General features: G+C 38.7%; 2 protein-coding genes and 3 long non-coding RNA genes across 26 annotated transcripts; 3 read left to right on the plus strand and 2 right to left on the minus strand.

Annotated features, from left to right (window-relative positions):
* Nucleotides 1–7,015: 7,015 nt before the first annotated feature.
* Nucleotides 7,016–280,134, plus strand: OXR1 (oxidation resistance 1). 20 transcript variants are annotated; one of them, XR_013946361.1, is made up of 19 exons: nucleotides 7,016–7,324; nucleotides 43,838–43,918; nucleotides 136,489–136,654; nucleotides 142,539–142,735; nucleotides 214,381–214,463; nucleotides 222,325–222,432; nucleotides 223,527–223,646; nucleotides 228,370–228,522; nucleotides 235,061–235,245; nucleotides 238,678–239,468; nucleotides 242,847–243,015; nucleotides 245,925–246,087; nucleotides 266,533–266,613; nucleotides 269,939–270,064; nucleotides 270,797–270,949; nucleotides 271,603–271,661; nucleotides 276,674–276,769; nucleotides 277,344–277,417; nucleotides 278,132–280,134. XR_013946361.1 is itself a non-coding variant. In XM_080579456.1 (18 exons), exons 3-18 carry the CDS (start codon nucleotides 136,596–136,598, stop codon nucleotides 278,265–278,267), a joined length of 2,694 nt encoding a protein of 897 aa, XP_080435582.1. In that variant the 5' UTR covers nucleotides 7,016–7,324; nucleotides 43,838–43,918; nucleotides 136,489–136,595; the 3' UTR covers nucleotides 278,268–280,134. The 20 variants fall into 20 exon arrangements, 19 of the variants coding, with proteins under 19 accessions (XP_080435582.1, XP_080435598.1, XP_080435597.1 ...); XM_080579456.1 differs by lacking the exon at nucleotides 271,603–271,661; XM_080579468.1 differs by lacking the exon at nucleotides 271,603–271,661 and having other exon boundaries at nucleotides 7,075–7,324; nucleotides 136,493–136,654.
* Nucleotides 197,579–201,198, minus strand: LOC308189432. The gene is made up of 2 exons (XR_013946366.1): nucleotides 200,498–201,198; nucleotides 197,579–198,787 (listed from the first exon to the last, which is right to left on the minus strand). It is a non-coding gene; the product is annotated as an uncharacterized lncRNA (long non-coding RNA).
* A 5,977-nt stretch (nucleotides 280,135–286,111) lies between the features above and the next one.
* ABRA (actin binding Rho activating protein) lies at nucleotides 286,112–293,525 on the minus strand. The gene is made up of 2 exons (XM_080579480.1): nucleotides 292,736–293,525; nucleotides 286,112–288,075 (listed from the first exon to the last, which is right to left on the minus strand). Exons 1-2 carry the CDS (start codon nucleotides 293,446–293,448, stop codon nucleotides 287,598–287,600), a joined length of 1,191 nt encoding a protein of 396 aa, XP_080435606.1. The 5' UTR covers nucleotides 293,449–293,525; the 3' UTR covers nucleotides 286,112–287,597.
* A 39,926-nt stretch (nucleotides 293,526–333,451) lies between these two features.
* Nucleotides 333,452–365,548, plus strand: LOC308189431. 2 transcript variants are annotated; one of them, XR_013946365.1, is made up of 3 exons: nucleotides 333,452–346,860; nucleotides 347,185–347,235; nucleotides 347,985–365,548. It is a non-coding gene; the product is annotated as an uncharacterized lncRNA (long non-coding RNA). The 2 variants fall into 2 exon arrangements; XR_013946364.1 differs by having other exon boundaries at nucleotides 347,185–365,548.
* Nucleotides 365,549–384,529: 18,981 nt separating this feature from the next.
* Nucleotides 384,530–412,113, plus strand: LOC308189430. 2 transcript variants are annotated; one of them, XR_013946363.1, is made up of 3 exons: nucleotides 384,530–402,462; nucleotides 405,280–405,398; nucleotides 406,238–412,113. It is a non-coding gene; the product is annotated as an uncharacterized lncRNA (long non-coding RNA). The 2 variants fall into 2 exon arrangements; XR_013946362.1 differs by having other exon boundaries at nucleotides 384,530–405,398.
* The last annotated feature ends 55,786 nt before the right edge of the window (nucleotides 412,114–467,899 follow it).

The following is a 467,899-nucleotide window of genomic DNA, read 5'->3' on the forward strand; positions in this document are numbered from 1 at the left end:
TAGATGTAGATGTTGGCTTAGTTAAAATATTTTTCTCCAGTGACTTGAATTTAAATTTTGCATGTATTATTAAACCAGTTTGGAAGTAGTTTACCTTTTGGCTTACTGCATCTTTTTATTTTTCTTTCAGAGTTAAAAACACAGAGATTGAATGCAATATTTAAGAAGTGGCATTCCCCCTTTATTTTTAAGTGGGTTTTTGCTTGTTATTTTTGTCTTGTTTTGTTTTTAAATGGTAGGACCAGTTTTCTAGGCAGCTTAAAAAACATTTCCCAGAGCTGATTGAAAATTCATAAGGCTTTAGCAAACACTTACATGTCTCCCTTTTAGGAGCATATAACTAATTATCCTCAGAATAGCATCTGTGAGTTATTGTTAGTGTCAGCAAGGTGGTTCTTTTTTGTTTTGATAAAAGCTATTGAAGTCTGGATTTTTTTCATTATTATTATTTTTTACTAATGGGTTTTGTTTTATAAATTCACTGGAAAATGCATGGAAAGAAAGTTCTTAGTTGCAAATAATGCTTGCAGCTGCACCCTTTATTGTAGTATATTACCTGTTAGTTATTGGGGTCACGCCTTTTTAAGATGCTTGTAGATGACTGTTGTTAATTTGATTTTTTATGGTAGTAAGATGTATGATTTCTGTGAAATCACAGATGATCTCAGCATACTTCTAGTCTTCATACTGATTTAAAGAAGGCAGCCAAAGGGTCAATCAAGCCAATGCATGCCCCTGGCCTGGCTCTAGTGAGCACCAGAAACCTCACCTAATCTTCCTTTGTAAACACCATACAACTTGTTTCAGATTACTGAGAGCAGCCAAGGGGCTGTATTAGATTAAATATTGATCCTAAAGTAGTATACTGCACTTCTCTTTTTTGTTTTTAATAGCAGCACTAATAGCACCCTGCTCTTACCGCAGCTCTCCGAGAGGCAGAAGCTTCCGGCAGCTTGCTGGTGCAGAGTGCTCCACGCACGCACATCTTCTCTCATTACAGATGTCCTATTCTCTATTTATTTGGGATTTTACAGCATCTACTGCAGCTTGTGTGCCCTACAATAGTAATATAAGAGTTATATTTTTGTGTTTTGCAGGGGTTCATCTACACTGATGTTGAAAGAAAGCTACAATTAATTAATGATTTTTTTTTTTTTTACTATTGAATAGTACTAAGGAAATCTTTCTGAGGCATTTATTACATTTACATAGCAATATAAGCCTGTGACTGTGTTCATAACACATTGCTCAATTATTACCATCTTTGAAAACAAAGCAAATTAATCTCATGTATACAAATCTGCATAATGTGTGAAAGTAACGCATGAGGAGAATGAGTTTGCTATACAGTACTGAAAACAGCACACACACAACCTTACAGTGAAATGTTTACCTCCAAGCCCCCAAATGCCTGGCAGAGCTCTCAGTTAAAGAAGTCAGAGTTGGATATTTAAATGGCTAAGGGAAAAAAAAAAACAACAACAACAAAAATAACTTCAAAGCCCACAGAGGGCAGTAAAATGTAGATTACTGCAGACTGACTGGGAAAAAGCATTGATTACAGCAAAGAACATTTCTGAGGGGAACGTGGCCAACAAATTTAAAATGCTGGAAATATTGATCTAAAGTAAAAATGCATTCTATATTATTCCTAGGTTAGTATATAAGGTTGTTTTCCTTTTGCATTAATATGAAGTCAAAATGAAACTCATTGTTTGAAATTCAGCTATATTTTGAGTTGCTTCTGAAAACAATTCTGTTTCTTACATAAAAAACCTTTTTAAAGGAAGATTTCAGAATCCTCCACTGGGCAAAACTTGCACTGTCAGGGTGTTTTCTGCGCAGCACTGGCAGGATGAGCCCTCTCTGCTTTGCTCTGATTTAAGCTCCTCCAACAGGAGGCTGTAGAAAACAGCTGGTTTGTTGCGTTTCCTCTTATTAAGGAAAAACTCCTGTTTAGCTTGCCACAGACACACAATGACCTGTTGGCAGCAGAATGGCTGTTATTCATGGTCATGGAAGAAAAAAAAAAAAGAGAGAGATAAAAAAAAGGATACCAGAAAGATAATGAACTTGTAGAGAGATGGATAGATGGATATCCAAGGGTTTCAAACTACTCATGTCCACTGGCCGTTTTTTCTGGAGAGTATGGTAGCAGAGCCCCTCAGATGGTAAACAAAGCGGCTAATCAATGGTAACAGCTACCAGTAATTAAAGATCATGGGAGATGGTTAAACTTCTTTATAAATCTTCTAAATGTCCTTATCAAGATATCTGTGTGTTCAGGACTCATATGGGACATAATATTTTGATCACAATGAATTCCAGTGCAGAGAATGCTATTTTTACCATACCTCCAAAGGCCTTTGCCAGTCATGCTTAATGAATATTAATAGTGAAACTGGGATTTTTTATGTAACATCCTGGTTTATTAAATGTAAAGAGGCTTTTTGCTGTGTTACTCTTAAATTCTAAACAGCACAACAGCACAACAGCACACCATTAGCTACCTCTATGATAAACGATGCGCCTTGTGGATCACATATAGTGTAATTTGCAGCAAGTGAATCACAGGTATTATCTAGCCTGGTGTGCTGCCTCCAGCAGTGACAGAAGGAGACTATTTGCAGACAGCATATAAACCTAAGCTTTCTGTACTCGGTTCACCTAGTACTGTCCCCGAATCCACAGCTCGTGCAATCCAAATGCTGAAGGTGCACCCCAGCCTCTCCATTTCCTGCTTATAAACCTGTTGTCTATGAATTTTCCTAATTGTTTTTGGAACCTGCTGATGAGGTCTGCTTCCAGAACCTACTGAGGGTAACACTTTTCTGAAGGCTACTACCCTCTGTGCTTAGGGAACAGGGTTGGAAAGTTCTTTCTTTCAGCTGCTTTACCCTTGTGTTACTTTCACTGCTTTTCCCTAGGACTGTGGAATTTGGTGCATAATCATTCTTTTTCACCTTTTCCTTACTTATTGCTTTCACGATTTTGTAAACCTCCATCATGTGCCCCCTCATGCTTCTCTCTCCAGACTGAAGAGTCCAGGCCTTTTGATATTCTCCTCACATGGCAGTTGTCTGCTCTGTTGCCTTTCTCTGTACCTTTTCTATCTCTGTCTTCAGGCTTGCAAAGAGCAGCCAAGTGTTCCCTTCTGCTCCTGATGAAACCTAGCACTTCACGGTCTCTTTGACTACTGCTGCACACTGCTCTGCTAACTGCAGAGAATGCTCAACGGTGACTCCAAGAGCTCGCTGTAGCTGAGTTGTAGCTGCCAACTCTGGGTTCAGCTTCATGTACGTGTGGTTTAGATTACTTCCTTCACATGCATTGTCATATGCTTTGTGCCTCCTTCACAACTCAGATGTAGTTTTTGAAAATTATGATAGATCCATCGTAATGTAATCTGATATACATTCTAAACCAGGGGAGGTTCAGGTTGGAAATGAGGAGACATTTCTTCTCAGAAAGAGCAGTCAGGCATGGGAATGGGTTGCCCAAGGACGTGGTGGAGTCACCGTCCCTGGGGGTGTTCAAGGAAAGGTTGGACGTGGTGCTTAGGGACATGGTTTAGTGGGTGACATTGGTGGTGGGGGGATGGTTGGACCAGGTGATCTTGGAGGTCTTTTCCAACCTTAATGATTCTGTGATTCTAAACAATATTTCAGACACTCCATATTTTTCCTCCTAATTTTCCTAGTTGGGTTCATATTTCTCACCTTTCTCTCACAATTTTTTCTGAAGGAATTTAATTTCAGGGTCAATGTAAATGGATGGCAGGCAGGGCGGGAAGCTATACTCTTGTTTAGAGGCCTGAGATAGCATTGGGTCAAAGTGAAGATGCCTCCTCACACACTATGGAAAACCATTCATCCGGTCTTATTTTGTACTTCTTAACTGCAATCCAAAAGCAATGTTTTGTAAAGTAAAACTGTTCCTCTTCCCTTGACCACAGCAGGATACACACTGATCACACCAGCCGTTCTGCTACTCTGAGGCACATGTCCCCTTTGGGCCCCAGCCTGATAGCTGGATTCTCTTTGTGCATGTCTCTCCTTTCTTCTGTACTTAATAACATGAATTTTGATTTGGTGCCTACTCCCTGTAGTGTTTAATTTAAAGGGATGTACAAGAAATGGTCACGTAAATGATCTTATACCTATGCATGTTTTTCATATCTTCACTAAACATCCAAGTTAAATGCCTCAAAAATGATTTTTTTTTCTCCTGTATTTTTTGTAGTACAAAATCAAGCAGGAAAAAAGTAAAAAAAAAAAAAAAATGCTTCTGTGCTTGTCTACACTAAATTAACTATGGCAGTAAACTTGAGCAAACTTGAGAGGTGGTAGTGTTGTACTGTAGCTGTGAGTAAAGAAGAGAGGATCTGAATGCTGCTATCAGGGAGAAGAGTGAAAATAACAATGAGAAGAGAAAATTGAGAGGACTGTGGAGAATGTTAGAGAGCCAGAGCCAGCCTCTGGCATGTCAGTGTCTCAGACCATCAGCAGAGTGGAATTGTTGGAGACATATTTGAAAAACAAGGATTTTATTAGAGCATTCCCAAGCCATATGAAATTTGTACAGTGCTGTGCTATTCATGGAAGCCAACGCTGTACATCTTCTGCATGCTGAGGAATTGTTCCTCTTCTGCTGTCTGATAGGGGCGCAGCAGCACAGTAGATATTTAAATCTTTGTTGCTGTGTAGGAACAAAATGCAGCTCGATGGATATTTCTGCTGAGCAAAACTGGAAGAAGAAAGGAACAGCATCCAGCTTCAGATGGGTCTGCCTCGAAGTAATTCAGAGTTCACTGGTTGACACAGCAGCTGCTGCCACCACTCACTTGCTAATGTCCAATTTAGTAATTTGCATCTGGGTTGATAATGATATCTTTGGAATGCTGAAGCTATAAGAACTTGTTAGCTCAGGGATTTTATTTTATTTTATTTTATTTTTACAATTTCATGCAATATGCTTATCTCCTCTCATAAAAGCAGTTATATTTGATGAATTCTGAAGAGGCTGCTGTAAGACACAGGAAGATGTATGAATGATAGCATAGCTAGACCTGATGATAATAGACCTGAAGAGGATAATAAGGCATATATGTATATTTAAATCTATTTTGTTCACTATTGTTTTAACGGAGATGCTTGTTCCCATGATGGACAGTCTTCTGCTCTCCCTAGACAATAGCAGAGTCCCCAGCTGGAAGCTACTCTCCTGAGACTCGGGACATCTTTCGGTCTCCCAATTTATCTAGAGCTGTATGACCGTGGTGAAGGTGTAAACTGTTCTAGAAAATTCTCCAGAGACTGCCTGCTGTTTCCACAGAGCTCCAGCTGCAGCCAGAAGAATGTTAGCCCTCTTCTCCCAAATCTGAGGCTGCACTCAGAAAAATGCCTATTCTATGTCCCCTGCTGTTTATCTCAAAATCACTAGCTCCAGGCTAAAGCACTACATAATATTTGTACTTTTTTTTTTCATCATTTTGAACAGTTATGCATGCTGCATAGCTTACAACTTTTTACAATATACAGCGTGAAGGCTGCAGTTAGACATGGACTACAGAATAAAATGTGCATCTCACTGCTTACAGAGAACACAGAAGGAAGAGACAATTAGTGAACATGATTCATTCCCTTCTAATACTATAATCTTCATGACATCATCTTTTGTTTCTTAAAGTACTGCAGCAGAGTTGCCTACATAATCTTGTCTAATAATCTATCCCATTGTATGTCAGTCTGTTAGGAAAATTGCTTCCTTGCTGTCACTTTATTTGACATCACTGACAAGTAGCGTTTCCTTTCCTGATTATGCTCACCTACGTGTAACTAAGCATTTTTTTCTGCAGTAGTTTTTACACATGGCTGTCTTAAGAGTCCTCTGAAATATTTCAGATTAACTTCATGTGATTTCCTTACATGTCTGGGAAAATAAATTAGCTTTTTAACACGGTAATCTTGACTTTACACACTCTTATAAGTGATGTCGTCAAAGTATTGAATCGTCATTTTGCTGTCCAATTCCTTCCTGAGTGAGAACTTGGCTTCAATACTGTAAAGTTTTTGTGCAGTACCACTTTTCTGCATCTGTAAAAGCAGAATTCAGCAAAATTCTGAAGTCTTGCAATGATATTATAATTTTAGGCTTTGTAGTATGTTTATAAATTTAAAATAATGTGGCGTTGTCATGGTTATTCTTACTGGTCTTTTAGGAAGGTAGGGAATCGTAAACTGCAGCATCTCAAAGACATCAGAAACTCCCATTCACAAGTATTTGGTGGGCTCTTAATTTCTAACAATTATCTATAGGTGTTAGGTTTGAAACACATTAGTGTTTGAGTGACGTCTTTTCTCTTAGGAAATAAATCTTCAATACTAGGAGAGACCCCATCTTCACTATTTAAGGCGAAGCTGCGTGCCTGGGACCTGTCACATCCTCACACGACTGCTCTGGGTTTCACTGGAGAGCTGGCATGAGCTTGAGGCTCACCCTAAAACCTAACACCTCAGGATGCGACGGGGATGTTTCCTGAGAAACACTGCATGGAAACATCCCCCGCAGCCTCTCCCGCACTTTCTAGACAGAGTTTCTGAGCCTGCCGCTTCGCGGGGTGGCGCGGCCGTGAGGTAAACCGCCCGGCCGTGAGGTAAAAATGCCCGTCCATGAGGTAAAAATGCCCAGCCATGAGGTAAAACTGCCCGTCCGTGACGTAAAAATGCCCGTCCGTGACGTAAAACTGCCCAGCCGTGAGGTAAACCGCCCGGCCGTGAGGTAAAAATGCCCAGCCGTGAGGTAAAACCGCCCGGCCCTGAGGTAAAACCGCTCGGCCCTGAGGTAAACGTGCCCGGCCGTAGCCGCGGCCCTAACCCGTGCACCCGTACAGGCGACAGCGTTACCGGGCCAAGCGCACCTCACCCCAACGGCAGGCCCGTGGCCCCGCTGCCTCCTCAGCCATCAGTAGGGCAAGCAAGCTCGCCTCTGCCCCTTTAAGCTCCGGCTGCCTTTTTTTTTTTTTTTTTTTTTTCCGTGGAGCGCCTATTTTTAGCTCATCCTCTTGGTAGCATCCAGCTCTGCCCCCTGTTTCTCCGCTCTCCCCCCCGGTGCTCATCCTCCCCCCACCCCTCCCTCGGTGGTAGGTTCCGCGCGGCGGACGGCGGCTCGGGCACTGAGCATGTCCGAACGCGCTCGGCAGCAGCGGCCGCCGCGCCGGGGCTCGCGGGGCGGGAAGGAGGGCGCGCGCCGGGGGGCCGCGTGAGGGCTGGCGCGTGCAGCAGCAGCAGCAGCAGCAGCAGCAGCAGCAGCCGCCGCCTTGCAAGTAAGTTTCTGCGGGGCGGGAAAGGGGCGCGCGCGCGCGCGGGGCGGTGGCGCGTGCCGCGGCGGTTGGATGGGTGCCCGCCCAACCGCCGCGGCACGCGCTGCCGCCCCGCTCCCCTCAGAGCGGGGCCGAGGGGAAGGGGAGATGCGTGTGTATACGTGCGGTATTTCAACCTGCCTGTCAGTAGTAAACACCTAACTACGCCCCAAATTTATTTAATTTCCCCCCCCCTATAAATAGCATTTTCTTGTTCTTTTTAAAAATGCACGTCTTGCCCTCGTTCCTTTCACGCGCCAAGTCGGTCTGAGTGCTGTTTGATGCTGGGGAATACAAAGTTCCTCACTTGGCGTTGAAACAGGCGCGTTTTACTTTTTCTTTTCTACGTGCTGAATGGGAAAAGGCTTCAGAAACTGCTTTCCTGCTCACCGGAGGCTTGTTGTGGTTGTTTCCAAAGTTGTATGAAGGCAGCCATCCAATTAAAATGATATAATAATAAGGATGGGGGAATTTGAAGGGATTTCTGTGAAAATGAGCGTTGGTTATGAGCCTTCTGCTGCTTAGCGTGGCACCGGTGAAAGAACTAGACTGAGTGAGGGCCACTAAGGTGCTCGTGGTGGACAGTCTGTGTTAATTTTCATTAGACCGTTTCAGTAGGTTTTCTGAGTTTAACAACCCGACTTTTGACACTCTCACAGGCAAGGCGCTCTCTGCATGTTGATTTGGATTAGCCTGGGATGCTCACACAGATGAATATGCCCGTGAGCTGAAGTGTCTGCAGGTCAAACGTCATCAAAATCTAGATGTGTTTCGAAGTAGTTAAAGACCCAGAACCTGCCAGCCCTGCTGTGTATCGTCTTGGTTCTATTAATTAGTGTTATTGCAATGGAGCCAGGAAGACTGCTGTGTGATTGTTTCTGTATGTCTGCAGCTCTTCCCCTCCCCCAAATGAATTAAAAATAAATCCCAAGGCAGCCCCCCCATAGCAGTAAGATGGGCATTGATCCGTGGGTTTTGGAAAGCCAGTGAGTGTGTGCGCTTGGGATCTGACTTGTGCATGAATAAGCTGCTGTCCTGTCTGCTGCCTTTTTATGAGCCTGCAATAATGGGAGAAAAAAAGAATTCTTGAGTGGATGCCTTTTGCCTGCTGCACAAAACCATAAGAGAATGCAGCAGGAAAGAACAGTTTGTTTTACCTATGTTGGTGATGTTGTGAAAAATAAGGAGGGAAATTTTCGAATGTGGCAACCTGCCATCTTTTTCTTGGAATTAGATTTGAGCTGAATTAATAACAGTATGGATTTTAAAAATAAAATTGTTCAAAATGTCACTGGGCTTCAAAGTCTTTGATTAAAAGATGGCTTTCCTTATGCTTGTGCAGTAGTAATTTGTTTAGTAGGTGCCGTTTGTGTTACATTTACTGTTACGACATTTCAATACCTTTTGTTAGGGCTCCAGAGCTCATACAGATAACTGAATTATTTCAGCATCCTAAGCAGATAAGTATTCTCCGAAGTCAAAGCATATGCAGGTAGAGCATATAGGCGTATCCTTAGCATATTATACTCTGTGGTATAATTTCTGTAGAGTCTCAGTTGATTCTTCACCTCTTGTCCAGGTTTGAGCCCAACTAATGGAAATGAGAAAATTATTTGAGTGGCAGTGGGGTTGCATATTAATTGTTGGAGAATGCCTAAGTAGCAGTTGCAGTGTTTGCACGTACTTATTTTTTCCCTTCAGGCAGAAAAAAAAGCTGTAGTTTTCCTTCTCCGTGGACTTTTTCCCTTGAAAACTCTTATTTCTCCATTATTCATTTAATCTAAGGGAATATCTTTCTTTTGTTCTTTACTTTTTGTAATAAGGCATGTCATCTCACATTGCAGGGCATCTTATATACACTTATTCCCGTAGGACTCTAAAGAATAACAGGACTGTGGAAAGAGATGTTAATTTTTTGTATTATTATTTTTTTTAATCATGAATTTAACTACAAAATATTAATAATGCCCTGGGAAATTTCATAGGAGATTGATTACTCTAGGATTGTCAGCATTACCATTCAGCCATTAATTCCTGAGAGGGTCTCTTAGCTTCCTTTTTGTTGATGAGCTACTTCAATTTCTTTCTTCTTCACCCTTTAGCGAGCTACTGTTGTTCCTTAAGTTACTACATTGAAAATATTCAATGAAGCATATTACTGGAATACACTGGGGAGGTGACAGCCTTACAGAAACAAACAATTATCGCTAACAAGCGTGGTTCAGTGTCAGGTTAGCATGAGATTGCTGTATGTTCGTGAATGGGTTGAATAAGAACATACCAAAACTTTTGCTTGATAGAACTAAGTACTTAAATCCAGGATGCCTTCCTTGTCTACTGTGACAGATATCCTTTAAGGTAATGTGCCTTTCTTTGATGCGTGAGCTGTTACCATCAGAGGCAGAAGGCAGTTTTGGACAGGAGAAGAATTTCATGTTTGCCAAAGCTCCTGGGGAAGACCTTCAAGTGTTCAAAAAAGACATCGCTGCCTTCAGTTCATTGGTGTTGTTTTGTGCCAGGAGCAGATGCTCACATGGTGGGTGCACTGCCGCAATCAGCTGGAAATCTTGCTTTTATTCTAGCATCTGCTCCTACCAGCTTTACTCAAGATTAAACGTAGATATAGGGAAGGTATCTCCTTGCTATCTCAGGAAATGATACGGATGTGTCATACAGTTTCCGTCTGAGACAAAGTTATTGGACCTTAAGGTCAACATCTTTCAGACTGTGCAGAGCTTTGTCGCTGAGCGAGCTTATCTGTGGCTGCAGCAGTACAATTAGCAAGTTCCTCCTGAACGTCAGGTTCCTGTCTGCATCTCTCAGTTATACACTGAAGCAGGGGATCTTGGCCTCCCGGCCCTGCTTTTTTACGTTGCGCTAGCAAAACAGAGAGAGGAGTACTTGCTCCTTTTTTTGTGTGTTACTCTGCTGCCTGTAAAAGGAAGGATTTGGAGAGGAAGAAAAAGCTGGGGAGGAAAAAGAAAGGTAGAGAAGAAAACACGTAAACCTGTGTTAATCTTCCACAGCTCTTGAACTGAGAACAAGCTGGAGTTTTGGCTCCTTAACTCTTCAGTGACACAAGGGGAAAGGACCTTTCGGCTTCACTCTGTTCCTCCTCACGAATGCACTGAGGTATCTTTACCATTTGATGCTGGAGAGGGGAGCAAAGGGAAGAGAGGACAGCTACTCACGAGCTTCAGGTGTGTGTTAACAGAGAGCCCAATGGTCATGAACATAGCTTAAAACAACCCATTTGTCACAAAACAAGTGATTGTATCTTCTCCGGGGCCTGTGTAACAGTGTCCATGTAGTTCAGGGGCAGCAACATGAAAAAAAAAGGGATTCTGAACAGAAGGGTACAAAGGTATACCTGCCACTTCTTTATTTCCCCTTTGCTGGACACATTGTTTTCAGTCTTGAATGGGTAAGTGGAAGCCAATGTGTACATTTCTGGTAAGCTCTTATTCTGGGAGGCTTTTTGTTACTTATGAGGGGTGTTTCCCTCATGAAGGGAACTGTTACTGAACTTTGGAAGCCTGTCTGACTGATTTTTAAAAGGGAATTGAACTTAAAGCTTGTGTAGGAACAATAGGATTCCCCCAACACAACCGTAGGCGTTATAAAACCAGAGGGACATGTGCAGTGTCTTTCCCATGGAAAGTTAGCGCCCTAACAAGACAGAAGATAACGTGCTTTTTAATGGTGAAGCAGGTGCAAGTTTTTTAATACTTTGCTACTAAATCTATCAGTGATCAAAAGTGAAAGATGGATGAAAGAGGAAATTTTGAACACTCTAAGCAAAGCATTATTTTCTTTCTTCATAAATCATTGTGATGCGTGGCCCAGACCAGGCGCTGTGTATTTAGTTGCTGGGTAATATCAGCAATAATAAGCAGTCCCTACGAGATGCATCTCTGGTGTCCTCTGACCAGTCTTGAATAGCTTACTGAGTTGCTTATACAAGCCCAAACTGGAATTGCTTACTTAAGCAAAACTACCTTTGACATTGGTAGAAATTTCCTGAAGTAAGAACTTCATGTTGGTTTTTTGTTTATTTGTTTGTTTGTTTTCTAGAAACTGCAAATTAACCCCTCTGCTTCCCCCCCCCCCCCCCCCAGTATAATGTTATTTAAACACCTGGTAATGATTCACTTGCCATGAGTGAATACAAATGTAACCTTGTTAGTGTGCGAAGAAGAGCCTCAGTCAGGTAAGATTCTCTTTGTAGTTCACAAGTTCTTCAGTAGTCAGTGGCCAGAGTAATGCTTTGGGTTTACCTGGGGTATATCCCGTACATCTCTGAAGGCATAGTTGACATTTGTGCAATCATGGGCATGCTGTACTTCCTCCTGAGCATGGAAAGCAAATCCATGGCACTTCTATATCTAACTCACAACACCTCTGAAGGACAAGGTATTACCCCCGTTAGTGTAGGTATCTGGTTTGTTCAGCGGTACTGTTTGAGAAGACTTTCATTTTGAAAGGTGATCTGCCTTCATCACATCACAGGATACTAAGAACCATCTTGTGTGTCTCCAGTGAGTGATCTCATCCATTACAACTCTGAGTGTGGGGATGTATGTTCCTCTATGTATACAGTTCCCATCCATTTCACTATAAACTTGAGCTCTGCAAACAGGAGGAAAGAATCGGCTATCTCCCATGCTCCTGTGTATAAAAAGCTTCTGGGACACATAATCATGGAACAAATTCATAGGTAAAACATAGTTCACTTAAATATTCCTACAGATAATAGGTATCAATAAACCTTCATAAAATATGACATGCACATGAAGAGAAGACTTTGATACTATAAATATAGACTGAACCTTTTTTTCTTAAGGCATAACGCAACCAGATTCCATGGAAGTATGTTCTATAGTAGTGGCAAACACATTATTTGTTATTCCTTAATCTACACTTAGCTGTAGAAATGCTTAGTAATAAATCTGAATATTTTATAAATATCATAAGAGCATACTAAAATGTTAGTATTTATATTCACTTCAGTGAGATTGGATTCACTTATGAGTCCTTATATTTACTTTGTGATTTTAAATTATTGTTATTTCAGAAATTGATATTTATATGCTGTTGATGTAAAAATAATCTATTCAGTCATCTGTATGTCTGGTAGTTGAATTCCAAATTGTCTTTCTTGTTTAGTCACACTGAAAAGGCAGGACAGCCATCTTGTTGACACAAGCACGTTCCGAGATGATTAATCGATGATTGATATATCACAGCTTCTCCAGCTTCTGAGAAGGGAAACTGTAAAAGCTTTTAAATCCCATTTAGAGAAGGAAACAGTTCTTATCCAGGACTACAAACAGTAATACCAAGGAAAAGAGATATGTTAGGAACCAAAATACATTTGCTTGTTCCAGTTTTATTTCTACTTTGGAATCTTATCATTAGTCTCTGTGGGTTTTTCAATGTTTTTCTCTGGGATTATGGCTATATTTTTCTTTCTTTTTTCTTTTTCCCCAAGAGTCAGTATGAACAATGCACTGAAATGTTACTGCCAAAATACTAATACTAATTCATTAGTAATCTAATCTCACTTCTAGATCAAACTTCAAAACCCTTGTGGTACTTTCTGCTTTAATATTTTTTGAAGAGTTGCACTAATTTATAGTGTGGACTTAACCAGCTGATGGAAGTCCCACACATGCTTTATGTTGATATTAGCATATGACCATAGCAAAAAAAAAAAAAAAAACAAAAACAAAAAAAAAACTTCTATCTTTGCATGTATTTTCCATATGCTAGAAAGGACGATAGTAGCAGGAACTGGCTGGTCCATGTGGAACATGTGGCTGTGAAACTTTTCCATATGCATGCTGGAATACCTCATTTTCTTCTGCATTTTTTTTTTCAGTAAGATCTCCTTCATCTGAAAGCTTTTACATGAGTTTATGCTTCACAAAGAAGTCTTACCTGAAGCAGTGAGTTAGACACCCGAAGAGTGGAAACAATCAAATAGCGATGTGGAAGAAATCATAAGGAAAGGTTTAAAGTGGAATTACCATTTATTAAAGCTTCGGTGCTCAGTCGATGGTCTGCTTACTGTGTCCTACTGTCTTGCTGTATGCTGTGTACACACTCTGCAAGCTCTCTGCAGTGGAGCTCGCATTTACTTGTAGAGGGCTGAGTACATTCAGCTGTTTGTACAGAAATAGTCTGGTTTATGCTTATCATCAAAACAAAACTGTTAATACAAATCTATCAAATTCGAGGCCCTGGATGTGAGATTGTTCTTAGTGCCTCAGCCACAGTAGCTGCTTTACATGCTTTCCCAATGTATGGGAGAGCAGGTCCTGATTTTGAGCAGGTCTTGGATGGGCTGCCTGGACAAAGTCTTAGGGTTGGTTGCTGTGAAATTCAGAACTAAGATGAGGTTGTTGGAGAGTGGTGCTGGTGGCTGGCATGCAGGGGACTAGCTGGGCAGGTGGGAAGAAGCACAAGTGGTGGTCTGTGTCTTGTGACTATGCTGTTATAAGAGCCCAGCAGAAATCCCAAGTTTCTGATTCTTCTGCCCTGTTGTGATTCATTGCTAAGGGTATTTCACTTCAGTGTTCTACCTCCTCACAGCCCTCCTGCTTCTCCTACTTATTTATCATTGTGGTGTAATTAAGTCTCACAAATTCAGAAGTACCAGAGCTAAAGCTGCTGTCCAAAATAAATAGACTTTTCAATTTACCTTGAGTCTCTATGCTTCAAGTGTGTGTCTGTAAAATGAAGACAATACTACCTGCACAGCATGGCATGTTGTGAGAAGATAAGTTTTATTATTATTGGTGAAATGCTCTGCTACTGTAGTGATGGTCAACTTGGAGAGGAACGTGAGGAGATTGCTTGAGCTCCGTTAGGATGCCAGAGGTAGGGGAGTACCACACGGCCGTGGATCGGACACCTGTGGTCAGACCAGACACTGGATACGGTCACTGCTTGCTCAGGAAATACCATCACCCCTGTTCTCTGAGTGTTGCAGCAGTCTTGGGGAAAATAAATTTTATGTGAATGCACAGCTGAAAACTGTATAAAGCTGTTTATGTAATTTCTTTGAGAATATTGTTTAGACACTTGCTGACCAGTAGTTCTTGATTTTTGTTTATATATAAATATAAACTATACATATATAGTATATATATAGTCTTGACTTTGGAAGTCAAAAAGCTGTAGCTGCCCCATCCCTGGAGGTGCTCAAGGCCAGGCTGGATGGGGCTTTGGGCAACCTGGTCTGGTGGGAGGTGTCCCTGCCTGTGGCAGGGGGGTTGGAACTGGGTGGGCTTTAAGGTCCCTTCCAACCCAAACCAATCTGTGACTTTGTAAAAATAGCAATGAAGCATGGGAAGCTGTTACTTACTACTCCCAAGTCCTCATCAAACCGAAATCAATATTTTTAATTAGGATGTCTTTAACAGGGAAAAATTCTCCTTGCGGTGCCAGCGTGACCACGGGAAGATGGGTCTCTGTAACAGGCCTCACAGTCACTACTACCTATAAACAGTGGAGAGTGGGTAAACACAGAACGGAGCAAGGCAGAATTAAGATACAAGCAGTTTTTGTTTTGGTGAGCATGATACTTTTCATTACACTTACTCCATAAGGGAAATAAGGCTTTACGCTTTGAAACTGTTACTTCTCTTCTGGAAGACTAATGTGTACGTTGTCTCTAACAGCACTAGCTAAGGTACGCGTGAACCTAGGAGCTGCGCAGCTGGAAGGAGCTCCCGGTGTTTGGAAGGAGACTGAAGTGGTGATGAAATCAGGGTCTACTTGTGTATCTAGTTTGGCACAGGAACGCTGCACAGTGAACACCGAATTTGCTCCCCCTGTTTCTGTCACCATCTCCTAATTTTGTCCTTAGCCTGTGTTGCACTAAGTTTTGAGCAAGCTTTGGATCGTGTGTGGAGATCAGGCTTGACCTGACAGAAGCTTTAAAGGTGAGGTACTGCAAACATACAGTCCTTTTAAGAAATACCAAGAAAGGATACTCTTGCTTCCCATATGTATTTTCCCCTGATTTCGAGTTCTGTTTTACCCAATTTTCAGGGTCCTTTATAGAGATGTGCCCTAAGACTAAGGGGCAGGTGCTGAGCTCTGCTCTCTGGGGACAAGGACAGGACCCGAGGGAACGGCATGGAGCTGGGACAGGGGAGGGTCAGGCTGGGGGTTAGGGAAAGGTTCTGCACCCAGAGGGTGGTCGGGCACTGGGACAGGCTCCCCAGGGCAGTGGTCACAGCACGGAACCTGCCAGAGTTCAAGAAACATTTGTACAACACTCTCAGACATGTGGACTGATTTTTGGATGGTCCTGTGTGGAACCAGGAGTTGGACTTAATGATCTTTGTGGGTCTCTTCCGACTCGGGATGTTCTATGATTCTAACCATAGCAGAGGCAGAATGTAAACTTGTTACTGCTCTATCCAATCCCTTTTAATTCCCTCAGTCACTTCTGATAATTTTTGTTTCTCAGGTATACCTAAAGGCAGAATTTTTATAGGATGATGTGGCAACGGGCAGTAGGAATTAATTCCCCAAAGGAACAATTGCATGCCATCCCATCTGACCTCCTTTGGGAAACATAGGGGACCACTGACTGGAACCCAGTGGGCTTTCATCAGCTGAAACAAATTAAATTTAGAGGAAATCTGACAGTTGGTGTTTATAGGGAGGAAATTATTCCATCTCCATAAAACGTGCAAAGGTTCCTTGTCATATGTTTTAAATTTTTATAACAACTGCTAATTGTTTTCTGCTTTCTAATTCTCCTTCCCAGGTATTTTAATCACAGCTCAGAATGGCAAGAGAACCTGTCTGTATTGCTGTCTATCTTGATGAATCCAAGAGGAGGAAAAATAAAAAATAAGAATTTTATATTCCTTTATTTATTCTACTTTTTTACTTACATATTTATGAAGAAGAATTTTTGAGGGAAAAAAAGTTACAACTTTCATTAGCATCTCGTAGCTTCAACATTAATATGACTGAAGTGTGAATGATGAGGCAGAATTTTGTAATAAACTTTTAAACATGTGCTGGATATTTCAAATACTTATGCTCATTCTAAGACCTGAGTTTTTTCCTCCTTTTTTTTGTCTATGCCTTTGTTAGTTACTTTGGTTTCCTTAAGTAAACAATCTTGTGGGTTGTTTTTTGTTGTTGTTATTTAACCAGTGCTTTCTGTATTGTAATACCCGAGCATAAGTCAGTTTGCTGTCTTTAATTTTCCAAATGCGCACCCATATGTAAACCTGTAGATCTTCAGCTTTAATAATAAGAGCAGCTTTAAATAATTATGTCAAACACAGTATCTCTCTCTTAATTTACAGACATTCAGAAAAAAATCAAAGTGAATTAATTGGCATTTGCCAAAATGAGCTAGATTTTATACTGTGCAAGGACTGTAGCAGTCAATGTGCTTTAATGCATACAAGTTAAAATAGTCTCTTCGTGTAAGTGCATGGCTATTAAAAGAATTTTAAAGAGTAGTCTGACAAAAAAAAAAAGTAAAGGCAATAGCTTTTTGAGGAGTACATTAATATAAATTGTGCCAATTTACAGAAATAGATTGGGATGGTGTGGAGCAGTGAAGCTTGTATAAGCAGCTTGTAGTTTTCCAGATGCTTGTACCTGACATTTTATACCGCAGTGCTTGCACAGTAGCACGACGCAAATTTCAGTGCACCAAGCATTCAGTTTCCATGCCAGGATTAAATTACTCAAGTTTGTTTGGAGTTCTGGAGTGTTGCAATTTTAAACCACTAGTGTTTTGTCATGTATCCTTGTTTAGGAAGATTCATGTTCCTTCTAATAAAAATTGAATTCTGATAAATTAATGATTATGACCATTTCTGAGCTGCAGCACATCTGAAACCTGCAAATTTGTTAATACTTAAGATACACAACTGATTAACTTGAAGGACAGCTATTATTGCCTCTTCCACTCCATTCTTGGTGCTCTGTTATCCATACACAAATACCCCTCTAGCAGATAAAGAAGGTAAAATGGCAGCATTTCCTCCAAAGAAACCAAACTAAACATCTGTTTTTCCATCTTAGGCAAGAAAAGCAACACTATTAATAAAAGGATTTCAGTCTATAACCCTCTAAGATGCTTTCTCCAAATATACAGCTATTGAGCTGTGCAAGAACACTTTTAGGAGGAACACAGGAGTCCCCATTTGGCTAGTAGATCATCATAGCTATGACAAAACTACTACCATATTTTATTGATTATTCCTTAACGTGTGACATTTAGATAAAGGTACTGTTTGTTATTTAACTGTACTCTTTTGAGCATTTGAATTTATACAGTACAACGATCAATTCATCCATCTGTAACAGCGCATGACTCCTAATTAGGAATCCCAACAAAGAGTCTAATGTAACCAAGTGACTCAATTTTTTTTTTTCTCTCATTTTTTTTTCCCTAACCTAATCTACCCTGTCCCTCCATGCCTTACTTTTCTTAAATCTTCAGACCATTATGGATACAATTTTAATATCACTAATTACACTAATTTTTACACTTTTTTTTTTTAAAATTGCTGATGAGAAAAAATTGAGACCAGTAGCAGAATACTTTAAAAATTATAGTAATCTCTGGGCCCAGTGACATAAAGCATGACATGAGGATGATTGGTTAGGGATGTGCTATAAGAACAACATTTAATTTTTTTAATTAAGCTATTAACCAGAGTTTGGGCAAGAATATCACAGAAACACTGTGTAGTAAATTGAAATGTGTGCCTTAGCTTGTGTATTTTTTTTTCTCCCCCTTCTTGCACAAGTTACTTGTGTTTGGAAGTTTTAGTTTAGATTCTTACCTATTAAAGGAAATCTTTACTATGTTAGAAGCTAAAAGGCTCTACTATGGATTTATGACCTAAACCTAATAAAGCCATACGTAACAACAGTAGAGTCTTGTTGAAACCCAAATATTTAACCTTTCCCTTAAAGAGTTACTTCTTCAAGATCTTAAGTCTAGAACAGCCATGGGAGATGGAACTGACTGACTGATTTTATTTTAACATACGGAAGATGCTGGATAATTCGCTTTTAATCAATTCCACAAATCAACAGGTGGTGAAAGAGGTTCTTCCCATGTTGTAGCAAAGGGTCAGATAGAGTGTATTACAGACAGCTTTGAGCCATGTGTGGAGAATATTCCTACCTTCTGTTCATCGATAGGGAAGCAAACATTGCATGTTTGTATTTATATTTAATAAAATTAAATCCATATGTATTTTTTGTCCTCAACCTTCTGGCAAATTGGTAATGTGGAACTGAGCTGCAACGGATTGGACATGCATGCTAGCAAGGGTACTAATCTGTATTATCATTTTTTTTAATTTAACAGCACATATGACTTCTGATGGATCACTGCTGATTTTTACACATGGCTGGTCACTAAACACTGTTTGCCACAATGGATGGAATGAATGAAAACGTATTGTTGTAGATGAAGCAGTGAAGAGTCCTGGCCCTGTGGTACAAATCCTTGAGTACTTTAATTGCAGGATTAATAGGAACAAATGTTTTGTGTTTGTTCTTCTGCAGGGTGACAAGCCGGATGCGGGAAGAAAAATAACTTGCATAAATCAAGTTTTTACACAATACTATTTTGTGTTACTCCATTGTTTTGCAAATTTCAAGTAGCTCTACTGTGCTTGTCGTTAAAATAATCAGATTACAGAAACAGAGCAAAAAAAACCACTATTCTCTTTCAGTTGATTTGATTCCTGCTGAAATCTTGTTTATATTTGGAAAGGAATGGTCTTGAAACATTCCAGTTCACAGCTCAAATCTGTTGGTTGATGATATGGCGCATGGGATGACCTGAAAAAAAAAATGGGTAGGCGGTAGATTTGTTGTTACTGTTGAATTGCTCATTATCTTTTCAAAGTGTTACTGTTTTCACTTTCCTTTATTTTTAAGAAAAAGTAAATTTACTATTGTGAAGACAATAACATTTCCAATTCCATGGTTGTAGTTCTTACATAATGCTCTCAGCGTAATCACTTTTATAGATGTCCTGCATAGTTTATCAGCATGGGCCAAATTTTCCTCTGTGACTCAAAAGCAGTTGTAATAATACTGGTGCAGGCAAATGCATCTCTCACAAGACTGTAGTAGCGATAGTAAGTTGTCTGTATGAATGGAAAACTCGTAAACCTGCGCCGACATTATATAAATAACCTCTGACTAGTGCTGAAATTGTATTTTAATTATGTGACAGTGTTCTGCTTTTGTCAGAGGTCTCTGCTGTTCTCAAACATCCCCAAATGGACTTTCATTCACAGGGTAATAAAGGTAATTTATGCCCCCATATATTCTGTTGGGACAATGGTGAAGTTGTCATTTTGGAAAGAAAACACTCTGTCACCCTCACTCCACTTATGTCCTGAATCACTTTGCAGGTGCCACAGTTGAATATCACTGGGAAAATGCCTAATGCAGACAGTCTGAGATTACATGGAAATTCCTTGTAGTGGTCATGCTGTAATACCTGAAACAGAATAGACAGAGGAACCTATTTATGCACAAATATACGAAGCTTGAATTATTCATCAGGCGATGGTGAAAAATAGTGTGTGCACCCTGCCAGGCAGGAAAACCATTCACATTAGTTGTAGTTCAACAAAGTGTTATGGGTTTAAAAAAAAACTAGCCATGGGGTTAATGATTTCACTGCATCGATTTTACCTGATTTAAGAGAAAGGGAGCTAGGGTTTTATATTAACAAAATGCACTAAGCCAAGTGATGGAATCCTGTTAGATGTTTAAGAGGTGAAGGCACATGTGAGTGTCTGTGTTGTCTGTTTCCCGCGTGCTGCCTCTACCTTTTGGGATGATGCTTTCCTCCAGTTCTGTGTGGAGATAATAGCTAAGAAGGGTAATAAGATAAGCCCCTCTTGGCTAAAAAAAGAACCATGGTGCTAAGCTCGAGGATGAAGCACGTGTAACCTCCCCTTCGGACTTCCACCTGGAACTGCAAGAGTATGTAAAAAGTGTATCTCCTGCTCAGCTGATGAGATCCAGGGGCTCCCCATGCTGCTCACCTGCAGGTTGAAGCTGCTGAGGATACCCCAGGAAGCAGGCGTGTTTCTGACATTCATTCACTGATCTGTCAAAAAGTTTTTTACCACGATGAAAGAAAATCAGAAGACCTTTCCTAGTTCAGAATGAATAACTAAGGATTTTTAAGGTCGTGTTTAAGTGAAAATGAACAAGTAGGAAATAAATGACCTCTTTGTTCAATTCTGATCTCATTCTCAAGAGTAGTCTTGTAATCCTAAAAATCAGACTTCTAAACAGTGGGCTGAATGTCTGGTGCCATTTTAATGGCATGTGAGCAAGCAGCATGGTTATCATTGACATTATTTTATATAGAGGTAATTTTAATATTAAAAAATGAATTGATCTTTTTTGTATGGAAACACAGTTATTTTAATTTCCAAATTAATAATGACTCACCAAGAAAAAGTGAATTTAGAACATAAAGAGGCAACTAAATACTTGCTTCTTAGAAAGAAAGTGAGGAAAAATCTTAAGCAACTCAAAGTTTACATTAGAAAAATACTAACTGTATAATAGACTGTATTAAGGAAGTCACAATTAGATCCAGTTTTATTCTGTTTCATAGTTGAAATGTCCTGTGTGAGGATTTATAAACATTAAAACTGCAAATGGAAACTCCAGTAGAGGAAGTATGTGTTTCATTTTTTCTACTTTCTTCTTGATTTTAGGGTATTATCAACACTCACAAACAGATACTCCCAAATCCATTTTGCAATTGAATTACTTCCCATTTTCATAATGTCTTCCCATGAGGTTTCTCTGAGATCTGTCTTTCCAATTACCACTTGCTGTCTTTCAGCAATACTTTCTCTTCAGTTTTATAATGCAAATGTCTCTGGATCCATCAAAGTTCATTTCAGTCCCTTTTCTATTTCCATGCAATTTTAAGTACCAAATAGCTTTAGAGATTCTTCTCAGATAACATGATTGGTAAAATAGAGTGAGGTTTAAAAAGTAATAGTAGTGATCTGGTGTTTGGAGTTCATAGTTTCAAGCTTTTCTGAACAATCAGAATTCACAGAATCACAGAACAGTTTGGGTTGGAAGGGACCTTAAAATCACCCAGTTCCAACCCCCTGCCACAGGCAGGGACACCTCCCACCAGCCCAGGTTGCCCAAAGCCCCATCCAGCCTGGTCTTGAACACCTCCAGGGATGGGGCATCCACAGCTTCTCTGGGCAGCCTGTGCCAGGGCCTCACCGCCCTCATAGATACTGGGAAGAAATTCTTTGCTAATCAGAACCTAACCTGCCTCTCTAATTTAGAGAAGGCCTTTGCCTTCTGGGACTTGGGCTATGTGGCTAGAGTTCTTGCCGATAAAGACTGAGGCAAAAAAGTCATGGAGTACCTCAGCCTTCTCCTTATCCTGTGTGACCAGGCCTCCTGATTCCTTCTGGAGAGTGCCCACAATTTCCCTAGTCTTCATTTTATCACTGACGTACCTGTAGAAGCCTGTCTTGTTGCCCTTGACATCCCTGGTCAAATTTAATTCTAATAGGGCTTTAGCTTTCCTAACCTGATTCTTGGCTGCTCAGACGATTTCTCTGTATCCCTCCCAGGCTGTCTGTCCTTGCTTCCACCCTTTGTAGGCCTCCTTTTTCTGTTTAAGTTTGGCCAGGAGCTCTTTGTTCATCCATGCAGGTCTTCTGGTATTTTTGCCCAGCTTCCTCTTTGTTGGGAGGCATTGCTCTTGAGCTAGGAGGAGGTGATCCCTGAATATTAACCAGCTTTCTGGTTACTCTACCAAGCAGATCCCTGAAGAGGCCAAAGTCTGCTCTCCCAAAGTCCAGGGTAGTGAGCTTGCTGTGCTCTCTCCTCACTGCCCTTGGGATCCTAAACTGCTCCAGTTCGTGGTCACTGCAGTCAAGGCTGCCCTTGAGCTTCATGTTCCTCACCAGCCCTTTCTTGGTGAGAATGAGATCCAGCACAGTACCTCTCCTTGTTGGCTTCTCTATCATTTGGAGAAGGAATTGATCATCAGTGCATTCCAGGAACCTCCTGCATTGCCTATTCCCTGCTATGCTGTCCCTCCAGCAGATATCAAGATGGTTAAAGTCCATGAGGACCAAGGCATGCAAATGTGAGTCTGCTTCTCTCTGTCTATAGAGAGCCTCATCTGCTTGGTCTTCTTGATCAGGTGGCCTGCAGCAGACCCCCACCACAATGTCCCCTGTCCCTTCCCTCCCTGTAATTTTGACCTCCTCCAAGAAACTCTGTCAGCTCCTCACCCATCCCCAGGCTGAGCTCCACACACTCCAGCTGCTCATTGACATTGTGGGCGACGCTACTTCCTCACCTCCGCTGCTGTCCTTCCTACATCCTGTATCCCGCATCCCAACACTCAAGCCATGGGAGCTGCCCCACCATGTCTCTGTAATGCTAATGAGGTCGTAGTCCTGCAGGTGTGCGTACATCTCTAACTCCTCCTGTGTATTGCCCTTGCTACGTGCATCAGCATAGAGACATTTGAGTTGGGCCCCTGATGAAGCTGGCTTACTGGCTGGTGTGGCTGGGCTTCTTGTGCTGCTCTTCAGGTGCTCTCCTGCTGACCCGTGACCCTTCTCCAGGCTCTGGGCATCCATCGTTGACACTGGTATCAAGCTGGGAGGAGTGGGATGGAGTGAGGTTCCCCTCCCCTGGTAACTCTAAAGCCCTCTTCACCAGCTTGGCAAAACTATGACCAAAGATGCTCTTCTCCTCTGACAGCACCCCGTCAGCTCCCAGTAGACCAGGTACCTCAAAGGGAGTGAAACAATTAGATCATTTCTCTTTTGAATTGTTGCTGCAATTAAAGCTTCACCAGGTATTTTAAGAAACCAGAGCTTTACAGACCATTTTCAGTATCATGGCATAATGGGAACTAAAATATTGGTAGCAGCTGTAGTGATAATAGCAAACCATGATGACTTAAAATTGTGCAGCAATTCTAGATTCTTTCAAACTGGCCAGAAAACAAACCAAAAGGAATACCACAGTACAAGATCTATATTTTTTGGCTAGTCTCTTGCAGTGTTATGGCCAAAACAGTGTAGGATGCCTATACTGGTGCTTTTTTACAGTTACAGATCCTGGGGATGGAGTTTTCAATATTGGAGGGAAGCTAAGTGGAGTTGAATTCAGTGCTTGCTGCATTTGTTTTTTCAGCAGTGCTAAATTCCTACTGATTTTTGGAAGTTCAAAATGCTTTGCCTGTTGCTGAAGCCAGCAAGGGCTGTGTTTAGCAGTGCTGAAATCAAGCAGAAAGATGCGTGCCAGAGCACAGTGTTCATAAGCCTAATCTCTCAAGGCTCCATCATTTAATTGCTGTATTAGCTAGCTAACAGCTAAATAAGACTTCTGCTTGTATGAGTCTGTTTGTCTTTCTATCCATGAACTGTAAGTATCTACTTAGGAGATTACCATATTTTCTTAAAATCTGACTTTACAAATACTCTAGTTTGAAAACTGCAACTTCTGTTTTCAGGTTTTATAAAGGGCAATACAGGGAACTCAATTCTTTTACCCCATTTTTTCTTTCTTTTTTTTTTTTTTTCGAATGTACATGTTATAGGAAAATTAAAAGCAAAAAGTCAACGTAAATCTCATGCTTCCCTTTTGATAGTGCTGTAGTTCTTACTCAATTACTTCCTTGTCAGCATGGATCATATTTTTTCTACAGTATCTTATTTGACAAAGTAAACCTGCGCGCTGTTTTGTTACTGAAGCGGTGAATTTTAATTGGTTTTATAGCGTAATTTCTTCTTGGGAGTGACTTTATGACATTAGTTTTATGAGTCAAGAAGCTACCTCCTGTGAGATCAGTGAGCATTTTCTCTTTCAGTGAAATAAATTGCTGTGTACAAGATAAGTGCTGAACCGATTTTACAGCCCTTTTGTTAGGAAGTTTGGTAGGTTTTTTTTTGGTCCTGCTCTGGCCTTGTGATACGAAATTTCTTAGTAGTTCTTTAGTCTGTTTTTCCGTGAATTGGCTGAGGTTAGTATCTCGAGTCATTCGTCATACCAAGTCTTTCCAAGTTAATCTTTGCAGGTGCTCAGGATGAAGAATGAATGTTTCAGGAGGAACAAGTATTGAGGATGGTTAGTACAGCTGTCAGTGTTCTGCTCACCTCTGTGCTCTTTACATGGTATAGATTCAAGTGCGTCTACTTTTTGGCTGCAAGATTTATGGTTCTTGTTATTTTGTTAAGTTGAAAACTCCATCCAGATAAGATATTAGCCTCAAATGTTATTCTGTGCAGCTTGTTTGGCAGTTTTGTTTTGGAGTGGAACTGATTTGACCAGAGATATGTTAAAGAAAGAGTGACTTGCTTGGAAACCTTTTTTTAGTATGTTTAGATATGGGCCATGTACTTTCAGTATTCCATGTCCTAATTTGATATATGTCACAACTTGAGCCTGCCTGTGATTTTGGCTCTCTCAGACATGTTTATCTTGAGTGGATTAATCTATTTTCTTAACATTGCGTTCTTTTCGTAAGGTCTAATAAAAAATTTGCTTTGACCTAGATTTCTTGCAAATTGTAGTTTAATATGAATGAGAAAGTTTTTGTTTGTTTGCTTTAAATTGCAGTTTAATTGTCAGATGAAGGTATTGTGTCACTCTTCCATAAGTGGATCTTGAAAGTAGGTAATTTAGAGTTGGCTAGCCTTTTGTGAGCAAATTCTTCCAGTATTTACTATTCATGTCGTATTAGAGAGGATCAACCTGGAGTATTCTTGGAGGGAATAGTTTCTTCTGCTGTTGTTAGATTAGTCTTGAGCCCTTGTTTTCTAATTACCAAAAGAAACCCATAGATTATACTTCATATAGGGGAAGAAAACGAGGAAAAAATTCATGGTCGAGATAAGGCAAAAAAGACAAGTTCCTCAGCAGCATCTTAGAGGTGGTTTAGTGAGTTGCAGTTTTTCATTTATGTTTTATTTTGGTTCAAAATACATTTAGAAGAAAAATATGTTTAGAAGAAGAAAAGATAAGGTAATGCCATTTTTTCAAAAAGAATGAACTCTCCATACCCTTAGCCTTTCCTCACATTTGGCTGCTACAAAATACATTAGTGTGGTCAGAGGCATGTAGAAAGTAATAAAAAATGTAATAATTATAAAAATTTTATGAGAGGACAAAAAATCTGATACTCAGTAGACATGCTTTCTTTCATCCCAGGCTCAATGGGAGATGATTCAGAGTTCTGCTGTATGGTCTTTCTCTTTTCCAGAGGTTGTCCACTCTTTTTTTCTTTGTGCTTCTGGGAGATTGCAGTTTATGGCAGGGATGCCTGCTGGCAGGGGCCTCTGGGAGAATATGCGGGTGAAAAGCACATTCGTGCCGCTGTGTGGTTACAGAGTATGTGCGGGTACCATTGCTTGCCGTATGGACCATTTTGGTCTCTTAGAGCTCATCTTTCTTTCTTCTTTCTCTTGTAGCTCATCTTTCAAACATAACCAAAGCCAAGGTCCATATGCACTGATTTTTTTCTTTTTTTTTCTTTGTGTTCATTATTATTATTACCTTTCTTTTTCTTTTTCTTTTTCTTTTTCTTTTTCTTTTTCTTTTTCTTTTTCTTTTTCTTTTTCTTTTTCTTTTTCTTTTTCCTTTTTCTTTTTCTTTTTCTTTTTCTTTTTCTTTTTCTTTTTCTTTTTCTTTTTCTTTTTCTTTTTCTTTTTCTTTTTCTTTTTCTTTCTCTTTCTCTTTCTCTTTCTCTTTCTCTTTCTCTTTCTCTTTCTCTTTCTCTTTCTCTTTCTCTTTCTCTTTCTCTTTCTCTTTCTCTTTCTCTTTCTCTTTCTCTTTCTCTTTCTCTTTCTCTTTCTCTTTCTCTTTCTCTTTTCTCTTTCTCTTTTCTTTTTCTTTCTCTTTCTCTTTCTCTTTCTCTTTCTCTTTCTCTTTCTCTTTCTCTTTCTCTTTCTCTTTCTCTTTCTCTCTTTCTCTTCTTTCTCTTCTTTTCTCTTTCTCTTTCTTTCCCTTTCCCTTTCCCTTTCCCTTTCCCTTTCCCTTTCCCTTTCCCTTTCCCTTTCCCTTTCCCTTTCCCTTTCCCTTTCCCTTTCCCTTTCCCTTTCCCTTTCCCTTTCCCTTTCCCTTTCCCTTTCCCTTTCCCTTTCCCTTTCCCTTTCCCTTTCCCTTTTCCTTTCCCTTTTCCTTTTCCTTTTCCTTTTCCTTTTCCTTTTCCTTTTCCTTTTCCTTTTCCTTTTCCTTTTCCTTTTCCTTTTCCTTTTTTTCTTCTTCTTTTTTCTTCTTTTTTTTTCTTCTTCTTTTTTGTTACCCCTTAGGGACAAGGTAGGAAATGTGTTTTGTCGTAAACCAACATGACTTGAACAATGCTGGTTTGCATTCTGCAACCCAGGGACATACTAAGGGCTTAGAAAGAATAACTTGTATTTAGCTTATTCAAAACCAAAATAAGTAAATTAACAGGTTTTCTCAATTTATATATGTGTGGATACTGAGCATTTAATTTCTGTCATTTTCTGCCCCCTTAATTTTAAGGCAAGGTGCAGAGCAGCATTTGGCACAAAACGGAGTTTGTGATGGAAGCAAACATACATCCAATAGTAGTTACCGCCACTGCTTCCTGAAAGAGACGTTTCAGGCTCAGTGCAATACCCCATGGTAGGGTGATGGAAGAGGCAGTCCAGGCAAACCACTGGTCTTGCTGTATCTTGTTACATTCATTGAGTCCTGAGCCACTCACAGGGAAATTCGCCATAAAATCAACTAACCTGTATACTTTGGTGCATTTAGGCATTTAAACACGAGGGTTCAATTCAGTTAATTCACTACTGGACAAAGGGTCCAGCATAGGTAATGGTGTAAATTCACGATGAAATGTATTAACTATCTTTTCAACCTTTTGAAACCCATTTTACCAGCAGATGAGATTGTAAGTGATATATCTGGATAGTTGGATTGTGATTCCTGTATACTTTGTTTAGCAATATTGTGGACATTTTACTGTAAATTCAGGAAATAAGCAGAAAACCTTTTCTTAAACTTACACCGTCAAAACCAGGGAGACATTTGTATTCTTTGGGCATGCTTTAGCTCTGTCAGAATGATAAACAGAAACTCCACGTTAATCTGACTTAGTAAGGAGCTTTCAGGATCGCAAGTTAGCAGATTCGTAATCTGACTGTTTGTAAACAGATACGGTCATTGACCTTGTTTTTTGCGGATGTGCTTCATCACTATAGCTTTAGAAGAGCATAATACATTTTCCCCATTACCTAAATTACACAAAAATGGAAAACAGATCTTTCTGCCATACATTTTTCAAATAACTTCATTATGCGGTAGCTGACGATCTACTGCTGTTTTCATGTTCTTATGCAATGCTTTTAATCCTGTGTGATCGACGTCCTTTAAGAATTAGAACATCCAGTTTTTCACTGTTCTTATTTTCATGGACACATAGTAAACGTACACTTGTGCTGCTTAGAAACTCCTGTTATTCATAAATTGATTAATAGCAAGCTGCATTTGAGGGCTCCCCTGCTGGAACTGTTGTCTTTTTAATATTTTCTATCCTTGTTTTTATTATGCAAAATAAATTGTGTTCATCATTTAGCTGGCTAAGAAAAGATGAACACAAAACTCTTAAATTTTACCTCTTTAACGTGCTGAATGTTAATTGGGTTTCTCATTAGAAACTGCCTTGAGAGGCAATAAGACTATAGTATAATTGCTTGAAAGCAAAACATCTGCAAGACTGAAGAAACATCAAGTGGGTTTGTTTTCTAATAAGGTACTTGAAAAGAATTAGAATGATTAATATTTTACATGCCATGGCAGTAATATTTTTCAATCCAGTGGCTTGAATCTTCAATTTCTCACACAAAAAGCACCAAATAGAAATTGTGGACTATCTCAGAACTGGGAATACTTGAGACTTCTCCTCCTTTGAAGTCCACTCATACACTTTTTCCTTTCTGATATTAAGCTGGCAAAAAAAAAAAAAAAAAAAGAAAAAAAATGTGCCATGTTGAGTAATACAAATCGCATTTTTTCAAGAAAATAAGGCCAGATTTCACAGACTACATCTTTTTGCATTTTCCTAGACCTAGTTTCATGCCCTGTCAGCCCTGACTGTACTTGTGTCAACAGCGTTACACTCCATCAGTGCCGTGATGGTATTCCTGTTACATTTTGTACTGAAAGTTAGATGCCTGGGGGTGTTTTCATATTTCATGCCCATTCAGGGTACCAACACTCGATCTGTGTGTTGTGGCTGCAAAGCGAGGCTGTGCTGGCAGCTGTGGCTGCTCTGCAGCAGCTTGTTTTCCTTTGATATGGCCTTTTGATAAAAAAAAAAAAAAAGTCAAATCCAGAAACAAGTAGTTAGTCATTGTTTACCTCCCAGAATTTCTGGCTGCAACCAGTTTCCACCACTTATAGAGAAGAAATCTGTTTGTACTCTTTTTTTTTTTTTTTTTTTTTTAACCAAAAGTAAACCTTTCAGCAGAGGCTAAGTAGCAGATGGCTGGGCAATCTTTTCATCTTTATCTCAACAAATTTTAGCTGACTTTATATACATCGTGCTTTCTCTTTTCCTAGTTTCTACACAGAGATTCTTAGCTAAGTCATCCAATGTAGGGAATTAAGAATTTAAAGAAGGGGGGAGCATATTTTCCAGTCTAGAGATTATTGAAGTAGACTATTGAGTTATCTCATTGCATTTTATTTGCAGGTCCACCCAATGTCATATAACACTTAAGTCACTGACAAATGACAGGCTCCAGTCTGGGTCTGCACCTTGAGTAAACTTTACCATAATCCCACTAAAATTTCAAGTTTGTGAATTCTCCCAAAGTCTTTCAGGAGCCGACATATTTTTTTCATGCTTTATGGACTCCTCCATCTTCCCAAAGTCTTGATGTTGGGAGGGTTTCACCACTGCAAAGGTGGCATGCAGGATGTCATATCCTGGCATATTGCTTCGTGAAACCAGTGGACTGATACCCTGCAAATAGTAGCTGGTGGCTCTGTGTGAAGCTGAAGGTTGTCCCCGCTTACCTGCTGTCTTGGTCACATGCATAGAATCACAGAATCATTAAGGTTGGAAAAGACCTCCAAGATCACCTGGTCTAACCATCCCCCTACCACCAATGTCACCCACTAAACCATGTCCCTAAGTACGACGTCCAACCTTTCCTTGAACAGCCCCACCTGGCAGCAGCGTCACCCAGCTTCACCAGAAGAGCTGACTGGGACTTTTGGAGTGCAACCACCAAGAAGGCATTTTGGATCTTGCTGTCAGGTGCGTCAGTCACTCACTGAATCTGCCCTTACTCAGTGGGGCTCAGTGGCAGTGCTGCTGTGTAATTCACACCGAATAGCATCTTAGTGCTTTGAAGTGGATGAAACTACTTGTAAAAGTAAGAACAAATTAGTGAGTTGTTTCAAAATCTCATTCAACATAGTCTGAGACAGATGTCATGATTAACTGGAAAACAAGCATGTTGCAGACCACTGCCTTTTTAACACACCCATGACGCCGTAGTGTTTCTGCTGGAAAATTTGCAGTCAGTTCCAATTTGACTTTAAATTCTCTGCTGCTGCCCACTATTCATAGGCAACCTTTGGATCCGAATGACCCTTTTTCTTTACGAAATCATTGGATGTAAACCTTTTTTTTGTCTTTTATTTTTCTGTACTCATCTAGCAGCAGTGACTACCTAACAGTATATGTAACAGTAGTGATTATCACTGATTATAGTTCAGCTTCACCGGCCATTTTAAATAAATTAAAGTAAAACAGAAGGTCAGTGACAGCAATAACTGGCCTGCCAATACTGTATGGAACTGGGAAATAGTTTGCAGTGTGTTTTTCCCTGTTTCTGGGGGAAATCAGATGCCATAAAAGCCATTTTCGGAGAGATGTGTAGAAGAGAGGTAAGCAAATAGTGACCAAATAAAAAAATATGGTGGGAAGAAACTGTTTTTGGTTCACTGAATGTGCATGACACAGAATGACTTTTTTTTGTTTTACCAAGACATTCTGCTTTTATCCGTTCTGCTGCTGCTGCTGCTGTAAACACTCACTTCCAGTCACCTCTCCCTAAAACACTTTTGCATTTTTAGGCATTATCTTACATGTCATCTCTCGATTACGTACTGCCTTCCCTGCTGAGAACCTATTACAACATGGTAGACAATAAAGACTGCCCACTGTGATGACTGCTGGCTACCCAAGGGCAATGACATCCTTCCTGACTTCACTTCTGGGTTGCTGACTGTGCCTCCCAGGAGACCTACATGGAAGATCTTAATAATAAATTGATTCCCCTTTTTTTTTTTTTTTTTTTTTTACTTGCTCTCAGCTTGTGGAATAAATAAAAAACCCTAAATAAAGATGAAGTGTTATACTTTATTAATAGTTATGTACAAAGTTACAGCTAACACAGTTCATTTTGCTAAAAGATAAAAAGGACTGTTTGCAAATGTGGATGAGTGGGGGAAAAATGTTTGTATATTCTTCCCTCTTCAGGTTGGTGATTTTTCCTGTGGCTTCAGAAAAAAATGTTTTAGTATGTAACTTGTTCACAGCTGCTTCAAGATGCTCATAAATCCAAGCTGATCAAGACTTCTCATTGATCAGACTTTGATTTCCTGTCACAGGCAAAATAAACCCCAGAATACTGTGTTTAGCTTCTTATAGGAGTATTCTTTTCATGTATTTTGGTAACTACAGCGGTACAGTGTTAGCAGTTCTTGATAAAGCTGGAATTTCAAAGTATTTCTAAAGGTATGTTTGTTTCTGTTTTAGTTGTCTGGTGCTTGACTTTTATTTTTCACATTTAGTTGTTGATTTGTCTTCATTTTTTTTTTCCTGGTGTCTTTAATTTAGTGACAAACCGTAGCATCAATTTGTTTCTAATTCTAAATATTTTGCAACATTCTCTTTGTGATGGTTCAGACCATAGATCTTCTCTTGCAGCTTTGACAAAAAGATTTTCTGTCCTGTGGAGATTTGCTGATGTATCATACCAATAGCTGCCAAAAGGCATCTCTCTGTCTCCTGTATTGTGTCTCAGAAGAGGACCAATTTCCTCGTCTGATTTTGGCTAGTAAAATAGCCAATGCAAAGCTACTTCCAATGCTCTTTTCTTCTGGCGAGAAAAATTATGAGAATTTTGACATTGTTGAAGTGAAAAAATGTAAAAAAATTACATACCTTAAAATTAAATTAAAACTTCCTTCAGTGTCTTTTCACTGATTAGAACTTTTGTAGTCTCCTTGTCGTGGTGCTGTAACCTCTGCCAGGGACAGATGTGTCAGCTTTGGTGAATCACAGATCCTTCATTTAAGCGGTAGACAGGCTCAAGCATTTATATTAAGATCTGTAATTCCCACATTTGTCTTTCTGCTGGGAGGAGTTAGAGAACATGCATAATTTTCTTGGAGCATAAAATACCAAAACCAAATGCCAAAGTTTCAAATGTGAAAATAATTTGCTTATTATGTTACTAATAAATCATTCAGTTCAAGAAGTCTTAGGAGCTGTTGATTCAAACAGCACGTATGGTCTGAGAGATATTTTTGTATGCTAAAGGGATCGTATTAGTACTCAGATTTAACCGGTGTCTAATATTCTATCTCACTAATCAGTAAAATTATTACTAAAATTTCTTCTGACTTACTAACACAAACTTTTACATTAGCAAATCTGTTCTCCTGCTTTTTTTTTTTTTTAGCTATAACTATTTTTTTTTCTTTTTTTTTTTTTTCTTTTTCACCTGGTAGCTTTCTTTGTTAGCTGTCCTGGTGGGGAAATGAGGGAAAGTTCTTTGGGACAGGTTGAAGTGGTTCCTGTTCTTGCTGTTGTGTGAGTCAGATCCTGTCTGTGGAGAAGAAAATGAGATGAACGCTTAAAAATAGGGAAGGAAAAGAACAGTGAGAAATGAAATGCATCATCTGTTCCTTGTAGGGACGCCTACAGGGCTGCCAAAGAAAGGTAAGTATGACAAAGGTGCCAGTTCAGACCTTGGCAAACCTGGATCAGCTCAGGACTGTGCAAGACCTTGCTTTTAGCTGCCTGTCTGGTCAAAGGCTACAGTGCTGTGTTGCAAAGGATGAGGACCTGGCTATCTACGTCTGTCTTTTTTTTTTTTTTTTTTTTTTTAAGTAAATTGAAAGCTAAAGGTTAATGAAGAGAGAAAGGAAAAAGAGTTTTGTGAAGGAAAAACTTAAGTTTTGCATTCTAGGTGATTTTCAGAGCCTGAAGATTTAAGAGACAACAAAATTATTTCAATCTCTCATTCTCTGACTTGGTTTATTCCTACCATCTCTTAGCCTGAGGGCAGCAAAGGTATAACAACAGTGCAGAATAACCTGTACTGCTGTAAGACAGTGAGCATGATGGACAGTGAGCATGATGATGGTGCTAAAATATGATCAATTCAGGCTGCCTCTTCTAGCTTTAATGTCAAAGATCCTTCCACCCCACAGATGATTGATAGACTAGGTATTTTATAATTTTAAATTATTAGTCAAACCTTAAATTGTATGAACTTATTGATGTTTACACTGAAATAGATAGGAAACTGGCTAAGGCAATCACAAAACACATTAGTAAATTCTTTTTGAGAATTCTTATATATTGTTGAATTTCCAGAAATTACAAAACACAAGGCAGTGAGTGATGAGCTGTGTAGGAACTATAGAGAAAGAAATATCTGAAAGACGAACAGCAAAGTAAATGCTAGCCACTGATGCCGACTACTGAGGAGGAAAAAAAGGGAATATTAAACTGGGATATAGAACCAGGATTGGCACATGTAACATAAAAAAAAAAAATTAAAAAAATCCTATTTTGCTTAGTTCTGCATGGAATACTATCTCTGGTTTTGGGCATCCACCTTTTAATACAGGAGGAAAGACAATCGGAATCCAAGAAAACATGAACTCTAGGAAAAATCAGATCCTAAGGGGATGTTTAACCTAGAAAAGAAACAGATGACTTGGGAACAGTGCTTGAGTTGTAAAAATGCTGTTGGGAGAAAGCGGGTGAAGAAATGTTCTCTGTACCTGCTGGGAAAGCAACAAGAGCAATGAGCTTAAGTTGTGGCAAAGACTATTGTTTTCAGGAAAAGGATTTCAGATGTTTAGGATAGCAAAACTATATTGCTATTACATAATTACTATATTATATAATATTATGTTATCATGTTGTACAGCCTCCATCGTTTGAGGTTTTTCAGAATAGGTCTATCAAGCAGCCTTAAACTGTCGAGCACAACATCTATGCAAGTTTTTAGTTCAGGGACAATCATCTTCTTTCTTTTTAGTTTTTGCTGATTTTTAATTTAATGGGGCTTCTGAGAGTTCTGTGAAAGTCGAAATCATTCTGTAACAGTTATTGACTTCCAGCGAATCCTCTTCTGCTTGGAAAGGAAAACAGTAGAACTTGGTGTACTGGTCTGTCGAAGTTGAAAGTCACAATGTGACTGCAGCCCTCAGCCTTCAGAACAGGACTGGTGGGAGGGAAGCTGAGGAAAAATCACCTTTAGGGGCCACAGACACGTATAACCCTTTTCAGTTATGACGAGACCCCTTGGTTTCAGCTGTACATAGTGGGATGAAAGCTGGGTACAGTATTTTCAAGTCTTGTGCCAAGAAATGAAACACTTCAGTTATTTACAAAAATTGAAGTGTGACCTTTGATTTAAAAGAACTCTTCGCCAGTTCTTACAGAGCTTGCCCAAAAGGTTTAGGAGTGACAGAGCCTATAGACTGCAGCACTTGGATCAGATTCCAGCTGAGAACTTCACTGTGTAGTCAGCTTTCATCTTGTAAAGGAGCAGGGTTGGAAAACATGGTAACAACTGACACTAATATATAAAAATTGTGAAAGGAAAACAAGGGATTGTAAATATTATATATTGTCATTTTTGTATTTATGGCTTTCAAAAGATAAGAGGAGAAACATTAATGCCATTAAATGAATGGCAGTGGGACAACCATGGTGTTTACGAATGAAAGGGTTTTTTTGTATTGATAATTCAGGAATGAATAGGAAGCCAAGCCAGCTGATTAGGTGAGACTAGTAAATGAACTGTCTAGAAAGACGCATTTGTAATACAGTCAGGAAAATCTGCATTATTGTATCTTGGGCTACATTCTTCTGCAGGCTAATGACTAAGCATAACTGGCCTTCACATTGTACCGAATGAATGTCATTCTTTTTATTTTCCTCCTTTTGGATATCACAGACTAGCTTAAGTAAAATTGCTCGAGTGACAGTTTAATAAGAAATACTTATATTAAAATTACTATTTTATATCCTTCTGTATAGTCAAGTGACATCTTTAATTTTTGATACAAGTAATTATAAAGGGAAATCATAGTTAAAATGAAAATCAGGGTTGTAGCACTAGTTTAAAAGTTGAAGCATGAAAAGCAGAATTTCCATATATTTAAGGTAAATCCATTACTGCTGTTTTCTGTAGTATCTGTGAGAAGGTAGAAAAAAATTAATACACCTCTTTTTATTGTGATAGTTAATAAACTCATGTTCTTGATATATTCTGCTTTGTCTGCCCAGGTCGTACTCCCTTTTGAATTAGTCCAGCTAACTACAGCCAAAGCTCATCTCCATTTTTTCATCCTCCAAAGGTTTCTTTTTTTGTTTGGCTGATTAGAAACTCAGGTCTGTATAATTCTGTTCCCTGTTTCCTGGCAGTAGTTGATCACATTTAGATGGTATTAGTTTACTCTGAAGAGAAAAAACTTTTCTCTTTCAGTGATTGTGAAATACTGAGTTGGGCTTGAAGTACCACTGCATTCCATCATAGTGAAAAAAAGAATAGGAAAGATAACAGTTCTGTTTTGGTCCCAGGAATTGTTTCATCTTTGCTTCTCTATCTCTTGCCTGTGGAATTACGTGCGATTCCTGCACACCTCTGCTGCTGTAATTTGTATAACTATGTTATATTTTGTCTGCAGCATTAGCAAATGATATATAGAAATCTGATAGCGTCTCAAATGGCTTGTAATCAGGCAGAAGCAAGACTGTTTCCTAAACTTCTGATTTTACTAAATTTTTTGTCTGTGGGATATACAATCTGAGAGATGACTTCTGTGCAGATTAAGACCTGCATTCAGAATGCCCTTTGGAACTAATTTTACGTAAGGTACAAACATTTCTTAAAGGTTTTAAATGATCTTTCATAATCATTTGAGAAGCTATGACCCGGATGTTGTCTTTGGCTCTAAGTCTGCTTAAGAAACCACAGTTCTGGAGTTCACAGCTTGTGCCAGTGCAACCTGCAGTGTAATGTACATCACTGAAATGATCGGGGTTATTAAAAAACTCTAAAGTAAATACTTTTATTTTTGGGGCAGGGGCTGGCTCGGGAGAGACAGGTCTTAATCTGAATCATTTCAGCTTTCTGGTAGTGTAATGCTGCTATATGCTGTTGCGTTTGTGCAACTAAAGGGACACCAAACTGAGGGAAAGCAGTTAAAAACCAAGATGGACCTAAAGAGAATAGGACCTCATTTGCCTCTAGAGCAAATTCCTCATCAAGCTGTATCTGAAAGCAGCAGCCTGCCTGCTGCAAGTGATGTTGGTTTCTTCAGCTTTAAGGAACATTGAGGTCATGATCTCTCACGTCTGTCTGGGATATTCTTGATTTTTTGGGGTAGATAAATAGCACCATCTTCACATCTCATAGCAGGTGCAAATGAACCATTGCATTTAACATTTGTGTCTCAGCAGATTCAATTTAATCATTAATGTTCATTGACTGTAGGTGAGCTTTTGGAAAGTTTTTCTTCTACCCTATTAAGTTGTTTTTCATTCTGATTATTTTTAACTTCTGTGGGCTTTATAACTCTTTGTGAATAAAGAAGAAATAATGAAATCCTGGTCAGTCCTGCTTACTCTATGTGAGTCTTCTCTGCATGCATGCTGTTTTCTGTTCATAGGCACATTCACTTCTTAATTAAAAATAAATAATTGATAATCCAGCAAGTGTGCCTAGAGACGGAGAAACAGACGTTTTTCCTCCTCAGATTTTTGAGGAATTCGGATTTTAAGATGATCTAGACGATAAAGAGTAATGTCTCATTATCCTGAAATCATAGGAAAGGAAGCTGTGTACTATCTTTAAGGTGAAGGAGGGCTAAATGTGCGGGAGAAATGTTTGTTTTTATCTGCCTTATTTAAAAATCACTACATTCCTTTAGCGTGCTCACAGACAACATGCTAGGAATTTTTTTCTCTCCTACTAGAGTAGTTAGGATTTGCCTTGAATTACCTGCAGACAAAGGTGGATGATCTAATGGAGAATGAGTTATAGAGCACAGATACATCGCAGCATTGTATAGACTATGCTGATTTTGAGCTACCTTTAGCTAAGAAATGAAAAAGATGCGTATATGGTATTATATACAGTGTAGGAAAGGAAGAGAAAAAAATGAAATGCATTATACTGTCAGACTTAGGGGATTGTATTGTTATTTTAAAGAATGAAAGATGGGGGTTTAAAAACAAAGGGTGAAAGAAAAATTACCTGATGAGATCACCCGAACTGTCATTGAGATGAAGAGGCAAACTGGTAATTCTTCTTTGTTTTCCTTGTCTTAAGACCAGAAATGTTTAACGTCATTTTGGAAGAAGGAAACCTCTGTCATGGAAACTGTATGATTCAAGTGCAAAGCATACAGCAGTCATAATTTAATTAATTTGTAAAGAAAAAACTGGAAGTGTAAGAAGATTAAATTAACAGGATTACAAATGTAATCTTAACAGACAATAGTATTAGATCTTTGGCAACTATATGATTGCTGTAGCAGACTCTTGACAGGTGAAATAATCACCATAGTCAAATATAAGCAGTTAATTTATATATGTCTGAAATCCATTCCCTTGAGATATCCATAGAAACATGTTAATTCAAAAAAATACAGAATTAATACTTCTGAATGGCCGTAATGTTGGTTGCCCTCGTGATTTATGATAGGCAAAATGAATTATTTCTTAAACTCTTTATAGTGAACTGACCTTTGATCGACAACAGAAGGCAGTTGGTTTTATTTCACATAGCATAAGAATTGCTGCTGAAGATTTCATTTCAATTTCAAATAAATAGACCTTTATGTTAGTAACTTTGTCTCCATTTGAATAGGACTTCATTTTATTGGCTCATTTATTTTCATTTATAATTTAGTTGCCTAAGGAGCTACTAATGAATTAGCTACAAAAGCTGTCAAACTAAAACTTTGAATTTTAAAGCATGCTTTCTTCAAGTGTTAAAATTACACACATACACAGAGTGAATTAATGCCTTGCCTGTTTGGTAAAGATTTGATGAAATTATTTGATTTCATTTTGAAATGGTTGATTGTGCAGTAAAGGCTGAGGAAGTGATCTGAGACAGAGCTTCATAGAACTTAAAGCAAGAAGCAATCAATCTCATGCTTTGTATCCACAGACCATTACATTTCTTCTGGTTAACCCTGTATGGTCTTAGTGTCTTTGGCTAGATATAGCTTGTGTTTTTTGAAGGACAGCTTCTGGGGAGATGTTGTGATCTTACATAAGTGTCCATTTACACTGCAAATGACTACTTGCTGTAGAAGCATTTCTCACAGTGCTTTGTTCCTTTTTTTTTTTTTTTACACTGTTGTACTTGAAAATTCAGGTGACACTTTCTTGCCTTATATGTTCTTAGATACATCTGCATATCACCCAGATCCTTTACTCTGAGCAGTTAGACTCTTAGATTAAAATAATCTATACGGTTTCTTAAGTGTCAAAGAGGGCAAGAATCTGCAGGAGAAAGCCATTTCCAAGATAGAGGACGGGAGAAAAACACTGAACCACCTGTTCTCCTGTTCTTCAGTGTTTTTTCTTTTTCTCTTTCTCTCTTTCTCTCTTTTTCTCTTTCTCTCTTTCTTTCACACCTTTTGATATCTCTGAGGGTGTGGTGATTTTATCAAAATGTTTTTTTAGGAAAAAAAATACAAAGTATGGAATTTAAGCCTGATACTACGTTGCTGAGACACACTGAATACTAAGGCTGCATGGTTTTGATCTTTGATGTCGTTGGGTGGAATTACACAAAAAGCCCCATATGTACAGTACAGTATATATGGAAGTACAGTTTAATAAAATAAATGTTTTAGTGGAGGATTTAGCTGAGAACAGGAAAGTGTATGGGTAGTACTGTAATCTTTCAGATGGGACCATCAACACAGAGGCATTGTATTTGGTAAATATTGTATGGGCACTTTGATATATACCTACTTATGAAGTTTAAATAATGTTAAAGGGCCTTAGATTCTTTTACATTATTAGTAACTTTTTAAAAAAAAGGTGATTATAATTAGTAACTGGTAACCATCAGTAACTGTTTTTCTACTGATTGCTTTGTGGCAAGGATAGAATTAAGAATATTTCCAGCTAACTTGATGCTTTGCTTGTTTGTTGATTTATTTCTCAGCAGTCCTTTTCCAGATATACCCTGAATTAAGTGACTGCCAAATCTTACTTAGAATTTTTCTTTGCATTTTGCTGGAACCGTAATACTTATATTGAGCCATCACATAGCCTTTAATGTAGCAGTATATCAAAGCTTTCCTGAAGTGCAGAAATTGTTTCATACCCATTAGCTCTCATTGCCACTTCATCATACAGGAATTTAAGCATGACCTGTTCTGCGTAAATCCATGCTCGTTTTCACTTGCCTAAGTACTGAACCAGAGTTCTCTCTGTCTCTCTCTTTTTTTTTTTTAATATTTTTCTTCTCCATCCTTTTGCATCTACAAAAATTCTGTAGAACTGTGATGGTCCTAATAAACTTCTCTTATTATCTAGGTAACCCCAATACTATAGACATAGGAGTCACTGCCTTTCCATTCTTTGTTATTTTTTTTTTTTTAACTGATAAAATTCTATGCAACTTCAAGGTCTTTTCCCTTTATGTGCAGTTATTTTTAAGTCAAAGGTAACAATTCTTAGAATCTTCCTTGGATTCAGTTACCATTTTGCAACTCAGTAATTCCCATTTCCTATGGAAGATGTTTTGTTCTGTTTTTACTTTTCAAATTTTACTGTGCCTTTTATTTCTCAGGTCATGCCTCACATACTTACTTTCTTCTCCAAGCTTTCAATATCCTTCAACTCATCTAAATCATGTTTATATTTTGATATATTTTGTTCCTGTTTGCTGCTTTCAGTCTTGAATATAAATATACAGGATTTAGTCTCTTCTGAGAATAATTAATATGGTTGTTTTTGTAACTTTTCTTTTTCAGAAAAGAATCTAAGTGTTCTCCTCATGATATTTCCTTAAAAATAGTCAGCAGTCATCCTGTCGTCATACTTGTACCTGCATCTTAGTTTAATTATTCCAACTTCAGCCATCATCTCCTCCCTTTTTTTTTTTTTCTTTTCTGTCTTTATACATGGACTCATGGGTTCACAGGATAATTCCTCTCAAAGCAGGGTCAGTGGTGAGATCATGCCAGGTTGCTCAGGACTTCATTCAGAAAGGTTTTGAGAACCTCGATGGAGCGTGGCTGCACAACCTCAGTGGGCAAAGCGGCCCACTGCTCAACTGTGCTCGTGGTAAAAAGCACCTCATTTCTGTTCATACTTATTGTCTCTCATCCTCCCACCAAGCACCACTGTGAAGAACCTGGTTGCATCTTCCCAAAGATGTCCAAAATTGGACAAATGAAATGTCCAAAGTCTGAATTAATGTTTTGTTTAGTGTATTCAGTAACTGTATCAGTCTTGCTTTCCAAAAAGGAGATAGTTGTGCCTCAAGGAAAAGGAAGGTGATGCTGCCAGCAGTGTATCTGCTGAGATAGGTGCCAACACATCCAACACCTTGCTCTTCTGACTTTTGTATGAGTCACCTTCAAGGGAGGATACTTTATCTGCTCAGCAATTTTATACCTGTTGGTTTTCTTCGAATAGCTTGTCCTGTTTTCTGAGAAACTTCAGTGCCTTATGTCGTCACTAACATTATTTATATCCAAGAAGAGCCAGAAGGCGTCAGAGCCCTTCAGTTAAAGTTCTTATCAGCACAGAAGCACTGCTAATTTCTAATGTAACGTGCTTAAAATATAAGAAATACTTGTGAATGGTGCTCTTTTCTGGAAATAGAGATTATCATCAAATGATTGAATAAATTGGGGAGAAAATATTAAGTGCCAAAGCTCCATTGACGTTCCTGGGATCATAAGTGACTGTGTCCTATTTTCGTATGGGACCCGGACTTCCAGGTATTGACCTAATTACTACTGAAAATTAAATTAAGGAACATGAACTTTTCTGCTTCTAAGAGAGAAGGAACCCCTGACTAAACTCTCTGTAGTGCACTTACAGACGTAGGCTCTACGTTGCATAAGCAGCTATCTAAATGACTTGAGATAATTGTGTGCACTAGGGCAGAGGTTGAGTTGCAGTCCTTAATCTCAGCCATATTCAGTCTCTGAGGTATATATCTCACAGGCTAGCTAGGATTGTAAATAGGGAACCGGAATGTGATTTCCCAAGGCCTGCAGAGAATGCACATGCCATCGATTTTTCAATTGGAGTTGGCCACTTGGCTTTCTTTGGGGCTTTTGAAACGCCCAATCAAGACAGCTAACTTCAAGCATGTGTTTGTTGTGCTCTCAATGTTAAGTGACTGATGGTAGCAAATGGCAAGGGGGAGAACTGCATGGGAAGGAAAATGTACTTCAGGCTGATGATGCTCATGCCACTAACCCAGCTGTAAGGCTGTGATTCTGAAATGAGGGCATGGAAAGGAAGAGGGAGGTTCACTTCATCTCTTCTTTGCAGCTGTACAAGTGAATAATGAGCCACACCAATTTAAAACAAAAATCCAAAGAAAAAAAAGAAAAAGGCTTTAAGGGCAATTGATAAAATTGATAAGTTGAGATAAAAATGTCACTGTCCAAATCCATAATGAAATACGATGCTTTTAAAATACCACTTTGTATCCTGGAGATAACAAAATATTTTACCTGATGTCATTCTTTCTGGTGTGACATAGAGCTGTAAAGTCCGCTTCAGCATCTTATAAACTTAGGACAGAATTTGTAGCCAAAAATCCTCCTGCCAGTCAAGATCATGTAATCACAGCTTCGTTCTGATTAACAAAATATTTGTATTTAGATTGCACATTTACATTTAAAAAATCAGCTAAGCTAGGGTAGAACTTTTTATTTTGCAAGTTACGGAATCGTGCTTTGAATTACATATTCGGGAGTAGGGCAGAAAGGTGTCAGTATCATCGAAATGATGTGCTGTGACCCTACTGGGACTCCAGGTAAATGGTGGGATAGCCCTCAGGGTGGGCATAGGACACGGGCTGGAGATAAGGTGGGCAGGTCGGGAGGAGGCATTGTGATCTGTGGGAAGGAGCTCAAACAGAAGAACAAAAAGGAAGGTCACACAGTGGAAGTGGGGGCAGGCTGCTTGGGAGGAATATGAGGTATGTGGGAACACGTAGCAACACAGGAAAGCTAGTGCTCAGCTGGAATTGAAACTAGCAGAGGAGGTTAAGGGCAAGAAGAAAGGTTTCTGTAAGTACATCAGCAGCAGAAGGGAAGGCAAGGAGAGCGTGGGCCCATCGCTCAGTGTGGCCATATGGAAAAAAAGCTGAAGTATTCAATGCCTTTTTTGCCTCAGATTTCAGTGCAGAGAATTGTCCTCAGGCCTCCCAGCTCCCTTGGCCTTCTAGCAGAGTGGGAGGCAAGCAGTATCTGCAGGAGAGGAAGACAGCAAGGGATCATGTAACCCACTTGAATGTACATAAGTGCATGGGACCAGATGGGATGTGTTTGAGGTTGCTCTCTAGTCTTGGACAAGTCATGGCAGCTGGGGGAAAACAGCAAACATCACACCCAGTTAGTAAATGGTGTGGCCCCTTGGGGTTCAGTACTGATACCGATACTGCTTGGTGTCTTAATGACATCAGTGAGGGGACAGAGTGCAATCTCAGCGAGTTTGTGGGCAGTGGGCAGCTGGGCAGCAGTGGGCTGGAGGGCAGTGCTGCTACCTAGGGACCTGGGAGAAATAGGCTGACAGAAACATCACAGAAGTTCAGCAAAAGCAAATGCAAGGTCTTACCTGTGGGATGGAAGAACCCTTTGTAACAGGATGGGCTGGGAGCTGACTGCCTGCGAGGCAGTGCTGCAGAAAGGGATCGGTGAGTCCTGGGGAACAGCAATTTGAGCATGAGCCAGCAGCGTGCCGTTACAGCAAAGAAAGTGACCTGCATCCCTCAGCTGCATGAGTAAGAGTGCAGGCAGCAGGTCAGGGAAATGATCCTTCCTCTCTGTTTGGCATTTACAAGACTAACTATGCAGTACTGTGTCCAGTTCTGGGCTCCCCACTACAGGAAGGATGTCGACATATGGAGACCAAACAAGGTGGTCAGGGGCTGCAGCACATGGCATACAAGGTGAGGCTGAGAGAGCCTTACGAAGAGATGGCAAAGAGACCGCAGTGCTATGACCAAATGCCTGGGTGGTGGATACAGAGCAGATGGAGCCAGACTTGAATGTTCACAGTGACAGGATAAGAGGCAGTGAACATAAGTTGCAATATGGAATATTCTCGTTAGGTATTAGCAAAAATGTTTATACAATGATAATGGTGAAGTACCGGAACTTATTTCCCAGAGAGGTCATGGAGGTATTCAGGACTCAGCTGGAAATATCCCTGAGCAGCCTGATGTGATTAGACATGATCTGAGCTGAGGGTTGGATAGGCAGTTCCTTCCAACCTGAATTATTCTTTCAGTCTATAATATTATAATGTTTTAAAATTTGTATATATATATAAAAGTTGGAAATTCTTTTTGTTCAAATAATAGGATTTCTTGAAATTCATACTCATCCCACTCCAGGAAATTTCTTATTCATATTAATGGTTTCTTTCTGGAAAAAAAAAAAAAAAGAAAGAAAAAAGTGACTGATTTACTAAGATAGTCATTCAACAAACTAAGTACCAAAATGCAATTTAGATGTAAATTTATATGTCCATGTTCAGACCAGCAATTCATGATGGCCTTGCTTAGCTGATTTAAGGCACCTGAATTTCACTCAGGCAGATGAATCCCCTTTTCAGAGACATCGGCTTTTAGACGTTGCTCTATGAAATAGCACTATACCTAAGTCATTTGTTCAGTAACTGCCCTAACAGCCAGGTTTAAGCCATACCAGTAGGAGTTGTTCTTGGGTTTCTTAACCTTTATCTTTTTGTTTTGTTATTAATATTTACATTGTTTTGTGTTTGTTTTACTAATCTATTTTTATGTTTCTGTAAAATTGCCAGGTATTCTATGAAGCTGCACTGGAAGGTATTTACTAATGTTCAGGATTTTAAAATCAAGGTCCTGAATTGCTTGGTCTAAAAATCTCTTTCTTCCCATCCAGGTCAACAGAAACAGCCTGTGCAGAGAAGTGAATTCATAAATGTGAATCACGCTTCCCCCCCATCATGTTTGGCACCAGGAGGTCAGTTCTTACCTTCATTATGCTTTTCATCTCCAAGACAATGGTATAGCCGATGGGACTCTAACCTTAAAATTCACCTGTTCTAAATGTATTGTTATATAAAATACGTGAGCTGGATATATATTTTTTTCTATTACATTGGTAGGTTTTTCTTTGCTGTACAAATCTGGTCTGCTTTAATTGGCAAGTATGTGACATAAAGGCCATGTAGCACGCAGGCAAGCAGCACCCCCGTGCCATTATGGGTCACAGCAAGACTGCCAAAGAAGACACTGTGCTAGTGCTGGAGGGCATCCCTCCTGTTTTCTGGGTAGAGAAATAATACTGGGATCACAAAGTACTGGTTTCAGATACATTATTTTCTGCTGTTTTCAGGAGTCCATACCGAGTACAAGGTAACTTCCATCTCTTATTCAGCGTGATTTCGTGTCATATCCCAAATGTCTCAAAAATCAACAGTTTTGAATCTGCACTGTCTACTTTCTGCACTCTTTGAGTGCTTCTTTTAAGCCTCAGGTGGTGTAGTTCTGCTCCTGTATCCATAAGCGGACAGCATGACATTGCTTTCTGCATGGTTCCTGCAGCCCAAGCTGTGGTGGCACACTGAGCCACCTTTCTAAGTTATCATTTTCTGCACCCATGGGTCTTCCACAGGCGAGTCCAATTTTTCCACAGAACAGACATACTGTTGGTCATCCACCCTCTGTGTGAACTCCCTGATTTCTGTGCTTGTTGGAAGGCTTTTAGTTTTTTTGTACAAGCTTATTTGTATTTCTGCTGGTGAAGGGTTTTGACATTTGTGCCCCTGTAGCATGGCAGCCTAGTGAAACCTGTGTAGCAGCAGAGTACCTTTCATCTTGTACCCACAGAAATAGCTCACCTTTTCTGAACTGTTGGAAAGAGGGGCGGCTGGCTTGCTGCTAAGAAGCAGCATGTATGAAGTAGCATCCTGCATGCCTGTGGGAATTAGGGGTGGCGAAGAGGAGCTTGGTTTTCTGAGGCTTCAGCTCCCACTCCAGCTTCAGAGTGAGCTGCAGCCCCGCCTGAGTCCAGGCCCTAGCAGAGGGCTGCCTGGGACATCTGGTCCCCTGCGTTCCTGCGAGCATGGGCACTGCTGCTCACAAAGCAGCAAATACAACCTGCTAACTTCATAGAATATCCCAAGTTGGAAGGGACCCACAAGGATCATCGAGTCCAACTCCTGGCTCCACACAGGACTACCCAAAAATCAGTGCACTTGTCTGAGAGTGTTGTACAAATGTTTCTTGAACTCTGGCAGGTTCGGTGCTGTGACCACTGCCCTGGGGAGCCTGTCCCAGTGCTCGACCTCCCTCTGGGTGCAGAACCTTTCCCTAACCCCCAGCCTGACCCTCCCCTGTCCCAGCTCCATGCCGTTCCCTCGGGTCCTGTCGCTGTTCCCAGAGAGCAGAGCTCAGCGCCTGTCCCTTAGTCTTAGGGCACATCTCTATAAAGGACCCTGAAAATGGGGCAAAACAGAACTCGAAATCAGGGGAAAATACATAAGGGAAGCAAGAGTATTCTTTCTTGGTATTTCTTAAAAGGACTGTATGTTTGCAGTACCTCCCCTTTAAAGCTTCTGTCAGGTCAAGCCTGATCTCCACACACGATCCAAAGCTTGCTCAAAACTTAGTGCAACACAGGTTAAGGACAAAATTAGGAGATGGTGACAGAAACAGGGGGAGCAAATTCGGTGTTCACTGTGCAGTGTTCCTGTGCCAAACTAGATACACAAATAGATTCTGATTTCATCACCACATCAGTCTCCTTCCAAACACCGGGAGCTCCTTCCAGCTGCGCAGCTCCTAGGTTCACGCGTACCTTAGCTAGTGCTGTTAGAGACAACGTACACATTAGTCTTCCAGAAGAGAAGTAACAGTTTCAAAGCGTAAAGCCTTATTTCCCTTCTGTCTGAAGTGGTACTGACTTCTGGTTCTGGATTCTGTTACCTTGAATATGATCTGCAAATAAGATATTTTTAGGGTAACTTCAGGAAAGGGCAACTTTGATCTTATTTGGGTGAATACAGAGTATGTTGTTTTGGGAGTATCTGGTGTTTGAGGTCATTTGCTGAGGGTACAGTAACAGAATTGTGAACTTCCCACTTGGAGATTTCTGCTTTTGATTGTTTGACACTGCAGAGTATTAACTCTCAAGTTAACCAAAGACATTCTGCTAAGTGAAATAAATTATATTATAGTTGAGATGGCTTAGTTATTTTTGCCACTGTTTAATACTGACCTATAATCATAGAATCATTAAGGTTGGAAAAGACCTCTAAGATATGTGGTCCAACTGTCCCCCTACCACCAGTATTGCCCACTAAACCATGTCCCAAAGTACCACATCTACCCTTTCTTTAAACACCTCCAGGAACGGTGACTCCACCACTTCCATGGGCAACGTGTTCCAATATATAAGAACTCCTTCAGAACCAATCTAATTATTTTTTTTTCTCTCACAATTGTTTCTTAATTGTCTCTGTCTCTCAGCATTATAAGGAAATGGCAGAAGGAAGAATTGTCTAATTGGTAGCCTTGAAATTTGATTATTTATTTTTTCTCCCAGATTGAATCCTGATTACTATGCAAATAAAAATTCCTCTTATAGAATAATACAAAAAATGCAAAATTCCATTTCATGTCTGCAAACAAGAGTTTTTATGACCTGGGAAAGAGAAGTTCTCTGCCTGTTTACTGTTCTATGTTTTGCTACTTCTCACTTTACCCAGACTGTTTTGAACCACTTATGATAAATAAGGGGTTTCCTGCTTCCAGGAGTGAAAAAGACAGAGCAGATTCCATAATAATAGGCTCCTACGTGCTAACTGGGAAATTATGTCAAATAGTCTTGAGATTGGTATCGTATTTTTATTAGGCAGTAATTGAGTACTTATCAGATATTTTGTTCTCAGAATCGCAGTGCACTTTGAATTTATTTTTCATAGATGACTGTTAATTATGAATAAGAAGATCTTGAGTTTTCATTGATCACTTTTAAAGGTTATAAGTTCATGCAAACAGACTGCCCAAAATTATTCAGAATTTTTGAAAATCTTGGTTTGATATATTAATTCTCTTCCAAAAGAGAAAGTGTCTTTACTTGGAAACATCATTAAGAACTAAGCTATTTTTGTAGGAAAAAATGATTGAAGGTTTATTTTCTTCTAAAATAAATTTTGAATTAGTTCTCATAATACACCGCCAATTATAATCTTTACTAAACATTTAACAAAACCACATCACTGACTCAAAGATTGAACTATCTCCTGCCACCAAGTTGTTTGAAGTTGTCAGGAGTATTGTAGTAGCTTAGGTCCCTTTTATTTTTACCTTTTTATGATTTTACATGTAACTTTATATTTAGTTAGTAGACCTTGTTGAACTGACTGAATAGTGAAGTTGATAAAAGTAACTGTCCTATCAGAACAACTTTGCTAAAATTTGTGTGAGGAAGATATTTCTCAACTGCTTCGTAAGAAGCTGTGTTGTCAAAGTGAACTGATGGTGCCAACTGAGAGGTGCATTCCTCTTGATTTCAGTTTAATTTGAGATCCGATCCCATGCTTTTAAATGCTGAACTGTTGTGATTTTCCTGTGTTGTTTTATATTCTGCTCTCGTCTTTTTCTCTATTGTGGTAATTTTTCTCTAATTAATTATATCTGCAATAGTCACCAGCATGGAAATAGCAGAGGTCAATATGCATACTAGTGAGTTTCTGATGTAATATATTATTGATGTTGTGTACTCATTTCAGCCTTGCAAGAGCGACTGCCAATACCACTGTCTTCCTGTGGAAGGGAAAAGTATGTAAAGGGCTCTAGGGAAGGTATTTTTATTTTGTAGGAACCTACCTTACGTGTGACAGAAATGAAATTTGCTCTGCAAAGAGATAGGCCCCAAATTATCACACGCTCAGGATTTGCAGTAGACATTGGCTAACTGTCAACCTAAAACTGGCATCATGATTTTCAGGGGTACTGTAACCTATGGTTATACACATTCTTCAGTTTGGAAACCTTATTCTGATGCCCTACCAAAAGGCTATGTTTACATATGGTTTCTAGGTTTCTGTCCATGTTTTTCGATTGGCAGTAGTCTTAGACCATTCCTGTGTTTGTTCTGATACCTTTGGCAGGTTCTAAAACACGGCAGTGGATGGCCAGATAACTCTGGCCATTTCTGAACAGGGTTTGTGCCAAAGAGTAGGTGTCAGCCAGTACATTTCTTTGGGATTTTTAAGTGTACAGAAGTAATTATCCGATTTGGCCTAAATTCACATGGTACTCACTATGCCCTTTTTATTTTTAATTGGAAGTGACGTTACTTGAGTAAAGCTATAGCATGCTTTACTTCTTCTGCTCTGTTAGAGAATTAACTTTGTTACTGCTAAAATTTTTTACAGAAGTGGATTGCAAATATCTGTTGACATGGACTCTCTTTAAGTTTACTACCATTTCCCAAATATCAACCTCCAATGTTTTGCACTGTTTTATTGCTTCGAGGCTTGGAGGCTGAATAATGGAAAATGATAAGGCAGCTGAGGGACTTAGTTTCTAATTTAACCAGAGCAAATGCAGTCTAGTATACAGATATATATAGGGCAACAGAATGTGAGACACCCTATATTTACTGTTTCTTTGTTCTCAAGTTTTATCTCTTTTGCACATCTAGCCATCGTATCTAGCCTGTGCTATGCTTAACATTTATTAATGTTTATTATGCTTACTATATCACATAACACTTCAGTAACTCAAGCCTTCAGTGCATATATATATACGGCTTCTCCGCTGCAGAATTCATCCTTCCAGCATGGAGTGCTTCTCTCTCTTCCGTTAGCACACAGCTTCTCTCAGCAGCATTTGTTCTGGTTGGGGATAAACAAGAAGGAGCAGAAATCGAACTGAGCGGGTTTATCCCGTTATGAATGGTTGCTTGCTTACATCAAATAGTGTCAGGAAGATTTTTCTTCTTCACCTGCAGTGTTCACACTGACCCAGTGCCAACTGATCCAGGATGTAAGTGGCCAAATTGTATTTCTTGACATCTTTGTATGTTTGTAGCTCCAGAACTTAACCATAAGCAGTGTTTCCTCTTTCAAGTCTTCCATCTGCTTAGTTTTCTTCTCTCCATTGGATTTATTATTTGACACACGCTACTTTCTCTAATCGCTTTCTGTTCTGTTTCCTGTTTTCTGTCTCTACCTTGTCTGAGCATCTGCTGTGCTTCTTCTGCCTCTTGCACTCAGTTCACACACTTGGACTAATTTCACCAGGATTCTTAATGTCCTCCATGTGAGTCCATACAGGACTTGGGTCTCTGTAACGTGGTACCTGCTTTAAACATGCAGTTCTTGAAAACGTGTACTTTGTTAGCTTTCCTTTAGTCTCACTTCTCTGAACTGAGTTTCGATCTTATCTGTTTTCTATGATAATCATGAAACTAAAACCCAAAGTACCAATGTTTAGGTGGTGAAGTATTCAGATGACAAAAATTTGATTTACAATGGATCCACAAAAATATGTCAGAAGAGTTTATACAAGTATGTGGTAGGCTGAAGTCAGCCAACCACATGCACAGATACTTGTTCATTCCACTTTCCCATTGTATGAGGAGAAGATGAGAAGAAAGATGAGAAGACTCGAGGACTGAGATAAAGACAGGTTAACAAATGAAGCAAAAGTATGCACAAGAAATTCATTCACTTCTTCCCACTGGCAGGCAGATGTTTACCACTTTCTGGAAAGCATGGCCTCAGCATATTACTTTGGAAGACAAATTCCATAACCATGAGTGTCCCCACTTCCTTCTCCTTTCCATTGCCTTTTATTGCTGAGCACAGCATTACTTGGGTTTGGAGTATCCCTTTGGTCAGTTTGGGTCAACTGTCCTGGCTGTGTCCTCTCGGTTCCTTGCTCACCTCCAGGCTATTTGCTGGGGTGGGAAGGGTGGAGTGAGAAAAAGAGAAAGCCTTGATGCTGTGCAAGCACTGTTCAGCAACAACCAAAACATTGATGAGTGTTTTAACAGTGTTTTAATCACAAATCCAAAAGACAGCACCATACAGACTGCTGTGAAGAAAATAAATTCTATCCCAGCCAAACCCAGTACAATGTAAAAAGTTCAGTCAGTGTTCATGGAGCTTAAATTCCAACAAAAGCTTTCGTTTCCTATATGTACAAATAAAATCACCAAAAAAAAAAAAGCTATTTTGAGCATCTTTTAAAGTTAAAAAGCTGCAACCCTAATTATAAAATGTTTATGAATATTTGGATATAATCTGTTTTACCAATGAAAATACAAAAGAAGATTAAGTCTGTTTAATCTTAAATAGTTAACTTTTTCTCAGTTATATTTTTACAGAAGTCTGTTATCATAAGACTTTGCTTTGCCTTGTCTGGAGCCTTTCAAAGACATATACGTGTGTTAGCCAACCGACTTCACGTGTATCTTTTTGCCACAGTAAATCATCTTCATTTCTACATTGACTTTATGCAGTAGCTGTAATACTTAGAATTATTTAATTCTCCTGTTGAATTTCTTTGATATATTTTGGAGTTTTTGTGAGAGTGTCTGATTACTGCCTGCATATTCTATAATTACAGGATTACACTTGCACTTCAGTTATAATGTTAATATTATGAGTTTATTCTTCAAAAGTGGCTGACACTTGAAATTACAAGTGAACCTACCATCTCAGTAACTGATTTTTTTGCCCTTTTTTTACTGGAATGCCAGCGCGCTTATTCACTTCTCCAGTGAAGTGAATTAATGCAATTCTCCTGCAATTAATTTGTGAGCAAAACTGCAGACACCTTTCTTGTGATTTCAGTTCTCTTATGCTTTTAGAGATTTAGGAGGCAAAGAGGTTCTGAGCAAGACCTTTAAGACATGTAGTATATGTGGCTGGGCACTTCAGTGTACAGGGATGTACCGTTATACCCATTATACCTCAGTTTATTGTACCTATCCTGAAGAGCCAAACCTTGGCATTTATAAAGTTAGTGGAATTCTGTTGCTCTTGTAAAAGTAAGGATTTCACTTGAATTTTCTAAAAAATGCTGTACAAAGTGTATGTATGTATAACTCTAAGATACTCTTTGAATTAAATAACCACAAGGAAAGAGGTGCTTATGCCCCCATTCAGTCCTTTCCTTGCACAGGAAAGCAAGAAGATATTTCTCACATAAATTTTTTTCTCATGCTCAGGTTTTACAGTGAACTTGGGCCTCTTTGCCCTTCAGATATTTCCAGCTCTTGCTGTCTTTCTAGTCTTAGTAGAACTGCTCCTCTTAGATTCTGGCTGTAAAAATAACTGTAGGATTTCTCTCATTTTCAGGAAATGAAATCTGTAGGTTAGAAGATTATCAGTGCTGCTGTGCATGAAACCTAGTCTCAATTTAAAGCCACTCATGTTTAATTTCAACTTAAATGTGAAAGCTACACATATGATCATCAGCACCTAAGAGAGATAAAGGGCATCATCTAGACTCTGCTGTATTTTTCACATGTAGGAGTAGCTACACTGGTAGTTAAGACTGCTTCTTCTCTCAGGTGGTGTTTGCCAGATATCTATGTGAAGCCTTCCATTAGTTTTCCAAAGCAAACCTGGTACAACATAATGTTGTCTTACAGACTTTTTTCAAATGGTCCTGGCAATTACACAATTTCTTAGATGTTTCCCTTTCTTCGGATGTCTTTTCCCTGCCTATAATCATAACACTGTATCAGAAGCTTTTGCTTTTTTCCCTGTATCTTTATTTGCTAACAAAAATCCAGACGTCCTGATAAAAACCAAACCTCATTTCATAATGTGATATGTCTACATCCTGCTTGTACGTATAAAGCCCTGGGGTTAAATTTTCAAAGTGGTGAATAGTGGATATCCACACAAATCCTTTTGTCTGCTAATGGGATTTGTTCATGCTGCTGCCTGACACCTTTTTAAATGCTCGTATTGGTGATTTATTTTATTATGGTGTTCTAGAAGCCACTTGGTAAAGCATGCTCTCATCCTGTGTTCAGCAACACGGACCAGTCCGAGGGAACAGGACCAGCTAAGTGGCTGTGTCTGCTCTGTGTTGCTGCAGATAGTGCTCATAGGTTGTTGGCTCCGTATTTATGTGGTCATAAATTGCCTATTTTGCTGACACTATAAAGTAAATGAAGGAAAGCATCAGCACTGCTGGCTTTCTGGCAGAAAGCCTAAGAGCGACTTGGTATCCTCGTGTGTCTAGCTAATACCACTTCGATGGAAAGTTTTAATTAAGTGCATGTCTCTGCATGCAGAGTAGAAATCAAAGGCACTTGGGAAAAAGAAAGTGTATCTGCTCCAGACTCATTGAGGAGTAATTTGGTGAGAGCACTAAATGACTTTCAATTAATTGGAAAATATTTTCTTAAATTTTGCCAGAAAGTATACGAAAATCAGTCTGAAGGGAAGACTATAAAATTAGTCTGTTGATCTAATCCATTCGCTCCATACTTGTTGGAAGGTGTCATGGTAATACAGGTCAGAGGTAGGGATTGTGAAACTAATCTGATATGGTGGATTTCATTAGATCCCTAATTGCAATTATCAGAAGAACACTGGAAGCTGGCTTACCGAAGGTAATTATTTTTCATTTGTAATTTCTGTAACGATTTCCAAATTTAAAATATCCAAATATTCAATGTTAATACATATATCATTTTTTATAGCAAATCTTCTATAACTAGGTAGCTAGTTTAAAATTCCAGCTGTTAAAATTAAATTTATTAGATGGAAAATTTAGCTCTGTTTCCTGGTTTCCTGGTTACAGGGAAGCAAATTCACTAATTTCTCTTCAGACTGTCCAGAAGGATAGCTCTTTATGAAAAGAACAATGCTGAAGAGTGGGGATTATTCATTTACCAATAGATATGCTGCATGATTAATTCTGGATAATGCTTGGTGTATGGTTCATTGTTCTGCCTGCAATATAGCAATGCGAAAACAGCCAGCCCTGCACCCTCTGAGATGACCAGATATGTACAGGACATATTATATCTTATGGTATTTGCCTTATTCACTGTAACATTTTTATGGACTCAAAACGTAGCATTAATTCTGCCCTTTTATCCATTTTAACCAATGTAAAAAAACTGTTTTATTATTCACTCAGCTTTGCTTCCAGAGGAAATGGATGGGGGACATGAGGGGCTAGGGATGTCCGCGCAGTCTTTGTTTCTGTGCTTATTTGATCCTCCATCTTTAATATAACTCTCAGATATTCCTTGCATTAAATAACCACAATAAAAGAACAACACCGGTGACTTAAGCCTTATCATGGTGAACTCTTTTGTTCCATTGTATGACGAGTGATTGGGCAGCTCCTTCTATTCATCTTCCTTTAAATGCGTATCCTCCTGCAAACTCAGATGAAGCCTTTGTGCATCCCCAAAGCCACATTTTGTTTGTTTGTTATTTTCTGAACTCAGAATTATGGGTTTGATTTCCTAGTATCTTTCTTTACTCTTGGTGATGTTTATGAAAAAGTGAATCTGAAGCTGGAATAGATAAGGCTGTTTTCTTAGCATGAATTATCAGATGCCATTTGAAATGTCTACAGCAGATGGGGAAGTCTCATGGGAAGGGGAGAAATAAATGCAACAGATGCATCATAAGAGCAAAAAAGCTATTTGTGAGAGTAGTTCCAAGAACAGAAGATGCCATCAGGTTATTTACCTTTTGGCAAATAATTGCATTTTGCCTAACTTTTTCTAATCTGAGAGATGAGAAATAGTTTGGCATTTATTATCAGAAACTGGTTATAAACAGAGTGATCTTGTCTCTCTGGGTATTATGGAGCAATGCTAGATGCCTCCACTGCTCAGGACAAAGAAAGGCAAAGAAATGAATCAATACAGACAACATGTAGGAAAGGACTCGAGGGCAAGCTCCAGAATCCCAAACCCAAATTATCTGAGAGTATTCCAATAAAAGTAATGAAAGCTGTGGTCTTAAGACCTTTGCTGTTGTCTTAAAATTTGTGTAAGAAGATTTTCCTTTCGGGAAACTTTACATTGAGTTAGAGCAGCGGTCCTAGAGAGAAGAGGCATGAGGAACAACGAGTCCCCTGTTGGACTTCCCTCCCTCATCGCCCAGGTTTGCCTGCAGCTCCTGGGGCAGTGTGTGGGCAGGCTCTGGAGTCACAGAGTCACAGAATGGCTGAGGTTGGAAGGACCTCTGACGATCATCCAGTCCAACCCCCTGCCGAGCAGGACCACCTAGAGAACGTAGCGCAGGATGGCCTCCAGGCGGGAGGCTGCTGCTCCATGCTGTGGCGGCTCTGTCCTGCTGCCCGTCGTCACTCATTTCTCTCTCAGGGTTGTTCTTGGCCATTCTCCAAGAGGATGCAGGGCTGGACTGACCCTCAGCCTGATCCAGTATGGATGTTCTTGTGTGTGTTAAGAGGATACCGGGCTAGACTGCAGATAAGGAGTAAGCCTGATTATGCAGGGGAAGCTATTTAGGAGAGGAGGATAAAGCAGAGCAGCTAGGCCTGCAGTACACATAGGGCAGCCCAGGGGGGAGTCATGAAATTTAGGCATCAGTTTCTCCTGTGTGCATTGTAATTCAGGGCTGGGATGCTGGAAATCTGGCTAAAGGCAGCATCCACAGCCTGATGCTCCCAGGCTGCTGATGGCGCAGAGAAGCTAAGGAACAAGGCTCATGGGTGCCCTGTTCTTACCACTCCTTCGTGAAAACCCAGCACAGCATTCCTCTTAATTGTAAGCATGTTTAGTCCCGTTGTTGGGGACCTGACATTCTCCAAAGAGCTAAAGAAATTGGCATTTGTGACATTTGACAGCTGGGCAGCTTCGGTTTATGTTATAACACTTGCTCAGTTTCACTCATTTAGCAGACAGGACTATTGCATTAAAGATTCACATCTTGTTAGGGTGTGTGCAGGGTTTGCCACAAGCTCTAAAGGCCACAATAGTTCCTTCCTCCAGCAGAAACCAAAAAAAGGAAAGATTTGAGATTTGATACTTCTGAAGTTAGAAATGGAGCTGAAGCAAAGTAAATTAAGAAAAATGACAAAACAATGAAACCAAAGCTCCAAACACCAAAGACTGCTCCTTCTTCAACTGTGAGTCCTCAGTTTCTTTATAAATAAACAGTTTGCTCTTTTAAATTAATGGGTGATGACTCAAGAGCTCACCTTTCTTATTGTGTATTTTAGATATGCAGACTTCAGCATTTCTAAATCTGTGCTTTTTAGGAAAAAAATAAGGCTTTAAACATAATCAGACATATCTTGCCTTTCATCTGCTCGTTTACTTGCTTTAACAGGTGAATATAACTTTCTGAGGTCTGTGTTTTCTTTTTGAACCCCCTTGCCTACTTACATAACTTTATGCAGAGACAGTAATTTTTATTCTGCCTTAACTGGCACTGGTCAGATAAAGTGGCAGATTTATAGACATTTATATTTTGTTTATTATATACGAAATAGTGTTTATAATATTCTGTCCTCAAAATTAAGTGCTTCTATATAAAATGGGAAGTTAGCAAAGTTACACATAACAATGCAGATGTATTTTTAATTATTGTTATTCAATAACCCCCACAACCAGATAGTGAGTAAAGAATCTTGACACTACTGTTGCTTGGGTATCCTGTGCTTTGCCCAGTGCTTATTGCCACAAGGCTGCGATACAGCTCTGCTCCTCCTTTCAGGTAATGAGAAAGAAAGGTAGGAAAGCACGTGGTTGTGTTCTTGTAGAGACTGAATGGCATAAAGCTTATGGGCCCTCCCCTGTGAGGAGGCACTGCAGTACCTGGATGCTGCCTTTCAAAGGAGAATGTGACTTTTGCAAGTGGAGCAAAACTGTAGCTTCATGACAGACATACCTACAAATAAATGCTGTTTGTTTTTTTCCAGTCGTTCACATGTGTTATGCAAAGCAGCAGCAACAAAAAGGATAACAAGATGCCCCATACTGTGATGATGTCTGCCCGTAGGAGATCCACATACAAGCTTGTCTTGCAGCAGCTGGATTTTTGCCTGGGCTATCAGAAGCATATTTGTGCCATCAGAAACAGCTGTGTGTTATTTTTCACATTCCTGGCACCCGTGTTTCCTTCTGCCAGAGCTGCCCTTTGGGCCTTGGCCCTCTGCAGTGTGGCTTATGCCAGTGGAGACCCAGAGCCCCTGCACTGAGTAAAGGGCTTCTGCATGCATCATCTTTAACATAAACACAGTTTTGTGTTGTCTGAATTGATTCCTGGTTCATAAAGCTGGCATTTAACTGACTTCAGAGTTAACCATCAATGTCCTCTGCAGAGTTAGTCCAGCTTTCATGTTTTAATAACTGTGAACAGCAGGGAGCCCCAGGTAGACTCCTTTCAAGGTAGATTTATTAGGGCAAAAAAAGATCATTAGCTGCTAGTGATGGATTGTTTCTCAGTAAGAGAAGCGCAAATTCAAACATGCTTTGAACTGCAGTGTAGGCTTGTTGCGATGACAAAGGGAACAGGTGAGCCTTGGTATCCTGCTTATCCATTTTACTTACGATATTAAAAAAATCTTTGAAGACCATAAGGTGTTGGAAATACACTGTCCTGTCCACTAATGAGCAGTAGAATTAATGAGATATCTCAAAACTCCCTCAGTGTCCACCTACTTACACTATACTTATCTGAACTTTATCTAATTCTTTTCAAAGTGGCGTGTGGATTTGGTGTCAGGATAGAAATCCTGGACATCCAGTTACCACCCGTTTCAGTTGTTCAGTCACTCGTGCTGAGTGATAAGCCCTAATGAAATTTGGGTACTTATTATGCTTTATGATGAGCATATAATGAGATGATCTCTGCCTTGCTGTTTTCTGCTCTAGTCCGTAGGTAAAATTCATAAAGCCAGGATGAGAAAAGATTTGTAATAGCCATTAATTTGTTGGAGAAGTTTTTGTAGAAAGGAGCAAATACTGTGGCAGTATCCTCTCATATATGAAAGTGCAGTGGTGGTAACGGTAGAAGGTTGCCTTGTCCGTAAAATTACCTGTTTTCCTAAATTCCCTTTAGGGGGGCATCACATGGGACGTAGTGATTGCCTCCTGCTTTACCCTTTGGATTGCCTGATAAGGATTCTTCTCAGCAACACAGTTCTGGCAGCAGCTTCTGCATAGGTTTATTTTTCTGCATTGATTTGTTAAATGAGAGTTTGTATTTAATAGAAGTTTACAGAAAGAAGACTGTTCCTGTGGTAAAGCACATCTTTCTGTGGCTTTTACTTACTGTTTGTGTCGGCATCCTGAAAGTGTGTTTGTTTGAAAAAGTGAGTAGTCTCTTCCTTTAGGAAAATAAATAAATAAGATTTGTCCTTCTCTGTGTCTTATTTACCAGAAGCACTCCCTCATGTATCACTTCAGATAGATAAAAGACTCCTGAGCTGCCTGTGGTTCCATAGTTCTTGTCCTGTGACATTTTCTCACATATTCACAGCATATGTGAATGTTAAGAGTTTGGTCTTAGCCCTTGTGACTGGCATTGACTAAGGCATACACACTTCTAATCTCAGAAAAATCAATCATGTGCTTCCTTTAATAATGGAAGTTACTTAAGTCTAGCTAATATGATTTTTTAAAAATTAACTATCGAGCTGAACATTTTCATGTGAAGAATTTGAACTTAGCCCTACTAAACATGTTTAATATAAAAGAATGATGTTGACATTTGATTATGAAAGAGCTGGCACAGTTAATGATACCCGAATATTAAAATATATATATATTGGTTTTAGGCTTCGTTTTCTCACATACGTCTGTAGATTCTCTAAGGTAAATCTTGTGAAAGTTTCTGAAAGCCATTTTATAGGAAGAAACTGGCTTAACAGAAATTGTTATTATCAGTTAATGAGTTTTACCAAAATTCTGTGCATATTCTTAGCACTGACTGTAGCTGTCATAAGATATTACCAAAGGATTTGGCAGATTGTTTGTTCAGTAAAGGCCATTAATTCAGAATAAATGATCATCTAGATAACAAGGAATTAAGCTTTCTACAGGGATCTCTTGATGAAATCTTATGGTCTTTGTTGTTCATAATGGACGTGGATTTAACCCTTGCTCTTCCTCTTTTGTTTTGGCTGTTATTATAGTCTGTGAACATAGAAGAGTTGACTTGGCAGAATATTGTATTTTATTTTTTAATTACATTGAAAATCCAAATGAAATCTCATCTGTTTACCTAATTCACCCAGTACGATGTGCTAGTAGGAGGGAAACGCTGTTAACTAAAAGCTGTGTGAAGCTCATGGCTGCAGACTTTTTAACCCATAGTTCTCTGCATCCTGTCATGTCGCTGCTGTTTCATAGGCTCAGCAACTCCTGTGCAGCTGTGTCCAAAATGAGGATTTGAAATGGGATGAAGTCCTAGAACCACTGAAGTAAGCTCCCGCTGGAGTTAGTTTTGGTCTTGTCCTGACCGGTGGCTGAAACGCTTTGCATTTCTCCCTCTGTCTCTCTGTGCAAGCCTCTCAACAGGAACAGGATTCAAGTAGTATCAGGAAAGGACTGTAGAGGAAGGCTACAGTTCTGAAAAGGTGTTTGAATTCATAATCTGATCAGTGAATGCCTTCTCACTAGTAGCTTTCTAGGATGCTTAAATCATCTCAAAAACCGTAGGTATATCTGTTCTAATGTATGTGGTGTCAGGATTCACATTATGATTGAAACAAAGTTAAGGAGGTTGTAGATCTCATAGTTTCTGAACTGCTTATGACAGACGAATGTTTCATGTTACATATATATCAATTTAATTTACATAGCTGTATTGCTTCTTCACCACACAAACATTAGGAAGAGTTTGCACCATCAGTTTAGCTCAAATAACTCATAATAATACTTGGATTGATGCCTCTATAAGGTAGATAATACAATATTACTGTAAATTATGTTGTTAGGACTTGGAAGCCTATAAACAATCAGGACGTTGATTTAAGGTTTCATTCAAAATGCATCCCGCCAGGAGACCAGTCAGCCCTGCACCCTGCAACTTTCAGTTATGGATTACTGCTTCAGGCAGCTGCGTATGGATTTTTTCTGTATGTCTGGCAGACCCAAACATGCCAGACTTGCTGTACTTTCATAGCAGGCAAATAAATGTACTGCTTTCAGAATTCCAATAGTGGTAGGATTTCTGCATGGAGCATGGAAATAAATATGGATTTAGCATTAACAGTTTAGGAGCTGGTGATCCTAACATTGCTGCAGGGATGTTCTGTAAAACATCCCTGTATAGGCTGACAAACTGACTAGTAATTCTGCTTGACTAGTAAGAACTGGTGGGTTAACACCACCCCATGGGTTAAGGATCTGGGGAAAAGCAGGTGTATATTTTCTGTACACAAGGCATGGTAAATAGGTATTTTGGGTAGGTAACCAACTCTAGTCAAGGAATGTTTGGTAGCTTTTGCAGATGGAAAGTGTTATGTACTTTTGTCTGAGTCTATGGTAATAGTAGATAACTAAACCACAGTCTGCTTCTTCCACAGAATAATTAATTCATTCATCTTTTTTAGCTGTAAATATATAATGGTCTACTGCCTTGCGTGTTCAGAAGTCATTACTGGGTGCCTGGTGAGTGTTAGCAATACTGGATATTTAACATTTGCAGGCTGTGGTTCTAAAAATCCTAGTCTTCTGCTTTATTCATGGCAAGAGCGTTTTTGTGCCTGGTGTTTGTGACCTTGTTTCAGAAATGCTTTGTATTCCAGAATGTCACTTAAAGCGTGCTTTAAATATGTAATGTGAAAATTTAAGTCATTTACCAATTCATATGTGATTTTGAGGTGGTTTAAAATTTTAACAGAACAAGGATATAACGCAATATCCAAAGCATTTGGAAGAGGAAGTTAAAAAAAAAAAAATGAAGCTAGTTTTCAGACAGAAGCTTTAGTTTTAGGAATCATCTGGAGCCAAAGTAAGAGCTCACTTCTAGCAAAAGGGGCAGGAAGGGAGGGAGGTTCTGGTTTCTCCCTCTCTTGCTTAGCTCCACTCCCTCTGCATCTCTTTCCACTTCAGCAAGTGTCAGAGCTTTCAAGGTGATTGTGTCGCAGGTGGATCTGATGCCTGAAAGCAGCAGAAGACTGGCTTGGGGGAGTAACATCTTTTGCTACAGCAGTGAGTTACACAGGCTGACAACCAGCATCAGAGCTAGTGCAGGCATGGTGGCTGGGAGGAAGGAGGGGAACAGGAGGGGACCACTCAGTTTTGGGGTTTGGGTTCTGAGTTGCTCTCTTGTCTATGCTGGGATAATTTTATCTCCCATTTTAATTATAGACCCCATTTTCTGTTGCTGGTGCTACTGTATAATTTGTATATATATAGGTGTTTTCAATAATGCTACATATTACTATTTTTTTTTCACAGAGAGGATGTACAAAAATATTCCAAACTAAAATAAATGTGTTGAAACTGATGTAACCATGATAACTGATGTTAATTTGGTATATGCAGTTGTTTCATTCTGTACATACCTGAGCATTAGCATGTTGAGACAGAAACTGGGGCTGTTGCACAGAAATTAGGTATGCCAGATAGCAGAAGTTTGAAGGTGTGCAGAAATGAATAAAAATGCAGTATGTTGCACAAGGGCATTGCTTAAGGCTGATTTGTTTCCTGTAACGTGTGTGAAAATCCCCTTGAGACAGGTAAAAGTTATTCATGGTGAGAGTTCTCTGCCATTTCAAAGGGGACCATGACACTGAAAAAAATTGTATGTCCCTGCACTGCATTTTTGTAAAAGGCATTTGTGTATTTGAAAGCAGTATCCAGAAAGATCTAAACATATACATTTTGACAGGATTTGGGAATATAAAAGAATATGAAATGCGTATTGTTTGGGATCATCACCTTTAAAATCTAATGGCTCTGCTTGGAATATAAATTTAACAGAAAAATCAATTTTTTAGTAGGACAACCAGAAAGTGATTGTCAGACATGGCATTTTTACCTCTGGCCCCAAACATTATTATTCCCTAGAACTATAAGGAACAGAATTTTCCCTGTGTCCCTGCCCATGGCAGGGGGTTGGAACTAGATGGTCTTTAAGGTCCCTTCCAACCCAAACCATTCTGTGATTCTCTGAAACCAAGGACAGAAATACTCCAGTGCCCACTAGATTGGTCAGAAATTGATGTTGATTTGGTACTGGTACAGAAGGAAATCAGTTGGTACTGATGGGAGAAACTGGTTCTTCTGGCTCCAGTTTGTCAATGTCTTTCTTGTACTGGGGAGTTCAAAGCACAGGAACCAGTACTTTGATGCAGTCTCACTGCTGCTGAGCAGAGGGAAATAATGGCTTGTCTTGATCTGCTGGCAATGTCCTTCCTTGGAGATACTCTAGAGTTGACTGAACAATTAAGTCCCTGTCTTGTCCTGACTTAGACAGTTAGATATTTAGATCTGTTTTCAAATTTGGCCTTGCTTTGAGCAAGGGGTTAGAGCAGGTAAGTGCCAAAGTTACCTTCATGCCTGTATTGTTCTGCAATTCTACAATTACATACCATAATTCAGAACAATTTTCTATAACAGCACTCTTAGGAATTGCTAGTAGTAATGCTGTATCTTGGTATACAGTTAATCTGTCCTAAACATTTTTTATTTTAACCCTTGTGCTCATTCTAGGGCAACAAGTAGTCTTGTTTGAGTCCTAACTCCATGTAAGCCTTAGCCAATAGCCAGTATTTTTACAACATACTGGAAATGTTATGCTTGTTGTGATGGTGGGAGACAGAAGGTATGCTGTACTGTGTTTCAGCACTCCAGTCTTGAAGAAAAAGCAGGCCCGGATGACTTATTGGAAAGGTTTCTTTGATGGACAAAGGTGCAATTTTCCCAAACGTAGAAATAATTTTAAAACTGCAGAGACAGAGACTTGGTACCAAAGATCCCAAAAACTGTTTACATGGAGTTAGTGTTTTTGTCCAGAATCCTAGTCAATGTGGTGGTGGTGGTGGTGTTCCATTTCCCTTTCCCTTTCCTCTAATGGAGTCAACAGAAACAGATTTATCTCAGTTTTGGTGAGTCTTCCTGCCCACTGTAGTAAAATAGACGGAAACCACTGAAGAGAAATACAGTTGGCAGATGTGTGGCTATTGAAGGCTTCCTGGCAGTAGTTCTTATGGTAACTCCAGAACGAACTGAGGTTGCAACCTAGACCCTTTCTCCTATCAGCACATAGCTGTTTGGGTCTTCAGCCAGCAGCTCCAAAACCTTGTTTGCTACTCCACACAGAGATGATGTTAAGCTTATTAAATGTATCTTCAGTGGCTGGAAAAAAAGGAACTAAATAGGTCTTAATTTAAATCAAGTCTAAGTCATAAAGATAACATTACCTGTTGGGTTCCAGCCTCCCAGATCACACAAGGAAGTCTATTCTTGCAGAACTAAGTGCATACCAAACGTACACTGGTACCAAAATGGATTATCAGCCGAAGCCTACACTCTGGACAGCATCAGTCTACATTATCAGATTTTGGGTGTATTGCCCCCAGATCTGATTATCTCATTAAATTGCTGGTCAAAACATAATAGCATTTGCTCTGCAGAGGGTGGACTCAGCCCCAATTGCTGACCCATGACTCAGTTTCTTGTAGCAGTTGCTACACTGACTGAATTGTGTTCTACTAAGTTAACTGGAAACCTCAATGAAAATTAAGTATTTATAAAGATGTATGTAACTCCCAACTGCTTTGACACAGAGTTAACTAAATGCTTGTTCATCACACAGCCAAACTCACTGGGAGTGAGTCTAGAGGTTGTTCTGTTGTAGGATTTTGATGGGATCCAGCAAATGTGTTCCTTTTTCACTGGAAAGAAGTCCTTAGGATGCAGGGGGAATTGGTATTACCATTGGAAAGTTACTGCTGCAAGTTCCTAAGTGCATGTTCTTGTGATAGCATGTGAAGAACAAGGAACTCAGTACTGTTGGGTATCCTTACTGATATTCCCTCACAGATCTTTATTCTGCTGCTCAGCCTAAAATGTCAATAAAAGCCTCCATTCTTTCTGTATTTGGAGAAGATGGGATTCTGTTTTGCAATATTTGTGTATGTAACAAGAAGCAGTGCAAAGTCTGAGTTCTGTTTTCAAAATACCTGACTACAGCCAGTTGTTCTAGAAGGTTCAATGAGATAATGGAAGATGCTGAAAAATAATTTTAATGTGGCTGTGCATAATAAAATCCTTGGTAATGGCTTGTCCTCTGGAAGCACACTTGAAGAATCAAGTTAAGAATAATGCTAAGCCCATAGAAGCTAATGCGAAAATGTCGGCAATGATCACGCTGATCAATGGAGCTTCAAAGTGCTGTTCACATTAGAGGGAATTAATGGATTTAATCAGAGTAACAGGACACATTTTGGGAAAAAAAAAAAAAAACAACAAAAAAACCCACCTTTCCTCAAATAGAACTCAATAAAGTACAAGGATTTGTCTTTTATTTGTACTTTTTTCCTTTGTGAATTTACAGACATTGTGCTTGCCTGTAAGAACAGTCAATAAGTTTTGTGATTTCCCAGATGTTACACAGCACTTCATAAAACTCTTAATAATTAGAGAAGGAAACAATGTTTCTAAATCCTGGTTTTATTTGGGAAAAGTTCACTTTGGGAAACAACAGATAACTAGAAGGGGGTTTCCAAATTCACAAGGGTGCCAGACTCCATACCTGAATTTGGGCTCACAGTTTTGTTCCAATTCTGCTCCAGCTCCTGGTCGTCACTCCCTCAGCTCTTCTAGAAAAAGAGATTTAACCCAAGATCTTTTACAGCTGAGATGGTGGGCAGAATGGTCAGCTAAGCTGGCAGGTCTTGGGGCTGTAACCCTCTGACCCAACACAGCTGGGAAGAGAAAGTAATACATACTCGTTGTCTAAGCTTACATCCATACAGCCCTGTAAAAAACCCAATGCGGCAGCAGGGGTCTGAACTGAGTGGTGCTGTGCAGTTATAATGCTGAACTTGAAATTGTTCTTGTAGATGTCATGGTGAAGCTTACTGTGCTGTAGTGATTTACACTGACGTCAGCAAACAAAAGCAGTCAATCTATTTAAATGCTCCAGGTCCAGCGTCTCCAACACCGATATAAAAGGCATTGCAACATATGCATGAATGTCAAGTGCCTCTCTCCCACATTTTCTGTCACTTTTCTGTCACTTGACAACCTCTCTTTAGCCATTCTGGGGTTCTGTCCTGTTTTAAGAAAAGCCACTCACAAAAGTGAGAGCATTTTTTGGGCTGTTCTTGCTCTGAATAGGAGTGTTGTTTTCCTCCTTATGTTTCAGGGCTCTCGCTGTGGCCCTGCAAGAAGTACTTACTAATTCAAAGGGAGTGACTGAATCCTGTGTGGTCAATAAATCTTCTTCCAAAGAGCAAGAGGAGTAGGTTATATGTATGATAATGAGGTCAAATGTTGTTAAATGAAGATTTGCTTTAAAAATACAATCCTTTATCAAAATTCTTCTAACTTAATGTTTCGTCCCTAGTTCTGCAAATGCAAATTCTTTCCTTAAAGGAACTGCTAGTCCTGCTGTCAGACCTTTCTTGTTGCACAAACAGCAATGTAAAATGATGCAAAGACTCAAAACGTTGTCAGGAATCTGGTAAGCTCTCTTTTTGCTCCCTGTAATCTTTTGGGACTAGACTCACTCCTTTATATTAAAAATATATCTGCATCAACAGCAGGAACAGATTGCAAGTTAGACACAAGACTGCTGTTCATCAGATCCATGTTCTCTCAGCTGCCAGCTGTCTTTGCAGAACTTCAAGTCTTGCTGTGGTCACTGGTAGGAATGAGCTTGACTAGGAATAAAGGTTGTGTCCTGGGCATATTCCAGCCTTTCAGTGGGAATTTGAGATTTGAGGGGGCAACTGAGGGGGAAAAAATCTCTCTATTCATGTGCACCTAATTTATGAAAGAGCTGATCTTCAAAACACTTTATAAATACAAATGCTGATAAACCTCCTTTGAATTAAATACATTCTTTTAAGTTCCAAAAATCAGTAAACTACATTTGAAGAGATAAAGCAGATAAAGTACGTAACACCCTGTTGCATATAGGAGATCAGAAATACCAGAGAAGGCTGGCATAGCATGTCTGTGATACTAGCCAAAATTGTCTCAGCAATATATGTTGTCAGCAGGATCCAGAAGTGATACAGCATTGCTGTACCTAGTGTGTGGCAGGAGAGGGAGAAGAGAGAATCTATTTGATTCCCCTGAAAATGATGCAAGTATCACTCGTCTTTATTTCCTCCCAAGTCACTATTTCGTCATGAACTTGAGTACCAACTGGAAAACTTGTTCTGTGATTATTGCCTGTGTTACTGATTATTGCTTGATTATTGCCTATGTTCAGATTTGAAAAACAACACTGCTCATTAAAAAAGATAAAACTCCCTTTATTTTAATGAGCGCATCTGCTGGTCCTTAAAGTCACGAGTATGGGCTTTTGTTTTGTTTGAGTAAAGTATTAACAGCTGTGAGAAATAGCGAGCAGATTTCTTGTCTCCTTTAATGAGAACAAATTCAAATGAAGAGCCCGATTCTGTCCTGTTCTTGACCTGTCCTGTTACTGTCCAGTAACCTTTCAATTCCCATGGATATAAGTAGTTACATTTATGACTATAAATGTAGGGTGTGGGTGTGTATTTAACCTGGCTGCAATAAAAGGTAACTTGACAGCTGACACCAGGGCAGAGCTTGACCTGCAAAATCCCAATTACTAATTCATGAGTAAGCATCAAACCTGGCTTTCAGCTTCCAGCTCAAGTGTTCTAGCAATGAGAAACATCCTTATGTTTGTTTGGGAAAGAAAAAAGGAGAATCTGTAAATCACTGAAAATATAGCAAGCATGGAAACTCATACTGACAGAAGAACCACGCTGTATTATTAACTGTGAATTTGTTTTAATTTTTAGATGACAGATTGCTAAAATGTATCAAGCACAATTGCATATTAATAGTCTGTTAAGTTCTGTTCTTAGGTATAAAGGCAATAGTAAACAAAGTATTGACCCCGAAGGAGCTACGGATTTCAGCCTTGTGGTAATTAATTGATGCTAAAAGAATCAGAAGACATTCCATTTCCCAGACTCTCAAGTGGAAGAACCAGGGATGAAAGTATCCATCCCCTAACCTGCGCTGGAGGCCCAGTGTCTTCTCTCGTTGCTTTCCAGGCAGGCTCAGAGGTTTTAGCTTGAATGGGAAAACAAGGTTTGTTTGTTAGACCCAGCTGTGGAGAGGTGGGTTTAAAAGAAAGATGGAGGCTTAGGTGGGGAACTCAAAAAGGGCTTGCCTCCTACTAGCTAGAGGAGGGAGAAACCATATGGGATTATCTAGAGTATTTCAGGCAACTGCCTCTTCCACTTTTGCAGGATAGTAAGCAACCTTTGAAGACAGGACTGTAAGCTAGCTGTGGCTTGGTTTCTATTTCCAGTGTGATAAAGCCACTTCCTACTTAGCGAAACTCAATGAAAGCTGTAAATCCTAGTCCTGTTGGTACCTGGTTGCTAACAGCAACTGGTAATTCCTCTTCCACATTACATCCTCTCTGCCCTCTAAGGAGGGGAAGGATGGGATCTATGGCCACGTGCTCTTGGATGCACAAGTGAGTGGTGCTTTGTAGATGTAGAGGGCACAAGTACCACGTTTGTTCTGCAGCACTGACTTCCTGCTGAGGTTATGTGGGCTTATTTGCCATTAAATAACGTATAATAAGTGCAGTGCTGCTATTTGTCATACAGTGATGATAAAGATAAATAATAATGATATTATGTATAGGTAATAAAAATACAAAAATATCTAATAATGGTTAGCGTATTATAAAGTGTGGAATCTGTCTCAAGACTGTTCTATGTTTGGAGAGTGGTGTTATTTAAAGTAGCTGTCAATACTAGATTCTTGTGACTGTGTTTTATACTAAGTAAAAGAAATGAGCAATGTATTAAGTGCAAGATACCTAGCCCTTCGCATTGTACAGAAATCAGTAACCCAGTAACTGGCAAATTGATTTTAGTCATCTCCTTAGATTTCCCTTTTTTTTTCCTAGAAGCCAGATCTTTACACTTTTGCTTCTCTTTTCCCAAAGAGAGATAATATATTTTTTGCTTTCCCTCTAAAGACTTTCTTTTTGCATGATTAATATGTTCCTTGCATACTGTGAGGAGGGAATCCCTCCTTATCTCTGAGATCCGTGCTGACTGCCCATCGTTTGCTCTCCAAACTAACCTAAGGACTATTTGTTTTTGCAGCAAAAATAAAAATCATGCTGTCTCTGCACTGGGTTTCTTGATGTCTTAGAAACTGTTTCAGGCTCTTTTTAATATTTAGACAAACTAATAGGTTTGTTTTTTGTGGTGTTGCTGTTGACATTTCCTGAGGGAAAGACGTTAACTTATCAGTGCAGGCATGTTATAATGGAATAGTTCTTTGCTTGTGCTCCTGGCACAAATTGCTCTTAACTGATTTTTTTTCTGAATGTAATGGGATTGTGATAAGTTATGTGAGTTGGAGTAAATGTGAATGAGTCCTGGCTATTTTGTGGAGCGTAAATAGCTGCTAAACACCTTAGTGTTTTGCTACTTGCAGATATAACAAGCAGAAGGTGCAGACTTATCGTGTGCACCAGAGCTGTGATGCTGCACAAGCATCTACAGTGCAGAGCAGGAAGAAAGTTCGTGAGAAGCATTGGTAACTGGCTGAGCCTGTAGCTCAACCAGCAAGAATTGGTCAGTTAGAGGCTTGTCCAATTTTGCAGCTGGTAGCCATGAAGAACAATCATATAGCAGAACTTGCCCTTATGCGTGTAGTGTGTGCCCCAAGGGCACTGTAGGTTAGACACAGATTGATGTTATTGTTAGCTTGCTTTTTTAAGTCATGCGTTTGGACCTGTGTGCTGCCATGCCTTTAATATCTGGTCAGTATGATCAGCACATAATTGCATTAGCAATTAGCACAGGACTAGCCATGCAGAGAATTTATTTAACCTTTTATGTGTGCCTGTTTTGAAGACTTGAGGCAGGTTGGATTTTGTTCTGGAATGAAGCTTTTAAATGCAGCCAGACAGGCAGTTTAGCCTGTGGTCTGTATGAAATTAAAAAAAAAAAAAAAAGGAAGAAAAAAAGAACCACCATTTTCTGTGGTTTTCTACAAGAATCAGCTGCAGCTTACAATCTTTTAGCAATGCAGTATCATTTTCTGACTGGTTGCTGCGTACTGCAGCAATGGAACAAGTTTTCCTCAGAATACATTCCTGTTTTAGATCTTTGCAATTGGAAAAAAATTCTGTTTGTGGGGTTATCCTAACCACAGCTGTTATATCCTCTGCATTTTCAGTGAAATTGTAGAGAATCTTGTTTGCAACCTGGTCTGCAGCAGCATTTTGGCCATGTTGTTTGTTCCATTTCTGAGCCTCTAGGCAGGCGGAGGCTTGGGGAGAGGCAGTCTTTGTTGGGCTGCGGCTGTTTCTCTGCCTTGAAAAAGAACAAAAACTGTCAGGAAGAAAGATATTCATCCTAAGGGTAGACTCCAGTTACATTAAATAGAATAGCAGCCACTTGGAGATGGGACTGGAAGGCAGCCAAAAGGACACTGTGAAATTTTTCAATAGTCTGTCCCTATGTCTGTCTTCTAGTGATCGACAGAGAATGTAATTTCAACCTTCAAACTATTCACTGCAACCAAAAGGAAGTGAATGCTGTTCGGGCTCTATTTAAAAAAGTGCTGTAACCTAGATGAGAAGATGCTCAAGTGTTGTTCTACTATTGCAGTAAATCATTGCAGATATTAGTACTTAATAACCTAAGTAAATTGTCCTTCTGACTGTCTTGTATATGTTTTGTAAGGAAAAAAATAGCCTTGACCGGTGGATCTAACTTAATTTCTGTGAATATTGTGATAAAGGATTTCTCAGATGGTCACTGCTGCTTGTGGTGTCAGCTGGAGGCGGACAGCCTGGAGCTGCCAAGTGAAGTCATGTTTTGAGGTGTTAGTGTGGTTACAAGATCCACTGGCCTTACTTGTAATGTCTGCAAATGGGTTTAATTATATGCTGTAATTGCTTTTTGAAAGTCTCTTAGATTTATGTTAGTAAAGACAGATGGCCTGTGACTTACTGCGAGATTAGTCTCACGAATCTCCAGTAATTTGATGTGTTTCTTTGCACTAATATCTATTGCTGCCTACAAAGACATCTCTGTGGTCTCTGCATGTTGTACGTGAGGCGTAACCCATTGGACCTGGTGGTGCTACAGGGGCTTCATCTCAGTGGAAGGGAGATCAGAGCCAGGTTTGTTATCGTGCAGTTTCAGGCACTGCTTTTCTCTCCCCCGTGGGACCTGTAGGTAGGTCTTCTGAGGGAGAGGAGGAAGAGCTGAGCCCTTTTTACTTTAAAAACTGCATTTTAGTGAAAGCAAGTGATAACAAGGATATATATATATAAAACAACAAAAACCAAAACCTAGATTGTTTCTTAATAAAAGATTCATTTCTATTGTCAAAGTATTTGAGATCTTCTCTGTTGAACGTATTCTTATATTTGTTTAGTGCACTGTTTGTGTTTTCTACCTTGTAGAAATATATAGTTTCATTTGTAATACCATTTAAAAAAAGGTAACACCCCCTGCCCCTTCTTTGTACATTTACCAGTGGGGTAATAATTGCTTCAGTAAATAGGAAAGCAAAGAGGAGGGAGATGCCTTCTGAATATGTTGTGGATGTAAAGAAGGAAAGATGACATTCAGCTTCAGAAAGGTGAGCTGTTGATTCAGGAATTGAAAATCATAGGTACGGTAGCTACAAATAAAGGTTCAGTTACTGTTAAATAGTCCTTTCTCAAAACTTTTGGTGTATTTTATTCTCAGCCTTTCACAATGTAAGCTGCTGGGATTTACAGGTTGGTGTCAAAGTACAGAGAAGGTAAATCATCTGCCCAAAGCCTCATGCTCCCGCCTGGGAGCATGGACAATCCCTGAAAGTGCCAGTAAGTATGGCACTTAATGTGATATATATGGGGTGTTGCACCAACGTAGAGTCATGGCTCAAGTCCCCAGCTACCACAGCTTGTAATTATGAAGAGCAGCAGTTATCACCGTGAGTAGTCCATTAGCTTCAACAGAAGCTGTGTTGGTGCATTCAAGTGTAAAATATGTCCTTCCATTTTTTCATTAAATGTAGGTAGGGCTGCATTCTGCGGTGCTAAAAATTTGCAGATTTATGATGTGTTGGCAGATGAAGTCCTCTTCAGGACAGGTTAGTTTTGCCAGAGATGTAACAAATTTTGCTGGGAAGACAGAGCCATTTACTGCCCAGCTTTAATTTGGTATTTGGTAAAGGTGCTAGAATCTCATGCTCTGGCTCAGGCTTTCTCATTGTCCTTGTGCGGTTTGTTGCTTTAAAGATCTATGAGATGAAAATAATAACAGACACTTCCTGCAACATGGATGGTACAACTTGGTAGTGGGGGGCTCCTGGGCATCACCCCTGGCTGCATGTTTCCCAAGGGTCCTTCAGGAAGCCAAGGTGCGCTCAGCTGGAGCTGCACCTTGCACCTCAGCATTGCACAGGCCTGCAGATGCAGTTTTCTTCCCAATTTGTTTATAATGAAATGTCCGTAAAGTTTTCTTTTATAACTCCTTTCTGAAAACATGTATCTGGTTATAAATACTCTGCTTTCCTGTTTGTTTTCCTTTCTGTGCAAATTAAGAAAATAAAGAGGGCCAATAAAAAGATTGAGTGAATAAAGGGAGGAAACAAACGGGAGAGAAGTGAAAAAAGAGGTGGGAGTATGAGTGAATAAATGAAAACAAGGGAAAGAGCTGAGAAAAAAAAATGGAGTTACACGTGTATAGAGAAACAGTTTGATGGCTCTAGGAAAATTAATAGATTCTCAATTATAGATTTAAGAAGGAGGTAACATGACAGAAATTAAAATGTTTTAAATATGACAAAAACTTTCCAAGTGTGTTACATCATAATTATAGTTTCTTCTAAAGCATTTAAGTGTAGCAAATCAAATTGAAGCAAAAATAAGAGAAGGAAAAGTTGATAGTAGACTGTGGAATAATGTAGAAGGTGGTCAGGGAAGGAAGAAGAGCAGGCTGCTGAGCTTGCCAGGTCAATGCTTAGGGCCCCAAAAGTTTTCAGACTGCTCCAGAAGACATATATATATATTTTCTTTTTATTTTTTATTTATTTATTTATTTTAACATCAATGCTATCTTAAATCATTTTGTGGGTTTTGTTCTTTTTGAGGTAGGATTCAAAACATAATAGTTTAATAAGTGTATTTTGTGTACACTGCAGCTGTCTCTCCTTGTTCCTATTTCCCTTTGCAGGAACTATGAATTTGTTAATTTCATAGAATCATAGAATATCCCGAGTTGGAAGGGACCCATAAGGATCATCGAGTCCAACTCCTGGCACCGCACAGGTCTGCCCAAAAGCTTAGACCATGCGACTAAGTGCACAGTCCAATCTCTTCTTAAATTCAGACAGGCTTCGTGCAGTGACTACGTCCCTGGGGAGCCTGTTCCAGTGTGCGACCACCCTCTTGGTGAAGAACCTCTTCCTGATGTCCAGCCTAAACTTCCCCTGCCTCAGCCTAACACCGTTCCCACAGGTCCTATCACTGGTGTTTATGGAAAATAGGTCCCCTGCCTCTCCACTCCCCCTCGCGAAGAAGTTGTAGACCGCGATGAGGTCCCCCCTCAGCCTCCTCTTCTCCAGGCTGAACAGGCCAAGTGACCTCAGCCGCTCCTCATATGTCTTCCCCTTTAGTCCCTTCACCATCTTCATAGCCCTCCTCTGGACACTCTCCAACAGTTTAATGTCCTAAATTGTTTTCCAAAGAGCAAAAAGTAAGCTTTTTTTTTTTCCTTTTTTCTTTTTTTTTTCTTTTTTCTTTTTTGAAAGGGGACAGCTGTTAGCATACCATGGAAAAACAAGGGCTGCCTGGACCTTTGAAATTTCACTAGGTGATTCTCCAGGGTTTTTCAGGCCCAAGGCTCCATACTCCTTGTAGACCAGGGGTTCTGGACTCTTGAACATTTAAAAATCTTCTCTATTGCTTAGCTTATTTGTTTATAAAGCTTCATCACTTCTATTGAAATATGATTGATCTTATTTGAAAGAAACTTCAAACTCTTCAGACAATTCTAAAAACACCCCTAATATCTCTTCAGTCAAGGTTACACTAGACATATCATAGTTGTCTTAGTATCACACAGTACCACTGCGATGCAACCCCCTTGGGTAGGGGAACACAAATAACAACCCATAACAGAAGTCCTGCAAGGTCTTGCTGTAGCATCACAGTAGCACCCTTTGCAGGTGTATTGTAAAGCCAACAATAAGTGGGTGCAATGCTTCCTAGAGTCAGAATCGCAGAGCCTGTATCTGGGATGCTCCTTAAGAAATCATCCCGCAAGCTGTTTCTTCATACCTTATCCGATAAAAGCAGGAATTAAGGAGTTGCTTAGCACCTGACAGGATAAGGCTCTCTTAAATTGTCTCTGTCTATCCCAAGCTGCTGAAACTATTTCCTCTGACACTTTGATCAATTCTGTAATATGTTTAGTAGATACCACTTGTCCTTGATTTAGTGAGAATACTTTCCTAAACTGAAACTCTAAATTTATACTCTCAAAACTGTATTTTATTTTTATTTTTATTTTTATTTTTATTATTTTTATTTTTATTTTTATTTTTCCTTATAAACATAAGATTAATCTTCCTGTTAGGTTTTTGCTGTTCTTAAATTTGTCTCCTGTCTGTAGCAATTTTCTCATTAATGTCTACTTTACACTATTTTGTGATTGAACGTAAGTGGTATTTTAGTTGGAATAGCAAAAAATCCAGTGTGAAAGAGCTGACGTGATAGTATGCCAAAAACCAACCACTTATTTCATTAGAAGCTTGTTTTCCCAGTTTCTAGAGGCAGTCTAATTTCAAACAGTAGTATTAAGAAAAGAGAATAGAATTAGAATATAGGTCACTAATTATACTTCATATACTCACTCATACTCAGGGTAATATCAGTGATAGCATCTGTAATGCGCTATGGAAACGTGTGCCTGGTTGCCTTTATGCTGTATTTGTATAGTGTTAGTTTCACAATAATTGTTTAATGTAGATGATCCTTACGCAGTGTTCAGGTTTTTGAAACAGCATATCTGTCTAATCTTCTGCTTCCTGTCTGATTAGCTATGCCAGTATATAAAATGCACCCCTGGTTAATTAATATTTTGTTGCCTGGGTCTGCTCTTTGATGCCAGTTGGGATAGCTGACCTATGTCTTTACAGGGAAAGCAAAGTCATGCTGGTTCTTGACGTTCACAATGTAGAGGAGGTCAGTGAAGAATGTCAACAGTGATACGTTTGTTTGAATCACCAGGAAATGGAACAGCAGGAAAAGGATAAGGTATAGAAAACAGTGAACAGCATTTGAAAAAATAATATAACATTCTTACTACATTATATAAGGCAAAACATTGATTTAAAAGAATTTCAAAGGTGATGGATGAATGGATGATTTTATGCCTACCAAAATATATGCCTTAGTTTATGCCTACCAAAATATATGCCTTTTTTTTTTTTTTTTTTTTATCACAAACTAACTTGTGGAAGTAGTGCCAGAGGCAAAAGGACTAGTTGAGTTCATAAAGGGTTTTGCATTCACTCAGTGGTAATGAAACACAATTTTGTTAAGATAGGATGATTTTTTATTTATTTTTTTTATTTTTATTTTTTAAGGAATGCCAGAAAAATCCTCATTGCTCAGGGAATGAAACTGCTGGCTGACTATAGTCTGGAGAAAACTTCCCTTGGGTTCTGCTCAATAGTGTTGGCCGCTTGTCAGTAATGGGACTCCTGTTCTCATCCTGGATTTCTAGGTTTTTTTTTTTAAAAAAAGGGTTTTAATTCCCTGTGTTTGATGGAACTAAATCTAGATACACAACTCATGCTAAAAAGAAGTGGGAATACAGTGAAATGTTATTCTAAAAGCTTCGTCTTCTGCCAGGGTTACTTCTAAGGTCATGGCCAAGCAGAGAAGAGAGTGCAGACCCCACAGCTAGGGTCCACTGCTCCATCCACTTCACAGCTCTGCAGTGAAGGAAAGCATATTAGGTGAAGGTCTAATGAGTCACATCGGCTGGCATTTCATCCTCCATAATAATGGACCACAGTCACATCACAATGATTCATATTTCTGTGTGGTGCTGACGTCCAATTAAACTAAAATTCACTCACAAAATTATGATGTGTTGCTATTATTGCCTCCTTGTTTTTTTTTTTTTTTTTTTTTGTTTGTTTGTTCTAGTTTCCCCTGGGGCATGCTGAGGGTGTGGATTTTTATTTCAACATAAAACTATTTTGTTTGCTGGGGGAATGGTTTTCATTTTTTTCCCCTAATTACTTTTGTAATGTCATTCAATAATAGTTAAATGTTTGCTTTGCTGTACTAATCAAAAGCACGAGTTCAGGTTTTCAACACCAAAGTGCTGCTTTATCACTGGCTACTGCAACTCCATCTCCATTACCTATTCATTTTCAAAATATCAATTCTTCTACTGTGTTGCTTTTACATGTCTAAATGGATCAATAATACCATGAGGCTGAGTGGGCTTGTACCAGTCTTCTTCATTTCTTCTGTAAAAAAAAATACTGGCTTTTAAACTCTCTTTCAGGGTATCGTAATAGCCACTTATGATATATTCCAAAAAAATGAGAGCCTAGACTTTTAAGACTATTCCAAACAGGCATTAAAACAGACTGTCAGATTACTGTTCACTTGAAATGATCATAGTGATAGAGGCTTGAAAAGAAAATTTGCATACATTTTCAAAACAAAAATGAAAAAAGACAAGCTTGATATCGCTGTATGAAATGTTATGCTGAAGGGTCTTTCATTCGTTGTCGTACGTCTTTTTTTGGCCTGCTGGGGCAGGATGATAAGTCATGCTGGACTCCGTGCTCTAGGTTCCTATTTCCTTTTCTCATGGTGAACTTTTAAGCATGAAAATTCTCAGCTGGTGAGAGGGTACTTGAATTGATCTGCTTGTTTGATGGTTGCAAAGAAATGGTTACTTCAGAGGATGAGTTAGAGCTATGCACTGTAATGAAACTACATTCAAGCAGTCAGAAAATTCCTGAATTAAATGTAAAGACAACATCACTTCTGAAGAGCTTATTGCCTGATGCACTGCTATCGAGTCTTAAATTCACTGCGTAATAGCAAAAAGAAAAGTAACAGAGAATAACGAGAGGAAGAGCTGCATTGTCTCCTGTAAGCCAGCTAACAGAGAAATTCTGCATCCTTCCCCACATTTTATACCTGGACTTAAAATACTCACATACGAAATATAGAAGTCATCAAATATTCTGTATACAAGATGGAATTCATTTTTTTTCTGAGAGACATTCCTCAGAAAGCAGTGTTGAGTAATCCCTTAGAAGGTATAGGATAGGACGTGAAAACTGATAAACTCAGGAGAATTTGAAAGGGGAATGTGAAGAAGATGGATTAGCAAGTTATGGAGGTGATACACAGGAGAGGGTTTTGATCCATGAGAGCATAGTAATGCTTCTCTGTGATTATAGCCACAGGATACTGAATGTATATACTCTATATATAGTCCTCACCCTTGCTTCACATGCATCACTCAGTGCTTTTTAAATAGTTACCCTGAGTTGACAGTGGGCTTTCTGGTCATAGTATTAGATTCTCATTTTTATGGTTACATGAGCTTCATGCTCCAAAAAGTTTTTGCTCCAACTCCAAAAGTTTTTGTGTAATACAGGGATGGAAATTGTTTTTCTGTGTAGGGGAAAGTTCATTGAATATATCTTAAAAAAGGAATGACTGGAAGAGGAAAAAAAAAAAGATTCCCGGGAGAAATTGCTGGGACATCTAGTTTGATAAAGAATCTCCTATTTTTTTAAGCACTGAATGTCATCCTGCAAAATTGCAGGGAATTTTTCTGCTGGTGTTAGCAGAAGCAGGTTCAATGCCTTGGTGATCTCTTTACTAATTAACGTTAGTGTTAGGAATTATCTCCTTCTTTTAGCTGGAGCTCATTCTTTCTCTTGTGTTCTTTATCACAGTTTATGATAGCAGAGAGGTACAGAAAAGATTATTAGGTCTGTTCCTCTGCCACTTAAAACTGTTACCATGTGCTATCTTTATAACAATTGCTTAAATGCCCCTCTCTGTCATCCTCCATTTCTAAGACTTTCTGCATGAAAATATAAAATAGTTTGAAGGGAATGTACAAGCATATTAAGGGAAGCTTTTTTTCTCCTCCATATCTCCCAGAAGCCAGCCCCACGTCTGGAGCAGGAACCCTATGATAATGTATCACGGGCTTGTTATATTAATTACTGTACAATATATCACAAACTGCAAAGTTCTTGTTCTGCAATAACGCTACCAGTTGTAACGACGCCTTGAGGAGATTTAATAGCATTCATGCAGAACCTACTTTGTCACTGCTTTATAGTATGTGAGATAACAGTTCAATAAATGTTCTGGGCCAGCCTAGATGAATTGAACATTGAGTATGAAATTTATAATAGTTCTTTGGTTTCTTGCCAAAGGTGTTGGGCACATACTGCGTATTTGCAACCCCTGCATGATCAGGATTTGGTTTTTGTTCCTTAGACAAAGGAGATAATCATGTTGCAGCATTAATTGTATGTTGACAAATTATTTTGGTGTAATTATTACCTTTGTTGGAGACAGGTTTTAAACCAACAAATGTATGTGACCACTTATTAGTCATAGAATACGATTTATTAGAATAATTGGAATATGTTACAAACTTAAGTGTTCCAACTTCAAAGGGAAGTGCACATTTAGGCGATTCTATAATATTTTCTTAAAGCCAAGCTAAGCTGATCCCACATGACAGCAGTCTTAATGAGGCTCAATAAACAGTACAGTTTGTAACCTCGGGCCAACTGCTGAGCAGAAGCTGAGAACAGCACTACAGCTTTGGTGAACCCATTACTGTGAAAGATGCTGGATCCTAGAGCAGCCTGAGTCACTCGTTGCACAAGAGGTGAAGCTCCAGTAAATACAAATGAATATCCAAGGTGACGGGTGACAACTTTGTGCATACGTGATTTTTTCTGATTTGACAGTGCCTTGATATGGTCTTAAGGCATGCAGCTTACTAGCAGCCATTTACATTTTTAGCCATTGAAGCTTCTGTTTCCTTGCAGACATTAACATTTGGAGCTTGTGGTTCCATGCAAGCCTTAAAAATTTCCTTTGCTTGCTTTTTGGGCCTAATTCTCAGACTTTCTCAAGACATAGAACAACCTCTGTAAATTGCTAAGATATTCAATAATGCTGAAATGCGTATGTTATTTCTGCCAAGTTATGCATATTTCCATTAAATTCTTCTGAAAGTTAATTGAAATAGGAGCTTGCATCAGTCACTTGATGACAAGAAAGTCATCTTGAGCCATATCTCATCTTGAGTCGTATTTCAAACCCCATTCCAGGCCCATTTATTCTTTTTAAGTTGAAAGCAAAGAGCAAATTACTCCACCTCAATTTTTTATTTTGCAACTCCTGCAATTTTTCCCTTCCCTTTTAAAAAACAGTTATTTTTAATAAATAACCCTGAATTTGTTCTTTAATTTGGAGGCTTTGGTACAAAGGAAAGACCTGCTGGAGTCAGGCATCATATTAGCGTGTGCTCTCTCCTCTATCTGTAATGGAATATGAACCGGCTAACGTTCTGCGGGATCTTGGGCAGAAATCACTAGAAGTACTGAATTATCATTAATTTCCCATGTGACTGCCTATTGAGGTATGGGATACGATTATCAACTCCTTCCATTTCTTGTTTTGCCTAGATTAAAATCTGAGTATGTTGAAACTCCCTGCCTTCAGCTGCCTTGTGTTTTCCAGTGTGGAAGAAAGTGTTCTGGGATTTTGACCCCCAGGCAATTCGAGGCCAGTTTAATTCCACAGTCACCTCCTGAGCCTCACCTTCCCTGGTCCCACCGCGGGTTGTTCCCTAGCCCTGGGGCCTGATTCCAGCAGAGCCGCTGGCCTGGAGCGCTGTGGGGGTCCTGCAGAAGCAGCCTGCCCCCCCTGAACAAGGTAAAGAAGTTGGTATTGTACAACAAAGTAGGCAGAGGATTGTTTACATTAGTGTGAATAATATATAATGTGTTGGACTGTTTATTCATATTTTACTGGGATAATTTTACTGGGGAAAAAAAAAAAAAGAACATTTAACCATGTATCCGAAGTTTCTTAAATAAATGTTGCCTGTCAGCTTTACAAAGTTGCTGAACCAAGTGGTTAACAGTGAAATAAACACTTATAACAGGTTTACCATTTATGCTTTTGATCTCCGACCTACTAAGATGGCAGAAACATATGTTAAAATAATACAGAGTTCGTGCAAAAAGATTATACAATCAGATGCCAATCCTTATTTAGTGCTGTTAAATTACAGAATGGCAACAACAAAGCATAAGTTGTCATCTGCTGACATTTAATTCAGTGGAAAACAGGAAGAATGCACTGTTAGAAAGTGGTATCAGAATCCCCAGGGAATTGCAGAGATATAGAGAGACAGATAAACACAGCAAAAATCAATATGGTTTGTGTCCTGGGCAATGTCACCACTTCACAAAATGACACAGTTTGTTTTTACAGCTGGGAATGATGTCCTCAAATAGTGCTGGTATTGCAGGGAATGGTCTGGTGACCACACAGTATCATTACTCAGACTGTGAAGGGCCCAACCACAGTTCACTGAATCGCTGTAGGAAGGGAAGTGAATGATCCTGGTACGTTGTTTTTCCTTAGAAGGTGTCAGACATGCCACGGTGCAGACTGAGATGTCAGAGCCAAGTCACAGAGTGCAAACAGAGCTTCTGCAGGGTAGGCGAAACGTTTGGAGAGCCAGGCAGCAGTGTCAATAACCTTGAGATTAAACTAATATTGCTAGTTTGGTTTTGCAAACAGATTGGTTATTGGTATTTAACAACTGGTTATTGGTCCTGCAAGTGCCTGTTGTTCATTGTTATCTTTGTAGGAACATAGTAAAGGTTTCCTTCCAAAGGAGACCAGCATGAAAGTAGTTGTGTTATGTTGAAGCAGTTGTGTAGTGCCATGTGCTGAGTGTCCCTGCTGGGTTACAGTGCAGATACTGAAGGAAGCAAGTTGTGGTCATCTTCCTCGCCTGTGATAAACCAGAGGTTTTATAGGCCCTACATGTAACTTGGGAAAATTTATTTCTTTGGAGTAAGGCTGTGTGCTTGAGGTCTCTAGCTGCTAAACCACGAGTGACTTAGTAATAACATGTATCTGTGTTGCTTTTTCTTTGATAAGTCTGCGGACGTCTTTGACACACGAATGTGAAGACGTGGCTTTGTGAAGGTTAAAATGATCTTGCATTCTAAAAAACTCAGCACTGGATGGCTGATCCAGTGCTGCTGGTTCCTCCCTCAGGAGTATGTGATCACTGGCCCTGGGAAACAAGCAGGGAGCTGGGCAAAACTCCAGAACTGTAGTTGTTCCACACTGCAGGCAACCAGCTTATTTATTGAATCGTAATGGACTGTTGTTCCCTATCTCTGTAGAAGTTTAAAAGAACAAAAGGCTAAAATGGCCTATAAATCCGTAAGTCAATATCTCATGATACATAGTCAGCAGCTCCAATTTGCCTGTTGTACCTTGCAATGCATTCCTGCTGCTGTGATGGCAAATCAAGGGGTGCAGTAACCATGTTGTGACTGGAGATGGATGAGACACATGCCATAGTCTGTGCCAGCCCTCCCTCATACATTTTATTACAGTGAAGGAGAAGCTCTCTCTCCTCCCCTCAAGTTTGTGGTGCCTGGGACAGATTTCGGGTGGGTGGGGGAAATGTCTTGGTCAGGGTCTCATTGCACTGCACATGTGACAGTCGCAAGCCCACTTCTGCATACTTCAGTTACTAAAAATTACATTCCAGTTTCCTAAATGCAGGCCAGTGTTTCTGAGTGAGTGCTGTAATACTCCTGATCAAAGCACTATTTTTTTTTCCCCAAAGCAATATACAAGCACTGGTGAATTGTTTCCATGCCCATTTAAGCTTCTTCCTTGTTCTGAATAACAGAGAATCAGTACTATAATCTGTTCTCTCTCTCTTTTTTTTTTTTTTTCTCTCTCAGATTAGATTTGCTGTTTGATTGATACACCTATTAGAAAGTAATTCAGGTATGAAAGGTGGAGGCAGTGATATTCTGGAAAAATGTATCTGCTTGCAGTTTGTGCTGATTATATTTTTCTGATTAGTAGGACTTTTTGGCCTGAATAAATATCCTAAGCTACCACAAACCAGTAACTGGGTCAAAAATTAGGGGTATTTTGTTAAATTATCACTTGACTCTTGGTTGTCATCATAATTATTTTGATTACATACTCAGAACAATTGGTTGTTACATAGTACGGCTGTTGCTCTGCTGCTGTCATGATTTTTTTTTTAAATATTTTTTTTAAAAATAAAAATGCCTAGTTATTTAGATCTTGATTTATACATGCAATAAGTGACAGACAGCTTTTACTTCTTGGTAAACACAGAGCTTCAGAATCAGTTTGAATACTTGGAATTATTTTAACATTGGAGGTTCCTTTTTAGCCACAAGGTAGAGGATGCTCACATGGCATCGCAGGAGTGCAGGAGAGCCGAACTCGGAGCATCGGACCCAGAAGGTGTAAGGCCAGCAGTGCTTGTGGAAGTTAACACCACCCCATTACAAACAAGAACAACCTCAGTTTGAACTTGCTGAGAATCCTGTCTAGGGTTTTTGCCTTCATTTAAATTTACTTTTGGAGTATTGATGGGAAAGCCTATTTTATTCATGGATAATAATGGCTTCATCAGAAACATTCAGTCCGATCATCAATTGTTAATTAAATTTCTAATTATTTCTAATAAGAATATAAAAAAGAAAAATGTCAAAGTAAAACCCCCTGTCATATTTTATTAAACAAGTAGACCCTTTAATTTTCATGTTTCTGCAAGAGCTATAAAAATGTCACTTCAAATTAGATAGCAGTTTATTGATGGTATGCTAAGGAAAGTAACCATTTCATCCCTTTTGTCTTAATGCCACCATCTCCGGCTGCATCTCAACATCTTGATTAGCATTTCTGCTGTAGCTAAAGCACAGCCTTTATCACCAGTCTCGGCACAGAGAGCTCCTTATGCATGAAAATTCATAACTGAGTCAGTGCAAGATTTCCTCTGCAGGAGGGAAAAGGTCCTTTTGCCCTGCCTGGGCAAGGGGAGGAGGAGAAGGAGCCGGGGGATGGAGTCAGCTCCAGCACAGTCGGCCTGTGGCTCTAACACCAAACAGTTTGTCAGAGCCTTGCAAAGCCTCATCTGAGGAGTGTTGTGAGAGGTGCTGTTCCACTAAACCCCGAAATAAAGAGCAGAGAACAAGCATAATAGAATAGTTCAGCTGGAAGGGACCTGCAGAGACCATCGAGTCCTTCCGGCCTGACCGCTGCAGGCCCCACCACAACTTGAAACATGTTTGTGAGGGCATCGCCCAAAGGCCTCCTGAACACTGATCGGCCACCTCACTAGGAAGCCTCTTCCAAGGTGGTAGCTGTTGTACCTGCAAAGAGTTTAATTAATTTCTTTTTGAAGAGGAACTGAAGTTTTTCATACTTTTATTTGAGGTTTTAAAATTAATTTGTTTTCTGTCTGAGTAATGGCTGCTGGCAGGCAGCAGAGTAGCAGGAACATCATGGCTAGAGGAGAGGGCAGCTTAGTGTACAATGCATTTGTTACTCTTCAGTTTTCTGCTGCTAACCCGTAACTTACCATCAATAATGGGTGGGAATGCTGTCAGCCTGTGCCAGAGGTCAGCAGAAGCTCAGGCTAAAGCAGATGCTGCTAAAAGAGCCTTTGAGATGTGGAGACAGTGGAGATGAAAGCGACATCGAAATGACATTGGCATTACCTGAAGACCATGAGGTGTACAAGGTAAATGTTTAATGTACAATGCCATGGAAACAAGAGAAGCTCTTCTTTATTGTGCAGGTGAAAGGGGTGACGGAGCCCTGGCACAGGCTGCCCAGAGGCTGTGGGGTCTCCTCCTTGGAGCCCTTCAGAAGCCGCCTGGACGTGGTTCTGGGCACCCTGCTCTGGGTGTCCCTGCTTGGGCACGGGTGGCACTGGGTGGCTCCAGAGGGCCCTGCTGGCCTCAGCCACTCTGGGATTCTATGAAATAAAGGCATATATCATAGGCAAGGGAATATTACTAATATTACTAACAATCACTGCTGGAGCTCTTGAGATTCATGCCCACTTGTTGGCAGCGGAAGGGGTGAGGTGAGGCAGAGCTGACCACGACAAGCCCAGGAATGAACACGGCTATAGCAGTCAGGAATGAGCAGCAATAGCCAACAGAAGTGTTGTAAAATGTGGGGCAGGTTAGACGTTTCAGTGCTGGCATTATTGCCCGTTTTCTAACAGTGTGAGCTCCTGTGGACAGCCATTCCATTTTTTCCCTGACAAACAGCAAAATCTTTGGTGTTAGCAAAGCCAAAGCTGCCTCATTCCTGTATGAGCGTACCTCTTGACAGACATGGGCTTAGGGGAAAAAAGAAAAAAACAACGAGCTGGTAAGGTGAAATGGTGTCACTGATGAGTTACAAGATATAAGCTGTCCTCAGCAGTTCTGAATCAAGTACCTGCACTGACTTCTATTATTAAAAATGTTGTCATTGTCATATATGCAGATCTGGGTTTTAAAAGTTAAAAATAAGCAGTAATACAGGAGCAGGTGCAGCAGTGGCAGGAAATGTAAGCCACTTTGTGAATTCAATATATATTTTATATTTCAATAGCATTTCTTGCCAATAGGAAGAGAAAGACTGTGGGGAGCTGAAGAGAGTGCAACAGAGTTTAGTGTTTTCTAGACCTAATATTTTGTACAAGATATTGGGTATTCTGTTGAAGTGGATACACTTAAATATGTCACTTGGAGTTATTCCATGACATATGAAAGGACAGAGAAACTGTTTTGAAATGGGCTCCTTTTAGCACACTCACTGTCATGTTGTTTTTTTGCAGCAGTACCCTAAAAATACATTGAGCTATTGTGGTGGGCTTCATAAAGGTACATGGGGATATCATTTGAGTAAGAATCTCTGCATGTGTTCTGGCAGGAACGTGTTAAGGTGCTTAATGACTGCCATTGCGCACTGCTAATTTGGACTGGTATTTTTAGTTGTACTCCCAGGAGGAATGGCACTGGGTTTTTGACAGCATCTCACAGGCAGCTGTGACTGCTGGCTCCCAGGGGAAAGGGGCACTACGGAACTGCAGCAGCCACCCCATAGCTAAGCCTGATGCTTGCTTTACCTCTTATAAACCCAATTTTCGATTACATAAATTTTCCAGAGACAAAACAACCTCCGAAAACTGCACAACCTGTTCTTTCCTCTGAGAAATTTGGTGGCTGTTCAGGCGAAGGGATTCTGGAGTTAATTTAAAGCTGTTTTTATAAATCTTAACATATGTCCTACCAGCCGTAGCCTACACATTCTTGATTGGTGTTATCTTGTTAGTTGTGATTGAAGATTCGGTGTTTTTCTCCATCTCTTTTCCTTCTGTTTTTATACTGTCAGGTTGGGAAATGGGAGAGGTACTTTACAGATACATTGCACAAAGAAGAATGGGACTTAAAAGGTTATATTTTTAATTTTTCTAGGTTATTTTTCTTACTAAGATAATGCTATGATAAACTATTTGCATATAAAAATATGTCATGTGGAATAATTCTGCAGATCTCTAGTAATAATGATATAAAGAATCAGGGACAAAATGTAATATCTGACACCAGAAATCACAGTTCTGTGAAACATTATATCTATAGGATGAAAAGAAAGCTATTTTTGGTATTCATAACCAGAATTGCTTATCCATGAGTGGGTGTGAAATAGTCCTGTTGGGCATACAAGGGTTCTTAAAGAGCAGTTCTCAGAGTTTCTAACAAAAGACTTTGCTCATTTTGTATATCTGAGTTTCAGATAGCCAGAGCCATTGTGATCAGTGCTGCTGTATGGCCTGAGGTGTCTAGCCTGTACGCTGTGTAGAGAGGAGGACCGCTGTGATGTATTGGTAGTGGATTGCTAGTGACATGCAGAGTACATGCTGGGATTGTTTTGAAAAATGCATAAGTTTTTTATTGTGGTTTTGTTTTTCAAGCAACCAGTTTGTATTGGGAGGACTGAGGATACTCAATTTTTAAAGCATTCATTTAAGCAATCATTTAAAGCATGATTTCAGGAGTGGTTATCACTGGTACTGGGGCTTTTTGTAATTGCATTTTTAGGGGAATCGTGTTTTAAGCAACTAAAATGCCCCCCAAATTGAACACTATATTCATTTTTCGCCTGTAGTCTTTGTCATTAAAAAATGTTTATACCACATCTCTGCTAGACAGTACAGTTTGGATATTAGCCTGTTTTCGGCGTCTACTGCATCACATGACTTTTATTTCCAAAAAGTTCCCCCACTGGGGGCAGGTGTGGGGTACGAAGTACCCACAGCAATGTGAGATATGGCGTGCTGCGTGCTGCTGGGAGGCAAGGGACAGAGCAAACAGTGGCTGGGTGGTCTCGGAGGGCTGAGCTGTGTATGGAAGAGCTGGAAGCTTTGAGCTAGATCACAGGTAGGTCATGAATTTCTGTACAGCTGTCCTCTAAAAATATTTTCTAGACTGGAAAGCACGTGTGTTTTGCTTCGGACCTTTCTAACTCCTGCCGTGCTCAGTGCATCTTGCTTGATGAAAGCAGACCAGGAGCCACTGGGTGAAGAAACCAGGCTCCTTTCTGCAGGGGCACATTCTGTGAGGCACTCTAGGACAGGTGAATGTGCTGGGCAAACTCTGGGAAGCTGCTTGGATAATGCACGCTGGCTGCTGCCAGAGACTGTGTGTTCAAAGACCATGGGAAGCCAGAGGAAGGCAGGATGGAGGGGTTCTCAGTTTCGGGCTGTGTGACAGCAACGTGTGCAAGTAGCCTATGGAGCCAAGAATTTCCTCAGCAAAAGTGCCCTTTATTCACTTTAGGTTTTGCCTTCATTTGCCCTTTGCCATAGAGGGTAGTCTGTGTCATCTGTGGATACCGAGAGCCTCTGGGCTTGGCGACACCTGTCTAATTTCCCTTCCCTGCCTCCAGTATAGGCAGACATATGGCAGTACCCCATAGCGATACGTGATTTTACTAAATGACGGTGCTTATGATCTGGTGACAAACATTTATCACAAACACAGCACCACCAGGGAGGCACTTTTGCTGGAGGGGAGGCCGGGCAGGCTGCCGGCGGGTCACCCCTTGGTAGGGCTGGTGGTGGTGGCCAGCGTCACCCCCATGTCCAGTGGTCACCCAACAAGTGACCCCCATGGGATGGGGTCTGGATCAGCACGTGCAAAGGCAGGCACAGGCATGGCTGCAAGGCCACTGCAGCACGGCTCACCCCTGCTGGAGGTAAGTTATTCCAAATTTTAATTTCCCTTCCTGTCAGGAAATTTAATCATTTTAAGGTTTCATTCACCTAAGTTCCATTTACAGCTGTTGAATCTTATGCCTTTGTTTGCAAGACCGGAAAGTCATTTCCCTCTAAGCATTTTCCGTATGTAATCCTATAAATTCGGTGACAGTTCACCTGTCATCCTTCCCTTATGAGCTGAATAGATTGAACTTCTTTAATTTAGCATTACAAGACCTTTTTTCAGCTGCAGGATTACTTTTGTTCTCCTTCAAATTTTTCAAGAAGGAAGTGGAAAAAAAATTATCAGAAATGTTGTTCTAATCTGGTCGTGATTTAATTCAACCAGCAGATATATGAAAAGAAAAGGATTTAACTTTTACCCCAGAGTTGGACCAAGACCTTTATGAGATGGCAGATGTTGGTTTAGATAACCAAGTCTGTCTTTGAGCCACGTTATCTTGGAGAAAAAAAAAAAAAAAGGGAAAAAAAAAAGAAAAGAAAACATTGAAGTGACAAAACTTCTTTCAAAAAAAAAAACATGTTGACTGGCATTAATTAGTTTTCTTACATCTAATTATTTGTCACTGTGATGACAACACAGAAAAAAAAATTTAGAGACCCTGAATTTTCCTGTGGATTGCAAGAATACCTTTAGATATCAGTAAATACTGTCACATTTTAATGTGGAGAAAAGATTTTGAAGCAGCTTATGTCTAAATAGGAAGATTTACAGTCAGTTGTAAAGTGTGTATGTGAGAAGGGAAGGGACCTTTTACCCTGTGCTTCTCTAGAGCAATTGTTTATGTTGCTAGCAAAATGTTTGAGCAAAATACTGTCAGACCTGATTCAATGTGCTCGTTCCTGTATTAGAAATATTGTACAAAAAGCCTCTGTGAATGGATGGTGGGGGCCGGAAAGATGAGCTGGTGACTTTGACAGAATTACACAATAAAATTTATTGTTAACAAGAAATCAAGTTCCTTAGTGCACTTGATGCCATTCAGAGACACATCTCCCCAGATCCAGTTTGCTCAGGGATTCCTGGGCACTGATGCTGCCCCGCGCATCGAGACCCCTCTGGGGGCTGTCAGAGAAGAGGTACTGGGCACTGTGGGGTGGTTTGTTCCCAACTTTTCCACCATCTGCTTTCAGGAAATAGAGAGAGGAACATCACTGGTTTTGCCTGAGACTGCTGGATGATCTTTGGCAGCACTGAGCCCTGGCTCTGAGCTCTGCCTTCAGTCCCTTCTCCTCACTCCAGCTCCTGCAGTGAGCCCGAGGGAGCCTGAGCTGTGAGACACTTGACAGCACATCTCTGCTGAGTATCATAAAATCAGTTAGAAAATGATAGGAATGGTAAATCAACCTCCTCATGCCCAGTGAAAACAAACCATGGAATCAAACCGGACATTTATTAATCAGAGTGAGCACATGTCCCAGCTGCCCAGTCCTGTTGCTGGGGCTGCATGTCTTGCATGCCTTGTCTTCAGGGAATGGCTGGAGTCGTTTTTTTTTAACCCCCAATATCCTTGCTAGAGGGCTGATCTCCTTCAAGGCTTACAGTTTCTGCCTTCTGCCCAGATTTCCCGGCCATGCAACTGAATTTTGATGAAAATAAACTAGCTGCGTTACATAAACCTGAGTGCCCTTCCAGCTGGAGAAGGGAATTATTATCGTTGGGATGGTCTCCGCCGCCTTTTTCTGTTGGGCACATAAGGCTGTCAGCAGGAGACCAAAATGGATTTGGGCTTTATGCACATCGGCACTGCCCCTTGCACTTGGAGGATTTATTTTTGACTTCTCCCATTGTGCTTGGAGTGCGTTGAGTGTCATTTGCAAAATTATTACTTGAAATGGAGGAATAATACTCATCCCATTTGCAGAAATGGAGTAGGGAATAAAAGCCTCATTCAGCAAATATTGCAGATGTCATATTGTGCTAAAGAAAATAACAAAATGTTAGGAATGGTTTTAGTTTAATTTTAAGACCACATAAAAATTAATGGCCAATGGACATCTGAAACCTGTGAATATTGTAAAAAAAAATATATATCCTTTAATGGTCTGTAGACATTTGGAGTAGGAAAATAGATTTGTAAAGAAATATCTTAAATAATATTTTATGAGCTTTTAAATTAAGTTTTGTTCTTTTAAACAAGAAGGTTAAACAAGTGCTAGTCATGTTTGAGTATTAGTTTTTTACCTTTTCCACTTGAAAAGGAGAAAAAAAGAAAAACCTGTCTGTATTTAAGATATTGGAACAAAATCTTTAGCCTTTGTTGTGAAAAAAATATTTGTTTGATATTATAGGGGCACATTCTAAAAGATATTTCAATCTGTGGTTTTATTTATTTCATTTTATTTTGAAAAATATATTCTTTGCATGTGGTGTAAATTTGCTGTGGATGATTTAGGGAACTGTTCTGTGGAGCTGTCCTGTTAACACTGATAGGTGAATAGTAGCCAAACAAGTAGTGGCAAAAGCTAAAGCCAAATACATTCCTTAATAATTTATATTTTCATTTCTTTATATAATATTTCTTTTTTAAAGTCAGATTTTCATTATGTTAAGTGATGGTCAGCATCCAAATAGCAACTCTGCCACCATAAATCTTCCACCCAAAAATAGAAACTTACTGTTATTAAAATACTGCTGGAGTCTATCATTAAATGATGCATTGAAAGAGTTCAATATTTGCAGTGCAATAATGTTTTTTAAGTTTGCATCCTTTTTTAGCATCTAAGCAAATTACTAGCCCTAGAGCACATGCCACTGTGTGAAATAATAGTTTAATTTGTGATTTTTCTGTAGTCTTTTGTGAGAAGTGTAATAAGCAGCAAAGATGTTGCATGATGCCTCAGTCTTCTAGCTCGTCTGTTCTGGAAGAAAAAAATGTGTTCTGCAGTTAACAAGTCTGACATGAAAATCCTTACAAAAGGAAGTCTTTGACCACTGTTATTGTCAGAAGGGCGTAAATATGTGTAAATAAAGTCATTGCAACAGTTACTGGTTTCTGGTTCTCCTGCCTTCTCCCAGAGGCAGCCCTGCAGGACCTGGGCAGCTGCTGCTGCTCTGCAGCACAGAGCTAGCATCCCCTTGTAACCCTCATGCCTTCCCTGATTTCCATATTCCTTCTGTAAATATTAATGGGTTGTCTTGTTTGAATTCTAAGACTGATTTTTTTCCCTTCAGAGTAATTTTCTGTAATTATTTATGCTATTACCTATTTCTGAAAGATTTTGCTAAAAAGCCATAAATTCCATCCGGGGATATAAAACATGGCATGTTTTCCTCATTTGGAGTGAAGACTAAGAAAAGAGAGAAATGGTTATTTATTAAAATATAAATAACTTACTTAGAATTCAGACAGCAATTCCTGTCTGTTCGGAGAAGTATTTCTTCCTCCTGAGAGGTATCTCCTGGTGGAGTCTGATAGACTGGGTTCTCATGCCAGTCCCCCTTCATCCAAGATTCGAAAGGAAACAACAGTGAGTATTTGGGCAAAATCATCTTGTAAGTGAGAAAGAACCTGCAAGATACCTGGAAACTTCCACTGCTGTGGTATCATCCTCATTAACGGTTTCAAAGAGTGGGGGTGGTCTCGTTTCATCTCTCACTGCAGGCAAAAGATTTGCACCCAATAAGTCTCCCTGTGGTGCACAGAGAAGCCAAACACTCGGTGGCTGCAGTAGCCAAGCCTTCTTTCAGGCATTTCATCTCTTCCTTCCCTGCCGGACACTGCCACAGGCCTTTTTCCTGCTTCTCTTCCTCTCTTCTTTTCCTCCTCCCAGTCAACTCTTCAGGTTGTATGGCACTCAGGCTGTGTGTGCAAAATCTACTGATAATTTAGTATTTATCTTCATTTGGTCTTTCTGTGCTGTCTGGAGGTGGCCAATGCAATAACAACTCTTGCACCCTTAGTTAAGGTACTGATAATTTGGAGCAGAGGCAGCATCCCCATAAATCTTACCGGGGAATCTCAGGGTCTGCTTCTCTCAGGAGGCAGGTGTCTACTTTGCCTAAAATAATGCAAGATCCCTAGAAGAGATTATGCAGTAATCAAACTGAATATCTACATTTGTTTTCATAGTACTCTAGGGATAAAATAGGTTGTAGATGACATTAGCAGTGTTTCTGGGTTTGGGGTCTATTTTGATGTTTTTTTTTTATATCTTTTTTTTTTTTTTTGTATTGTACTAATGATTTCTAGGCAGTTGTTAGTAACGCCCTATTTTCTGAGTGAAGAACCAAATAGCACTTGGCAGTTTAGAAACTAGCAGAATATGCTTTTAAAGAGGAGAAGCCATTACTCACACAGTGAGTGATGGCAGCCCGTATGATCCTGACACAGCGTGCCCAACCTTCACAAGCGAAGTGTTGGTCCAGCTGTCACGGGTTCTTCTGTCCTTGACGGCTGGGGTCTAGCAGCAGCAGCAACAGGAGTGAGAATCAGAAGGTCTGTGTTATCTTCTGCCTTCAGAGAGTTCAAAGTGTTGTCAGGAAAAACAAAGACGGCCTGTTTGGAAAGGAAGGGAGTTGGGGACAAACTGGTTCCCACTCTGTTCTGCATGTGAATGGTGTGACACGGCAGCAACAATAGCATGAATGGGAAATCTTTTTATTTTTAGCTACGTTACAGCAGTTCTGTTCATTATTCTGAATGTAAGCTTGGTAACTGCAGGCTTCTGTATCTGTGTGGGCAGTAGGAATGCACGTTGAAAGAAAATGTACATTAGGAGCAGAGCTGGAGAGGTTTTTAGCAAGAACAGGCTAACCTAGACGAACTTATTTAAAATGTACTGATTATGTATTTGAGTCTTCTCATTATTAGCCTCAGTACAGTCATCTCCACTTGGGATGATGACAGTTGTCACCTTAGTAACTCTCTCCAATTTATACTGCTGCTGTGAGCAAGTTTCCATTGTGCTGAGGATTAAATCTCCTTATGTGTCAGGTGTGCTAGAAATTCAGTAAGAAACAGTTATTTCATGTTCTTTCCATTCGTGGTGCTTCTCAAACCTGTAACTACAGGGGAGGAATTTGGAAAGCACAAATTATAGGTGCTATGATTCCTGACAAAGCTATTAGTAAAATATTACTGCACTGGGGATGGGTATGTATGAATCTGCTACTGCTGTGACTACTTCTCATCAGAAGTTTTGTTTTTTTTCTAGAGTAGAGTGCATATACCAGAAAAAAATATATGCAAACTTGAAATGAGTAGTATGATATAAAACTATTCAAAGGATATTTGCAACTATATCTCCTGCTCCTTTGGACTCGGTGTATTTCTGTGCTGTGCAGGTTTGGGTGCCCGACCAATACTTTGCTCCAGACGCCAGCTGCTGACAGCTCCCCTGCTGGGCTTTGGCTTCCTCCTTTTTTCCTTCTTGTCACTGGTTCTTTCTGTTTGCCAAGGACACTTTGTCCAGCTGCTATACGTGAAATCTCAGATGTCGGTTGAAACTAACATCTTTTTATCCCTTTATAATTAAACTGTTTTTATGCACTGGGTCATGCAGCAGGCTGTGACAGAAGGCTGTAACCAGCAAATACATTATATGTTTTTCCTTGGGGAAACCCTTCGAACATGAGAAGCTTGTAGGAGACACATGGCAGCCAGCTCTGCAGAGCATCAGAGCCTCTCCTGTTCTTCAGGGACATGTCAGTTGGGCAATGCAGTGAGTTACATCTGATACGTGGAGTTTTGTAGGATGTGGGATGCTACATTACAGCAATAAAATGCATGAATTGCCAGTGTCAGAAACGAGAGGGGAGGGTAGCAGCAGAGGTTAGTTTCACATACCTCAAATCTGACAGGTTTATGTAGTACAGACATAAGGTCCGGATATGGATCTCAAGATGGAGAAGAGTCCACATCCACTGCTTGATGGTGAAGTGTGGAAATACAGCCTGCATTTCTGGAGCATCGCTCTTAACGGTTGCCTGGGCCACACGGAAACTGTCAGAACAGCTACAGCCTTTTAACTAACAGCCTCTGAAGGAATGTCTTCATGTTTGTTTCTAAATTAATAGGGTTTAAAAGAAGACCAACAATCTGCTGTGGTGCATGCAAATAAAAAGGTGCCTACGTCAATGTCTATATGCTTCTAGCCACAGAAATGCCAGGCTGACACAGATCTAGGATTTCTGAGTTGAGCTTTCTGAACAATGGCAATTTCATTTTGCAATGCGTTTCTGGTCTGTGCTGGAACAGATCCAAACCCTTCAAATCAGTGTCACAAGACGAAATTGTGTGAAAGTATCTGTTTTCAGATTGGAAAGATTAAATTTTTTTATTTGGCATCTCCCTTTGCAAGTGACAAAAAGGTACCATGAACTACAGACACCTTTCCACTGAAATCAATACATCCCCGTGGAACACTTCAGCTTTGATGGAACAGCATAATTCTGTGGAAAAAAAAAAAAAAAATTGTCAAGTTTTGATAACATCTAGTCTCTTTTCAGACCTGACTGACAATGACTTCAGGAAGTCTCAGAGTAAATGGATTAATTCAAGCTGTTTGCTTCTCTTTTTCATTTATAGGACTATTTTGCTGTAAAGATATTTTTGAAATATACCACAGCTTCCAGCCTTCTGACACAAGTATGCATCTAGCACTGCCTGCTAGGTGATACAAAAAAAATGACAGGACTGGAACCAAATGTCTCACTGAAAACTAACACAAACAAAAATGTCAGTCAGGCTTACAAGTGATAGCTAGAAAAGCTAAAGGTCTCCCTAGGTGCCCTTATCATTTGTCTTTGTCTGATTTGGCAATGGATGCTAGCAAAGTCTTTTTCCTCCTTCCTCTCAGACTGCAGACCTACGTATAGAAGAATGATTTGACAAAAGCAGGCTTTAGTTCAAATGCAAACTGGATAGTGGTACATAATTCCTAGGCACAGGTGCTAGTGCTGTTCAGCCTCCGGCCCAGCGCTGTGGCTGTACAGTGCCCATGAAGAGCTGTAGACAGGCTTATTTCCAAAGATGAAGAGCACCCACCAAAAATAATCACCTATATCCTGCTAGTCTCTCCCAACACACAACATTTCTCTCTTATATGCTTACAAGGTTTGAATCAAATTTTGAATGTCTCATAATACAGAAATATGTTTTTGAGAGTGCCTAGGTCAACTTTGATCTGCAGTAAATAAAAACTATATTTTGTATTGACCAAGAGGAATACATTTTTATGACTTTCAAGATCAAAAGGAGTAATACGCTACCTGACATAAGATTACACTTGATTTAACAAAAGGCCAATAAACCTACTCCTGTCTCAAATCCCTGCTAGGTTCCACAGATCAGACAGCTGTCATCTGCCTTTTTTTGTGAGCTCCCACAAGGCTGCGTTTAACTCTTCAGCAAGTGTGGGCAGCAGCAAAAATCAGGTAAAACAATTCTTGAGACTGAATTGAGAATGACTCCTAGAAGTAATCTGAAGATGGAAGCATGTTCCCCCAGGAACATGGGGGAGAACATTGTTTTTTATTAGCAAATGAGTGTTGTCTGTGCAAAGTGGAGCAGAAGACTACATCTTTCCTGCATGATATTAATGCCCTTGTGGCCAAGAGGGCCAATGGGATCCTGGCGTGCGTTAAAAGGAGCGTGGCCAGCAGGTCAAGGGAGGTGATCCTCCCCCTCTACTCCGCTCTGGTCAGGCCTCACCTGGAGTACTGTGTCTAGTTCTGGGCTCCCCGGTACAAAAAAGACAGGGATCTCCTGGAAAGAGTCCAGCAGAGGGCCACAAAGATGATACGGGGCCTGGAGCATCTTCCCTATGAAGAAGGGCTGCGAGACCTGGGTCTGTTCAGCCTGGAGAAAAGATGACTGAGAGGGGATCTCAGCAATGTGTATAAATACCTGAGGTGTGGGAGACAGAGGGATTTGGCCAACCTCTTTTCAGTGGTTTGTGGGGACAGGACAAGTGGCAATGGCCACAAGATAGAGCACAGGAAGTTCCGCACCAACATGCGAAAGAACTTCTTCACGGTGAGGGTGACGGAGCACTGGGACAGGCTGCCCAGGGAGGTTGTGGAGTCTCCTTCTCTAGAGATATTCAAGGCCCGTCTGGACGCCTACCTGGGCAGCCTGCTCTAAGGAACCTGCTTTGGCAGGGGGGTTGGACCCGATGATCTTTCGAGGTCCCTTCCAACCCCTTCGATTCTGTGATTCTGAATGCTCCTTACTTCATGGGATCCTCCCAAAATTCTTAAGACTTTCACTGGGATGGAAGCAGTATCAAGTGCAACAGGTCTTAACAGTCTGAACAAGGAGTTGTAGCACAGGTAAACTGAAGCCTGTGCATTACTATGTGGATGTAATTCTATTTTCTTTGTTTACTTACAGATGTTTCTGTTACAGTCTTTCCCCTAAAGAGATAGTTTTATAGGTTGAGTGGATGTTTCTCAGTCCCTTTTGGGGATTTGACTTCCTTTCAGGTGTGTACATATGAGGAAACACTGAGCACTTTATGATGGTTTGGGGGATCAGATGCATTGACATCTGCCATCTGTTGCACGTATTATGGTCAAAGTTACGTCACAATCGATCCTTGTGTAACAGTGGGAGCAGCGCCTCTCCAACTGCTTAGTGTGCTTGTCAACTGGAAAATAAACTGTTGCTTTAGTAATGCTGCATTGCCTTATTTGAAAGTATAAGGTGATATGTGCTTGGTAAGTATTATCATGTATTTAAAAGAAAGAAGAAGTCATGACGAGTCATGGGCAAACTGCAATGAGCCAGCTTCATTTTGTACAGAAAACATACAAAAAAAATAGAAGCCTTATGTGAAAAACTACAGATTTAATGTGGCTTTCATCAATAATGCCAACTGGTTGTGAATTCTAGTGTAGTCTAGAAGAGAATCTGGTTTGAAGGTATGGTGGCATGTGCCGATTGTGTCGGCTGATGCTGCGTGTGGTGCTGATCGCCGGCTGCTGAAGTCAAATTTTGTGGATGTGGTTGAGGGCCAACCCGCTCTCGCCTCATGCGGCGTGCAAGTGAGGGGCCCCCCGGAGGGGCTGCCCGCTCCCCATGGCTCTGTACGCCTCCTCCAGGCCCGTTTTTAGGGGCAGGGAGGCGGCGAGGCTTCGGGCGCGAGGATCGGGCTCATGGCCGCGGGGCCCCGCCGAGGCCGCGGCCGGGGCCTGCCAGCAGGGGGCGGCCCCGCTCCGTCTCATCGCGGCAGGCTGCGGGGCAGTTAGTGTTCAGTGGCAGCCGCACGTTGGCCGTTTTCGGCCTAAATGCCTTAAAACGGGCTCGGGGTAGAAGGAATAACGCGGTGGGAGCGGGGATGGCGGGTGGGTGAGCGGTGGGACGCCTCACGCGTGCAGCCATGCAGCACGCAGAGCGAGGAGTTCCTCCTCCTGTGGTGTGGTGGCAGGGGCTGGGCCGGGCCCTTCTGCTTTCCGTGTGGCAAAAAAGTGTATCTGGGGTTGCGGGGAGAAAGAAGTATAATTGCTCAGTAGCATGTGTGTCACTGCTGTGGTTTAACCCGGCAGCACTGCACGGCTGCTTGCTTACTGTCCTTCAGTGGGATGGGGGAGAGAATCAGAAAGGTAAAAGAGAAAACTTGTGGGTTGGGATAAAGGCAGGTTATGAGGTAAAGCAAAAGCTGGGTGTGCAAGAGAAGCAAAACCAGGAATAAATTCTGTACTTCCCATCGGCAGGCAGGTGTTCAGCCACCCCCAGGAAAGCAGGGCTCACCACGCGTAATGGTTTCTTGGGAAGTCGCCATCTGAACTCTGAACGTCCCCCCCTTCCTCCTTCTTTACCCCAGCTTTTATTGCTGAGCAAGACACCATATGGCATGGGACATCCCCTTGGTCAGTCTGGGCCACCTGTCCTGGCTGTGTCCCCACCCAGCTCCTGGTGCATCCCCAGCTTCCTCACTGGCAGGGCAGCATGAGGAACTGGAACGTCCTTGGCTCTGTGTGAGCACTGCTCTGCAACAATTAAAACACTGGTGTGTAACTAGTGCTATTTTAATCACAAATCCAGAACACAGCACCATACCTACCACTATGAAGCAAATTAACTCTATCCCGACCAGAACCAGTACAATCACAAAGGAGTGTTTGGTTAGTGTAGGCCTGTTGGTAAGAAATAGGTTGCAATTTGAGTGTATGTGTATTTTTTTTAAAGTTGCATTTTCTCCTTTCTTAAAGTGCAAGCACATTTATTTATTGGCACTGTTCTGTATATAAAACATGAATAACATTTTATTAATTTGAAGTAGATGATTAACATACTCTTGGCTCGTGTGTATATTGCACTGGTAATAGACTGAGAGCTTAATGAAAGATTAATATCTGAGAAGTATAATCACATTGTTTCACTTGCGAATGGCTTTCAGAGGATGATGACTCTTCTCATGAAACCACACTTTTTTTGATAAACCTCAGAAAGTGGATAAGACCTGTGTTTCAGGCATCTGAACCTACATGGTGGAATGTTACAGCCCTACAAAGCTCTGTTCCCTGAACATCTCCTGGTTTGAATAATTATCCAACGTTTGCTTGCTCCTCTTGGCTTGAACAAAAAAGTAGAATGTTCATAAGGCAAAAACGTTTCTACTTCTCTTGAGATACCTTTTTTTTCCATTCCTTGCCTTGAACTCCAGCTTTGTGTCGTAGACATCCTATGGTGCTTTCATTTTTTTCCCCACAAAGTACAGCTTTTTACATGAAGAAAACCTATAAGAGCACTCTTTTCAGAAAAAAATCTTTGTAGGATTTAGATACTATGTCTGTGTTTCATACCTGTGTATAATTCCTGATGGTTTTACATGTTTTTGCACAGATCTCTGTGGAGTTCTCTGGACACATCTAAAGTGTTTAAGTAACTTAGAGGAAGTGTAAATTTACGTGGTTATACAATCCTTCCTTAAAGTTGCAAATAAGATTCAAAAAACAGCTGGTAATGTGTCTTAAGCCAACCACAAACACTGCTTAGCTTCAGGTGCCATTAAGAAGACCAGATTTTAAAACAATGTTTTTGGAAGGGGTTAGGAGATTTAAAAAATAAAACAAACAAACAAACAAAAAACACAGCTGGCATCACTTTTGGTATCTAGACTCAACATGAAGCCTTTAACACTTTTTTTGTATAGATGGCACTCAAAACTTTCATTTTTCAGAGTGGAAAAAAATGAACAAAATCACTGTGTTCTGCATGGTGCTTGTTCTGCTTATTGTTATGGTCCATTTAGAACCAGCCTTATACACTTTTTCATGACTTTGGCTCATTGGTTGTAAATAAGCTGCTATGTTTCATGGCCTGTTGCTTAAGTTCCCTCAAATACTGATAAATACATTACTAAAACCTGGCACTATGTCCAATGCAAAAGTGCAAGTTGTCAGACCAGTTCATCAGAGCTGATCTTCACATCAAGCAGTAAGAACTTGTAGTCACTTTAGACAAACGATAATCCCATGCACTTGGATAAACTTAATGTAAAATATTTGTTTTAAAGTAACAGATTTTAATGTATTTTATACTTCCAGTTCTATAACATGATAAATTTTGAGAAGTTTCTCAGTTACTAGTATTGAGTTGATGCTTTGTTTTCTGTGTCTTTAGTGTTGAGAAATAGTTTCCCAAACACCCCTTGTAGGAAACTAAATAATGATTTAGTGACTGAGACAAACAGAATAAGTCTCTGCTCTGATTGCTGAACTGAGCATTTGGAAGAAATTATGCTGTTTAGAAATGTGTGTGTAACATCAAAGCCAGGATTTATTTCCACAAAATCCTATTACATTCTAGTGAGGCATCAAAGTGAAAAAAGCGCATCCGTTGCCCTCGAAACAATTTTTTCTTTATGTGATCCACATACAAAGCAGTGGAGGCATTAGGAAAGAAGGTATATATGCCTATCATTATATAGATGGCACAGAGCCTAGCATCTATTAGCCGTAGACTGTTAATTTTAGTTAAGGAGTTCTTACTTCTTTTCATTATGGGTGTTTTCCTTCTTCCTGTCTACTTCCCTCTGCCTTCTCTCCCTTTCCCAGAAAGCCAAATTTTAACTCAATGTTGCTTTATGGAGAAGGAAAATCCATGGAATATACTACATTGAGAATCAAGGAAGAAGAATACAAACAATAATATATGCTATTTCTTCAGATACATGTGTTCGATCTTCTCACATCCCCTAATTTTAATTTTGTCCAGAGAAGTGCACAGTGCTCAGCACGCAGAGTTGCATTCGTTCACACCACGCCTGCTTGGGACCTAACTGCTGTCCAGCTTACCTTGGCTCCCCCCTCATCAACAGAGAGGTTAAATCACCCTCAATCAGTTAAAGTCAAATTAATCAGTAGGCAGGTGCTGTGACCCACCCTCCATTTCCCAACATTTAAACAAATGCACAAAGGCTAAGCTATATACTGATGTCCTTTATAGGTTATAAAAATATACATGGGTGACTTGATAACAAAACCCAGTTATCTCAGGAAGGATGTGAATTCCTAAAGTACAGACTTGGTGTTTGGGCGCTGGAAAAAAACATGCTTTTGACAGAGAATGAAGAGCTCTCCAACATATGTTTGCTGTAGGAAAGTATTAATTTGTATCCTCCTAAGACATGAGGGTGAAGAAGGAGAGAAAATTAATATCAGCCTGACCTATTTTTTCCATGATTCCTGGAGCAAAAGGAATTATTTACTTGGACTTACTTCTAAACAGAAATTAAATCATTTTCCCTAAGTGACTTAAATTTATTTCTAATCCTCTAACAACCTTAATCAACATGCAAATAATCAACAAATTGAAAATTGTTAAAAATCTATTTAAGGATTATTACTTTGATCTTATTGCCCGTAATCCAATGGTACAATTCTTAGTGAAACCAGTGCAAAATAAGTTTGTTTATCCAAGAGCATGTAAATGATATATATATATATTTTTTTTTCAGGGAATTTTGATCTGTTTGTTGTGTTGTTCCATGATATATTTGGTCTTTCTTTTCTGGGGGCCCTTTAATACCTCCCTGAAATTCACCAGAAGAGCCCATGCTGCAGCAGCACCAGGTACCCTTGAAAGGATATCCAGGTGTGAAGGTGCCTGCACCTTCTCCTGCCCTTCTCCTGCCTGCCCTGCCCCAGATATCAGGTGGCCCTGTGTGTCCCAGGTCCTGCTGTCATGAGCAAAAGCCTGTGAGCATTCGTGCCCTTCTGCAGTCGCCCTCAGTCGATACCCCGTGACAGTCTGTGGCTTGTGCTCTGGGTTGGGAAGGGTGAGAGGGAGTGTAAGCTGTGGCGGGGGAAGGCAAAGGCACTGCAGTGCTGTCGTATTGTCGGCCCTGACCCCAAGCAGAGACCTGTAGCAGCTGCCTGACAGGGTTCGCCCCCCTCAGGGAGTGTGAACCTGTTTGCCTTGAAGCCTTTCATGGTCACCCCATGGTGGCCCCTTTGGTAAGAGAGCTCCCACCTGGTCAGCAGTGTCTGAGATCTCAGCTGAGGACTGCTGGCGGTACCCTCTTCTGAGGATGCTGCCAGTAGGCAGAAGAGTGCAGGTGAAGCTTCTCATGCCAAAATTGCACCCTTTGCGGGAGAGACAGGCTCCTGTCACACCTGCCCCAGCATGATGTTGGGTTATGGATGTAAGAGCTGTGTGCCCTGCTGGTGTCGGGAATTTCTTTTATGGTGTGTAAGGTATGCACACCAGGAGATGCAGCACGGTTGTGCGAGCTAGGCTGTTTGGATGTGCTTCGGCAGACCTGGAGTGATTTATACAGAGATGCTGTGGTTCTTACAGCATCTTGGTGGCAGCAGCTGGGAGGGCCCCCTCTTCTTGTTTTCCTTGGTCTGTTCTGAGCAGGTCCCAGAGGCTGGGACGTGAGGTGGAAGAACTGTGTCTCAATGTCACTTTGGGAGGCACAGCAACAGCCTGATCAAGATGCAAAACTGAAGGGCTTTCTGCTTCCAAGGGCTTCCTTGGACATATGTTGGAGCTTTGTGCTGTTGTATTTTCCTTAGCAGCTAATTATGACTCATGGAAACTCGACTGCAGTAACAAGTCCCTGATAGCTTCTGTGTACTCCTCAGAACTCCTGCCCTTTAGAAATGAATGGATTGCCATTTCAATTTACTGTGGTCTCAGTACACTTCTCAGTTGTATCTGTGTTATTCTGGGTTTGGTTGGTTGTGTTTTTGTAATAGAAGTACCTGCTTTAAAAGGATGGGCATGAAACCACAATTGAGATCTATACTTCTTGTTCCTGTTTGCCTGCAATTCTCCCTCTGCTCCAAGATCAAAAGGGGAATACATTTGAAGTTAGGTCCCTTGATATTAGCAGAATTAAGTTCTCAGTGTGACTGCAGTTTTCTGTTGAGACTGAGTTCAGAAACATATTTGTAGAAAGATTTTCTGTTACTGAGGTGTTGATTCAAGTTTCCTTTCTGTAGATTCCAGTTATTAAATGTTAAAGTGATAGCTCTGACCTCCTCGTATCTTATGTCTTCCAGATCTTTCACCTGGGAACCTAGTGGTTCCCTTGCTGGGTTCATCCGGGCATATTTCGCCTAATTACTACCCTGCTAGCAGAGGTGCCCCAGGCACTGGTAGTGTCTTGCTCATTCCCGTTGGCTATTTACCTTTTCAGTTTTCCTTTTAGTCTCTTGGACCGGAATATTTGAATTAAGTAATATTGTGCCTATAAGAGAAGAGTTCAAGAGAACTTTGATTAAAAAAAGAAAAACAAAAGAGGGACTTGTCTAAACAGCCTCATATTCTGTTGTCTATCTGCTGAAATTCTGAGCCTTCTTTCCTTGAAGAGAGGTAGTTTGGAAGGAAGAGAGGGCCTTTTTTTGTATGCAAGACATGTTCTGCACACCTAGCTTTTCTCTAAAACCTGTAGATGTTCTTTTAAAGGCTGACCCTGTCACTTTTACCACATTGCATCTCTTTTCAAGATTTGAGCAACTGGCATGTTTCAAACGGCCAAGGGTGCAGGCTGACCCCAGAGAAACCTGGACAGGAGCATTGTCCGTGCAGCAAAATGGAGCCTGTTCGAAGGGTTGGCATGCTGGGGCTGTGTGCCCTTCCTACATGTGAACACAGCTGTCTAACTCACTCTTGCCCAGAAGCACTTTGTTTGAAAATGAAGCTTGTAAACTCGCATCTGGACCGCGGATTCCGTTTGGGTAGAGTAGTGGGAAGATCTGGAAGTTTGTTGGGCCCTGCATTACAGTTTTTAGCCTTTATTGGCAAATTTGACACTATGCCTGATGACTACTTCTAGACTGACCGGTGGCTGTGTTCCCCTTTTGAGCTCCTCATGGTCCCGAATGGGGACCTGAGTCACACCACTATCCCTTCACAACCACGTGGCTTTGATTCCTTCTCAAATAACCAAGCTCTGGGTGAAGGCATTGCTTTATGGCTTGGTCTCCAACCAAAGAGCACTGTGGGGCTTTGAAATCCTTCTTGGCCTGCTTGCTTAGGGAAAGTGATGGACTTTGTATTAAGTTAGACTTAAAAAAAAAAAAAAAAAAAGACTCTGTGTTATTTAGTGGTCACAGAAGGGAAGGGTGGTGATGGAACTGCTCCTTACAGTCCAGAAGCTCACTAAAGATTCTGTTTAGTTTGTAGTGTGTTGATGGCATGTCATATATCTCTCTGGGGGTTGTTATTTCCCTTTGTTATGCCAGAAACACTGGGAAAAAGGAACAGTAAATAAGGTGTCTGTCAATCCACCCATACTTGGAAAATGAACAATTTGGATGCCCATTTGCTAATCAGCAGAAGGGAAAGCTCTATACTGTATCCTGAAAAGGGCAAATCATGTGCTCTGTGGTGACAGAAATGGCTCTTTCAAGCAGAAATCTTAAGCCTTTGGGCACTCTTATACTGTATAAATTCAGCTGTAGTACTTTGTCAACCAGCAGACAGATCTGCCCTGTGTTTGTGTTTGAACACTGCAGAAGACTCCAAAATGTATTATTGTTACTGTTGCTACAACTCAAAATCTTAATAATGATTTTTACCATGTCACTCAAATTGATCTTTTTTTTAAATTTATTTATTTCAAATGGTGCTTTCTAAAGGTAGCTTGATGTTCAAAGTACCTAATTCACTTGTAGTTCTATAATTTATCATGCTTGCTTTGAATGAGTATTCTAAAGTTGTGCTTCCCCAGGTCGTCAGCGTATAGGAATATTAAAGCAAGCAAAATGAAATTACCTTGACTTGTTTACTTGACTATTTCAGATACACATACAATTCAGCAAAGATGCAAACCTGAAAAGTTGGTGCGGTGCCAGCTTCATCTGTCTGTGCTGGTGGGGAAAACTTCCGAGCAGTTTTTCACATTTGCTTTGGCAAGTGGTTACCAATGGAGATGGATGGTTGCTGGACGTAGCACAGTTTTGTCATTAGTTGGAGTTTTGTTTATTTAGTGTTTACCAGAAACAGGCAGAGAAGGGAGGCCAAGCTGCTCAGAGTTATTGTGTGGCCTCCCTGCAAGGCGAGAGTATGCAGGGACTCTTCAGTTTGAGAGAGAGACAAAATACAGAGGTATGCAAAACCATGAACGGTGTGGAAAATGGAAGCTGATGATGGTTCTCATCATATAATGTCTGTAGAGCATCCATTCAATACAGCTGTCAATAGCTTTGAAACAGAGGAAGGTATTTTTTGCCCAAGCCGCATTAAATAGTGGAATTCATTGCCACAGGTTCCCATGAAGGCCAAAAGCACAGCTGAGTTGAAAAAGGGATTAAACACAATAGTCCAGATATAATCACTTCAATCTACTCAGCAAGTTCCTAAGCTACCAATTTTCAGAAGGATAAATACAGAGGGTTAATATGTTTGCCCTTTTTCTTATGCTCTTTTGGCAAGTTCCAGTTTTTGGCTACTCTGGGGGATAGGAAGCAAAGGGGAGTCGTTCTGACCAATGCGACAGTTCTGGTACTGTCACAGTTATGATGGGTAAGTACACTGCAGGTGAAACAATATTAAAAAAATAAAATAAATAAATAAAAAGAAAAGAAAATGCATCTGTTCTGATTTTACAGATGCACCTGCTTAGCCAGGCTGTGCCTGCCTGCTCTCTTCTAAGGCTCTGCATGAAATTAGAAAAGTCCGTGTAATATTGATGAAACTGTGTGCTGATGGTGATAAGAAACTCAGGACTGCTGCTGATGCTCTGTGACACCGTGATTTACAGGGACTTCCTGGAGAGTAAGACTGGCATTTTTGTAGCCATTATAAATTCTGCTGGGGTTTTGACTGCTCAGCTGCAAATGCTGGATCAAAATAAGAACTTAATAGCAAATACCTATTCTCATGCTGGTTTATGTGTAGAATAGCAAACTGCCAATTACTGCTCAATATCAGTGTTTGGAGATGCCAATTCTGTTGAAGATGTCAGTGTATTTAAACATTTTGTAAGTGGACAGTAAATTCCACACGCTCCTCTGTCACAGTAACGTGTGTGCCATATGTTGCAGTTTGCATAATCCGTGGCAGCAAGGTGTATAATCATACTGTTATGAAACTTCCTTTTTTTTTTTCTTTTCTTTTTTTTTTTTTTTTCTGCTCAGGAAACTGTGGGCATATGTGGAGTATCCAAGAGCTTTTATGTGTTTAGTTTGAAATCAAGTCAGACATAGACCTTTTAGAATGATTCAAAATAATTTTAAAGAGATTTATAACAGTTGCTGTAGTTGATACAGTTGATACTGTAGTGTCTTTTACATCAGGTCTGATAATTATTCACGTGGTTTCATGATGCTAGAAGTTACTTTTGTTCTGCATCTTGTTGCCTAAACATTTTAATGTGTTTCCTTAGCAAATGATATCCCGCAGAGAGAGTAGCAGTAAAGCAGGTGTAATGTGCTCTTGTAAATGTTTGGAATTAACAGCGTGTTCCATGCACAATGTGCCAGAAATCGTGGGAACTGCAGTAATTGCTCTTTCTAAAGTTACTAATGCCAGTTAGCCTCTGATTTAGTGTGGAGAGAAGGAGAATTGCTGGTACTGAAAAGTATATTAAAACGTAAAAAAACATCTCATGCTTCTGACTGATTGTTTTCATAGCATGTTCTTGCTCTTCTGTCAAGGCACTGAAAATATTGCTATCCTAAACTGGTGACTCCACTGCTTTAAATTTTTTTTCTTTTAAGTTCAAGCTTTTTTTTCAGAATTACAAAACAAACGAAACAGAAAACAAGCGAACAAAAAACTTAGGGGTGAAGAAATGTTGCTAAAACAGATCTGTCCAAGACTTCCATTGCACAGCAGGAGACGAAGGCCAAGGAAAGCAAGATGACTCTTACCCTTTTATTTTCCAGTTTACCTCAGTGCATGATCTGGCCCAAATGTCTCTCAGGACCAGATCATTTAGGACAAGTGTGGTCAAGGGAGCTGAATGCCAGCAGGTTTTGGAGCAGATGCCCAGTGGAGATAAAAGCTCAGAAATATTTAGATTGATTATTTATTTATTTATTTATTTATTTTGATTTGGTTGTTGTTTTTCTTTACTGCTTTTAGGACAGTACGTGCATTATAATTTATTTAATGACCTTTTTGTAAAAATTCATATAGTTCACACCTATGAGAAGCTTTTTTTTTTTTTGTATACATTCAGATTGCAAATGTAAAATGAGGCTTCAGCATAAATATCTTTAATTTCCAGTTCATATTGGTGCTCTGAACCATTCCATTTATAGCTGTTCTGCAGTGTCTGGCTACAAAAACTTTCATGACTGCCTTCCTTGCTTTTCTTTATTTAAACTTTGAAATATATATATATATTTAATATATATTATATTATATTAATTATATATTTATTTATATTATTTATATATATTTATTATATTATATTATATTTATTATATTTTAATATATATATATTTAATTTAACTGCAGGAAGAAACGAAGAAAATTTGAAATAAGATGAAGTTTTTGTTTGTTTGTTTGTTTTTTTCTTTCCTTAGTTTGTCTAATTTAGAGTAAGAGATTGATTATTGCATATACAAGAGTTGATGTATTCATGCCCCAAGTTCTGAGAGTCACGGTTTGGGGATGGAAAGAATAAACAAGCAAAAACACTAGAAAAATTTGGCTGTATTTTGGCTGCATGCCTAGTTTGTATATAAGGAGAATTTTGTGTACCATTGCATGTAAGATGGCAAGCTTTTGTACTTATCCCAGAACTGTGCATCTGAGGAAAAGTGAACCCATTCATTTTGTTCTCTCAAAGGAGTCACAGTGAGGCTTAAACATAAAACGGGTGCTTGGTGCTTTTGATCAGGGCCATGCCCTTCACAGTAAATGTGTAGAGAAGGAGCAGAGAAAATCTGTGAGCTTTAAGTCTCTGAGCCAGGGATAAAGGCAGCATTGTGCAGGACGTGAACACCCAAACAGTGCTTAGGGTCCTCCTATGCCGTCCATTCCCCTGCCTCACTCAGTTGTCCAAAGAGGACGGAGCCAGGCTGTGTGCAGTGGTGCCCAGTGCCAGCACAGGAGGCCCTGGGCACCGACTGGCCCCCAGGAGGCTCCCCCTGAGCACCAGGAGCCCTTCTGTGCTGTGCGGGTGACGGAGCCCTGGCACAGGCTGCCCAGAGGCTGTGGGGTCTCCTCCTTGGAGCCCTTCAGAAGCCGCCTGGACGTGGTGCTGGGCACCCTGCTCTGGGTGTCCCTGCTTGGGCACGGCTGGCACCGGGTGGCTCCAGAGGGCCCTGCCAGCCTCGGCCACTGTGGGATTTTGTGGTTCTGTGATATCAGTGTCCCACATGAAGGACACAGCTTCCCACCTGATGAACAGTTACAGTTTGTTTTTTCCCCACCACTGTTACAAAGTACTTAAATAAGACACTACAGGCCTTAGAAAATGTTAGAAAGCCCAAGCCCCATTTAGTAATTAAGAAATAGACTATATGATCCCAACCAGTAATTCGGCATGGGGTGAAACAAAGCAGATAGTATTTAGGAGCTGACAATCTATTTTATTGTTCTGGATTCACCCTTCTGGACAAGGCTGACTTTACCAAATGCATGACTACATGAACTCAGCGCAGGATATTTACAGGAAGGAAAACTACAGCTTGGAGACAGGGATAATTTCCCAGATGCTTTAGGAAAGAAACCTCAATGTATTTTGTCATTTAAAAGTTTTAATGAGAAATTAATTCTACCTATTCCATGTGCTCCCTGAGACACAAAGCGCTCAAAAGCCTAGGACCTCATGCAGGTGGCACGTTTTCTGAAGCTGCATTTGCTTGATGGTGACCAGAAAGTACTGCAGCGTTGCTGCTTGCCTTCGGTGCCTCGCCGAGCTTTTTATAGGCAGCCGTAGACTTGTGATTTTGAGTAACATGTTGGTGTGAGACAGCCTGCTGGCTGCAGGCAGAGAAGCGCGCAAGCCGACCCGAATGTCTGCGCTTCGCAGAGATGGAGGAAGTGTCTCAGCAAACAGCATAAAGCACGGACTTTCAGTTCTGTGCAAGGGAGGCTGTGCTTAACTCCTTTTCTGCAGGAGCTATGACTAACAGTTGCCTGCTTCTGGAAGGAGGGGGAGGAAGGAGACATCTTGTGATCAGTAAGATAGGAAGGTTGGATTAAGGCAAAATGGGTGGAGTGCTTGACCTTGCTTCCCCTCCTGGCTTAGCGATAGATTTTTTTGCTTGATGTTTATTCGTTTAGGTTATCTGTGCCGCTTATCTATGCCATCCACAGTGGAAATGGCCTGCAAGGCAGCACTTAGTTTGTGTAAATGCAGTTTTCAGGAGAAATGTCTGCAGATCCTATGTAGCCTTTATGACTGTGATGTTGGGCTCTTCCAGGAAAATGTCTTCATGTGTCTCCTATAGATTCATAGAACCACAGAATGGTTTGAACTGGGAAGGACCTTGAAGACCATGAAGTTCCACCCCCCCTGCCATGAGGTGGGGTTTATATGTAATCTAAATCTGCCTTCTCTTAGTTTAAAGCTACCCCCCCCCTTGTCCTGTCACTCCGCTCCCAGACAGAGTCTCTCCCCAGCTTTCCTGTAGGCCCCCATTAGCTACTGGAAGGCTGCTGTAAGGTCTTCCCTGAGCCTTCTCTTCTCCAAGCTGATCAACCTCACCTTCCTCAGCCTGTCTTCATAAGAGAGGTGCTCCAGCCCTCTGACCATCCTCATGGCCCTCCTCTGGACTCACAGGCTTATGGCCTTCATGTGCTGTGGGCTGCAGAGCTGAATGCAGGGCTCCAGGTGGGATCTCACGAGAGCAGAGCAGAGAGGAACAATCCCTTCCCCATACAGTGTTGTCACCACAAAGCAGCATCACTTGTAATGTTACAGACTTGGCTGAGCAGCTGTGGTCCTGACCAGGCTCTGCGAATTCACATCTACAGACACGCATGAACCACTCTCTTAGATCTTCTCCCTCTTCTCTTCTGAAGCTTGCAGAGAGCCCACAGCTGTGCACGAGCTTGTGTCAGTGTGGTTTGGATGTCAGGCAGGAACGGGCTCAAGCAAAGCCTTTCCCTGCCTTGCATTTTACGCTTAAATTTGTCTCAGATCTCAGTTTTGAAATCTAAGAGGGGACAAAAATAAAAGCCTTAACTGAAGAGAAGGCTCTCTAAAAGGCAGATTAGTGCTAATTTTTATAAAATCTGATTCATGTTACATTGAAAACAATGCTAAGGACCGGGTACGTGTGTGTTAATTGTACCACATCTATGATGGGACACGAACCCCTCCATATGTAACAGGAAAAAAGACACCTCACTGGATTTTTTTGTGTGTGGGAAGAAAAATGTCTGTCATAATGTGTAAGAAACCCAAAGTAAGCTTAGATGGAGGAGCTGACAGCTGACCTGATTAGAGAAGGGCTGACTGTAATGAGGCATGCTCCAGCAAATTAACTAGTTTGTCCAAGCTAAAAGAGCCTCAGCTGATGGCTAGGTTTTAAGGAGAGATTCTTTTCTGTGATATTACTTTAAGAACAGTTCTGGAAAATACAGATTTTAACAATGAATTTATTATTAGTATCAGTGTTATGTTCACACATCTGTCTTAGATAAAGTACAAGTTAGTATCAAAATAAATGCGAAGGCTGGGGTATTATTTATGTAAAATGTTGCTAGCCCTGGTTTATATTTTCGTTTTTAGACACTGGATTAGATTTTGTCAGACATCCAGATTCAGCCCCATTTCTGTTAATAGTAACAGGTTGCAATTAATTGTGCTTCTTATCACAGGTGCAAAAGCTTCCTCCAGTTTTCTTCTATCTTTCTAGCATTGCTTGTTCAGTCAGCCATCATCTGACTTAAGCTCATTTTAGCATATACAAATCCTTTATTTTGACAGTTGCCAATAATCCTGTCAGATTAGCGTCTCTTTATTAAAACAGGCTCTTGTTTTGAAATCCTTTGGTCTCAGATGTCAGTAGATTTGTGGTATAAACAGTTCCATGTAAAAGAATTTCTGGATTGAGAAATGTTGAGGTAGTAAGACTTGCTGTCGTATTCTAGGTTCACAACGTTTTTGAATGTCTGGTTTTGATCATCTTTTAAAGATTTAACATACCAAACTAAGTAATGCATTATTAATACAGTGTTAGACTAGTGTATTCTTTCAGAGCATAACAGGAAGCATCATGAATAGTTAGCATAAGATACTAGTCCACAGTCATGTCACCGTAAAATGACCAAGGATAAATATATGGTCAAGATTTCAGGTCAGTCTTCCTAAAGGAAAAGGTTAGTCAGATTTGCAGTAATATAAGCATGTCTTGCTCCAGACACGGTAGCACAAAACTGTAAACTTTTAGGATATTAACACTACTCATCTTCCTCTAGTACTGAAATACTCTAAGGTGGGAAGAAAAAAAATAAAATCTAAGCCCCTTCAGGCAATCCTGACTCCTCTTGACTGTGAGATGCGACAAGCAAGCACTGCCATCACAGATATTTCTTTTTTAAGAGGTAGGTGTATTGGTTATCATGTAGCTCTTCAGTGCACTGTCTGGAATTTAGAGCAAAGCAAACTGATTTCCAAGTGTAATTCGCCATGACGGTGAACCAGGGAATATTCTTAAGCCTGCCTCTCAATCCTAAATAAGATCAGTGTTGCAGGAGTGTGTGCCTCTGCACCTCAGCCTCAGACACAGTGTTTAGGAAGGCTTATCGGTCTTGCAAATTTTTCTTTTGGTCATGGGGCAAACAATTCAAATGGAACTTAAAGAGGCGGTCAGGTCATTGTAATGTGGGCACCAAGCAGCGACACAGGATCAGCTACTAGCCCGGTTAGCCAGGAGCCGGCAAGTCTCCATCAGAAAATTGTTTCCTTATGAGACTGTAGCTCAAGACATTGCAGTCCTCTCTGCTGAAGGAAGTGAGTCTTCATGGCCTGTTTCAGTGGGAAGGAAGACAAATTAGTTTAACACAGATTAAGAGAGCTCTGTGGTGAATTTCCACATCTCAGCAGCAGAGGAGCAGCTCCCTTAAATCATTGCTGCTGCTTGCTAGGTGAATGTTTCACTACATCCCTATGCGTGACAAGGATTGCTGTGCCGAGTACATGCTCTTTAGACCTTTTTTTTCTAAATTGAAGAAAATGCTTGCATTCTTAGTTGCTTGCATTCTTTGGGATGGAGGAGACCAGAGCCTGGTTTGCAGTTGCCCATCCTCCAAGGACGTTTAGTCCCATTTAAACCAGTGGGCACTGAGTTCAGTGCCCCAAATTCCAGCTCATATGTTGTGTGTCCCGGTAGAAAACTTGCTCAAATTAAAGTAGCTTAAATATTCATATGACCCATCTTTTTAGACTAATTACAGAGAAAATGAATTAAAATACATAATCAGATCCTTGCATGAAGCACTGAAAGAAAGCCTTGCAAAAATTCCCCTGAGAAGAAGTCAAGAAAGGTTTGGCATAGCGCTTTCGAGTCCCTTTAATCTTGAGAAAAAGGTCTTTTACTTATAGTGACAAAATTGTGCAAATTGTAACTAATTAATGTCTGATTAGTTTGCCTTTATTCAGCTTTTATGAAGTGGTGGGGAGGGGAGATTTAGCTCAGAGTATACTTTGCTTTGCCTCCTTTGGTGGGTGATAAGAGAGGAAGGTTTGCAGTCAGCCCCAGGTCATCCAGTGAGTGAAAAGAATGAGGGTCCGAGAACTATGGCATGCAGACCACTCCCATGTGCCATGAAAAACTATTTTTCTGTCTGTCTTATCTTCTGAGGCTAGTTCAGACCATGCTGAGTACAGAGCAGCAGAGACCAAGAGCAGCTGTTAGTGGATGGTATGATTGCAACCTTCTTTTTCTAGCCTTTGTACCCAACCAAGTTAAGCTGAGGAACCAGAGACATTAATGAATGTATCGCTGTGTGTGATAGATAAATTGTGGTCCTCTAATTATACTGTCAGGACTAAGAAACAACCTTCCTCTGGGTAATTTCAGCATAATTATGGCAATCATGTAGTCGTCTCCACCACAGTTGTATGTCTTCAGTGTAAAATGGCAGTGCTGAGGTGCCGTTTATGGGGGTGTAACATTAAGACAATCCAAATCAGGTTTTTTATTTGTTTAAACAATGAAAGTTTCTTTACAAACTCCCTGCTTTATATTTAAAACATCTTTGTTAGCAAGTGGTGTACACTGGTAAAATGATGAAGGGAAAAGCTAAGTGACTTTGATTTTAATGCTCAACTAGCTGCTCCCAGAAATTAATACATTAGCTATCAGTTCACCGCACCTTCAAAGAACAGTATTTAAACCTTCTTGACATTTTTTCTAACGTCATCCTTAACTGCAGATAATTTATAAACCTCTAAACAAGGATGACTCATCCTGCTTTTAAACTCAGTGACTTCTGTGCTGAATAAATTGTGCTAGCCGAGAAAGGAAATTCAAAGAGAGGCTGAAAATGTTTTTAGATTTATGCTGTCATCCACTACCTCAGCAAAGCCAAGCTTACGTACGTATGTGCCCTAGATGTGTTAGACTTGCCCTGGTGTTTGAAGCGTATGTATGTGTAAACCAGCCATAAGAAGAAAGATGCTTGTATCTCCAAGGAGCAGGGCTGCATTGAGCCTTGTTGGTGTTGCTGAGGTTGGTCAGCACTGTTGTACTCTGATGGTGTCATCTTCAAATCCATCACAAACACCATTGCCACTTGTGCTTGAAGTTATAACTCTGCATGTAAGACGTATATTGTATTATTTATATCATCTGCTTTTCAGTTTTGACGTCACTGACAATAGGTGGTGGAACAAACTGTGAGAGCCTACCACTGAGCACAATGAGAAACTGGAATCTGATCATTGTTCTTAAACACATTCCCCTGTCCAGATATGCTGCAGGGTTTTAAAATATGTTTGGTACATTCCAATTAGGCAAGTCAGGCAGAGAAGGAGTTAATGATGCTGAGGACCGAAGAACTAAGACCATGCCGCAATGTACACTGTAGCCAGGTAGCGTATCCTCCAGTGCCTCCCTCTTCACAGCTTGAAGCTCTCTGTTAACCTGAAAGCCCTTGCCTGGGCTGTCCAGCTGGACACGCGACGTGAAGTGGCAGCAGATCTGCCTCTACCTTTGCCTCCTCTCCCACAGCAGCCCTGCAACACTCTGGCCTTGGGAAAATTGTGCAGCGAGCAGCACAGAACCGCACTGTGGGTGGAGGGATTCACTGGGTCAAACAGCATCCTGTGTGATATCCAAGATGCGTTAAAGGCTTGTGCTGTGCAGTAGTGTGTTCCTAACGCCCACTTCAGGTTTGAGATGACTTGTCACATTTAGGTGTATGTGGGAAAGACAAGTAGCAATTATTTATTAAGACTTTTTTTTTTTTTTTTAATGGGAGAAACTACTTGCAAAGTTGTAAGAATGTAAATCACCTGACCACTCAAATTCTCTGGCATTTGCTTTATTGCTAGATAAAGTAGGTTTGGGTCAATACCTGATTTTGTTTCTTGCCATTTTGAAGCAATACTTTGTAGTTTTTTCACATTTACTTTCACGCCATTGAGAGCTCATCACATGCTGTCAGACAGAAGGCTTCTTGACTGTGTCAGACTAACAGTGGTCAAGTTACTGCAGGAACAGCTTCCCACAATTATTCTTTGCTTTATGTGTAATAAATATCAAAAAGAGTTTCAAAATCAGTGCATTTTGAAATCCTTTGATCTTCTCCAAAACAACACCATGTGTTGTATGCAAATGCTGTTTGCGACCATATCACATACGTCCTTTGAAATCCCCAAGACAGTAAAATAAGCTGAAAAAAGTACCTCGGTGAGCCTAAAAGTTTGTGGACAATCCAGCTCATATAGGTGTGCCAAGAAATATTTAACAAAAGCTTTGTGGGGCTTTTCCTTCCCCTTCTAGGTGAGCTCAGGAAGCTGCAAAGATAAAATTGGAATAGTGAGGGGAGAATAAGAAACCCTGTTAAGGAAAACTTTTTGTTTAGAAGCTGTTTATCAAAGCTTTCAGATTTTCTAAAGAGATACTAGAAACAGATGGCCACATCCATCAACTACATTTGTCCATTTAAAAGTTCTTCTTCTGCTATTAATTATGTATTCAGCAAAAGAGGTATAACAAAACTAATAGCACTATATAGCTAGGTTGTAATGATGGAATAACAAATGAAATCTCTTTCTTTCTTTTAAACAAATTTTAACAGCAGAAATCTAAGAAGTGGAAGAACTTCTGGAAACTTTGTGTTCAGAGAAAAATGCTGATCCTTCTGTTAAATGTCAGTGCAGTAACACATTCTAACTTCATGAATACTTCCTGGGAAATCCAGATGTTTTAGGATTATACTGCTCCAGTCAGAAGCAGTTGGGTGCATAGTAATAGCTTCCGTTTTGGAAATGTTTCAGAGTCTATGGGTATTTTGTGAGTATTTTATCTAAGAGAGGTGTGGTGCTGCTGGTGCAAGCTTCCCAATTTTGCCTCCCTCTGAGTACTGAAGTTCCAGATTTACTCTTTCGGAAAACAGCGGATGTATTACCACTGACAGTAGGTGGTGTGGAATAAAACTGTGCCAAATTGCAAGTCTGTGTGTGTCTTGCATCAGTTCTTAATTTGAGAAATCCTAGGAAATGGATTTTTATCTTAATTTTCTCATTTAACTTTTTATTACATCTTGTGAGATCTTTCCGTTGCAGTGTTCTTGCTAAGATAAACGTTGTACATAGCTGAGAATACAGCTAGTGTTTCAAAGCTGCCCTTCTTGCTTCCTATTTGTAATTAGGAGAGAGCCACTGGGCACTTGGAGTGCTGCTTCTAGGTCTGGGGCCTCCAGCACAAGAAACGTGGATCTGTCAGAGCAGGTCCAGGGGACGGGCAATGAGGATGACTGACGGACTGGAGCACCTCTCCTATGCAGACAGGCTGAGGGAGCTGGGGATGTTCAGCCTGGAGAAGAGAAGGCTCCGGGGAGACCATATTGCAGCTTTTCAGTACTTAAACGGCACTTATAAAAAAGATGAAGTCCAGCTTTTTATTGGGGCAGATAATGATAGAACAAGGAGGAATGGTTTTAAACTAAAAGAGGGAGGATTTAGATTAGAAGTTAGGAGGAAATTCTTCACTCAGAGGGCGGTGAGGCCCTGGCACAGGCTGCCCAGAGAAGCTGTGGATGCCCCATCCCTGGAGGTGCTCAAGGCCAGGCTGGATGGGGCTTTGGGCAGCCTGGTCTGGGGGGAGGTGTCCCTGCCTGTGGCAGGGGGTTAGAATGAGATGGTCTCTAAGGACCTTTCCAAACCAAGCCATTCTGTGATATGATAGTGTATGATATACATTAGTATGATTTGTTTTTTCAGTACGAAATCTGTCTTGACAAGTTGTAGATATAGAAATGATGATTTTTTCTGTTGAAAAGCAAAACTGTGGTTATTATTTTTACATTGATGAGATTCTGACCTCAGGCTACTTTTCGTGCAGAGGTAATTTGTCACTTTCAATTGGCAATGAAGTCTGTGCAGGTAGCCCTTCTTACCTATGCAGAATTTATTCAAATTTTTGTTCTAAATTTGACCCTTGCTCACCATTACACCTATCAGTGATATGTGGATTGTGACAAGAAGACTAATAGGGTTTTGAAGGAGGGATGTTATTTCAGCAACGATGGGATTTCCCTTTGTGCAATACATTGAGATGGGGGTGCCTCCAGCTTGTACCCAGCAGGTTCTTTTACAGCCTTAAGGAGCCAGGACCAAGGCAGCAAAAAAAACCAACCAACCAAACAAAAACTTATGAATTACACAAAACAGGAAAGAATTTTGCAGAGGAAATAGGGCTCTAGTGCAGAATATTGCTGCTGTTGAGCACTGGATTCCCAAGAATGATGTAGCAAGAAAACCAAAGTACTACATTTCTTTTTCTCTCACAGTAGCCATATGTTTCACTTTACTTCAAAACTGGCATGAGAGCTTCTGGAAGAGCCCAGATGTAATATATGGAACGGAAAATGCTGTATGTGCCAAAGCCACTAAAACAGGATGTTTCCTCCCAGACTAACCACTTTACTGAAGTGTTTGCTGTGTTTTCCATTAGAATTGAGGAAAATAATACATCAAGAAAAATTAAATCACACACAGTGGTAATTATAAAAAGAAAATGGGCAGTGGTTACTACCAGCTTCTAAAAAGAAGAAATTCAGGCTTTTTCAATAATTTCTGACTGTCACTGGACTCTTAATCCTTGATTTCTATTACTTGTATCACTTCTGCCAGTTTCTACCTCTGTGACAAACTATGAAATGAACAGTCTTCTTCGGTTACTTATCTCTTATACGTGAGAACTAGGCTTAGGACATGTGGAAAAATTTTAAAAATTATGCATTTGTCTCATTCTAATGTTATAAAGGCGAAATCCATATAAGTGTTTTTTAGATAGGGGGGTTGTTAGAAAGGGTGAAATACACTTTTTTTGAATTTTTATTCTACCATGTGTAATCATTCTAGATAAAAGGAAGAGAAAGAATGTTAAGCAATTCTTGTAATATTAACTTTCTGTTCATAAGCAAGGAAGTAATTATGGTTTGACTGGCTGTATTTCTCATTATTATAGCTTTCTCAAAAAAAGAGTTTGTAAAACTTGATAGAGTTAAACATAGTCACTTATAACTTCTGTAACAGTCACACTGAAGTCCATCGTGCATAACTCCGTGCTGAGTTGCGTAGGCTCATTTTATTGTCCCCAGAGAGAGAACAAATAATCTCCAGGGAGTGATTTTGCTATCCTAAGTCCTGAATTGCAGTCTGGAGATGTTTCTTTTTTCCCCTTAAATGGGATATCTGTAGGATGACGTTTCTTATTTCAGTTGGGCAGGATGAATGCACACCTACTTGTGTAATACAGATTTCTCTCTTAGGCAATTTGAGCATATTGGGTACATGTCTCCTGGGTTTCAGAAAAAATGATGCCTGTTGGTGGTTCCTGGGGGTGTATGCTGTGGGCAGCAGGTAAAGGAGCTCACCCTATTGTACCCCCTCTTCCCCAACATACACGATGGGGCTTCTCCCATTCAGTAGTGAGCCGAGGAATAGGAAGTGGCATATTTTACACATCTGATCACCTGCAGGTTGGCAGGACAAAGCAGCCCTATCGTAGTGTAATTAAGCCAATTAGACTGCAGACAAAGATCTTCTTTGCTCTTAGGTTAGGTTTCCAAAAGTCTTTCCAACAGAGCTGCTCCCTCTGCTGCCGAGCACAGCCGTCATCTGAAGCTTCTGCTTGGGCGCCGTGCCAATAGGCTGCCAGGTCCACTTCTGGTTTGTGTTACTGGTTTGCTTGGAATGGAATAAATTGGGAAGCAGGCTGTCAATACACGATGTAGGACAGCAGAATGAGAAGAAAACCTTCTTCATCTGTATAATAAATTGTTGCCTTTTTTTTTTTTTAATCTGGCCTTCTCCAGATTTTTATTAAGAAATGTTCCTGTTATGACAGTAACGATACCCTGTTTCTGTGGGAAAGTGAGTTCCCACAAGACCCTTCCAGACTGTCATATAGGAAAGACATGCAACGAGTGCAGTAGTGACAGTCCGAGCCCTCCGAGCAGCCCACTGCTGCAGGCAGAATTCATCTCTGCTCACGTGCTGTTCTCTGACTGCTGATTATGCAACGTTATGATGACAGGACATAAAAATGTTCCTGCGGAGAGAACAGAGGTTTGCAAAAAATTCATCAGTTCAGAGTTTTCTTTTTCTAAAGCATCCCTAAAATAGTACCAGTACATTGTAAAACTAAAGTTCTTGCAAACTTTTTTTCAGTCTGCTGCAAAGAGAAATAGGAAGAGAAGTAATGTGATGAAATAAAAGAGACACAAGAATGGGGAGAACAAAGTCAAAAGTTATGAAGAAGTAGTCTTAAATATGTTGGAAAAAGAAAGAGACTGAAGAAGGAGAGAATGTATTTTTCCAGAGGGCCAGTATGATACTTGTGATCACTTGAAAACTGTGCAAAAAATCAAGAACAACTTTAAAAGGAAGAAGCAAGGAAAAATCAGTAGGAAAACAAACAAACAAACAAACATAGAAAATGTGTGAATGGAAGCATTAATTTCACATAACCTTACATTCAACTGTATATATAGCTTTTGCTCACACTTGCAGTGGAGTACAGAAATATTTTATTTGCATGACATACAGGTGTAGCATTAGCTGTTTTGGGAATTTAAAGTACATACACAGTATTCTTGACCAAAAGTATATATTCTGTTAAATAACTGGCCTGGGAGATTGTACAGGAGAGCAGAAAGGACCAGTTAGTCTAAAGAAAATCCAAAGTTTGCTCATTGCAGGCAGATGTGTCCTTACAATGCAAATGTTTGATTTAAATTTGGACTTGTGGAATTTTTTTCTTCAAAATAACGTGATCAGCTAGCTAGGGGCACGTTTTACCTAGTGGTGCCATACAATGAATGGCCACATCAATCTCCACATATCAAAAGGTGGTGAATAAATAAACCCCCAGTTGTCAGAGCTTTCCTTGGCTAATATTTCATTTTATCCCTCATTTTGTAAAGGCAGGTATTTTATTACTTGCCCTACTTACTACAATGCACATTTCTGTGTTCCCAGAGAGGCCAGCCTTGGTCAGGGCAGGTCATGTATGCAGGGGAAATGTGCCACAATCTCTGCTAGCACCACTGGCATCCAGCCTGTGAGCTCCTGTAGCTGAGCAGGCTTTTCATGTGCTTGTAGAAACACAAGCCTCACTTCCAGTGTCATGAGTGTTGTGCCAGATCAGGAAAATGGCTTTGGTTCTTTTTACACTGGTACAAGAATTTGGACTGGACAAGAATTACAGGAAAGTGGTCTTCATGTCATCATCCCTTAGCTGCACCAAAGGAACCCATACTGAGTTCACAAGCATGCTTCTCTTTTATTGCCACATCAGGATCTTCATTTCTGTTTTGTTGTTTTGTTTTTCTAGCACCTTTCTTTATTGCTGCCAGTTGTAGTTTCTTATAAGGCTTTTTTAAAATGGGAGACAGCTGCTGTAATTTGGGACTAATTCTTTTAAAATCATCTTTAAAAAGCATTAAAATCACCTTTAAAAAACATTAAAAATAGTATTTTTATTTTTTTTTTTACTTTTTATCCTTTGCACTGAGGATTTGGGAAATATATCAGCAGAGATACATGACTTGAGGTGTGTATTTAACCATTAACCACTGCCAGTCAGGCTTTGCTTATCTGGAATATCTGTTATCCTACAAGGCACAAGGGGATGCATAGAGACGGAAAGTGGGAAGAAAGAATATATACAAAATAGATGTATGTTGACCATCATAGATGGAAGGACGGGGATACTTCTGTGGTGTCCCTGTCTGCTCAAAGGAATGAAAGGTCAGATGTACTGACAGGAGGAGCTGCGTGGTACTTGCTCTCATCTTGAAGGTCTTTGAGGATGCAACATTAGTGAAGTATCACAGCTGCCCTTCCTCAGGAGCACTTGTGGAAGCTCCAGAAATTTCAGAGTTCCTGAGTCCTCCTCTATGCCACAGTGCCAGTTCTCCTTTCGTCTTCCAACCTCAATGATCCTATGATTCTATGAAATACGGCCCTGAGTGAGAAGGGATCAGCTAGTGTCACTCTTCAGGGTCTTTCTTTCTGGGTCCTTGAAGTGAACTGGCTCAAGGCTCGGGTTTACCTTTCAGCTGTGAGTGGTTTCCACGACACGAGGCTTTAGAGGACAGTCCAATGAACTGCTGCTGGTTGGGAAGCTGTGGGTCAAGCATTAGGTTGGGAGCACTGGAAGAGAGATTTTTGAAGAACAGTTCTGGGAAGTACAACTTGGTGGAAACGGCTTTAAACGAAAGTGGCAGACTCTGAGTACAGACTGATAAATAGAGTTGTCACAGCTCAGCTTTGCTACAAGCACAGTTTGGGGGGCAGTGAGGAGAGACCTAGTTTTCCAAAGGAAGCTCAGGGTCTGTATGCCCTTGTACCTCCAGACAGCTTCCATGAGGTCAGGCTCCGTGTCCTGGACTCCCAGCTCAATTTGTGTTAATTAGGGAGACTGTACACTGCATGGCTAGGGGTCCTTATTTAATATCATAGATTTCCAGCAATAAAAATGAATTTGTTACATCACCCGTTAGGCTTCAGTCACAGAGAGGCAACGTTTGCTCTAATTGCTGCGAATGTCAGTGTCCAGAGAAGCTCGGCGCCCTGATTAGCAGCCTTCATGTCATACGGCTGGCAGCTTCTGTTTCATCCTGCCTTGTTTTACTTTTCTCCCTTAGTATTTGACAGCTACTGTGACCGCAGAAGATGGATGGCACTGGCAGATGCTGTAGGTGTGCAGTGCAGGCAGGTTTTGCACAGAAACCCTCCTGAACTCTGCCCGTTTCATTTCTGATTTCCAGGAGCACTGCAGCATTAGCCTAGGAGCCTGACCAGTGGGCTATGTCAGAAGCTGCCTCATAAAGATGAGCATAATGTCGTTTGCTTTGTTTATGAACAAACTCAAATCCCAATTTTGAAGGTTAATGCTGGATTAATTATCTTGAATGCTGAAGTTAGACCCTTCAGTCAGCGCAAACATTTAAGTACTGTTTAGCTTTGGTTCTGAGCACTGAGTAGCTTCAGTTTCAACAGGTAGTTCTGGGTGTTTGGTGGCTCTGAACATCAGGATGTTCCTCCAAACAGGAATACAGTTGTTTCACTGTCAGCTCCTGCGTGCAGTGCAATCCATGGCCCGAAATAATAATTCCATTTTACCGCTCAGCATCTGGTTTCATTGTCTTTCAAAGCAGATAAATCTGCTGATGAGAAATATTTGTGCTGCAGAGAACAGAAGACAACTTGTACTTTTTCAGTGGTCTGATTCTAAGTGTTCCTCCTGAATGCAGAGAAAACATGTCAACGTAAATAATGAGCAAAGAAGTACTGTACTTTATTGCGTAACCACTTTTTATCTCCTGAAGTTGGAAAATACCTACCAAACTGGTATACTTGACAAAGATTTGCTTTCCAAAGCACTGTGGATACAGTATGTGTGCTCATTTTCACAACAGGTTGATGCTAAAATTGTTGCTAAGACAAAATTAATTGGAGTGCCCACGCCTGGAATATCACATAGTACAGCACTTTTTCTCTTACTTGCTTATATGAGCTTCTTAAATTTTAAAACGCTTTCTACTGTCCTAGCACACGAGGAGCTGCAGCTGGAACATCTGGGATTGAGCACGGTGGGCTCACCGTGTTTCAGAGCAAGGCATCAAACTTGGCGGGTGGAGGGGAGCAGAGGGTTGTTGTTGAATTGCAAGCATGGAGAAGTGAACCCATAGCTTTTCAGAGAGAAGAGTTCTGTGATCCAGCACATTCTCTAGTGGGAAGCTGTTTTTAGGCACTCTTGAATTATTGGAGAGAGGTGGTTTCTGTATCAGTTTGCTGATGTGTCAGCATTTGCCAGGAAATTTTACAGAGAACGAAAATTCCTCTACTCCATGTTTCTAGATATTAATTTCTGCCTATGTTCTGTCTTTTATGACTAGGTGCTTTAATATCTACACCCTCCTGTTCAAGGAGGAGTTTAATATTAATTAATTCTGTTTAATATCTACACCCTCATGTTCTCCCTCACTGAGTTATGAGGGAACAGGAGAAATGGCAGTGGAAAGACCTTTTTATAGAGGACACCAGGCAATCTGGTGCTGGGTTTGCAGGCGATGCTCTGCATATAGCTTCTTAGAAAATGACAAGCTGAAGATATCAGCATGACAGTCTAAACTTTTTCCTCTCCTCTCCTCTCCTCTCCTCTCCTCTCCTCTCCTCTCCTCTCCTCTCCTCTCCTCTCCTCTCCTCTCCTCTCCTCTCCTCTCCTCTCCTCTCCTCTCCTCTCCTCTCCTCTCCTCTCCTCTCCTCTCCTCTCCTCTCCTCTCCTCTCCTCTCCTCTCCTCTCCTCTCCTCTCCTCTCCTCTCCTCTCCTCTCCTCTCCTCTCCTCTCCTCTCCTCTCCTCTCCTCTCCTCTCCTCTCCTCTCCTCTCCTCTCCTCTCCTCTCCTCTCCTCTCCTCTCCATTTTCTCCTCTCCTCATTTTCTCCTCTCATTTTCTCTTCTCTTCTTTCTCTTCTTGTAGCTATTTCCTGTTCATTTACTTTTTTGTAAATTCCCTCAGATTCCATTTCTAGATGGAAAATTTAGACTACCAGTTAGTCTGTTCCCAACTGAAGCCTTTATTTCAAGTTGCAGATAAGAGGCCAAAACAATTAAAATCATCCCTGAATGTCACTGTTACAGCCTTTGGAATAAATGTTTTATTACAGGAGCTGGGAATCAAATAGAAACATAAATGCTGTCTTATTGTGTGTGTTTATGAAGCTTTGTTTTATAAGACAGTTGCCATGAGGATGGATCACTCCTACAAGATGTTAACCATAACAAGTTTAGGTGTTGTCAATGATGCATCATTTTATGGGGTAAATAACCAAAATTCGTTCATACTTTTATATTCTTTCTCCCTATAAATGACAGTTAAATGGCAATAAATTGCCTATTTGTTTCCAAATGTCACTTTTAGCCACCTGCTTTCTGAACTTCGGAGATGCTCACTAACAGCCCGGGTATTGCTTTGCCTCCCTGTGCTATTTATAGTTAATGTCAGTGCAAGAAGTTGTTTATTTCTCAAACTGGTTTTCTTCTGGGAAATTAGAGATACAGACCTCCTTTCAGAATTGACCTTCAGTATTTCTAATCTACCTAGGATGAGAAAAGGAAGCATATTGCACTTCTCCAATTTCCAAAAGGATTAAAATCCTGTTGTTCTCTAAAACTGCAAAGTGTATTCAAGGGGTATATAAGGGAGTGACCTCTTTTGCAAGTTTTCTTTCAAATATCAGTTTTGCAAGCTTGTTATTGCTGGTAAGGTTTGTGGCCCTCTATCTTCTCACAATTCCTGTGTCAAGCTGGCTCTAAGAGCTAGTTAGCACATTCAACGCCTGCTGGTGAAAGCTTAGAGCCTGGAAAACAAGATGTGACTTGCAGAAAAGTACTGTCCTTGTGGGGAGGGAAGGCAACTGGCTCCTGGATAGTCATTCCCACCTCTCCTGTGTGACCTATGTGGTAGGAGGGACAGAAAATGAGATGAGGGGCAGGGAAGAGGAGTTACTGGAAGATGTTCCTCCTCCATGGAGTATTTAGGGGGAAAAGAAACAAACCAAAACCCTTTAGGAAAAATGTAGATCACTGATGAGCTTAACAGCTTTGGTGAAGGGAATTGGCTCTGGCAGTGGCAACGTGACTTCTTTGATGCTCTTGAATCAGGGATAGAAGAAGGTCAAGAGACTTGCACCTGGAGGAGGAGATGCACAGTCTTTTTTTTTTTCTTCTTAAGTTTGAGAAGCTGAATTGATGCCCATTCCTAAAACACCCAGTTTCATAGCGAGCAGGCGGTGCTAGGCGTCTGAGGTCTTAGCGCGGATCGAACACCCTCCTGATTTGGCAGCTGTGAAGGCACCAGTAATTGCTGAGCGGCAGGAGATGAGCTCTGGTGGTGAGAAACAGGCACTGACCTGAGAAAGGGCTGACGTCAGTGTCACGGCAATTGGTTGCCGAGAAAGTCGCTTAGAAAATAGATTGCTTTTTGCCGAGGGTTGCTTGGATTAGAGTGATTCTGCGGAGAAATGATTTTTGAAAGCTGCTGTAATTTCTTAATGCAGGCCTTCTTCTGCTGAGTACAGGAATAAGTTAAAAACAGCTTTTCCTTTTGGTACATGGCATCGGAAAGTACCCACAGCTTCTGAACTGAGCGAGCTTTTTGCTTTGGGATTGGTGACAGCATCCCGACTGACAGCAGTGCTTCTAACTTCGTGCCTTGGTTTTAAAGCTCTCTCCTCTTTTCTTAGGCAGCTTAATGGGTAAAGAAGGTCCAGTTGGCTTACAAAGATGCTTGCAGATTAATACACTAATAGAGGGGATACAGAGGGGCAATGATCCTGTAAGATGCTACATGCAGCCAGCTGTGTGTTGACTTCTTTGGGGATCTGGAGAGGTCAGGGACATGCCTGTAGTGAGGGATTGGAGGACTTATATTTCAGTAAGCACTGGTTCAGCATGAAGTGCAGCATCTTCCAGGCTGAAATAATGGGAATGCTTCTTTGGAATCACCCTTAGGAGAACTGGGAAGGGAAGTGGGAGGAGTGAGAGGGCATTTTTTTGCCTTCTTAATTGTGTGTCGTGTATTCTGTTGCTATCCAACAGTCATTCATTTTTGGGATTTACCTGTATAATTGTAAATCTTTCAAAATGACAATGGAAATTCTGTCCCCTACAGACTTGTTTTTTGTTATCCTAATTTTTCAGGCAGCCTGAATGAAGTGGTCATGCTGCAGAAACTAAAGCATACAGGCATATAAATAATCTGTTGCATTTTTGCGTGTGTATAACACCTTGGTCTCCGGAAAGATGTAATCTGTCCTTTGGGTCCTGCTCTGCCATGCGTGCTGCTGGCACCCTGTCTCTCTTTTTTCCTCCTGTCACTCCAGCAGAATGGAGCAGATGCAGGTGGGGGTTCTTCAGTCGGGGCCATCAGAGGTTCAGCCAGGACAACCCTCCTAAATCTCAAGAGGGACAAATTGGGTACCCATGTTCTGCAGTTTATTATTACCTCACAAGAGAAGAAAAAAGAAGGGGAGGGAGGAACAGAAGAGAAGAGGAGGGGGAAATGAGGCAAGGCACACACGACCCCCAGAATGGAGCTTTGGGGTGGGAGAAAAGTTGAAATGTCAAGCCAGGGATGTCCCAGCTCTTTAGGGCACATCTTTAGTGACAGAGCCCTGTCCTCCTGAGCGAAGGATCCCTTTCCTCCCTCTGTCCAGGGGGTGGTAATTTCAAGCTGCTGCCAAGATGAAGGCTGAAGAAACAAAAAGGAAGTGATGTCTTATCCAAGAGAGTTGTGTGCAGCCAGTTTAAATGGATTTTGTATCCATTATTTGTAATCCTGATTGAAATGCACAGGCTACTACATCTGCAGTAGTTCTCCTGACATTTCTGCTCTTGGAAGCTTTCCAAGATCTGATTGCTTATATTATTTCTCCATCCATCTTTTCTCCTTTAAAAATAAATAAATAAATAAAAATCTCTCCCCCACAGAGAAGAGTCCATGTAAAAACAGTATTGAAATGGCTTAGCTCAATTCCACAAACTTTCTTATCTGAATTTTTCTTATGTGCTCCCTTAGTCCTATGATCATGGTGGAAGTGGAGCAATATTAATGGTGAAATACTAGAGAGAAACAAGGAGATTAAGATGGGGGATCTCTGGGGTCCTGCCATCTGCTTGACAGGAGGAGGAGGAGGCAGCTAAGCGTGGGAAGAAGGAGACTTGCTGTGTTTTTACTGAATGGTTTCATGTGGGAACGAAATTCAAAAGAAATGACAAGGTTCGGCCAGATGAAAGGCACAGCTTACTGTCTGCTGAGCTTAATTTCAAATCCCAAATCGTGCGTCATTTGTGTGGTTGTGGGCACAGGGAGATGAAAAGAGCTGCAGTGGGTTAACATTGCCTTTGTTTTGAAACTTTTTAGGTGCTCAGGGATACAGAGAGATGATAAGTGAAGAATTGCTGTTGTGTTTTTGCAGTTCTGATGTGCTCTGACTAAACCTGGAAGCAGCACCTTGAATTTTTAGCTTTGTCACCTTTAGTGGGACACTGTTTTATCAATGACTGTTCCCTGAGAGGTAGTGAGTGACTAGTCTGTTTGTCTGTGTGAGTGGTGAACTAAAACGTTGATAAATAAGCTAAAATGTCAATGGTAAGAAGGTAACAAGATGGGTAAAGTGCTTCCTTTCAGTCTTCTGCAAGAAACCTTAACATGTAAATTGAGGAATTAGTCTCAAAGGACAGTAAATCCCACCATGCTCGTGACTGGTGAACAAAATGAGAAGAGAAAGCAAATAATTGGACCAACATGGCTGTCTGCAAATCTAGCCTCAAATATCTAGGAAAAGGTTTAAAATCTTACAATTTGACTGATGATCTCATCCACAGTACAATTATGAACCGCATCTTAAAGCTCTGAAAATCCCTCCTCTGACAACCTTGGAAGCTTTATTTGTGGAAGAAGAAGCCCCCCAGGAATACAAGAGGTCATGCGATGCATATTGAACGCATGTGTGCAAACATGTGTCTTGGCGCAAAATTGATTTGTGTAGTTTCAGTCCCTGCAGCCATTTAAAAAGACACTGAATTTCCCTTCTAATGTCTTGAAGATCTCAATTATGCATTTAATTGCTACCCAGAAGGCATCGCTGGGAGGAGGGTACAGTAAACACATGGCTATTTTAAAATGCAAAGGCATGTTATTTAAAAAGAAGGAAACGAAGGAAATCATATCATCAGATGGCAGTGGGAGCTATTTGGGAATTCTGCTTTTGGTTAGTTCTTTCCCAGGTATTGCAACTCTAAAACTTAACTAAGTTCTCAAACCTTTTTGTTGATTCTTAATAGTTATATCTTTGCTAGAAGCTGTTCTTTAAAGAAATATATACTGGCACTGTAGAAGATGAGAGTTCCAGTGCAGGAAACCCACAGAAGTAGCAATTAGCTGCATGACAATTTTCTCTCAAGGTACTGCTGCAGTTTCCCAGTCATTAAAATTCTGCTGTTGATGTTTGAATGGTGGGAAATCCTGAAATGGCTGAACAAAATGAAGTGAACATTTCTTTATCTTTATACTTCTAAAATATATTAAAAGTAATGCTTACAATACATATATATATATGTATATTCTTGTGAAAGCAAGTTTAGCAAATTCTAGGCTCACCTGGCAGCAGACCTGATCACACCAAGATTATTGGTAAATGAGACAGCTCTTTATCTCCTGTTGGAAAGCATTGTGCAGCTAGGGCAAACACATGTTTCTCCAGCTTGTTGTGCTCAAGAGTCTCAGCCTTGATTTTATAAGAACCAGCTAACCAAAATGCCTGTAGTTTGCTGATATTGATTACCAGCAAGAGTTGTATCCCTTGGCCTATGCTCTATGCAAAGATTTCCTCCTCTGGGTGTGGACAGAACTGTCTTTTGTCTCCACGCTGTTGAGCAGCTCTCCAGTTTGCTTGCAGAACTGGATCCAGAAACTGAGTTTCAGTGCCTAAACATGTGAAGACCTTGGTCTGGTGGGCATCTTCAGGAGCTGCTTAATGCACTGCCTGCTATGCCTCACAAAAAAAAAAAAAAGAAAAAAAAAAGTGTCTGACACTTTGTTTTACGTGGCAGGAGGGATGTAATTTCCCAACTTCGATAGCACTTAGGTATCTCACTAAAGCTTATGACTCACTGAAGCTGAGACCAATTTTTGATGCAGACAGCACATTTAACCTTGGCCATGTTACATTAGAGGCAATGTCCCCCCAAAAGAAGCCAGGACGATCTCTGATACCCAAGTCCAGAACTACCTCCTTCAAAGTCCCTTTAAAACAGCTGACAGTTCTGAACGGATTCGTCTCTGTAACTTGGAGCTCCACAGGCTCCCTCTAGATTTTAGTTTTTTCTCTGCTTGGTACTTCCCTGCCCTGTTGAAACTATGGCATTGTGCTGGGAGGAATTTAAGCTTGATTAGACCATGGAAGAGGTGCAGCTGATGCAGCTATATGGTAAGTGAGCTGGTCACATTCAAATTTCTTTTTAATCAGTTTTCTATATTTCAGCCACTTGTTTTCTTCATGCAAATTGTGTTAACCATTCTGAATTCCTGATTGTGCGATGTTGTCATTTTAATTTGGCTTCAGTTCAGTGAATTCTCTTTTCATGTACTTTGGCCGTATTTTGCATTTGTTCATTTTTCTTCCATTATATGCATTTTACAGAAAAGTTCTTCTTTGCTTTCCTCCTCTAAAATTTCACTCCACTTGTAAATGCAAAAAATGAAAATTATCAGATTTTTTCTTTCCCAGGTGGCCTATGTTTCAATGCATAAAAGACGAGATTGGTCAATACAGGGAATAAAAAAGATCCGTTTTGTGGATTGCAAATGTTCCTGTATGGCTCCTGAGCCAGTTAGGATTGTCTGTTTCATTTTCACTTGCTGAGACAACTGGATATGAAATAGATCTGTTGACTTGGACTAACCTGCCTCCAATGAAAGATAGCTTTAAATTTTATATTTATTTATTTGTTGATGGGAGTGTTTTCCTTTAGAAAAGTGGAGACTGATCTAGGTAGGACTGTGTTTCCTGCTTAAAAAGCATATACTTCCCTTCAAAAGTATATGATAATTGTTTGGCTTCCTTATTCTTATTAAGCTCTATGTTGTATGTCATTATTATTTTACCTAGTTACTATTTGGCATAAAAAGAATCAAAATGATAAGTCATCATAAGAATTTGTCTTTTTATTTCATCATAATAACACCTTGAGATGATCTGGGATTATTCTGTTCCTTCTCTGCTCTGCCTGTCCCTCCACTTCCCTCCTACACATTCTTTTTCTTTAAAGTTGTATTGCTCATTCTTACTTAAAAATATACATATATATAGGTTATATTATGGGATGGAGATCTTGGTTCCTGAAGAGCTTTTTTTCTTTCACATCCTGTAATTGATTTTCACACAAGGGGATTTAAAATGACACTGGCCCTATCAGCTTTTTACTGAGTTATATAACGTCTTGGCTTCTCAAAACTCTAAAAAGATGAAATACAGTCACTGCAGCACAGATGAAGAAGTCAGTTCTGATAGATAAAATACTGTCTACCCTTTTTCTACCTGTATGCTACATGCCCTGTATTTTTTATAGGAGCAGATTCCTACCATATTAAAATTAAAAGCTTTGTATTCTCAGAATATGTATACTTTTATAAATTATTGAATTCTGAGCTGATTTTTTTTTTTGCAGTATATACTGCAGAATAAATGGACTGGAAGGTGGAGGAACTCGGTATTTTGTTCACCTAAATTATGAGTACTATGCTGTTCTAAATATATGTCATTTGGACACCCAATTATCTTGGAAAAGGTGTGGGACTGAATCTACAGGAGGTCGCTGTAATGATCAATACCAAGACAGAGACTGGACTGGTTCATGTAATTCATATTCCTGCTGCAGAGTGGGAACAAGCTTTCTCTCTGATTTTAGGTATCTCCAAACAAATCTTTTGTGTTAGTCTGAAATATTTCTATAAAACTACAAACCCAGCATTAATCTTAGAGCCAAACTAAGTCAGTTCAATCTGGTTCTCATTTACCAAAAAACATGCATTATTCTGGAGGAAAGTATTATTTTACACAAAATTTGGAAAGCGTAAGAATTGCATAATCCAAAGGTTTACCTCTTCTGGGTTTTGACTTCAGTGGAAAGTTCATTTTTTAAGCCTAAACCATTCTGAGAGTGGAAAGCTTGACCTTGACTGTATGAAACACTGGAGCTTTTGGATGCTGTTGTGAAGATGCTGTGGTGAAGGAGCTATAGCTAGCTCCTAGCTCTACCCGTAGCAAGAAGTATAGCTATAGGTTTTTATGCAGCTGGGGTTTGAAGGAGAGGATCCTGCCTGGCACATGGAGCTGGAGCAGGGCCACTCATGCACCCCTGCAATAGCAGGAGTGTTTGGTGCCAGCTGGCCCTTTCCCATCTGCATTCAACAAGCGTTGGCTCCAAGCAGAGCCTGCTTCCAGTTTGGATCAACAGGGGAAACTGGGAAACTCTGCTGCCTTTTGCCTTTTCTGTTCTGCTGAGTTTGCTATAAAGACTTACACAGGTTTTAATAGTTTTTTTTGTAAGGTCCTAATATGGAAAGAAGTTAGCCCCAAATTTACTGTTATCTGAATGGCGTATAGAAAAATGCAGAGGGCTATTGAAATACATGTAGAGAAATAAAGGATACATTTTTTTTCCTTTTATCCTGTTGATTTATGTTTCTAAATTCTTCCTATTCCTCGCATTTTTCACATGTGAGTGAGAGATTTTTACCTTTCCATTCAGAGGAGCAATTAGCAAGGCTTAGCCATAATATTTTGATCTCCTAATGGTAACTTTTCATAGAGGATTAGCCAAGAGAAAAAAAATAATATATATATATATCTTTAAACCCTGCCAATTCTTCATGAAATAAAATGTGATTTACTGATTCTTATTTTGCATTTAGACTAAAAGCCTCTGATTTATATAGTAGGACTTTTAAAATCTTGACAGTTTTACTGCATGCATCTGAATTCAGCTTCCGTGTTTCGGCTTGTACGCTGTTTCCTTACAAATTCTGATCAGGTGGTTGTTTAACAATTCTGCCTTGGAGCTGAGCTGTAGTTAGATAGCTAAATGTATAAATGCCTCTAAACTCACTTGCTTCATTTAACATACTGCAGCCTCATTTGTCATCTCAGCTCTGGTTTTGATCACTTCCAGCTGTGTTTAAATCTCTCCTTGGCTTCTCTTTCTCGTTTTGTCAGACATGGGCTCCTTGTCTCTTCGTACCTGCCCTGCTCAGCTGCCTTGAGAGGCTGGTGTCTGATCATGGGGATCTTCACCTGGCAATGCCACACTGGTCTTGAAGTGCTTTTTATTCTGAACCAAGGGGAAAAAAAGCCTTTGGAAAGTTACAATACAGTGCTTTTTGATTGGATTCTTCTTTAAATAATGCTATTTACTATGATGCCTATAGATTGCTGGTGTCTGGTAGTGGGTATATTATAGTGCTTATAACAATTCTGCTCTCTGGGCTTATTGATTTAAGAATAATAATACAAAATCCTGCAGGGCACCTGTGTTCTACAGTCTCTTGTTTCTATGTTTGCCCATCTCTGTTTTCTGTCATCATGAGTGAAAAAAAAAATCAGGAAAAGATTGTTGCTTGTCACAGGCATAAATCTAACTGGTGGTTCAAGGGAAAGGGCACCTATTTTCACTGGCAGGGACATGTCTTCAGGATGAAGCTGACTTATGTTTTTAGACTGTCTACTTGAATTTCAGTTTCATCACATGCTGCCTGTAAGTCCCACCTGCACATGAAAAAGGAGAAACAAGCAGTGCTGAGGCTCTTAATACCATACCAGGTGTGAACTGTACCCCAAGCAGCAGCAGCTGGTCACCATTATTGCAGCTGCAGAACCATGGGTTCTTGTCTGGCAGAACTGCTTCTCTCCCTGTGCCTTCCCATTCTTCCTTTCTCTCTTCCAGTGTCTCCCCCACATCTGCAGCCAAAAGGTTAAGAGGGTGCCCAGAGTGTGGATAAGATTTAATTGTCTCTTTCGTACTGTTACACTGTCATTGCAGAATACATGGAGACTGCCCTTCTTGGCATCTTCTCCTAACTCCTTGCTCTCAGTGTGTTCCTACCTGCTTGATCCATCAAGGTTGTACTAGTCACTGTTCCTAAAGGTCAGGCAGCCCATCCATAAAACTCTGGGAAGGAAAGAATAAAACATCTGTGCTTACTGCAGTGTAGGGAGGCAGGAGCTGTGGTCCCCAGAATCCTCCTCAGGCCCGTGACAGAGAATGTTGCTACTGAAGACACAAGAGCTCAAACAACCCTGACCCAGGAGAGTTACTTCATGTACAGGAATACAGATGCAAGACATATGCTGAGAGGAAATGAGAAAAAAGCTGAGAGAAATTGTTTTACTTTAGCGTTATGCAGGAATATTTTCCTTGCCAGGAGATGAGCCTTAGGACAAGGGCCTTCCCAAGCCTGCACCATCATGGGCACTCACCTAGCTCTCAGGCATCAACTGCTTTGTGCTTATTAAGGTGGTGGCTGATTTCTCACAAGGGCTCTAGATGCTCTGCAACATGAATAAGTAGTTTTACTATTTAAGTGTTTCTATAGTGTAGTGGTTTGGTAGATAACTACAGAAGAATGCTCGCTGTATCCTCTCGAATCTCAACACGTGCACATGAGCCAACTGGGCTTTAGAGCCACAGAATATCCTGAGTTGGAAGGGACCCAAAAGGATCATTGAGTCAAACTCCTGGCTCCACACAGAACCACTCAAAAATCAAACCATGTGTCTGAGAGCGTTGTCCAAATGCTTCTTGAACTCCAGCAGGCTTGGTGCCATGACCACTTCCCTGGGGAGCCAGTTCCAGTACCTGACCATCCTCTCAGTGAAGAAACTATTCTTCATATGCAATCTCCACTTCCCCTGTCCCAGCTCCATGCCATTCCCTCGGGTCCTGTCGCTGTCACCAGAGAGCAGAGCTCAGCACCTGACTCTCTGTTCCCCTTGCGAGGAAGCTACAGGCCATCATGAGGCCTCCCCTCAGTTTCTTCTTCAATAAGCTGAATAAACCAAGTGACTTCAGCTGCTCCTCATACATCTTCCATTCTAGATGCTTCACCATCTTTGTAGCCCTCCGTTGGACATTCTATAATAGTTTTATGTCCTTATATTGTGGTGCCCAAAACTGAACTCAGCGCTTGACATGAGGCTGCACCAGCACAGAGCAGGGTGAGACAATCCCTTCCCTCAGTCAGCTAGCAGTGCCGTACTTGATGCACCCCAGGATACGGTTGGCCCTCCTGGCTGCCAGGGCACACTGCTGGCTCATATTCAACTTGCTGTCAACCATAACCCCCAGATCCCTCTCTGCGGGGCTGCTCCGCAGTTCTGATGTGCTGGGAGGCTGAAAAGAATCTGCATACCTTAATACCTGCAAATCTGATCCTTCTGTTTACTATTCAATTTAAAATTGACACTTAGAGATTTACATTGCACATGTTAAAAAAAAAAAAAAAAGTTGGATGCTATCTGTCGATACGACATGCTATGTGCATTGATGGTCATCTCCTTCCCAGGACAGAGACAGCTGTGTTGTTCCCCTGGTCCTAAGGGTCCTAAAGATGCTGCTAAATCAGGGCATCAGAAATAAACAGCTAGTTTATTAAAGAATGAAGAGTAACACCGTTCATCACGCTGCTCTTTGTTTTAATTTAATTGAAAGGCAACACCTGTCTGAAGAAAGTTCATCTTCTGAGAAAATACTGACAAACCTGATAACTACAGCACTTGACATCACGGTGGGTTTATTAATTATCCAGCTTAAAAATGAACCCTTCAGTCTATATTTAACCAAACTATTTTTTTGTGTGTGTTTTAAACAACTTTTTCAATATTTATTGTTACCATTAGTATGGATATAAAATAAAAGACTCCCTTTCTCTTTTAAACTATTACCTTTCCTCATGTTAAATTTTTGCTTAATGGTGTAGAAACAGGCTATTTATTTTTATGGTAGGAAAGACTGAAAAATATCTTTTTTCTATTTAAATATTAAATTTGTATAAATAATTTTTAAACATATGTTTTTTTATTTTTTATTTATTTATTTTTAATCCCTACATCTTTATATAAATCTGAACTGCATAAGTACTGGACTATATGTTTATATTGTCTGTCATTCAGCTTTTTGCTCTAACCATGTTGTCAGTGAAATGTTTACCCTATCTGCTTCAATGTCAGGCCACACAAATGCTTGTGCCACCCCTACTAGCCCCAGTCCTGGCAGAGTGCACAGGATTCAGAGGACTTGCTGCATTGTCCAGAAGGAGATCTGGTGGTGGCAACTTCTTGTGTAGTCTACAAGTGTCCTAATTCCAGTCAACAAGAAAAATCAAAGTGAATGCTGACAGGTTTTTAAAAGACAAATATTTTAAAATAGTGGAAGTCTGCTATCTAAATCTCCGAAGCCTTCCAGCAGCCAGCGATATGCTTTGATCATTGTGGCACCAAAGAGCAGTGGCTTGATAACAGGGTGCCAGTGGAGAAGAAAACAGGATTACATTGAAGGACCTGAAAGGCTGGACTAAGTTGGCTTAAAAGGCAAGGGGGCATTTCATTTGTGAAGAAAGCTGAAAAGAGAAATTGTCTGTCATGATTCTTAGTTTAAAATGAAAGCTAAGAAGAGAAGAAAATTGCCCTGATGGGAATGAAGAGAGCCTTAACAGCCTTGATGAAGTTAGTAGGCATGGCCCGTTGTGAGCCAACATCCAAGTAAGAAATATTTGCTTAGTGTGGGATAAGTACCAGCCCTGCCTCCTCCTGCCTATGGCTGTGCCGACCTAGAAGTTACCAAGAGTGGAAATTTTTACTGAGATCACGACACATTGTTTTCTGTCCCTACAGTTAGGATATTATAGTCCTGTATGTCCCTGTAGTTAGGGCAATTAGTGGTGAAATGTCAAACATTCTCATGATGTAAAAACCTTCATATTCATGAAGAGCTTTAGTTTTCCATTTTTTTTTCCCTTTTCTTTTACTATAGTTTGCTGTGCCCAGAGTAGGTTTTCTTAGGTTCAGTTTGCCCATATCTCTGTGCTTGCCAGAGCCCCTTCCTTCCCACTGAGGGATGCTTGTGCCCTGGCTCTCACTCCTGCAGTCCTGCTGCTCTCCCGACAGAGCTTCCCCAGGTATGTGGTTGCTCGTGCGACCCCAGTGGTGTATCAGGAGGTTTTTGTGGGCTGTGCTCAGAGGGTGCAGACGTAAAGAAATGTCTTTACAACCTTTATGCTCTCGTGGGCCCAAAGCAAAAAGTTGTTAAAAATGTTCCTCCTACTACCACAGAAGTGAGAAATAAAACAATTGTGTGGGCTTTCTTTCTTTCTTTCTTTCTTGTTTTTTTGTTTTGGTTTTGTTCATTTGCTTGTTTTTATTTGGTTTAGTAGGTAGGCCCAGTTCCACAATCTATTTGTTCAGCTGTATCTTTCTTCTCATATAGAGGTTTGAGTAGTGTAGGTTGTTATTTATCAGATGACCTTGTGGCATTGCTTACTTTTTGGGATGACATGACATGAAAATATAAATGCTTGAGAAAGCTTTTTCTCAGTAGATGCAGTTAGCAGTCTTTCCATTTTCTAATTGCTTCTGATGGGACCTACACATGGCTCTGGACCTCTGTCTACCATGTGGCTGCAGCATCCATGTGAATACAGGATAGCCTGGGGTTCTCAGTCAGCCCTGCAGGCTGTTTTGGGGGCTGTAGAGGAAATGCTGATAACGACTTTGCCATGTTCCTAACCCCGGGTGAACAGAGAGCGTGCTGTTCGGGGTTAGTCTGAGCTGAATATTTAGAGCAGGAGGGTCTCCTGATGGGAGGGTAGGAGAATGCTTTTGTTGAACTATAAAATATTCCTGTATCTTTGATGACCTTTCTCTCCCATCTGGTATAACCTTGGCTAACTGAATTTATGAATCAGAAATACAAGAACAAGTCAAATATTTTTTCAAACTTTTATGGCTAGTTCCCAGCGAAACTCCCTCAAGAAAAAAAAAAAAGTGGCTTGGATGTAATAAGAAAGTCAGTATGTTTTCAGTGGAAGGTGTGTTCTAATAGAATAGAGTAGTTTAGTTGAAAGGGACTTCCAGAGATCATCTAGTCCCACTGCCTGACCACTTCAGAGCTAATCAAAAGTTAAAGCATATCAATGAGCACATTAATCAAATGCCTCTTGAACACTGACAATCATGGGGCATCAGCCACCTCTCTAGGAAGCCTGTCTCAATGTTGGACCACCCTCACAGTAAATAATTTTTGCCTTATCTGTGGGGTGAACCTCCCCTGGTTCAGCTTTGTGCTTTTTCCTATCAAATAATACCCTTGTGTTCTGCCTAGCAAATAAGTCAAAACAAAGAAAAAGAAAAAAAAAGAAAAAAAAAAGAAGAAAAGAAAAAGAGAACAAATGATATCAAGTTCATTTTATATAATCTCTACATTTACTGCACATTGCATTAAGGTGTTAAAATTATACTTATTATTCAAAATACTTGAATTATATATGAGCTTAAAGGCCAAATCTGAATTCTCCTTTGGCTATGATGATGAAAGATTTCTCATTTTGCCTAGTTTCTAACTTGTCTTTGACAAGTAAGGTGCTTCTGCAGAGATTTATCTGACATTATTATATCCTGAAGAGTACTTTGAGAACCAGTTTATGTTTCCAGCAAGGAGAAATGCTAGATGTTTCAGTCTCCTCAAGGAACAGCTTCTGTCCCTGTTCACTGTAACAAGCCTGCCCTTTGTGAGATGGTGCTAACTGCTTCATTTTACGAGCTGCTTTTTGTCATGTGAGGGCTTATGCAAAGATGTATTATGCACAGATTGCAAATCTACGTAATCTTTATTTCTAGACTCACCTATACTGCAAAAGTATGAAAACACAGTATTTGTACAAATTGAGTAACTTAGGTGCCTCAGAAACGTATTGTTTGGCTTGCTAACCAAGTTGCTAGCCTTTGTCTAGTCTTGTTATTGCCCTTTATTCAGTGAAGACAGGTGGGTGCTTCCAAAGATCTCTAGATATTACATGTTTTTTCAGTCTTACATCTGTGTAATGTTCTGCACCTGCTTCTTAGAAAAGTGGAACAGCAATAATGCCTTCCACATGCATCCTCGTAGCCCCAGTGCCAGGTAGGACATGGATGGCTTTGGGCAAGGAGTACCTTGAACCTCGGTGTGAGGAGCACTCTCATGGCTCTAGGAAGAGGAGGGGAGTCTCCATTTGGGAAGGACGATGAGGAGGGGTTGAGTGATTGCCTGTGAGGTGGGTGACTTCTGTCCTGGATTAACCCCTATAGCCTAGTGACAGGTCACGAAGTGTCAGTCTCTGCACTCTCTATACCGTGTCCAGTTGCTTAGGCTAAGAATGGTGGCTCTTGCTTGCTGCAGATGATCCCAGGACTGCTGGTCCAGGTTGGTCCCAGGCTACCCAGCAGCCCTGCGTAACACGAGAGTGGGGTGTCACGGTGTGACAGCGCAGGGTGTTCAGCTGCAGGAGGGGGTGCCATCCCTAGGCTGGAGAGGATGCAGAACAACAGGTCTCCAGTTGCCTGAAAACACTCCAGCTGATGGGCTATTGCACAGCCATGCCCTTGGCTGGGTCTCACTCACTGTTTATTTATTTCCTTTTGCTCTTTTACAAAATACCTTAAAAACTCAATGAATGATTTTCAGTGAAGAAATCAGGATGTTTAATCCCATGTATATTTTGTGGAATAAAAATAATAATAATCTATAAATTGGTTCTATATCTTGAAAGAAGTGTTTAAGTTGTTTCACTGTTTACATTTCAAGTTGCAAGAGCTACGGAGCAAGGCAGAAGAATGAGCAGATTTGCATTTTTATGTCTTAGGACAAGTGTATCCACAGCATTTTCTTTTAACTTGAGCAGCGGTTGCCTACTGTGCTGATGCTTATTTGCTGAGATGGTAGAATTACAGAGCACAAATCTGTGCTGCTGTAAGAGTGTTGTAACTTCCAACCCCCCTTTCTGCCTCTTTGGGAAGTTAAAAGGCCCTTTTGCTTCCAAATTTGACTACATAAATGTATGCACGTTATGATTACATATATTGTGGCAATGCTGGGAACATTAAGTGCCCAGGGGTATTGCTGCTGACTTGTAAACAACTTGGAAAACAGTCAAGCCTAAAGTTGGACTCAAAAAGAAATGTAAATGCAATTGCCTAAATAAAAGGCTATGGATAAAGCAGCTTTTTTAATGTATAAATTACTTGCAGTTAACACAGAAAATATGAGATTTTATGATAAAGTTTAATAAATTATACAGAAAAAAAATGCTACAAGTTTATATGGCTTCAGTGTAGGTGAGGTATTCCATGTGTCTCGAAGTGTGCTATGCTGCTCTCAGACCAGTGACTACACATTTTTGGAAACTCTGTGAATTCTGTGTTTGGGAGAAAGATGACAGTAGTATAGGATGTGGTCCTGCCAGTGTGAAAACCTCATGGTAATGGTCAGAAAAATGGGATCTGGGGCTGGTTGCATAGCCTATAACAAAGAGATTTCAGAAATAGCTCCTTCTAATCAGGTGAAGTAAAGACTTTCCTCAGTGGTACAACCTTAAAATAGTTTGGATTATTTGAATCCAATCCTTATATACAAGGTTGCATCCGAAATAATGCTACAGCATTAATGAGACAAACATGAATTAAGTGGAAATTGCCATCACTTTAAAACCATTATGCAAACTTTTTCTGTGCAGAATATGACAGAGCTGGAAATTTTAAGACCCATGCAAATTTTACAAAAGTAGATTTGCATAAAGCATTGGAAGAGCTTTTGTGAAAATGGAACTAGTGGGAGTTATTTAAATAACAGTATAGCAGCTATTAACAAAATAGCAAGATCCAAAATAGTAATTTACTTTTCACATCTCTTCTAAAACATGTCCAGAGATAAGATAACTGTCAGCAAATAGTACAGTGTTGCAACCCACCCTCTCAAAATCCTAAAAGGAAAGATCAAGAAATTTTTATACTTGACAAAATACGCTGCCTAGTTGCTGAGCATATTATTTCCACCATGTAAAGCAGCTGTACAATATTATACAGTCATGGTGAAGCCATATGATCTTGAGCTCTTAATCATTACAAACGCTTACAAAGGAGAAAAATAATGATCTGTATACACTGTGACTATCTGAGTTATTATGTATTTAGCATGATTGCTGCCATCTTCCTCCCCATCATCATCATCACTGCCTTCTCCACTACTGCCCTACCTCATCCTCCTGTGAATGCACATCTCCAGGCCCATCTGTGGTGCGTAGAGCGCGTTGAATCCTTTGTCAGCGGACTCACTAACGCTTCTCTCCCAGGCAGTGAGAATGCCTTGTCCCACTTGAGCCACAAGCGGATTCTGGATTCTCCCGCTTGGAGTTAATGGATGTAACCTGGCAGCAACCAATCTATATGTCTTCTGTAAATGATCCTCCAAGGGTTTACCTGTAGCAGTGCTGTCATGCTCCCAGGAATAATCACAAGGTTTGTGTGCATTTTCGTAAATCTTTATTCTGTGGTGTGCCTTTGAAACCCATTAGGCACAAGCATTGTCTACAGAGCTTTGTTAAAAGGTCACATCACAAACATTTTTTTTCAACAGTTTGGGTGTTCTTCATCTTTTCCCCTGACACCTTGTGGAAACTCGTATTTTGGCATTGTCATTTCTTACATAATGATGTATGGTGGCAGCTTTCCTGCATGTACGGGACCACATCTTTGAGGATGACTGGGCAGTGGAGAGAGGGTGGGTTGGGTTTGCTGTCTGGTGTTCTGGTGACTAACAGCTCTTGTGTCTTTGATTTGCATGGTAATATTTGACAGTGTGTGTGAAGGAGCAAAAAAAGAGTGCTTTGTATTGCTCTATGTGCTCAGATACGTATGGTGGGGGGACATTGAGCAAAACATGATGTTGAAGTGCCACTATTTTTTGGCACATAGCTGTTGCGCCAACACTGTTTTCTTTCCTGAAGCTAAGCTGAGTGTTGCATTGTTAATAAATACCTACTGCTTTGAATTGCTCTTTGGGCTGTGTAGGTGTGAATTAATTTCTAATCTTTTCATAATGCCACCTGTGCGAAGGTCTTCTTGTTTTCTGCCATCAAATGATCTCATAAGCTGCTTGCGTTATCAGAAAGCTCTGCTGCATGGTCAATACCGCAAGTAATATTTTGAAGGGCTTTTCTCTTTTCGTGTTTACTGGCAAGCATCCACTTCAGCGGTGTTGTATGTTCTAGCTGCTTTGTGTTGTTTGGTTTTGTTTCCCCCTGCAATTCATAATGACCAATTCAGATATGAATTGCAAGTGTGTCGCACTCAGCTGTGTGCAGTACTTAGAGAGGAGTGGTGCTTTGGGACAGTATCAGAGGCAGCGCATGTACTGAGTGGCTGTGAAACCCCTCTACCTTCCAGCCATCCTTGGTTCAAGGAATTTCCGAGCTGAAGGTGGCCTCTCTGTATCTGCATGCTTGATAGCCCATAATGGATGTTTTCTCCCTGACTTGTGTAATTCATTTTCTTACTGAGTGATACTCCCAGCCTGCACAATTATTGCCGTCATACACAGTTCAAAGAAGTACAACTGTTTGTTTATTTCAGACCTGCTGCTTGCTTTCATTTGGTGCTTCTTATATCTCCTGCTGTGAAAGTGGTGAAAAATCATTTCCTCCTGCTCGCGTGCTCCACTGCTGATGGCTGCGGAGATCCCTGCCCTGCTCCCAGCCATCGGCTCCCTCCTGCACTGAACAGCCGCAGGCTGCTTCGTCTCTCTTTGTGAGGTGCTGTCTCATCATCGCTGCTGTTGGGTTTCTTTATTTTTTTTTCTCTGTATCATTCTAACTCTGCCATCTTCTCTTTGCGAGGGCATGGCCAGAGCTGCAGGTGGTATTCCAGAGCATTAAACAAACCATTTTCCAGCAGACTTACAGAGCATTGCCTTCTGCTGCAAGTGTGCCGAGGGAGCCTCGCACGGGAAGTGGAGCCGAAGCAGGCCACAAGTCTTTTACCTGATGCATCACAATTGCCATGGCAGTCCAAAGTGCCAGCTACATGCAAATGCAGATTTGTGTGGAGGCTGGGCAGGATAACAGGGGAAAAAAAGTAACTTCTCTCAGGCTTTCTCTTGTATATGAGTTGCCAGATCTTTTCTGTGGTGTGTTGAAAACAGAGGAAAAAGTTTGTGTTTTCCAGGATCAGATAAAGCCTGGCTGTTGACATCAGTTTAAATCACATTTCTTGCTCAAAAGAAATCAAATTCATAACCAGCTTTTCTGGGCACTCAGAAATACCACGTGAAGAATAAGCATCACTCTTCAAATGAATGATTTTGTTTCTCCTATTAACTGTGTGGTAAAATCTCTGGAATAGTCACAGAGAGCACAGGGACTTGTTTTGTGTTCAGTAGGTAAGAATGAGTTAGGCTTTCCTCCAAATCTTTGTAAGGCATTTTTACTTAGAAATTCATAAATATCAAATTGTACAGATTTCCAGCCCCTGGGGTGCTTTGTATGCTTGCTTTTTTCCACCATACATGGTTTAAAAGCATTTATTTTTTATTTTTATTTTTTTCTTTTGGATAGGACTGCCAGCCATGCTTGTTTCAAGATCTGCTTAGAGAATGATGCCTTATTTTTTCCATGGTGCTTTACAAAAAAATCAGTTTGAAAGTATAAAAAGAAAACATGCATGGATTGCATTAGGAACCAAGGGGGTTTGTGACAGTGAGTGCTAGGGACAAAATCCTAATGCTCTTAAAACCTATAGCAGACTTCCCAGTAACTTCACCAGCCCTGGGATTTCGTGACTTCCCATATGTACTGACTGCCTAGAGCCCTTTGTGGTCGGTGCCTAACCACCCGACAGACTTTTTGCTTTTTGAGGGAAATGTTTAGAATCGGTTCAAAGTGACCTGTTACGGGAGGTGCTGCTGGGGAGCGCGGGGAGCCAGCTGGCCAGGCAGGCAGAGGTAAAGCTGGAGCCATCTGTTGGGCTGTCCGTAAGATGCGGTAGAAAACTTTGCATGGGGAGGATGGAAAGAGAAATAGAGAGGAAGTTCAAAAGCTGGTCAGTGTATCTGCCTGCAGATAAGTCGTATCACACAGCTCGGAGATGCACATCCCTCCTGGATTAGCTAAATGAGCAGATCCTCTGCAATCAGGAACCGGCGGGATGCTGAGAGGCAGGTCTGGGCGCTGTGCCGCTGCCGGCTAGGTCAGGGGCACCGAGGGGTGACTGTGTCTCTGATGGCTGGAGTTACTGGGGTGTGTGACATCTGTTCTGAGGAAAATACAGGGAGATATAAATGGAGCAAATGGGTTTTTAATGGGTTATTAGTAATAGTGCAGTTGAATTACGCAGATAGATGTGTGAAACGTGTGTTTTGACAGGGCTGTCTAAAAATGAGGTGCTGCTCAGCCATTAAATCAGCCACGTTCCAAACAAACACTGCACCTCCAGACCCAGTCAGTAGCAGCTGAGTAATCCCTGCTATAGCCCTGCTTGAACGTCAGCCCAGGATGGGCTGTCTCAATTAATTGTCGGTAATTGGGCCTTCATACTCATTTGATGTTTCCATTGAACTTACAGATTTTGTTGTGAAGGAGCCTTAACACTGAAGTGAGACCACTGCCATACTTCACAGAAGCCACCACTAGCCAAGAGGTGGCAGTAATGACCTCCTAGGGATTTCACACCTTTGAAAGGCTGAAGATTTTACTTTGTTAAACTTTTTTTTTTTTTTTTTTTTAGTCCCCTTCAACTTGTAAAATTTAAAGATGGCTGCAGAAGAAGAAACTTCTGGCCCTTCTAATTCAGATTTCAGTCAAGTTAGAACTGTGCCCTTGCCACTGAATGTGCATTTCCAAGTCCTGCTCATGCAGTGCTGACTTTGAAATCCTTGCTGGCATTCATTCTCTGCCGTCTGGATGCAGCAGCGTCATTTTGGGTCACACCAAGCAATACTGAAAGACTTGTGTTGCCCGTTGTTGAAATCTTAGTTGAAGGCTGCTGTGGAATACATGAAGTAAAAGATAAAAAGGCTTTGCACAACATTTCTTCTATCTTATATTTGTTTTTCTACAAGACAGCCTGAAATAAAGCAGGAACAGGGAATGTGATCCTGAAGCATTTCACGTTCAGATTCCTTTCTGTCAGAGAATAAATTTTGTCACAGCCAGTGCAGCTTTAAATAAAAATAAATAAATAAACAAATAAATAAATAAATAGGGCAGGGGGAAGCAAGCACAGCACATGGCCAGTAATAAAGCAGGGTGCTGGAAAAGGGTAAGGCTTACAAAGAATTATTTTTCCTGGCTTCGAAACATGCACAGAACTCAGGCTTTCTTTGCAAGGCATTGCAGTCCAGTGAAGATGCATTTCAAAGGCTGCAGTATTTTTTCAAATTCTTTGCCAGCCATGACTGCATCAATACACAGTCCAGGTGGGCAGAAATAAGATGCATTTGAGTAAGTGGCTTGTTTTTGTAAAGACAAAAACTCATATAAACTTATAAACTCATGTCCTCACTTGAACCTGTGTTCAGAGTAAATAACTATTTCTTTTTGCACATTAATTTGCTATAGGCATTTGAACCCAGTCCCTTATTAATCATGTCACCTAATAAGGGGCGTGTGGCCTTTTACTGTTCAGGTGACAGGTATTATCCTTTTATTCCTTGTTGATTCCAGAAGAACAGGCACGGTATATTTGTAACAATCTGGTGTTTCCCCCAGTGCAGCAATCTATTTTATTAATTGGACTGCCCTTCAGATGGCCTTGGTGGCCAAGAAAGTGTTCATTATATAGCTGAGAATTTGCATCATAATGGTATTTTTCCACTTCTATCATTTATTTCAATATGCCTGCTGTCTGTCTTCCTTCGAGGCAGAGTATTGGCACAGGCATAGAAATACATAATGCAGAACATATGTACACTTATTGATCTCTAGGTCTCACTTGCCTTGGTTTGAAATTATGGAGGTAATAAACACTTCGTAGCTTCTTTGCATACAACATTTTTGCACAGCACGGAAGCAAGGCTCTGTAACCTACAGAAATCACAGTGGAAGCTTGGGTCAGATGTAGAACATTATTTCTCAAAACCTAGTGATTTTCTTCTGCAAAACCATCCTTTAAACCTCCAAGGGTTTCAAGTGGTAATGAATTTTAGGGATTTTTTTAAATTATTGTTATGAATATGGCATATTCAACAAGGAAGCAGATTTTAACATCATAATGGAATACCAAGTTAACCAATGAGTCGATTAAAAAAATATATATATATATCCTTCATTTTAGGTAAATACCTTTGATCATCTGTGATTACATGTGATCAAATGCTAGATCTTCTCAAAACAAGGTTTCTAGAGCGTCATTTCAAATAACATTTTTCTTTTCTTCTCACACCATGTTAGTCAGGGAGGGAGCCCTGCCCACTCTTAGTTATGGCAGAACTGTGGTGATTTAGTGATGGGACTGTTCTTACCACTTCTTCAAAGTGGGATTTGAGAGTTTTTGTGTGTCTCTGTCCTGCAGAATTCTGGCAAAATGTTTGGGGAGAATTGGAGAGCAGTCATGTCATTTTCCTTGACTTCAGCAAGGCTTTTGACACTGTCTACCAAAATATTCTTTTATCTGAGTTATGATGTTATGTCTGGATGTGTGGACAACCAGATGGATAAAAAAAAAATAATGGTCAGGCTCAGAGAATAGTGGTTAATAAGTCAAATTCTGCCTGGATGCCATTAATGAGCTGAGCAGCACTGATTTCTTCTGCAGGAGAGAGAATTTCTCTTCCTATGCCCACTGCTCTTGCAGTGCACAAAGTGGCATCAGGGGTTAGTGGGAATCTTGAATTTATGTGAGTAACAACGCATTGAAATTACTGCAGAGTGAGAAATGCAGTTGTAGAGCTACAACTGAATTCAGATCATAAGTCAGCTCCTTTCTCATGGGGCTTTCAGCAACTTTGTGCAAATGATTTAATTTCTTTGTATTCCCCTTGTCTGTGGAAATTTAAGCCAAGCAAATGTAATGATAGGTTAATTGTATCAGCTCATCTTCTCTGGAATGGATTAGGGACTGATCCTACAGGCAGCTCAGCAGGCTGATCCGAGGGCAGTTCACCATTTGCAGCTACATGTGAGCTGCAGTAGGATGAGACGTAACTGCTGTAACTGATTTAGCAGGAGCTGAAAGGGGAAATTACTACAAGGCCTAATTTACCACTGCTGTTCTTCTGTGTTGTGCTGGGACATGCATGAATTGTGTACAGTGAATATAGTGGTGTTATTCTATATAAAATTAAGCAGATTATACAATCTATCTGTAGAACAAAGATTAATAATACCTTACTGCCTTAAATTGTCTTTAGATTAAAGAAAAAGTCACAGTCGGTGGATATTAGTGGGCCAGGATGCAACCCAGTGGCAGCTGAAGCTCAGACTCCTCAGCCCAGTAAATCTTTGCTTGCCACTAAGGCAACAACTTCTGAGGAGGAACAGAACAACACCGCGAATACCCAAAGGCGCAACCCACGGAGGAGTGAGTTGAAGAGATATTACACCATCGGTGAGTTTTCTTTCACAGAAAAAATCAAATATGCTCATTAAAATCGCAAGGATTTCCTATTTACCTGGGTTTTATTTCTTTTAGTTAATTGTGTTTGACTGTTAAGGTTACAAATGCCCACACTGAGCAATAAGATGTCATATCTTAATGCTGATGTCAAATTACCGTTAAGAATTAACCTGCTTTATTTATCTTGCACAGTTTACAAGAATTCTTTCTTCAGCCTTTTTTTTTTTTTTTCCCTAAGAACAATTATTGAAGAAAGCACAGAAGCAATTTGGGGAGGAAGGTTATGGGAAGGATGTAATTGCCTTTGACAATCGATTGCATTAGAATTTAGGCAGAGATAATTTAGAATGCTCCTGTTTAGAAAGGATTTCCAGTTTGGAGAAGGCCTACTGAGCTTGGAGTACTTCTAGGAAAACGTAGCCAGGATTAATTAGGGGGTTCTGGATACCTTTTTCTGAATAATTTGGGTTTTTGGATATTCTCCTGGGATTTCAGTATCTACATGCTTCATAAAACTGTCTTAGGTACCCTAGCAGATGCATCATAACTTGCTTCCCCATAAATCTTTTCAGGACTGGGCCCAACTGATTTCTTTGGTAAGATTTTGCTTCTCACCTGATTAAAACTGCATGAAGAGTGGCCTTCTAGTGTTTGTGCCTGGTTCATTAATGCTTCTGAGAGGCAGATATGCTAATGCGAGTTGTAAAAATAAGAGGGATGGATGCTAATGCTGTGCTTTGAACAGACGAAAAGTCAGCAGTTTTAAGAAAAAGAAGTTATGTATTTTAATTATGGGTTTGTTGGCTGTTGAATTATTGCAGTATAATTAAAGAATTTCATTCTGTTAAAGGTAAATATTTATGTGCCTTTAACTCATCTAAAAAGTAAAGAAAAATGTGTTGCATTAAACATTTTTCATGTGTTACATCTGAATGCTTAAAATTGTTAATGTAGTTTCCTTCTTTAAAAACAATCTACACAACTTAATAATGAATGATGTATTTTAAGTCGTCAATAATTATATGTATTTGCAGTTTTTGATGTTCCTTGTTCAAAATGAGCTGTGGAACTGCCTTCCAAAAACTCATAGAAGCTTTGACTATCTGCTCCCACTCAATCCTGTCTACCCCAACATAAACAAAAATGAGGCAAAGTGAAGTCATTGATGAGTTTGTTAGTGTCTTGGACATAGATTCCAAAATTATATCTAATAATCTCAGATTGCACAGTCCTTCTTTGAAGGACATTCTATCCTATCACACTTGAGAATAACACCCTAAAATGGAATCCTTTATACTTTAGTATAGAATGAGTTTTCTGAGAAAGCATAGTTAAATCGGTGCTCTTGAGTGAACTTTTTACTTTTAAATGTGCTAGGAAATACTGCTTTATGACTTTTTTTTCTCCTCATTCCTCCAAATAATCTCAAAGGAGTATCAAAGATATGCCAAGATTGTTTCACGCCTAAAGCAGGGGATGGGATGTGGGAGTTTTCCTGAAGAGTACTAATGAACATAAAGATCCACCATATCATCAAAATGAGTTCTTAATTTAACTCAAGATTAAAACTGTTATTGGAAAGTTGACCATCAACCATTAAATGTTTTTCTGCCATCAACCAAATCCCAGTTTGTGTATGGAGGCACTGACTCAGGTTTGCATTTATCTCCTTGTTAAATTTGACTTACCTGCATTTTCTGTTGTGAACCGTTAAAAAAAAAAAATCATTGTAATGTGAACTCTACCAATATTATAAACCTAGAGATGCTTCTAGTGATCACAGGGTCTGAACACTAATTGCTCGTGATCCGATCTCAGTGTTGGAATAACAGAATGTTGTTCATACTTTTGATTAATTTGTTTGAACATCATGCGACACTCGATTCAACAGACTTATGGAAGTGTTGATTGGACCTCTGAAGACCTCTGAAGGTCAGATAGTCTGATCTCCTGTTGGAAGTAGGACTTCAGCCAACACTAGATCAGAACAGCCAAAGCGTTGTCTTGCCAAGTCTTGAAAATCTCTAGGGGTAGATATTCCATGGCGTCTCTGAGTACCCTGTTGCAGTGCTGGAACACAGACAGCGCGTCCACAAACAGCAACATTCAACAGGCAGCTTGTCTGTAAACAGATGCTAACATTTGTGAACAACAGTTGTAGACCCTGGGGAAGTATAAAGGGAACAGACCATAGAATGTAGCCAAGCTTACATGTTCTTTCTTAAACAGCATCTTCTGAGTACTGGGCAAGGACCTACCCAGTATGGGAAAAAAAAGAAGTAAAAAGCTTGTGGGTTGAGATAAAGACAGTTTAATAGGACAGAATAGGAAGTGTATTAATAATAATATTATTAATAATAATAGAACGTGCAAAGCGAGTGATGCACAATGCAATTGCTCACTGACCACTAACCAATGCCCATCCCATCCCTGAGCAGCAATCCCCCCCACCCTGGCCAGAGACCCCCATATTTATTGTTCAGCATGACACCGTATGGTTTGGGACATCCCTTTGTCTGCTTTGGGTCAGCTGTGCTGGTTCTGTCCCCTCCCAGCCTCTTGTGCACCCCCAGCCTCCCTGCTGGCAGGGCAGCAGGAGGAGCTGGAAAGTCCTTGACTTAGTGTAAGCACTGCTCTGCAACAAGGAAACCATCAGCATGTTGTCAACATTGTTCTCGTCCTAAATCCAAAACACAGCACCATACCAGCTGCTGGGAGGAAAATTAACTCTATCCTAGCTAAAATCAGGACAATATGCAACCTGCCTAAATCACAAAGTGTTGGTACCAGCCTGTGTTACTTCATACTACATAATGTTCAGATTTTACTGACAGGCAAACTGAAGAAATAAGAGTTTCTCTGTATCTTCACAAACATGTAATTATACATGTTCCTGAATATTGTGAAAATGAAGGATTTCATCTTGGACAGCACAGTACTTTTATCAGATGAACGTGTTTGCTGTACTGGCTGAATTGTTCTGGTATTGTCTTTGGATTTTATAATGTGAGAGAAACCATAGTTGTCTTCTTAAAGCTCCCATCAACTTCAATGTCCTTTATGTTATGACCTATGTGACCCCTTTGATTTAAACCTACTTCAATTTCTTTGACGTGTCAAAAATTAATTTTAATACACAAAGTGTAATCAAGTGGTTTGTAACTTTATGAGGGTGAATGTAATGACACACCTGCAATGGGCAGGGACTCTGAAATACGAAATACCACATTCTAATGGTGTTTTGTGTACAGTTGGCTATTAAATAGCTTAAACAAGCACATTAGACTTGTTGCTCACCTAATACAATTACACAGGGTTTTACCTTGTTTTGACCTTGTTTGCATGTTCTCTACTGAAAGCAATCAGTGTCCAAGATCAAGCAACATGAACTAATCATTACTGTGATAAATGGATTAAGAACATGTGTTGAAAATCTAATGATCTAAGACGGCTTTGCCTCTTTCATTTAAAAATTAGTATTCTGTTACATTAACCTCCAAGCAAATTGGCAAATGACAGTGTTTATGATAGTGACTAATGGAGCTTGAGTAAACTAATACCTGTTGTGTTTTGTGTTACACACTCATTTTTCATGTTTGTTTTCAGTAACTATAATGATCTTCAAAGTACTTTATAGATATAAGATCTGAGGTCAAATCTGGATACATAAAAGAAGTTTAGTATCCATATTTAAGCATGTATTCATATACATTTTTTATGGTTTAAGATGTAAATATCAGCATCTCTTTGCCTGTTATACCTTTACTTCTGGAGTTGGCCTGATTTGTTAATGGCTGCCCATTGTATTTAATGCATGCTAACTGTGCAGCTTAAAATTATGAATAAAGAAATATGTAACCAGTTTTGCTTTACCAAGTCATGGAAAGAGTAAAATCAAAATTATTTAAAAACATGTTTGATTTTTTTTGGATTTGCATGTGACGAAAGCACTTCTCAGGTCTTTATATAAATCTCATTCTGCTTAGCAGACCCAAAGACACGTGGGCATTTACCTTGCATGTACATGCTTTGCAGAAGAAACTGTAGCAGCTTGTGTATGCTCTCATCTCAGTGAGCTGTTATAGCCAATTGTCTGACAGATCGTGTTTCTAAATACTCGGTAGCATCAGAGTTTGCTTCCCTCTTTCTCTCTCTGTATGTCTTTCTCTCTTTCTTTCTCTCCTTCCTTTGTGTCACCTTATGCATACACAGATTTCCCTTGGACCTCTGGGAGTTGAATGTCTATTGACGAAGGAATATCCTGGCAATTCCAAGAGATTTTCGAATTTTATCAGCACTGCTCCTACTTGATTCACAAGACACTGATTTTACATTTCATCTTTCCCACAGGCAGCATCTCAGATGCTTTCCAAACTTAGTGAGTGCACTTCTAAAAAGTGGGGAATAAAATAGGTAAGAGAGGGGAGAAATGAGAGGAAAAGGCAACAGGGAACAAGTTGTGTGCTTGGATGAAATGAAACAGAAAATGGAGAGTCAGTGAGGGGGAGAAATAACTCTTCCATATGGCAGGCTCAGCAGGCAGGAGGGCTCCTGCAGCTTCACTGCTGAACTGGTGTGAAGAAATTGAGTGGGAACTCCTAGATTAATAAGGCGAGTGTAGGAAAAACAGTCTGCATGGTGGGCTGGTTAAAGTTTTTCAGAGAACTCTAGAAACAGTACCAAAGACACTTAAAAATAAAAACCTAAAATTAGAGTTTTTAGATGCCTCTGGCACTTAAAAATTCAGGCCAATTTATTTCTGAAGTGCTTGTTGTCGAGCAACTCCCCCAAAAGAGAAGAAGAAGGTATCTGTCTGGGTCTTCACCATTCAAAAAAGTGGGCTGGAATACTTTACAATTCCATACAATCTTATGGGTAGCTGAATTCGGAGCAATAAGGCTGTATCACCTTACTGCCATGTCCAGGCTACAAGTAGCTCTTCCTAGCTGGTGTGCAGTTAGCACGGGTGTAGCATCGCAGCTGTGTTGCTTGCAGGACCTTACTGGAGGTCTCTTCATGGCCTGATGCCTCAGAATATATGTTTAGCAGCTTGTTAAGGAGACTTAAGTACCTAATATTGTTGCACTGTAAAGACACATGCTTGAGGTGTATTACCTGGTTCCCATTTAGCCATGAAAGTTGTGGTGTATAGTGCTTACGTGCCTCTAGAAGATGCTGCCTGTCTACCTAGTAACCCTGGTCTTGTAACGAAAAAGGCCTCCTTTTATTCTGTTAGCTATTGAAATAAACCCACAATAGGGTAGATCAATTATTTAACGTTATAATGGTTGCATAAAGATTTTTTCCTGACACCAGGATTTGGGCAAAAGAAGTCAGGAAGCAAAACAGTATTTCAAAGTAGAAAATGTTGTTGAGTACATTGCTGGGGGGAGGAGAAGGAATGCAGCAATTTTTATTAGAACATTACGATTTCTTATAAAAGCTTTAAGGCAAATGTTAATATGTAGACTTCTGCTAGCACACTTTTTTTCATGTAGAAGATAACTATCAACTATCTCAGGAGGCATCTTGTGTTGGTATAGTCTCTATCTCCCGTGGAAGGTATTGCTACTACAACTACAAACAGTGGTTCGGACAGAGTGCATACATCTGTGTATGCACAAAATATACAGAATGCTGACGCTTGGGAAATATTAATTTCCAAGGTTCTCTTTGCTCCAGTTGTTCATTTGTTTTAAATTTATTACAAGTTCTACTTGAAAAAAATAGGAACAAAGCCTTTTCTTCTTCAACCTCTCTTGCAAATGAAATTGCCAGAAATCTTAGTAAAGAATTTTTTTATGCTAGTTTGACATTACGATACTAATACTCTCCACTGCTATAGGTATGTGTATTTATTTCTTGAATATAGACATTACCTATTCAGAGCAGTAGAAGTACGCTGATATAAAATCAGTGTGGAAGAGAAATGAAGCTTTTGGGATGAGCAGCTCTGAATAAATACATGTTAATTGACTAAGTCTCCAAAACAAATCAATACTAACTAATGCCAAAGTGCTAAATAGGAAAAGGCAAGAATTTCTTGTGGGTTCCCACTCTTCTGTGTGAGGGACAATGTTACAGTGGGAAGTCACTTCAAATTTACTTGGGACTAGTTTAGTCGCTACTACTAATTTAGTACTTCAAAAAGTGTTATTGTTAAAAGAAGATGGATCTTCCAAATAATGTAATGGCCTATAAATGTAAGTAATGACTTGTCACAAGGGCTATTATTAATGCACAAAACAATGTAATTGAGATTTTACACCGTGATATGAGAACCTAAAACAAAACTTTATTCAAATGATTAATACGTTATAGTTCTTCCTGTTATGAAAAGAAAAAACAAATGGGAACTGATCAACTACTATTGAGTGAATGTAACTATATTCTACCCTTTTGATATATGTTTTGGGTTGAGTCCAATTAGGTCATAAATTTTTGTCATGATTTGGAAGCATAAATAAATAGCATATTTGTTACATGTGCAGTAGATACATTTTCTTTGTGCTTTCACATACATTCCAAGCTTCTTCCATAAATTTTTTATTTGTTTTAAAATACATCAAGGAAAACAGATAGTGTGATGAAGTGTAAATTTAGTAATAAATACTATAAATGTGGATGAATTCACACAATCTGCTGATACAAGATTATTTGTTATGCAGTACATAGTAGTACCTAATATGCCCGGACTGACTTTAGTTAAAGTGGTGATTTTGTATGTCATTTTGTATGGTGGAGCTTCATCACCCATGAATGGGCCTAGCTATGGTGGAGAGCCTTAGACCATTGATGAGACATCAGGCTGAATGTGCTATTGGGCTCAGAACTGGAGGAGAAAATTCCTGCACCTTAAAATAAGTGTTTCCTTTTAACCCAGCTGAGAATCATATGGGGCTTATCTCATGAGACTAGTTACTATTGCAGTTGTTGTATAAAAACATAGGTGGCTTCCTCTTGCCTTTGTCCTCAAAAATAAATATAAGCCTTCTTTGGAGGTCAGACATTGTGTTTGTTTCTTTTTTTTTAGTGCTCAAATTCCTTTCTGCTCTTAGAGATCTTACTTGGGACTCTCTAGAAATACCTTATTGCCCTGAGAAGCTGTGGATGCCCCATCCCTGGAGGTGCTCAAGGCCAGGCTGGATGGGGCTTTGGGCAACCTGGTCTGGTGGGAGGTGTCCCTGCCCATGGCAAGGGGGTTGGAACTGTGTGGTCTTTAAGGTCCCTTCCAACCCAAACCGTTATATGATTCTATGATTATACCTTTTATGGGACTTGTTCTGATAATAATTCATGTGTTTACTGTAGCGAGGTTCTCCTGCAAAGAATACTCCACTTTCTTTCCAAACATGTATTTGAAGGTACCTTCCTATTGTTTAGAAGTTGAGTATATTTGCCTGTTCTCCTCTGCAGAACAAAATGTGGTTCATTTCTGTAGCAGCCTTCAAATGTCTGATTTTTCCTCTTTTTCACACAAACACCTCTCTTCTTTGGTGCTAATTCTAGCAAAGCTTGGCACGTAGGTAGGTATATTAGAGTTTGTTAGATGAGTGGAGGAGTTCGGTGCAGTAGATGCTGTAAATTTGATCTGTGTCCGCTTGCTTTCAGAGGAAGACAGATGGGAGATGAAGCTGCCAACTCTCTCTCAGAGGATCCAGATGCAGTTCACACACATTTGCAGAGTCTGACACTGTCCCATCCAATGTACTTGCAAATTCCTTGTTGAACGCTCGCTGTTTTTTGAGGAATATCACTCTGACTGCTTCCTTTCAAATACAATCTCAGAAACTTTTAGGAGAGGAGGCCATTTTCCAAGCACTTCATTACCTGTTTGTGAGTGATAAGGAAAGGGAAATAATTTGTGCAATGCGTGGCTAATAAGGGAAGTGGCTTTCATAGCAACAGTAACTATGCAAAGTTCTTATTCATTCACCTTTCATGAAAAACTGTGTTAGTGATTCAGATCACATAGCTACTCTGGATAAGCAAGCAAGCATTTGTTCACATCTTTGTTTTTCTTTTTCTTTTTTTTTTTTTTTTAATGATTTAAAACTTGGAGCCATTTAAAGCCAGTTTTTAATGCTGTGTCCTTCTTTTGTCCTTTATGTACTCATGTATCTTTTGAATATAAATGAGTTCTGAGCTATAGAGACAGCATCCACCAGAAGAGTGATGTTTTCATCTCAGCATGTCCTGTTTCTTAGCATCCTGTTTTTTTGTTTTTAATCATATAGATTGCTATCATATCATCTGCTAAGTCATTTTGTGCAAGATGTATTTCAAGATTTCATAATTTCCCTGCTTTACATCAGGACAAAGCTGATATCTTTTATTGTTCTATAGGCAAGCTACTCAACTTACAAGATCAGCGAATAGTACATCCTCTTGGGAGACCAAAATTTGAATCTGAGGGAGAGAAAATACAGAAAGACTGATCTGACATGTAAGCTGTGGGCTAATACAGTGTGAATCACCTTCAGTCTCTCATTGGAAGTCTTCTGTATAAGGGAAAAATAACTGAAGAAAGGACTTGATTTCTTACACCTCAAATATGCCTTGAGCACCAGTCTTTTGAGTATTGTGAAGCAGTGGAGTCTTCCTTCTAGCAGTAAAAGAGTGAACAAAGAAAATGTGGGCTCACTGCAGAAACTGCTGGATGATTTTGTGGTAGTAGATGCAGATAAGACCGAGGCTTTTGAGCCTGGAGAGAGGGCTCAGGGAGGACAGTAATTACAGGTCATGGGAGAGGACTGAGTCAGAGATCGCTTGAGGGAAATCTTGATCCATCGAATTTCACGGACACAATTGGATACGTGCAAAGGATGCTGAAGGAGATGGCTGAGGTTGTTGTGAAGCTGCTGTCTATCATCTTTGCAAGGTCATAGATTTCATGGGAGGTCCTTGATGATGGCAGAAAGTCAAATGCTACACCCCTTTTCAAAAATGGCAATAAGCATTATCCAGGGAACTATAGCCTGTTCAGACTCAATTTTAGTATCTAGCAAAATCATAGGGCAGGTCCTCTTTGAAGCTATTTCTGAACACATGAAGGAGAAGATGATGTGGAATAGCCACTAAGCATTTACTATGGATAAATTGTGCTTGTCGAACCTTATTACCCTCTGGGATGAAATGGTGAGATCTGCAGATGGTGGGAGACATCACAGATGGTATCTACCATTACTTTAGCAAATACCACATTTTGTCATAGTCATCATCTACGGGGTATTGTGGTCTAGGTGGTTGGACTACCTGATGGTAATATAAAATTGTCGTTTTATAAATAACAACAACAACAACAAAAATCTAATGAAAGGTAGCATTAATTTCTAATTTGTATGCAAAAAATAAAAAGTTATCTTTCAAGAAAGTTATTGGTAATGGCTTTTATTTGTGTTTTCATATAATCAAACTTGAAATTCCAAGAAGTGAATTTACCTGCACGGTCAGAGGGCTGTTCCTAGCTTGTAGTTTTCATCAGCAGAGAGCGTTCTCTTTAACCAATTATAAAAGCCCAATGTTTGTAGACTTCAGCAAAGACCGCTAGGCTAAATTGATTTCCAGAAATTTTATCTGGTAAACATCACTATGAGAAAAAGAAATATTACAATAACAAAGCATCTATTTTGATTATTAATATTTTATTCATTCTGAAGTAAAATGTGAGGTTCATAGACAGCTTGGTAGTTCTAGCTAGCCAAAAATGCACTGAAACTGGTTATAAAAATATATTTTTTTTAATTAAAAGGGAAACAAATTATAGTAGCTGAACTCATTATCTGTTCTTCAGACTGCCCACTCTAAATAAATAGAAATAAATGAAATGTTTCAAATTTCTTGTCTTAAAATATCATAGAAGACCAGCTAGTGCAAGAGGAGTATGATATTTTTGTTTTAGGGGTCATTTCTGTTTTCTTTGCCAGTATTATTAAAGCTATGATTTCTGGGTAATAACCAGAAGCTCAAGATTATTGATAATGTCAAATGACTTGGCAAGTTTTTTTTTTTTATTTGTTGCCTTAAACTTTCTTTACATCCATAAAAAAGCCTGGAGGAGTGAAGAAAAAATAAATAAATAAATTTGGGGTGGACCAAGGCACAAATACAGAAATACTGCAGTTTACCACTGCAGAATTGGAATCGACTTCCCTTACCTCTGAATTTACCACTGAGATGGCAAAGCTGTCTCCCTTCCTTACAAGCAGGTTGTTTCCCTGTGAGTCTGGCAGTGATCTAATCCCAGCCATACTGGGATTATACTGGGACAGGCACTACCCATGGACTAATCTCTCTGGGTCCTGAACATAAGGGATCCCAAATCTCTCTTTGCACATACTGGCCTTCAGACGGGCTGTTTGAAAAACTTTTTCCTCTGCTTTTTTTTTTTTTTTTTAACTAATTTTTGCTCTTTCCTGGCTTCAGGCTTTCTTGTTAGATTGCTAGATAAATCAGAGTGAAACACAGTTTTCAGGAGACAGAGCTGCTGGGTTAAATTTGTCTCCAGGGCAGCTTGCTATGAAGTTCCTTCTGGATTTTAAGAAACTGGCTTGTTGTTATGCTCTTCCCACCCCCAGAATCCTATGGGAACTGAGTGTTGTTGCCAAAACTTGATTTTTGTGTTGGACTATGAAGAACAGTTGGATTTTATCATGAAGTTATTGTACTGATGAGTGTTCCTCAATTACAGAGCATTAGTATGCACATAGGAGTATGTAAAGACATTACAAGCATAAAACATTCAACAATGAAAGAAGTCTTTTTATAAATTTAGATACTAATTGGCCAGATATGTTCATGAACACTAAATAGTGGCAGCAGCCCACTATATTTCCAGTGAATCTCAATAATTAATATGCTCGAGAGATTCTCTTATTCTTTTAATTTGCAGAAGATAGAATTACTGTCTCTTTCCTCTGGCAGAGGAAATGTGGCAAGCATGATTTGTTAAAAGAGCTGTTGATTTGCAATTTCTCAGCCACCTTAGCTGAACATTTTGCTTAAAAACATGTGACCACTTGGGTATGTAATTGGATGCTTTTGTTATCTACCTACAGTTTAAATTATATTGTTCCCTTTTCATTTGTGTTCAAGACAGTGCTGAGATTGGTTGTTCAGTAGTTTGTCAACATACTGCTATTTCTTCTCTGAATAAGTCTGAGAGAAAATAGGACCTGTGTATAGTTAATTCTGAAAACATACAATTTAAATGTACTAAGACAATTAAACGTTTGATGAAATGTCTTAAATTCATTCTACAAATCAATTTTTTTGTTGCTGTTGTTCTTATTATTTGACAAGAAGAAAGTTTTGTTTTAATAAGACACGAGGCACAGATTGGCACAGGTCAAGACTTTCAAACCCAGCTGCTGAAGTTAACCGTGAGCTGGCTATCGACCACAGCTGGAATCTCAGAGAGAAACCGGCATCATGGTGAATCCTGAGAAAAGACTGAATGGCACCACTGCCAGCCCTGAGCTGACAGAAGGCGATCTAATGGTGTGGCCCAAACTCACCTCTAGTGGAAGGATGTGAATCCCACTGGGGTCACATCTACATAATCCATGGTGAGTCTGATTTGGTAGTTTTATGTGAGGGAGAACAGCTTTCTCATGCTGCCTGGCATTGATCTAAACCTATACTGATTAGTTGTGTGTTTTCTTCTTGATACTTACTGTGTACATTCTGAACTTGTCAGACAGAAGAGGATACAGTAACAGTTGTAAAAGACAAACCTTATTTCTTATAAGTAAAGATTTTGTTGTCTGCTTGAAAACAAACCAAGCCAGGTAACACAAGGAGTTTGGCCTTTTTTTTTTTTTTTTTTACATATTTCATTTTTCTTGAAGAGTTACAGATAAGATTGCAAATCATCGCAACTAAAAAGTATGAGAATTAAGATGGTTGATATGAGAAGACCTAACACTCCATTGCTGTCTCATGCAAGAGAATGTTTTCGCATGACAAGGTCACTCTGAGAGACTGTCTTTTTAAATGAGAATGCATCCAGTGGAACAGCACATTCTTAAGAATAGCATTTCTTTATTACACTTGATTGTAGCTAACCTGCCAGAAAAAACTTTTTCCAAAAAGCTCCACTAATAAAGGTGGTTTGGGTTCAGTTCAGTGCCTCAGTATTCATTGAACAGGCTTCCTGCATTTGATGGTCTTTTAGAAGTCCCATTTCCTTCCCCATTTCACTGCTATAAATACCTTCAGATTGATTTTCTTATTTCATTTGTGGAGACAAAAATGCATAACTTCATTTTCTTTTGGATAGGTTGCCAATTTCTTCCTCAGAGCATTTTTTTTTCTACACTGACAAGAAAAACATGTTTCAAATAAGTTCTTTTGTAATGATTTAATTTTCGTATTGCTCTGTGAGGGTTTCCTAAATGACAATTAGTGGGAACTTGCAAATGGGATGTTTAATTTTGTTTTTTAAATGTGAATAGTGAGCCTGCCTTAAATTAAGAAGGAAGAAGAATTCTCTCTGAGAACTTTTATCTAAATTACGTAGAAAAGAAAGACTGAGAGATGATTTAATGTGTTTGAAATCATATGGCTGAGAGATCTGTAATTCATCTACAAATTTGTATTTAATTTCACTGCAACTTGGTTGAAAGCTGAAGCAAAAAGTTTTCAAGCTACACAGGACTGAATTACTTATTTATTTTTTAACACAACATATCTGTTATTGTGAATTCTCCATGACTTAAGAGACAGATGTTCTGCTGAAGGATGTTCTACTTCAGTCAGAGGCCACAAGCGTTGTTGACTCAAATGACTAGGAGAAAATGAAACCCGGCCGTCACTCAACCTAGACGATAGTGAATGTGCCTCACTACTACTACCAACGTATCCTTGGGTATTGGAAAAGATTTCTGATTGCAGAGGGAAAGTTGTTGGAGACAAGGAATGGGAGTCAGTGCAGATATGAAGAATGTAGGGTCAGTGAGACACCAATATAAGAAGTAAAAAGCAAAGAAGTAGGAGTGCAAGCAAATGAGAAAGGTGCGAAGAGAGTGAGGAGGAGAGGACTTACAACAAAGTTCACTAGGGAAGAGCTTCAATAATGGCACAGTATATCAAAAAGCCCTGTCTCAAGCAATAGTCCAGTGTTCTGTTAATAAAATCTGCCAGTGCATTTCTGATTCTTGTTCTGTTGAAGATGTTGTTGTCAATCATATTTTTGTATTAAGACAATTTTTTTAAAGAGCTCTAAGAGAATTTCTAGCTCATTTACTTTATGTAAGTATGCCGATGAGAAGTGCTCTTCTGCAACTGTATACTTGTGAAGTACTTTTAGCATGTTTTAGGTACCCACCTTCTCTCTCATAGACTTGATATGTGCCCTTTTTCTACTGTCAGGATGACTTATGTATGAAAATGAGGTAAATATAAAGAGTAAAAATGCTAAATATAATTTGATTTTTAGTTGCTAGAGATTTCAGTGAGATCATGTTTTCATAACCAGTGCACATAGTATGTATGAATGCAAAACTATATGTAGTGATATCTAACCTCATACTCTAAAGAGATGTTGGTTAACAGCACAAGTGATTTGTCAATTTTGAATGTTTATAAGCTAGCTGTAAATTAATATAGAGCCTCTGTGCACTGGAAAATAATAGGTGCACAATGAGGCCAGGGTCTCATTGAACCTAGACTTGAACACCTCCAGGGATGGGGCATCCACAGTCTCTGGGCAACCTGTGCCAGTGCCTCTGAGTGAAGAATTTCTTCATAAACTCTAATCAAAATCTCCCCTCTTTTAGTTAAAAATCATTCCCCTTGTCCTATTACTATCTGCCCAAGGAAAAAGTTGTTCTCTATCTTTTTTTTATAAGCCCCCTTTAAGTATTGAAAAACTGCAATGAGGTGTGCCCAGAGCCTTCTCTTCTTCAGGTTAAACATCCCCAGCTCTCTCAGCCTTTCTTCATAGGAGAGGTGCTCCAGCCCTTCAATGATCACAATCTTCACCTGATCAAGTTCCCTTAAAACCACCTGTGGTAATACTGCAGCTTTCTTCTGATACTTATCCCGTTAAAACCTCCTAGGCCTTCAGTTGCCTTGTTAGTTGGTTGCTTAAGGCAGAAGAATCAGAAACATGGAATCTGAGTGCAAATTGCTATTATTTATACCAACACCAGCCCTGAGATGTAATGTCGGTATTTCTTCTTCCCCAAATATCAAGGCAGAAACACGCCTGTTTGGGGAAGACTGCTGTGTTTTAAAGTCCAAAGAAAAAGCCAGTGTCCAGGTCAATTGCCTTCCTCCATCGCCAGCCTTCCTGTGGAGGGCCCATGTAGCCCCAGGGCAAGAACAGCACGATTCGGCTTCCCTGGAGCCGAGCACTGAACACAGAATTTAGAAGGCTGTGTAACAGTGCCACCAGGTGATAGTACGAATGTAGGATTTACTGCCGGTATAACTCTGCTAAGCAACTATTTGCAGACTGACTCTACTGTAAAGCATAAAGCATGATTTTCCTCACTAAGTTGGTGTATACAGATCTTTGGACAAAATTAGCTTACGTTTGCTTTAAGATCCATGGTAGAGGGAGTGCATATGTATGGGGGTTTTACTGTTTTTTTTATTTGTTTGGTTTTGTTTTGGTGGGGGCGAGAATCTTTTGATTTGCTTTGGACAATCTTTGCAATTTTTGTAGGTTTTGGGGAAGCACCTTCAGGTTATGGCAGCAGGAGCAATCTCTCTGAGCTTGTTTACTTCTTGTATATTATAGGTGAAAAAATAATCAGGACAGTATTCCGATGAATATCGGTCTAATGTTATTTATGTGAACCCCCAAGGCATATAGGATAAATATATTAGTTGCTATTGATGCCAGTTTGAATCCAGCTTATTTAGTATTAAGTAATGTTATTTGGAAGCACTTTTTATTTATATGTGAAATGCTGGAGAGAATTCTGTAGAAAAGCTTCTCGGAATGTGATCCCATCCTAGTGGGAAAAGCCATATTAGTAAAAGAAGATATTTGCAACTCTGAGGAGTTCTGCTAACATTCAAGACATATTAGTATAATGGGAAAGTTGCTGTCACGCAGCCTACTGTCATAAAGAGAAAATTAAATAAACAGGAGTCCCAAACAAGACAGAATATTCAGGAAACACTGATAAAGGTAATACAGAATGATTAACAATTTAAAATCTTTTCCTCTTTCACTATATTCATGTTTGTTGATAAAAACTGGGTCTTCCATTAAAGCGTAATTGGAATTCATTGCTTGCAGCCACCTGCCTCAGATGCATGTCCTAGTCAAGGAAATGCTGTGAGGTGCTGAGTTGCAACCAATGTGTTTTCCATTTAATGCTTGTACTCCCTCTGCCAGAGCTTGTGCTCTGCTAGGGTGTAAGGGTGTAAAGAAGCAGAGTAAAACTGCTCCCACTCTTTGTAGTTACTTTTCTTCTTCAAGAGAGGGAGGGAAGAAGAAATTTTATTTTATTTTTTGACTACCTTTAAATTCACAGTAAAGAACTGATGTAAAATTGCACTTTGTTTAATCTTCTATAAACTGTATAATTCCTGCTGCATACGAGGCTCCTTACTTGTCATTGTATTTCCTGTGAATTTTTAAGGATTTTATTCACGATAAATTTTGAGAAATCTTCCCTGTCTTAGTAAACACAACTTTAATGGCTTTAAACTAAAAGAGGGGAGATTAAGACTAGAGGTTAGGAGAAAATTCTTCACTCAGAGGGTGGTGAGGCCCTGGCACAGGCTGCCCAGAGAAGCTGTGGATGCCCCATCCCTGGAGGTGCTCAAGGCCAGGCTGGATGGGGCTTTGGGCAATCTGGTCTGGTGGGAGGTGTCCCTGCCCATGGCAGGGGGCTGGAATTAGATGGTCTCTAAGGTCCTTTCCAACCCAAGCCATCCTATGAACTTGATGGAAGCATAATTTGTAAACCGTGACTTAGTCAAACCCATCTTGGTCTGTTTAGGCTATAACAGAGCAAACAGTTGTAATCCCACTGCTGCCAATAGTGTACCATCAGGTTCAGCCCCAGAACTGTTCAATATAGAACATTTCTCTTCTTCTCAGTATGATTTAAAATTTTGTTTCAGAAGAATTTGTTTCACCAGTAAAAGCAGGATCAAGCAATTTTCCGCCATGTTTCTTATCAGAACCCAACCTAAATGGCTGTTCAGATCAGTAACTCCATTTCTTTGGAAACCAAGTGCCTGTCTTCTAGTTCAGCAACGCTCTAAGTTTTGTGTGAAACACACACAAATTCCTGTTCAAGTAAACTGAGATACTTTCCTCAAATTCAAATCAGGTCACAGTGACCATGGGCTCAAATAAATAGGCAGCTTTCTTCTGTTGTTTGAATGCTGATCCCCTTTGTTTTCGTAATGCCAACAGTGTCAGTAGATAAATCTGTTGTTTTGCAAGAGAGATTATCTGCTCTGCTATCTTACAGTGTTCCTTGTTCCCAGTTCTAGCTCACATTTCTGATTTTACTCTCTGTGAACAACTGTATAGGTATGAGAGGGCAAACTGTACTATTCAGAGAAGTAAAATTTCATGGTAAATGGCATTACTGGCAGTCTGTTAGTTAGTACTGACTGGAAATCCTATCAGAGGTTACTGAAGTTGGTAAGAAACCACACCAGCTTCAGAGATCTCACGCATGTGCTGTTACCAGCTAAAATAGTTTCTTATTGCATGTGGACTTTATAATAATTAAATATGACACCAATCCAGTTATTAGTGTTTCGTAACAACAAGTGATTTAAGAGTTTTTCAAGTGTGGCAGATATTTCTATATTGCTGTTGTTCTAATGGAGGAGAGGGTAGTTAGTGCTGTTCCACATCCCACAGGGAAATTAGCTGTTCCCCACTTCAAAATAGCAATGCCTTCAAATCTGATTATCAAATTAGATTAAATGTCTTCTACTTAGCCATGCAGAATTTGGGAACACAGATAATTTAAAAACAACAAGTGAGCTTCACAAAACTTAAGGAGAGATACAAAAATGTGTATCCACATTTTTTAAGTACAATACAAATATAATGTACGCCGCTACATTCAGTCATGATCTCTAGGCAAAGGTGTAATCCTGCATGAGCTATCAGTGTTTGTAAAGTTTGCTCTGAGTTTGTTTCATCAAAGTTTTAAGCAGAATCTGATCCATCATTTCTGCAAGATGGTGTTCAGTAGGCTGTGTCGAGTAAGAGAGAAGTTGGCTTTGACTTACATAAGTCAAACATAAAGGTGTTGTGTAAGGAATTTGTGTGATTCAAATATGAGTATGGAGTTACGTTGGCAGCAGGAACAGCCCAATGGCTCCCTGCCTTCCCAGCAGGGTGCGTGTGTGCATATTGTATTGCCTGTGCACAGAGAGACTGGGATGCAACTTGCATGTTTCTTCCCCCATTTCTCACCCCAATAGATCTGCACCTACAGTGAAATAGTATATTAGCCCCACTGAGTTCACAGTCTCAATCCAAGAAATTGATTTCCTCTTACAACTTGTATACTTTGCTAACTTAATTAGAATCATTAATTCTGCTTTCTTTAGCAGTTGATCACTGTGTTGCCCAAATACTGTCCCCATCTGCTGTAGGACCCTACAAATGATGATAATCTTTAATAATCAGGTTCTTTTTTTTTTTTTTTTTGTGCATTGTGTTATTTTTTCTTTAAAAAACTGAACTTGAGCAATGCTCAGGAAATAATTCAGCTAAACTACTTGGTGGTGTTAAAGCTGACCTATGAATCTACTGTTTGCAGAGATAAGGATCTGCTGTTTGCAGAGATAAAATGTGATCCTTTTGGAGACCAGTGACCTCTTTTCAAATAAAAAACATGCAGTGAGAGCACCAGCTGTGAGTTTCTAATAGCTTTGTGAGTCAGGATATAATCACTGAAGTAAAACTTCTTTGGGCACAAACTGGAGTGAAAATTTGGTTCTGGTTGCTGTGCAGAGTAAGCAAAGGCAGCAGCAAAGGCGATGAACATCCTCGCTCCAGGTCTCTTGCACACAGTTCCACAGTTGTTGCGGTTTGAAAGCCATCCACCCAAAACCATCTGTAGACATCTGTCTTGTGTCTATGTGTAATCGAATCAAAGAGATTTTAACTTCTGCAATAACATAATTGTTGCAGCAAAAATACGTTCTCAAGATTTAAGTGTAAGTCTTTTGTTGTCATTCTTGCTCTAGATTGACGGTGTGAAAGTATAACTCAAGAAACAAGCTCTGTGTTTATCACATAAATAAGTGCTGTGATTTTCTTAGTGTTGATAAATATGAACATAAACTAATCCTGTTATCTGGGAGAGGGATGTAAATGGGGAGAAGTGGCTCATTCCAAAGGCAAAAAATCATTCTGTGTGTTTCGTTCTCAAATCTTCACCAATTTTGTTTAAGAACGTCTCTCTAAATATTGCACTAATGAGCATGTAATGAAGTAACTACTGTCCTTATCATGCAAAGTTTCTCAGATATTGGATACTCACTGAGATTTGGTAGTGAGGACACCTTGACATTGATTAAGTACATGATTTACTTCTGCTCTAGTCAAAAATTTGGACTGACTCAAACTAATTATAAGATAACTGTAATAAGCAATGACAATGTCCTGAATTAATGCAGTGTCTTCCCAGTAGCTACTGGGAACAGTAGTCTAGTGAAGGATAAAAGTGTTAATTACTGGTGCATCTGGGACCCCACCAGTGAACCTCATGTGCTTGGTGCGTTACGAGCAGGACAAAAGTGAGTGTCCCTGCTTCAAAGGATTTCCAGGCAGAGGCTGCTGAAGGGTGCCTTGGGGATGAGTGGCACAGAGGAGACAGTGAGAGTGTGAGCACTGTGCTGGGGACGGCTCTGCGGGAGCACGGAGCAGCGCTGAAGGCTGGACTGAAGGCACCTGCCCCGCCTGTGGGCATCCAGGTTTGCACGTAAGGTGATGAACTCGGCCAAGGGGATCCAAGTGCAGTCACTGAGGTTCAGGATTGTGCCTGTGCAGCACTACAGCTCTTCTGCTTCCCCATTGCCTTCTGTTTGCCTGCGCAGTGCTTTGCTATAGCATACAGGTTTACCGAAAGAGAGGAGCAGGAGCAAGAAGAGGTGCGTGCAGAGCTGCCTCCCTGCCAGGCCGGCCGCAGCCTCCGCTTCTACAGCTTCGTGCACCAGAGGACCATGCAGCAGCTTACTGGAGGTTGGAAGTGTGCTAAAGTCCTTCCAAATACTGAAACAGCAAAAGTACTGGGGAATTAGAAGTAGTTAACTGAAGCTGGCCTAGTTGGCATATCCAAGGCAGAAGCCAGTGTCCTCCAGCACAGGCATATGAGAGTCAGGAGGCAATAACTTGAAGGTGTTATACAGTATTCAGGACTAAGAGGAATGGATTGTAAAAGATTGGTACAAGTTTTGAGGATATTATTTTGCTCATTTTTTTTTATTGATAGAAAATATCAATTAAACAGAAGAAAATTTGCCTTTTTAACTGCTTAAAGTGTGGACTTATTGTGGGACGGTGAGTTGCTGTATCTGGATATCTGGATGCATCAGGAATGTTTTTTTGTGGTGAGCTGAATAAGACCTTTATTTGGCCTAAATACTGAAGTAATGAGAAGGTAACTTGAACTGACATTTTTGATGTCCTGACCTTGTAGACATTCATGATTTCTTAAGGTTTCTTTATTATTCATCTAATGTTTAATACTTCTCAGAAAAATATTTAAAAATAGCTGTTGTTAATGTTTTATATTTTGTACAACAGTGTTATGTTTCATATGAGATCTTCAAATTGGTGCAGACGAAGGAGTACGCTAGGAAAATGTTCTGCATCTGTTCTGCACTGTGAAATGACAAACAGCAATTCACCCTATAATCTTGTATAACATAGCCATACAAATCTTCTAACAACATTCTTTCTTCTGAAATATTAGGACCTGTATCTTTTTTGTTGTTGTTGTTATTGTAGTTGTTTAATAATAATTTGGTGTTGTCATATTTTGAATTTACAGCAATATTTATTATTTATCATTGAGAGGTCAAAAACTTCTTTGTGATTCTGTAGGGAATGTAACTGTCTTCGACAATGAATGTTACTAAAAACAAATATGAAAAAGGTAGAAGTTGGTAAAAGTAGTATTACCCTTATATGAGCTAATATGTTGCAATTATGCTACTAAGAGCTCATGGAATTAACAACATTTTATAAAGCTTTTATTAAAATTATTTTATAAAGCTTTTTTATTAAAAAAAGCTTTTCTACTCTGGTCCAGCACTAATTCAGACTGGATGAGTTCTGTGAAATGAACTGGTGATACGAGGATGGTTTCTATGTTTCAGGCATTGTTGTTCAGAATTGTCCAGGGAAGTGGTGGCGTCACTGTCCCTGGGGGTGTTCAAGGAAAGGCTGGACATGGTGCTTAGGGACATGGTTTAGTGGGTGACGGTGGTGGTAGGGGGATGGTTGGACCAGATGATCTTGGAGGTCTTTTCCAACCTTAACGATTCTGTGATTCTATGACTCTACTGGTCAAATGTGTCATAAAAGACTGTACCAATTAATACTAATTAGCTGCTGTAGTAGCAGCCATAGCGCAGAGGCTGAAAGGTGAAAAATCATATAGTAAACATTAGTCTCTCACCCACAGAATGCTCTCTCCAGAGCGGTGTTTAACCTGATTGGTAAGGTGCTTGGAATATGCTTACGCCGTGATAGTGTGGTCTATCTGCCGTGCTAATAAAGCAAGCTCCAGTCTTCAAAGCTCCAGTCTCATGCATCCATCATTTCCACTACATTCAACTGCAAGTTTTGGAGAAGAAGCTGCAAAACCAGTGCTGTGTGGCACAAGGAGGGATTTCAAGCAACAAAATCTGCAGATCAATTTGAAGAAGATTGCCTGACCTGTGCTGGTACCTCAGAGGGCCATCAGGAATAGTCAATGTTGGACCAAAGTCTGAGTGTATAAATACCTTAAAAACAGGCAAAAACTTACACAACATGCCTTTTGTTTCCTTTTTCTAAATCCAGCTACTGTAGGTTTCACAGAAAACATCTATGCTTCTATGAGGTTGGACATGGTGCTTAGGGACATGGTTTAATGGGTGACGTTGGTATGAGGGTGATGGTTGGACCAGATGATCTTGGAGGTCCCTTCTAACCTTAATGATTCTGTGAGTCTATGTTTCTATGACTGTATGGTACATTAATTCAGAAGTGATGCATCATTTATGCAGAGATGAATAATGGAAAGATGATTTAGAATTAAAAAAAAAAAAATCTGTCATGTTTGTTACATGTATCTATGAAGCAGTCAAAGCTTTCCTGACTGGCTGGAAAAAGGTGCAGAACCTGTCACTCTGCCTGAAAATATTTTTAGCCTTTAGAACTAATATACAAACATTCCGTGTTTATTTTGTGAGTGATTCCTTGCTGGATGTTCTCATCCCACTTTCTCTTTTAGTTTTGTGCTTCTAATGAGATCCTTACTGTTAGCTTATGAAGTTCATGTACGACAGGCAATTGCAGTAGTGAATTCTGGAAAAGAAGAAGAAAAAAAAAAAAAGAAAAAAAAACAACTTTTATGGTGACTGATTCTTCCTAGAATAGCATTTTAAAGGGCACAATGTGTTCAGCAAGCTTTCGCTTTGACATATTAATGCAGATGACTTTCTCAGACACAGGACAGGCATAAATCCTGCTCTTTTGACATGGCACAGCCCCTAAACAGCATTAATGTCATATCTGCAAATACAACAGGGCCAATTTGCTAATAAAAATCGCTAGCGACATCTATCAACTGGATGGAATTAATCAGATCATTGCCGCTGTGGTAGAGAACATAATTACTCCGTGGTGTGAGCTCTGGGCCTCCGGTTACACAACCAAAATGGCACTTACCCACAGAGACTTCTTCAGATTTCATTTGCACGCCTACATCCCTAGCTCTGCCTGATTTCACTCCTTTCTGAGCAACTCTGTATGAATTGTGTGTCAAGCAGAGATTTGGCACTTCCAGTCTGTTTTGGGGAGAGTTTATAAATACAGTGTTGTGCCTAAAATACAATGTTGTGACAGAGCTTTTCATTTGCTAAGTAAGTTTGTTTTACCGTGTTAATCATTCAATTTTGTATGAGATCTTAGCAGTATAATAATTCTTACAAAAGAGGAAACAATCATGTTACAGTGTTTTAAATAAATCTACGCTTTAGACTTCTAGAAACATAGTAAATAATCTGCTGTTGTCTTTCTCCTTTCAAAATCTGCATAGTAGTAGTATTTTATAATGTAACATGAATTGTTGATAGTTGTATGGCTTGAGAATCATGCAGTTTCACTACCCAGAACTACAAGTTTTTTGTTTGTTTGTTTGTTTGTTTGTCTACAGAAGAAAGTAATGAGAGAAAATCAGGAAAAATGGTTTGATCAAATGATCAAAATCATTTGATTTCTCAGACTAGTTTTATTTGGTTCTTTGTTATATATTTTCTTTCACTGATAGACTGAGATGATTTTGAGCTTTCAGAGGACCATTGAACATTTTACTACTCCACATTAGAGTAAGTTTAAGATTTTCTTTTCAAATAATGTCAAAAACAGGATGTTCTTAAGGAGCAAGGAGGAAAAAAGGAAACGAGCTTGACTCCAGAAAGCCAAGCGGCCTCTTCTGCCTGTCCAGCAAAGCGGCTGATTGAGGAGTGGGATCCAACAGCCTGCTTTTATCTCCAGGGGAGGGGTGAGAGAAACCTGAGGTGTGTGGATAGTGGAGGGCCTGGGTAGGAGGTGTGGTGCAAAGGCATGTGAGCAGCACCGAATGGGGCTGCTTGGGATGCAGCAGGAGCAGCCTGCCATCCTTGCCAAGCACAGCTTGGTTCTCACAGAGCCCTTCGGTATCTCTGCACTTTACTTCTCAGTGCTCCAGTTTCTGGAAGACTCCGTTAGCTTGAATAGAGATGCACTCAGCTGGCTTAGATCCAGCCGAGAGAAGGCTGATGAAGCCGTGCATGCTGAGAAAATTGGTGGAAAAAAAATATGATTCAGCTAGGCCTAGCAAAGCTAAGAAAATACCATTGGACTTAGCTGACTACGCAGAGCCATTCGTATCTGCGTGTTATCCTGTTGTCTAGCGTGCCTTGGTTTTGCAGGATATGTTACCGTGCGTAACAAGAAGTGGTCTGGTTGTCCACAGACCCTGGAAGCAATCGGAGTCTGTTGCATTCGCAGAGTGTTGCCCTGCAGTTAATCAGCTGTGCTGGCTCTTCTCATGGGCATTTATTTTTAGGCAGTTTCAGATACAGTTTAAGCTAATGAGTCTGCTGACTTCTCCCTGGAAGAAGCGAATAAATGGAAGAGCGAATTAAACTTTTTTTTTTTTTTCTTTTTTCCCGGATAAGATAGTTGGGGATATTAAAAGTATCGCCTTACTTAGGTTTTATCATGTGCATGATTGCCTTGGGCAGTAGCGTCTTTTGTCTCGTTATCTCAGTCCGTTGAAGTATTCAACTGCTGCTTTCATGTAGCCTGAATGAAGGCTGTTAGCATAGCCATTAAATTTAAGAACTGTCATTGCTTAGAGACAAGATCTAATATTGTCTAGAGATCAAAGCCTTGACTGATGGCAGCCATTAACACCATCTCACGTTAAAGATATCTTCATGTCCACGTAGTCTGTGCAGACCAGCAGATTCAATATCTTTTCAGTTAACCTGTGTGATCCTGCTTCTGTATTCACCCCTGGACTGGGAAGATAGCTGAGCTGTTTCATTAGCATTGTGGCTGATTTATACCAGGGCTGTCAGCCGGGGCTCCACCAGCAGCACAAATGTCACTCTTTCAGGCTCTGTCCTTTCATTTGCAGCAGTAAGATGCTTTGAAGTCAAGCTATGGTCTCCTGCTGTGGAGGAACGGGTGTCTATGGGCAAGGAAATGACTAAAGGATTTTGCATTATTTCTTTCTTTGTAGTTGTATATAAGTATGTAAAAGGCATCCCATTAGAGTTCTTGCAATACTATCATCTGAGCAAACTGATTGATCGCATCCTCTGATGGGGATGGGGCTCACTGGAGGAAGGGAGAGCAGTGGACATTTTGGAGTGACCTCCAGAGGTTCTTTCTGACCTAAATTATTCCGGATTTTTCAGTTTACATAGTCCATGGACTCTTGTGGATCCATACAGTGCTCCTGAGATACTCACTCAGCAACTATGGTCTTAAACCATATACCTGAGACTTGTTCTTCACCGTAGTATTGGTCCTGGTCCACCATTGAAATAAAAAGCTAGCATTGTATTTCATCTTCAGTTGAAACAAGTTTTGCTGTGAACCGGCGATACTTAAAACCTAATTCTTCTATCATGTTCCCATCCTACTGTTGTGATTAGAGAATACCTTGTTGTGAAAAGCTTATTGGGTCACACTGCATTTTACTGGTGAGGACTGAAAATGCTCAGTCTGTTGAATAAAGACAGCAAAACTGCAGGATTTTTTGGCCTGGGACAGAGGATCCCAACACCTCCAGTTTGTAAAGGTGACTGTGCTCACAGTGACAAATCCAGAGTAGCTTGAATCCCTGCTGGCTGCAGAGTTGGGACAACACGAGACTTGGTGCCTGCAGAGACTTGGCCCTGCATGGCTAAGGGGCACGGTGCGTTGCCCATGTTATTCTAACTAGAGAGCTCTCAGCACTTACATCAGTGATTTCAGTGTCAGCTTCTCCTCAGAAGGGGAGAAGCAGAAAGCTTGTCAGGGCTTGTGATGAAAAGAGACCTGACACTGAGGCTGGGAGCAGTCAGATTTTGAAGAGAGGGGTAACACATGCTGGAGCTATCCAGCAAACACCACACGGTATTTTGGTCTCTCTTAATGTTCCTGAATCTCATTGTTTATCTCATGTTTTCAGGTGATGACTGCAGCTGGAAAATAGCAGAACATAGTGAAGCTTTAACTAAATAATGTGGGTAAATAAAAATTAATACCAGAAAGGGAATAACACACAACCACAATACCATCTCCTGAGGTGTTTTTTCAATAAGAAAAATGTTTCTGACTCTTCCTTAAGTAAATAATCTGGATTTTGAAGTTGGATTTTTACTTTACCACTGTCTTTTATCATGTTGTCTAATTTTACTCTGTTCCCAGATCTAAAGCCATTTGAAATTTCATAGAAGAAATGAAACAGGAAAGTATGAATGTCCACCGTTAAATAGTCCATTTAAAAAGTAAATACTTTCCTTCTCATATTTCCTTTTTTACCCCCCAAGTAGACTCTCTAGAAATAAGTGGCACATTAGTGCTTTTTGTCTGGGAGGAAATGCTAACCTAGCACATAAGAAAAACTTCTACAAAGGGGAAGGAGAAGCTCATTCCAGAGGGTCGGAGTTGTGCAAGTGAGATTTGTGCAATGTTTAAGTGTTGGTCAGTGAGTTCACCTATGTTTCTTATATGTTGACTTAGACTGACTCTCAAGTGTACAGGATATAATTTGAGTATATAATGTAAAAATGTTATGTCTTTGGGGTTCCCTTCTTCCTACTTTCTCAAGCAAATGAGAATCAAAAAAATATATGAAAAAGAATATTTTGGTCTATGTATAATGCATGCTGTCTAGACAACTGCTTTTATAAAAGGAATGTTTTCCCACATTTTTTTTTCTTTTTCCATACAGACAAAGTAGTTTTCTCCTGGAGCTAGTTGTTGAACAGGGGAACCAGGGCAGCACATGTGTAATCCCTGAAACTGATATCATGATGTCTGTAACTGATACTGGAGTGTAAGGAGGAAACAGATTTTGGCATTCATTGCAGGGCTCAGTATGAATGCAGACTGATAATCATGTTCATGTAGAAGGGGTGCAGTCTTGTTATAAATAAAAAAGGCAGATTTGTGTCTCTTTCTAGAATTTTGTGCTTTAAAATATGCCAAAAATGTTTGTGACCCTATTACTTTCTGGGGGGACGTTTGCTATTAATCGGGTGAGAAATGCAAGGGCATTACCAGAGCCCTCAGACTGAATTTAAGAGGGATTTAAGGTGCACAGACACTGTGTTAGATCACTGCAGAGGAGTGAATAACATCTGTTCTCCTCAAAGTTTTATGTTGAAATTCTGACCCCAATAAAATGGATAGAAAAATTCTGTTGATTTTCAGGAAATTGGAGTTTCAACTTTTGAGTTCCATCACGTGCCCATCAAAGTGAATGAGTAATGCCATTGATTAGGGTGAGATCAAGAATGAGTCACTAACCCTCTGTAGCTACTAATGGCAAGATGTAGATGATATATTGTTAGACCCTTTTAGGGTCTTTTTCACATCAACTTCAAAGACTTGATGATAAATGTCTATGTAAATAACCTTAGTAATGTCGGAAGAAAACGGTTTTCTGTCCTCAAGAAAGTCTAAGGCAGATAGGACAGAGTTATTACTGAGGAGAACGTGAATTTGGGGGGGTTGATGGTGGGTGTTTTTTGTTGTTGTTGTTTTCCTTTTTTAATGAGGCATCAGCTGTTTACTAAAGACTAATTAGAAGAAATTTGTCAGCATTTGTGGATTTGTTCCTTTCATGATTCAAGAGATAAGCCTGCTTTGTTCTTTCTCTCTTCCTCTCTCTCTTTAATGAAGTGTTTCTTAATACACTACTAATTAAAATCTTTTGCACCCATGTTTGATGGCAGCTAATTTGGGGGAGAGAGCCCTGCTTACTCAGTCTGCCCCTGCCATAAGGACATCTTGCGAACGTATTGGCCAACAGGATCCTGAGCGTGTAATGCCAAAATCGATGCACGTGCATGTGGCATGTCAGACAGGGCTGAAGGGTCAGTGTCCAGCATCCAGGAGGCTGCTGACTCTGAGTCCTGGCGCTCGTATCCACAGGAGGCTCCCCCAGCCGCTGCCATCTTTGGGCACCTGAAAGCCCCTGCTCCAAGAGTCAGCGTTTGCTGGCCTGAAACTTTTCACTAAGGTGCAGGAAGGTATTTTCATGAGCATAGCAGTGCCTGCAGTTGACTCATTTTTTGCACCGTGATTATGTATTTCTGTAAGGAGAAGCGAATAGTTAATTTCCTGAAAAAATTTCCAGAGCCAGACTGGGTCTTATTTAGGTGGGTGCCTTTCTGTCTAATTAGTGTGGCTGAATTTGCTTACAGCTGGCATGCCTTACCCAGAGGTGGTCAGACAAATAACATATTTTATACAGGAAAAAGATTCTTAGCTTTGATTTCATGAACTGAACCGTTACTTGTATTTTGAGTGTTTACTTGTTGAAGATCTTATTTTTTGATTATTCCTGACTCGCATCCAGGAATAGTCCAGTCGTGTTGGAGGGATTTGGTTCAGTGAAGCAATTGAGCTTTCTGGATGTTTGTTATCCTCAGACGCTGACCATCCTGGAATTTTTGCACAACAGGCAGTGTGTACCCATGACAACCCAGGCTTTCCTCTACATGAATGCACGTCAAGTTTTGCTGCTTGAAGGCACAATGTGCTGTTAGCATGGGGAGAAAGCCGTGGCTTTCCCCCTCGGTTACTGTTTGGATGACTGCTTCTGAAAAGTGAGAGGAGCCAGGGTCTTTTGCTTTGTAATTTGAGAGAGTCAGGCCCATTCTCCGTGTTAGATGGTCACTACCAGGCTGGTGTTTCCAGTGTGCACAGGCATTGATGAGGAGGGATATGCAGCCCCTGTGGGGCTGCCCCGCCACCTCACAGTGGTCGGATCCCTCCCAGCTCATTTAAAAAGCATTGCCATGGGCTGTTTTCAAGCAGTTCTCCCATACAAAAAGGTAGAAAGCAGGGGGAAATCACTGAATTTTAATTATGCATCTGTTTTCCTGATGTGTTGATACTATTAGAGAGCTGATTTAATGCAGCTCTGAGTATTTTCATTGGCTGCAGCAAAGAAATAAAAGTCTATTTTCTTTTCTTTCTGCATGATGCAAGAGAGTTTTAGGCTTTGGTTTTCAGTGTAGATAAAATTGTTTTAAGCTAAGTTGCAATTTTTATTAATACCAAATAATTCCTTACTGTGCATACTCAATCTTCCCTTTTCCTGTTCAACCCCAGCCTTTAACTCAGCAAAATAACACAAATAATTATGCCATTTTACAAAGCAGAGAGTGATTTTGATAACTCCGCAGTGAACTCGTGCACTGTGTGAGCCTACAAAAGCCATTTCTGCCTTGTTCCTCTGCTTTTATATTAGTTTTAGGGAGGTGGGAGGGGGAGAGAATGTCTGCTTTATATTGCAAAATGGGAAAAACAAGTCTAATACAAATAATCAAACTAGCAGCCTAGACTACCCTCACAAAATATACACAATTAAAGAAAAAATGTGGTGGCTCCATTTGTACAAACTTTGTAACTCAAGATTGATACAAGAAATCCTGGAATGCTGACTGCAAGCCTACCTTTTAAATTCTTGAGAAGAATTCTAAGTCCAAGTTCAGTAAATTGAGTAAAATGTATGCTTTTGTAATACACCTTTAAAAAAAAAAAAAAAATCAGTATGGACAACAAATTCACATGGAAAGCAAGGCCTTCTTCAAAAAAAGACCTTCTCTGACTTTACTTTTCTTCATGCTCTTATACCACAGTCTTTCTTTCTCTCTCTCTTTCTTTCTTTCTTTCTTTCTTTCTTTCTTTCTTTCTTTCTTTCTTTCTTTCTTTCTTTCTTTCTTTCTTTCTTTCTTTCTTTCTTTCTTTCTTTCTTTCTCTTTCTTTCTTTCTTTCTTTCTTTCTTTCTTTCTTTCTTTCTTTCTTTCTTTCTTTCTTTCTTTCTTTCTTTCTTTCTTTCTTTCTTTCTTTCTTTCTTTTTCTTTCTTTCTTTCTTTCTTTCTTTTTCTCTCTCTCTTTCTCTCTTTCTCTCTTTCTTTCTCTCTTTCTCTCTTTCTTTCTCTCTTTCTGAGGTGCCCTCCAGAGCAGCCTGCCTCTGAGTGTCCTCCCTCAAGCAGGGTCCTTCCTTTGTCTCTTCTCACCACTGCCTTTTGGCCAAGCATCCTTCTTGGCCTGTACCCCTGCATGGGGTTGATGCCCAAGGGCTTATTTTGTCTCTCAAATATGTTGTAGCTGTTAACCCAAAGCAGCGAGAGAAGGTATCCATGAATTTTGCTTTGTCCCTTCCCTCTACCTGTCATAACCTCACGTCTTGTTCTCCTCCCTCCTCAGGACAAATGAGTGGGTCAGTCTGCTGTGGCTTTCTTCTCTGGCCTGGCAGCCAGACAGTTTTCTTTGTTGAAGGTGCTCTGGAGGATTAAATGTGGCTTTTGAACATGGCTTGGATTGATCAGTGCTTATAAATATTATTCAGGCTGAGTAAGTGTGTCATAAGTGTTGCCTTTAACACAGATCTAACTTTAGGGAAGTGAAGTGTGAGTCGCAGGAAGAAGTTCAGTGTCCATCAGCTGAGTGCAGACAAAATACTGTGGTTAGTATATTTTACAGGGAAACTTCCTTCTGCAGAAATATTCTTAGGAAAATAGGAAGAAATATCCTGGGTCACTCAACTTTAATACTCACTATTTCTGTGTTTCTGCCTGGGCACACTGATTTTGTTTACTGCTTCTAAAAAGCAGGGGTGTGTATGAGTTTGGGTTTCATCTTCAGTGGCATAGGTGGATGTATTAACAATACACTTGTAATGTTTAAGTGGCACTTGAAGGAAATTTAGGCAAGTCCTAGTTGGTGCGTAGTGCTTATCTTGTCTGCCTCCTTAGACTACAGATGGTACCTACTTCTACAGCAAGGATAAATTTGGCAGCGAGGCAGAAGCCTAGCAGACAGTAGATGTGGCTTCTCAGTTCCTCAGATAATGTAGGCATGTTGTAAAAGTGTCTCGTCAAGACATCTTCTGCATGCTGCTGGTTGTTGGGTGGATCCCGTTTCTTCAGCAGCTCCAGCCGTGTGGCTCATGGCCCGTTCCTCACCTCACATGTGTGCTGAGGTGGCCACAGCCTCCATCCCTGCTGCCTCCCCTGGGGGACGTGGTGGGGGCAGCTCCTTCCTCCCTGCACGTCCCTGTCACCGCCGGCAGGATGCCCGCGGCCTGGCAGGTGGCTCTGAGCGCCGGTGACTCTGTGCTCAGCTGCCATTTCCTGCCGTGAGCGTTCCCCCTGTGAGCCTCTTGCTGCCTCTGATGTAGGATCTGAAATACAGGCCGAAGGGTTTCGCTGCTGTGGCTCTCCCGAGCTGTGAAGAGGCACTGAAAGCAGGGTGACATAATCATGGGTTGTGCTCACGGTGTGCTGGTTGCCATCCACTGCAGCTGTTCCCTGCCACGAGGCCAATGGATGGCAGATTTCTTCCTGTGTAGATGACATCAGCTATTTTTAAAATTGCTTTTTAATAATCCCTTTGCGTTTGTTAACAACTGAAGTTTCTCTAATTCAGCTTAGACTGTTCTGATATCTCATTTACCCTAAATTTTTGTAACAACTACAGGAGTAGTATTGACATGTGGTGTGGTTAAACCTTGAAGGAATATGAACACTAAATATGAAGTGAGTGACTTCGCCTTTATATTTCCAGGGTTTGAACTATCTGCCCCCTCATAGCATGTTTCTCTCATGCTCTGCCAGATTGTTTCTGATGCTACTTACTGATTTGTCTGGTGATTCTTGGTTTCATTGGAGATATTGTTATTTTAAGAGAATCATATCCCTTCAGATTAGTCACTTAGAATGTGCTGGAGATGTATATATTTATATGTACATATATGCTGGCATTTATATTTTTAACTATCTTTAAAGGCAATACAGGGGAAAAAAAATGAAAAATAGTGTTTTGTAAAAGGCACAAAGAATGAATCATTAGAAGTTACCACTGTTTTCATTCTGGAAAGTAAATAGGTACATGAAGGCAACATAACTTACCAGAAAAATAATACAGGTCATCATATCAGGTGATGGCTAATGCCTTCAGATTTTAGGGTAATTCTAATTAACAAAAACTGCTGAACACTTAAGGAGCCAATAAAATTTCATTATCATGTATCACTCTTTGAAATTTCTTTATGACTACATCTTTCAATCTCTTCCCATTGCTTCAGGTCCTATATAACTTGGCAAATCCTGGTTTGGAGCAGGTGTGTTCTGGTGCCTTCTGCTTCTCTCCATTTTGTTGGGTGTTCTCAGGAGGTGAAGTCAGTCAGTGCAGAATCAAGCCAAAGACATGCTTACAGCAAATATTAGTTCAGATGACCCCTATAAGAATATGAACATAATCCAATACAAACAGGGCTAATGTACCACGAGTAGGTGACTCTCTAAGCAGTATTGGCACCTCTGTGTTTTAGCCAGCAAGGCATGCTTCAGAACTGGAGCACCAATGTTGTGCCCTTCTCCTATCCCCGAGTCACGTTCCTCTGGACATGATCTCCACTGCTTTGTACCCATCCCTCCCAACGTGCATCTGGATGCCCCAAGCTGGTGGCTGATCCCTACCTGTGTCCAGACACAGGCAAGGACTAGGCCAGCTGGAGGTCACTTCTCAGGAGGCAACCAGTGTTTCAGTCCTGGCTCTTAGTGCTTAGGCCTGCAGCCTGCCGTACGGCAGCTGGCAGTGCATGCAATATTTTGGGGAAACTGCTGCAATGAAAATACTTGCGCCATAAATAAGAGGTTTGCTTGTGATTCTGCTGCTGCTTCTTTGTGCTCGGTGAGGAGGAGTATTGAAAACTCATTGCTACCATACGTGCATACACAGAGTGAATGGCTTGCCTGAGTTTTTGTCAGGAGGCAGCTAAGACCTAGCTGAGGTGCAGGAATTGGACATGTTTTAATCCCAGACTGATGTTAAGCTTCTTCCCTCAGACAGTATTTTAGTTGCAAAACCCAGAGTCCAGTCATAAACATGTACCATGGCTGCTCTTGTGCATAAACACTTTGCATTTTGTGGGCTAGCTGAGTTTAAGTGACTTGTTTTGCTAAGGAGAGCTCCTTGTGTGTCAGGAAAAAGCCTTCTAGAAACAGCTCTATGATCCATGCTACACTATGCTGGGCTCAGGAGCAATCTTTTCTTGTTCAGAAAAGGAGGAAAAAGCAGAACACAATTTTTGTGGTGACTTTATGCTGAAAGATGGGAAGTTGTTTTTTTTTTTTTTAAAAAAAAGACTATTTGATTTAGCTTAAAAAAAGAACTGTGTGGAAAAATTTCAGAGATTTGATTGTAATTTATAACTCAGTCATCAGTGGGCAGGAGAGATGTACGTTTCTCGAGCAAAATTGCAAGGAATTGGCTGTCTTTATCAAGGACCTTTCTGGCTGAAGGAAGATAATATCATGCAGCTTTCATTTAAAAAGTTGACTTATGCATTTAGTTTATTTTTATGTATTATAGCGAATTTTAGTATTTTACAAAATGTGCCAAACACACATTATCCTTCAAAAATCTGGAAATCATTCAATATATGCCCACAAAAGCAGTCTGCAGCCTGCTCTGCCAACAAGTCAGCAAGTCCACTAATGACAAATGTAATGGCCTGTGAACAAAGATCAAACAACATTGTGATTGATTTGTTATTGCTCTTTTTTTATTCTTGTTAAACAAAACAAGACAATATCAGTTCAATACTGCTAACTTCATCCTCTATTTTTGTGCTTGTGTTTCATCTGGCTCACCATTTGTTTCATTTCCAAGGCACAAAATACATTCTTTACCAATAACTCTCTGCATATATACAAGAAAGGCTGTTTTTACCTTGTATCTCACAGAAAAGAGCACTGATTTTACTGTCGAGTGAACAAGCTTTTTCATTCTAAAACATATATTCCTTCATATGGTTTTTAAATCTGGAAGTTCTCATCTTTGGGTGTGCAAGACCTTTTGGCTATGGCAACCACAGGTGTTGCACAACGCTTGTAGAAATGACTCAGCTATGAGGAGAGAGGAATGGATGTTACACTGAGTTCTTTCTCCGTGTGTGCATAACTGACCATCTTCCCTCACTCCCGGCGCAGTGCTGGTGCAGACCAGGGCACTGCAGTAGCTTCAGAGGGATTCTGCATCAGTCCGTGGCCGTCCGCTTGGAGTGCAGACCGGTGTGCTGGGATATTAAAGCCTCACTGCCTGTAGAAGACTTTCTGAAATGTGAACTCACCTGAAGGACGCTTGGTTCTTTGCAGAATGATTTTTCTTACGTAAAGTGAAGGTTGATTTTTATGCCTTCAGCTCCATAGATGCCTATATTTGGGCACGACAGGCTCCTTTACACAGTGTATACAACCGGGAAATGTATGGTGTTTGTAATAGATTAGTTTCTTGTCAAACACATTGCTGTTATTTCATATCTAGATAACAAGAATTAAGTTCAGAATATCAAAGAGTGAATAGCTAATGCATAAACCTGTAAAAGAACTCAATTTAAATGTGTTAAATTGATTGGTTTTGATATAAGTCTATATCAGTACTTTCAAGCCCCAAGGCATGTGATGCATGATGGAACATAGAACAGTTACAAAGCAAGACTCCCCTCTTCTCTGGTGCTTTCCCTTCCCTTCCCTTCCCTTCCCTTCCCTTCCCTTCCCTTCCCTTCCCTTCCCTTCCCTTCCCTTCCCTTCCCTTCCCTTCCCTTCCCTTCCCTTCCCTTCCCTTCCCTTCCCTTCCCTTCCCTTCCCTTCCCTTCCCTTCCCTTCCCTTCCCTTCCCTTCCCTTCCCTTCCCTTCCCTTCCCTTCCCTTCCCTTCCCTTCCCTTCCCTTCCCTTCCCTTCCCTTCCCTTCCCTTCCCTTCCCTTCCCTTCCCTTCCCTTCCCTTCCCTTCCCTTCCCTTCCCTTCCCTTCCCTTCCCTTCCCTTCCCTTCCCTTCCCTTCCCTTCCCTTCCCTTCCCTTCCCTTCCCTTCCCTTCCCTTCCCTTCCCTTCCCTTCCCTTCCCTTCCCTTCCCTTCCCTTCCCTTCCCTTCCCTTCCCTTCCCTTCCCTTCCCTTCCCTTCCCTTCCCTTCCCTTCCCTTCCCTTCCCTTCCTTTCCCTTCCCTTCCCTTCCCTTCCCTTCCCTTCCCTTCCCTTCCCTTCCCTTCCCTGTGTGCCAAGCCTTTTTAGATGATGTTTTGTCTCATATGGACCATGTCTATATGTTAATGCGTTACAATTGAGTATGAATTTTGGAAACGTATGACAAAAGATAAAGGTCCTGTAACTTTACGTTGGATTCTACCTACAAGTCTCTTGTTCAGACCACGAAGACAATTTTAGAGAACGCTTAAATGCCTTGAGCCAGTTGGTGAGGCATTCAGTAAAGAAAACGTATCTTTTTCAAGCCCGCTTTAGATGCAATTCACCGTTCTGTATGTGACTCATCAGCAACGTCAAGATCAGCCTCCTGTCCTGCGCAGAAGCCTCACCTTTCCCACGAGGAAGCCTCGTGTTTGTGGCAGCAGCATTTGGCTGTGGGCAGCACAGGGGCCGTCCAGAGAAAACCAGACTGTGCTTTTCCATCAGCCTCCACACAAAGATTGAAGGGAGGGGAAAAGAAGCAGTGTGATGAGTCCCAGTTCCAGCCTTGCGAAGTGTGTGTGGCCGGCTCAGAAGCATCTACCCCAGCTCAAAACCAAGCTCTTTTAGGTCTGGCTTTTGAGATAGCCCAAAGCAAGCCAAATAAATTCTTTGTGCTGAAGACAGTGAAAAATTGCCTCAGCCAAAACTCATTCAAGGTGAAAGACTTGGGCCATTTCATTTTTTTCCAAGAACAGCCCAAATGCAAGAAAGTTGGACAGCCCTGAGGGAGTCCAGGGTGGGTGATGGCACTTTGTAAGTCACTTCATAAGAGTGATCTAAGGCACCCTCAGACCCAAACTTTTATCCCAGGTTGCCAGTGAGTATCCAATGGGGAGTACTGCAAAGGATTAGCAGTCCTGGGGGCTTCGTCCCTTACATCTGTTAGGACCTTCTGCTACTGAGAGCACCCCAAATCCATGCATAATGTGGATGGCCAGGGATGTGACCCTGAGGGTGCCGCTGGATGACTGTAACTGAACCAGTGTGGGTGGAGACAGACATAAGAGAGAACAGAATGAAAAAGCTGGCGATAACTTGGAGACAGTCAAAATAACAAAAGACAGTTTATAAAGCTAGACAAAATGCTGAGGGCATGTAATCATAAATTAAATAATAGTAGATCCCCACCACCCCCCCCTCCAAGAAAACTGGGAGAACAGAAAGGATCAGAACAGTAGCTACTGAGCTTTAGCTGTTCCCAGCTGGTGGCAGGCACTCAAGGGGCATTCCCAGCAGGCACACTTCAGAATAGCTGTTTGATTACCATACACTGGGGCTTTTGATGAACCAGCCTTAGAATAATAAGGTAGCAGTGATTCAGATGACTGTAGATGTGTTTTAGAATTTAACCCTATTTTTGTAAAGTGCCTAGCATACACTTAATTTCTATAAAGTTTACTATGATAACCATAGTTTATTCTGGGACTGCACTCAAGTTTTTCAGGAATATCTCTGGCATTTCAAAGTTTTGCATAGAGATTTTGTCTCCTACATAAAGCTATGTAGTTATCAATGCAAAAAAAAAAAAGAAAAAAATTGAAATCATTATTTCCAGAACACCAGCTATTACAAAAGATTAGCAGCAAAAGAATTTAGTGCTCAAAATATTTTATTAGTATAATTAGCAACAATCTGCTACAGGAATAAAATAAAAAAGATTAAAATATGAATCATTCTGCATGAACGTATAATAACCTTACTATAAATTATTATAATAGTCAGTTATAAATGATTCCTGAAATGGCAAAGAAGGTCTTGGGGCAGAAGGAGGCTTTAATGAATTCTTGTTTAAGTTTCTTAATTACAAGCTGTGATGTAGGAAATATTTCTCTTCTAAATCTTCTTCCTCCTTTCCCATGAGGAAGTGTTTATTTTGTTCCCCAAACAACCATGATGTACTATCCATGTTTCTTTATTATGTTCCAGTATGAGTAAGTTTCCTTGAAGAATGATTGTAATGCCTGTATACATTATATTTTTTGGACATTTCCAATCTGGGATAGTCTGGGGTAGATGACCATCATCTAGAGGCATTTTCAATCTCTTTGGCTACTGGCAGCATGTCTAAGTCTTAGTACCATGTATTAGAAGGAATTCTTCAGAAAAACAGCACTTTCAAATGTGAAATCAAACTGTACAGAAATATTAACTTGAAATTCTTTTCCTAAGACAGCAAGAGAAAGAAAAATGGCCTAATTATTAAAGTTCAGGCAGGTCCAGCATTCTGACATAAAAGTTTCAGTCAGGATTTTCTTTCTCATTCCTTTCCATGTCAAAGTAGTACATTTTCACTGGAGAAGTATTCAGTTTACCTTTTAAGAATTACAATATAACTTGGGGTTTACTGAGGTAGCTTTTTTGTAAAAAAAACTTTTTTGCCATCTACCGAATCACCAGGAATGAGGATGTCAGTTTTATAAATACAAATTAAGGATTACATTGCTACTGGTAACATCACAAATATCTGTCAGTATATAATCTCTTCAGAAAATGCAGTTTGATTGTAATGCGTAATTAGAAAAGCTGTAGTTGTGCCTTTTAATTCCTCACCTGTGCATAGATGTTTTCCTACAAGTCTCTATTCTTATGTTTTTCATTTTATATGCCCAGAATGTTTGGATTTAATTAGGATGTCAGCAATGCTTCATTCTGTTGCAGAAGGAAGACTGGGGTTGAGTTTGAATATTGGAGTTTCGGCTAGTTAATGGAATTGATGTGCTTGCTGGAAAGTACACTTGAGATTCCCTTGAAAGCAAGCCTAAATCTAAAATTTCCAATAAAGGATGTAATTCTTGAAGCCAGAAGAAGAACAAACGTACCATCTGTGGAGCTGAAATGCAGTTTTGTTGGTATTTGCAATACACACTCTAAGGTCACGTGAAGAATCTGCATACTGTCAGAAGACTGATGAGGGGAATCTGAGGCTGAACTTGATGGCAAACTAGTGCTCGCCTTAGTGGTTCTCATGCAGTTCCTACATTGCCTGCAGCTTTTAACTTGTGTATTCTTGTGGCTCCAAGGTCTGGCCGACCTCGGAGATTAGAACATGCTTTTCTTCAACTGACTTTGTCCTGATATTCATCCCTTCACATCAGTAATGTGCCCATGAACAATTTGCTTGCACATTTTACAGCTTTTATGCAGAATATCTCAGAATCACAGAATGGTTGAGGTTGGAAGAGACCTCTGAAGGCTGTCTGGTCCTAAAGCAGTTTGCCAGGACCATGTCCAGTCGGCTTCTGAACGTCTCCAAGGAGGAGACCCCACAGCCTCTGGGCAGCCTGTGCCAGGGCTCCGTCACCCGCACAGCACAGAAGGGCTCCTGGTGCTCAGGGGGAGCCTCCTGGGGGCCAGTTTGTGCCCAGGGCCTCCTGTGCTGGCACTGGGCACCACTGGATACAGCCTGGCTCCGTCCTCTCTGCACCCTCCCCTCAGGGATTTACAGACAGTGATGAGATCCCCCTGAGCCTCCCCTTCTCCACGCTGAGCAGCCCCAGCTCTCTCAGATTCTGAACATATGTCAGGCACACCAATCCATCCATCATCTTCATGGCCCTTTGTTGGACTCTCCAATATATCCTTGTCTCTCTTGTACTGGGTGGCCCAGAACTGAACACAGTACTCCAGAGTACTTGAAAGTCATCACTGGAGCCAGAGTTACGCCAGCATCACAGGGTCAGCTTGCTCTTACTGTTTGATTATAGGTTCTACTGCACTGCTTTATCCATTACGGGAAAAGGATTCAATTACCTTTGCATCATCTCTAATGAAAATGACAAGTCAATTAAAATGAATGCAGTGTTTTCTTTTAATGCCAACTTAAATCCAGGGGTTGGAAAGTTATCAAAAAAGTTGCTTGTTGCTTTTATTTAAGATCATAATTGATAGAGGGAAACCACAGCTTCCGTTTTACAGTGTACTTTTTTCTTGTAGTTCTGCATACCCTTTATCTTCTATTGCTATGAAATATTTCATTAACAAATTACTATTTTAAGAAAAACAAACAAACAAACAAAACAAACAATATTATCATAGAGAAAGTAAATACATACTGTTAAACACTCTTCTTGAGAACTCATCTTATGAGTTACTTTTCATCCTGGTAAAGCAATTAAGTCAAGATTTGAAAATCTCCAAACAAAGAGAAGCTGTTGCACTCGGGCAGTTTCCATGGACTCCTGAATGTCATTTTTCAGCTACTGGGAAATACAGGCCTCATCTGTAGACATATGGTTGCAATGGAGAACTTTAAGGGAAGTAACATCAAAAGGATCATCTGCAGACTCAAACTACACTGAAGAGGCCATGTCTGGAAGGTAATAGGGAAGGGAGCAAGAAAATTAATACCCTTGTCAAAAGCCTCTTTGAAAGTTTGTGTATTTGCTTACTGACAAAATCTCTGGAAGAACATAGCTGGTATAGCTTGTGACTAATTTCTTTATGTAGAACTGCAATTGATACCCTTTGGAAGACTCTGAAGCTGTATTGGGTTTATGTAACAAGTGTTTGGTAGCTGGGGGCCTGCAGGGGTGGCCTCTGTGGGCAGAGCCCAGCAGCTGCCCCATGTCAGGTGAGAGCCAGCTCCAGCTGCTCCAAAAGGGACCTGCTGCTGGCCAGAGCCGAGCCAGGGAGTGACGCTGGGTGGGCCTCTGGGAGAGCAGATTTAAGAAAGGGAAAAAATCCTGCTGTGCCACAGCAGCTGGGAGAGAGAGGAGTGAGAAGCAGCCCTGCAGCCCCCAAGGCCAGTGCAGCAGGAGGGCAGGAGGTGCTCCAGGCACGCAGCAGCAGTTCCCCTGCGGCCTGTGCAGAGGCCCCTGGTGGAGCAGGCTGTCCCCCTGCAGCCCATGGGTCCCACACGGAGCAGATCTCCACGCTGCAGGCCGTGGAGGAGCCCCCGGTGGAGCAGGTGGATGTGGCCTGGAGGGGCCTGTTTTGCCTGTGATGATAATTGTTGTGTTCTTCCTGTCCTTTTCTCAACCTGTTAGCCTTTTTTTTTCTTTTCTTTTTTCTTTTCTTTTTTCTTTTTTTTCTTCTTTCTTTTCATCGTCTTTTCTCCCCCTTTCCTCTTGAGGAGGTGAGAGAGAGAGTCGTTGTGGTGGAGTTCAGCTGCCCAGCTGGGTAACACCACCACAGAAGTCCAGAAAATCTTGGTGCAGTGTCATTCCTGAAGGATCTGCCTGTGCTGGATCAGAAATTTCTACAATAACAGACTGAGGCCGGAATTTATAAGATTCAGACTGTTGAATCGAAGTGGAGTCAGAGATGTTTGCCAGCTCCTGTCTGTGTGGTAGGAATACTTATCTGCGCCCTTTACTAAGGAAATCAGAGAGCATTCTTTCTGAAGCACAGTAAATGAGAACATTATGTCCTTAGAATACACTTAGACTTTGATAAGTGATTGCTACCTCAAAGCCAAGAGAAGAACAAATATATAACTTCTGCTTTACAAGGTGTTTGTGTGTGTTTGTGTAATACTGTCTTGTATATACAAACACCCTTCATGTTTATACCCTCACTCGTATCTGATTTTGGGACATATCTCATGCAGGGCTTTAGCTTCAGGGTCTTCTCCTTTTCTTCAGAAGATTAGAGACATGATTAAAGTCTGAAGGCTTCATTCTTTTTGAAGCTGATTGCAAGCAATATCATTTGCTGGTCTTCGAGGAGGAAAAAAGAATTAAAAAAGAGGGATCACTGGTGAATGTATTTTGAGGACAAACAAAAGGACACTGCATAGGCCTGTACTGCATATGTGTCCCTGAATAAAATCATATGCACTTCAAGACTTTGTGAACCATACAGTAGGGCATGAAGGAGAAGTGGAACCACTTCCAGAAAAATGGTATTTGATTCACTTTACCCTTTGTTTGCTATGTATCCCAGTGTCCAGACCTAGTACAAACTCCACACCAAATGAGATATTAGTGGCACCCCTTTTAGGAGGCTGTGAAAAAAAAAATAAAAAAATAAGAAATAAAAATAAGAAGTGCATTGTGGAAGTGAAGGGGGTGGTCTCTGATTTTTCTCCACCACACAAGTACAGACTTTCCACTGTAACATGGCTTCAACTTCCTTCATTGCAGTTGGAAGGGACAGAGGATTTTTCCTTCCCACTGAGACTCAGGGGGCTTCAGAGGTTTCTCGTCTTCTGTTTTAAAAGCCATGGACTGGCAGGCCCCATGCTGTGGCTTAGAGTCCCAGGGATTTCTAAGAAATTCCTTCAGACTTCATGCCACTAACTGAAAGAGGCTTCTAGCTGGGCCTCTGTGGTCCCCACCCTTCACAGCTGGGTGGGGACCTCAGCTGGGCACTGGCTGGAACTCGACATGGCAGAAGATTTCTCAAAACACATCTGTGGCATGGCCACTTTTCCTTAGGGCTGGCATCCTGGGGTCTCTTCTGTTTGCCCATCCATTTTTCAGAGGATAAAAGAACATCTCTTCTGAAGGCTAAAATTATTGATGAGCATTTTTAAAGATAAAAAATTCCCATCCAGTAAATAAATAAGTATTTTCTTAACTTTTTTACAAAATTCTCTGCAAAGTCTGTTGCAAAGTGAGAACCGTATGTATGTATGACCTGCTTGGAAATGCAGAATCCTGGATGGTTCTTCCTGAGGGGTTCTTCATTTCAAGTTCAGAGCAAGATCTGGTCTGTCTCTGATATGGCCTATGTGGAAATGACCTAGAAGAAACATTTCTAGAACATCCAGAATCGTTTGAACATTTTCAGTTCATGATCATACATGTTAGTACTGGAGAGATTTCCCTGTACATTCATCCAAGCAATCTTTCCCAGTCCTGCCCTGCCTTCCAAGGTATGGGGGCAATGCTGTACTGCCTGTAGGTTGAAGAGTTAGCCAAGATTGCAGTCAGTTTAAGTTTCACGACAAAGGACAGGGAAAAAAAAAAAAAAAAAAAAGCACGGTCTTTTGCTAAACACCACTGAGTTTTCACAGTTGACACTGCCAGAGCCTGAGCCATGGGATGACTTGCAGCTTTGCTAAGTGATGGTACGTACTAAGTTAAGTGATGTACTAGCATTTGAGCATCCATTTCAGGTCGCACTATTGTTGCTGTGTGTGGCAGGTTTCTGGTAACCCATGCGGATGGAGGCTGTGACTCCCTCCACAAAGGTGATCCCCCTGCAAGTCTCAGTGGTGGTACAGGACTTCCAAAGAGGAGCAGGATCCTCTGAAGTGTTCCTGCATCCTCAGCAGCCGAAGAGAATGAGAGTTTGGTGCAAGGGTCAGATCAGGGGTCTTCCTAAGCATTTCTTGTAATATTGGCTGAAGGAAACTTTCAGCTCAGTTTCTGTCCTTGCTTTCCAATTCCCCTGCTATTAACAAGTGCTAGTGGAAGACAGGAGGAAGCCCCCCCTTTCCTCCCCTCTCCCTCCTTTATGGCTGTGGATACATAATTTCATCATTCCTGTATTGAAACCTGGGTTTTATCTTCCAGCCTTGTTTAGTTGCTGCAAAGAAAGGTAGTAGAATCATTGTCATAGAGTCCAAAAGACATCATATCTACTCCTAAGTATTTTAAAATCTAAAATCTCATCTTAAAATTTAAGATGCCGTGAAGACACACTATTATGTTTCATCACTGCTGAGATTTCTTCTCTGTCTTTATCTCTCTATCAGTTTTGTGCTGTTATCATTTGCTCATTCTCATTCCAATAGGCATGTACTGTATCACAGCAATGCCTGAAGAGCTGTTTATGCAATGTGAAGAAAAACCTGCTCCAGGGAATATGTAGCTTTAGAAGAAAACCAGAAAACAGAGAGAGGAAAAAGAAAGTGTTTTCTAGGTACTCAGGTGAAGCAGAATACATGCCTGTGGTCACAGAGGAAGAGACAAAGGCAGGACTGAGAGCTCCAATAAAGTATGAGGAATCACAGTTGGGCTTCCTGCAGGAGGTGATATTTGTGAGGAGATCCTGACCTGCTGGTTACTCCCCACATGCTGTTTCCCAGAGGTCACCTTCTCCTGCTCGGGGGGTGCCATTAAAAACAGAAGTGGGGAGAGAGAATGAAGGGCCATGGGTGAATCCTTCCAAACTAAGTAAAACCTTCCAAGTAAGTAGTAAACATTGCATGGACATGCTTCCTCCCTCCTCTGTCAGTAACTGTGCCAATGCCTCCACTACCCCCCTACAGGATTTCATGATATTGTGAAATTTTGTTTATAATGAGGAAACTCTCTTGTTGAAAGCACAGACTGCTAGAGAAAGTGGTCTTTTTCGTAGTTCTACATTTTTTTTCCTTAAAACTCTGCATCTCTGATATGTGTGATTTCAGTGCTACAGATTTTTAGACACTGAATTTCCATGCCTCAGAGGTTTGTTACATTCTCCTCCTTTTTGCCTGTCCACTGCTACATTTTCCTCCTTCTGTGTAAGCAGACGTTTGTGAACTGTGGGTTAGAATCCACCAGGGAAATGCTCTGGAAATAAAGTAGTTAACTGGACTTCTGGTGCCTCTCAAGGACATAGATTTGTATGCATCACAGAAGAGGAACCAGTGAGTAAACAAAAATGAAGAAACAAAATAGTAAGACCTCCTGCTCCCCAGACTATGACAAAGATAAATGTGAACCTAAGGTCTTCTGTGTGCCTGTTTGTGAGACAGTCAGTCCATTCTAATAGCCCCACGCTGGTATTATTTACATGCAAAATCCCCATTAATGAAATGGTTTGCCTAGGAACCAGTAGCAAGGTATAGTTTTGAACAGATTATCTATTGGATCATTCTTTTAAACAAAGTTTGGCAAAATGTACTATATTTAGACTTGTACTTTTCCACTGTCAAAACCTTACATCTCAAATCTCTGCAGAATGCCCTCGAGGAGACACACATCTCAGTAGTAAGGAGGCAAGAAAAGGTGTGTCTGGCATTAACAAATCTCGGTCAAATGCTTCAGTTTAATTCTTCTGCATGCTGGGTTTGCTCTGAAAACAGTTAACAAGAAGAGAATATTTCACTGTCAGTTTTATCTTGATTAACCTTATGCTAGTCAGTTTATTAATGTTTAGAAATAAAATTTTATTTTATATAAATAAAGAATAAGAGAAGCAAATTGCAGGACGTGCAGTAGCGCCAGAGGCGTTCTGCTGTAAAATCTCATGGATCCCTGCTCAGTGCTTTCCAAACAGCCCACTCCGTGCTCTTCAGACAACCTCCCTCTTGACCCAAAAGCAAGGCTGAGATGAAAGTGTTACCCAAGAAGCCAGAAGGAACTGGCCTAAGCATCTCTTTCATTTTGACTGTGCACATTCATTAAATTTGTGTGCCTTGGAGTTAAGGCATTACACCAGTGCCCTCTCTGATCAAGTACTTCTGTACTGGAGGACCATACTGGCATGATACTGCCCTTCAGAGGAATTACAAGGATATGACTCATAAAGCTAACACTGGAGAGTGTGCCTTCTCAGAGGTCAGCAATGCAAGATTTTTTCCTGTAAGGAATTCTTTTAGAGCATGTGAATCGTGATACCATGTCACTTCTATGGAAAATCATGTCAGATGTGGTAAATAATTGCTTCCCTTTTAAATTTTGTCCTGCAGCACAATAGCCGTGGATTGTAATGGCAGTTACAACCTTAAATGTTCATACTCTTTGTCAAACCTTTTTGACAGTAAAAAAGGCCACAGAACGTCTTTTCTTTCTGAAAAAGTTTGTGAGCCCAGCAGTTCTTAGCTTCTTTCCCCCAGCATCCCCACTGAACTAGCCAGTACACAGACCTTAATATTAAAAGGGAAAAAGTGAGGCTTAGTATTTAAGCAAAGCAGCCATTAAAGATGGTATTTGATACTAAGCTAATGTACATTTTCTTAAGTGTCTCCTCAATGTAGCTTCAGGCACTTTATGAATATCTACATCACCAGCTGTACAAAACTATTAGTTCGGTGTGGTTACATAGGAAAAGAGACTGTTCCCATCAACAGAGATATCAAAGATAAGGGAGAAAAAAACAGTAAAGCTGTTTTAACTGGCAACCTTATTTTCAAAGGGATTTTGTTGTTGTTGTTGTTTGTACACTTTCTTTTCAATATTTCGTTCACTGGTTATGTAAAGAATAAAATTCCCAAGCAGGCAGTTTGCAATTTGTTTATTGCCATGCATGCAAATATTTTACTTTGTCATTTCCAGTTTTCTGCTGACTTCTCGCTGTGATAGCTTGATCAGTTTTTAGAGAAATAGATAGATGTTCGCTCCCCAGCAGTGCAGGAGCTGAGTCTCAGCTTGTGCGATGCCCTCTTTTCACTGAGTGCACCACATTTTCATTACAGAACCAGCCCAGTGAACATTCGAAAACTTAGTTTAGAGAAGTACAACGGCATTAGTTAAAATCCTTCATGTTTTATAAAATTAAATCATGAAGGAGGAAAAATACTTCAGAGGAATGGAAATTACCAAAGTGTAACACAGTCAATTGCATGCTACTTTGTTGTAAACAATGAAATAGCTCACAGGATCGTTCAACTGCTAACTAATGGACGGAGAATTTATTGTTCTTACTGATAGCTGTTTGCTGAAATTCACTTTTATTTTCCCCTCCTAAAACATTAACACTATCTATAACGGGTAGTAAATGTAAAGAGCAGTATCTCAAATAAGCTTGGGTGTGGTTGTGTGACTGCCAATATAAAAGAAAGAAAAGAAAGGAAGAAAATAGCCTGAAAAAGGTTTGGAGATCATCCTTATAGATCTACGCGCACTTAGCCTTACACTGCTGTTTGGATTTTCTTCTTGAAGGATGAGTTTTTCTGGAAACAAGAATCAAAGGCCTTACAAACAAAGTGCTTTCAAACACTGGTGATCAGTCTGAACATTCTGATATTAAGAAAATCCAGCTTTCTGCCTTCTAGGTGTAGATGACATTAAGATAATTTTTATGGAGTGCCTTTTGATGGCAGGGCTGACTGGCCAGCACGGACCATCATGGCCTCAGATCTTCTGCAAGATTCTGCTTGATAATGAGTCTAAAAGAAGTGTTGGAGGAACATTTAATGTAAAGGGGAGGGACCTAGAATGTGGTGATCATCTGTTATAAGAACGTTTTTATTAAGAAAATAGAAATATTTTGGGGGAAGAAAGGACAATATTGCTGTGCAATAAAACACAAGCAACAGCAGCTCTCCTTTTTAATATTTATAAGATTTGTTACCCTCAAATGATGCAAAATGCCTTGGTAAAATGCAAGAGGCATAGCAGACCACAAAATTGTGCAAGATTTTCCTATCTGCAATATGCAATGGCAGTCTGCCCTCTAAGGTCTAATTACCTCTTTCAAAAGACTGATGTGATGGTGCAAGTTGCACACAATTTCTGTTCCTGACTAATTCTTTTTCTTTTGGGTAATAATGCTGATACTTTAAGAAACATCTTGTGATCCAAACAAATGGAAAAGCATTTAAATGGTCAAAACACTGCTGTAGATAAGAAACTTATCATAAATTGTAGTTTGAAGCACAGACTATCATCCAAGCTAACCAACCAGCATTGCTGCTTTGTTGCCTGACACACCATTGCCCTGAGTCAGGTGTAAACCATTGCCCTGGTTTACAAAATGGAAAGACAGCTTCCACATCCAGACCTTTTTGGTTGTACTTTGTCATGGTAGCACTTAGCTACGGTGAACACAGACCATTACATTGGTCCTGAAGTCTCCATAACATCATCACTAGAGGCTTACTCTCCTCTGCTAATTCACTCAGCAAAAATATTTTCTGCGCGCCTGCCAAACCACTCAGCCAGTGCCCTGCAGCTCTGGCAAGCTTGTTTTGCAGGCTTACGTGCAGTCCGTGTAGGAGGGGTGGGGAATATTTACAGTACCAGCAAGTCCTTGTGGCATCCAGTCTGAATAACCTTGGAAAGGGAATGCTGTAGCTCATGCTTCCCTTATGTCATCACTCCTATTAAAAGTAATATTCAGTGTTGAGTCTGTGGAGAAATAGTGATTTTTAACATGCTGTGTTCAGGTTCTAATTGACCTCAACATTTATGTTCACATCACTGTATGCATAAAAAGCATAATGCAGCACGCTTTGTAAAATCAGAGTTTTTGCTACCTTGTTTTCTACCTGCTGGCTTCAATATGTAAAGGCAAAACAATCAATCTTCATAGAAATTAAGCAGAGGCTGATAGTATACAATATCACATTTACTACATATCTCATTTGAAAGAATATTGTTTTCCTGTGACTTATAAAACAAAGTATATCAGAGACTGTAAGAATAGTAGCTTGAAATAAAAATGTAATGCCAGGAGAGGTGTTGAGTTTGATGTCCTTATGCAGAGAATACTGCATACAAATTACACAGTAAAAAAGCATTGAGACTTCATGGTATTGAGGCTAAAAATTTCTAACAGGAGCTATCGTAATTTAAGGATTGCTCATTACATGTAAATTGAGCATATGCCTCATATGAGAACAAGTGTTGCACTTGTATTAAATATAATTATGTATATATTTATTCAGGCTTCTGACAGTTGAATTTCATATAAACAGAAGAAAATGCAAATTGATTAAAAATAAAGAGTCAATCAGTCAAAAAAAGAAGGACATATAAAATAGAACGATAATGTAGAAGCCCTTAATGGAGAGGACAAGGGAAGTATGGAAGATAATAAGAATTCGAAGTATTTGTAAGTAAGTAGACATTACGAACTACTCAGTCATATCTACTTCCTGTGTCTATATTCACCTTTCAAGCAAAATTGTTCCATCAGAAAGGACTTCAGCAACAGGAAGCCAGCTTTTGTTTGTTTAGATTATGCATTGTTTGGGGCACTGGTTTGTTTTTTATGTGTATTCTAAAGAGCTGAGAACAACCTCAGTGCCCAACAAATCCAAATTATCTGCTTCCCTTCACTTTTCCTAGAAATGTTTTAAACAGAAGTCAGAATAATTATGGTATTTAAAAAAATGCTTTACTCAGAGAGTAAACTGAAAGGCAATTTCTCAAAGTGCTGAGCAATCAGAGCACCTGGGTGTTGGTAGTTTAACTCACAAGTGTTCATAGAGGTTTGGCATAAAGTCCTTAGAAGTCACTCAGTTTGGGCATAGGCACAGGTTTTTTGGAACAAACAAACAAACGTGGTCATGCTTGTAAGCTGTGCTTGGCCAAGGAAAACAAAGTAATTGCTCTTAGTGCTTTGTGCTGTGCGTCAACAGTAAAACTATTCTTTCCCTCTGGTTGTGTTTTAAAGTGTTTTAGCTCAATCTTGTACATTTTGTAGTTAGAATTTTTATGGCTTATTAGACGACTGACTCTGACACAGGTGTAAGACTTTGGCAAGCAAATCTTGGGTATTGCTGCTGCTGAGAAGTTAGACCATTACATGATGATAGACTGTTTCCAGGTTCATTTTTAAAGAGACAAAATATTCCTACAGAGTTATTATGGGCTCCTCTCGGTAACACTCTCTTCTGTAATCCACTTAATCTCTCAATAGTAACAGTTCTTCCATTCCTGACGGTAACTTTGCATGAGAGTAAATCATTTGGACTACAAACAAATGAAAAATAAATAAACAGGATTAATCTTCCTAAAAGCCTTGAATCTTAAAGGTTCAGTTTATTTTTTTCAAAACTAAAGAATCACCTTTCATATATATGCACATGGAGGAGCAGTACTGTAAAACTCCTGTGCCAACTATTTGTATTACAGAGGGCGAAGCAGCATCTGCAGAGTCAGGGTGTGGGCAGGCTCCTCTTCCTGGCTGCCAGCAAGCATGGCAGTGCAGCTGCACCAGCACAGAGGGATATTTGTTAGCTAAATCTAAAGCTGCTGTAAGATACATTCTCTGTCCTTTCACAGTTCTTCTCAGGCTGGTCTACAGCCACTATAATACACCTAGGATGTCTGACAGAATCTGACTGTTGCTCGTCAGTTCTTTATTTTTTTCCACATTTGCTTTCCTGTCTAGACCATAACTTCAGAGCCCTTAGTGCTTAGACATTTTGAAATTTCCTGTATTTGGATTATTTTCCATGTAGGTTCCTGACTTTGCTACCCCATACTCTTTTTGACTCCTCTCTAAATGAAGTTATCGACATTGGCAGTGGGTGACATTTCCAATTTTCTGCATACGGTAACTGAAGTGAAGCCACACCAACTTCAATTCACTTCACAACACTCGGAGAAAAATGAAGGCAAAGCAATAGTTTTTCTCCTCTGTGCTTCAAGATCTGTAGCAATTGAGGTGTCTTGTATCTCTCTGAGCCTCCAGACTGGTTCTTCTGAGCTTCCTCAGTCTGTATAGGTTGCCCAACTCCGCAACGTAAATGAATGAAAGAAAGAACTTGTGGAGGACCCCTCCTGGTTCCAGAGCAAGGGGACCAGGGCAGTGTCACGGCATCAGAATGGCTGGGCAGGATGAGGTCAGTGCAGTGCTTTAGATCCCATCTGGCTCAGTATTCTGTTTGCCACAGTGCCCAGTAGCAGGTAATTAGAGAAAAAATACAGAAAAGAACAAATATGGAATGACACTTTGCTGGTATTTCCTCCAAGCTTTAGGGAGTCTGTGGCAGAGGGACTTCCAAAAGCCAGAGTTTGCTTCTGCATTTTCATGCTCGATGGTTCTTGATAGACTTTCTATGAATTTTTCTAATTACTTTCTGAATCATTCATAGTTTTGGCATATAAAACATCCTGGGGTAACGAATTCTGTGATTCATTTCTGTTGTATAACAAAATATTTTCTTTAAATCATCTGCCAATTAATTTTATTAGGTGCCCTTCTTATTATGAGAAACAGCGAGTAGTTTTGGTTTTTTTTTTTATTTTTTTATTTTCTACTTATCTACGTTGTATTTTTCCTCTGCTTTCCTAGAGGGAAGCAGCTTGACACCTGTGTTGCTCTGTTCAGTACATTTTCTGTATACATTATATCCTTTTTGAGAAAGGATGACCAGCAGTACAATCTATATTAATGAAAAAATATATATTTGATACATATTTTTTCTAATATTTTTATTATATATAATTCATATTTATTTTGCTTTTCAGGTGTCTGTTGACTGACATTTTCATAAGTCCCTTATGGGTCATTTAAAGTTCATCGCCATGTGTATATATAAACATAGTTGTGCACATGGGGAAAAAAATCTACTCTGCTTTTATCGACAGTGAATTTCAACCACCATTTTATTTATGATCTGTATTATAAAATATTTTTAATTACTTTCAGTAGATTGGACTTTCCTGCATAACTGTGTATCACCAGCAAAAACCATCACCTTCCTGTTCGCTCCTCCTTGCCTAATAATCCAGTAAGTTGAAAAGCACGAATCTCTGTTGGGCTGCCCTGATAATTTTTCATCTTCTGTTGTGAAATCCAACCTCTTTCTTACTGTAGAGGATGTTAAACGATGAGCCCTCTCATCCTACAATGTCTTTGTTTCCTTAGCAAGGGACTTTGTGAAAAGCTTTCTAGAAATATGAATATGTTGCTATCAACTGATTATTCTTATCCACGTGTTACTGACTCCTTCAAAGAAAAGTACTGAATTTACAAAACCAGGACCTAAAACTTTTGTTAATAATTTGTTATTGTACTTATCCAGATGTCTTTTAATTTTATGGTTACAATTAAATGTCTTCACAAAGTCTGGAGTAACACCAGGGACCCTTTACTACTACCAAGTCTACCAAAGCTTTCTCTGCAAGAAAGGAAAATTACTGGGGATCTGTAACAAGTTTAAAACCTTAGTTTTAGTGCAAAATTGGTTCAGGCTCCTAATAAAGATGATATTTAATTACAGCAATAAAGAATATGTCAGCACTACTGAACTTCAAAATGAACAGCTGTAATTTTAGCGCTTGAAGAGACAGATAAGAAAGAACCCAGTGGCATATTTAATACTCTATATTTAAGAAAAATTGAGCTTTTATAATCAGACAGTATTATGGAAGGTTACTAACAAAAATTAAGCAATTACATTTTATGCAGAGTGAAACTTACTTATATGGACCTGGTTTCCTTCAACAGCATCAGCATCTCAGCATTCAATACTACTACCTCATTTCTGCACCAGTGTATTGTCCACCCAGCCCAATTGATTAACTGGGCTAGTTACTCAAATTTCTGGAACGAAAATGAGAAAGTTGCACTACACTAGTTAGGGTACTGTGCTACTAGAAATCACACCTTTCTTCAGTGACCTTCAGCTATGAGACATATCCAGTGTGTGACTTCAACATCATATTAGCAGCAACTTGGGAGGCAAGTCCCATCAATGCTCAAATATCTGAATTTGTCCTTTTGTATTTAATAAGAAAACAGATCAAACCTAGACAATAGTTTTTACCCCTTCTATTGTCAGCATCACTTTTCCATTCACTGAGATTCATTGGCCATACTAAGATTCATGGCCAAACCAGTAATCTGTATACATTTCTAGCCTTGAACTAGGCTGGAATTCATTAGTATTATGAAATACAGTTGGGAGAAGTAAGCTTTTGACTTCTGCAAAATAAAGCAACCTGTTTCCTTGACAAGAAGCATGCTAATAGCACATCACATTTAACTTCTGTGAGCCAAATAACTTACCAATTCTGAGTTTTCATCCTCAGTAAAAGTGAAAAAGTAAAAAAGTAAAAAAGCCTTGACAGATAACTATAAATTACCTATGAAAACAAACGTGTTTCCTTGTGTGTTTGTTTTTTTACACAATGTATGTATACAGTATTTCATCCTCAGATGAAATACAATGGAAGACAGTGAGATATTCCATTAGGCATTCTGTATGAAGGCTGCAGAAGAGTCTATCTAAACAAACAGAAATAAAAAAATTGGAGGCAAATATAGGATCTGTAAAGCTGTGTATGTGCATAGGTTCTCAATGGTGTATACAGCATTGCAGCTAAATGTGGCTGAATGCAAGAGAGAAAACACTGCACATGATCTCTGGGGAAAGCCATGATGGTAATCAAAGACAAGATACTAAAATGTGAGGGAGAGGAGAGTACTGTAAAGCTGAGAAATGTTAGGTGAAAAAAAATAATGTATATACAATAGTTTCTTAATGCAGCGATAATACAGTAATGGATGGCCTTCAAATGTTTTAGCTAGCTAGAAGCAATGTATCTAATTTTTCAGGATAAATTGTAGTAATTAATCCCAAAAGAACAGAGTGACTAACCTCCACGGGTTTTATACATGATTTTATGGGAGCAAATGAATCAGGCATATGCTTGTGATGTGGTGCCAGTGGGGGAGGGAAGGAGAAAAAGAGCAGATGTTCCTTACGAAGGAAGATTTAACAAGAAAGAAAAAGCAGAACTTCCTCCTAATAATCAACATACTCCTTCTTGGTTTTCATTCAAAAGGAAATTTCAGGAATGTCCCACACAGATTTATACGTCTCAGGAAAAGGTACGTACAAAAGGCTTTCACTCACTTACTCGATGTAAGGAAAAGAGCGACAACAACAGAAAATCAGGTAGCAAAGAACAGAACAGAATTCAGGATTCAGTCTTTTTCATCTAATCCTTAATCCTTGAATGCACTGCCTAAGCAGGAGCAAGTAAAAAAGAAAATCAGTAATTTATTACAAGAATAAAATTGCAGCTAGAAGGATCAGTTGTTGCCATTAGCCTTATTGAGGCTCCTGATAAATTCTGATCATATTTTTGGCCCATTTATCTCAAAAACATCATTCTACTTCAGATGGCATTCCTACTTAGAACTCGCATTATGAGGCTGCTCATCAGCTGTTCTTAACTCTGCTTTTTCCAGGTGTCTGAGTAGAATCATTTTGTTCAGAACCATGAAAAGGATCCTTCTATCTTCATGTCTAAAAGCTGCAACTAAAGCTCAAAACTTAGAACTAAAAACCAATATATTTTCTGAATTGGAAACTTGATTTGGTGCCAACTGAATATGATGTGAGCATGTGACAAGCAGTCGATTATGTCTTCAGATAGAACCTTTTCATCACTTCAGCTATTAATGTGAGGTTTTCATCCCAAGACTATGGCTTTCTAAAGTATGTGAACCTTGCTATGAATATGTGGAATACAGATGGTCAGGAGGTGGCAAGACATTGATCATAAAGCAGATATTTTTTATGTTAATGATCCGAATCAGTGATTTGGTTTGAAATCTCAGTTGTATCATGATTGCTTAGTCTTAATGGTATACTACAGAATGGAGCTTCCACAATGGTAAGTATCCTACCAGAGGGACATTTTATGTTATTATGAACCAATCTGGCAATGAAAAAAAGTGGAATTTGGTTCTATTGTTTCTGAGCAAGTTTCTGCAACCTCCTTAGAGGGATACAGTACATTAAAAATATGATAAGTATTTAGTGAGTGTTAAGGAAAGAATTGTTATAGTTGTACTGCAAAAAGGAAAAAAAAAAAAAAGGATAAAGAGAAGACTGTCTAGGATTCACATACCTGATGAATAATCAATTTTCCAATCTGCTTTCATAGGCAGTATTTATCTTTTCTATAAATTATGTGTCTGTGGAGGATGGGATTAACTAGTAAATAGTACAGTTATCAATTATATTGTCAGTGAGTTTCAAAAGTCATGATGAAAGAACAAAATGTCAGTAAGATGATGACATGAAGACAGGGACACATCTGTGCCTACTGAAAATTAACTTTGTCCTGCTATTATTCTACCTAGCAAGCATCCTTAAACTGCATGGGTGTCTGTATATACATGCCTGTGCATGCATATCCCTTAGGGTCTAAATTAATTTTCATAAAATTCCCTGAACAGAACAGGATGTTCCCTTCGTAATAAGCTATTATTATTATTAAATAAGTATGAACTGAAGACCTGGAGGTCATTTCATGTTTATTTGATAAGGTAGGCTTTATATACAGCTGTGTAATTGCACTTGAAACTGAAGTTCTGCCATAAACATGGAAAAGTCCCAGCAAGATACGTGTTTGTCTTCAGGGACAAATTTGAAAACTTCCATGTTTATATCTTTGATATTATAACAAATGCTGATATATGTTATTGTAGTGCAGAACATTTCTACATCTAAGCATCCATAATATTCTTTGGGAAAATAAGGAAAATACAGATTTATTTTAGAATATGTATTTTAGTAACACTAATTCTGTCACTTTTTATTTTGAAAAATACTTTTAGCATAGATGAGAGTTGGATAGTGACTACGGGATATCATTTTTCAGGGAAGGTGGGTAACTGAGGAAACAAAGATTGTAATCTACTTAACTGCTCTGAAAATTCAGGCCACATGCAGCTGATAATTTGTGCTTCCTAAAGAGTGAAAAATTGTGGCATGCTTTTGAAATCTGATCAAATTATTTTGAAGGATGAGGCTACGCATATATTATGGAGTAAAATACACTCTACATTCACTTCTGTTGAGTTTCATATGCTTAATATACGTTTTCATGACTATGCTATGTATGTCAGCACAGGAAACTTATTAATTTTGCCTTTTTTCTATTTCAGTAATGTCTTAGATTTGATTATATGTTGTATTTATATGGTGTTTCTACCTTTACTATCTAATTGAAGTTATGGCATCAAGATTTTTTAAATCTGGCTAGAAAAGCAAAAATTGCTTTCTCCTCAGAGGTTACTGTAATTAGTCAAAAGGATTTGTTGGGATGTCTTAAGTATAACTAGTCTGACTTGGATTAGGATAGATACCAACCTAACAAAACCATAAAATTGACGTAACCGCAACCTTTATCAGAACAGACAAAGCACAAACAGGTCAGATGTTGCAGCAGCATCTGACAGGAATGACTTGTCTTCTTTAAACTTCTTAATCTGATAAGACAAAAACTAAACACAACAAATGTTATGGTACTTAAATATTATGAAATTAAACTTAAAAGGAGCAGTGCTTAGGACTGTGTACTTTCATGTTTAAATTAATTTTAGGGGGGGACTGAGGTACCTAAGTCCAAGACAGCTATCCAAATGTTTACCTCAGCCTGGAGAAACCTAATGTGTAGTTGTCTAGACATGGTTTTTTTTGTTTTGTTTTGTTTTCTACAAAAAGAAATTAAAGATTTATTGAGCCAGGTTTGAAATACAAATAAAATAGGAGTTTGACTCAGTTTTCTGCTGAGAAAGCCACTATCCTAAAAGAAAGTCTGTAATGGGGTCCTGTCTTTTTCAGTGCTATTTCAAGATTAATCAAATACACAAGCTATACTTGAAGTATCGCAGTCCACAACAAAGGAATGCCAAATTCCCTTCTTCCCAATGTTTATTCTGTCTTCTCCTTTCAGTGTTACATATTCTATGGAAGAGTGGTCAGCTTCAATGGCTGAGATGGAGACTGACCCCCATTTCATTCTAATCTGATAAGGAACTGATTATGAAAAACTGAACCTGATGAAGCCTGAGACTCCAGGTTTACTACTTCTGAAGCTATTGTGTAGATGCTGGTAGCTTCCTTCTTGCTCAGTGTTTAATCTGAGAAGAGGATGTAGTATTGTGAAACCCCATATGGACAGACACACCTAACCCACAGTTCTCAGTAAAGAACCTGTTTTCAGTATACCCATTTACTTAGTGTCACCTACTGGTTCTCTCTTTTCAACTTCTCCCAACTTTATAGTGACACTGAACTTTAGAACTATTTGAACATTCAAAAAACCTGATTTGTGTAACCATTTTTACTTCTAGAACTATGTACTTCCATACTTCATCATTCAAATTAGTGGTTAACAGGGAAATGTGCCTGAGAATGTGGGAGTTCTGCATGCCTCAGTTCTGGTTCCTCCTTCAGGGACTGCATATGCATTCCACATTGTACTTGTCTTTTACTGAAATAGCATTGGAAACAGACTGCAGTCCGTGATTTTCTGTCTTAAGAGTTTATCCTTTTCATTAGGAAAGAAAAAAAAAATAAATCTTGAATTATTTTACATTAATTTTTAATGAAATCTATTTTAGTGAGAGAGAGGCAAAACTTTTATGCATGCTCTAATTCAAATCCCTATTTTAGCCACCCATTATAGGTTTTGCAACCATGTAAATGGGTAGGGTCTTGACCAGATACGGTAATTTAGAATACTTAACAAAGGCAAACAGCATCATCATAGCATCAAATGAGAGCAGGTGCCTCAATAATGAGTAATAAAGCTTAAATGAGGCATTTGGTTCAGACAGTCAAAATTGCATAGTTGCATATAGGTTGCTTATACACAAATGAACACTAATTCTGACTGATTGCCAAATTACTAAAGTCAAGATTTTCTCCTCAGAAAGCATGCATAAACCTTGTTTCTCACAAGATAAAATAGGGGTTTTGTGTCAGAGCCTAGTGTACCTTTTGTCTGCAGCTTGATAGCACTGTAAATTTGGCAAGATGAACAGCAAGAGGCCCATATCCTATACACCAGGCGTGTGAACTGTCTGAGACCTAAGGAAATTTGCACAACATCTGCTGGCATTTTGCCTGGAATTAGTTGCTGCAATTAGCACTTATTTTCGCAAGCAACAGATCTGTCCCCAAAGAAATTATAGGTCACCACCACTTGCTGTTACACAGTTTTATCTTTTTTTTCTCTTGTTTAAAATATTTTTATATATAATTCTATGTTCACACCTTAAAAACATTTCTTTGCTCATTGTGTTATTTTCTATTTGATCAAAACTGATCCTTGTTCTCTCTTCCCTACACCATCAGTTCTTTTAGTATGCAGCTCAAGAAGCTTTCTGTCTGCTCTCACTGTGAATCTAGTTTGGGACTTTGGAAAACGAGATCTAGCTACAAGACCAGGTTGTACCTTTACTTACAGCAATAGATTAGCATACTGCATTATTAAGTGTTGCATCATAAATACAAACATATTCTGTCAGACATTTCTGTAGTTAATGAAGGTATTTTTCTGTATAATACTGACACGAAGGTATGTCCACTCATGCCATACTTTCACTATCACTTTGAGCTAACAAACACTGACACTGAAGATAGAGTGGCCTGGAACTTCCTCCCTCCCCTTGTTATCTTCCGGCCACTTCTGCTTACTCTTACATTACTTTATAACTTGTGATTCCACAGGTGTTTACACATAGTTGCAGGATGAAACAGATCTGGAGATCTAGCTGGTGATAATATTAACCCTAAAAAAAAAAAAAAAAGCTTAGTTACTTACGACTAAACTAAAAGATACTTTTAAGTGGATCAGTTTTACTGTACAATTCATTCACCAGCCAAATGAATGCTGGTGCTCGCACTGGTAGTGTGGTAACAGGCACAAGCAATTAAGAGCAGGTAGGACCAGCTCTTTCTTTTGGAGGGCCAGCTTCAAATGGTTGTTGAGTTACAGAGATACACGTTCTGTGCCAATACGACAGGCTAGAAAATAATCCTTGGGGGAAAGATCCTTGTTGCACACCTAGAGATCATATACAAACTCATTAGTCCTTTTCAGCAGAATTCTGTTATTTCTAGACATTGAGAACATAAAGACATAAAGGAACGTTATTCTGTAAAGATGTTCAAAATCAATCTAAGTGTAAAAATTATCAAAAATACCATGGAAATATTTATTTGATTTAGTTTCATGGCACACATTGCTCACATAATATAATAAGTCAATATATGTCAATATAACAGAGGTGCGTATGTGGCTAGACCACTGGTGGACAAGCTGGCTCAGTTTCAAAAGGGCTGAGCACCACAGTTGTAAGCTTATTCCTGGTGCAAAACATAGGTGAATTTTCTTTAAAATAGAATCAACACGGAAAAAGACCAACCGTAGTTTCTTCAAAGCAGACAGTAAAAACACTGAAATGAAATGAAAACTAATTACAGTGTTTAGGGCAAGACAGATCTGGTAGGCAGGATAGTTTATATACTAAACACCTGGTGGTACTTGGACCATGTAGCCACTCTGTAGTTCCTTATTTATACATTAGTACTGGAACAGACAGATTACATGTTCATCTCTACTGGCAGGTTCTATGGTGAGGGGAGAGGGAGGGAAAGCAAATTCTGCTGAAAATTTCTTCTTTTGTTTTAGTGAAAAAGTTTTATTTGGGAAAAAAAAAAAGTCTTGAACATCGTTATGAACATCGTTATCTCCTGAGCAAGAACTGATTCAAGTAGTAAGTAGAAGGGTTGATTTGATTGTACTATTTACATCAAGTAACCCTCAGAAATCAGCACTCCAAAATGCTGACATTAAACTGATTTAATTGAGCAGCTGCTACAAGTGAATAGGAGTTGAGATAGCTCAGCACTTCGTTCCTCTGTTCTGCGTGTACACAATAGATTTGGCTCAACAAGAGCATTTTTTATTAAACAATGCTTTCATTTGCAGCTAGATGTAGCATATAATTACATCATACTCTGATTGGAGTCGAAGCACATTAACTTACAGTTCTGTGTTCTTAGGGTCTATGGTACAGGTAGTAAATATAATGATCTTACTGTTCTTCTGGCTTCGACATCTGCAGGATGCACATCTTAAGGCCTATGTCAATCATCAGATACAACGTCTGAGACAGCTTTCTCTACAAAAACATTGGAGTATGTTCTAACTCGTTTTACTTCTTCAAACCCTGGAAGTCCCAAGAAGTACAAGTGCAAAGAATGCAAGGATACAGAGGAACACCACAAACCAAAAGACAATTTCAAAAAGAAAGAAACATTTGTGCATATATTAAGTTCTGCTAGAAGACTGAAGTGGCTTGCTGAGTTCAGAGGCTGAGTGGGGTATCGCAGTTAGCTGCCCCTTGAAGGGGGAAAGGGTGAGGGTGACAGAGCACTGGAACTGGTTGCCCAGAGAGGTTGTGGAGTCTCCTTCTCTGGAGATATTCAAAACCCACCTGGATGCCATCCTGCTCAACGTGCCCTAGATGATCCTGCTTGGCAGGAGGACTGGACCAGATGATCTCCAGAGGTCCCTTCCAACCTCGGCCATCCTGTGATTCTGTGTGACCTGGCTGGCTTAGCACAACAGGGAAGGTGGCTTCCCAGGCAGTATGAAGGTGATTAGAGTATCGAAAGCAAAACAGCAAAACCTGATAGCATCACAGCTGCAGTGCCAAAGTACCCTAACGTCCACAACTGTCACACGATGTAAGGGACTGCCTTGATTCAGGGTTTTTGTGCTTCCTAGTGAAGGGAAGCAGAAACCCGAAAGTTTTGAGTAAACAGAAAGCTTCCCGGCACATCACCGTAAAACAGCGAGCTTGCACAAAGCATAACTAAACCCCCAAACTACAGATAAGTTCATAAATACGTGTAGGTGACGGTAAGTCAGCTTGAGACCCCAAGGAAGTAAGGTCCCAAGTGTTTTGGCTGCGGGACAGGGCGAGGAACCGCCGGCACGGCTCCGCCTGTGGCTGCCGGGGGCCGGCAGCAGCGCGGGCCTTGCCGGGCGCCAGGCACCACAGAAAAGAGCCCCCAAAGTCCGCCTGTCCACCTCCTGCGGAAAAAAATGAAGAAACACTGAAGCATGGTGGGGGGATAAAGCGACTTTGTAGCTCCCCTCACGGCTCGGGCCCGTCCGCTCCCCCCCCCCCCCCGCCCTCCAAATGGCGGCGCCTTTAAATGGAGGCGGGGCCGGGCCCCGAAGTTTGCCCAAGTTGTGGAGCGGGGCCGGCGGAGCTGCGTGTTCAGCTCGGCCCGGCCATGGGCCCCCCCGGCCGGTAGGAGCCCCGGCGCCATGGACTACCTCACCGCCATCACCGGCAAGGGCAGCCGCCTCCTGCGCGGCACCGCCGGCCGCCTCTGGGGGGTCGTGCCCGGCGGCCTCCGCCAGGTCCGCTTCCAGGACGGCCTCGACCGCGGGGCTCCGCACCCCGCCGAGCCGCCGCCAGGTAGCGGGGGGACGGGGGCTGAAGCGGCGGGCTAGGGGTGGCTGTCGCCCTCCGAGTTCCGTGAGGAGGAGGAAGGGAGAGGGCCGCGTGGGGCCGGCGGTGCCCGCCCGCCAGGCAGGGGGAGGCCCCTTGCCCTCAGGGAGGGGTGCGGTGAGACAAATGCCCCCGGGTTTGGGGGCGCTGCTGCAGTGTTTGTGTTTTTACGTGCCTGCCTGGTACTTCTGTTGGTTAAGGGGGTGTGTGTGTGGTGGGGGTGAGTGGGGAAAAGTTGCTTGGTTTGAGCTTTCCAGCGTGTGTAAGGTGGTTTCTGTCTTCTAGGTGGTCTTGGAGAACTTGCAGCACTTGGAAGTAGTTGTGGCGCTGCTAAGGGCAGAAATAGTACGTCTGCCCTTTGGTGGTTAAACGGGGTGGGCAGGGCTTTTTTTCTGGTCCTGTGTCACCCCCCCCATCTTGATACTGCCTTCCTGCTGTCCCTGTGGGATGGTAACTCCCTTGTGGGAGATGGGCAGGTAGGCTGGCAAGAAACACTACAAAAAAACCTAGAGGGGTGGGCAGTAGGTGGGCACTGCTCGCCTGGTCTTCTTCTGCCTCCACAATGAGGGCACTAGGGAAGTAACGCTACCAGCTGGAGGAAAGAAACAAGCCTTGCCTTGACTAGTAAAAGCAGCATGCTCTAGTGACTGCTGGGGAAGAAAGCCACATGAAGCTGAGCTTGTGAAAGTGCTTTCTAAAAATCTGAAGAGCAGTATTCAGTGAATGGTAAATCTGTTCTTGCTTTCTGTCCCGAGGAGCCCTGCCCTAAGTGGGTGAACACGTTTGTCATAGTCTGTAGGTAAGTCTGAAGTCAGGCCTCTAGTGAAAAGTAATGCTAAAGACTATTAAGTTTTATTGTTCTCTTCCTTCAGGTTATTTAGAATAAGTAAAATAACTTTTTTATCAGAAGCAAGTTCTGCTACTTACTGTAATAAGCAAGGGAAGTGTCCATGCAGCATGAGATGTGATGATAATGTCTCGTTGTGTGCTTTGGATCATGCCTTTTACATGGAAGGGCTAATAGCTGACCACCAATGTTTGCAGCGTTACTTTGTCTTGCTTTATTCCCCACTCTGTCCCTCAGCGTAAATATGTAACAGGGTAAGAAAGAGACAGCAACTGGTTTCAGCAGTGAGATAAAGTAACTCCAATAAGGTATCTACAAAATGTTAAGGGCGTTTTAACAGAGGTTATTGTTCTCTCACAGAATCAAAATGACAGTGAAACACTTCAGGCGTGTTTTGGTCTTCAATCAGTTACAAGGCCAGGTGTTCAGCTGCTGATACATGTGAGGACTTGGAGGAGGAAGCTTTCTATGGCTGTTTTTTTCCTCCTGCTCTGGCACAAAAGATTAATTTGGACTGCATGATATTGTTCATTGTTATTTTTTTCTGTCTTTGAGCAGAAAGTGTATTTCCTCATACTTTTATAATATATTTAAAGCTAGCATTAGTGAAAAGTTGAGTACAGCTCTAGAACGTGAGTTGGATTTCTGCAGATACAGAATCTGATGTGCCTTTTTGACAGAATCATTCTTTGGGTTTGTTCTAGGCCAAGACTACTGCTGAAGGCAATTAGATCTTGGCTCTCTGTACTGTTTTCTCCTTCACAGGGTTTCAGTTGTTTATAAGCAGAAACAAACTCTTGTGGAATTCAGAAGTCTTCCTGTGGCAAGCACTTGCTGGGTTTCACAGACTGCCTGTGCTGTGGTGGTAGGTGCTGTGGAAGCTGTAACAATGATTACAACACTTAAAATAGAGGTTGGATTTCAATTTAATTAGAGATGGGTCCCATGACATTAACTCAAACTTTAATGGCAAACACTAACTACTCCAAATGTTCAGTCTCTGTATGAAGTGTTCTGGAGCCAGACTTATTATTCTGGCATTTCCCCCCCCCCCCCCCCACCTGTGACTTTTAGAAGGATCTTTTCAGTGATTATTTTCTTTACATGGTTCACTTGTGACTCTGTTATTTCTTAGAATAGTTCTTCCATAAATATGCTTATTTATACTTCCTTGTGAAATGCGAAAACTCTAATTTTAGAAACAAACCAACCTTTTTAATTATTTTAAAACTATTTTTATTTTTACATCTTAAAGTATCTCAGTTTTGTTCTTGTAATATTAGTAATTCTACAGGCTTTTTTTTGGTTGGCTTTTGAAGCAGTTTAATAGCTGCAGTGTACTATAAGGCTTGTAAGTTCAGGGAAGTTATCCTGGCTGAACGCTGTACCTCAAATCACTGCTGCAAGCCTATATCCTTCTGCAAGTACGTGCTGAACAGATTGCTCTTTCTTAGAAGGGAGGAAGGAGAGGCTGGGAGGCTGAATAGTGCCGTGGGAGGCTGTAAACCTGTCTGACCAGTTGGTTGTGTCGGCAGCCATGCCAGTGGAGTAACTTCACGAAGGTATTCTGTCTCTTAATGAGTGTGGTGGAGGATAAAAGTATAAGGAGAAACAGAAATGCTAGAGACAGTATCCAGCTCTAACAAAGGTGCTACCGATAATTCCAGTCTGTAATTACTTCTTCAGGGAAAAAGTCATGTAAGCTTTAAAATATCACTTCTAAAGGTAGTCCATTGATAACTTCTGGAAGCCAGTCTGTGTATGGTCTGGATTTACTGGGAAGCTTTAGAACAAAATCAGTCACAGAATGGTCTGGGTTGGAGGGGACCTTTAAAGCCTGTCCAGTTCCAACCCCCTGCCATGGGCAGGACACCTCCCACCAGACCAGGTTGCCCAGGGCCCCTCCAACCTGGCCTTGAACACCCACAGGTATGGGGCATCCACAGCTTCTCTGGGCAGCCTGTGCCAGGGCCTCACCACCCTCTGAGAGACTTTCTTCGTTATATCTAATCTATAGATATAGATCAGATAATTTAAAACCACTGCTGCTTGTCCTATTACTCCACTCCCTGACCAAGAATCCCTCTCCAGCTTTCTTGCAGGCCCCCTTTAGGTACTTGAAGGCCGCTATAGGGTCTGCCCCCAAGCCTTTTCTTCTTGAGGCTGAACAACCCCAACTCCCTCAACCTGTCTGCATAGGAGAGCTGCTGCTTGATCACATTTGTGGCCCTCTTCTAGACTTGCTCCAACAGGTCCGTGTCTTCCTTGTGCTGGGGGCCCCAGAGCTCAATGCAGCACTCTAGGTGGGCTCTCATGGGAGCAGAGTAGAGCAGGAGAATCAACTCTCTCACCTGTTGGCCACGCTGTTTTTGTAGCTCAGAAAACCAAACATATCCCAGGGTGAAAGCATGCACATTGTTGACTTATGTTGAGTTTTTCAACAACCACCACCCCCGGGTCCTTTTCTTTAGGGCTGCTTGCCATCCATTCTTCACCCAACCTGTATTTCTGCTTGGGATTATCCTGGCCCAGATGCAGGACCTTGCACTTGGCTTTGTTGAACCTCACGAGGTTCACGCAGGCCCACCTCTCAAGCCTGTCCAGGTTCCTCTGGATGGCAGCCCTTCTGTCCAGCATGTCAACCACATCACACAGTGTGGTAGCTGTGTATCTTTTGTTTTGTTTATTGGTGTATATATTGCAGGTGTTAGTGTGTTGAAATTGCATGTGTTTTTCTTTGCTTTATGATGCAACTCAGGGCTTTAGGGAATGTGTGATTAAGGGTAATCCTCAATGCAGAATTAATTTGAACATTCAGTTTAATTTGAGTTTCATCCATACAAACATTACTTAAATGAGCCAACAGCACGTCCCATAGCTTAGTATGCTGTGTCCTTTATCTGTTGTGAAAGGGAGAGTGTTGCTCAAAGAGTTATTTTGCTTCTTTTCTGTGGTACTGGTGAGATTGTATGCAGACTATGTCCTGTTTTGTGCAGCAAAGCTCGAGAGGCTGCTGAGAAACTGCAGAGGGTACAGCAGAAGAGTGTGCCAGTATATTTAGGGGCCTAGGATATACAACCTGTGTGGGGCTGAGGGAGCTGGCCTTTAGCCTTGCAAAGCATCAGGGTGATCTAGAGGCAATCTGAGAGCAACCTGCATATGCTTAAAGGGCCATGCTTTTCTCAGTTGTAACAGATGATAAAAGAAGGCACAACAGCCACAAGTTTTGGCTTGGGAGGTTCAAACTGGACATAACAAGAACTTCACAAGGAGGGTGGAACATCACTGGGACAGATTACAGGGTAGTTTACGTAACTCAGAAGTTTTACTGGCTTGGCTCCACCAAGCCCCAGCTGACCTGATCTGATGTTGACAGTAGCCCTGCTTTGAAGTGGGGGCTGGAGTAGATGTACTTCAGATTTCTTCCAGGTAACACTTTGATCCTGAGTGCAGACCTCTACACCTGGAGCTCTTCTTAGACATCCTCACCTCGCTTCTGTCTGTAGTCAGTTCACGAAGGGAGAAGGTAAACTGCAGCCTTCCTGCAATATGTATTTTAAGTACAGAAGTTAAAGAAATGAAAATCAGTCATTTAGAATATCCTCTTAGTATGTCAGAAATTGTTCTAGTTGCCTTCTATTAAGAGATTGTGATGTTTCCCCCCCACCTCCCCGGCTGAACTTGATGGTTCACTTTTCAACCTGGTGGCCTGTGGGTTTATTTACACTTCTTGTCGTATCAGCTCTTGCCTGATAACAATACGCAGTATATCCAGTAAGCCATGTGTCCTGTAAGTGCTCTGAACTTCAGTGAAGGTAGCAGCAGTTCAAGTAGAAAGAAATATTCAGGGCCAAGTTACAGTGTGTTTGTGAAGTCCTGCTGTGAAACTTAGTATCTGCCTTTTTTAATCTCAGATTTAAGCCCTTAAAAGAATAGGGTAGGTTATTTTTTCACTTAATTTCTTAAAAGTTAAGTGCTTAATAGGGATAAATTTTAACAGATGTATGATAAAGCATGATAGAAGTTTCAAATTGGAGAGACAATTCTTGTGTTTTCTTGTACACGCTGATCCAGATGAAGCATGTGTAAAATGTACCAGCACCCTTTACAAAGACATTAATGTTTCTCTATCATGTCTGAAAATACTTCAGTTGATACATTCAGAGATTGCATTTTCTTATGCCTGTGTTGGGCTGGTGACTCAGTCATCTTGTGATATGTTAATATATGCACAATGTTTTCTTCTAACTGTGCTCTACTAGTTTATATCAGAAATTCTTGAGTGTTCAGTGGGCATGGGATGTTAAATGCTCTTTCACTTCACCTTAAGCTTTGTACTGCTACATTTTACCTTGCTTCTTTTCTCCAGGATTTGTGGCTACAGAATTCCTCATGTCATTTTGACTGTTATTGATTTTTTTTAATTCCAATTTTGTTTGCTGATGTGTGATTGAGTTGCTCTTCAGGCTAGTCTATTGGGACCTCATAAGTATATCCCTCCATTCTGCTAGTTTCTGTTTCACTTTCCTGTTTAGCTAGTTTTTGACATAGGTAATTCTTAATTGAGTTGTTACTACTCAATAGGGTTCTGATATATCAGATGTTTTACTGAAGTTTGGTTTATATTTCAGTCATCTACTAGATTAATTTATAATAGAGGTACAATTTATTCTGTTGTTGATTTCTTTTGATTGTATTGCATTTTTCTGTTTTAATGTGTCATGTTGCATTTTTATCTTTCTGATTAATTCCAGTTTTTAACATTAAAACTGTTTTGAAGCTGCTGTTCTGCTGAGGTCAGACCTGCAGTGCCAGCTTTTATAACACAAGGGACTCCTCCTTCCCACATAGAGGACTGTCATCCAGTTGAATTTCATAAGGTTCCTTTCAGCCTATTCCTCCAGCCTGTCTGTGCCCCTCTGAATGGCAGTCCAACCCTCTAATATGTTGACTGGTCCCCCAGTTAGATGGCATCTGCAAGCCTAATGCAATAAACTTGTACAATACAGTATTTACAGAAGCATTGATTATAACTTCACATGCACAGTAGGTCTATTTCCATGTTTGCAGAGCAGTTTTAGAGCATGTCATTTTACAGCACATCATCTGCTGCATCATTAGGAAAGCTAACTGATTCTGAGCTCTCGAAAAAAGTAAGCACCATTGTCTTAAATACGACAAGGCAAAGTGTAAAATCATAAAGATATGAGCTAAGGTTAACTGGACTTGTTGCTTGCTCTTCAAACTGTGTGTGCTATTGTGTTGACTTGATGTACAACGAAATGGTTCTAAATATCTGAAAGAAAAAGACTATTGTCAGAAATGCTCAGAAGTTAACTTCCTTTTCAATCTCAGTATCACTTTTTTTTTTGACTTGCATGTTTTCATTATTACATACACTTATTTGGTCTGCCAAAAGGTTCTACAGTAGGTGGATACTGCAGCTGGTTAGGCTCTGAGGTATTAAACTCTATACATATATATTTAGGTGAAACATTGGAGGAAGTTTACTGTTATTAACACATTCGGTGGCATAATCTGAAAACTTAGTGAAGTATTTCTGTTTACCCTGAGTGTGAAACATTCTTTTAGAAGAAAGCCAATGTGATGTAGGTAGTAGGAGTGTCATGCATGGAGCAGGCTCTGTCTTCTAACTATTTGGAGAAGTGGCCTGCTAATACAGGATACCTTAAATCTGATTCTAGTGATTCTTTTTCTGTCCTGAAGTCATGTAGTTAATTATTTCTGCCTATGTGCTATACAGCTGACTAGAGGGTTGTGTGCTATGAGGAGGACTGCAAAATGAACTTGAATCAGGGTTGAATCCATGTTACAGGAAGAAGTTGTTTTGCTATGTTTGTTAATACTGCAACATCATTTTGAGGTCTCATGCATTTAGTTTGGGCCTTTGCATTTAAGAAAAATGAGCAAAATGATCATGAGATTAATGATAAAGATCAGTGGTTTCAAGAACATGGCTTACTAGGAAAGACTGAACCACACAGTGACAAGCAGTTGCTTAGCATAAGGAAGAAGACAAGGGGGCATTGTTTATCGTGTTGCATTGGCCTGAACTGCTAAAACTTCAGCTAGGAAGTTGTAGATTGCCAGCATGTTGTAGGTTATTGTTTGGGTCTCTTGTTCTGCACCCCATCACTCCCCCCGACTTCCTAAAATTTTGGGAGATAACTGAAAATAATGGTCCATACCTAACTGCAGGAGGAGGAGAAGGGTCAGTGAGACAACTGCTCTGCTGAGATGTAGCCCCTGCTGTTAGGAACTCAGGGGTGGGGAGAGGGAACATGCCACCAAGCCTTGTGGAATACAGAGGTTTCCTATTTTAATATTTTTTGGTTCTTTATAAATAGATTACAAAGATCTAATTGCTACTGAGCAGAACTAATCTAATAAAAATGTACCATCTATTCTTCTGTTTTATCAATTAGGAAATTGTTTCATGTGGTGCTAAATAGCAACTTATTAGACTATCTTTCAAGGAAAGGTTACTTTCCTTCCGTACTTCCTTATGTGATTCAGTTTTTAAAAATTTTTACATCATACTGTTTGCTTTTTTTAAGATTCTGTAAAAAGATTGTCCTTGATAAACACTTAACAAGTCTGCTGCCTCTTCCTTAAATGCATACATATCTGTTGTGCAATGCGCAGTTCTTGTTTGCCAAAAAAAAAAGCCTCCTTTTATTACATCTTCTTGGCCATAATAAGCTCAGTGACTAATTGCAAATAATTTGAATTAACTGTTGACTTGTTCAGCTTGTTTGCTTTTTTAAAGGATTCTTGTTTAGCTTATAAATTCTTCTGGAAAAAGTTATTTGTATAACTTCTGATAACAATGACATTAATAAAAGGACAAAGTTTGAGTGTCATTGAAAGCTATTTTAAATATTAAAATTCAGGTTTATTTTAGATATTGCAGAAAAACAATGGAGTAAAGAAAGACTAATACATTTTACTCAATGGAGAACTTGAAGATAGACTGAAGAAGAACTGCTTCCAAGTATTTCATTGCATTGTTTCTTGGTTCAAAACTTGTCCTCTTTATCAGCACTTACTGCAAGAAGTCCAAAGGATGCGCTAGAAGCATGAAAACTGGAAATGGGAAGTTTGCAAGCCAGGGCAGATGGTTTAAGAAATGAGAAATGCCACCCTTGTCATGCTGATTTGAAACAGTGCCACATGGAAAGTACTTTCAGTGAACCAAAATTCAATAGTGCAGGGCCTTACAGAGGCAATTAGTAAAAGCCACCTGTAAATGTTGGAATTCAGCTTAAGTGGTCTTCAGATATCATATCAATGATGCTGCTATTACATATTTTAAGATCCAAGTTACCTTATCTAAAGCTCTGTTCCTAAGAACCCCTTTCCTAATTTGTATAAATATATTAGGAAGCAGGACTCTTGTTATTCTACTTCTGTTGATGATGAGGTAACAGTTCTTATGCTTGTGGTGGTCTTACTCAGCTGTGCAGCTGAGCTCCACCACAACCACTCTTTCACTCCCCCTTCTCAAAGGGAAAAGTGGAGAAAATACAATGGAAAGCACTCAAGGCTTGAGATAAGGACAGGGACATGACTCAACAATTAGTGTCATAGGCAAAACAGACTCAGCAGAGGGACATTAGCCTATTTTTATTGACTATTACTAACAAGCTAGAGAAGTGAGAAAGAAAATCTAAAAACACACCTCCCCATCCACCTTCTCCCCACCTTGGGTGGTGCAGGGGAATTGGGGGCTGGGGTCGCTCTGCTCCTGCTACCTGTGGGGTCCCTCCCATGGGATGCTGTCCGTGGTCCTTCCCGAACTGAGCCTGCAGGGGCTGCCCACAGGCAGCAGCTCTTCCAGAATTGCTCCCACACAGCTCTGTACTACGGGGTCCATCCCCCAGGAGAAAATTGCTCCAGCGCAGGTCCCCCACGGGTGGGCGGCAGCTCCCCCCAGACCCCCTGCTCCTGCGTGGGCTCCTCTCCAGGGGCTGCAGCTCCGGCCCGGGGCCTGCTCCTGCGGGGGCTCTCCATGGGCCGCAGCCTCCTCCAGGCCACATCCACCTGCTCCACCGGGGGCTCCTCCACGGGCTGCAGCGTGGAGATCTGCTCCGTGTGGGACCCGTGGGCTGCAGGGGGACAGCCTGCTCCACCAGGGGCCTCTCCGCAGGCCGCAGGGGAACTGCTGCTGCGTGCCTGGAGCACCTCCTGCCCTCCTGTACTGACCTTGGGGTCTGCAGGGCTGGTCCTCACTCCTCACTCTCCCAGCTGCTGTGGCACAGCAGTTTTTTTTTCTTAAATCTGCTCTCACAGAAGAGCAAACAACATTACTCATTGGCTCGGCTCTAGGCAGTGGTGGGTCTGTTTTGGAGCTGTCTGAAACTAGCCCTTACCTACCGTGGGGCAGCTGCTGGATTCTTCCCACAGAGGCCACCCCTGCAGCCCCCTGCTACCAAAACCTTGCCACGTAACCCCACTACAATGCTCCACTAATCTCATCTGTTTCTGTGTGCTTGCATCCAGCATTCAGACAAAATGTTGTTTTGGCGTCACTTTGAATGCCATCTTCTGTACCTTTCTAGTTGTAGTCTTTTAAGTTGTACACAGTTCAAGTATTTTGCTATTACTTATGGCTCTGATGTGCTGTTTCTCTTCAGGGTATCAAGCTGTTGTAGAGACCCAGTCCTATGAACTGGTAGTTCAGAATTAAAGCATCAACCTGGATGTTACACAGTGTCTCATCTTGTTCGTCTGAAACAGCATGGCTACAGCCTTGCTAACATAGCACCACAAAGCCACTTGTTAAACGCGTTTAGGCTGACTCTTGAGGTCCCGCATGACACTGCACGATCAGTGGTGTTGGTCTCTTCTTATACCTGTGGTCTGAGAACACGAAGTGTTCACATAAGTAAAATGAAAGAGTGATTCCCACTGCTGCTGAGGTCTTCTCAGACCACTGCATCCTACGCTGACAGTTGTGCTGGCTTTGCCGTGTCTCCTAGCACACTAGGAATACAAGGATGGCCGGAAGATGAGTTTACTTTCATTCAGCAAGATTGCTGGAGGCTTTATAGTGTACCCCCAGGGAACTAGAATGCATGTCCCTGCTACTCTGACCCATTTTCACAATTAAAATACTTCCCGGTTTTGTTTCTGACACTCTTGGTGACATGCATAAATTCTCAACGAACAGACAGCTCAGGTTCTTGGTGTGGGCAGAGGCTGGGGGTTTGATGGCAATGTCCTTGGCTGGCTGTGTGGGGAGCACACAAGTAGCTCAGTGCTGCCTGCATCCGTCTCTTCTTGACCCAGGGGACTTGGGTCACTAGGATGTGAAGCATTTGCTTCTCGTATCCACATAACGAGGAGGAAATAATGCTGTTAGAGGGAAAGAATCAAAGTGGGTGCTGATGGATGGGAAGGAGTTACTGCATTAGAAGTGGAAGGGGGCATAAAAATAAAAATTGTAGATCGTGAGCTTCTGGGTACCTAGTGGTGGGAGTTCTCCTGGGATCTGCTTTCCTTACGTGTGCCTCCAATAGGCTCCTTCCCTCCCCCTGGTTGCTGGTATTTTCCTGAAGTGTTGTGAATGTAATGCACAGTAGATCCATCTACTCTGAAAAGGAATTGCCTTTCTTCTTTATTTCTGGCATAAGGAACAGAACTGGTTATCTGAGCAAAGCTTTACTCGTCTATTCTCTTGCCAGAAGGGGAGAGAATAATTTAACTTGAACTCCTGAGTGGCACCTGTCTGGAAATTCTTTAGACACTTACATGCACAAGCTAGAAAGAAGAGAAAGGAAACCTAATTTTGAAGGGGAGGTATATACAAATGAAGTATGTATATAAGTTACAGTATGGGATTTCTGTATTTCTAGCTAATGATGGGGTAGAGAGAATATGCTTGTTCTAATAGAGGCCTGCTCCATGTACAGGTTAAGGCCTGTGTGGGATCCTGAATGAGTTCAGTCTGTCTTCCAGTGACTTTAACTTTTGTGTAAGAGTATTTGAACCAGCCTGCTGTGGCAAGAGGATGGTTAAGCTGCTGGCAAAGTTTTGGTAAGATTGGAAACTACAGAACAGCTGTAAGTCTAATGGCCTTGCAGTCTTCAGCAGCTTGACAAGGAGGCAGCCGTTGTATTGCAAGGTCAGGTAGAAACTTTGGCAACAAAATATTTGATGTGGAAGAGGAGAATGTCATATGCTGTCATTCTAGGTGCAACTTCCAGTGTATTTTACTCATTACTGGTTGACTTAACTTCCCTTGGAGACATTTGTGGCATCTTTAAAAGTTTTTAATATCATCAGTATTAACGGTTTCTTTTAGGTATTTTTTTTAATCTACAATTAGTAAATTGGGGAAGAAATGCTTTTTAAGGTATTGGATGAAGATGGCAGGATGCAGAGCTACAGTTTTCAGACTCAGAATTTCTAGAGGGTGTTTAAAAATAGGCTTAACGTCTCGATTATTGTTTATAGCTATTAAAACATCATAATATAATCTATATATCAAACTTTATCTTGTGGGTATGGGAGCACTCTTGTGCAGACTTGCTTTTTAATATATATAAAAATGTAGAATTAGTCCAATGTATATTGCCTTGTAGGAAGAACACCCCAGGAAAGTACTTATGTTGTTGGCTAGAAATCACTTTTATTATTGCCTTCTACAGCTTGCCCAGTGTTGCAATGTAAGATAATTGCTGAGGTGTTAGATCTTGGATGTTTATTTTTTCTCACTGCAGAACTTTCTGTGTAACTTGTGGATTTTTTTCTCGTATCTTGATAGTTTCAGCTACCTATGCAGAAATTTGTGGGGCTGGGGGTGGGAGATGAAATTCATACAAGCATTCTTCTAATCTTTTTTACCGTGTTGCTGTCAGGATACTAATTAAAAGTAGCAATATGTAGAAGCTGCTGTAAATTTGTAGCAAGCTTACATATTACCTCAGCTTATATAAACATAAAGCATGCTTTCTGCTCTCAATTTTTGCATGTGAAGGTGTTTTAAAAGCATATATTTTGTAAAGTTTTTCTTATGTCCAATTTGGTTTGAAATATTCAACTGAATATATTCAGTTATGGTACCAGCAGTTTGTATCAAAACAACAGTAACTAATGTCAGTGTAGTGTGGAAACATAGCGTCTCATGTAAATATTTTGGGCTTCTTAATAACAGACATTTAACTGTTGAAGGTGGAGACCTTGTGACACAGTTGTAAGTTAAGAGATTTGTCTCAAGACGTCTATAGATGGATGTATTAAAAACTCTTTCTGAAGCCAGAGTATTGAATGCTTCTTGTTGAATCATGTGATTACACTCTTACACTGTTTTTATCATAAATATATCAAGCAGATTATTCAAAAAATAGAAGGTATTTCAGGTATAAATTGTTGATTAGCTTATGAAATGGAGGTCATCAAAATAAGATGTGCTAATAAAAAGAATGGCTCTTAACTTGTTTTATATAGAATATGCATAGGGCGTACATACTTCACGTTTGCCACAAAGAGGATAATTCTGAAGTTAAGTATGTATTCCCATTGTTTTACACAGAAGCTTTAAATACTCTGTACTTACCAAACACCATTTAGCTTAAAAAAAACCACTGATTAATTCATACGTACAGGGAATGCTAGATCATCTCCCCTCTCAACAAAGCACACTGGGTGCGATAGAAAACCAATTAAAAACAGTAGTTCCAGAAATGTTGCTTGCCTGATAGGGTAGGTCACCTATTTAGTCTTCCTTCATTAATAGCTTCCTGGTTACTAGCAAGTCCTTATGCAGTTAATTGATTCTCAGTTATCAGTGGCTTATATTGGTCAGATTCTTAAAGCATTGCAGGGGAATGAAGTCGTTATTCTAGCAGCTGGCTGGCTGTTAGAGAGCAAGCTGTGTAACTGGTGAATTAGATGTCTGCCCACGGGGCTGTAGTCAGCAGCCTGTGACAGTACTGAGAGAGGAAAATGAATTTAACACGCACGTTGCCTCAATTTTTTTCAGACACTGGCCAGAAGAAGACCCCAGACAAGAAAGATGGGCGACGAATGTCTTTTCAAAAGCCTAAAGGGACTATTGAATATTCTGTAAGTTGCTGTTTGATTATTAGAATGTCATTGCAAAGCAAGCGCAGAGTTACTTTCAGTACTAAATATAAGCAAAACAGTGATGTGCATTACCTTTAATCTTATAATTTGGTATATCTGGCTTATTTTAGCAGAAATTAAATCAGCAATTAGACAGCTAGTAGTACTTGATTAATGCTTTTATAATACTTCTTTAAGTTACCTGCTTTCTTCAAAAATAAAACAAGCCAAAACCAAAAATACTACTACCAAGCTAATCAGTGTGTTGAATGATTCAGTTTTATGTAACTAGTTAGAAATAGTAAATAGCATTAATTATAAAATCATGTGCAAGTTGCCTGTTTCAGCATTGCTAATAAACTGTTGATATTAGGAGAAAAAACAGAATGCAGGGGTGGGGGAGGGTTGGCTATATCTTGATACTGACCTTCCAGCCGCCTTCTAATAATTTTCGTAGGTCTATACCTTCTACAGTATAGATCTGTTCTTCTAGCTGTATCTGAAAATGGAGCCTTTCTCTGCCTGTTCTGTTCTTGAAATGACCCTCAAACTGTGCTGCAGTCAGCTTTTCACATTTATGGTTACTAAGGGAAACTGAAGTGAGAAGTATCTGTCTTGTGCTATATAGTGGAAATATAATTAAGCCTTTAAATAATGCTTATAAGGTTAATATTAAAACAGGGGAAGCCTAATCGTAGTTATTTTTGAATGCTTTTGAAGCTGGACAGGATAAAATAAAAAAGAACTTCTATAAATGTCTGTACTTGATCTCTTGGTGTTCTTATTTCAAGAATTAAAGATGGGGAAGACTTAACTCTTAATGTTACATTAAGCTAAATGGCTTAACTACTAAGAAGGCTGTGATACTAATCTGGGGAGAGGCACAGGACATGTGTATTGAAGCGTGATGAATTTCATTAGCTTGCCTCTTACTGAGAACTGAATTCTAGCCTATAATAAAGGCTTTCTTGAAGCTGCAATTCAAAACAAATTTATGCTGTTTGAATTCCAGCCATTGAAAAATAGTAAAGTAAATGTGGTTTTGGTTTGTTCAGCTCTCTGGGGGATTAAGGATCCTTTCCTGAAATAACACATAAGTGTACGTGGTCCAGATCATAAGAAGAACTTACTACCAATTAACGAAGGCCATGCAAGTCTGTAGTAGAGCAGAGTCTTAAGACAGGGTCTTCAGCCAGAGTTCTCACCACTGAACTGTTAGACTTCTAAAGTGATCATTTCCCAGTTACTTAATGCTAAGTCCAATCTCTAGATACTCTTTACTCTTTGGTTTGTTTTAGTTAGAAACCAGTTGGTCTGTATGCTGAGAACAAAACTGCTGTGGCTTATGAAGTCTGCTTCTTAAGGTAAAATTAGGAGGAAATTCTGATCCTTTCTTAGCTCAAGAGGTGTGGGTGGCAAGTGCTTTTATGGTGACCATCAAACAGATGAAAGGTTGCCAGGCTTAAGTTCCAAGTATTCACGTGGGTTTAATGGCTGTAATGATTTGGTGAACATGCTTATTTTGAGAGTAGAGGAGTGGTCAGTATGTACTAATACCTTTCTTGAGTGATTGTAGATTGTGCTTTCAGTTGTAGGGTATCTTAGAGTGGTGAAGGTTATCTTTTCTGATACAGCTATATTATTGCCATCATAAACCTTTACATCCTGTTTAGACTCCTACGTACTTAGGAAATTTTGCTTTTTTTTTTTTCCTCTTAATGCTTCATTTCAAGGCTAGGGTTATGTTCTCGTCTGACTTCTCTGTACTTGCTGCTGTCATAGTCTTTTTCCCAATCTGGGGGGATTTGGAAAATGTACTTAATAATGATGTGTTGCTTCATCTGTTGTATCTTCTGTCTAACTTTAAAATGATGTTTGGAGTTCTTACATTATTTAAAAGTTCCACTTCCCTGATGTTACATGTTACAGAAATTAGGCCTATTAAGAATTAGTTGATGTAATGATAATCTGATATTGCCAAAGGTTTGGGTACAACACCAGTCAAAGTTGTTATGTCCTTTTCTCTCCTTTGTCCTCACCTCTCTTCCTGGTCTTCCCATCTCTAGTTTTGTTAGTTCTTTCTAATTTTCTTAAACTGTTGTATTGCTTTCTCGTTCTTGGACAACTAGTCCTGAAATATTTTATAAAACAACTTTTGGGACTCTGATTCATATGTATTAAATGTATAATGTTAATGGAAGAACAAATGAACTTCAGTTGTAGAGATACAATGACAGTTAAGTTCATTCAAATATCAGTAGATTATCTGATTTTAAATAAGGCTTTTAAATAATTTTGCCAACTGTTAATCCGACAGAAATGAAAAGAGCTAGAACCTAGGTCAGTGGTGACTCTGAAGCCATTTGTCTACTGGTACTTGTGTGGCCAACGTGAATACAAGTAGTGCTCTGTAACAGGAGGTACCTCTGCTCAAATGGGGCAGGATGGTTTGAATTGGGCTGTTACTGGAGAAGTGAAATGGACTGCTTGGATCTTAAGTGTCACTTGCTTTTTGTACATATGTAAGTGACTACATAAGAAGAAGCTACAGAAAAAGGCCTTTTGTTGTATAACTTCGTAGAGAGTTCATGATTAGAAGCTCTCACTGCTGTCTATAGGAGAGCTACTTACACTTTAAAAAAGACCTTTAATAGCAAAAGTTATTGTACGAAACGGGGTTTGTGTATGTTCAGTCTTATGCAGTCCTAAATAAATAATTCTTGGGTTTGGATTTTCATTAATCAATATATTTCAGTCTTTATACCTGAATCTATATATTGAAGAAGCAACTCCAATTCATATGTACTGAGCTACTTGAAGGCACCAGCTAGCCTGCTCAATTCCATTTCAGACTGTTTCTAGGGGGGAAAAAATGTTTTCACGTATCAGTAGTTGGTTTTTATCAGGACTTTATTTGTATTTGAACAAATCTTGCTGTTAGTAAAAATCATGAAACAACTTAACCAATGTTCATCTTCCCTCTCTTCCCTTAGAAGGGGAAACTTTCCCATGAAGATGAAGCATAGGACTTTAAGAATGCTTATGGAAATATTTGAATGTTGATATTCAGAATAGTGTTTGAATAGCTAGGCACAATGTACAGAAAGCTTCCCCCCCCCCCCCCCCCCCCCCCCCCGGGAAAGAAGGAATTTGTTTTTTCCCCTTTCCTCCAGTATTGATTTAAAAGGGAGGGAGAAAAGGGATTAGAAAAATTTGAGTGGCTGTGGCATGCGGTGGGGAGTTTCTTCTTTGCCTGTTAGTTATTCTGGTGGTTTTACCCTGCTGGGCAGCTGAGCTCCTCCACAACCGTTCTCTCACTCCCCCTCCTTAAAAGAAGAGGTGGGAGGAGAAAGTATGCTGGAAAGAAAAATGCTCATGGGTTGAGATAAGGATAATTTAATTAAAGGGAAAAGAAAGGCATCGGGGGGGGGAGGGGAGGAACCACATAGAAGCTGAGGCTGTGCTGGAAGCACGAGGAAAAAACAATTGCTCCCTTCTTCCCATCAATTAATGATGTTTGGTCGTGTCCTGGGAAGCAGGGCCTCAATATATGTAGCAGTTGTTCAGGACAGACGTCTTCACAACGAGAGCCACCCCCTCTCCTTCCCCTTTTCCACCTTTTATTGCTGAGTGTGACACCGTATGCTATGGAATATCCCTTTGGTCGGTTTAGGTCAGCTGCCCTGGTGATGTCCTGTCCCCATCTCCTGCCCACCCCCAGCCTGCTGGCTCTGGGTTGTTGGAGGGAGTCCTGGTGCGGTGCCAGCACTGCTCAGCAGTAGGCACAGCCCTGGTGTGATACCAGTGCTGTTCTTGCTACGTGTGCAGAGCACAGCCCTGTATGGGCTGCTGCAGGGAAAGTTAACATCCCAGCCAGACCCAGCACAGTTCTTAAACTACTCTTCTCCACAGTTATTCTTTAAGCTTTTAGATGTTCAGATTTATTTATTTATTTTTTTTTAATGGCAGAAAGCCCGAGAATTGGAGAAATAGACGGAAGTTCAGAGACCAGCACTGATAAACTTAATGTAGTGTTTAGATTCACCTGTGCAAACCTTAAAACCAGATAAGAAAAGGAAGCTCGGTTATGTTTGCCTTTCTCATGATCGTGATTTAAGATAAACACCTTCACTTGCTTAGTGATCTCACCAGCCGCTCTGCTTTCTGAAAGCTGAGAAGAATGAATGCACTCTTAGCAGGCTTAAGTGTTGTTTTGAAACTGAATACTTTTGACTTATTAATGTTAGTCTAAAATTTCAAGTATTTTCATTAAGTGATACCCACGGAATATCTACTTAACAACTAAGTTTTCCTCCAACACTGATATGAAAGCAAACTTCTGAATTAGGCAAAGTTTTCAACCTCATTTAGCAGTTCCAGCAAACCTGTAGGATGTAGAACTTCTGATGGCAACACTGCTATACTTTGTGATTTGGCTGTTTTGTTGTATTCTATGGAATGAGTAGTAAACATCTGGTCTGGTTAGTTTTTTTTTCTCGTTTTCTGCTTTAGTACCAATTAAAAGTGGCATATGACAAAATGCCACTTTTAATTGGTACAAAAAAAGACAGGGATCTTTTTCGGTACAAAAAAGACAGGCATCTGCTGGAAAGACTCCAGTGGAGGGCCACAAAGATGATACGGGGCCTGGAGCATCTTCCCTGTGAAGAAAGGCTGAGAGACCTGGGTCTGTTCAGCCTGGAGAAAAGAAGACCGAGAGGGGATCTCATCAACGCGTATAAATACCTGAGGTGTGGGAGACAGAGGGATTTGGCCAACCTCTTTTCAGTGGTTTGTGGGGACAGGACAAGGGGCAATGGCCACAAGATGGAGCACAGGAAGCTCTGCACCAACATGCGAAAGAACTTCTTCACAGTGAGGGTGACGGAGCACTGGCACAGGCTGCCCAGGGAGGTTGTGGGGTCTCCCTCTCTGAAGATATTCAAGGCACGTCTGGACGCCTACCTGGGCAGCCTGCCCTAAGGAACCTGCTTTGGCAGGGGGGTTGGACCCGATGATCTTTCAAGGTCCCTTCCAACCCCTACAATTCTGTGATTCTGTGACAATATTGTGACTTATCCATAACCATGTGATCATCTAGTTCTGAATTGCTGTGGTACGGTGGTCTTTTCAGGCATGAAATATACCAGTAGGGAGGTGTTTGCTGCTTTGTGTACCTTAATGGCTTCCTATACAAAGAATTGTCGTAACACAGAAGTTATTCCAAAATAGTTAATTGCCATTTCTTTGTCAATAACTACCCATTTTAGTGAATTTAGGTTGACATGCACATTTACAAAAAAATAACGTCAGTGTTATTCTAGTGTTCCAGTATTATTTGACTCCCACTTGTAAGCGTTAAATATATTAGTATCCCAAACTGACCTCTGTTTTCACTTGAAGCATGATAGTCTGCAAAGTACATGATGTTTCTAGCACTTGTTACAGGACAACTTGCTTCCCTATTTAAAGGATATAGTTTGTTCCTTTATATCCGTCAGTTATGGTTTTTTAATTCCTGTACTGTCAACGTGTGTTCACTAACATGATGTAACTTAAAAAAGTTAAGAACTTAAGAAATGCCCTTTATTTTGGGATTAGTGTTCTGTTCAGTTTTAGGCTCTGGAACATTCAAGGGGGAAATGCATTTTGAGGAACAATTATTTAACAGTTCATACGCTACTTTTGCTTGCGGCAGATAGGAACTGTATTTACCAGCTATTGTCACAACATTAATAAAATGTATGTGTTAATATTGGGGGATTAAATATTTAACGCTAAATTTAATTATGTATAATGCTTGCATTCTGGCAAAACGTTTACAGCTTCTGTGAAGAATGAATGTGTCTTGTCATATTCTACTGGTCACCATTAAGCATTATGTTACGATGTGTAGAATATGCTAATTTAACTGGAACAGTCCAAAAATAGACTATGGTTGGAAGCAGGCTAACCCAGTGTATACTTTGCCACTTACATACTTGGTCAGCCTGGAGAAGAGAAGGCTCTGGGGAGACCTTACTGGAGCCTGTCAGTACCTAAAGGGGGTCTGCAGGAAAGCTGGGGAGGGACTCTTGGTCAGGGGGTATAGTGACGGAAAAAGGGATATCAGCTTTAAACGAAGAGGGGAGATTTAGATTAGAGGTTAGGAAGAAATTCTTTACCCAGAGGGTGGTGAGGCACTGGCACAGGCTGCCCAGAGAAGCTGTGGATGCCCCATCCCTGGAGGTGCTCAAGGCCAGGCTGGATGGGGCTTTGGGCAACCTGGGCTGGTGGGAGGTGTCCCTGCCCGTGGCAGGAGGTTGGAACTGTGTGGTCTTTAAGGTCCCTTCCAACCCAAACCATTCTGTGATTCTGTGATACACTGCATTATGGTTACTGAAATAGAGCGCTTTGGTCTTTCAGTTCCAAACACGTTTTCCTGTGTGACTGTGTATAGGGTGGAGCTACTGTCAAACCAAAAGCAAATATATATGCTCGGTGACCTTTCCTTCATACTCATCCCCAGTTTTTCTGTCCTAGCTCATTCATTCAAGCAGAAGAGAAGGATATTTACCTTTTAGAACTAGCACCAGTTGACGGTGCATGCAAGACATGGTGCTCTTCATGTCTTTAAGGAAAACTGTGAAGAGCAGGAGATGCATATCCAAATGGATATGCAGTCAGCTAACCATATACATGTGCTCTTTCAAAACAGTTGTGTATAGAACATAGTAGAAAAAGGTGGTTTTGTCTTCCCCCCCCCTTTACCATCTTACCCTTTGAAAATGTGTTTTTTGTTTGTTCGTTTGTTTTTTGTTTTTTTTAAAGAGAACTTAGAGGAGAAAGTATTCTTTTCCATAGCTGTCAAGATAATTTAATAAAGAAAATGGAAGGAAAACTTAGCCTGTGAATAATTAATCTAGTCCATATAAGTAGTGAGTATTGGAGGTATATATCATGCAGATGTAAGCTAAGGGACAAATGAGAAGACGTTAAGACTGGAGTTAGTGGAATTTTTCTGGTTCTACTCTGTGTTTAGACCCACATATGTCTTTGCTTAAATTGCTTTATCTTTTCTTAACTGATAGGAGGTTAGTTCCCTGATACAGTGGTTATGAAACCCAGTGTCATTGAGACGTTTTACTTGTATGCTTTCTTGTTATATGATTATCACTGTTCTTAAACGCTTCCTATGAATTCTTTAATTCATGGATAGATTTCAAAATAAACTTCTTCCCTCACTTTCTTCTAAGTAGTTGATATTGAATATGTTTTTGGAGATGGGGAGGAGGTGTAGGAGTGAGAAGAGCTTGCAAAAATCCTTACTCAGAAATCACCTACTCCATAAAGTGGATATTCCATCCGTTGTCATACTAGTTGACCTGTTATGCTTTATTTTTGATCTAAGTGATGATTTTTACTTGAAATCCAGATTAACAGAAGTTAGTTTCAATAGGAGAATAGTGTTAACACTTACGGAGATTTGTTTCAACTTTTCTGTAAGTGAGGAATGGAGAAGAGAAGCCGAAGAGGGAGGCTGTGAGGTTCTGTGAAACGAGTTGGTCGTGTATATGTCCAGTGGTACCCGGCAATGAATTTATAGACCAGGGGTTCTGGTGTGATGTCTGAGCTGAAGCCCAACGTGTATGACCAACCCTTTTGACCACCTGGAGACTGGGTGGGAAGGCAGGTGTCCATGTACAGGTTTGCAGGAAACTAATATTCAGAACATCGTTATCTTTTGAGGGCAAAGATATAAAGACTTAGTTTATGAAAAATTCTGTAAATCTACATACGATTAAAATTTATAAAACACTATTTGAACTAACTGCTTACAGGTTTTTTTGTTTTTCTTTTTTTTTCCCCCCAATTGATACAGGTGGAATCAAGAGATACTTTAAACAGTATTGCCTTGAAATTTGATACAACACCCAATGAACTGGTTCAGTTAAATAAGCTTTTCGCCAGAGCAGTCGTTCCTGGACAGGTACAATTATATTATGTATGTTACTTATTCAGCAAAGACTTTTTTTCCCCCATATTTCTCATCTTTACCAGAGAAAGTGTTAAAGTACTTCTCTTACTGGTTTTCCTATTGGCTCTGTAAAAGGCTTCTTCATTTGGTGGTTTGGATTAGATGATCTTTAAGTTACCTTCCAACCCAAACCATAGTATGATTTTTCTCTAGTTTGTGAGTTCCATCTGATTATTAATAGCTTCCAAAATAAAAAAAAAGGAACAACTATTGAAACTACCTCTCTTCTAAGTAAAATTGAGGGACTTTTTAAAAAACTAAATATACATAATGATACAATGACACTTGAGTAGAAGCTAGTTGCTACTTTGCAAATACAGTAGGCTGTTTACAATCTCTTGCTCAGAGGTTAAATTCAGAGTACAGCTTTACAAACAGCATTTCTGACTGCATGATACTGCCTGCAAGTCTACTTAATAAATTGAATAATGTTTCCATGCCACCCTAAAAACTTTGTCTTACTGGGAGTATATGAACTATTGTTATTTCTTTCTTTATTTATTTCTAGGTTACTGTTGCTTATACCTTTTTCTTTATTTATATTTACTTTTCCCCTAGCCTTTGCTTCTCCCTTCTTTCAAAGACAGGCCTGGAAAGAAGTGGAAGGTCAGCTGACGACACCATTTGGTATCAGCCCTGTGTTTGAAAGAATCCTAGAACATGTCTATAAACTTCTTCAGAAGTCTGTCTCTTGATTGCTCAGATAGTAGAATGATAGCAAGAGAAATCAGGCAGGCTTTTACTGGGCGTTTCTGACATGCTATATATTTCTAAAGCTTTCTATCTGAACATTTTCTCAGCTATAACTAAATATCACTCATATTCTAAGATAATAATATTTTAAAATTTTAAAAGCTAAAATTGAGACTTATTTTGTGTTGTTTTGTTTATGCCCTGAATTCATAGTTTCTAGTAAAATTATCTGTAGCAAAAATAATTCTGTATAGCTGGTTTTGAGAAAGCATGACAAATAGATTTCTCATTATTTCAGGTATAAGTTAAACTTTAAAAGCATAACTTCTAACTACATTATATCTTCTTTATAGATTTTGTATGTTCCTGACCCAGACTACATTTCTAGTGTGGACAGCTCCCCCTCTCTAAGTCCTATAAGTCCCCTATCACCTACATCTTCAGAAGCAGAGTTTGACAAGGCTACAATAAATGTAGGTATACCTGATGTCCTTGAAAATAATTTTCCCTTATGAGATAAATGTTACAAATGTTATGCTTTCTTCTTAAAGTATTCACTCATTTTGGGAGAAAGTACTTTACAATACCTGGAGTTGAAAGCAAAATAATACCTTTTACAAAAAAAAAAAAAAAAGGTAAATAGAAGACGTTTCTCTTTAGTTCCATTAAACAGAATGAATAAACAAGTCTGTTTCATTAAGGGTCTGATTACTGAGTGAGAGTTGATTACAGCCAACTTCTGCTCAATAGTTGTTACTACTTTTGTAGACTTTTGGGTACTAAAACTATATAATTATCAACGCTGCACTGTAATTAAGCTTGAGTGTAGATTTTGGCAATGAACTAGCTTTGTAAAAGTAAGTCTTTCCAGGAATGCTGTTTTGCTTTTAAGAAAATTTCATGGGGAGAAATCAAATCAGAAAGTTGCAGTATCAGAGCCTCAGCTTCTCTGCATTCTCTGCAATATGTGCAATTCCTACTTTATTCAGATATTTCCTAACGTGTCACTACTGTTCTTTTCCTGTTATCTTTTATCTCAAATAATAAAACTTCCTGATAGTGTGCAGTCAAGCTGTCAAATGCCTGCTCCAGGATTCTGTGTGCTAAAAGCTTAGGTAGGCTTGAGACTTAAAGCATTTATTTACCTGCTTGCATGGCTTGATCCAGTGAAGTTTAAATAGAGGTTACAGCTTCATTACTGAAGAGGTTCCCAAACTGCATCAGAAAGGCTACAGTGGTGCTTGTACTGAAAATTATATCTGGTTTTGCTGTTATTCCTTTGCCCAACTTTCTATGGCTGTTGTCTTGGGATGTTTGCTGTCCGTCATAGTAAATAAATCTACATTTGCCATTTTATGGCGTGGTGGTGGTGGTGTAGTATTCTTGCAGACTAGTGTATTTATTTTACTTTCTTCCTTATCAGTCTTAGAATGACGGTAAATGCTAGGATAGATCTACCCATATAGAGTAAAGGTTGAAAAGTTACCCTTGGGTAAATTTTCATTAATTTTACTAACAGAAGTCAGTGCTCTTCCTACAATACACTAGATAAGGTGTTTTTTCCTGATACAACATGTTTTTAATCTTGTGAATTATTTTGTATATGCTTGTTTGCATATAGTAGATATGTGGGCTAAGTAGTATAACTATGTGCAAGTAATCAGTTTAAAAAAAAAAAAAAGCTTGAAGTCAAAGAAAAACCAGAATGGATTAAAAGAATTAAAGTTAAAATCCTCTTATACGAAGGGTTATTTTGCTTAGTGTAGGCAACTCAATGTTGGCAACATCTTGTGAGTTAAACTGTACTTGACATACTGTATTGTTGCAGAAAAATTTTGTATATTTCATTACGTGTTGTGGATCACCACAAACAGTTCTGAGCTTAACTTTTCTTGAAGCATTTATGTGACAATATATAATTGTTCACAGAAGCTTCTGTTTCTGAGCTTTTTTGAAGCAGATGTAAGGAGCGGAAGGGATGTTCTTGGATGACTTTTGTGAAATAAAAATGAAGAACAGAAGTTACTTGTGCTTGTCAGTGTGGACTGTGTATGTGTGGCTTTTTTGTGGTTGGTTTTTATTTAACTAGCAATGCAAGTGGTACATGACTTCTCTTTGAAGATAAGGATGGCAGGTTTTGTTCTTTGATAACACCTGTTTTCCATGGTTTTTTTTCCTTTCTGCTATTCCTGTGGTAATATTGCTCTCATTCATGCATTCTCTAATGCTCTGTATTGATGTCTGTCTTCTTCGACTCCACAGTTTTGAATCAGTAGTTTAAATTTTAGCACATCTAAAGTTAAAGAGGATATGTTATTCTGCCTCTATAATGCAAAGTGATCATCTCTCTGTGGTATGATCATTGAAATGGATCAGTTCTTGCCTGAAATTGAATGAGGCTACCATATTTTGCCTAAGCAGAGGTTCAGGAGTTTGTTAAACAATGACTGTACTGTGTTTGTGCTTTCGCTTCTGTTTAAGATTAGAGTAGCTTAATACTGCAGGGGCTAAATACAAATCAGCATGTGGCCAATATAAGGCCTTTATAACCCTGTTTTCTTACCTTGCTATTCTTAAGCTAGCATTTTGGTGTATATTTCAGTAAGCTTGTTAGTGTCAGGTTTTTTATATAAGAATTCAGCTTGGATTTTTAAGCCTTTCTTACACTACTGTTTTTTTTTTTCCTTTAAGTGTTTCTTCATCTAGCAGTCTTATGCACAAATTTAGGAAGATCCAATAAATTTTACTACCTGTAAAACTTAAAAATACACTTCAAAAATATGTAGTGACAAGGTTGTTACTAAATTTGAAATTCTGCCACCAGTATTACTCCTGCTGAATGCAAAACAGCTGGCTTATTCGTGGTGGACTTAGATATCAACTAGGGACTATTACAACTGCATGTAAAATTACATGCAGTCACAAAAGTGGCCACATAATTTTTAGGAGAAAGTCAGAGATGGAAGGAGAACTCATCCTGAGGAAGCTTGCCTTTTAATTGTATCTCTTACCTCTTTCAGCAAAATCCAGCTCAATATTCAGAACTGGATTTTTGTTCTCTAGCCTTTGTGTGCATCTTTCAATTATATTTAAAGCAGTGCCAAAGACATGATGAACTGAACACAATTGTAAGTACTGTCTTTAAGTAAGACTAAAAGCAGTTAGCTGCAACTTGTGCTAGTGAATAGAACTGAACAGCAGAAACTCAAAGGGAACAAAGAAGTTCACATTTTTATAAGTTGTAGTATTTTATTGATAGTAATCATGCATGTAATGGAACTCTCTAAATGTTGATTAAATTCCAAAACTGATCATCTGAGACTATAAAATAGGCTTTGGAGCATTCTTTTCTATATGTGTAGTTTTTATTTGTAAACATTTTTTCCCCCTGTCCCTAGTAAAGTTCCATGTTCATATACTGATTACTTTGTTGGATATATTGTGAGACAGCAAGATAGATAACTATTATCTACCTGGGAAGGTCATGAAGGAAATCCTCTGGAAGCTATATAGAGGCAGATGAAAGATGAAGATATTTGGGAACAGCCAGAGTGCTGGTATCATTCCTGACCAAACTGATTGCTTTCTATCACATAATGACATGAGTGGCTCAGCAGATGAGAGAAGAAACGCGGATATTATTTACCTTGACTAAAGCTAGACACTTGACGCTGTCCCAGAGCAGCTTTCTTACAAAGTTAGGGAAATATTAATTGAATGGGTGAACTACAAGATGAGGTGGAAAAGTTGGTAGGATCTTTGGGCTCAAAGTCATTCAGTGTCTCTGTGTGGTGGTTAGTTTCTGTTGCCTTCTGGAGAGATGGGCAGTTGCAGACAGTTGGGGGTTCCCACTAAAGCTAATATTGGTTAATCTGCTTTGTAGTGCCCAAAGTGTTGGGACAGAATGCACCCTCAGCAAGCTTAGGAAGGACCAAACATGAAGAAAAGTCCTTGATACACTGGAGGGAAGGGCAAGGGCTGCTAATGAGGGACATCAGGCGGTTTCTGTTGTATCATCTCTCCAGCTGATTGAAGTTCAGTAGCAGCAAAGACCCACCTGGACCAGAACAGCCCCACGTGGCAGTACAGGCTGAGGGCTGGCTGGCTAGACAGCAGCTTTGCAGGAAAGGAGTAAAGGCCAAGGAGAGATGGGATCTGAAGACCTGGTAGGCAGAGTGTTTAACAGTGGCCACTTGCGAAGATGAAGGCTAATCATGTTCCAGGTGGCAAATGGAAGAACAGTGCCAAAAGGTTAAGGAAAATGATTATTCCCCTGTCAGGGGAGCTTGTGAAGCTGCCTGTGCAGTGCTGTGCCCACTTCTGTCCCCTTCAGTCCAAGACAGGGGGACATACTGCAGAGAGCCCACTGGGGGGATGATTAGGGAATGGAAACTTGATACCCAAGGACTGTCTGAGGGAGCTGGTTTGCATAGCCTGGAGGAGAAAATGCTAATGGAGAACCTGATTTGTGTGTGCTACCACAGATAGAGAGGTTGGAGGGAGGGAAACAAGAGTTCTGAACTTCAGAGGTTCATAGTGAAAGGTTAGGCAGCAACAGGTGCAAGTTGCTGTGTAAGAGTTCCTGGTTAAATAATATGAAAATGTTTTTCATGATAAGGGTGGCTAATATTGGAATGGGTTTCTTGGAGAGGCTGTGGAATCTCTAGCCTCTAAGACGTAAACTCAACTGGAAATGCCATGAGCAACCTGATCAGGTGTAGGCTTAGGTCTGCTTTCAACACAGGATTCAACTATTTGACCTTCAGAGGGCCCTTCCAACATACTGTGTAATATTATGGAAGGATAACAGAAGACTTAACAAGACTTTTATTTGTTGAAATTGGAAAATAATCCTTTGCATTAACTGCCACTTTCTCAAGTTTTGTATGTGAAAGCATATGAGATGATCTCCATATGTGAGTTCTGATGGTTATTTTGTTGTTTGTTCCCAGGTTGATTTTGAATACCCCTTCCCCCTTGTGTTTCTTACCATGTGCTAGTTAAGCTGTGCCTTATTAGTATTATATGTACAGTCAGATCAAAGTTGTTTTTTAAACTGCAGTGGATTTGGAATCTTATTTTTACATTTTCTTTCATTTCTGCAGCAAAAATTACACAACGGAAGATCTCAATATTGAAAAAGGTGGGCTGATAAGTTTTGGTTGTTTTTTTCTTTTTTTTAATATTCCCTTTTAGGATCCAGATGGAGTGCAACGGAAGGAGTCAGCTGCTTCACCAGCACATGCATGTGTTCGTCCTACAAGAGTGGTATCATCCACCTCCGAAGAGGAAGAAGCATTTACGGAGAAGTTTCTAAAAATTAACTGCAAGTACATCACCAGTGGCAAGGTACTTAACATTTGCATTTTTCATCTACTGTATGGAATGTAAAAAAAAAAAAAAAAAAAAAAAAAACCAAAATATATTTAAACCATAGACATGGACTTGAAGCCTTTTGCCAGTACATGTGTACTGGGAAAAGCAATGTGTTAGAAGTTAGTAACAAGCACTGGAAAAACTTGGTTTTGTTCTAAACTTTAGTTAGCTTGCTTCACATTTTTTATTCCTCCCCTAGGTGACTTTTTTAGGTTGATCTTAAACAAGGTTCTATTTCCAGGTTTTAAATGCTCTAGAACACCGATGTGAAGGAAATAAGAACTGTCAGCCTCAGTAGAAACTTTGCTATACAGGAGAACTTTAAGCAAGGGTTTAAATTTACAACATAGTAGTTATGTGCTATAGTTCCTTGTCAGAATAATATGGGAAGTGTTCACAGCATTTGTCTTTGGCTTGCATCTCTACAGACTATTTTCTAAAGCCTCAAGGAGAAAGCTGTTTCTGAAGTTATATAATCCAACGCAGTATCAAGCCCATATGGGGTGGGGAATGAATGCTAAACTGTTCAGATTTGAGTGTTGATTTCTGAAGCTTAGTGTGTTATTTAGCCTTTGTCATATGGTAGGAACATCCTCTGGTGTCTTGTCCTCTCTCCTTGATATACTTCCTGATGATGAAGGATGATGATTCTTCAAAGCTTTTCTGAAGAAAACTTAAGATTCATCTTCTTCTTAACACTCTAAGTGATTTTGAACCTCATTGTTAGTGTTTTATAGGGCAGAAATGTGAAGTAACAGACCGAAGTTCTTAAACTAAAACCTAGTGAAAGTCTATTTTTCAACATACTGAATTCCACATGTGAAAGGACTCAAGATAAAACTGTCACTTCTGTCCTTGAAAGACTGTTTATTCTGTATGTTTGGTGTAAGTTATTAGTCACTCCTGTGACTTGCTGCATAAGGACGCAGCAATTCTTTGATGTAGTGGTTGGAACCTGGAAGCATTAGCCCTGTTACAGTTGTCCTTAGACATTTAGGGTCACTGTTGGAGAAAAGGGTGTTGGACACAGTTAAAGCATTGTAAATATGCCACATCATGGTCAGACAAGAAGTCAATGTAGAGTAACTGACTGTTGCACTGCAGGGTTGCACCATCACTCACTGTTTATGGTATAGGTAGGCTTGCCCTTTCTAGCAGCCATACTTCTTGCTTTTTCCACAACAGGCTATGGAGGTTAAAATCTTTTCGGTATCTCTTTTGAAGACAATTATGCTGCTCTGGGTTTTGGTTCTTTTCACTGTTGGTTGGTAGGGGAAAAGGTATCTTAAACAGTCTACTTTATTGAAAGTGAAACTAATAAAAGAATTTTAAAATTAATTGTTCTTTATTATGCCTGCTAGTTTACTCGTCTTGTTTAGAAAAGTAGTAGCTAAAGGTGAATTAGCAATAGTGAGGCTTCAAAAACAAATCCCTGTCAAGTTGGGTACAAAAATCAGTGTTCATGAGGTAAAAAGGAGAATACTGACAAGGTTAAAGACTTCTGCAAGAAATGAAGAAAGAACTAACAAAATGATTATGTTAATGTTTCACAAATTCTGAATTATTTTTTGTTCTACTGTGTGTATTCAATAAAATAATGGAATAATTTAGAGGCAACTTCTGGACAAAAACTGCTTGATAGTAATCCTCTCAAACTTCTTTAAAAGTGTAGTTTACTGAACTGCCTAATCTTAATATTTGGGCTCATGTATGTCATAAAGTTTGGCTCTAATCCTCCCTTACCTTGCTTGTTCAGAATTGTATACCTCAGATATTGTTGAGGATTTAACCCCACTGCTTTCTGAGGCATAAGACTTTAATGGAATGAAGTTAAAAACTATTCAGATCTTAATATCTATGTACAGGTGCAATTTAATCCTCTTTATGTAAGCTTTTACTTACATGGATTACCTTTTTTCTGAACCAGTTTTAAGACTGAAGTGTTCTGTTTTTAACAACTTAGTGTCTCCAAATGGTTTTCAAAAAAAGCGGCTCACTGCTTCTTGAGGCTGTTAAAGCTGAACTTGACCTGAATATGAATTCATTTCATATCTTTAGTGTCTTTCCTACATACAAGAAACGTGACTTCAAGTGATATTTTTGAGTTTTGGTCAAATACCATACTTCGTATAATAGTATCAGACTGAACTACTGAATAGCTATATGCAGACTAATTTTCACTTCAGTTTGACAGTTTCATATCCTTTTCTACAATAACTAATTAGATGTATGGTCCAAAGGAGGCAAGCCACTGGTTATTTGGTCCCTTCCCCCCCCCCCCCCCCCCCCCCTTTTTTTTTTCCCCTGTAGGCCTAAAAAGCTAGGAGATTCAAGGAAATGGTGTGGCAGCATACAGGAGCTGTGTAGGAGCTCAGTGTGCCAACTATTGCCCAATCTTTGCTTATGCTGTTGCTCTGATTTGTTTATCTTTTTTGACACGTCATTGGTACAAATAATTTTTTGAAAATAATTGTCAAGTCTGATCTGAATAAAGTATTGTCTGAGCTGTTCATAAAAAGTTCAACAAATATTTGCCTTTGAAGGGACTTGTGCTCAAGTATGCAACAGAGTACTACCATAAGGGAAGCTAGGCTGTCACTCCCTGTGTTGGTATGGGTAGGTGAGGACGTAGGGAGGATTTTATGTAAGTGAGCCCTTACACTGTTCTTCAGTCTGAAGAATATATTAACACTGAAAATATTACAAGCAGCTTATTCAGGTCAGAGAGGGAGCTTTGGAACTTCCTTTACCCGCTCTAAAAGCAAGGAATCAAGATAATTATATGGGGCTTGAGTCTTGAGGCTATCATTCTTCATTGGTGACTTTAAAATAATGAAAGAGGTTAGATTATTGAAAGACAGACAAAAGATGGTAGGTTATTGGTTTTATCCCTACATCAGTGTTACCCATTTCTGGGCACTTTTGTAGAATAGCTGTGACTTGTTCTGTCATAGTACATAAATGTGTGAGTAACCAGAAAAGTCATTCCAGAACCTCAAATGAATGCATGGTACTAAAATGCTTAAGAATTCATCACTGACTTACAGCTGAGATGATAGTTCTGAGCTGTATGTATTGCAGGAATGCTGATACAGAAGTCTGTCTGATCCATTACAGCAAACTGACAAGGAAATAAAAGTTTCAGGTACTCTGAACAGGATGTGTCTTTTATCTATCTCTGTACAAAACTAGTATCCACTCTCAAAGGCAGGAGCTGCTTCAGCTTCCATCGTGCGGGAAGGACTAACATAGTACAATTCTTGACCAGTGGTTGATTAAATGCATGCTTACTCATGTATATTTTGTTCTGATACTGTCCGTTTTTCACACAGTAGCAGTTGATTTGCTCTCCATGCTGTGGAAACACAAACAGTTGAGTAATACATAATCCACAGGCTTCGAGGAAGCCTTTCTCCTTCAAACAAGCTTGAAGGCAGGAAAGACAAATTATTTCTTAGTCACAGATATAGCTGAAGTGGTAGTAACACTGGCAGGTTTGAAGGGTAAAAAGGTTACTGTTTATCTGGGTGTTACTTGAACTAGACCTAGGTACCTAGGCTAGCATTCAGTAACTGTTGGTAATAACAATGATGGAAGTATTAGTGATGTTTGTATTGTTAATAATCTCATTTCCAGCCCATAAATTTGGGGCAGCTATTATTTGCTAGAGAAGCACACTCTGAAGTGTTTGCATAGTAACTGTGGACCTTATCAAGTAACTTGAGCCAGAAATGTTGGCTTTATATATGGATAACAAAGAAATAGGTCATCTCTTCTTGAGGAGGTATTAAGCCAGTGTTTTCAAGATACTGGTATGTATTTTTCTACTGCTTTTTGTCATTTCAGGTGCTTGAGCAGCTTCTTAGTCGAGTATGCATAAAAGCCCTATAGCTTCAATGGTTTAATTCTCTATTTCTCCAAATATAGTAAACTTTAAATGGAAATACACATTCAGATTAATTTCTATACTGAGTATTTACCTATTGGGGTCAAGGGTTTCTTCTAAGACGAAGATAGATAGCAGCTGAAAAGCTTGCTTATGTGTTCAATTGAGGTTGCTGAGGCAGACTTTAGAATCTTCCATGCTTAACAACAACTGCCTGGTGTACAAGTTACGTTTTTTTTTGTTTGGTTGTTTGGTTGTTTGTTTTTCTACCAGAAAGATTGTCTGACTGTTCTATAAAGCTTCCACTTAAAGTAGAAGGTCTTTCAAACTTGTTTTTGTTATTTACTCAGTCTTGCACACTTCTTTGCCTGGACATTTGCATGCAGAAGATTAGCTATATACTGTTCCTCAGTGTTTGATGTGTCTGAACTAACTGGATGTGGTGTTTAGACACATTCCAATTTTGTCCTGGAAACAGACCTTTTTTTTTTTTAATCCTGAATATGATGACATTTCATTAGGATATTGACTTGCCAGACCAGTAGGAGCTGGGGTTGTGTGTTGGGGTGGTGGTAGTATTTTTCTGAACAGCTAAAGCAAAGCTGGAAGCAATATAATTGAAATTAGGAGAAGATATGAAACTTCCTTCATACACATTTTGTGACTCTAGTCTCCAGATCACTTAAAATGTTTCTGGACTTTCTTTGTTTTTGATGTACATATCCAATACAATCTTTTATTCTTCAACATAAGTAAGTGCCTTTCCCTATATCTTCAAAGAGTTTCTACAGTTATGTTGAGCCCTCTTATTTTCATACATACTGTTATCATAATGATGTACTCTGTTGTTAAAAATGGCTATGGCCTTGGCTTCTGTAGGTCAGAACTGGAGAATATTAGTAAAATTCAATAATGTTGCTTTTTGCTTTGCATATTTAATTTATAGAGGCCATATTTGTTTAAAGAGAAGCAATTGTTCTTATGAGTACACTCACTGATTTTTGTAGTCATACTAGATTTTTTTCTAGACTACAGTGAAGAGAACCAAATTCAAAAGGATGACTGTCAACAAAAGTTGGGAATTCCTTTTTGCACCCTGAAAGCCTACTTCCAGAATCCACACATTTTGTGAGGAAATATTAATGACTGTTTCAGTGCCTTAAACATCTTGGAATTATGTAAATATGTTCTGACTTCTGAAGTCCTTAGGATGTTCTTTGTACTCTGGCTAGTGTAAAACCTGACTAAGCACTGAACTACTCAGGACTTACATGTGGGCACTTGAGCTGCTTTTGAGACTGTTTCCTTTTTTCATAATGGTGATATCATTGGTCATTGCTGTAGGCTTTAATTCTTCTTTTGGCTCATTTTTTAGTAGTCTATAATTTTCTGCTCAATATAAGGCATCTTTGTATTTCTGCTATGAAGATCATCAGTCATCAGAGAGCTTGGGGACAAATTTCTGTCGATGGAAAGGAAGGTAGTTCTATTTTATGCTGTGCTGGTATGTGTTCTTAAAACTGCAGAGCAACAATTCTTCTCCAATCTAGTATGCAGTGTTATTGGTCAATGTGAACAACTTAACAGGAGTTTAATAAATACCGAGTTCAATGATAAGTTTCAGCAGCATATGAAGCATTTTTTTTTGTGGTTTTGCACAAAAGTTTTCAGTGTGCTCTTAAATTTGTAAAGCTTTTAGGATTCACGATATATAACTGAAGGATCACTGTGATCCTTCTTCAGGCTGTATTTCTTCCAGTTCATAGATTAAGCTTAAACTCTATTAATCTGACAGTTTAATGAATTCCCTTAGTGAGCAGCTGTAGTGTTGGTGGTTGCACGTCTAACTTGGGTGGGGAGTTCAGAGAATCCTACCACTTATGTTAACTTTTAAAGCTTTTCAACGTTAAAAGTTTAAAATCTACTTGTATTCATGTCCTGTGGCAATATCATTTGTGATAAAACTCATCTAAAGGTGCATCTTAGTGCAGCTGTATCTTTTTTAAAAGAAAATCTTTCTAGAATGAAACGAGACTACAAATATTAAACACTTGTCCAATCAATCAACTGGTCAATTCAGTTGGAATGAGTTGTATTGGATACTGCTGTCACTTCTGTGTGAGAAAATGGAGACAAATTTCTGCTTATGAGACTTTTTTTCTTGAAGAGACAAAAATAAGAAGAGTTAAGAGTTAGGTTTTATGAAAAAAAATGCTTGAAGCTTCCTACAAAAATAGCAAAAAGCCCTATGGTTGTCTAGAAAAGATAAATCTTTATCTCAGTGGAGCCTCCTAACATATTCAGTAGGTTGCAAGCAATTTTTTTTCTCCTTAACCTAATTATTAGATAGTTGTTAAGAATGAATAGGGACAAAACTGGTTGGCTTTTTTTTTGTTGTTAAGAAGTAGGGTGTCATTAATTTTCTTCCCCACAAAAGTGTTGTGTTTCCAGGTAACTGCGAGAAATCAAATTATATAAAGTTTCTTAAAGATAAAAAAAAAAAACAAAACAAAACAGAAAAAAATTAAAAAAAAAATTAGAAAACACTTTTTTCCCCTATGAAAAAGTGAATAAGCTGAAATATGAAGGAGAAAATTTACCACTTGTTTTTCCCTCTCATTTTAGGGTACAGTCAATGGTGTGCTGCTAGTGACGCCAAATAATATAATGTTTGATCCTCATAAAATGGATCCTCTGGTCCAAGAGAACGGCTGTGAAGAGTATGGCATCATGTGTCCCATGGAAGAAGTGATGTCAGCTGCTTTGTATAAGGAAATTGTGGACAGCAAAATTAAGGATTCATTAAGCATGTAAGATAGAATAGTATTTATAAAGCTTTGAGTAAATATACGCAGCCATATGGCTGACCACGCAAAACTAGCACAAATGCATTTTTTTCCTGTTTTCCTTTCTAACAACATCCAAGATTGGCTTGGAGAAAACATGGAGAAAGCTCTCTTTGTTTTAAGCACTCACATTCATTAATACTTCGTAGAATATCTCCTCTTCTATATACGTGTATTTTCCTCTTATAGTCTCTTAAAAAAAAAAAAAAGTAAAAAGGGGGGTAGGGTACCATAGCACTTCCTCTGCCACTTTTCCACCATGTCACAGAGAAACCTGAATCTTTGAAAATGTGGAAACCGTACAACATAATAAAGCTCAGCTTAAACAGCTTTAGGTAAAAACGTTGTGTACCACTTCCTACTTGCTTCTCAAACTGGCTTCTTATACCTTCTTTTTGTTCTGCTAAAAAGTTTTAAGACTAATTTTTTGAAGTTTGTGTATATTTTTATGGCATTAGGAGTATACTTTTTTCCTTTTTGGCTAGGAGAAAAACTGTGTTCCCAACCCTTTGAATCCAGAATTGTTTAAAATGAATAGAATGGTTGATGACCCTTAGTTGCCGGTGCTTTTTGTGGTAGGCATTTAAAACTGGCTTTAAACAGTAGTATGAAAAAAAAAAAAAAACACTTTGTTCCATTCTTTTTCCTAATTTTATCTGATCCTCAGAAATAGTATGCATTCTAATACTAAAACAAAACAGATTTTAAAAAATAGTAAAATAGAGATCATCCCACATTTACCTGTCACTGTCCATAAAGCATAAACATTTGAAGACTACCATAATCATCTAACTGCAGGGAAGTATACTCCTTTAACCAAAGTGTTTTCCTAGGTAGAGCTGTGTATATATGTGAGTAAAGCTGTTTGCCTGATGTATAACTTTTTCTAAATTTGCAACCATCTTCTGTTAAGGAGGTGATAGTTGTGCTGTGCTGAGGCCTAAGGTATGAAGCTATTCAGTCATTATGAAAAATGCTCTTTTAAACTTCTTACAGGTAGCATGCCATCATATTTCTTGATAATCGTGAATAATTTGACACCAAGAAGAAATAACTCTTACACCTCTTTTTTTAAGTGCAGATTCAGCAGAGACCTACTAACAGACTGGCATATTGATGTGGCCTTGTTTGCTGCCTTAAGTCATGTGTTTCCTGAAAGTAACTAATGTATATCTTTCTACGTTAGTACTTTTGGGGGTTTTGATGTACAATGATGCCTTTGGTTTGATTTCTGGGAGTTTAAAAACTCTGTCTGGAAAACAGTCATATAATTTTCATAATTTCATTACCTACACTAGGAACTACAAGGAATTTTTTTTAATCTACCTTTTTCAATCATAATATTGCAGTTGCAAAACCAGTCTTTCCCAGCATGTTTAGCATTTTAATGATTCAACTTTGACTTACAAATTTATCTTCAATATTCTATAGATTTTTGTGCCTTTATAGCACATGCATTTTATTGTTTTTGTCTCTAATAAATGCATATGGAATGAAAACATGCCTGATAAACAAAGGTCATACAGCATTTGAAGTCTTGGATGTCTGGTTTGATTCATCTTTCTTGTCAACTTCTATAAACTATTAAACAGAACACTAACTTTTAGCATTTTCTTCAGTCCTGGCACTTTTATGCTTCAAAATCTGAGGCATGCATGTTTGTGAACTTTCAGTGAAACAAAATTCAAATTTCTGAAGTCTGTAATCAAAACTCCAACAGGTACAGCTAAATCTGATAAGACCTTCCGTGTGTCTTGAAGTATTTGAGACTTAATGTGTTTTCCATTATTTTTTTCCAAATATTTCACTGCTATGGTTAACTCTTTCATCTCACAATTTTACCAACCATAAAACCTGTTTAAATTTGGAAAAACAACATTAATACTGAAAGTAATCTTATTGGCATAATGGAAACATATCACAAAACTGATGCGTTCTTTCATCACTAAAACTGCAATGTCATGTTGGATGCTCTTTTATACAAACCACAATCCATACTGAAATTTTACATTTTCAGACGTATTTTCCCATTTTTTCTCAGATATCATGTACCTTAGGTTGTGCTTGTCCAAGAGCACCTATTATCAGTGTAGTCTTGAAAAAATTAAGGAAACACCCTAATCTAGTAAGTGATGAATCCTAAACTCTATTCCACAGTCTTCGTAAGCAAAATTACTGCACTAGCACAATCTTAGCATCAACCTCATGATGAAATTTGAGTAAGAGGATGTATGTTTTGCAAACATACTGAGTTTTAATGATGTCTCAGTGATGTTAGTAACTGGATAAAAAGTTTTGCAGAAATGCAGAGTGGAATTATCCTTTTTCAGTATGGGAGATTAAGGTACAAGCTTCTTAAAAGTTTTTGATACTAGGTAATAGAAGTTCTCTTGTGGTAGCTAGAGTCGGCGTTTTAGAACTCTAGTCAAAAGTAAGCTTAAACATGAGAAACTGCTTATTCAGGTTGTACACCGATAAATTTCTTTGAAAACACTGGTACAAGTCTGAGTCATATTGATATAGTTAAGTATGTTCACAGCCACCTCAAATTCTACGAGTTTCAGAAAATGGTTAGCTTATTTCTGAAGGCAGGTTTTGAACAATGTAATTTCCCTCATGGAGGAAGCAAGTTCTTCTTTTATGCTTGCTTTTATTTTTTCATATGTTATTTATCAACATTTGATGTCTGTTCTTTCAAATGTTGTATTGTACCAAGTAGTTTTTTACCAAGATTTTTTTAGCTTAACAGTGGTAAAAAGTTAGGTACCTGACTGGTGAGCACACTAATCACTGTTGGGTATTTTCCAGAATAGTAAGATCTTGATACAAATCTACCTTTATGGTTCCTATTGTTCTGTATTATCTTACTTAGACAGGATTAGAGCAGGTGATTTAACACTGATATTTTACCAGCGAGCTAGATGTCAGCTTCATAATAAATGGGACAGATCTGTGAAATTATCCTGGCCTCTGTGGTAGACAAAGCTTAAAAGATTGTGGAGAACTTCGGCCATTAGATATTAGGGTTGTTTATAGCTCTTTTTTTTCTTGTATTTTTTTAGTTTAGTTTATACTTTAAGCATCTCAAATAGATTTGCTAGTTTCATAAGAATTTCTGCTTGCAAAAGTAATGTGAATATGGGAAGTCACGTCTATGTCATATGGGCAAAAGGTATGCTGTAAGTTTACTGCTACAGAGATATGTTATGTAAACATATTGATGCTTGTTTCTCATTGCTGATACTTTACAGGATTAAGAGGGATGGGGTGGTCATGGGAGGAGTTTATTTTTAAGACTAAAAGAAGTAATTTTTTTTTTAGCATTAAACTTACTAAAGAAAAAGGCTCTGCAATAAAAGGTACCTGCTATTGTAATTACTCTTATTTGCTCAACAGAGACATAGAACAGCTGTCTGTAAGGGAACTTGGCCATTCCAAGAAAGCTGCAAAGAGCAATACAGATGAAATGGATTCAAGGATTCGGGATACAGGCAATGACAGTGCTAGCACTGCCCCAAGGAGTACGGAGGAGTCTCTTTCAGAAGACGTGTTCACAGAATCAGAACTCTCTCCAATACGTGAGGAACTTGTTTCCTCGGATGAGCTTCGACAAGGCAAATCTTCTGGAGCATCATCAGAATCTGTCCAAACAATAAACCAAACAAGTGCAGAATGTTTAACAATAATTTCGGACTCGAAAGAAGCTGACAGTGACTTAAAACTCAGTGCTGAAATGGTTGTAAATGTTAAACAGTTTAGTACCCACAGTTTAGGTTCAGAAAGCACAGAGATAGCTGTAAAGGGGGGACAAGAATCTAGTGACAATACTGGGAATGTTCTCCAGCAGTTGAGGCAAGACCCACATGGTAGCAAAGAACAGAACAAAGAGGCAAAAATGGACCAAGATCAAGATTCTACACAAGCAAAAGAGCCAGAAATAGAGAGTAAGACAGAAGAAAGTCCACATTGTGAAGATACCACAGACTCTCCAAAGAAAGAGACTACTAGCAAAGGAAAAGTAGTGAAAGAGCGAACTCAAGACTCTGAAACAGAAGTTGAGGAACTTCGCAAACTCTGGAAGACCCATACTATGCAACAAACCAAACAACAAAGAGAAAACATGCAGCAGGATTCACAAAAAGAAATCAGTCAGAAACCTGTGACTGCAGGAGACGGGCAATCAGAAGGTGAGTCAGTATTTAGAGGTAGTGTTAGCCTCCAGACTTGCAATGCATTTCCCTTCAGCTCTTGAGAATTTTCTGTTTTCTGCTCTGCAGAACACATCCTCATGTATTGCTTATTTCTCACTGCCTTGAGGATATACCTAAGCTATACTTATTTAAACCGGTGGGAAAATTTTGCTCAGGAAATTGAAAACATAAATACCTTTGTGACTGATACTTTTCCTCACTGAAATTGTTTATGATCATATTAAAATATGCAGTATATTTGTAGGGGACACTTCAATGAACCTGTATGATTAGATTCTTGATACATTGGTCTCTGTAGAGCTCAAAATCAAATGTGTTCCTTAGCAGTCAGCTAACTCTTGCTTGAATTTTGGTCCTGTGTACACCTGTGTATGAATGAATTTTCAGGGAATGAATTTAATCTCATGACATGTATACCTTGTGGTTAAGGTTCATGATGTGAGCAGCAAACATTGGAGGCTTAATATAACACTGAGACTTAAACTGGTTTTCAGAACATTCACTTGCATCTTGTAATACTTTCATGCTGACCAGATCAAGACTGAACATATGAAAAGTACTTCTCAGGGCAAATAAGAGCTAGATGGTAAAACTAATGCTATGAATGTGGGGAATAAGTAAACTTAAAAAGGAGTATCCTTACTCCTCTGTAAGGTCAGGCCCTAGGATTTTTAGTTAGAAGCTATCTTGAAAGTCTGAAGTTATTCAATTTGTGTATTTAAAAAAAAAAGTCTTATTTAAATAGCTTAGATGTTTCTGTGTGTATTTTGTCTTGCTGTTCAAAAACTTGTTAGGTCACTTTCTGATACTCTACCATCTTACTAATGGAGATAAACTAGGTATTTTAATTGTGCAGTATTTGGAGGGGGCTATGAAGAAAACCTAACTTTAATGCCTGTCACATACTAATAGAATATACTTGAAATGCATTTGATGGTTGCACTGTTTTCTTTTAGTAAGTGGAAGATGAGGTTGTATTGAATAAAAATACATTCTTTAGCAGAAGTTGTTACATTTGAGGTTCTGAAATGATTCAGATTTTTTTCTTTCTTCTCCAGTTAAGAAGTAGCTGAATTTCAAAATTTAGAACAGGCTAATAGTTGCATCATTCTGTGAGAAGTTTGGCTTTTGCATCTTAAATATTTAAGACAATCCTCTGGCAAAGATGTCAGTTGACATTAGCTGCTCTCCATGACTTTAAAAAAATAATAATAATGCAAGCACAAGTATTCTCTGCCGCTGTAGCTGTTGAATGTTACCTGTAATTCAGCTATATTGGGTACTTAAGTTTTTCTTGTTTCCTTAAAGATTCTCATTTAGTAATACTAAGCTTTCTCCATGCAAGATGAACTGTACAGTCACAGAGTACACACACACACACACACACACACACACACACATATATATAAAAATCAGTGTCTCACTCAGAGGGATACAAGCTAGAAGTTTACTTTTTTGGAGACTTGTGCTAATGGCTGCACTTAAAATAGTACATTTCTTACTAGCATTTGAGTTGTATTACTAAATTTTGCTGATTTTATTTGCACTCATGAATATTTCAGTCCAGACAGATTAGATGAAACATATACTGGCTTCATCTGTAGGTAAATTTAAATAGAGTCAAGGTAAAAGCATAGATCTGTTCCTTGACTCCTGAAGATCACCAAAGACTACATTTAAGACAGGTCTGTTAGGAATAGATCACATGTCATTGGAAGACTGAGATGCTATAAAAACTTTTATGTCCTGTCTATTGTATTCATTAGAAGTGTCTGTTTGCCACTTAGCTGGATATTGGTAGAAAGGAAACAAAGCATAAGAGCTGATTAACCACTACTAGAACCTTATTTTTCTGATTTTATTTATTTATTTTTGTATTAAATAAAAAAATATGAGAATACACCAAAAAAAAAGGAGAATTGCAAATAGTCCTTTCGACATTTTCGTGTAGAGATAGATTGTTTATTTTGTTTCTCTCTGCTAGATGAATTTAAATCTTACTGGTTTTTCTAATATTCTAAGGGACTATATATATATATATATATATATATATATATATATAAAGATTTGGGAGTAGCCCCAAATCTTAGGGCTCTACATCAGATGCAGCAGTTTAAAACTTCTAAAGGACCAAAATACAAATGTCAGATTATTTTGAATTTCTTCTCTTAAGCTGCCAGAAAGTTCACATGCCAGTCCTATGAAACAGTGGGGTTTTGTTTGTTGTCTTTTTTAAATCTGACAATTTATCTTACAGTTTATAGGCTTATAAAATATTTGTGGATCACATGTACTATAACTATTCTACCATACCATATACTGCAGGTATAATCCTAAAATATAACTGTAACCTAAGTACCCATTTAGATACTTACTGGAAACAAACAAACAACAAAAAAAAAAAAACATGGCACAATACAATTCTAAACTTTGTGTTGAAAACTAGACTCAAAGCATACAGTAGCGATATTAATAGATGAAAAAGATGATATCTGTGCTCATTGTATTGGTAATCTGCATGGTCACACTGATGGTGAACTTCAGCTGTAAGTGACAGATGAGTCTCCTAGAAAACTGAAGCATGTCTGTACGTACCTTTAACACCAGAGACAGGCTAAATCCTTTGTGATCATCAGAACTCTGAAAACTTGCATTTTCCTTCCTGCTTTAAAAAGTCACTTGTGGCTGTAGCTCATGTTCTAGGATTTGAGCAATTAATCTGGCAAAGAAATAATTCTGAGAAGGCTTCTTCCTTAACCCTGTGCTGACTTGACAATCCAGACCTTGAGGGTAATCATTTAATTTTGCTTGTTCAATTAAATGTAGTACTGGCAGGAAAAGCCCCATACTGCAACATCTGGTATACTTTATCATGAAGTGGTGTTCATACCTTTGAAGTGTTTGAAATAACTAACAAATTAAAACTTATCTTAGTTGTCTATTAGCAGTACTGGAAATTTTCTTCTTTAAAGGAAAAGTAATTACTGAGCAGCTTTTACATATGTGAAGTACTTATTTAAGTGTATTTTACATTGTGTGGAGGCTTTTTAAGTGTGGTGTCTGAATCAACGTTGAGGGATGCGCATTGAGAATATCTTTTGAAAGCCTTTCAAGCGTGGCTGAAGGATTACTATAATGTGAACTGGGGTTGGAAGCAGAAAATTTTGGCACAACATATTTGAATATTAAGTTAATTCTGCAAATATAACTTAGCACAACCTTTTTTATGTGTTTAACTGACCTTACGTTACCCACTTATACATTCTGTCTAGTTATTCCCTATTACAAAAGTGGTCAATCATTCTGTTAAATCCTATTGTATGTTGTGGATAGCTTATTTTTCTTTACTAATAGGTTCTTCCCATATGAAAGAAAAACGAAGACATCGATCTCACAAGTTTTTGCTTCTCAAGGTTGGAAAACCTATGAGAAAAACATTTGTTTCGCAAGCAAGTGCATCAATGCAACAGTATGCTCAGAGAGATAAAAAACACGAGTACTGGTTTGCTGTTCCACAAGAAAGGTAAGAAAGGTAGACTGGAAGAAAAAAGGAAAGTTTCCTTTGTGGTTTTTAGGTTTCTCCCTACCCCATTCAAAATCTTTTGATGTCTGTCTATAAAGAAATACAGCCCAGGATATTGATGATTGGCTTGTATTTAACGTCTGAATACCTCATTACCATATTGAAGTTTTACTGAGTTACTTGCAGGTTCAGTCAATAGTCTCTCATTATTTGGGCTTTTGTAGCAAGTAAATAATCAAAGCTTCAAGTAAATGGGGTCTGATGAAGGAAGTGAGTTCTGTAGGAAAGGTGTTTTTTTTGTTTTTTTTTTTAATTGCCATTATTTGTGCTTCCCATTGCTTGGAAAAATATTTCTCTCTAGAGCTTTCAGTTAAAAAGAAGTAGCTGGGGTAATTCTGTTTTATCTTTATGGAACAAAAAATATTTTCCAGGAAGCAACTTAAACATATTTACTGGAAAAAATGTCAAAATTAGTTGCAGTGACATGAGATGTCCACTCTCGCTAGTACAGTCTTGCATTTCTTAAATGATCTTTGCTACTAGTAAACTGTGACTTATTTTCAACTTGAAAATGTGATTTTTTTTCCTAAGGTGTTGGAGTTTATTATGACAGAAAAGATTAAAAACAAACTAAAAAGCAACCCAAACAAAAAGCAATTATCAGATGTCATCTTGTATAAATACCTACACACAATGATGAAGTTACTTTTCCATCTTTTCTTTTGAGCTGAATGGCATAGAATGTCCAGTTGGGGCACTGCAGTTGAGGACAGATATCGATCAATTGGAGAGAGTCCAGAGGAAAGCAGCAAGACTAATTAATGCCTAGAAAGTGTAACATATAAGGAAAATTAGAAGTAAGTGGGGTTCTTTAATCTAAAGGAGAAAAGATTGATTACAAACACAAAAATCATTTCATACTTAAAAGTTGGCTGCAACGAGAAAGGCAGTAGTCTTTCTTCATGTCCACTGTGAATGGAGACATGTAACACACTCAAATGATGTCAAAATACTTGAGTTTTTCAGCAGAGAGAACTGAGTCTATGATAGCATATCACTAATCTGGTTTTAAAATCACCCTCACTACCCTCAAGTGGTATAGATTTTTTTTCCATTTCTTGAGAGCTGGTAAAAATGTATCTTTGGTTTATCTTCTAATGTAACAGTGCAAGTACTTACCTTCAGCAGAAAGCAGAGTTTATCACTTATTTCAGAAGTAGTAGTTCTTAGCTCACAGTCTCTGATCTCCTTTGTAATGACTCCACCCATACATGGTTTCTCTCTCTAACTGCATGGCACGTCAGTGATGTATTTTTTATCCATCCAGTGTGTACAATGTACACTAAAAGGTTGCATGTGGTGGGCGTTTTTTTCTTAATTGTGTTTAACTTGCGTAGTGCTACTCTGCGTAGGTCAAAATATTTAGTGTCAAGATAGGTGAAAGAAAACTAGTGATAAGAAAGAATGCAGGATTGCGAGATAACTACTTTTCTATTTCACTGTTCGTAATCTCAAGTAAGCCTATCAGGGAAGGAATGTCCTGGAATTTCTTAAAGATATATATATTTTTTTACTTTTTTTAACTGCTGTAACTGTTAATTTAAAGCTGTTTCAATAGCAGAAGTCTTTGTTTTCATTTTTTATTTTTCCTACTTCTTGTAGGACTTTTGAAATGGATACGTCAGTGCATGAGGAATCTGAATCTTCTCTGACTTTGTCATAGAATTTATTAAGCCTTATGCATCTGAAATGTTTTCTCTTTTACTGTCAGAGAACAATTTGTCTTTTTCCTTTTATCAGTGTTATCTGGAAACCTTAGTTTTAACAAGAGAGCTGACTTTGAATAACTGACCATGTTCAGAGGCTTTTAATACGTACCCATGCTACATCCTTTTAGACAGATGCACAGGCAAATTATAGCTGCATTTTTTGAGGCTTTGCTGCCATGTATCTGTTGCTATTCTTCCAGTTTAGATTTATAGGTATTTAGTAAGAAAGGAGGGGGAAAAAGTCCAAATATTTATCTTTGTGCTAATCCAGTGTGCAGACTAACTGTAACAAATATCTCTGAAGAGAGACATGGGAATATCCAAACTCGAGAATTTTGTGTCACTAGTCACTTAGCTCTAGATCTGTCTCTTTCATGATGAGATAAGTGCAATGAATCCAGTAGTTCTTTTTTTAAATGCTCTGTCTATGTCCATTTGGGAAATAATTAAGCAACGTAGACTGATACCTCTTAGGGTTGTAAAGAACTTTGTTTTGGGAATTTGGGCATTTGTTTTTCCAAACTGGAAAACTGTACTATTTGTGGCAGATAACTTAAAAGGAGGTAACTTAAATGTTGGGTATTTGCTGCAGTACTACAGATCAGGTAGTGTGTAGCTTCATCTAGTTATGTATATGCACATTGTCAGCCTTACTTTCTCACCTATTCTCACAGATTCTCAGTCAATATGACTTTGGTTACATTTCTGGGAGTCTTAAGCTCTTCTTCAAGGGTAGAGAAAACAGACATACAGACTTCTTTTAAAATCCTGTTTGTGTTTATATTTCATGTACTTTTAAAATAATTAAAAACAATCTTAAAACTTTAGTTTGGAAGTTATTTCCTTTGGAATACTCTGTTTCCAATTGGATGGTAATGGTTGGAAGGTCTGTGCTCTTATATGAGAACACAGTCATTTGCCAGTTTTTCCTCCAGTGTGAGCTTCATATAATTAAAATAAAAAGCAAAGCCCCCCACACTATTATAATGGCTAGCTTTTTTTCAAATGTATTTCTAATATCTAATAAAATGTGAAACTTTAAGTATTTTTATTTTAACCTCAGGTATTTCATAGTTATTTGATATGGCCCAAATGTTTACCATGTTTTCTCTTCTCTGTATCATTACTTCACTTCTCTAGGACAGATCACTTGTATGTCTTCTTTATCCAGTGGAGTCCGGAGCTATATGCAGAGGATACTGGGGAGTCTCTTCGAGAGCCTGGATTTATAGTGGTAAAAAAGAAGGAAGAGCCTGAAACTAGTGAAGAATCTACTACTGAAGATGCTGCTAAAGAGTGGGAGGTAAGGAAGAACGGTGTCACTCTTAATATTTTCATAGGAATATTATTAAGACTAGTGCTAAATATTTTCTCAATAAGAAGAACAAAGTTTGGTGGTCTTACTATAATCATGGTTGCTTAATTTATGCCATCCTGATGCTTTGCTGTAACCTCAGTTCAGGCAACATTTCACAATTAGAAGTTCATTTTGTTTGGAGCAAATTGTAAGTTAAAACTCAACTTGAATATGAGTAAAGCAGAGAAGCTTAACTTTGAAGCAGACAATTTTCATTCAAGAAACTCTGATTTTCTATCATGCCCGTGTCTATAATGTTGAATATTCATTGGTAAGTCTCAAAACGGGGATGAGAAAAAAAAGGAGGAAAAATAATCTATTAATGAAATAGTTTTTCTAATAATCCTATAAATAACTTCTCAATTATAATATTTTCATACATAAGTTTGCTATTGCATGGATTTTAGTAATACACTGCAACTGAAACTATCTTTTTATTTTTTATGATGAACACCTTACTCTCATGTGAATCTGTGTCCACTGTGTTTCTATGGACACATCTTTACATGTCTGTGGTTTTGTTTTTTAGTGTGCATACAGTTAAAACCTTGTAGTCTTGTGCATTCAAGTGTCAGTCAAATTTGATTCTTGTCATATACTGTAAAAGTATCCCATCAGCATTGTTTAACTTGAATCTCAGGACACCAATTGCTGACTTGATTTTTATTTGTTTCTTTGGAGCATGCCAAAATTGAGGACGTCTATATTTGTTTTCTCTGAAACATTTTTGTATATTACGAAAGATTAGAAAAAATAAAAAATGCAATAGCCTTAGTTTTCTTCTGCTAAAATTTAAACTTTTGGGGCTAAGAATTCTGTTTTCAAGCTTGTCACTTACTTAGCTGAAGTATAAGGCTAGTGCTAAACAACACTACCTCTGCAGCTAAATAATTGTGTGGAGGAGTTTGCTGATATACTTAAATTAATATCATGCATGTCTTCTGAATCTTAAGATTTTCAGTGTGTATATGGCTCAAGTATTGACACCACTAACTTATTTTGGTATTGGCTCTTGCTCAAAGTCTTTTGATATCTTAAAACCTTGCCTTTTGGAGCACAGGAAACAGACTGGCAAGTGATCAGTTTTATGGTTCAAGGCACAACATGTGTCTTTTAGTGAACTCCAGTTACTCTGTTTTACCCATTTGTAGAGAACCATTTTCACAGGAAGTAGCGCAATGATTTCTTCAGGATGAAACTTTTTAGGAGTTATTTCTGAAGATAGCAGAGGCAGTCCTTTTCCTAAATGTGTTAGTTATTTGCTATAAAAAAAAAAAAAATTCTTTGAGCCTTTATTTACATTTAGATGGAAACAGTTGTAGAAGACATTTCAACAATAGTTATTTCCATCTGTGTTGCATGAAATTATCTCAAGTTTGCTTTTCATAATCTAATCCAGAATATTTTAATGAAGTTATACATCATACTAACTTTTATATTAAGCAAAGTCGTGCACATACAAGAAATATGCTGGTGTCATCTTCTGGGCATTTTAACTTGCGTAGTAAGACTTCTCTTAACTTGACTTACAGCACAAATCTGAAAGCTGTTTAAAAACTAACTTTCCTAATCAGAAATGCTTGACAGTATCAGAGTTACAGTGGTTTTTAACACGTGCTAGAAAATGTCAGCAGACACAGAATTGTAGCTGTTGTCATGCCCATTATTCCCATTAAATTTCATTGTTTTCAGTCAATGCACTTCCTTTAACCCAGCAAGCTTTTACTGTCAGCTCTTCATCCAGGTTTCATGCAAGATAGCAGGTAAACAGTATCACTGAAGCTTTTTTATATTACCACAAGTTTTGGAGGATAATTGGATGAAAAATTGTTCAGAACAGATGGGAAAACTCAGGGTGGAACAGAAATGAAAAACAAAATCTTGATGTACGCATGTATGGCAAGGAACTCTTGATTTACTGGAAGAGGAAGCTGGTGGAATAACTTGCTTTTCCAAAAAGTGTACGTTCTTTCTGCTGTTGCTGTCCAATATGATAAGATGAGAGAAGCAGGGAAAAGTAGTAATTGTTAACCCAGGTGTTGTGCACTGAGATGGTCATCAGCTTTTGCTTCTATGCTTGATAGTCCTATATTCACACATTCAGCTGCAGCTTTTTATCAAGAGACTTTAAGGAAGTACTGTGATTTCTTTAGAAAAGGAATTATGGGAAGAAAAGGATCAAGTGAAAGCAAAGACCGATACCATAAAAAAAAAGTAGAAACGTGCTTTCCTCTATCTGTACATAGCTTTTTGTATCAGACTTTTCGCTGAAGTAATTTAGTAGGTACAATCTCTGATCTAGCAGCAAGATAATCAAGACTCCTGCCATCAGATAAAACATGTTTTTATCAAATACTACATTGCACGAAGTATTCAAAAGAACAGCAATTCAGAAATTATGCTGTTGGGTTCTTGATGCTGTTATCCCCATCCATTTACCTCAAGTCTCTTTTTTTAACTTTCTTGTATTCAAGTGAATGTGTATATTCATCAAGGAAGAGGGTGTTTTTTTGTTTTTGTTTTTTTTTTTGAGGGGGGGGCTGGATGCTATCTGTACTGAGCCATAGAGATTTAAGGCTGTATTTATCAAGGCAGTATTTTTTATTTTTTGTTTAGTGTGTATGGATTCAAGTGCTAGTGGTTCTCTCTGTTAGCACAAAGAATTGTTACCATTTGGAAGACTGTCTGTTGATAAACAAAGGCTTTCTCCAAAATACATTCTGTTCTTGCATCTAAACGTGACCAGCTTTGAAAGCAAGCTGAGCGTTTCTGTTGAGCTGCAACTCAGAAGCAACTTCGATCGGTACTTAATGGTCTATTTTTTTTTTCCTTTTTAAGTTTTATATAATATTGTTGTGGTTTATCCTGGCTGGCAGTTAAGCAGGACAAATATATATATGTATAGGAATTAATGAAGTAGTAATGAATTAAGGTACTTGCTCTTACTTGCTGATGCGTTAACATCATTTTGGTGCCAATTAGTGTTGAAAATGTTAAGGAGTGTCACCTGGTGTTGGTAAGGGCATAGTACCTGCGCAGGGATGGATCCTGAAGTGCTACTGATAGGACTGGTCTTAAGCTTGAAGAATCTTGAGGGGAGTGGAGAGGAAAAATTGTTTGCAATCTGCAGTCTCCAAAGCCTGGCTCAGAAATGAGTTTTCAAGTAGTGCAACTACTTTGTTATTTCTATAAAAAAATAACTGCTAATAGTTTCATATGGCTGCATGAGAGCTTGTCTTCCTGAAAGATGTGTTGTTGACATTTACTGTAAAGGATAAATGTTTTTCCATTGTGTATACAATTCGTTAAAAAAAAAAAAAGAAAGACCAGAGTGTATGTTACAATCTATATTTGGTCATATAATCTTTGCTCACATTGTTTTAAAACACACATTACCTCCTATACATCATATCTGTAAGTTTTCTTGAAGATTTCTGTAACTTTTCTGATTTGGGAATCTGATCCTTGTATCCCAGAAACTCTAGTTCTACTGTCGATTACCTTGCATGGATTTTAAAATCTTGACAGGTTTATTTTTACTGCCTTTCCTATATGAAATGGCAGGCAGCAGTTTGAAGTTGACTGGAAGAAAAAGAAAACAAGTATGCGTGTAAAATATTTTTAGCCATGTTAGGATTCTAGTACAGAGTTGGAGTGCTTACATTCCACTGAACTTGTGTGCATGTGAAGATGCTGCTTGTGAAAGTTGCTGATAAACTCAAATATTTTTCTTTGAAAGTTGGGCGCAAATAAGGCCCCATCTGCTGAGACCATTAGGGGATCAATGAATCATATTTTGAGAGAATGATCAACTGAAGCTAACTTTCAAGAAAAGGTTTTTATGCTTCTGGTATTGCTAGATAAAAAGGAAATCCCTGTGCTGTAAGAACATAAAACAAGGAGGAGGGCATTGGAAGGGAAACGACGGAAATGATTATTTGAGTAAGAAAGGGTGCATAAAGGAGAAATTACGTTATTTGTGCTTTCCTATGTGTAGCTTTTACTATACAACTGTACCTTTTTTTTATACCTAACTAAAAGACTAATTTATCTCTTCAGAGGTTTCTAGATTTGATTCTGGAACAGTATCTATGTGAGGTACTATAATTAAGTGTCTTTATCACCATGCAATATTGGAAATACAAAATTTACACTGAAAAATCAGATCTCTGGTCATCAACCAGAGTACAGACAAAATATAACTACTCAATGTGGACACAGCTGAATATTTCTGAGACGTTGAAGACACTTCATTTTAGGCAGTTGTGAAGAAATCACTTAAGGAAACTGGTTCCTACTTAAATCTTAGATCCATTAAGTAAACAGAAGAATTACTCTATACTAGAAGAGTGAATTGGATAAAGTATTGATTTCCTTCGACTTATTTCCCCCTGTCATCAGATGTCATTAATTGCTATTATCCGAGATAGTCGTGCTTCAGATCTATATAAATCTAAATACTCATCCGTAAGAATCCTGAAAACAGGAAGCTCGTTGTCAGAGAAACTGCAAGCTGTTCTTATGGTAGTTGGAAACTGTCTCGGTTGTTTGGAAAATACAGAAAGCCAGTCTGATTTGAAGCTGTCTAGATGTCAGCTTTCAAAGTGAAGCATGAGTTGATAGATGTTTGCAGCCAGTTTTCCCAGTTTCCTGATTTTTTTTTGATTGTGTTCTAGTCCTGCATTTCACAATCATTACCTTTAAAGGGAGTGTTCAGAAATTCTGTTTGTGTTTTTGTAGAAGTATGATGGTCACAAACAGTGATTGTTTCTGGGTCAGACAATAGATTTTCAGTATTTTCAGTAAAGTATTTTCAGGTTTGGGATATTGGATGTAGATGCTTAAGCCTTCTACTGTATCTGGACTGTACCCTATAACACTTCTATACTAAAATGAATCTTTCTCTTGCATTGCTCTTTCTTTAAATAGGCCTTAAATTTTTGTATACTTAATAGTGTTTTTCCTATAAATTTGTTTCAGCTCCCTGCCCTATATTTTGAGCGAAATAGCTGCCTGCTGTGTCTTACATTTTGAAATGTGATCATATGATGCCTGCCACTAACAGTCCTCAAAATAGGAATATTTTCGCAATGTTTCTTGAAATGCTGTCTCTTAGTCATCTAACTACTATACACAATACACTCTCATAGTGTGGTTTTATGTTATGTGTTGTCTGTTTGGAAATTACGGGTATGTCACTATGCATGTGTCACTAGAAAGCATATTTAATAGGCTTTGCTCTTGGTCTGGACAATGAGATTCTTATGAACTTCTGCAGTTATGCAATACTAAAAGTGTTAAATTATTTTTTTGTGATTGAAGAGACTGGTGGCCATGAACATAATGTGATGCCTTTCCTAAGGACAAGTGGCTCTTGTTCTTGCTTTTGCAATTAGCTTGAATAAATATTGTAAGAATCTCAACTTCATGCTTAGGACATTTTTTTCCTTGCAATTTATATTCTCTAACCTATTCTGAAACCCTTTATAATTTGTAAGGGAAAATTTGGATGTGATTTAGTACATAAAACTGTCCTTCAGTAGGTGGAATCATTAGTGTGGAATTATAACTGATAGTTATTTCATGCATCTAATAGAGAGAACTAGGATAGTCTCTTTTCTGAGAATTGAAGCAGTGAATACAACTAAAAATCTTGTGAGTTTGTGACTTTGGCTTTCAGAGTGCCTCTGGAAATCCAGAGGAAAACTTTGTATGGGGAAATGCCTTCTTATTTTTTCCTAAGCTGTTGAAAGGAAACAAAGGATAACTTCTTAAATTAGACTTCCTTTCTTAAGAAAACACTACCAGCCAACTAAGAAGCTGTGCCATTCCTTGTTGTGCTGGATACCACCGAAGCTGGCTATTGTATTGTTCAGTGTGTTTTGTGTAGGCAGAAAGGGAGAAGAATCAGACCTCAGTGAACCATAATCCCACATCAGCTTTACCTGTTAGTTCATGTGCTGAAACACCTTTGTTGCCATAACTTTTTACAAAGATCTGCTTGTTCTAGAACAAAAGTAGTTATTTTACTTAGGTATTTACCAATACCTGCCTTATTTTTTTAGTGGCACTAACTTTGTTGTTTCTGAACTCAGGACAGTTTCTGCAGTCATCTGAGAGGCTTTTTTTGTACAAAATAGGACGTGCCTACCTCCTATTAAAGAAGATAAGTCAGACCTCTTAATTCAGCTATATTCTGTATGTCTTCTATTATGAAAATTGTAAACCGCCTTTCTTTCACCTAGCAGAATCTCTGCAAAAGATCGAGCAACTGAGTTAGGTGCCTTTGTAATTCAGAAGTTCTTGAAAACTTGTGCATAAAAACTGTAATCATTGAAATGCACCTGTTTGATGTTAGTAAGTAGCAACCCCATCTCTTTAATATATATACATATATATGATACATAAAAGTAGATATGTCACTGAAAGTGAAATTAATGTCATTGTTTATTGATTTTTGTTTGTTTGTTCCCAGACAAGGCAATACAACATCATAAAAAGAAGCTTTCATCTTGTCAGTCAGAAATGCAAATAACTTGTGAATTGCACTGAGGCACTTCAAGTCATCCAGTCTGGTTCCTGTGATTTATATGTTTTGCTCAATTTTCAGGATTGCTTCTGGAATTAAAGTATTAAATTCTAGAAACAATCTTATTTCATAGGTATGCCTCATATAATCTTCCCAGGAATTGCTTGGGGATGTTTATCTTATCTTCAGGGTAACACACGTGTGGCTTTTCATCATGAAACATGGTCACCTACAAAGCTGCATACTGTGGAAATTAACAGGAAGCACTAAAACAAGCAATTCCTTCCCCCAAAAAAACACTCCCCAGTATCTCTCTGGACTAACCTTCTTCACTTAAGGGGAGTCTTTTTACTAATGTAATATTGATTAAAAAATGTGTGCATATTAAATATAGGGATTGTAATATTCAACATCGCAACTTTTCTGTCTCTTTGGTATTAAGGGGTTGTGTTAGCTACAGGGAGAAACAGAATGACGCCATCTAGCCAGACTGCAACGATGTTTCACACCCTGTATCCTGTTTTTTTCCTACTCAAGTTTATAAGGAGTTGCTGTAGTTGTTATCCTGTTTCTAGGTTATGAGATCTTGCAAACTGATAACTTTAAATGTGATATGGCAAAGGTATAAACTGATTTGGAGTGAAAATAGGACATCTCATAAATCGTGTTGGTTTGCACTCACATTTTTCTGTTGCTTTGTAATTTAGGACAGATTGGTTTATTAGGAAAACCAGCATTGTGTATAACAATTGGTGAAAGGCCTATTTGCTTCTGCCTTGAACATTGATTGTATAGAGATGTTTGGCTTAGTTACAAACTAACAATGACAATAACAAGATTAATATTCAGTGTAATTAGATGCACTTTGTTTTGTTCTGTTGTCTAGGTAGCAAATAGACCTGCTCTGAAATGCGTGCTGCTGTTCTGCAGTTACGTTAGGTCTGAGTTGATATTCCTTCTCTCTGGAATCTTATTTATTATGAACTTCTATGGGAAGGAATGTATTAACTAGCAATGAGATGAGTTTCTGATGCAATTTATCAGATCATCAGTATAACCCACAAATGCAGAAAAGAATAAAAGGGCAGTTTATTTTTGTCTTTAATTAGGAGATGCTCCCGGGGCTGAGATCCCTGCATGTTTTTTTTTTTTTTTTTTTTTTCATCTAACAGAAATTCATCTTCTACCAGTCTGGAAAAAGTGTTAAGGGGCTGGGTGGAGATCAATCACAAGAGAAAGCTTTGGTTACTCTTACTACTATACTATTTCATGATGATGATGCTATCCTGACCTGCCTTCCCCCTCCAACAGATACTTCCAGCTACAGGGCAGCTGCCAGCTTGGGAGTTGCTGCTGCTGCTGGAATCCTGAACATCAAAACAGGTGGGCAGGAGGTCTGATTTGAAAAAGTTAACTAGTGCATTTATTCCCATTAATTCCTATTAAATTCCTATTTATTCCCATTAAACTTTGCAACTATAATTAGGTGAAAAAGGGGGTTGTCAGATCTCACCAAACAAGTTTATGGCTCCTCTCTTTTGAGCAAATTTTAAAAGTCCTTCTGAGAAGCTCGGTGCGAGCCACTTTAACTAGAAGCTAGAAGCATCTAAGTAAGTTACTTGAATTAAGATTTAAAAATATATTAAGTGTTCTGGAATCAAAAATTATATGATGGCCTAAATTTCTAGGTAATTCCTCCTCCCCTCCCCCAGTTTTGGAGAAGCTATGTGTTGACTAGTGTTTGGGAAGAACTTGAATCTCTTTTTATTTTTTTTTAATTTTTAGGGGGGGGAGGAGGGAAGGGAGGAAAACAATGCTAAAATAAGCTGAGGGGGAGTTAGTTATGTGGCTAGCTTTCTCTTTTGGCTCAGAAGATGCATCTCAACAGGCAGTTTGAAATAAATTTTCTGCATACTTTCCATTCCTTTAAGTTTGGCCTGACTGATTTATTTTTTGTAGCTTTTCTTATATTTATTGCAATTATCTCATCTGAAGCAGTTTTAATTAAGTTTACGCAGTGCATTTGTTGCTTTACTTCAGTATTGGCTCTTATTGATTTAAAAAAAATAATAAATGGGCGTATGGTTTGTTTGAATCTTACACTAGATACACAGTCGGTATGTTATTGTATTGAGTTTCCCACATCATGGTTTTGAATGGACCACTGATAAAAATGTTCTTAGGAGAATTGCTAAGAAGAAAGCTAAGTCAGAACAAACTGATTTTCAGAGCTACCAGCTCCTCAGAGAGCTTTTTTCTGAGAAGAAACACTTTATCCTTCTGAATTACATTGTTAGACACTAGAGCAAGGTGAGGAGTTTCAGTGGAGTTTGCTGTGCAGTGCAGTTATGTTCCTGGTTTCCTCTGCTTAGGCATCTTGGTTTTTAGATCGGAGCAAAGGCAGAAGTGATCAATGTTTAATGTTACGCTGCTGCCCATCACTGCCTCTGGTTATTCAGTATTTTAATCTAGAACTAGGAGCACTGGGTGTTTTGGGGAGGGGGAATAAAGCCTGCAAGTGCTACCACAAGGAAGTTCTCAAAGGGGTTGATGCTGTACATATTACTGCTAAACACACCTGATTAGATAAACATTCCTTCCTTAAGGAAAAAAAGAAACAAAACATGATTCCAATAAATGTGGAGAGTTTTGCATCCTGAATGCTTTAACCTTTATTATATATAGATACACACACATACTTTACTGACCATTATTTAACCAGTTCTGGACTCTAAGAAAAAAAATGAGTCTATATATACTTAGGAGCAATAGAAAGACAAACTTTTATTTTATTATTGAGTGCAAATTTGTTACTAGTAAAATTTGTTAATGAATATTAGAAAAACAATTTCACAAGCAGCTCTTGATTTTGTATTTTTAAGTACTGCATACAAAAAAAAAAATGAAGTTCTGTATCTTTAAATATTCTAGCCTTTTCAACAAACTCGTGCTCTGCAACCACCCTTGAATACAGGAAACCTTTCTTCTTCTCTACCGTCATCATTTGGGATGCAACCCCCCTACTGTACACTTGTTCATTTGTTCCCTGCCACGTCAGTCAAATCTGTGCCTCTAGCAGTCTATTCTGTCACCATTGTGGGGCTCTGTCTGTGCCTGGAACTGACAGCAGGTAGAGAGAATGCTTTCAAACAGCCTTGAATGATTTTTAGTCTTGTTTTATTTTTAGAAGGGAAATGTCTCGGCTCTGGTATGGGAAGAAGGGAGGAAAGCATCAGCCAGTTAATCATAATTATGCTCTGGTAATTTTCAGCACAGTATGTTCATTTCTGGCATTGCATTCTCTTAATGTTATGGTGCATAGGCAGTTTCTGGAAGTTTAAATTTTGAATGTGTGAACAGGATGCTAAGTCAGATTTTCACAATTTTTATGTGCATAATTTAGTTCCTGATATTTCATTGGTACTAGTTAAGAGAAACTACTTTGAGGGTTAAGGATTTTTAGCAGTTCGAGTGTTATTGGCTTTTATTTTTTCCCCTTTTGGAGTAATACATCTTATTTCAGCAAAAAATTGCTTTATAGCTAAATATATTGAACAGTAGATTCCATTGACATTTACTTAGAAAACTATAAATCCAAGCTGCTATTTAGTTATACCTTCTCAGAAGTCATTCAGCCATATGAAGATTTCCTAACAGTTCTGAATTGATAGAGATGAGTGCTGTAGTCCCATGACCCTCTCATACATCTATAAGAAAGAGGAGTGAGGACATGCCACTGTTTTTACAGTTCACTAAATCTGTGGAATTAACTATTTTTTACCGCATTGTTTACCCCAGAAAGGTTTTAATTTGTAGTAGAATAATAATAATAATAATAAATAGTTCTCAGTGGGACTTGCAAAACAGTAACATCTTGGGAATAGGGAGGAAGCGATCTTGACAATATACTTGTTGTGCTTTACCAGACAGCAGATCTGGAGATACATAATTCAGACTGACAAACTTTTCACCTTCTTTATAAGAGTTGCAGATCTCTGGTTTCTGGTGCATGTGTCTTTTGGAGGTGCTATTGACTTTGCTTTTTTATTTTTATTTTTGTCCTTATTTGTAATCAGGTTACTTGCAGAATATTAAATTGTGTCATGTGGCAATGATCGTTTCTCTAAACGCATTCCTAACTAAGAAAATATTTCCGAAAGAATAGGCTCTTAATTTTCTATAGAATAGAGGTACAGTAGCTGAATTAACTCAAGCATAATTCGAGCATCCCTTTTTACATTGCTACAGGGTATCTGAAGTTTAACAAAGATGTTATTCAAATATGGATATGGATGCATCTTGCCCAGCTTATTAAAAAAAAAAAATTTTATCCTTTATTGTAAGTATTTCCTTTAGGACCAACATTTCATGTTAGCCAGAGTCCAACTACACTAACAAAAGCAATAGTTATCGGCTTGTATGGGGAGGGTAAACTTTGAGAACCTTTCCTATGGAGAAGTTTGACAATATAAGGAAAATCTTTCTTAGGTAGAGAACAGGTTTTTTTGCATGTATAAAACAAGTCTGATCAGAAAAGGGTATAGAAATAACTACAGAATGAATATATTTTACAAATCGTATTATACCGAGATGCTCTGTATTTTTTTTCCCTTCAATGAATGATCATACAGCTAATGTGCCAGTGTAACCTTCTTATGGAAAAGAGAGGAGGAGTGTTGGAACCATTACTTGTGTTATGTGAGACAGTGGGAAGCATGTTAGACTGGCAGCAAATATGAAGTATAGGTTTTTGAATAAATGTTCTGTTTGTTAGTGTGAAATTCAGATGAAGACACAGCTGATGTGAAATAACATATCATTCTGTTTGGTCCAGCAACTATAATAAAAGTATGGATTAGGTATAAGTCATCTGGGTTTATTTACCTACAAGGTCTTTAGTATACATGATAGAGTAAACATATCAGGCATTTTAGGAATCTGATGCTTTCCTAGGGTAAGGAATAAGCCTTAATGACCAACCAAGGTATTATGCTCCCACCTCAAAATATGCTTCCCAATTTTTAGTAAATCTGTTTGGTACTAACTCTTCATTGTACTGCAACAGAAGAGATGATGGTAAGTTTCTAGAATGTCAGAAATGTAGGCAACCATTCTTCTGTCAAAGCACTTCAGACAAAGGACACCAGGCAATACAAGAGAACAAAAGGTGAATTTGCTGCCTTTAGGAAATGCTTGTCATGGCTGGAATGCTTTGCAGAGCTTCTATAGGGAATGCAGCCAAAGGCGACAGGCCAATATAACCTTACATTTGTCTTTTATATTTTGAAAATACAATGCAAAGGGCATTAAAATGACCTTGGTTTTAATGGTTTGAATGTCTTGACTTTCACGAATTGAGATTCTTCATAGAATCATAGAATATCCCGATTTAGAAGGTACCCACAAGAATCATCAAGTCCAACTCCTGGCTCCAAACAGGTTTACCCAAAAATTCAGACTGTGTGACTGAGAGCGTTGTCCAAATGCTTCTTAAACTCCAACAGGCTTGGTGTGTTCTTGATGTGTTAGCAATAAGCTGCTAAGCTGATGGATGTAGCTCTTTGGCTATGTTGAGGTTCTGGGGATACATTAATAAGATTATTAATAAGAGTATACATGTGAAAGATGAGAATTTAGTGCTCACCCCTGTGGGTGCCAGAATGAGATTGCATTAATCCAATAATACTGCTACAAAGATCTTTAGAAGGCAATTTTCCTTACTAAGTTCTATTAGTTATAGCAGTGAACTGATCTGAGTATATAGGGGAAAAAAAAGAGCAAAAAAAGCAGAGTGTAACTCAGTACTTTCTTAAATTGATCATTGCCTTGAACCTTGTCCTGATCAGGTGTGTGCCATACCCAGGGTCCTAACTTAGAGTAAGTGTATTAATAATTGTGAAATATTAGGCCTCACTACAAGTGCAGTTCAGTAGCAGATAAAGATTTGAAAAAGTTGATTGTAAATTGAAAGAAAATAAGTGGATATTAGAGGCTTACATTTTGTGTGCATTTAATGGTCTATGCAATCCGACGTCAATTCCTTAGCTTTTCTGATGAAAAAGGGCAAAGCTTTCCACAACTGGGGTGGGATTCAGTTTTCTGCTTGTAAGTATGTGTAACACCTGTTGTACTACACTTTGTTCTCACGCCTGAGAGGATATCTGCATGGCGTGATCGGATTTTATATTTATACATGGGGGATCAGTTTGGGGACTGGCACTGTTTATTATCTTCATTGGTGACATGGACGGTGAGATTGAGTGCACCCTCTGCAAGTTTGCCGATGACACCGAGCTGTGTGGTGTGGTCGACACGCAGGAGGGAAGGGCTGCCATCCAGAGGGGCCTGGGCAGGCCTGAGAGGTGGGCCTGTGTGAGCCTCCTGAGGTTCAATGAGGCCAAGCGCAAGGTCCTGCATCTGGGTCAGGGCAATCCCAAGCACAAATACAGGCTGGGTGGAGAATGGGTTGAGAGCATTCCTGAGGAGAAGGACCTGGGGGTGGTGGTTGATGAGAAGCTCGACATGAGCTGGCAGTGTGTGCTTGCAGCCCAGAAAGCCAACCGTATCGTGGACTGCATCAAAAGCAGTGTGGCCAGCTGGGCGAGGGAGGTGACTGTTTCCAATATAGACTAGACTGTTCCAAAATAGACTATGGTTGGAAGCAGGCTAACCCAGTGTATACTTTGCCACTTACATACTTGGTCAGCCTGGAGAAGTCTCTGGGGAGACCTTACTGCAGCCTCCCAGTACCTAAAGGGGGCCTGCAGGAAAGCTGGGGAGGGACTCTTGGTCAGGGGGTGTAGTGACGGGAAAAGGGGTATCAGCTTTAAACGAAGAGGGGAGATTTAGATTAGAGGTTAGGATGAAATTCTTTACCCAGAGGGTGGTGAGGCACTGGCACAGGCTGCCCAGAGAAGCTGTGGATGCCCCATCCCTGGGGGTGCTCAAGGCCAGGTTGGATGGGGCTTTGGGCAACCTGGTCTGGTGGGAGGTGTCCTGCCCATGGCAGGGAGGTTGGAAGTAGGTAATCTTCAAGGTCTCTTACAACCAAAACCATTCTACAATTCTCCTGGAGTGGCAGCTTGAGGTCAGGTGCTGGGTGCTTTGGTTTAGATAACTGAAACTGGTTTCTGTACTTGCTAGTGCTGAAATTTCCTTACTTTATTTTACAAGATAAATCAACTGGGTTTAAAGATCTAGGTTTTATTGGTAATGATGCTGTAGATTCTTTGACAAAATGAGTCAAGTTGTGTGACATCTCTAATTTTCATAAATCTGATTTTTAACTCTTTGCATAGACGTCCTAAGCTTTATTTAATATTTGCCTGTTAAATTTAACTCTTGTTGGCTTTATCTCTTTCAAAGTAATGATTTCAAATATCTTAAATAGTTTATAATACAGGCTTCCCAGAGTTGCTGTAAACACTGTGTGCTTAAGGCTTTGATTGCATTCTTCTCAAGTTAATTTATTAATTCTGATTATTGTGAAACTTTTAATTTTTCTTCAATACATGTTAATTATGTCAAAGCAGATACTTAACAGTCTGTCCCGTGGTGCTGTGGAGACTGTAGTGATCACAGGGAGAATGCTGTTGTCTTGTAAGATACTAAGCTCTCCTGTCACAGCTCTGGAAAATAGCCTGGTATGCAGAACAGCTCTGAGAGACGGCCAGTTTTAAAGAGAACAGCCGTGCCTGCCAGTTTAGTGGACTGCTGTTATGCTCTGGTCCCTCTCGTTTGCCTAAAATGGCTAGCTCTTCCTCGTCATCAGCAGAGTGACAGGAAGCTGATTTGGCTGAAAACCACTCAGACTGGTTCGCTCTGCAGCCGCACCTGCTTCCTGAGCTGACTTGCACGGCCATAGGCAGGTCCAGAGCCGTGGCAGCTGAGACCATGGTCCTGGTAAGCTGCGCTAGATAGACTCCTGTCCCTCTGGTTGCCGTAATTCAGTGAAGTGATGATTCTTGTTCTCATGTGCCTTTCCTTAAGACTTTTTGCAAATTTGTTGATATTTTAAATGATCAATACTGCCTGATTGGTCTCTCATCCAGTTATATTTCACTTCTCTTAGACTGTCTTGAACCTACAGAGTCTGTCTTGCTTTGGTTTCTTTTTTTTTTTTTTTTGGAAGTGGTGGGGACTGAGGGTTTTGTCTTTGTTTTTTTTTTTGATTGTACCCATCTGATGGGCACTGAGGTTTTGAATTCTTAAAAGCTATTGGAATTCAAATAAATATTAATTCCTTCAATTTATCTGTTTTCTAAGCTCTTCCTTTAGCAAAGGGCTTAACTTGCATCTACAGTCATTTCCATCTGTAATTTATATTATGGATCCTAGCTCGGAAGATATTTAGGAACACTTCTGATGGTATGAGCATGCAAATAGTCTGATAGATGCAGCTAAATTTTTGATGTAAGCCTCGGTTTAGTGAAATAGGTACATATATCTGCAAGGAGGCACATGGAAACATTTATGCAGGGATTTTTTTTCCTCATTAACATGAATTAAATTCGCCTTAAATGTTTTTTTCAGAATGATATTTAAAATGTTTAATGTAGTAGTTGTTATGTATTGATACATTATTGTAATTTAATATATCACAAATACTCCTTTTTGTAACAGAAGACTGCTTCAATGTTGCTTCCTTTCAGGCAGCATCTAAGAATTTTGAGAGGATGCTAAATTTGTCTGGAAAAAAAAAAAAACTCAAAGTTTTTCTCTCAAAATATTTCCTAACAACATTCAGTTCATGAACGTACTTTTTATTTTCATTGTAACCTATTTACAGCCTTTAGAAAGGGTTTGATACTTTCTTGCCTTTCCCCAGTTACTGATGAATTACCAATGGACTGATAGTTTGAAGTAACTTGTAAATGGCCTAATAAAATTACATTGATTTCATTTTTATTTTAATCAAATAGCTTGGAACAAGTTGTGAAACATTCTGGAGTCTATTCGCAAAGAAGCTTCCAGTTCACCTGATTTTGAGCAGGTGTACTAAGGTTCAGAGTATAATTGTTCAGCTTTCATTCTCTTTCATATTCAGTTAATCATGAGGGTATAGATAACTGATGCTGAAGAAAACTGCTTAGGACTGTTACACCTTCTCCATTCTTACCTTTCAGAAGCACTGTTCAGCTCTGATAAGACAGAGGACACTGTTTCAGCTATTCGTTAGCTCCAAAAGTTCAGCTGTACTTGATTTGAAGGCAGCAGTTAGACATTTCTATTAGCAAACATGCATGAGGTACATGTGTTGGTCACTTTGTACTTTGTTAAACTGGCAGAGGTATCCCTCCTTGGTGTAAGCAGTGTGCTTGTTTACAGCACTGTATTGCAGCTGCATGTAACCAGTGGTTGAAAGTGCTGATGTGTCACCATGCATGTGGCAAACTGTCCTTCATGGGCATTCAAACGATCATAACTGGATATTCATGTGGATTGCTAATGGACAAATAAGTTCCATATTAGGAACTGTGATTTGTGCTTTGCTTTTTGGGTGTGCCAGCATATCTTGCAAGAGGAGGTCCTCCGACATACTTTCAGAAAAGCAATGTTTCAAAACATGAGCTTCTCCAGAAGATCAATCCTAAGTCCCCTGTTAAGTTGGACAGTTAGTATGTAAGCCCTCTTATTGACTTAACAGCATTAAATATTCAAACTATTGTATGTTTTACTGAGTGGTTAACTCATAACTGGTGTGAAGTCAAGCTGAAAAACATTCACATTAGTCATACAACTTATCCCATATTTTCTCAACAGTATTGGTTTAGAATAGAGGCTACAGAATCTCTTCTGTCCTCAAACACTAATCTCCTGGTTGTGCATTTTCTGTGCTTCAGTCTATACCAACCAGTGCCCAATTTAACCATGAGAGGCTTAGCTGTTCTTGTATCTGCCTGCATTCTTTTTGAAGCAGTATATAGCTAGAGAATCAACAGAGGGTTCTTCAGGAACACTTTCCGACCCTCAAAATAGCTTTAAGTGTCCGGGAACCTGGATGCTGGCATAGTGAAGATCGCAGTAAATCTCACAGCAAATTCACGTAGGTAGGTCTACACTTTAATCCTGGGCAGAATACCTAGATCAAGACAATTCTTCTGTGTAAGGGCATGGCCTGTATTGGAATTTTGATAGCTTTATCCTATCAAGCTTAATGACTTGAATGCAGGAGAACCTATATAAGTTGTCTCTGGACTTCGCTCAGTCTTTGAAAGCCAGCAAGCATGGAGATATTGTGATTTTCCTTGGAAGCCTGTGCCAGTCCTCAACCATCTTCACTGTGAAGAATTCTTTCTTTTATTTGATGAGAATTCACCTTGTTGTGCCTTGTAACTGATGCCTTCCATCCTTTTAGTGTCAATATTGGAAGTGCAACAAAGGAATCAAGTTCTCCATTAGCATTTTTTCCTGCTGGCTATGCAAACCAGCTCCCTCAGACAGTCCTTGGGTATCAAGTTTCCATTCCCTAATCATCCCCCCAGTGGGCTCTCTGCAGTATGTCCCCCTGTCTTGGACTGAAGGGGACAGAAGTGGGCACAGCACTGCACAGGCAGCTTCACAAGCTCCCCTGGCAGGGGAATAATCATTTTCCTTAACCTTTTGGTATTGCTCTTCCATTTGCCACCTGGAACGTGATTAGCCTTCATCTTCGCAAGTGGCCACTGTTAAACACTCTGCCTACAAGGTCTCCAGATCCCACCTCTCCTTGGCCCTTACTCCTTTCCTGCAAAGCTGCTGTCTAGCCAGCCAGCCCTCAGCCTGTACTGCCACGTGGGGCTGTTCTGGTCCAGGTGGGTCTTTGCTGCTACTGAACTTCAAGCAGCTGGAGAGATGATGCAACAGAAACCGCCTGATGTCCCTCATTAGCAGCCCTTGCCCTTCCCTCCAGTGTATTGAGGACTTTTCCCCAGTATTTGGTCCTTCCTAATCTTGCCGAGGGTGCATTTTCAGTGCTACTGAGCAAATTAAACAGTACAGACTAATAGTGACTCCCAAGGATTATCACTGGTTAAAGCTTGAATCAGTAGCATCAGCCCTTTGAGCCCAGTAGTCCAGGCAATTTTTCAGTATTGTCTTCCTTCATATGCTCAAGACATAACTGATTTGACTGCAAGGCTGCTGAAGCATAGCAAAAAAGCCTTTGTGAAATACAGATAAATGGAAACTGCTATCTGCCCAAAATGAAAGAATTTTAGTACAAAGAAACATTCTGCACTGAAGACCACAGTTCAGTATGATGCATACGAAACTGCATTTGTCTTTCATGGTTTCCATGTATTTCTAACAGTGTGCGAGTGAGGAAGTGAAAGCTCAAAGTGGAATGAGGTAGGAAGTACCTTCTGCAATGATCAGGACAATAGACAGCCACTATAGGGGCACGGGGAAGGGAAGAAATAACCGATTTATTTGATGTGGTGAAACAGAATGGAGGACTAATATGGCTATAAAGAAGGAAAATGAAGAAATCTTGATGGAATAGGACGCTGCATAAACAGAGTATAGATAAAACTAGCTGTAAAGCACAGGAAGCTTCTAACTAATGAAGCTTCTACCATTTCAAAACAGCCCTCAAACCTAGCAGAGACAAAATGGTAGCCGTTTTCTAGATAAGTCTCACTTTATGGATGAACTAGTGGAAGGTAGTTGCCAGTAAGCTTAAAGATGTATCTGATTGTGTGACTAAATGAGCTACAGAACCCAAAAATACGTAGTTTTGTCCAATGTAAAGCAAAAATAAATGATGTTGACCTGAACCATAAGCGTTTTGTAGGTCAGGCACTATAGCTGAACTGTTCAGCTACTTTAACATACTCATTTAAAGCCTAGTTCCCTTCTACTGAAACATATGATGATGAATAGCTAACCTTGAAACATTTGTCTTGTGGCTTACTCAGAATGCTAGTATGGACTGTATGCTTAAAATAAATACTAGACTTGAGAGGGTGGATCCGTCTATTCCAGACCTCTAATTTTCCTCTTTGTAGTTTGACATTCTGTGACATGATTTTTGTGATGTTTGTCACTGCGTAGTCACAGACTGTTGGTATGCAGGCTTTTGTCCACAAGGCAGATATGAAGGTCCAAGTGTAATGTGACAGTGTGTAACATGCTCAGGATGACAAGGAGATGTTGTTATGGATACTTATCCAAATAAGTATATGTTTCTCCTAGGTAAGAAATCTGTCAGAATACCTTGTGCACACTGTTTGAGGTTGTAGGCTTCCCTATGGCATATGAACAGACATGTTAGACATGCTGACGCTTGCTTAGTGATCTAAGGAGTTCCCAAGTGAAGGATGGTGATAGAGTATTCACTTGACAAGTTGAAGGCAAGATGGCATTGCCTATAAAATTGTCAACATTACAGTATGTGAAATGGTATCTATATAATGGTTTCAGGCATGATGAGATTTTTTTGGGCAAGAGTCTCCTCAAGTAACCAGGTACTCACAGACTATTTGAAGTTAAACATCTTATGTGGTAGAGACTGTGCTTGAAGAAATAAGACTTAAGGGTCCTTCCTGTCATCATGAAAAGCAAGAAGTTTAAGTTGATGGGAAGAATGATGTAAAGATGCAACGAACTGTCACAGCAAATAAATTGATACAGCTACACTATCATTTGCATGCTTGAGAGAAATACTTCTAAGGCTTTGCATGCAACTACTTGACTCTGAGAATGCGCAAAATACAATTTACTTTTCATTTTTTAAGAGAACAGTAGAAAATAGTGGACATAAAATGAGTGCTAGTAGTTTAGTTTATTCAGTTATAAAATTGGATGTCACAAATATTCCTTTTTCCTTGCCTTGCAGTTGCATGGGTAGAGTGAACCGTCGCTGCTCAAGAGCCTGTCATGTGTGACTGGGCTCTGTACTCAGGACAGTGGCGAGTATCTGGCCAAACTCCTTGTAGTAGGGGCAGGTAGATGGGGAGCTGCTGGACTTGTGGTTATCTTCCTTTGCACTGTGGTAGGATCTCTAGAAATTTTTAATATGCTCTTACTACATGGGACATCCATTTAATCTCTTCACCAGCTGTTTTAAGATGCTTTCATACAAATGATGATTTTGAGTCTTTCTCAAAATCACATTATCTGCTGTAGTTACATCCAAATGACTGTTGTAGTCCTTTAGCCAGCTTGTTGCACCCAGAGCAGCATGTTTTAGAGCTTTCTGACTAAAGGCTTTCTGGCTGTACACCTCCTGCCAAAATGGAGGTGGCATTTGGAGTGAATGTGTTGATGAGCAGCTGTGTGATGGATGAGCAGCTCCTGAAGCTTTGGAGGTGAATGGAAAGTACAGGGTAAAGGTATTGTGGGGGTGGCATTGGGGAGTTACTAGCCTGTAGTTCTGCTACTTTGTTTTTAACTATCTTTACTGCCAGATTAGAAGGGTCAGAACCTGTTAAGAAGCCTGAGGTTTGCTTCGAGTTATTCTGCTTATCAAAGCAAACCAGGTTCAAAGGATTCATTTAATCTGGATGTAAAGAAGGTTTGAGAGGACTTTGGGGGTGTAGACTTTGGGTTAAGGCATGCAACTCAGATTGACTTATAACTTAGCATCCTGATACTCGTAACTTTGTGCTTCTTTATCAGTTCCACATTCATCCTAGAGCAGTAAGATGCATCAGACTGCTAGTGCCATTGGTGTTTAATGTGTAAGTTTGCTATGTCTACTCATAAGTCTAAAATCGCCTACGTGTGCATTGTCCTTGCCAAAACAAACATCTTTTAGCACTTCTTGTTTGTTATCATTGCCCATTTTTCCTTCATTATTCTCCTCCACTTTTTTTCTTTCTTACCTTTTTACTTTTCTTCAACTGTCAGTGGAATTATTGTCTTCCTGTCTCCATATTCAGGTAGTGTCAGTGGCTGAGTATCACCGCAGGATCGATGCTCTAAATAGCGAAGAACTGCGCACACTCTGCAGACGTCTCCAGGTGCACTCTTCAGTAGTTTAAAACCCATCTCCAGATACTAAAGACATCTTTCTTTGTAGTGTCTTTGATCAGGGCAAGTCCCATATTAAGTGGGTTTGTCTTGTCTACAACACTACAAGGATCCAGCAGAAAATTCCTTTGTTTTGGATGTATTTAATTGTGCAATGCTATGGTGGAATGCGGTAACTTTATGATGAAGTTATTACTTCCAACTCTTTCAAACAGGAATTTTCTGTCAGAATTTGAAAACTTGTTCTCAGTACTGCTTGGAGTGATGTGTTTTAACTTCCATTTTAGACTGGTGTGTTGTGTTAGATAGAAACTTGCCTAAAAAGAATGCAAAACAGGTGAAGAATCTAAAAACTGTTGCTTAGTTGCATGGGTGTTTAATTTTATATAGGGATTATTCATCAAGAATCTCTCAGTATTTGGCAACTTCTGAACAGTATTTGGCAACACAGAACAACTTCTGTGGAATAGGTAAGTATTTTTTGCATTATACAAGCAGGTAACTGAGGCAGTTCAACATGTCGAAGGTTATACAAATGGAGCTGATAATGGAATTTCCTTTATCAAAAACAGTACTTTACTTTGGATTTTTGAAGGCTCACTGACATGGACTGTAACTGATATTTGCATTCTCTTTAGGTGTTCCTTAGTTTGATAGCTGTACATCTCAATTCAAAGTTTTATATCATATGTAACTTACTGATTGAAAGCATAACATAGAACTCTTAAGAAGAGCTCAGTTTTGTTTTGTTTTTTTCCCTGTGGTAATTGGCTGCTGAAACTTCAGAAAGTTCATTTCATGTTTATTTTCTTACTTTAATCTTGGCTTTTTTAACCATTATGTAATTATGCAATCTCTTCTTAGTTATTTTATTTCAATTTATTTAATACTTAGTAATTCGCTACCTAAGTGTTTTATAAATAGCAAGGTTGTATAAATTGATTGTGAGCATAAACCCAGAGGTTGCACTTCTGCTTCTACAGGAAAATCAAAAATTCTGCAGAGAAGATTAATTCCCACTTGAGAACAAAACGATTGTCTCTGACAAGTGTTGGTGGGCAATCCTTGTATTAATATCCTGGAAATACAACAGTTCTTTTCAAATAACTCTCACCTGGGATGCCCCAACTCAAGATTTAAGCTGACTTGAAAAAGCTGATGTGATGGCCACAGCCTGTAAGCTGTGTATGCTCCAGACTCTGCTCTGAGGCCATTTGAGTGTTTGTGGTGTAGACTGCCTGACAGTTACTAACTGCAGCAGCCCCTGGAATGTGAATATAGGTCAGTCTGCTTAATGGAAATTGAGGAGGAAAGACATGTGCAAGTTCAGAGCTGCACTTCATTCTGTGAGATAGATACCCTTCTACGTCTACTTCTACAAAGCAATGTTTTTCCTAGAAAGTTGCTCTACTGTGTTCATACAAAAACAAGTCTTTAATACAAATTATTCATGTTTGCATGGTGTGCTTTAATCAATATTGAAGAATAACAGGGAATAAACTTTCTGTTGTACTCTTGAACAATGCTGAGGCTTTTACAGAGTTGAAGCAGTATATGACGTATGAGAGGCACATAAGGTAGAAAAGAATTGGGCTACTAAATAACATCTATAGATAGCACTAATGCAGTATGTATGTCATCTTTGTACTTGAGGCTAAATGTGTATAAGTGCAGATACTTTTTTCCTCAGGACACAGAAATTAGTGCATAGCTTACACTGGAAATACTTGTCATCTTCCACTGAAAAATGGAAGGCTTGAGTTTTTTGCTTGATTGATGTTTTTTAAGGGTACCTTTTCTTGAGCTTAGAATTAATATTGCAATTAAGTTATTACATGAATATACTTTGAGTGCATGTATATACGCCTATTTTTAACTAACAGGAGTTTGTGATAGGAACTTTTTTCATAGTTCTTAAGGGAAAGGAAGGTGATAATATGGGGTTGGATTTCTTGCTATGGTTTTCCTGCCTTCCTCCCAGGTGGCTATATTTGTTTAAATACTCCTATGTGTATTCCAGTGTTTTCTTTTGTCTAGCTTTTCTTGAGTTAACTATGAAAGTTCTTTCTGAAAGGCTTGGCAAACTTTATCAGAGTTGTACATGAAATACCATAGTTGTCATGTACGTTTCTAATATGAGCTATATGGCAAACACAGGTGGTTTTTCTAGAAATGGCAGGTATTTCCTTAAAATTTGCAGGATTCAGGCTTTGAATATTTCAGTCTGATCTTTAGTGACACTTGGTTCAGGCTGCTAAATTTTTCAGGTGTGCTCATTCTTGTTAAGGTTTCTTTATTTATTAAATCTCTGTTGTAATAAGTCTTGCTGCAGCAGTAGTTTATGTTGCTAACTTCCTTAGCTTTCAGTCCTGCACTTCTGTCAGATTTCGCTATCCGCACAATAAGCTTTAACTACTTCTGTAGCAAGATTTATAAAAAGAAAACTGGTTCTTAGTTGATCTAGTTCTTGCTGCATGGCATTTTAGCTTGAAAGTGCTAATGAATGCAGACTAAGTTAAACAGCTGCTGTGATCTATGAAATCTGATGCATTTTGTGGCCTTCTGCCATCTCCAGCAAATGGTGGTCATCAACTGATTGGGGTAGGTGTACAGGAAGGGGCTTTTAAACTACTGCAGGAGCACTGAATAATGCATCTCTGTCAGATTTCCAAAGATCATTATGCAGCATTAAGCGTTACTGCTTTCTTCTCCCCACCCCCCTCAGCTATCAAATCTTTCTTCTTTCTCCCGTAAGTACTCTAGCAGATCAGCTCATGAAGTAGCAGTGTTCCTAGAGCTCAATTCAGATGCTTTACTCAAGATGCTTGACAGCAGTCTTTTCAGATATGTAGTAGAGACGTGGAAACTTTCACAGGTGCTCTTAAAAAAAAAAAAAGCATTGATACAGAAACTGCTGAGATTTTTTTTAATTATTTTGAAGTTTAAATTCCTTTTCTGAGCTCTTTAATTTATACTTAATGTGAATGATATGATGGAATTAAAATGCAAGCATTTGTGTGCCGTGACCTCAGAAAAGCATTTGATTCCTTCAGCTGTCTGAGGGATTTTTTCTAGCATAAAGCCATGGCTTCCTTCTGAGTAGGTATCCGTGTAATTTAATGTTAATATATTGTTAAGTACAGGCTCGCTATTGAAAACAGTGACAATCTTGGTCAGATCAAATTAATGGATTTTTTAACTTTCAAAGGAGCTGCATAACTGTAAATTGGTAACTGCATGATTTTAAACCTGCAAAGTGTATCCTCCCTGCTGATGGTATTGCAAATACTTATTTTCCTGTGATTCTTTTTGTAGATAACAACAAGAGAAGATACCATTTCAAAACAGGCAACAAACATAAAAACAGACCTGGAGCCTGAAGCATTCCGGCCAAACCTTAGTGATCCCAGTGAATTACTCCAGCCAGAACAAATAGAAAAGGTATTTACTTACAGGATTTTATGTTGTAACAGGATTGTACTTACAGTGTTGTATGTTGATGCTTCACAAATGATATGGCATAGTGTAAAACACCAAATAATTTAAGAAAGCCTTGTGTGGTACAAATGCATAAGTACAACACTTCCATAGCCAAAACTTTGCTTTTTCTCCTATCACACTTTTAATATATCTTGCTAATATTAGTCTCTTTGCCTTTATTTCATTCTTTTTGACCACAGCGTGGTGGTCACTGCAGTTCTCATTGTCCAGTCCAAAGTCATCACACTAAATATGGTTATTGAAGGTTTGCATCAAGGGTTGTGTTCAAACGCATGGGAACAGGAGAGCAAGCATCTTTTATTCTTCAGTTTGTTACCTGTTGACTTGAGTAATCTAGTATACCAGTACTGAGATGTAGTATCGTTATGCAAGAATAACTATATGCCTTTACTGTCTTTAGATAACTTTGAGACTTTACCAAACATGTACTCATTTGGTGAAACCATTCTTCTCCTGTAGATCACCGGTAGAGCTGGGAGAATAAACTTCCTTGAGAGATCAAGGATAGAAAATGTGGGTGAAACTTGTAGGCTGACTGGAGTTTCTTAAACTAGCTGTTAAAATTGCTTGTAGTAGCTCAGAAGAATGTTATCAGCCTTTACTGATATGCAGTATGTCTTTACAAACAGTAAAAATAAATAAGTAAAAGGATTGTCATTATCCTCTTAACAGCTCACAAAGTCTCTTCCACCGCGGACTATTGGATATCCATGGACTCTTGCCTACAGTACTGCCAAGCATGGCATGAGTTTGAAGACTCTGTATCGAACTATGATGGGATTAGACACACCTGTGTTGTTGGTTATCAAGGACAGTGATGGACAGGTAGGAAACTATTTGTGTGGAAATTGGAACCTGAAGAAAATCAGGAAGTATAAAAGAAAGGAGGAAAACTTGTGTGTATAAAGATGGTTTCCTTCTTGATAGTTACAATAGAGGCTTTTAAAAAAGTGTGTTTCACTGTCAAGGAATACTCTGACATACCGTATTTCTGGGAAATGCTGTAATGATACTAGTTCACTGTCAAACTGAGTCTTAAAATATCATTGAATTTACTCTTAATATTCTTTCTGTAATGTACTTATAGCATTAGAAATGACCTCTAAACTTCTGATGCCAGAAGGTCATGTTGAGTTGGAATGTCTGTGCCAGCTACTGCTAGTACATTCTGTGTCTGCAGCCAACATCTCTCTCCCATTCAAGGGCTATGGGATCTTTACTTCATGACGTTATATTCCTTGATTCTCTCTCTGTGGTGTAAATTTGAGAAATTGGATCACGTCTTGCCATTTGAGTAGCAAGTATCCTCTCTTGAGGATTCTAATAAAAGGTAAACATTACAGGCAGCATGAGACTTTGATTCTTTCTTACTGAATGTCCTGTGCGCTCTCATGCAAGTAAGTGACGCAGCCACTGCAAAATCTAACATTTACTTTACTTACCTGTCCCACTTTGGTAACCACTGTTTTTATTTTCAGGAAGCATGGGCTCATATCACCTCATATCATTCAGGGGGGCTGAAAACTGTAAATAAAGGGTATGTTTTCTAATTCGAGTCCCAACTCATGTTTTTTTTTTCCTTCTGTTTCACGGATCCCTTATTTATAAAAGAAAAATCTCTTCTAAACCTCTGTGCTAATGCAGCATTTTTTCACTATAAGTTCTTTAAAAGAGAACTTTTAATCACTTCTTAACCTTGAAGATAAAAACTATTCAATAGACTTGATGTCTCAAGAGACCCGTCAGCCTCTTCAAATGTACTTTGGTAACTTTTCTTCTCTAATTCAGTTATTAGCTTCTCAAGATTAGTTTGTGCATCCTACAAGTTACCTGCTTCCTAGTACCAGATTATCTCGCCCAGAACCAAAATGTCCTGTTTCAGATAGGTTTGTCCTGCCACCAGCATGTAGTATTGCCCTGCTGTTGAAACTATTCTGATGACCTTTCATATGTAAATATCTCAACTCACATGTTGAAAAAGCACCCTGTTTGCCCAACTGAAACAGAGAGTTCATAACTATGACACATTTTTTTTTTTTGTGAAACAAGACATGACTAATGTTTTCAACTTACAGGCTCATACCCAGGAAAATTGTTGAAAGTGTTCTTTGGACTTTTGGGTCAAGTAGCCACCAGAACTTGACGCTTTTTGTAGTACTCAAAGCTTCACTGGATGAGACCCTGATCCAAGCCAATATAGCTTCAGAATTAGTCTTCCTTTGAGCAGGAAACTGTACAAGATGACTATCTGAGGTCCATTACAACTTAAATTATTCTGATTCTAAATAAATGATTCCTGTATCTATATTTGAAGCAAGCTTTAAAGTATCTCAATCAAAAATCTGTAAAGTTCTCCATGTGGTTAGGAGGTAGTAGCTTTGTATTTTACTGGTGTACAAATGACAGCACTGAGATGATCTGATACAGACACTTTGTGAAAAGCTCATATCGGTGTAGAGGCTGGACTAAGATGTTTTAAGATTGGCCAAACTCTTTACATTATTTTAACAGTTAATTCCTGAGAAGGAGTGTCAGTTTTTAATTAAATCTCATATTTACTTCAGAGCAGGATGTAAGGTCAGTCCTAAATGTATTGATGTGAACTAAGTCATATCCTAGCTACCTAAATGTAGCTACCAGAGTTGTTCAAGGAGTAACTTGAGCCATTAAGAGAAGTTAGGGTCCAGAGACTCTGATAGTTTGAAACTGCATATAAATTAACAAATAACTGGAACGATTCAATGTCTTCCTTTTGTTATGAAGCTGCTGGAAAATATTAATGTACTTGTTGTCCAAGCATGGAGTTTTCTTTATGTCAACAACCCATTTTGTTCTCTTAATGAGTCAGTATTTCTTAACTCAAATCCAGTATGGTTTTTTACCTTGAAAGATACTCTATAAAGTTCAATTACCTGCGTACGGTAAGCACAGTCTGAGGTCACGAGATCTTTGACAGAGAAAGAAATTCCACCCAGATTTCTGAAGCTCTAACCTACTGCGCCAAACGCTTGAAATCATGAAAAGGAAAAGTCTTTTTTTTTTTAGAGATTACTTTTTTATAAATTGGTCCATTTCTAGACTTTTTAGAGATTATATATTCAAAGGTAAATGCTTAAGTAAAAAGTGAGTAGTTGTTTCTGCAGAACTCTATCAATAGACAGAATAGACTCCAGTATCATACCTTGTTTGACTTCTTAATCTTTAATCTTAACAGCTGAACAGGTAGTAAAGATCAGGTAAAAATGAAATACTGCCTTGAAGTTCAGATTCTCTTTTTTCATAAAACATGCATGAAGTTGGGGGTGGTTGAAGAAGTAATTGTTTCTTGTGACACTGAGGTAACAAATGAAACCCTAGAAGAAGGTTACGTTACTAAAGAAACGTATTGCTGGAAACTAGGTATTTGATTACTCTAATCCTCTAGTATTTAAAGCTCATCTCTGATATTTGGTCAGTGGTCTCTGAAGGACAATGAACCAATACTTCTTAAAGTTCTGATGGAAGACCTGATTTTTATAAAGAATTAAGCCAGTAAATGCCTTTAGCCAAAACTGAATAAAACATGTAGAAAAGAATCCTTTTTCCAGCCTTTACTTAGAGTTTTCAGTAATACCCAAAGTACCAATTTAGAATGATTGACTACTGTAAATTTAAAATATCATTATCTAATCTGAGTCATTGTGTGTTAGGTGAGAAGATTTTGCAGACTGCAACTAAGCTGACTATTTTTAGAAAAAGGATTTTAGAGTTTGTGGTCTTTATAGTAAGATAGCTATTATTTCACTTAATTCTGAAATCAAACAGCAATTTTAACTACTTTTTCTGTAACTTAATTTTAGAATTCTCCACAAAATTGCAGAGGGAAAGTTTTGCATATCTTTGTAGCACTCGACTGAATGACTCCAATTGTTTAAGCCAGCTGATTTTCCACTAATATGAAACAACAGTTTGATTTTTATCTATTTAATTTTTATTTCTTTCTGTGTTGATGATGATCACTTCCTCAGCTATCATGCCAGAACTGAGAGGTGCACTTCTCTAGTCTTCATCTGTTTTTTTGTCTTGTTGCTGCTGCTTGAATATATGATCACGTAATATTCTGCCCACAATTTAATACAACACCTGCATCGGATGTTATACTTGGTCAATTCTTACGTGAACTTTCTCTGACCTAGGAGGCTATCTAGCTAGTAATGGGCTAGCAACAACAAAAAGCTGTAGGTTGTAATAATATTGGGAATAATTTCAAGTATAATTTTAATAATTTCAAATTTAAAATAACCAACCAAACAATATTTTCTGGAAAGTAACAGGAAACTTTTTTTCTTTAGTGTTCCTTCATTTTGGTCTAATTTGGTTGATTTCCCCAGAAAGCAAAATGTCTATGTCCATTTCTTTATCTCATACAGCTGTTTCTTTCATGCTTAAGCTGTGGGATAACAAAGAAAAATATCTTGACAGTATTTGTTCCTGTATGTTCAATGAAATAACTATCTATGCTAAAGAAGTATTGAGATAGTTCTTCTGTGGACTTGGATTAAAATTTCCTTCCACATTCTTGAACAGCAAAAAATCCAACTCAGTTACAGAAACCTGTACTTCAATTCATGGAACTTGACGTTTTTAGACTGACTGCTGCTTAACAATGCTTTTTAAACATGTGAAAAGTGAGCACCTCTAGCTAACATTATATAATACTTTGTTTCATCTGCTTGTTAAGTAAGCTTTAAAAGAAAAAAAAAAAACCTACAAAGAATCTGACTTTAGTGTAAATATTGGTCAAAAGTATACTCCAAGGTAAAGTATCTTGTCAATGTAGTGATGTTCTTAATTAAAAATAAAGTAGAAAGGAAGCCTCTTCAAGTATTATGGTTTAGAGGAAATTCAGTGTGTAAATCCTCTCTTCTGCTCCATAATAATAAGTGGTGTCTCAACGCTGACTTTTAAAAGTGTGTAGTACTACCTGCAGCAATGTAATTTTGTTTGCTATTGTGCATAATTTCTTCAAAATGATTAAAAGTTTATTGCAGGAAATTAGTGTTTAAATTAAAAAAAAAAAAGGTTTCAGGAAGTGTGCTATTGACATGATTGCTCTCAGTTAAACTTAAGATGTAATCCTATGTGTGTTATCAGGACCTTTGATGAAAATTATCCCTAATAATCTTCTGAAGAATAGTAAATGATGGCTCGCATGTCTCATAACCAGTCAAAGATTGTGTATCGAGGGGAGGAAGATGTTTTATTTCATAATAAACACATCATTTCCTTACATTATTCTCGTCTAAAGCTTGCTGCCTTTTATTTCAACTAGAAGTTTGAAGTTTCTGAACAAGAAACTTTCTGGACCACGAAAAATTCCTGAGAAATAAGGAATTCTGTAACAGCAGTTGTTCTGAACTGGTATAAAAACCAAGCCAACTTTAAAGCAGTCTTTGTGTAGAGCTATCAAATATATAATCTTTGAGTTCCTGGTCTGAAAGTTGTGACTTAAAGGAGCTTGAACTAGTTTCGTATTTATTAATGGCTACTACAGACCTCAACATGGAATGGAATGCTTGGAAAACCTACCTAATGCTATGGAGTTTCTTAGGATGGCAGAAGAAAATATCTTGATTTATATCCCAAATATTGGATGTCAAGACGTGAGCTTTAATACCTCACTCTCATATGTGTCATGCTTCTCCAAGACTTACTGTTTAATGTGATTTTAAAACAAAAAAAATTTTTGTTTCTTTTCTTTTTCTTATACAGGCAAATGAGAAAGTGCTAGTGGACTGCTTTGATGTTTGCATCTAACTCTGCTTTTGCAGATGTTGAAAAAAGTTTTCTACTAGCAACAGAAATACTAATTTTGTGCTCCATTTTGTGCACTTGATTTTGCATAATTATGCAGGGTGTTTTTCTAATTCTAGTTCCTGAGAAATTGATACTATTTAAGTCCAATTTTAAAATTTGATAATGAGTCCTCAGACATTTAACTACTGCTGAAATGTTCTTATTACTGAAAATACATTCTGAAATATACATACTGAATATACATACCAAAAATACTCTTGCTACCCAAAAAAGGTTTAGATTAAGTCTGTCTCTACTGTAAGACAGGATAACTGGTGCTTACCTGCTGGAAAGAATAAATCCTATGGAAAAAAATGTACAGCTAGGAACTTGCTGAAAATAGTGTACTTGAAGAACAAGAAGTGCATATATAGAGTATCAGAAACTTTTGATCTGAAATTTTGAAAATATGTACATTGTTTCTGAGAATTTCCTAAGTTTAGTTTCTATCCTTTGATTTTTTTTTTGTATTGACTTCTTAGTGAGGGAGAGTCCTCTTATGTTCTTTTGTTTATTGTATCACAAAGCACCACAACATAAATCAGTGCACTCAGGACCATGATAATGTGTAAGGTTTATAATCCTGTAATGAGTTCAAAATCTGGCAATGTTTACAACATGACTGACGTTTATTAGTTACTACCGATCGTTAGAGACTCTCAGATGCTGTGCAGTTTTTCTCAAGTATTTTCTTTTGTGTTTTTATTCTTACAGATTTTTGGTGCATTAGCATCTGAACCATTTAAAGTGAGTGACGGATTTTATGGCACTGGGGAGACCTTTTTGTTCACTTTTTCTCCAGATTTTGAGGTAAGAAGATATACCTTGGTATGGCTTAGCTTTTCCCCCTTTCCCCCAAATGCATTATCTCCTGAGATACTGAATAAGTGTAACAATAAATAATAAAAAAATAAATAAATCTAGGATTTGGCACAAAAAAGTAGCCATACTAGCTTTTCCACAGAATCAGTAAGTGTTCAGTAAAATGGTAGTGTTTGCATAGTGACAAGCTTATTTAAGCCGACTCATTATCCTCAAGATTTTTCTGCTATTTAAAATTCTGCTATATCTATCTAAAAATTCACAAATGATGACATCGTTTTAAAGGCTGTATCACCTAACCTCAGTGTGTTTTCCTGGCATTTTTCATTGTGTATAAGCCTTAGTGCTCAAGGAAGAGCTAGTCTAGAGTAGTGCTCTTTTAAAATAGTATAAAAAGTAGACTTTTGTTCTGCTTCTGTGGCTGTATTTATCAGTTCCCAGAGTTTTTGTGTGAATTTGGTAACGTTATTAAATTAGCATATACCATTTTTATTGATGTTTTATTTCCCTCAACCCAAATAAAGTTCACATATTCTAACTTGCTAGTCTGTTTTTTCATTAGGTTTTCAAATGGACAGGAGACAACATGTTCTTCATTAAAGGTGACATGGACTCCCTTGCTTTTGGTGGAGGAGGGTAAGTTATAACTCATTTGTCATTAGGAGGAATCTTAACTGTCTGTTTGTATCTTCATACTTTTGAAAAGAAAGCTTACAATTTGTTTGACATCCGAGCTTTCAATAGTTATCAAATGTGAATGATTTAATGTCTTATGCTTACCTTCTAATGTTCAGTAAACTTAGACGGAAGGTTTGTCTTCAGTGAAGTGTGACGTCAAATTACTTACATGAGTCTTGGTATATTCCAAATGGACGCAAGATACTTGCTTCTGAAGGCATGTAAATGTGAAAAATAACCACAACTACAGAAGGCCTGAATTTAAATTGTACCATTCCAAGACATGCTAGTGTTTAGAAACTGTTCTATCCCTTTTTTTTCCCCCATGCAAGTATATGAGCTTCTGGGATATTTCCTATATTCATTATCAGGGTTATTCTCACATATAAAAGTACTGGTATGGCTTTTTCTTGATGCAAATGGAAGGGGTTGATAACTCTGGAAATCTGGTTAGGTTTTTTTTTGTTTTGCTTTTTTTTTTTAATTTCAGAATACTCAAATATTCCCAAATTAAGGAAGAAAAGTCTTGCGGCTTTAAATTTATCAACAGAAGTACTTGTGTTGAAAAAGAGTTCTATAGTTCTTGTTCCTAAATTCTGAATGAAAAGTAAATTCAAACATTTAATATTAACCCCCTCAATCTTTCATATTAATACGTTGTCTGTCTTGCAGTGGGGAGTTTGCTCTTTGGCTCGATGGGGATCTCTACCATGGAAGAAGTCATTCGTGTAAAACATTTGGGAATCATACACTTTCTAAGAGAGAAGACTTCATTATTCAAGACATAGAAATTTGGGCTTTTGAATGAGTATTTAAATATTTCTACAGGGTATTGTCCCAAACCTGAAATTAATCAGTGCAGCTCAAAGTCCTTATGAGCAATATAATGCACCTGTTTACCTTTTGTTTTTGTAAGTTTTCAGCATGACATCAAGTTGTTATTTTGCAGTAGCAGACTTTTTTTTTATGCTTTCATGTGTGTAATATACTGTCCTACTTTTTCTAAGCTGTAGACACTTTTACAAAATACTGACTGTGGACTAAAAAAAGAAATCAGTTACTTTGAACCTTGCAGCCTACAAACTTTATCATCCTTTTTACAGTTGCCTCCCACGTTTCCCACACACATCTTTCTGTAATCCTGCTAGGGGGCTGCTTCATTGAGTATAGTTTATTATTTTTGTATTCAAATTATATCTGTGAATGAAGTTGCCCTCTGTGAACCTACATAAGAAGAAAGCTGCGTGTGGGTATTTGGCCGTAGTATTACAGTGATTTGTCTGGACCAATGGTGGGTAAATTTGTTTGGTGCCACAAACAGACAAGATGCCTAGCATTCCTTCTGAACACATACCAGGACGCATATGATCAATTTAAGATATTCAGAGTCAACAGTGCCACTTGTCTTTTTTTTTGTTCATGTTTAGAAAAAAGTCAGTTAAACAATGTGTTCTAGCTGCATGCTGATTGTATTAAAGAGTGATTTGCACATGCTGTTAATGATCTGCAGGTTTGGGACAATTACTGACAATATTGAGCTACATGACAAAGATCTTTAAAATAGCAGGGTAATGTAAGAATGTGATAGTTCCACAAAATTAAAAGGCTAAAGCAAGTAAAACTCAGACAACTTGTAGCTATAGTAGGGCATTAAAAGTATAAAGATTATGAAACATGCATCTTTCTTCAACATAGTCAGATATATACTGTTATACTGTTGTAGCCGTGTAGCACATCAACTCCAAGAATATAGCTTATTCCTGTCCAAAGAAAAAATAGTTGTGATGTTTTTTGAGTGGGTCTATGTTGTAAATTTACAGTTAGCACCAGCTCTGATTAAGATGAGACAATGTACTATAGATAGACAATATCGTAATTCAGTAGACTTGTGGAATATGCAAACTTACTGTCATGTGACCTCAAAAAAATGACAGGCTAGTATACAGTTCCAGTAGCTCTTGTCCACTTTTGTAGGAAAATTGATAAGCCATTGTGGCAATAACAGCTCAACAAAACTGTTTGTTTCAAAGCTTTTATTCTATGTTCTGCAAAAAAGCAACAAAAAAAACAAAACAAAAAAATTGCTGTTAAGTGTGACAGTGACTGACTCTGTGCTGAAATTTCAGCTATTTCAGATAAACATTGTATATTATCTTGTAAATTAATGTTTAAAGTAGTTTTGTTATAGAAAAGTGTTGATTGACGGGTTGCTTATAGCACTTTAAATTATTCTAGAAATGGAATAAAAGCCAAATGGGTTGGCTTAAGTAGATGTAGTTGTATATTTCAAAATAATTAGATCTTTGGGAAGTTTTAAAAACTTATTTGAAGACAGCTTACTGCTATGGTAATGAGAAAGGGCAGATGGTTCATCTTATAATATGCTAATGCTCAATATGAATAGAAATACAGGGCTTTGTTTCCTGTCTCTATGTATAGCTCTCTATCCTTATTAGAACTTAGTACAATGTGTAGACTAAATGTTTACAAAATAAGGAACTGTAAATAAATTAAAATGGCTTTTCTTCCCTTTGGTCTTCCACAGCAGTATTATTGTCTTTGTGGAGTTAAGACTAATTATTGCAAAAAAATAAATAAATCCTGTAATGGATTTTAAGTACTCTAAGGTCACAGTGATGTATAGCAAATAAATCTAAATATATGTAAAAAATAAACTTGAGTTGGAGTTTATTTAGAAGTTGCAGTTTACTTAGAGGCACAAATGTAGGTTATTGTTTTTAGTTCAAAAACTTCACTGAATACATAGTACTCATTTACTTCTCCTTAAACTTCTTACTCTTTCGATGTGTGATAGGTATTTAGAAAATGCCTGGAGAATTTCTGTAAGAGTGTGGAAGAAGAGGGAACAAAAATGAAAGCGTAAGGGACTTGGGTTTTGTTTAATTGAAATTATGTACCTGCTTTGATTTCCTTTCTCCTTCTAATAACATTGAATGAAAAATGGCTAGTAACAGCATACTGAAGTGTCATGCAGCTTTTAGAATTTCTTTGGTCCTGCTTTGTCAAAGATGTATGTACTTAGCAACATACATATTTCTTTAAGAGTACTAAAAACAATCAAAATAAGAAACTACTTAAGTCTACCTTCCTGTCCCCCCTCCCCTCCACCATACACACACCCTTCCTCTCTCCATGTAAAGAACTACAACAAGTTGGGGTGTCAGTGCTTTCCATAGGAAGTAGAATGTAAGAAATGGAATACTATATTGTTTTGATTTGAAATGAATATACACCACCTAATCAAGGTTCATTCTGAACTCTTGAGCCTTCAAACTGCATGCAGTATCTGCCTTTTTTCCCCTTCTCTTCAGCTTGTGGACCATGTTTGCTTCTTGAATTCTAGCTGTGAATTTCAGTATAGATACTTGGATTAACTGTGGGAGTAGATAGTAACTGTAGTAGTAATTGTGCATGTAATAAACTTTCTTGTCAGTTATTTAACATCAAGGTAAAATTCCTCAAGTGAAGAGTATATTCACGTCAACACAGAAAAATTCCCAAATCTTAAGCATTTGGGTAGAGAGGAGCAGTTGGTACTCTGGAGAGAAGAGATGCTATTCAGAAAAAGCTTCTCAAGCTGAAAGAATGAGGTAACAAACCTCCTGAAGTTCTTTGAAGACAAATGTGAAACGTGGCAGGGATGGAATGGCTGAGGACTGTTGACAAGGGAGCTTTTGCAGAAAAGGACCAAGGTATGGGATGAGACTGGGACAAGTTGAAAATGTCAGCCAGGAGAAAGCCAACTACATACTGGGCTGCAGCAGAAAGAGCTTGAGGGAGGTAGTTTTCCCTACTCTTATTGGACGTAGCTTCACTAACAGAGTATTGTCTCCAATTCTCATGCACTTAGTGCAAGAGAGATTGGCAAACTGGTGTAAGTCCAGAGGAGAGCATCTGAAATGAGTGGAAGACTGGAGCAAGCATCCTACAAGAAGAAGCCAGGTTTTCCTAGCCTGGAAAGGAGAAAACTAATGGAAGTTCTAATTGCTATTTTCAACTATGTAATGGGGATTTGAAGAGAAGGTTTTATTGGACTTTTTAGGATCTTCTTGGAAGCGTGCAGTGAAAGGAGGAGAGGCAACAACCATAAGCTGCAGCAGCAGAAATTTTCACCTAGACAAAAGTAATTTGTTTTGTTTTGTTTTTTCTCCTGACAGTGAGGACAATTAAGCACTGCAACAGATTTCCAAAGGAGCTGTAAAATATCCTTGGAGCTTTCCAAATTTAACAGCATAAGGTCTTAAATTGCAATTATTGAGCTAAGTAATACTGTCAACACAAGTACAGTCTATGCTTCTGCAAATAAGTGTGAGGTGATACTGATGGCTCTTCAGTTAAGAACCAGAGACCTTCTTTCCATGCCTGGGACGCTGCAGGCTCATCTATCATATGAAATCTTATTCATATAACATACCTGAAGTATTAGGTAAGGAAGACTTTCAGGGTTGCCCAACTTTGTGAATTTTGTTTTGAAAGCCCAATGGGAAGTGGTGAGAGTGAAATACACTATTGTCAGTTGTTTTAAAAAAAAAAAAGTGGATTACATTATCCTTGCCGGCAAAAATACTTTAATTCAAATGCTTAGTCTCTATCTGAATCACATATTGCAAATAAACCCTACATTAGATTTTAAAAGCCATTGTGAAGAACTCCTTAAAGAATTACTGTTACTCTGAAGGATTATACAAAAGCACAGCAACCCTTTAATATCTAAAATACCTTTGAATCTTGGAAAAAGGCACATAATAATGGGAATCAAGAACAGTATAGTAAACAGTACAATACTAATCATATTTGCATAAAGACTAAATTAAAGGACCTGAAACTAATTTGAGTTGAAGTATAAATGACAATGGTTACACTCAATAATGAGGCCATATGAAGAATCTACAAAGAGTAGTGCATCTGTTAATGAAAGACCGTGAGTTTTGTTAAACAAAGCAGTTATAAGTTAACTTCTGTATGATATATATTGTATAGGTAAGACCAAGAGCACTATCATTGTACCTCCTACTTTTGATTCAAGAGGAATTTTGAAATATGCTGAAGGCCATATGAGCTACATTTTGAAAGAGTTTGGTGCTAGGAAACTGAGTCTCTGTGTCTCAGCGTACTATACTTAGATTTATTCATTGACTAATTTGATGTTTTGCTGAAATACCTGGGATTATTACCACATCATCTTTCAGGTCTAAATCCTGTTTGTGTTAGATTATACAAATGGAGTAATTAAACTACGAAAGACCATGATTTCTCACATGTGGCTTGTACTTGCATCCTACTGCTTGCCTATATATATTTAGATTAGATTTAATCTGTTTATGCAGGAGTTAGCATATCTGCATAAAATCCTGTATTTGAAGAGGAGTAAAAACAGTTGCTACTCAATATTTGAAGTTAAATTTTATTTATTTTAAATCTCAAATCTTAAATCTCACTTATGTTTTTCCTTTGTAAATGAGCACACTTGGTGGGGTAATTGATTATTGCCATGGCAATGGGAAACTCAAGGGTGTAATCTTCTCTTCTCTCACCATGCTACTGCAATATGAAATAGAGCTGCACTGTGGTACCTGGAGCATGCGTATATGTATATATATATATGTACGTATGTTATATATAAGTCCAGCTGATGGAATGGTGTACACTTATTCTTACTGTAGTAAGATCAAAGTGGTTTTGAAGGTGTTGACTTAGGTCTTGCTGGCTGTCCCACTGCAGTGTCACGTCTGTTTAAGCTCTGCTTTCTGCTGTCATACTTATGGCAAGGCTTGTAGTTCCTGTTGAGTCCATGTTGCAATAGTTGTGCTGCTAGTAGTAAACTTGCTTTTGAACACACAACAACTTTCATTGTGCCCTGTGGTGGCAGGATGACTAACTTAGATGTTGATATGGTGCAATGTATGCATAGCAGCTGGGTAGCTGTGGCAACAGAGCTTGCCAACATTTGTTCTGTGGTCAGTGGCAACTAAACTCTCACCACAAATGTTATTTTCAACTACAGCTAACCTAATTTTATTTCAGTAGCCTTACCTTACTTTAAAAGTGAGCTGTAATACTGAACTCTGGCTGTAGAGAAATCTTTTAAAGAAGGAATTACTGCACTGGAGGAGGAAGCTAACTTGCAGTGGATGGGATATGCATCCAATGAATGATCCATGCACTTAAAGTAACTGCAGCAACTGTTGTAAGAAAAAACACAGAGGTGTGAAAGTTAAATTTATGTTTAAATGGAATTTATATTAGAATACATGAAAGCTACATTCAGAAGATGGAAAATGTACCTCAGAGTTCCTACAGAAGGGGAGGCGAAGTTTTTTGATTCCAAGGAAGGAACTTTGCTTTCCTAGCATACTGCACACTTGCAACAGCAAAACAAACCTCAAACAGGAAAAGGGAGGAGATGTTACCTATCAGGAATTGTTCTTTATCAGAAATAATCAGGGGTGATTAGAGTCTTTAGGAAAATAATGTGCAACTGTAAGCTACCATAATAGTAACTGTGTTGTTTACTCTATCTGAAAGGCTGATTGTTTTGTAAACGTACAGTGTTGCTTAGCCCCTTTGAAAAACTATTTTAAGCAAGTCAGAAATAGGAAGTCAGGTCTTAAAATCTACAAAGACTGCTTTAATCAAGCAGTCTCTGACTTTCATCTTACTATCTGGAGTTTAAGTAGAATATTTAAGTTCAGCAAAGGTCATGCTAGTTTCACAGGAAAGGAACGAAGTTAAAATGGAGAATTTATGGAGTACTTTACACTTTATTCTTTTATTTTTTTATTATGGAGTTCATTCATTTATTTATTATGGAGTACTAAACATTTTATTCAGTGTGTTTTAATGAATTTGGATTTATTTTCTTCATCTACTTTGCACAGAAACTTGCCACATCTTTACTTCATGTAAAAGATTTTTTATGAAACATTTAACCTATATGAAACACTTCTATATATCATAAACTATATCAATATTTACACTTTTTGTGCAAGAAAAATATTAAATACTTTGTTTTAGCAGGCTTTGCATGATGCCTCCTGTTTAAAGGTAAATGGGGGAACAGCGTTAGACAAATCATTAGTCATTACATGTGTTTTTTTATCCAAATGGAAATAAATATTTTGAGTGGAAAAATGAAAGTGTAGGTCTTTCTTGTTGCATAATGCTGTTAACGTTGCCTTCGGGATGACTATAAATGTGGGAAGCTTAAGAAGTTACTTGCAGTGAGCTCTAGTTTTATGCTGTATTGCAGTGATTGTGTTGTTACAAAGTTGATCTAAGGATACAAAGGTGAGAAACTTGAAGAGGGCTTGTGAGCTTGAAGGCTAGTCTTTTTTCTTCATGCTAATTGTTTTAATGTAACTCTTCTCAAAAAATCTTGTTTTTATCCTATAAGTAGAAATGCACATATTTGATGTTATAATATGCAAGAAAATACCAGCTAAATGAAACGCTGAGGTTCAAGAAAAAAAGTAGAATGCCACTGATCTGTTCTGTTGCTGAAGGTGTATGAAAATAGAGGAGTTCGATTCTCTGCTACATTCCGCAAAGACGACAGGAAAGTTCCCCATCTCCTTGGTCAATGGGAATTACAGGTCAGCTGAGAAGTTTTTTTCCTGCAGCTTAGTCAGTCCTTGCCTTTCCTGCCTCCACTAGTTTATGCATTATATCAAACTGTTAAAGTACAGGCTTGTCCATTATGATTTCTGGCCATACAGGAGCCTGCAGAGAAGTCAAACGTCTATAGTCTGTTGCTCTCAAATGTTTAGGTAGGTAAAACTTTTGAATCTCATTGTCAACTTACATGGAGATATGTTTAAATTTCAGACATTAAGACTGGATCATGAGCAATCGTTACCTTCAGAGTAAACACTTAATGTGCTGTAATGAACCTTGATGAAGAAAGCTGGATTTGAGAACGCCAGCAGCTTATTCAGTCCAAGTCAGGTGTCTGCCTACCCTCCATTGTACAAGGCAAGAGCAGTAAAAGATGAGAGACATGCATCTGTCTCATATCAAAGCACATTCATACTTCATATCAAAGCACAAGTTCTTACTGCGTGCGGTAAACATGCATGCCATTGAAATGCACCTCTTGGTAGAATGCCATGTTCGAGTGTTTCAGTACAAAAATATATTGTACCTACCACCTCAGGACACTGAATGAAAGATGATGTATATAATTCCTCATATAGTGGTGAAGTATTCTTGGGCTTTAAATCACCCTTGAATCACCAAAAAAAGTATCTGTGTGCACCTAATCTCTGCTGTGTTGTCCAATAATAGGATGAGAATTCTTGTGAGGAGAAATACGATGCAATTCACCTAACATTTCACAGAATTGCAGGATACTTTAGGTTGGACGGGTCCTCTAAAGATCGTCTGGTCCAACCCCTTGCTCAAACAGGGCCGCCCAGAGCAGGATGCCCAGGACCACATCCATGTGGGTTTTAGAAATCTCCAAGGTGGGAGACTCTGTAGCCTCTGAGCAGCCTGTTCTGCCTTTAGGGTGTGTTCTTTGTACAGATATTTAGTATTCTATTTCATTTCCATGTACTTTGAAATCTTGTTCTGGTGTTTTGGACAGAGAAACCTTCACTTCCTTCAGTACTCGTGAACAGGAGAAAGTACTTGTTTTTCAAAACAACTTAGTGACTTTATTTACTTCTAAGAATAGGAACATATATACTTTTTTTTTTCTTTTCTAGTGTGTGGGAGAAAGAACCAAAAAGTAATAGTTTATTTACAATTATTCCTTTGACAAGCAAACTTTCTCAAAGCAACTTAGGCATCTGTAAGTCATTGTATAAAGATGGGAAGAATATGCAGGTAAACATTCTAATACATAAATATCACATTTAGAGGTCAGTTTTACAGATCTATTTAACTAGTCCGAGAGATCTCAAGAAAACATTAGTGCTAAATAAGTGCTATTGAATCCAAGTAGTAATACATTTTTTCTTCCTTAGATTCACAACATATAACTGTGCCCGAAATACTGTTTTCCATCAACTTACAAGAGACGCATAGTAACCAGTTCTTGTATCACTTGCTTATAAAAGATATAATTTGTACGTTCATTGGAGGCTCAAATTGGAGTACCTGTACTCTCATGATATGTTAGCAGTACTTGTTTTATCACAGAGGCAAGGTGTTCACACACCCTTTTCTTCTCTAAGAAGATATTTTTTCTTTCACTTTGAAAGAATCTTATGAGGGGAAACAACGTTGTTTTTTCATTATGCAAATTACTTGCCCAGGCATCTTGATCTGAATGTTACATGTTACTTTCCCCTATATTTGTAAGAAAGATGCATAGATATTCAGATGATATATTGCACAATATCGCGTAAGAGATTTTTCTATGTGGCTATCTATTCAAACCTTCTTGTGTATTTTATTCTCTTTGGTGTTTTCTGTTCATCAGCCATAACTCTAAAAATGAAATAATCTAATAAATTATATAAATACAATAAATAAATAAATAAAATCTCATAAAAGAATTTTGTCTTAGTTCCTGTGATATGTAAGAGAAAATTGTCAGTAGTTGCTGCAAGATAATGCTGCAGTAGTATTTGCTTATAGTGTTTATAGCAAACAAATTTGGCATCCTTGATTGTGTTCAAATAAACCCTTTTTTCATGCATTTGAATGATTAGTTAGGAAATATGCACACAAGATCATTTTCACAGATCAGAAACTTGGCCTGAGTTTAGATCATCATTCAGCTTCTGATCTGGCATGGTTTATATTTGTGATATCCCAGTTTAAATGGTCGAGAGGATCTTGAATGTAAGGATAAGTGAAAATTGGAATTCATTTGTAGCTGTTTGTATTACTGTGGCTTTCTATGTTCATCTGCTTATTGTTCAATATATTTTTTCTTTAATTATTTTTTGGTATAGTAATTAACTAAAGTGTCCTGCAAGCCCTCCTGGTACAGAGAAAAATCCATTTGGATGCTTATCATGCAATAGTTATAAAGCTTATGTTTAGAAAAATGCTCAATGTCTTTTCTTGTCCAGGGGGTGGAAAAATCTTGTAGTCCAAATGTGCAAAAGCTAACAGCAAGGGAAAAACAGAGGTTTTCCAAGGCAAGTTGCTCTTGTCCTAGCATTGCTTATTTTAATAATGTAATTATGACATTGTCATCCCTTCCTTGCCATAACATTTCTCCTTCAAAGTCCACCAGTCCGTGTTTCCTGGCTCTCATGAGAATCCCAACAACCTTATCTGAAATACGAACATATCTTTCAAAGAGCTCCCCGAAAGTGACTTGGATCTTGCCGTCACGCCGTGGTTTAGCCATTGATTCAATGATGAAGCACATGTCCCTGATCTCCCGGTGAATGTGGGCCTCAGCTCTCTTGGCCCTTTCAGCAGTTTTGGTTCCTTCCTTCGGACGGCCGTACCCTTCGTCTCCTTTGTGCAGGCGTGTGGACATGGCCAGCTCATGGTCAAATTCTTCGCTGAAGGGATTCAGCTTCTGTGACGTGATGTGCTGGTCTGCCCATTCCTGCCACCTGTCCTTCAAGCTATTAACGGGGCTGTATTTCCTGTGAGCCTTAGTGCTCCTTTCCTCACTGAGCTTGCTTGCGCTGAAAGAAACAAAAACAGTATTTGAGCTTTGCATTTCATCGTTTAATTACAGTCCTGCTAGTCTTAATATTAACATGTGCTGTATATTTCCAGACCAGATGCTAACCACCAGGTGGCATGTTTCCACCAGTTCTAAACTAGTTCTTTTGAGGGCTTTTAGTCCACATTTCAGATGACTTTCAAAAGCAAATTCACTGACAACAGCTTGATCTCATCTATGCTACCACCTTCTAGATTTGAACCCATTTTGACTGAATTCTGTAGGGATACGAGACAGTATGCTGCTGATTACCTGCGCCTTCATTCAGTCACATAGCTCTCCATTTCTGTCTGCAATGCAGAACCTGAAATCTGCCTGTCTTAATGTTTCAAGTGACAGTAATTGCAAGTGTACAGACCAGGGCCTCACCTATTTTTGACTGAAGCATATAGGGAGGGCAGTGTCTGGAAAAATCTGTTCCTTAACATAGATGTTGATTTCAAAAAAAAAAAAAAGGGACAAAAAAAAGTACAGTAGCAGCTCTGCCTATACATATTTTATCTATGGTTCTGAACAATTTTTGAAGTGCAAAATTCATGTTCCCTTGGGCAGGTGTATGGAAGAAACTTAAGGCTACTGAAATTTGTGTCAAGGTCAAAGGATGGGGAGATCTTCAGAGATCTTAACTGATCTCATGCATGTACATGTTTGTAGCAGCGTTTTATTACTGGATGGCTGCAGGCAGACAGATTCTTGATGCCCTTTCCTCTAGTGACCAATCTTACATGTTGTGGGGAAGTTATAGATAGTCTGAGCTAGTCTTTGTGCTGTCCACATCCTGTCACTGCATCTGTACAGAGCTCGCCTAGGGAGTATGTTGTGCTGTGGCTATGCTGAAGTAATTTGTTTTCTAATACTTTTAGTCCCTAGAAGGCTGCTCTGAAACCACCCCGGTAATATCTGCTGAATATTAACAGGAACAGTCAGAGCAAAAATACAGTTAGCAAAACTGTACAGAGGACTACAAACCTGCTGCCTGCTGTTTGGCCATTGCTTTGTTTTATACTAAGCTTGTTGAAAGAGAGAAGAGGGGCTGAGAGGAGAAGACAACGGAGTGAGAAGGCTTGCTCTAAAGGCTTTGTTATTTTGTTATGTTTTTTTTTGGTTGGTTGGTTTTGGTTTTGTTTCTTTTTTCTTTTCTTTTTTTAATTAAAGTGTCTAGCAAGTATTCTCATCTTTTCCTACTGAAGCCCATATTTCTTTTTTAGCTGAATACTATTATCACCTTCCTTATCCTTATCATCTTTTCAGTGGTTGAGAAAAACATTATATCTATCCTTTTGCTTTTACGATGCCCTAAGTGGTTTTAGAAGTTCTGTATTGTTAACTACCTTTTTTTAAATGCATCTTCCAGTTCTGATTGCCAAAGTGCAATTTTCCTCATTGTTTAGCTTGTTGATGAGCTAACATAATAAACTGTCATACACCTAGAATCCTTTTTTTCCTGTCTATACAGTGCCTAATGCAATGGATTGTGAATCCAAACTGAAGATTGTGAGCTTAACCCACTGTAACAAGCCTGTTGTCTGTAAGAGTCAAAGAAGTTTACCTGTTAACCAAAGCAATAACCAAATTGCATTCTGAACTTATACGACAGCAGTGCCCATGCCCTGTGTTCCCTACTATCCTGTCTTTAGGGAAAATGCATGAATCCTTTCTTAGTGTTTTGCATTACATATCTCTGCTGTGCCCCTTTGGCTCCTAAACAGAAATGAAATAGTATTTCCTAGGCCTGTAGAAGTTAACATTCACTCTACTAAGGAAGCAGCCTGATTTCAGTAAATGTTGCAGCTGGAGGTCATGAAGGTGCTGATGTGAGGGAAAAAATGCTGGCACTGATGCTTTTTTTCCTGGGACATAGTGAGGAAAATAGGAGATGTGCTTTAACAATCATACACTTACGGACTTTTTGAAGAAGATTAAGCCAAACTGGAAGGTTCATAAAAACAGCAGGCTAAAATAATGTATTTTGAGGCTATAAAAAATAAATACATAAAAGTGGGTAGTTAAAAAAAAAAAAAAATCCAGTCCTGGTAATAGTACTATAAATGTAGAAAAAAAACTCCTGACAGATTTCTGTGGAAGAGATGGCTGTAAGTAATAGAGAGGGTGTTATTTCTATCATTTGCACCTCAGTAAATATGGCTAATCTATTTTTCCCTAGGTAGCAGCACTAAAACTAGGCATATGGAGAAAACATATGTAAGGTTTAAAGGAAATATAGCTGCTTTGCCTCTACTATCAATTTTTTATTGAGCAATTTATTTTAATTGGCATCATTTGCAGGTAAAATGGTGCTCTTTTCCTAATGTGTGAAATCTTTGTTTTATTGGTTTGCTTTTCAACTAATTTCTGTCAAAGGACAGTGCATGCAGCCCCTCCCAAAAGCAGAGACCACAAGCTTTCAAGCTCTGGGTTATTGGAGAGCTTTTTCAGATTGACTGTTAACCATTTGTTCCTCGTGGGAGATGGCTGGTCAGTTATACAGCAAAGCATTGTTTAGTACCCTGTCTGAGTAGTTAAAATAGCTATCCATGTTTAGGCATCTGTGCTGGAATTTACTGTGTTGTTGACATAGTCCTGGTTTTAATGGTGGCCAAGGTAAGTGCTTGCTGTCAGTGGGGTACAAAACCTGGTTAGTGGGACTGGCAGTGTCTGCCTGGCTGTCTGCAGAATGACCAGGAAGCCAGTTTTGATGTTTTTATCTGTGCTGGTTCCAGTTTCTGGTTTCTGAAATAGCAATTAGGATATAGTATCGAGCGTATTGGTCCTGGCCCTCTGATTCCTGCTATCTTGTTAGTCCTTCCCACACAGGGAAGGTGACACGCCTGCCTTCTCATCTCGAACGCCCTTGTGCTTGTCTCGCATGCAAGGCAGAGCGGAAGATGGCAGAGACTCAGGCCCCACCACACTGTGGCCCTGACAGGAGGCCGTGTCCTGGCACCAGCCTCTTCCCAGGGCTCTGCTCTGCCAGGGGAGCTCTGCCAGATCCTGCCCCAGCCAAATTTAGGCCCCAGCTGCCCTCCCTGCCCCAGAGAAGCCTTAGCACACACCCTGTCCCCAGAGGCAGTGCTTTCCTTCATCAAAATTTGAAGTTAGTTGTGAGGTTGTGTGCCGGAACAGTTCAGGCTCGGCCGCACGTTCATGTCCGCTGGGGCATTACAGAGTTTGTGAAGCAGAGCGCTGGAGCGAATAATGTGCTATGTCTCTAACAGCTGCCTACAGCTTCCCCTCTTGCAGTTGGACATATGGGCCTTCTCATCTTTTCCTGAGACGGGAGCGATGAGTGGGTTTGGCAACTGTCTGGCAAGTCTGGCAACAGCACAACTGTTTGTAGCCATCTTCTGAAAAGTTTGTTCTGCTGGAGGTCTCTGGAAAAGCAAACTGGGGAATTTCTACCAGCTTCTGCTGTTCTTCTGCAATTCTGGGAGGCTTCCCCAGGACTGCCTGCCTGTGGCTGAACCTTACTTGTTTACTACTCGGACTCTAAATTTGATGTGCAGTTGCTGTTGCGTAGTAATCTTCAAGCACAGTCCTCTTACTGAAAGTAGCCTTACTCAAAACTGTCTGATAGTATGATTTTACTACTTAATTCTCCCTCTTTTTTTTTTTAGAACCTATAATAACTACATCAGTAAGTAATATTTTTTTCTCCTTCCTTTCTGTTTACATCAGTTACAGGTGTAAGAAAGTCTGTATGTCTGAAAGTTCCACGACAGACTCTATGAGCATACTTAGAGAGCGTGTGTGTGTGTACCCACAGAGATGCGTTGAATATGAAAAATGAATTGATGATTCAAGTGTTCTTTTTGTCAAATGACTTATGGTTTAGAAATGATTTATAGCATGATTCAAATCAGTCTTTCAGAAGTAAAGGCAGGCTGAATGCTTTCTAATATCACAGGAACTGGGAATACAAACAGGGAAGTTCCATCCTTTGACTTGATGAATTCCAAATCCATATGGAAAGCTTCCAAAGAGAAGCAGTGAACCCAGAATTTGTTAATATGTATCTAGACGTATTTCCCTCAATATCTATTTTTGGACATTTGGGGCAAATCACTCCCAAGATTATTCACAATTTATGCAAAGCAAAATAATGAATAAATATTTGGAAATATTATTTGCTAAAGTGTGTTGCTTTAGAATTAGTATCTGCTGAAATCGTAGAATCATTCAGGTTAGAAAAGACCTCTAGGATCATCTGAATAGCTGTGGGTTCTTGAGGAAGAAAAAATGTTAATCTGAAATGTGGACTAAGGTATTAAGAGGTAAGCAGTGATTTAGATGAACCAATAAACCTAGTGTCAAATTTAACATTTTCCAAATATAACATCCTGTGCCTCTTATGTATATAGTACGTGAAATGCAAGTCTACGGTCAGAAGTTATTGATTAACCGCTTAAGCGTAGAGAGATATGCGAAAGGTCTTCTGGATTTTTTTTATTGTTATTATTATTATTGTTTTGCTTTTTCTTTAGGAATAATTCTTTCTCTTTGACCATTTGCTATGATTTATTTTTCCTGCTCTCATTTCACTTATTTGTTGTGGAAACCTGTTCCTGTTTCAGGGTCTGCTAACCACTTGTGATACTGTAACAAAAAGGTGTTTTACTTACAAAGATGGCACAGGTCGTTTAATCCTCACAGCCGTCACCTCTCGGTCACTGTCCTCTGCTTCCCCATAGCCACTGTCCTCTGCATCCATGCTGTCGTCGTGGCAGTTAAGCAGCAGTTCTTCCTCAGTCCCCGCTTTGACCTCTTCTTCCATCTGCTTCCAGCCCTTGGTCAGCTCTGATACCATGTTTGAACACTTTCTCCTTATTGTGGGGGATAATTTGGCACTAAGAATTTTGTCAATAGCATTTGATTCTTCTTTGAGCTTGATCATCTCTGAGCTGCCATTGTTCTCATATCTGTCGCTGAGGAGGCTAACGTCACCCCCTCGTTCGTAGGCTTTGCTTACAACTGTCTTGGTCACCTCTTTGCTTTTAATGTTGAACTTTTTGAGGGCTTCATCCGATTCCCTTGATTTTTTTTCAGCATCTCTTATTGTCATTGATTCCTTTGCTGAGGATTTTTCATTGTCTTTTCCTTGGTCCCTCTTGCTGGATGGAATTGGCCATTTTTCAAAGGGTCTTTCTTGCACTGGCCGAGTTGATGAGTCCTCTGCGCTGGGGACCCACCCGGCAGGTTCTTGGGCTTGCTTTATGTTGTGGTCAGTTGCCCACTGCTGCCAACCTCGTGCCAAGCTGAAGACTAAGGTGGCAGTTCGGATCTTGTGGACAGCCCTTTTCGCAGGAGTCGTGCTCACCTTCTCTTCGGGAGCCATGCTGCTGTCTGCTGCCGTGTTGGTGCTTAGCCCTCTTATGTTAAGCACCTCCTGAATGAGCTTCCTGAAGCAAGTAATGTCCAGCAAAGAGAGCTGCCGAGATTTAAATAGAAGTGGGAGCAGTTTGTGCCCATGGAAAATATGTGAAACACTTTGCACAAAGATATAGTATCCTCACTGTTACAGAGTTCTTTTTTTAAAACACGGGATCGCATTTCTTCACAGCAGATGAATGATGCGTGATGTAAACAGGATGACACAGACCTGTACTGGGAATAGTGAGAAATTCATGGCTCCTATAAGCACTCTTCCCAGGGACTGCTCAACCCCCAATTTGTTGGCAAGTGTAGAACTTGGGTTAAAGATATTGAACAGAGTGTCCGAAAGGGCTAAATGTTAGGGGCTGTCAGTTGCTGACAGAGCAGAGACCACGCATCATCGCAGGCAAAACTTGCCCCTAGTCACGGAGTGTAAAGCCAGAAGCAGGCTATGAATGAGAAATGTTTAGATGCATTTTGTAAAAAGATGCTAGGTGATTTCACTTTATTGCTCACATATCCAAGAAAATCCAGGTTTGCTAATTTTAAAAAGGTATTTTTGTACTCTGTTCTGAGTTATTCTCTATTTATGTCTGTTTACAGTGTACCTTTAGGGGGTTTTAGGAACGATATTGTATTTGGTGTCAATGCTAAGAATGAGTGAATCACTATCTCTAGTCTGAAGATTAATATAATAAGTCTGACTTGATTGGATGGATGAATGCTCTCCTAATTTTTATTTAGGATTTTGAAAAAAAAAAAAAGTAAAGTATAACCTGTTGCATTTCTGACTGCTTTTTCAAGGAAGTTATCTATATAAATTAGTGTTTAGTTCTATGTTATTTACAACATAATTATGTTCAGCGTTTACAGCATATAAAAAAAATAGTTTTCTAGGAAAAATCATGATTTCTTCATTCCAGAGGACTTCCTGGAGAGTGGTCATATTTGGATTTATAAATTTTTTTGGTGGGTTTTATCAGTTGTTACATAATAATAAACAGGCATTTTCTGAGTTACAATCCTATAGTGTCTTATTTCTTAGTATATTGTTTCCTAAACAGGAAAGGAAAATGGCATTGCTTTTTCCATCTATCATACCTTGCAGCTTAGCAGATGACATGCCATACTTGCCATGTGGCAGTCAGGCAAACTGAACTTCAAGGAATTCTATTGGCTTCATTGGTGTTATAACAGAGATAAATATGGACTCTTACTACTCTGCCTTTTTTGATTCTCTCAAAGGCTGGGCTTTTTCAAGTAGGTTTGATTATATCTAGCTCTTGTTTAATAATAAAGCTTTATCATACCTTTGACTTCTAGGCAGAATTCCTCATTAATCTGTGGGGTCATTTCCTTTTCAAAACTGATGACATAACGTAGGTTAGTGTTGCTATTTGATATTTAATCATGCTTTTATTTTAGAAAGAAATGTATTACCTCACTATACTGTACAATCGTGGCTATTACCAGCTTATCATAACTCTGAAATGCCATTATGAGGTGTACTGGCACAACCTGATTAAGAAGCATGTGTTACTGGACACTTATTTTGGTACTGCTTAAAGGCTAATCAGGAATAGGAGCTTCTTGTGTTTACAAGTACGCATGTGCAGTCATGCATGCACACAGGGTGGTGCATGTTCTGTAACAGCTAAGGAAGATGGGGATGAAAGAAGAGAATAATGCATGTGCAGCATAGGAGTATGACACCAGCTCGTTATACCATTTCTTATGATTTCTTGAGGATAACGGTGGCCAAGACTTTAGGAATTAATTGTTATTAAATTGCAATCTGAATTGTTCAGATTTTTTTAATATATTTGGCATGATCAATCTGATTTTTTTGCCTGTTCCAGAGTTCTTGCAACTTCAGTCATATTTCATAAATATACTGTATGATCCATGTTTAGAAAAATGAGTGAAAATAGCAGGTAAGTATAAAGGAGATCCTGTTAGCAAGCATGTTGTTTGATGGATAGATATTGCTATTTGTTTTCATGTGATTTTTTTCCAGTTAATTTTGTACTATTCCAATTTTGCGTATGAGATAAAAATCAAAAACCTGACCAACATACCAACTGCTGCTCTTGTTGATCCTTCAAAGGTGGCTGCTTTACCAAAAAAAAAAAAAAAAAAAAAAAAAAAAAAAAAAAAAAAAAAAACCTTAACAAAATTTGTCAAATCAAAATCGTGTGTACCTGTCCTTGTTAAAAGGTTCTGCTAGGTTTATTACTGCAATTCCTGTTGAGGTTCTTGGATATTTTTATTCTCCTCCTGTCTTTGCAAGTGGCTGTATTGAAATTTGTGGTCTCAAGAAAGAATTATACTCCTTCTGAAGGCTTGGAAATAACAGCCCATTTCAAAGAATTTCTTAATATAGAGATTTTTTTTAATTATTTTTTTCCTGATGGGCTTGACTTTAGTGTATTAATCATTGTCCCACAGACTTAAGGCTTACAGAGTTTAGATAAATGGCAGCAAAAAGTCACAGACTAATTAAATTGAATACCAAAATCATAGTTCTAAATTACTATTAAATCCATGTTGCATGACAATATGTTAAACAAATGTTTAGTTTAAACTGGTCACTATTTTAAGCTGAAGTTGTAATACCATAGGCTTGTTCAATGTGCCAGTGAAACTTTAATGTAATTATTCCAAGACAGCTGAATTTATTATGCTTAATTTTAGGGTGTACAATCACATCTTGAAAATGTTGAATGATGCCTTATTTTACCTTGTGATGTTGCCAGTGAGAAGTCTGTCATGAGAGAAGTATAAATAATGTTTGAGTCATCCAGTCAGATTCATACATTGTCAGTTGCTTAGTTAATTTATGTTTTGCTCCAGTAAGAGATTTTTATTTTTTATTTTTATTTTTTCATTTTTATTCTTAGTGGCCAAAGCTAGTGTCTAATCTCCCTGTTGGCACTTCCAAAAGCCAATAGCCAGCTATTGGCTTGGATCACATTTCCTATATGACTTAAATACTTCACAGGGTGTGCTCCAATGGACTTTCCAAGAATTCTGCTTGAAGTAAGTCTTGAGGGATAATTTAGTGTAGAAGGTATATAGGAGTAATAGCATCTGGAGCAGATAAATAGATGAGTAGACGTGATGTAGTTGGAAGCTGTGAACTCCTTTTTCTTTGCCCTAACTACGTGCAGTTCTGGGATGCAATCTCTTTGACATCTTGAGGCAAGTCTGTTGTTCCTAGAACCCTGTAGCTCCTTTTGGACTGCTGCATTACACATAATACTTCTGATTTCCTGAATCTAGAGTCATGAAAGACCATCTAAGAGGTTGCCACTGTTAATGTTTAAAGTTGTTTATGAGTTGTGGTTTTTTGTTTGTTTGTTTGTTTTCCCTAGATGAATTGTTCTCTGTAGTTTCACTGTTTTTAAAAACAATTTTATTTGCTGTCCCATTATGTGGAATATTAACAGTCACTGAGGAGACTGGTTTGTCGTCCTTTCTCCTTTCTCCCTTCTCCTTTTCTTTCCGCGCTTAATTTTAAAAGTAGGATTTATCCTTCATTCTTTTACTTTGTCAGACATTGTATGTAAGTTATTCAATGTTTTTGATGCCTTAAAACAGGGAATTTAATTTTCATCCAGTTGTAAGCTCATAAAAGATGCTGTCTTCCTCCTCAGAGTTAGTGATGAATAATGAGAACAATCTGTGTTTCATGGTTAAATATAACCAGCTGCCATTATCAATAAGGAATCTCAAGACTGAGTTTTCTTTTCATCATGACACCGTTAGAGTATGTTGTGTCAGAACACTATACGTTGCCAGTGGTCACAGAAAGCCTTGGTGTAATGGGTTAGAGTTCTGGTTTTCCTTATTTTTAGAGTTCACGTCAAACATATCACTTCTAGCCATAGTAATGAGCAACTGTGCCTCATTCAGTGTGCAGTCTTGTGTATAGTGCAGGTGTCAGTTCTTAGAAATGGACCACTCCTGTGCCTTTGGACTGGATCCTCTCTTTCTGTTAACAGAAAACAGCCTACACATTCATTGGTGCATTTTTTATTTTTTTTATTTTTAATGTTTTCATCCTTTTATGTTTGCATTTAACCACAATCTTTTTTTTTTTTCTGAAATTCTGTTGTACTGAGTCAGCTATCCCTCTGTAATTAACAGGGAATCTTGAATCTGTATTTGATTACGTGTAATTTCAGAATTCAACTATATGAGAGATCAGGGTTTATCCATGACCTATGATGATAGCTCTACTTTGTGAAAAAAAATACACCCAACAAACTGCCAAGAAAACCCTGTTCAGAACCAGATCTGAAAGAATCTTCATTGCGGCAGGGTACCAGGGGTAGAGAGGGTAGGCCCACCATCCGGCAGCAGCAACCATAGCTAACGAGTTGTAGCGTATATCCCTAAAGCTCATCTCATTCTACATGAGGCAGGCTTAAACGTGAGTCAACCTAAAGATAAAAAACAGCTCTGTGTAATCTGAACTGGCTAAAGATGAGCATTCAGCACGATCGAGAGACCTGGGTGTTACGGCTCAGAGAAACCCAGCTCAGGGCACAGAGATGTCTCCATATATCTTCAAGCTTCTATAGAAGCACAGCTACTGTCGTGACAAAAGTCTTTGCTGTCTTTAATATTTACTTCCTCTAAAGTTACCTTCACTTTTACAGAAAACAAAAAAAAATAATTTTAGGATATAGTGCTGTAAATCACTTTGACACTCTCTTCCTGCTTCTGCATATAGCGCCCACTGTTTTCAATGGGAGTTAGATATCCAAGTACCCACAAGGAATCTCTGCAGTTTAATCAAATCTATACAGGAAAAGAAAAAGAAGGTAAGCTCAGATCCTTTTAATACCATTGTGCTTTCAAACATAAATACATCTTTTATCTGAGTACCTGTAGGGAGTGAACAGAAACAAGGAGCAAATCGTAATGAAGCAAATTCATTTAAAAGTATAAATAAACATTTGCAGGAAAGCATTTGCATTCAGTTCTGTTTGCAGTATGAAGGAATTTTTGAAGATGATGAAAACAAGATAGACTTTAAAAGATACCTGAAAATATGCCGCTATTCACGGTTATATTGATCATATCTGTTTGTTAGTGATTTTTTTTATGATAAGAAAATGATATAATTTTATATTATGAGCAGTTTAATTTTGTGGTTCTAACTTGTTGACATATCTTAGTTTACAATTTACCAAGAAATAGTTTTATGGCTTTGAGAATATGAAATTATTGGCTGCTACTGAAACCTGTCCCTGAACAGAACATTAGATACAAGGAATTTAAAGTCTTCACATAACTTTGCAACATGAGATGGATGGGAGCCATGCCATAAGGAGAACCTGCAATCAGACACCTAGTTGTAATACGATAGAAGATAAATGTATTTTAAACATCACCAAGAAAAAAAAAATAAAAAAAATTAAAACCACTGTTCTATAAAGACAGAAGGTGGTACAAATCCAGAGATAAGAGGTGTAGTCAAATCACTGTCAACTATTAATAAGGCAGCATTCCCATGCATTATGGCTTTTAAGTTTTGTTTTTCTGTTTAAAATAACTGCATGTTTCTGTTTATTGGTGTTTCTCAGATTTCAGAGTGACAAATATGGCAGGAAAAAAGAATTTTCACAACTTTTGAAAGATTTTCCTTTCAGAGACAGTGTCTCCTGTTTAGAGCAGTATGCTTTAGAGCAGAACTGAATGGATATTTTTATTTGTATACTTTATCATTGGTCTGTTCAAAGAATATTTACCTCCATTTATTACTGGATATGCATCACTCACTTTGTTCTCCTGTATTATCATTATAGTATATCAGGCATGTTTAAAATTTGACAATGCAGATTACAAAATGGACAAAAAACCAAACCAAAACAAAACAGACATAAATGTGCCTTTACCATGTTACATCCAAAGATGCATGTAGTCAACCTACCACAGGGTTTTGTAGGATCTTTGAAAATGGACATTTAGCTTCTAACAGAGTTGCTAGTTACTGTCATTATATGGCAAAACTTGAAACTTTCTCTTCTCTCTCCTCTCAGATTTGAAATCTTGGTTTCAGGAGGGAGCAGAAAACAGACTGCAAGTTTTAGGAAACATGTTCCAAGCTCTTCAAACACAGAAAAGCCTACACATATCAGGAAAGAAAAGCCACAGAAAAACAGATTTTTTAGATAAAATCCAGTACTTCAGTGTTTTCACTCAGGACCACACTCATAGCTGAGAAAACAGGCCTATCTCAATATTTATCTACAGTACTTTTTTTTTTCTATGCACTTTTTTTGTTTGTTTGTTTTTAGTAGTCACTGAAGGAAATGCCTTGAATTAGACAAAAATTGTCTAATTGTTTTTTACTCTCTCAACTGGCTAAAGCAATTAGTTTATTTTTGGTGCTTCAGTCAAATTACACCGCTCTATTGTTATTCCATATCCTTAAAGGTCCTAAAACAAAGGATCTATTCCTTGTGAAAAGGGAATTCTAGATCTTTTTGTTGATTTATTTTTGAGCCCAAATCTGTGTACAGATGTTGTCAAGGAAGTTGTAAAATAGGAACTGACTTTGGTGCCTTTTGTCAGGGAAAAACATTCTCTGCATAAAGCCAAAATCTGTTTGTTCAAGGAGAGAAAAGTTGGTATTTCCCTTTCACCCAGTCTGGTGACAAGTGGGACGTTATGGCCCAGATTTGGAGGAATCCATGGTAAAAGCAGAAATCCTCCTGACAAATTCATCATGATGATTCTCATTTGAAAAAGCAGTACTGATATACTCAGGCTTTAAACTGTGACTGCGGTTCTTGACCTTTGGGTAACACAAATGAAATCTCTCGAGTGCTGTTGGCTCTGTCCGCTCTCCCACTATCACATTCCACTGCACCAGGCAGGACACGGCGTTATTTATTATTCCTCACTTAACCACCAACTGCTTTAACAGCATGCAGCTGTGTTTTTGTTAGTAGAGGTAGACCCCTAACTCTGCATGTCCTGAGCTGAGCGAAAGTCCCGTGGCCACTCTACGACAGGAGGGCTGCCCTGTGGAGTTACTTGCGTGAGCCCAGCTGACATCAGGTGTCAAAAGGTGAGCGATGGGAACTCCCGGGAGACCAGCTGGTATTTGCAGTGCTGCACGAGGATTTCCATGGCTCGCTCCTGGTCTTCAATTGCCAGGGAAGTTAGAGCAGATATTCCCAAGGCTCTCTGGGGTTAGTTTTGATCAAAGACTTTGAGAACAAGTTAGATTAAGTTACATGGCTACCTCCTTTTTAAACTACTCTTAAGAAGTTTGTCTTATTTGTTATATGATGTAAGGATAATTAATAGACTGTGATTTAGACTCAAAACTCTTTGCAAGAAAGTAATGAGTTGGATCTTGAGGACTATTCCTTGTGGGTGTTATTTAAAACTGTCTGTCATTAGACTGCAGAAAGGGAGAAAGTTATGCTTTCCTCTTGGATATAAGGATAGGTAATTACTGGTAGTAGCATACACAAACTGGGATGAACCATTCTGTGGGAGTCACAGGTACTTCAGTTTCTCTTCAGTTTGGCACACAGACAAGTATGCTGATTAATCCAGTGGATGATTTAGTGATTTAAATTATAGATCAGTGTATTAATAGAAATATAGAGGAGAAAATTGACACCCCGCACCCTTTTCTTGACTGAATCAGCATTTTTGGCACTTCCTTCACCAGTAACTTTAGCCTGCTTAACATAGAAGATTTGAGTAGGTGGTGAATTTTCAAGAGTTGCATCTGATTTTGGAAAGCGTGTGGCTGGTTGGCCTGAGGTGGTTTGCTACTTGGACATGTAAACTGTCCTCAGCTCTCACTGCACTGGACCTTTCTAGCTCCTTCCCTGCATCATTACTCATTCCTGACTTAGTCTAGTGTAGTATACCTGAGGAGATGATCAGAAGATGAATGTGGAATGGGATTTGACTGAACAACAACAAACTCAGCATTATTTAACAGCTCCACAATACTGCCTCAGCTTTTCTAGCTCCTTTCTTAAAATAATCAAAGCACAATGAGTTTTTTACATAATGAGAAAATAAAGAGAAAAGAGAAGCACATGTTTATGTTTGAAGAGTGTTATGTTACTCACATCACTTGACTGGATATGGTAATTTTTGGAGCTACTGCATTCATCTTTTTTTCTCTGTGGAGGCTGTTAAGGTTTGTGGCAGAGGCCATTGAATCTGTCCCTGAGGGCTTAACAGGTTTTCCAGTATAATAACAATGGTTGAAACTTCAGTCAGACAGAAGTAATCTGTTTTTGCTCTTTCTTAGGCAGATGATTGCCAATAAATATTTTTGCTGAAATTGCTGCACTATATCAATATTGGCCTTTATTTGTCTCTTGGTATTTATCTTCGCATGTGATTTATAAAGTTCAAACTTTACTCAGGAAAGACAGAGAAAATGACTGGGAGATTTTGAATGGTAGGAGAGAAGTAATAAAGATAAAAGCCTTCTTGTGATACATTTTGAAAACCACTGGGAATTACATAAGAGGCATTTCTGTGACTGGAATTCACAGGCAAAGACTGGCACCAGGAAACACATTGACCCAGCATCCCTGCTATAAGGCTGCCTTTTAACTCCCCTTGTTGGCAGTTTAATAATCACAAAGGCAAGGTTTAGTTGAGCCCCAGGGCTACAATATTGCACACATTTGGCAACCATCTTAGGAAAAAATCCACAGGAAATATGTCTACTGTATATACATTAAAAGTACAATAAAAATAGTTGAACGTAGGAAGAAAATTTCTCATTGTCATTGTTTTGGACTTGTTTGTTATAAGCCTTCAAAGGCACCTTCTTATGAATTTAATCTGATTTAATCTGCATCATTCATGAGATTCGTATTGTAGAAACGTGAGAAAGGTCTTGTGCAGTGATGGTTGCTTAGTGCAGCTACTATCTCTTCAACCCAATTATTCCTTCCCCTCAACCCTGAAGGTCTTTCAGGAGCATCATGGAAAGAGGTAGGTACCCAGAGCAGGGGTTCACAGAAACTTGTCAACCAGTCAGCTGAGGAGGTAAAAGGGAGGAAGACCTTTTTCTGCTGGTTATTAATGAGAAATGTTGGTTCTAAGTTTGTTACTAGGAAAAGTACTTAATGATAAAGGAGGTTAACAATGCATGCAGACTTCTAAGGGAAGATTTGATTTCTATGACTGAATTTATTTGGTCATAGAATCTATTAAAATTGCTGAAAGAAAGCAGAAAGATTTGTCTGGCTTGAGGACTATATTTCTGTACAAGCTTTCAAAATTAATAGTTGCTCTACATTTTTCCCTCGCAAAAGAAAAATACACTAACTGTTCTCAGCCTGCCTCTTAGATGTTCTGTCCTCAAGCTCCTATAAGCTCTAAATATTTCATATTTATGTCTTAATATTCTGATCTATCAAGTTTTTTTTTGTTGTTGTTGTTTTTTTTTTCCCCACAAAGACTGTCTGATAAAGAAGTGACAAACTAGCTTTTTGCTAGTTCAGGCATTCTTCTGTTCCTAGGGTCTCAGAAGCCATCTGGTTTTCCTCTCTGTTTTGTGGAAGAAGCTGAAATTGTCTCCTCTTCTTTTAGTTAGTAAGCCTGCATTTGTTGATTAATGCCCTGGAGGAGTAAGCAGCAGTTGCGAGAAAGTTTTGTGTATGTTCCCATTTTGCCAGTGCAGCTGCCACTTGCTTCTTGTTTAATTTTGACAATGGGCCTGCACCCATGCCCCCCAATCTTTAAAAGATAAATGTGGTCGGAGAGCGTGGACTGTGCTCATTATGGGCCAGTGATCCAGCAGGTCACTATCAAGAGGGCTACTCCAATGTAGTAGTGCCAAATTAGGTTTCACATTAGGTTCTTCAGCATTTAAAAGCACTACTGGAGCTGAAATGGTTCAAAGAAACATCTCTGGCTTACCAGGAGAGAGCTCAGTCACCAACGGCTAGGAGGAGGGAATACCTCTTCACATCCGTCACCTCCTGGCAAAGCTCTAACTCAAAACATCCAGTGTTCAAGAGGTGAAGGAGAGAGTAAAAAATAACCTCCAAAAACCTGTACTACGAGGGAACGCTTGCACTGGGATGGGGAACTCTGGATTTTCATCCATGTCTGATTTCACTAGTGCATTTTGTCCAATCACTCCTCAACGTAGTATCCCAAACAAAAAAATTTGTCTTCAAGAACCTGTTGTGCTTTCCATCACCCTGAACAGACACAACCCAAATGAACCAAAGTCACAACAACTCAGTGCCAGACTTAGCTAGCAGCCTGCAGAAAGCATTGTTATCACCTGTATGCTGTAAAGGATGCACTGACTGCTAAGTTACTCTCTGGATCTCCAAGGATGTCTATTAGACATGATAGTAGTCCCTATATAAGACTCTACAAAGACCACAGTGAGAGCTGCTTCCCTTGCCTACTGCTGGAAAGTTCTAACCAGATGTTCAAGGAAATGCCGCAACACTAGGGAAATATAATCTATTAAAAACTCTTTGTTCTGTTGTCTACTATAGAAAAACTAAACCTAAGTTAAGGAATATAAATGCCAGGAGCACCCTTCTTTCCACTACCTTTTGGTAGTAATTTATTTTCCTTACAGGAAGTCTATAGCTTATTTTTAAAGTAATTATTGGTGATTCTGAAACTTTAGTGATTAGTTTATAATGTTTGGATGTGAGTTGCATAAGAAAATTTGGTATGTACTAAATATATCCAAACATTATTTTATTTCATCTTTAGTAAACCATTATTCTGAGCCATTGCATTTTCTGTGTTTGGGCTATTGCCTTTGTTTTTATATGGTTTCTTGATATTTATTAAAAATAGACCAGAGATCAAGGTCCAGCTGTGAAACAGTGCTGGAAAACTCAGGAAAACTCAGGAAACTCAGTATTAGGCACAGACCAATATACTGTAGCTCTCAGTTAAAGAATATTGTGGTTTTTTTCTACATACAAATAACTTCAGATGTCTTATTTCATGCATATTTAATGTTTTAATACAAGAGGTAGTTCAAATCTCATGAGATTTGTAAGGGTAAGATTCTGATACCTATTGCTGCTGATTAAGCCGTGATAACCCAGGGACTCCAGATGATACCAGTGAGCCTACTGGAAAGATAAGTAATTATTATGTGATATATGAAGACTGATAGACTGGAAGAAAAAAAAAAGTTTTATTTTAATTGAGAAGAACAATGGTAACAGTATAGACAATACTGACAACTACATACATGTGTTGGGACCAGAGTATGTGGACAGATGTGGACAAACCACAGAATGAAGAGCACAGAATGGAACTCACCACTCTGAAAATCACAGAATTGAAGGGGTTGGAAGGGACCTCGAAAGATCATCGGGTCCAACCCCCCTGCCAAAGCAGGCTCCTCAGAGCAGGCTGCCCAGGTAGGCGTCCACACGGGCCTTGAATATCTCCAGAGAGGGAGACTCCACAACCTCCCTGGGCAGCCTGTTCCCGTGCTCCGTCACCCTCACCGTGAAGAAGTTCTTTCGCATGTTGGTGCAGAACTTTCTGTGCTCCATCTTGTGGCCATTTCCCCTTGTCCTGTCCCCACAAACCACTGAAAAGAGGTTGGCCAAATCCCTCTGTCTCCCACACCTCAGGTATTTATACACGTTGATGAGATCCCCTCTCAGTCATCTTTTCTCCAGGCTGAACAGACCCAGGTCTCTCAGCCTTTCTTCATAGGGAAGATGCTCCAGGCCCCGTATCATCTTTGTGGCCCTCTGCTGGACTCTTTCCAGGAGATCCCTGTCTTTTTTTGTACCGGGGAGCCCAGAACTGTACACAGTACTCCAGGTGAGGCCTGACCAGGGCAGAGTAGAGGGGGAGGATCACCTCCCTTGACCTGCTGGCCACTCTCCTTTTAATGCATGCCAGGATCCCATTGGCCCTCTTGGCCACCAGGGCGCACTGCTGGCTCATGGTCAACCTGTCGTCCACCAGGACCCCCAGATCCTTCTCCTCAGAGCTCCTCTCCAGCACGTCATCCCCCAGCCTGTACTGATACGTCTGGTTGTTCCTTCCCAGGTGCAGGACTCTACACTTGCTCTTATTAAACTTTATTTGGTTTCTTCCTGCCCATCTTTCCAGCCTGTCCAGGTCTTGCTGAATGGCAGCACAGCCTTCTGGCTTGTCAGCCACTCCTCCCAGCTTTGTGTCATCGGCATACTTGCTGAGGACAGACACTATTCCCTCATCAACATCGTCGATGAAGATGTTGAACAAGACCGGACCCAGCACCGACCCCTGGGGAATGTCGCTAGTCACAGGTCTCCAGCTGGACTCTGTGCCACTGATCACCACCCTCTGAGCTCGGCCAGTCAGCCAGTTCTCAACCCACCTTACTGTCCACTCCTCTATCCCACACTTCCTCAGCTTTGCTATCAGGATGTCATGGGAGACAGTATTGAAAGCCTTGCTAAAGTCAAGGTAGATGGCATCCACTGCTCTCCCCCCATCTACCCAGCTGGTGATGCCATCATAGAAGGCAACGAGGTTGGTCGAGCACGACTTCCCCTTGGTGAATCCATGCTGACTACTCCTCATAACATTTTTCTCTTCCAATTGCTTGGAGATGGCATCCAGAACAAACTGTTCCAACACCTTTCTAGGGACAGAGTAGAGACTGACTGGCCTGTAGTTTCCTGGATCCTCCTTCTTGCCCTTCTTGAAGACCGGAGTGACATTGGCTATCCTCCAGTCTTCAGGCACCTCTCCTGTTCTCCAGGAACTTTCAAAGGTGATAGAGAGCGGTTTGGTGATCACCTCTGCCAACTCCCTTAGCACATGTGGATGCATCCCATCGGGACCCATGGATTTGTGTGCATTGAGCCCACTCAGATGCTCCCGAACCCCTCTCTCGTCAACCAGGGGGGAGCCCTCTATTTCCCAGACCCTTTGTCCTCCCGCCAGGGTAGAGGAGTCCCTGTTGGCCCAGTCCCAAGTTTGGCCTAGCTCAGGCTAGAGGTGCAGAGCTAAGCAATGGCAGTGATAGATACACATATCACATGCTAACAAAAGGGAGAATAAACAATTCAAATCTGAATATAAGTTCACTATTTTTTTTCAGTGGTGGATGGGTTTTCCCTGTTGAGAAAGTGGCACTATATTCATATAGTGCCATCTTCTGTATTCATTTTAGGAAAGTGCTCTTCCAGTTCACTAATTTAAAAAATGTTTAAGAATAAAAATGGCAAGCATTTTAAAAGTACCTTTGTAGCACAGAAAATCAGAGGAGCAGTAATGTATGATGAGTTATTTTTGGAGATATCTTTGGAGGTTCCGTGAGTTAGCTCCTGCTCAGTCAATTTTCACAAAAACTTAATTTGTCTATCTTTACTGCCATGAGCAATCTCCACACTATCCTGAACATTTGACATAGTGCAGTTAAATACTTGCCTAACTCCAGGGGGAATTTAGTCTTTCATCAAAATGAAGCTCTTGATCTGAGGTTGCTTAGGTACTTCTGTAAGGAAAATGTAGTAGCTTTCTTTGGACAGAATTTGTAGGAAGCATGTGGAGCTTTGAAGCAATATCCAGCATATGTCTCTGCCAAATGCATCCCTGATTTCACTTTAGGAGGTTTGCATCTTCTGTGATTCTGGGACAGAACAAGCAGGAATTACATGGGGTTGCGGGAGGAATAATGATATAACTAAGATATTGCCACTGATCGAGAGCCCTCTTGCTGGACAGAACCAGTTAGGAATGTCCACCCGTTCATGACCGGTGTGGGTGACTTCCTAGCTGGTATCGTACTGCCTGTTCGTTCTCGTGCTCGGTATGTTCTGAGTACAGCTTAACTCTTCTCTAAACTTCACCTGCCTTCTTGAGCAAGAGGATTTTCATAGGCTCATCAGGACTAGCTCATATAACAGCATGACTGCAGTAATTGTCACTTGCAACTCTTTTCATAATCTTCTGATTTGCCCAAATTCTGGATGACAAATAAATTCACAGGTTAAATTTCTTTATATAACACTAACTGTCCTACATCTTCATTTTAGACCATTACAACATCTCAAAAGAACAGATAATACCCTACTAAGTGTGACTGTCTTTAAAAAAAGATGCTGACCTCCAAGCCAGAGTAAATAGATCATTTATGGAAATAAATAAATTACTGTTGGAGTCAAGCTTGTCCCAAATTTTTCCGTGAGTGGTGAGTTGGACATAATTGAGAGATCAAGAGTCATGAGGTTAATGTGGTCACACTGCCAAGGTTTCATCTGGGTTTACTATAACATGAAAGACTCAGCTCTGATCCTGACTGGCATGTTCAGTTAGCAGCAATACCATCCCAGCCCCAATCAGTTCAGAAACCTGAAACCATCTTTAGTGAGCTGTCATCTTGCTGCATGACGCCATCAGAAGAGATATGTTCCTCTGCACGTGAAATCACTTTGACTCCCTCCCTCCCTGCTTGTTGTAAACATGTTTGTTAAGCAGAAAGATTCACTGATGCAGCTCCACCTTTTTTTAATTGTGGAGGGGCTGTACAGTCCATCCAAAAGGATTATCAAATTTCTAGCAAAAGATGTTTGGGAAATCTTATTTAACTTTCCACTTAGCTGTCAATCAGCTCTATTTGAACTATGTAAAATGCCGTACTTTACACTGCACTTCAGAAAGTGTTCTTACAATCAATACCTTACCTGAAGAATGGGAATGATCTGCCTACTACTGCTGGAGGTTTTATAAGAACTGACTCATATCAGTAGATGACTGCCGTGAGTATTTTCTCATTGATGATGTTCTCCTTATAGTATGTGGTAACAAATCTCAGATAACAAAAATAAAATATAATGGCTTGTTACAAAGCACTTTCTGCCCTGTGCAGGGAATGAGGGGAGGTTTCTGTGTGGGGTAAGATGGGACAAAGATTTTGGGTTGAGACAAATGCCTGGGGCAAGAGGGGCAGAGATACAGAAGCAGCATGTCTTTTACGTTTGTCAAGTACTCCTAATACTGATCTTGACTGCACAACTTCAGCAAAAGCCGTTATTTCCATGTCACAGTTTTTTGAGACTGCTGGAAAAATTTACATAGGGAACTTTTTCTAATAGAATATAAAATTACCTCAAAATCAAATGTTTCTTGAAAATAGCTCCATTTCAAAATAAAATAATAAAAATAAGTAAACCTGACAGAACATCAGGAATCTTCAAAACTTCATCTTTTGTTGCCAGATCAGAAGGACCCTGCCTTCCACCTGCTCACCTGAAACCCTCAGGTTTTGTAAGGAAAAAATGAAAATGTTTTTTAAAATTTCAACATATTTCCAATTCAGTGCTTAAAAATGAAAAATATTGTATTTCATTTTCTAGTATTTTGTTTCAGTATTTACTGTATGTAATATTACATGTAACCTCATATCTGCTGTGAAACAAAAAACAACACCCACCCACACCCACACCCCTTTTTTGAATAATTAATAAAATACTTCTCCTTCCTCTGTCAGTTTTTCATTTTGGAAGTAAAGCAGAAGACTTTATTTTTTCTACACCTAACAAGGAAATTGCTTATTTTCTCCCCCTGCTCTGCCACGTATCTCCCAATGTGGCTGCTGAACTAAGTTACTGCAGTGCTTGCCCAACTCGCTGCCAACCCCTTAACTGTCATGACCACACTGACCAGATTTTGTCTTGCCAAAACAAAGCTGATGAGAATTGCAGTCAGGAGTTGTCAGGCCCTTTGAGACCTCAGCATCTCTGCATTCTCCCTGAAATTCTGGAAATAGCCTATTAATGTGTTTCTATAGAAACTTATAGTGGGACTTCATTTCCACACACATCTCCGGCCTTTGTCTTTTTCATCTTGACATGGTGTAATGCAGCTCTGTGAACTTAAATGTTCGTGACACTGAAATCAGGCTGTCCAATTACTGTGTAGGCTAAGGGGTTTGTCTTGTTGTTGTCTTTTTCATGTCTTATTGACTAGACAGGGTGGTTTTTCACCAGTCTTGAATTAGTCTTAGAGTAACCCAAACTTCATAGTGGAGTGTGTATTAGTGTTGTAATAGTTAACTTAGATTTTATGTAGTTATATGGTCAAGTTTGATATTGATTTTTTTCATTTTATTGCACCTTGCTGGTTCCCTCTATGTTTTTTACTGGCAATTCCATTTGATATAGTGCATCTCTGGACTATTCTGCAATAGTCCTTTGAGCAAAGATGATAGCGTAAAAAGTTTATAGAAAGAATCAGCATCAAATATAAAGGGGGAATATTTTTGTTTTGTTTAAATACAACTTTCAGCTTTAAATTTCCTATCAAATACATCAGGTTGTAAATGCTAAGCATCAGCACATTTCTTAATTGCATTTTAGTTGGAAAGGAAACTGGCCCTACAGTATTCTGAATGCACAAAGCATTTATTTAAAGCAAACACTATGTAACATGATGAAAGACTATCTTAATGTCACCTTGACCCAAACTCTGTGACTCTGTTCCATAATCTTTCGGTTAATGGGAGAATCATGGAGAACTGCTGACACATTTAATTAAAATAAGCACGACGACATTCAGGGAGAACTTTCCTATTGCTGTTGCTTACACATCATAATGGGACCAACCCTGAAGAAATGCCACCTAGCACAGCTATGGAGTCCGAAATCTTCCATTCCCCAGCAATCACAAAGAAAATGCTAAGATCATTTACAAGTTTCTCTAATTGAAGGTAACACTTCAGATCAGTCACAACATGGATTCAGGCCATGACAAGGAATGGAAATAATTTTAGAGTCAATGATGGATTGTCCCCTGTTGGAAACAGATGCTGTGCAGGAACTGATCCTCAGCTCTTAGACCTCTCTGCAGACCACAGAAAAACAGTAAGACCTAAGAAATGTACTAAAATCTGATAGATTCTTCTTGGGGGTCCCCAAAAGGTTAAGAAAGGAATGTCTGCCATTAGGCTTTGTCTTCTTCCTACTGCCATATTCTGTAAGTCTCTCTCTCTCTTTTTTTCTCCCAGAGGCTACCAAAGTCTGTATGAATCTGTGAGGTGAAAGGATGAAGGCCATGGCTGCACGTTGGCAGCTGAAGGCTGTGAAAGCCATGGCTGGTGCTGGCTATCATGTTATCATTCCCCCTCTCCTCCCATAGCTGTTTATCGCCATACTGGGGAAAGCAACTTGTGAAGACTCCTTAAACAATAAAAACCTTCTCTCTCAGCCTGTATAAAATAAGTTTTCTACCACTTGTCTTCCAGTGTGATGGACACATTTTTTTCCTCAGTTAAGCCTCTATGCATATTTATGAGCTGGATGACATTAATGGACATGTACAACAATGCATATTTAGGAAGCTTTAGCCAGCAGAAAGCAATGCTGCACAGCTTACCAACACCAAATGTTTTTGCAAGCACCTCAAATCTCTCCTCTTTCTCCACAGTGACTTTCCACAGAAAAGAAGTAACATTGGAGATGTTGTTCTTATCTTGGTAACAGTAAAATGTTTGTTGTTGTTTTTTGTTTGTTTGTTTTGTTTTGTATTTTAAAAGATTGCGTAAAGCTCTAGGATGAAGATCACCACCGAAAAAATCATTTCCTTGGTACATGGAAAACTGTGGTAGTAATGATGTGTGGGAGGAAGAAGAATTTCCTGGGGCTATTCTGTCTGCGAAACAGACTTCCGGAAGAGCAAAGGATAAGCCTTGTCACCTTCCCCCTCAAATGACTTCGTGTTTTGCTGTCCCATATACAGTGCTAGCTTACCTAAACTGCTTTCCTAAGCAACCTTTGAAGTTTAAAAAGCACAAATCAAGGAAGCATGATCAATTTGGTGGAACTGTCAACATTGATTTGCAACTAAGGGCAGAACTTGGCCAACTAGCAATCACCCAGGGCTGTTAAAAGTGGAAAACCTCTCAATCTGCTTCCTAGAAGAAGACACGCTTCCTAGGAGAAGACACCAATTGTTTTGCTGAAGGCAGAGGATGACTTCACCTCTTGTGATAACTGTGAAATTGGACCCCTGGGCAGATTTGGTCATGGCCATGCTACCTTAATGGTACTTGTTGCTGCATTGCTGTTTTCAGCGACTGAAGCTGGTGGCTGGAACAAGCTGCTGTTATTCCGTCAATGTCACATAACTCAGCATTGAGAGCTCCAGCTGCAGCCTATCCTTTCTAGTTCTAACATCCTGAAATCATATTAAGGCTGAAGATTTGATGACTACTGAGGCAGTTTGACATCAACAACAAGGTCAAATACTCAGCTGGTACCACCTGACTGGCTTCCCAAGCTGATCCTTAGAACTACTCTTTTTACTCTTTTGAAGATTTTTTTTTTTTTTTCCATGAGTTTCATTTTTTTTCCCAAAAAAAACTAGGGCTCTGGTCTTTCTTTTCAGGCATCAGATATGATCTCCTTTGTCTAATTTTCATAGAGGGAGGGCATGTGCAGCTACAGGAACTTCTCTTGGAAGAAGCTTCAAACAGATCAATGAGGATCTTGCAATTTGTGTAGTACTTGTTTCTTCATACTGGCTCCCACTGAGCATAACCCAAAAGAGTTTGATAAAATGTCACTGCTGAAGACAGTTGCCCAGGAGGTATTAGCTGCACCCCCTCCACCATGATTAATAGCACTGGACTACTAACATGAAAATACATAGAGTCACTTGTTCCTTGCTGTGGCAGTTTTCACTTTCCTGCATTTTATCAAGTGGCTGGCAGTTGTAGAGGAGATATTTCACCAGAAACCTGACAATCGATGTTGTCAGCCCTCAACCAGGGTAGTGGAGGATGCCCTACGGACAGAGGGAGTCTCCCGTGGCTGAGGCAAGTGGCTGATGCTGAGCGGAATCTAGTTTATGTTTAGCACCTTCACAGTTCCCTGAGGGAAGGGGCAGTAAATTTGCCAGATCGCTTTAAAATCACTATTTACGTGAAATAAGGCTAGAAAAGATGTTTAATTTATAAAACATGGAATGAAGCTTCTAAATTGATCAAGAAAAAAACAGGCTACAAACACAATAAATGTCTCAATAAATACTTGATAATTTGTCACAATTTTAGATTCTTCTTTTATGTTTTATTCAGCTGGAGGAGCTCAGCACTGAGGCTGATGAACACGAGCCATCTTACATGTGCCACAGGTGGTCTCTGATTCTTAAACAAGTCACATTCTTTCAGCACTGTCTTTGCAGATAATGATTAGAGGCATAGTCAGGATGTGTACCACTGCTCTGTGATAATATTCTCCTCTTGGTACACCTCAAATAGTAGGGGAAAATCTAGTGTATTATTTAGTACAGAACTGTGGTTCCCTGTGGAAAGAACTTGCTCCTGTCACTTGAGCAGAGAGTAGGCTGGATCCTGCTCATTTCCTTCTGAAGTTGTTCACACTTGGAAGGTACACAATAATTTTTGAAAGCCCTTAATTGATGTTCTGTGACTTTCCAGAAGTATTTCAGTGAGCAAACTACGCCAGTCCTCTGATGAGAATTCAGGTGAAGGGGAACGCGAATAAATTTGGGGCTATAAATATTAGGAATGAAAACTGGAAAAGGTCACACTGCTAGCAGTGCCTGTCTGCGCAAATTGTGCTGCCAAACGTTTCACCCTGCTGTGGGGTGCTTGGCAATGGCTTTACTGGGATATTGCCTGTTAAATGCTCTGCAGTAGCAAGGAGAGCTGCTGGTCAGGGGCCAGGGCTTGTTCTGGCTAGGCAGTAGCATCCAGTGCAGCCTCGCCACTGGGCACTGGGGCACGGCTCGCCTTCCCTCCCTCCGTGGGTGCACGGGGCACTGTGCTGACATACAGAGTGGGAACCTGAGGCCCTCACCATCTTCCCTCATCATTGGCTTTGGTGTCCCACAAACGGCTACCCAGGGTACTTCAGCCCTGCACGTAGATTTAGGTCTTCTTTCAACAACCAGCACCGGTGGACACTTCTGTGGATGGCTACCTAGCGCAGCTCCTGCAATGCTGCCTTGGCTAGCAGGGCTTAAGGAGGAAAGCATGCAGCGTGCAGTCTCTTTTGTCTCTTAGAAGCAGCCAAAACAGTTTTTGGCACATATCGCTAACTGCAGCAAACAGTAATGATAAAAGCAACAGCAGCAACTACCAGCTTCAGCTTTTGATTTCCTGCATAACTTAGAATGATGAAATATTTCATCTTTAGGGTTACTGATGTGTGACTGCTTGCCTATTCTTATTTCTCCTTCTCTCTGCAAAACCTTTTAACTAACTTTCTGGAGTAATTTTCCATTCCCATTTATTTTCTTCCCTGGGCACATTCATTGCGCAGTTTAATGTCCTCAGCTGTTGCCAGGGAAACAGAATTTTGAACCTGGCTTGTCAAGTAAATGAAGGAGCAATTATTTTTGAAGTATTTCTATAAACTTGGATCAGAAATGATCACTTTTTTTTTTTTTTTTTTTTTGGTAGTGTTGGTCGCCCTCTTTTGTATTACTCAACATTTCCAGTGGCAACCCCCTGTTCAGTATGACATTTCCTTTGGGGGCCTTATTTGGAAAGTCCCAGCAAACCCAATCCAGCTGTTCACAAGGAAAGAGAGCAAAAAAGTGTTCTAGATGTGTTAAACTAATTATTACGGCTGTCTTCTGTGTGTGTGTGTAGCTATCATGCTGGTGCACCTATGTGAAATTTTCCAGGGAAGAATCACCCCAGTGACAGGGGCTTTGAGTCAGGACAGGGACAGTGTCCTCTCCTGGAGCATGGGCCAGTATTTAGGCTAGCACCTCTCCCAGGTGAAGTTTCAGCTGGCTCTTTCAGAGGTTTCTTCCTTTCTGCTGACAGCAGAAGGGAGTGTGGAAGTGAGGGCAGCCATCGGGCTCTGCTTATGTTGAGCTGCGAGTGTGAACGGGGAGATGTGCTACACGGACAGCCCTGAATCTTCTTCTGACGCCCAGATGAGCACATAGCTTCTCTCTGCCTGGTGTGGAAAGGCTTTTTGCAATGCAGCTTGTTTCTTTGATAGTTTTTTTTAAAGGTCGGTAGAGGGACTGTGAAAAGTTCACGGATGGGTAGCAACAGACCTCATCTCCTTTTTCAGCTCTGGCTCATTTCCATACGCAGAGGCTCAATAGCTGGGGGAGATGGGGAGGAAAGCTTCAGAGTGGTGAAGGCAGTTGGGGAGAAAGCCTTGCTGGAGGCAGAACCCCCAAGACCCAGAAGCAGTGGAATCAGACAGGAGTGCCTCCAAAATATTTGAAAACCCTCCCACAAATATCTTGTGTGCCATCCTGCCACACACAAAACAGAAGCACATATATTTTTTTCTTTGGCTGGGGTCTCCTACCAAGGGAAGGAAAAGATGGGTGGCATGGTCACATTGTCTTAGCATCCAGGAAGACTCAAAACCAGCAGAAGCAAGACTGAAACAGAGGTGTGGGCACATTAGGTTGCTGCAGAGGTGGGCTGCAGCCCAAAAGTGCCTCAGGTTTGTTGAGACTCTTTTGGGAATGTGCAACCCCCCTGAGATCAAGGGGTATTTTCAGCTTCTGCTTGAGTCCCTGCACATTTCCATACTGACTGCATGACCTTCTCCAGAAGTAGCAGGCTTGTGTTTCTAATTCGTAATGTTGCTATTTATAGAGTCTTCAACTCTAGCATTAAAACAAAGAAACAAACAAACAAATCAATGTTACCTTAAACTTCATACAGTTATCTTGGGAAATGGATCCTAACACACCCTGAGACACATCTTTAAATGAAAACTGCCTGCACCATTTTTACAAGAACCTTCTTGTACTTTAAGATATTTATGTTAATTCCGTGAGGATTTTTTTTTTTCCACCAGATTACTATTTGTCAATGAAAATCATTATGCACTCAGAACTTCATCCTACTGGCAGGGTTACTAAATTTTATAAACTTTTTTTTTTTTTTTTTTTTTTTACTATTTGGTGACAAACAAAAGTTCCTGTAAAACTATGAAAAAGGGTAAAAATATATATATATGCATAGACTGTGAATAACTTATGATTTGGTTAAAGTAGTTGATATAAGGAAACGCTTTTCCTTTCCCAAAGCAATTACACAAGTTGTGGGACATTTTTCGCCAAGCCCTGGTTACAGGATACATATGGAGTCAGACTGGCTCACCAGCATCCTGGGAATCCTAATGAGAAGTGATGTGGCACCACTTGCACTCTACCCCTACTTAGTCTTCTAAAAGAGCTTCTGGGAAATCTCATTACACTTACCCTCTTCTAACATGAAAAGTTAATCCCTAAATGTCAGCTCAAAATGTTTCAGGAAAAACATTTTTATTTCTGTGTTCATAACCTAAGATTTTTGTTACAGAAATGTTTTTGTCATTCTTATGTTTTTCCCAACCTTTCCTTGAGATGTAATTTTAGACTACTTACAGTAAAGCTAAACATGTGTTTTGGGGGGTGGTTGAGATCCAAGTTAATAGTAATTTTTATTTTTTTTTTTTACTTAAAGTGATTGCACTGCTGCCTTGCTATATTTCTGTATAAAAGAAAAAGAAAATTAAAAAAAAAAAGGAGAGAGAGAGAGAGAAAAAAAAAAAAAAAGGAAAACAAATCAAAATTTTTAATGATAAAAAGACCTGATTTAAATTAGAATAAGAATTTTGGGAGGTACTGAGATGGATTTTCACGATGAGCTACTAATACACTGTAGTTGCTGGTGGGTAGCATCACTGCTTTGTGGTACTGAGGCACCCCTAGGATCTTTCCCTAGTTTGGAAGAAAAAAATGAACCCTTTTGTCACTTGTTATTAGTTTATACCTTTGAAAGTTTGCCACATGTTAGATTCCGTGGTAATTGTGCGTGTTTTTCAGCTCTCAAACACTCTTTCAAGAGATGAAAAACAAATTAATTTCCACCTTAATTGAGAAATAAGTCACTTTCAATTAATTGGCTCATATTTGCCATGAGGTTTGCAGGCACGGACTGACTGGGGAGGTATAAAGGAGAGTTAAGGCAGTTTTGGTGTTCAGTAGAGCAGCACGAGCATCCCTCTTCCCTGGCTGCTTTTTCCCCTCCTGGCACCTCATCACTTACAGCATGACTGGATCTGGTCTTGGTCTCAAAGCATGCCAGGCAGTCCACAGACCTGCAGCACTCAGCTGCTCTGTTAAAACCCTTTCTCCTCTCCATGCATTCCCCAGAGAAATGCTGGGGCTGCCTGGATGAACCTGTCAGCCATCGTGCGGTGAGGGAAAGCAGGGGCCCTGCAGAGCCCCAACACCCTGTGGGCAGATCTGACCACATAAGCAGGTCTGATTTCATCCCTTGCTTGATCATTTTCTGAAGTCAGCGGAAGGAAAGGGATCATTCACTCTTTTAACCTCCTACCTAAAAAGTCCTTTTTCTACCTGTGAGCAGGTTTTGCCTCTTTCCGAGTCCTGGATGAGGGGCCATCCCATTCCCAAGGTCTTGCTGACACCTGCTGGTCTCCTGCTCTCACAAAATTCAGGGTACTGGGGGAAATTGGGGTGGGGAGGGTGGGCTAGCCCTGTTGTCATGCCTCTGCTGTTGCTTTTCAGCCTCTGCATTGTTGAGCCTCTAGAGGAGATGAGTAACTTTTGAATAAACATTTATTGGACGAAGTCTACATCATTCCATGTTCATGGTGCAAAACTAGAGGATGTCTCCCCTCAGCACACTTGAGGGACCATAAGTAGGATCTTTGGTGCTTCAGCAACTCTTTGAGGCTCTTAAAGAGGGACAGGCCATGCCAGTGAGGATGGAACAGTGATCCACACCCTCAGCACCAGCCAGTGGGGCTGGTCACTGCAGGGTGAGGTATCCTACAGCCTACCCTAGGTGCCAAGAGCATCAACAGTGCAGAAGCCGTACATTTAAATTTATTCACCATTATCTTTTGAAATGAAACAATTACTGGTACTGGCAAGTTGGCATTCTTAATGACAGGTAATTACTAACCATTATTTGTAAGATCCACTTGATAGTTTCTGAGTGTACAGGGGCATTTGTACACTGTGCCAAGTTCTTTGTTGTCTGGTCTGAAATACTCTCACATTTTTAGGGTCCTAAAACAAACATGGTATTCAAATAACTTTGCACTTCTCCAAATGACACTGCAGCCAGGGTGCCAAAAGTTTCATCATAGATTTACATATACTTATGTGCATGTGAATAGCCTGTAAACTGAACTGAAACAAGAGTGTTTCTGTTTTTCCATTTACATGGCAGTTTCAAGCCTCAAAAACTCTAAAATGCCATACAAGCCAATTACAAACTTACTGGAACCATAAAAAATGAAGTATTCAGTAAAATATTGCTGCTCGTGACAAACTGCACTGTACTGTTTGAAATGGTGTTTTGGAAGTTACTGATGTGGGCCTAGTTTGGTTACACTGGTGTTGCAGCAGCACTTGCAGTATCAGGGTGAAAGGCAGATGCTTTGTGTGTGATAAGGAACAGATAGCCAGAAGGAAAGAAGAGCTGCCATCTTGTGTGGAGAACTGAGACTGCACTAAAGAAGGCTAACATTATAAAAAGTTTTCAAGTATTGTGTCTTCAGAAATTCTTTAGTAAAGATGATTTCCTTTGTAGTTACTACTTCCATTCTTTCTTTTCATTTGTTTTTTTCACTAATATAAATGAGTCACTTGTCTATGAAATGTGTTTTTCTTGCTTTGGCAGTGCTGCAAGTTTGTTGAGAGGATGCCAAGGCAGTGGGAGCAGTGACCTGTTCTTTGTCTTTGTACCAGCTACCAGGGCTGACTGACAAGGAACAGGATATCTCGCACCCAGAACACCAGCCCTGCACACAAAAAATATTTTTGTGTATTTTTTTTTTTAATATGAAAAATGATAACCACAAACAAGGTTACATGATGTTACATGATGCTAACGAATCAGATATTAGCAGGAGTCTTCCTTTTAGGCCTCATGGTAGGTTCTTTGTAAGAGCTGGATTCTCTGTTTCTTTTGTTAAGGTTATATTATGATGCTAAGCACAACCAGGAAAAGGAATGTCCTTGCCAGTATGGAAAGCACATGAATGCTTCTTCAGCCCCCCTGCCTTCCCCACCCTTTCCTTCCTGAATACCACAGGCAGGATTTAATATGGAAGCTAGAGTCACAAGTTATGAGTACATCCAGATGAACAAGAGTGTAGGCAAAACTCTCACCTGCCCTCCTTCTGGTTACCTCAGACATGGAAAGCAGGATGCTCTGTTTCTGGAGTCCTGCTATGGGCAGGCAGGCACTGTCCATCATTGCATCATCCACAGAGTACCTGACCCTGTGTGCACTAGCACTGGCTGCATTCCCTGTCTGCACCAGTGAACACAGTGAGATATACAGTGACACCAAAAGAGGCAATCCCAGATGTTCTATCCAGAATTTATTACATCCATACAGATCTCAGATGAGAGATATCAGCATTGTCACTGGCATGTAAGAGAAAATATTCCTGATTTGTTTAGCCAAGGATCTTCCCCTGCTACATTGCACGGGAATGAAATTGACATCTTTTCCAGCCACGGAGGCAGCAGCAGGAAGTATAGCAATATCCTTACTTCAGCTTTTGTTATTAGAGAATTATCAGTTATAACCAAGCTCAAGGACAGGAAGACTTTGTGAGAAAATGGAGTGTATGTGACACCCAAGCAAAAAAACCTTTCTCATGGGGCAGAGTAATGGAGTCCCTGATCATAAGCAGAAAGATATAGGATGGTAACGCCACCTGGGCTTTGTGTCTGAATTTGTCAGAAAACCCCCACTAGTATTTCAAGGTAAGCCCACTGATATTTTGAATACAAAGCTAAGTATTGTGAAGGAGTATGGAGATGACATTCATCTTAGCATTTCATGCATCTGTGCTCCTTAGAGATATTCAGATTTGGTACACATAATTGTCATGGTTTTGGCTGCGACAGAGTTAATTTCCCTTGTAGGGTTTCACACAATGCAGTGTTTTGGATTTTTGATGAAAACAGTGGTGACAACACACCAATGATTCCAGTTGTTGCAGAGCAGTGCTCACACAGAGCCAAGGACTTTCCAGCTCCTTGTACTGCCCTTCCAGCGTGGGGCCTGGGGGTGCACCAGGAGCTGGAGGGAATGTGGTGGTTTTACTCAGCTGGGCAGCTGAGCTCCACCTGAGCTGCTCTCTCACACCCCCTCCTCAAAGGGAAAGGGGGAGAAAATATGATGAAAAGGGCTCAAGGGTTGAGATAAGGAGAGAAAGATCACAACAATTATCGTCAGGGGCAAAACAGACTCAGCATAGGGAGATTACTATAATTTATTATGTGTTACTAACAAACTAGAGCAGTGAGAAATTATAAACAAACAAACAAAACAAAACAAAACAAAAAAGCAACCAACAAACCAAAACCAAACCAAAACAAAAACTAAAAGTTTCTTCCCCCCATCCACCCTCTTCTACCTCCTTCCCCCCGAACGGTGCAGGGGAACGGGGAATGGGGTCTGCGGTCAGCCCCTGACGGGATGCCGTCCTGCCCGAACTGAGCCTGCGGGGGCTGCCCACAGGCAGCAGCTCTTCAAGAACTGCTCCCACACGGCTCCGTACCACGGGGTCCATCCCCCAGGAGCAAACTGCTCCAGCACGGGTCCCCCACGGGCGGCAGCTCCCCCCAGACCCCCTGCTCCTGCGTGGGCTCCTCTCCACGGGCTGCAGCTCCGGCCCGGGGCCTGCTCCTGCGGGGGCTCTCCATGGGCCGCAGCCTCCTCCAGGCCACATCCACCTGCTCCACCGGGGGCTCCTCCACGGGCTGCAGCGTGGAGATCTGCTCCGTGTGGGACCCGTGGGCTGCAGGGGGACAGCCTGCTCCACCTGGGGCCTCTCCACAGGCTGCAGGGGAACTGCTGCTGCGTGCCTGGAGCACCTCCTGCCCTCCTGCTGCACTGACCTTGGGGGCTGCAGGGCTGCTTCTCACTCCTCTCTCCCAGCTGCTGTTGCCCAGCATATTTTTTTTCCCCTTTCTTAAGTATGCTCTCACAGAGCCGCAAATAACGTTATTTATTGGCTCGGCTCTGGCCAGCAGAGGTCCGCTTATCTAACATGGGACAGCTCCTGGATTCTTCTCACAGAGGCACCCTTGCAGCTGCCTGCTTCCAAAACCTTGCCATGTAAACTCAATACAGGGACACAGCCAGGACAGGTGACCCAGACTGACCAAGGGGATGTCTTATGCCCTATGGCATCATGCTCAGCAATAAAAGCTGCGGTAAAGAAGGAGGGGGTGGGGGGGCGTTGTCCAGAGTGATGGTGTTTGTCTTCCCAAGGAACCATCACACATGGTGAGCCCTGCTTTCCTGAGAGTGCCTGAACACCTGCCTGCTGATGGGAAGCAGCAGATTAATTCTTGGCTTTGCTTTGCTTGTGCACGTAGTTTTTGCTTTACCTAGTAAACTGCCTTTATCTCAAACCTTGAGTTCTCTCACTTTTACCTTTCAAATTCCCTCCGCCATCCCACCTGTGGAGAGTGAGTGAGCAGCTGTGTGGTGCTGAGCTGCCTGCTGGGGCTAAACCACAACATAGTTTTTTGTCATTAGCAGACTATGCTGTCTTCTGGTTAGAAACATATTCATGAGGTCTGTAAGCATCAGAAAAAAATAAGAGCTGTAATAGTTAGTTAATAGAAGAAATTAGTAACTTTACTGGTGGGCATTGACATTTGAAAAACAGTATTGTTAAAGGTTAGCTCTACGGTCTTACTGCTAAGGAGATTGAGGGAAAAGCCTACTTCAGTTGCTGGTTAAATCCTAACCTAAGCAGTTGGGCTTCTAAATCAGCTACCTCTTGTGGAATCTCATTGCTTTTACTAGTTTGAAGTTTAAGCATGATACTTATTGTAGTCTTTGTTCTTACCCAACTGCCTGTGTTGCAACTGAATAAACAGAATTGTCCCTTATTCTTGGGCTTGTGGAAACCATTCCAGCTATCTGCTGTTAAACTGGTACTTGGGAGGACACCCAGCTGAGTTAGGGACTTAAGGCATTATATTTCTTGTTAAAATTGACCTTTCTGAAGATCTTGCCCTGAGTAATTATGGGCAATCTAGAACTTAGTCATCTCAACTCACAATGAGACATGATGTTTCGTGTAAGACTGCTGAGATGAAGACCAGGGAGGAACCACTGGTACTGTTCTTCTGACTTTACTTTCATCAGTGATTGTTTGGCTTTTCTACCCCTCCTTTCTAACAAATGATAAGCAGAAAAGAGAATCAAACTTCCTACCTTTGCCCTGTAATTTCCTGTAATTCTGCTGAGACCCACTACTGTCTCAGTACAAGCAAATAACTATCTTCAGTAAATCCTACATGTATTAATGAGAACTCTGGACGCCAGCCACCTCAACCGTGTAAAATATGATCAACTATGATAACTTTTTACAAGGGAACTTTGTTTTGCTAGGCCGACAACAACACATTGGGAAAGGACCCAGTTTCTCTGTGCCTTACAAAAAGGCTCTACGCAGCCCTAGCTAGAATCTGCTCTTTCTGTCTATTCAGGGCTTGCAAGCATTTATCCTCCTGTCAGACAGAGTTGCCCTTCACATCTCATCGGTACCTTATGAAATGGCATTAATGAACCCTCTGTTGGAAATAATTGCCTGAAATCTATGTTGGAAGTTCACATTTAGAGTATAAAATTTGAAAACACTTACTCATGTTGTCATTGCCTGACAGTGTCTCACTGCATCTCATTTCATGCAGTGAAACTGTCCCAGTTTATACCTGAAGTTTTTACCAGTCTTTATGTATATGAGCATGGACTTGGAATTTCATCCAGTCCCGAGTACTGTTCCTCACAACCTTACAATGCTAGTGATCACTAGTTCTTATATGATATTTTGATCTCTTTCAGTGTTGCTTTCCAGCTAGATGTCATTTACAAGTGTTACTAGCACACTACTTTTTGTGCCAAAATCTTTAGTGAAACTCCTCACAGAACCAAGCCTTGCAGGGCTGCATTGTAGTTCCTTGTCTTCTCCATGACTGATATTTCATCTTTCAGCACTACCTACAGCTGTTTTCAGCCTTTCATAACTCTTATTAGTTTCCACTTTTTATTGTCTTTTAATGTCTCATGTCATAGTGTATCATATTCACTGAAGTCCTGATAGATCAGATCTTTGCATTTTCTTTGCCAAGAAAATCAGCAAAGAAAGATACAGGTGCGATGTGGCACTGTCAGTCCTCAATGAACTTATATATGTTAACCCCTTTATTTCTTTTATTATTCATCCCTTCAAAAGATTTTTTGGGTAAGAGAACACATTCAGACACAAACGCTTTTGGGGGCAGGAAAATGAGATCTGCTTTCTCCTTTTTAATCACATATATCGGACTTGTTCTTCTGTACCATCTTTAGATAAATATATTAATAATCCTTGCTAGTCTGTGATTCCATTTTCTGATTTCTTCAGTGTTATAAGAATGAAACTCATGTCTCAGTTTCCAAATTTCAGGATAACAGAGTAAGTTACCCTTAGTGTGGGCATTAAAGAAATATTTCAGGCTAGAACTAAAAGTAGTTTCTACTGTGTCATTAGGCAACTTTCATTGCTGTGCTCAATGTGACCTGTACTCAAAACCATAGAGAAGCTCTCAGCATGCAGGCAAATGCAAATCTGCTTTACATCTGTATATTATTCCATTTGCTTGTATGCTAATTCTTACACACATGAATCAAGGAACACTCCAATTGCAATCCTGACCACATACCAGAAACATCTACACTTTTAAATGTAAAGTTTGTGTAATCAAGCTATGCAATTTAAATTCAGTTCTAGAAGCAGATGTAGCCAGTCTATCTGAGTTTATGGAATGCTGTTAATATCTTCACTTGCATGTCTGGAAGAGAATAAAGGAAATTTATTTTGACTCACCTAAATATTTGTGTCTTTTTGTGAAGTTACCTCAATGGATCAGAAGAGCCTAGCCAGCAGGAACAAACTATTGTTGTAAACTATGGCCTGAACTTCACGTTGTAATCTGTGACAAGTTTTCAGGTGCTCTGCATTCATATTATGTGCCATTTGAAAAAGGGCAGATGAATGGACAAAAACAAAACAAAACAAAACAACCAACCAACCGAAAAAAAACAACCTCCTCCCACCCAAAAAAAAAACCAAAAGCCAACAAACAAAAAAAACCACCAAACCTTTCAGTACTGAAGAAACCACTATGAACATTATGAACAGTAATACATATAAGAAGGAAATGTTTTCAAAACATGAATGAATTAAGTCTACTATGTCATAATAGGCAAAGTAGCAAACATTAAAATAAGTAATGTGAGAAGGTAGAAAGATCTAGCAGTTCTAGCAGATCTGCATTCCTAGTAGAGAAACAATAACTGGGGTTGTAATTTTTTGGCCAGATCTTTCAAAAATAATGATAACCTTACAATTTCCTCTCTTCCCTGATAACCTTGCAGTTTCCCAAGGTCGCTCATAATTTTTATTCCTCCCTTTCCATAACTAAGATTTCAACATGCTTTAAAAAGCACTTGCATTAAGCATGAGCTGGAAAAAGGGACAGGTAGCTCAGCAGGACAATTTTACCACTGTTAAAAATCACCCGAGTTCCTGACTATAAAGGAATGACAGCTCATGGAGTTCACTTCACTAAAATAAATCTTTGTATCCATATCCAATAGTGACTTAGGAGTTACTTTGTTGGGAATATGAATCCTTCATACTTCATCCAGTTTAATTCTTTCCTTGGGACTCTGGGTTCTGCACTAGTAATTAAATACAGTAGCACTGCACTGTATCTTGCAATGTGTCAGGATATTCCTCAGGCAACTCAGTAAGAAACTTATTAAGAAAAAGCCCAAAAGATTATTATATTAATAATCAAAAGATAAAGTTTCCTCATGGTGACATTTAGAATTCTGCTGTCAAGTATAATTTTAAGATGAGATGTAAGGACTTTTCAACAAATATTAAAGCCATTAAATCATGCTGGCCTTATTTTCAAAGAGCCTGAGCACTTAAGATACTCCTGACTTCAGCTCAGTGGGTAGCTACTCAGTACTTTGAGTCTTCCCTCCATTAGTTCCCTGATATGCTCTACTAAAATGGAACAAATTGCTTTGTGATCACTTACACTGGGGAAGATGTGTGCTTAACTTTTTTGGGTAGAGCCACTGATGCCGAATCACTAAATTGATGATGAGATAAATTGGGAAGATGGAGTCTCCTAGTATATCTCTGTTTCAGTGCTTTTTTTATACACACAAGTTAGAGTGATGTTGCATAGGGATATCTAGAAAGGCTTAACACACTTTCTTCAAAGTGATTAATGCTACCTTTGTCAGCTCATAACATTTCTGTGGCATAAATCAAGATTATTCATCTTACCCTAGATCATGTTATCTAACTTCTACCAGCCCTGGGATTTGGATGTGTGTCCTTGTTTGCAGCAAACAGTTTTCTTAAGCTGCAGAGTTGGCTCTTTGTGAGCATAATTTTGAAAATGTGAATGCAATGGATCATGTTTCCCATGGGATTAAAATAACATGCAATCCTAATTTATTACATGCAAGGATTAGAAAAAAATACATTCTTCCTTTAGTATTCAAATTGCCATCCATCCGCTTTTTCAAGACTGAATCTAGTATCCCTCTAGAAAGCTGGAGAAAAATCCTTCAATAACTATCACACATAGCATTATTACTACCTGTACACAGCTGGCAGCAAGAAGATAATACTTTGTGTTTCTTTGTTGTAATTATTATTTCTATCTTGGTAGCAAATGTACTCACTGTTCCTCAAGTCTCATGAGGCCAACCAGCACTGCCACCATGTACAGAGTTCTGTACACACCTCAGATTTGTATGGAGAAGATCACATTCCTTTGAGCGTAGCATTTCATTTGGTGAGAGGAACAGAGGCCATATTAGTCAAGAAGGGTCAGGATTATTTTCCTTTTAAGTTGAGGCTGCAGTGCAGACTGCAGCTGGGTGCTGAATAGACTAGTGTCAGTGTGGTTAAATCACAACCATAGCTGCAGTGGAGAATTATCAGTTTCTTACTGCAAAGTATTGTGGCCCCAAAGAGGTGTTTGCAATAAACATCTTTTATGACTGCAGACATTATTTGGTTTAATCCTAGAAAACTCGTTTTAAATTCTTTCTTTGGCTTCCTTCATCATTTTTTTATTTTTTTTTTAAGGCTCTTACACTTTGCTGGTAATGAATGTATCTGTCCTGCTCTAAGCAGCTTCAACAAGAGACATCCAAATTCATGCATTTAATATGCTAAGATCTTGCACATTTGCTACAATGGCCTGACAAATTTGAAATAACTGGAACTGGAATATTTTCTAGTTCTTATAATTCATTATGGAATGCTTGCAAAAATCTCAGTGCAAAGTATTTCACTACTGTTACTAGTTGTATTATTCTTCTCAGCTACAGATTATTTCATTACAGTTTCTTAGACACTCCCCTATGATTGTTTGTAGAGGTAGTTCCATTTAACAAACTTTTAATACTGATTGGACAGTACAGGTATGTTGCTGTAGGTTGTGTAAAAATTGTTGTTTTCTCTCAGAAATCACCTAAATTTACAGTACAGCAGGGCATGCCCAGAATAACAAAACTTCACCCTCCTTTACATTCAGAGCCCAGTGTCTACTGCTACTGTCAGTAGACTTGACTGTCTTAGCTATGTGGTGCATTTTTTGTCTAAGTTTTCCTAAAAAAAAAAAAAGACATCTCTTGCATAATTAATCTCTTTAATAATTGTATGGCAAGGTTAAAAATTATTCTTGAATATAACTCATAAGGACTGCAGAACAATGAAAGATGTTTAGAAGGTATGGTCCCTGTGGATATGGCCAAAGCTTTGTTTGCTGGCAGAAAAATTGAAATGAGATGGTAATTTGAATTTTAAAACTGTATTTAGCAATTCTTTATTTTTTCTCATAAGAAAAAGAGTAGGATAATGGAAAGAGCTCAGTGCTGCTCCTTGCACAGAATGGTGAAGGGAAAAATGAAGCCAGTGACATCCTCTAAATAATGTACAGTTACAATGATGTAGGAGAACTCAGCTTTTGTACAAATAATAAGTTCACGGAAATTTTTAACATGCATATGTGCATGTGTGTATGTGTTTCCCTCAAAAAATAATAAGCATACATATGAGAGTTGTGGTTTTCATAAGGAAACAGTTTAGGACAGAAGGTGCTGGTCTTTCAAGAGTTCCAAGACAAGCTTAAAAGCAGAGCAGGAGTCTGGACTTGCCAACAGATTTTCTGGGATCGCCAGAGGTATAAGAGGGCTGGAGTTGGCCAAGCTTCTCTGGGTTACTTGGGGTTGGCAGATGTGGGAGCTTCTGGAAAAGGAAACTCATGTTTCTTAGGACCTGAGGCCGTGAAGATTGTTTACATAGACTGATAAGTGTATTTTGAAGGAAGGATACACTAAAAGCAGAACAAGAAAATGAATTCTTCCTTCCTTCTTTCTTCAAATATGTGTGGAGTAGGAACTGAAAATCTTTGAAGTTAGGATTTGGTGTCATATACGTGTGTATCTGTTTGTTTTCCAAGTCCATCCCTGAGGGGATATGCCTTGTGCCTTTGCCTTCCAGGTTGAAATCCCATAGCTTTCCTACCCTTACACTAGGGTGAAGACTACAGTATTTTTGTGTTTGAGCTATGTTTATCAAGAAGATCAAACAGGTTATTTTTGCTCCTGTAGGAGCTTTTATTGGTTTGGGAGTATGAGAAGCCACTCTTAATAAAGTGCTGTTTACTCTTGCTGTGACATAAAATGACAAAATACTTTTAAAAATATCTAAAATTACAAATGAGTACATAAATGCCTACCTGACTGGAGCTTTTCACTTCTGTGGGCTGCATGCCAATTTATTGCATAGTCATTTCTGTTGCTTAGTAAGCATCTTTATAGCTCACCAAAGACTTTTATTTCCATGTCTTGGCTGAGCCATATGAACTAGTTCAATAACACTCAGAAAACATAAAACAAACAAACAAACAAACAAACAAAGACAGTGACATTAACTGCATTAGTTTGACATTTTGGCTAAGAACCTGTTATCTGACTGTTGCCTTTTTCCCTATTTCTGCTTTCATTTCCTTCCAGTCCTACTATTGAGTTAATGTTGCCTAGGCCTCTAGTAAACATCCTAAAAGACAGATTGTGGCATTCTGATGCATTATTATGGAAAAACTGTCACAGGAGGAGGTGAACTGGAACTGATTTTAGGTTCCCATTCAATTTCACAAGAATGCAAGGAAAAGAAAAGCAAGGAAGGGGGGCATTAAGGACAGAAAGACTTTAAATAGTATTCTTGACATTTTGAAATAATGATCATTGGCACTAATGCCAAGAAGTTTATAAACCACTGCCTTATGTGGATTACAGAAGTAAAAAGGCAAGCTCCTTGTTAGGCAGAGTACTTTGTAGTGCTACCTCAGTTTTGGGAATTAAGATGGATTTCAATTGGTTTACATCTCCTAGCCAGCCTATGACTACCAGTACCCCTTATGGCTCCCCCAGCCCACACCTGGACCACCTGAAAGGGAAAGGAAACTCATCTGTCTGCTTGTAAACCAGGCCCAGCACTCACAGCTGAAAACACTGCTTTTCTTGGGCTGTTATCTACATATATCCTTTACTATATGAAGTAATGTGGATTATAACAGAACTGGAGAGTAGTGGGAACACTGACAAGTTAGTTCGGAGCTCTTAGCAGTGCAGAAGAATACGGATATGAACAAAATTGCTTCCTTTATGAGACATTGGAACAGGTTGCCAAGAGAAGCTGTGGATGCCCCATCCCTGGAAGTGTTCGAGGCCAGGCTGGATGGGGCTTTGGGCAACCTGATCTAGTGGAAGGTGTCCCTGCCCATGGCAGGGGAGTTGGAACTACATGATCACAGAATCATATTGAGGTTGTAAGGGACCTCTAAAGATCATCCAGTCCAAGCCCCCTGCCGAGCAGAGTCCTCTAGAGCACATTGCGCAGGATGGCACCCAGGCAGGTTTTGTATATCTCCAGAGAAGGAGACTCCACAGCCTCTCAGGGCAACCTGTTCCAGTGCTCTGTGACCCCCACAGCAGAGAATTGCTTTCTCCTATTCAGATGGAATGATTTCTAAGGTCCCTTCCAACCCAAACTATTCTATGATTCTATGATTCCTTCAGTCTTTTCTCCTCAACTCCAATATTCAAAAATCTCCTTTCTATGCTGCAAGTTGCCCTTGCTTTCTGTGATTTTTCAAACAGCTTTTAATAGCTTTTGAATTACCAAAGAATTACACCTCTTCTTGGGATCAATCTATTTTGGCAGTTTCACTGTACTCGCAGTGCCAGTCAGGATGTCTTCTCTTCTAGCAGGCCAATTATGCAAGTACTGGTGGGAGCACAGTCAGCTGCTGGCTTTGCAAGGATGGAATGCCCTGTCACAACAAAGTGTTTCTCCCTATGCGTAGGAGAGCTGTATATAGACATAGGAACTGACCTGACAGGGGGAAGATAGGCATCTACAATGACAACACAGATATTCTCTGACTGAAGATGTTCTGCATAAAAGTATAAACTCTGGTGGGGACCGAGTTCTGAACTTGCCAAAGTCTCTGAAGAGCCTGAGAGGATTGCTGCACTGGCCCGGAGACCACTGTCCATGACAGACAGTCACAGCGGTGGCGGTGGGAGCTCTGGAACATGTGGACATCAGGCTGCTGGGGCTGTGCTCCCTGGGGGGCTGCGAACAGGCCTCGTGGTGTGGAGGTTTGGGCCACCTGGTGCTGTCAACTCAGCCCCAGGTACAGAGTCCTGTGTCATTCCTGAGCACCTAATGCTGGATGGGGAAGAGCCAAAGTAGAAAATATTGCATAGGGTGAAGTTCAGTGCTGCACAGGCCTTAGCAGACACTGGTTTAGGAAATCCTTTCCTCCTGCCTCCTTGTCCCCATCCTCAGTCCCTGATTCCCATTCTATGTCACAGCTCACTCTTCCCTCAGCTGTGCTGCAAAAATTGTTGTTGAACAATCTGTAAACCTGAACTCTACACCAGGATGTCTCCCTTTTGAAGTTTTCGCATCAGCTTTTCCACAGTCTGCACTCACAGGTTGTTTGCACAAGCTAACTCATTAAAGAAAAAGATCTGATTTGTGTTAATTTTCATCCTCAGTTCACCCCCAGCTGTTAGTTCTGCACCTGTCTTAGCTTCCTGCTGCTCCAGTTATGCCTGCTGTAAAAACCACAATCATTTTGTTATCAATCTGGTTCATTAAATGGTCGAACAAATGATACTTCCTGCTGGCATGACGGAAGTAGAATAGCAAGAATAAGCATTACGGGACAGTCTAGAGACTGGAATGATTAAATCTGTACCCAATGCAATGGCTCTTAAAGCTACAGCCTGAGAAGCAAGGTAGTCCCACCTGAGACTCTTAAGAAATGCAGTAACTTTTTTGGAAAGACTCTTTAACAGAAGATGATGCAAAAGGAAAATAGCTGGTGTAGCAACTCCTCACTCTGTGAACAATAGGAAACAGCAAGGGGGATATCTGACTCCCAGGCCTTCTGCTAGACTCATCTTCTGGCAAGCATCAGTGCATGGAAATGTCAAACCCACATGGTTTCCTTCACAAGTTAGTTGCTCGCTAGTTCTTTCTGTGTTAGGATGATAAAACAGCAGTATCTAGAAATGGAAGGATAAATTGGCTTTAGTATCATTAGCTTTATGGTGTGAACTTTTCTATATATTTTCATAGTGTGAGCTTTTCTGAGTTGTACATGACTGAAGCAGATCTCTTTTTTGCTCCTTGATGCTGAGTGATTAGGTGGACCCTGGACTTTGTGTTTCATCCCGATGTAAAATACTTTGGTTTTGTGCAGACTCACCAAGGCAGGCATGGCTGGGGAGAACTAGACTTGTGTAAAAGCATAATTATACAAAAGCCTCCGACAAGGTGGTGTACCTTAATCTGGAATGAAGAGCTAACATCTGACCCAAAGCAGTTTGCATGTTGGGATTATTTCTTTCAAATAGCTATAGCTTTAATGGGCTTTCAAATAAAAGTCACTGTGGCTATGAAAGTCCAGTTAAGAAATAAAGAATTCGTTTCTTCCCTGCTACGTTGTCCACCTAAGATTAAACAATAATGTTTCCTAGGTTGGGTTCATGTCTAGGAGAGTTTAAAAGCAATTGGCACAATTTCAAAGGATAGATCAGATGGGAAATTGTTCTCCTTTTCCATGGGGGAAAAAAATGCTTTGCCCAAAGGAATGGGCTTTTTAACAAAATAGTGACAGACACTTTTCAATCTTCTTGTCTATTAAAGGTGGATGAAACCAGGGATCTTGTTCACTTGTCAGACCAATCTGCAGTAGAACAGTACTATCCAGTGGGATATTGGACCACAATATAACAGATAAGTAACGTTAGCAGAAGAAAACTTCATTTCATCTTTTCTGAAGGTGACTTTTGAACTGGTTAGCAGTTCCCTCTAGGCAATTTTTGAACTAAATTTTGCTCCTTCCAAAGGATTCAAAAGTTTTTTTTCTTTTTTTTTTTTTTTTTTTTTTGTCCCCAAATCCCTTAAAACATTGAGATATCTGTCTCAGAAAGAGACTTGAGGAAATTTGATACTAATAAGTATGAAGATTTCTTTAGAACTTCTGACCTGAAGCTCTAGAATAAAATGCATGCTTAGAGATAATGTTTCCCTGCCATTGCCTCAGTATGGGTTTGGCATGAGTCGACTTTTTCACTTGAGTTGAGATACTTAAGGCTACTTAATATGTAATGTCTATCTGGCCATAAATGAACAAGACCTCTTTGCTAGGAGTGGAGGGGTATGTGAATGAGTAGGTGGGAGGTGGGAGGGAGAACTCCTTGAGGGGAAGCAATCAGCGGATTAAGTGCAGTACCTGTGGGATTGTGTTTTCTACAACTGAAGTCCAGACCAGCTTTTTAAATTACAACAATATTTTTCACTCTTCTGTGAAAAACATCTGCAACTGCAAAATGGTTTGCAAAGTAGTGGTGTTTGTTTTTCTTAGATGTAAAGGAAAAAATATTTTTTCTCCTGTTCCACTTCAGATTTACAATGCAGTTTTTGCTGTGAGCTTTTTAACAGAATTCAATAAGTCTTAACTGAGTGAAGTTATCAGGAGCGGCTGTCAGATGTAGATGAAATTCCTAGAACTGAAAAAGAACAAATTACCAGAAATGAGTTGACATCCCTCTCAAATGAAATATGGGAAATCCATCAATCCCTTAATAGCAAATTATGAAATGTTGTGTTTTCTCACTAGAAATCCATGGTAGGTTTGGACCATGGTTTGCAGGTTTGCAGTGCATATTTATAGTTTAGTCTGTGGTTAAAGATTGTGGTGTGATTGTGGTGTTCATGTTGGGAAAAACTAAGTCAACATACGGAAGTTGTTCACCAACTTGGATGTGTAAGAACTCTTTCTTCTGGAGTTTACTGGATTTGTTCTATAAATATTTTAGATCAGAAAAGTTTGTGGCAATTCCAAAATTTAAAAAAGTTAGGGTGTAAAAACCATTTTTCTGCAGTTGTAGGATCTTTGTATGTGAACAAAGAGAAGAAACTTCCTTCCATTTACCTACAAAGTCTTTTGATTTATTAAGCATATATATATATATATATATATATATATTGTATTGGACTTTTGACTGCTCTTTCACTTGTATTACAATATGACTTGAAAAGAAGCACTTGCTTTTAAGCAACATGGTGTGTTAAAAGTGAAGCTCTGGAAAAACTGAGGGAATTGGAAAAGTCAGGAGTCTATTGCTTAAAGCTGAGCAAGAGCAAACTTAATCAGTTCTGCCTTCCAAAAGCAGATACAAATTCAAAAGATAGATATAGAAGGCCTAAAATAGTACTCTCAGATAAAAAATGTTTCTTCTTTTCTTTGTGTTGTCTTTGATTGATATCCATGCAGTAGAATTATAGATTGTTGCCTTTCAGATGCTTGGAGATGTTGCTCACTGACCATCAGCATTATGATGTTTTGATTTTACATATAACTGTTAATAAAGGTCATGTGGATAAGCCTTTTGTGTCACTGACAACTGTGAATAGTTTAAATTTGATCTCAAGTTCAAAAGATTTTATATATATATATATATTAATCTATATCTGTACAATGCGCACAGATAGACCATGGCTGAAAATTAATGATGAACCTAGAAACAAGTCTTCTACTAGCTTCTTTTTCCTATATTGTGATTTGTCTCCCATGTTTTCATAATAGAAACGCCCATATGGACAGCTGGAGTAGTAGTAGTAGACGCAACTGTGTTCTAATGATAGATACATTGATATCTGAGAAAGTGCACCCTGATCATGCTACCCAGGAAGAGGCCTTCAAGGGAAGTATCTGTATTTATACATTCAGTAATTATGTCTCAGAATCTAGATACAAAAGCATAATTAAATTTTTATGCTGCTGAGGGTATCACTGGAAGTCTCTTTTAGCAAGTATTGGCACAACAGAATGGCAAGTCTCCTTACCCAAGAGATCAGATGCTTGAGACTTGGAAGCAGACTGAATGCCCTGTGGTGCCGCTTTCACAAGGGAGAAACAACAGTCTCTTTCTCCTGACACTGGGTTAGTGGATGAGTTCAGCTGAGGAGGTTGGGCAATCACCCAAATCAGAGCTGAGATATAAATATTAGCAGAACATTCTCATGGGAGGTCCACAGAATTTAAAACTGGCTTCCTTGATTGGTCTCAGAGCTTGGCAGACCCATATATTTTCTCAGGCATTAAGTGAGCATGGCTTGGATTATTTTCTTCAATGTTTTCTTTCTTTTTGGTGAAGTATAAAAATTGTGGAATGACTTTAAAAAAAAAAAAAAGAAGGGAGAGAAGAGAAGAGGAGAGGAGAGGAGAGGAGAGGAGAGGAGAGGAGAGGAGAGGAGAGGAGAAGAGAGAGGAGAGGAGAGGAGAGGAGAGGAGAGAAGAGAAAGAGAAGAGAAGAGAAGAGAAGAGAAGAGAAGAGAAGAGAAGAGAAGAGAAGAGAAGAGAAGAGAAGAGAAGAGAAGAGAAGAGAAGAGAAGAGAAGAGAAGAGAAGAGAAGAGAAGAGAAGAGAAGAGAAGAGAAGAGAAGAGAAGAGAAGAGAAGAGAAGAGAAGAGAAGAGAAAAGAAAAGAGAAAAGAAAAGAAAAGAAAAGAAAAGAAAAGAAAAGAAAAGAAAAGAGAAGAGAAGAGAAGAGAAGAGAAGAGAAGAGAAGAGAAGAGAAGAGAAGAGAAGAGAAGAGAAGAGAAGAGAAGAGAAGAGAAGAGAAGAGAAGAGAAGAGAAGAGAAGAGAAGAGAAGAAAAGAAAAGAAAAGAAAAGAAAAGAAAAGAAAAGAAAAGAAAAGAAAAGAAAAGAAAAGAAAAGAAAAGAAAAGAAAAGAAAAGAAAAGAAAAGAGAATAAGGAAAGAAAAGAAAGAAAAAGAAAATGGAAAATTTGTGTCCTGGGCCTGTATTTATCACAGAAGAAAGGGCTAGGAAATATCTCAAAAGGTCACCTAGTCCATTTTCCTATCCCAAGTCAGGATTAATGATACATGAAGCAGAGTTCCCACGCTGTGGTACACTAGTGATGCATGAACCCCTTTAAAGTGAATGTAGCAGTGCTGCATAGAGTTACAGCATTCAGGGGCAAACCTTCAGTGTACAGGAAATACTGTTTTCAGGAGATCATTTGGGATAGGCTTGTTCAGGCTGCAGCAAAGGGAGGGAGGCCTGTAATTGATTGAGGTTGTTCAGCTTTGGAGGAAAGTGAGAGCAGCTGAGAGTGCTGGATGCAGCAGGATGTATCCCTGTCTCCTGGTGTTCAGCTGGGCTTTCTGCCCGTGGCAGCTTTCCTGGCTTGCTTCCCTCAGCTTAGGCTATATCCGTAGTCCATGGGTTTCTCAGCTACACTAACCACATCACTACAAGTACATTAAATGTGTCCATGTCCATTGGCTGGCACTATAAATGCCTGGCACGGAAAAGCCCATGTCCTTACTATTATACTCTGCCATCTTCCAAAATAAGGTGGCTGCTTGCAGGACAACTGCCTGCTGGGAGTGACCCATGAGGACTCCCAGGCTGTGTGTAGAAGTCAGAAAAGCGTGTTCTTTGGGAGGCCAAAAAGGGACCAAGATCCATTCTAACAATTTAGCAGAAAAGGTACTTGACTCGCCATGCCTGGGAACATTCCCTGCTGCAACTAATTTTTCTTGGATAGAAGTAGCCCCTGTAAGTGCAGGTCCTCCCAGTACCTCCTTGCAGACTTCCTTTATGCTAATGAAGTCATTTTGTCATCCTGGAAAAGCAACATCCTCATCTGCATTTTCACTTTAGGAGTAGATTTTTCTCTAGCAGTTTTCTATATGCTCTAGTCTGTGGCTTCTTGTTGTGTTCAGGACTCTACCCCAAATATGGGATGACCTGCACTAGAGAGTGATGCACACAAGCAGTTATTGCAGATTGTAATATTCAGTGCTGTTCACTTGACTGTTGATCAGTTGCTGCTGTGATCTGTAACCTATTCTGCTCATAGATCCGATCTCAGGACTCCCCTTCCCCCCCAGTCCTATGATTCACATTTCCATCAGAGACACGGGGCAGGGGCAATGCAGGTTAAGCCAAAGATCACAGTTTTGGGGAAAATGGGCTTGCTTTTGCTAGTCAATTGAAGAGGACATGGTGGGAGTTTGTGAAAAGCAGGGATTTTTTTGGAGGAAGATGCAGGGTGATGTGGAGTGAGGTCTCCACCTGAGGAAAGGATGTAGGAGGTGATGGGGTAACAGAAAGTCTAATGGTTGGACACTGATTCATAAACAGTCACTGACATGGATGGTCAGGAAAATGATTTGTACAGCACTTGAGGTAACATACAGAGCTGCTAGATCATCAGGGTGCCAATGACATGTGCTGCTGCAGGCGTGTAGTCTTGGCAATTGGGTAGGAGGGGCAGGCTATGCTGTCAGATTGCACAGGATGGCACATTACCCTCTTCTGTGATAGCCACATATCCCATAGCAATGCTCAATAGCTGACAAAAGAAGACCTTTTGAAAAGGAGGTCTGCTGTACCTGATATCTTTAACTATCCTCGGAAAAGTATTTGATGGAGGTTCAACCTCTTTTGTAGCTGCTGAAGGAGGCAGGTAAGGGATAGAATCACCTCTAAGACCATGTCTCGTACTGACAGATGCAAATGTTTCTTGTGGAAACAAAACCAAACAAAAACAAACATAAAACAAATCAAAAAAATAAAACAAGAGCTGACAGCTTTCACTGTCGTGAAGAGGCTGTGTGCTGGTTTATGGCTTGGACAGAGTTCATTTTCATCATAGTAGTTTGTATGGTGCTATGTTTTGTATTTTTGATGAAAATAGTGTTGATAACATGCCAGTGTTTTGGTTGTTGCAGAGCAGTGCTTGCACAGCACCAAGGAATTTTCAGCTCCTCGTGCTGCCCTGCCAGTGAGGAGGCTGGGGTACACAAGGAGCTGGAGGGGACACAGCCAGGACAGGTGAACCGAATGGACTGATGGGATGTCCCATACCACATGATGTTGAGTTCAGCAATAAAAGCTTGGGGAAAGGAGGAGGAGAGTGTGTGCGCTTGGAGTGAAGGCATTGTCTTCCCCAGTAAGTGTTATATGGGGTGGAGCCCTGGTTTCATGAAATGGAAAATCCACCTGCCAATGGGAAGAAGTGAATGATTTCCTTATTTTGCTTAGCTTACATGCACAGCTTTTGCTCTACCTAGATAACTGTCTTTATCTCAGCCCATGAGTTTTGTCACTTTTCTCTCCCCCATCCAACTGGGGAGAGTGACTGAGTGGCTGGGTGGTGCTCAGAGGCCAGCTGGGGTTAACCCACAACAGGGAGTCAGGGAGTCACTTTGAAAAGCATAATACCTTAGGCTGGCACCTTAATATTATAGTAACACTGAGGATATAAATGTATAACCCTAGCCTTTGATAGTGTCTATTTGTTGCATTTTGTAAAAATAAAAATAAAAACATGACGTAACAAGACCTAACTAACACTAGCAACCAGAAACCTTCAGGTTAACAGCTTCTGGATCCAGACCATCATCATTACTTTACTTCTGACTTTACTTCCATAGAGCAGTGCTGGATTTTCACCTCTGTTGCAGAAGAGAATAGATTTACACCAAGGGCTGTTGTTGCTCAGCGGTCTGTTGGATACTTTTCTTGTGAAGTGCAAAACTAATAGAAGCAGAGCTGATTTTGGCTAGCACTTGACTGACCCTACAATGACGTCCTTCAGTCTGACATAGACTTTCTTTCACTTGTCCTTTCCATAGTTGCATATTGCGATCTGACAGAACGTTTTGGCAACCTGATCTCTCATCTAGTTTAACATTGTGGTGTTCAGAAGACAAGTCATCCTCTGAGAAGTGCACTTTGTGTGCTATTAGGAAACACTGTAATTAATGGCTGCTGAAATGTTAACATTGAAATGTAATATATAATAATTCCCTGCTCTGAATTTCTGAACCACAGCAGATTGCGTCATGTTTTATGATCTGCTCAAGGTAGTAAAGTATTTACAGACATAAAAAAGAGAAATTATTTCTGAATTTTTATATTGAAAGATTTAGAGAAAAAAATCTACCTTTAGAATTATTAAGATATTTTAATATAAAGGTAGAGCATCTCCCAGCTTGTGAACGGTTCTTCCAACACTGTCACCAACTGCCACGGAATCCAGCTGTTCAGAAACAACATCATAGTTCTTGTACTGGCTTTCTTCCTGCTGTGCTCCTCTTATATTGATATTTGACTGTTAGAGAGCTGTCACTTTCTAGACTCTCGGCCAAATAAATAATGAATATGGCTTCATCTACCTATTGAGATCTTTACATCTATAAAAGTTAGCTATTTTCCAGTAACTTCAGAAGAATTGTGGGCTGACTGAAAACCTGGAGACTGAGGAATAGCTTCATTATGTTTGTGGTTTAATGTAAGACTACAGCACAGCTAAATAATTTTAACATAGAAATTGCTTTTATATTAGAAACTGACCGCACTTCAGTGATGTTCTTATAATCTGTCTAACACAAGTTGTTGTTAGGGAGGAATACATTTGTATGTATGGGTTGAATTTCATTACTAAAACAACTATCCGAAGTTTGGTGTGAGACTGTGAATTATATTTTTGGAGGAAGACAAATATCACTAACTCAGCACTGAGCCTACTTTTCACTCCAAACACAAGGAAAAATTCTTTGATCTTTTTGACTTTAAAGTTAATTTCTTGAATTTCAGCAAGTACTGTTAGGAAAACAAAATGAAAGTCTAAGTATTCCAGAAAGAGATGTGAATAATTATGAGAAGAAGGTGAACAAGCAGCAAAGTTATGATTAGAAGCCTCTATGATGATCATTACATCAAATAATACTACAACTTTGGCTTTTAAAAAGAATATTCTGCTGTGTTTCTGGAAAAACTACAAAATACTGTGCCTTATTCTAGTTAACTACAGTCTTTAACTACAAACTAAAAATTAATTTGTACTGAGTATTTTTCTTCCAGGCCCAGTACAGATTCAGATGGGAATATGGTATTATGTTTTTAACAGAGCCCAAACAAATTGTAATGTGTTTCACAATCCTTCTTTTGCAAAAATCTTAATAGAGTGCCCCAGAGTCTACTAAGGTCTTCTTCCAAAAACTTCCTTTTCCCTCCTCCACTACTTATCATCTCTCTGTCCCTTTGGTCACTTTTTAGCAGAGTTCAGTCTTCGTGAAGATGGGATACAAGGAAATAACCTTGGCATTAGTCAGCAGTTTAAGCAAATACAGTCACAGGAAGGAGATATCTGTATCCCACAGGCTTAGGCTCTAGGCTTTCAGCCTAAAACCCACATCCTTCAGCCTCATGTGGGAAAACTCTTTCACCTGCATAGAGCCACTTGAATGCATGGGACGTTTGAAAAGAAAGAAATCAATGGTCTGGAAAATATTATCTAAGCTGGAAAATTGTAATGACATGCTGGCTATAACTCTGCTGCGTAAGCACTAGGAACACTGTCATGAACATCTGTTGAAAGCACACAAACCTTGTCTGTGCTGTATGTTTGGCACCCATGCAGCTGAGCTGCTGCTGAAATCTGGGTACGAGATGTCAGAGGGGAGAATAAGACAGATCTGCTTGGTTTTATAGATGCAACTTTGCCTTTTATCACGGTTGCTAGTCTTCAGGATACTATTAAGTATCTAACACCCCCCAAAATAAGACTTTAACTGAAAATTTCATTATGAGACAACCTTCACCTCTATAAGTAGGTTGTTGGCTGTAAAGTGTAAACTACAACTAGAAGCAGACAGTACCAGGAGCCACAGACCAAAGACTTTTTTTTTTTTTTTTTTTTGTGGAAGTGGGTGTCGCTTCATCTACTTCTGTTTTATTTAGCACTGAAGCTCATTAGGTGCTCAACTACTGGGAAGATATGGCTGAAGATCTTGAATTAAGAAATTGTCTTGTCTACTGTCTCAACTAAGGGAGCTCTCAGCAGCCATGGCTGAACTGACATATGACCAAAGTGTTTGGGAAATGGAGGACAAGGAAGATAAATATTTTGTAATGACAGCTGTACATTCCTTCCTGCAAAGCTACGTTATAGATGACGCAGATCTTACTGACAGATAGGTGATTACTGCCATTGAGGGATATGGAAGCCATAGGACTTTTCCAGATGGAAGACTTACAAACTTGTCTATAGCTCTATATCTCATTAAATGCTTTCATGCAAATGTTATGTGTGGAAAACTGAATGCATTTAAATTTGTATATTCATATGTTTTTATAGGCTTATTATACCTAGTCGTTTTCTCAGTGACTCTGAGTTCAATAGGAACCGTATGCCTGCATTTTTTTGAAAATCTGATTCTCAGTGGTTTACTGTTCTTAACGACATAAGATAAGAAGTTACATATCCATTTTCTATATGGGATATAGAGTTTTCAGCTAGATTTACCTATATACTTTCCCTCTTAAGGAGACCTTCCTTTCTTTCATAATATATAACAACTACAAATATATAACAACTTTAAGAACTACTATGTAAAACTTTTTTTTTCTTTGCCAAATGACATCCAAATGATCAAAGTTCTTCAGACATAAAAGCCATACTGTTACATCATATCACTATTTGAAAAATGTTTAGTGCTCCAAGAACAAATATTTGCCACAGATGCCTTCTAGCTATTTTAATAGTAATAAGCAGTTACTGGTAATTGCATACATGTCATGTGGAATTGAGGCTTTATTGCATTTATTTTTGGAGAGAGGATGTGATGTTTCAAGATTGACTGATAAAAAGAGAAAAGGAAGAAAATGTAGTTGTGACTGAGATGTTCTTGACTTGCCTAACAGTTCATCTCCATTAACTTTCTGTGGCAGGAATCAACCTGTAGATGTCCCCCAACACATGTTTTGCTATGTCCAGTAGTTCAGTTCTGTTGAAAGCAGCTATCACATTTATAAATTACCAACAGCTCAAGTTAAAGAGAGACAGTGAGATGAAAAGCTGCCCAGGAATGGCTATTCTGTGGGAGGACACTGAAGGTAATGACAGAGTGAAGAGCATCTCAGACCAAGAGAAACATGAGCTAAACAAGACCTGATAAGAGAAACAGGAATAAGAGTCTTGCAGAAGGCTGAAGACATCAGAAAAAGGGAGCCAAAAATGACACACTTCACTGTGGCTCTTAGATATGGAAATGATAGATTTCCCTCTGGCTTATTGAACCAGAACTGACCTTAGCACTGTAATACATGATGAAAAGAATGCTGCACTTCCATAAAGTGATAAGTTTGTGAGTACATAACTTCTTCGATTAAACCAGCAGGTTAGTGTGAGAAAATATATTTCAGCTCCTAATCATCCTAATGAGATGATATATATTGGTGACCTTTACCTGTGTTTTTCTAGTGTAATTCAATGCTGAACAGCGTTTGCACCAGCGGTGAACTGCCTGCATATGATATGGTAGAGCTGTTTGAACCCTGAATACAGTTTGCAAGCATGAGTGGAATCCTAAATAGCTGTTTGCTTCAAGTACTTTGCAACCTATTCTCTCCCAATAAACAGGCTGGTTTCTTTTCATGGAAAAAATTGATAGATGATTTCTATTTGTATCAATACCCATATTCACATGCAAACAAGCACATTTGTCAATGGAAAAGAGTATTCACTGGTCACAATATATTATTTGCTCTGTTATTTGTCATTTTGATCATTATTCTTCTTTCAAAACTATCCATTGAGAACCTGGAAGAATACTGAGTAACCTTTCCCTCAATAAGCAATGAAGGGTCAAAGAAAATGGTAATGAATGACCTTGAGATGAAAAATTCTAATTCTATACAGACCTTCAGAGCACTTATATGGTAAATAGAAAGTCAGCAGCATTCATTTTACATTTTTCACCACAGAATCTGGAGCAAACCTTTTGCAGCATGGTAGATCTGGGTCTACCCGTGTCACTGCTGACAGCTACCTTATAAATAGCCCTTAAAAACTCCAGTAGTGGACTCTCCCAAGCCTCTCTCCAGGCAAGCTACTCTGATATTTCATTACAGTTAACCTTAGAAAAGTTTTGACTAACCTTCTCAGTCTTCTTTGCTTCATCATATGTTTCTGCCCACTGTGGCCATAACTAATGACAGAACCTTCAATGAAATAATTGTTTCTCGTGTAATGATGATGATCTACATATCAGACATACAACGGAATACATACCATTCTCCTCTTCCTTAGGTTGAGCAATCTTATCCCTTTCAGTCCCTCTTCACTGAAGATGTTTTCAAGATTCTGTTTGTAGTTGTTACTCTTCTGTGAAGTCTCTCCAGCTCTTCTACATTTTTCTGGAAGGAACAATGCGATATCAACTGGTCATGTTCACCTTGTACTTCACCATAACATTCATAACTGTTTCTGCAGAGCTATTAGATACTTTCAATTTGTTTTCTTCATTATTTCTGCCTAAACTGAAATGAGAAGTCATCATTGCCTATACTTAATATTGAATATTCTCTGTATTTTTTAACCCGCTTTCAGTAGTTTCCTGCACATATTTATTATTCAAGATCAGAAATTGTTGAATTGATGAAATTTCTCTCTATAAGGGTGGAAAATAGCCTTACAGATACAGAAAATAAGTAAACAATAAGATACCTTTATTTCAGTAGGATTTTGGACACTGTTCATGAGGAATCCTTACTGACTGTTATTCAACTGTTACTCATCTGTTACTATTCAGAATGACTTTCCCAAATTCACACAGAAAACATTTTGATGTAACTAATGCAGCAGTTGTAAGTTTATGCAGCACATAAACTGAGATCACATTCTGACCAATTCATAAACAGAGAAAAATAATTAAATCCTGAAATAACTAAAATGCAAAAGCCATTAATTATTTCTAAAAATATATTTTTTTTCATGAATAATCCACAGTAAGTTTTTATTATTATTATTATTTCTTTGTGTATGTGTGTGTGTGTGGAAGGTACTACTTTAATTTCTTAAGGTATAAAAGACGTCTACAAAATTAAGTTCTGCTAATTCCTACAGGATTTTTTTTTAAAAAACAAATAAACAAGCAAGCAAACAAAAACCTCCACAGAAGGAAGTGTGTATCAGACAACATAGCTGTTCTACATGCCAAGGTTTTGTTGCACAGGTTCTTCAATAACCTTTTTCTCATTCCATGGATGAACTAAGATGAATAAATTTCTGCAGGCCGATTGCTTCTGACCTGTAAGAGGAAGTGTAAATGAGCTCTTTCGCTTGTAGAGTGGACTCCAGTCTAAAAGAATGTAAAAAATTGCATCTGAGTTTTCAAGAAACAAGTTACTCACAGGGGACTTAACGTGAAAGAGCTGTTGAAATGTAAGGTGCTAAGACTTTTATAACAAGGTAACCACATACATTGAGCCTTCAGTATGATTGATTATGTTTTGGGTAGGACTATTTTTTTTTCTTTCTTTCTTTGCAGCGGTGATGTATTGTATTTTGCTTTGTTTTCTGACACTAACCTGCAGCTAGATTGTAGGAGACAGGGAAAAAAAAGTAAGCTTGAACTGCTTCAGTGAGACTGAGGGTGAAAGGAGCATCTCATATTTCATCTTCCCTCCAAATATCAGCTGGGGAGTGGGGAGATAGATTGAGGAAAACAAATGAGAATCAGGTTTGGCTGAGCAGTACAATTAGTCAGTGAAAATTATGAGTAAAGTTCTAACCAATATTTTTTCTGGATTGCTACCCTGTCAAATCATTCTCTCAAAGCTAGAGCAGGTGTATGAGAGTTGTATTTTGTAAAGATTGATTCTACACATTAATCAAGGACGCTGAAAAAAAATAAATCACATCACATTGATGTACCCTAGTAAGTCAGCTTTCTTGGCTGCAGTGCTGTCAGAAAAGCTGGGAAATTTTCCTGAGCTTCATCATTTTCCTGAACCTTTTATGCTTTTCTGGTGCTCTTTTGCCACTTGCCCTTAGAATAGTATATTCTATCCCAGTGGTATAGTCAAGGGTATACCCATAAATTAAATGAATCTACTTCTCTCATTGGCACTATGGAGTTTACACCTTTCTTTCACCTAAGCAGGTGGAACAAAAAAAGTAAGTTTGTCCTTTTTTTTTTTTTTTTTTTCCAAATTTATTTTTCACTGTATCAGTCAGCTACTCCATACTTCCAGTTGTTCTTGTCTTTCACAGGGAAAGGGGAAGTTGTTATTAACACTGGAATTTTTCTCTCCAGTTGTGTGAGAATGCAAAAAATCATTTCTTTCTCTGACCCCAGCCATACACAGAAACGACAGCAGTCTCAGTGTGCTGAGACCAGACATCAAGGGGAGATGGGGAAGACAGCCATGCTGCATCAGCATTGCGTTCCTTCTTCTAACTTCAGTACAGGGTTGTTTTCTGTTGGAGTCTCAGTACAGGGTCGTTCTCTGTCCCTTTTCTTTCTAATTTAATCAAATTATATTGATCTGGTTATCCTGACATCAGAACTAATTCTTTGTTGTTATACGGGGAGAAATACAGAAAAATCACAGATTTAGCTTTAAATATAAACTCCACACTCACCCCGGGATTTTTTTTTTTTTTTTTTTGGTGGAGATTTCATCTGCTTCATTCAGAAAATGAAACTCTCTCTGTAGAATAAAGCAGAGCCAAAATACCTCATTTAGAAAGATGCATTTAAATGGCACATTTAAAAAAAAAACATGTAAAATTTTTATGGAATCAAACTCTGGTATTAATTTTGATAGAGTAAATGGACCCAGGGACACAAAATTATTAACCTGAACATTTCATTGTATAACAGTTATAAGTAGCTCAGGGATTTGAGTACAGAGGCTTGGATTGCTGGATTGCTTGGATTGCTTGTGGTAAGCAGTGGCATATAGGAGGGAAGAGGCTGTGGTATGACCTCCATTCCCTTCCAAGGTGAACAATTTTGTAGTGCTGTGATCTTACAGGTGGTCAGGGATCTGGGATAGCTGTCTCTGCTGTTCCAGGCATAGAGCTTAGGGCCTCATGGTCAGCTGGTGGGATGAAAGTGAAGCAGGGGACCACCTGTCTTCCTCATGCGAAGAGTTTGCTCTGCCTTTTGGACTCCACTGGTATCTTCCTTTTTTGAGCTCAGAAAATTATGTTGCAGGGTGGATTAGACTATCCCCTCATTATTTTATTTGGGGAATAATTTTTTAATAATCTATTAGATATCTCCTATTTGAACTGGTTCTGTAAGTCAGCCTACTTGAGCTCCTTCTGCCCAGCATAGTCTATGCCTGTGTAGTAGTTGTGTATGTAGCTTATAGTAGTTGTGCATGTAGCACAATAGGACTTATTTAGGAGACTTACACTGAGAGGGTAGCCATGGAAGATTCCCATCATCATAAATTCAGAAGTAGGGCTTAGGACTTTTCTTAGAAGAGTATATTTCCATTGTCTTGCAGAGGTTTTACCCTTCAAAGCTGCTAGAGAACATGTTGTGTCCTCACAGAGCAAGAGGATGCAGTTCACATTTCATTTGCCAGTTCTGGTTTGTTACTGGTATCCCCTTTGTTCTGACTGAAAGCCCAGGTGAACACTGTGTTATCATCTTCCCACATACTTTGGTTTTCTTTTGAAGACCACCTATGGATGTGGACAGGGAGGAGATTGAGGTGTGCAGTCATATCTTTCCAGCCAGAGTATTCACAGGACTGGGGTTGTGGGGTGCACCGAAGTGCATTGCTGCTGTAGCTAGGTCATCTCCATGAGTCCTCTTCTCTGCACAGAGAACAGCACTGATATCCCCAGGAAGGACAGACCTTGACAGTGTATGCAGGGATGTCAGCTGCCTGTGGAGTGAAAGAAGCAGTGGAGCAAAGCTTCACATGTCCTCACCACAGGGCAGGAGCACCATGTGGCCCTGGAGCACACCTCTCTTACTACTGCTTCCACAGTGAATGCTGACTCCTTCCTGGGCACCTTTCTTTTGCCCAGAAAGAAGAATTCTTCCTAAGGGGCTGTATTACATCCTCTCTGCACCCTGTCAAGCAAGCTTAAGGCTGGTAAGGCCTGGAAAGTATCCTTACTTCAACTGAATAGTTAAACAAGATCTTTGTTGATATAAATGCAATACATGTTGATTTCAAACTTGATGACTTTTCAAAACTGAGATTTCTATTTTGTTATACGAAATATATATGAAAAAAAAAAAAAGGAAGAAAGAGAGAGAAATTGAAAGAAGAAAAGTCCACAACTTGTGATTATACACTACCCCTTTTGTCTCCATTTTTCACCATGGTGACATGACAGAAAGTTTTAATAATTAATAAAATGGTACTGTTCATGACAATCAAATTATACAACTTTGTTGGCCACTTTTTGTAAACATTACACTACAGATTCTGAGGGGAAGCTGAAACATAAACAGCACTTTTTTTACGTAAACATTCACCAAGAGTCTTGCTTTTTTTTTTTTTTTTTCCTAAAGACTCCACACCAGCACTTGACTGAGAACCTAAACTGAATTGTTTGAAGACTGGGTTTAACATTTTTTTTTTCAGTACAGATAAACACTATACTTAAAAGTAAACACTGTTAAATGATATGTGCAACCTTAGGAATATACCATGTTAATCATTACTGCTGACACTGCTTGTTTATCCTTGGTATAACATCACTAATTGAAGTGAAATTACCTTTGACTTTACTAATACAAATGGGCAAATTAAAATTCCTAATTTATAATATTTATACAGCTAAGATTCATGTGGCCCTTATGAAGATAGGAGGTGTTATTAAATGCCAGTACCAGGTTCAGGTCTGGATGATGAACATACCAAATGCTTGGGGTTATTTTATGTGCTAAAGGAGAAGGTGGTCTGAGACTCCCTCTCTTTGAAATGTTTAATTTCTTCTTGTGTGTGTTGCTATAAGTTCCTTGTGTCTGTAAGTTTCTATGGCTGCTTGCTCTCTACAACCATGTTATAACCTCAAGGCAATAATTCTCCAACAATATGGGTAGACAGCCGCCAGCCTGCCCTGGGCAACTTTCTTGGATGCCCAGTTAATAGCTGTTTCGTTGCGGGTATTTACTGCAAAGCCTGAGATGAAGCACCCATGTTCTCGCTCATAAAACATTGCTCAGTTTAGTTGTTGCCTTAATCTAAACTAACGTTATTCTGGTTGCAAAATATCTGTATATTCCTTATGTCTGGAAGAGTGCAGCACTCTAGTAATGTAAATGACTGTCACTGGTCTATACTGAGGAAACAGCATGTTGTGTCTTGTGCCTCTGTCCTCCCACTCTTCTCTCCTAAAGAGGCTTTTTATAACAAGTGTTGTAAAACAGAAGCCAGTGCAAAACATGCTTCTGAGTAGAGTAACTGTGTGAAACGGAAAGTTAGAACCAGAGAACAAAAGGTTAGTTTTCCTGTAGAAAAGATAACAGCTTGAACCTCTCTCCCTCTTCTCTCCCCACATTAGAAGAGGGTGCACTAGAGAGGTTAAGTCAGCACACACATGTTTTAAATTAGTGGTTTCTAAACAAGGAAGTGACAATTATTTGTTATGATTATTTGTCAAATAATCACATCTGTACTTAATTACCACATATACACCAGTGTTTGCATTTCTCAGTAGGCTGAATTCAATGAGAATAGCTCTAGATGGTAAATTGTAGGCCCTCATTTTAGTGGGCACAAAAAATTTAACACAGTATACTTTGTGTTAAAAGTTATAAATAAAAATGCCTTATAGCCCTAATCAGTCTCACTCCTTTAATTTAATTTGCCATGTTTACAAAACACAGCAATGTGATTTGGGTTTCTCTCATTCTCAAAGCCTTGTTTATCAGGTAAATTTTATTCTTATTTTTTAATTACCAAACACCATTCTCTCTTTGTTAATATATACAAAGCCTCACTAAATCACAGTCAGGCTACTTCTTTCAATATTTTTCGAATTTATATTTCTTTCTTCTATCATTGTATGTAGCCCATTCCTCTACCAACACAGATTTTCACTGATGGTTTAATTTCCAAGGTCAGCTGTAGTCTTATTTTAAGTGTCACAAACTGAGCTTTTGAATACCAAAGGAAAGATCTTTTAATGCTCGTTTTAATAAAAATTGATATATTTTAATATTTTTTTTTCTAACATTGTTCACCATCTCCTTTAGAAATTCTTATCTCGGATTCCATCCAAAAGTATATTTGGGGAAAGGGAAATTGTAAGTATGCATTTATATGAGTGTTTGTTTGCCCCAGAAGTGTTGGTGCTGTCATCTCTTTAAGTGCTTAGGTTTAGGAGTCACTTGGGGTCCAGAAAAACATAACATGCACTTGAATTATTCCAAGGCTTTGGACTGAATCCTTGGAGTATGTGCAATATCGTCTTCCCTGGCATGAAAGAACACTTTCCCAGCTGCGTTGGGGGTTTTAACACCCCGTTATGTCATTCCTCCATGTCTTACAGGGAGGCGGGAGATGTGTATCACAGTCCTGTTGTGGTCATAAAGCATGTCCATGACAGACACAGATGGGGAGACTCGGTGGGAGTCCCTGGCTGGAGGAATGCCTCCGTGTTTCAGGCTTGTCTTGCTGTGCTGTGTTTCCATGTGAGGTCATAATCTGGCAGTGTCACACTGCCTAGCATGCTGGGAAGTTTGGGGTGTTGCTGGTCAGCCCTAACCATGTACTTTTGGTCTCTTTGATATCTTTAAATGAACTCCTGCAAGGGGCAATATTTTGGGCTCTTTGTCTCAGACCCCACTCTCTAAATGCTTCTAGTCCTGGGCTACAAGCTACAGCCAAGTGGGCAACAGGGTGTTACAACAGCTGTAAAAGTTTTAGCGTAATATATTGTGTTTCTGTGGAATTAGTAACCACCCTAGAAAGCTGTGATATTCATCGTCTATAATGGAGTAACCCCATATTCATCACACATTCCTCATTCTTTTTTTTTTTTTTTTATTTTTAGATAAACCGAGGCACACGGGGATGATCCCACATGCTTTCATGTGCCGATCTTACTCCAATGACTAGGAGAACAAAATCAGCATTTATCCTTGAACTACCTAGAGTCAAGATCCTCTTGATTAAGTCCTTGGCTTCTCAATTATCGTATCTCTGGCTTTAAATGGTACTGTCCCAGCCTTAAAATTGAAACTGGGATATTTCTAGCCTGGCAGTTGCCATCCAACTCTTTGAAAAATGTATTCAAACTACCTAAGGCTAAAGTGAATGTAAAATCCTCTGAACAAGTGCTCTCTCGAGTAGGTCACTGCTTCTAGGTAAACATCTGTGTTCCTCTGCTTACTGTTTCCTAATCTAAGTAGATGAGTTTTGCATTGGACCCAGTCTGTCCAAGGGAGCTAGAATTTTCAGCATACCTACTGGATTGTTCTGCAGTGGGAATTTAGATTAAATTCAACTATCTTTCATCAGAGGTTAGACATGCTCCCCAGTGCAAAGCACTACATGATCCCATTTAAGAAACTCTGCTATGGCCCCAGAAGTCATTACTTAATAAATTTAGGTGGTTGAGAACAGATGATCTGAATCCTGAAATTTATATGCCTGAATTCACCCTCAGTTTGAGCTTTGATGGAATTTATGTGGTCTGAATCCATTCACAGCTCAGCAGAAACAAGATCTCCCTTTCCAGAGGGAACAAATTGATGCATAAGGCAGAAAAGTGTTACGCTGACAGCAAAAGGGAAGGGTCAAATTTGTCTTGTAGTGTTAATTAGATCTCATGAGAAGCCTTGCATGACTAAAATCTTAAAAACCATGTGCTCTAATCTATTAGAGGAAGAGGAAAGATACATTGTCTTCTTTCATTTCACCGACTACTCAGGATGAGCATTTCAACAAATAGCACAGAATATAGTCATTTAGGTGTCAGATTATATTATTCGGCAAATTACACCTGAAGACAGAGCTACACACATTATCATGGTGGAAATCAGTTTGAGTAGATACTTGTGCTATCTTTTTGGCTTTATTAGAACTTCACAATTTTTGGAAATGGTAGATGACATTTTTTTAAATGAAACACTTGCAGTTTATATGGGAAATTCTATTACTTCCTATGTTGTCAGATAGGAATGAATCAATACCAAAATTAAAATTTAGTGGATATTTAGATTATAATGATTGTGAAAGTATTGAGGCAAATGACCTCATATAAATAAATATGTAATGCCTTAAGGGACTTTAATTTCACAAAGCTGAAATTAATTATGAGTCAAATTATGCAAAAGAAAATTTAAACAGAATAATATGGTTCATAACTGAAAATGTAAAAGAAAACTTTACTGAAGTTCTCAGAAACCTAAATCTGGAACAACAACAACAACAAAATCAACCCTAAGTTAACTTTAAAAAACAAAAACTCATATGCATAATGACCTGATGTAGAGAGGAAATGGAATTATCTAAGTTCAACTTGATAACAATGGTTACAAATGAAGAGTCAGGTTCTGGACGAAATGATTTTTCTTTTGTGAAACACATACTGCTTCACATATTTTTGTGAAGCACATACATTTTTCTTTTGTGAAGCAAATACTTTTGTGAAGCTCATAGTTTCATACATATGAAACTAATGAAACAAACTCAAAAAAAAAAAAAAAAGAGTGAAAATTATTTGTCCAGCAAAGTAAAATAGAATTTAAACGAATTTTCATACACTATGTTACAAACAAGTAATAATAAGATAATAATATTGGATTGCATATTAATGTAGAAAATTTTAAAGTGTTAATTCAATTATTATTTACTTTATCTTTAGGATAAAAGAATAGGATTGTATCATATAATGATACATTATAATAGCATACATGTACTTTCTTTTCCACTAGAGTCTTAGCAAGATGTCATAAGGCAATTACTAAATTTAAGGTATTTTTTAAATTATTGGCTCAAATACATTGTGTACAAGAAATTTAAAAGATACGGCTTGGGAGCTGTCTCAGTAATTCATATTTATTTTCAGTAAACTAGGGAACACCAAGAAAAATCCAAACTAAGCGCATGTCAAGCCAAAATTGAGATACAGAAAAATCTGAATAATCAATAGACCTGTCGTCATAACTTTGATAAATGATGGTATGGTAGTCAATTAATAAAGAATTAAAGGGGTGGGGGAGGATAAAATTAACAATAGTCAGCACTGGCTTGTGAAAAACAGATCTATTCATATTGACATTGTATAATGACTTTGATTGAATATGAGCCAGCAGTGTGCCCAGGTGGCCAAGAAGGCCAACAGCATCCTGGCCTGCATAAGAAGCAGTGTGGCCAGCAGGTCTAGGGAAGTGATTGTGCCCCTGTACTCGGCTCTGGTGAGGCCGCACCTCGAGTACTGTGTTCAGTTTTGGGCCCCTCGCTACAGGAAGGACATGGACGTGCTCGAGCGAGTCCAGAGAAGGGCGACCAAGCTGGTGAGGGGTCTGGAGTACAAGTCTTACGAGGAGCGGCTGAGGGAGCTGGGCTTGTTCAGCCTGGAGAAGAGGAGGCTCAGGGGCGACCTTATCGCTCTCTACAGTTACCTTAAAGGAGGCTGTAAAGAGGTGGGGGTTGGTCTGTTCTCCTACGTGCCTGGTGACAGGACGAGGGGGAATGGGCAAAAGTTGCGACAGGGGAGTTTTAGGTTGGATGTTAGGAAGTACTTCTTTACCGAAAGGGTTATTAAGCATTGGAATGGGCTGCCCAGGGAGGTGGTGGAGTCACCATCCCTGGAGGTCTTTAAAAGACGTTTAGATGTAGAGCTTAGCGATATGGTTTAGTGGAGTACTTAGTGTTAGGTCGGAGGTTGGACTCGATGATCTTGAGGTCTCTTCCAACCTAGAAATCTGTGATACTGTGATAAATAGAATATTAATGATACAGTATATTTAAAGTTCTACTAATATTTAAATTGTTACTGCATCATTGTGGTTTCATTTAGAAAAATTGTTAAAAGTAATGTATTTTAAATAGATTAAACCCTGACTAAATGTATGTGTAAACTGAGATTTATTACTGTCATAGAAGAGAAGCTTATGTTAAAATGCATTTTGTTGTTCTTGGTCTCAGGATTTAAAAATTATCATTAATGAATTGCAAGAAACATGAAAACATCACTGATTTTAGTTACATATTATTCCAGGCTTACATGAGAAATAAAGTGACCAATGGGAGTGATCTAGATCACTTTGTAAACGAAAGCTAGCCTATGGTATGCAACTCTATTTCATAGCCAAAGGAGAAATGCTTACTCACAGGAACCAAAAAAGTAGGTCATGGTTACAATACTGATGACTTTTCAGAGCAGGAAAGACTAAATGGACTTGGTCATGACAGATAAGCAGTCGGTTCAATGTAGTCTTGGAGCTTTCCTCTGAACGACGTTTCTAATGTAATCTTTATATTTTAAATACAAAGCTAAGTATTACAAAGGAGTAGGGAGATGACAGTCAGCTTAATATTTCATACTTCTGCACTCTTCATAGATATTCAGATTCGGTACACATATTTGTCGTGGATTTGGCTGCAACAGAGTTATTTTTCTTTGTAGAGACTCACATAATGCTGATTTTTTTTATTTTTTTTTTAATGAAAACAGTGGTGACAACACACCAGTGTTTTAGTTGTTGCAGAGCAGTGCTTACACAGAACCAAGGACTTTCTACCTCCTTGTGCTGCCCTGCCAGCGAGGAGCCTGGGGGTGCACCAGGAGCTGGAGGGGGCACAGACAGGACAACTGGCCCAGACTGACCAAAGGGAAGTCCCATGCCATATGGCACCATGCTCAGCAATAAAAGCTGGGGTAAAGAAGGAGGAAGGGGGGAAAGTTCAGAGTGATGGCATTTGTCTTCTCAAGTATGTGTTATATGAGATGGAGCCCTGGTTTCCTGGGAGTGCCTGAACACCTGCCTGCCAATGGGAAGTACAAAATGTATTCCTGGTTTTGTTTTGTTTGCACGCCCTGTTTGCTTTATCCAGTAAACTGCTTTTATCTAAACCCATATGTTCTTTTGAACTCATGGGTTTAGATAAAAGCAGTTTATTAGATAAAGTGACTAGATAAGCCCTTCCAATTCTCTCCCCCATCCCACCTGGGTGGAGTGAGTTAGCGGCTGTGTGGTGTTGAGCTGCCTGCTGGGGCTAAACCGCAACAATAATTTAAGAAAGATATTGAATACCGCATAAGGCTCCAAAAATGATTCAGAGAGCAATTAATTGCTTGAAAAGTTGTGGTTTATAGTGAGAGATTGAAAGATGTCTGTCTATTTTATAAGGAGAAAATTCCACGGTGATTGATCATTGGTTTTAAGTACTCTATATGAAAACGTTCTATTTCACAAGTGGATGCCAGTAGTATATCATGAAAATATACCGTACAGTCCAATGGAGAGAAGTCAAAAATAGGCAAATTCACTCTAAAATAAAACATCAATATGTATGATTAATATGAAAGTCTGAATATTTATGCTAATATGATAAGAGCAATATGATACTGTGATTTGATACTATAGAAGTAATATCATATTTAGATATGATAACAGAAAAGTTAAACAATAATGGAAAATTATTAAAGCTTATAAAAAATCTCTCTCTGGACATTTTAAAACAGTACTTGTATGTCAACAAGTTCCAGCTACAATACACCTTCATGAAGTCATGTGGTCAAGATAGTAGGTTATTTTTCATACTCATAGTAGGCTATGTACTTTCTTTTTCATCTTTGACTTTGTGAAACCAAGGCCTTGGTCAGGCTAATCAAATCAGAAAAGAACTTGTCTTTCATGAGAAAAAGACTTGCTGATAGTCGCTAAAGTTGCTAATGTGGACTAATAAAACTCTGGGGCTCTTCAGCCATAACACACAACTCTAAACTGAACACACATCTCTTAAATGCCCGCTAGTGTTCCTGTTAAAATATGTGCTAGTCCTTTATATGATCTGAACTTTAACTGCAACTTTTTTAAGGGAAAAAACCTGCGATTTCTTAACTGCATTACAATTTTAAACACATTATAACTCCTTAAAACTGAAATTATATATTGTGCAGTCTTGTTTTCTTCATGTCTACACCAACTGCACCCAGCAACTGTGGTCTAAGCATAATCACTCTAATCACACAGATTCTGATGTGTCTTGGCTTTTCCTCTGTGTGCCATATATTTGTTCTGATGACACGAGGGGCATTGGACTTAGTTTGTGAAAGACCTCTTGAGTGTTTTAAAACTTTCACGTTGGTACAGTGGTTGTCGTTGCAAAATGGTTCCTAATATATCACTCCCTCACTATACTTCCAACAGAAAATAACTGTGTATTTTTTGGCAGATGTTGATTTCTTAATTGCTCCCAATGGCACTTCCTTCATGTAACACAATTTTAGGGCCAAAATTTGCCCTTAGATGAACTTGTCTTCTGTGGTTTTCATCCTGCAATTGGCTTCTAAAGATAAATGTTATGCCTGTATTTGGAGTTCTCTTTCAGTCTTGGAAGATAAAGGAGCATGCTCTGTCTTGGTGCAAGTGTGCACCAGTCACTGTCCTGGTGCACCAGTGGACAAGGGTCAGTTAGTACACTAAAGAAAATGGAATGACTTTACAGGCACGTGGGGAAGCATACTCAAAGCAGCCCCCTTTAGCTTTTTACTGATGTACTACAGGTTCCTGAAGTACTGCTTAGAAAGACATTACCAGAAACATTTCTAAGGAGGTAGATGACTTTCTGCTGTGTCAGTGTCATCCCTGGCTCTAGCTAGACATGAAGGATCATTGGCTATTGATGACTCTGCAGGAATGTGTTGGCCCTGTCGTCCTAACTAGGATGCTCTCAGCTTGCATTCTTCAAGGAGATGGCTTCCTAGGCTACTTGCCTGTGCCATGCTCTTAAGAAGGCAGGCAGCCTAGGACTGGAGGCATCGTGACACTGCAGACGTGCAGGTCCTGAGAGCAGCAGCCTGTTCAGATACAGAAAGAGGAAAACAAGCAAACAAACAAACAAAAAACAACATCTAGAAAGCAAAGAAAAAGAATAAAAAATAATTATAGCTCTCCCAGAATGGACTTTTCCAGAATTCTCATTTCCCTCTAGTTCACTCTTTTCATAGTTTAAACAAAAGCAAGCACACAAGCAAGCAAGAAAAAACTCTGGAAAAAATATCAATTATACAGCCAGCTTTAATTATGCTGCCACTTGCTGCCAGTGACTGTATATTCATGATGAATTACATCAGTGTATCGTGCACTATTTTTATGCAGTTTCTCCTTGAGTGTGACTGTATTCTGAAAGAGATTCTTCTGAAGGGTGTGGATGATTTTAAGGGTTGGAAATCTCTCTTGGGAAAGTTTTCATGTGAGCTGGGAAATCTATAGAAGTATACAAGTGTTCTGAATTAGTTTCTACGTAGGCAGATACATGCACAACCCTGATTACTGCATCTAATTCTCTCTCTCTCTCTTTTTCTTTTGATTTCAGGCTTTAAAATATTTTTTGCTAGCAGAATTTTGCAAATACTTCCAAGTTCGAATCTTTGAGATTATTGTTCTTCCCCCCCCCCCCCCCAAAAAAAAAAACACCACCAGTGCCAACAGTTTATGGATGACTGGATATTATTAAAGTTGGAATTTATAATTTTTATGATAATACTGACAGCTTAATATTAAGAATTGAAAAGTACTCTTTTAATTTCTCTATTTTTTATCTACCTGTTTGAAATTTGTCAATTTTCATTGCTGCTGGATGTATCTTTTTTCTGCTTTAATCTTTGTTAAAATGAAAGGAGAATTTATTCTATGTTTCAATGTAAAGGGATGCCTGGTTATTATCTTGGTAATTGTTTTTGCAAGTTTACAGTATTCTCTCAATTCTGAAAGGTGATTACATGAAGAGAGCATTTGTGTGGCACATTGTGCTTTAGATCAAATCCCAGTTCTTACTTCTCTCTTTTCCATCTTACAGTCCATCAAGTCTTTGTATTGAACACGCACGTTACAATTGCTGTTTTAAATTTCCTTAACAAAGATCTTCATATTGCAACTAGCTTCATTCAAACCAGGATACTAATATAACTTCTGTTAACTAACTGCAAACACCTCTGACAGCTTCTTGGTTCACTGCCAGCAGTATTGCTGCAGGAGGTTCCTTCTTACAAGTTAGGCCAGCTTTCTGCACTCTGCCACCTGCTTGTGATGGCTCCTTGCATGCCTGGGTCTGTTGTCCCTTATGCCATCCTCGGGAGATGACAGGGCTGAGCGTGATGATGTGGTGCCAACCATTCAGTGTTTACATTTTTGTGATAATGCCATTCTATAAAGCGGAACTATTAAGTCTCCTGAGTTTAACATCAGTAAGAAACAAGGCAGCTCGCTCACTAGAAAAAAAGAATGGAGCTAAGAAAAGCATTTTGGCTATGTTACAGCATTGCTACTAACCTTAGCGCTGAATATATTGCTTCAGACCTCCTGTCTTCAGTTCATTAGCCAAAACTCTTCTGACATGAGCATGATTTTAGTATGTTTCTATCTAGCAGCCCTCGTTTCTGTCAGTTTTGATGTTGTTGCTACGTATAAAATCAAACTGAGTTTTGTTTTACAATCCCAGTGTTGTCTGAGGAATCTGAGCAGTGCAAGAGCTCCATTAGAAATGTTATTCTTCACTATGGTCACTGTCACACTCAATTTAGCTCCAGTTTTATTTTTTGCCATAAACCAGCATTCTTGGTCACAGTAATTCTGTTACCACAACGATCTGAGAACCAGTAAAAGACATTAATGAATTAATAAGAAGTATGTGGCTTAGTTTACAATCTCCAGAGGACACTTCGCCTGAGGTGGGATGACTGCAGGCTGTATCCATAAGTGTCCAGCCCTGGGGTTAACCGCAGCTCAGTGGGCTGCCTGAGAGTGGGCTGCTTTGGTTGGGCATCGACTCACAGGCTGTCAGGGGCTGGCAGTCCTGAAGCAACAGCAGGACAGAAAAGACTCTTTTGTTCAAACGACTGTGGGAAGGAAAGGCAGGCTGGACTTTGTTGGTAAGAAGAGCTCTATCAAAAAGAGAAGCTTTAGGATAAAGCAGTTCCCCAATCCCCAGTAAAATACACTTTCCAAATATCATAAAACAGATGGATTGAAAACATATGCTCATGGCCATCTATCTGTCCCTCTAGTCATAGATGAACACTGCTCTCCATGAGAGTCACGCAGTTTATTATGCCTCTATGAGAAGATTATCGTCTTACTGACCACCAAAGGGTATGCATCCTGTCCTCTTAGCTGTCTATGGCTGCCTCTTAGCTCTTGGGTGCTCTGGCACTTTGAATCCCCTTTTGCTTGCAGTAGAATGAGAAGAGCAAGAATGTCTTGGCATTTGACCAGGGTGCTGGATGAAATTAATGATGGCTCAGAGACTGATATGGTAGAAAATTCCTTTTTATAGCTTGTCTTCACCGAGGAGAATAAAAAGGAGTTGGTACAATGAGATGAAAGGACAGCATTGTAAAAGCCAGGTTTTAAATGACTTCTATGAACTGCTATTATATTGCTGGGCCTAAGAGTAAGACCTGAATAAGTATATGGTCAGTTGGTCTTCCTATGGGATCGGTAATGACAAAGGCAGAGATAAAAGACAAATAAAAACTGAAGATCCTACTTTTCCATTTATGTATATATATATATAAATGCATGCAATTTAAAAACTTCCTACAAATAGTGCATTAGAGGATACACTATCAATAAGACAAACTGTCAGTAAAGGCCTTACTGTGTTATTCATTGTGCAAGGACAGGACAAGTAATCAATTCCAGCTTTAAAAGCATTATAGCTTGGTATAAAACAAAGTGTTACACGGGGGAGCCCAAGAGTAGACAAGGAAGCTTTAGTGGAAGGCAGGCGGTCATTATAGCATACCTCCAGCCCTCTTCTTCTTAAGGCTTCCATAAGAGGGAATTGTGGAAGAAGGGGTGAAAGCCCATGATCTGTCTAGTAAGTTAATCTAGTTAATTCATTCTGCATTTCTTTTTTTTTTTTTTTTTTTTTTTTGGAGAACAGAAGTTCTAATACTGTTTTGTTGGTGCCTTCATGTCGGTGCCTTCTCCTTATCTCTGCTGTGAATCTGCTTGTACTTGATCAGGATTGTTTTCTCCACATGACAGCAGTAGAAGAGTTCACAAGCTAACTGAGCCTTCGTGTTCATTTTGTCCCTTACTATTTCTACCCAATAAAACCATACTGGGTGTTCATACCCAGGTTTTGGCAGTGGGTGGGTCTCCAGGACTGGTTGTTCTGAGAAGAGACCCAGGGATGCTCTGTACTGAACAAAGCTGGTTCCAGATGCTTCCTCAATGGACCCACCACAGGACACAGCTGATCCCATCAGCTACACTTTTTGGTGCCTCTGGGAGAACATAATTAATAAAGAACAAAACCACTGGACAGGTGGAATAAGGGAAAAATAAATGACAAACAGTAGTGTAAATACCAAAGTCAGAGAGGAAGGAGCAGGAGGGGGCGGTCCATGCACCAGAGCAGAGATTTGGAGGCCTTGGTGGATCAGTTGGCTATTTCTGGAAGCAAGTGCAGCCCATGGAGAGCCTGCGCTGGAGCAGGTTTGTCCTGAAGGACTGCAGCCTGTGGAAGGACCCACTCTAGAGCACAGGAAAAGAGTGAGTAGGAAGGAGAGGCAGAGAGGGACTCTTATGGACTGACCTGAGCCCCATCATTCCTCATCCTCTTGCACTGCTTGAGAAGAGGTAGAGTAGTTGGGAAAAAAGGAGTGAAGTTAAACCTGGAAAAGGGTGGGGGAAGATTTATTTATTTTTTCTCTTTGTTTCCTATTGTCTAAATCTGTCTTAACTGACAATAAATTAAATTATTTTTTTTTCTGAAGCTGAGTCTGTTTTTTCCATGGCAGTAACTGTTAGTCATTTTCCCAATCTTTATTTTAAGCCACAAGTTTTTTCATCCTACTTTCTCTTACCGTCCTATTGAGGAGGGTGAGTGAATGGCTAGGTGGGCTTCTGACTGATATCCAAGGTCAACCCACCACAGAATACAATCCATTATATTCTGACTTTTCAAACTGTTCTGTTCCATCCTACCAGGATCTCCTGGCTTTTGTTCTAACATTTTGCCCTCCCCCTGAGATACTGCAAACATGATCATTTAGCAAACACTTTATCCAAGAATCCATCATCCTTCCAAATTTTCTCTTATTTCTTCTCTGTTTTTCAAGTTTAAGTCTAAAATTGCATTATTCCTTGTTGGTTTCTTTAGTTTCTTGAAAAAAAGATCCTTTTCCATATTAGTATGTGCTTGAAGTTGCATTGCTGTGTAGGAGTGTTTATATGTGTTTACCTCTTCAGGCCAGAGGATTTGTACGTCAAATCCCTGTGTAATCACTGTCCTGGCACTTTAGAAGACTAATGAGTGCTGCAGTTCAACTACCTAACTGCCTACTGGTGTACAGGAGAGCTGGAGAGAGGAGAAAGGACTCTTTACACATTACTTCAGTGATCTTCTCATTTCCTGACGTGAAATGACTACTCTTGTGTTATCAGCCTTGACTATAAGATGCATTTGAAACTCAACAAGAGATCCTAATGACTTAAGCTAATATTAATAATACTACTAATTAAGATTATCAATAATTATCTTAATAATAACATTAAGATTATTTTTTTTAATTCATATTTACTAGATCTTAAGTTGAATAATTCATGTTATGTTCTTCATGTAAGGCTTAGTCTTCATGGGCTAATTCAAACAGGATAGGATAAAGTTTTGCTTCATCTTCATTCTTTCACTGGAGGTGAACTGAAGGTGAACTGAAGAACACAGCTTTTCTGACTTGTAGACCTTCAAGGATCAGAGCATCTGATCTCTTAGCCCTTATAAGAGTTTTTACATATGGGAACAAATTTCTGGAGACATGCTAGTAGTTTAAAACATTCTGGCCTTTTCCACAGATTTTGGACTAGGAGAACTGGGAATAAAACTAAATGTTAAGAGCTTGATATATGGAACATGATGGCAGAGTGCTTACTTCTCCAGATTTAAGGAGATAGACTTGGCAGTTGTGTATGCTATAAGCTGAAGAGGTCGCATTGATGAATGCAAAAACTGAATTTGCAAATTCAGAGTCAACTCCAACCCTTACTATAGACATCCTGTGAAGCTTTGTTTAACTCAGTGATCAGTCCCTCTCTGCTTTTCAATTGTCCACCAGTAAAATAATTCACTCACATTGTTCTTTTGGTCTGTAGCATCTTCAAGGGGTACAGTTAGCATATGTGGTCAAATGTCATTTAAGACAGGAGATGCTTTAGGCAACAGAGTGATACTACTTCCTCCTTTCTATTTCACAAGCACCAAAAAAAAAAAAAATATATATATATATATAAATAAGTCCCCAAACACTCATATTTCAGAATCTAGAAATCCTAGAATTAATGTTTGTGTATTACATTATACATTATAATACTATTTTAATTATGTAATCTTTCCTTCATAGGTCCTCACCTATGCAATGGAAGTCAGTGTCAGAAAATGAAATTCTATTACCGAGGTGTCTGTGGCTTCATCAGTTGTAAAAAATAGAAAAAGTATATAATCTGTTGGAGAAATGAAGCACTTTTATAACCAGAGATCTGAAGCACAATGAAAGGATCCAAAGGTTATTGACGTGGTTTTTTTGTTTGTTTGTTTGTTTGTTTGTTTAGTTTTTCTGCAACATATAAATGGATAGAATCATAGAATATCCCGAGTTGGAAGGGACTGGAGAAATACCTCCAGAAGCTAATTCATCTCCTCCAACTTAAACGTGAACCTTAAGGTGCATCATTTGGTGGATGTGTTTGTGTCTCTGTATTGACTGCAGAAGAAACCTAAAGTCTACCTTTGATTAGATACATAGCTTTGAGATGAACATTACCAGAAATGGCTAAGGTCAGAAAATGTATTGATAGTACAATGTGAACATACATTTTACAGAAAACATTTTATACAGAAGATCATTTTTCAGCTCCCATGCTCCTTATGTCAAGCAACATTTTTATTTTAATCTGTGGAGTTCTCAGCACATTTTAGACATTATATTGATGAATGAACAATAACAAAACCATGCTTCTTTTCCTCGTGAGTTATTATTAGCATAAAATAGTAGTATTTCATGGTAGGTGAATTGTTTTTTCTGCTGTATAATCAGATGGCACCGAAACCTGACAAGAACCACCGTGAGCTGCAAGTTTAAGAACTTCATTCAAAACCAAGTTATAACTTTTTTTTTTTTTTTTCTGGAAAATATTTTTTCCTCTCTGTTGTTCTGCAGAATATGAATAAAATTACTCAGTGGAGGAATTCTCAACAGATGGTTACCATTTCAGCCTCAAATGGCAGAAAGCCCTAGAACCAAGCAATTACAGAGTTCTTTGATGCAGAACCAGCTGAACAGATTTTAATAATTTCTTCCAAATTGGAGACACCTGGCCCCCCAGAAAATGCTGCAAGCTGGGTGATGGAGGTGTGCAATAGAAATATGTTCTTCATGTCACTAGCAAACTTTTGGTGACAAAATGATAAGAACCAATAGGAAAACAACTTTAAAATTACTTTATCTTTTTCTTTTTCCTTTTCTTTTTCTTTTCTTTTTTTTTCCTAAAATACAATCAAACATTAAAATGAACCAATAAAATAATTTAAAAAAATGCTGAGGCAAGATTGTATTTTTTGTTTCCTATTACTGAAAATGTTTTACCTCCCTCCAAAGAACGTTGTACAGGATATGGATATTCAACAATACCAGCTTTTATTGCTCACCTTTATAAAGCTCCTGGGCCTAATTCAGAAAGGATCAGGAAGCACATGTAAAATGTTACTTTGTCTTACTTACTCTTATTCTATTTTCTTGATGTAACTTCTGGCTTTGGAAGATTTAAAAATATTCCCCTGGCTGCAATATGTGCCTAAAAGAAGGCATTCAGCCAAAACCACTAGTATGACACTTCAGTGACAGCTATACTTCAGGAGAAGAGGGGAAAGGGGCAACCTAAGTTATTGCTAAGATTTGGCTTCATGCGAGTTACCGCCAAATTCTTTCATTCTTTTCTCACTCATTCAACTCTGTCTCTGTTATCATAAGGTCACATCTATCTCATGCTCAGCAAAACACTGCCACAATCCTGTCCTTGTCTCTGGTGCAAGTGTGTTGAAGGCAAACTACATGCATGGATTTAGCATGTGGTGTTAGGTCCATGAGTGGTACAAATACCAAGCAGTTCATCTGGTACATCAGTCAGCTCTGCTAGCTAACAGCTGTGGACTAATGTTCTAATAATGCTTGATATAGTGGAAAGTTAAAAAGGAATTCAAATGAACTTCAAATACAGGAGTTCACCTTCATTCCTGTGGTCCAGTTTTAGTTAAAATTTCTGAATTTATTTGTATAGGATCATAGGAGTGAACGTACAAATTTCTAAATACTCCAAGTGAATCTGGTGAATTAATTTCTCTGAGTTCATAAATTTAAGTGTGACCACTGAATGCATCTTTTGTGAACTTATAATTCTCTATATGTTAAAGAAACCATTATTTTACAGTTAATTTACCCTCCTCCATCCCAGCAACACAGTAGCAGTGCTGAAGAACTCATATTTTCTGAAAAGGATCAAAAGACACAAATAAGATAAATTTGATTTTCTCACATGACAGTATTTTGAACTGTAGTGAAATGAGGTGAGTAGAAGTGAGGGAGAAGTATTTTGGTCCTCTTTATGGAGAGGCACCTCTTAATCCAAACTGAACATGGTTAAAGCTTCCAGCCTAGGGCAGGCTCTACATGCATAGTGTGACCGAGATAAAACATTTTCTACGTTGGTTACTTTTATTTGTTCAGAATCAAATTTCAGACTCATGAAAATCAAAATCAGAAGAGCTCCCTGTGCATAAAAGACACAAACAATACAGACTTTACACATCCTTCTGGTTTTCCTTGTCCAAATTGTATTTGACTGATTTATGTTATGTTATCATATACAATAGTTTTTTACAATGCATATCTGGCAAAGATATCTATAAAAGTGAATACAATAAACATTATAATGCAATAATTTAGTTTTGGTTTGAGAGCTGGGGATTGTGATGCTTATCACATGTGATTGCATATCACAATACTATCCGTTCAATTGCACGCTTTTTCTATTCATTGCAACACAATAGTAACACAATAACACAATAGTAACTTTTTTTTTTTTTCCTATAAAAAGTAATCAGCAGAGTCAAACATATTTGTGACCATTTTTACTGTCATTACAAAGTACAAAGCAAGTCTGGAGAGTAAGCAAGAACCTCATTTCATTCCAGTGACTTGTAAGATTCTTTCACATAAGCAAAATGTATAAAAATACTTAAGCTCAATTATACTACAGTCTATTTTCAGAACTTTTTCCACCTTCACTCTAAATAGACAAAACATCAGGAAAAATGACTGTAGTTGCAGTATGTCTCTAGTCCTCCTAACTCCATAAAACTTTTTTATTTGTGCTTGCTACTTTATTCTTTAATGCTTTTCTTCCACCCCTGCAATTTCTGTAATGTACGAGTGTTTTATTTCTGTTTCCAGAATTGGACATTTTAAGACTGCAGGATTTCAAGATCCAAAGGATGTCAGCCATTTTGGGATGTGATTAAGTACCATGATACTGCAGAAGCAGGGACTTAAAGGGTGCACTTCCTGATGCAGAAGATAGTGTTTTTGAAAGAAAAACATTTGGAAATCCCCAGTAAGACAGAAAGGATTATGAAATAATTGGTGATTTTTCCGTGAATGAGGTGCAGTTAATAGTACATATAAATGGACATAATGTGCAGGCTTTAACTTCCTGCTTGAAACATAGCTTCCCCCAGAAAGAAGGTGAGGAAGAAAAGGGTTGAAAAAGAAACTTATTTTCTCCTTTGCAACACCTCAGATTGGTAACAATGGGAAAGGGTGGCTCCAGAGAGGTGTCAGGCATGGTGGGGAAGATTTATATTGTTATTAGAAAATAGCTTTGCTGTTACACAGTGAAATACAGTTGCTATGAAAATAAGAGCAGCTACTGTTTGAGAAATCTAACAATACTGTGACTTCAAACTGGAGCAAAAAGATAAGTGAAAACTAGATAGGGTTAAGGCTACTTGCCTTTTGTGTGTGATAATTTCTAACAGACGCTGACTGGCAAATGTAGTTAATTATGATTTTATTTCTGTTCTTATTTCAAAGAACTAAACTAATTACTAAAGAATATAAGTCAGATGGCATTATATTATGGGCAAATTGATAGTATGTTTAATTCTAGGACAGCATTTATATAAAGTCTGAATATGAGCTACTAAACTGCACAATTATTGGCTTCTGTGATCATAGTGATTTTTATTTTCCATCACCAATGTTATTGCTAAACTTTGTACACTTCTCTAAAACAATTTTTGTTGTTTTAGTGATTCATTGGATTCATGCCTTGTAATTGTTGACCTTTGATTGAAGTAGCTCCATTATCTAGGACATAAATACCTAGGACTTTCTTGAAGACAGAGAATATACTCTCCCTTTACATTTTGAATAAAGCATTTTCAAGGTAGATGTAGCCATGGTCTGTTTCCTGATTCTGCCTAACTGTCCTGCAAATGGTGTGCAGTTGTCATGGGAAGATCTCTGTATGACTCCAGGGATTCATGTATGACATTATGGAATTCATTAGGCTGGGACCTTGGTAATGATCATTAGTGCCAAAGAGGGGATATAATCTTTCACAGTGCTTGATAAAAGTGAAATTAAAACTATGGTAGCTGGTGCTTCCAGGAACTTTGTAGTGAGTGCATATTCATCAGCACAGTAAGAATGAAATGAAACGGTACTGGTCAAGCAGTGTTTTTGTTTGTTTGCTTCTTTGTTTTTATTGTGGTAATTTTATTGTGATTTCTGTCATGGTTCACAAAAGATTTTCTGAGTCTCTTTTCATCTTCTGTTTCCTGTATAAAACCATCATGAAATGACTGTTTAAACTGTTTAGTATTTAGCTTTCCTAGCTGGCTTTTCTGAATTACAGTACTCTTTCAGTTGTTGCCATTATTTATCAGAAGGGAAGTCAATCTTCTGTGGCAGAATGAATATTTACATTAAAATATCTTACAAGATCATACAGACCCTCATTCTGACTACAGGAATGATTGATTTTAGAGTCAGGCAAGGGTCAAGTCCCATCTCACTTATAGGAGTTCTTCAGTCATTCAGGCATTAACTTGCATTTATGTACGTAGGTCCAGCCTTCCATGTGGTTATGATATGTGACTGGGAAATACGTTCCTACCATATGTTTTTTTGTTCCCTTTGTTTTCTATGTCCTTTGCTGGAACTGGTCTTCTTTCTTCATTCTTTTTCATGATTCCTAATTGCCAAACACTGAGAGGAGAGATTGATGTGCCAAGACCAGACAGTCCATTGACTCCACCTCCACCAACTCCCTGTCCTTTATTAAGGCCAAAACCAGATGTCTCAGACGCAATTTCAGAACAGAGAAAACACACAGTGATATACTCGGTGATATAGTCATTCCAAAATATTCTTCCAGTCTCCAAAATTTTGTGGCTCAAGAACTTACTGAGTCTGCAGCTGTGTCTCTGAATACAATGAAAATTGAAAGAGAAGGGGAAATGCCATATTAATTCTGCCCAGTAACATTATGAAAAGACAACACTGCCAAAATGTAAGAATTTTACATGTGTCCTTAAGATGGGCTAACAAAGACGAATCTAGCCATGGTGGTAAAGGTGATGGAAGGCTATTGGTGTGTACCCTGATCTGCTGCTGCAAGTTACTGGCACCATAGCAAAGATGGCAGAACAGAAGATATTCAATACCACTCTTGGTACTCTGCTAACACCTTTTCTTAAGCAGCCTTTTGTCATTTGATTTAACTATGAGCTGTAACAGCTGAGGAGGGGGCAGACTGAATTTTCAGACATATCTATTATTATCACCAGAATGATTTTCAGCACAGGATCAATTAGGACAGCTGAGGATGATGAGGATTTGACACTGCTGTCTAACCCAAGGAAGACGTAACTTCCAAAGTAGGAGGCTTAGTCTTGAAATTTTTCTTGATATGAGCTCCTGCATCAAACTTGAGCTAAGCTGGGTGAAAGAAAAAACATCTGGGTTCTCACTTCTATGAGCTGAATCCTTTTGGAGACCTCTATTCACCTTATGAAATTTTCAGCAGCCCAAACAGTGGTGAAAAACTTCAGTAAAAACATATCTGTTACTTATTGGCATTTAAAACAGCTAGGGAGCATTATTTGGCAGTAAATCTACTGTGTTTGAACAGTAAACATGTTTTAGTAAATAACACATGCTTGTAAAACATCTGTGTATTACAGAAATTTAAAGGCTAACGGAGCTGTTAAAAATAGGCATGGACTTAATAAAAACATTTTATGTCCAAATCCCTAATTAAATTGCTGTAGCCAATTTAGCATAAGTTCAAAATCTTCCTGCCATGCCTTCATTTACAACTGTATCACATTACACCATAAAAGGAAAGTCTCTGTTGATAGTGTTTGATATTCCTTAGCCTACTGGAGCCAACCATAACTAAATCATATTTTCATTATATTTCATATTCTGCTTACTAATATTTGTACTATGTGACTAAGTTTCACTAGAAAAACAGACAGTGTACCCAGCAACACAAGTAGAATGGAAAAGAGAGTAAATTTAAAAGCTTGTTTCAATAGTATAATTTATATAGATTATAACAATGTAAATCTTAGACTGCCATGCTCTTCCTGGTTTCTCAGAAGAGCACTTACGGGTGTCCGCTGCAGGACAAAATGATAATATTTGTATAGGTTTCTTCAACTCTGGCCTTAGCTATAAGTATTTCAATAAATTTTCATTTAAAATAGATTTATAGCTTTCATGTCTTGTTTCCATGACCTTCCCAAATCGGTCACTTTTTTCTCCTCTTCATAAAAATGCCTTGGGTCACTTGCTTATTTTAATCTTTATAGAATAATTCTATCTCAGCCTATTCAGATAGAGCTGAAATTTAAAAGTAAACTGATCTATAAGTACTTCATGGAACCAAGAGGGAGACAACAGTTGGTACAAAATGATTCACCTACTTGTGCTGCCAGGTGATACTTTGAATCCCCCAATGTGTTTAGCCATTTATTCCTTGAAGATTTTTAAAGAGAGTTGAGAGTATTTAGGCTTCCAATGTGGACATTTCAGTTGGATAGGGTAAATCCAGGACATGCTTGGCATGTCTTCAAATGGTTTTATAATCTGGACAAGCATTTGTTGGGACAGGCAATAGATATGTTTGTTCTTGTCCTGGTACTGTCACAGATTTTTTTTTTTTTAATTATTATTATTATTACTTTTTGTCTGCCTTGGGTTTAAAAACAAAAACAAATGATCAAACAATGAAACAAACAAACAAAACAAAACAAAACAAAACAAAAAACACACACCAAAAAATCTACCATCATCATGCTTGAGATTGTCACATTCTAGTAGACTGAAGTACCTTGCATAATCTTGTCCCAGTCCCCATACAGAATCAGCAATATTCCTGCAGTACCATATATACACATGTGGGAATTCTCAAAATTAAAGTTTGTGGATCCAAAAATATTAAAAATTGTTTTTCCAGTCAGTCACTCTGAACTAGTTTTTTCTTGGGAATTTTCAAAGTATATTTGTTATATTAGAGCACAGTATCGTTATCATAACACCCACAAAATGTCAATCACAAATACAAAAAAAAGTTCCTTCTTCATGACCAAATCCTCAAGAGAAGGATCTCTAAGGCTTGAGTGTGTGTGTGTATGTGTGGGTGGGGAGGAGGGGGAGGAAGGTGGTCAATAGCAAAAAATACTCACAAATTAGGAATACACATGGTGTTAAATTTTGGGTAATTCATCATACTAAGCAGGTTATACTTGCTCACAGAATTTACTAGGTCAACATTTTAGGAAAAGGCAGTACCTCAGACATGACTGTGACATTCTCATATCCAAATGGATGTATCAAGTGCCAGTTGAAGTAAAAATGCACATCCCCAATCCTTTGTCAAGATCTTGTTGTTCATCAAGCAATACTGAATGGGGAACAGATATACAAAAGAAAAAAAAGTCTTTGTCAGATGGAAAGATCATGAGATTTAACAGGTTTTAATGACATTTTCAGACAGCTCTTCAAAAATGTTTGTCTGGTTCAAAATGAGTTCTCAGCCGAATACAACTCTAAAGTTGTATAAAATAACAGAGTGTTTGCCTCAGTAGATTTAAGGACAGCCTACCACGCATTACACTTGGACTGAAAAAACTGCTAGTTTTATAAAGAATTTATGCCCCTCAAAAAAAAAAAAAGAAAAAAAAAAAAGACTAAACTCAGATATATTTTCCCCTCTGAACTGCTTTAAATAACTCCCTTAAATTTTCCAGAAGACAAGTGAGATGGCTGTCGCTCTCCCAGGACAAAACCTGTCACTTTCATTGAAATGAGTTGCTATTGATGGAGCATGGAGAAAACACTTCAGTGGTCATAGCAGTGATTTCGTTAACCATTCAGTTCTCTGAAAGATACTAAGCCAAATTTAGTGGAAAAGAATGGTTTATGCCTAAGAGAATGCAATAACTTATAGGGCAATTTTCATGCTTTTCTTTAGCTTCATAAACAACTCCTTGTTTTATGCTTAAAAGAGCAACTTCAAGTAGGAGGACTCTGAGGTGTCTGTCATGAAAGGTGATGGGCACTGTAAAATCCCATTTTGCAAAATGGCTTCAAAAACCTGGAAAAAGGAATGACATTCAAACCTGGTTATCTTGCATCTCAATATGAAGTTTCAACTCATTGGGACTTCTGGGCCTCAGGGCACTTAGTAGATATTTGGATGTTTGGATAGCTGTGTTGGAAGCCACTTCAGCATGTAGGAAATGCAAGCGCTCCCTAGCACATCAGCACTGAAGACACATGTGTTTGAATGATTTAAATCTTGGGCTTAGAAATCTGTGTTTTGCCCTAGGTCCAGCCTTCATATGCTCTACTACAGGAGACGCTTGAGAAGTGGAGGCTGGGACCAGTTTGACATCTGTCCAGAATTCCCTGTGCTAATAATTTTTTATTACATTTTAGGGAACTCACAGCTCCTGGTACACAACTCACACTCCTGGTACAAAACTGCTGGGGACAGGTGCACACCAGACTGCAATAATGCACTACTATAAATTTTTTAGTAAATTGGATCCTATATGATGACTATTACATTTTAATTGCTGTGATTACTTTACAGGTATTTCAAACATAAATTGTGTCATCAGAACTGTTACTTATTGCTTAATTGAAATAAAAACACCTTACATATTTTTCTATCTTGGAAGAAAATCTTCCCCCATGCTCCCCTAAAATTTGCACACCATTTATATAGAAATTACTACTCACAGTGGAATTGTAGCCTAAAAGATTAGCCAGCTGGCTATATCTGAGCTCTTGTCTCTGTTAGAGAAAAGTGATTCAAATGCAAACACATTGTTATTATAGACTAGATTTAAAACTTCACTTTTGCTTTTCATTTATCACTGTACAAGGAAAAAACACTACTATTATAAGGTATTATGACATTCAAATAATAATAAAATTGATTTTCCCAGAAACATGCTCTTTTTATTAATTGTTCTCAGTAAAATGTAATGATTTTTTTTACCAATATGCCATACGTAATATTGCTAAAATTCATTGCCTATTGCAGGAAAGAATAGCATAAGGAAATCTTATACTTGTTAACTCTGTTTTGATGCCTACATGGTCTACTATCCAAACTGGTGAGATTTTTTGTGTTATGTATATTTATTTCAAATTCTAAAATGACAATAGTCATAACCTGCTTTGACAGCAACAGTTTACTAGGAGAGAACAAGAAACGTTAAGTACAAGAGACGAAATATCTCAGGGGAATATAGGCAAAGATTATTTTATGGCATTTTATACTGAGAAGTAGCATGTGAATGGCTTTTCTGCATATTTGGAAGACATCATAGTGGGGTTGGTAAGTATCCCAGCAGGTCTGCATGTGATGTGACTGCTAATATGTTCATGCCCTTTGAGGCAGAGGGTTTGCATTGTAAGGTGATGCTTGAGTAAGTGCTTGAATGCTATTCCTTCCGCATTTGTTTGTTAGTAACACTCACTCAAAACTACCTGAGATAGTTAGGCATATAATTAATCTTACTCAGACTTTGAGAGCTCGTACGTGAAGTAGAAACATCCTACGTTACTGTTCCTGAATCACTACTGTGCATACTTGGAGTTTCAGACAGATAACCTTAGCTGGAAAGTACCAACCTAGCAACAGCAACGTGTTAGAGTGTATAGCCAGACTTCAAATGAACAGCATCAATGAAGACATTTTTTTCACTCTATTTAAAGTTGAGCATGATTATAAAAGGTTTGCTGTAACAAGGATTTGATTTACTGCCAATCATATTTCTAAAAATATTACTGAACTTTTCTAGTCCTTATCTCTTTTATTAAAGACACCCAATTCTTAAAAAGACTTCCTGTATGAAGATCTAGCAAGAGTTTTTGGCTGTTACATACAAAAGGCTTTCCTTTTCTTAGTTATTTAATGACCTCTAATGATCAAGCTAGAAATTTGTCTCCCTTATTTTTTTAACCTGTTAATATAGTTTCATATACAATTGTTGTTGCTTTGTTTTGTTGTTGTTGTTGGTGTTTTTTTTGTTTGTTTGTTTGTTTGTTTGGGTATGTTTGTACTGGGTATCTTACAAAAAATACGGCAACAACTTAAAATTCAAATCAAGTGTTCTTTATATTAAGCATAAGGAAGCAAATTTCTACTCATAGGTATGTGCACTTATGATTTGATAGCAGGTGAATTTCCAACATTAAAGGAAAAGAAAAATGCTTTTTTTACTGGTTATAACATGATGATAGCTCCAGAAATGGAAAAGCACTGGAACAGCTATGCTACATTCCTGTTAGTGATATAAAGCAACACTCACAGTTCTGTGTTCACTTTTCTCCTTGTTTGCAAGCTATATATTAATACAGACTTAAATGACAGCAGATTTTTATCATTGAGATACATTTTTTTTCATTTTACTTCAGAATGCCAGAATATCACAAGCAGCCAGTGACAAAACTTCACTATCTTCTTAATGTTGGTGTGTTATGCGACCCAGCTTCATCCTGAAATACGATCAGAGAATTGTCAGAATTGAATTGATCATATTTGTGTTTACACATGCACATGAATTTACTAACATTAATAGAATATTTTTGCCTATATGGACATATAGGAGTTCATCAGTGTCTATGTACATCTTTCCTTCAAAACAAATTTTTTTTTTGGTTTGGTTTGGTTTTGGTCGCTTTTATTTTTTCATGTAAAGGATTTTTTTTGCACTCATATCCACACGAGTATAATTAAAAAGTAAAGCCCAACAATGAGAGTGTAACTCAAGAGCTCAGAAGAAAATAACTAGATGAAAATTAATACTAAAAAAAGTTTGAAAAATTGGATGCATATGTAAGGAGATTCTAAACTTTTAATATCAAACCTTGTTTTTACAGTTGACATATTTTAATTAACTGATAGGTTTGATTATGTTTTATCTGAAAATTATTTTTCTTAATTTTATATTAAGACTACTTAATTATATATTACTGATACTAGTCTGGGCATAGACTGAACCTGACACTTTATACAGCAATGAAGGCAAGTATTTTCTGCTAAGAGGTCTTTCTTAATAAAAATATCTACATCATTTTTCTGAAATTGTAACAAAAAATGAAAGTGATAGACAAAAATGGCAATTTTAAAGAAAGCTAAGAGAGAAAAAAAAAAAAAAAAGGATAGAAATAATATGGAAACAACTCTTCAAGGCAAATACCACAACTACCAAATTGTTGACCCTGGGGCAATATTAGGTTCAACAACGTGTAGAATGATTTAACGTTTTAAGGGCCTGACCCTATTGAAATCAACAGAAAGAATTTCAAAGAATTTTGAGAGCTTTGAGTAAGATTCCAAAGTAAATCGATACCCTTGGGGGATCATTTTTGCATACCTTCCTTGGATTGTTGAACACTGCTGTTGAAAATGTCATCTACCTTAGCATTAATTTAAAGAACTATTAGGGAGCATGCAGCAACCAGAAATATTATATTACAACAATTATTACAGAAAAAAATGTTTTTCAGGTACTTCTTCCCTTTATATATTTAATAACAGCTGACCCTGCAACATGTAGTAGATTAAATTATTTGCATGGGCTTCTCTCAAACACATCTAGAAAGTAACTATAGCTTTTTATTTAGAGGTATTTTCCTTTAGAAATGAGCTTTTAATTGTTTGCTGTTTTAGGCTTAAAGTCTACAAATAGAATAGAATATAATCTGAGCTTCTGGTCTTTCATCTGTACTGATGGGGATCATACTGAAGATTGTTTTATTACTGAACTTGTAGTCTTGTTTGGTAAAGATTGTTATCAACCTTAATGTTACACTCGGGTCAGTAACAGAAGAGCTTTGCTGACTGAAGGTCTCAGATTTGTTTTCTTCAAACCAAGAATGTCCTTGGAAACATTTTTATGTTACCATTATGTTCACTGTAAATCACCAGCCCACAGCTTTAGTTTAAAAGCTGAAAAGTTTGCATTTTGAAGCTGTCACAGTTTCTCCACTGCCTTCTTGCACATGATGGTTCACAATTCTAGTCTCTGTACAAGAGAGGCCAAGATTTCTGTGCTGATGTAAATTAAATTATTCCATGAAAATCAAAGTACTGCCCTGCTCTGCTTCCCTAGCATTAGGCACACATGCAGTCACCAGACTTCCTGGTTTCCAGCAGATATAAACCTCTAGTAGACCGTATGCAGGTGAAGCTAATTAGAACAGGCATATCTCTCTGCTCATTTTCAACCAAGTCAGTCATGAGAGGAACTATTTTCTACTCTTGAGCCTTGATTTCTCTATTCCCTCTGTGTTGGGCTTCCTTCTTAATGGAAGAAGGGAATCACGCTTCTTTTGCCCCGTAGGCTGTACATGGGGATCTAGCGGGAAGGATTTAAGGCATGCCTCCTGAAGCTCCGGGTCTTAATCAGGGTAGGATCTTGTATTGGAAGACTACCAGAAGAATCGGATAGCTGAGGTGCTGGTGTCCCTATTTCTTCCCTGTTATAACAGAACATATTCAATAACTTTGGCTTCAGAGATGCACAATACTGTTTAAGGAATTTATTTTCAGAGCCATAACTGAGTGCATGTTTTCATCCTGAAATACTCTTCCTCAAGGCCAGCAACACTGGCAATCTTGCCTTGAATGACGCTGTGGCAATTTTTTCATTAGTAAACTGGATATAAAACCTAGATATAGATATCAAACCCATCTCTTTAACTTCAGCATTGTTTTTAGTTTTTGGTAAGATTTGAAGATAGATTTATTTTCTGAACTACAAAGAGAGATAAAAATCACTGGTTAGTATTCAAATGAGTAATTTGAAATAGTAATGCACACATCAGTGATATTATTTCCTTGGAAAACAAGAGATTAGAATTTCATATTCACTTCACTTACAAAGAAATTCAGTAATTCATACATTATCTGCAGTTTTAATTTGTGCTATATTTAAGAATGTTTCACTCATTGCAAAACTGAAATAGTTGCAGAATTTTAAATCTTTAACTTTCTAATTTCTGTTTTATTTATTTTTTAATGATAAGAGGTGGCTTTTATGTTCAAATTACATGTTTGTATATAAAGCCTGTGTTTTGTATGTCTTAGAACAGAGCAGTGAATATTGAAATTATTACTGAAATATCTCAAAACCTTTTAAAATATTTTAGCGTACAAAGACTAAAATGCCACATATATATTGATTTTTTTTTTAATTTTAAAATAGCCATGAGATAAAAAACACTTTTTAAATTATGAAAATAATTTTTAAAAACATTCTAAAAATATAAATCAATTTGCAGTGTGATTGAGGTATTTGCATAGCTCTACAAATACCTGTATTTTCAGGAGCCTGTCATCTTGTCAGTTAATAGCTAAAACTTGTCAGCAGGAACACTGAGAATTTCACCAAAGGTTTATCCAGGTTATCCTGACTCTTCTCCTTTCTACTGTCTATTTGTCAATATATCTGAGTATGTGTGTTGCACAATAGGAACAGTTTAAGAAGATTGAAACTCACTTGTGGTATTATCTGAATTTATGTTCTGATGTTTGTTCAGTTCAAATATATTAAATATCAGAAGAAATGTTACAAACAAATGGGTGAGAAATTTGGAAACATATGTTCTTGTGCAACTCTCTAATCAATAAACATTGCCATAACCTTGAAAGAAAAACTTGACTAAAATCAGTCTCAGATGGTGGATAAAACATGAGGATTTCGGGAAGCCTTGGAAATATTTGACATGGAGGACAGTCCCAGAAATGATTTCAAAATGAAGTTCACAAAGTGCTATTCTGAGTAGAGAAAGATTTTTCCTGGCTGGCACATTATTGATGTCAGTCATGAGACTGTCGGTGCAACTGCTCTCCCTGTGATTAACCAGCACTGAACATACACTTGACGCATCTGAGATTTGTATGTCTCTGGGGAGGATGGGGGTAATGTGAGCCTTATGTTCTCACTCTGACTGGGGCCGGCTATTGGCAAGTGCTGATTCTTACATGATCTAAAGTTGACATGCTCCAATACTATTAATCCGATTCATCTGTTTTTGCCTTTCATATACACTTCATATACACTTTCAAATGCATCCTGAGGAAGAAGGACATGTTTTTTAAAAAAGCAGAATATACTAGCCTGAGGGATGATCTATTTTGATAGCGGTCCCTCTATTTGCCATACCAAAGAAGAAAATGATTTACTGTATCAGGCCAAAAATGCTTTGCATTTCCAGCCTTTCCCAGTAAAATATTATGCTTAATGCTCTCACTACTTTTGAAGGCATGGTCAATAAAGCTGATGCTTGACAGGTTCTTGACTCATAAAACTGTTTTTCTTTGGCCAGGATCTACAAAATTAGATAACAAATGTGTTAACAATAATGTCCTGATATTCTTGAAACAAATGTAAAATTTTCAAATGGTTTGAAGATAATCAATTAACACTAATTTTTAGAAGTAATTTAGACACTTAGATGCTAAATTCTATCAGCATTTCATTGAAATTTAGGTAGAGGAATCAATTTATTTTCTTTTCTAAATGACTTAATACCAGCTAGGCATAGAGCAGTGCAGTGCCCAGCTCCTATATACTGTCTGACCTAAGAGAGCTAATTCAAAAAGGATAGGGTGAGGGGGATGGAGAGGTCCCTAAATAAGGGATCCTCAAAAACATTTAGGTGGGAAATGGGAAAGGTTAGTCAGGGGGACAGATGCTGCCTTGTGCTTTGACCATGAAAAGTCATGAGTGTGTTCTGTTTTCCAGTTGCCTAGTTTAATTATCAGATTACAGGCTGTTCTGGATCAGGATGCTGTCAGTCTTTCTTCACAGAGCTGTTCTACTTGGTATAACTAACTAAATGTTTACCAGGCCAGAGATACTGTGCTTGACTTGTGACTCTTCTCTGAAATGTGAGTTAATGAATAATTTAGAATTTGCTGACACAGGGCCTGATCCATCATGGACTTTTCTATGTGTTGCACTATAGCTAGCTGAACAGTCCTGTTTAACTCAATAACTAAAGTTAAACAAACATATCAACTTCTGTAGGGCTGGAGCCTAGAAGAATGAGAACAATGTTTGTTAAAATAGATACTTCTCCTTTTGTTATGAATCTCAGAGTTCATTACCATGCCAAAGATAGTTAATTGAGTATTTCTTGGGCTTCCTTGGGTATATTAATTAGAGGTCTTCTTAGCAAAATTCAGCATGTTATAATAGCATTTTTCTACTCTAGACACAAGTTCTCCATATCTGGGCAAACTTGACTGCCTGCCTGACCAACTCGTTATGCAATAATAAAATCTATATCTAAAGAATCACATATCTTCCTCATTGCGTCCAGGCACAGGTAAGATCAGAGCCAAATTTTGCTCATAAACAGGATCCTGATTCAGCAGTATGTTCTTTTTGGTCCTTCCTGTCCTTTGGTGGCAGCAAGGCCTGTCCCTGTCCATGCCACCCAGCTCCCAGCAGCCAGCCAGATGGGCTGTGACTGTGCAGCTGCTAGAACATCTTTCACAGCACTGTTTCCTTTAAACTGTGATCAACAGACACTTTATCATAAATGGGAGATTTAATTGGAGCATTTTTTTTCTTAAAAAAAAAACAAAAAAAACAAAAACACATTTCAAAACATAATAAAACCCCCACTTAGAGCTACTTTGCTCGTTGCACTTGGTTGAGAACATCGGTAGGCTCACCTAGGCATAAAGAATACTTTTCAGTTGCCTAACATTTCCTAAATGTGATCATTGTATTTAGCTCAGCTGTAAAGTATACTTATTCCCAGCAAAAAAAATGTATCAAACCTGTTACTTGGAACTGCTTAGATTTCCCCACCCTTGGGGAATCATTTCCTCCTCCCAGTCTCTGTCAGAGGTGTAACTGATCCTGTAGGAGATGCCCTTTACTCTCTAATGGATGTGTCTCCTCCACCCATCCTCTCCCTTGGACCACAGGCCATCTGATAAGAGGAAGTTATAGATAACATTCATTCACTGGCTAAAAGATGATAAGCCTGATTTTAACACTGAGATTATAGACATAAAATTTATTAGGATGTCAGGCAGTCATTAATTTCATGCAGAATATTTAAAAAAGACCAAAGAAAAAAAGGATATATTCTAACAGTCAAGCTAAGAGCCTACATCAGTCAGCACAAAAATATTATCTACTTTGAAAATAAATATTGAAGACTATTTTATTTTATTTTATTTTATTTTATTTTATTTTATTTTATTTTATTTTATTTTATTTTATTTTATTTTATTTTATTTTATTTTATTTTATTTTATTTTATTTTCTTATTTTGTTTTGTTTTATCTTATTTTATTTATTTTTTCTAACTGCTTTCCACATAATTTCTTTGTCTTTCAGGACTACTGGTTAATTATTTTACATTTTCCTCACTGCAGGAATAACATTTTGTATTACTTGACATTTCAGCATCTGATGTTTATTGTACAGGGTTAACATTGAGAATACACATTATGACCCTGAAAGCACCCATTGCCCAAGGGGTTATAGAAGTTACAACTGTATCACAAGATATTTATCAGTAAGTACAGAGTTCTTTAGATTATCTGGTGATTGTGCCACAAAAGCAGGATTCCCACAACTGAAGGTGATGAATTTTGACTCATTCTACGAAATGACTACTCATTTCAGTGGCAAATTGAATCAGTCTCTGTCTCAACAAAATTTATTATACAGCATATTCTCTGCTCCCTGACATCTCATAGAACAGCTGAATTTGTTTTTGAGCTAGATGGCATCTTTTTTTTTTTCTTTTTCTTTTTTTTTTTTTTTCTTCTCATTACTCCTATTGGCAGTATAACAATAAAACCAAAATTTAGTACTGAAGCAGTCCAAGAACTAAAGCTGTCTGATCTCAGCTCAGCCTAGAGCATAGGAAATCAGGCACAGCTTGAAGCCAACATCCTGGCGCGTGACAGGATATGGCTGTGGCATGAAAAGCAGATAATTAATTCATTGGACTGGATCATAATTTACTTTCTCCTTTCACCAGGACTGCTGCGATTCACTTCAGAGCACATTCTATGTTGCATGCATTGAAATCAGACTTGCTCAATTTCCCTTTCCAGAAATCATGACCCACCTACATCGATCAAGATTTATTTGTTTCTCCACGCCCTGATACTGACTTAGCTTCAGTATGAGGTTCAGAAGGCTAGTTCTGACTTACTGCCTTGGTCTGGGGCAATTTTAGATAACTCTGCTGACCATACTGCAGCTACTGTTAAGTTGAAGTGCCACTTGTATATGAAGAGCTGCTCCCCGGATGCAGACCCAGGCCAAAGCCAAGGAGCTGCATTCTTATTGCAGTAGCCATAGATAGCTGGTTGAAATGTTGTCTCAGAAGCTCCATCATTTCCTTTGTAGAAGATTTCCAAGCTGCATGAAGCAACACATGAAGGCCAAATTTCCTTCACCAGCCGCTAGAATTATTAACAGAAGAAAACATAGTTGTCCCCCTCTCCAACACAGACCCATGCAGTGCACCAGTCATCTAAGCAGAAAGACGTGAAAATGATCAGCATGTTATTCCTGTGAAAAATGGAAACCCAATGGGAGAAAATATTCTAGTAATCAGTTTTGTTTCCTTATCAATTTGTTATTTTTCAGTATACTAACAGACATAAACCCATATCACTGTATGAAGCTATTAACCCTGTTCTCAATTAGTAAAACGCTAAGTAGATATGAACATATTCATAGAAGGTTAAAGAAAAGTAAGATAGAGAGATACTAAAGTTATATGGTAAAACTTAGGTGTAGTTATTTCAACTACAGTAGTCTCAAATTTGAAAATAAAAGTGACTTCTCTGATATGGTTCGTTACTGTAGATTTTAGAAAGAATTGTAACTGAAAGATTAACTTGTTTTTCATTTGAGACAGTAATGCCATGTAACCAAGGGAATCATGTACTCCATCTACTACAGAGTTGTATGTATATTTGTATTTTTTTTTTTGCTGAAACTTTGAATCATTTCACATAATGACTGTTTTCTCAGGATGATTGCAATATAATGTTTTTTGTACACAGATCATTAATATTTGAGTGTTCATGGGACATTTTTGAGACTCACAAAAGACAGTGGAGAAAACATACATGGTCTTTTAGGCCTAAATAGGGATATACTGGGATCTAGATTTTTGTGCCTGCACATTGGTATACCTGCTATAGCATATGCACTGGTATAAAAAAAAATACAAGCGTAGCATGTAAGAAGCCAGAATTCTAATGACGTGTTTGGACTGCAAATATGAGAATAATTCCAGTTTGATCTGAGGCAACTTGGCAATGATAGCTTAGTGATTTTGTAAGTATGTCCATTTCCTTATGTTCAAATATAGCTCCCTTTTCTCAGATTCATCCCACCCAGCCTTGGACACTTAACTAAGGCAGCTAAGACAGAAATAGTCAGAAGCACTAAATCTAAGTATCTAGAGGCAACAGTTTTCTCCAAAATCTGCCTAAAAATTCCCTATCCTATAACTTTGTGTCTGAGCACAAGATATTTAGATGACCAAAAGCAGTATGACATCTATCCTATTACTAGCTTAATAATCATACAAAATAAATAAATAAATAATGAAATTATCCCTCAGCAAATTTACTGTTTTACTCAGTATGTGAGAGGGATGAGCAGAATTACCAGACAGTTGAAAGAAGAGGATAAATTTTCTTTTTCTATTTCTGAAATTACTGTGTTGTGTCATGCTGTCGTTCTGACTTTCCAAGCTTTAAGGGATTAACTTATTTTATGAGTATTACTTAACATAGTGTATATAGTGAGAGTTTATCAGTGAACTACTTTCTCAGAAGTCCTGTATGTATGTTTCCAGGTATATTTTATCAGGATCTTTCTGTTTGAGATCAATGACAATTAAGGTCTTGCTTTATTGATCTCTTTTCTCTTTGCAGAAAAAAGATGTACATTTTGCAAAGAGAAAGCAATATCCGTTGTTTGTAGTAAAATGTTTTCATATGAACTAAAGTATGTGAATTTAAATGCCAGTTTTAAAAATTTGTTTGTTTGTCTTTTTATTGACATGTTTTTTATTTGACATGTTTATTTTTATTGACATTTGTTTTTTATTGACATGTTCCTTGAGTTTATTTCCACGTGTTTCAGCTTCATTTAATAATTCCTTTCTTACAACATGAAGATTTCTGGTGACAATATACTCTAAGACATCTATCTTTTCAATTTTTACTGTTAGCTTCAATAAACAATTAATGATTGTAATATTTATATTACTGTTAAAATTAATGTTGCAATTAATTTCTATATACTTGGCAATATAGTCTGAGATATGTTGTGTTTATATGGAAAATTGGAATTATAGCCCAATCTTGTCATTCTTATGATTTGTAAACTCTAAAGGTAATATTGTAGAACCATATAATTATTCAAATGAGAAGAACCTTCTGGAAGTTATCCAGTCCAACCTGCTGCTCAAAGTAGAGTTTACGCTGAGTTCAGATCCACCTTCAAAATTAGATCAGTTGTAGCTTATGTTGAAAAAGCATTGCCCTTTTAATTCCTCCATTTTTTTCCCCACTTTTTCTGCACTCTACAGTCAACGCCTTTTTTACTGTTGACACTGGAAACTCTTTCTAGAGTAACTGGCAAAGTATGAAGAGAATGACCTTGGCAGCATTCTAACTTTGCCATCTAAATTCTTGATTTGTGATTCTTCTGTTTTAGGTATCTTCAGAGCATGATTCATTCCATCTGAAAAAAAGTAAGTCTAAACTACGTGGTATGCATCTACTTTTCTCCACAGACTAAAAAATGGTATTGGTAAACCAACTTCAAACAAATTTTGACTCAGAGAGAGCCAATTTTAGGTAAAAATTTTTCCACGTCTGTAGCATCTGGTCTTTACACTCACAGGCAGATGAGAGAAGCAAGCTGGGCCCTGGGAACAAAGTTTGCAATGGGAAGGAGGTGCAGTTCCTTCTGCCTGGGTATGGCTGTGCTTAAGTTAAAAAGAGCTCACTGAGATAAAGCATGAATTCTCTCCAGTGAAAATGGAAGCAAAATCAGCCTCTTGGTAATTGTTTTTCATGCTGGAATGTGTTATTTATTTTATATCCATCCTCTCTTCTGTGAAAAAGTGACTTGGTGACAGCCATAAAGGCTTAGGACAGATTAGACCCAGACTTGTGACACAAAACATTTATTTTCAGTTGGAGATTCAAAATGTTCTATTCAGCAGACATTAAAATAACTCTTTTTTTTTTTTCAGTGTCTTTGATGTATGAAGACTGAAAAAAACGTAGCTGCCAACTTTATCAGATTACTGAATCTTTATGGTCTGATACATTCTAGGATGCAGAGTTCAAAAGATGTTTGCTTTAGAGTATATAGGTAACCTAGGAATTGTCAGACTTCAGCAGACCAGTTGCCCATTATCCTCTTTCCAAGGGTGGAAAGTATTAGCTGCTCAAGGGAAAGGTGCCAGAGGTCATCAGTAGGGAGAGAGTTGCATACTGCGTATAACTCATCCTACAGTCTTGTTGGCATCTATTTCTCTGTCCATATCAATTGGCCACTGAAGAATTATGCTGTATATGAACAAATAATTTCTTGAAAAGTTCTTTCCCTTCACAAATCCCTATGATAAAAATTTTTATATTTAAATCACCCATTACAAGGAAACAAGTTTCATTTTCTCAATTTAGAAAATGTTGTGTATTCATTTCATTTTATGTTCCATTCTCAATCTTAAACTAACAAGAAGCAGCTGCAGCTTAGGGATACTGAGCCAAAGCATAGAGAACTTTGACATGGATGCAACTCTTCATGAACCAAATAGGTTCTTTGGTTGTTTCTTTACTTTCTTATTCAGGTCCAGTTAATCAATGTGATCAAGCTAGAAAGAGGGAAGTCTGGACTTGGAAAGACAAAATAATATCTATTTCTTCTTTCTTCCTACTATATTCCCTCTGTCTCTTTTCTATCCTTCCTATAAAACTTCTGTTAGGAGTCAGATGGTAAGATTTGATGTGATGAACTACAATACGGAGATACGTATATTCAAAGATAATTTGCTCTTTTCATTCATTCTTTTTTCCTCATTCATTTTCCAAAACCTTAAATTAATCTAATACATTTCCAATAGTATTTGACGTGTCCAGAAGGTCAAATCAGTGTCACTGAAGTTTTTCATTACCATAGGCATTTTCCCCCCTTATCTTTCTTTTTATTACTTGTGTGTTCTCCCAGCTCTCCCTCCTTTTGTTATCAATCTTTAATATTTCTCTTTTTCATCAGTTACCTGTACCATTCTCTGCTTTTAGGTGAGATCACTTGTCCTTGGGTTTCAATGTTGCAAAAAACAACAAAGATCATGTATTTTTTTCCCATGAATGTCTTTTCCCAGTCATGAAAATGATACAGACTGTTGAATCAGTGACAGGTTTAACAGGACTAGAAATGAGACACTAATATGATTAGAAAATGAGAATTGCCCTTGGATTAACTTAATACTTTTGTTTAACTCTAATCTTGGAAAAACACCAGATAATACTTTTTGAAGTTGTTGTATTTGTAGGAGGAAAAAAAAAAAAAAAAGTAATCTACTTTGGATAAGTTAGCTATATATATTTTTGTTTTGTTTTGTTTTGATTTTTCTATTTTTCAGCTCAGAATTCCTTTAACGAACATGCTCTGTTTTTAGAGCAGGGTAAGAAGTATACCAGTTACACATTATGTGACTATGTGCTTATAAATACATGTCAGTCTCAGATTTGATGCCAAAGCTCTATGGAAGCCAAGCTACCACTGGCACTTAATTCAATTGACTTGCCTAAGTTATTGTAACTTAGCCATCTGAAGGTTCATATAACCATTGTACATTAATACAAACTGGAGCTTTATTTCAGAAATGAGGGAAAGTCAACCAAATGACTACTAAAATCTCTGGAAATAGGAACATTCCCATTACAATTCTGTGCTCATCAGCATCAGTGGACAGGCTGTATTGACATTGCTTGGGTAGCGCCAAGCTTGCGTACAGTAAGGAGGAGTGTAGAAATTGTCCCAGGCAGCAGTAGCCAGCTATCTTTAGAGTGGGGCTAAGACTTCACAGCAGTGGCAAAAGGCTCTTCTCTGACTTGGAGGTGGCCTATATTTTCTCTCTCCTCAAAGCCCTATTTCACTGTATTTGGTCTGAGAGATCTTCTAACAGCTGTTATCTGAAATATTTTTATTCCATGGGCAAGCTAATATCTGACCTCCAACCCAGTCTTATTTCTCAGGAAATGCTGAACAGTATTGGCCTGAATCTTCTTGAAAGATTGCAGTTTGAGTCAGATACCTTGGTGGCTGAAAGTGTAAGTGACTGAAAGAAGGGGCTTATGATATTTCTTGGGCAAATTTAGTGACTGATAGCATTGAAAATTCAGTATAAAATGGCATATTAAGTAATCTAACTTGTCTAGCTCAATTGTACTTTAAAAAAGATGGGATGTATTTCCATTTTTTAATTTCTTTCTTTCTTTCACTCTTTGTCTTTCTCTCTCTCTTTCTCTGTTTCTGCTTTTGTTTGTTTTGTTTCTCTTATTTTAATAAGTGAGTTAAATCTAACTCGTATCTATTTAAAGAACTTCCACTTTTAAGGTATGGGAAGCTGAATCTGACTTTGGTCAAAAACTATTAATATTTTATATGTAACTTTAGTTGTTGAGCATCTGGGACTGATCACACTGAACCTGTGTTAAAAAGAACACGTGATGAATCCCAGATGTTTTAATATGGCACTGCCTCCCAGACTAACTGGATCATGATGGGAAACAAATGAAAGGTAAATGCTTTAAAATTAAAGACCTAAGTGGGTTTAAATGTAGGCAGCCCAAAGGTGATGGAGATGGTGGCACTGTGTCCAAGTGTCTGTGGGGTCTCTACATTTTCTCCATTTGGTTGTGTTTGACGGTTGGAATCTCTCACACAGTTTAAACTAAAATACTGAGAAATAAGTTTAATGTTGCCAGTGAAGATGGTCTTTGATTCCAGTCTCTCTGACTGGTACCTGTGCTTCAGCCCTGCTTTGTTCTGCAGTTGGGCATGCTAATGGTTTTCTAGCAACCTTCATTGAAAACTAATAGACACAGTAAATCCAGGGTTAAAAAAACACCACCACCACCACCACCAAACAAACAAAACCAACCAACCAAAGAAAAATAAATAAAGAAAAACCAAAAACAACACACAAAAAAACAAACAAACAAACAAAAAACAAAGCAGAAGTGGTATTCAGATGATAGTATGGTAATAAATTTTTACTGGTATGTATGCAGCATGATATGAGACAGGAGAGCTAATCAGTAAAAGGCACACTGTAGGTTTGCTAACTTTTTCCGTCAATTGACACATGCAAGCATAGTAATGTTTTTGTATGACTTTTATCTTTTGGACTATTTTCTTATATACGATTTTGTCCAGGCCAGGCATTTCAGTGTTTCATAAAATAATCTGGCATTTAATCTTCCATGCTCTCCTACCTCCAGCCCACTTAAAGTATGAGAAAATAAGTTTATGCAGTAAGAAATATATGGTTACTGCAGGCAAGAGAGTTGTCCATACTTTTTCCTACCACAACAAACAGGCAGAGGGGAAGCATCTTTTGTTTCATTGTAGCAGCTGATCAGCAAAAGTGAAATTGTTACTTTGCTCGATTTGCTGTGTTGGCATAGCCAGCACTCATACTTGGAGGCCTGTGAACAGGCCAAGAAGAGTTAACAAAAATAATGAAGAAAGAATAACAGTGTTGACTAAATATTGCAATTTAGGGCAAATGGAAAAGGAACCTGAAATCTATTGAAATAAAGATAATTTCCCATTGTCTGTGCTTAAGAAATAATAATTTTAGCTAGAATGTCAAGTAGAATTTATCCATAAATGTGGGCTGGTAAGTCAAGGTAACACAATTTTTCTGTTCCTTTTCATTAGAGGTAGCATGGTTTAGGACGATGACATGGAAATCTGACAAATTCAGTGAGGTATATTTCCTCAAAGTAACCTACAGTTAATTCTGTTTGTTCCATTCTTATACAGGAGTTGCCAGCTATTATTCCAGGGCATTCTGGCCACTAGTATCTTGATTGTCCATATCACTTTTATTTATTTTCTTCTGTGTTTGTTTGACTCATTTATTTATTTATTTTTTATAAAGGGAAATTATTTATGTACTGTCCTCTAAGTGTGTGCATGTGTGCACACTCTTGATATCTTGCAGAGCAGTACTGAAGAGAGATTTTTAACATCCTATGAGTCAGTTTCACTGTAAATGTACGTGCTGCATGGAGAAATAGAATGTTTCATTTTCTTGGATGGGAATATTCTTAAAGCCTGTACCTACAGAAATAAATGCAAGTGTTTTTTCAGGGCACAATATTTTATTCTGGGATAAATAGTTAATTTTGGAACTTATTATTATTTTTTAATTACATTACCTTTAAAATTTTAAAGTATCAAAGTATCTAAAATACAGAAGTATATACACAGTCAAAACAACTACTAAGGTAAAGTTATGATCTAATGACTAAATCATTAAATTATTTTAATTGGATTTAAAAATACTAAAAGTATTTAGTAAAATACTAAAATATACGAAATATATTAACAATATATAATTATATATAATATATACTAATAATATATACTAAATACTAAAATACTAAAAATACTAACATTTCCAACTACATAAATTACTTGATCAATATTCTAAGAAATGTAAAACTAATTAAAAACATATAAATCAATAATAACAACACAAATACAACATGAAGACTTTTTTTAATAATATATTAAAACTAATACGACTTTAGAAGAAATATTAATATCTAACCAGGACTGATAGAGGCAAAATAAGTCATAGATAAGGTTGTTCCTTTTAAGTACTTAATCCTTTTTTTTTTTTTTAGGTGTTTTTCAATAGTGTTTTTCAAGGTTTTACCATTTGATATGGGATGTCACAGGTGCAATAGAGTAAGTACTGCCTGGGAATTTCTTTTTTTGTTACTTTTTGGACTCTCATAACCACGGCTGTGGTGGATCCAAACCACAGGTTCTTCTATTTTTCTAGTCCAAGATCTTGTCTCTGACACTGCCAGTAGCAGATGTACCAGGAAAGGGAATTAAAATAGAGCAAGTATAAAGTGATAGTTCCAATGGCATAGACTCCTAGCTGCTGGCAACTTGTGATTTAGGGAAATCCTGAGCCAGATGTTGTACTTTCATCCACTTTTAATAACATGCCATGAACTTTATCATGATTGTACCTAATAGCTTTTTGAACCATTTATATTTTTTGGCATCCTGTACACCTTATGGTAGTGAGCTCCACAGTGAAAGTCAGTATTTTGTGAACAACTGTCTTAAACCTGACTCCTGATTACACGTTTCTTGTTTATTCTCTTAATATGAGTAATATTAAATATTCATTAACTGTTCATCTTCTTGTTATTATCATATTATCTCTAATCATACCTCTCCTTGGTTGTCTTTTCTGCTGATTTTTTGAGTTTTTAAAAATCTTGTTTTCCAAAAACTAACCTGTGTCTCTTAAAAATGGGTTAATCCTGCTTAGCCTTCAGAAATGACCTGAATTGTTGAAGTTAGGATCTTGATCACTTTTAATTCCTGACGAGCACCTCAGACAGTGATCAAGGTTAGATGAGACTAAGCCAAGTCTCAAGATCTAAATTGGAAACTGTATTCAAAGACTGAGCAAGCAGATGTTGTACTTCCATAGCTCCTGACAAAGACACAGTATGATGCACACAAGCATTGTATTTTCTTCAGTATTGAGGAATGAAAACTCTGTAACATTTGCTATTTTAAGGTAAAGGATATTTTGGGCATGTGTTTTTTCCTATGGCATATTGTTCTTGTGAGAAAGGACCTCAAATTTATTTTGAGTGGTGAATCTGCTCTGATTCAATGAGGTCAGTCCCCAAAGAAAGGGCACATGAGTTGTAGAAGTTCTTCAAAGGAATGTTTTTAAGTTTGTTTACTCGGATAATTGGGTGTCACTTTACTGAAATTGGTGGAACAGTATAATTTACACCAGCTACAAATATAGCCATCTTTTTTGTTTGTTTGTTTGTTTATGTAGCTATTAGAAAGTGATAATGAAATGTTCAGCTAGCCAGTAACATATTAGGTGCTCCAATATTCTAGGTCAGGTATTAGAAAAGATATCTGCTATATCAGACTGCTGCAGAACTACCACATTTAAGAAGTGCCCGAAGGCTGAGGTACAAATCCAAATGTCAAATGTCAACTGTAAATATGTGGGCTGTTACAGAAGAAGGTCTTCGTGCTGTTTTCTTTGAACCATATCAGGTAAAAATGCCTGGGCTCTCTGTTTGTCCAGTGGAAAATGGTAGGGCTCTTGGTCAGGCAAATTAGAACACAAAATCAAGGAGTTCTATTTACGCTATGAGGAACTTAAATACTAGGATGTGTAACTAGAGTTGTATGATATATATATCTTATGAGAAGCAGCTGAGGGAGCTGGGGTTGTTAAGCTTGGAGAAAAAAGGCTCAGGGGAGATCTTATTGTACTTTACAATTACCTTAAAGGAGGTTGTAGCAAGGTGGGGCTCTTCTCCCAAGCACCAAGTGATAAGGGGAAATGGCCTGAAGTTGCACCAGAGGTAGTTTAGGTTGGATATCAGGGGAAATTTATTTACTGAAAGGGTTGTGTGGCATTGGAACAGGCTGCCCAGGAAAGTGGCTGAATCACCATCCTTGGAGGTCTTCAAGATATGTAGATGTAGAACTTAGTAGCATGGTTTAGCGGCAGACTTGTCAGTACTAGGTTAAAGGTTGGACTAGATGATCTTAGAGGTCTTTTCCAATCTGAATGATTCTATGATTCTATATAAATATTTCTCCAGCATATTTAAATATTTGTGCCAAATCATATAATCAATTGTGCTGGTTTTACCGTGCTAGGCAGCTGAACTCCACAACCGCTCTCTCACTCCCCCTCCTTAGAACAGGAGGGGAAGAACTAAAGGAAAGAACAAGTCATGGGTTGAGATAAGGGTAATGTAATTAAAGGGAAAAGTAATTATTAAGGAAAGACTATTATTAATTAAACAATTTAACTAAAGGGGAAAAAGGGAAAGGGGAAAAGGGAGGGGAAAAGGGAAAAAAAAAAAAAAACAAGTAAAGGCTGTGTGGAAGTGCAGAGGAAATAAATTACTTTTTACTTTCTACAAATGAGCGATGCTTGACCATGTCCTTGGAGCAGGGCCTCAACGCACGTAGCTGGTGATCGGGAGGACAGACATTTTCGCAATGAGAACCCACCCCTCCCCTCTTCTTCCTTTTTTCACCTTTCATTGCTGAGTGTGACATCATATGGTATGGAATATCCCTTTGATTGGTTTAGGTCAGCTGCCCTGGTGATGTTCCTTTCTCACTTTGTGCCCATCCCCTAGGAGGGTTAGAGAGGTCCTAGTGCTGTGCCAGCACTGCTCAGCAGCAGACACAACACTGGTGTGATACCACTGCTGTTCTAGCTACAAGTGCAGAGCACAGCACTGTATGGGCTGCTGCAGGGAAAGTTAACATCCCAGCCAGAACCAGTACATCAATTTGAATCAGAAGGGTTAGAATTTCTATTTTTATGTGGCACAGCATGAACAAAAAGCCTGTCTTCTGCTAGCATTGTTGACATATGCTATCTTTAGAAGAGAAAGGCACTTAACTATTTGATTTTATTTTTCTTTTCTTTTTTTTTTTTTTTTTGGTGATATCAGGGCATAAAATCTGAAGCCTAGTGCAAAAATCACCAGTGTTGATGAAAACACTGATGTTGTTAAAATAAACAACAGACAACCAAACTAAAACAACCCAGGAGTTTATCACTACCTCATAAACAATCTATTTTAATACCTGGAAAACTAGATAATGCTGCAGTAAATGATCTAATTGGAAATAACTAATTGCATGCAGTATTCAGTTGCATACTAAACAAAATTACTGCTGTTTAGATTCAGCAAAATGGCACCATATGCACTCTTCATTTACTAAATAAATGACACAATTGAATGAGAGCCACATGGATGGAATATATTGTAATGATTAGGATGAAGGAGATGTGAGATCTGTCATCATTTATAAAAAGAGTGAAAAAATGCAAAACCAAGTACAAATTTTGGGAGTGAGGAGTTAAAGTAATAAGGATAATTCATTACCATTATTTTAGCAATGTTAAGTCATTTTGTCTCTGAGTTAGAATACTGGGTTTTGGTATGATAAAATCAGAAGCAGGAATGTATTCAAGTAGATTTATGCAGAAGCAAACATTCAAATTCTAAGAAGCACAGAAGTGCCATGGGGCCGATCTGGATCCCGGCATGTAGATACAGAGCACGAAGCACAGGCTTTTCCCAGGAGTACACAGCTGCTGGGCTCTGCTCCATTGTGAAAGGGCCACTGCACGCATAATGTTGAAAGTGTTAGAGAAACACTAAAACCAAAGCATTTGCCTTCTAGATGCCTGTTCTCCCAAATGAAAATTGCAACCTTGCATTTAAGTGCAAAGTCTTGTTTTATGATAACTGGGAATTAGCAAAGCATTGTAAAGAGATGTTGGAAGCAGGCCACGTGATCTTGTTGTTGTGTAAAGTTAGGACCCTTCATAAGCGTATTTTTATCAAATGCTCAAAGTGCCTTTGGTGTCATTTTAAAACTAACTGTCTGTTCATATGAATGCTAGATAGCTCACCTGGGAGAGGTGCCTACATCTGAAGGTCTCCAAAGAAGCCTAAATTGGGAGGTCACCCCTCTTCATAGGAACTGTGCTCACCTCCTGGTGCATTTTGCCCCTAAAGCTAGCATATGTGGCTACAAGGTGGCTGTGCTGAAGAAGGTATTTCTGCACTCAGGAGAGTTTCATAGTGTTGAAGGATGGCCTCCTGTTTACCCATTGTTTCAACACTTAGAAAATGGGATGAATAAGTTGTTGTTTTCCTCAGACTGAGGACTCTGCATACAAGCAGCAGAAAAGTACCCTAATAACCAGGCTATACAGCTTGGCTTTACATTTAATGCATTTACTTTCAAATGTGAAATGCTCCTTGGAACAGGAATTGAAATGTTGGACTCAAAAGGGAGGTTGGCTTCAAAGTCTGCCTTTATCATCCTCCCAGCCAATCCAAGAGAGTCCAAGTCTCCTGATTCTCATGTAAATGCTCCTATATTTAATGTGTATATATATAATATATATGTTTATATATAATAAATATATATATATGCACACACAAACACATACATATAAATAAATATAAATAAAAGGGCACAATGTCATCAGTGTCATCCTTTCCCTTCACTACATATTCATAATTTATATGACTGGTACTCAAACATGAACACAGTGGTTAAAATTAAGCAAGCCAGTCTTTTCAGGGTCATGTTCTTAAAAATGTTTCCAAACCTTGCGTTTGTATTTCTTCTGTTCATAAACAATTTAAAAATATTGTTATGCTTAGAGTGTGTCCTCAAAATCACACGTTTTGTAATGAAAGATAAGCACAGATTAGTTTCTACAAGGAAAGTTGCACTGTTTCCACTAGATCCTGTCAAAATAAAGTAAAGCCAAACCACTAAAAAGCACAGTGTACTAATCAGATTAGTCCAGTGTCAAGCTTTCTGTGTAAAACTACACACAAAATCAGAACAATGTGGTGCTAATGTGATAGTACTGCTGCTGTTACAAGCAGACGTATACTGCCGGTGCCATAAGAACATTTTATACACTGAAGGGCTGCCAATGCAGTCATGACCTTAAAATGTGAAGGTTTCATTAATGTGTTCCTTGAATCTGTAACTCTGTCCCTTAGGAATTATCTTTCACTCACTGGAATACTGGCTTTCCATATGTCTGATTTCTCTCATTATTTATTTTAATTTAGTTTACCTTGAAAATAAAGATGAGAAAGTATTCCTGCCATACTCTCCTTAATTATAAGAAGTGGTTATTTGACAACACTATGCCAATAGGGAAGCATTTTGGTATAATACAGATTTTGTCATCTTCGCTAAAACTTTAAAGTGCCAAGATAATTTTCACCCTTAATCTCCAAATGTCAGGTACTCTGGGTAAAAATCCTAGTTCTGGTCAGCTGATCAGAAAAACCAGACTTTATTTATAGCAAAATATAACTTATTTTTAATGAGTTTTGGCCTCCATGAATACTTGGAGGAGTGAACTTTGCCTAGACTTTCCATATTCCCCTATTATTCACTATAAAAAAAAAAGAAATCACACAATTTTGGAAACAACTTTAAACTTGTATTTCTTGTCTTGTCTGATGACTTTCCTCTGGAATGTCCTTTAAATGTACTGCTATGGAACCACTACAGGGAGGAAATACTTAAAAGAAATAATGCAAAGGATTCTTTAGATTTACATTTATCAGTCTGTTATATTAATAGCACGATTTATTTTACTCAAGTGTGTTAAATGACATCATTATTATAATGTGGGAGAAAGGGGTAAGTTTAAGCTGGAAATAATGTTGCACAGTTTCTTATCAGCCGTATTTATGAAAGTCTTAATATTATATCGGGGAAAAAAAGGAGAAATGACCTGAAATTATAAATTTCCATAAACCATTGACACCAAGCAGTTTTATTATTTGGCACAACTGATTTATCTCTGAAATCCTGTTTACGGCACAAGAACAAAAAATTCATGAACTATATTTTCTCCTTGTTCTCAGATTTCTTTAGTATAACTGATATATTTATGACATATGACTGCACATATGTGAAGATGAGTGTGTAAATAACTACAGGGAAAATTAGTTTATTCAGTACTTTAATCTTTACCTAGATCTGATGATGTGTCTGTGAAAAACTATCCAAAGATTTTTCAAGTACAAAAATTATTGTACTTGTCCTTTATTTCATCTTTTTGAAAAGAAAACTGAAATTCAGAGAAAAAAGAAATATTTCAGCAGTAACCTGTCTGGTGAATTATATGAGTTTTTGTTGTTTGCTTAAGAATGAGTAGTGTAGTATGCCTAGTTACAGAGACTGTAATGACATATTTACATACGTTGATGAAAAATAGAAGCCAAAGTAATTTACATTTCAATACCAAAATTTCCAAGTACGTCTGGTATTAGAGGTAAGTTTATAGTGCATAGTAAGGTATTTCAATCTACTTTTGTCATACCTCTAATATATTGTATTCAAAATTCTGAGCAGTGTTGCTTTGTTTTATGAACAGAAATCAGGATTTTATAATAGGTTTGTGAAAAAATAGACATTTGATAGTGAAAATTTAGAAGAAACTACTATTTTCAGTGCAGATCTTGGAGGCAGTGTAATTTTAACACTGTAATACTGAGGACCAAGAATACTTCAGCAGAAAATAAATAAATAAATAAAACTAACAAAAACAAACAATCAAAATCACAACAGTAATAACTACCTAGTGCCTTGCACTTTGAAATTACTTAAATTGGTATATATAATCAATCATAGAATTATCTGAGTTGGAAGGGACCCACAAGGATCATCAAGTCCAACTCCTGGGACCCCAAAGGACCACCCCCCCCACCCCTCAAGAAAAAAAAAAAAAGTTCATGTTTCTGACAGCATTGTCCAAATGTTTCTTGAACTCTGTCAGGCTCGGTGCCATGACCACTTCTGTGGGGAGCCTTTTCCAGTGCCTGGCCACCCTCTTGGTGAAGAGCCTTTTCCCGATATCCAGCCTGACCCTCCCCTGTCCCAGCTCCATGCCATTCCGTGTTGTTCCATGCGTCCTGTTGCTGTTCCCAGAGAGCAGAGCTCAGCACCTGCCCCTCTGCTCCCCTCATAAGGAAGCTGCAGGCCGCCATGAGGCCTCTTCTCAGTCTCCTCTTCTCCAGGCTGAACAATTCAAGTGACTTCAGCCACTCCTCATACATCTTGCCCTCCAGCCCCCTCACCATCTCTGTAGCCCTCCTTTGGACACTCTGTAACAGTTCTATACCTTTCTTATACCCTGGTGCCCAGAACTGCACACAATATTTGAGGTGAGGCCGCACCAACGCATAGTAGAGTGGGACAATCCCTTCCCTCGACTGGCTAGCAATGCCATGCTTGGTGTACCCCAGGGTATGGTTGGCCCTCCAAGGCACACTGCTGGCTTGTATTCAGCTTGCTATCAACCACAACACCCCTCCGCAGCCCTCCCCCCCTATGCCTTTCTGTGGGGCTGCTCTCCAGCATCTTCTCCCACAGTCTGTACATATAACCTGGGTTGCCCCTTCCATAATAAAAAGTGTTTTGAAGGTTGAAAATAGAGATGTATATAATTTTGACTTAAGATCTTTCTCATAATTTTGTTAATTTCCATTGTTCGTAGCTTTGTCTTGTTCTCTATATCAAGCCTTAGCAAAAACAAACAAAAAAAAAAAACACCATAACTAGGAGAAAATATGGAAGGAATATACAATTTATGGAATATATTACTTTTTAAAATCAACCAGCTATAACACCCTGATAATTATCAGAGAGGTTAGATAGAAATGCAAAATTAAATTGTTTAATCTCAGTTGAGGAACCTGAAAGATGTCTCCTCCCCATTCCAGACACATATCGATACACACTAAGTATATAGATGCTTGTGTTCTGTGATTTTGGTTTACCTCTGTTTTTAATTCCACATTCCTAACCATTTTCTGGAAATTGCCAGTGTCTTTCAGGTGAATGTGTCAGCTCCTTTGAGAAGGTGCTTATCACTTCCTAACTTGGTGCCATAAAGGGTCTATTCACAGTCATACCAGCTTTTACACTGCTTTACTTTTCATTGCCTTTTCATCTGTGCCTTAAGCTTCTCCTTTACGTTTGTTTTCCACATTTTTTCTTACAGTGAAAGTGTTTATTCATCTTCAGTTTAAATGGTATCTGATATGACTAGACAATACTTCTGGAGACAGTTTCTGAACATATTTCTGTTGGAGATAGTTACTGCTGTCTAATTAAGAGATGTACTCACTGATGACTGAAGATGTTAGTTGTAATTTGTTTCTAAGAATTTTACTTTCCTGTTAAATGAAAACTATCTATAAAGTAAATAAATTCATTAGCTTTCACATTATTATTACAGTGGACTGGAAGACACATGTTCTGGGAATCATGTTTAAAAGGAAATGTGAAAGATGAAAATCTTCACCGTTTTCTGTCCAGCTGGAATTATTAACTGTCATTTGTGGTAACCACAATGTATTTTGTGGGGGAAAAAAAAAAAAAAAAGTTTCCGTACAAGATATCTTGGCATACATGGTTGACAATTCAAAGTTCTAAAAAAAAATCTGAAATATTTTATGTACAGGCTAATGAAATAGATTGGAAGGTCAAGCAGAGAAAGCTGAAATGGGGTTCTCCCATTGCACTACTTGACTAAGGGTATTAATGGAGTAAAAACAAGACACAAGACACACAAAGTATATCAAAACATCTCATTCTACCTGTTTAAAAAAAAAAAAAAAAGTACACATTGTGCCCATATTACCTTAGGAAAAGGGAATTAACCTTTCAGTCATTAAAGAATCTGTCATTCTAGGACTGAGGGCTCTTTAATCCAGATATGACAAGGTTCAGGGGGATCTTAAAAGTACCTACATAAAGACTTGATGGGGGGAGTAAAGAATATGGAGCTGGACTCTTCCCAGTGATGCCCAGGTCAGGAAATTCCATTTAAACATAACAAAAAGCTTCTGTGTTTTGAAAGTGACCAAACATGAGCAGGTTGCCCAGAGAAGTTGTGGAGTCTTCATTCTCGAAGTTATGCAAAACTGAACTACACACAGCCCTGACCAACCTGCATTGACTGATGCTGCTCAAAGCAGAAGTGGCACTGGCCAAGCTCCAGAGGGACCCACCAGTCTCAGCTCCATTTGGTGATGCTGGAGGCAAAGTGTCTTCATAACAACTTGTTAAAATTCAACTGAGGTTGCCTGTGGTTACAGTTGCATAAGAAAAATCTTTCACAATGAATTTGAATTAAGAATCTTTCTTGTTTTCATAAATGTTACTTGATAGCCCTCTTTGTTATATTTCTGATCGTGTATCTTAACATGCATCTTACACTTCTGGTTTTATATTTTTACTGGTAGCAATAAGAAAATTGGTTTATTAAAAGAATTAAAAATCTTTTTTTTAAAAAAAAAAAAAAGATTTAAGAAAGAAAATCTTAAAGAGAAAATCTTTTTAAGTTACAATCTTGTTTGGTATAAATTTGAGTGTGTGCAGGGTTGGGGACTGGGGCTGCTGAGCATGCCCCACTGTTTTTCACCCACACCACCGAAGGGACCCAGGGGCAGCAGTTTTAAACTGAAAGGGTGGATTCAGGTTGGCTATAAGGAAGAAATTTTTCTTGCTGAGACTCTGGTGCAGGTTGCCCAGAGAAACTGTGGGTATCCCCTCACTGGAAATATTCAAGGTCAGGTTTTATGGACTTTCACCAAGGTCTGGTGAAAGATTTCCCTGCCCATGGCAGGGGTCGGTCTGGATGATCTCTGTAGGTCTCTTCCAAGCCAAACCACCCTGTGAAATTTAAGATAATCAGACTGAGAAATCAATCTGTAAGAATTATTGAGAAATATTCACTTTAAGTTTATAAAACTGCTACATACTGTTATTTCATGAAATAAGTATCATTTAAAAAAATCTTACAAGATGGGAGGATGAAAAGAATGGGGTTTGCATTGTAATTTATATTACTGTTATATTTCCTCCTAAAAAAAAATTTAAAAAATTCCAGTTTAAAAGCTCATTTATCAAGTGAGAATCATATGCATATCTTATATGCAAAAGGCCAGAATGGATTTTCATATTATGGGGCCTTATTTTCATAGCAAAATTAAAATATATGTATAAGAGAGGTTGTATAAGAAAGGTCATATAGTTTTTGCTACAGTTCTCCTTACAATATATTCATTGTAGATTCTTTAGAAGAGTGTTACAGAAGGATATTTTAAATTAATAGATATAGTAGATTACAAAGATAATAATGCTGTTAGTTCATACCAGCATATAGAAAGTGCAGAGAACATCAAGTACAGTCTAAAGGGAGACTTAAACCAGCCATACACATCCCCCTCACCTCACACTGTCCAGATCCAGAAAAGTGCCTGAACTTTTTTTTTTTTTTTTTTTTTTTTAATTCTTGACCATTAACTTTGGACAGTTGCAAAGCATATCCTCTATGCATGTTATTTCTTTCCATGTTATAACTTTAATAAGGTAGACCCTTCCAGAAGGTGAGATTGAATACCATACATTATTTAGAACTCTGTTTGAAAAATTCCTGTTAGAGTAATACACAACAGAGGAGCATTCTTCTTCCCATTTTTTAGGCCATGTTAATATATGCAGGAAATATAACACTGCACTGAGCTCCTTGATTCTGGTGATCTTCCATATTAGTAGAAGAGATCCTCAGATATTAGTAGAAAAGATCCCTGCATGTGGATATGCAGTCACACATAGCTTTGAATGTTTTCTCAATATTTGATGGTGCAAATTGTACTGGCATTGATCACTAAACGTAATAGCAAAAGATATATCATGAACGATCTTATTGATGGGAGATGTGATCTCACATTTCAATTTACATTCTTAATGCTGATCCTGTTGTCAGACGAGAATCCATCACCTTGCCTTGACTAATGTTTTCTTTAATTTTAGCTAATGTATGTCACAGCTTGCCTATTGAGTTATATGCTGGTTTGCTCTTGTAAGAGCCAGCACTGCTGTTATGCTGTCAACACGAGGTTTCAGAAGGAATTCCTTTGGTGAGTCTGCCTTCAGTGCTATGGCCCTCAAATTTGCAGTTCAGCCCTGCAGAGGGTTGTCTTGCTGGTTCAATGTCTGTACTTAAAGCATGACTTTGATTTCAGCTGTTTTCCTAATGCCTGCCACTTACTGAATTACTGTTTTCTTTAGGCAGTGCCTTGGGAGGCCTTTTGAAATGATACATTTTTAATAAACATGTGTCTTGGGAGAGGGAGAGGGAGGAAGACAGATTCTGTATACAGGTATTTAAACTATTTTGTGTGTGTGCGTCTGTGTTTCTGTGTGTGTGTTTGTCCATGTGTCCTATAGTACCTTTGAAGATACTTCAGAAAATAACATTTTGTACGCTCTTGTTCCATGGCATATATTTAAAACTAAAACAATAAAGAAACCAACATTTTAGGAAAAGTACTACAATCTCCTCAAATAGTATTACCATACATTTGGTACTGATTTTTCCATAATGATCAAAAATAGTTTCATTGTTGTAAATGAGAATTTACAGTGTATTTTGGACTTATTACAAGAACTGCTAAAGTGAGGCATTGGGATGACCCGAGTCATTTTCTTGAAGCTTTACTACTATTGAGTAACCTGATTATCTCACTTGAGTGCCAATACAACTTTCGTGCCAATCCACACCGTGCTATCAAGTTATTTTTCCCTCCCACATCTAATCTACTTTTCAACACCTGTACCGAAGCCAAACTGCCATGATGAAAGTCTCAAGGTTGGAAAGTGAGGGGAGTGAAAATTACTTAAGCATGAGAATATTTGGCACAAAGGTGGTAAGACAGGTCTTTGTGAGAAGCATACCAAAAATGCAGGTCATATAGAAGAGATTGGGACAAATTCTGCTTTCATATACCAACTAAACTGTGCTATAACTGGTAGGTTTCTTTGTGTAAGTGAGAGGAGGACTTGGCTGAGAATTTATCTAATAGGTTAAATGTAAACACAGTCCAGTAGAGAACTGCATTTTCCAAACTAATCTGAAGTGCTGCTGGGAGTTAAAATATGTGTGTCCCTTTCTTATATTAAAGAAAATGAGTAGGAAAAATGTAATCTAATCATTTGCTGATATTTCTTAGAGGTGGGAGTAGGAAGAGGCTTTAGGTTTCTTCAGCTATTTATTCTACTTTATTTTTCTTCTGAACATGATTCTGTCTTCTCAGAAATACTGCTGTTTTGGATGCAGTCTTACTGAACCTCTGCCCAGTGCTTAAACCAAATTGAATCTGAACCTTTCCAGAAGACTGGGAGGAGAAGTGAAGATTGTTTAGAACTAAAATTAAAAAAAAAATAAACATTGTTTCTGCACTGCTTCTTAAATTAGGATCTGAACTCAGGTCAGATGGCCATCCTAACACACCTCCTAAGAGGACACAGCAAGGAAAAGCTCGTTCTTCTGTCAATGGAGATAGAGGCATTTTATAAGTGGTCTTGACACCAGATGAATTGATCTCTCTCCCTGTTGGTGCCTTAGGGTCAGGTTTGGAAGAAACATCTATTATGGCAGGATCAGAGAAGGGGTCTCTGGGTTGGCTTCTTCCTGCCCCACAGTGGGGCCATCAAAATGGGGCCTCTGCCTGTCAGCAGAGGGTTGGCATTTCCTACAAGAAGGATTGTGAGATTAGCTAGAATGGAGCAAAACCAGTATTTGATGAGTCTTTTTCAAATGCACAGGATGAGATAGGAGGCATGGAGGATTAATCAAAGCTTCATCATCATCTAGAACAGACTAACAAAATAAGTGTTAAAGCAGAAAAGCCATTTAACTGCTCAAAGATATAGTGTGACCTGTAAGTATAAACTGATTTTACACAGTATCCATTTGCAAAATCATAGCACTAGTGTATTTTGTTGTTGTTGTTGTTGTTCATTGCTTTACTCTGCCAATATTTTAGCTTAGATTTATAAAAATGGTTAAATTGGTCTAGAAGGGTATTGTACCCTTTTTCTTAAATCTTAAATGCAAAATGTTTGCTAATAGCACAAAATTTTTACAATTATTTATGGCTGACAAATCTAGCATGGCTTAGAAAGAGTACTTATATTCTAACCTCCCTTGTAAACTTCATTTTCACTTTCATTTACGCTGTCTATATGAAGATAGCATGATTGAACAGAGACATGCTTTGGCAGGATTTGACCTATGAAGAATATTTATTTATGATGAACTGCCTCTTTTTGATACTCCTTGATGTATTTATAAGGTTGATTTTTTATTTTTTTTCCATACCTCTACCACTTCCGCCACTGCTGCCTATTATTATTTACTTGTGGTAGAAGTAACAAGCAGCAGAGCTTTCCCTGGGCACTGAAGAAGTGCTATATGGGCTCTCTGTCAGGACAATGAAATGGTGAAAGGTGGAGGAGGTGTTAGCTGGATATTTCATGGAGGATACAACATAAGTTCTCATTCTGTTATGCTTGTAGAAATGCTTTCCAAACTTCGCTTTAATTCAAAGGTCTATATGTTGTGGGTTTTTTTCTTTTTCTTTTTTCTCTCTCTTCCTCTTCCTCTTCCTCTTCCTCTTCCTCTTCCTCTTCCTCTTCCTCTTCCTCTTCCTCTTCCTCTTCCTCTTCCCCTTCCCCTTCCCCTTCCCCTTCCCCTTCCCCTTCCCCTTCCCCTTCCCCTTCCCCTTCCCCTTCCCCTTCCCCTTCCCCTTCCTCTTCTTTTCCCTTTTCTCTTCCTTTTTTTTTTTTTTTCCCCTTTTTCTTTCTCCTCATTTGTGAGCTGGATAAATCACATTCCAGTTCAGAGACAGAGTTCTTCAGAACTAAGGAGGCTGTGCAATTAATTAGAAGTTGAAGAAACTTATCTAGAATATGGATTGATGAGTCAGTTCTGGACAGTAGGAGTGATTTATAAAACATTCAGGCTGATAACTAGAACTAACTAATGAATTGAAAAAGACTATTAAAATGTTTAAGTGTAAGCATTCTCTCCCACTCCCACCTTGGTATCTTTATAATACATTCGTATTCCTCAGCTAAATTAGTGAATTACAAGAAAGTGTCATTCATGTGTACATTTTTATCAATGGTGAATGATATCATTTTACTTTTTTTGCTCTTATCCCTTATTGTGTTTGAGTTACACTTAAATCTGTTTACTGTCTCAGTAAAGATCATTCTTATCCACTATTTTAGTTGTTAACACAGAACATTAAATATATTTTCAGTGCTTTCAGCATTGTTTTCAAAGTCTGGTTTAGAAGAAGTTCCATCTTCAGAAAGAACATTTAAGCCTCTAAAGAAACAGAACACAACCCCTCTTCTACTCTGATCCCTTTCTATCTTCTCTTCTGCCCACTTCTGCAAACAGGAATCTGCAGGCATCTAGAGGAATCTTTCTTTATGTTTCTGTACTGAGTCCCTTTCCATCTGCTTCTGGGGAGTATAATGACTAAACAATTACATCTCAGAATACTTTGACTTCAAATGAATTAGCTTCTGTCTCTCATTGATCTCAGCATCTGGGGAAATTTATTAGTGCTAGAGAGCTAATTACCAATGCATTAAAGAATAAAACCTAGAACTCCTAAGTTTTAGTTTTGATTTTGAAATGAAGGTAACTTTGTGCTTCTGTTTTAATTCAAAGTTCATTTTTTTGATAGTAAATTGTCAAAAGGAGGAACTGTATTTCTTGATCTTACTTTTAACTATAAACAGGCTTATGAGATCAACAAATTGGTGGAAACAATTGGATTTTGAAAATTTAACATATCAAATGTGTTAAAACAATTGAATAATAGAATCATGGAATGTCTCAGGCTGGAAGGGACCTCAAAGATCATCCAGTTCCACCCCCCCTAATATAGGCAGGGACGCCACCCACTCGATCAGGTTGCTTAGGGCCTCAGCTAACCTGGTCTTGAACACCTCCAGGGATGGGGCATCCACAAACTCTCTGGGCAACCTGTTCCAGTGCCTCACCACTCTCTGTGTGAGAAAATGAAAACCAGTTCTAGTATCAAGCACTTATATCTCAGCCTATGATTGAGAGATAATAGCACCAAAATAGAGCAGTACCTTAGCACTACCTGTCAGTGAATACTGTGAGTTGTAGAGCTAACTAAGCTGTAGCAGTTTTACATCACATACAGTAACAATGCTTCATATAGAAATAATTAAATTTTCTTTTTATCCTTTTAGGTGACTTTACACCGTATGCAAACTAGTTTTCATTCTAAATTAAGGTTGTTCAATTTTACCTAGGTTCTCTTAGGTGAATTTTTATGTTAAGCAGCTGCCATCCATTTACATGTCAATGTAAATTCTTGATAAGTTCAGCACTTATAAGCAATTCTGTCTGTCCCATAAATAGCTGGTGACTGTAAGTTTGTTGTCCACACTCAGGAACGTTCTTAGTGCTGTCTCTCTTGTTAATATATACCTAATACATACAATGGCATACTGTTAAGACACAGCTTCTTAAAAAAGACACCTACTGTGCTACCTTCTTTTGTGTCTACATTTTTTAAATTTGTATATGGACTGTTTACTCCCTTCAGATGAATCAACTATTGATCTCTGGTTTGGAGCTTATGCTGTCCAAGAGGGACTTGTAATTTTATCCATAATGGGCAAAAAAGAATGAAGAAAGGGGTATGTTTCTCATTTTACATGCATTAGGGGTTGGATGGAAGCACAAGTTGTATAGCATGTAAAGAGTATTGCTCATATCTGTAGATTCATACATATGGTATTATTCAGATCCTTTTCATGATGAAAACTGTTCCAAATTTTATTGAATTTCTAAATGAGTTCTCCTCTATCTCTAGATGGTATTGAAATCTCTATCAGAACCAGACCAAGCTTCCCCTTTTTCCCGGATCTAACTCACTTCAAAAGACATTGACAAGAACGCTTTCTTCCAGAATGAAAATATGTTCATTCTACTAGGACAGATTTCATTTTTCCTCTTCATGGTAACATTCCACTTTAAGTGTGTTTTTTCCTGATTCACTACTATCAAGAAAAAAGACTCTCTTAATGTCACGTACAATTTAAACACTATTTCTCTCTTTCATGCCTAGATGTGGAGGTCTACTATTATATAGAGATTACCAAGTAGAACATATTATTTGGAAAGACAGTTCGCAGAAGTAACCCCTTATCTCTGAAATGGTCTGTTTCTAAGATAAAAGGTGTAAAATGAGACATTGAGAACTATCTGTCTTTGGGAAGTCTGGTGTTCCCTGAACAGAGAACACACAGAGCACTGTATGTTCTAGGAGGTGCATGTATGTCCTGACTACTCTGCACAGACTTCCTCCAATTTCGAAAAATAGAGTGCTGGAGAAGGGTCAGAGGAGGATGTCTGAAAGTGTAGAAGAACTTCCATACAAAGAACAGCTTTGGTAGATTAGGACTTGTCAAGCTGTGAAAGAGATGACTGAGGGAGTCTAGGAGAGGCCTGTAAAACTGGGAGAAGAAGAGAGAGGAAGTGATAGTTACTATCTTCTCCAGTACAGGGTCAAATGAAACTAGCATATGATAGGCTAAAACTTAACAAAATCAGGTATTTTATATACCAAGTCAATTTACAGAACTACTCACCAGAAGTTATCCTGTATATCTTTTACATGGAAAAAAAAAACATGAGGAGTGATCTGCAAAGAGACCCCCCCCCCCCCCCCGAAGTCTGAACAACAGCTTGCTGGAGACTATGAGGAAAAAAAATGAGGAAACATATTTTATGTTCTTGCCTTATTATATTTTTTCCAAGTTCTTTTTTGCCATTTGCCACTGTCAGGGGCCAGATGTTGGATTCAACGGGACATGTTATCTGAACCCTTTTGGCTTTCATGGAGCCATGAAACATCTGAAGATGTCAGGCACCTCTGGAAATCACCTGGTCAGACCCAGGGCTGAAAGTCTGTGGCTGAAGCGGTAAACTGTGGTGCTGGTTCACAGGTTGGGGTGAATGAATACATACCTAGGCCCAGGGTTTTGGGGCATTTTAAGGTGATTTTACTCTTGTTATTAATTAATTATTAATTAATTAATTAATTTGATGTTAATGATCATCTATAGAGGTGTTTTTTTGAAATAGATCTGATCATGTCTCCCATTTACTGAATATCCTTCCACTGCTGTGGTCTCTGCAGCAATATTGCATAGTCCTTCATTGAAAGCTGGTCTGCTCTAATGCTAAAACAGCAGAACACCTTTACAAAATCTCGGTTTCAGATAGAGCTTGCATATTGTTGCTTACTGAGACAAGGGATGTTATTATAGATAAAAAATAAAATCAACTCATTAAAGCTTAAAATTGAGATTTCTTTCTTTTCTCTTTTCTTTCTTTTTCTTCTTTCTTTCTTTCTTTCTTTCTTTCTTTCTTTTTCTTTCTTTCTTTCTCTCTCTCTCTCTCTTTCTTTCTCTTTCTCTCTCTCTTTCTCTCTTTCCTCTCTCTCTCTCTCTCTCTTTCTTTCTTTCTTTCTTTTCTGCCTCTATCAATTATATCATTTGGTGAAAATATTACATAAAATGAAAACTTGTTAATCTTTTATATCAGCAAGTAAATGCTAATTTTACAGGATATATGTCCAATTTTTTTTAATTACAGTATTTCTTTTAATACTTTCATTCATCTTCTGGCACTGTTTTATGCAATACATGTCTATGGGTGATGCCTTCTGCACGGATGTAAGAGAATCTGTTGACATGAGATCTTCATTCCTTGCAAGTGAGATAAACCTCTCTCTGGAAAGCAGTGTGGTTGAAGGTGAAATTCATATTTTTCTTGTTCTTCCACAGGAATTCTCTCTTCTTTACAGAAGGGAGATTTCCCTTGAGATCTTCCGGTTTAATTACAGATAAGCATATGCATATGCAGTGGTGAAATGCCTGGAACAGATTTTAAGGTTAAGTACACTGATATAAATTGACAATATTAAATTTACTAAACCAAACAGTCCCTACATTGTGAAAAATGTACCAGTAACTACAGAACATCTTTTGTCTCTGTCTCTCAATTTTAATTGTCATATCAAAATATTATCTAAGTATAGCAAAAAAGGCATACTGTTAACCTTTCTACATCTCTTTAAGCAGCTTCATTGATATTCTGAAACCACTCTTTGAAATTGTAGGTAAGTGATTTTTATTTTCTCTACTAACAGCTTTTGTAATCATTGCAGTGACAATACAATTATCAAATTCACTATGTTACAAGATCTTTCAAAATGTTTCAAGCTGTTTAATGAACTGACTTGGATTTCCATGAGCATTGAAATGAGAGAAGATGTAAAAACTTCTCTGTTCAATCTTCATCAAAACAAAAAAAAAATATATTTAAAAATACCTCATGAATGATTCTTTCTGATGAGCTTTACCAAAACCAGATTGGAAAATGGATGAAAAATTATGTGCTGGGACGTGTAAATCTATGGCAACATTAAGAAACATTGTGTCTAACATCTGAATAGAGGTGAAATACCGTTACTTATACACAGTATTAAGGCAATACTACACATCTCATTTTAGTTCTTGTCACTGGCATAAATTTGAGTTATGTTGAGATTTATATGGTGAACTTGCTGTCAGTTTTGCTTTCCTCCTACTTCAGGATCCTTGTTACTCTCCACTGAAATTTTGATTAGCCTGCTGTCTACTATACACAGTCTAGTGCCCTTTCCTGGGCCATTTTTCTTGCAGCCTTCAGTTGTAGTTGCCACTATGCACAGAAAACACACTGGACACTCGCACACTCGCACACTGGAACAGGCTTCCCAGTAAAGTAGTCACTGAATGAAGCCTGTCTGAATTTAAGAAGAGATTGGACTGTGCACTTAGTCACATGGCCTAAACTTTTGGGCAGACCTGTGCGGTGCCAGGAGTTGGACTTGATGATCCTTATGGGTCCCTTCCAACTCGGGATATTCTATGATTCTATGATTCTATGAAAAGTATTCTACTTTGCTTTTTAAAAATACATTTAAAACACAGGGTCGAGTTTGGTCTAAAATGATGATAGCTCTGTGTTGATAATTTTTACATTTTCTGCACCATTTAACACAGTTCATTTATGCTGTCAATAGCTCCAGTAGAGAGTAGCACTAATGCTTTGGACCGCAGGGTTCTGAGCTCCAGTTTTTAAGTTTTAGGGTGTTTCCAGCTTGTAATGGTGTATTGCAAAGAAAAACAATACAGTAAAAATAGATAGCTATTGTAGCCAGCAACAACAAGTAAGTTTCCAATTTTTCTGGACCTAAGTGTCTATTTAATTTTATTCTAGCCAAATGATTTGATCCTTCATTCTCCAAATTCTGACAAATGTAATGAAATACATGAGAATGAGGTCACTGAGATAATGTACATTACCAGTAGAGCTGGCCTAATTTGAGAAAAGTCTAAGCCTACGAAGAAAATGTATGCCAAGTCCAGGAGTGAGAACCTGGGTGAGAAAACATTTTCATTAGCAATACAAATATAGCCCCAATGTCTATGTGTTATTTCTCCATTGAAAAAATAGGATAGTATCTAATTTTAGTGATAAAAGCACATCTTCATATGGTGTAAATATGTTGGTAAGTCTGATTATTAAAACCAGATGAATATTTAGTCGCATATCTTGTTCTCTTCAAGTGCTCTGAAATAAAGTGTCTACAGTAATCGTTGCCTCAACTCTGAAATGTTCTTTATGTCCCTCCCATTTCAAAACTTGGATGAATTTAGTGTCCAGAAAAGCAAAGTAAAAACCAGCTCTGTCTCGTATTTAATGCCCATGCAGATGTCATGCAACCTTTATCTCAGTGTCTATCTAACTTTGGCTTGTATTGACCCACTAGTTAAAAATAACACTAGCAAAGTAAAAGGTGAGTCTGAAATGTTGGAAATACCTAAAAATTGTGATGATACCATTGTGACATTATATAACTCATCTTTGGATGTCTGGTGAAAAGATAAGATAAATAGCCTCTTTGTTTCAGGCTAAATATAAAATGCTTATTGTCCAATGCATTCCCTAAGCTGAGCTCACCCAGAGCGGTTGTCTGCTAGCCATTGTTGACTGTTAAAGTCCTCCACCTGAATAGGTCAATGCACTGGTTCCTAAGAGGCTCCTGGCATTTTCAGGATTTCTTAGTAGAAATCGATTCTTTTGAAATTTGAATAAGATCTTACCAGATAAATATGTTTCCAGAAGGAACATACAAAACCAATAGTCAGTGAAACAAGAGGCACTGTTTAAAGTAGTCACAGAAATATGGGTAAGACATTGTACTGTAGGTTACAGATTAAATCATTTGGAAGTAAATGTATCATTTATCCTTCAGTGTGTCTATCATATTACAACCAACAGTGACAGCACGAGATCATGAACCATTAAAATGCAACTTTAAAATCAAGAATATGTTTACATTGCTGTAGTTGTGCATTCAGAGTGAAAGCAATGCAGCAACTTGAAGCTATGTAATGTAATTTGTTAACATCCTCCCAAATCCAGACAGGTAGCCCTGCTGATGACCATAATGGGAATTCAGATTTACTTTCCTTGACAAGGACTTAGTGACAAGTACTGGGGCAAGTGAGGGTTTCAGATGTTGTAGATGTAAACCTATTGCAAATGAAAATATTTAGACATCACTCCCAGCTGCTCAGGAAAGGCAAGAGGGTTAATGTGCTTTTTTGACTGCTACTAATGCAAATTTAATATCTTTTCTGATTACATATGTCTACAGGAATTTTGAATAGCTCTATCCCATGACATTATTAAGAAGCTGAATAGAGAAATGGCTACAAGAGCAGCCCCTTGTAGTCAGAATTAAAGACCAGACAGAAGAGGAGAGCTCTTAAGCAGGTGAAAGTTAATTCCCAAAAATGTGAACTTGCAATATATTGTACCTGACAGGAAATGAAGGTAATGACTCAAAGTATAAATCTAATTTTAGTTACCTATGATTGCATTTCAGAAATGCTGAACATCTAAGCAAATTATATCTTGTTTCAAATCTAAATTATTAAACTCCCAATGAATTTTAATCCTCTGAGATTTTTCTTACCACTTTAAACAAGTTATTCCAAAATACTTGTGTGCCAAGTCCATCTCAAAAAAACAAAACAAACAAAAAAACTTACCTATGTGTATTAGAAAACAAACAAAAAATAAACATAAATAAATAAAGAACACACACACACACAACAAATATCTCTCTAAAAAAAGAAACATTAAAAGGAAAACTGAGCTAAATTTTCTTGTGCCAGCAGAACTGATATTGCTTCTGTGGATTAGGTAGTGTCATTTTCCATACCCTCACAGTAGAACCCACTAGAAAATTGATCACCATCAAAGCTAGTGTCATTCTACTCCTTTATAGGCTTTCACTGTGTGAGAGGAAGAGTGGTTCTACCTCATCACAGAGCTTTAGGGTCCCAGCAGCCCTGCTTAATTCTGTTGTCACAAGGAATGATTTAGATTTGCTTTGAAGTTATATCAGAACCCCATAATAGGAGCTGAGACAACCAGCTATCATTATAGATTGGGAAAACAACTTTTATCCTAAAACAAGCCATCTTTCTTGTAATACTACACAAAGATAACAAAACTTTAAGAAAAAAAGCCTCATTCAGATTTTATTGAAGTCATATAAAAGCAGAAGAAGGTGACCTTTCATTTTTGGTTTTCTTTTCTTCTCCTAGGTCTTCCCTGAAGCCATAGTTTGATGGATCAAATAATTCAACAGCAATAATAACTAGACCACTCATCTGAACTCTTTGACCTATGACACAGCTTCCATTTAATGAGCGCTGACACAGTTGTCTAAGTCCATAATGTGGTCATGGAAATCAACTGGGTGTTGCTTTCTGGTTTTGTTTTAAATCAGAAGAAAAAGGATTTTTAACTATGTATCTGATAGTAAAGTTTAAGCCAGGGGAAGTGCATGGGCTATTTTGTTGATACTTCTGAGAGAAATACATGTCGGCTTCATTCCAAAATGAGCTTCTCATTTTTATTGGGTACTTCTTTTCCTTTGGCTTCTTAGTTACATTTTACTAGCAATACAAAATCAAGTGCTGCTTTTATTTTCAGTAGGACTAGGGTTTTACCTCAAGTTCAAATCTCTAAAAATGAATACTATCAAACCTTGGGAAAAAAACAGCTCTGAAATGTCTTGATGGACTATCAGAAGCCTGGCAAGGGAAAAATGAATTTAAGAAAAAGAGAGAACATTAAGACAAATTGAAACTTGCATTCGTATAATAATATAACCTCACTTCTAGTGTGCTGAATAACCAGGATGCCTGATGAGCAATTAGAATTTCAAGTATTTCCTACCTTCTGAAAATCAAGCAGAAAAGATATTTTGGCCATATACTTCACAGGCCTTTCATGCACTATAACAAAACTAAATACAGACCAGCACTTTAACTCACTGCAATATTTTCAGTACAATATTGAAACACTTCAGTGTATCAGAAGCAAAAATACTGAGCCTCTGAAAGCCAGGGGCCTTTCCATCAGATGAGGTGACAGTAATAAACCCAGGTCTGGCTTTCAACCCTGCCTCAAATAATGAGCAAAATCAAGCAATAGGTCACCTAAAATGCTTTCCAGAACTAAACTGCAGAGAAATGCTGTAAATCTACTGCAAATGTAAAGAATGTTACGGTTTTATTACCATTGACAGTTTATAAAATGAAATAGTATTGTTATAATAGTACAATATAGCAGTTTATGGTTGAAAGATTAAAAGCAATATCTTTTCCCCTCATTTTTGACAGTAACACCTAATTCCATTAGGAACAACTCTATGTGGCTATTTTTATCTTTGTTGATAACTTCAAAATCAGCTTCTTTCCTTGACAACTAAACCTTTTTAAATTTCATAACTAGAATAAAATGTAGTTGAGTGAATTTTAAATATGTTCATATAGTTGAATTCTTTTTTTTTTCTCAGAGAAATGTTATTTTCTCATTAAATCAGTGATACAAAATGAAACATCACTTACATAATTTAGGTTTTTAAGCATGCCTGAAGGATGTAAATATATACCATGCACATAATATCAAGGGGAAATCTCAAAGCTAGCCAATCGTCTTAAGTTAAAGAAAAAAGCACTCCTTCAAAAACTGTTGTTCAATGCCCCATCAGAATTTCTTTGATATTATTATTATTTTTTTTTTAAATCATATATTCAAGTAAAGAAATCTTTACTCCACCATAGGAACTAATTCCACGAAGATACTCTTTTTTTTTTTTTTTAATTATGTCTTTAGGTGTTGCAACCTAGCTAATGGTTGAATTCCATGTGTCAATAGCAGTTCGTAAGCACCTATTATTTTGTATGTTTTGACAAACAATAAAAGCAGTATCCAGTAACTTTGCTGAAGAAAACTGAGCTTCTCTGCAAGATAATTTTTGACTTAGTATCATTCTCCATAGAATTTTGTAATATATTTTAAGATATTTTAATTTATGTGGACATTTTGCACATGATATTCTAAAATATTTTAGGGTAAGACAAACTATAGTGCAATTAACTTAGAGAAAACAACTGGAGTTCTTGTACTCAAACTTTACTTATACCTTAACAGAAATATATGGCTCCATAGCTTGGCAATGCTAGTAACATGCAGGTGGGTAAGAGGAAGAGGTTGCCAAGCTCAGTAAGTGAAATATAAATTTTTTTTTGCAGTTGTACCAATGACATTTCATAGCCATTAATAAAGTATAATCAAGGACCATTACAAACTAGAACAGGGAAACACTGTAAGACAAAACATTAGATAATGGTTGAATTAGTAATGTCACACACACAAAAGAACAACAAAAAATGAAACAAACAAACAAAAAAACACAACACATACACAAAAACAGAAATTTGGGGGTTACTCTTTTTATATGGTTTCAGTACTGCTTCTCACTGACGAAAGATCAATCAAATCAAAAGAAAAAAAAATGACTTATCAGTAGTAAAAAGAATATGTAATGAGCTGTTGCAGTTCAAAGTAAAACTGAGGCTATACAGGAATATAGCATATTCTTTCCTTTCTTCATTATTGTAACCTTAGATGTTTTCTAAAATATTCAAAAGTTTTCAAATTAATAAATATTTATATATATATAATTTCTTATTTATTGTTTTTACCCACCCTTTTATTTTAATCCTTATATTTTAACTGATAAAATAGTAGATAAAAATCTGTTTGAGTCCTGTTTTCTGTTATCTTTTTCAATCATATTTTGACTTTTACAGTTTCTAGCCTTATAAATTTGAAAATTGACCAACATGCACAGTTAGAACCAAAGACAAAAATAAAAATCATATAACTCTCTATATCTGAGTCAAAAAATCTCATGTTTATGATCATAAAGAGGAGGTGTCTGAGACAATGTAGTACATACAAACTACTTTATGTAAATAAAAGTATTTGTCACAGCATTTAAAAACTACATTAATGTGGACTGAGAATATAGTTCCTTAGTCTAAGGTGCATTAGAGGATGCAATTTCTATCTAAGGTCACCAAATAGATTTAAAAATATGCAGGTTAATTAACAAACAAAAAAAAAAGTGTTTAAAACCAAGGTATTAGCACACTCTTTTCAGGAATACTTTTATGAAGGATATTTAGGGGTTTCTTCATTTAAGAGTAATTGCCAACGAAAATGGTTTTGGGTTTATCCAGTTAGAAACAAATACTTAACACAGAATACAAAGTTTAGCCAAATAAAGCACAATCAAGAGAACATTGGTATGAAATAAATCTTCTTTTTAATAAAACAACCCTTCAGTTAGGATTTTGGCCCTAATCCTGTCCTCGTTAAGACCAGTGGCAACTATCCCATTGCTTTTAATATAAAAAAGACTATAAAGTGTTTATGATATTCTGGTAATACTAGAAATGAAAGTAATCACCCCAGAATCTCTCTGACTGATAATAAGGAACATAAATGCACAGAATTTGTCTTATGATGCTCAAAAACATTATCAGTTCTCAGCGAAAAAGAAATATAAATAATTGAGCTTGTCTTTTATGTGCTGAGAGTCCAGTATTTCTCTGACAGTGACACAGAGAAGGTGAGGGATCTTGGAGATCTTTTGTCCTAGTAAGCTCATACTAACTGTCCAGTAACAAATATAGGCTTCATAATCACATACTGGGTGATGAGGTGGTGTCCATGACATACAACAGTAGAAGATTTCTTGATTTTTATTGTTCTTTCAAAGTATCTGAAAATGTGACAAGAGGGTGGAAAACTTGGGAACTTAAAGCCAGGAGGTTGTAGGCCAGACGAGCTGACAGTCTGTGCTCTTTGTTGCCTGCTGAATAGGAATTAGAGCAAGTTCCTGATGGAGGAAGCCCCTTTGCATTTGGCCTTGGAACAGGGAGTCATGAAGACACTATGGGGTGTGTAAGCACGACTGAGCTTGTTCTCTGTCTGGCTGCTCTGTTAACAGTTCTTCAGCTGGAAAATTTGGATTGGGTTTAACACCCCGCCCCTGAGTTTGCAGAGTAGAGCTGGGTCACATCTGGCTAGTGCTGACCGTAGGCAAACTGAACTGCGCTCACCTGCGCAGGGCACGGCCTTTGCCTCCCACAACACCCCGTGGTAGCTGAAACAAATTGAATAATCTTTAACTATATAAATAAAACAAACAAATGCAAGGAGGAAGACAAGAAACAGAACAGTGTTTTTTTTCTTGCTGTTGTTGTTTTTGCCCTAGACCATGTTATGACTATGGATGACTTTAGCAAAAAAACATGTTGACTCATGTAAGTAAAACAGAATCACAGAATCACAGAATCATCTAGGTTGGAAGAGACCTCCAAGATCACCTAGTCCAACCTCTGACCTAACACTAACAAGTCCTTCACTAAACCATATCACTAAGCTCAACATCTAAATGTCTTTTAAAGACCCCCAGGGACGGTGACTCAACCACTTCCCTGGGAAGCCCATTCCAAAAAAAAAAACACTAAAAAAACAAAAACCAAAAAAAACTAACACAAAGACATATATTTGAAGTTATTTCTTATGAAGAGTAAGCAAGTCTATTCTTATCTGTTTTAAGATGAATTTATATTCAAACTATGCTGTTAGGAAAAGGAAATATTTTTCCCACTCTGTTTTAAAGTGCCACTCTGTTTTAAAGTGCTCATGACTTATTGCTTTGATATAGATGAGAGAAAATCCCTTATAATTTTGGACTAAGTTGGGGATGCTCTTGAAATCTATGTCTATTATACAGCAAAGTTTATGAAAATATTTCAGCTTGACCACTTCTCTGTGGAATTGACAATGTGTAAATCTACACTTGTAGCCATGCGGTAGAATGTTATAAATGAGCTCTGACAATGTGACTTGAAAACTGAAATGTCCAGACATGAGTCTGTACATGTTGTTTAATCCCAGAGTTTATAGCATTAGTCTTAACTGGTAATAAAAAACTTGTCTAATATCCTTCTTGACTGATCAAGTCCTTGTGGTAAAGAACACAGATAGGAGGTTATGCACAAGAACTCAGAATCATCATAAATCAAATGAATAAGTTGGGAACTAGGTAACCTGAGCTTTTTTACTACCACACTTAATTCTGATTATATTTAATTCAGAAGCTCTACATGCCTAGAACAGACATATTAAAAGATACTGGTTTTTTTGTGATCATTGGAATGGAGTGGTTTTATTTTTATTATGGGCAGGTAACTTAACGGAACACACAGAAAAATAAATGGATGGAGTGACTTTTACAAAGAAGCTGCATAACTACATGTAAAGAATTTACTTTAATTCCTTAGCTGAAGTAAATCTAATTGCAAAAATCAAATGAGCTGTTTGCTGAATAAGGTGACATAGGTGACCTAAATAGTACAGCTTTTTAAAAACTGTTGCTAACAAACTTCTAAAAATGTCAAATTGATGTTTGCATTGAAATAAAAACAGTACTTTTTAACTATGTTTTTTTTTTTTTTAACTACTGTATTTTTTTAACGTTAATGGACATTGAAATATAATATTTGTTGTTATCTTGTTACTTTCTGGTTTGCATTCACAGACTTGGGATGCGCCTGTAAGCTTAAGAAGTTGTTAAAACAAGCCACCCCTATCAGAGTTTGATAGTGACTCCTCAAAGTATATTAATCCACTTTGATAACCACTGCTGCTCCAGCCATATAAAATTCAAAGTTGCTCACATGAGCAAATTAAACAGGTTTTAATTGCCCCATGGAAATTACTTAGTGTCTCTGGCAGAATTACTTCTGTACAGTAATGATTTCAGGGTAATGATTTTAGTGTGCCAAAGAGACTTCCAGTAAAGTCTGAGGAAAAGAGGCCACTGAAGTAAATAAGCCCTGAATTACGGCCTTGGATTTGGTTCATTTCTTATCCCATGGGTAAAATAACAGTACTTCAAAAATAAATAAGTGGAAGCTATCTTTTAAATTAGAACAAAGGGTCAAGACAAATCTTTGGTTCTCTGGTAATGAATGTATAAAGTTTGCTCAAAGATCTACTGTAGGAATAAAGATTAACAGTTTTCCAATAAAGTTTACTTTGTTTATCATAAGTTATAAGCAAATGTGTGCAGTCATTGTGATCCCCTCCATGTCAGCTCTTTTTTTTGTCTTAATAGTCTAAAATTTCTTGTTCTTATGACAGAGGTTTTGCATCTAAGGAGGCAAAGGTGAGAAAGTGGCACACACAAAAAAAAGCTGATATCTAGAACCCTCTTACATTTTCTTCCTTTTGCTGTTTTTCAGAAAACATTACTGTGTGCTCAACAGAATATATAAGGCCCTAAGGCTAAATGTCTGAAAGAAAACAATATGTCACAGTAAATTCAGAAAGTGGTGCAGATCTGGGATCTGTTCAGACTCAAGGGATGCTTTGTGGCTTGCAAGAGCAAGCTGTGAGCCTGTGAGTTAGTTACATGCATTGAGGATGCATAGGGTCACGACTATGGGAGATGGGCAGCATATGATCCCATTCTCATATCCCACCCTTTCTCATGGATTTCCCACTCAGGAGACTTCTGTTTTCTCCTGAACAACTTAAGGCCTGCCAGAAAGACCTGCCATACTGTTGGTAGCCTCAAATTCAAATGTTTAATTCATATGGACATCTTAAAACAATAAGAGGCTTTAAAATGTAATAATTAAATGCAGCTGCATTGACCATGTAAGGAAGGAATGAGGATGACTTGCCATCAACACGGGTTCTTAGTATGTTAGCAGTCCTACTGATGGAAACAGTGACTTCTGTAGCAAGAGGCCAAAAAAAATCACTACTTCCTCTTTACACAAAACATTCCTGCAAATTAACATGAGAAGTTACTTGTGTTCAGAGAATGTTTAGAAATATAGTTTTGAAATCTTTATCCCAGAGAATCCTTTTGAAAAGAATTAATCTTAAAAACCTTTCAGCTATGCATCTTAGAACCGTCAGTCCTTATTAACTTACAGAGGCCTTCGCCCAATATGTGGATGGTAATCATCTGGGGTTTGTGTGTTTAACCAGAGTCCTGAGAATCCTTAACTTTAATATTAAGATGAAAGAAAGAGAAATATCTGTGTATTCATTAAGGCATTAATTCTGAATAGCATTTCCATGTCTCTGATATTCTTTCTCTACTGCGATGATGACTGAGCTCTGACCCAACAGAGTGCTCACTGTAGGTTTTGGATTAAGCACTTCAGAAGGGAAAATCAAAAGCTAATACATGTATTTTGGCTAATTTGATTTATTCCGTCCTTGACTTTTTTTTTTTTTTTAAACTATTTGTGTCCAGATATGACTTTTCTCTGGTGGTTGAACATGCCTTCCAGCATTTCTGTATTATACACATTTATACATGTAAATATCACAGAATCACAGAATGGCCAAGGTTGGAAGGGCCCTCTGAAGATCATCTAGTCCAACCCCCCTGCCAAGCAGGATCACCTAGACCATGTTGCGCAGGATGGCATCCAGGCAGGTTTTGGATAGCTCCAGAGAAGAAGACTCCACAACCTCTCTGGAAAACCTGTTCCAGTGCTCTGTCACCCTCACAGTAAAGCAATGCCCTTTCATATTCAGCTGGAACTTCCTATGCTTCAGTCTGTGCCCGTTGCCTCTCGTCCTGTCGCTGGGCACAACTGAAAAGGGACTGGGTCCATCCTTTGGACACCCTGCCTTCAGATATTTATATGCATTGATGAGGTCTCCCCTCAGTCTTCTCTTTTCCAGGCTAAACAGGGCCAGTTCTCTCAGCCTGTCCCTGTATGGCAGGTGCTCAAGTCCCCTCATCATCTTAGTAGCCCTCCTCTGGAGTTGCTGCAATAGCTCCATGTCCCTCTTGTACTGGGGATACCAGAACTGGACACAGTGCTCCAGGTGTGTCCTCACCGGGACTGAGCAGAGGAGGAGGATCACTTCCCTTGGCCTGCTGGCAACACTATTCTAAATGCAGCCCAGGATACCGTTGGCCTTCTTGGCCGCAAGGGCACATTGCTGGCTCACGGTCTGCCTGCTGTCCACCAGGACTCCTGAGTCCCTTTCTGCAGAGCTGCACTCCAGCAGCTCACCCCCTCGTCTGTACTGGTGCTTAGGGTTATTCCTCCCTAGGTGCAGGACCCTGCACTTGCCTTTGCTGAACTTCATGAGGTTCCTCTCGGCCCATCTCTCCAGCCTGTTGAGGTCTATGGCAGCACAGGCCTCTGGGTTATAAGCCACTCCTCCTAACTTTGTGTCATCAGCAAACTTGCTGAGGGTTCACTCTGTTCCATCATCCAGGTCATTGATGAATAAGCTGAATGACACTGGACCCAGTACTGACCCCTGGGGGACACCACTAGCTACCATCCTCCAACAAGATTCCACACCACTAAGCACAGACTTCTGAGCTCTGCCATCCAGCCAATTATCAATCCACCTCACCGTCCATTCATGTATACATATGTATGTGTATATATGTATGTATATATGTACATATATGTATACATATATACGTATACATATGTGCATGTAATATATTTCTGTATCATTATTGATAATCTCTACTTGACTGTCTTAGTTACATGAAAATTGTTCCAAAATTCAGTTCTGTTTTCTGTTTAGTTTTTCGAAGAAAGTAGCACCAATCATCTGTCTGTCTGCAAATTTACCATGTGGTTTTGGCACACCTCTTTCTTGACTTCCTTTTCCCTTGGTAGCCCACGTTAACCAAAAAACTATTTAATATTAGCAATGTATAATGTATGAGGAGAATCTGAATCAGAGCAGATCCAAATAAATAACTCCTCAGCCCTAGAGCTTTTGAGTCTGTACCTGCACAGGGAAATGAATTGAAAGTGTTTGCTTTTTGTTTTGAAAGGTTTTATTTTCTTATTCATCCATTCAAAGTAGAGACTTGTGTCTTGAAAATGGAAGATGAGATGGTAAAATCATTTTCATGTGTCTCCAGCTTTTTACTTTCCTTGTGCTACCACAATTTTGGGGCAACATTGCTTTGCTCCTACAAAACCAATAAGAAAAGAACGTATGGGAAATGTAATACATCTTGGATTTGCTGAGGGAGATCATGGAAACAGCTTGGGGAATTAGAAGACGTACTTGCTATAAACAACACTATAGAAAATACAGGTAATTGCAGTAACATAGTTTGAGATTGAATTGAAAGTGGATATTTTTTCCTATCTATCCGTGGTACAGCCATGTGAAACAGTAACACATGGCGAGCAACCGCTACTTTCAGAGCAGAAAACATCTGCATTCAAATACTTTCTTTAAATACAGAGGTTGTCCTTCTGGGTGAAGATTACACAGTGTTGATAAAGAAACAGGAGGAAACTGAATAGTACAACGTTAATATATCTTGTGATAGGGAAAAATAGGGTATCTCTTTCTGAAAAAGGTAAAATATGTTTCAGAAGCTTAGAATTAAATTTAGAATAAAATATTGCATTGTACTGCTGATTCTTCCTCTAAAATCTGGAGGCTTTGGTGAGGGAGCAACTTCTAGCTGTTAACAGATAGTATGAAAGCTGTATGTCTGACTAGTGATGGAAGGATTAAAAATACGGGTTTTAAGTGATTTATTTACTTTTTTCTTTTTTCTCTGTCTTTTTTTTTTTCTGGTTTATCTCATTTGTTGTCTTTTCTGAAAACATTACTTTTTGTTAAATGTTTTGTTTTTCACCCTCTTAGAAGGTCAGTTATGTTCTCAGGAAGCACTTCTTCAGGAAGCACTTCTTTTTCAAGAAGCACTTCTTTACTGTGTGGGTGACAGAATACTGAAATAAGCTGCTCAGAGAGGTTATGGAGTCTCCTTCTTGGAGATCATCAGAAGCCATCTAGACATAGTCCTGTGCACCCTGCTCTGGGTGGCCCTGCTTGAGCAGGAAGGATTGGACCAGGTGGCCTCCAGAGGTCCCTGCCAACCTTAACCGTTCTGTGATTCTGTGATTTAAGAGCCTGGCCTTCCTCAGCTCTGTATATCAAGGGGCAATAATTGGTTATCTGATTCCATAAAGATGGAGGATTCATACTCATGATATGAAGACATGTCCTTGATTTTGCATTTATTTGCTTTTGTATTCGGTGCTTTCTCAGAAAGCTTAAAATTGTTTTGTAAATATGAGAATCTCAGCTTTAATTTGCAACGAAAGCAGTACCATGGTTCTGTCAAAAAATAAAACCATGACAGCATATCACAAGCTTAAAAAAAAAAAAAAAAGAAAAGAAAAAGAAAATCAAATTTAAAAGATCACAGTATGTGTATATATATACATACATACATACACACACAGATATATACATGTATATATATACACTGAAGTTTGGGGACATGTTTCATTATATTTGAATGCTTGGGCTTAGCAGTACTAGATATGAGTCAAATCAAATGGAATCGAATACTTCAGTTGGAAGGGACCTTCAAAAATCATCATGTCCAACTGCCTGACAAGTTCAGGTCTAACCAAAATTTAAAGCTTATTATTAAGGGCATTACCAAATGCCTCTTGAAGACTGACAGGCATGGGGCATCAACCACCTCTCTAGGAAAAGCCTGTTCTAGTGTTTGACCACCCTTACGGTAAAGAAACATCCTGATGTCCAGTCTGAACCTCCCCTGGCTCAGCTCTGTGCTGTTCCTGCACGTCCTGTCATCAGTTCCCAGGGAGCAGAGACTGGCACCTCGCTCTGCTTCCCCTCCTCAGCAGGTTGCAGAGAGCAGTGAGTTTGTCTCTTGGGCTCCTCTTCTCCAGACCAGACAACCCAACTGTCCTCCTCCCCTCCTCATAGGACATGCCTTCCAGCCCTTTAAACAGCTTTGTTATCCTCCTCTGAACACATTCAAGTATCTTAACTTAATCGTTTTCATATTGCGGAGCTCAGAACTGCACACAATATTCAAGGTGAGGCTGCACCAGTGTTGCAGCCTCTTTTGACCTGCTGGGTATTCTTGTCTAGTTTTGCCTCAATTTGTGTGTTTTTCAGATCCCTTCAGATATCTTAGAAAACATAATATATTAAATGTACAAACTGAAAAATAAGTAAGACATTCTGCAGATGTGAAAGGTAGTTTAAACATTGCTTTCCAACAATTTAAGATAGAGTTTGTTGGTCAGAGGGTAATAGAAATTCCATTTGTCCCTAAGAAAATGCTATTATTTTATTTAATATATCAGCAATTTTCCATCATTTAGAATGTAATCTTAGTGCTAGTGCACTGAGAGGTCAGAAAACATGCACCATAAGCAAAGTAGTTATTTTGGCTGATAATACCTTAATTTGACAGAGCATACTTTTTTTTTTTTTTTTTCCCTGCTCCTTCATACAGTGATTCATCTTCCTTGGTGATTAAAAAAAATGTAACTTACTATTTTTGTTGTACTGAAGATGATTCTATTCTAACAGACAGAGTGTCAAAAGCAAATAGCTTTGGCTGATATGGAAAATACATCACTTGCAAAGAATCCTAAGCAGAGGTGTTGATAAATATGTCAGTATTTGGCCTTCTTTCCAACACCTGTCCAGAGATTAAACAGAATGTAGTTTGTGCTTTGTCATTTACACTACAGTTGAATTTGGCCTTCGAGTGTAACTCAATAACCTTAAAATACACAGTAGATAAATAGTAAATACCAGGCTATCAACAATTTTATTCTTAAATGGGTTACAAGACAGGATGCCAATATGACAATAAAGCCATCACTAAGACTTGTTATTTTATTTCCAAAGTAACAACTGGATATAATTAAAAGCTATGATTCTCTCTTCTGTCATGTCTAGTCAATTTTTAGGTCTCAGTTGAGTAATAGTGCTTCTCGCACCTCATCTTCTAGGTAGCTATTAGAAGTATGCCACTTTCAATTGCCAGATGTTCCTGTCATCAGCCTAACCCTGCAAAAAAGAAAATGTAAACTGAAAGCTGTCTCTTGTGATTTCTTCTTTTTCCTGTGCAGTAGAAATGAGAGAGAGTGATGAGTGTTTTATGGGTCTGAACATATGAAGATTGTCAATTTATGACTACTATTTTCATTTGAAATTTGCAGCCTGTCCTGGATTTGTTAGGTATTGCTGTTAACATTTCCCCAAACTGCATGTATCTGTCCAATTTCTGCTCCAGCTCAGACTCTGATAGGAGTCTGTAGGAAGGGCTCATGTTTTTCTGAGTGCAGAAACCCAACCCAGGTGCCTTTGCTCATCACCAGATCTCCTTACACAGTCAGTACAGGTCAGTAAGCACAGTGATACAGAGCACCTGAGTCAGGAGCCCAACCCCCTGCTCTTATTGCAAGTCATTGCCTACCTCCCATCTTTCCATTAAAAACTTATGCCAATGAAATTGTGAAGAAATGACTGAGGTTAAAATATATAGGTAACTGTCATATAAATATATATGTATATACATGTATGTGTGTAAAAAAGGGCAATTTTCATGGTTCTTTCTGCTCATGAACAGTGTTCTTATGCACTTTAAAAATCCTCAGAAAACGTCTTTATAACTATGATGTGTGTGGTCAGATCTCACCTGCATTATTTTAAAATAATGAAATGATTCATTTTGGATATCCTAATTCAATAATATTTTCCAGGGATATGTGCAGCGAACATTTTTTTTATTATTTTATTTTTTTTCCTGGAGGAATTTTTTTCTGATTCTTTTCTGAGGTTTGTACCTATTTCTTGTCTAGCACTGAATAAATTAACAGCTTTGGTTCATTAGACTCTCTGGCAGTTCAGTTCCCCTTTCTCCTTACTCTGGTCTGTACCTCTCAGACATGCTAATATACCACCCTAATTGGGGTTAGTAGCCTTATTGTAAATTGCAGTCAATGGAGCTCTAACAGCTGAACATCTGCTCACAGCTACTTTATAAAATAGCTGTAAAAGAAAAACTTTAATTGACTGGAAGCATAAAATAGGTCTGAAAAATATTCACAATAAAAAAAAAAAGTTATAAAAAAATGATTTAATTTGTGCCATAAATACTGGATTTTGGAGTATGATTATAAGAAGTCAGCTTATTTTATGGAGTAGCATAGACCAGGACTGAACATTGCCCAGAAATCTGGCTAACCTCCATAACTGTCAGAAATCTTGTGATGTTTTTAGAGGAAATTTCAGGAAAGCAGATATTGCCTGCTTTTAGTTACATAGCTTCCCTCTTATCCGTACCAATTAATGTACACATACTGACATTTTGAGAAGATTTCAATGCCACAAACCGTTATATCTAATATAACATATTTTACAGACTATAATAGATATACTGGACTCAGGAACAAAAGTGAGTTTTTGTTCCTGAAAAAACAAACAAACAAACAACAACAAAAAAAAAAAGAAACTTTTTTTAATGTTTAATATGGAAATTATAGTCAAAACACATGCATGCTTCTCAAAACAGTAGTACATTATTCTTATTTTCCAGTAAAACATCAAAACATGATGAAAATATTTGTAGTTGAGAATGTGACTGAGAAGTATCTTCACAAGATAATAAAATTCTACCAGATAATATATTTTAGTAGCCTCAGGATTCAACGTAATTTTGTGTTTTCTTTTAGCGTAGATTCTAAAATTAAATACAAGTTCAAGAGATACTCCACATAGCGATTTTACTGCAACATGTACATACATGCCTGGTATAGCCCAGTAAGTATGAAGCCAAAGACAATTATTCCCTTTCTGGAAGACACAGGAATGTGTGATTTCAGGTTAAAATACTGTTAAAGGTTCATAAAATACAAAAATAAAAAATAAAAATAATATATAAAAAAGGTAGTAGACCCACCTCTGAAATGCTTGAAAGGAAAGGAGCCCAAGAAATTTGACTGGATGCATTACCACTTCTTAGTCTCCAGACTTACGATACATTTGGCACTGGTGAAATCTTCTGCACAGAATTTGTTATTTGCTTTGTGTGACATTTCTCTAGCTAGACATATTAAAAATATCTGCATAAAGCATACAGAAAAACTCTGACTACATTTTCTGTTCTTTCTGAATCGGAATTAGTTTTGGAAGAGTCAGCTAGTGTAGAAACCCTTGTAACAAGTATGCATAGCTAATGTAAAGACAAAGTGATGTTTTATAGCCTGGCACTGCATGTTATTCTAGTGGTTATGATTACTAACATGCTCAAAGTCTTGAATGCTTCTCACAATGACAGCTTGGAAAGAGTCACTTTAGAAGTATAGAACTGACATTAACATTGAACTTAAACATTTCAAAAATATTTACATATACATGTCAGTGCTTAAGAAATGAAGAAATCACTTATGTTAATAAAGAAAAAATATCTTTAAGAAGATATTATTTAAACTTGCGAGAGATTCTAGATGTGCAAGAGCACCTTACCTTCCTTACATAAAACAGAGCAAGCAAAGTTTTCTTTTTTCTTTCCCCCCGCCCCCCACATTTTTTTTTTAATCTTTATTTTTTTTAGTGATGGGCAAAGGTTGTCTTGAGGTGGTCTACAAATACTTAAATATGAGTATTGAGTGAGATGCAGAGAATTAGCATCTCATGGAGCACAGTGGGCATGAGAAAACAGTGGCTATTCTATTGTATGTAAGGTTTTATTCTTTTCTTTCCTCACTGTATTACTTATTTACTATCTGATCACTGCCTTCAGGGCATCTAGCATATCATAAGCAAACAAAAGCATGTAGCCTTTCTGGTGAAACAGAAATAATGATTACTCAAGAATGCAAAACTGGACATTTCGCTTGTCACAGAAAGAAGACCTTCATGAAATCTGAAAAACAGACAGTCAGCTTTCCTGGCATCCATGGTCCTTTTCCCCAGATAGAGATATTTGATAGTTATTTCCAGAATGTAAGTCTTCAGTGCAAAACTGGCTTCAGATCTGCTAAATTTCTACTGTCAATATTACTTTTCTTTTTGTATGGGCTACTGCCAGATTCACAACTTTTTTTTTCTTTTTCTTTTCTTTTCTTTTCTTTTTTCTTTTCTTTTCTTTTCTTTTCTTTTCTTTTCTTTTCTTTTCTTTTCTTTTCTTTTCTTTTCTTTTCTTTTCTTTTCTTTTCTTTTCTTTTCTTTTCTTTTCTTTTCTTTTCTTTTCTTTTCTTTTCTTTTCTTTTCTTTTCTTTTCTTTTCTTTTCTTTTCTTTTCTTTTCTCTTCTCTTCTCTTCTCTTCTCTTTTCTTTTCTTTTCTTTTCTTTTCTTTTCTTTTCTTTTCTTTTCTTTTCTTTTCTTTTCTTTTCTTTTCTTTTCTTTTCTTTTCTTTTCTTTTCTTTTCTTTTCTTTTCTTGTCTTTTCTTGTCTTTTCTTGTCTTTTCTTGTCTTTTCTTGTCTTGTCTCTTTTCTTTTCTTTTCTTTTCTTTTCTTTTCTTTTCTTTTCTTTTCTTTTCTTTTCTTTTCTTTTCTTTTCTTTTCTTTTCTTTTCTTTTCTTTTCTTTTCTTTTCTTTTCTTTTTTCTTTTCTTTTCTTCTCTTCTCTTCTCTTCTCTTCTCTTCTCTTCTCTTCTCTTCTCTTCTCTTTTCTTTTCTTTTCTTTTCTTTTCTTTTCTTTTCTTTTCTTTTCTTTTCTTTTCTTTTCTTTTCTTTTCTTTTCTTTTCTTTTCTTTTCTTTTTTCTTTTCTTTTCTTTTCTTTTTTCTTTTCTTTTCTATTTCTCTTTCTTTTTTTCCTTTTTTTTTTTCTTCCCTGCAGATGTGCTTTTCCTAACTAGTTTCTGCAGTGAGATTTATTTTTTGGCCACCTGCACACTCATGGCTGTCAATCTGGCCTTTTCTTAGCAAGTTTGCTCTACAGTTTAATAAAGAACTGGTATAGAAGTAGCTGAAAATTACATTATTGCTTTCTTTCTAATTTTAAGTGCAACTTTATCTACCTCAGTATTTTTATTCAAAAGATTTGAAACATGTGATTGCAATTTACAGCAATAAAGTCATTTGAACACCTCTGGCTCAGGTTATCATCATCTGTTAGGATGATATTGTGTAGATAAAACTTATGGAAACAGCTGATTTAATGCACACTATTTATAGGTTGCCATTGCTGCCTTTTAATTTTAATCCTGCTCCCTAGTTCTTACTTCATCTGGCTTTTTATTATTACTATTGATGTTTTCTGTGCTTAACCACTTACATAAAGATCTTAAAAAGAAAATCTGGTTCTCTCAACAAGTCTAAGAATGTTAATGTAAGTATTATTATACCTTTATAAAAAACAGGAAAGTGCAAGAAATATATTTCAATAATTCACATAACATTTCTATAATTTCACATTACCATTTGCAATAAAACATGTTCATGCTGTCTACTACCGCTTTCTATTACCAACAGTTCTAGTCACCATCTACATGATACACGAGAAAAATCAGAGCTAAGGAAAGGGAAAATACATTCCCAGCAGTATGCATCCACCTCTCCACCCACAAGTAAACATGTAATTCTCAGAATTTATAAACAGCATTGAAAAAATCTGTGCTAAGTATGGAAATTCTTCCATGAGTCTGAAAAGCGTTGGGAAACCATAGCTCAGGAATGGGAACTACTGCATTAAGTGAGGGGATAGCTCCGAAATCCATAGGGCTGAATTTAGAGATTGGTATCATCAACAGCTTTGAGGCTACTCATTTTTTCTTATGTCTCTGAGAAGCATATTGCTACAGTGGGTGATCAGCAGAAGGCCAGCTGACCAAAAGCTGAATTATTTTATAAATCCAAGGAGCAGATCATGTCATATATCATGACCCACCTCCTCCTCTTTACATATTTCCTCATACATACCTGTTTCCCTGTCCTCTGGCCCTGTTGACTTGTTTGCATGCTTTTGATTGAAGAGTAAAATCCCAGTCAGGGAGGCTATAAAACTCTCTTGGAAGCTTTACAGCATTAAAGACCTAGGCCATAAGACAGCATTCCCCAGTGAATACATGCAAACACCTTAAATTTTCTTTGTATTGTATGAGTGGAAATTACCAAAGGGTAAGAAATACCCTGGTGAATAATGTCTTTGGGAGTATTTATTGGAACAGCCATTTCCTGCCTTCAATGCTCACATGCTGATGGGCCTGATGTAGTTGATAGCATTGCTGGTGACCATTTTTGCTGATGAAGTAACAGGATTTGGGGCATTTGTGCTTTCCCTGAGATTAATATTTGTGTATTAGAGCATGAGTGATGGACTCCATGTCACTGGGAGAGTTCACCCAGCCTCTAGTATGCTCCTGGGGCCAGGAGCATATTTTTCCTCCTCTCTCTTGCACATCCCGCCCCCACTCTGCCACTACATGTGAGCACGGATTGAGCATTTGCCCTTACACAGTATGGAGGTGCCACCATGGGATGAGGGACGTTTATGTAGGTCATGTGACTCCAAAGCTGATACCCAACTTCCCTTGCACTCCTGTGATTAGTGGGTTTTTCCACACTCCTCCTGCAGTCTTTCACAGGTGGTGTAAAAACACCACAAATGACATACCATTTCTATACTTTCAACATCATGATGTGACCTAGACTCAAATTTTGAGTTCATACTTCATGGCAAAACTTACATCACATAATGTTTTCTGTTTTTAGCACTACAGGTCACTGTATAACAGATGATTAAATCTGGAGTGATATTTGTGGTTATCAAACCAGTCACTAAAGCAGGACAGATTTTTCCTAACCTTTTGTCTCACTCTAAGGGAATTTTGAAGAGCAGTTTACACATCTGAAAGGAAGGAAGAGATAGAAATTGCCATTGGCAAACATGAGTTAGTCAATATATTTTAAAGGAGTGGGCTGCACCATGACAAAAAAAAAAAAAAAAAATCTGCATAGGTCTGTCATAGGAACTATCATTCTCTGTCAGTTACAGTTGTTTTCAGAATTATACAAGTGTTGATTCTGAAAATACACTGTGAGAGGTAAAATTGTCAACAGCTTCTTGTGTTTGGTCCTAGATATCACATGTACTTGTGCTGGTTATTTCTTCACTTCTTCACATACTGATGTTTGCTCATATCTAGATGCTCAGCAAGACAGGAACAGAAGTCTGATCCCAAAAGGAAAAGGATCATGACTGTCAACTTCAGAAATATCCCTGCAGTGATTTCAGCTCGCCTTCCTTCTTACCGAAGCCTGCTGCACTTCTCTTTGTCATGTGTTAGCTGTTAGTAGACACTAACCAGAGGGACTGTACAAATTTGAAATGCAGTGAAATGATACAATGGTTCTTGTGGATGGTTAGTGTGAATAGTGTAACTACAACTTGTAACTTTACCATATAAACCACAGAGAGTATTTTTTATTAGTACTGCCATTGTTCTGTTTATCATTACAATTATCTAAGATCATCTTGATCTTCAAAGGCTCTGTCAGGATTAAGACCATAATGTGGTGAGCAGTGTTAAGGCACAGCATAATCTGTATATATGAGTATTCACACAGTCCTAATGCCTTTCCTGAAGAACAAGCTTTTCACTTGGAATGTATTCTCTCTAAAAATAAATATGCAATTCTAAGTAAAAATAAAATACTGATTCTTCCAGTATCAAACATTTAAACTTAAAGTCTCAAAACTGTAAAATTGTATAGTCAACTTTTTAAAAATACTGGGTGTTCACTTTACATATACAAGGCATTTATACACTTTCCCTTACCTACTTTTTTCAAAACCTTTTTTATTATATATATATATAAATATATTTAACATTTCAGATTATGTAAGGTCTATATTATTTTGTTGAATTTACAGATTCTTAACATGTCAACAGTTGAATAAAGATTAAAGCTTATTTTTAAGATGTACAGTATGTTTTCCTTTTCTACTAGGCCAAGGAGAGATTTTCAAATGAATGTCTGTACTAAAGAAGAATCTATGATAGTGGCTTGATTACTGTACAGTAATCTATGGGTAATAATAGAATCACAGAATGGTTTGGATTGGAAAGGACCTTAAAGATCATCTAATTCCAAGACCCTGAGCAGGGACACCTGCGACCAGACCAGGTTGCTCAAAGCCCCATCCAACCTGGCCTTCAACATTTCCAGGGATGGGGCATCCACAACTTCTCTGGGCACCCTCTGAGTAAAGAATTTGTTCTGAATATCTAATCTAAATCTACCCTCTTTTAGTTTAAAGCCACTCCCCCTTGTCCTGTCACTACACTCCCTGACAAAGTGTCCCTCCCAGCTTTCCTGTAGGCCCCCTTTAGGTACTGGACGGCTGCTATAAGGTCTCCCCAGAGCCTTCTCTTCTCCAGGCTGAACTCCCTCAGCCTGTCTTCATAGGAGAGGTGCTCCATCCCCTTGATCATCTTCATGGCCATCCTTTGCACTCATTCCAATAAGTCCATGTCCTTCTTGTGCTGAGGGCCCCAGAGCTGAATGCAGGGCTCCAGGTGGGGTCTCACGAGAGCAGAGTAGAGCGGAAGAAAGTCACCTCCCTCCACCTGGTGGTCAAGCTTCTTTTGATGTAGCCCACCATATGGTTGACTTTCTGGGTTGCAAGCGCATATTGCCAGCTCATGTTGAGCTTCTCATCCGCCAGCACCCCCAGGTCCTTCTCCTCAGGGCTCTTCTCTCTCCATTCTCTGCCCAGCCTCTATTTGTGCTTGAGATTGCCCCAGCTCAGGTGCAGGACCTCGCACTTGGCCTTGTTGAACTTCATGAGGTTTGCACAGGCCCACCACTCAAGCCTGTCCAGGTCCCTCCGGATAGTATGCGTTCCCTCCAGCATATTGACTGCACCACACAGCTTGGTGTCATCAGCATACTTGCTGAGGGTGTACTTGATCCCACTGTCCATGTTGCCAATAAAGATATTAAACAGCACAAGTCCACAGAGTGGTCCATCCATGAAATCCACATCTCTCCAATTTAGAGACAAGGATATCATGCAGGACAGTGTCAGATGCTTTGCACAAGTCCAAGTAAGTGATGTCAATTGCTCTTCCCTTGCCCACCAGTGCTGTAACCCTATCATAGAAGGCCACCAGATATGTCAGGCATGATCTGCCTTTAGCGAAGCCATGTTGGCTGCCACCAATTACCTCTTTATTTTCCATGTGCCTTAGTAGTTTCCAGGAGGATCTACTCCATGATCTCTCCAGGCACAGAGGTGAGACTGACTAGCCTGTAGTTCTCCAGGTCTTCCTTTTTAAAAATGGGAGGTTATGTTTCCCCTCTTCTAGACAGTGGGACTTCACCAGACTGTCACCGCTTCTCAAATATGATGGATAGTGGCTTAGCAACTTCACCCACCAATTCCCTCCAGACCAACAGGTGATTCTAAAGATGTCAGATCCCATGGACTTGTGCACATTCAGGTTCCTTGGATGGTCTCAAACCTGATCTTCTGAAGTGGGCAGTTCGTCATTCTCCCAGTCCCTGCATTTGCCTTCTGGGATTTGGGCTATGTGGCTAGAGCTCTAGCCAACAAAGACTGAGGAAAAAAAGGTACCTCAGCCTTCTCCATATCCTGCATGATCAGGTCTACCCTTTCCTTCTGGAGAGAGCCCACAGTTTCACTAGTCTTCCTTTTGTTACTGATACACCTAGAGAAACCTTTCTTGTTGCTGTTGACATCCCTGGCCAATCCCCTTAGGTATATGTTCAGGGTGTAACACATTAAAGCAATATTTACAGTGGTTATCACACCAAATTAAAAAGGAGAGGTGGTATCTTGAGTCTGCAAAGTTTTAGAAAAGGCTATGCTGCCTTGGAAGCATTATGGTTCAGGACAGGAGCTGATGGGAAATGTTGTGGTCCAACATTTTGGTGCCGCAAACTGAGGAAGAAGCAACAGATTTCCTATGTGCTCCAACTCAAATTTGAAGTTGTATTCTGGCACTTGTCTTCATGTGAAGTAATTCCACAGACCCTGATGCTGCAGTTTTCAGTACAGATACCCATGTATGTAGAGGCACAGGCAATTGTTGCTAGTGCTCCAGTAAGGTAGAGGCATCTCTTTACACAGATCAGACGAAGTTCAAAATGTTACTTGACAAGCAGCATCGTTCCTTTCAGGGAGACTCAGGAGTGAATCAGCTCTAGATACAGTATTAAATATTAATGTTTCTTTAGAGTTGCTTTATATTGTAAAATGTTCGATCTTCTAGAGTTCATATTGATAGTATTCAATGATGTTGTTTAAATATGGCAAGCTAAATTAATCTGAAGTTAATTTATTTGCAGTTTTCACAAATATATATGCTTCTTTTATTATTTTCTGTACAATTTCATTTCTTTTTTTTTTTCCTTTTTTCCCTTTTGTTTGTCTTACATATGTGGTTTTGATTTATTGCCTTTCCTCTTAAAAACAAAGTATTTCCTTGTTCACATTTAAGTCTCCATTCATCAATAAAATATAAATGTATTCCTGACATTTTTATTTTATTTTTAGTGGGATATATTTTATAGCTTTTAATTTATTTCTCTTGGTCTTTTTCATCCTACTTAATCAACACAGTTTCATAGTGAATTTCAGTCTTTGTTGTAATATAGCTTTTAATATGTTTGATTTTCCATTTTTTTTTGTTTAATTTATTTTTTTGCTTCTCAAGTATTTTATAGGCACTACACCAATGCTGATACTGTATTTGTGTTGGCTTAGAAGTTTCTAGTAATTTAAAGTCCCACTGGTAGGTCTCTGGGAGTAGACTTGTTTGGTCTTTCATGTCCAAGAGATGTAATCCATACTGCCTTCCTGCAGGTTTACTATCTCACGGATCTATGACAGTTGACAGAACTTCTTTGAAGATTCTCTGAGAAATTTCTTGGATTTGGATGTATGATGTAAGCCTAGTTTTGATTCACATGTTTGTCATGTGAACCAAAAGCATTTCTTTTTGCTTTCTACCTCCAGTAGTTAAGATAGTTTACCTGAAGTCATCACCCTTTACTTAGTTTGAAATCAATCTATAAATAAGCTCAGGGTAGGTTGAAAGTTGGCCCAGACTCAGCCTGGGTTTTCAAAAAACACAAGTGAGCGAAGTGCGCCATTCAGAGAAATTGACTGAACCTTATTTTCCCAGAATCCAGAAACCTTGTAAACTCTAGAATTCTAGGATGGTGCTGCACCTGGGTCAGGACAATCCCAGACAGTAGTACAGACTGGGAGAGGAACGCATTGAAAGCAGCCCTGCAGAGAGAGACTTGGGGGTTTTGGTGGATGAGAGGCTCAACATGAGCCAGCTATGTGCGCTTGCAGCCCAGAAGGCCAACTGCATCCTGGGCTGCATCAACAGAGGAGTGGTCAGCAGGTGGAGGGAGGTGGCTGTCCTTCTCTACTCTGCTCTCATGATGCCCCACCTGGAGTGCTGCATCCAGGTCTGGGGCCTTCAGCACAAGAAAGATGTGGACCTGTTCGAGTGAGTCCAGAGGAGGGCCACAAAGATGATCAGAGGACTGGAACTCCTCTTCTATGAAGAAAGGCTGAGAGAGCTGGGGATGTTCGGCCTGGAGAAGAGAAGGCTCCAGGGAGACCACGTTGCAACCTTTCAGTACTTAAAGGGGTCTTATAAAAAGGATGGAGAGATACTCTTTACTTAGGTAGATAATAAAAGTACAAGGGGGAATGGTCTTAAACTAAAAGAGGGTAGATTTAGATTAGACATTAGGAGGAAATTCTTCACTGTAAATGTGGTGAGGCACTGGCATAGGTTGCCCAGAGAACTTGTGGATGCCCCATCCTTGGAGGTCTTCAAGGCCAGTCTGGATGGGGCTATGGCCAGCCTGATCTAGTGAGTGGCATCCCTGCCCATGGCATAGGGGTTGGAACTAGGTGATCTTTAAGATTCCTTCCAACCCAAGCCATTCTATGATTCTTTGACTCTTCAGCACTTTCTTCTTTTTTCTTTATGTATTGTATTAAAAAAAAAAAAAAAAAAAAAAGTTGTTGTTAATCATGGTTATGCTCCTGGCCCAACATGAGCCATTTTACATTGAGTGACCCAATATGCAAAGACATTTTTTTTTTTTTTAATCCAGAACTTGCAAATGCAGATGTCATTTATGTTCACTGTTACATCTTAAGTGTCTTCACAGGTGCATGCATTTGTGTGAAATGGATGGAACCTACTATTACTCCCAAGCTATTAATTTTAAAATATTTTGGATCCTTGTTCTTCAGAAGTCTATGAGACAACCAGATGACCAATACATCTGAAAAACAGTCTTTTAACTTCAGGTTTGGATCATTGACCTTTAGCAGTCATTAAATCTTAATCTTGTTAGAATAAAATAACACAAATGTGATATTGGATACTCATTTATTTATTTATTTATTTATTTTACTTTCATTGCATTTCCCTTTTTAAATGGAATTTAAATGGAATTTTCCAATTTGCTAAAATCCAGTTTGAAATTTAAAAGGGCTACAGTCATCATGATGTTCTCAAAAATAATTTTTCTTTTCATATGAATTATAATGCATGTCTTTGGGTTGTACCCATTCATCTTAACAATGGTTGATCTTTTAACAATGACCAAAGTATTTAATACATTACAACAGTATTTTACAAATGAAGTTTGTAATTATACAATCTCCAACATTTACAGGAATTCCTTCTTTCAAAGTATGCTCTTATGCAGCATGTGTGTATATTACTGATATCTTCAGTTTCTTATGAGAAACCTTTTTGGTAAGTTGTCTGTTCCTTAACTTAGATAACCAGTGTAACAAAATACAATATTTGGTTTATATACATGATAAAATACAGTTTTGGTTTCCTTAAGTGTCAGAAATGAAGAACCTATATGGATCCTCTTCTGAGAATATATCAGAGATGTTGTATTTTATGTAGTATTTTATCTCTCATCTGTCAGACATTTGGAATTGCTGAATGCAGGGCACAAAAATTCACCCACAAAATTTGATACTTTTAAACATCCCTAGTTCTTCTGAGTGGTTAATACTATCCTGAAGAGTTTACCTTATTATATCATCTGATTTTGTGTTTTCTTTTGATTTTTATTGTTATTGTTAACAAGGTTAAAATATTGTCCATTCCTCCTGATACAGTGGAAGAAAATGTAATGGAAGGTACGTAAGACTAAACGCATTTGCCTACACACATAATTTGTCACTTTTTTTTTTTTTTTTAACGTTCATTCAGTTCTATTTTCTCTGTTCTTCATGCTAGGATTTTCTCACTTTTCTATCAGAACAATTGACCTAAATGTGTTGAGACAACAAAAAGCTCCATAAATAACATGAGCCATCAGATCACTACATGCATTTTGAGTTTAAGCTTTGCTAAAATAAGAGAGATGATCTCTGCTCTCTCTCACCTTTTTTCTTCCTGCTGTTTCCCATTAACTGAAATTAAGGTAATTCTCTCATCTCTTTTTAAATAAATTCCACAGAAAGAAATATTTGGTTACAAACCATGCAGAAGGTATCTCTCTCCCTAGATTTGAAGGTGTCTTATATGATGTCACAGACCAGAAGTGTCTCTCAGAGCTGTGAATCACTGTAGTAGTGAATTAAGTGCTGCCAGGTACTGCTCCCAGGCTCAGCATCAATACCACGGAATTGCTGGAATTGTCTCTGGCACAGCCTTGGCCATGACCAACAAGTTCCAGACAGTTTAGGGCTCAGTACAGTCCAGGAACCATTCCCAGCGGGCAGTTTAAATACAGCCAACTATGTTTTGAAGGGAAACAGAATTTAGTATGGACATGGGCTATTCCATGCCAGCTGGTCCACAGTACATTTAGTCTGCAGAGATAGCTGTTTTAGGAAAATACAGGATGTTTGTAATGAAAACCAGACTCTTTTAACAGTGGTACTTTGTGTTCCTATTATGCAGATATTAATATTTTGCAAATGCTCCTTTCTGTTCTGTAATGTCTGATAACAGGTCAAGCCTGTATTTGTACATGCATGCCAGTTACCTGCAGGTGAGATATTGCAACACCCACAGGACCAGAAATCTCACCAATCTCATGTTTAGAGCAATAGTTTAACAAACAATGAGGAGACTGGAGGTATCCACCTTTCTGCATATATAAAGAAGTCCAATAAAGCTGTGTTAGCTAATAACTGCACTTCCACCTGTTGAAGATGTGTTTGTGACACAGACTTGCTTATTTTTTGTGGAGTGTGGACTGTATCACCATGTAATACCACATGAGAACCAATGCTATTTTTCTGTATTTACTGTAACAGTTTAAATGGGAACAGACTTAAGGCAATATGAGTTGCTCTTCAAATAATGACATTAGTGATTTTCATTACTTTCTAAGGAACAAATGTTATCTGAATGATACTTTGGCCAGATGACCGATTCAACGCCAAAATACTACTGGTGATATCACTGTAGGTCAATATGTCAAAGTTAGAAATGAATTTTCAGGAATATTTTGAACATTAATATCATTTTAAATACTGAATAAATATTAAAATACTAAAATACTAAAAATTACTAAATAAATACTGAATTAAAATATATTATATTATATATATATAATATATATATACATAAAATATATATATTGAAATTATAACAAACTCAGGCATTAAGTTTGCGGTACTGTCCAGGATTCATACAACAGCCAAAACTTTTCTAAATGTTGTTTTCTCATCATATTGTAACAGTGATTCATGTACTGTCATTGCCACCTCTCTCTTTTTTCTTATTGTCATCAGAAAATCTGCACCTGACAGTGTCAGTGTCATCAGATCAAACACCAGGGTCATGGCTGCTCATCTGTCACTCTGAGACACTACTGTGATTACAAGTCAGAAGTAACATTTATACCAAAGGTCATTTCTGCTGCAATAATCATGTTCCTGCCAACAGCTCTCTTAGAAACCAAAAAGAATTACTATTTGACAACGGGTCACATTTCACCTTGTTAGAAAGTGAAATCTTCCTGATAAGTAGAAACAATTGACCTGGCAGATTGCCAGTGTGTTATCCTTAAGGTAACAGGGAAACAGACATTTGCAAATTTAGTTATAAATGGGTAAGCTGGGACACAAACCACCATAACTCTTTACAGTGCACTTCCTCTGGGGCCTGTTGAGCTAAGTACCATGGACTAGTTCCAAAGCTGACTGCTGATTTGCTGAACAAGAAAGAGATAAATGAATAGCTAAATGTTGCTTGCTGGAATACAGATGCCTGCACTGCCAAGATGACAGGTGCCAAGATGACTGAAAGGAAACCCAACAGACAAAAAAGAAAAGGAAAAAATATTTTAAGCTTTTTGCTTAACAACAACCGAAACAACAAACCCTAATGTTCTGAAATCTTAAGTGTGACTTATTAGTGAGAATCCAAATACCTGGAATTCTGCAGAAAAGGCAATCCATGCAGGAGTTAAATTTAAAGATGGCTGATCAAGAAATGTTTAATTAGTGGTCTAATCTTATGTGTGTTCACCAAAAGTGGAATGGAATTATTTAGGGACATCGGCAACAATGATTACTTTCACTTCATCTGGCCTACAAGTTGCAAGGTTTAACAGATCTGGCAATGGACTCTCTGAATGGACTAGCAACTGTTAAATAAAAATTGATATTTACACCAAACTTGTAAATCCTAAACATAGCTGCCTATTCCCTCATTACAGACAACGTATTTCCTGATTTCAAAACACAAGAGTTTTGTTAGTGTGGGCAATGTGTCAGAGTATTTGAGCTCAAAAGTAGAGGATGATATTTCATTCTGTTTAACACAAGAGTGCCACTTCTGGATGCTGACGGCATCTTAATGAGTATTGTTGCCTACTGCTGTTACTACCTTTTACTACCTTGCCATTTTTGCTTGAGGGATGGACTTGAACTTACTTTAACCTGTCTTTCTTAGCTTCACTGCACCATACGATCTTGGCTGTTCTGATTTTGTGTTGCTCCTGTACAAGCAGGAGGGAAAGGAAATCTCCCTCCTCTCCTGTCCTCCAACAAACATCTGTCTTCTACCCTTTGCTACTACTGCTGTGGGCAGTACGTGAAGGCAAGTAGCTTATGGTATTTTATGGCTGTGCAGTACAAATGCTAACTCAAAGTCAATGCAAGTTCATTCATGCATTGTTCCTTCAGAGCTTTCTTTAGGCATAACTTTGGAATAAATTCCCATATGTTCATCTGGAAGTAAAACTACTATTACAAACTAGTCCATTCTAAATTTCTTCATTTCTAACACTCATATTTGAAATGACAAGAGACTAATTTTAGTCAAAAGGCCCAATTATTACCTTAAGTAATTTTTAAAAAGTGGAATAAATGCTGGATTTTTATTTTTATTTTTTGCCTAGCTATAGTACAAGGGTATCAAAAAAGTTTTAAATGGCAACTTTTTTGAAAACATACTGAAAAGCAGAAATCCAATGGGTTTTGATTGTTGAAAGATAAATGCTTTTTTGGTCTTACTTTAACACAAAATCGTATTCATAATCCAGAGTTAATTTTACTCTTAAAGAGCTGGAAAGCTGCTAAGCACATAATAAAATATTTCTGTGGAACAGGTCAGGCTACAGGTAATTTCACCCTGTGACAGTACAGAATTCTGAAGCAATCTTCTAACTTCACCAGTCAGAATCTAAAGTGGGTTTGAGCAGTGATTATGTGTAGATGATATTTCTATCTTTTAATTTCTTATAATTCAATGATTTGACACTTTTCTGAATTCTACATAAAAAAGAACACTTTCTCCAAATGAAGATACCATAATATATATATCCATAATTTTATGGTCATACAAAATTAAAAAATACAAAAATGAGTTGTCTTTTCATAGATATCAGATTTTGTATTGCATCCTTTTGTTTCATCCTTAGTGGGAATGGCAGGGTGTTTTGTAATATATCTGGGCTGTAGACCCATTTCTTTTGATTCTTTCCTTAGCAATTTTGCCCAGTGTAGCCTAGTCCACACCTTTCACTTATACCATATTAAATTTGACCTTTGGTCGTTTTTAACGAAGCAATGCATATTTAAGTATTTCAAAAAGCATTGAGATGTCTTAGCTAACTTTGTATTTAACTTCAAGAGTCTTAATGCAAGAGTCACTCTCTTACACATTGTAGAAGTGATGTAGGTGTAAACAATAACTGTGAGAATTTTTAAATAGGAAAGAGGTGGTTTGTGAAAGAGCCAAATACAATAAATGTTGAGGTACAAATGTCAAGGCACACAATTTATGTAACGGAAAAAGGTGTTTGGAAGATATTACAGATGAAGATCTTGTGGGAAAGACATACTTAGTTTTGTCCTCCAAACTTCTCAGAGGAAATCCTGACAAATATTTCAGATGAAAGTTTTAAGATAGTCTGCAGCTATTCCCCAAAGTCTTATACAAGCCTCACTAGCTTAGGTGAAGAATTAAGACTTATTCAACTATTGCCAGTTGTCATCTTAGTGTAATTGATTCAGTGTGCAAACAGAGCCTGTATCTCATCTTATCAACAGCTGAAGTAACTCCAAGCTGCTTGGGCTTTCAGGTAGCTCAATCTCACTATCATCTAATAGTGATAATATAATCTAATATATCTAATAGATATATAATATATGTAATAGATAATCTCAATATCATCTAATATCATCTTCTACAACAGCTATCCTTTTCTGCATAACTTTTTTTTTTTTTTTAATAACAGAGATTACTGAAAAAGATACCATTGAACAGAAAGTAACTTTCTTAAGGCATGTAAATTTTCTACTGTTTGAAAAAGAAAATGAACATATATAGCAGCTGCATTTTTTTTGGAAAAGGGAAATTCAATGCTCCGTTGCAAAATGCAAGAAAAGGTTGTTTGATACATTTTTATTGTTTACAAATTATTTCATATTTTGTTGCTCACTTAATATCCTAATATCCTTGAGGAAATTAATAACTTTTATTGACTGAGCTGCTTATTATGAACCATGTTTCAGAAGAACAGAACTTTAAAATGATAAATATAGAAAAAAGGTGTATGGCTACAAATATATGCATTTTTATAGGATGTAGTAAGTCTAAAATGTCATCTTTATAAATGTGATGAAATTGTCAGTAGACATTTTATGTATTTTTCCTTCTCCCATGATTTGTGATCTAACTGATGGTTGCTGTTTGAAGGGAATTCACATGTATCATGTGAGATGACTTTGGAATAAGCCTCTACTTGTTTTGTTCTTATAAAATCAGACATGAATTTATATACTTGATATTTTCTTCTAGTATAAAAGAGCCCATATCCATTTGTTTTTAGTATTTTATCTAGACTAACCTCAGGGCTTTATGTAAGGGAACGTGAACTAGTAATCGTACTTGTAACACTAAATGTGCTGTGTGTTTTTCTCAATTTAAAATTATTTGGTTTGCCTTTTGTTTGTTTGGTTTGTTTTTTGTTTTTAATGTATATCCCTTTCTTTTGTGTAAATCTCAATGTTCTCTCATAACTTGGATGTCACACCTCCAAATAATAATGCACAGCATTAAGTACCTAGTCTTGTTAGTACATGTTCCAGATGATCAGTGTGACGAACTGATATCCCAAAAGATCGCAAGAAAACTCTTACTGACTATAGAAGGACTAAGCATTAGGTAATAGTAGTATTTCTACAGGCAACTGTATTCAGTAACTTGAGGGTCTGTGTCATGGCTGCCTATCCTAAAAAGCTGAAAGTGCTCAAGAAGAACATATCTGATGGTCAGGAACCTGGATTACTCCTAGCTGAATCAAAGAATTCCTTGAACACAGAACCCTTGTAAATGTCACTTAATTTTTTATAGCACAGATCAGTGACAAGATGTTATGACTTTACATCTACAGCAATTTATGGAATTTATGTTCATTTAACATATAGTTAATTGTGGGAACAAGCAGGAATCCAACTAGGATTCAAGTGATCTGGGCTCAGCCCCAGGATATGTCACAAACTACCTCTGTGATATTAAGTGTTTCAATCTTTCTGTGGCTCAGTTCTCCATCTATAAATGTCAGCAATAAAGATATTTCCATCTATTCTCCATGGTCCTTGTTAACTCTGGAATTTTGGGGATATATAATGATATACTCCTCATTTTACTTAGGTACCTTGTCAAGAATAATGTAGCACAGTTGTACACTGGAGCCTCTATCTATCTATATACTACTGTGCTCTATTACAATAACAATAATATGAATATTTTGGCTTTCTATTATTGATGAGGTTTAAAAGTCATTTTATCTGTCAGACCAACTGCAGTTCAAAGATCTTCACCCTGAAGTCCCACTGGTTAGCAGGGAAATGTGTGGCCAAGAAGAATTATATATAAAAAACTAAACTAAAATAAGAAAGTCATACAAATTTAGCTTGTATCGTATAAAGAAACCAGGAGAGTATTATTAATATTATTTTCAAAAGAGTCACAAGATGTTTTCATTCTTGAGTTAAAGAAAAACAGACATGTAAAAACAGGCATTTTTATTTCACAAAAACTCTGCAAACAGTGATTTTCACAGACGAGCAAAGGAATCCTGCATGACATTCTATGTATTAGTCTCCCTGGTTCTATGTACATAAAATCTCTGGAATGGAGCAAGTAGTAAAGAAAACAGGCTGAAGTTTTCCATCTTGTGTAGCTGAACTGACTTCTGCAGAAGCATTCAGAAATTCTGCAAGTGCTGCTAGTCTAAACACAGGGCATCACCAAAAATTTTGGTTACAATTTGTAGAAGATAAGCGGTAAGACATGAAAGATGAGAGAGAAATAAATAAAAAGCTTTATGATGAAAGTTTTGGAAGCTTAACAAAGTGTTTCTTAATAACCATCATCAGAAGTAGAAAAGTCTGCCCCGAGGATCAATAATTTCCATACAGAATTTGCTGTCTGCCAATGTCTATAATTCCGCAAGGTGTGCTTAAATTTGGGAATTTTAGAAATAGGGGTCTAGTAATTGTTCATGCTTTGAATAATGACATTAATGGGTAGTAAAATCTTTATAAAAATCACTTCATCACCTATAAAATACACCAATGACATAATATTATAATTTTATATTTTAAATTACAGTATTTGTCAAAAAATATATTATTTTTTTCAGTTAACATCTGTGTAGCTTGGGTGGGCAGGTGGGGTCCAGTATTTTTTTTTAAACCAAGAATACTATACATTTGGGTTTACTAAATACCAAGAGAAGTAAAGCAAAGTATTAAAGGACTCATTGATGAAGGCAGTTGACATTTGCTAGTCTGTAACTACTCATATTGTAGGAATGTAATGCTGTGCAAAGGGATATATAATGGTATTATATCAGTGAGGATATAAATTGAGAGTGAAAGTGGTGCATTGCCTTTCCACTTGCTATCTGCACAAGAGCAAATTTCATTATGTTTAACAGATACACGTGGGCTAGGACCATTGCCCCTTAGTTCCATATTTTATTTGAACATAACTAGGTAATGCTGGAGAGCATCTTGCATCTCAGTGTCTCAGTCACTCTCTAAAGGTGCTCATCTCACCTCCCTTCCTCTTTCCATTGTCCATACAGAAGAGGTTCATGCCTCTAACTTCCCTGCTTCAGGTACATAGAGTTAAATTGAGTTAATTAAGGTAACTAAAATCTCCATGTATGAATTTAAAAAAGGAAATATTTTGCAATATATTTCTTTTAGTTTAGGTTGAACTCTTTAACTATATAACATTAAAGTCAGAATTTGCCATTTACAAGCTAAATCCTTGTTTCCTTTAAATTGATATCAAACTGGAAAATGGAAAGTACAAATGACATGACTAGGACTTTTGTCAGCAAAATTGAAAAATCACCTTTTATTTTTTATTTTTCAGAGTCCTATCATTAGCTGGAAGAAAAGGTAGCCATCTGTCAAAAAAATAATACTTTATCAAAGTTTTGCTTCAACTTCAGAGCCTGTCAGATTACCTAGTTCCCCACAGAAAGATGCCAAAATTATCTCCTGTCTCTTTTCTTTGTTTTTAATAAAGTGGATAATAGGGAAAAGATTTGTTTTCATAAATTTCAAAATATCTTTTGAAGTAGTGACTGAAGACAGAGGCAAGTTAAAGGGTGCTTCACATTTTTTGACTTTTGACACTCTTCAGTTAAATGAGGACTTTCAATAACATCACAAGTTGTGCTATGGAGTTTGTAAGACCTGTTAAAGTACAAACATTTCCCATATATATGGATTTTTTAGTAACAAAACCAAATCCTTTAGCATGGAAGAGATGGATATATCCATACATATGCTGTATGTATGGATGCGTAACATTCCCTCTGGAAGAATATCTTAAAATATTTCATTCCATAAAAATATGAGCTGTTTTTTTCATAAATATTTTTGTGGAGCTTCACAAACTCTCCAGCTGCCAAGCAGCAAGGCTCCAACAGAATCAGGCAGCTTTGGAAGTATTGACAACTTCAGCCTACAGAATTGTAGCAGATGCACAGATGTGACCCTGGAAAATTTGGGAGCCCATCTAAAATCTTTCAAAAGATTTTTCAGAGCATACAGTTAGTGTGCCACTAGCCAGTTCCTGATGCCCTTATTTTCATATTCCAGTGGAACTGATATATTCCAATTCAAATTCTGACAGAATTTCTTTCAATTGGAAATCTAAGTAGAATTTAGAAGTCAATTTCACTTTTGTCATCCTCTCCCTAGTCAGAAAGACATAATCCTGGATTAAAATATTTTTAATATAATTATCAGTTTGCAAATAAATGTCTTAACAACATGTTTTTACCTACTCATGTTTTGTATATATCAAAATCACATGGTGTAAATTTGTTCCCTATTTCTTTTACATTAAAATTATCCATTACCAACTTAGTTTCAGTCAGAAAAAAAAATCTTTTATGACCCATCACACTCTAGTAGTTACAATGGATGCATTTCTATGATAGAATTCGGAGTCTTAAGAAGCAGAGGTTTATTGTGAAATGTTGGCACACTTGACTTTTTTTTTTTTTTTTTTTTTTTAATCCTTAATGCTAAATTCACATAAGCCTTTACTTGACAGTAGCATCTGGAGAGTTTTTCTGTTGTTAAGTAGCTAAGATGACTAGTTTTCCACTTCTGGAAAATGTTACTTTCAGGGAGGTAAAGGATTTATATCAAGGGGAAAAAAATCTAAGAATTACAGTATTATGAGCATGACATCTCTGTCTGAGAGTCCTAATTGCCAGACACAGAAATGCTGGCTCACACGCCACATCAAGCCAAATGAGGAAATATCATTAAATGTAAGTTTAGAACCCTCATTTTCCATTAAAATGTATTTTTCAACCAATTTGAAAATGTAAGGATGTCATGGAGTGTAAGGAGCACTTGCCAGAATAAGAACAGGTGGCTTTAAACTAAACAGAAAAACAAGAATTCAGCTGTCTAACTAAATATGTATGAATTTAACAAATGCTAAAAGAAAGAAGAGATAATTGAAAGGAAAATGGTATTAAAAAATCTGTCTGTCAAATGTTTATTGTCTGGCCCTGGACCTAGGCCCACTCAGACATGCCCTCTGCAGGCCAGGGCACTCAACAGTAAGGTCCTTATCTCCGCTCTCTAGAATGTTTTTGGATATTTTCCAATACTTTTTTAATACCAAATTTGTAAAAAAAAAAAAAAAACAGGAAATCTTAAGCCAGCCATTTCTGAGCAATATACATTTTCATTAAAACATGAAGTGTCTAGCGCCAGGCAAATGGGAAGATAAATGTCTGAATGTAAAGCAATGCTCTGCATTGTAGCAATATGGGATACCGCAAACCAGGTAGTTTCATTGCTGTTGTACAGAATCCCACAAGTAGCTACTTAGGAATATGAAAAAACAAACAGCAAGTGAAATAGAAGAAGTAAATGCTTTCTATGCATAGCAGAGAGAGAGAGGGAGAGAGACAGAAACAGAGAGAGAGAGACAGAGACAGACAGAGAGAAAGAGAATAAGAGGAATGAAGTAGTGTAAATTTTTCCACTGTGCTGCAAAACACAGGTCCATCTGCTGCAGTAGAAATCTTCTGTCAGAGCAATGTAGAAATCTTCATAGAAATAGAATCCTGAAATAAATTTTCTCTGTCTCTCTCCTTCAAAGTGGGAAAAGTTTTCTTGCCCTCTTTGGCCTTATTTCAGTTACTGAGCTTATTATTCATACAAAACTGACACATAAGTCACAGGAGATAGAAGAAACTATCACCTTCCTGAAGGAGGGAATGGAGAGGCCACCTCAGTTACTGAGGACATCTCAAATGGTGTTCTGCACCTCCACTTAGACAACTAAAGAGAGCCTTTACAGAGGGAAGCAAATCCAGATGAAGCACCTAAACTTGCGTATCTATATGTAGGTGTCTGTGTCCACAGTATAACTGAGCATTATAACCTGTGGCTGTCCATGGAAATCTAGTCAATGCAATCAGCAGTGCCTAGAGAGGCATTCTGTCAACCAGTCAGAGACATTCTACTTAGAAAAGTCATCTTCCCCAGGATTTCTGGACTCTGCTCGTTCAGTTCACACTGTCTAGTAGTCATCTGTCTCTTGTGAAAATGCTTAAACACATGAAGATGACATCTTTTGGTCTTGTACAGAATCTCCTTTAATATTTAGACCCCACTGGATTTCCTTTATACTTGTCTTTCATGTGTAGTTCAAAGAGTTATGTGTAGCCCTGTAACTAGTGAAATCCTTGTTTGTGGGCTACTGGTACGCTCTACAGTTATTAATACAGAATGAAGACAGTGGTTTTAACTGTATAATGGAATATCTCTTCTATTATATACACTGTTTAAGGACCCTCCTGCTGTTGTGGTTTAGACAGTGGATTAGCTGATGAGACTGCCTGCAAAGGGCTGGTCATCACTACCCAGATTCTCCACTCCTACCAGATTTACGGCCTACTAGTAATAATTGCACACACTGATTCCACTATGCCTGCCCAGAATACAACCAGGCACAATTTACAACAGCAGTCTTAAATTTTATTATTAAAAAAAAAAAAAAAAAGTACCTGGTAAACCAGTTTACTTCCTCTTCCTGCACAATGAATATCAGAAGCTGAAACTGTCTTGAAAAATTCAAATTAGAGTTGGACATTAGTCATAAACTTTGTTATAAATTAGGGTGGAATTGGGTAATTTGAATCACTTGCTTACAGACCAGTTAATAATTTTCACACACTTTTCATTGAAAACAACCATCTTGAGGCTGCACAGGCGGGATCAGTAACTCTGCTGTCATGAGTACAATTATAAAATAAACACAAGGGACTAAATGAGAGAGTGAGAAAATGAATTTGCCAGCTGGAAGCCTTAGGAAAATTATATTCCATGACCTCAGGAACCGTTCAGTACAATTGAACCTTGTCTATCCTTGGCAATATATTCACAATAAATGTAATTGACTGTTCCTCTCTGAACTTTGGGACTATATGGAACTGATCCTGTCTATGAAGATTATACGTTCAGTAACATCTTTGCTTATGTGAGGTCTTTATTACCCTGTGTCTAATGCGTAGGCTGCAATGTGGTTTAGAAATATTGTACATATTTTGTTATCAAAGTTTCAGTTGGTATGGTTATTGTGGTGAGATTCTCTCTCTCTCTCTCTGCTCTTTCCCCCTGTTCTCTGTTTGTTCTTCCATCTGAATTTTTAATGCACTTACCTTTCAATATATATCATATAATCATAGAATAATACAATATCCCAAGTTGGAAGGGACCCATAAGGATCATTGAGTCCAACTTCTGGCTCCACACAGGACCACCCAAAAATGGTTCTCTTGTTCTTATTTATTTATTAAGTAAATTAGTATATTCTGACATTAAATGGATGCTCTTTGCTGTCAGTGGCTTTCATGAAGTATAGTCCATTCCCACTGGGGAAAGGTTCCTTTTCCACAGTTGTCTTTTTTTTTTTTTTTTTTTTACTAAGGTATTTTCAAACAGAAACTAGATGATAGACAAAAGCAATAAGAAAACAAAATCTTTCAGCATATAATCGCCTTACAACCTTTGCAAAGTATATACAAAATATTCCCTAAAACAGTCCTGAAGATCAAGCCAACAGAGCATGTTTTCCTTTGAGTAATGGATACTGCTCCATTAACAGGCATACCAAACTAATAGAAATGGATTTGCATAAATAGCATAATGTTTCTGGAGATGTACACCACCTATATTTTGGGGACGAGGAAGGGTAGCTCAGAGTGTGAGCTAGAACATCATCCTGGGCCACTGTAAACCCACTGTAGTGGGTTTACGTGGCAAGGTTTGGGTAGCGTGGAGCTACAGAGGTGACTTCTGTGAGAAGAATCCAGAAGCTGCCCCGCATTAGATAAGGGGCCCACTGCTGGCCAGAGCCGAGCCAATAAACAATATTGTTTGCGCCTCTGTGAGAGCAGATTTAAGAATTGGAATAAAGTGCTGGGCAACAGCAGCTGGGAGAGAGACGAGAGAAGCAGCCCTGCAGACCACAAGATCAGTGGAGCAGGAGGGCAGGAGGTGCTCCAGGCACGCAGCAGCAGTTCCCCTGCGGCCTGTGGAGAGGCCCCAGGTGGAGCAGGCTGTCCCCCTGCAGCCCACGGGTCCCACACGGAGCAGATCTCCACGCTGCAGCCCGTGGAGGAGCCCCCGGTGGAGCAGGTGGAGGTGGCCTGGAGGAGGCTGCGGCCCATGGAGAGCCCCCGCAGGAGCAGGCCCCGGGCCGGAGCTGCAGCCCGTGGAGAGGAGCCCACGCAGGAGCAGGGGGTCTGGGGGGAGCTGCCGCCCGTGGGGGACCTGTGCTGGAGCAATTTGCTCCTGGGGGATGGACTCTGTGGTACAGACCCATGTTGGGGCAGTTCTTGAAAGGCTGCTGCCTGTGGGCAGCCCCCGCAGTCTCAGTTCGGCATGGACGGCATCCCGTGGGAGGGACCCCACATGGAGCAGGGGCAGAGAGTGACTGAGAAGGAGTGGTAGAGACAAAAGTGCTATAGACTGACCGCACCCCCATTCCTTGTTCCTCTGTGCTGCTTTGCTTGGAGGAGGTGGAAGAGGGTGGATGGGGGGGAAATGTGTTTTTGTTTTCTTTCCTTTGTTCCTCACTTTCCTAGCTTGTTAGCAATAGGCAATAATTTTTACTATCTCCCTACTTTGAATTTGTTTTGCCCATCATGATAATCATTGAGTGATCTCCCTGTTCTTATCTCAACCCTTGAGCCCTTTGCATTGTATTTTCTCTCCCTTGACCTTTAAGGAAGGGGAGTGAGAGAGCCATTGTGGTGGAGCTCCTGTACTCCCCGAAGTAAAACCACCACACCCGTCTGTGGTTGGAGCACTCCTGGAGCTTGTGTCTGAAAGGGGTCCTGTTCAGGTGCTCCAAGGTCACTCAGTGATGCAAACCAGAAAATATTAATAAGTGGGCAGAATCAGGAGATTATCTTCAAGTGCAGTCATGAGACAGATGCAATTCTAGTTATTGTTTGTGTTTCCCGTGGTTCAGGGTGCCACAATTAATGCGCTGTAGAAGATCTGGTGATAGTGAGCAACACAGCTTAGTACCGAAAACCAAGAGGGTGTGCTTTTAAAACAGAGAATATACAGGCTATCTGGAAGCTTCCATGTTGGTAAGGGAGCCAAAAGACACAAATAGCTAACATAGCAGAGCTATCCTAAAAAAGTTTATTTTCATATGGGCCCTCTAACAAAATGTATTTGATGTAAACAGACTGCAAAGAAAATATTAATGTATAGTACCAAAATGCTTGAACTTGGACATGTTTAAAAAGTCCAGTTTTCCAGAAATGTCGATCGCTCCAAAATTTATTAATACTCTTTGCAATACTCCATACTCAGAAACTTCTTCCATTTCATAAGTAATACAACCTTTGCTATATTTCACTTTGATAAAAAAGCACTTATTTTATTTTGGTGTCCCAGTAGTAACATGAACTTTAATATGTTAATTTACTATCCAAGAAAGAAAAAGAGGGACATTAAACATGCCTCCCATGAAGCAAAATGGCATTAAAACTACAGTCCCACTTAGTTCTGAGTCTGTCCCACTAACTCTATGGACTTAACTGAGTGTCCCAAGCAGGCATCACACAGATGCATGTAATTTTATTTAATTGGTGAGAAGACAAAGTTCACCTCTAGAGACCGATTTAGATAGTGTGTGGGCTGCAAGTCCAAAGCAAATGGTTTTGTGACTGAAAGGTCTGAGGAAGCAAACTGCTCCTGCATCTGCAGCAACTGCAACTTTCCCAGGACTGATGCTTTCCGGCTTCAGTAAATTGCATTGCTGTAACCAAAACGAGACATACTGAAGGAATGAGTTATCATTGCTGGCTTTGAATCAGAGAAGACAGGATGCAATCCTAAAGCCAGTGGGAGATAGTAGCAAGCATTTCTTGCAAACCCTGAAATACAAGAATATTATTACTGTCATAAATCATCTACAATATTTCTCAGCACTTTGTCAGATAAATAGCTACAAAGTAGGTCACACAAAACTCAAGCGAACTTAGAATCATCAACTATCTAGCTAGTATCCCATTGATTTGTTTCTCAAACTTGTTCCCAAGAGCTTATTGAATTTGAGATGTTTATATCCAACTGGTTTGGATTTAATAAAATAATTTCCCAGAACTTTCAACTTCTATCTGTGTCATGTTAAAATTGCTTTATTTCCCCAAAGTTATTTTCAACTTTATCTGAAAACAAAGTACTAGTCCTAGGATGAGTTATGGCCTTTGTTTCAGAGCTGGAGATGTCCACAGAATATGTAAGTTTTGTAGAGTTTTTCTGTTCTCTGATGCCCTATTATTAATAGAAATATTAGTATTTGGACTCCTCTCAGCTAAATACAGATATTAATTCACATAAGACACCTGGTGTCCAACTGCTGCTCTAGTAGACCCTGTGTCCTATTCTCCAGTGAGGTCTTGTTCAGCTGTCTTATGGCATCTCAAATAGCACCAGGAGCCTACATGTAGGAGACTGAATAGAGTCCTTTCTGTTATAGTCAAAGCGTGTCAGGGAGAGAAAATAAGATTTTTTGTTATTCTAGGAAATTTTTTCAAGAATGTGATTTTAAAATATCTCCTGAGAATTAGTCTTTTGTACTGGCAGTTAATTTTTCCATGCTGATGTGTCCTCTTGTAAGGCCAAGCAGCCTTTGAGGACTGCAGCCTTGATAAGGGTTCACTTTCTGCATAATGTAACAGCAGGAGGAAAATTGCTTTTTTTTTTTTTTTTTTTTTAAACTTGATCTGCAATGCACTGAGGACTAGGACATAGTTTGTTTAACTTTTTTTTTTTTTTTTTAATCTTTCTATTAAAATTACCAGCACCTCACTTCTTTAAAGATGGCAAAGTATGGCAAACTTCTTTAAAAATGGCACACTGCTCCCAGTAATCTGCATGCAGTTTTACATAAAACAGCTATTGAAGCATATCAGTATTGGGACTAATTCCAGTTGTTACATCCTTTGGAAGTATGTAAAGACTTTAAGCAAATCTATTTTTCATGTGAGGCCAGATCCCAGATGTAAGCTGTCCTTTCATATTAATGTAACTCCAGTGATGTCAATGGAGCTGCCCTGACTCTGACAGCATGCTGAGCCAGCTTCCCCAGATGAGGTTCTTGGTGATTGCCTCTGTGTTCTAGGTTATTTCCAGCTACTGCATTGCATTAGATTTCTAAATTGTTCATTTTTATTGTTATTATTTTATTTTAGGGCTTTTAAAATTCATAAACTTTTATAAATCTTACAAAGCTCAAAAAAACTGGAAATATTCCAATATTTCCAGAATGCTTGGACTTGTTGCTTAGTCAGTGTCAGTCCTTTGCTTGAGCTGAATTTAACACAGCAGGTGACATACTGGGTCACTCTTTTCTCCATTAGAGCTTTCTCCTGGAATGAAATCAATACATGAATAATCTGGAGAAGAAATTATAAAACAATGTAATATCATGAAGATAATATAACTTAATTACAAATATACATGAACTTTTCTATCAACACTATAAATTATTCTTATTATATTCTCTTTTCATTTTTGATAAAGGTACGAGTCAGTTATTTTTAATTTATTCATACAGCTTTGTCAATCTGAACTTGAGTGTCGAAAAATTATTTGGCTCTTGTGTTAGTTGAACATCTTGGTCCTAATGATGAGGGTATTCTCTAGACACTTCAAGTCTCCCAACTGATGTCAGCCAACAGCCACTTAGGTCAGCCAGAAGGCTTTTTAAGGATGTACACAGAAAAATCAACAATGGGAAAAAAATAACCACAAAGAACATCATGGGCCATATGCCTTCCAGTTAAAGGAAGATTCCCCTATGGGAAAGAAAAGAAGTTTATAAGTATAAAAATAATTATACTGTCCCTTTTGAGCCCACTTTCATACCAACAAATGTAACAATGAGCTGTTGTGACACTGGATTAAAAAAACCTTTTGTCACCAAAGTAGTGGTTGTCTTACCCGCCTGAGCAATTATACCAGTCTATCCAGTGGCTCCACGGCAAGAAAGGGATCATTTAAAACACTTTTTCTTTTACCAGACAGCCTACAACTTTTGCGGCTTTGGTGCTGAGAGAGATATAAAGGGAAAGAAAACCAAGAGGCCTTCTTCAGTATGTTGGCTATTGTCTTGCCAAATCAGTCGTCTGTGTACAGAGTTAGTCTCTGTATCACTTGTGGCCTTTCCTTGGCTTCTGCTCAGAGAGCTTAGGAACTGTTTGTTGTTTAATAGAGCCCTCAGAGATTATTCTTGGAGAGAGTTCTTTCTGTAATCTAGAATACATTGACTGAAAATTCTTTTACAAAACCTTGAAGTAGGAACAGTTGGATGCTCTCTTCCCCTACTAAATAAACATTGGGAAACAGCAAAAACAAATTCGAGGTCTACACCCCTAAATTTGTGTTTGTCATTCAGCCTGATGTCAATGCAGACTTCTCAAATGAATTGATGCTGTCATCACAAGATGAAGGTTACTCACTGTCTTGCAGAATTAGACCAATGATAGAGAAAAAAATTTTGTGTCAAAAATAGTAGCACTGGCAACTTAACAAGAATTCGTGTTTGAGACACTGCATGGACATACAGATAAACATGTATGTTTACAATTACTATACATTTGGCTGAGAGTCGTGCATTAGACAGTTTTACTTTTTGCTATGTAAGATAAAAAAAAAAAGCCAGGAAATCACTTAAAAATCTTTTCTGTTTGTTTCCTTCGTGAAAAAGCCCCAAACTCTGCTGAAAATTAATTGAGCAGAAAGTAAGTATTTAGTGATTAGTAAATATAAGTGATTTATTTTGAAAACTAACTTTCAGATAACCGTCTGCCATTTTCAAAATACAAACGCTTGAAAATGAAAAAATGAAGTATTTTCAAACATCTGTGTGAAATTTTCTGCATTTTCCCCTTTTTTGACTGAATTTATTTTCCCAGAATTAACTCCAAATTAATAAATCATTTGTATCTTTCCAATTGTGTCTTTTTGACAAGCAGTTTTGCACTGATTTTAAATGAAATGCCAGCATTAGAAATCCATGTCCATTAAACCCATACCAGAGTCCTTTGGTTTTCTGTATTGATGTAGAAGGATAAAGGCAAGCAATCTATTAAGATTACGTAATATTTTTATCAATAATTTCATTTTTGAATTCTGGCTAGTGTTGGTACTTTGGTGAGCTGACAGCTAGAGAAAGACATATCTCTATAACTACAATAGGACATAGCTGCAGAGCTGTCTCCAGGTGAATTAGTCTGGGTATTGAAACTAGCATGGCTGTATTAATTACTCAGTTATGCTAGTCTCCAACTCTCTGTGGCACTACCTTGGGCATATGGATATACTCTAGAGTCCAAAATAGTGATTTTAAAAATAATTTTAACAGAAATGAAATACAAGTACAGTTTAATATTAAGTATGCTTTTTAGCGGAGTTCAAAAGCTTATATTCAGCTGTATTTATGGTCCACTAACCTTAAATAAAACATTGTTCTAGCAAATGAGTTTAAACAATAACTTTTGTAATTCAAAAGTTAGTCCTTTAAGTGTGATTAAAAGTATGGTGGCTTTTTGCTTCTTACTTTCATTTTCAAACACTTATATGACCATTGTTAAATATCTCCAAAACGTATTTTGGTCAGAGCCTTCTCTTGTGAACGTAAATCCAACAGATACTGTACTATCTAACTTTGAAAGGACTGTTTGAGTGTGTTATTTAATCTCAGTTTCATTTATACTGCGTGAAAATGATATTAACATGCCCTAGAATTCTGCAATTTTGCTGATCCATTTTAATTTTCTAAATTGCACTGCAGGAAACATTAACTTTATTATGTTGACCCAGACTAAATTTGTCCTGAATCATGTAAACCATTAAGCTGAAGGTACCAGAATGCCACAGAATAATCTGGAAAAAGAAAATTTCTTTCCCCATAAATGTCAGTAAAGGCATTTGAGAGTAACAAAATAAACATGATTTACGCATTCTGAGCGCTTAGTAGTTCAAATTGCTCAAAAGACTCCTCAGTTTCTCTGTCTATTTGTGAAAAATTATCCTTAAATTATATTGAAAACACTGGGAAGATAGGCTTAAATGCCTCCAGAGGCCTTGCAACAGATGGATGCTAGATCAAAGGAATATGAACGCTTTCTATTTCTCACCAGCTAAGACTCTTTCAATTTCAGTGGATCTTATGTCTTTTGGGAAGAGCGTTGACTGCACAGACTTCTTGCATTACTGTTGAGGGACTCACAGGATGGGCCCTGGTCCATTTTATTTATGAGTAAAGACATAGCCATGAAAATCTAGCGTTTGGTGTCAGGGTAGTGGGGACAGCTGCCTGGAAAACAAGATGGGTGAAGGAGTGAGGAATCCAAGTGCCTAAGTTGAAAGCCCAACAGACCTGCTCTGGGAAACAAAGAACCATGAAGCTGAGGGAACTTCTGCTTGTGAGAGGAACAGAAAGATGGACTATTTACAGAGTGAGGTTCTCTCTTATTCCTGCCTCTGTCTGTGTCCTTGAATCTTGTGGCCTCCAAAAGATAAGGATATGAAAGTTGAATGGACAGAGGATATGAAAGTTGGAGAGGAACCTTTGGATATGCTGAGGTATAATTTAAGTTATGGGTTATTTAGTCAACAGCCCCTTTCAATATCCAAGCCAACATCACTGAGAAGCTTGATATGTTAAGTGCTATTCGAAATATGCTATCAAAAGCCAGCTCTGAGCCTCCACATCCTCATCATTACTTATCATGCAGACTACCTAGAGAAACTTTAACAAGAACACAGTAGTCCTGTTGGTGGCCAATGCTGAATAAACATGATCCTCTGCCAATATAATCATTCCCAGTTTTCATACTCCATGGGCCACGCCTCCTTTCAGCACCAGCAATTCCTCGTCTCATTGGCACTAGTAAACTACTTGCGCCAGCTCAAGCTCATTTTCCTGCAGGCCTCTTAGGTGGGACTCCCAGGGGAGTTAAAACCAATGCCTTCTTCATGTAGATGGCAACATAAACCCTGAATTAGACTATAGGTCTGTAACTTCAGTGTAGTATAAATATATTCTAATGATTTATCGTGTATTTGCTTTTCCATTTCACGTAAATAAAGCAGAACATTTGCTAAGCATACTCTGTAAATGTTAATATAAAATCCAGATGTCCATTTTGTCAGCCTACTGCCTTATACTGTATGTTTAAATATTGTAATTTGCTGCTGATTGGTGAGTTATTTAAGGGAACTACTTGTGCATGCACGAGAGTGTATATTGGATTGCAGCTGCTGCAGTTAGTGCCCAGGTTCAATATATACAAAGGTGAATGATTTAGGTTTCGAGAATGAAAAATAACACCCATATGTGTTGGTATTTCACAGAACTGTGAACATATCAGCTTAAAATACGCAAATAGGTAGTCATACATGAATATGCTACTGTTATTCTTTAAACAGCCACACGGGATTTACTTTCATGTTTCAAGAAGTACTGCTGCACTGAGATAAAGAAGCATAATGTTCCCAACTCTCGCCTCTCCTGCCAGCCATCTCCACTCCTGTTGTCACACATTTGCAACTGCATTAAAGTTTCATCATGGTGGTGTATATTCTAAATTATATCATTCTAAGCAAGAGAAAATTTGCCCCGTGTCTCTTGTGCTGATGTTAAGTCATTCATTTTTCAAGTAAATTATGTTACTCATTTTTCATGTAATGGTCCAGTTCTGATGAATTTTCCTTGGAGAGGTTAATGTTGTTGACATTTCCAATGACAATTTTCCTGTTGGGTAGAAATGAGTGCTATTTACCATGCAGTTTCCACATGATTCATTCTCAAGAATGAAGAATTGCTCTCAGGGGTTCTGGCTGCACAGTAGCCACCAAGGCCAGTGCCAGGAAGCACAGTTTCTTTACTGAATTGGAGATGCCATCTATGGCAACTTAAAATTAATATTACATGGTAGTTGTGTCAGATGTTTGCTATGCCAGGTTCTGTTCTTGCCTCAGAAACATGACGTTCACACAGAGCATGCTAAACAAAAGCTAGGTACTGCAGCCAAATATACCTCCAGTGTTATTTGGAAGTGATGCTGGAGCAACTTGATCTTAGTCTCAGAGAAAATATTTATTCAGCAGTACGCCATATGAGGAAAGTTATGCAATACCTTATATCTTAAGATACATTTTTAATGCTCTGCCAAATTTTGATCTTAGATATGTGTGGAAAAACTCATATTGCATCAAGTGAATTAGTCAAAGCTAATTGCAAGAAATGTCATTAGGCTTTAGCACATCGATGTCAAGTACACTTGCACATGTATATCTGAAGAGAGGAAAGAATTTGCAAATGCAGGGCCAGATTGAATGAGTCCCCACTGATTTTTTATTTTTATTTTTATTTATTTATTTATTTATTTATTTATTTATTTTTCTGGGCTGTTTCACACTGCAGAGTAATTTCAAGGTCAAATGATACATACTTAGGGATGACTATGCAAGGGACAATATATCCACTGTTGCATGCAGTAAGCTTTTTCAAAAGTAATTAACAATTTTCTGCTTTTGTCATGCAAAACATTTTGCTAAAAGAACTTTGCCAAAGTATTACATAGCTCCAAAGCTATATCCACTCCATTTAAGCCAATACTATTACCCTTGATTTAAATCATCACTTGTGAGTACAGATTATTCTTTAAGGAGTGTACTCGCTTGTGTAAATGAAGCAGGATTTGTTTATTTTCTTTAGAAATCGATTTTTAACTCTGCTTTAAAAGTAAGTAGCTTTTTATAAAAGTGTTCTAAAATATATCTGAAATTTCAGAATCAAGAATGGATGAGGTTGGCAGGGACTCTGGAGCCACCTGGTCCCGCCCCTGCCCAAGCAGGGACACCCAGAGCAGGGTGCCCAGGACCATGTCCAGGCAGCTTCTGAAGGTCTCCAAGGAGGAGACTCCACAATCTCTCTGAACAACCTGTGCCAGTATATATAACTTAGAAGATAATAAATAACTTACAAGAACATAATAGATCAATATTAGAAATATTTTTAATAATTGTTGTTCCTTCTCCCCCCCCCCCTTCAATTTCAAATTATTTCAATTTCTGATTAACAGCATTAAAAAAAAAAAAAACAAAACAAACAAACAAAAAGATCCCTGACTGTACCTTCAAGATTTTTGGTACATATACAAGGGTGGGAGAAAGCTAGTTTTACACATTACTGCAGCTTTGAGCTCACCTTGTTATTTGATCAACTTATTGTTCAATAGTAATCAGAAAAGGAAATAAAATGTTGGAAAGGGACAGAACAGAAGACAGGAATGAAAAACACTGTCACTGTGCAATTCTGTGGGTTCTTACATCTTTAGTTTTGTCTGCATTTATGTTCCCTCCATTGGAAGGAGAATACAACAGCAGAGGAAAGAGGAGGAGAGCAAGAAAAGGAGGGCAAGAAGAACGATTGAAGTTTTGGAACAGTGTTGGTACTGTTCCAAACAAAGAAGGAACTTTTACCGCTAAGCAAAAGATAAAGGAAGGGATATATAGTCCATTAAAATCAGGAGTGGTGTACAGCAGGGGATGATTGTTCATTGTCTATCACTTTCCTACAGAAGCTGAAGTTAGAGTATCTTTAGCGTAGAACACTGGAGATATTAAAAATTCAAATACTGTAAAATGTGCAAATGTTTGGAAAAAAATAGTACGACAAAATATGTAGGTAGTCATTAAGTAAAAGACATTATCTCTTAGTGAAGAGGTTCCTGAGCTGCAAACTAGTGGAGTCAGTGATTTAACCCTTTTTCTTGCACTTCAACTGTTGACCATTCTATATAGATATTCTTCTATAGAAAAACAGAGTATAGGGGCGATTTGGTTTGACCTGGTACACCATTTCCTATGTTTACATTTAAAAAATGTTGCTCAATTGAAGCCTTGCCCTTTAAATATCACTTGTCCAGGGGAGGGAGCAGGGTGGTAGTCTTCACAGGAAATGACACAAAGTACTGGGCCACCGCTGCAGTATCACTCTGGTTTGAAATGCAAACTTAAAAACACAAAAGAAAGACAACAATAAAATAACACAGAAGGTTTGATAAGATGAACTTAGAAATCTCTATTTAAAAGATAATATTTTAAAAGGATAAAACTTTATCATATTTTCAGTCTTTGCAACAGGATTAAACAGCACATCTGGGATTATTACTTTTGATTTCGCTCATAATTCAGCAAGCAGGAATGCAAAGTCTGCAGTGCTTGCTGATCTGAGCAAAGATTATGTGTTATAAGGACTGTCTGTGCAATGTTTTGGTCAGTGCAGCTGGATCCCTCCTTCTGTGCTGAGAACATACAATCCACCAGTCAGGTACCACCCACAGCCTCTTAGAAAACCTCACTGGCTGGAGGTCTGACCCTATGCTCAGCACGCTGGGTAGGACAGCTGCCACCACTTGAGTGGAAATCCAGCTGGGATTTAAATTGTCGAGGGCTTCCAGCTCTGTTTCTCTTTCCTAGCAGTGGCTGTAGGTTTCTGTCCCTTGATGACATGATCTTCAGAGGCTACACTGGCTCTATCAGGATGGTGCAAAACAGTGCCATACCTCCTCTGGGATGGTGCATGTGAGTGATGCATCTACTTAATATGGGACTGCTGCCAGCCTGCTGGGTAGAGCCTTTTTAATATCTGGTTACCTACACACCTTAACAAATACCTCTGAGAAGCTTTAGTTGAGACACATTTGCAAAAACATCAGTTACACAGATTTTCCAGTGATAACGATCGAAGTACTGCACAGAGGAATGCAGTATGATTCTGAGACACTGAAGGGTTAATACAATTACATTTTCTTTGTATATTATCACTTAACTTTTTCAGGTGTCAGTGAACAAGTCTTTTCAGATCCCGAGATAACAGTATTAGTTACTGTTATTGACATGATAAACTATTAGCAAAAATTGTTCTCTCAATTTTGATTAAAAAGTAGTGGTAGGTGAGCAGGATTCTCATCTCTTCATTGGTTATGATCTCAGTATAAATTCAGCCTTTTGACTCCAATTAGAGGTTTGAGATTTCTTGGGAACAGATGACATATTTATAACTCAATATGTTTGTCTCATCCATCTGTTCTCTGTTGGCAGGTTGTAAATTATTAGGGCACATACTGCCCTGTCTTTGTGTGTGCCGAACAGAATGGAGTGGGAACAGTTTCCTGCTCTAATTGGTATTTAGGTTTTTCCATTGTGTGAAAGCTACATAATAATAATCCACGTATGGCTTTTCAACCTTCTCTAAACACATTTATTCCCGTCCTCATCGAGAGTCACCTCATCAGTAGAGAAAGACCACAAGCACTTTTGCAGATTAGAGCAGTATCAGACGTGAAGTATTGGAACCTCTAAAAACTGGCAGTTTCCAAAGTTAGCCAGTTGTAAAGATGCATGGAAGTTCAGAACCTCATTAGTCATGAAATACATTTAGTGACAATGACTTCCTCAAGTAAGTGATTTAATGGATAAAGAAATTGTTAAATTTGCACAGATAGTTCCAATCACAAACTCAATCACTACAGGAATAGTCCTCAGAACAAAAAATGTATCTTTTTTCATCAAACTTGTTTCATAGTGTAATATATATCACTTTTAACTGCTGTAGTTAATGTGGGCCCATTAGACCCCACTACTGCAGTAGTAGTAGTAGACCCCACTACTGCATTTTTTAAATTATTATTATTATTATTTTTTGAATTCTCCATTTATGAAATTTATTTTACCAACTGCAGTTATGTGGAAAGTACAGGAGGTGTGGACCTTCTGAAGTTTAAAAGCAAACCTGAGGGAATAACAAAGTTGTAGAATGTGCTGTAAATGCTGCTCCAGCTGGAAAGACTGAGAAGGCTCAAAAAGCACTACAGGTTTTATGGAAATCAAACAAAAGATTAAAGTATGTACTAACAACCCTAGCAAAGAATCAAGGGATGATATTGTTGACAAGGCATCAGGCCAAGCAATATTTGTCCAAAGCTGTTAAGGATAGAGGGGTTAGAAATTGGAGAAGCTTAAGCAGATATATTTTACATTTTTGATTAGTACAAGCAAGATCTCCAAGGACTGGGCCATGGTTAGCATAACCCCATTATCAAAAAAGCAGCCCAGAGATTTACTTAGAAATTATATATCAGTGCCTTTAGCCTCATACGGGACAAAACTGTTTCAAGAGATCAAATAGAGATACTCTTGGAAAAATCGACAGCCTGAGAACAGCCACATGTTCTCAGGAAGTGGAGATCATGCCTTAGCTGGTTGGAATTCCTGGTGGATATTATTACTGCAGAGGTGCAGGGTGATTTGCTAGAGTAGCAAAAATAAATAAAGAATTTTCACTATGGTTATTCAGGTATTTTGATCATATAAACATCTTAGATTTTTAAATGGATGAGGAAGACTTATTTTCTTCAAGAAAGGGCAAAACCACTAAATTAAATTAGAAGTATTTCTTAGATTCTTAAGATTTCTAAATCATTATCAGGCTTAAGCTCTGCATTTAGGATTCATAGAATCTTGGAAGATAGAACACTGTGAAAAAAATAAAAATAAAAGCAAAGTGAAGATTGTGAAGAATCTTTTATTTATTTTTTTTTTTCTGCAGTATTAAAACCAAGAGAATTGCAAAAAGAACAGGAAGCAAAAAGTACTTTAAAACATTTTAGAGTTTCTCTAAACTGTGTCCTGCCACCTGCAAGATCAAGCAGAGCAGCAGGAGGATAGTACAGTTTAGTTGAGTAAATGGAAGAGCATTAGTTTGGTTAACTTATTTTGTGAACATGAGCAATGTTAAGTACAAGCTAAGAAATGCTTACCAATGCTTTTGTGTATGTTGGACGTTAGAACCACCTGAAGATTAATGGTTTTGTTTTGGTCTAAGTGCATCCCCTGCTGATCTACTGGGATCAAGTGATTTCTTGCTTCCTTGTTAACTTCTGGTGGTGAAATATATTCAGGTATTTTCTTGGAGAAGTGAGATATTAGATGAGCACACAGAGAGGAGCCATTGTAAGAGAGTAGTGAGCTTATGGCTTCAAGAGTAACTTCTTCAGTAACAGTAAACTGCAACGTGGATGATGGTTGAGATTTCATTATCACTGCAAAATTCCCAGGTTGCATGGATTAGACAGAAGAGTTAGCAAAATGAAAAAAATATCATATGAAAACTTTTCAATAGAACTTAAGGAAAGAGCTTTAACCATCAAATCAGATCAAATCATTTTATGAGTGACATAGCATCATAATAAATTGAAGTAATAACGGGAACCTCAAATGAACATATTCAAAATTACCCTAAAAAGTTCAAAAGGTCTCCAGGGAGGGAAAATGCTGGAGACTGTCATTCAAGGAGTGACAAATACATGTAACAGGAAGATTTTAACTTGCAAATTCTGTTATTTCAGGTTTGAAATGAAAAAATCTAAAAAGTGATAGTATCTTCTATATTTATGTTATACTTTCACAGTGAAGTGTTTACTCATGACAGAAAATTAAAGTTGCTATTCTCAGTTAAAGAAAATGGAATCTCATTTTTCCTTTAAATATATGTAAAATTGTGTTATAAAACACAAGAGAAGGCAAGATTTGAGAGGACTAATAATTTTACTTTAACTACAATAAGGAGATCTACTGCATGATTAATCCCTTCCCTCTCTCTCAGGTTTTTCAGGTTTCTTTGAAATATGTGTCTCTTACACATCTCTTGTCCAAATGGATACTGGTCAATCATGAAAAATCAAGGGACTGAGAGGTGAGGAGCATTTCTTCTCCCTTCTTGATGGCACAGACTGTGTTCAGTGTATGTCAGTTATGGCAAACTTGAGCAGCACATTTTTGGCAAAGGTATTGGCTAAATGCAACAACTGTTGTTGAAGTTTTCCTGCTCAGCATTGTGTTTAATCTCTGTCACTGTTAAATCTTAGCAAGGTCCACTGTCTCTGGAGAAGGCACAACGTCTAGGGGTGCACTCATATGTTCAAGAGCTATTTTGCTAAGTTTTAGAGCTGAAATTGTGACTGCTAATGATTCTTATTTTTGTGATTGAGTCATTGAAATGTTCCCCAGATTTTTGATTCAACACTAAACGTCTTTTTTTGGCCTTGGATATATTGAAACAGTTAAGCTTGTAGATGTTAGTCCAGATGGAATTGAAACCAGATTTCTGAGGCAAGGAGACTAAAGTAACAAATTATTGACATATTTCATTACTTCCACCACAGTCTAAAATATTGGACAAATAAGTAATATAAATTCACAGCTTAGATAGCTTTTGGAACAAAGGGAGGCCATGAATTCTTTATGGTCAAACATGATATCTAATCACTCAACTAACAACACTTTGCTTAAAACTGCAGATGTCATTTTTTCATTTTTAGATTAGATTTTATATCTGTATATATATATTTCTTTTTCTTTTGATGATCAAAATTTGGGTGATTTCTTTTGTTATATGAATTATCTTGTGTTACAATCTGACATCTATTGTTATGGGGTGGAAATCTACAGAAAACTTGGCTTAAGTTATACTGCTGTAATGGCTTAATTGTTATTTAGAGCAGAAAATGGCAATGTTGATAGATCAAAGTCTTCTCAAAACTAAAATGAATTCCTCGGATACTCCAGAGGTTTGTATACACATTGGATCATATTATCTACAATTCTTACAATAATCATTTTATGTCTGTCTATAAACACAGAGCAGATGCAGGTTCAACCTTTTCTTAATGCCCTTATGTATCCAGCATCAGGAGGGGCTGGCTTAGTGTGCAGTCAGTTTGCATAACTGTCTGCATCCAGCAGATAGTATACTGCTTTGTTAACCCATTCAAGAGCTGGTCTTTTGTTTGGTGAAAGCTGGTGAGAAATTCAGTGCGTTGTCTAGACAACACAGAACACCAGAACTTTGTTCTGCAGAGTGGATCTCCTTTTTCCTTTGCATTAAGGGTCAGTATGTTATGGTGAGATATGTTCTTTCCCTAGTTATGGCAAATTTCATTTCCATGTGGGATGCTCAATTAAAGGTGTGTTTGGAATCAGGTCAGAGGCAACAGCCAAAGGGGATGGGCAGCAAGGAAGGCTTGTTGCACCAGCTGGAACTGGGAGAGGATTCCAGCTACTTTTTTTTTTTTTTTTTTTTTTTTTCCAGGCTATCTTCTTGAGAGCTGCAGGATGCGGAGTAGGAAGTTGACTGCATCTTTGTCGCTTACACAAACTGTAATTCCTCTCAAATCATGCATTATTTTTGAAGAGGCTCAAGGAAAACAGTGTTTCTTCTTTGTGTGTTAATGAAGAAGATACACAACCAAAAATATTTTTACATAAAATTCTGTATATGGCACTTGATCACAGTAAGGAATACTTTCTCTTCTTGGTTTATCACCTGTAGCTTTATGTGACTATGTCTCTAGCAGATTTGTCTCAGTTATGCGTGAACTACAGAGGTACAAAAATAAGAATGCACTTTCAGAGTCTTTATCATGCCCTTATGTTAGTTAACTTATAGAGGGAAGGGGAAGGAAATGCATTTTTTCCCACATTTTTCTTCAGAAAGCCAATAATTATTGTCTCCTATTTATATTTAATTGTTGATTTCCTTAGTGGAATTGGAGGTGAATACTCAATAAAAAGAAATTTTCAAACGTAACACCAAAATATGTGAATCTTTTTTTGGAAACCCAAATACTTCATTCTGAGGTTTTAAGTGAAACCACAAATAGTTCTAAAAAGAAATCCCCCTGCCCTGAATATTTCTGCTTAATGACAAATCTTCTGTGAAAATCCTTGTTCAGTAGAAATATAACAGCATTTTTTTAGTTTTTAGGTTGTTCCATTTTCTGAAGCAACTCTTTTAATCACATAATTTACTTTTTTTTTTTTTTAAACTTGGGAACTTTATGAACAAAATCTAGAATATGTGTCAGATATTTGCATAAAATAATATATATGGTAGTATGTTCAATGATATCATAGAAATTTCATATGCAGTTGGTCAAGCCCTATGCAGTATGAAAATATACATTGCCACAAAATAAATACTTTTTAGAAAGCTAATCAGTGAAATTTATTAACATTCCAAATATTAAACACCATTCAAACTAAACAAAAATTCAGGTACCATAACTCAGAATAAAGGATGAGAAGGAATATTCTTAAAAACTTGGTAAAAAGCTACATTTGTACACACACAAAAAAAAATCTGGGCTCTGCACCATACTCTTGTTTTTCACATAAATTAATTACTATAGTGACAAATTACTAAAAATGGGGAAAAAAAAAGGCATATAATAAAATACGGCCATAGGAAGTGAAACAGAATTCTGCAGATATGAGTTCTGACACTCAGGAATCAAAGGAAACTAATTGTTTCATTTTATTTGAGAGAAATCTATTTATTTATTTATTTATTTATTTATTAAAGATTCAAGACAAAAAATACATTTATTCAGCTAGGGGATGAAGCAGTTAAAAAATAATTGTAACTAGAATTATTTTGCACTGTCTCCTGAGAGATAGCTTATATATACTGCCACATATATTTTCTGAACACAGGCACATGCATGGGAAATACGTTTGCATGTATGAGACTGCTGCCTGAATATGGTATTAGTTATTGTAGGCCACCCACTACAACACCACATTGAAATAACTCTTCACCACCAGCAATGATTCAGTTAACCTTTGATTAAACATAGGAATTTAAACTATGAAAAGGTCTGAAACCTGACACAGTCCTTTGACACCATGGTGTCTGTCATTAAAGATAACCTTGCATTAGGTACTGATTTCTGAAAATAGAATTAAACTACCTTGCTTTTCAGTCTTAACCCTTCCATATTACCAATGTAACCCTGCTGTGTTAGGAGTCTTCCTGAATTACTGTTTCCCCTTTTAAGTCTGTGTGGGAAGCACAGGGGCCAGTGAGCACAAACTGGGAAACCCAGTCACCAGCAAATGAAATGACTGTCTGGGTCAAAGTGATCAGTGGACCACAGAAGAAGAAGAAAAAAAAAAAAAAAACCATCAAAATAGACAGGCAGACATTACCTTGCTTTTTTCTTCCCCCTCATCTGATCATCACCAACAGACAGCACCACCTCTGCCTAATCTTCTCACAGTGGAGATTGTGTTCTGTCTTGTGTTCTTGGTAGGTAGGGCCTCCCTGTGAGCTGTGTTCTCGGGTATATTTTTATTCCATTTTAACCACTACATTTTGTTCCCCTCTTCCTCTGCTCTGTTTATCCAAGTTGCTAAGAAAACCTCAGTGGGAGTCTCCTGATATTTCCTCAACCTGCTGTTCTTTTCCTCTGTGCTTTGCATTAAACACTGGCAAGCAGTGACATGGTTTCATTTTGCAGTGGTTATGTCTCACCTGGCTATACAAAAGAAAATAAAGATGTCAGAGGAGCACAACTCAGCAGCATATTTCCACTGGAAAATAATGTGGGGGGGATCCAAAGTTCATTGCCTATGAAATAAGAGAAAGTCTTTGGATTTACACCATTTTTGAGAAATTGCCCATCATTTTTTTGAGTAGGTCATTTGCTACAACTGAGCTGGAATAAACTGGATCTTGGCTGGGAATAGCCCAGGGACTCAATGTGCTGCAGAGACAGCTTTCACACCCCTAATCACCAGCAACACCGTCGAGGAGCATCACCCCATGAGGAAACTGATTTTGGAAGTACAGCAATCATCTGGTCTGAGCAAAGCAAAAACTGGCCGACTGCAGATGACTTCTCTTAAAACTAAATATGAGACCTGACCAGCCTCTGCAGGGGACAACGCCCTCCCCAGCTCTCTCCAAGTCATGCCTATGAACCTGGATGCTGGAATTCCCACCAGCCTTTCCAAGCCATTGGCAAACAGTTACATGACTTTTAGAAAGAAAGATCTTCTTTTTCCCCAGCAGAAGGCCATTGTCAGCCTATACCTTTTTGACAGTGCACACAGGAGTTTCATATCCCTCAACTACTCATAATAAACCAAAAAAGGGAAAGAAAAAGAATAGGCTTTATGCTTTTATTTATTTATTTATTTATTTATTTATTTATTTATTTTAATCTCCATGATGTATGGGCACAGAGCCCATAATGGATAGCTTGGTCTTTGACAAGTCTTCAAGTGGCCACTACTTCACTTTGTTCCAAGTGGCTGTAATGCATGTGCAGTTTTCTCAAATTAAAGCCCATCTTGCATATCTCTCTCTAGGTGAATTTCTAGTTCTTCTTTGCAAGTATCATGTGAAGAAACAGCCCAAAATTTGCAGAATGATTAGTTTCAACAGGGCTGTTGAAAGTTTCTTTCTGAAGGGAGCTGCTTCTGGATCATTCCCACATTAGCTTTTACACATGCATTTACAATAGGAAAAAAAAAAAAAAAAGACAACCTAAAGAAGCTTCAGTTTAAAACTGAATGTAACAAGGAAAGACGGCAGGGGTTAAAATGACTCCCTCAGGGATATGGCCTTTATGGAAGAAGGAAGGTGCAATCTTACCCTTGTGAGTGAAGCTTATTTCACAGGACTGAAAAGGGCATTGCATTTTGGCAGGGTCTTGCTGGCTGAGTATTACTGATGTTTATTGTGTAATCATCGTTTCTGATAAAATGTGCAGAGCACTAAATGGAGATAAATACTTTGGGATGCATTGAGTAACCTGATAGTTCCTTGTGGAATACCAAGTTTATCCCATCCATGACACTAATCTCATAAGTCACTCACTGAGCACTAAAGATTTCTTTTACAAATTAGATCTCTTTGATAATCCACCCAACGTTTTGACATACTTAGTATGTTGCTGTTCATACTCCTTCCTGGATAACAGTTTAATATGGTGATTTGTAGATGCCAGCAGGGGAGTCAGAAGGATACTTGAATTGAGTTTCCCCACGTCAGTTGACGATGCAGGAACCTGGTGAACATCAAAAGCTTAGTTTTCCTTGCCTTGCTATTTTTTGTAAAAGCCTCATTGAGAGTTATTTCTGACAAACAGAGTGCAGAAAGAAATAGCACCAATTAGCCTTTCTTGACTATATTTTAGTGGAAAAAATATTTATTTTAATTACATTATGTTCTTGGTTAAACACCCCAAATTCAGAATCCCTTTCGATAGACACTGAAGCTGACCCAAAGTGCTAGGAGCTACGGACATCAAGAGACACAGTGTTAAAACCTGTGTTTTAAGTGTACAGCCTTGGTATGGATAGGGTATGAATAATTTAATCTCTATTGAAGTAGCTTCTTGGCTGTCAATGCAGTCACAAATGTTAGTTCCCTAAAACGGGTTTACATTGACTTCATTATCTAAATTCCCTTGCCCGTGGTAGGAATTTAGACACTAATCCCACAATTATAGATCTCCATCTAACTTCTGCCTGAACTGCACCCAAAGTTTTTACAGTCTATGAATGGCCCAAACAGTAGGCTTGTTGTGCATTAGGCCATTCATCTTCTCTTGTTCATTAGGTGTGACATGCACTGAAAGTGCTGGTTCCTGGATACACTCTTAAAAGGGTAGACAGCTGGCAAATATCCCATTTAAGAAATCTGAAACAGTAGGTGCAGCTTTGGGCTCTCTACACCAATGTGGCATTAGGGTTTTTTATAAGTCAACAAACTGACACATACAACCATGTCCTCAAAACATTTCAGTGTCTAACTTGTCCAAAGTGGAAATGTCTAAACAGACAAAAGTATGTAAAATCATTCTGCTGATTTGGACTCCTTTAGATACATATTAGTGATCCTGAAAAGGGTTGTTTGAGATAGTGCTGGATGTGGAGACTGAGCTCCTTCATGGCAAGAGATTCTTCTGAACAGAAGGTGAAAAGTAGAAAGAAGGACAGTAGTCTCGTTTTCACCCTGGGGTCCCAAGCTTCCAGATTGCATGCAGAGCTGACGAGAAGTCCCATGGCCCAGCTATCAGGAAAAATGGTCCTTCAGCCATAAAGCCTCCATTCAAAGCAACGCTTCTTGCGGCACATGCTCCATAAGCCTATTTTAGAGACAAGATGCTCAGACTGAAATCTTCACTGTGCATGTAACAGCACCAGATCCTCCCTCCTGTACAACAGTCACTGTGCAAACCTGGATGTGGAGCTGGAGCAGCTCCTGAGCAGCCATGAGCACGTCGGTTTTCATACGTGTTGCTTGTGGCCTGCTGATGAAGAAGTGGCTTCTGGTTTTGTTTCATCTGCTCTTTTTGTCCTTTCAGAGGTGCGAAATTCATGCTTTTGAAACTCGAAGTGGATAAAAGGGCGTAAACAACTGGATTTCTCGAAGTATTGATTTACTTCTGGTTTCTGTAAGAAAATGACACAGAGTCCTAATATCTAAGGTTATCTGTGGCCTTCTGACCTGTGAATGGTAACCTCAGTGCGACTCTGGTTCGAACACTAGAAAGTGAAAGGTCAGAGAAACAAGATAGCTTATGTATGGCAACAGGATTAGCAGTTTGGGCTGCTCTGGAGAAATTAATTTGAACCATCTTATGGCAAATATTACTCAGGTGAACTTAACAGAAAAAAGGATTGTTGAACTCTTGAAAAGACAGTGTTCTTGTATTGCTAAATATGATTCCAGAGTAAATAAAAGTACCAAATGAGCTGATGATTTGGGGAGTTAGAAATATAAAATTGTAAGGATATATTTTAATTTCCTGATGACTATCCCTCAAAAGTCAGAAGCCCTATTGCAATGTGATTTTTGGACCATACAATAAAACCAGTGTGCAAAAGAGTAATTAAAGACCTTCAGAATAATGCATTATGCATAAGTTGGCTAAATTTAGGCTGGAAGAACAAAGTGAATTCTTGCATTTAAAACTGCTATTTGTCTTGAAGACCATTTTAATATGGTTATGAAATATAATTTAGTTCCTTTCTTGAAGTATGGCTTTCTTTTTCTTTTGCAGCTTCCTTAGGCTTCCTGATGTGTGCTCCATATACTTACCTCTGGTAGAGTCAGATTTTGGTAAACACAAGACTTTTTACAACGGTTTTGTGTGATCCTCCTTTTTCTATCACCTGTATTTTTGCTCTGTAAATATCACTACTTTCTTTAGAGAACTTTTGCACTGCTATAAAACTGATGTAGTTTTAACCCATTTGGGATAAACTGAAAGCAGTGGGAGCTCAGTACTTTTAAAACCAAAAACATATACCTGAATATAGACTTAACTTTGACCATCCATGCTGGATGTCCTAACCATTTTTATTATTATTATTATTATTTTCAGATCTTTCATTACATGTTTACTTGATTCTACAATTAAATGAACTTTGGAAAAGCTTCCTTCTGAACCATAGATGGCAGCAGACAGCAGAAACTTCAGAAATAAGGGCTCCTCTGCATTTATGAGTGAACTGTGCTGGCAAGATAGCTTGCTTTGTTGTAGGATGGGTTCTCTATCACTCTCTCCCCACACTCTGAGGCTAATTTAACTATATCTTTTAATATTTAGATTATACTTCATTGTATTGAGAATAAAAGCTTTTTTTTTTTGCTTTTTTTTTCTTTTCTTTGTGCTTACATGTGCAAAATACTAACCTGAATATGTTAGCATTGCCATATAACTTTCCTTTGATTTCCTGCCCTATCCATTGACTTGCAGCAGTATCACTTAATCTACTTTAGATTACATCTAACTGAGGCAGTTTTGCTGATCTGAACTGTGGGCTGTGGGGATTCTCACAGTATCCTGAAAGGAAATCTGGGAAATGCTGGTGTCATGAATTTCCACAAGTCTCACAATGGAAAAGATACAGTGACAGCCTCCTGACTAAGCCTCTGTTAATAAACCTATAGGCCCAGTCACAGAGATAAATTTTCCATCTTTTAATTTTATTTATTTTTGGGAACTCAAAAAAAAGCTTTTACTTACAATGCTATTTTTACTACACAAAGTCAGACGTATTTATTATTGTCTTTTCCCATGGCCTTTAAAACTTCAAACAAACTCCAGAGCTTTAGTAACGCACTTCAGGCGAGTGAGCGTATTGGTCTTCTGCAAATGAAACTAGACATATTGCCATCTACATGTTTATGTGCCTGTCTCCTCCTGTGGAAAACCCAGCATTTAGTGGAATAGCCTTTGGATAATTAGGCTGTACTTCTTAAAAAATTGTGACTTTTACGTAGTATCATCTTTGGCTTGTGACCAGGCAGTCTAAAAGGCAGCACATCCACTCCACAGGGGCTGCTTTACTGTGTGCACAGCCTGGGGGTGTGCAGAGGCAGCACCTTGTGGAAAAGTGCTGCCACAGTGGCTCCTGGGCCATGCTCTTCTCCAGTCTTGGGACAGGGACCTCTTCTAGGTGAAGTGGGTAGGAGGAAAACTGAGGGGCTGGAGGACTCCCAACTGGAGATACAGGTAGCCCTGATGTGTCTTCCAGCCAGAAAAAGTTGGGCAGCTGCTAGTCATTGGGCAGTGGTGGGAAAGGATTTATGGGACCAAGGACCTGTGTCCAGGTTGGTCCAAGGAGGTCATTTATATTATTTATATTTATATTTATATTTATGTTTATATTTATATTTATATTTATATTTATATTTATATTTATATTTATATTTATATTTATATTTATATTTATATTTATATTTATATTTATATTTATATTTATATTTACATTTACATTTACATTTACATTTATATTTATATTTATATTTATTTATTTTTATGTCTATGTCTATATCTATGTCTATGTCTATGTTTATATTATTTATTTTTATTTTTATTTATCTATTTATTTTTCACTAGAGAGACAGATTCCCAGGAAGGACTGAAAGAAACCGTTCAGAAAGGACAGCAACGCTGACTTGCTGTGTGAAACTTGCTATGCATGAAGGCAGAGCAGAAGACTGGAGACAAGAACCACTGCATGAGTCCAGACAAAGAATTTTGCCTGGGGTTTTTTCAGAACAAAAAGCACGAAATGAAACTTTCAAAGAGGGTTTAAATAATCATATGTGGTGGATAAAAGATGAACTCTAAAGCAGAAGCTTTGAAATGAATAAACAAACAAATAAATAAATAATAAAGGTTTGCTTCAAAAGAACAACAAGTAAAACATATATCCAGGAGTTCTGCTCCATTATTCAAAAGAAAATAAACCAGTGGTTCAACACTGAAGCTGCATGAGATCAGGTCTGAGTCTTGTAGTTTCCTTGAGAGCAGACAATGATTCTAAATATAAGCATGAGAGGGCTGCAAAAGGATGGAGATCCACATCTTTTAGTGGAAGAATAAATATTATCCAAAGCTGATTTATCTACTGGTGGATTCTTGTCTCATGCTAAAAGCATGAGCTGTTTCTCAGACAGCATATTAGCAAAAATTCCTGCAAGAATGGACTGCTTTTTAAGTCTTGCTTTAGATTTTTCCACGTCAATGTATATCCATTGCACTGTAAATATTAAATAAAAACAAGAAATCAAATTGCCACACTGTTCCTTTTAGGCTTTGGAAAATTAATTGGATATTAATTCTCCTCTAATAAATACAGAAAAAGAATAATCTAAATCAAAAAGAAAGTTTTTTTTTTTTTTTCTAACTCCCAAAGGCAGAGACACCCTATAGTTCTGTCAGGTGTCATATACATTGGCATTGTTATTCATGATTTTTCAACCAGAGAAAAATGCATGTGACACTGTTTGGGAAATTATTCTGCATGAAAATATATTTTTTTGTCATCGCACGTACTACTATTTTTTAATGCTATTGTACTTTTACTATAATGCTCATGATATAGGGTATGTCTGTTTTTCTTTTCTTTCCTTTTTTGTTTTGTTTTGTTTTGTTTGTTTTATCCTGCCATACCTTTCCATCCTTTTTTTTTTTTTTTCCTGAACTACCTAGAGTAAAATATTATGGTCATTATTTTTTTAAAAAAATTATTATTATTTCATGTTTGCTTGATATTCATCTTCCTGCAGATTCCCCTTCCTAATTCTTCTTCATTTTCCTCCTTTTCCTGTGCATTCATCTTTGTTATTTCTTTATTCTTTCTGTCAAACTGACTTCCTTCTTTTGCTGGCCTTGCACTCACATTCCTAATCATATCCCTTTGCATTCTTTGCTGCATTACCCTTTAATAACCACTTTCTCACTCTTCAGTTCTTTCTTACATGTCTTTGCACCAAGAGTCTCCAATTTCCTTTTCCTTGCTTCAGAGTGTCTTCCTTCCTTTTCCTACCAGGCTGAAGCAGGTGCCTATGAGTTATTTTCTCTTCTGGGCTCTTATTCAGGCTTCTAGAGGTGTGACCTGGCAAAGCATCCACTTTCTGTTTCAGTAGAAAGTATCATAGAATCATAGTGTTTCTCTCCCTGTCTGGGGGTGGCCCGACCAGGGTGCACCAGAAATTATGTTAGTTTCCTCTGTTTTCATGTGTGTCTCTTTTCTCCTCCACAGTCTTGCAGAGAAAATGAGTGTCAAGAAGGGCTTCTCTCCCATGGGTTTGGCAGGGACCGACCTTGCGAACCCCATAGCTCATGTTCTGGTTGTGACTCAGTGCATCCACAGGTCCTTTGTTTTTGAGGCATAGGGACACTAATAAAGTGAGAGAAAGAAGAGGATCATAATGAGATAAAAATATTACATGGTAACACTTTGGCTCTCAGGATTGTCTCTACCAAAACACGGGACTAGGTCTTCATGTGGCTTTTTTTTTTTTTGGTCATATTTACAGTGGATATCCATTCTTCAATTGAAGACACTGATTTGAAAAAAATTCACAGGCTATTTCTATAGTAATAACATTTGTTCCTGACAGAAATTTTAGACAGTGGAAGAATAAAGGCTCTAATTTCACTAGAATTTAGACACAGGTGTTATTTCCTTATCAGTCCTTAAAATTCACAGAACAGAAAACAGTGTTTTTCTAAAGAAAACATTCCACTTCTAAAGGATTTTCTATGGAGCTATGTTGACATAAACATAAGCAGCAAATAAAGCAGCATAACCTTCCCAAAGTTTCACATTGATTTGTTCCCTATGCAAAAATTTAAAAAGCGCACACAAACAAACAAACAACCAAAAAACACACAAAACCCACCAAAGAATGCAGAAACAAATGAGACCCATAGATTCCTGTCTTTATGGGGAACCAGAAAAAGCAGGTTTTGGATGCTCCAGAGGAGAAGGGACTCCTTACACTGTGTCACCAGTGTGGCAGGAGCCAGAGGAAATGCAGAGCTGCTATGTTCCATGGTTAATCCCTTCCCTTCCAACTCTTCTTTGTATTTTCCCTCTGTTCAGAACAGTACCATATCCCTGTCCACTCTTTCTGGTTCTTACTCCTCTACACTTGTGTGCTCTCTCTTTATCGCACCTTACTGGTGGCACTTGCACTTTTCATTTATTTTTAGGTGTATATCCTGGATTTTTTTTTTTTTTTTTACTGAGATTAGAGTTCCTCTGGAAAAAAATATTGAAAAAGATTTTGACAGAT

Source organism: Anser brachyrhynchus (genome assembly GCF_964034855.1).
Source record: "Anser brachyrhynchus genome assembly, chromosome: 2".
In the NCBI taxonomy this organism is placed as follows: Eukaryota; Metazoa; Chordata; class Aves; order Anseriformes; family Anatidae; genus Anser; species Anser brachyrhynchus.

Excerpts from the sequence above, each read along its gene's own strand:
- OXR1 (XM_080579456.1), top strand. The coding sequence starts at position 136,596 with ATGATCCTCCAAGGGTTTACCTGTAGCAGTGCTGTCATGCTCCCAGGA. Across the intron at positions 142,736-214,380 it reads GAAGAGATATTACACCATCG|ACACTGGCCAGAAGAAGACC; the intron begins GTGAGTTTTCTT and ends AATTTTTTTCAG. Across the intron at positions 270,065-270,796 it reads AGCCAGAACAAATAGAAAAG|CTCACAAAGTCTCTTCCACC; the intron begins GTATTTACTTAC and ends TCCTCTTAACAG.
- ABRA (XM_080579480.1), bottom strand. The coding sequence starts at position 293,448 with ATGGCTCCCGAAGAGAAGGTGAGCACGACTCCTGCGAAAAGGGCTGTC. Across the intron at positions 288,076-292,735 it reads AAACGACCTGTGCCATCTTT|CGCAAGCAAGCTCAGTGAGG; the intron begins GTAAGTAAAACA and ends TGTTTCTTTCAG.